A 465,169-nucleotide genomic window follows, 5' to 3' on the forward strand; every position below is an offset into this window, starting at 1 on the left:
AGCGCTTTTAGCCTTTGCGCAGACCACATCTCGAAATGGGCGGATTCCGTGAGACAGATATAACGGCATTATACGTTTGCCTTCGAGGAACTGAACACGTCTGCTTTCCTTGTCTTTTAAAAAAAAAACAACAACAACGGGTTGAAGGGGAAACGGTTCTGCGCAAATTGAAACCATTTTCGCCCAGATCAAACGCTCAAGCCGGTCACCAAGGCGCAGGTTTCAAGTTTACCGTTTCCCCAGTATTTACTGTAACCGGAGCTCAGCGCAAAGATGGACGTGGAGATCAGTGGGAGGAAACGTTTAACCTCTGATTAGGTTTTCTTTGGTTTAGTGTGTGTTTTGAACATTTGGATGCTCGACTGCCCAGGTCTAAAAGATAATGGGCGTTTAATCCTTCGAAAAAGAAAAGAGTTATTCCAGGAGTAAAAGTAAAACGCGCGGCAATGCATTTGGGCGCACCCGGGAAATTCATATATAACTACATTTATGGTTAGAAAACGCATCTATAGAACAAAACCTGGAGGCACCCTTAAAAAGTGTTACATTTACTGTGGGGAACCTGTAACGAATTAACACGTGTGGCGGTCTTTGACACAAATAACTTTTCATTCTTTTTTCGCTAATGCGCCTTACACTTCTCTTATTGGAACACACCTTTATTTAGCCTGTACCTGTAAGCGTGACAGGGGGGAAAGGCGGGTTCCTTCTATGACTGACTTGTGGCGCTTAAAGCTTAACAAGGGGCTAGTTCATCTGCTTGTGGACTTCTCCCGATTTTAGTTTACTGAATTACTCCTGGCTTGATGGCTGATGGCCGAGCGCGCCCCTTCTGTCAGAAAACCAGGGGACAGGACCATTAAGGCGTTGGTGATGTTATCGGTTTCGGCCAATGTCTACCCTACTTTAAATAGCACGATCCTCGAGGGGTGTGTGAACCAGGGCAACTTTATCCTATTCGCTGACAAAACTCCAACCGCTGTTGTCTCGCGGCCAGATATTCCCCTGGAAATAACCAGTACTGGGCAGTTTATACGGCCGCTTGAATCAGACACGACTCTTTTCATTCTCCAGGTGCCTATGAAAAAAATATTAAAGGCTCCACCCAAGGCAAAACCAGATGGGTTTCCTTTTGACGGTTTCTAAAGGGTTCGCTTCGCTCTTTCCACCTTGATCCGGTTAGGAGGCCTTTGTCATCCGATGAAAGATGCTTTGTTTGTCCGGGGGCCATCCTCGCCAAAGCGGACTCGTCTTCCCATTGGGCGGCGTGGCCGTGACACCGCCCCGTGTTGCCCAATGAACCGGCCCTTCGCTTTACCGCCCGTCTCTTCCCCAAGGCTCCAAAGCCGGGAGTCCCCTCCCAACAACCCACAGGCTCATAAGAAAGATGAATGACTCATCCATCAAGCCCCAGCTTTTGGGATTGAACTTGAAACTTGCTGAGATTTGCGGATGTGCACTGAACCGCGGAATGAACTTTGGTAGCTAGGCCAGAACCCTGAAACCTGATGAATGACTTTTGTCATAATATATATACAGTACAGATACATCTACAAGCCTGCGGGTCTCTAGAGGTTAGGGACAGCCAGAAACTTGTCTTAGGGCAGCCCCAGCCTAGCATAAGACACCTTCCCTCTCTTTCACACACCTTCAGCTGAGCAAGGCTCAGAAACCTCTGTGATGACCAGGAGACTCTAGAGTGAGGGACCCAGGCAGCTCCAGTCCATGTTTTAAAACGTCCAGCAATGGAATAGAGTTATGTACCAGTAGTTTGTTTAAGTCAGTGGTTCTTAATGTTTGTTACTCAGATGCTTTTGAACTGCAACTCCCAGAAACCCCGGTCAGGACAGCTGGTGGTGAAGGCTTCTGGGAGTTGCAGTCCAAAACTCCTGAGTAACCCAAGGTTAAGAACCAGTGGTCTAAGTTACAGAGTGAATTGAAAGAGCAGATGACGACATGGATATGTTAGTGGGTTGCAGGGTGATAAGAGTCCTAAACTTGGGAGATCCAGGATTAAGTCGGCACTAAACTATAAAACTTACTGGGTGGCCTTGGGCCAGCTGCTGTCTGACAGTGTGACTCTGCCTAACTGGGCTGTTGTGAAGATAACAGAGGTGGGAGTCATGAAAACATCCTTAAAGCCACTGAAGGAATACTAATAATAATGTGCCTTCAAACCAATCCTGACTTATGGAAATAGAGAATGCTCAGAAGTGGTCTCCTATTCTCACAGACTGGCTCTATTCATAGGGGCTCTGTGGGAAATTGAACTCCCAACCTCTGGCTCCACAACCAGGTACCTGAGCTATCCAGCCAGCGGCACTGAAGGAAAGGTGGGGCAAAAATGTAAAAGCAGTTGGAAAGGCATCCCAGTTCTTACTGAGAATTTTTATGGGCCCTGAAGTTGGCAACCCTAGTAGGGCCTTTAATGTAAGTGAGATGTTTAAGTATTTTACCACCGCCACCCCATTGTGAGTTTCCATGGCTGACCAGAGATTTGAATGCCAGTTTCCAGAGTCCCAGCCCATCATTCTATTCACTACACCACACTGTGTGTCCAGGGTATGTGACTGCAGGTTTCAGGAAAAGGTTGACATAAATGAATTCTTCTCCATGTTCTCTATCATCTGCAATCCGTCTATCTATCAAACTTTCAATACACACATACATACCACCTGTGAGGCCGACTCTAGCTTATACACCCTGCACTTAGTCTCTATTTTTCTACCGGAACAATTCTTTTTTGTATGGAGGAACACTCAATCATGGGAGTTCCACTTCGCACGTCGAATCAAAAGATCATGTCCAGGCATGGTTTACCTCTATGAGAGGTCTACCTAAAAGCCTCAAGAGGGATATGGGAAGTTCTACATTTAGATCCTCCGAACCATTAGGTGGGCCTGAAACAAGCCACTGCTTGTCCTTATTTCGTGCCTATTTCTCTGTTTGAATTAATGACTCTAAAAACCGAGTTAGTATTGTTGTAGAACTTATAATGTAAACAAGTGATGAGGCCAAGGATTAAGTAGGCAGTCCAAAAAACTCAAATCGCTTTGCTTTTTAAAAAGGATTATTGTTCCATCTGTGTTGCTGCTGTTATGAAGCAGAGAAACACACAGAGAGAAACAATGCAGTAAATACTTTCAAAATACTCCGATATTCTCAATTAATTTGGTAAGCGAGTTCTGGACTTCCAGATGAAACAGAAGGAAGGAACGTACAAGTGCATTGCTGGTGACAGATTGGCATCTACTGGTAGATGTCCAGATATAATTGGAGGATATCAGCAAGCGTTCCTGATTACTAATTGTTTAACAATAGCAGGAACAAAATACGTGTCCACCCTCCCTGCAGTTGTACTACTGGGAGCTTTGGGGTAACAAGGAGTAGATTTTTATGCAGAAACACAATAGGACTTCTGATTCAATTCTAGTCTGAAGCTCAAAAGTTGGGGCTCAGAGTTCTTGCATTCTATACCTTTTGCCCCAGACACCAACTAGTGGGTCTCCGAGTAACTCCACTGGGAGGGGGAATGTATGGTATAAAACAACCCATCCCTCAGCCTCATTGAACTGCTGGGATCTTCTGGGAGGCCTTTCTTGGTTCATGTGTTTGGAAAATTGAACTGAGTTGTTAGGAAGAGGGAAAGAGGGTGGGGGAATGTGCATTCCAATAGTTAAATAATAAACAGACATTCCTCTTGGTTAGGGTGGTAATCATTTTCTGATGGAATGTATCCGGTCTGGGGGATGATTTAGCCCAGCGAAGAGTTCCTAAACAGGAAGCCTCTGTCTCGATTTAATGCAAACACCAGCAACATGGAACAGCTTCAGCTTTGGGAGAAGCTAGCCATCGTTCATAGAAGAGACTTGGCTCCTTTGCGGGAGTCCTGGGCCTTGGGGAAGAGAAGACCAACATTCTGCTCAGACCTTTACATTCATGATAGCTGTGCTGGCCAGGATTTCTGGGAGTTGTAGTCCAAGAACATCTGGGGACCCAAGGTTGGGGTCCACTGGTTTAGACAGCTCAGATTAATGGCACACAACAACAACAACAACAACAACAACAACAACAACAACAACAACAACAACAACAACAACAACAACAACACAAACCCAAAAGCTTTTCTAAATCTGCCTTCAGATATCTTGACAACATTCTGTTCATTGTGCTTGGTGAGGTGGGAAGACTGAGCACAGGTGACACAGGGAACCAGTATAGAGGAAGGTCAGAGTGGGCTGGCTGGGATTGGCCTGAACATGAATTGGGATAGGGCCCCGTTGGCCCTTATGAACCCACCTCTGTTGGTTCCCTAAGCACCCAAAAGACATCTAGCCATGTTTCCTGATCAGGTCAGACCAATAGTTCAGTACGGATGTAACAGGAATCCAGAGACCTCCGTTTCACAGGGACCTTGACTGAGCTATTTAATTGTCAGTAAGTCCTTAGATAACCCTGCCTCCCTCCACACACAGTGGATTGAGCCGGGATAAGGATAAATATGGCCAGGACACTTTCTCTTTGCTTTTCCCAATCTGGCACATCCCCAGATGTCCTGAACCATGAAAAGTGAAGGGAGAGATAGCTCAAAACATCTAGAAGTATCCTATTTTGTGGGATGGTATTGGCTGAAATCCAGTAGTAAGACACAAGAGTATACCCATTGAATCAGTGAGGATTTGGTGAGTCAATGCATATGTAAGTTCTACTCTACTCTAGCTACAATCTACTACTGGATTTCAGCCACTGTTTTCCTTATTCTGATTTTCTTACGGAATGGAATGTTATCTTCTAAGGCAAGTGTTGACCTCGCTAAAACATCTAGCATCAGTCAGGAAGGACACCATAGGTTACAAAGTCAATAGAGTGTCATGAAAACTATGAGACAGGAAAACACAGAGATCAGTTCAAATCTTTCCTCAGCCAGGAAGGTCACTGGGTGGTCTTAGGCCAACAATTCCATCTCATATTTCTCTTGTGGACCATGCTATCTTTCTATCTATGCATGCTATGGTGGGCACGTCAAATAAAGTATTTACAGGGAGGGATGTGCACAAACATATAAGTGTATTTTGTTGTTGTGTGGTCATTAAGTCACGTCCGTCTCTTTGTGACCCTATGGACCAGAGCACGCCAGGCCCTCCAGTCTTCTACTGCCTCCTGGAGTTGGGTCAAATTCATATTGGTGGCTTCGATGACACTGTCCAACCATCTCGTCCTCTGTCGTCCCCTTCTCATATTGCCTTCACATTTTCCCAACATCAGGGTCTTTTCCAGGGAGTCTTCCCTTCTCATTAGATGGTCAAAGTATTGGAGCCTCACCATCAGGATCTGTCCTTCCAGTGAGGGCTCAGGGATGATTTCCTTCAAAATGGATAGGTTTGTTCTCCTTTCAGACCAGGGAACTCTCAAGAGTCTCATCAGCACCACAATCGGGAGTGCACTCCCAAGCCAACTATACCAGAGCACAGAGTGCTGTCCCCTGACGATGCCGGCCACAGAGACTGGCGAAACATTAGGAAGAACAACCTTCAGAACACGGCCAAAGAGCCCGAAAAACCCACAACAACCATTAGATCCTGGCCGTGAAAGCCTTCATGAATATATTTAACCAATCAGTTGTTCCATATCCAGTTCTAACTGTTGATTCCTCTCCTACATGTAGATTTCTCAGGAGATAGATAAGGTGGTCAGGCACTCCCATTTCTTTAAGAATTTGCCATAGTCTGTTGTGGTCGACACAGTCAAAGACCTTTGCGTAGTCAATGAAGCAGAAGTAGATGTTTTTCTGGAACTTTCTGGCTTTCTCCATAATCCAGGCATGTTAGCAATTTGGTCTCTAGATCTTTTGCCCTTCGAAATCCAGCTTGTACTTCTGGGAGTTCTCGGTCCACATACTGCTGAAGCCTGCCTTGGAGGATTTTGAGCATAACATTGCTAATGTGTGAAATGAGTTCAATTGTATGGTAGTTGGAGCATTCTTTGGCACTGCCCTTCTTTGGGATTGGGATGTAGAGTGACCTTTTCCAATCCTCTGGCCACAGCCAAGTTTTCCAAACTTGCTGGCATATTGAGTATAACAACTTAACAGCCTCATCTTTTAAGATTTTAAATAGTTCAACTGGAATGCCATCACCTCCACTGGCCTTGTTGTTAGCCATGCTTTCTGAGGCCCACTTGACTTCACTCTCCAGGATGTCTGGCTCAAGGTCAGCAACCACACTATCTGGGTTGTCTGGGATATCCAGATCTTTCTGGTATAATTGTGTATTCTCACCACCTCTTCTTGATGTCTTCTGCTTCTGTGAGGTCCCTACCATCTTTGTCCTTTATCATGTCCATCATTGCACAAAATTTTCCTTTATTATCTCCAATTTTCATGAACATATCTCTTGTTTTCCCCTTTCTATTCTTTTCCTTTATATCTTTGCACTGTTCATTTAAGAAGGCCCTCTTGTCTCTCCTTGCTATTCTTTGGAAGTCTGCATTCCATTTTCTGTAGCTTTCCCTATCTGCCTTGTATTTTGTTTCCCTTCCCTTCTCTGCTATTTGCAAGGCCTCATTGGACAGCCACTTTGCTTTCTTGCATTTCCTTTTCTTTGGGACGGTTTTTGTTGATGCCTCCTGTACAGTGTCATGAGCCTCTATCCAAAGTTCTTCAAGCACTCTGTCCACCAAATCCAGTTCCTTAAATGTGTTCATCACTTCCACTGTGTATTCATAAGGGATTTGGTTCTGATTATAGGCCAATGGTTTTTCCTACTTTCTTCAGTGTAAGCTTGAATTTTGCTATAAGAAGCTGATCGTCAGAACCACAATCAGCTCCTGGTCTTGTTTTTGCTGACTGTATAGAGCCTCTCCATCTTTGGCTGCAGAGAACATAATCAATCTGATTTCAGTATTGCCCATTTGTTGATGTCCATGTGAAGTCACCTCTTGTGTTGTTGGAAGAGAGTGTTTATGATGACCAGTTTCTTCTCTTGACAAAACTCTATTAGCCTTTGCCCTGCTTCATTTTGAACTCCAAGGCCAAACTTACCTGTTGTTCCTTTTATCTCTTGACTCCCTAGTTTAGCATTCCAATCCCCTATAATGGGAAGAACATCTTTCTTTTGTATCAGTTCTAGAAGGTGTTGTAAGTCTCCATAGAATTGGTCAATTTCAGCCTCTTCTGCATCAGTGGATAAACTTCTGCTGCATAAACTTGGATTACTGTGATGTTGAAAGGTCTGCCTTGGATTCGTATTGAAATAATTCTATCATTTTTCAGATTGTATCTCAGTACAGGTTTTCCAACTCTTTTGTTGACTATGAGGACTACTCCATTTCTTCTACGGGATTCTTGCCCACAATAGTAGATATGATAATAATCTGAATTGAATTCATCTATTCCCATCCATTTTAGTTCACTGACGCCCAGGATGTCAATGTTTATTCTTGCCATCTCCTGTTTGACCACATCCAGCTTCCCAAGGTTCATAGATCTTACATTCCAGGTTCCTGTGCAGTATTTTTCTTTTCAGCATCGGACTTTCCTTTCACTTCCAGGCACGTCCACAGCTAAGCGTCCTTTCGGCTTTGGCCCAACCACTTCATTAGCTGTGGAGCAACTTGTACTTGTCCTCCGCTCTTCCTCAGTAGCTTATTGGACGTTTTCTGACCTGAGGGGCTCAACTTCCAGCATCATATCATTTAGCCTTTTGTTTCTGTTCATGGGGTATTCTTGGCAAAGATACTGGAGTGGCATTGCCATTTCCTATTCCAGGTGGACTGCGCTTAGTCGGAACTCTCCACTATGTCCTGTCTGTCTTGGGTGTCCCTGCACGGCATAGCCCATAGCTTCTCTGAATTACTCAAGCCCCTTCGCCACGACAAGGCAGCAATCCATGAAGGGGATATAAATGTATACAAAATGTTCTTGCATTTTTTTTCCATTCTGAAGAATAACAGTAGTTTTAAAAACAGCCTAGCTTATTAAAAGGAGAGATATTAAATCGACTTTTAAGAAAGCATATTTTTTGTGTCATGCGGAAATGTAGGCACGGACCTCAGTTTGAAGTTTCATTCCTGCTTGTTGGAATGGCACCATAGGTGCCATGTGTTCCCTTCCCCCATCCCACTCCTGGCTGGCTCCACCATTTACCAGCCCGCAAGTGCTGCTCTCCCCCTCCTCTTTGCAAGATCATCCAATCAGAGCAGGAGCTTCCCACTCAAAGGCAGTGCAGCAGGAATCCCTGCCCCACCTTCTCCTCCGAGTGTGCAGCTGCTGAAGGATTCAGAGGAGGGAAGAAGGTGCTCCTGCTGGGACCTGAGGATCATGAGAAGAGGAGAAGAGCAATGTGTGTTGGCTGGTGAGTCTGGGAAGGGAATGCGTGAGACCTGTGGTGCCATTCCAACAAGCCTCTGAACCAAGGTTTGTGTGCATCTCTAGTCATGAGTTGAACTTTTAAAGGAAAGGGAAGAGGAAAGGTTGAAAGAGTTATAGGAAAGCAGCATTCATATCCAGCAAATAACTAAAAATGGCAGGAACCCTGTTCGCATTGGTTGTGCTGCAGATCTCCAGTGATGGAGCTCTACACCCTCATGCTATGGCTGTCTTAAGAAATTAGAAGCTTAACATTTTCCCTCTCCAGCCAAGCTCCGTGGATTCCTAGGGATCTCCTTTTGAAGCTGCAGAACAGGATGGGGAATAAGGTAAGCCAGACCCGCAGCAGCACCAAAACCAGCAACAGCTATTTTCAGGCTTTAAATCATTCTCTATCCTGTGCTAAAGGGTTCCTATGGTTCTACAGAGCCTGCAGGTGGGAAATGTGAAGCTTTTAGTCCCCACCCCAAAAAAAGAACAGCTACACGGCCACAGCTGATGACATCAACTGAGATCCACAGTGTGACTTACGCCAACAGGATTCCAGCCAATGCTTTGTCTTTCAAACACTCTTAGGATCAGAATCCATTTGGCTTGGCTTACAAAGAAACAAGCAGGGTAGAAAGATTACAGGAGAGAAAAAAGGAGAGCCTGCTTTACCTGCAGCTCAAATAAACATATCAAAAGTAAGCAGGAAAAGAGTCATTCAATTTCTCAGTCAGCAAGTAGCAAATTGAGAGAACTTTGTGCAAAGTGAAGGGAAAAAGCAGAAGGGAGGATGGTCATGGCCTTACAATTATCAATAAACTAGAAAGCAATCTCACAGCTAAAAATAATTAAAAAGAATTTGGTTGAACTCAGGAGCTGATTCTCATTTTTCCTGCTGAAGGAATTAATTTATGGCTCCAAATATGAGTAAAATGGGAAGGGGAAACGGCTGATGGGAATCTCATTATTTATTAAGGAGACTGTGGGTTAAACTCCAATATTGTTTGATTGATGAAGAAGAATACATTGAAGAGTTAACAATTTCAAATGTGTAATATATGCCTGGATGAAAACCTAATTTCTTTTGGTGTTTGTATGAGAGAAAGATCCTGTTTCAAACTGAAAGGACAACCCTGCTTAGTTGATGGTTACAAAAGAGAGATTAATACTGTATATGCAAGGCCAAATCCAGTGCTAGAAGTGGATCTGATCTGACTGATGAGGGATGGAAACAAAGTGTTATTTTGAATACTGCTGAAACTTTTAGGCAAGAGGATAGTTGAAGTATTTTTCACAGAAGACTCAAACACAGAGCAAGGAAAATTGTGACATAAATTAAAAATAAAGATCTTGCAAAAGGGTTTGAAATACCCCACCCCCCCCCAAAAAAAAACCCAGTGTAATCTGCATGGGAAACAAACCAAGCTCTCGTTCATTTAAATGTATTGAAGGAAAAAACAGATATATAGTTCTTGATTTGATCCATACAGATGTCTGTGGACTGATGTAATTCAAGACTGCAAGAGAACAGAAATATTGTATCGTGTTTATAGATTATTATTCCAGATATATCACATATTTGATAAGAAAAAACTCTAAAGCAATCTAAGCAATTTTTTGAGATGGCACGTAAGGAAAGACTGAAAGAATTGGACATGTTTACCCCTGAGAACATAAGAATGAGATGATAATACTTTTCAGACACTTGAAAGGTTGTCATACAGAAGAGGGGCAGGATCTCTTCTTGATCATCACAGAGTGCAGGACACACAGCAAGGGGATCAAGTTACAGAAAGCCAGATTTTGATTGAATACCAGGAAAAAACCATCCTGGCTGTTAGAGCAGTATGGCAATGGAACCAGTTATCTTGAGAGGTGATGAGTACTCCAATACTGGAGGCATTCAAGAGAAATTTAGACAACTTCCTGACAGATATCTTTTGATTTGTATTCCTGCACTGATTTGATTTGTATTCCTGCAGTACTTTGGCCATCTCATGAGAAGACTCCTTGGAAAAGACTTTGATGTTGGGAAAGTGTGAAGGCAAGAGGAGAAGGGGACGACCGAGGATGAGATGGTTGGACAGTGTCATCGAAGCAACCAACATGAATTTGACACAACTCCGGGAGGCGGTGGAAGATAGGAGGGCCTGGCGTGCTCTGGTCCATGGGGTCACGAAGAGTCGGGCACGACTAAACGACTGAACAAACACAAACTGAGTAGGGGGTTGGACTCGATGACCTTATAGGCACCTTCCAACTTCATTATTCTATGATTCTGTGATAGCCATTTTTGAAAATACACCCAGACACTTAGAGATGATAACTGTGGAGAATTTTGCAAATGTCTCTAAAAGTCTTTAAAAGAAAATGGAATAAACCAACGGAAAAGCCTCCCCTATTATCCCCATCAGAAGGAAGTGGTACAGCGCAGAAGTCTTCTGGAATCTTTTGGGCACCTGTTTATTGAGGTGGGACTGGAACCCAAGTGTTGGGGAAAAGCGCTCATGACTACCACCTGTCTACAAAACTGGTGTCCTACAAAGGCAGTGGAAAGAATCTCGTTTGAAATTTGGAAGGGCTATAAGCTGCATTTGAAACAAATGGGAGTATTTGGTTGTACAGTGGAGCCTTGACTTACAGACGGCTCAACTTACAGACTTTTCAAGTTACAGACTTCTCTGGCTGCAAAATTTAGGTTCGACTTGCAGCCGGAGAATCGACCTACAGACCAGAAAAAAACCAAAATGGAACAAAAATGGAACAATTAAGGCCAGTTACAGATTAATCGGTTTTCAATGCATTGTAGGTCAATGGAGACTCGACCTACAGACTTTTTGACCTGCAGCCACCGTTCCAATACGGATTAATTCCGTAAGTAGAGGGTCCGCTGTAAAGGTTATGCGTTTGTGCCAGAATCTAAAAGAGGAAAACTGGATAAAATACATGCATCTAGAGTTCTATGCTGCAAATTGCAGAGGCTACAAACATTTGAATCCAGCACAGGGGACATGAGTGTGTACCTAGTAGCCTGGTTTGGTGAAAGAAATAATCCAAATGAATGTGTGGTTCCTGATTTAGAAAAGACATCTCACATAGCTGAAATCCCTGAAAGGCAGCAACAAAATCTTGACTTGTTTGTACCTCATACCATTAACCAAACAGAAAGAGTAGCAGAGACTGGTGCAGAGTTTACCTGAGCAGAAGGGGCTCCAGCAGCTGCACCACAGCCAAAGTGATCTAACAGAACAAATGGAAATGGACCTCTGTGCTAGGCTCTTAACGGCAATGAGGTACGAGAGCCTTCCACATAGGCAGACACTGATCAAATCCCTCCAGCAGAAACCCAAAAGTGGAAGTGAGCTGCAGCAGAATATTGGAGTGGTGGGCTCTGTCGTAATAGCAGAGAGGAACATCTTTAATTCCCGTAACTGAACAACAAAAACAACAGTAGCTTTAAGAGTTACATTTGAGTTAGCAAGTTCCTAAATATACCCTCTCCACTGCATTTAACAAACTTAGACATTGCCTTTAAGATTAAAAGAAAATAGCTCTTTACTCACTGAGACTGCAAGTTGTAGACTTGAACTTGGTTACAGAAGAGTTCAATAAGTTATAAAAGACTTCAGAAGTTAACAGAAGGAAAAGAAACAGTGTAAATATTAAAAACAAAAAGGTGGGTTCTTTCAGACCATATGGCTGGGAGAAAAATGGTGGACACAAGGACAGGAGAAACTCAAAAGAGCATCCTTCCTCTTTGGTGTCCCAAAAGATTCACTTGCTTTTTTAAAAAAAGTCTGTAAAACAATTGAAGATAGAGGAGGGTGCATCTTTGCCCACCAAAGAAAGAGTATTAGTTAATTAATAAAGAAAAAGGGAGCTCATGCAAGCTACCCAGCATGTTAGTTGTACAATCACTTCCTTTATCTCAGGTGATTATGAATTAATTTGCATGTTGAATTGCATATAATTCCAATGCAGAAGACATTCAATCCTTAATGAAATACAAAACCTGGTTACCAGTTGAACTACCCACTCCTAGAAAAAACGATAGGGTGTTATAGGTCAGACCTGATGAAATGGAGAAGTCCAGTGCTACAAGATAAAGCTAGTAGCAAAAGGATTTCCTCATAATTATGGATATGATGAAACCTTACATATGGCAATAACAATATTGCTAACTACTGCAGATGCAAGAAACATGCATGTAAAGCAACTAGACGGCAAAATTGCATTCCTCTATGGGGACATTGAGAAAGATACAATATGTACAGGCAGCAGTTGCCAGGATTTGCGGAGGGAACATCTAGTGTGCAAACTGCAAAAAACCATTTACAAGCTAAAGCAAGCAGCACATGTTTGGAATGGGAAGCTCAAACAGTTATTTGTGAATGAAGAATTTTCATAATGCAACACAGATGAATGCCTGTACTCCAGATACAGAGACAACAGATGGACTTGTGTTTTGACTTATGTGGATGATCTATCGATTTCTAGTGAAAATCAAGATATTATTCTGAAATTGGGAGAAATCTGAACAAAGAGATTGAAATGAAAGAGCTTTGAGACATAGCTTTCTTTCTTGGAACCCAAACGGAAAGAGAGGAAGACAGACATTTCTTGCTGAATCAGAAATAAAAGATGGGTGATTTGCTGGAATGCCTGAAAAGGACATAGGCTAATCCAGTTAAAATTCCTCCATGGACAAACTACTTCAAGACAGATGAGGAGGCTGATGTTCCTTTACCCAAAAATAACCAGTACAGTGAGGCAATTGGGAAGCTTCTGTAGACTGCTAAAGTAAACAGTTCATTTATTTGTGCGGTACAGTAGTTGGAATTCTGAGCAGAAAGAATAATTCACCCACTGAAATGGCCTGAATAACAATCAAGACAGTTGCAAGATACCTGAAGGGCACTGCAGATCAAAACTCAGATTATGCAAGCCTTTAACTGCATGGATCATTAAAAGCTGCAGATCATTCTGGAAAAAAAGCTGGTGTGTTACAAGATTTTATTATCCTAACATGTAACCTGTGCCCTGAACAACAATAACAAAAACTAGTGAGAGGATATAGTGGCTGAAATCCTGTTGCTCAGTGTAGTAAGTTGCACTACTATAGACCCACTGAATCAGTGGGGATTTGGTGAATCAACTCCTCTGTAAGGTCCATTGATTCTAGTTTTGACATCTATACTAAAATAAGTTACAACTAAAGTATCAATATTAATAATAATAATTTTAGAACTGCATGGATTATCGAATCCATGGAAGGACTGTATGGATTATCGAATCCAGCCCCTGTCAAGAAAACACAGTGGGGAATCAAACTCCCAACCTCACTGAGCTATCCAGCAGGTCATCAGTGGAACCCTTGAAGGAGCTGACTTACCAAATCCCCACTGATTCAATAAACCTACTCTAGTGTGGTTGCTGTTTCAATTTATATGGCACCCCATAGTGGTAGAGCACCCTGGGTGCTTTATAACACAGTTATGCAAAGAATACTTTGCCTCCAGCAAGTTGGGTACTCCTTGAAAGGATGGAGGACTGAGTCAACTTTGAGCCGTTAAGAAGCCATAAAAGGTCCTGAAGTGTAAATTGTTTGAAGACCAAGGCCTAGATTATACAATGATATTCGCAATTACTGTGTGAAAGCTGGAAGGGGTGGGTGGCTGGGAATAAATTCATTCAACACATTGAAAGAGAGTTTGATAGAGACTGTACACTGCCAGAAAGACAAGTAATGAAGTTCTAGATCAAAACAAGCTAAAAAAAATTGTTTAGAAGCAAAAATGACAAAATTGAGACTTTCATTCTTTGCAGATAAGCTTCTAGAAAAAAACAGCAATCCTTTAGAGAAAGTGAAAGGCAGCAGAAAAAGGAAGACCTAATCTGAGTTGACCCAGTAAAGAAAACCACAGTTTGTAAGACTCAAGTAGGGCTGTTAATTATTGGCCATCTTCAGGATCATAAATTTGTAGGGTTCCCATAAATCATAAATGTCTTGATGATATGTAATGAAAACATAGACATGGATATATAAATACAATAGTATTTCTTGGAATATTCCTATAGATTCTGTTGGAAGATTCATCACCTTTTTGCTCCTGTCTGTCATAAGTGTCCAACAGGTGCATTGGTAACTACAGTAGTACGGCTTGTGTCTAATATTTTCATTGGCTGTTTCTTCACCTTCCTCTTGCCCCAAAGAAAGGAAAGATTAACCACTTCCTGATTCTTCTTTCAAGCTATCAATCTCTCTCTTGGGAGTGTCCATGCCTCCTTCAACCATGTGATCATCTTAGCACATGGCTACCTATTTGGATTCGGAATTAGGTTTTCCTATCAGTGTATTTTTTTAAAATAAATCTTGATATTTATTTTACTTTAAACTCAACTTGTGAATGTTCTGTTTCTTCGGGGGATATAAAAAATAAAGTGGGTTCAAATGTAAACAGGAAACAGATCTCTATGAAAGCCAGAAACGTGCAGGATGTATAGAAGGTTCCCCTTAGGAAAAGATGCTGCCTCTCAAAATGGTTACTGCAGCCCCTCAACAACCTCCAGCCCTTCTTTTCCTTAAGATACAGTATTTAGAGTTTTAAAGTGATGTCAGGTGGGACTCCGGAGACGTGGGCTAAAGCTCCTACTTGGCCCTGAATCTCGGGGACTGAAGTTGAACCCCTCGCACTTCCTCAGCCTGCTCGACCTCGCGAGTGAGGAGGAGGGTCACGTACGCCCCCTTGAGTTCATTTGTGGAACGGCGGGACAAAAGTAATAAATCAATAATAATATATAAATGTAAATCTCGATAGCTTTTCTTCTTTCTTATCCAAGAATCCTAATTCACAGGTGCATTAAAAGATCTCTTCCCAAGAGCTGTTCATCTTTAAAGTTCTTCTCTCCTGTGAATTTACTGTACCCATCGCTCAGCTGCAGTAACTTGAGATACCGTCACTTGGGAGTGAGTTTCACCGAACTCAGTCGGACTGACTTCCGAGAAAGCCCGCATGGACTCGGTGGGAAAGCCACCGAGTCCACAGAGCTCTACGGTCTGATGAGGCACTCAGGATTTTGATGACTAGTTTGGATTCGGCCGCCTTCTTCTTACAGCGTCTCCTCCTCGTAGTTCGTGTTGCTCCGCCGGCATCTTTTACACTCCGAAGTCACTTCGCTCGCAAGGTTGGACCTGCTGACGGCGGCGCAGCGCTTCAAGGCGTCTGGCTTGGGAGGATTAGGGAGAGGCGGCTTCCCATCTCAGCTCAGCCATGAAACCCTTGTGTCTCTTTCAGTCGAACCTCCCTCACAGGGTTATTGCAAGAATAGCGGAAGGGAAGAGAGCAAGGTAACCTTGCAAGCTGCCATGAGATTGTATGAAGAAAGGCGGAGGGGAGTGAATGGACCGACGAAGAGCAAACAAGAAAGTAGCATGAACTCAGTATGCTTTCATCGGGAGGAAGCCCCATTGATTTCTAAGGAGTTTCCACCTCTCTTTCAAAATGGATAGGTTTGTTCTGCTTGCAGACCACGGGACTCTGACGATTCTCCATCGCCACAATTCAAAAGCATCAACTCTTCAGCGGTCAGCCTTCTTTATGGTCCAGCTCTTACTTCCATACATCGCTACTGTAAAAACCATACCTTTGACTATGCGGACCTTTGTTGGCAAGGTGATGTCTCTGCTTTTTAAGATGTTGTCTAGGTTTGTCATCACTTTCCTCCCAAGAAGCAGACGTCTTTCACCCTCATTACGAGGTTATTCTGCCATCAGAGTGGTATCATCTGCATATCTGAGGTTGTTGATATTTCTTCCAGTCCTAATTCCGGTTTGGGATTCCTCCAGTCCAGCTTTTTGCACGATGTATTCTGCATGTAAGTTAAATAAGCAGGGAGACAAGATACAGCCTTGTCGTACTCCTTTCCCTATTTTGAACTAATCACTAGTTCCATATACAGTTTTAACTGTCGATTCCTGTCCCGCATGTACATTACTCAGGATATAGATTATTTAAGAACTTGCCATAGTTAGTTGTGGTCGACAAAGTCAAAGGCTTTTGCGCAGTCAATGAAGCAGAAGTAGATGTTTTTCTGGACCTCTATGGCTTTCTCCATAATCCAGTGCAAGTTAGCAATTTCGTCTCTAGTTCCTCTGCCCCTTCAAAATCCAGCTTGTACTACTGGGAGCTCTCGGTCCACATACTGCTGAAGCCTACCTTGGAGGATTTTGAGCATAACATTTGCTAGTGTGAGAAATGAGTGCAATTGTACAGTAGTTGGACCATTTTTTGGCACTGCCCTTCTTTGGAAATGGGATGTAGACTGATCTTTTCCAATTCTCTGGTCACTATTCAGTTTTCCAAACTTGCTGGCATATTGAGTGTAGCACCTTAACAGCCTCATCTTTTAAGATTTTAAATAGTTCAACTGGAATGCTGTCACCTCCACTGGCCTTGTTGTTAGCCATGCTTTTTGAGGCCCACTTGACTTCACTCTCCAGCATGTCTGGCTCAAGGTCAGCAACCACACTATCTGGGTTGTCTGGGATATCCAGATCTTTCTGGTATAATTCCTCTGTGTATTCTTACCACCTCTTCTTGATGTCTTCTGCTTCTGTGAGGTCCGTATCATTCTTGTCCTTCATCATGGCCATCATTGCACAAAATGTTCCTTTAATATCTCCAATTTTCTTGAACACATCTCTGGTTTTTCCCTTTCTATTATTTTCCTCTATATCTTTGCACTGTTCTTTTAAAAAGGCCCTCTTATCCCTCCTCGCTATTCTTGGTAGGTCTGTATTCCATTTTCTGTAAATTTCCTTATCTCCCTTGCATTTTGTTTCCCTTCTCCTCTCTGCTGTTTCTAAGGCCTCGTTGGACAACCACTTTGCTTTCTTGCATTTCCTTTCTTTGGGGTGGTTTTTGTTGCTGCCTCCTGTACAATGTTACGAGCCTCTATCCATAGTTCTTCAGGCACTCTGTCCACCAAATTTAGTTCCTTAAATCTATTCTTCACTTCCACTGTGTATTCTTAAGGGATTTGGTTTTTAGATTATACCTGACTAGCCCTCAAGTTTAAGCTTGAGTTTTGTTATAAGAAACTGATGATCCGAGCCACAGTCAGTTCCAGGTCTTGTTTTTGCTGACTGCAGAGAACATAATCAATCTGATTTCGGTATTGCCCATTTGGTGATGTCCATGTGTAGAGTCACCTCTTGTGTTGTTGGAAGAGAGTGTTTGTGATGACCAGTTTCTTCTCTTGACAAAACTCTATTAGCCTTTGCCCTACTTCATTTTGAACTCCAAGGCCACACTTACCTGTTGTTCCTTTTATCTCTTGACTCCCTACTTTAGCATTCCAATCCCCTATATTGGGAAGAACATCTTTCTTTTGTGTCAGTTCTAGATGGTGTTGTAAGTCTTCATAGAATTGGTCAATTTCAGCCTCTTCTGCATCAGTGGATAAACTGCTGCATAAACTTGGATTACTGTGATGTTGAAATGTGTGCCTTGGATTCATATTGAAATAATTCTATCATTTTTCAGATTGTATCCCAGTACAGGTTTTCCAACTCTTTTGTTGACTATGAGGGCTACTCCATTCCTTCTACGGGCTTCTTGCCCACAATAGTAGATATGATAATAATTTGAACTGAATTTGCCCATTCCTGTCCATTTTAGTTCACTGACGCCCAGGATGTCAATGTTTATTCTTGCCATCTCCTTTTTGACCACATCCAGCTTCCCAAGGTTCATAGATCTTACATTCCAGGTTCCTATGCAGTAATTTTCTTTGTAGCATCGGACTTTCCTTTCACTTCCAGGCACATCCACAGCTAAGCATCCTTTCGGCTTTGGCCCAACCACTTCATTAGCTCTGGAGCAACTTGTAGTTGTCCTCCGCTCTTCCTCAGTAGCATGTTGAACGCCTTCCAACCTGAAGGGCTCATCTTCCAGCATCACATAGCCTTTTGTTTCTGTCCATGGAGTTTTCTTGGCAAAGATACTGGAGTGGCTTGCCAGTTCCTGCTCCATGTGGATCGCGTTTAGTCAGAACTCTCCACTATGACCTGTCCCTCTTGGGTGTCCCTGCACAGCATAGCCCATAGTTCTCTGAATTACTCAAGCCCCTTCACCGGGACAAGGCAGCAATCCATGAAGGGGAGCCTGTAGGATACCTCCAATCTTTTTTGAAAGCTAGGTCGATCTTTAAAAGATGCCATAGAAATTTCTCATATTGCAAGCCATCACAAGCCTTGAGCAGCAACGTTCCATACCCCACCAACTGTGTTTTATTTAACATCTAGCCTGACTAAGAACTCTGGATAACACAAGAGCTTGCTTTAGTGTTTATATGATCCCAGTAACAAAGGTCTTGCCTTACTGTGAATTTCGACCCCCGTTTCCCGATCAAATCCACTGCTAGTACTTACTGAGAAAAAGGCCCTCTTACGAATCATGAAATCATAAACTGCTTATGAAGCTGCCTTGGGTCTCCTAAGGAATAATATAAATAAATATAAATAATAAGTGTGTCCCAAGGCTAAAGCCTAGTGATCAAAAATAAATTATAAAACAAAACTCATAACTTTAACTTTTACTATGCCAATTTAATCATATTACTCATTTTATAACAACGCTATTCCCATTACAGTATTGCCAATAAATTCATTGTGTTGAAACTCCATCCAGTAGCCAGACGAAAAGATATCTTTATACAGGAATTCATTCTGTTAAATGTAATGGTAGTAATAAATAATCCCGATTTTCAAGCTGTCCCGCAATGATCTTTACCGAAGCAACTCCTGCACTGGGCACACTTGCTGTAACATAAAACCAGATTTTACAGAATTTACTCCAAAGTAAGTTTCACTTATTTGCAGCCATATTTACTTCCAGGTAAACTGAGATTGCCTTAAACCAGTTTCTTCCATTTCATTACTTTTATGGCTCAGATGAATGAAACTTTCCTCCCATATTTGGAAGAGAGGGCAAAAGAGGAGAGAACTTTGGTTTGTCTTTTGTTTAGTTTTGTAAATCGAGTTTTTTAAATCCCACCTGCCAACTACAACGTCCTGGAAAAGATGATGGGGATGGAAAATAAGGCACGGGTTTGCCCTGTGATAGGCAAGGAGAGATGTCCTTATTTTTTGCTAATAAGATCTAAATGCAAAGATATCCCAACCTGATGCCTTCCAGTTGTTCTAAAAGTCCCATTATTCACATTGGCCATGCTTGCTAATGTTGGTGAAAGCTGTAGTCCTCTTCACCTGAAGTTCAGAGCTCTCAGATAGGAAACAGAGCCCAAGGGAACAATAGGGTTGGCATCCCATCCCCTCTAAGCCAACAGCAGAAGATTTCACCTGCAACAGTGCCAATGAGGACCAGCACTAATAAAGTGATTTTCACAGTCTGTGTGCCCATCATTTTATTTCCCTTTGACCTCTTTGTAAATATCTCTGTCCCTAAATGTACTATATTTAAGTCACAACCTCTGGATTGTAACAACCTCACGTCTCTGATGAAGTGGGACATAGCACATGAAAATTTATGGTTAACCACGTGTCTTCCAGGTGCCAAAGGGTTTCTCGTTATTTGTGTTGCCATGGACTAAGGTGGCCACCAGGCTGGAAAAAGTTTCTAAGCAGCCCTCAACAGCTTGGCAAGTATTCAGCTCAGAAAAAGATTCAGAAGGCCTTTAAACCCGAATAAATTACCATTCTTTTTAGCACTTTTCTTGGGTTTTCTCTCCTCACCTTCAAGATATTTAAATGTGCTGAATGAACATTAAGAGGGCCTAAACTTCCGCAGTGAATCATCCCTTGTACCTCAGAAAACATGCGTTCCAACATTTTAAAAAGCACATGATACACAACACCTAAATACCTTCCTGTACTTACATATTTGAATCTACTTATAAAATGAAAAAAAAAAATCCAAGCCCGAGGCGTTCCTCTAGATGGCGCTCTTACAAGGTAATCCGAAAGCACTTTCAGCCTTGCCGAGCCCAAGAAAATTGAGCAGACTTTCCCGATTGCTCGCTGTAATTGAGGACAGAACAATAGAGGCATTTTTTCATTGACTCTAAATTCATATAGCATGTGACAAATGAGAAACCGATTTCTTTATTAAAGCCAAATACTGTATGCCTTTCAAACCCAGGCTTCCCCCCACTTTTGAGCCCAAGACATTACAATGTGAATTTACTTTTGTTTTGCTAAAAAGCGCGGGCGAGAATACTTTTTTGTAAGGGGAAAAAAAGGAAGAAAAAACGGTGGAGGGGGGCACAACATCAAATTAGCTGAGCGCACCACTTAGAGAGTCCAACGCGTTCTCCAGGAAAACCCTAATTAGACACTGGCTAGTTTCCATCCAGCGGAGCCGGCTGGGAGCAAGTGGAGGCAAAGTTATGACACCAGCCAAAAGTAACTAACACATCATTAAGAAAAACCAGCCGATCCATACGAGCGGCCAAGATCAGGCGTGACCTGCGACGCGGGGCGGCTGCGTTACTCCCGAGCCAGCCTGAAAGCCAAAGAGCGCGCCGGGCCAGCGGTGCCTGTCCTGCACAAACCGACAGCCGCTCGCTACCGCCCTAGAAAGAGGCTCTGGACCAGCCAGCGGCCGCGTAATTGGGAAAAGGCTGGGGCGCCGACTCCGGCCGGTCGGGTGGGGGTGGGTGGGTAAGAGAGGGCTGGGGAGGATTTTACGATTTGTGAGAAATCAAGCCCCTTTCCTCCAGCTGCTCGCATAACTTGAAATGAATGACACGATGGTTTCCAGGGTCGCTGATAGGCAACCCGGAACAGCCTCGGACCAGGAAGAAGCGATATAATGTTACACTGGCAGTCTTCTTTGTGTTGTTGTTGTTGTTGTTGTTGTTGTTGTTTGTTGTTGTTGTTGTTGTTGTTGTTGTTGTTTTCTTCTCCTCTCTTCTGCCGTGGAATAAAACACACACACACACACGCGCACCACTACACTTTCTGCTTGTGGATGGATCTTCGACCCCAGCGGGCTCCGTTTCACAGCAGGTTCACACCGGAGCCTTCAAGCCGGGTCCCCAAAGCATAATCAATCCGATTTATGGGCAGTGCAACGGCGCTGGCTTCGAAGCCAAGGCTTCCATTCAAATGGCTACTGATCGGCCTCCCCAAGCCCCGAGAGGGAATTAAACCAGACCGGCAGCTCTAAAGAAGACTTTATAGGCTGAGTGCTCTGAGGCCGGGCAAAAGGTTTTGATATGGGGCAAAGACCCGCAAACTTCAGCCATAGCAGTTCTCCGGTTTCTTGCTTAGCGCCCAACAGAAGTGCCAATCGGATCTTAAGGAGACCAAGAGGGGGGAAAGCCTCCCCAATATCTGGGGCGGGAGAGAAATGCCTGCTTTGCCCAGTAACGCCTTCATCTCCTGCCCCCCCTTTTCGCCCAGTCATCTTCCTACCCTCCGGAAAGAAGCGCCCGCTCTTTGAAAAATCCTCTCCCGTCTAGTTTTACTTAAAAAGCAAGTCCCCATGAGTTCAATGGGAATATTTTCCCAAGAAAATGTGCAGGGCAGTGGGGCTTTAAGAGGAAACTCTGTGACATGTGCGTGGGGAGCAATCCGACTGAACAAAGAGGGCCTTTCTAATGAGTAAACACCCACTTTAAGCTCCAGTGATTTGTCCGGTGAAAATAAATTGGAGTTAGTCGATTTCGCGGGGGCCAGTTTTCGCCGGCTGGGGCCGCGATCTTTTCTATATTGGCCTGGGCGGAAGCGCCGCGCGAAAGCTCCTTTTTCGCTTTACAAATCTCATCTGTTGCAGCGGGGTTTGAGAGAAGGCAGGAGGCTCTGGGACTGTTTTATTTGGCAAACCGAATTCGGTCCACTCCCGCCGAGAATTCTTTAAACAGACTCTCATCGCGTCTTCAAGGCGACTCCACGTCCACGCGGAAGCAAATCTTGTACGCATTTCTGAAAGGGGAGAATGGCTCTTCTATGTAACCGAGTCTTTAAGGGACCCTGAATGCTTACAATTCATTATTAAAAGCAGTTAAACTGGCATTAGGAAAAATGGTTATTCAACCGTTTTGAAAGGATCTGATCATAATAGACACACGGCCATGTGCGTGTACATAATTAAGAAAGGAACGGGTTTTTCAAAGCGCAGAAGTATGATATCTCAGTTCATCGGTACCCTTGGAAGTTTGTATATACAAATGCGGTACATGGGCCCTGTATTCATTTCAAAGCAAAGGAAACACTAAGGTTGGCGCGCTCCTATCTAAAGACCAAAGCCACAGGCCACGGAAGACCAAACAGCTAAATTTAAGCCGATTGGTGGCAGCCGAATCCCGAGCAAATTGCTTAGAAGTAAATCCCATTCTTTTAGGTGAAACGCTCGTTCTCCAACCGCGCTTATTGTTTAGAATTAGGCCGCTACCCACAAGCAGATCGCTTTGAATCCAGAGGGATTTGTTCTCTAATGAACTCGGAATTCTGCGTTCTTGTTGGGGAGGAAGGACCGTCGAACTCCTTCTCCCCCGGACTTGTCTCTGAATGACCGTGTGCCGGTTGCTGCTGAGATTTGTCCCTCCTAGCTTAACCGAGGTTTAAGAAGTAAATAGCCTTGCTCTTAGTGGGATCAAAACGCCAAAGGAGCAAGCGAACGCGTTTCCTTCAGAGCCTGATGGACTGGTGTCGGTACTCCCCACCCCGACAACCCTCTGACCATTCAGTCCTTGAGCGAAATCAGGCGAACTAAATAAATGGCTGGGAAAGTGTGAAGGCAGGAGGAGAAGGGAACAACGGAGGACGAGATGGTTGGTTGGAGAGTGTCACCGAAGCTACCAACATGAATTTGACCAAATTCAGGAGGCAGTGGAAGACAGGAGGGCCTGGCGTGCTCTGGTCCATGGGGTCACGAAGAGTCGGACACGACTTAATGACTAAACAACAACAAAATAATAATAATAACCACCTGCGGTCAAGTCAATTCTGATTGACGGCGCCTCTTTCCAGGGCCTTCTAGGTAGAGAGAATGCTCAGAAGGGGTTTGCCATGCCCTTCTTCTGGGGACGCCCAGGGACTGTCTAGCTTGCCCAAGGCCACCCAGGCTGGTTCTTCTCCCAGGAGACACAGTGAAGAATCGAACTCCCAACCTCTTTAATAAACTACTGAGCTATCTAGCCAGCTACACGAACTTAGCGCCTTTTCAAGCAATGATCTTCAAAGTCATCTCATTGTCCAAGACAATTCTGTTGCTCGAAAACGAGGCTTTGAATATTCGGGAGATCCGAGTCTTTCTGTGGATACTGGAACCAGTCGTTGGAGGAGGAAGCTCTCCAATTTCGTGTGAAGGACGTTGGAGCGGTTCCCTTCACGCTCTCTCCTAAGCCCGTAGATTCAGAAGAGGAGGGAGCACTGGTAATTAGAAGCTGGAAACCTGACTTGTCTGGACTGTAATTCCAGCGCTCCGAAGACCACGCTAGCTGCGGATTCTGGAGGTTTTTGTCGAAAGCAGTCAAGTATCCGAGCTGCGCCCCAAATTTCCACGAGATTTAATTCCTAATAATCAGCCCTGTAGCTCCTCGAGGACTCACAGAATCGGAGCCCCGAGACTGGTGGAGGCTATAGCTACAACTATAGGCTGCCCTTGATCTAAGCACGAAGGGGGGAGGCTCCTGAATTTTGTTGTGAGGCCCTCCTCTAAATATGGAGCATCGGCTGCTTCTTCCTCCCCGAATTTTGCTACAGTCCGCTTCTCATAGTAGTTAAAGGGGAAAAGCATTTTCCCATGATGATTAATTTTATTGCAACGGAATATATTTTCAGGTAGCTTGATCGTGAATATGCGATCAGGACTCATTAACATTACAAAAGACCTGCTCCTGGTGGCGATAAAAACTCCTAGGATGAGTTTTCTGATGCAGTTCATCGCAATTATCTACATTTTTGGGGAAAATACAAATTTCTTGAATACATGACTATGGGGGACGCTTCCCGGAGTAATTGTGTCCCTCCCCTAGTAATTATGCAAGGATCCCGTAACCCGATATCAAGGCTGGTGCTTCGGTACATATGAACTATAGGAGGAACTGAAGTGTTTTATCGTCCTTGTACTGCCTTCAGGCATAACGCTATGCGTGCCTGCTCAGAGGTCCTATGTTTTGAGTTGGGGGGGGAGAAGAGGCCATCCCCCGTCCCAAATGCCCAGCCAAGGCAGAATCTGGGGGCATTCTGGAGCAGTTTTTCCCTCATCCTTCCTTTGAAAGACGCTTCACGTAGCAGAGATCTGTCAGAAACTGGCTCTGAAGCGCACTTTGTCCAAAATGGACCAAGATTCCCTTTAAAAGGGGGGAAGAAGAGGGAGTTGTTGAGTTGCTCACAGAGTAACACAGAGGATTCCCCGCAGTTATAGAGAAGAGTGATGGGAGGGTGCGGAGCTCTCTCTAACCACCAATTCTGAAATGTCTGCCTTTGTATACAGTAGGTGATCGTGGTCAGCACCCGCATTCCCTCGCCCGCTCCAGAGCCTTGCAGATTTGTTGAACCACAACCCCCATCATCTATCCCAGGCGGTGCTAAGCGGGGATTATAGGGATCCAATGCTTCTAGGGGAAATGCTTGTTGTGGGTTTTTCGGGCTCTTCTAGGGGAAAGTTGACTTTGCTCGCAGTAAATCCCATCGAATTCAATGGACTTCCGAGTAGACAATATAGAATCGCACTGATAAGCATCCGCGTCTGATCCTGTCCCTTCCCCCAACACACAAGGGTCGATAAAGCCCATTTTATCAGAGACTGGAGGCCAGAAAGGTGTCACCCCTTTTTTGGATTTGCCTGCTCAGCAGATCTTGAAAAGATGCAGCCGCGGGAGCGTCGACCGGCGCGGCGTCTCTTTCCCCAAACACACAGGGAAGGGCATGCGCCTTTAGCCTCTTTATGTGGGCGACATTAAAACGCACGCTTGGCAACAGAGAAGAAGTCGGAGTCTGCTGACCGATCGGGAAGGACACGACCCAAATCATCATCCTTCTTGTTGCCAGGATGCCTCCAGATCACTCTGTAGCTAAGGAGAGCTACAGAGAGGCAGAACCTCTTCTTCATCTCTCTCTCCAGAGCCTCCTCCGAGATTTCGCAGCACAGGCGAAAACTGACTTCCTTCTAAAGCTGTGCTCCTGGGCACGGATATTAGGACAGGCAACATAGCCCAGTATATTTTCTTAGAAATATGTTCCAGACCCTGTGTGTGTGTTTATATGGGATGAGTTTTACATAAACATGGTTGGAAAGCGAGGTCTCCCTGAAATCAAAGCAACCCGGGCACGAGGTGATCCCTAATCAGACTTGGAAAGGACCGCCGACAGCAGCTTCGGTGCGGTTTTATGTGCTCTCAAGTACGCTTCCGACTTATGACAATCCTATGAATGCCCGACCTCCCAAAGATCGCTATTTATTAACAGCCCTACTCAAGTCTTGCAGACTAAAGGCGGAGGCTTCACTTCGTGAGTCAATCCATCTCTTGCTAAGTCTTCGGTTTTTTTAAAAAATTATTCCTGCCTCAATTTTTCCTAGTGTTATTTTATGCAATGATTCTTTTCTTCTCCTGAATGTTCATTCAGGAATTATTCCTGCCAAGTTTATTCGGGCTGTCATAAGGGGCCGACGGTTTGAAGGTCTGAATGCTCCTCTCCCCTCGCTCTCTGAAATTTTGCAGGGGCACCTCGCCAGCCCCCTTACTTTCCTCCGACTTGACCGCGTGACTGTAAACCCCCAAAACGGAGATAAATTTGCTAGTAAAACCGGGAACTGATCCCAGTTCTTGATCCCAACCAGACCAGAGCCGTGGAATGCATAGGTAAAGTTAAATGTTCCCCTTGACTTTAAGTCCAGTCGTGTCCGACTCTAGGGGGCGGTGCTCATCCCTGTCTCCAAGCCGGAGAGCCAGCGTTTGTCCGAAGACAGTTTCCGTGGTCATGTGGCCAGCGCGACTAGACACCGAACGCCGTTACCTTCCCACCGAGGTGGTACCTATTTATCTACTTGCATTTACACGCTTTCGAACTGGAATGCATAGGGCTTGTTAAATCAACACTTACGTAAGCCCCACTGATTCAGTGGGTCTCCTCTAGTTCGGTTTAAGAAAGAGGTTTTGTTCTAAGCCCGTAAACCGCTTGTGCTTGGAAGGGAAAACGGAAAGCCGGGCGACTGTGTTGTTAGTTTATGCGTTTGTTTAAAGTGACCTGAAAGAATGAGGGAGTATGAGGTTACATTCTTCCAAACATGTGGTACGCTAAAAAAGAAAATCCCTTTGTTCTAGCCTTGTTGATCGCAGAGTTCCTTTTCGGCAAAGCTACGTGAGACACGTTTCAATTCCCTGGTGGTCCCAGGAATGTTTCCTCGGGGCTCCACTCCACTCCCTACCTGCAAAAGAGGTGCTGGGGCTCTGGGACCCTTGGGAGTCCGAACTAGAAGCCCTCTTCACCTTCACTTCAGATTCTTGCGGGTTAATGGTGCCTGATCCCGCAGCAGGGAAAAGTGCTTGGTTTCCCAGAGATAGTGAACTAGGAAAACTTAAGTACTGGGAAGAGGAGCCGGAGCTAAACTGGTTGAAATTCAGTCCTCTGTGCGGGGCTGCTCTCACTTTCTTTTCTTAACCTTCATCTGTATCCCGCCTGTCTCCCCAACCGGAGACTCGGGGCCTGATCCTGACCTACTGGCCGGAACACTGCTGTTCTCTGTAAACGGGATCTTTCATGTTCCCCCATTTCCCTGCTCGCCCCGTGCGCTGGGCTCTGAGCATCTCAGGACTTGTCCTTCTCTCGTCCCGGCCTTGCTTCTTCTTCTCCTCGCGAAGGCTCCCGCCGGCCCTGCTGTGTTCGTCCTTCCCAAAAGGCCGTCTCTTTCCCAATTGTTATTTCATCAGGCGTTTTGGAATTAACACCCACTGCTGTTTGGCGGCGGCGCTCGGAAAGCGAAGCATTCCTGGCCTCCCCAACGCGCGGTCGTCTTCCCTGGCGATTCCCAAAGACACACGCATCCTTGTTAATTTCGGCCGGGTGAAGGCGTGGGGTGGGCGATCGGGGGGTGGGGGCGGCAGCGGCTTTTATTACGCCAGCAGGCGTCCGGAGGAGCCGCGCATTGGCTCAGCCTCCCTCCGCCGGCTTGAGTATCTGCGTGTGCCTCGAGGTTCCAGGAGACCGAACAGAGAAGAATGACCCCCATAGGCCATTCGGTTTCCCTGGACATCCCGCGCCCACCCACGCACCCCCTCGCCCCACCCGGCATCCAACCGTTTAAAGCACACAGGGAGACTTTGTCCAAGTCGACGGGCGGGCAGGCGAGTGGGGGGGGGGGGAGAGAGGATGAGGCGCCTCTTTTCAGGCTTCTGCCTTTATTAGAATGGTCGCTTTCCAGTGAGTTCGAACTGATACCCCGATCCACTGGGCAAAACACATACCCCGAGAGACTGAGACATAGAATAAAATAAAACGTTGTTGTTTGGAGAATATGCATTAGGGTAAGCTTTGACCCATAGGAAACAGAGATTCTGCAGCAGCTGAGTGAAAAATAGGTGTGACTAAAGCAGCGTTATTCCGATTTCTAGATGTGTTTGGACTACAACTCTCGTGATGCTCATCAAGCAGTAAATGAAACATTCTTTCCCTGTTCATTCTTGCGTTCCTTCTTTCTGTGTAGTTTCTCCCGGGATTGTAAATCTGAGAGGGGGCACCGTTCGAGGCGACCCTTAGTCTAATTCGATGTGGGATTGAAGAAAATGATAAAGGGACCAGTTAGGGTGGCACAGAAGGAGGCATTGCTAAGCAAGGCCACAAAACTCACCCCAATCCCCCATCCCAGTTCGGGCTCCAGTTCCTCTTGCCACTAATTTTACCTCGGGGCAAAAGCCATTCATTGAAGAAACATCCCCGATGTCATTGTAAATCCTCCTTTGGGCATGTTCTGTCCTCTTGGGAAAGCCCAGGTGGCAGTGTTTCCTTATACCCTTATTTATAGACCAACGAGACAGCTATCCTTAATTCGAATGGTAGTCCTCCCAAATAAGCAGGACTCGCTTCTGAGTAGGCGAGGCTGATGCATTTACAAGGCTCTCCTTTCCTCCTCAACCTGCGTGTTTAAGTGTTTAGTACCACTGGCTAGATCCTCAAGAGAAAATACGTCTGTCTCCAGTGAGGCTCACTCCCCACGAAGGCTACAATCATACTTAGTAGACAGGTCGTACTGAACATCGTCGAAACTACTTCTGAGTTTAAAAAAAAAGACGGAGGATTGTGCTGCATCCACTTTTATGAGCATGGGTGGGTCTGCTTCGAAAGTTACAGACACAAGTCATATGGAGAAATTTTTAAAAACAGCGTTTTATTTATTCCTCTGTTGCAGTGCTTGTATCCTATGTCTAAAACATGCAATTTTATTTCTTGTTGTATCCTTTGTTTAAAAGAAAACATAGGAATCTTTTGCAAGCCTGCTTGGAATTCCACTGTGCATTTTGACAAATCGATTTAAAGAAAGTGGTGGGAACAGAAAGACTGAGAGCTGCCGAGCCCTTCCGATTGCCTTCCCGATCCTAAGCAAACTCAGATCAAACAGCTCACTCTAGCGCATCAATAACGATCGCCTCTCCGTGAGGCTCCGTAGAGGTGGGACTTAAATAATCAAAAAACTTGGGACAAATGCATTTTTCAGACGAGTGCATAGAATTGGACCCAGACTTAGGTCACCGATAAGAACTTAGACAAAATTCACTGAAGTCCTACGGATCTCCATGGGTCTACTCTGAGTATGACAAAGACTGGAATAATTCATAGAGAAGACAGGCTTAAGCCCCACTGATTTCTATGGGTCTTCACCTTATATGAATCCAGCTCATGGCCTGCTACAAATAATGGAAAACTATCTCAATACTCCTCTGGGACCTCCCTTAACAGTACCCGACAGCAATCGATTCCTGGGTTTCAGCCTCAGGCCCTGTTTTCTTGCCCTTGAAGAAAACCTTCCCCTTGGTTCAGATGTACCCATCCTCACATCCCCGTTGTCTCTAAAGAGGTGCGTTTAGGGCGAGGCTGGAGCTAGTTTGGCCTAGGAGCTATTGGGAACGCTCTTCTCTAGAGACATCCTGTTCTTCTCTAGAGGCATCCAGCCCATTACAGCGTGGCCAGCGGCCACTCCGCTGCGTATTTATTGAGAAAGAGTTTACTTTCAAGGCAGGATGTCTAGGATTAAGATTGCGACTGGAACCGACCCAGGCAATAGACGGAGGCCTTTGGTTCTTGACGCCAACAGAGTTCCTGTATAAAGCTGAACATGTTTCTTGGAAACACGAGCTGCGATTCTGGATCTGCCAACAAGAATCAGAAATTTCCCAATCTGGCTCAATTTATTTTGCTTCACTAGAACTAGCAACAAAAAGTTGCACCCTTTCTTCCTATCAACTTGTATCGTACCCAAACAGGCCAAATTTTTGCAGGACCTGAGATAGAAAAGTATCCTTAGTAGTTTTCTTGGCACCATAAAACAATTTAGTTTATATTGTGGGTACCATATTAATTATTGTAATATGACTAAGAACTGTATAATCCAAAGTCATGACCTTAAAGGTGCCTCCTTCTAAATCTTAAACTTAAATCATCTTTGAGACACAGACCTGGAATTCTGGAGATTCAGGTTCAGTTTGCCAACAGTCCATGAGAAGCACCCACAGCTATTCACTTTCCCTCTGGCTGACCTACCTCACAGGATTGTTTTTAGGAGAAAGGGGAAAGTCATGTGCACTTCTATGAGCTCACCGGAGGAAAGGAAGAATTATCAGTGTAGTCCTTCAAAAAAGGATGGGAAGCTTCAGTGACATAGGCAACAATAATAGATCTACATCTTGTGCACACTTACTTTGGAATAAGTCCAAACACACACATTGTGCCTTATTTCCCTGGCAAAGGATGGAAACCTAAGTGTCACCTGTTCAGCTGGAAATTGTCTGATAAGTAGGTGGGTTAAAGGGAAATGGCTTTATTTCATTTATATATTAGTTATATTTGTATCCTGGCTTTCTTGCAACAAACCCTGCAAAGCCAAAGGGAGGGAGTGTGATTTTGTCCAAAGCCAGTTTCCTTGATCCCTGATACCTGGGCTGCTCAGACACCAGACTGGCTTTTTAATTTTTTTTAAAAGCAATCTGTGAACGCAGAAAGAACCCCATTGAATTCATTGGGGTCTACTCCTAGATAATGGTGTGTACAGCAACAGTCTAAAAGACCCTCAGACAGGCAGATGGGCACCCTTGTGGTGGTGTTGAGCAACAACAGGTGACCTTATGAGAAAACTGCAAGGAAACTGGTTCTGGAGATGTTTGCTTTGGTAAAATATACTGTCAGGCATGGATTGCTGCACCTTCTGTAAATTGTGCTTCCTGCCAAGCAGGGAAATGTCAAGAGTTTTCCAGCTGCAGATTCTGAACCATGAAGATCATGGGATTTATGGTTAAAGAGAAGGGCATTCAGGATTGTTTCACAGAGCATGGCTCACTCCTTGCTGACAGCCAGTCCTTGTTGACAGCCACACCCTATGCATGTACATTTGGAAGTAAGTCCCACTGAGATTTGTGGGACCCACACTCATGCCACTATGCTGCAATTGTCCCCACTCTACATTGGTGAATGCACATGGACATGGTGCACCATCAGCACCAAAACCTCAGTCTCACAAAAGGCAAAAGATTGTTCAGTTGGTAGGCCCAATGATTTCTCTTGGGGTTCTTCGAAGCTGTTGCATTTGAGTTCATGTCCCAGCTTTAGAAATCTGGATACTTTATCTAGGAAGTAAATGGTGTTTTGAATAGAGACAGTGTTAGCTATCATACTAATAGGAAAAACTCTCAAGGCCTATAATTAAAGAAGCCCCATTTTGAGGCATCATTAACTGTTTCCTATTCTGGAACATGGAATGTGCTTCCAATGTTCTACCGTTCAATTTATTCACAATCTGCCAATCATTAAGGCACTGTGGGCAGCATGCAATTAAATCCATGAATAAGTCTACTCAGAAGTAGGTAAATTGTGCTTTGGTGGGGATTTTGCTCCAAGATAAACAGCTTTACCCCCTATACTCAGATAGTTCAGGTAGAGAACCCTGTTCAGCAGATAGAAAAGTTGAACTCTAGTGTCCTGCATAAAATTTCAATACCACCTAGTCTCTCCTGTTCAAGCTTCTAGATATTTCCTTGCTTGGTTTCCCCACCATCATATCCAAAAATAGTGCCATCCTTGTTATGACCTCAAGACCTCTCTTTCTTTGAAGCAAATTAGGCTTTCTTAGCAAAGCACCATTGAAATCTCTGAGACCTCAAATCTTTCCAAATAATAGATAAGGGTAAGAGCCTAGGATCACCCTGAAAGTTGAGTCAGAAGCTGGCTTACTCCAGATTAAAGGTTGAAAGTCTACAAGTAGTGTTCCAGTCATTGAGACACTGGAGTGTTTAGTTGGGAGTAAGTTCAATGTCTTGTGCCTGAATCTAAAATAATAATAATTGTGCATTATCAAGTCAATTCTGACCTGTGGCAAACCTTTTCAAGGTTTTCTAGGTAGAGGATGCACAGGTTTATCATTCCCTTCTTCTGTCTCTACCCCCACCCTGGGACTGTGCAGCCTGCCCATGATAACAAAAGCTGCCTCTCCTCCCAGGAGGCACAGTGGAGAATCAAACTCTTGGCCTTTGGCTTGGCAGCCAGATACCTAATCCACCAAGTTATCCAGCGTCTAAGTCAGTGGTTTCTAAGTCAGGTACAGTATATGAAATATTTAAGGCATGGTCTGAGGTTCGACCCTCTTGAGTTTCCATGGCCCAGGAGGGATTTTGAACCCAGGTGCCCTGAGTCCTAGCCTTTCACGCTGTTGGCTACACTGCACCATAGGACCAGTTAAAATTCCACAAAATGTGGAAGTTTGTTGAGTTCTCCAGAACTCTTCATCAAACTAGGTACAATATCATAAGAAGATAGGGAAGGGGAGCTGGCAGTCCAAAATTTTAGTCAGATGTTGCTGTGGTGACAAGATTTGCTGCCTTTGCACTTGACCCAGGGAGACTTCAGACCAGATGTACTCTCTGAGGTATCAGATTACACCTAGACAAGCCTTACACTGAGCTAGAAAAGAAATGATGGATATCCACGTTTGAAAAGACAAGGCTGGCTGCTCTTTGGACATGAAACATAGATATCTAGTCTCAGGCCTGGCCCTACACAAGTCCACCAATTAATAGAATTAGTCTCCAGGTGTCTAGGATGGAACATTACATCAGACATGCAATGTCAAGCTGCAGAGCCAGGTAAATATACTTGGAAATAAGTCCCATCAAACTCCAGGTCATGTGCCTCTGAGCAGATAAGAAGAATAGCAATGGACACAATATAGCTAAAATCAGAGACATTAAAGAATATCACCCAGCACATTTACTTAGTAATGAGACCAATTTAAACTGAGTAGGGTTTACTCCCCATTACTAGTGTATGCCAAATATTGGGTAGTGTCTAGTATTTGGAAGAATACTCACTGATTTTAGCAAGGCTTTAAAATAATACATTAACGGAAATCCAATAATAAGTTGCAACTACAGTAGACCCATTGAACCAGTGTGGATTGGGTAAGTCAACACCTGTGTAAGGTCTGTTGCTTCAACAGGCCTACTCAGCTGTGACTTACTACTGGATTTTAACTATTGAGTTATAGATCAGTAAGGGCTCCTCCTGGATAGTGGATTTGTCAATAGAGACCAGTAAATACTGTCTGGACCATTTGAATAGATTCTAGGAAAGGGATGTAACCAAGTCACAAAACCGACTTCGGGCAAAGGGGTCAAATTTTGTGCCCGTCCCTCCTCCTGGTGATTTAGCTTGGGCATCCTTCCCAATTTCTTTGAAACTGAACAAAACCGGATAGGTGACATTAACATGCTGAAACTTTTCCAAGCTCAGCCCTATTCAGTGGCACCGGGCAGACACTTAGACGGAAGTGTACCATCATCTTCAGTCGTAGTAACTCCAACAGGACAAACAGTCATATCCACTAGCCGGTCAAGCAAGGGTGAATGCATTTTTTTTTTAACAACGTCAGCCTCACCCCTCCAAGAAGCACGTCCAAAACCGGCTAGGTTTAAGCCCTTTATTTCCGTGGACCCTTATCTACTCAGGAGGAAGCTGATGTTCAAATCTGCTTGGGGGGGGTCATTCTTTGTCCTCCACTGGAGTAGACCGATGGCGGTTCCTGATTTGACAGTATCTGATTTTAACTTCCCCAAACGCCGAGGCCGCTTCGGAGCAGAAAGCTGGCGGGGAGGCCTTGTTGAAGTCATCAGGGGAGGGCAGACGTACCGCAGCAGGATGCTGGCTGAAATATAAACCCGTCCACTTAACTCTGTTAAGGCTGGGAGAGTAAATCGGCTTAACTGCAATATAAACTCTTCAGTACTTCAGCCAAATCCTGTTCGCGGTTACTCGGAAGCAAGTCCCACTGCGGTGCAAACGGGGCTTCTTCCCAAGGAAAGGAGTGCGAGGGCTTAGGCTTGCAGCTCTAGCGGGTTGGTCGGGCTACATCTCTGTCGCCCTTGTTTTGGACCCTGGAGCCCTTTCCTGTCCCGCTCGACAGGCAGGATGGATCGCTACCATCGTCTTCCTCCATATATTGCACATGATACAGTATGAAAGTGCCGCTGCTACAGTATTTGGCCTCTCTCATTGCTTTGCAATCCTTGCCCGCTGAACTATCTGGCTTCTTCTCTTTTTTTTGCCCCCTGGGGAATGTCATCACGGGTTGCGCTGCAGAAACTCAGCTCCATGGGGCTGATCCTAATGTTTTCCCCCCCCTCCCACACACACACACACTTCCGTTGAACTCAGAGGAACTTGCTTCGAAGTGAAAGTGGCTAACACCTGGGCTAATGTACAGTATTCTCAAAGGCTTTCGTGGCAGGGATCTGATGGTTGTTGGGGTTTTTTTTCGGGATCTTTGGCCGTGTTCTTAAGGTTTTTCTTCCTAACATCTCGCCAGTTTCTGTGACAGGCATCTCCAGAGGACAAAAGTCAGAACTCTCTCTGTGCTCTGGTGAATTTGTTTGGATAGCTGAGTATTTATGTGGGATCAGTTTTTGTCCTTTTCCCGGAGATGGGTGATTGTGGTGATCAACGTGTTTTGTTGTTGTTGTGGGTGTATTGTTGTGACAAGAGGGAGAGATTATCTGTCACTGTGATTGTACACACAAAAGTGCACACAAAAGACCAGCTTACGACACCCACCTTCAGAACAGGGCCAAAGAGCCGGAAAACCCACAACAACCATTTAGGCTAATACTCTTTCCATAGGCTTGGCCTGGGCTTCTGGCAATAAATCCCCACTGCAAGGAGTTACAGTATTCCGTTTTTAAACCTCTCAGGCATCTAACCTCCTGGCCTCTTTTTCTGTCCTTTTGGCCTGGCTTGAGAAGAGAGCACTTGCCCAACTCCCTGCATCTTGTGGCAGATATTTGGGGGTGGGGGGTGGGGGCAGAGCGTGTTTGACTCCCACAGATCCTACTGTCCCGGGGCGCCCACGTCTCCGCACTTGAGATGAGGACCTGATGCCGCTTTCCAGGGCGCTGCATTGTTTCAAATCCTTGACTGCCAGTGTTATAGTTTCAAAAGAACCGGGGAGAATCCTCATTCCTCCTCTCCCACTTTCCCCGATCCCTCCCCTTCCTTCTGGTACTCTGCCCCCACCTTTCCCCTCCCCCCGCCGCCAATTATTCATTATTTTGTACCTGAAATTAATCTTTTTGCCAGGCAGGTCAGCGCGATCAACAGGCTGCTGTTTATTACAATGTTTTCCTATTCCTCTCGGCTCCCCTTGCCCTCGCCCGGCTCACTGTGGATGCGACCTTTGTTATTTCAGCCCACACTCAGCAGTTCAATGGAAACAAGTTGAGCACGTTCGATCCTGATAAACATTATCCTTAAACCACTAGGGACCCGGGCAGAGTAAACGGGCTTTTCCGACAGGACCACATCGGGAACACACATTGAGAAACGCAGCAGAAAGGAAGAGCGGAGATGGGGAGGCGGGGCTGGGTTGGGGCTGGAAGGGGGAGAGATAGATGGGGAGGGAGGCTGGGAAAAGGAACAGGATGGAGTGGCGGCGGGGCAGGGGCGGAGGAGAAAAGGGGCACCAAGAAGAGCGCAGACCGGTTGAAGAAAGCTAGAGGGAAAACGCGAGGCAACGGAGGAACAAAACTGGCCCATTAAGGCGAGCAAAACCTTCTGCACTTGGACCACAGAGTTCCCGGACTAAAGCCAATTGTGGCCGCGCTCCTTAATTAGAGGAGATCCATTCAAATCAGCTGAACTTACGTTTATGTCGAGGGAACAAGCCTTATTCATTGCGAGGGGATCGGAATTGGATGGTACTCCCGAGGATCAAGGAGAAAACTGATCAGAGAGACCACCGGCAAGGAGGGGTCATCTGAACGGGGCTCTCAGATCAGTTCCGTGGTATTATTTCTAGAGAGTGAGTTCCGAGGTCAGTGAGGTTTCCCATGAGTCAGAACCCAGGTGTCTTTTTATCCAGTCTTTCCATACTAATCTAAAAGTTTCAAGTCAACTTTTGCACAAATTAAAGGGGCATGTGAAGTCAACTATCCAAACATGGGCATGGCCCGATCCTATGCACGTTCATTTAGAAAGAAGTCCAGTGACTAAACCCCTTTCGCTAGAACTGCAGCTTGAACTGGATATCAGCCCCACCGAAATAAAAGAAAACTGACCGGTTAAAAAGTGCTTAAAAGCGGCTATCAGCAGATCGCTACCGCCTGCACACAATAAACACATATGGATTTACTCCTGTGATAAACACTTAAAATAAACTGATTCAAGGTGGCGCCTCTTAAGAATAAATGTCATTAAAACTCACAGGCCCTTTGTTCTTATAAATATGATCGAGTTGTATTTAATAAAACTAGCTAATCAGACGTCCAGCGAGAAGAACCTGAGTGAATTCAGTGGGTGCAATAAAAACAATAGTAGCCCAATCTGTACAGACCAGTTGCACAGAACAGTTGTGAGGTCAAAGTGTTTGGGCCGTGATCTTAGATCCGATTGCCAACAACTGACAGAGTAATAATGGAAATAAATGGAATTTCAGACACGGATTTCAGATAGAGGAGCCAGTGCCACCGATTACATTTGACAATCTAATTCTAAACCCATTATCTAAATTAACTACTCCTTCAGATTTATTTTTATATTATTTACGACATTCTAGAGTTGTAGGCTTTCTTTTTTTTTAAAGGCAAGATTTCCAGGTTCGGAATTTAGGATTGTAATGGAGGTACGGAAAAGAAGAAAACCACACTCCAGTCCTAGCTCTTCAACCTAAGTGATTTATGTATCGGCCAGTGCTTTAGGACGACTGTAATATCAAGTGGCCGCAGTATTATTCGTTGTCGACGCTTCGTTTCCTGTAAAATGGCAGGGGTCCGCAGACGAAATAATGTGCAGACCTCTGTATTGCACAGAATGCTGTCCGTTTAGGAAATTTATTTACATTTGGGGATCAGGTCGTTATTTATTTCGTATTGGGGGGAAAAAACCTTTCAAAGCCAAACTTAGTGCCAACTGTAACAGCCAGATTCCAAAATCAGCCCAGATTAAAAAGCCGCCCTGACAATGTTTCATGTATACGCCCTTCTTCTTCTGGAACTCAAAGGAAACCGGGTTGTTGTTTTTTTCTCCTTAGAGAAAAGTTTCGGCCGTTCGACATCCTTGCGGTGGGATCGCATTGTTGGATCACGACTCTTGCTGGTGAGGTGGCCGAAGGAACCTTTTTCCTTTCAGCAGGAGAGCCGGTTTGCAAGCAGTCTCGGGCCATGTTCCGGAGACCTTCAATTCATCGTCGCACAGAGCGAAGGTTTCCCTCTGCATCTCCGAAACAAACTTTCCCCGCAAACTTAAAATCCTCGCCGACTGCCTCCCCTCCCCTTGTGGCAACAAGGCAGTTCCGTTCGCCTTGGATTTCTCTTCGGTATGTCCGTCATTGCCGGCGGAGCGAATTTGACTTAAGGCTCCTCTTTAAACCCAAACTACCCCATCTAGCTCAGCGCGGGGTCTCAATGTACACTACCCTCGTCCTCAGAGTGGCTTCGCCTTTTCCCCAGCTGGAATGGAAACGACACCCTCAGGCAACGCCAAGCAGACTTCCACTTTTCTCCCTGAACGTTTTAACACGCCGTCGTTAATGGGTTCGGGAGTATATCTTGGACGAGCGACCGGTTACCACCCCGAACCTAAAACATGTTTCTTGGCGGAAAGGCCCGCGGAAAGTGGGAAGACCCGTTTCCTAAAGGGCGTGCTTGGGGATCGCGGCGTGTGAGAGACCACTTCCCTTGGTGAACAACAACAACAGGAGAAAACAACTGTTTTGGATGCCTGTGTCTGAGGTTTCGCCGAACACACTGTGGCGGCCACCTCCACGCGAAGTGTCAATACCCTGCACATGATGCCTCCCGATTCAGAAGCACAACTGTGCCAGCCAAAACACACATTGCAGCCTTTCACATTCACAAAAGTATCACACCGCTGAGCTCACCGCAAGCTCAGCCAGCGCTTTCTCACCGCCCCCCTTTCTCCTCTCTCTCTCTCTCTCTTAACTCCTACAGTATCCTTGAGATGTTCATCTCGAAGGAGTGGGAGCCGTGTTGAAATCCAGGCCCATATTTAAAGCAATTGGGATATTCAATAGGCAGCGTTTTAGGACCCTGCAAGAATCACAAATGGGGGTGTGGGGGTGTCGGGAAATGCCCACAGACCGCCCTTGCCTAGGACAAATTATGCCCTCCAACTAGCACTGCCTCATCTGTGTACCTTCAGGCGGCTGTAGGTTCTTCTAAACGTTTTCGTCCACTGTAGTCCCAAAGACTCTTATGAGGTGTGTGTGCGCACGCGTGTGCTTCTGTGTGTCGGAGTTATACTTGCACATAGATAGATTGGAGTGGGTAATTGAAATACATATATGCATAGATACATATATGCTTCTTTGTGTGATAATTTTGTTTCCGAAGAGAAAGAGGTTTTCATTCATTGGGAACAAAACGGTACAGGCTTGTTTTCAAGGTATCAGTTAAGAGGCCCTGCTGACTACCCCTCCCCCGACCTGTTCTTTCTCCTTTTACATTTTGTTTAGCAGCAGGAGCTGAGACCTCGTTCTTTCTTCTTCTTCTTTAATTCAAGATACTCTAGTCCTTCCCGTTACAAACGATGCCACAAGAGGTATGGGGAATGAACTGTACTTTCCGGGAAGGGGGGGAAGAGAAAGACTCTTCCGAAAGTTCAAACGATCTAGAAATGTTTATCCAAGAAAAAAACATATACTATTCTTTAGTAAATGGGTGAAAATATGTTATTGGCGTGAAAAGGTGTTATTATGTTAACTTCTGTAAACATGTTGACCACGGATCTTGGTTAACAAAAGATGGGCATTTCCTATGAGGGGGCTGTACTCTCGGAGCAGCCATTCGTTCTCTGAATGCGACTTGCGTGTTTCGGCGTTAGATGCTCTCGGGTGCACAACTTACCAGCTATCACGCATCTGGACGCGGCTTGCTGTCCCACTGGGAATCCAGACGCGGACCGAACCGGGACGCCTTCCAAGGGGAACGGAAGAGCCTTCCAGGTCGAGGGTGTCTGTCATCCCCCCCGACCAATCCGAAGCCAGCTTTCCCTGTCGGTCCACCCTCCGCGGGGGCGTGCCTCTGGTGAGTGATAGCCCGAGACGCCCGGGCCAGCCCAGCCCAGCCCACGTTGCTGCGAGATTGAAATGCAGAACTTAAGTCTCCTGCATCGGGAAAGCGACTTCCTCGGGGTCCTTTTTCTTGACACCCTCGCTGGTGCCCGCGGTGAGAAAGCCGAGGCAGCCGGGCCCTTCTCCGGGGGGCGAGGACCGCAGGCGGCCGGCCGGCCGGACCAGGCTGCCTTCCCTTCGCCGCCCTGTCCTTCTTAAAGCAGCCGCCCGCTCCGTGTCCCGACTCGAACCATGGGTGAGCGGGGCTGGGAGGCGGCAGGGAAGAGAGTGCGGGACTGCTCAGGCCGGCGGGGAGGGCGCGCGGGGAGGGGGGGACCGGAGGCACAGAGGGAGAACGTGCGGGTCTGTGCGAAGGAGAGAGAGAGAGAGAGAGAGAGAGAGAGAGAAGGAAGGAAGGAAGCGCTCGAGCCGGGGCGATCGTGTGCAGACTAGCGGCGAATGCCTCCGTATTGATTTTGCTCGTGTTCCTGCAAGTTGTAGGGACACGTAAAGGGGTCAGCGGCGCTGAAGCAGAAGAAGAACAGGGGCGGCGCATAATTGCTAGGCTTGTCCTGGAGAAGGAAGGACCGGAGGGAGGCAGGTGACGCTGGAGCTGGGGCACCTCAGACCTTTCTCCCCCCCCCCCCCAAAAGCGGCTTCAGTCCCAGGCTTCTCTCTTTCTCTCCCTCCCTCCCTTCTTCCCGGTGCAAGGATTCGTATTTCGGCGGGGAATTTCGTAAGCATTGCTGGTGAAGAGGCGACGAGCGGGAAGGAACCCGTCGTCTTCGCGCCCCTTCCCGTCAGACGTAAAGCTTCTTCGAAGTTACTGGTTCGAGGGATTTTAGGAATGTTTTGATTAGGGGGAGGCGGAGGAAAGGCGAGAGCAGAAAGGATGGGTGACAGTCGGAAACCCCGCTTGTCTATCTGTACTTGTGACGGATCATCCAGCCCGCTAACTAGGAAGTGAATGCCAGGTTACCTTCAAGTAAAGTCACCAGCCTCAAGTTGCCCCCCCCCCGCCCGCCCGCCCGCCCTTCTCTCAGTCAAGCGTATCAGAATTTCGGTGACCCCTCGGGCGGAGTGGGCGCCTTAAATCGCCAATTGCCGCGCAACTTCCCAAACAGCCTGGTGATGTTTCTGAACGACAATCCCTGAGAAGGTCTGCCAAGACCTGAGCTGCTGCCCTCTTCCCTCACGCGCTGGCCGCGGATGGGGCAGGGACAAGCCCCGTTCAATGCAATGGGACTACTTCCGCCCTAAGGGACGAGCCCAGAGCAGGCCCAGGGCTTTGCTCGCTTTCAGAGCCAAAGGGTTCGGGGCAGCCTTGCATGGACGGGCAAGCAAAACTAGGCCGAGGTGCTCTCCGCTCCCAGATCAACCCAACCAGCGGTCTGTTTCGGAGAGTAAGACCCGCTTCCCCCCCCCCCAAATTAAGGGCCTGCAGCTCACATCTGTAAACATGTCTTACTCGAATTGGAGCCCTCCAGGGAATGAAAAGAGGTTTCCTCTAGAAAACCCGTGTTTCTCGAAGCTGGGCCTGGGAATGGGTTCGAGGTGATGCGTGTGCGCCGTCCCCCCCCCCGAGTCCAATGTGTCTGTGCCTCTGTCCGCTTGCAGAGCCCGCCTTCGGGGAAGTGAACCAGCTCGGCGGAGTCTTCGTCAACGGGCGCCCTTTGCCGAACGCCATCCGGCTCCGGATCGTTGAACTGGCCCAGCTAGGCATCCGGCCCTGCGACATCAGCCGGCAACTGCGCGTCTCCCACGGCTGTGTCAGCAAGATCCTGGCTCGCTACAACGAGACCGGTTCCATCTTACCCGGAGCTATCGGAGGCAGCAAGCCCCGGGTCACCACCCCGACGGTGGTGAAACATATCCGGACCTACAAACAAAGGGACCCCGGGATCTTCGCCTGGGAGATCCGGGACCGGCTGCTGGCCGACGGCGTGTGCGATAAATACAATGTGCCCTCGGTCAGCTCCATCAGCCGAATCCTGCGCAACAAAATCGGGAATCTCTCGCAGCAAAGTCACTACGATTCCTACAAACAGCACCAGGCCGCTCCGCAACCCGCCCTGCCTTATAACCACATCTACTCCTACCCGAGTCCGATCGCTACGGCGGGAGCCAAGGGGCCTACCCCGCCCGGCGTGCCGACCATCCACAGCACCGTCCACATGCCTCGGACCTGGCCGTCGTCCCACTCCGTCACCGACATCTTAGGAATCCGGTCCATAACAGACCAAGGTAAGAAGTTCAGACCTCCGGGCAGACTCACCCTTCCGTTAGGCGCCCCGAGGAAGCAGGCTCAGGCAGCATATTTAGGGGGTCAAAAGGGCAGGACATAGTTAGCCACAAGAGTTATCATTGCTGGATTTGAAATACAAGGGAGAGAAACCCTGTGGGATTTTCCTCTCTAGGTGTCAGAGTCACCTGGCTGTGGTGGATGATACGCATTTTGATTTGGAATGAGTAGGGGTTTCATTTGCTGCTGTTTCTCGGACAGCAAAATGTCTTGGACTGGCCTCCTTGGAGAGTAACTAGTAAACCATCATATCACCTCCAAAAGAACATGGCCTTGCTCTCTCTCTCTCGCTCTCTCTCTCTCTGGATGGTTTCCTTAGGAAGGTTTCCTTGGTTTCAGTTGCCATAGCATTTACTCTATCTTGGCCAAGGTGTGAATTTAAGCAGAAATTACACAGGCTTTCTTTGGTCCTGCTAAGTGCTATGGAGATGCTGGCATTAACCAGTTTTAACCCATCAACTTGGAAATGAGCCCCACTATTCTCTCTCAGTGGGACTCGCTTCAAGTAAACTCAGCCTTCAAGACAGCCCTTTCTTTTACCTGTAAAATTGTGTCTGATGAAGAGATCTAGAACCCTCAAAAGCTTGCCCATAATTGTACACATGTTCATTTGGTCTTAACTAAAGGCACTGTTTTTACCGTGGATTTTAGAATTGTTCTCAGGGACTACTGCACCGAAAGCATGTCTTCTAAATAACTTTCTATTTAGCCATTAGCAATTTAAACAAAGACGATATTGAAAGGATATTGAGGTTTTCTTTTAAAACAAACAAAACAAAACAAAAAACCAAAAAACCAAAAACAGCAGCAACCAAAATATGTTCCTAGAACAGCACTCCCATCCCTTATTTTGAATGCTAGTACTCAAATATGTAGATTATCTTCATGTCAGCTATATTCTTCATCACAAGAAGCATATAATAAGTAAGTATACATATGCTGAGTATTCATTGTTTTTCTATTGCTATATATATTTGTTGCTACCACCAAGAAATATAGCAATACAAGCCAACTAAAATTGAGCTAACTAAAATTAAATACATGAAAGCAAATAATGCACATATGAACATGGTTTAAGTATGTTTGTTGTATCTCCTGACTTGTTCAGGATTGCAGTCTTGCTTCCAATTTTACAAAGAACCTAATCTAGCAATATCAAATGCTCAACACTCTTTACATTTATTAAAAGGAAATAAGTCTCACTGAAATTAGCTGGACTTACTTCCGACTAAGCATGCTCAGGATTCCTTTGTCCATAGGCTTTAACACACTGTAAGCTTACTTCTGAATAAACAGAGCTATATCTTATTTCTAACTGATATAGCACTCAGCCCTATCACTGTAACAGTAAATATAGTTGCTAATGCCATATTAGCATTGCACTATCAGTGGAATATGTTTAAGTGATATAAACCTTGCCTAAATAATGATGGCTTTATGAAGTTAAGGTGCCTATATAACATCAACAATAAAAGAAGCAGTAGTAATTGTATCTGTTTCCTTTCCATACAAGATTGCAAAAAATAAATCCTGAGAGATCATTAGAACAAGTTTATTGGGACAATTGTGTCTAGGTTTCTGTAGTCTGAGACTTTGAAAAGATGCATGGAGTGGCCCTTCATATAGTACAACACAATATATGGTATGCTAAATGTATTTAGCATATAATACTGAAAAATAAAATTACATTATATTATACATTATTATAAAACAATACTGTATATATTCTAGCTAGCTAGCTACATGTATGTATGTATGTGTGTGTGTGTGTGTGTGTGTGTGTGTGTGTATGTATGTATGTATGTATGTATGTATGTATGTATGTATGTATGTATGTATGTATGTATGTGACTCCTGCCCCCTCCCCCACGTCTCTACAAGGTATATTTACTTTACTTATCAAATCCTTTGTGTCTGTTGTTTGCTTTCAAGTCAGGGATTCCGCAGGAAAGGCATCTCCTTGAAATTGCAAGCAAATCCACCTCAAGTCCTTGCAATCAGGCCAAATTTGCTCAGACAGGAAGTTCAAATGTCACCTAATTGCTTTCGTTCTTCTGCTTCACGTTGTTTTCCTCCGAAGCGGTGGTCCAGAAAACTGAAACTACTGATGTTGAACTAGCATTTAGCCCCCTCCGAGGGCTCGCTGCTGTGTTCGCCTCTACTAACTTTGCTCCAGAATTTGAAAACTACTTTTTTTTAAAAGGCGCGCGCGATTACCTTACGAAGAGATTTGAATTAAACCCAGTATATTAAATATTCTCCTATCTGCTGCTGCTACTCCCCGCTTCAGACGTTTTTATACAGAACTCCCGTAGGCTTTCTGCCTGGTGGGGTTTAAGTTCAGGAAAAGTGTGCCGAAGACCGATCCAAAAGCTTCCATAGTCTTCTTCCTGTAGCATTGTTAACGGCTAATGAAATAACCTTCGCTTTTAAAAATTACCCCACACCGCTTTCTTTGGGCAAGGGAAGGGGGACAATAAAAACCAGAACATGAAAACATAGAATTATTGATCCTCCCACCGGGTGTACTTTTAAAGATTCCAAATAGGTTTTTTTTTTCTGAGAAAACAAATCTTTCCAATCCTTCAGAAAAGAAATTGCGCCGGCGGGAGGAATAACCCGGTGTGTTTCAACTGTTAGCGGTGTTTTCTGGACTGGGGAGAGGGCCGAGAGAACGGACGGAGGAAGAATCAGGGGGTGTCTTGGTTCATGATATCCTCCATGATATCCGCGGGCCTTCCTGAGCCTCGCAGATGAAGACGACTGGGCGGGCAAGGATGATTGTTAGCCCGGCTCTGCCTTGCCCGGCCCCATTCCCGTTTGCGGAGCTGACTGCTTCTTGATTTATAGGGTAAGCTGACCTTGCTGACACGGAAAGGAAGCCCCTGTTCATGGGAAAGTGAGAGATCAGCAGAAAAGGGAGCTTATGCGAGACAGCTTGGTTTTCTTAAGACAACTTGAGACATGTGCCGGGTGAGCTGCGGTGGTGGCCGGCGGCAGGAGAGGAGGAATAACGCCTGGCGTCTCTCTCTCTCCCCCCCCCCCCAACCCCGTTTCCTCACAAAGGTAACTTTCGCCGAGAGGCTTCCTGCACTTTGCATGTGGATGGCAAACGCCCCTTTTTAAAAAAGAGCAGTAAAAAAAATCCGCGCGAGGGTCTTGTGTCCCTGTCGGGCACCCGTAGAATTTGGTGTGCCCTCTAGGTCACGCAAAGTCCTATTTCTCGCCCCCCTGCTCATCAGCTGGGTCGCACAAGTCACTAAAGCGAAGCGTTGGCTCTCGGGCATTAACCGCTTCGTGGATCCACTGAACGAAGGATCGCTGCCTCCCTGGCAGCTTTTCCAAAGGACGCCGTGACTTTGGAAGCCCTCCTGACCAGTTGAAATCCATAGGACTGTTTCTCAAGGGGTCCTAAATGCTGAGATTCTACTGCATTGTCTTGGAAGGTTAAACAGGCAGCAGCAGCAGCAGCAGCCTCGTGATTTTTGGGTAACTTGCTTTAAAACAAAAGAAAAAACCCGTGTGTCACCTCTTTGAAAAGAGAATATGTTTATATAGATGGGATTTTGGAATTGGAGTAGAGGAAAAGGTTACAGTGCCGCTTTCTGGTGAAGGCTGCAACCCATCCGTTTCTAAAGAAATGCTGCTGTTCCACACAGTGTTTCGAAAGGAAAACTTCCCAGTCATTTTTCATGGCTTCGCTGTAAGAATCTTTTGGTATCTTTTCAACAACAGCAAGTTAACCTCATTCCATCGTAGTGACTTCTGAAATAATCATGCCACAAATAGTTATCGCTCTGCAGTGGCTGTCAGAAATGGAGGAGAATGGGAGGATTTGAGCAGTTTTTAAGACTTGTTTCGTTCATCTGGTTAGGCCCTGTAATTTCCTTCTTCCTTTTTATGCTGAAATAATTCGAGGGGAGGGAAATGCTGAAAACTGCTTGGAAGGAAAATGTCAGATCTTTCCACTCAGGTTTATCCTAAATAAACTTAATACCCATGCATAATGTGATTAGGATCGAATTGTCTCTGTTTCAATGCATTTCCGCTGTCTACCCCAAAGAATGGTTGTAATTTACCTACACCAGGTAGAAGCACTAAAATCAGATGGATTCCTTTAGAGTAAGCAGATTCAGGGATGAAAGCACAATCACGTGTGATGTATTTAAAGGAGGGGGTATTTTCTCCATGATGTAGCCCACATTATCTGAATTGTACACGTTACATAAAATACACAAATGTGTTCTAGTTTATTCTTGAAAGTGAATGACTGGATAGCACCTCCTGTCTTCCCTGTCGTAAATGCTGGACTGTCCTTAGGAAGTCAAAAGCTATGATCAAAAGAGATGTAGCCAAATCCACAGCAGTTAGGTGGAATTTTATAATAACTTCCACTAGAATAAATGGGAGTTTGATATAAATCCCTCAGGTGTTGATGATCCTGGTGTAGGCAGTTTGACATTTCATTGAATCAGAAGAATTATTTTGTGCCTGTGAGTATTATATTCACCTTAATTTTCTCTAGGGCAAAACTAATGTCGAACTGTATGGCTTTCTCCTCTGAAAGATTCAGTGCCCTCATGAACTGCAAATAATTCAGTTTAATTGTTTAAGCCTATTTACATAGAAGGAGGTAGAGATCTGATATTTACACAACCGTAAACAAATTTCAACCTAGGAACATTAAAGTGGCTTTAGAAATATTCCTAGGTTTCTAAGGGGGAATTTAACATGAAGGTTTTGCTTATCTGGAGAATTAAAATCTCTTGAGTTAAAGGACGACCTTATTGAAGCTCTTCCCGATTAAATAGTGTGAGGTCTCACAACTCCATTTTTACCACCTTTACGTGGCCGAGAGTCCAATTGAAAGACTTGTGGAGTCTGATCTAGTTTATTTAGGACTAAGAACTATTTATTATAGTCTGAGTTGCTTCAGTGAGTGGAGGAAAGGCTTGTCTCTTTAGGTCTGCAAGGCGGGGTAAATGGACTGTACCTGAAGAATGGGCAGATTCCATGCTTCTTTGGGAATCTATTTCGTGTATGTTTGTTTAACCAGACGTACCCCCCCAAGACCCACCCATCTCAGGTGCCGGCGAGCAACGTAAGCGTCGAATTAAACTACTTCCGAGCCCAATAATTTATTCTAATTACCAGAACTAAAGTGAACTCGGACATCCTTACACTGTCTCTCTCACACATCGGCACACGCTTGGTTTCCTGTCATACACACAGACACACACCAAGATACATTGAACCAGTTCTCATTATGGGAGTATCGGCAGACATTCAAAAGCGTTTTAAAGGCAGGAGCCAGAAATCCTGTCCCATGTGCCAAAAATCGCTCAGAAATACACCAGTAAGTCCCATTTTACATTCGTACTAGTTTTATTCTATTGTGTTTATTCTCTTAATGAATTACCCACACAGGCTTCAACGACTTTTTAAAAAGAATTAATAATAAAAAAACAATAACAGTAATGTTTGCAAAGCAGTACACGCTTAGCATCTCCTGTGCGGTGAGGCGTCAGTTGTCTGTGACTGTGTTAGGTGATCCCGAGCATGCGCACTCTCACTTTAGTAAGTAATATGCCCAGTGGTAGGTTACATCAGGATCCCGGGAGTCCAGCATCTGTTGCAAAGGTATCCTGGAAGGCGGGCTCGCGTTCAGTTTTGCTGAGAGAGAAGGGATGAGAGAGGTTGAAGGGGGGGGGGGGGAGAGGCGATCTCAGAAGGGATGGCCAAGTCTTCTTGATTCCGACGAAACTGTAAGCGTGCGTAGTCCACTCAGAAGTTCCCTGGATTTCAGTGGGACTTTTTCCAAAAAGTGTGCACCAGATCTCTCAGCCCTACAGCATAAGCCTCCTGTGATGCGAAAGACCTCCCGAGAGCTTAAGTCTGCAGCTGAGGTTTTTCTCATTTCACCTAGTGTGTCGATTGATGAGCTCTGCAGCTTCCCTGAACTGGCTGACCAGGGCGTGCTAGGGCTAAAGACTGAAAATCTATTCGGTAGGAAGACCCGTTATGTTTGAGAGAGTTTACTCCCAGATAACAGCAAACCCCGATGCAGCCCTAAAATCATTGAGCTGGTACCTCCGTCTTAAACAGGTTTGACGTCACCTTATCTAGCGCGACGAAACAGTAATCCTCTATGTATTTAAAGTTACTCTGAGACGAGTGGGACTTGAAGGCCAGATCCGGAACATGTCTAAGAGCCACTCAACTCGAAACATATCGACCCACGAATGTAGTCCTAGTCATATTTACTCTAGAGTAATCTTCATTGACATTAAAAGGACTCGCATCCTAATAAACGTGCATATCAGATCCCTGCAACGCTGCAGTCCTAAGCAGTTCCTCTGTGGAAGTAATTCTCAAAGAAGAGAGCGAGATTTTCTTCTTTTATACACGGCTCCGGTGCCCATGTAGTTATGTTTTTCCATCGGTGGCTTATTTCCCATCACCAGAAGCCCTTTTCTTAAATAAGGTTTTCTAAAACAAACGTCTTCCTTTACATCAGCGCTGATTAAACCTGGTGCGTTTTGAGTTTCGGGGGGGGGGGAGTTAATCGGAATGAATGGATTGAGCACCCCCTCCAAAAGGTGGCTCCAAAACAGATTTCTTAAAGAAGAAGGTCCCACAGATCTCAAAAGGATTTAGCCCCAAGCGGTAGGATATTCGCACTGTACCGACGTGGAGAGAGAGTAATGCAACTAAAAAGAATCGCATTTGCTACAGGGTAAATGTGCTGCGGGATACCCCCTGTGGTGTAGTGGACAGAGTGCCGGACTAGGACTTAGGTAGACCTGGGTTCAAATCCTCGCTCCGCCATGGCAGCCCACTTTTCTAAATATCTCACTTACCTTGAAAGCCCTATTCGAGTGACTTCTGCTCGGTTTCAACTTGACGGCACGTAAAGAAAGTGCTGTGGCGCGAATGTAAGTTTCGAATCTTGTTCCATACGTGGTAGCTTTTTTTCCTACCGATTTCTGTTTCCTTTCGGGAAGGGATCGGGGCCCATGGACAGATAGGTTGACTTCCAGAGCCATCTTGCGCAAGCCGGCGCGTTTTGACCAAGGTTGTGCCGGATTTTTTGTGCCATCCAGCGGCTTCTGGCGAAGCTAACAAGGTATGTGAGAAGTTCAGGGAGGGGTTTACCTTGGGACTCCCCACCACGACCGAGTTTCCACGGCCTGAGCGGAGGGAGATTTGAACCCAGGTCTTCCGAGCCGCAGTCCGACTTTCTCTCCCCTGCACCGCCCTGCCTCTCCGTGAGCCCTGTTATTGAGTCAATCGCCTGCTCGAGATCCGGGGTTAGAGAAAACTCTGCTCACCTTCCCTCCCTTTTGTCGTGTGTTTGCCCGCAGTGAGCGACAGCTCGCCCTATCACAGCCCCAAGGTGGAAGAGTGGAGCAGCCTCAGCAGAAGCGGCTTCGCGGCCACGGCTCAGCACGTCGCGGTGAACGGGTTGGACAAGGGCTCCCTGGAACAAGAGGCCAAGTATAGCCAGGTAAGGGGTTTGCCACCTAGCGCCTACAAGCAGGAGGGAGGTCTGGAGACCAGAGGCGGGATTGGGGAGGGGGGAGAAGAGGAGGCAGGGAAACAGAAATGGGTTAAACGTGACAATGAGATACCTGGCAATGGGAAACCTTTCTGGTTTGGGCCTTCAGCTCCCATAATAGTCCAGCCAGTATCACCAGTGGTCATACCGGCTGAACTATTGTAGTCGTTGTACTCCTAGAACATATGGCCTCCGCCCCCTCTGGAACGCCGAATATCCTCTCCTTGCACTTTCACGGTCCTCTAAGTGCTTTATTTGTTTCTTGGAAAACCATCTTCTGTAAGAGATTCTAAAATGCAGAAGTAGCAGGATGGAGACATCTTTAAAAAATGCACCAGGAGACCTCCTGGATTGCTCTCGGGTCAACGACACACTCGTCTCCAAAGTTTATCGAAGACGAAAGCTGGGGTTCAAACAGATGCTTGCAGTGAGAACAGAAACTCTGGCAGATGCTTCTTTTGGGTGCCTGTTGGTGGTGGATTTGGGGGCCAGGGTGCTGCTGGCCATCTTTTCCAACAGCAAAGCCCGTCAGAGGTTCACAAATTTCTCTGGCTTTCAGAGCTCAAGCCTAAACAGATTCACAAAAGAGGGAATATTTTCCTTGTTTCTTTTCTACCAGAGAATGGGCGTCATCCTTGCTGGTCTGAGTGTTTGATGAGGGCAGCTCTAAACAGTAAGACTGCATGGCACTCCCCATCGCGCCCACCCCCAAGATGTTAATCGCCTTCCTGAATTTCTTTTTTACCTTAAATGGTCAGCTGAAGTCGTCTGTTCCTGGTGTTTATCATGATGCCACCTAAGTATTGTAGCTTTCTGCATTTCGTGTGTTTTGTGATTTCCTTGTCTGGCTAGACGGGAAGTCCCACTAAAACTAGGAGGGGCTGGTTTTTGTGCTTAGAATTTAGGCGCAACGATTTCACCCGGTTCTTTGGCCTTGGTCCAAATCTGCATCTGCACATTGAGTAGGAATCAGGACCCACCGGGTTATCCTCAGGTAAACGTGCTTAGAAGAGCAGCTGAAGATTGCACTCCGCAATACATCGATGTATCAGTAGTCAGTCTAATTGAACTCAGAGGGCATTATTGTTGTATTGTAGATCCCCCCTGACGCCCTTGGGACTGTCTTGGGGCGGGGGCATGTGCATAGGCTGGTGGTGTTCAGTGTCTGCGATCCCAGGGACTCTTATAGTCCGGAATAGGTGCCATCGAACGGAGCGGGTCGAACATTACAGGAAGCATCTCTGGGGGCAGAGACAGGCTTGAACACACTGCTAGTCCCACACGCTACCTCGGATCTTAAGATAATGCCGATCCAGAGTCTGGTCTCTGGGATGGACATAGGAGCCAGAGGGAAAGCCTACCTTTCCCATCCCACCGACCCACCCCAGTTAGGGCAAATTCAATAGTCTTTGGGTTTTAACTAGAAACCTGCGAGCCTCAGGTGTTTTCACGGTCACTAACGAACGAAAAGGTCCTGGAGTAGATCTTCTGCGCGCCTCCGCCGAAAGCTTCAAACGGGCGCCCGCTGGATGGTGTAACAACATCCTAGCTCCCGATGGTGCGGAAAGTTGGCCCCATGAGTTCTTTGGCCTGCACCTCCTAAGATCCTTGTCTGTTATTGGCGGTGCTGGTTGGAGGGCCTCGAAGTTGAACGACGGGACGCCCAGAGGGGGTGCCTGGAAAGGCTCGTTTGCTAGCTTGTTGTGGCCGCTGCCTGCCAAGATCCAGCCGTTTTGGTCGAGACAAGGAAGAGGAAGCCGCCCGGGACTAAGTCGGTGGTTGGGCGAATTGGAAGGTCTGGTTGAATTGGGAAGCCCGGGGGCTGGGGCGATGAACGCAGCAGCGCCGGCTGCAGGCGGGAGAAAAGGAAGGAGCGGTTAGAGCGGGAGATGATGGCCGGCTCGGATCTCTTGCTGGACGCCTGGACCTTCTTTGGCCCCCTGCAGCCCTGGTTAGGGAGCGTGGAGCCCTCACCCTGCTGCGCGTCTCGGGCGGCTTGGTTGGGTTTTCCTGTCTTACCGCCAGCCGGCAGGCCCCTTCTCCCCTTTTCCTCTTTCTTTCGAGGCAGTTTGCAGGTCCAGGGTCCTTACCTTCTTGCCCCGTTTTGTTTGGCAGAAGCCGGGAGAGGGGGAAGAGATGTGAGCGCGCATCAAAGTGGCTTTGGAAGCAAACCGGTTCCGTCTAGACGGCAGCGACTCCGGGCTCCCCGCTCGCGTTAAACCGCCCACATCGTTTCCAGCCAAGCTGGAAACACTTCGGGGAATGGGGTTCTTGAAGGAAGTCCTAAAACCTTCACGGATTCCTTGCTTATGAGTAACCACATAATGGTTTTTGAGGATCGGGTTATATGGATCAGAGGCTGAAAAGAGTACTTTTTTGGACCAGGACTGTGGGAATCCCCCAGCCAGTATGGCCAGGCACCATAAGGTTTCAACGTTTCCCAGCTGCAGATAGCTCGGGAGTTGAGTTGGTTTGTTATGAAGGTGTAACTTATGTTCTGCTTCAAGACTGTGTCTTGCAGGGTCTGCAAGATTTTTTTTCCAGGCAGAAGGGCATCATAGTGATATGTCAGTGTAACGGACACTCAATGCACACGGATTCACCTGGTGTATCTCTGTGCATACATTAAAATAACAAGGAGATGTAGGTTGAAGGGCTCCTTTGCCAATGTATTATAGCTAATGGGATAATGTGCTACATCTATGGCCACCATCTAGTATCCTGTTGGTTTAGATACTGGAGACGTACAACCCTACTCCTCACTCAGATGTATGTCTCAGCACCTTTAATAGTACCGATGAGTTCAGTTCCTATGCACACAATCTGCAACCACGTGTATTATGTGTAGTTAACTTAGAGCAACCTTAGCAGGGTTAGTTCATCCATTGCACCACATTGGTTCATTCATACAATCCACACAATACTAATCAGCAAAATGATATCCAAGTTGAACTGACTCACAGTTGCCTTTTGCAAAGATTATATTACTTACGTGTTTTCCTAGAGCAATGGGTGCAAACATACTTTTTGTGCTGTTAGGTTGGTGGCAAATTTTCAGAGTGCCTTGCTTGGTTTATGGGAAATAGTTGAATTTCTGAAATATTTTTACTGAATGACTTATTAATGAGAAGCTGTCAAAATCCAGTTTGAATTTTTTTTTGTGGCATTTTTCCCTAAAAAGTCAATCACATCAAATTTATCATTAGAAGTGCATTAAAATATATAATACACATATACTGCACTACAAAACCATCCCCATTTCAGTCAAGCACTTTATCTTCACTAGAGCACAATCTAGTGGTTGATCTTATAGCTTGTTGTTTGTAAATTCATCTCGTTTTCTCCAGTGTCTTTTCCTTTTTTCAGTGTCTTTTATATGTTTAATCTACATTAAACCTTTTATGTTGGACTCTAGACATATTGATTTTAGATAATACCATACCCTTACATCAGAATCCAACATATCTCTATGTCAGCAGCTGCCTTTTCTGAACAGGGCTATTTCAAATGCATATGAACAGAACTCCCACCATCTGTTGTGCGAGTTTAGGGGCCTAGTTAACACATTTGGAAATTACCTTTTTGCATAAAGCTAATCTATAGGAAACTTTTAAGCCATTAGCTAAGCCATTTGGAAATCAAAGACTGATGTTAAAAAGGAGGCAAGTACCAAAACAGGGCTGCAATTGAGTGTTAAGAAGGCAAAAATCATGACTACAGAAGGAGTACACAACTTTCATGTTGACAATGAAGAAATTGAAATAGTTTGACATTTTGTATAACTTGGTTCAGTCATCAATCCATATGGAGACTGCAGCCAAGAAATCAGAAGAAGACTGAGACTCAGAAGGCTTGCAATAAAGGAATTAGAAAAGATCATCAAGGGTAAGGATATGTCATGGGAGACCAAGACTAAGATCATCCACAATCTTGTTATTTCCAATCACTATTTACAGGCGTGAAAGCTGGACAGTAAAGAAAGTAGACAGGAAAAAATCGATTCATTTTGAATTGATTCAATTGAAATACTGTATGGTGCTGGAGGAGAGCTTTGCAAATCAAGCCTGAACTATCTCTGGAGGCAAAAATGTTGAAGCTGTGGTTATCCTACTTGGATCCATCATGAGAAGGCAGGGTTCTCTGGAAAATATAATAATGCTGGGGAAGGTGGAAGTCACCAGGAAAAGAGGAAGACCAAATACAAAGTGGATTGACTTCCTAAAGGAAGCCACAAGTTTGAGTTTAAAAGAGCTGAGCAGGGCAGTTGAAGACAGGACTGCTTATTCATAGGGTCACCATTAGTTTGAGATGACTTGACAACACATGATAAAAAAAAACATGAGATGGCTTGACGCCCTAAAGGAAACCACAGGTTTGATTTTGCAAAATCAGAGCAAGGCGGTTGAGGATAGGATCTGTATAAATTATCACATAAACGAAGAGCCAACAGAAACGCCAGACGAACCTCAACTTAAGCAGGACAACAAATGTCTGTCTTCCACACCAACTATAATATGTAGTCACTTATACTGGTGCAACATATGATGCAGTGGCAAGAATTTCCATAGCAGTATTTTGCAGCAAAATATAATGGATACCCTTTGCTGTTTTTTTTGAATAATTACAAAAGGAGCAAAAGAAGTGCTAAGTATAATTATGACCAGTATCATTTGACTTGCTGACGAGGGAGTACCATTAACCTTTGCCCTCTACAAGCTGCAATACAGAAAGTGGGAGCGGTCCATAAATGTAAAAGGTGCTTCCACGTACATAGTGGCACTTGATGAATTCTAGTAGGAATGTCCAACAGAGTTATAACAGTTTGATACCCCTTTAGCAGTCACATGGTTCCATTCTGTAGAATCCTGGGATTTATAGGTAGTTGAGTTATTTTTACAGTACTTCTTTGCTAGAAAGTGTGACGGCATGCTTCTGAACTGCAACATGAGAGCATTTCATACTAAGTCTGTGAAGGGGAATTGTTAGATCTGGCTTATAAGCATATGGACTGCAAGCAACAAGTACATGCCAGTGCTCTTACAAGTGAGGAACAAGCACTCTAATTACAGGTATAGTGCTGCCCATGCTATTAGGCAAAGTGAAAACCATCTCAAATGGCAGATGCTGGGAGGTAGCAGTGGCAGCTTGCAATTATCCCCCCTCCCTGCTTCTCCTTGAACCCACTAGCTTCTGTCCACTCCTGAAGGACAGAGCTGTGTAAGCACACAGCCTTGTCTGTACCCTTCAACAACTGTAGTGGACACATCTATCCTACTGCTAGGCTTACTTCTACCCAGTTCGTTCTGCTTCTGTATCTGGAATGGCAGAAGGCACCATCCTGTTCATCACCAAAATGGCTCAGGCCACCAGTCTCTAGATCTGCTCATATAAAATGCCAGGTGTTATCTGCATAATCATATATAATTAAAGTTGTGATTTATGTGAGTATACCATGACTACTCACTCATGGGGAAGTTTTTATGATATATTAGCTGTTTAGAAGTATATTAGCTGTTCTAACACAGGAGCATCTGTGACATCCCAACCTCTTATCATTTACAGTATATTAGGATTATAATGGTAGCAAACACTGTCAGGACCAATCAAGCTGCTCATCTGTCGCAAGGAATGCTGTACTACAGTGGAAATCCCAGAACATATTTTGTTTACTGAATCCATGCAGACATAGGTCTAGAATGTAGGCATTCAATGGCATTGTTGCCTGCTCGTTTGTAAGCAATGCTTAGCCACTAACAGTGTTCACTTTTCCTTCCCACTAAACAAGAAAAATGTCTTTACAGGAAAAGGTTGCTCATATTTTGCCATGGGGTGCATTTTTGTCCCTGCCAATGGGACCAAAAAATAAGTTACATGTCATTATTTGGCAAACTTGTTTGGCAAAGTTGAAACTTCAGTGCACGAAAAGAATTCACTGAGGTCAGAAAATAACTCACGGTACAAGAAATATATGTTTCGTTACATCTGCTTTTATTTTGCTTTTTGTGCTTTCTAGCTCTGGGTGTTGGAGGAGAACATGCTGGATTCTGAGCACATAAACACTGAACCTAGGGCATTTTTACACACTGAGATGCAGTGGAATCCTCATTAGGGTATGAAATATCCCAAATTTAAAGTCTAAAACTGTGTTTTATCCTAATATGGATAAAGCCTAAAAATTAAGGATGTGCTTTCTCTTCGCATTACTCAGTGAAGATGAAAATTGTTGTTTTTACCAGTTGTTATTATTTATAATGCATGTTCTGTTTTGCTGGTGGCAGGAAAAAATTGGAACGTTAAGGCTGACTTTCTGTCTTGGCAACTTTTGCTGTATGTCGCCCTCAGTTTCTCAGAAAGTAGGCAGGCAAACAACCACCCCACCCCACTAAGACTGAGTTTTTGGTGATATTCTAGTGTTCACCAATTTAATGGAATTAATTGTGTAGGCAATTAAAAGGTAAGCAACTAGTGAAAAACCTTGAATCATGGCAATGTTGGTTTTTTACTTGTGTTGAAAACAGGCCACTTCTCTTTGTTTCCATATCCAAACAGAAAAATACAGCTTTTGTAGTATTCCCTCCTCAGCATGATATTTGGTTGCATATAGCCCTTATACATGTCTAACTAGGACTGATTGATTATTTATTTAATTAGTTTATATCCTGCCCTTTCAATGAACAGAGCAGATGATGTGATATAGAGACATAATAGGCATTTTTCCTGCCTTCCTATAGTCAAATATGTGTTTTGCCTGTGGGTTAGGGGTGGAATGCCGTTTTCCTAATCTCCAGAGTTTCCTGAATGAAACTTGATTACTCAAATTCTGTTCAGGAAGTGGTGGTTTTGTAATTACATCCATGGAATATGGGCTGACCTGAAGTTAGTGGGACAGATTCACCACTTGAATCCTTTTTACATTTATACCATTGTGCTAAAAGCAAGTGAAGTTTCCATGAATTATCAGAAATACAGAGAATGTAATTCTGTGTAGGAATGATTACAAAGGATTTTGCCTGATACACGAGTATTTGTTTTAGCAGTTAGCAGATGAAAATGGCTGTGTGTTTTACTGATATGTGCAAGTTCAAATGATGAATTCACATGATAATTTATTTTGAAAACTCTACTTCTCAGTGGAGAAGTGATTAATAGAAGTATTGTGAGGATGTTCTTCCACATGTCTTATAATGCTTGGGCAGGTTATAATTTAAGAACAGAAGAAGAGCCTTGATAAACTGAATCAAAGGCCCATCTGGTCTACATTTAGTTTCTAACAATGAGGTATCTTCGGCAGGGCTAGCCTGAGACATTTTGTAGCCTGAGACAAACGATAAACATAGCCACACCATCCCAATTTTGCTGCCTGAGGCACCTCCTCTATTCTCTGAATTGGTAATTGACTTTTTCTTCAGCATTTGCAATAAGGGAGCATCCTTTACCCTATCTAATGTGATCACCTATCTTAGGCCATATTTGGGGTACCTTAGCCCAATAGGCCCCCTTCACGGATTGCTGCCCTGTCATGGTGAGGGGACTTGAGGAATTCACAGAAGCTATGGGCTATGCCATGCAGGGACTCCCAAGGCCATAGTGAAGAGTTCTAACTAAACACAATCCACATGGAGTGGGAACTGGCAAGCCACTCCAGTATCTTTGCCAAGAAAACTCCATGGACAGGAAAAAAAATGCTAAAAGATATGATGCTGGAAGTTGAGCCCCTCAGGTCAGAAGGCGTCGAACATGCTACTGAGGAAGAGCGGAGGACAGGTACAAGTAGCTCCAGAGCTAATGAAGTGGTTGGCCCGAAGCCGAAAGAGCACTCAGCTGCGGACATGCCTGGAGGTGAAAGGAAAGTCCGATGCTGCAAAGAAGAACACTGCATAAGAACCTGGAATGTGAGATCTATGAACTTGGTAAGCTGAATGTGGTCAAACAGGAGATGGCAAGAATAAAAATTGACATCCTGGGCATCAGTGAACTAAAATGGACGGAATGGGTGAATTCAATTCAGACAATTATCATATCTACACTGTGGTCAAGAATCCCATAGAAGAAATGGATTAGCCCTCATAGTCAACAAAAGAATGGGAAAAGCTGTACTGGGATACAATCTCAAAAATGATAGAATGATTTCAATACAAATCCAAGGCAGACCTTTCAACATCACAGTAATCCAAGTTTATGCACCAATCACCAATGCTGAAGAGGCTGAAATTGACCAATTCTATGAAGACTTACAACACCTTCTAGAACTGACACCAAAGAAAGATGTTCTTCTCATTCTAGGGAACTGGAATGCTAAAGTAGGGAGTCAAGAGATAAAAGGAACAACAGGAAAGTTTGGCCTTGGAGTTCAGAACGAAGCAGGACAAAGGCTAATAGAGTTTTGTCAAGAGAACAAGCTGGTCATTACAAACACTCTTTTCCAACAACACAAGAGGCGACTCTATACATGGAAATCACCAGATGGGCAATACTGTAATCAGATTGATTATATTCTCTGCAGTCAAAGATGGAGAAGCTCTATACAATCAGCAAGAATAAGACCTGGAGCTGAATGTGGCTCTGATCATCAGCTTCTTATAGCAAAACTCAAGCTTAAACTGAAGAAAGTAGGAAAAACCACTGGGCTGGTCAGGTAGAATCTAAACCAAATCCCTTATGAATACACAGTGGAAGTTAGTTAGGCATCCTTCAGTCTCAAAAGACTATGGTAACATGCTCTGTATGGAGGACTTGGAACAGCATCTAGTGTGGCTGAGGAGGCCAATTCAAGAGTGACAATATCTTCCACACTGAAGACAAATCCAATCGGTCCCCTGTCCAGCTCCCTGGTTTTGCTGCTTTTGTGACTTCCTCTTTGCCTCGGCCTGCTGGACAAGGGTCTCTTCAAATTGGGAGAGGCTATGATGCAACACCTGCCTCCAGGCTGAACGCTCAGATGTCAGGGTTTCCCATCTGTTGAGGTCTATTCCTAAGGCCTTCAGATCCCGCTTGCAGATATCCTTGTATCGCAGCTGTGGTCTCCCTCTAGGGTGATTTCCCTGGACTAATTCTCCATACAGGAGATCGTTTGGAATCTGACCATCAGCCATTCTCACGACATGCCCAAGCCAACGTAGACGTCGCTGTTTCAGTAATGTATACATGCTGAAAATTCCAGCTCGTTCTAGGACTACTCTGTTTGGAACTTTGTCCTGCCAGGTGATACCAAAAATCCGTCGGAGGCAACGCATATGGAAGGTGTTCAGCTTCCTCTCCTGCCATGCACAAAGGGTCCAGGACTCACTGCAGTACAGGAGTGTGCTAAGGACACAGGCTCTATAGATCTGGATCTTGGTATGTGTCGTCAGCTACTTATTGAGCCATACTCTCTTTGTGAGTCTAGAGAACATGGTAGCTGTTTTGCCAATGCGTTTATCCAGCTCCATATCTAGAGAGAGGGAGTCAGAGATAGTTGAGCCAAGGTACACAAAATCATGAACAACCTCCAATTCTTGTGCGGAGATGGTAATAGATCATCATCACCAAACTGTATGAAGTCTTTTGTCTCTGCTGGAGGGAAGATGGAGTACCACAGGACGTGAAGGATGCAAACATTGTCACATTGTACAAGAACAAAGGAGACAGGGATGACTGCAATAACTCTTCTTCTTAGCATTGTAGGGAAGCTACTTGCCCGTGTTGTTCTGAAGAGGCTCCAGGTGCTTGCAGACAGAGTCTATCCAGAATCACAGTGTGGATTTCGAGCTAATAGATCCACCACTGACATGGTATTCTCCCTATAACAGTTGCAGGAGAAGTGCAGGGAACAACAACAGCCACTTTTAGTGGCCTTCATAGACCTCACAAAAGCATTTGACTTGGTTAGCAGGGACGGCCTTTTTAAAATACTTCCCAAGATTGGATGTCCATCTCATCTCCTTAACATCATCAGATCCTTCCATGAGGGAATGAAAGGCACTGTAGTTTTGACGGCTCAACATCAGATCCCTTTGACATCCGAAGTGGAGTGAAACAGGGCTGTGTCCTCGCACCAGTCCTTTTTGGGATCTTTTTTGCTGTCATGCTGAAGCATGCCTTTGGAACTGAAACAGAAGGTGTCTATCTCCAGACTAGATCAGACGGAAAGCTCTTTAATCTCTCTACACTGAGAGCAAAGACCAAAGTCCAACTGAAATGCATGCGGGACTTCCTCTTCGCAGATGATGCAGCCATTGTTGCCCACTCTGCTGAAGACCTCCAACAACTCATGAATTGTTTTAGCAAAGCCTGCCAAGACAGTGGAAGTGAAGAGTAGATTTAATGAACTCCCAGAAGCACAATTTCAAAGGGGCAGAGGAACTTGAGACCAAACTGCTAACATGCACTGGATTATGGAGAAATTCAAACTATGGCAAGTCCTTAAAGAACTGCGGGTGCCTGACCACCTTATCTATCTCCCGAGGAATCTATACATGGGACAGAAGCAATAGTTAGAACTGGATATGGAACAACTGATTGGTTAAAAATTCGGAAAGGAGTATGACAAGGCTGTATATTGTGTGCCTGCTTACTTATATATAGAATACATCATACGAAATGCTGGAGTAGAGGAATCCCAAACTGGAATTAAGATTGCTGGAAGAAATATCTTCCGATATGCAGATGATATCACTCTGATGGCAGAAAGTGAGAAGGAATTAAAGAATCTCTTAATAAGGGTGAAAGAGGAGAGTGCAGAAAATGATCTGAAGCTGAGCATCAAAAAAACTAAGATCATGGCCACTAGTCCCATCACCTCCTGGCAATAGAAGGGGAAGGTATGGAGGCAGTGACAGATTTTACCTACTTGGGCTCCATGATCATGAAATTAAAAGACGCCTGCTTCTAGGGAGGAAAGCAATGAGAAACATAGTCAGCATCTTAAAAAAGCAAAGACATCACCTTGCTGACAAAGGTCCACATAGTCAAACCTAAGGTTTTGCCAGTAGCAATGTATGGAAGTGAGAGCTGGACCATAAAGAAGGCTGACTGCTGAAGAATTGATGTTTTTGAGTTGTAGTGCTGGAAGGGACTCTTGAGAGTCCCCTGGATTGCAAGGAGAACAAACAGATCCATTTTGAAGGAAATCAACTCTGTGGTCACTAGACTGACAGATCCTGAAGCTGAGGTTTCAATACTTTGGCCATCTCATGAGAAGAGAAAACTCCCTGGAAAAGACCCTGATGTTGGGAAAGTGTGAGGGCAAGAGGAGAAGGGGACAATAGAGGATGAGATGGTTGGACAGTGTCATCGAAGCTACCGGCATGAATTTGACCCAACTCCGGGAGGCAGTGAAAGACAGGAGGGCCTGGCGTGCTCTTGTCCATGGGGCCACGAAGATTCGGACATGACTTAACGACTAAACAACAAGAAGCACATTAGGCTATGGCCAATTTCAGAGATTATAGAATCAGGATAATTGAGTTGGAAAGGGCATATAAGGCCATTGAGTCCAAGCCCCTGACCCACTCACTGCAGGAATCTGAGTCAAAGCAGACCTGTCAGATGGTTGTCCAATATTCTCTTGAATGATGTTCCCAATGTTTACATTGCAGAGGAGGGCTGGGACTGAAGGCAAAAGAATTAGCCAGTATGTTTTAGCTTGAACTCTTTCTGCCACTTGCTAAGCCATAAAAGAGGCATTAATATGTTTTCAACTAGGGGAGGAAAAACTGTACAAAAACCGCCAAGCATTAATGTTATAGAACTGCTATAGGTAGCTCAGTAGTTTAGGTAGAGCTAGAGAATGGGAATTTGAGTCCCCACTGTGCATCCCTAACAGGGCCTGGACATGATGATTCACAGGGTCCCTTCCAGTTCTGCAGTTCTAAGATTATTATGGGAAGGAGGTGTGTCTTTCTGGAGAAACCCATAGGGATGGATTGAGACTCAGGACAGCTAAATTCAACCCCAAGGCCTGAGGTTGTCTAGCTATTTATTTATTTATTTATTTATTGGACTTATATACCGCCCCATAGCGCTACAAGCACTCTCCGGGCGGTTTACAATTTTTTAATTATACAGGCTACACATTGCCCCCCCAGCAAGCTGGGTACTCATTTTACCGACCTCGGAAGGATGGAAGGCTGAGTCAACCTTGAGCCGGCTACCTGGGATTTGAACCCCAGGTCATGAGCACAGTTTTAGCTGCAGTACAGTGTTTTAACCACTGTGCCACGAGGCTATGACTTAGAAGGCATCAGACATGATGCAGCACATACCTATCCATCACCAAGAGAAGGGATTGGCAAGTGGAATAGCTGTTGCCTTCCAGCATCTTCTGCCTGAGGTCATTTCCTCACTCTGCTTAGCTGCAGAGAGGGCTCTCTTCAGAAAACCCACACAAATGCAATAGATGCCATCATCACTCCTTGATTTGTTTTCACTATCCAATATTCAGAGGTATACTGCTTCTGATAATGGGGGTATCTTTCAACTAGTGTGTCTGTTGGCCATTGATAAGCCTACCTTGACTATGAGGACATGCCCTATTCATAGTGGAACAGGCTGCTTTTAACTCCTTAGGGTTCTGCCTTAGACTCCACACCCTCGGAGACTTGCTTCTTCTTTGTCTGTTGTAAGACTACTTCTCCCACCAGCCTTTTCCTCCATGAAAGTACAGTTGATATTACATGTTTATTTTTCTATAAGTTCACATGTATGGGCTTCATCATGTGTGTATCTAATAATAATGTTAGGTGGAATTCCAGTTTTCCCTCACAGGGCTTTAGATTCTGTGCGGACTGGCATTGTCATGGCAAACAGACATGCAGTAGGTAAATCTCCTTGACTATGCCATACCAGGAGCCAAGACTGGCACCAGGAGTAGCCTTTTTGAGCATATAAAGAAGCCCACATATTAACAGGGGTTCTGCCAGTGATGGCTGATGCCCCTTGTGGTTGTTGGGATGGGAGGAAGAACACAGACGTAGAAAGCTGGTGTAGAATTGGATATTTATCTAAGGGAGAACTGGATATATGCAAGCAATCAACAATTCATACCTCAATACTGCAGGAGGTGTGGCAAAGGCAGTGCCCAGATCCTTAGTTTTTACTAAAAACATGTGGGGAAATGTGCTCAGTTTTTGAATAAAAAGATCTTTGCTTTGCAGGGAAAGATGTCAGGGAGGGAGTCAGTCTGGCCTACTTTGGTAGGGAGTGGTAGAGCTTTAGTGGAAAGACCTGTCAGCACTGCAAGGAAAAAGCAGTCAACAGAGGTACTAGAGATAGGAGTACAGGTGCCACAGTACCTTGGCCTTTGCAAAAGGTCTTCACAAGAATTACATAAAAGAAGCAGAAGAGATCCCTCACTGTTTGATTTCCAACAGTGATACCAAATACCCTGCTTGAAACATCTTAACTGCTATGACACAACAAATAAGTTGGACTTTAAAGTGGAGTGTTATATTTCTGTATGTACATGTATACAAAGCTTGATGCATGGCTTAAAATTAATAGGCTACAAGTAGAATTATCTCTGATGGTTCACTGAATTTAGACAGAACTGTCTTTGCAGTTTGTTTGTTATATTTCCATACCACACCTTCTAATGGCCCCGCCACTACTCTGGGCTGTTTCCAGCAATAAAATAAATGTAAAGAAAACAGCCAAAACCCACTCAATCTACAAATATTTTTTAAAAAATAGTATAAAAGAACAGAGATTTAACATACAAAATAATCTTAAATACTTACTGAAATAATTCATTAGCATTCCTATTGGACTGGCAATAAGTAGGTGATGACTACAGATCAGATGATACATGCCAGATAGTAGGTCACTAGGAGTTAAATCTGCTAGGGTTCCAAAGATGAGTTTCCAGCAGATTTTTGCGCTTCAGCAATCATACTTGCAAACAAAGTGAGCACTTACCTCCTGATGACTAATTACAAAAAAAGCAAGCTGATTTTTGCAAACTATTGGGTATACTCTGATAATCAGATGCTGTCAGCACTTAGAGAATTCCTTCTAGTAATGAGGTATCTGTAAGGGCTTGTTTGATCCTAGTATTTGTAGATGGTAGTATATAAATATGATGAGATGACGCCACTCAACCCCATGTGCTTATATCACCCAAAGGGACCCTGCTCTTATTTTATGGACTTCAAAGACAAGACTGATGATGAATGGGATTTTATTACTTGTGACACCCCCTTGTGGCAGCTTTCAAAAGCAATAGACTATGTGCCTGAGAACTTTGGGGCTAGCCCTATAAAGTCTCGCTTGTGAGCAGCCTCCTACCAGAGATGGGGAAGCTATCTTTTGGAGGTTACAAATTTCAGAACCTCGTAGCTAGAAGGGCTTCTGGACATGTTGGCTGCGGAAGTTTGGAAGTTGTGGTCCAAATATGTAACTTTTCCAGTCTCTGGTTCCCACTTTACCTCAACTTGGGAGAGCACTTGGAGCATGGACTCCAGTGATAATGTCAAGACTCTTGTAGGAATACATAGGAAATGGTGCTCCTCTGAGAATCGTATCTGTGAGCTACAAAGGTTTCAGAGAGGAGCAGAATAATTTTTTCTCTGCCCACCTTAACAGAGTGGGTTAGGGGCATTTACAGTGAATTAGGGCATCTACCCGGTGTTCCATAACTAGAGATTTCCCAGGCTATTGCTCCTAAGCTGTCTATTGAATGCCTCAACGTAAGTCATTTCTTCTTGACCAAAACCAAGGAAGCAATAGCAGCTGTTGAAATTAGAAATTATAAGTTAGAGCAGTCCATGTCATTGTACATTGAAGATGAAGGGATATGAGCTGATCCCACCACATACACCTGATTCCTTCCCAGGTGAGCTGCACTGAACCCCATTTGAATCCTAGTTGTGAGACCTGCTTCTTACTGAGCACCTGCTTCCATGCCCAAAACACAATGCCATGCCCGACAAGTCACAGAGCTTCAGGGTACGCCGTCTGGAGGAACCTAAGAAAGAAAGGCCAAGAGGTGAGTAGATGGTACCAGCCATGTTTTATACTGAGCACCATCTGCTCATAGCCCAGACCTCATTCATTAGGAACTTACTTGTAGAGTGTGTTGCCAAAAGAAGCAAGAACATAAATATTACGAGATGAAATCCCATATTAACCTTGGCTAGATACAGAGCTGTTGCATCAGAAAACATGCTTCTTTTACCACGTCAGGAAGATAGTGTCTGGGTCCCTTCTATTTTGTGCCTTTGTTTCCTTTAACAAACTTTTTCATTGGCTGCATATTTTAAAAGTTGCAAGCATTTACTACTTCACTCCCAGATTAATAAGGATGTTTGCCCTCTACCCATAACTTTGTAAGCTCTTAATTATACAACTGTCTCCACTCTGAAATCCTTCTGTGTTCTTCTTTCAGCACAGAATATCTGAAAATATTTAGCCCTGGCTTCCCAGGGGGGTTCCAAATTTATTACCTCTTTCTTCTATCACTCTTTCCCCTTCTAAGCTGTTTCTAATAGAGACTGTGGTTTGGTTTTCATTGAATCACTCTCAAAGAGAGCACTTCTCACTTTTGATTGTGCAGCACTGCAATTGTATCCTACTGTTTCCACAATATTTTTGAAAGGGGGTAATTGTCAGTGGGTCAATCACATTTATGGTTCCCATTTCCAATGGCAGATTTATTTGAAACATGATAACCAAATAATTATGCAGTATATTGTGAAGGGAACAATCATGCTGACAACATCCAGCGACACCTCTCAGCGAGTTCCCCTTCTTTGTCTTTCATGCCAAGCCTAAATAATCTGCCATAGATGTTTGTGGTTCTGCTCAGCAATGCCAATGAAATAATCATGTTTTGAGAGTGTGCTGGCCGTACATGCAAGTATAACTTCCTAAAAGTACCCATGTTTGAGCCTGACCTAGGATTTTTGTTGCCTGGAGCAAAGGACAAGATGGAGGCCCCCTCACAGTTTATACACAGAAGTGAGTGGATTGAAAATAGGAAAGTGCCCTTCGCCCACAGCAGACTGGTGGGAGCGGCAAGGTCCTGTTGTGTAGCATACATAGCTCCATCTTCCAACAGAGGGCTATCACTAAAGAGCCCAGGAGGAACTTCTAGAAGGCTCCTCTCGTCCAGCATCTGTTGCTTGAGACAGTTGCTTCACTATGTGTAATAATAGGGCCAGTCCTCTACTTAGCAATTCACATAGCACAGAAGTTATATGTACTGAAATCACAATCTTAAAACACCCTTACTGGGGACTAAGTTCCCCTGAAGGCAAAGGGAATGTGCTATTAGTGACTTGAACTGCAACCTTTGGCTAAAAATTGTGGAACATCAAAGAAATGCTACCTGTATCAAATGGATCATTGTAATAGTAACCCTTTTGTTGACTAAGGAAACCTATCATACTGATTAATCTTCGTGAGTTTTCTGTGTCTTTTACAACCTGTGTTGATCCATGTGGTGCAAGAGTAATAATCAAATCCAGGACTTCTGATATGGTTAGAAACCAGACTTGGCTTGGGTATACCCTTTGAAATGCACACCATGTACAGACAAGACAGACTTTCGTTTGGAAATGTATTTGTATGCTGTGAGAAACAGAAATCGTTGAACTGTTTATATCCTGCCTTTTCTCCCAGGTACAAATTAGCATGCAACATAAATAAAACAAAATAAAATAGTTGAAGCAATTTCAGTTTAACAAGTGAAATCCTTACATTTTAGATCATACTAAGTGAAGCTTAAAACACAGAATAGCAGCAGAAAGCAACAATCAACATGTTTAAAATATCTTTAAACTCAGGCAAACAAAAAATTAATTTTAAAAATTATATACTAAAAGCCTTCTTAGGAAGGAAGGTGTGCATCAGCTTTTGGAAAGATGGTAATAAGGAAGGGAGACAGGATCCACTGGGAAAGTAGCTCTAGGCCTGATAATTAGCTGTTGAAAAGATCCTTTCCCTAGTCCAGGGTTGTTGGGGTACGCAGGTGGATCTCTGAAAAAGACTGCAATAGTTAGACATGCCTGAATAGAAAAAGGAAGTCTTACAAATGGGAACGACCAAGACAGCCTGTAGAGGAGAAGATAATCTCTCTATAAACCTGTTCTGAGCTGTTGGGGAACTTTTCTTTTTTGTGGCGCTCAAGTAACCATTATCTGTGGTGTGGTGGCTCATCCATTCAAGCAAATGGGGTGCTGCTCCAGGCTACCTCAGCCACTCCACCTCTGCCTTTCTCCTTACCAGAGGTAAAAGTGTTCTGCTATGCACGAATGCTTGCCCATCTGCCTTTGTGGTTGTGTGAATGTGCCTATCTCCCTGTGTACTTGCCCACCCACTTTTGCCGTGGTTCCATCCATCATTCATTTTGGCCCCTTCCACTCCACCAACCAGAACTGCCACCAACCACCCCTGCTTGCCATGGTGCTTGCAATATTGGTGCAGATATTTTTACCACACCTCAAGAAAAGTTGAAAAGACAGTGGACTTTTTCAGAGGACTCTAAGTGGTAAGAAAAGAAAGGATCGCTTGTGGTCTGTACAGTCACTCCATTCTCCTCTCCCAAACCAGTTTCTGCATTGGTTACGTTTTTGGTGACAGCAGATTTGAGCACAAAGTAGGTATCCAAGTTTTGTTGTTTGAAACCAGAATGACCAGAAAGAGAGAGAGAGAGAGAGAGAGAGAGAGAGGGAGGGAGGGAGGGAAAGAAATGTGTACCATGTGGGAAACAAAGTGTGAGGGAATGCCTCACAAACTGTTTTCTTTTGTACATTTGAGTTCTACCTCAATGGCCTAATAACTGCATAGGACAATGGGCTGTTGGCTAAATCATTACACCCAGTATGCCACCTACATGTTTATCTTATTTCTGCTAACAGATCTAATATTAAGCAAAAAGAAGTGGGATTATTGTTTTTCATAAATGGTGATCTGATCAGATACCTTCCACATCTGTATACCATGTATAAATTGGAAAACTTTGCACACTCTTTGTTTTGAGCTACTGTACTATGAGCATTGATACAGTGTTTAGTCTCTGGGCTGAACAGTCTTGAGAGGTGCCTTTTCTAGACCAGGAGTGAACAGTTTTAGCAGATCCAGGAGCAAATTACGTATCTGCCTCCTTCTAGCACACTCATGCTTAGTGGTTTAGGTATCTGGCTGTGTTGGTAGAGGTTAGGAGTTAGATTTCTCAATGTGCCTCTATGAGTAGAGCCAGCCTGTTTGACCTTGAGCAAGATACATAGCATCAGGTCACCCTCTGAAGAAGGGAATGATAAACCACTTCTGAGTATTATCTATCTTGAAAACCCTGAAAAGGATCACCATAATCAGAACTGACTTGTTATCACATGATTATTATTATACTTTCAGAAAAAACAGCAAAGATTTGACACCCAGTTTTCAAAAAGTAGGGGGCAATCCTGTGTAAATTTACTCAAAGGGAAGAGCTTAGCTCTCAGGTGAGTGCATAGAGGATTGTGGCCTCAAGAAACACAACAGCATTAATTGCATGTTCCTAAGTACCGTATCCATGAATAAGGTTTCCATCATGTGCATGTTGATGAAGTTGAACTTGAGCAACGTGTTAAGTCTTCTCTTGGGATTGCATACATTGGCTTGATTGTATAAATTATATTTGCCGTCCAATAAAAAGAAGTGATGTAACATGTGAATACATCCTGTGTATTTACACTTGGCATGCGCCCACTTCCCATTACATGACCTCCCTAATATTACTGATATATGACGAGCGTCCCAGTCCTTGCTCAGAAGTACAATCTGTTGAGATCGCATGGGACTTTATTTCCAAGAAGTATGTTTAAACAGGTTTTAATGTCATTTCTTCATTCTGTCAAAAATACAAGTATGCAGCAATGGTGTCGTATTCCTTCATTATGCAGACATAGAGTGTTAACAGCTTTTATTTTTTTGCAAATGTAATGTTTAGTCTGTTGGATATACATCTGTACATTCTGCTGAGTTGTAGGTTTCAAATAAATTACCCATTTGCTAATGAATTATAAAATAAATAATAGAAGTCATTAAAGAAACAGGTGAGTACAGAATAAACTCTAATGCTGAACTCTTTCCTATTTAAAAAGATTTAGTGCTTTCCCATATTTCTTTCTATATAGTTTTTGTTTAGAATACAACCACACCTTGGAGAATGGTGTCAATGACAGTTACTGCATCTTTCAGTTCATTCATGCAATCCATTCTGTGGAGGTAGCGCTGAGCACCATGGTTCAGTAGCAGCATAAATACAAATTTGTGAAATATATATGCCAACCAATATCTGAGGCCATTTTGTGTGTGGTGCTGTCGGGAGAAGGGACTATAATTCCCAGAATCCCGTAGCCTGGCCATGCCTGTTCTGATTGTAGGATTCTGGGAGCTGCCATTCAAAACCATAATATTTCTCACTTCCAGTTTTTAGAGGTTCACCCACTGGATGCAGAGGTCTTTTTCTGCAGGGGCATCCCATCTGTGGAATCATGTCTGCAGGTGTCATCATTATTATCTTCTGGGCATCTGATATTTTTATTTGCCTGTTTGACTTGAACTGTTGGTTTGCCCAAGCTTTTAACACCGATTTCATGAACTCATTTCACTGTGAAGGGCACTCTACCAATTGTCCAGCACCACTGGAGAAAGCGTTCCAGTTCAGTCCACTTCTGGAGAACTTAACCAGTATCCACAGAAAGTACATGATGGCTAAACAAAATTGAATGTGAACAGATTTTCACAATCCTAATCCTATCCTGTATGTTGAAGGCAGGGTATAAAGGCAACATAAAATATTAGCAAGGATAACGATCAGATGAAATGAATCCCACATGTGCACTCTGTGTAATCATTCTCCTTGATGGTGGTGAGCGTGAGGAAGGGTGATAATGGCCTGCCTGCTGAAGGCCAGCAAGCAGATTTATGATGGTTCTGAGATTTGAGCATCAACCAAAGAGCAGAGAATTGAAGTACTGCTCTTATCTAAGATATTGTATGGTGTATGGTGGCTTAACAATGGAGTGAGAAAAGAGTAAAATCATTATTAAGCACTTTTAATAAACTCAAAATATGAAAACAGTATAGCAATCATTTCATAACATTTCTTTGTAACATTTCTTTTGCACTTTTTTTAGTAACAAGAACATGAAAATGTCTCTACTGTAGCTAAATCATTAATCTTGTATTCTATATGCATGGAAAAGCCAGATATTATCCAACAGTAAATGACCATGGGGATCCTCACAAATTTCTTAAAGAAATACTGACAAATTTGTTGTTGTTGTTTAGTCATTAAGTCGTGTCCGACTTTTTGTGACCCCATGGACCAGAGCACGCCAGGCCCTCCTGTCTTCCACTGCCTTACGGAGTTGGGTCAAAGTGACAGATACCTTTCTTAAAAACCACACATTCCAGTTATATATACAGTTAACAGAGAAAGCAGGGATTTCTCACCCTCAGACTTCGGGATGCTGCCTACACCACTCATACGTTGGGTGCTTCCATGGGGAGAACAGTTTAATGGCTAAAGCTTTGTGAGACTGGTGAATGTAAGCATTTTGACAAGTGAAGAATTACTCTGTGCAAGTACATTAAAATATCTCTGCTTGTGGAACCAGAATTCAGCTTATACGAATTATGCATGGCATGCCTTATGGAGGGATAGCATTTTAATAACAGGAAAGTCTTGGCTGCAGAAGATCCACAGGGCCGTAATGCATTCAATGTGTTATATTTTAAATTTTCTTTTGCACTTTTTTTTTTTTACTTAAATGAGTTTTAAGAAGTGTTGTTGGTTATGTTCCATAATTTCAAGTTGTTTGTTGTATGTAGGTAATGAGCTTTGAACCTGGGGCGTTGCAGCTGTCATTTTAATCTCCTAACAACTTCCATGTGCCAACTATCCTGTAACGGCACAGAAAACGAAGCTTGTCTTACATGTCAGGGCTCCAATAAATAGTCTTCTTAAATAAAGCTATCTCCAAGAACAGCCGGTCTGTGCAGATTGCAGGGCCATTTGACCATAATTTACATCAATAAATACATGGCATTTCCCAGAAGCATAACTACCGCATGAATTTTGTTCCCCACTTGTGTAAGATTGGCTTTTTGGGCTGCATATTAGGCAACAACAGCATCAGACAGGTAGTCTGTTGCACAATTTTAGGATTTGCTGAGCAGGGTGTTCCTGGTAGAGTGGCCACACGTGCTATTTTAGAAAGGGCATTCCTCTGCTAGAACCATCTGTTTGAAGACTGGAAAGGCTACCTTGTCCAAGACTAATCTAAAAATAAGGAAGCATCAGGAGGAAGATCAGGGATCCATTCAGGCAGTCCTTCCACTCTCAAGACTTGATAAGCAGACTCAACAGGTACACAGAGTCTTCTCTAAGCAAGTGGAATGCTTTGCAGTGCCATTTAAATGACAGAAAAATCATTTCTAAATTTCCATCTGTACAGATAAATTAGCATAAACATTGCCACAGACTGCGTTCACCTGCTGAAATGTCCATGCATGCAACTGTAATGATGTGAGCAGTTTGCAAGATTTAGTGGTGTGTCTTGCATTGACCAGTCATGTAATAGGAACCCTGCTAAATGCCGAGAACTACCTCTGCAGTTACGGTCGCATGCATAGACATTTCAGCAGGATACTGGCCATTCTTTCTTTGTTCCTGTGGCTTGTTTCTCCCCACAAGTCATGGCTACTTCTAGGGGCGGGTGCAAAAAAAAAAAAACCCATCAGGTGAGGGAATGGTATACAGCTCAGAAACATGCTGGCAGGTGAAGGATTTGCATGTAACTGAAAACCAATACTATACATGAAACCAGCTTTGCAATTAGGTGTAAAAAGGCTGTCTCTCAAAAATATATTGCTTCAAATTTGCCATGTCTGCAACAACCTTATGTTAAAATAAGTCTTCTTTTTTACCACTCAAGAAACTTCTGCCTCTGATTGTGATGCTGGCATATCATATAGTCTCATTCTCACTATGAAAGGCATGAATGGATGAAACATGCCTTATTGGATTTGTCTGGAGAATTAAAAAAAACTGGTATGCCCATATTTAGGAAGGTGCTGAGGTCAGAGGTAGCGCACATGCCATCTCAATGGAGAAGGTCTTAGTTTCAGTCTCATCTTCAGTTAAAAGCATGAGGTGTCTTGTTCTGTTGGACAGAGATGTTTTTTGAAGCCTTGGAGAGCTGTTGGCGCTCAGACAGACAATGAAAGGGCAGCTGGACACCAGTAGTCTGACCTAGTGGTTGTGAGCCAGATTCAAATACCATGAACCAAATTGGGTCTGATTGACAGCACAGGATTATCTTTCAATACAAAAATTAGTAAAAACATTTACTGAAGTGAAGCATATCTTAATCTGGCCTTTTGTGCACCTGAATAGGACTCCAGGCAAAATTCTTATCAATGAAATAACGACATGTTCTTCTGCCTCCATTTCCTCCTTCCACCATTGTTTTGCTGCCTTTGTTTCGGACTTTAACAATGTGGTGTAGGGACTTCTGTCACATTTTTTTTCTTTGAAAATTGATCTGGCTCTCTGGACAATGATGTAACAACAACAACATTCCATTTCTCATACTGCAGTAGACTGCATATATTTAGGTAGGGAGTGAGCAGGTCTGCTGAGAGCTATCCTGATTGCCCAATACAAGCACAGGCATCAATTCATGGTGTCCAAAAAGGCTGCAGTGTATGATAGCAGGTACAGTACCATATTTGGAAGCTGCTCCAGCACTACAGTTTTGAATTTGGGTAGAAAACGTAACCCGTTTTAGTCCTATTTACCAGTTTGGGCTCCCATGCGCCATTTTGATTAAACTGATGTACTTGGGGAGAAACTGCCAAGGCCAGCGTTTTTCCCTGTAAATCTCATGCCACCCACAACAGAACTATAAAAATGTATTTTGCTAAATACTGTACACAAACTATGAAAAAAGACACAGGGGTTTGAGCTGGGTCTTCTGAGGTTCCAGTTCCCCTTTGCTCTTGCAAAACATTAATTCTGAGTCATTGAAACAGTCCAGAATGTCTCTCCTGTGGATTTGGCCTCTTAGATATTAGGGGGGGGGGGGGGGAATAAAAAAAAATTAAATGAACATAGGTTACATTCAGCTTCAAGCACTTCTGAAATAATTAAATTTCCTTTCATAAACAATGGCTCCAATTATGGTAGTAATATTTACAGAACTAAAAAGAAATGTTTCTGAAAAACCAGCACTTAAGAAAAGACTTCTAAGTACTTTGCAAAGCCATAAACACCACAGGGTTCTCCCAACTCCTGATTTTGTATTTTGGTATTCATTTCCTTCAACTGAAATATGTTGGATGAATTACTGACCCAATATATAGAGTTCCCTGGGAACAAAATTCCTCCTTCATTTCATTCTTCAGTCAATGCAATTCTTGTGAGAAATTTGGTTCCCATTTGTTAACTCACATAGTCAAAATTACAAGGCATCCCCTCAGGTTGTTCCTAAAAGTGTGGCTGCAGTCCTATACACACTCATTAAGTAGTAAGAGGAACTGAACTAAATAGTGGGACTGGCTTTGAGGCAAAAGACTATGGTGCATCACCATTTTCAAAAGTGAGATTTGAATTGAATTCTTAAATGTGTAGGGGACATGGTGGCACTGGGTTTAACTACAGAAGCATCTGTGCTGCAAGGTCAGAAGACCGCAGTCGTAAGATCGAATCCACACCACGGAGTGAGCTCCCATTGCTGGTCCCAGCTCCTGCCAACCTAGCAGTTTGAGAGCATGTAAAAATGTGAGTAGCTAAATAGGTACCACCTTGGTGGGAAGGTAACGGCGTTCTGTGTCTAGTCGTGCTGGCCACGTGACCGTGGCTTGGAAACGGGGATGAGCACCACGCCCTAGAGCCAGACACGACTGGACTAAATGTCAAGGGGAATCTTTACCTTTACCTTTACCTTGATTCTTAAGCGACACATTTTCAGAACATTTTCCCTTCACAAGCTGAACATTTAAGAGGCTATAAAGAATCCCATTAAAGGAATCCAAAGTAGAAGAGGAATTGTATAAATGATCCTACCAGTCGGTACGCCACCTTTCACTTGTCTTACTCTGGTTTGTTACAAGACTGGTGGCGTGGCTGAGCATGTCACTAAACATGTATTGGGAAGCCAGTCAGAGGAAGTAAAAATGCGGCACGATCACCCTTACACACATGATTTTTCTTAAGACAACTTGAGCCTGAGAGGTTAACGTTCAGATTGCTGTAAGGACACGGATGGTTGACAACTGATTTCTCCAAATTTCAGCTCATCAAATTGTGAACTGCATTAGTTGTCTGCAAATGGCTATTAAACCCATCTAATTCAGCTCCAGAATTTCTGTCCTTTTCTTGCAGTAGCCCTTCAATAAACCACAGTCATTTGGGAATTAACAAGTGGCAGTGCCCTGAATATAATCACAGCCGTTTTATAGTGTAGACCAGCCATTCTGAATGGGGGCTGTGTGGCCCCCTGGGGGTCACTGGCACATTTGAAGGATGGGGCAGAGACTGGAAACAATTCTTCACACACCACTTTATATGGTTCATTATGCAACACACAAACCTGATTCAGCATATATTTCTTTCATATTGTGTTTATGGCTGTGGCAAAAAAAAAAAAAGGCTGAATGACTGGTGTAGACTGTGGAGGAACTTTCTTCAAGAAAAATTGAACACTTCTGTCAAAATGCCCTAAAAACTAGGAGTAATATTTGGGAGGTGATTTCCAAAGAAATAGCCAGCCAGATTGTCTCAGTGTATTGGCAAAATTAAAGACGGAAGGGTGTGAGAGAGAAAATACGTGGCACTTTAATACATCTACTTGAGTATGAGCTTTTGTAGATCAAAATCCGCTTCCTCGTTTCTGAAGAATCAGGTTTTCTGCCAAGAAACTCTTCTTTCCTTTTAATTTTGCCAGCTTTTCAAAGATGCTAAATAATGTGACTTGCCATATTGATAATATAATTTCATTCCTGTTCTTATATTATTTTTTAAAAGAAGCTTAGTTACAACTTAATTGCCCCAAAGTAACTGATTATAAGTAAGTACATTACTTGTAATTCATTACTTCCTTGCTGTGATGATGACATACCAAGTGATTAGCATAGGCCTGTGGGTTATCTATATTGAAAGGGGCTTGAAATGTATCTAAATGAGGCCATTGCCTCACAGCTGTGCCTGCTTAATGTGATAAATTAGGATAACTGTGTTTATCAGGACACTTCTGAGGGGAAAATGAAATCTCTGCATAAGCCATCCTGAAATTCCTGTAGGGAAAGGACAAAATGGCAACATGCTAAGCAACATTGTGAAATGATTCAGGAGTTTAGTGTTCATACTCAATGCCATGCGATTTGCATTTCAGTACACAGTCCCCTCTTCCTTCCTTCCTTCCTTCCTTCCTTCCTTCCTTCCTTCCTTCCTTCCTTCCTTCCTTCCTTCCTTCCTTCCTTCCTTCCTTCCTTCCTTCCTTCCTTCCTCCCTCCCTCCCTCCCTCCCTCCCTTCCTTCCTTCCTTCCTTCCTTCCTTCCTTCCTTCCTTCCTCCCTCCCTCCCTCCCTCCCTCCCTCCCTTCCTTCCTTCCTTCCTTCCTTCCTTCCTTCCTTCCTTCCTTCCTTCCTTCCTTCCTTCCTTCCTTCCTTCCTTCCTCTGGTTCTGCCTCTGACAATTCTTTTATGGTTCACTGTCAAACTATTTGTTTTTTGAAAGGGCTACACAGTGTCCTGGAAAAAGTGGCAGCATTCCAAAGTTGTTCTTAACATGTACAGAAAAACCACATGGGAACATCTTTTGTTTCACCTAGGTTGTTTCTGTGTTCATATTTTTTTAATTAGGAGATGATACAGCACCAGTCCTAGTGATAAGGTAATCTAGCACTTCCATTTATGTAAATTAATTAATTAATTTAAATTCAGAGGACTATCAGGGGAAATGAACATGGCTGAGGGTGTGCCCATGGTCTAGTAATCAGCAAAATTACTTTGAATCAACTGCAGCAAATCCCGTGTCATTTGATTACCCCTCTATTCAGCACTAGTTAGGCCTCATCTAGAGTACTGTGCCTAGTTCTGGACACCACACTTTAAGAAAGATGCTAACAAACTGGAGCAAGTTCAGTGGAGGGCAATGGAGATGATCAGGGGACTGGAAATCAAGCCCTGTGAGGAAAGACTGAAAGAACTGGGCATGTTTAGCTTTGAGAAAAGAAGACTGGGTGGGGATATGATAACACTTTTCAAATACTTGAAAGGAAATCATACAGAGGAGGGGCAGTATTTGTTCTAAATCAGCCCAGAGTGCAGGACATGTAACAATGGGATCACGCTACAGAAAATCAGATTTGGGCTGAATGTCAAGAAAAACTTCGTAACTGTTAGAGCAGTACGACAATGAAACCAATGACCTTGGGAGGTGTTGAGCACCCTTACACTGGAGGCATTCAAGAGAAAATTGGACAGCCATCTGTCAGATCTGCTTTGACTTGGATTCCTGCACTGAGCAGGGGGTTGGACGCAGTGGCCTTATAGGCCCCTTCAAACTCAACTGTTCTATGATTCTATGAATCTACAATCTAAGGTATGAATCTACATACCTTAATCAAGTCTTAATTAAGAGGTTGAGGAAGAGCCTCTCACAGACATAAGGCTTCAGTAAGCCATGGGAAGCTTTTTTTAAAATTCAGAGCTTTTCCTTCAGCTAAACGAAGGAGAAAGTAATCCTTGCCAACTCGCCCCTTCCCATATTGGCTTCTATCTCCTCTGAAAATCTGGGAGTTGGGAGATCCCCCCCCAAATAGGGTGCAGAGACAGAAAGATGGCAGGTGGCACATGTGACAGCAAAAGGGGAACAGAAGTGAGAATTGTGCTCCTTGTTTTAGATAATAGGATACTGGTGTTTGGAAAAATACATAACCTTTTTAGATTGCAATTCCCATCCCCAGGAAATGGGGAGTAGTAACCCAGGAAATTGACTCATCCAAACTTTGGCTCCTGAGTGAAATGTCAGTTGGGGGCTGCTACCTGCCACTGGCTTAAAAACTCTGGACTCTGTTTTCAAAAGTACTTCAAAGCTTCTTGAAGAATTTTAAAGCCTTTAAAGAATGTACAAGCATTGGCTTTGGGATCTTTACAGTCTCCTGGTAGTTTCTTTTGACAGCCTGACAGCAGGATTGGGCCTGGCGTTGTTGCCACTCTTCATGGATATTTGCGTAAGCCGGTGGTCCAGGTGTCTGTTTGTATAAAGAAGGGAGAGGCACACTAGGAATTCACCATGAATGACACATTATTTAAATAAAACAGGCCTGTTCTTTAACTGTAGCCAAAAAAAAAAAAAAAAAGTCTCCTGTCCTCACTGGAATACATTCAAAACAAAATCGTTTTCTCCCATTCAGGTGTTTTGCTGGTCGCGTTTGTTTGTGCCATTCAGTTTTTAATTTTTCCAGGGTAGCAGTCTTCAAGTATGAGAACTAAGCTCAGTGCTGTGATCTCAGAAGGTGGACAGAGGGTGGGGGGGAATCTACCAGAAAGCTCTCCTGGTTTTATAAAATAGGTTTTGCCCTGCGCTTCTGTAGCTCCTATATATTACAGTGTGGCTTGTTCATGATTACGTACTGTTGTAGAGTTTTGAATTTTTGATGAAATTTCCCTAGCTGCATAACAGAAGTGCAGAGATTCACAGAGCAGTATAGCTTCAAGTTCTCCAGATTAGTCTACTCCTTTTCTTATTAACTACTACTTACAGTTTCAATAACTCACTCTGAGATATTAATAGTGGAAAGAATAAAAAGGTTCAATTACTTACAAATCAACAGATCAAGCAGCAAACTGACAAACATGACAACTTTCAACAACAGATTTCAAGAGACTATAGAGAAGGAAAAAGCATTGAGCAGAGAAGCAGGGCTGTATTTCAATTCAGAGGTGGGGGGGACACAATTGGTTAGTGTTACTTGTCAGAACGTCTTTCCCCAAAATTGTAATCGACCCATGTCACCAGATCCTGCCAGGCAATGCTTCTCTGGGTAGCTGCACTGAAGGAAGCTGGGAAAACGTCAGTTAAAAGCCAAACCTTCTCCATTGTGATCCCAGCCCTTTGGAATTGGCTCCTAATGGAGCTGCATGTTCCCCCCACCCCACCTTCAAGAGATTGCTGAAGACATTGCTCTTCGGAGAAGCCTTTGAATGCAACCTCACAGGAATTTTTATTTGTCTGTGCTCTGCCATTAACGTGGTTGATTTGATTTGTCTTTGTCTTTACATTTTATTATCTCCTGTTGTTTTGCTGTATTGCTTGATTTCATCGCACTAATAGGACATGCATGAATGCATGCATGCATAAACAAACAAACTGAATGAATGAATGAATGAATGAATGAATGAATGAATGAATGATAGCATTGGATAGTATTCTCGAAGGCTTTCACGGCCAAGATCCGATGGTGTTTTTCAGGCTGTTTGGCCATGTTTTGGAGGTTTTTCTTCCTAGTGTTTTGCCAGTCTCTGTGGCTGGCATCTTCAGGAAAAAGCTCCAGAACATGGCCAAACAGCCCGAAAAACCCACAACAACTAGTGTTGGATAGATTGACAGTCATCCCAGCCCAGAAGGATCCCTCCCAGACACACCTTCTCCAGGCAGCACCCAAGACTGTAAAAAACTCCAACATTTACAGGGCTCAGTGGACAGTTGTTAGTATTACCAGTCCCTTGTCACCACCATTATAACCAACATATTAATTTGTATTTCTGTAAGTAAATCCTCTCTCAACCACTGAATTTAGGAATCCAACCATCCTCCAATTTCATCAATGCTGGTTATCTATTAGGTTTATATTTTGTCTTTATTTCAGTGATCTCAAGGCAATGTACGCAGTTTCCCTCTTTATTTTCACAACAACCCTATCAGGTAGATCAGGCTGACAGAGAGCAACTGGCTCAAGATTTTATTGCTCAGTGAGAACCAGAACCTGCACCTCCCAAATACCGATTTGACATTCTAACCAGCAAAACAGAAAGGAAGTATTTTAAAATCAGTTACATATTTTAGTTACCTGAAATGTATTCATTCAACAATTTCCCACTCTTATCTTGCAACTTAATCAAGCCTATATGGATATTTCTGACTTTTAGTGATGATGCTGTGTATAAATCAGAGCTGGGAAATTAGAACAGAGCCAAGCTAGATGTCAGCTTCCGGGAGTCGTCCAAAAAAGCACATGTTTCCTATTTCTGATCTATAAACAGTGCCCCCCATACACACCCCAAAAGCAAGAAAGAATAGAAAAAACAACAAACCACCACTAGCCATGTACCATGGATTGACCTACACCACCATGTCAATGAGTAAGAATCGTCTAATGCGAGTCTGCGTTAATAATTCAGGTAGAATTTGGTCTTCAGACTAGAGAGGTCCCATAAAATGTTCTTTCATTTCAACAGTGCTGGGGTTTGGGAAAAAGAGGGAAAATAACAATACTGAGCCTTTTTCTAAGCCAAGCCCATAACTTATAAACACCGTCTTCACCAACTGGCAGATGTTCTCTAGAGTTTCTGCTTCTCTAGAGAGGGGCCAGTGGTAGAGTACATCCCTAACATTTCCAGGTATTGTAAGATAGATAAAAATCCTGGACAGCTGTTGCCAGTCTGGTTTGCTAGCACAAGGCCAGATGGATCAATGGTTTGGGTCAAAGCAAGACACTTTCCTGTGTGTTCCCCCCCCCCATGGATGGAATGTGGGGTGGGATGTCTGTAGTCAAAACATGTTTTCTACCACTGAGCTATATCCCCTCCTCTTAGGCTTTTTAAGGTACTATCTTATGTAGCTGTACCCAAAAGGTCTACTGAGTTCCCAGAGACTTAATCCCAGGTGTAAGTGCCTATAGAACTGCCCTCCTCCCAAATCAAACAGGGAAAGAGCAGTTCTTTTTACACAAGAAGTTCTCATATTTCTGGCCTGTTCGCTCAATGGACTTCGTATTACTCATTTTTCCAAAGAAGCAAACAAAACTCCTTAATGCATTCCAATGTTAAAAATTAACTTTGTGGCATTTATTAGCCACATCATCTGCTGTATAAGCACCCCTGCTGGTGTATGAGGTTAAAATCAATACAACACAGACCTAAAAGTTACAAAAGCGTGCTAAGAATCACCCAATGAAACCATAAGTAACAACCGCAGCCATAACGCCATAATGAAACAGCATGGTTCCAAAACACAAAAAATGTGTCACAAATCCATCAGGCAAACACATTTCTGAAATTGTGTTTTTTGTTTTGCTTTGCTTTTTTATTAAGAAAATTGCTACAGTGATGAGGTGAAAGAAGAAAATTCAGAACAGTGGGACAATTGCTTTGGAATTTGGGTTTGGCCCAACAAAACCTTTCAGTTACTTCTCTTGTGGATCTCTTCCTCGGTTGCATGGCAGAAAATAGTTTGATTGTTGTGGGTTTTTTGGGTTCTTTGGCCGTGTTCAGAACACGGCCAAAGAACCCAAAAAACCCACAACAACCATCAGATCCCAGCTGTGAAAGCCTTCGAGAATACACAGAAAATAGTTTCTTTACTGGTTGTCTCACTGGCTCTTTCCCTCAGAATCTATTCCAGAGGTTGTAAAACAATCTGGAACCATGGATAGAATATGGAGCTTGTGAAAAATAACCTTTGGGAGTGTAATTGTCAGAATCATTCAGACACCTTGGATGTTGGCCATGTTGGCTGGGGTATCCTAGGCTGAGGGATCCTTTTTGGTCCTTTGAGAAGTGGTACTCTGGCCTTCAGGCAAAAGGGAATTGATGAAGATCACCTTTTCCTGCACCTTCTGCCCTCAAAGGTGTTCTGATAGGAATTCTGCTTGGAGAGATTCTTGCTGTCAGAAAAAAAATGTGGATGTTTCCAAGTGCCAGTGGACTTTCCTCTTTGAATTTTGCCTGGATATTACCCTATCCACAACCCACTCTGGAAAGCAGAATTGCCAAATCTGAAATTGTATTACATTAGTCAAAAATGTATAAGATCCATGTGTTGTTCTCTATGAGAACAATTGCAAATCACTAGATGTTTGTATCTAACAACAGGTTCCTATCTCCCTTCCTTCCAGGATGTTTGTGTTAGTACAATTCTCACTGTTAAATAGTTTTGCTATTAAATTTGATAATATTAATATCCCTGTCTACAGTTCATCCACATCATGTGAATTGTGTCTGAAGCTCCAAGATTACACTTCATGAGTCTGAGAAAGTAGATTGTGGGCACATGAAATAAGAGGTGTGTTCATTACTGTTACAATGAATTTTGAATAGTCCTGATTCTCAGTTTTCTGGCTACAGCCAACTAACACTATAGAGCTGACTCAGAGATGTGCTAGTTGTAGTGGACCAGGAATGAGCAGCTGTCTCATCTGGAGTAGAAATACCTGTGGCCTGGAGAAAACTCTTTTGAAAACTGCTTATAGAAAGAACTGCTTCCTCAAAAAGATGGAAAATGGGATGATGTGAGAGAGGCGTCGAGTCACACAAGATCCGAATCCGCAGCCCAGGGATGTACTGTTAACTGCAACGTTAACACAAAGGTAGACCAGGACAAAAGCAACCATAAATAGTCTCTAGAACCCCTAGCCTAGAAGGCGTTTGGATTCAGCACAGCTTCGGTTGACCATTGACCAGCTTGGCTACACTCTCCTTCCAGACAACCCTTTGAAAACTGCAACAGCAACCATGTTTTTTTCGTTTTCTCTTTCAGGCACCAAGCGGTCTTCCAACAGTTGGAAGTTTTGTCTCTGCACCAACGATGGCACCTTACCCAACCGCTGCGCAGGTGTCTCCTTACATGGCCTACAGTACAGCTCCTTCTGGTTATGTAGCTAGCCATGGCTGGCAGCATGCTGGAGGCACTCCGCTTTCACCTCACAACTGTGACATCCCTGCATCGCTGGCTTTCAAAGGCATGCAGACAGCCAGAGAAGGTAGTCATTCAGTCACAGCCTCAGCACTCTGATATCAGAAATCTGGCAGAACAATTTTGATCCACCTCCATCTCTTGTTCTTTCACTTTCACCATAATTCCTTCTTACAGATTGACCTCACTGGGTCAATATTTCAGACATTTTCCCCCAATGACATTTGGCTTCAAGAAAATCTTTGGGATTCAGTTAAATGTAAATAAGATTTTAAAAACTGATCACTGTGTTGTTGATCTTTGCACTGTCTTGCATAAAGAAGATCTTACAACCCTCAGAGGGCTTGTTGTGTGACTGTTTCATTGGTAAAACCACACATATTTATTCTATATCAACAAGACCTTCTCAAATGTGCAATTGTTTCAGATTTTGTGAAACTTGGCCAAAGAAAACAAATGGATAACTCTACAGTTCTAAATGACAAAGCGACCAAACTGAAGTTCTCTTCTGTATCATTTAATGGTTTTGCTCTGTTTTCCCTTTAAAAAAATCTTTGGACCAGTGAGCAGTAGTTTTGGTTAACAGATTACTTCTTATAGTAACAAATTATAGAACCAAATGAATACACAGCTCTGTTATTTATCCTGTATTTTATTGTGATTGCAAAGACAAGTACTTTTGTTTTCAATATGTAAATATGGACCTGGGTCATTGTTTGTTTTTCCACTACTCAACTGGTTTCTGTTGTCCTTTTGTTGTTGAGTGGTGACAACGTAGTTATTTGCTGTTCTTTTGCTTCCTCATGACATTCTGCCTTTAATAATTCAAGTTGAGACGGTACATTATAAATGATTTGGGCATAGGGTGCAGGCATCTGCCTCTCATGAAAGACATTTGGCATTTTCAGCAGAGAACATAAAGTGACACATAGTTAACTCCCAGCAAGTTGAGTCCAGAGAGTTCCTTAAGTTAAAAAAAAATCTGTTCTGTTTATGGGAAGATCTTAGATCCAGAAGAAGCTCCTGCCAGAGGAAAACAGATTGCAAATCTTGCTAGTTCCTTCTCCTCCTGCAGCCCTCAGTCCCCACAGCAAGGTCCTTCAAACCCCAGAGGCAGTCCAAAGCTCAGTCATAGAACATGCCTTGCACTCAGCCCCTGGAATTTCTAGGTAAGGTAAAGGTTCCCCTTGACATTTAGTCCAGTCATGTCCGATTCTAGGGCGCGGTGCTCACCCCCCATTTCCAAGCCAGAGAGCCCGCGTTTGTCCGAAGACAGTTTCCGTGGTCACGTGGCCAGCGTGACTAGACACGGAACGCCGTGCAATCTCTAGGTAGGGCTGGAAAAATTCTACAGTGGACCCTTGACTTACAGACGGCTCGACTTACAGACTTTTCGAGTTACAGACTTCTCTGGCCGCAAAATTTAGATTCGACTTGCAGCCGGAGAATCGACTTACAGATCAGAAAAAAAACCAAAATGGAACAAAAATAGAATAAAAACTGCCAATTATGGGATTAATCGGTTTTCAATGCATTGTAGGTCAATGGAGATTCGACCTACAGACTTTTCGACTTGCAGCCACCATTCCAATACGGATTAATTCCGTAAGTAGAGGGTCCACTGTACTTGGACAGCCTTGGAGAGTCTAGCCCACTATAGTGATCTGACTCAGTGTAAGACAGCTTCTTATATGCCTAATAGAGAGGGACTTGGGGTTGGGGAGGACGAGGTTGCCAAAGAAGGGATGAACTGGCAAAAACCAGCTCTTCCCATTCCACTACAGGGAGCGTGCCAGGGGTGCAATTCCAGTCACTGGAAATTAGGATCCAGACCATTGATTTCAATGGCACTTCAGTATGACTTAACATTATTTTGATTAGGAAAATTTTTATCACACTAAAATAAAAGAAACATGGATGGAAAGGATCTGAACAAAATGGAAGCTTATGTTTAATGTGAATTTCGTGCAGAGTTTGTTTTTTGTTGGGTTTTTTTTAATCAGCAAAGGGCAGAACCCATCAGGAAGTTCTTCTGTTCAAACACAGCAAATCCACCCAATTACTGTGGCAGTTGTGTTTCCAACAGGCAGGTGAACAATGCCCCAAGTTAACCAAACCACTGTGAAAGAAAACTGTACTGTAACTTGTTGGCTTACCTGTGTTCAGAAATCCCAAACCCCAAATTATATTGTCGTTTAAAAAAAAAAGAACATACAACAAAATAAGAAAACCTGTCTTAAATTCCTGCTTTATTGAATGTAAAAAAAAAAGACAAAGAAGAAAAAGAGGAAGCTTTTGGTAAAGTTTACAATATTGTACATAAGCATGTTTCACTCCTAGGCTTAGTGGTGGTGGTAATACAGATATTATTTATAATGTTAATGGAATTCTTTTGTCCCCGTCCCCCCTCCCCCCCCGGCATTTCTGTATTTTTTATACAGCAGCATTTCATGGTCACTTGGATTCCAATTGCTCTCTTTTACCCTTTCACATTAACAGCATAATCTTTTCAAGATGACCTGTTCTACTTGGACAATAATAAAGTTGTGAATATGGTTTCAGAAAGCCTCCTCAAGCTTGCAGATATGTGCTGAAGATTAACCACAACAAGAAAAAAAATTGAAAATTGACGTATTTCCTAGCATTATAAGATATTAATATATTATGTATTTTTGTAAGTCTAGTGCAATAATGTAAAAATACACCATTCAATACAGATTTTGAAAGACTGTTTTAATAAAATTATCTCTGTTTCTTCCTAGCCATATTACCCATACTGCTGGAACAGCGAGATAAGATCCTGCCTTTTTTATGAGAATTTCATGCTTTTATTTTACAATGCCAACAAAGATAGATTTCTAAGGCTGTACAAAGAAAATAATATGTGATGTCATATCAATACTTCCTGGGAAGTTTTCCAAAACATTTTTCTGCTGCAATCATTTAGTCATATCATATATGGAATTGAGAATAGTTGCGAGATGCAATTAGTAAGAGCAGACAGAATTTCCGTGTTAACATTTTTAAAATTTTGACACTGCCCATCCCATGAATCAATTGAGTAGGAACTTAATACAAGACAGCAAATGAAGGAAGGAAGTGCAGCATAAATATGTGGTGCCAGGTAGTGCCTAGGAGTCATCATGAGTCATTAAGTAGTTGTTTTGTGCAGGACAGCTCAATACCTGAGATAAGTAACTTGGATTACAAGGCTATGTATGTTCACATGGGACTAAGTCTCATTGAATTCAGTGGGGCTGATATCCATATAAGCTTGTGTAAAATTGTGGTACTAAAAATGGAAAAGCAAGATAATACATTACAAATAGCTCATCATTAGAACTGAAGTAGCATCAGGATTGAAGAGACATGATTGGCAGTTCTACATGTCTGGGAAAAATCAGACTTAACAAAATGGAGCACGCGTGGGGCCTAAAGGTCAACCACAGAACAAAGCAAGCTAATTTACCAATGACTGGAAAAGAGGAAAATCCCTGTTGTGATAATGACACACAGCCAACACTTACAGAATTCCTTATTTCCATGACCAGTTATGTGTAATATGTAGTTGGGTCTTTAGATAGCAAATGGTTTTAATTTCAGAGAAAGTTTAGATAATACAAGACAGAAAGCCTTTTCAAATGTGGTTGTCATAGCATGCTCCTTTCCAAACGGCAATGGCAGGTTTAGAAGCTCCTGTGAGGCCCAATGGTGGCCTCACCGTATGGCTTTGTATCATGTTGCTGCTCCAAGAAACCTGCTGAGATCAAGCTGTTGCCAAAATGAGCTCTGTTGTAGAGTCACCAAAATAATTCTGGCACTGTCCTCACAGAATGAGCCACAAACAAACAACTCCGATGTTGCAAAGGCACCCATTATGTTCACGCAAAGAAAATGAGGCATATATAAATACTACCATTCTGAATTGAGGAGAAAGCCATTTCTGAAGCACTAATACTGAGCTTCAGATTGTCCTATTGACTATAGTATTGAAGCCTGTAAACAGTTTTCAGGTGGTCTTGCGCTGATACCAATGGAGGTTGAGTACAGTTGGATGTTACTTGGCAGAACAAAGATTTGTAATTGAGGGAGGCTTCAAAAGCTCTTGTGGAATGCTCCGTATCTAATGGCTGCATCGACATTCTCTTAGTACAGGAACAAAATGGAGCAAGTGAAGGCAGGCAGTGTGGCCTACTTGAACTAGCACCAGTTATCTGGCATTGCAGGCTCCAGTCCTTTATGCCATCAGCTAAGTACGTCTTCTTCTGATGCCAGAGAATGAATCTGGAACCTTCTACATAAAAAACTTGTGCTATGAACTTTGTTTCTTCCACTGTAGCTGGAAAAGAGCAGGAAAACTCATCTTCACAAGGATCAGATGCATGTAAAAGAAGAGTTTGCACGTATCTGAACCCGTAGGCTATAGTGATTGAAACAGCACAGTCTATACATGTCTGCTCAAAAGTAAGTCTCAATGAGAACAGTATATGCCACTTACTTTAGTGTAGTCACTCGCAACAGAGTAGGTCAATTTGAAGCTTATGGAGGAGCTGACTTACCAAATCTCCACTGATTCAGTGGGCCTACTTACCACACAGAATTTCAGCCAATGTATACAAATGGTCTCCTGCTAGCAGTATTGCTCAACTGCTGTAGTTTGTTTCATGCTGACGTCATATTTTTAGAAACTGATGTTTATTTAAAATAAGGTTTATGACATGGGCAACTGAAAATTTATACACATTTTACACATACGAATTGTCATTCTTGGTCTCTCCCCTTGAGATTTTTAAGTTAGAAGATCTACATTTAGACACACAGTCTAAAAAAAAAAAAGAACAAGCACTTGATTTTATTTAAATGCAAAGTACTTAATAGAGAGCACTTTACATTCTGTGTGGCATGCAAATAGAACTATGGTAAAGTAAAGGAGAGAACAGAAAAAAAGGGGAGGTCATTGTTAATAAAAATCCCCAGATACTGCATTCTTTAAAGCACTGAGAAGCAATGCTTCCCCTCTCAGTGCTGATTAAAACATTTGAAATGCTTTCACTCTTGGAATAAATATTGCCTTATCTTCACGTTCCCAAAGGGATAAGAGTCTACAAATAATATTTAAAGCAATGATGCATCTTGTAGAAATATAAATCAATGGGACATTTGTTTACATTGTCTGCATTCTTTGATAACCTGATAACCTTATGCTTGCCACTTGGTAACTAGGAGGATGTTAATGGATCAGATGTTGAAAAAAGTGCTGTCCTAGGCAAAGGAATTGTCAGTTAACGCACTGTCTCGAACAACTTTTAAGTGGCTTCTTCTGGCTGTTTGAAAATGGATTTGAACTTTATATCATCTTGCAGAATTAATCTTCGCCTGAGAATGTTTATTACAAGATGACTATGGCAGGCAAACTGCAAGGTGAAATTACAGCAGCTTAACTGTTATTTATAGCTTCATTAGACCAATGCAGGGAACGTGCACTCCTCCAGATGTTGTTGGATTCCACATTCCATTGGCCTCAGGTGCAAAGGCAATCAGGGATAATGGGACTGGTAATCCTATCCCAGCCCCCCCCCCAACTGAAATAAATCTGGTATCATTATTTTTTAAAAACAATAGTCCAACAAAGAAGGAGGGGAATATATAATACAATTTTTTTGGAAGGTAATGAGGCTAGAATCTGATTTTACAGAATGAAAGAAGTTGCATCTGTTCAAATAAATTATTCTGATCCAAACCAGCAACAAAACTGAAATATTGTATTCAAGCTTTTAAATGTATATTTTGCATACCATTGACTTGTTTGTGATGTTTTTCAGATGGACACTTTAAAAAAATCTTTAACTGTGGCCCATTTCTTTTCCTTGAAAGCAAGTTCCATTAATTCCAAAGGAATTTAGTTCCAAACAAATGGCTTAGGTTCTCATTCTTGTCCCAGTTGAAAAGCACACTGACTTCAATGCAAGAAATTGGTAAACAGAAAATTCATAGAGAGTTCAGTGACATGATGACTGATGGGCCCATTGGGGACCTATAATGAGCCATATCAGGCCTGAAGGTTGGATATACTCCTTGTGATAGGAACATCATTGCTTGCAATGAACACATTCTTTTTCAAGCACTCTGAAAAACCAATCAGCAGTCTGATTTAGTGAGACAGATCAGCACAAGTGGCAGATGAAGGCAAACTTGTGGATGTACTGTTGAGCTTTTTGGAAGTGGCTGGAAGCATCACTTGATGCATGGGGGGGGGTCGGGTCTTGGGAAATGTGTGCGTCCTTCTATTTATGTGTAATGAGATACATCCAACCAGATATGGCACAATGAGGGCCAGAGCTGATAGTGGGATTTCTGTGTACCCAGTGGGCATAGATGCTTCTTGCATGGCATCTGCCTCCAGATTTGCACCAAGGAAGTTTCAAGATGCCAGTCAGGGCAGAAGCAGGGAAACAGGGACAATTTGACTGAACCATTATTACTACTTGCCCTTAGCACATGCCCACATACAGCTCATTGCCATATTGCCTGTGATGCCTCGGGAATTCTGGGGATTGTAAGGAAGAAAGTAACTTCTCTAAGCTCTGGTCCTGCTTAATACTTTTGCACATCAACATGTAAATGTGCATAAATTAGTCTAACCAAAGGAAGAAAGGATTCCTCACCAGCCCTAACCAAGAGCTTGTATGTCGTTGGTTGCTAAATGGAGGGATTTCCTTTTGCCTTGACCTGATGTTTGAACAGCTGTTTTTTCCAGCTAGAGACTGTGGATATGGATGTGTAGCTTGAAAACCTATTGAAACCAAAGTGACTTATCACTGAAGAGCACCATTGAGATAAAACGTCCTTGATTCTTCCAGTGTGCTAAAAGAAAATCATCTGCATGATTGCAACTTAGAGATCACAACCAGTGCAGAGGATGGGTTCATCCAAAAAGCCAGCCATTAAATTAAAAAAAGAAAAGGGAGAGATGCATTGATATTAAATGTTTCTACTTTACTAAAAGATGACGTCAAAAATATTAATTAAGAATACATTGGATACATTGTATAAGCAAAAGTGAAGTATGTATATAAAGTATGTAAAAAGCCTTTTATTTTTATATTTTGAATGCTCTAAGTTAATAAAGAATAGAATTTTGGTGAAAGATCTTATTTTCTTTAAAAAAAACTGAACTTCTGCACTTGGAGGAATGCAATACATAGCTGATGACAAAATGAACCTCTCAAAAGACTTACTTGTCTTAGGTATGAGAGAAAATGAGCCCATTACCTTTTTGTTGACTTTAGTGACTGAAGCAGGTCTTGAACTAGTCAATGTGGTCAAATCCAGACAATAAGAGATATTTCGGTTTTCATGTCTGCACAAGTATCTTTAAATATGCTGACAAGACACTTCTGTTTTTATTATACAGCATGTGCCTCTGTAATCCAGATTTTTTCCTTTTTTAAAAAAGAATGTAAATACTGACATTCACATAGCCGTTTTTGCTTACATTCTCAGAGGATACAGTGTTAGATCTAGTCAGACCACTTTTAGAAGACACCCATGTGCCTTCTGTTTCCTATTGTTTTTAGTGTTTTTAATCTCAATTTCGAGTTTTATACAATATTGATTGTAAACCACCCAGGATAGGTGTTGTTGTTTAGTTGTATCTGACTCTTTGTGAGCCCATGCCAGGACCTCCTGTCTTCCACTGTCTCCCAGAGTTTGATCAAATTCATGTTGACACCTTGGCACAACTTTGGAGTGGTATATAAACTGAAATTAAAAGATGCCTGCTTCTTTGAAGGAAAGCAATGACAAACCTCAACAGCATCTTAAAAAGCAGAGACATCACCTTGCTGACAAAAGTCTGCATAGTCAAAGCTATGGTTTTTCCAGTAGTGATGTATCGAAGTGAGAGCTGGACCATAAAGAAGGCTGACTGCCGAGGAATTGATGCTTTTGAATTGTGGTGCTGGAAGAGACTCTTGAGAGTCCCCTGGACTGCAAGGAGAACAAACCTATCAATTCTGAAGGAAATCAACCCTGAGTGCTCACTGGAAGGTCAGATCCTGAAGCTGAGGCTCCAGTACTTTGGCCATCTCACGAGAAGAGATGACTCCCTGGAAAAGACCCTGATATTGGGAAAGTGTGAGGGCAACAGGAGAAGGGGATGAGAGAGGACAAGATGGATGGACAGTGTCATTGAAGCTACCAACATGAATTTGGCCAGACTCCAGGAGGCAGTGGAAGACAGGAGGGCCTGGCGTGTTCTGGTCCATGGGGTCACCAAGAGTCAGACATGACTTAACAACTAAACAAAAACATAAACTGACTGAATGAATGAACGAGCAAGTGGATGAGTGAGCAAGCAAGACATGGGACTTACCATACAGGTAGTCATGTTAGTCTGCAGTATGATAAGAACTTAAGAACATAAGATCCCTGCTAGATCAGGCCCATCTAGTCCACCTTCTTGTATTTCACAAGATGCCTCTGGGAACACACGAGACAACAAGACACCTGTCTCCTGATACCCTTCCCCTGCATCTGGATTCTGAGGTAACTTCCTTTGAAGCCTGGAGATTATACATCCCTGTCATGGCTTGTAACCTGTGATGGACTTTTCCTCCAGGAATCTGTCCAATCCCCTTTTAAAGGCATCTAGGCCAGATGCCATCACCACATCCGGTGGCAAGGAGCTCCATAGACTAACAACACACTAGGTAAAGAAATATTTTGTTTGTTCTCACACTCCCAACACTCAATTGGAGTGGATGTCCCCTGGTTCTGGTATTGCGTGAGAGGGAAAAGAGCTTCCCTCTATCCACTTCATCCACCCTCTGCACAATTTTCTCAATCATGTCCCCCCTCAGGCGCCTTTTCTCTAAAGAGCTCCAAATGCTGTAGCCTTTCCTCATAAGGGAGGTGCCCAGTCATCATTTTAGTCGTTCTCTTCTGCACCTTTTCCAGTTCCACTATGTGTTTTTTTTGAGGTGCAGAGACCAGAACTGTATGCAATACTCCAGGTACGGCCTTACCAGTGTTTTATACAATGGTGTTATAATGTGAGGAGTTTTATTTTCAATCCCCTTTTTAATGATACCTAGCATGGAATTGGCCTTCTTCACTGCCGCTGCACACTGGGTTGACACTTTAATTGAACTGCCCACCAGTACACCAAGATATCTTTCCGTCACGGACAGCTCAGAACCCATTAACTGATAACTAATGTCTTTATTTTTTGCCCCAATATGCATTACTTTACATTTTCTTATAGCATAAAAAAGATAGTCTCATGGCACCTTAAAGATTAACCAATTTTACTTGGTGTGATCATTGGTGAATGATAAAACATACGCCACATAAAATATATTAGTTTTTAAAGTGTCACAAGATTCCTTGTTTTGCTGCAGCAGGATGTTGATTAATCATAACCAATCTATCCTTTTGATTTTAATGGGTCTGCTCTATCTATATCTCAACCTGGATCCAATCCATCATTTATTGATGTAATTTTTTTATTTAAGCTGTCCTCGGTCCTTTTTAAGGAGAAACTACACGTTTAAACATTTGCACAGCCCCTAGAAATCTATATCTTGCAGATTTCTGGAATCAATCCTTCATGGGACACAAATAATTTAAGTTTTCACTTTCAACATTTTATATCTTTAGGTGTCAATATTTTAAATTCACAATTCATCCACAATTTGTTTCCAAAGCAGCTTTTGCTTTTAAAAAAAATGGTATTGACTACATGGCTGAGGATTTTGGGAGCTGCCTCAAAAATTAATTTTGACACACTTTGCCCTATGCATGTACACTACCCCTGAGCTACAATCCCATTCTTAATAGAGCATGAACAGAATTTTTCTAGGGCAGTGGTTCCCAGCCTTTTTTGAGTTGTGACCTCCAGTCGGACATGACTGGACAATTTGATCTCCACCACATTTGCATAAAAAAGAATTTTTAATGGCGTAAAGTCATCCCTTCTCAGAAAGTACAGGCTTCTTTCTCTCCCAGAGGGCCTGCTTCTCACACATATATGCTAACTTTAATATCTCACACCAAAAGGTCAAGGAAGAAATTATTTAACACATATTAGACGACCTGCAACCCCCCAGAATACACTTTGTGACACTCTTGGGGGTCATGACCTCCTGGATGGGAAACTCTGAACTAGAGTACGGGAAAGCTAAGCATTGAAGTAAGGGGTGTATCTTTAGCATAATATTTCATTGAACTGTCTGGAGACAGCCCACCAGCCTACCCCCCCACCTAGAACAAATGTAACCTAAAGTCCTGCTCCAAGCTCCTTTCATTAAGATTCAAAAGTAATAGCTATGTATATGACGTGGGGTTTGACCATTATCTTCCTTAGCTCCTAAAACAGTCACCTATTAATCTTTTCTCACAGGAGCTGCACTTGAACCTTTCGTATAACTGGGAGGTTGTTACTCTTCCTAAGGTTCATCCAAACTGTATATTTGGCTATCAATTATTTCTCAGCTTTTTAAATTAATATTTTATATTTTTAAAGTTACTTCATGTTCCTAAAGCATCTAACAGCCTGACATTACATACACATATAAAAGGAAGAACAAAAGGATTGTAAATAAGTTTATTTCAGAAAAAAAGGACTAGTTCACTGAGAAGAGGTACAAATTGGTAGCACTGCACATAAAGATAGTAGATGTCCAAATACACTGCCTCAAACAGACCCGAAGGCATGAAGAAAAGACATGGAACTATCAAGAAAGTTGTATAACCAGGATGAAAATTAGAGAAATTAGTCCACCGAGAAACAATCCTATTCACACTTAACTGGGGTAATATCTCAAAGGGGTTCATACTGTACATTACTGTATACCAGTAGGCAGTATAAGAATTTACCATTAGGCTCCCAGTGAAAGCACTGAAACTCTATTGAACAAGGCAGATATGAAAGCCAATAGACTGAATGGGGACCACAATTACAGCACAGTATGTATTAACACTATCATCCTTGTACCATTTTTATGCTGAAAATGGCCTCCTCACAACTGGTGTTTGTAAAATAAAACCCACAGCTTCAGTAGCACTTTCATGGGTGAATGATTATTAGGAAAACAATGGAAGAGAGGAAGAGTTAGCCCACCTTTCCTATAGTATTATTCCCATGGCTGCTTTTCCACACAAAGAAATCACATCTTTAAAATAATAATTTGACTCTTAGTATATTGTGAATTCAGTTGCTGTTTAAACCAGTGGTTCTTAACCTTTTTGAAAGAAATGCCCCCTTGAGCCATTGAGGAAGTTATCATCGCCCCCCTCCCTGAGGTGATATCTTTCTTACCTACCTACCTACCTACCTACCTACCTACCTACCTACCTACCTACCTACCTACCTACCTACCTACCTACCTACCTACCTACCTACCTACCTACCTACCTACCTACCTACCTACCTACCTAGTCTCCCTCCCCACCTGGGTGTGAGGCAGCGCTTCACGGGGCGAGGATGAGGACCCAAGAGACCCTTTCCTTTCACCTGATCCACACTCAGTGCTCCCCTAAAGGAGAAAGGTGAGACGTGGCAGGTAGAAAGAGCTGGATCATCTGGCAGCAGCAGCAGCACCGGATCTACTGCCAGCACTGCAGCTGCAGTCGCCTTCACAGGTATGGCTCGCTCCAGTGCCCCCTTCTGTTCTTTCGCCCCCACATCACCCCTTTTCGTTCTACCGCCCCCCTGAAAAATGAAATCGCTCCCTGGGGGGCATTATTGCCCACGTTAAGAACCACTGATTTAAACAATTGAAATGTGTCAGTCTTATACTGGTCATCATAACGTTAATGGCCTTAATTTTTGAGGAGAACATTCTTGAGGAAAAAAGAGTTTGATACAATCCTTAAAACTCTGTAAGTTGGCTCCAAAAGAAATCATACAACTCACTCAAGTTCTGGTTATTTAAAGGGGTCAATGAAGAATGACAAAGTTTAGGTCCTCTTGTTTACATTGGCAGGGCTACTCCTGTCTCTTCAAACCCACTACAAGTTGCCTTCAAACTAAGCAATTTGCTTCCCAGTCTATCAATGGTTGATTGCAGTTGTGGAAGGAGCAGCTAAAGGGGTTTCTTTATAGAATCAAAATTGTTGCCGTTCGCTGGATCACTGTAGGCTGTGGGGGATGGTTGTATGGCTGAATGCTCATCCAGAAGGGAAGCAAAAGGAATACAAAAACAAACAAACAAAAGTGTCTATAGAAAACTGGATATCAGAGGGAAGATATCAGAGGGAAGATAGTGTACCTGATGCTTTTTTCTCTTAATTTGCTTTAACCAGCTATGTCTGGAAGTAGGGTTTCTTTTTTCTTTTTCTTCCTTTCTTTTTCTTTTTCTTTTTGCTGGAAGTTCACTTTTTAAGGTGTGCATTTTTATTTTTATTTTTTTAAAAAAATAAAATTAAAACTAAAAAAATAGAATTAAAACACAGAATTCAATAGTGAATACACACAATACACATTGAATTTTTTGCACCTGTGCCATCTTCACCCTTGGGACTAATGTAATGTAATGTCAATTTATATCCCTTTTCACCCCATACTTCTCCAAAAATACATTAATTGTTTTCCTGGCATATAGCCTTTTCCCTTCAAAAAGACATACTTCAAGTATACATTCCATACATCTTTGAAATCATTAGACTTACAATCCCTCTTCTTATTTTCATTTATAATGTTAACTTATCATTCATTGCTAAGCTCCACATTTCTTTATACCAATCTTCAAGATTAATTTGTCACTTTTTACAATTCTTTGCAAATATTAATCATGCTACTGTAACCATTATAACAACTAAATCTTTCTGATCTTTTTTTTCAGATGATCATTCTTAATTATATTCAGGAGGGCAGTAACTAGTGATATGTGAATATCGTATCCAATAATTTTTATATTTTCCCTAAAAACCAGCGCTCATTCTTTGTTTCTTATTTCACACGTCCATCACATATGCATATACGTTTCTTTTTGCATCTCCAGCATCAAGATAGTATGTTTTTATTTATTATGTTCAGTCTTACTGGAGTAAAATACCATCTCAATGCTACCTTATAACAACTTTTTTTTACCCTTATAGACATATTCTTCATTATTCTTTGTGACCATATCTTTTTCCAATCCTCTCATTTAATCTGTAAGTAGGATTTTATTTGGGAAACTGTTGTAAACCACCCAGAGTGGACCTGGCTGCCAGATGGATGGTATATAAATCAAATAAATCAAATCAAATCAAATCAAATCAAATCAAATCAAATCAAATCAATCAATCAATCAATCAATCAATCAATCAATCAATAATCCTCATCATCATCATCATCATCATCATCATCATCATCATCATCATCATAATATGAAAATGGTAGAATGGTAAAGGTCAAAAGGTCAAAATCTCTCTCTTCTGTCACAGTGCTGCTGCTCTACTTTAATTCAGAGCTACCCAACTTTGCCACCATGTGTTCACATTTGTTTCTAAATATCAATGCCGTCTGATTAGGACTCTCTATATGCTTAGCCTGATCCAGATTTAGAAATGTGTAAATGTGATTTACATCTGTGGATTTTGTCTCTCAAATGGCAGAAGAGGGGGAGTCATTCACTTCACCGAAACTGCAGGGACATACTTCAGGTGCTCTATATGAGCACAGGGGTGCACAGAACAAGGAACAAGGCACTCTTATCCACACAGAAACCAGCTCTTGCACATGCTGAGGAAGTAACTGTTGGACAGTTTCCCCACCTCCACCCCCACTGGTTCAATCTCACCTTTTTCATCATATGTGAACATTATAGAAACTGGTCGTAGTGTTACACTTCACTTCAGAACTCCAGTTTCAGGGTGCATTTTCATTTTCACCCACCCTGCTGGAAAAAAATAGGGCCTTTGCTATTTTTTCTGTGAGTTTGCGAAACCTTTCATGTGCAGAGGAGGGCTCCAGAAGTATGCAGAAAAGGCTCTGGCCATATTGAAAATGAAACACTCTTTAATGTGAGGGAGTGTTCCTGGTAGCCCTGAGCCCTGAGTATGTGGATAAGCTTATGGGACTTATTAATTAGATCATGGGTGGGCAATGTATGGCGCATTTCTGCAGCCTCTGTCACCCCATTTGACTGTGCACGCACCTTCTGCCGTCAGAAGAACCATGCTACTGAAATAAGTGCTACTTTTAAATCCTGTAAATTTTTTAATACGATATATGCTCAAGCATTTAATACTTTTCATTATCTTAATATTTAGTTATTCTTTTAGCAATACCTTCTCCTCCCCTCTAGTATTAAATAAAATCATTTCTTATTTATTCAAATTTATTTCTAAACCAGTTACATACCGGTACTTCTCCAAATAATGCCAAGTGAGCTTTTATTTGTTCCATATGTGGATTCTATTGTTAACAATGTCATCAGCAAACAAATTAATTTACATATAAAATACAGAAATAATTTTTAAAAATTCTCTTTCTTTCTGGAGATGGAAAATACAAAAGTGAAGAAGTTCTGTATGTTTGATATATTATTACTAATACCGTAGTTTTTGTTGATGAAAGCATTATGTGTTTTACTGGGCTGAAAGCTTTCGTTTATTTAATGAGATCAAATGTAGATTGACTAGTTTCTTGTGGAGGATATAAAACAATGTTATTAAGGCACACTTGTGAAACTTTTTAATGAGATTGTTTTGTTTCTGGAGCAAAAGGTAGCATCAATATAAGAAAATACAGAGTTTTTGCAGGGATAATCAGAGGGACCCAATTTTTTCACCCACTTCTACACTGCAAACATCCCATATTCTTTTCCTCTGGCTGGACTTGGGAACAGGTATTTTTCTTATGCCTCTATCCTGTTCCATATTCATGCACACAGAGCTCCAACTGCAGGTGCTGCTATGATGAGCCAACCGAGATGCATCATGAGGCCACATGCATGTGCATCACTTTGTCAGCTCTTTGGGCAGCTCCCCACAACTGGAGCTCCAAATATGTAAATGCTGAACAGGATACTGGCCTTAGATTTTGGTTTCCCATTTGATCAGAAGACATGTCCACCAATGGAAAGGCCAGAGGACGTTCCTGATAATGGACTTTTGCTGGGTCTCCCCTAGAGACCCCAGCATCTTCTGAAAATCTGTTCTGGCAGTTGTAGGACTTTCTGGAAGTGTGTAGGAGGTGGCTCTGGGGCCTTCCAGAGAGCAGCGAATCAATAAATGTCTCCCTTCCTATTGTCAGTACGATCCCTTTATGACCATGGGAAAAAGGAGACCTTTGGTTCCGTGTCCAACCCAAGAGTGGTTCTATCCTTACTCCAATGTGTTATGGAAATGTAAATACTGAACAGGATTTATTTTCAAAGAATTAAGAGTAGTTTTGGTTTATGAAATGGGCAGTTACTTTACACTTTGGTTGTTGTGGGTTTTCCAGGCTGTTTGGCCGTGTTCTTAAGGTTTTTGTTCCTAATGTTTTGCCAGATCACTGGTCCTTGTGGCTGGGTAGAGTTCGTTGACCTTTTGCAGGCTGTATTTTTCAGTGCTGGGAGCCAGGCTTTGTTGAGTTTTAGACTTGCTTCTTTTTTTGTTGAAGCTCTGCTGGTGTTTGTGGATTTCAATGGCTTCCCTGTGCAGTCTAACATAATGATTGCTGGTGTTGTCCAGTACTTCTGTGTTTTGAAATAGAATTTCATGACCAGTGATCATTGCACAAAAAAGGCCAGCTAACGACACCCATCAGTCACAGTTACAGATCATCTCTCCCCCTTATCACAACAATACACCCACAAGCAAACACGCTGATCACCATAATCACACAATCTCCTGAAAAGGACAAAAGCTGCCACATCTATAAATGCTCATCTATCCAACAAACTGCAACAGAGCACAGAGTTCTGACTCCTGTCCTCTGAAGATGCTGGCCACAGAGACTGGCGAAATGCTAGGAAAAAAAACCTTAAGAACACGGCCAAGCAGCCCGGAAAACCCAAAACAACCATCAGATCCCAGTTGTAAAAGACTTCGATAATACATTTTACACTTTCTTTAGTACTTCAAAATGGTCCCCAACAGTAAAAGTATATGTTTCCCCAAAAATAAGACAGGGTTTTATATTAATTTTTGCTCCAAAAACGCATTAGGGCTTATGTTCAGGGGATGTTTTTTTTTTCATGTACAACAATCTACATTTATTCAAATACAGTCATGTCGTCTTCTTCTGGTTGCTGCACAATTGCGGAGGGCGGGGTTTCACTTAACTGAGGGTTATTTTGGGGGAAGGGCTTATATTACAAGCATCCTAAAAAATCATACTGGGGCTTATTTTCGGGTTAGATCTTATTTTTGGGGAAACCGGGTAGTTTCATCTAATATCAACTACTTAATCAATCAATCAATCAATCAAAGAGAGATGATTGCTCAATGAAGCATTTATAATTTCCTTGATGGTTGGAACTTTCATGTTTTTAAAAACATTTTATTTTTGAAGCATTTATTTGCTGGAATGGTTCAGGTATTGGTGCTGACCAGTACCTGAGCAGGATTAATTCTTGAAAAAAAAAATGCAGTGTCTTCAGTCTTCATTAACTTCCATGGTTGAGGAATAAGAAATAAGTATGCAGTAGGAGACTCTTATACCTATATATGGGCCTTGTATTTGCTTCATTCTTATAGTAAAACACAGCTTAATAATAAGCATTGCTTTGAATTGGATGCATGAGGACTGTGGCCCTCCAGATAATTCTGGCCTACATCTATGATCCTTCATTAATGTCTCTGCTGGCAAGGACAAATGGAGTCCAATAACATCTGGAAAACCACGGTTGCTTGTCCCTGCTTTTAAAAGACTGTTGTCTTAGAAGTTGGATATTTGATCACCAGTTTTCCTGAAGCCATCCATAGGCATATTCATAAACCAGAAGCATCACTGCACCACCTAAAAAAGAAAATATTGTTTCATGAAATAAGAAAATAAGGTTCCATTAAGGATTTATGCAACCTTATACATTGGCCAGGTCAGACGCTTCTACACAAACTGATGCAAAAATGATTACTGACATTATTTGATCTTGGCAAACTCAAACTGGGGCTTATATAAGCAGGAAGTCAAGTGGAAAATTACAACTGATGTAAACTTAAATACAAACTTAAGTGCACTCATGACATTAGGACCTGGCATTTAAAACATGCAATATTTAAGGAGCACTTATTACTCTGACCTCTGCTGTGAATCCTTTTCTTTTGGTGAAGGAACAGATGTTTACTTCCTTCACAACTCCACATTTAACAAGAGGGACCCACAAAAACATACATCTGACCTTACAAGTGAAGCCATCAATTGAAATGCACGAGAGCTACCTTTCTTTTCAACAGACAGGGAACATTCATAGCCTAGAGAAAGGAATGAACTGGAACTCAGGGCCACTTCATTTCTTCATGACTTACAGCTACACATGTGAACTGACTTTAGGAAAAATAACTGAGTGACTTCCTGAAGAGGAAGGACTCCTATTCATGAAGAAGAAGAAGAAGAAGGAGGAGGAGGAGGAGGAGGAGGAGGAGGAGGAGGAGGAGGAGGAAGAAGAAGAAGAAGAGGAAGAAGATGATGAAGAAGAAGAAGAAGAGGAAGAAGAAGATGATGATGAAGAAGAAGAAGAGGAAGAAGAAGATGATGATGAAGAAGAAGAGAAGGAGGAGGAGGAAGAGGGGGAGGAAGAAGAAGAAGAAGAAGAAGAAGAAGAAGAAGAAGAAGAAGAAGAAGAAGAAGAAGAAGCATTGAGCTCATAGAATGGCCTCTTTCAGGGTTGGTCCTACTATTAAGGCAAAGTAAGACAACTGTCTCATGGGGTAGATGCTGGGGCTGCAGCACCACCAGTCCCCTGACTAGTCTTCCTGAACCTCCTGGCCATTCTCAACTCTCTTGAAGTTTGGAAGGAAGGCTGCACCGACCTGGCCTGTTGCCCTCGTGATGGCGGACATTGCACCAGATCCGGTACTAAATTCAGTACTACTTGTAGTCATCCCATTCCTAGCCCAAATGGGAAGAAGCAGACTGAGTCTGTCCTCTCTCATTGCCATTCCTTTTCTATGTTCCTGCCCCTGTGTTCCCACTACAACATAAGAATGGATTGGAAGACGGGGGGAGTCCCAAGATGAAAAGGAAAACACAGCATGGTAACAAATAATTTTTATTAGCCATTCTCAACCTCTTTTTGGCCATGGCTATAAGCACAATATGAAAGAAATACAGGCTGAATTTGGATTGTGTAATATGTGTAATGAACCTTATAAGGTGGTGTTTGTGAAGAATATGGCCCCTAGTTAAGAATGACTGAAATAACAGTTTGATCTCCCCATCACAAAATCTTTATGTATTTACTTTTGGTCTTAATTATTATTGAACAGAAACATTGTTTTAAAAAGTATGATCAAGGCAAAATTAGAAATGTTTGGGGAAAAAAATACATTACCTGGGCCTAGCCTCATGATCTTGGGAACCAATCCTTTGTATAAAGCTAGAAATCTGTAGCAAAAGAATGAAGCATGTTTTTATTTTACGAGGATAAACAATGAGTTCTATTTCTTCTATTGCTGGGACAATGCATGCAAAAAGTTACATGAAATAACAAATACATGGAGTCTGGATTTTAACATCTTAGCCCAGGATAAACAGCTGATTAATGTTCAGCTACAATGGCTATGCTGTGATCCTTTCCACTCAAAAACATGACTTTAATTAATGAGACATTTGCAAGATGACTTTTTAAAACAGCAGATGCACTACACATGCAATCATATGGCCAGACATGAATAATATGAGCGTGATTAAGTTCTCATTTCAGCATCTACCAGAGGTTGGAAAAGTTAATTTTTAAACAAGAACTCCTACAATTACTCAGCCACTATGGATACTTATTATTTTTTGAACTACAAGGCTTCAAAATCTTTTGGATGGAAGATATGCATTTGGAATACAGATGTTACTTTTGAGGTATTCTGGGAGTTGTACTCTTGAAAACAACGTTTCGAACATATGCATAAAATTCAAGCTGTTGCTATCATGCTGACCCCAAAAATGAGAAATAATAATATAATCTTAGAACTGCAGAGTTGAAAGGGACCCTATGGCTCATAGGATCTAGCCCCTATCAAGGAGGCACAAGGGGGAATTAAACTCCAACCTCTACATCTGCAGACAGATTCCTAAACTGCTGAGCTAAAATACATGCCAAGTAGAGATGGGCACGAACTTTGGTTTGGAGGTTTGTGCTGATTCATATGGGCGGCACCATAGGTGTCACATGTTCCCTTGCCACATGTCACATGCCAAGTAAAAGTTGCAAATCTGTAAGGATAGCACATGATATTTTTACTGTATAGCTGATGCTGTATACCTGACAGCCTTGACCTATAACAATCAGTTGAATAGGACAGAGGACCAATCTAGTACAAAAGTATCAACCAAACATATATTTGGATTCTAATCTTCCTATTCAGGCTAGGGTGGAATGGCCAACAAAAATGTTCAGATCTACAAAAAGAAAAGAAAGGAAGAGGAAAAAAGGCTAAGAAGATGAACTCCATGGTCTGCATAGATTATAAATCAATCCTGACATGTGGACAATCACAGAGGCTCTTTACAGATTCTAGAGACAGCCATTCTCTTGAGATAACCTACAAACAGGAAACAACCAGTTTCGAACTCAGGATGAGAGCAAAGTAGGATATGCTAATGGGCACTATTAGAATCAGTACAAATTGTTTTGTCTTTTTTGGTCTGTGTTTCAGCCAATTTACACGATTCTAGCTAGATGGGAGTTTGTAACTCCAGTGTGAAAAGAAAAATTAATGTGTTATATTAGGGGTTTGGAGCTTCTTGACTGGTCAATCAGCTGCTCAGAGAATTGGGACTTTCCCTAACCTCTCAGTCCACAGAAATTAGTAAGGATAATCAGCTGGTCTGTGAAACTGGGGAGATCATGACAGCTTTGATGAGGGCTTACTTATTTTCATCATTCTCAAATGAAGCAATTAAACAGAGGTGTTTTGCATTTCTTATTGAAGAAAATCTGAAAAAGATCTACATAACCAAAGTGATGTTTTGCTGTAGATGCATTTTAAAACAGACATGCACACATGCACACACACATTTATGCACAAGGTAATAATAACCACATAAATGAAAATCCAGACAGCTCAGATAAAGGAAGACGTTTTTATATAATTGTTATACGTGCATTTCTGAAATGCAGAAACGTTTAAACCTTCCTAGTACATAAGCATTTGCAGGGTAGCTTTTATGGGCGTCATCAAATCTGAAATATAACAATGTGGTTTTATGGACTTATATGAACAAACCAGAGGCCTGGATATTTATGATTGAAATAAGAATGCTTTACCCTTCTTCTTTATAGACGGTTGCCATAGTTTTAAAGCAGGTCCTGTACTTGATCTCCCCAGGAACCGGCTGGGGTCCCTGAATCCTACTTTTTGCAACATCAAAAGGGATGTTAATAATCGAGGCTATTGTTCCCGAGACAAGCCCAATTCCAAATTTCCTCAGAAACTCCATGTTTGGATCCTAGATAAATAAATAAGCAAAACAAGAAAGAAAGAAAGAAAGAAAGAAAGAAAGAAAGAAAGAAAGAAAGAAAGAAAGAAAGAAAGAAAGAAAGAAAGAAAGAAAGAAAGAAAGAAAGAAAGAAAGAAAGAAAGAAAGAAAGAACAGAAGCACCTCAATTGGTTAAAGACTATAAAGTAACATGCATTTAATCAAAACGCTTGCACGACACGACACACTCCTGTTATTCTAGCGGAACACATTAGGATTTCCTACACTGGGTCTCGTTTTCTTGACAATCCGATTGGCTATGTTTTTACACATGGTCTAAATTGCTGAAGTACACATTTCCTCACACAGGATTTATAAACACAGTTCATAAAGCAAGACTGGTGCGGCATATGGGGATGATTTGTATAATTGGGCTTCACAATGTACTTAGTATTACTGTATCAAAACGGGAGAAATCCAAGCACACTATTAGCTAATTGGCCAGAATATTTTACAAATGACAGCAACTTCCACCATGAAGCCTACTAAAATGCTCATTTGTGTGTTGGACCCCCAAATGCTAAATTAAATAAAGGCTAATCTCAGTCTGCTGCTTTCCCCTCCAGGTTTTTTACATTTAGTTTCACGTGTAGCCGATGCACTATATACTATGGAGCACTGGCTTCCTGCTATTAACAATCCAGCAGCGGTACAACTGCAAAGCAGACTTCAGCGCCTTCCACGTTATAAACAGTAGTAACTCACTAGGCTAATTGGCTGAAGAATTTATAACACATTGTTCCCCAAGCCTCCTATTTTGTCCTGGTTTAAAAAAAGGGAAGAAAAAAAAAACAGGTAGAAACTGGTTGTAAAGCCAACCTTGAAACAACATTTTTCTGTATGAATTGAGACAATCCAACTGTGTTCCTATTCCCTCAGACAGCCTTCCTACCCAGGTACTCTCTGGAACATCAAAGTGCCCAATTAGTTTATTTGGAAGTGAACTTTTTCCTTAATAAAGTCTAATCCCATATGTGTGAACAGCTAAGTAAAAGTGCATGCAGAAAGTGAAGACTGTCATAATGAATTTCCTAGTTGGTTTATAATACGACTTTTAAAAAGCCTTACCCTCTGTGCCAGGCAACTAAGAAATGACAATCACCCAAAATGCTGTATGCAGAGCCAACCTCTTAATACAACACAGTGTGAGAAGGTATCTTTGCAAAAATGAATCCATGGAGAAATCTGCACAAATTCTGCATTGTCTATTGTGCTGTGCTCATTAAAAACTCAAGCTTAAAAATTATTTCATTTTGAACGCCCTTTTGGATAGGAAAGCCAGTTTCAGATAGAGGAAAATAAATTTCATCACTTAAATTCATGAGTGACTATTTGGCTATATCTGCGGGGGGGGGGGCAAATGAGGAGAGAGGAATTGAAATTCTTGAGTCAGGCATCCCTCTCACTCTTCAAAAATCTTCCATAGATATATCAGCAAAAGAATTTTTGTTTTCTTGTGGTTTAGTGCCAAACTAGGAAAAGTTACCAGAAGCACTGAACATGTATAAAATGGAGCTGACAGAACTGTTTTATTTCAGATTGTAAGAGAAAACAGAATCCCTATTATTAGATATGGGCATCCAAACAGGTATCTGATCTATGACTTGGTGCCCCTTTCTTTTGCTGTACTAATCCCTGTGAGGGAGGAGCTCCTGCTAGCACTGTACCCCTAGCCCCAACAAACTGATGGCACAGCCAACTCCAGAAACTCATGTAGTGATCCACAAGCATCAGCAGAACTTCAACAAAAAAGAGGTAAGTTTGAAACTCAACAAAACTTGGCTCCCAGCTCTCAAAAATACAGTGTGCAAAAGGTCAACGAACCCTACCCAGTCACAAGGACCGGGAATCATTACACACAAAAGACCAGCTAATGACACCCATCAATCAGTGACAGATAATCTCTCTTCCTTATCACAACAATACACCCACAACAAGAAAACTAAGTCTTCACCTAGACTCTAATGGGTAGCCACTTCTTACCACAGATCCTAACCCCTTCTAGTTAGGAATACCTTCCAATTCGCATCCCACCGCTGCCACCAATTGTCACGATTCCACTTGGCCCCTGCTTGTTTCCCCAAACTAGGAGCTCACACTACATGCCCCTCAGTTGCCACCAGTTGATTTCATCAACAATACCTATTATTAATAACCGAGGTCCAAACCATATGTCATTTTAAAAGAACCAAATATAAATTGGTTGTTGTGGTTTTTTCGGGCTCTTTAGCCGTGTTCTGAAGGTTGTTCTTCCTAATGTTTTGCCAGTCTCTGTGGCCGGCATCTTCAGAAGACAGCACTCTGTGCTCTGGTCCCCTGAAGTGAGTGCTGTCCTCTGAAGATGCCGGCCACAGAGACTGGTGAAACGTTAGGAAGAACAATATTCAGAACACGGCCAAAGAGCCCAAAAAACCCACAACAGCCATTAGATCCCGGCCGTGAAAGCCTTCGCAAATACATCAAATCTATAGTGGTGCCTTGCATAACGAGCGCACGTTTAACGACGAATCCGCATAGCGACGCGTTTTTTGCGATCGTTTTTACGATCGCATTGTGATGTTTTAATAGGCTAAACATCGCATTGCAATGTTACGGAAACAGCTGATTGGCGGTTCCAAAATGGCCACCGGATCAAGAAAATGGCTGCCCGCAGCGTTCGCCCTGCCCTCACTTACCGAGGTGGCGAAAATGGCGGCTGGATGGGAATCTTCGCTTACCAGTGAGGTTTCCCCCCATAGGAACGCATTAAACAGAGTTTAATGCATTCCTATGGGGCCTTACGTTCTGTTTAGCGATGTTTCCGGATAGCGACGTTTTTCCTGGAACAGATTAACGTCGCTATGCGGGGCACCACTGTAAATTGTTTATTGATACAGGTGTTGACAGAACAAGCAATGTTGTTAACTCTTAAACATTCTCCTTTATCCACTCTCAACCACCACACTCCCGCCCAACCTCCAAATCTCTCTATCTCAAAACCCTATCTCTCCACTCTAAATTCCTATCTAAAACTCCTCCTGCTGCTGAGTCTTATACCTCATGACTTTGCCCCTCTAGCACTCCCATTGGTCTGTGGAAATAGCATATGAATATTCATGACCTGGGCAAATGCCACAGTACCCTAATCTGATGTTTTTCTTTTCTTTTTTAACAGAGTAAGAAACTTACGTTGTGGACAGGAATGATGTTCTTCACATTGAAGTAGAATCCAAAATAAATCATATTAAAAACTCCATGACGTCCCAAGGTAGCAGGTAGCCCTTTGTTGAGTCCACTGAGACCAACCCCATCGGACTTAATAATTTGCCGAGCTTTGGCAAACGTGGATGGTTGCTGCATGAAAAAAAAGCAAAATACCAATATATTTTAAAGGAAACCTTAACATCCTTGTTTTTAATTTGGTCATTAATGAAACTGGTTGTGATCATTTTCTAAACTGTAGATATTATTAAATTTGTTCACTGCATTACACAAGGAGTGAGGGACTGTAGGATAATGCTGCTATGCTTATTTGGGTTAGAAGTTAGGTTAACGAAATGTTAATCCTATAAAGCCCAAAATGGCTTGGGTCCGACCTAACTCAAGGACAATGTCTCCTTTTATGAGCCTGTCTGGATGTTAAGATAATCAGGAGAGACCTTTTTCTCTGTCCCACCACTATCACATGTGCATTTGGTGGGGGCATGAAAGAGGACCTTCTCTGTTGCTGCACCCAGACTTTGGAACTCCCTCCCACAGGAGGCCCCATCTCTGCTGTCCTGACGCAAGAAAAGATATTTTGCCTCAGGCTAACTTTCCCTCAGTGACTATGGTTTTTAAATGGATTGTTGTGCCTTTATACTTTGAATGAGTTTTTGGTGTTGCGTTTGTTTACTGGTTTTTAGTGTGGTATTTGTTTGATCCTTTTTAGTTTTCAATGTTGTCTTTTAATGATGTAAGCCACCTTGAGTCCTTTTTAAGGAGAAAGGTGGGGTAAAAATATTTTAAATAAATAAATAAATGTTTTCAGTGTGATTCAGGAGGGGCTTGACCTGTTCTCTGAATTTCTCCATTTCATGAGCCATCTAGGTGAGGGAAATGGCTGCCATCATACAGATACATGAGCACAATTCCTCTACAACAATTTGGAAATATCCAGAAATATCACTTCTCCCATATGTGGTGGTACAACATTTTGTTAGGTCACAACACTTGATTTGAAGTCTTATGTGGTTTATTTACCTGATGTACTTTATTAAATTTCTTTGTTTATTTTTATATTAATTTATTTGCTCTAATTTGACTGTTAACTGCCCAGAGTACTGCTTTGCACTAGTTTAATAAATACCTGAATGATCTCTGTAAATCTGGACTATCCATTTTGATTATCCTGACTGGAAGATCAGCCAATAAATGAATCACAACTGAAAGGAAATGGCTGAGTTTTCTGCTATATAGTAGTACCATAAGACAGCAGTTGCAAATACTTTCTTCAGTTATCCTTTTACCCCCAGATATATTTCCATTCCTGGGCTAAACATTTAATTGAGCTTTTCCCCTCAGCACTTCCCTTGAGGATCTTCACCCCTCCATCTTGTTTCCAGGGTGTAGAGGGCAGGAAATCAACCCAAGACAGTGCCTCCAAGAACCTCTAAAAGCACTGGCTAAGAGAGCTTCCTTATTTAACTCAACCACCCCATTCTGTACACAGGGAAGTGAATGAAGGAGAAAGCTACTCTGAGCCTGCACTCTCAAGGGTTCCTGGGAACTCCAATGGAGACAAGAAGGATAATTTCCATTCCTGTTTTCTTATGCAGAGAATGAGGAGTGATTCAGCATCAGTCAGGGTGCCCAAAAAATCTTGGAAGGACTGGGTCTGGAGGTGGCAAGATCACACTGCTCTCTCTCTCTCTCTCTCTCTCTTTTCTTTTCTTTTTTTCTTTTACACTGATTTGGAGGAGTGAGCCATCCATTTTTTGCAATCATTTTAAGGAGCCAGCTGAGTTCTTGTTTGCAACTTCGCCAGCTCTTAGCAGTCCTTGCCACCTTTGGTCAACACAGATTACCTTATGGATCCAGGGGGCTCATTTTGCTCTGCAAGGTGAGTGGGTGGGTGGGTATGTGTGTGCAGGAGAGAGAGAGAGAGGTTGGTGAGGAATTTCTGGTGGGCTGAGTTCTAAACTTTGTAGAGCCACATAGGCCTCCAGTTTAGAGGTTCCCTGTCCTGCCTCAGACCATACATAGATCACCATCTGTGGGTAACATGTCACTGGCTGAAATCCTGATCTGCAACTTACACTATTTTGGGATAATAAAAAAAACTCAGATTCCCCATCCCACCTCAGAAGTCCAAAAATTCTGATAGTATCCATTCTGCCACTGGGATGATTGTACAGGTGGCGGTGATTTTAGGAAATTGAAGATTCCCTCTTGTCTTAAGCTCCCCCCTCAGTTTCCCTGGGACAAAAGGGAAGGCTTCCATGAGAGCCTCAGAACCTTTGAAAAGAATCCTGAATTTTTTATGTCCGAAAAATTGCCATAGGTGATGATGTCATCAACCTTACATGGCATATGTTACAGAACAGTACTGTATTTTGTCCTTTGTTTCTATGTAGACACTTCAAACCAACCACTGCAAATATTCCAGAATCTTCTTTATTAATCTAGCTAGTATCTATCCAGTCAGGGAGTGGGCATTTTCAGATTGAAGATACTGTGCATCTAATTTGAATGATTAGTTCTAGACACCAAATTTGAGTGACAATTTCTAGAAGCATACATTTTTTAAAACCTTAGCCTGGAACAATGTTTTACTGTGGAAGATTGTTTTTAGTAATTCAACTGTTGTAATTTTAGCCTTAAAGCAGAGACTATTTTTCAAGCCAACTGTTTGCTTAATTTTGTTTTTTCACTGATGTTACCTTTGTGTAATCAAATATTAATTAGAAAGGCAAAATGTAGCTTCCGCAAGGACGCTTAAACAGGGAAATGAAGTCAATTTTGACTGCAGCTCTGTAAACAGTACTAATTTCAATATACTTATTTGTTTAATGAGCGTCCATTGTAAAATACCAGCAGAATGACCATCAGAACCAGCCAAATGATCCTGGTAATATCGAACACATCAAGGCAGTGTTTATTCAGGAGAGGTCTCTTTTAATATTTTGTTTCATCCTGATTTACATATGTTTAGCAAGTTCTTAATATTTGTTCTGTAAAAATAAAGTATTTTAAAGTAAGAACACGTGGCTTTAGAAATATTTGCCTGCTGCAGCAGATCTAAACCTAAGGAGTCAAAGTGCAGACACCATTAGACAGTAATTTATCCTGCTGTTCATCCTGCAGTTCTCACTATTGATTTCAATGATTCTTTCATCAACCACATCACCTAATCCCGAGAAGACCCAGTCTATTTCCATGGGCATTCATGTCATTTTGTTTGGATGGCAGAGCTTTTTTTTGGGGGGGGGGGTAAGGATAGTGTTTCCACTTGCATTATTTTGTCTTGCTTTCTAGTTTATGTGTTCACCTATATCAGCCCTTTGGGATAGTGGGGTGAATGTATCTGAATCATAAGAAGGGTAACATCTTCAGTGGGGAAGACTGTGATAGGTTGGTTTTATTTTTTTTGTTCAGGCTTCAACCACTAGGACTAACATCTCTTGAAAAGAGTTTTTTTTTTTAAAAAAAGGTACTAATTTATCATTGCCTCAGGCACGTGACCATTTGGGGCATACCTCATTTTTTAGAATAGCATGGAGGAAGGGGCAAAGCTGCTTTCAAAGAGTGCCTCGGACTTGAGGAGATTTCCCCACGCCACTTTGCCTTGATCTCTCTCCTAAGATTTCTCTGGTCTGTCTCAGCTTTGCTCGGCAACCCTTTCCAAAACATGAAGGGATTGTGTGAATTCACAGATGACCACTTGAAGAACCTTGGTTACAGGTAAGTAACCTCTCTTTCTTCATCGTGGTCTTCTGTGAATGCACACAAAAGGTTGATTAGCATGCTTACTCACCGGATGGTGGGCTGTCACTGAAGGACAGACATCAACACCGCTCTCCCGAAACTTGTCTCCTTCTTAGCCCTCAGGTCTAGTATATAGTGAGTGATGAAGGTGGAAACATTAGACCAAGTGGCAGTCCTGCAGATGTCAGGCACATCAACGCCACGTAGCAGGGCAGTAGAAGAGGCCATGGCTCTGGTGGAATGAGCCCGAAGTCCTTCAGGTAGAGTCTTACACTGAAGCTCATAAGCAAGCGAAATCATGGAAACAAGCCATCTGGAGAGCGTTGAAGACGATGCTGGGAGACCTTTCTTTTTCCCAAAGTAGCAGAGGAAAAGTCTATTGGAAGACCTAAAGTCCTTGGTTCTAGAAACATAGAAAGCCAGAGCCCTCCTGACATCAAGGGTGTGGAGCATGCGCTCTGTGTCATTTGCAGGTTCAGAGAACAGAGTGGGAAGCAGTAAAGGCTGGTTGAGGTGAAAGTCTGAGACAACCTTTGGGAGAAAAGAGACATCAGGGTGCAACAGTACCTTATCCTTGAAAAACTATAGGAAAGGTTGATCAGAACGAAGGGCAGCAAGTTCACTCGCTCGTCTGGCAGAAGTGATGGCCACAAGAAATAATGACTTTAAAGATAACATTTTAAGGTCACACATAGCCATTGGCTCAAAAAGAGGACGGGTAAGTGCATGCAACACTAACTGAAGTGACCACTGTGGAACTGGTGGTCGAACTGGAGGCCTCAGATTAGTAAGTCCTTTAAGTAAGGCTTTAACTGTAGGATGGGAGAAAAAAACGTGAGGAGGTTGAGTCCTTAGGCTGGAAGGAGATAATCGCAGCCAGGTAAACTTTGATAGTGGAAAGAGACAATCAAACAGGTAACGTAAGTATTGTAACAAGGTAGAAAGAGATACAGGGGATGGTACAAGACCCCTGGCTTCAGTAAATTTTAGAAAACTTTTCCACTTATAACTATAGAGCAATGAAGTGGACGGCTTTATGGCCTGATCTAACACCTCCTTGATCTCAGGGAGATCCTCCACACCATTAGATGCAGTGTCTCTACATCTGGATGGAACACTCTGCCTGCATCCTGTGTCAGGAGATCAGGTAATGTTGGCAGTCTCTTGAACCCTGAGGACATCGTCATCAGCGTTGGAAACCACACTTGCCGAGGCCAGCATGGTGCTATGAAGATCGCCCCCACAGGTGAGTAACAAAGCTTCACTAGGGACCTCTGTATTAAGGGAAGAGGAGGAAACATGTAGAGGAGTCCTTGATTCCATGGGATCATGAATGCGTCCCCTAACGAGTCCTTGTCTAGGCCAGCTCTGGATGCATACTTGGTGCACTTCACATTGTGATGAGAGGCAAAGATGTCTACATTTGGGGTCCCCCATAGGTGACAGAAGTCCTGGAACACCTGGGTATTCAGTTCCCACTCATGTGTCTGACATGTGAGATGACTCAGCTGGTCTGCCAACACATTGTCTGTCGTGGCCACATGTATCGTTACTGGAAAGACATGGTGCTGGTAGCACCACTCCCAAAGGTGAATCGCAAGGTAGAGAAGCGATCCTGAGCGAGTCCCTCCTTGTTTGTTGATATAATACAAGGTTGTGGTGTTGTCTGTTAGTACTTGAACACCACAACCCTGCACCATAGGAAGGAAAGCTCTGAAAGCCTTGATGACCGCTATGATCTCTAGATGATTTACTGTATGTGGAGGTTTCTTTTTTGTGCAGACCAGAGGGCATGAATCTTGTGCTGTCCGCAGTGTGCTCCCCATCCTGTCGGACTGGCGTCTGTTGTCACTTGCATGGTAAGCCGAAGTGGTCGAAAAGGTCTGCCTATCCTCAGATGTGGAGGATAGTTCCACATCTGGAGTTGTTTTACAAGCTCTGGAGTTACGCGAAGGCGTTTCCTCTGGCTGTCTTTCATGGGATTGAACAGTGCCAAGAGCCATGACTGCAGGGACCGCAGTTTGAGATGTGCGTGTGCCAAAGCTGGAGTGGTTGAGGCCATGAGGCCTAACAGGTGTTGGACATGTTTCGCTCTCACGTGAGCCCTTGGTCGAAACTTCTTGAGAGCCTTGCGTATTTTCTGAATCCGGTCCCTGGGCAGAAAAACTCGACCTCTGATGGCATCCAGTTGTGCTCCGATGTAATGCACTATCTTGGAGGGTTTGAGATGTGATTTCTCCATGTTGATGGTGAGGCCTAGCTTTGGCAGCAACCGTAGAATGAATTTTGTGTCTTTCAGAGTCTGAGTTCTGGATGGGGAGACTACCAGCCAATCGTCGATGTAAGGGTAGACGTGGATGCTGTTGAGGCACAGGTAAGCTGCCAGAGGTGCCATGACTTTTGTGAATGTCCTGGGAGCTGTTGAAAGCCCAAAAGGCAAAGCCAGGCATTGATAAATGGTTCCCTGGAAGATGAATCGAAGGTACTTGCGACGATCTGGATGGATGGTCACATGGAAGTATGCATCCTTCAGATCCACCACCACAAACCAATTGTTTTTCTTTAACAGGGGCAGGATGGACTCCAAGGTCACCATCCGGAAGCATCTTGGATGCAGGTAAGTGTTTAGAATTCTTAGGTCGAGGACAGGTCTTATACCTCCACCTTTCTTTGGCACGGCGAAGTACCGGGAGTAGAATCCATTTTTTAGATCTGAGATTGGAACAGGATGAATGGCATCCTTTTCTAGAAGTGACAGAACTTCCTCCTCTAGAGCAGGATCTAAAGATGTGTGACTTACAAACCCTAAGGGAGGAAATTCTATAAATTCCATTCGGTAGCTGAATTGGATGATTTTTAATGCCCATGAGTCGTTTGTGATGGAAGACCAGTTTGCCAGAAATGGTTGTAGTCGTGTGGTGACACGACTTCTGTTTACGTCTATGACAAAGTCAAAGATACAGTTTTGATTTTTTAGTAGGCGGCTTATAGGATTGCCTACACTGCGACTGTTGAGGATGATAACTGGGAGTGGACGAAGAAGCCTGAGATGACCTTTGCTGAGGCAAGTTCTTCTAAGGTCTGTATTCTTGTGAAGATTGCTGATATTGTGCATAAGACCTTCTCCATTGAATTTTTTTATATCTAGGTTGAGGCTGGATTGAGTAAGATTTGGCGGTCTTCTTTGCCATATGAAGTTCCTCCAAATGATTATCAGTTTTTTCATTGAATAGTCCAGTAGCGTCAAAAGCAAGGTTTTCTACTTTGGTTTTGACATCTTCTAAGATGTTGGTGGCGCTGCAGGCTAAACCGCAGAAGCCTGTGCTGCAGGGTCAGAAGACCAAGCAGTCGTAAGATCGAATCCATGCAACGGAGTGAGCTCCCGTAGCTTGTCCCAGCACCCGCCAACCTAGCGGTTCAAAAGCATGCAAATGCAAGTAGATAAATAGGGACCACCACGGTGGGAAGGTAACAGCGTTCCGTGGCTAAGTCGCACTGGCCATGTGACCACGGAAGATTTTCTTCGGACAAACGCTGGCTCTATGGCTTGGAAACGGGGATGAGCACCGCCCCCTAGAGTCGAACACGACTGGACAAAAATTGTCAAGGGGAACCTTTACCTTTACCTTTAGGATGTTGGCAGATCTCAGCCATGCATGCCTGCGAATAGTGACAGCAGACATGAGAACTCTGGCAACAGTCTCCGCTGCATGCCTAGTGGACAACCTTTGATGTTTTTATACAATTTGTGCTTCTTCATAGGAATTTAGGAAACCTTGCCTGACGTCCTCTGGGGTCATTTTGAGACCAGGTAAAATTTTCAGCCAGAGCTGCTTTTGGTATGCTCCCAAAGCAGTTTGATAGTTTATGATTTGTAGGAGGAAAGAAATTAAGGAGTAGATTTTTCTACCAATAATCTCCAACTTCTTACCCTCCTTGTTAGTGGAAGTAACATGTGATTTCCCAGAGGGCTTAGTGCAGCTTGTTTCTACAATGAGTGAGTTCAGTATGGGATGTTTAAGCAAAAATTTCATGTCATTGTCATGAACACGATAAAGATTCTCTGTACGACGAGAAATAGAGGGAGAGGTAGAAGGCTGCTCCCAGAATTCTTTGATAATCTCCATTATCACTGGAACAAAGGTGAGGCTTGGAGGAGGAGACCTTTCTTGATTGATGTCACAAAAAATAAGGTCTTCAGCAGGAGGCGTAGGTTGGTCTACCTCCAATTTCAGAGCCCTTGCTAGTCTTGAGAGCATCTGTGAATATGAGGAGAAGTCTTCTGAGGGAGATGAAGCATGTGGACCCCCGTATCAGAACCAACAACTTCACCCTCAGGAAGGTCCCCTTGACAAGGTTGCGATGGTAACTATTGGTCAGACTCTGAAGATGGCACAGAAGAAACTTCATTGGGGTCTGATTAAAAAACATCCCTTTTCCTTTTACGAGGTTGTCTTTCGACGTCGAGAGTCGAGGACTGGGTCTGCTGTGAAGAAATAAGAGCCATCGATGTCGAGGGAACAGGCTGTGCAGGAGGTGGAACTGGGGCCGTTGAACCTTTGATGTCGACCCGTCGATGTGGACAATGGCGGCGGGGTCGAGGAGACTCTGAAGAAGACAAAGAAGAAATGTAGATGTACTTCACTTTCTTATGCTTTCGACCTCGATCAGACAACGTTGAAAAGGAATCCCAAGAGCTATAGTCTCATCGGCGTCGATGGTGGTGACGTGCCGATGCTCTATCAGAGCTGTCCGAGTCCGAAGATCTATTTCGACATCGGTATTTGGATCGACGTCGAGTCGAGGAGCGGTGTTTTCTCTTCGAAGAGCACTTTTTACGAGGGGATCTCGATTTCGAATACGCTGACGAGACCAAAAGAGCCGAAGACCCCTGCCCATGAGGCATTGGGCTGTGTGGGGCAGAAGTCAAGCCTGCAGTGGCTCCAGCAAGCCGACTCGGCATTGGTGAGGAGATGCCAGCCGGAAGAGACGGCTCAACTTGTCGAGGAGGGAGCGATGGGGCTGCCTCCGACAAGGATTCATGGTCTCTTGACGAATCCTCCAATATAGGTGATGGTAAAGCTTCAGAAATAGGCGGAAGCTGAATGGAGGATTCTTTAGCCTTAACAGGAGCCTTTCCTTTTTCTTGCTTCATAGGTTTAGGTGCAGAAGCAGAAGCAGACTTCGACGTCAAAGCAGATTTCTTCAAAGAAGTCGCCTTTTTAGACGGTTTAGTAACTTTAGAGACCACTGATTGAGGGGAAGCCGCCGATTCGGATCGGGGGGTGGCTGAAGGTGAGACCATTTCCATATCAGAAGGTCTAGTAGAAGCTAAGGTGGATTCCCACAGATGATATTTAAGACGCTGTTGCCTGACTTTTAAAGCAGCTTTGGTGAAGGCTTTGCAATGTCTGCAAGATTTAGTGAGGTGAGATTCACCTAAACAGAAAAGGCAACGATCATGCCTGTCTTGGTGGGGAATCTTCCTAGAACACACAACACAATGGCTAAAAGGCCCTGAGGGGTACATAAAAGCTGAAAAGTCTTACTGGTAGCCGTTAGTGGGGCAGGAAAAAAGGCGGGAAGTCCTAAGCAGCCAAAATTGAGGGGAAATCCAAAGATGGAGTGGACTGAAAGAGTAGTCCGCGTCAGGGAAGGAGATAATTCACCAAGTCAGTCCAAACCAATGTCAAAAAACTGAATATATCAGTCCAAACAGCGAAAATATAAAGAGCTCGAAGCGAGAGGGTCAAAATTGCTAGGTGGAAAAATGGAACTGAGGCTTGGGTGGGCGGAGGATGCGCGGTATAGGCAGCCTTAAACTTTGTTACTTTTCTCTTAAAGCTCGAGAATGTTCTGAGAGGACCAACGCTGGCGCTGGGTTAACCCTTTTGTGTGCATTCACAGAAGACCACGATGAAGAAGTATATTTTCCTCAAAATTAAGCTCTACTGAATACAATAGAACTTACTGAGGGAAGTTCAGGTAGTGCAGGGTCCTGCAGAAATCCTAAGGAGGAAGTACATTCTCTGCTGTTTTCCATGACCTCAGGGGCTTTTGTGGGGGGGGGGATGTTTGCGTGAAAGTGCCCAGTCTTCTGTCTTCTTAAACATTTTTGTTTAAGCTTTCCCTCCTGTTGATTTTAATGGGACATAAAATAGCTATGCCAGTTTAGGTTCCGCATAGGTGAGGGACCCGATCTTACAGCCTCTCAATGCAAGTTGCATTCAGTGGACATTCCTCTGTGGAATAAAAGGGTCTTGGATTCTAGTTCTACACCTGTAATGTATCATTTTGAGTCATATCACTTTGCAGAAACACCAAAAGCAGTAGTAGCTCTATGGTTGTGGAGCTTTCTGTGGACATACCAAGGCTGATAGTTTTACTGATTTCAGTAGGAAAAAGGAAGTCCTTAACACTTTTGTCTGTCTGTCTGTCTGTCTATCTATCTGTCTATCTGGTCGATCGAATGATTGATTAATTGATATACCGCCCATCTAGAATTGATTGATATATCACAAATCGATTGACCAGATGGGCGGGATATAAATAAATAAATAAATAAATAAATAAATAAATAAATAAATAAATAAATAAATAAATAAATAAAAAAATAAAAATAAAAATGTGTCTGCTCTAGCAATCACTTTATTGTTTAGGCTGCTATTTGTTATTAGAGTAAATACTGTATTTGAATTAGGTGAATTATGTGCCTGTCTTGAAAATTTAGAGAGCAAAGCTGCTCCGAAAATCACCCTGTGCTTCAAATGACTGTATAGTTATAAATAAGCCTCTGTGGCATATTTATTATTTTGTCAGCCAAGATCCCTTCCTTATAAATTTAAAAGACACTACATCCATTTATTTAAGACAGAAGAATTTTCTCCCAGGTTTTTTTCCTGTCTTCTTTTTCTTAAGAAACAGTAGAACATATTCAAACGTGTCAAGACATATTTTTCCCCCTGGTAGTTTCATTTTATTACTGTTTCACTGAAAGTGAAAAAACTACATTTATTTACATAAGAGCCCTATATAAGAGGCATACAGAAAAGTAGCATAATCATGATTCAGAAAGGGGGAGGCAAAGTATACATAATCTTGTGCTTTTAAATTGTAAACTGCACTTCCAAGAGGAAACATGTTGCAATAGAAGGCTGCCACTCAAACTGCTGTGTCTTACAAGAGTCCCTACAGATTTTTAATAAGCTACTTCAACACAATGTATTTCACAATTTCATTGTTGCATTGGAAATGAAACACTTTGTAACAGAGCACAAGGACTTACTGTACAGGGAGAAAATGAAGTCAAGGGAGGAAACTGTTTGAGGCAACCTGATGCAACTTAATTAGTAGACATTATGCAAATAGTTGGACCTTCCTGATACTTGTGCAAGGAAGTATCCAGGATCTTCTTGCACAGGCAGAAGCCTAAGGGTAATGCATCTGCCTAAGAGTAATGCACAAATAGGAGATCCTGTGTTACTGTACCAGGATAGCTTCATGCTCCACCAGCACCCAAGAAGATCCTGATTTTAGTATTCCACTGGAAAAATGTCTTAGGCTACGTCTGAAGAAGATACTTGTAACCAGGACATATTGTTTTGTTCAAAGTTCTTCTAAAAATGTGTTAGGAATCTAAATATCTACAGTGGTGCCTTGACTTACGAACTTAAATGGTTTTGGAACTCCAGTCATAACTCGAAATGGTTGTAAGTTGAAGCACCATTTCCCATAGGAATGCACTGAAATGCAATTAATTCATTCCAGCCGAAGAAAAAAATAACGAAAAAAATCAGTGCAAGACCCATCAGAAACACGATTAATCCCTTCCGGCCAAAGAGGGGGGGAAAGAAAAGCAAGTGAAGTATGCAAGACCCATCGGAAATGCAAAGAAAGCAAAGCAAAAAGCAAACAAAGCAAGAAGAGCACATCAGAAATGCAAAGAAAGCAAAGCAAAAAGCAAGCAGAGCACACCGGAAATGCAAAGAAAGCAAAGCAAAAAGCAAGGGAAGCATGCAAGACCCATCGGAAATGGGGAAAAAACCCCCCAAAAGCAACCAAACCCCGCAAGACCCATTGGAAAAGGGGGAAAAACCCCAAAAGCAACCAAATCGCACAAGATCCATTGGAAATAGGGTAAAAAAACCCCAAAAGTAACCAAATCCCCCAAGACCCATCAGAAATGGAAAAAAACTCCAAAAAGCAACCAAATCCCCCAAGACACATCGGAAATGGGGGGAAGCCAAAAAGCAAACAAATCCCCCAATACCCACCGGAAATGGGGAAAATATCCAAAAAACAAACTCCCCAAGACCCATCACAGCACAGAAACATAACCCACCCCAGCCCATAACCACACTGCAAAACCCACCCAGAACAGTTTTGAAAAAGCAGTAAGCGGCACTTTACCTTACCAGGCAATCCAAAGCTGCCTCCAATTGCACACACTCTAACTGCTGGGGTGAAAGTGCTACAAAGAAGCAGCCTCTTCACCACCAACAGTTAGCAATTTGAATTTCCCACCTTTTTCCCCTGCCTTTTTGTGTTCGTCACTGGAAGCTCTGGCCGCAGGTTGAAGCAACATTTTGCGGCCAGAGCTGGTCATAACACAAAATGGTTGTATGTCAGGACGTTTGTAAGTCGAGGCACCACTGTATATCTAACATTTAAATTTAAGCAACACTTGTTTCTGTGAGAAGCCTAGCATATCTAAATAAATAATGGCGTGCCGTCAAATCCATTCCAACTTATAACAACCACTTTCAGGGTTTCCTAGGCATAGAGTCTTCATTGGTGGTTTACTACTTCCTTCTTTAGGGCCCACTCCGGGACCATGTAGTCTTGCTCACGGCCACATTGGCTGGTTGTTCTTCCAGGAGGCAGAGTGAGGAGTCAAACTCCCAACCTCTGGCTCCACGGCCAGAAACCCAATTCACTGAGCTAACCAGCCAGCCCTACAATATTTTATTTTTATTTACGTATTTAAAATATTTTTACCCTGTCTTTTCCCATAAAAGGACCCAACCCCCCGTTTATATAGTTGATGTGGACATGAATACACTGGGGTGGGAAGTAAGACCAACTGGTCTCACCAAAATAATACAGCACTCCTGAACCTTCAGTAATTGTGTAGAACAGTGGTCCCCAACTTTGGGCCTCCAGATGTTCTTAGACTACAACTCCCAGAAGCCTTCACCACCACCTCTGCTGGCCAGTATTTCTGGGAGTTGAAGTCCAAGAACATCTGGAGGCTCAAGGTTGGGGACCACTGGTGTAGAAGGCACTTCAGCAAGTAGAACTTGTCATGCGAGCTGCACCTGCTCAAACTCCCTGTTTTGCTTAACTTTTCAATATCCAGAAGTCCTGTTCTCTTTTGCACCTGGTCATTCTCCCTCCATGCATGTCTTATATGCAATTGCTAGAAGCTGTTTACATGGGTGGCAAAGTAATGTCTAAATATTGTTGGACTGGAACTACCATCTGTCCTAGCCAGTGGAGGCAATGGGAGCACCAGTCCATCAAAATTTAGAGGGCTCCATTTGCCCACTCCTGGCTGACAGCTTCTAGTAGCTCCATTGAAGTGATCCCATTCTCCTTCCACACAAGTCGTCTCCGCAGATACACTATGAAGCAGAGCTACAGCCAGCTCTTTTTCTGAACTAAGAAATGTAAGAGCCTACTCGTCCTATGGATTCAAAAGCGCCAAAGATCCAGTGGCCAATTTTTGTTGATCTAGTAGAATAAAAATATAAGTATATGTGGAGTCAATTAACAATGTTATGCTGTGAATAAAGTAGCAGGCTTGCATACAGGTGTTGTGAAATCTGGAGGGAGAATATCTATTTAGCAACAAATGATAGTTGTTTTTTTTCAATGCCTTCTTTTGTTCTTCCTGTCCCTTTCTCCCACTCTTTCCTTTGTTCTCTGCCAGTACAACTTGAAATCCAGTTTCTTATGATTACAGAGGAAATGATAGACTACACAATCAAAGAGCCACTCCCCAATACATATTTTCCACCACATCGTCCACATTAAATTTGCTTTCCCAGCTATTTTCGAATGACAGTTCTTAAAGTGAAACGGTCACTTATTTTAAACTGCCCCTAGAGATTTTACCCCCTCCCCGCAATTGGTTAGGTCTTGATTAAGATATTATGTTTATCATCCAGCTCTTATATTTCCCAGTATATTGAAAAAAAAATATTCCAGTTACCGTACCTCTGCGAAAGCATCCCGGTTTGCCTGGAGGCTAACCTTGACTACTTCAAAAGGGTTAACCACAACTGCTTCTGTGAGCCCAGATCCCAAGCCAGCAACTGCAAATGTCTAAAAGAGTTAAATCAATCAGTTCTCATGCACACTGCAGCAAAACATCCCGCACATCACTTTCTGAAGCTGAGCATTAAGCTGACTGATACGATGAAAGTGGAGAGACCAACCCCTGCGCCGAAGTATACCATTACTAAACAGCTTTCGTCCTTGATTAGATGTTGACAGTTCATGCAGAAGAAATTACAAAAGCCACAAACCACATTCCAAATACTCAAAATAAAATGTCAAAGTCCTATCAACAACACATTCTCCCTAGCTAGAAAGAAAGCTTTGTGACTGATTCAAGAAATGCCTGTGTGGGGAAAAGCATGCCCTGCCCATTCTGTTTCGGGAGATTATTACCCTATGAAGAGTAATTTACACATTATTGTGTGCATAATATCATGAGAATGACAGCTCTTAAAATCACTTAGAAGCAGAGTATAAAGTGAACAGTTAATTAGTTAGTATATTTATTACAAAGAAAATACCAGACTAAATTGCTCTCTTCCCAACACAGTGAACAGATATTTTTGAAGAAGGAAAAGTTTCACTTCCGAGAAGACTTAAACAATGTAATGCTGAAAACAAGGACTTTGGTACATCATATAACAATGCAGTTGCCGCACGGGCATTCAGTGTAATACAGGAAATACAACGGCCAGAATCATATCGCTTTACCTCTGTAGAACAGACTCATGAGCCAAAATGTTGTTGCGCAACTACACGTGAGGTTGCAGTAATTGCCCTACTGCTGAAGTGGAAGTGCAATCCACAAAGGACTTCCACCAGCGCATTGCACAACTGGTTGTGCTGGGGATGCCCAACTAATTCCACTACTGAATAGCGTAATTGTTGTTGCCAGACATAAATTCTTAGCACACTTACGCCAGTGTAACTTTACTGCCATTGAATTAAGTGCTGAATGGTAAGTCAAGACTTACATAAACTCAACAGAATCAATAGGTCTAGCTGGGGCTAGCAATAGGATATTGGCCAATGAGATAATGAAGTGCCAGGCGCACTCAGTAAATATAACAATGTAATAAACTGGCTGAAATCCAGTAGGAAGCTGCAAGTATAGTAGGCCCATTGAATCAATGGAACTTACATAGATGTTGACTCACTGATTCAATGGCTCTGCTATAATTGCAACTTACTACAGGATTTCAGTCACTGTATGGGGCATTCGAAGTATCTAGATGATACAGACAAATATTGTAAAATAACTTTTAAAAACGTTTTCATAATCCTGAACTCAGAGACCATAATGCAGCAGAGTAAGATGCTTTAGGACTAATAGTATCTAATTCATTTATGATCTCATGCCTTAATACCACTTGCATTAAGCAAAATATAGGGGCTGGATAGGGATGTGGCAGGCAGCCACCGGCATTTCAACCCTTGAAGACCATGACATGTTGCCTGGGCACACCAAGTAGAGGAGGGGTAACTGGGTTGTGAGACCCAGCCCACGTATGGTTGGTGCCCTGTGGCAGATGTTGCCTTTATTTAGAGCAAACAGGGCAAGATTAGGAGAGTAAACCTACCCAGGATCTATCCCAGATTCGTCCTATCTCCATATAAACCAGTGTGAAGAACTGACCAAGGACTGAAGAATTTCTTCATTCAATCCAGTCATCATCATACAGGTGGAAAAATATTTTACCCATAAGGCACTACTTTAACTTAGTATAAATGACTGCCATTCCAGGAAGCAACAGAACATTTTGCATAATTTTCTGCATAACAACTGAAAAGACTTCATGGGTCCAGTATTTACCAATGTCAAACAAGTGGTTGCTAATCAGTTATGACTATTATTAAACAGATTCAGATCCTAGCATAAATTAACTCAAGAAAGTTCATGAAGGGGATCTTTACTGCCTCTCTTCACTCTCTAGCCCCCATTACATATCTTTTTATAATGCTTCTTTGTACATCTGGGGGGGTGTTCTGGAGTAAAATAGAATTGTTCAAAATTGGGTAGATCTCCAGAAACTGGGTCAACTGCCTCCCTCACCCACCATTCATTGTTCTGGAATGCTTCTAGAACTTCTGGAGAAGTATTTTGGGATGTGCAGGTGGCTACAGGGTAGAGGAAGTGATGGAAAACCCCTTTCCTTAATTCCCAGAAGTAAAGACCATGGGATCCATGCCAATAAAGTTAATAATACAAAATCCTACCACCTCCGGTCCAACAGTGACATGTTTGTGTGCAGCCTACAAAGTTTGTGTACAAAGACATCCTAACAAAGTTCTTTCCTAGAAGCTCTATATAATGGACTACCTAAGGCATAATTTATCAAATCTTCAAGTGCTTTGTTTGACCACAGATGCTTTGTAAACCAGCCTTTTCATGTATCTTTATTATGGATAAACAGTTTGTATAATCAGGAAGTGGAGAGGTAAAATGGAGAGCTAAATACTAGAGTACACAAATAAAATTCTAGTAACTGGTTTGAGTATCCTTTTAGAAGGCAGAGTTACATGCCATAATATCCAGAAATATCTGTCTGAACATCTATCAAATAAATTTTCTTGCTTTATTTAATATTCCTAGACTCCAGCTCATCAGGGAGCAACCAAAATTTAACACAGTTCTTTGATATTTCCGTATTTAGATCAACAAGTTTTATTTGACATACATTTGGCATCATTTATTTGGTATTTATAGAAGTGGATAATAGACCACCAAAGCTTATACCAAATAAACCTTGTTAGTCTTTAAGGTGTCACATGATTCTTTATTGGTATTCAAAGACAAAGACTGGGTAATGTGAAGCATCCTATGAATAATAAACAGCAATGTTATTCACACCAAAATTAAACAAAATTACAGTGGACCCTCGACTTACAGACGGCTCGACTTACAGACTTTTCGAGTTACAGACTTCTCTGGCTGCAAAATTTAGATTCGACTTACAGCCGGAGAATCGACATGCAGACCAGAAAAAACCCAAAATGGAACAAAAATAGAATAAAAACCACTGGTTATGGGATTAATCGATTTTCAATGCATTGTAGGGCAATGGAGATTCGACCTACAGACTTTTCGACTTGCAGCCACCATTCCAATACGGATTAATTCCTTAAGTAGAGGGTCTACTGTAAACAAAACGGGAAATCAAAAGGTATCCACGCTTGATTCTTCTAGTGGTGGAAACAACATCACATTAAGTAGAGTAAGAAGGGCCCACATCTTGAAATGTGATTTAGAATCAAAGAATAATGAAGTTGGAAGGGGCATATAATAAGGGATATCCAACCCCTTGCTCAATGCAGGAGTCCAAATCAAAATATATCCAACAAATGGTTGTCTGTTTCTTGAATGCCTCCAGAGTGGGAGCGCTCACCGCTTTCCAAGGTATTTGATAAGTATTCCCTGTACCTCTCTCATCTAAGTCATTAATAAAAATGTAGAAGAGCACTAGGCCTTGGACTAAAGCTCATGGTATCCCATTTGTTGCCTTTTCCCTGTTTGGGAAGGAGCCATTGGTGCACACTCTCTGAGTACAATTTTGTAACCAACTGTGTATCCACCTGACAGTTGTTCTATCCAGCCCAAACCTAGTTAACTGCTAATCAGGGGCATTTTGTCAAAAGCTTTACCGAGGTCAAGATATAATACGTCTACAGTATTCCCACCGTCTACCAGGGATGTTATCAGATCAAAAAGTGGGGTGATCCTGGCAGGATTTATTCTTGACAAATCCATGTTGGCTTCTAGTATTAAAGGATTATTTTCAAATCAGAGTGACTGATTTATAATCTGCTGCAGAATTTTCCTGGGGATTGATGTCAGGCTGACTGGTCTGTACTTCCCAGTTTCCTCCTTTTTGCCTTTTTTGAAGGTAGGGACAATGTTAGTCTTCCTCCAATCACATGGCATTTCATCCATTCTCCATGATTTCAAGAAAATGCAGTGGCTCCGAGAGGTCTTCAATACTCTTGGATGCAGTTCATCCAGTCTTATAAATTTGTATTCATTCAAAGCAATAATTCCTCGACAATTTGTTTATCAGTCTCAAGCTGCAATCCCTGTGCCCTCCACTTGTACTTCACATTTGCCCAGAGGTCATAGACTACCTTTCGGAAAAAGACCATACTAAAGTATGAATTGAACACTTCTGTCTTTTCTTTGTTATTTCCTATATTTTCCCCATGTCCACTAAATAACTGAGACATTATTTCTTTTCTACGTTTTTTGCTAAACATGTAAATGAAGAATGCTTTTTTGGTTGGTTTTAGTATCTTTTGCTAGTCCCCGCTTTTTTGCCTTCCCTGTGACATCCCTGCAGTTCTTTGCTGTCCTTTGTGGCCTGGCCTTCATTCCACTTCTTATACCTATCCTTTTCTATTTTCAGGTCATCTCTGAGATTTTTTTGTTAAGTAACATTGGTCCTTTTTTTGCTGTCTTTCACTGTTTCTCTTGTTGAAATTGTTTGTATTGTGTGTTTAGAATTTAGAATTTCCCTTTTTTGAAACTCTCATCCATCTTGGACTCCTTTTCCTGTTAGTATCTCTTGCCATGGGACCTTATCTATCATTCTTCTGAGTTTAGTAAAATTGGCCGGCATATACATGTGGCTATCTCTGCTTTTGTTTCCTTTGAAATCAAGAACTCAAGTAGAATATGGTAACTCTCCCTTGGAGATCGCCTTACTGCCACTTCTACCTCCAAGTCATCATTATTGATTAGAATCAAGACAAAGATAGCTTTCTTCATCTACTTTTTGTAGAAGAAAACTACCAGCAACAATGGCAGGGTTCTTGGAAGGGTCATATTTGGCAAAATGTGCTTCTCAACAGATGTCAGGGATAAATGAAATATCCCATTATTACTACATTGTCTCTCTTTGAAAATCTTGCAATTTATTCTTCAAAGGCTTTGTTAGTAGTAGACTCAGAGTACATATACCTTTTTTTTCCCTTTTTGCCCCAGTTATAGTAATCCAGATGGTCTTGATGGCACAACCAGCTCACCCTCCTGTATTTCTGTGCAGGAATATGTATTTTTGAAATATACTATGACTCCACTTCCCTGTTGCTGCAGAGCTTGGAAGTAACACATTACAAGCAACACAATTACCTGTAAGATGTTCATTATGGGAGCAATAACTCCATAAAAATGTGCAAAATGAATATAATAGCTAGTAATATCATTACATTTTCTGCCTGTAAGGAGCAGATGATGAAGATGATTTAATTTATTTATTTTATTATTTAATTTGTATACTGCCCATTTGGCTGCAAAGGCTACTCTGAACAGTTCACAAGTAGTAGTAGTAGTAGTAGTAGTAGTAGTAGTAGTAGTAGTAGTAGTAGTAGTAGTATTTACTTGCTACTTTTTAATTAATACTTTTTCAGAGCAAAATATATTTACAAAGAGACAGGAAAAGAACAGTTAACAGTAATAAAGAAGTTCAGTTAAGTAATCACAGCAACTCCCTTTAAAACTCCCTTTAAAAAAATTCCCCAAGCTTTGCCTTTATTCTGCTTAGTACAGGCTTTGGGGCTTTTCTTTCTCTTTAAAAAATTTTTTTTGGTGAGCTCTGCCAAATCCAAAGAAATTCTCTCTGTGTCAGAAGCACACGTCTTGTGTATACCTATAGTGTCTTTATGCACAACACCTTTTGCAATGTTACCACCATCCTCATTTATCTTGGCTTTATAACATGAGGAATATCCAACAATCCATGAAGCTTAGTGAACCGTTGTATTATTTATTCAAAGCATATTGAGGAATTTTCTCCTCATCCCATACATCTGCAAGATGAATTAGAGTTTTTCCCTGCTAAAAAATATGATAACTTTTAAGGATTTATCTCATGTTCTTTGGAAAAGGAAGAGCCATTAAATCTCACACACACACACACACACACACACACACACACACACACACAGAGAGAGAGAGAGAGAGAGAGAGAGAGAGAGAGAGAGAGGACAATAAAAGGGAAGAAGAGAGAAAAAGGGAACAGGAGGATCTTTAAAAACAAAATACAGTGTAATAATAGTAGTAATGTAACAAACAAGTGCAGTTTAACTAGGCAAATCCCATTTCATGCAGACTTTCATTCCCAGAGGCTGATTAGGTACAATCTAATAGAAAGACTTTTGCTTTACATGACAAACCAAAAAATTACTTTATCCACTTGTCACAAAACTTCCACTAAAAAAGCCAAACTCCAGAAATACTTCCAACTCCAATCTCATTTAACTAAGAAATCTACAATCCAGATGGTCAGAATTTGTTGCTACTGTACTCTTCCTATTTTCTCTTCTTTTTGGTAACAGCATAAAAAAATTATATATCCTAAGAGCAGGGTGGCCAGCTTCCACAATCCTAAAAGATGCATTCTGCCCCCAAATCTCAAGGCACAATTGTCCATAATTTAGAGCAAGAAACAAATAAACACAAACCCTGGAACACACCAATAAGGGTAGCAACTTGAGATACACATCTGAATTTTACAGCTCCCACTTCACACAGAACCCCGCCCCCCGAAACCTGTACTTCCACGGTCCAAAAAGTATCATGTGTTAGGTATCACACAAAGGCTCCACCCCAATATAGCAGGAGCATATGCTGAGTATCTCCCAGCATATTTTCTCTCTTTATTCCCACCTCCATGACTCTTTGCTTGTCCCACTCATTATCTTGATGAATTTGAGAAAAGAAGGAGGAATCTGTCATGTGGATTGAAAAGCCCACTTTCAGCCAGTGGGAGATCAAGCCTTAGGATAAGGGTGTCCCTGCCCCACCTCAAGCTCAGCCTGTTCCTAGTTGTCCCACTTTTGCCTGCTTCCTTGTCTCAGGCAGAAAGCCCTCTGAGTGAATGTTTATTTGAAGACATGCCCGTCTGCCTGCTTCTCTGTAAGTTTCTGTGAGTAGGACAACCCCCCTTTCTGTGTGTATGAAGACCCAGTATCGCCCCACTTCTGCCCATTCCAGATGCTCATACCTTCTGCCTCACCAATTAGCGGGTCACAGCCACCACTGCTTCCAGGGAGTCTTTTTACTTCCCCTACAAAATCAAAAAGATATACAGAAAGACGACCCCTCCCCACCTCCAGTTTCTAGTATATAGTATCACTTACCAATGCTGGTGACAGCAAAACATTTCCTAGTAGTTTCTTGTATTGCTCAAAGGTGAAAAACTGGAACATAAATATGGTGGAATTTTAAAACTTAAGAAGAGATTTTATTTTAGAAGGCTGGTTACCTTTAAAGACCAAGAAAGAATGATTTGATCTACTTGTGCGTTGCTGAGTGATTAGTGCAGCACACATGGCTTTGGTTAAATCTGAATTTAGCTAATTTTTCTTTCAGATCATTTTGAAACTTATTAGAAAGATGAAAACTATACAAATATGTATAAATACACAGATGGTTATGAGTGGGCATACACATACATAGATACTGTACAAATGCTCAATTTAATTTATAGTAGCTCCACATCGTGACATTTTCCTCCTTCCTATACACTAGAATGAAAAGAATCACACTTCCCAAATCTTTATGCAAATCAAATGGCTATCTGTCACAAATGTAGTTCCTTCTTCAAAGGAAATAATTCTCCTTAAAATAATGTAAAAAGCTGTCCTACATATTTTGTTTAGTAAATACCAGCATTCTGAAGTCTTATGTTTTTGGCCTACCTCTCACAGAACAAATCACTGGCCTTACTGGCTGGAGAAATCTGGAAGCTGAAGTTTTTTAAAAATAACTTTTCCAAACTCTGGACAAGGTAGCTTTCTTTTTGTTTCTTCTTACTATTGTTTGTACTTAAAATGCATTCTTTCAGCCTTCTAAAGCTTTAGAATTAGAATACACTTCCAACTCTCTGATGGGTCAGAAGGCGACATGTCAAGTACAAACATATACCAGTTCTCAAAATAACTGCTACCATTCAATTCATGCCTGTGGCTTCCCTGCAACTTATTTTGAGTAACCATAGCAACATTTTAAGACGCTGCTCCAGTCTTGTCTGTTGCAATATAAATCTGGCACTATCTTGCCCTGCCCACTTCTGATATGGCACACTCTAGGCTGGGCACCAAGCTGATGACTTTGACAATGGTGATGCCACATAACATTTATTTAAATCTAGCAGCTCCATTCTTTTCATGTGTATGAAACACTAAGGCTTGCTCTTGACTTCTTGTTTACCAAATGCAAGTATTAATCACACCCAGCTATGATTCCTCCCCTATTGACTCTTATAGGCAAAGCAGAAACAAATATAGCAATATTTTTTAAAAAATCAAGGAACACAAGCCTTGAACTCCACAGCCACATGGCTTCAGACCTAGTCTAGCCATCTCCACAGGACTCTGTGTGTGCCAGCTCCAATTTTTTTTTAAGGTCACACAAAGGAGCAAGAATGCGTGATATTTGTCACTGTGAGTAGAAGGCAATACACAGTGTCTGTATCAGTCAGGCAAAATCTTTAAGAGTAGAGATCAACAGGTCTGGTCATCTGTCATCTAAGTAGTACATTGTGGACCAGTTACTTCAACCTCAGGTCCTACTGAACACTATGGCCCTAAATAAGATGCCCAAAGCTCTATCCTGGCACCTAAAATAAACTCTACTCTATTTTTTTCTTGGACTCATCCTATGATCTATGCTGGAAGCACTTCATGCTGGAGTACCAGAATAATGTGACTCCCTGCTTGGTCCACAGGCTGTTTGTACACTGTCCTATCAAATCATGTTACCTTCAAAGTAAGCCAGCTTTCTTCAGAAGCTTGAAGGCCTCTTTGGGACATTTTAGAGAGTATGTGCAATGGGAATTTCAGTTATTCCTACAATACATATTAAATTGGAAGTTGTGTACCCCACAAGAAGCCTCAAGATATTAATTGACCCATTGATTGGGATCAGTTGACATATCTGTAGAGCAGAAGACTTTAACTAATGTCTTCCTCTTACATTTGATATCCTTCTTCCAACATTATACAAAGCTGGAGCTCTATAATTTCATCATAAAGAAGAGTCGGATGCAGGAGTGCTATGATGGTTCATGCATGTTTAATATCAATTTAGTAAATGCTGTCCATTCACTTTGAGCAGCAGGCTGTTTCCACCTAACTCAGTAGCCACAATCCTGGTTGTCCACGCAGAAAGTAACATTAAGCCTGTGTAAAGGTGTTGGGTGTTAGGCCAAGCAACAAGGATTGCCCATTCACTTGTGCAATAAGTTGTGTGGTTTGTGAAAATCATCCATCACATCTTGGAGTTAATTCACTAAACAAAATATAGATCTTCCTGTGCCAAAATCTTATGATCAATTAATTTAGAAAACAACCCTAAATATCAATGTAGCTTGTATCTACTTAAAGGTAATATCCACTGAGTTCAGCAGGGATTGTTCCCATATAAAGTGGAACACCACCACTCTATAAATCACCAAAGATAAACAATCAAAGGGGTTATGCAAAAAACAAGTGGATGAAAGGTTTTGTTGAACTAATAAAAACATATATGGAAGAATAAGCATCAAAACACATTTTACACTGCATATCAAACTAACACACATGTGTCCTTTTTTTCTTTTTTGCCTTTTATCATGGAATTTTAGGTATTAGTTAATGTTTTCCATGCCCTCCATCCACATTACCTAGCAATCTTTGTTCTTAAAAATTTGCCTTCAAAATACCAATTGCTTCCTAAAGCCATAAACAGAAGAACTAGCTAGAATGTAGTAACTCTGTTTCTTATTATGTGGACAGTTTTGAAGCCAAACAAAAGCAAACTGAATAGTAGTAACCTCCAAACAAAGAGTTGAAATGGGCAAACCAACTTAGTTCGTCAAAAGCTTAGTGATGTTTGTTCCCACGGCTCACTTTAATTAAGAGCTCAGAACATTGTTATCACAAAAAGAGTGAAGCTGTTGTTGTTATAGTTGCTGATGGTCAGGTTATTTGATATTTTTAAGTAAAAAGAAAAAAAGAAAAGCTTTTTTTTAACTCAAATCCAAGGAAAAACTAATTACAAAATATAATATATGTCTTTATGTATCTAATAGTCAATACTGTCCATCTGGCAAAGATACACGTAAATCTAAGTTCCACAGAGAGGGGAAAAAGACAAAGTACTTACCATATGTCTCACTAACATTAAGGTTAAAAAAAAAAGTCTGGGAACACATGCAAAATATGTATTTGCCCAAGAAGATCATCTGTTAACCATTGTACTGGCACTGTTCATGTCTTTTCTTCAAGTCCAGACTAAATCAGGGCTATAAAGTTTGGCTTTTCATCCTTCGAAATTACCAGCTTTCTTTCAGAAAAGGAGAGGGGGAAGCAAGACAGAAAAAGGCACAAACAGACAGACAAAGGATGTGAACTCTTCAAAGCAAAATTGTCTTTGACACATGGCGTCCAAGTGACATATTACCTTAATTATAATGGCTTTATTTTTACATGCAAATGGATTTACCAAAGGAATACAGAATTATATTTTCCTTCTCAACAGGAACTCTGCCTTGTTTGTTTATCTGAGTGATCTTTTATCAGCACAGCAGTTTTATAATTCAAGGCAGCCTTTCTCTGAATGTTTCGGAGATGTGAATGGCAGGTACAGATGCATCTGTGTAAGATTACCACAATAGAACTCGAATTATAGTAATGAATTTGAAAGGGATTCCATCCGCCATCCCCCCTACCCCAGCTAAATTGAGAAATTAAGGCTGCAGTCCTACAACCACTAACCAGGGAATAGGTCCCAGTCAACTCACTAGGACTTACTTCTAAATAAACATCTACAATATGTCCGTACAAGTGAGCAGAAAGCATTAGTCCCAGCACTTTAGTAACTTGCTATAAATAAATTAGTATATAAGCTGGAACTATGTGGTGGATTTGCAGCTGTATTTAACCCTATTTGTTCTCTCACCACTTATGTGGTCAAGTATTTTGTTATTAAATTGTTGTGTTCTGTTATAAGTATAATGTCTATTGAGTTATGCATAGACTGGATTCCTTTAAATGGAAGAATAGTCCATAAAATTTTTAAGACATTTCTAAAATTGTTTTCAATAGAATAATAGTGATTATTCTGTTGCTTTAATTGACTGTGAGCTACCCTGAGTTCTCTTTGGGATAACGTATAAAATGAATGAATGAACAACATTTAAATAAATGAATAAATTAAATTTCCTAGTGAAAAATCACAATGAGATGCTTGAAGTTTAGGAGCAGTTATCTCATGCAAGCTCTGGCAGTTCAACCCAAATGTAAGTTTAATAAAATCTAATTTATATATTCTTTCAATGCGACTTATAGAGCATGAAAGTTTAAGTTTAACATCATAATGTGTTTATCAATGGATGTTTGAGCAGTATGTGTGTATAGAGATGCTGAGGCATGTGACCAGAAAATCTGTTTCGTTCTGAAAGCATTCTTCACTTCTGTCCTCTTTTTAATGTACGTTAAGCTACTTTCAATCATTTCTGTTTGAAAAGCAGGTGTACCACTGGGCAACTGTATTACATAAGTCTGCTCCAAGATTCTAAAACACCCTCCTAAGGGAGGTGAGGTAACCCCACTTCTTGCTGTCTTCCCACCAGCAGGCAAAGACTATTACTTTTAGTCAGACTTTCAGATGGCAGAGAAAGGAATTTTAATGCAGGATGCTGCAAAAGCTACTGATTTTGCATGTTGTAAAATCCATTTTGAACTATTTTAAAATTAGTGTCCTTTTAGTATATGTTTAATTGCTTTTTAAAATACTATCACTTGTAGAATTTTTTCCTTGTGTCTGGTTTTAATAATTTAGTAGAAAAGCAGGATGGAATTAAAGTTAATAATAGTAATATTATAATAACGATAATAGAAATAGGAAGAGAAGGTGGATTCAGGTCCCTTTCCCTTGTGGAAAGCTAAATATTTTTTGCACATGATCTCTGATTCCTCTATTCCCACACATGATGTAGACTTACATCAAAAAACCGCACCAGTTATGTATAATAGAAGGTACCAACAGGTTTGGTGGTAAATCAAAGGTTTGGAGATGCTAATGTTATCTTTAGGGGGAAATGCGGGTGAGAAAACTGTCCCATAAGCTATTGGTAACATGAAATGTTAGCTGACAAAACTTCAAGGGGAAAAAAAACAACACCTAGCAATCCAAGTGGGAGTGAGGATGGAGAAAAGTGGCTTGAAAACGAGAGGGGAGACATTGGTTGTTGTGGGTTTTCGGGCTCTTTGGCCGTGTTCTGAAGGTTGTTCTTCCTAACGTTTCGCCAGTCTCTGTGGCCAGCATCTTCAGAGGGGAGACAGATTGACACAGATAAAAGAAGTATAGAATGAGTCTTCTCATTGTCTATATTGTGAGACTATTTCTAAACATCCCTGGGGAGTTACCCAAAGAGGTCTAAATGGCAAAATGAAAGATCTGATGTAGCTGTACTTGCACACAAGCATGGCCATCCCATCTCATTCCAAACAAATCTAAAATGGAGGGAGAGGAGTCAAATGCAAATTAGCCTCCCCAAACCTGTATCCACCTCACCTTCTGAAAGGGGATAGAACAGAGATTTGTAGGGTATAGGATCTTTCACCTTATTTCCTTCTTCAGGCAGCTGATCTTGCAGTGAAGATTGTGCTGCTGCATGCATTTAACAGAAAAAGTCAATTGTATGGACATATGTATTTGGGAGGAAACAGAATGACTTACCTTTACTGCTCTTTTGGGTGTTTCAGCCAAAATTGGAGGGAGGATCCCTTTATAGAATCCAAATAGTCTATTGAAAGGAAGACATGCAAAAAAGGAGTTACTGTTAAGATACCGGTATATATGAACATTAGCCAAATGGTAATTCTGTTTTCTTTTCAGAATGTACCAACTAATATCAAAGTACTGTATTCTTGATTATTCCAAATAGCTCTTATTGTCGACAATGAAGTCATGTTTTCATACATATTATATACATACAAATTCTTCGAAGACTGAGATCCAAACTGTGTTTACGCCATGGAAACAAGAGGCATAACTGTCAGTTTGTAAATACAAATTCAATCCACTTAATCAGCATAGATCAGATTACTTTTTTATTTAAAGAATAATTTTTCAGTGGAAAGGAGAAAGGTAATAAAGAACATTAATTAACTGCCCATCACCTGTAGAAGAAAATTCAATATTAATAAGAGAGAAAGGAACAAAGAGTCCTGTAACACTTGAGATATATACATATAAAGTGAGCTTTATAGAGCATTTCATGTGTTAAGCTTTAAAACATCCATGGAACTATTTGTTTTTGTTTTTTCCTATGAAACAGCCCTGTTTTAGGAGGAGGACTTGCATTCAAGCAACAGGTAATTTCTAAAACCATGGTCCTCTCCAACTTATCGGATGATATGAATGAGTGATCTCCAAAACATCCTCTCCTCAACAGCCCTGCTCAGCTCTTGTAAACTCAAGCCTGTGTCTTTCTTTAGGAAGGTCTTCCATCTCTCTCTTTCATCTCTCTCTTTTCCTGCTACCTTCCATATTTCCCAGCATTGTTATCTTTTTCAGAGAATCCTGCCTTTTTATGATGAGCACAAAATAGGACAACTTCAGTTTCAACATTTTTTGCCACCAGAGATAGTTCAGGCTTGACTTGATCCAGGACCCACTTGTTTGTCTTTCTGGCAGTTCAGGGCATCTACAAAGCACCACACTTCAAATGAATCAAGTTTCTTCCTGTCCTGCTTTCACACTCATACATAGTAATTATGAAATACGAGAATGTGGATGATCTTCGTCTTGGTCTACAGTGACTCATCCTTACCCTTGATGATCTTTTCCAGTTCCTTCATTGCTGCCCTGCCAAGTCTTAGCCTTCTTCTGACTTCTTGGCTGCAGTCTCCCTTTGGATTGATAACTGAACCAAGATATACAACATCTTCCACTATTTCAATTTCTTAACTGTGGACATTAAAGTTGCCTAGTTCTTCTGCAGTCTAATAGATTTCTCTTCTCCTTGATATTCAAATGCTTTGGCACTTTCTTCTTTGGCTTTCAGTAAAAGCCATTTCACATTATTGCCATTTTCTGCCAGTAAGATGGTATCTGCATATCTTTAATTACTGATGTTTCTTCCCTCAGTTTTCACTCTTCCTTCATCTGAATCTAGTCAAACTTTCTGTAAAATGCACCATTGTCTGACATACACATAATTTTTATCTTGTCCACCTAGTGACCAGGCCAGTACAATAAAAGCATCCACAACATAAACCAATATTCTGCATTCAGGATTCTGATCCTACTTCTGCCACCTTTTACTTTTACATCTTGTCTGTCCTTTACAATTTTAAGTGTTGCTTTCATCATTTATCTAGGTTTTTCTTTTCTCTTTACTACTACTTTCTTTTCTCTTTGTCTTTTTGCTTCCTTCCGTAATAATATCTCTCATTTCAATTCACGGTTCTTGTTCATAGTCAATTGATTTTAGCAAGTTCCTTATGTGGACTTTACATTGTATGTTATTCATACTTGCTTTTTGCTCCTCCCCAGTAGACCTTTCTTAATTGGTTGCTTTCCATCCTGGGAGTCTCATCTTCCATCATCATCTCCTGTTTTATTTTGGGCTGTCCCATTAAAGAATTTTCATTATAAGGAAAGTTCAGCAGTGGTTTACCACTGTCTTCTTTTGTCCAGTACTAAAAAAAAGTTAACTCGAGTGTCACTGCCATTGTCCTCCACCAGTGCTACTTTTAGCTACCTCTTCTGCCAAGTAGCTGCCCTCCAGAAATTTCTCCACCCCATCACAATTGGAACTATCCATTATTTTCTACTGATGAGGTCATTACTCTTGAAGAGAGTGGATGCATCTTAGTTTGATGCCTGAGCTGTGAGCATTTGAACTTGAGTGACCCTACTAAAAGTCCAAGCTCATAATGGAGTCTGGCATCCTGAAGGCAGTTCTCTCAGCTTCTCAAACACGCTCAACCCCCACCAACATCATGTTAAGGTGTGCATACATTAAGGAGTTCTAAACCCATACAAGTCACAAAATGATCAAAGTTAATCACATAAAAACAGGGCAACAAAATTCAGCATGAAAGCCTACATTAACTCCAATTAACATAAATAATTCTTCTGATTAGTTTTTTTAAAAAAATACAAAGTTCTAATGGTAAAATTAAATTGTCACGTGGCTATTTCTGGACACTGTATGTGTGCTGTACTGCACATCAGCCAGAGGCAAGTCATATAAGCATTGGATCATATCTGTTTTTTTAAATGATGTTATTTATAAACAGTTCTCTATTGGGACCATATATTTATATTTTTAATGGTATCTCTGTGCTGGGGCGCATGTGTCTTTTGTTTTTCTGTTAGCACCTCTTTAGAAAATTAGATAATTTTTTCCTTAATCTGGTTCTTGCTTACTTTTCTCTCTCTCTTTTAGTCCCTGCTTAGTGAACTTTGGGAGAACTAATCACATTGGCCCTTTGGTGTAAAATAAATAGGGTCATGTACGGTTAGGGGGAGGAGCAATATTCTATTTGGCACAATCTATGTTTCTAAATTACATGTTGCCCTCAAGTGACTCTCTGGCTCCTTCCATTGTCAATCAAACACTTCACTTGCTCCTCTGCAGAACGGCAGGGGAAGTGAATTGTTTTTTTCTGTGATAACCATCACTAATGCACTGAATCACATAGATTAAACTCTTTTTTTAAAAAAATATTTGCCTTATTTGTAGTGCCAATTCAGAATCCACCCACAGCCATGGTTTCGAATGGCATTTCACACTAAGGGAAAGAAAAAAAATTTAATCTAACTGATTTGGTGCAACAATAATAGTTGAGCAGAGTAAAAAAAAAATCCACTTCACCTGTCCCTCTGTAGAGGAGTAGGGAAAGTTTTTAATTTGCCAATAGCTCACTTATTAAGCTACTTCATGATATCAAAAATTGAAACCAGGAGAAGCCTTGGCAGCTTTGACAGCTGCAAGGCTTAATTTTACTTTGGCCCCAGTGATTGTACATGCTTGGCAAAGGCTCAAAAAGGTGCGGATTGGAGCTCGGGGGTCAGACTGGTCCACTCTAGTAATTACTTTGTATGCTGTCCAGAAAAAAGAGCAAACCACTTCAGGCCCACAATAATCAATCAACCCTTCATCTGTCTGTACAAACCCTTTGTCTTCCATTAAAGAAAGATTATATTGAGTCTTTTAAAATGAAAGTTTTAAATAAAACTTCTCATCAGAGAAGTGAAACAGAGGAGCACACTCCTCTAAGACAGCACAAGGTCTATTTCTCGCTTTTAGATGTCCTTATTCTTCCAGTAAAAAAAGGAGTAACAACATTTGTAACAAGGCAAGCTCCAAAAATTTGGCCAAAATGGAAGTGAAAGAGGAGGCCACCAAACTGGCAACTTGTCCTCAGATCCAACAGGAATGCAGGTTGCTTTTCTGCTTGAAAGTCAAGAGGCAAACTTTTGCAAACATGTCTGGATGATATATTTTTAGCAAGACTATTGTAATGACAGCTGAGATACAGACGCTTCTAGGGGTCTCATGACAAATTCTAGAATTTTTCTATTTTATTGTTCCCTTAATTTTTGTTGTTGTTCTAGGCAAATTCTCAGTACCAAAGGGCAGAAAAAGAAAGCATCACTTCAACTTAAAATTTAAGCAAAATGGAAAGAGTTAACAGCTACAACTTTGTCCAAAGCACTGTTAAAATGTATTATTTTGTTTCAGCATTAAGCATCTAAATGAACATCACCATTCAATTGTGTTCTGGGCAACTGCCCAAATTCGTTGTTGCAATAGTTGATTTTGAAACATTACAGTCAATCATATCTTCCCAATTTGTTCTTCTTTAAGGCTTTAGGCATCCTTCTGGTTTCCATTTCTTGTTTGGAAGCCTTGAGTCATCCATTTTGGCAACATGTCCAACCCAAATCAGTTATTTTCTCCAAATTATATTGAAATTGGGATCCTGCTTAGTTTGTTGTTTTCCTCCCCTGTCTCTCACATAATTTTCCCTTTAAGGATCAAATAGAAAGCTGATTGAAGGCATGCATATAATATCCTCTTTCTTCAGTTGCTGTCAAATCCAAGCCTGTTACCCACATAGTTTGGTAATTGAAACAACGACAGAAAGTACCTTTAGGGCCCTGCTCACTTGCCTTGCCTGAATCAGGGGTTCAAATAATTTAGATGAGTTACAGAGCCCTGCCCGTGAAGGTGCACAGAGTGTTCAGCATGAAATAAACCATGTAGTTGGCGTGAATAGGTCTTTTTCCATTAGAAAACGTGGAGGCAAGTATTATTTGAAGAAATATCACAGGATAATGGGCAGGTTTAGTTGTATTTGAAATTTGAATTTATCAGAAATTTATTGAAATGCCTATGGAAGCATTTTTATTGTTTGCTCAGCTGAAATGTTACACTATATGTTATACACTGCACTTTGTACTATTGTGGAAGAAGCGCTGGCATTTCAGTTTGGTTTTTAAAACTAAAATTAGGCCAGAAACTTTCTCTCTCTGTAACTTCTGTACACTTCTTCTTAATACCTATTGGAATACTGCAAAAGTGTCCCCAAAAGTTACACTCTATTCCGACACACACACATACATGGTCCATTTATATGTATTAATCTGGTATGTTTATATTCTTGTTACAATACTGTGAGACTTTTACTAGCACCGGCTGAAGTAGTTTTATTCCTTGTGTTAGCTCTCCAGTTTAAAAAGAAAAGAGGAGGGAAGGGGGTGCTGAAGAAGTATATTGTTCATTTTTTACAAAATAATGAAGCTGTATAGGTACGTCAGAAGACCAGCAGTCGTAAGATTCAATCCACGTGACGGAGTGAGCTCCCATTGCTTGTCCCAGTTTCTGCCAACCTAGCAGTTTGAAAGCATGTAAAATGCAAGTAGATAAATAGGTACCAACATGGTGGGAAGGTAACGGCATTTCGTGTGTAGTCGCGCTGGCCACGTGACCACAGAAATTGTCTTCGGACAAACGCTGGCTCTATGGCTTGGAAACGGGGATGAGCATTGCCCCCTGGAGTTGGACACGGCTGGACTAAATGTCAAGGGGAACCTTTACCTTACTTTACTGCTACTAGTACTACTATGTGCTTTATCCTGGATACTGGCAAGAGTCTCCTGAGGAAATTAACAAATGTGGAAAGTGTCCAGATACAGGAGAAACTAACATATCACTATGGCCACCTAATATCAAGGAGCATGACAAATCACCCTTTCACATAAACCCCCCCCCCCCCCGTTACAGCAACTCCACTGGCTGCCAATCCGTTTCCGAGCACAATTCAAAGTGCTGGTTCTAACCTATAAAGCCCTAAATGGCTTGGGGCCAAGCTTTCTCAAGGACTTCATCTCCCTTTATAAGCTTGCTTGACTGTTAAGATCATCAGGTGAGGCCTTCCTCTCAGTCCCATCACCTTCACAAGTACATTTGGTTGGGACACGGGAGAGGCCCTTCTCCATTGCTGCTCCTAGACTCTGAAACGGCCTCCCACCGGAGGTCAGGCTGGCCTCGTCTTTACTGTCCTTCCACAAGCTAGCAAACATCCTTAAGGCAAGCTTTCCCTCAGTGACCGGCTGCCTGAGTGTGGTTTTTAAACAGACTGTTGTACATACCTTACAGGTCTGAATGTGTTTTAGCGTTGCATTTGTTTACCGTTTTTAGCATGGTATTTGTCTGATCCATCTTAGTATTTGTATACTCACTGTTGTTAGCTTTAAATACTGTATTTTAATAGTAAGATGCTTTGGGTCCTTTTTAAGGAGAAAAGTGGGATAAAAATATTTTAAATTAAAAAGATCTGTTAAATTAAATTAAATTAAATTAAATCTGTTTTAACATTTGATCTATTTTTGAACATTTGCAGTAACAGTAACTGAAGGCACAATTTCATGACTCAACATAATATCTCCGCTAGAGTAGATAGGTTTTATATCATCCTACCCAGAAACCTCCCTGTCCAAGCAACCTCATATACATTTGGGTTCCATTGCAAGAAGGCATGGACCCTTTCCTTAGCTAGCAGTGTTCTTTGGCTAGAATTGCTACATTTAAATGTTAACTGTAGCCTACATCAATCATATGCTATTTATAGCAAAAATTATTCAGTCTGCTGTATATATTTTCATCCCATTTCAATTATATAACTAGCTGTCTGCATCATTTCTAACTGTCTGTAAGCCAAACTGTGTTTGTATAAATTTACACATATTCATTTAAAAAATTTATAACCAAGGGGATTACAGTGAAAATGAATGTAATCCTAACCTTAAACCATGAACACAGATTCATAGCGTGAACAAAATATAGCTGCAAAAGTAAATTTTTGAATACAAGCCTAATGTTTGAAGATTCACATCTTTTGTTGTTTGTGTATTCCAGTACTTACAGCTACAATGCTCTGAATTAGGGGCATTTAACATGGTCCAACATGGAACTGATTTAATTCAGGAAGCTAATGTATACGGCTTTTCGGTACACTCCTCCTTATCTGCTAGAGGTTCAGGGGATATATTTCCTCAAAATTCAGTGCATCATTTCCTAATTAAATATGAAATATTTTGCAGATATTCTCTGCTAGATCAGATTTATACCAGATATTCATGAATACTTTTGTGTGTTTTAACAAACCTTTATGTTTGATTTCAAAACCTGAATGTTTGACAGCACGTGCTTGAAGACATACAATGGAGTTTAATTTTGGACCAGATGAATGGGATGGCATGCAGTAACATGTGATAGTATTTGATGGCTGGCTTGAAGACATGTTTATGAGTATACACCAGTATACAAGAGTCAGTAGCTGATGAAATTTCATATTGAAGGCATGTGTCAAATCAAAGGCGTTAACAAACCCAATTTCACTTGAATTCCTCGCTAAAACTTCACATTCAGAACGTAGATTTGAATTTTGTGTTCAGGAAATGTCAAGTGTGGAAAATCTGATGAACTTCAATTACCTGTGAACATTCATTTTGGGTCTACTGTTATCCTTCAAAAAGGCATGAATGTAGCAAGCTTTAAAAGCCCCTCATTTTACACTATATTTACAGATTTCCCATTTGTGCTAAGGATTGAAGAAGAAACCCTAAAGAGAAAGAAACACATATTATGCAAAAGAGCTTTCCAAGACTGCAAGAATGTTAATGAAATATATTTTTAGTCTACTTTTGAAGAATTCAGTGTAGAACTGACTCAGAAACCACTCTGTTGGCCAACAAACTGATGAATAGTCAGCATCAATCTAATTTATTCAGAATGACAATCATCGCCATATTTACAGCATATGGGTCAGATTAAATAGTAGTTGTGGGCCATCATCCATGTGACTTTGTTATTCTTACAGAGAATCAAGCCTCCCTTCCACAGTTATTAATCACCCCTCAATCTCTTGCTCGCAACCCTTGCTAATTTTTGGCTGCCTCTCCTATACTTGACACACTTATAAATAAATCCAGCAAGAGAAGGAAAGATGAGAACACTGTCCTTTCTTTAACAACAGAAAGCAAAAAATGGAAACAATTCCCCCTCTTTTTAAATGTGCAAACTGGGGTCTAATTGCATTCATTCTACATGCGCTTCCAATGTGCTATATATTGTCATGCTTAAGTACTATTAAGTCTAGAAAGAAGATGTGTCTTATGACCTCAGCTTGTACTTTTCAGCAAATGCAGAGTATTCATTAGTGGTTCAGACATCCACATTTTGTTCTGATTTTTAGTTCAGAGATACTTGTTGCTTCTCTGCTCCTTCAAATTAAGAAAATAAAGTGGAACAGAGGTACTGGGCTGTAATCCTGCACTTGTGGCAGATAAATATTGAAGCAAATACATGTAAACCTCAGAGCAGCTATAATATAAACAGTTATTTTTGATTTCTACCTTGGATTAGCTAGCAACAGAAGAGAGCTCTGTCATCTCTGTTTATATTGTAGGTATCAGGGGGCCTGCCAACCAGTGATTAATATATATACTATCTTCCATAAATGGAACAGTAGATGGAGTCAGAATGGAATGTGACTGTTACATGGGTGGAGAATGGAGAAATTTGGCAAGTGTGGTAGATGACAGGTGGAGTCAAAGTAAAATCCCAAACTGTGGGTAGATCTTGACAGAATCTGAAGTTTATTCATTTTTCTACCCCACCCAAATTGCAGAACCAATTACAGTACCTAACAGAGCACAATTTGTTTCATTACTATTAGATTAGTAAGAGGACAACTCTCATTCCCTTGGTCAGCTATGTATAGGGGTATGATTGGGATGTGGATTCCCCTACTGTTGGCAGCAAGGGGGTCTTTTAGCATTTTCCCATATACTGTTTTAGTTACGCGCTGTCAAGTCATTTCTAATTTACAGCAACCCTATGAATTAAGGTCTTATCATTAACAGTCTTGCTTAGTTCTTGTAGATTAAAAGGAGTGTTTTTCTTTATTGAGTTATCTCCCCATACAAGCCTCCTCAAACCCTTAAGTAATCTGATATATCTTCATTTAAATTTCTTCCATGACTGAAGTTGTGGGGTTTCCTTCTGCCAAGAGCAGGGCCTTCTCAGTGGTAGCACTTCATACATGGCATGTTCTTCCCTTTGAGATCCACATTTCCCTCTGGATTTCAGAAAGCGGATGAAATATCTTGGTTACATTACACCATCTGGGATTATTCTTGGAAGTGTTCTGTTATTTTACATACATTAACACACCTGTGTGTTTTCTCCCAGGATATTTCTATGCCCTTTGTAGAGCTTGAAAAAGTTACTTTTTTGGAAAGCAGTTCTCAGAATCCCCCACTAATATTGCAATTTGGTGAAGGATTATGGGAACCATTAAAAAGTCATTTCTCCAAGTTCTGGATGTTTTCTCAATTATTATTCATTTTATAGATCCCAAATTGGGAGGAAAAGTAGAATTGTATTCAATGGGTGTCATTCCATTGCTTAGCACAGTGGTTCTTAACCTTTGTTACTCAGATGCTTTTGAACTGCAACTCCCAGAAACCCCAGTCAGCACAGCAGGTGGTGAAGGCTTCTGGGAGCTGCAGTCCAAAACTCCTGAGTAACCCAAGGTTAAGAACCAGTGGCTTAGCATAATAAGCTGCATTAGAGTTGACCCTTTTGAATCAATTGACACCATGGAAGAGTTAACTCATTGAATTTCCATTGATTTAATAGGCATACTCTAGTGCAAATTACTAGGCGAAGCAACAGGATTTCAGCCAATGTAAAAATACTGGAAAATAAATTCATCAAAGTATCAGTTTGTACTGGGTCACTTTTTAAAATTCACATACATTAACACACACACCTATTTGACTGTTCTATAACTGTCTCTGTTTGTGGTAGAGAAAACATGCAGGTGTGCCAAAGCAAATTTGCCCAAAGCTTCTAAAGAGGAAAAAAAAAACCTTCTTATGTTTCATATTGTCAGAACTAACTGAATCTTCAACAATGCATTTTTGTTTGTTGAAATATTAGGACAAAAATTAGAGAGAGATCCGTGGCCTTTTGCTAATAGAACTGCCCTTTGCCTAACAGGTACAGCAGGAAGCAGAATAAATACTGCACCACACCTAGGCCGGTTTAAGTTGAGGAATGTACGGAAATCTATTTAAAACTTTTGTTTGCAATGACATATCAGTGTTTTGTCTTTTTCTCTAACAACATAAAAGGCAAACCTGTGTGACTGTGCACTGAGAATGGATGACTACATGACATCTAAAGCAGAAGGCATGCTGGATGGTCGAAATGATAGAGAATTAATCTGTTGCTTAGAATTAATTGTATAATTGCATTTTATATGCTATTTTAACGTGCTTTAACTTATGTCTAGAGGGGCGGGGTAAAAATTGAATGAATGAATGAATGAATGAATGAATGAATGAATGAATAATAAATAAATAAATAGGTTTTTTTTCAATTGTGAAAGAATGGATACGGAAGCAAAGATTTCCACTGCTCATTCAAAGCCTTCATCAGGTGAAATCCAACACTGTGTGAGCTGACTTCCACATGTGTGATAAAACTTTTTTTTTTTTTATTATTATTATTATTATTATTATTTTTAATTTTTTAATTAACATATCCATACATAACCATTTCTCTTATCTTTACATAGTCATCATTTTCCTATTTATTTCTACCCCCTTATCCCACCCCCCCCAAAAAAAGACCATTTAATTTTAAATCTGCAACCATGAGCACACCTTTTGGAGTTTAACCAATATAACATTATTGGCCCCCCCTTCTCTTACCCATCTTACATATCCCGACCATTTCTTTCTTATCTCTAATGTTTTTTCTTCCCATACCTTATCCTGTGTCAAAATCGACAGTATGTCTGATTGAATCCATTCATATAAATACCAATTCCATCTTTCCAAAGTCCATTTTGATGCATCCTTCCACCCATAAGCTATTACTGCATGTGCTGCTATAATCATAGCTTTAAATAAATTCTGTTTAGGTTTTTTTACTTTATTATTCCCCAGAACTCCCATAAACAAGATTTTCCCAGTCAGCTGCAATTTAATATTACACACGGCGTTCACCTTTTCTAAAATCAGCTGCCAAAATTCAATAACCTTAGGGCATTCGCACCAAAGATGTGCATAATATCCCTTACTCCTCTTACAATGCCAGCAACTTGAATTCAAACCTTTTATCATATAAGACAACTGAGGGGGTGTCCTATACCATTTCAATATTAATTTCATCTCCAATTCTCTAAATTTATCCATTTTGATTTCCAATATGCCTTCCATTAACCCATCTATTTCGTATGCTGACAATGTCATTTCTCTTTCCCACTTCGTTTGTATTGTCCCAATCATATAATCTTTATCTGTATTTATCAAGTTGTACAACTTTCTTGCAATACCCTTCTTATTATCCTCTTTATTATTATATAGTTTTTCTAGCGGGGTATCCTCTTTATTTAGTATTCCAGAATACCTTCTCTGTTTCAAAATATTATATAAAGCCATAGTCTGTAACCAGTATTGTCTTCCAACTTGTCCTACTACATTTTGTGCCGGAATCTGTGTCCCCTGAGGGTTATATAAATCCTCCACTCTATAATAGCCAGTTTCTTTTAGTTTCTTCCAAAAAGTTTTCTCAATTTTCAAATCCTCACCTAGAGATTCTAGTGGGGTCCATTTGGAAAGACTTGGCATCCAATTAAGTTGCCTTTCCCCCCATATTGTTAGTGCTGTCTGTCTTGGGCCTATTGTATTTTTAATGTCATTTTTAACCTTCTGTGTAAATATTCCAAATTTACCTACTCCTTTATTTATTATATCCTCCCATCTTACCCATTTCTCCACACTTTTCCCATCTAATTCCAATAGCATTTTTATTTGAAAAGCTTCGTAATAGCTTTCCAAATGTGGGAGACCCCACCCTAAATCTTCCTGTGGTGAATATATTACCCTCTTTACTATTCTAGCTTTCTTCTTCCCAAAAACCCAATTTTTTAATTCTTGATCCCATACAGCTAATTGTTTTTTTGGGATGTACTCCGGGAGTACCTGAAATAGATATAACATCTTTGGTATTATAAACATTTTTATTGCCCTTATTTTCCCTAAAATACTTATATATCTATTATCCCATTCGTTTAGTTTTTCCTGTATCCTTCTCCAAGTTATTTTATAATTAGTTCCCATCAAATTTTTAATACTTTTTGTTATTGTTATACCTAAATACTTTAATCTCCTAATTCCTAATTTCATACCTGTCAGCTTTGCTATTTCTTTTTGTTCCTTTAAATCTATCCTTTTAAACATTATTTCTGATTTCGAAATATTTACTCCTAAACCTGAATATTCTTTAAACTCTTCTAAAATTATCAGTAGTTCTCTTATTGCATCAAGAGGATTTTGTAACACCAATATTATATCATCCGCATACAGATTTAATTTAATTACCTCTTTCCCTACTGTATATCCTCTTATTTTACTACTACTTCTAATTTTTTCGGCTAAGGGTTCCATAGATAACACAAACAGCATTGGGGATAAGGGACATCCCTGCTTCACTCCTCTCTGGAGCAAAATTTCTTTTGTATAATTATCATTAACTTTAATCATTGCCTTCCCTTCTCTATAAATTTCTTTTAATGCTATCAAAAAGGGACCGTCAAATCCAAATTTACTTAGTACTTGAAATAAATACCCATGACTTAGAGTGTCAAATGCCTTATATACATCTAATTTTAAAAGGGCAAATCTTCCTTCACTGTTTCCGTGATGTAGAGTATTAATCACATTCCTTATAGGGTGTCCAATATATCTCCCTTTAACAAAACCATATTGATCCTCTCCTATTAATCTTGGGAGTGTTTTCTCTAATCTATTTGCTAAAATTTTTGCAAAAATTTTATAATCCTGGTTTGTTAAACTAATAGGCCTATAAGAGTTGGGGTCCGTCGGGTCTCTCGATTGTTTCAAGATTATCATAATTTCTGTTTTCCTCCATGATTCAGGGGCTCTCCCTCCCTTCATTATCTTGTTAAACAAACTCTGCATTTCTGGAACTATTAAAGGCCCCACCATTTTATAAAATTCTGATGTAAAACCATCTAAGCCTGGTGATTTCCTACTTTTTAAATTTTTAATAACTGTCAAGATTTCTTGTTGTGTGATTTCTTCATTTAAAATTGCTAAATCTTGTTTCTTAATTTTGTTCACAATAGCTTCTTCAAATTGTTTCTCTTCATTTACTTTAAATAACTTACTATAAAAATCTTCAAAGATCTCCCTTATTTGTTTGTCTTTAAACACCTTACTTCCCGTTTCATTTTTCATGCACCCTATCTTTTGTTTTTCCTTTCTTTTCTTCAAATAGTTTGCCAATCTTTTCATCGAGTTTATATTTATTCTCTGATACTCATTCCTCACCAATAAATCTTTTTTCCACAAACACAAATTATCTAACTCTTGCAGCTCCTCTTTCACCCTATTCAACTGTTCCTGTATTTGTCTTTCAAACTTCACCTGTAATCTTCTTTGTAATTCAACTATCTCCTTTAATTTTTGTTCCCTTTTAAAATTCACCTTTCTTCTAAAATGAATTTCTTTAGAAATACATATTCCCCTGATTACTGCCTTTGCAGCATCCCAAATTATATCTTCCTCCGCAGATCCTTTATTTTCTTTAAAATATTTTTGTATCCCTCTTATTAAATCCTCTCTATCCTTTTGTTGCAAAAATATCCTAGAGTTAAACCTCCACCTTCTAACTTTCTGTTCCTCCTCCAAACCAATCTCAACAAGTAATGGTGCGTGATCTGAAATCCATATAGCTCCTGTTTCCACACTATTAACTTCCATATCGTTAGTTTCTTTCACTAAGATATGATCAATACAGGAAAACTTTTTATACCTTTTTGAGTAAAAGGTAGGATGCTTTTCATCCTGCAGGAGACTAAATACCTCTTTAAGTTTCCATTTTTTTAAGTTTAATTTCTTATTTTCCCTAATATCATTATTCAAATCCCCTGCAATTAACAAGTCTCCTTCATAAAATGACTGCAATCTTTGAAAGGTTCGGTTCAAAAATAGGGTTTGTCCTTTGTTAGGTGCATAAATACATGCCAAAGTATACTTCTTTCCATTCATCCTGAATTTCACAAAAATAAATCTTCCATCTCTATCTTTACATTGTTCCAAAACATCTATATTCATTCTAGAGTGCAAGAGAATAGCCACACCCCTTGCTTTGTTTGTTCCCCTTGACTCTATCTGCAAACTCCAGTCAGTAGACTTCATCAAAGGTCTTACGTCTCTCTTACTCTTATGCGTTTCCTGCAAACACAGAATATCAACCCCTTGATCCTTTATCATCTTATTTAATCTATAACGTTTCAGATCTGAGGCCAAACCATTCACATTTAAGGAGAGTACTTTAATTATCCTCCCCATTTTTTGTCTATCTCAACTCCCCCTGGTGTGCCCCTATTATTTACTGTTTTTTGATGGTCTTTCCCTCCCCCATAGCCCAAAAATAACCCCTTCCCAAGGAGTTGGGTAAGGATACTATATCCCCCCATTTTCGTCTCTATACGTGGAGATCTGTCTACCCACATACTCCCCCCCCAAAAAAAATTTCATTCTTTTCAACCAACACTAACCAAAAACAAAAAAAAACTATTTTCACGTGGTATAAATTTTACATTCCTGAAGGAAGCTTATTCATATTTACAGTCACATATAAATTCCCTCAATCTTCTTCTTCTTCTTCTTCTCCTCCCTCCTTCTCTTCTTCGGCCTCCTGAGTAGTACGTTGTATGTTAAGTCTGTATAGTAACTTCTCCGCCTCTGCTGGGTTGCTAGCTTTCAAGAGTTTTCCATCTTTAAAAATTAAAATATTGGCTGGATAACCCCAGGAAAATAAAACACCATTCTCATGCAACTTCTGTGCAAAGGGTTTCATAAGTCTTCTTTCATTCATGGTTTCTGGTGATAAGTCAGGGCGAGGAAATATCTTCTGTCCCTGAAGTTGTAAGTCTTTAATTTTCCTGAGTTTGTTCCAAACATAGTTCTGCGTTTTCTCTCTTGAAAAAGCTATTATAATGTCTCTAGGCCTGGCTCCAGGCTTTGGTTTCGGTTTCAGAGATCGGTGAGTGCGTTCAATGTCCTCATCTGTTATATTTATGCCAAGTTCCTGAAAAAAAGCAATTACAGCCTTCCCAAGGTCTCCTGCAGCAATGTCTTCTGTTACTCCTGAAAGTCTTAAATTCCTTCGCCTTTGGCGGTCTGATAATATGGCCAGCCTTTTTTTTAATTGCTGTATTTCTTTCTCGTTGTTTTCACTTTTTTTCACAGCACTATCTGCAGCTGACCTTGCTGTTTTAACCTCTTCCACTAATTGCCCAAACTTAGATTGAAGCGTTTTTAGGTCTTGTCTAATATTTTTCTCCATATTAGTTATCAACTCCGACAGTTCTTTAACTTCACGTTTTGTCGCCATTATGCTTGTTATGTTGTTTTGTTGTTTTCGCGGTGAGTATTATTGCTTGTAATTAGCAAGGAAAAACTCACCAAGTCAAGGGAAAGTTTGTAGCTGAGTTTCCGGAACCTCCTCAAAAGTTCCTTCAGGCTTATCTTTCAATTGTTTGGTTGTATTATAGTTTTATCTGTAAGTTTCCTGGAGGGCGATGTAAAGGCGTCTAGCTTCGTCGACGCATGCGCAGATCTGATGTGTGATAAAACTTACTTTCTCCACTCTCTGAAACCATTCTTGGAGGATACTCTGAACCTGTATGAGCAGATTTTAGGGATGGTTGGAGAACCCTCCACATTTTGCTGACAAAAGCTGCTGCATTGTAGATAGAATCGACTGAAAATATCTACTTTTTTTGTGTCAGCATAGCCACGTGGTCCTTATGGAAAATTGTAGATTAAATGTATTTTCTCCACCTAATTAAAAAAATGAAAATGTTGTTAAGGACCATTACGTATGTTTCTGATACTTTTTAAAAATCCTTCTGGTTTCTTTATGTAGTGTAGGAAGGAAAAGACAAGAAATCGGACCTTCTCGGCGGTGGCTCCTCGCCTCTGGAACAACCTACCTCCTGAGATTCGTGTGGCTCCCTCGCTGGGTATCTTTAAAAATCAACTTAAAACATGGATGTTTCGGCAGGCCTTCCCTTCAGTCAATCCCTGATGCCCTCTTTCTCCCTTCTATTTGTCTATTCTATTATGTCTATTTTTATATAAAATTGTTTTATATATATTTATTGTTCTATTTTATGCAGTTAGCCGCCTAGAGTGGTCTTAAACCGACCAGATAGGTGGGATATATAATAATAAATAAATAAAATAAAATAAATAATAAATAAATATAATTTTGAGCTAGTCATGTAATAAAAGAGTTTTTTGAACACCTCAGTGGATTCACAGATTATATTTCTGATTGGTGGTGCCTGGATTTCACATTACCCAGAAATTTTTTATTTGCAGTTTGAAACTGATAACCACAGCGTCCCGGTACAGACACTTGTAGGCAAATATAATTGCAGGTGCAAGACGCTACCCAAAATGATTTGCACTTTCACAAAACCAGACACAAATAATTTACATGTACAACAAGGCAATATCGTTCCATTTTTCTTGGTTTCAATTTGATATATATAACTTATATTTGCTTAGATCTGAGTACATTTTCCAGTTTATTTAATGTAGACTAAATACTGATTTAAATCTAGACCTCTTTAACATGATCTTTTTCTTTCAAGAAAAAAGCATGAAATTGACACAGGAGTTATTTTCTTCTTTTCTTTTATCTTTTATTTCCCTTTCCTTCCTTCCTTCCTTTGCATTGAAGCCCTATTAATGCATAATGGATGGGTAAAACTTGGGATCCAGTCACACGAACAAAACGTTTCCAATTACTCGTTGTGAGTTTTGACCCCCCCTTTTAAATCCCCTTCTTCTGATGGCCATTACTGATTCTTTTGTTCCCTCTCTGTGCTGTCTTCACATCAAATCCAGTCTGTTGGGAGGCAACTACTATTCTTGTTCTGCGTTTCATTGTGCAGTATAACTGACGTTCCACTGAGTGTGTACTAGAAAACCTATTCATTTCCTTCACATCTTGTGTGCTGTTCCATTGCCACCAGCAGCTGTCATTTGACTCCCTTAATTTTTTAAAACAAAATTCAAATGGGACTGTCAGAGCATTGATATGCTTTTGTCAAAAGGGTTGTAGGCTCTCCACCATTGAGGGTGATACAGCATGGAAACAGGAAAAAATGTTCCATATAAGTACCAGCAAAGGGCATTTCACTGACACACCAATACACCCACACAATTTTTAAAACACGGGGAAGGGGATCAGAGTAATAAACAAAAAGAGCAAGAGATTTGTTGATGGGGTGTAGACAAATGTATCACATCTAATTTAACTAAAAAATGCAGAACGGTTTAGAAACATATGAACCACTGTCATGGGATATATGTCATGTCACCACAACGTGTGACTCTACAGGAAGCAGACAACATGAGAAAACAGGAGAGCATTTCTCTAGTGTGACTGTGACCTTGATTAGGTCAATAGCTAATAAATATAGGAGAGTACGATCTTCCACCTGCTGTATAAAAAGCAGTGGTGGTGCTATTTTATCTAATCTGCAGTGGAAATAACTAAATATATGATTGTTGGTGGCATTGGAATATTTTTTTTAACAGTCCATTCTTTTATTGATATTGCAAATGTTCCTTTAAGCTGATTTCATCTAAGAAGCTGATTAGGGGACATATGAGGTACTCTGAACCAAGGAGAAATTTATTGCAAGTTTAGGAAGACTTCTGTTCTTTCATTTATTGCCTGCAATTACTTCTTCAATGTCTAGTTTGGAGCAGCAACCAAAGCACCACATTCTAATCAATGGCTTATGTTGTAACTGCCAGAAAACTCAGTCATAGCTGTTTTAGGGAGGCAGCCATGTTAGCCTGTTTCAGTATGTTGACTAAATTGAAGTCTATGTGGGGGAGGGAGTAGCTGGGAGGGGCAAGGAAAATGGCAAAGGACAAAAAGTTGTGGCATCTTAACAGATGGACAGATTTTTTTCACTGTGAGTTTTTGTGGAACAACACCCACCTCCACAGATACTACAGAGAGGGTGTATACTACGTCAGCTGCATTTATTCACACCCCTCTGATGTGGGTGGTGGGGCTCATGACCAAGTGAAGATGCTACCAACACACAAAGTGACAATGCATAATTAATACAGGAATAGGACACACACTGAACAAATCTATTCACATTTAAGGCACCACAAGATTCTGTCTTCTGCTTTCTCATCCTTTTCCCACCTCTTAATAACAGTACTGTAATCAAAACTCATTTGCAGGCTTGAGAAAATTGTCAAATGAAAAGAGATGGTGAATATAACTGAGACGACAGAGGAATGCTATTACAGGCATATCACATGCACATCCCATCCTTTCTCCAACCTTATAACAAGCCATGTGCTTTGACAAAAGGCAACAGAGAATTAATTCACTGAGTGATTGGCATTCATATATCTATAATGATAGAGATAGATAGTCTATTTTATACCCCTAAGTTGATGCTATCATACCTCAAGCTGATTGCAGAGATCCTACAGATCCTGCAGATTCAGGCTGCACCTAGCAAGGATGATCTTTGCACTTCTCTGCTTCTCCTCTCAACCTGAGCGCTGCAATTCCCAGTCCAATGAAGAGTCTTGAAAGCTTAATGATATTTAAGAGGTCTGATAACGCGACTATGCACTCCTTATTTTGAATTATGCACAGGGACCACACATTCCATTACCTATTTCTTTCTGCTAAATTCAATCTCCTGGCTATGCTAATAAAAGGACTAAATCATTGCTCTCTCTCTTTTTTTCATTATTTCTTTTTTCTACCACAGAAATGGGCACAATGAATGACAGAGGGAGGACAGCACAAGGATGGTGTCCATACTGTCAAAGGGAGAGCAGCCAGGCTCCTTTCTCTCTCAATTGAATTTCTTTTTTTCTCTCCCTCCCACCATCAGGCAGGCTCTAATCAAGCATTCCCTGACCAGGTGCCCTCCAGATGTGTTGGCCTACAAATTCCTCTAGCCATGCCAACAGGGATGATGCAAATTGTAGCCCAATTCTCAACACATCTGTAGTGAACCAAGATGGAGAAAGTTTGTCTAATCTGCTGCAGTCTACTTTACTTTAGTTTTACTTTTATTGAACTTATACCCCGCCCCTCTAGACAAAGTCTACTCGGGGCGGCTTACATGAGTAATAAAATACAATAAAGTGACATACATAAAAGCCTGCTAACTAATATCTATATACATTCACAAGATGGGATAGTTAAGAGAGAGAAAATGAGTTAATTGACTGGAGGGAAGGCCTGCCTAAAGAGCCAGGTTATTAAATGGCTTTAAAAAATGCCCAGCGAGGAAGCCAGATGGATTTCCGTAGGGAGAGTATTCCAGAGCCGAGGGGCCACCGCCGAGAAGGCCCGGTTTCTTGTTCTTTCCTTCTGGGCCTCTCTCGGCATAAGGCCCCTCAGCCATCCCTGCTGGATTTGCCAAGTGACCTGGGTGGGAGAAGGTGATCTGCCACGTATCGAGGTCCCAAACCATTTAGGGACACCTCCTCATTCAGTTTAAGACTATTACGTACTGTGAGCTACGATTCTTTCATTTTGCACAGCATTCTTTTCCCCCTGTTCATCCTTCCTCTGGTTTTCCTCCACAATTAATTAATAAGAGATCTAATTTGCTCTGAAACCTTAAAGATTAGGAGGGCCTTGAGCATCACTGAAAAGCAATAAATGCATACAATATCTCTCTCCCTAGAAGCAAAAATGACTAAACTGAAGCTATCGTATTTTGAGCATATGATGAGCAGATAAAAGACAATAATGCTACAGGAAAAGAGGAAGATGAGATGGGTTGACTCAATAAAAGAAGCCATAGATTCAAGTTTGAAATTGCTGAGCAGGGTTCTTGAATTATTATTATTATTATTATTATTATTATTATTATTATTATTATTATTATTATTATTATTATTATTATTATTATTATTATTATTATTATTATTATTATTATTATTATTATTATTATTATTATTATTATTATTATTATTATTATTATTATTATTATTAATTTGATTTATATCCCGCCTATCTGGACTATAAGACCACTCTTGAAGACAGGATTTGGAGATTACTAACAGAAAAGGAAAAACCAGAGATCTGTTCAGGAAAATTGGAGATATTAGAGGAAAATTTTGTGCAAAGATGGGCATGATAAAAGACAAAAATGAAAGGGACCTCACAGAAGCAGAAGACATCAAGAAGAGGTGGCAAGAATACACAGAGGAATTATATCAGAAAGTTTTGGATATCCCGGACAACCCAGACAATATAGTTGCTGACCTAGAGCCAGACATCCTGGTGAGGTCAAGTGGGTCTTAGAAAGCCTGGCTAACAACAAGGCCAGTGGAGGTGATGGCATTCCAGTTGAACTATTTAAAATCTTAAAGGATGATGCTGTTAAGGTGCTACATTCAATATGCCAACAAGTTTGGAAAACTCAACAGTGGCCAGAGGACTGGAAAAGATCAGTCTACATCCCAATACCAAAGAAGGGCAGTGCCAAAGAATGCTCCAACTACCGGACAATTGCACTCATCTCACACGCCAGCAAGGTTATGCTCAAAATCATACAAGGTAGGCTTCAGCAGTATGTGGACCGAGAACTCGCAGAAGTACAAGCGGGATTCCGAAGGGGCAGAGGACCTCGAGACCAATTTGCCAACATGCGCTGGATTATGGAGAAAGCCAGAGAGTTCCAGAAAAAAACATCTACTTCTGCTTCATTGACTATGCAAAAGCCTTTGACTGTGTGGACCACAGCAAACTATGGCAAGTTCTAAAAGAAATGGGCGTGCCTGACCACCTTATCCATCTCCTGAGAAACCTATATGTGGGACAGGAAGCAACAGTTAGAACTGGATATGGAACAACGGATTGATTCAAAATTGGGAAAGGAGTACGACAAGGCTGTATACTGTCACCCTGCTTATTTAACTTATATGCAGAATACATCATGCGGAAGGCTGGACTGGAGGAATCCCAAACTGGAATTAAGATTGCAGGAAGAAATATCAACAACCTCCGATATGCAGATGATACCACTCTGATGGCGGAAAGTGAGGAGGAACTAAAGAACCTTGTAATGAGGGTGAAAGACGAGAGTGCAAAAAACGGTCTGAAACTCAACATCAAAAAAACTAAGATCATGGCCACTGGCCCCATCACCTCCTGGCAAATAGAAGGGGAAGATATGGAGGCAGTGACAGATTTTACTTTCCTGGGCTCCATGATCACTGCAGATGGAGACAGCAGCCCCAAAATTAAAAGACGCCTGCTTCTTGGGAGGAAAGCAATGACAAACCTTGACAGCATCTTAAAAAGCAGAGACATCACCTTGCCAACAAAAGTCCGAATAGTCAAAGCTATGGTTTTTCCTGTAGTGTTGTATGGAAGTGAGAGCTGGACCATAAAGAAAGCTGACCGCCGAAGAATTGATGCCTTTGAATTGTTGTGCTGGAGGAGACTCTTGAGAGTTCCCTGGACTGCAAAGAGAACAAACCTATCAATTCTAAAGGAAATCAACCCCGAGTGCTCATTGGAAGGACAGATCCTGAAGCTGAGGCACCAGTACTTTGGCCATCTCATGAGAAGACTCCTTGGAAAAGACTTTGATGTTGGGAAAGTGTGAAGGCAAGAGGAGAAGGGGACGACCGAGGATGAGATGTTTGGACAGTGTCATCGAAGCAACCAACATGAATTTGACACAACTCCGGGAGGCGGTGGAAGATAGGAGGGCCTGGCGTGTTCTGGTCCATGGGGTCACGAAGAGTCGGACACGACTAAACGACTGAACAAAAAAAACATACAGCCACCATAAGTTGGTTGCAACTTGACAGCACATAACAACAGCAGCAACAATGTGACACAAAAACCATCACCACTTTTTTGTGACTTTTTGATTGGCACTAATGAAAGTAATAGTATAACTGATCATTCAAGGTAAAATAAATGAGAAAAGATGTGCAGAAAGAGAATGTTGACTCAAGAATGTTGCAGACTGTTTGAGATGCAACAGCTTGTTTAGAGCTGGCATCTAGCCTCTGGAAGGAGAGGAACAAGAAGATGAATAAATAAATATATTAACATACTGTTAATATAATAGAGTAGACACTTGGTCTAGATGGGTGGGATAGAAATCTAATATATAAATAAAATCTGGAGAGTCTAGTCTAATGGATTGACCAGGTTACCTTCAGTTTTTGTTTCGAGTTACTGTAGGTTAAAAAAAGAGGGGAGAATGAGGGAGAGAACATGGCCAGAACCGTTCAGCCATCTTCATAGCTGGTAAAAGATTTGATTCCACACATCTAGAAATAACTTTCCATTAGGTGTACAGTTCCATAACATATCTTATTTTTTTAAATCCAATAAATAGTCTAACTGCAAGCTTTCCCATTAACTTCCACCATTAACCAACACGTCTTAAGTCACAGTGCAGAAAAGTCCCTTTCCTTATTCCTTTAATTAAGAAGTGTCTGTCTAGAGAAGCAGTGACACACATACGATGTAATGTGACAGTTCTCATGGTTTTTCTTTTTAAAACAACATGCAGTGTGTTCTTTGAACAGCCAACCTGCCTCAGCAAGTTTGCTTCCCCTTCAGAAATGTTTTCTTTATCTGGGCCTCTTTAGATCAGACCAAACACTCTGGCTCTGTACCTGAGAGGAGCTGCCATTCTGGCATGCGGGAAAATGATGCCAATGAACCTTAAGTGTGCAACACTACAGTTGTTGCTTTTATGTTCCAGGTTTCTTCAAAGCAGTCCAACAGTCAAAGCCCTTTTGGCTCACGTCCAAAATTACAGTACAGGTTATGTAATACAATAAAGAACAGAGAAAATTACTTGTAAATCAACTGTTCATTTAGCAATGCAAATTTCTTTGTATAACAAGTAAAGTACATAACAGTTACAAGTTATTTTTAAGGTGTAACAGACAACATGTAGGGTATCCGCATGCAACAATTAACACCTAGTTATTTTCACAAATTGTTACTTGAAGACATTTAAAGGTACTTTAAAAGGCATTGGGGGGGGGAGAATCAGGTTTTATGTCATGTTCTCCCAAGTTCTAAGAGGCAACAGAAACATTCTTTGATTTTGCTTTTCCTATATTTGCATGTATTTTGGGGGTACAATATCAGAATTGGCCACTAGAGGGAGAGTAATTAGTTGTACTTTTACCAGCCTGTTCATAAAGCAAGTAGGTCAGGAAAATACATTAGTAATGGTTTGGTACAATGGGCATACAATGCATTAATAACATGCCACACAGGAAACATTTTGCTTGATCATAGCATCAATAACAACAACCTGCCTACAGAGAAGCAATGAGTAATGCCTCATGTTCCTTCTAAAATGTAATGTTCCAAGTTTGGTTGTTTAAAGCTAACCTAGGACAGATTAGCATTTGATTCCTGTAATACACAGTGATTCCAGTATAAACCATCTGGCCTCATCAGAAGAACATCACCAAGCCAACCCAAATAGGAGCTCACTGAGCATGACTAAATGATTATCTGTCTTTATACAGTAAGATCCAGAGACTCAAAACAAACAGACTTCTCTGCAGACTGTAACAACACTTTCCCATACTTCTGCCAAGGAAAAAGACACTTGAAACAAAACTGTCTTCCAAGCCATAAAAAATTGATTTACTTGGTTATGCCAGTGTAAAGGATCATGGGAAATTATTCAGATGCTGGAAAAGTTACTTTGTGGACTTCAATTCCAATGCTAGTTTGGGGATTAAGAAAAGTAAATTATTCAGGCCCCAAACTAGTGCTCCATCATCTCTGCCTTTACCCTCAGAATAACCCTGTGTGACAGATTAGACAGTGCAGCGGAGAGCGGTCCAAAATTAAAGCAGAGCCAGGGTAAACTGCAGGTTTTTTGGGAGTACAGTCAGAGGGCCAGTCCTATAGTCCCTTTCAACATGCTCGGCCTCTTCAAATGAGGAACACGTGCAAGGTGTCCATGCTGGTGAAAATGCCACGACACAAGAAAAGCCATACTGGAAAAAGGTGGTTATAAAATGGAATATGAAACCCTTCTTTATTTAATTTATTTATTTATTTATGGACTTATATACCGCCCCATAGTGCTACAAGCACTCTCCGGGCGGTTTACAATTTCATTATACTTAAATTCTATTGCTTTCCTTCTTGAGAAAGAGGCTTAGAACAAGAACAAAGCTTTTCAAGACAGGAAAACAAGTGTAGTCAAACTTCTTGCAAGTTTTTTTTATATTGCCATTGACTGACTTTCATTTTCTAAAATCAATATTTATTTATTTATTTATTTATTTATTTATTTATTTATTTATTTATTTATTTATTTATTTATTTATTTATTTGCACCCCACTTTTCCCTTTAAAAAAGGGATCCAAGCCTGCTTACAGAATTAAAAGACAGTGTTGAAAATTTTAAAAACAATGAGTATACAAAGGCAGCTTATATAATTAAAAGATAGTATTTAAAGCTAAAAACAATAAGTATATAGATATTTTAAAGGAACAGACAAATACCACTCTGAGAAATGGTGAACAAAAGCAATTCTAAAAATGCATGCAAAGCTGCAAGGCAGTACCCCTACGTACAAAAATCTTACAGTATTAAAGTTTTTCGTCAAATAGTATTAAATCACAATGAATTGAATATGTAATGGCTACCCAGAATTCCTGAAACATGATGATTATAGATATTTCAACTCACTCACACATTCAATTACATTTGTAACCCAACATTCCTTTAAATTGCTTGGTTTGTTATTCCAATCCTATCCATTCTATGTTTTCTTCTCATACTATTATGAGGCAAGTAAGACAGAAACAGACATTACAGATAGCCATGATTAGAAGACAGGTAATACCCAGAGGAGATGGGCCAGAGAAGCCAGGATGTTGTCTTCAAGTGAGTGCCCACCAGAGGAGGAAGGGCTTTGAAGGGCTGATAAATAAACCAGCTCTTTCCTTCTCTCTCCTAGTGTTTTATCCAATTGTTGAAAGTTTCCCTCTTTGTAAAATGGTTTTTATTATTGTTGTTCCCTTTGTTGTGAGCCGCCTAGAGTGGTCAATCGACTAGATAGGCGGAATATAAATAAAATAAATAAATAAATAAAACACTGAATCACCAGTTTGTGCCCATCTCTAGTTCCAGTCACAAGCGATCTACAATGTCTGTTTCCATCCTTAGAAGACAACAAGGTACAAGCTGATGGGGCTTTGGTATGACTTCAATTCTACTAATAACACATCTTGACAATCCATGTACATGGCATTAAAAAATATCTAGAATTAGCCTGGGATTCCCATAAGATATATAGACATTTATACAACAGCTGCATCTAGTACAGGGTGTGTTTATATGCATGCATGCTGAAATGGCACTAAACTTGGAGTGGGTTAGTGTGGGGAGAAAATCTTTGGATTTCTGTTTTGCCGTGTTCCCCCTTTATGGGAGCTGCAGGCCAGGTTTGTGTATTGCTATTTCCTTTTCAAATCTAAAGAAACATCAAGGGTAGGATCCCATGATAATGTAATGTGAATATGTCTGTTGCCCTCTGGACATCAGCCAAGCCAAGCCACAGAAAAGCATTTAAACTTGAAGTATTTAAGTAATTCCATTTCATGTTGCAAAAGCTTTGGTTTCCTATCAGTAATGTTCAGAAGTCTAGTTTCAACCATATCCAAACATTTTTGCCACATAACTGGTGTAATGATGTATTTTAATCTTGAATTTATTTTCAAGAGCATAATTACAATGTTTTGGGGTAGATGGTGGTGGATATTTTTAATACAAAAGGAAAATTGTGGAGTCTCTTACACTGTTCCCTAACCTTTTTCAGCCTGCAGACAGGCTGGGGAAGGCGAGGCACCCCCCCTGTGCTTGTGTACATGCGTGAGCGTTCTTGTGTGCACTTGTGTGCATGCACAAAGGGTGGTGCAGCGTGAAATTGACCAATTCTATGAAGACTTACAACACCTTCTAGAACTGACACTAAAGAAAGATGTTCTTCTCATTCTAGGGGATTGGAATGCTAAAGTAGGGAGTCAAGAGATAAAACAAACAACAGGCAAGTTTGGCCTTAGAGTTCAAAACAAAGCAGGGCAATGGCTAATAGAGTTTTGTCAAGAGAACAAGCTGGTCATCACAAACACTCTTCCAACAACACAAGAGGTGACTCTACACATGGACATCACCAGATGGGCAGTACCGAAATCTGATTATGTTCTCTGCAGCCAAAGATGGAGAAGCTCTATACAGTCAACAAAGACAAGACCTGGAGCTGATTGTGGCTCTGATCATCAGCTTCTTATAGCAAAACTCGAGGTTAAACCCAAGACAGTGGGAAAAACCACTAGGCTAGCGAGGTAGAATCTAAACCAAATCTCCTATGAATACACAGTGGAAGGGAAGAAGATATTTAAGGAACTAGATTTGGAGGACAGAGTGCCTGAAGAACTATGAATGGAGGCCCGTAACATTGTACAGGAGGCAGCAACAAAAACCATCCCAAAGAAAAGGAAATGCAAGAAAGGAAAGTCCCTGTCCAACGAGGTCTTACAAATAGCAGAGAAGAGAAGGGAAACAAAATACAAGGGAGATAGGGAAAGCTACAGAAAATGGAATGCAGACTTCCAAAGAATAGCAAGGAGAGACAAGAGGGCCTTCTTAAATGAACAATATAAAGAAATAGAGGAAAAGAATAGAAAGGGAAAAACCAGAGATCTGTTCAAGAAAATTGGAGATATTAAAGGAACATTTTGTGCAAAGATGAACATGATAAAGGACAAAAATGATAGGGACCTCATAGAAGCAGAAGACATTAACAAGAGGTGGAAAGAATATACACAGGAATTATACCAGAAAGATCTGGATGTCCCGGACAACCCAGATAGTGTGGTTGCTGACCTTGAGCCAGATATCCTGGAAAGCGAACTCAAGTGGCCCTTAGAAAGCATGGCTAACAACATGGAGGTGATGACATTCCAGTTGAACTATTTAGAATCTTAAAATATGATGCTGTTAAGGTGCTATATTCAATATGTCAGCAAGTTTGGAAAAACTCAGCAGTGGCCAGAGGATTGGAAAAGATCAGTCTACGCCCCATTCCCAAAGTAAGGCAGTGCCAAAGAAGGCTCCAACTACCGTACAATTGTACTCATTTCACACACTAGCAAGGTTATGCTCAAAATCCTACAAGGTAGGCTTCAGCAGTATATGGACCGAGAACTCCCAGAAGTGCAAGCAGAATTTCGAAGGGGCAGAGGAACTGGAGACCAAATTGCTAACATGTGCTGGATAATGGAGAAAGCTAGAGAGTTCCAGAAAAACATCTACTTCTGCTTAATTGACTATGCAAAAGCCTTTTGTTGTGTGGACCACAACAAACTGTGGCAAGTTCTTAAAGAAATGGGGGTGCCTGACCATCTTATGTATCTCCTGAGAAATCTATATGTGGAACAGGAAGCAACATTTAGAACTGGATATGGAACAACTGATTGGTTCAAAATTGGGAAAGGAATATGACAGGACTGTAAATTGTCTCCCTGCTTATTTGACTTATACGCAAAATACATCATGCGAAAGGCAGGATTGGATGAATCCCAAACCGGAATTGTAGGAAGAAATATCAACAACCTCAGATATGTAGATGATACCACTCTGATGGCAGAAAGTGAGGAGGAATTAAAGTGCCTCTTAATGAGGGTGAAAGAGGAGAGCACAAAAAAGGGCCTGAAGCTCAACATCAAAAAAGAAAGAAAGAAGAAAAGAAAAGAAAAGAAAAGAAAAAACTAAGATCATGGCCACTGGTCCAATCAGCTCCTGGCAAATAGAAAGGGAAGATATGGAGGCAGTGACAGATTTTACTTTCTTGGGCTTCATGATCACTGCAGATGGTGACAGCAGCCATGAAATTAAAAGATGCCTGCTTCTTGACAAACCTCAACAGCATCTTAAAAAGCAGACACATCACCTTACCTACAAAGGTCCACATAGTCAAAGCTATGGTTTTTCCAGTAGCGATGTATGGAAGTGAGAACTGGACCATAAAGAAGGCTGACCGCCGAAGAATTGATGCTTTTGAATTGTGGTGCTGGAGGAGGCTCTTGAGAGTCTCCTGGACCGCAAGGAGAACAAACCTATCAATCCTAAAGGAAATCAATCCTGAGTGCTCACTGGAAGGGCAGATCCTGAAGCTGAGGCTCCAATACTTTGGCCATCTCATGAGAAGAGAAGACTCCCAGGAAAAGACCCTGATGTTGGGAAAGTGTGAAGGCAAGAGGAGACAGGGATGACAGAGGATAAGATGGTTGGACAGTGTCATCGAAGCTACCAACATGAATTTGAACTCAGGGAGGCAATGGAAGACAGAAGGGCCTGGTGTACTCTGGTCCACGGGATCACAAAGAGTCAGACACAATTTGACTAAAAAACAAAACAAAACAAAACAAAACCAGCACCTTCAGTGAAAGTGTGGGAAAATGCAGCTTTGGGGGAAATTAGGAAGGCTGGAATTGGAAGCTTTATGCTTCACCACATGTTTACCACCACATAAAGTATGGGTGGCAGCAGCAAAAATGGAGCATCTAAGAGAGGTACAAGAGAGATGAGATAGAGTGGCTGGTTGAGAGAAAGAGTGAAATAATTCAAGTATGGGTTGGCTGACACCCATACACAGAGACAGAGATTGAGAGAGAGAGAGAGAGAGAGAAATGAGGACAAGGTTTTATTTGAGGAGGATTGACAGTTAATTCTTCATTATCCAAGAAATCATCTGGCTTAAACCTGAATTTCAATTCTTTGTAAACTTTTATTTCTCTATAGCTGACTTAGAAAATAATATTCTCTTTAACCTGGGAAAAGATAAGGCAAAAATTAATTTTAAAAAATAAGGAAAAAGACTATCTTTGCATCAGGTGCTTCCCCAATGCCATTTTGGATGGTAGCCAAGGGATGGATTTCCCCTCCCCCTCCCCTGGAAAAAAAAATTACTGACGAATTCAAAGCAAAGCTCACTCCATAGTTACCGGAACAAAGATCACTAATGTTGAATGGCTTGAGATAGGTAAACACAGCTGGGGTTGTGACTCAATTAGTAGTAATGTAGCTTTGCTGCCACACAAGAATCTCTGGTTCAGGTATGACCTCAGGTTTCTCACCACTCCAGGTGTTGGGAGTCTGCAAGGTTTGTTTTTAATGGAAATAATGATCCTTGGTGTGGAGGAGAAGGGAAAGGACTCTCTTTTTCCTGGACCTTAAAAAAATGAGACACAAGAGTCATAAATGACTTGCCTTTTAATCCTAAGCATGTTTCCTTGGAAGTAAATTCCAAGATCAGTGAGACTTGTTTGTATGGTTAGGAGGGAGCTGTAACTTTCCTATGCTTGTGTTAAGACAAATTTGTGTTACCAGTAGACGTCTTTCCTTAAGTCACTGTGCTTAGTCATGTCAAAAACTGAATATCCATTCAAGCAGCACATAGTCCGACAGAACTCTTGCTCTCTTTTCAATCCACTGCGAACACATGGTCAGATCACCAGGAGGAAAAGAGGAGAAGCCGAGAGTCAATAATGGAGCTGGATCAGTTTCAGCTGGATTGAAAACATGGGTGAAAGAACATTAACACAGGCTGGAAGTCCACTAGTTCAAAACACTGACATGGCAGCAACATTATAAGCACACTATTATGAAAGGCTTTTCAGAAGAATAAATCCATGAAGAAACAATTATTTTTAAGAGATACGGCATCCCATATATAGACACTTTTCTCACTGGATTCAGTATATTTTGTTCTTCATTGAGGAGAGTTACTCTAGACGAGGGGCACCTTCTATAGTGGTACAGTATAATGGTCAACTGATATTCAGCTATGCTGCTGACTGGATAGCCCTGCAAGCTCGGTCAGGAGTTTGATTCCTCACTGTGCCTCTCCGGAGAAGAGCTGTCCTGTGTGGCTTTGAGCAAGCTGTATAATCTGAGAGAGCACTCAGAAGAAGGGAACGGTAAGCCACTTCTGAGTATGCCTAAAAAACCTAGAAGGGGTCGGCATAAATCAGAATAAGCCTGATGGCATATTTTTTATTATTACCCATTGTAATATCCCCCTGTAAGGAGTCAAGTATTACACCAACATGTGTATTGCATATCTCTGCCTTCAAGCATCTACATTTACAGAACAAACATATGCATATGTTTATGCATACACGTGGAGACTTCTTCACCAGCCAGTATCTTGTATTACAGATGGGCACAAATCTGGATTGTTGGATTGTGCTGGATCATTATACCAGCATCACAGGTGCCATGCAGTTTTGTCACCCATGCCCCCCGCTGGATCCCGTCACTTACCAGCCAGAGTGCACTCCTCTTATTTGCCTCTTTGATCATTTCACCAGTCACAACAGGAGCAAAAACTTCCCTTCTCTGCCTCCTCCAGCAGCTTGCCACTCATGGGCAGCGCTGCAGGAATCTCTGCCCCACCTCCTTGTCTGACTGGACAGCTGCTGGAGGAGGCAGAGAAGGGAAGTCTGTGCTCTGCAACCAAAGAGGAGTAGTAGTAGCAGCAGACAGGGGCAGAATATGGAGTACACACTACTTTGAGGGTGAGTGGGTGAGTCTACAATGGTAACATTGTAGACTCATTGTAGACTCATTGTATATATAACTTTCCTTTCATCTGGTGTTTAGCAATGCTTGGGGATCAGTGGCTCATGAGATAAACTAACTATGAAACATCTGGCAAAGAGAGTTGTAAAAATTATTAGATACAAATGTAATTGCAATTGGTTGTTGTGGGTTTTTCGGGCTTCTTGGCTGTCCTCTGAAGATGCCGGCTACAGAGACTGCCGAAACGTTAGGAAAAACCACCGTCAGAACACGGCCAAGAAGCCCGAAAAACCCACAACAACCATTAGATCCCGGCCGTGAAAGCCTTCGCGTAATTGCAATTGTTTTACTTTTGGAGCTAGTAGTGACACAATATCTCTTTTCTTTTTCTTTTTTAAAGGTTCAGAAGTTCAGCGTTTATGTGGATGCCCAAGGAAATTTTGCAGCTAAATAAACAAAACACATAGATAAACTATTTCTAAAAAGATCCCGAATCTAAGAGAAATGCATAAATAATCAAATTACTGGAATGCTGTACCATGCCTCTGTTCCTTGTGTTCCATTAACCCAGTGGATCATTTTTGTTTTAGTTTTCTTGAGAATATCCCAAACACTAAAGGGTAAATTCTGTTCCCACATATTTTCTGATTTTTGCCCTGTATTTCCTATAACCTGGACTTATATCAAAGAAAATACTGTATGAGAATTGAGTATACACAAAAGACTAAACTAATAGGAAAAACAACCCTTCTTGGTATTGATGATAATCACTGCTGGTTTTAATTTAACCTTGACTGTTCCGAATAGGTCGAGTCATACAAGACAGAACAGGAAACAAAAATTAACTGTAGTAACATTCTCCTGCCCCTTTCCATTCTATTATTTGAACTGTATAGCATACCACTCTATTTGAGCCTGATCTGTTTCATACAAATACAAAGGACAAAATCCAACATCACATGGGTGGACTTCTGCTCACAAAAGGGAACTTCCCCTTCTCTCCTCTTTATTGAATCTTTCCGTTGTGGCCCAGCGTTTGGAAAGAAAAAATTTATCACATTTCAGACCATAATTCCCAGCATTCTTTAGCCAGTATGGTTATCAGTTATGCTGGATAGTGGTTCTGGGATTTGTAGTTCTAAAAGGAACTTTTTCATGTTCATTCCATGTTCTCTCCAGGCCATGACGGTAGCCTAATTCCTCAAAGCAAAGACTGGGGTCTTTAGGAGCCCTCATGGACTCGTGGACTCCCTCCCACGGGAGGCTAGGCTAGTCTGCTGTCCTTCTGCAAACAGATGAAGACCTTTCTCTTCAGGCAGGCTTTCTCTTAGCGACAGTCTGTCTGAGAAGAGTTTTCAAATGACATTGAATATGTTTTTGGTGTTGATTTTGTTTACAATTTTAGTGTGGTATTTCTTTGATTCTTTTAAAATCTGTATAATTATTGTTGTTGTTTTTAGCTTCAAATATTATCCTTTACTGATGTTAAACTGCCAAGCTGCCTTCTTTTTAAAAAGAAAGGTGAGGTAAAATATTTTAAATTTAAAAAATAAAATAGGGTGGGACAGAGGAATCAGCCCTCTTCATTCAACTGGACACCACTTTGATTACAACCTCTAAATGAAGCTGCTAGACCTGACAGTTCATCCTTCAACACAAGCTTGAATTCTGCAGTCGAAATCCAGTTTCTGGGAAGCTTAGGGGGAGGATATGACAGTGATGATCTTTTCTTGGTGTTTGTGTTTGTTTCGAATAACTGTATTTATAAACACATTCTTTCCTTCTGTCGAGGTTTTATTTAGCCGCCCTGCCTAAGATATATCAATGGGGATGTACCATCTATGACTTTTCCCCCTAAGTATATGAGCCAGCAGCCATCATCACATCTTGAGAAAATTATCCCTCTTGTAGAGCTGGTTGCTTTTGAGAAGCAGTGCAATTTCTCCTTACTCTTCTTGTAAAACTCTAACCCAGCTTCAGCATATAGATAATAGCAGAAAAGTAGAAGTAAATATGACAGTCTCATTAAGCTTTTCATGGCTTCAACTCCATATCCACTTAATCTTGGAATCTGCCTCACTGAATTCAATAAAATTTAATTCTAATTTGGAGAGGATTACATGTCGATCTCTTAGTTCATTCTTAACTGCAGCTCTACACAAGTCAATAGTGTAGTAAACTGATAGGCCTAATAATAACCAACATGTAAAACTCAAGAGTGAAAGAGAACTGCTCTTGAATGTACAGAGGTGTCTCATAGGAGGCCCAAAATTGTGAGGAATCATTGTGTGACTCATCACAGGCACCACCCAGGAGATGCCTGATTTAGCAACACCAAAGTATGTACCATCTTTGTTGTGGAAGTTCTGGTCAAATTTCAGCATTTCCAGGCAGTGTTTCATGGGCTACGGAAACTTGAAATACTGTTCATTCAGAAAACACAGTGAGACAAAGAAAAAAATGCAGTGAACTGTGGGCAATAATAAAACTTATAATACCATGTCCAGTTATTTGAGAAGTTCTTGCCTGTGTAAACCTCCATGTTGAAAAGCAAGGATTGGAAAATGCTTGTGTATTTGGGCAAAGTAATGTACATGTAATGCCAATTCCCTCCCTCAGGACACACTTTGATGTTAATACTACAACTGGTACTACTAAACTTTTAGAAAGGACGAGAATGGTAGGCCAGACTGGGTAATTCATATACTGTATGCCATGGCCTTTCCCCAGAAAGAGTGCAGCCTTCATTCGGTATCCTTGCCCAAATTGGTGTCCTCCAGATGTGCTGCGATGCCACTCCCATTATGCCTCAGGTATAGCAAGGCCATGGTAATTTGTATTGGTCATGCTGGCTGAGGTTTGATGAGAATGGCAATTCAACACATCTGGAAAGCACCAGCATGGAGAGGTCAACAATATGAAAAAAGGGTGCAAGATTTGACATTAAGATAATATTAACTTTCAGTTAGATGTCTCTTTGGGCACAAATAGGTATAATCATCTCCCCAACCCTTCTCTCCTGTGCAGACGTAAATAATAATAATAATAATAATAATAATAATAATAATAATAATAATAATAATAATAATAATAATAATAATAATAATAATAATAATAATAATAATAGTAGTAGTAGTAGTAGTAGTAGTAGTAGTAGTAGTAGTAGCAGTAGTAGCAGTAGTAGTAGCAGTAGTTGTTGTTACTGATTTGGATGTGGGGAAAATGTGAAACAATAGAGGCCATGGTGAGCCAGAGCCATGGAATTAATAGTTCTTATTAATTTTGATTTGCTTGGAATGAAGTTCTCAAACAGCAGCAACAGCAGCTCTGGAATAGTGCTAAAAGTCCTGCACTCTTTTTCGAAGCATAACAGGCATTCATCACCCTGGAATAACAACGCTGTATGTAATCTGATATATGACAAATATTACCAGCTTAATGGCTGATGTCCATTACTGATGGGACCTGCTCACTATTTAGAAGAGTTTGGCACTGAAGGATTACTGAACAAACAGAGCACCTGAAAAAACTTGTATGCAAGAGTCTGTCATCGGGTGTGATCGAGGACATTACCTGAGAATGCTGGCTCTTATCTTAAGTTGGAAATGGCTGCAATTGCCAACAGTTTCAAACAAAGGGCTTCTGTCAAAGAAGGGTGATGCACTGAGCCTGTCAGGTGGTGCTTTGACTTCCCAGGACTTCATTCCTTTTATGGATCACCTGAGACCAAGCTGTACACCAGCTTTCAATGGCCGGGCAACATCACAAACCAACTGCTACCAACAGAAAACTGTTCTCATCAGCTGCACAGAAGGGAAGACAAATCACTGAGCATTCTCTCATGAGACCTTGTGAGGACCGAGGAAAATTTATCACCATTGTAATCAATCAATTAATCATTCAGTTTAATAAGTAGGTCAATGAATTGCCCCACAATGTAACGTACAATTTAAAATGCAGTACTGTTAAAAGCATCACGTCATAGAACAATGAAGCACTAACATAAATCAAACCAGTTTTCAGAGCTATACTTGAATTATAATTAGAGAGTCAAATCAAAGACTGAGTTGCATTCAACATTCCTGCCCATCTGAAACATAATAAAAAGACAGCCATCCTCAACGACTCAAAAAAGGTTGGGAAACACTGTCCTAAACATTCTCACTACATATTTTTAATCACTGCATATGCTTTGGTTGTTATATGAAAACTGCCTATAATGTAATATCTATTCTCCTTGCTTTTAAATTTTTCAAAATGTTGAGTCACGGAACACAACCAGTGCCGGATAGTTTTGTTTTGTTTTTAAAAAGGGCGGATTTCTGAACATGTTTTTTTGATATGTTCACCATTATCAGCTACATGTATAAACTGATTCTAGGATTGGAATTAATCTGAAGCACTTTCTGTACACAGTTGCTCACATCTGCACTAACATGTATTCATGTTCTTGTAATGTGCTGTCAGAACAGACAGATTAGGGTCACGCTGGAGCATAATTGCCCAGACGTCATGAGATCGCTGGGAAATGGGTTGCACTGGACTGCTCCACAAGTGGTCCAAAATAGAATTGATTTCCCCATGTGATAACACATTTAGTAATTTTGGACTATAGTGCTCAGGTTTCCCCAGCTAGAATAGTCCTGCCACTTTAACTGGTTTGAATGGGCTTCATTATTCCTCTTTACACCCACAAAATATGAACCAAGCATACAGAATACAACTGTTCATATGAAATCTTTATTATCCTATGTTCACTGATATTATAACTGCAGGCATAAACTATTGTTGGACAGTGCTTTTGTTTGTACAGCAATCAACGTAAGAGAAAAAAATTAAATGTAAAAATAAATCAACAGATCTATTTCTTTATTTTTTAAAAGCCATATAGCTAGGAAATTTTGGTCTCCTCTCTCTCTATTTACTCTCAGGATAAATCCTAATTCTGCCTGTCAGCAGCAGGCACTATCCTGTTTGAGCAGAAGTGATTAGATTCTGCTTCACAAAACAGCATTCAAAGTTGATACTGCAGTTCTGAAAGTATTTAGTCACTGAAGTACTGTAGAAAGAATCATTTGTCAATATGTGGCCTCAGTTGGACTTTTGGATTTTCCACAGCATGCTACTAATGTTTTGTTCAGCAAACATAATACAATACCAAGGAATATTTAATTTCTTCAATATTTTTCTTATCTCAAACATGTCAGTCTTTCACACAACATTAAATAGGCAGGTATGGACAAGGTGGGGAAGTTGTCTTCTTAGAAAATTGGTGTTTCCCCCCTTCCCACATGGGAACTGAAGTCCTGTTATCATTATCTCCAGGAAATTCTGATCGTTTATGGAAGTAATGCAAATTTATACGGTTGACATGGAAACATATACTTTCTTCACCTATGCTTGAAGTACCGTACATACAGAAATCAACACTAACAAAAATATTTATTCAATGTTTAGGCTTCTTCCCCTTATTAATCACAGTTGCCTGGGTGGCTCACAAAGAAGATTAATAAATCACAGTAAAAGAATAATAAAACAGCACACCCTAAATTAAAACAAAGGAAAATCTGCACCAGGTTAATCTGGTTCAAAATAAAAGAAAATCAGAGTAAAACCCAGCAAAAGCTAGAACAGTATCAAGGACTATAAGCACTCATCTAACACAATTAGACACCACAGAGTTTTGGGCACCTACGCTTTTGGGATTTTATGAATTGTGGTGTTCTGAGCAAATTTCCTTCAGATATTTAAAAGAAATGGTCAGGTACTGTAAAGCTACATGCCCACATTTCAGAATGCTCATGTGGACACCACAACTGTTATAATGAGATGATTAATCTATCTGTCTTAAGCACTGCATGTTGGAGTTTTTTTTATCTGCAGCCTCGCATGCTGTCCGTAGCTTGTGCAACTGGGACATTTCTGGGCTGGAATGATTGTCTGTCCAGCACTAACCAATTGTTTCTTCCAGCCTTTGAATTCAAAGAGAGCCCTATCTCTCTGCTGAGTGTTCTTTTCCCCCTCTTTAGTCAGTTGGTGGCAGTTGTTTGTTTGCTGTTGATTTTTTCAGTTGGTTGAAAGAAAATAGCATACATGGCTGTAATTTCAAGCAACTGTAAGTAAAGAATGTTTAATTTTTTTTCTCGTGCAGATGTCTCAGAGTAAGTTATTGAAACTTTAAGTACCAGTTAATGAGACAGGAATGGACTCTGGGGAACTTGTAATTATTCTTTTATGTGAGACTCTGTACTTCTACTGAGTAGCAAAAGGAATTCTACCAGAGATTCAAAATGCTGAAACATTTTATTGGAAAGGCTTAACTTGATGAAATAAATCAGTTTATAAATATGTAAATAAATCCAGTCAAAAATGCTCTGTCATGATTTTGTGCTGCAAAGTGGTTGAAATGTAATAAAGTTCATTTCAACCATTTCAATCTAGGCATAATTCAGTCAGTTTCATCCCTTTTACAATTCCACAGTGTCTCAGTGGGAGTGTTGTACACATTGCAAACTTGCTCACGAAATCAGTGGGCAACAGAGTATTTTTGTTCTGCTTTACTCCAATTTATCAGGTCCACAATCTGCTCCTACAGACCCGAATGCCATGATCGTCCGTGTTCATCTATGCAGTTTGCAATTATTTGATGTTTTCTTGTGGGTGTGTTTCTGTTGGTCAATCCCCACCTGTTTGTTTTGTTTTGTTACCTTGCTATAGTGCTGGGATGTCAGCCATTGCTGCCTTAATCTTTTTTCTTTTCCTGTTGAACAAGTTTTGTGCTAAGGTTCACAGAAACCTATAATTTAGAGCATTGCCATGTCACAAGAATTCCAAGCACTGATTAAATGCTATAGTGCAAGAGCAAAAAAACTGAAAGAAAAAAAACTTTAAAAATGAAGACGGGAACTACCATCATACAGTGAAATAGGTAAAAATGAAAGGATTTGGGAATAGTGAATAAATGAAATGAGGGAACTAGGGTGAGAGCCAAGTAGACCATTTTGCCTTTCAAACCGTTATTTACTGTATTTCTCCCTTTATAAGATGGCCCAATGTATAAGACGACCCCCCTTTTTCTAACTCCCGAATTAGAAAATTTGTAAATTTGCACAATCGCACCCCTTTTGATCCTGAAGCGGTCATGAAAGGGCTTCAGGATCAAAGGGGTGTGATTGTGCAGCCCTTTCATGGCTGCTTTACCCGAAGGGAGCCTTCTCTTCCTTTTTGCTAAGCCCTGTGGCTTCGCAAAAGGCAGGGAAAGCAGCTGCCTTCCGTGTATAAAATGACTCTCAATTTTTTGTCTAAATATTAAAGTTAAAAAGTGTCATTTTATACACAGAAAAATACGGTATGCTTGTTGATTTTATCTACTCTGTATGTTTGTTATTTTGATTCTGATTTTGCATTGGACTTTGCATAATTATATGTTAGACTGGATAATTGATATTTTTGTTCTGATTTGTATGATAATGTTTCATATTTTATGTGTTATTTTCCAACTGAGTGTAAACTACCCAGCGTCGCCTTGTAGCCATATGGGCAGTATAGAAATCAATCAATCAATCAATCAATCAATCAATCAATCAATCAATCAATCAATCAATCAATCAATCAATCAGACAGACAGACAGACAGACAGACAGACAGACAGACAGACAGACAGACAGACAGACAGATAGGCCAAGTTAGGGTGCAGAAAATAGGCATGGGAAGGCAAGCAGTGTGGGGAGCAAGAAGATGCAGGGGACAATTCCGGTCATGTGACTACATTTCATCCTGTTGTAATTCAAAGCATCTAGCAACAATTACCGTCCTCACATCTGGACACAAACGCTGAGAAGATCAATTCAAATCTGCAACAAATATGCCCCAAAATGGAACAAGTCCCAAATTACCAACAGCAGCATCATTGGGTGGACAAGCCCTATCTTGCTTCTCCATGCCCAGAGCAAATGCATTGCAATTTAAAAAACAAATAAAATAAAATAAAAATGCAAGAGTACCTCCATCTCACTTGTTTGATTCATCATAATTTGCCTGCCATTTTTAACATCAAAAAAATACCCTTTACAGCTGCAGAAATTAAGTCCTCCTACATACACAGTTCCTAAAATTAATGGAAATGAGACACGCACAGCAGGAACTCTCTATTTTATCTTCATTCGTTCAACATAAATTCTCTAGGAAACCTTCATGATTGTCAAGGATTTGTGTCTAATTGGATGCACATTTGGAAATAGAAAGGCCTGTCACCGTCTTTGCATTTAAATTAATAGCTCTCTGGTGATCAACCATGTTGATTAACAGAGATCTTGTTCACTTTAGATGAGATATCAAAAATCTTCAAATCCTCCATCATTTATAATAAGGAAATTGCAAACAGAAACATTTCAAGAATCTAGTCAAAGACGAAAGATTAGCTGATGCAGGATTAATAACAGAATCTGCTCTACTCCTCTTGAATGAAAAGGTGGAGGTGAGGGGAACACAAGCACCTGAGAAATGGTTCAAAATTTACTTATCTTCTACTAGCTAATAAGAACACACATGTTTTGCTATATAAAAATTATAAGCAAGTTTATAAAAGGATATATATTATTAAAGAAGAACATGAGATTTTTATGTGGTTCATACAAAATCCACACACATACATTTTAATGTGTACAGTGGTGCCTCGACTTACGACCATAATCCGTTGGGCGTAACTCAAAATGGTCATAAGTCAAAGCACTTTTTCCCATAGGAATGCATTGGAATGCGGTTAATCCATTCCAGAAGAGGAAGAAGGAAACCCTCAAAAAAATTCAAATAAAACACTGCAAGCCCCATAGGAACATGCTTGGGCTTTTAAAAAAAACCCAACAATAAACAGAGGAAGCCCTGAAAGTGCTGGGGCTGCATAAAACAAACAAACAAACAAAAAACACAAACCCCCCAAAAAACTACACAACAGAGCACAGAAACATAACCCTCCAGCTGAAACCCACTCTGCAAAAGCCACCCAGAACAGTTTTTAAAAAGCAAAAAGCAACATCTTACCTTACCAATCCAAAGCCCCCTCCAATGGCACTCACTCCCCAGCTGCAGCTGAGGCGGGGGTGGTGGGGCCAGCCATGGCGGAGGGCGAGGCCAGGGCAAGTGGCTGGAGCGCCCCAGCCAGGAGAAGCTTCTTCCAGTGTCTGGAGAGGTGGGTCAAGGCGGAGGGGTGGATGGGCGACAATGGTGGCCCGGGCCAGGCTCAGCCGCACTCAGTCCTTGGCCCCGTGGGGCCAGCGCCCCTTCTCTGCTGGTGGACAACTCCTGAGCAGCAGGTGGCTCACCTGCTGGGGGTGCCCAATGCCGCCTCCTGCTCTGGCACCGGCACCGGCTCTTTGCCGCCTTCCATGGGGCCGATACCACCACTGCTGCTGGGTTCTAGTCCTCAGCCTTGCCGTGGGGGCGGAGGGCCCCCCTATCCTGGCTCCCAGAGGAAGAGTCTTCCCGCGCCGCCACCTCCTTCCTGGCGCTCCTCCTCCTCCTCCTTCCTGGCGCGCCGCCTCATCCTCCTTCCTGGCAGGCTGCGCCAGGCCCAGCTGGGAGGACCCTTCCTCCAGGAGCGGGGATAGGGGAGCCCTCCACCCCCACGCCGAGGCCGAGGATTGGAATCCCAACATCGGGTGTGGTAATGCCCCCACTGCCGCCATCTCCTGCCACTGCATCCCTTTCCCTAACCATTGGGGTGAAAGAGCAACCAAGAAGCAGCCTCTTCGCCACCAATGGTTTGAATTTCCCGCCTTTCCCCCTGCCTTTTCCTGGGTGTAACTCAAAGCTCCGGCCACAAGTCGAAGCAAAATTTTGTGGCCGGAGCTGGTCATAACTCGAAATGGTCATTAAGTAGGGAGGAACGTAAGTCGAGGCATCACTGTAATATGTAATGTGTATAATGTTCCAATGTACAGGGTGAGTTTTCAATTATTTATTCAGGGTTAATTGATACAATATTTACTATTTACTAATATTTACTATTTTTTTCATAACTAAAATGTTTTCAGTAGATTGAAGTTTTGTTAATTTAATCTGGATCCAACCCAGAATGAAAACCAACTGATTTCATTAAAAAAAACCCATTTAAAAAAGATAGAAGTTCAGATAATTATTTCTTGACACATCCTCTTTTATTGTTCCTTTTACTTCAAACATAGTTGCTAAAGAAGCATTTTTATTTCTCATTTCTCATCCTCCAAAATTCTTTGCTGGATTTTTCTCCTTCGAAGATTTCTCCCAGTTCTCTCACTTTTCTCTTCCACTTATATAAAAACCTGTAAATTAGTCAGGTGTAGTGATCTTGCAAATCATTTATTCTGTATTAATTAATTCAAAATAAATATTGTCATCTGATTTTCACAATCATTAATATAGGTTAGCACCACCACCACAATTTTTTAGGATGTAGGATGCAATTCTAGACATGTCTACTTCAAAATAAGTCCCACTGAGGTCAATCTGAATGTCTGCAATGGACCCTGAATGTCTCCAAGACCATTAAAGTTAGAACTCTGGAACATCGTTTCTGCATTAAGAACAAAGCGAACAAAATGAAAAAAGGCTCCTCTACGAGTAGTTGAATGTTTTCTCTTTAAAAAAAAAAATACCCCTGATGACTTCAAGTTTTGTGTAATATACAAACACACTGTCAGTCAGTTTTATCATGCAACTACACAGAGAACCCTGTAACAAAAAGAGTCCTTTTCAATTTTCAAATTATGCGGAGGTGAATATTGACTGGGATCTAACATCATACATCTAGACTTTCTGTCCATGGAAACAGGCTTGACTAGCCAGGAGAGATGTTGTTAAGAACTCATTTCAGTAACTGTATAAGGAAAGATATATAAACCTATTTCTAAGGAGTGCTCTCGGGCAGTTAACCAATATTAACAAGATTACAGGACAATGAAAGAGTTCCAGTTCCTTGAGATGGTTTGTAGAATTATTTAATGGCTGGGTAGTTAGGCATCCTTCAGTCTTGAAAGACTATGGTAACGTGCTCTGTATAGAGGACTTTGAACAGCGTCTAGTGTGGCTGAGGAGGCCGATTCGAGAGTGACAATCCCTTCCACACTGAAGACAAATCCAATCTGTCCCCTGTCCAGCTCCCTGGTTTTGCTGCTTTTGTGACTTAATCTTTGCCTCGGCCTGCTGGACAAGGGTGTCTTCAAATTGGGAGAGGCCGTGATGCAATGCATGCCTCCAGGATGAACACTCAGATGTCAGGGTTTCCCATCTGTTGAGGTCCATTCCTAAGGCCTTCAGATCCCACTTGCAGATATCCTTGTATCACAGCTGTGGTCTCCCTCCGGGGCGATTTCCCTGCACTAATTCTCCATAGAGGAGATCCTTTGGAATCCGACCATCGGCCATTCTCACGACGTGCCCAAGCCAATGTAGACGTCGTTGTTTCAGTAGTGTATACATGCTAAACATTCCAGCTTGTTCTAGGACTACTCTATTTGGAACTTTGTCCTGCCAGGTGATGCCAAATATCTGTTGGAGGCAACGCATATGAAAGGTGTTCAGCTTCCTCTCCTGCCGTGTACAAAGGGTTCAGGACTCACTGCAGTACAGGAGTGTGCTCAGGACACAGGATCTATAGACCTGGATCTTTGTATGTGTCATTAGCTTCTTATTGAGCCATACTCTCTTTGTGATTCTAGAGAACATGGTAGCTGCTTTGCCAATGTGTTTATCCAGCTCGACATCTAGAGACAGTTTGTCAGAGATGGTTGAGCCAAGGTACACGAAGTCATGAACAACCTCCAATTCTTGTGTGGAGATGGTAATGGAGGGAGGGGAGTCCACACCCTGGCCCATGACTTGTGTTTTCTTCAGGCGGATTGTTAGTCCAAAGTCTTGACAGGCCTTGCTGAAACGACTCATGAGTTTTTGAAGGTCTTCAGCAGAGTGGGCAACAATGGCTGCATCATCTGTAAAGAGGAGGTCCCGTATGCATTTCAGTTGGACTTTGCTCTCAATCTAGAGAGATTAAAAAGCTTTCCGGCTGATCTAGTCCGGAGATAGACATCTTCTGTTGCAGTTCCAAAGGCATGCTTCAGCATGACAGCAAAAAAGATGGCTTGGTAATGGAGTTATTATTAATCCATGCAAATAAGGTTTTGCTGTAATTTTTAGTTCCAGAGACCAAAACACTAGATAGATTCTTGAAAAATTGGCAAACCACGAAATAAGCGAAGTGGATTGGAGTATATGGTCAGAGCTTGTTGAGTCTTTATGCTGTTAGGACTTACTCAGGGATATTACTGACCTTATATATTATGGAGTTTTTCACCTGGACCTTGTCATTGATAAAAGACACATTTGAACTGTAATAATGTTATATCGATATGTCACTGTATTACACATGCATATAGCAGACTGGTGATATTGACACTGTATAATGCACATATATGTAGTTTGTCTATGTACATTGTGTATGTACATTGTATATTCAGAGTTTAGAATATGTAGCTTTGTTAGCTTTTGTACTTGTTATTAGAGTTTGACATATAGGTTACTATATTCCTAGTATTACTGATTGTTTCTTTTTAGTTGCATAAGTTCTATTCTGTACCTGCCCCTGTTTTTGTTATAGTGTTTGGACCCTCTCTTAAGCACACTTTTCTTGGTGGAAGAGCTTTGAATATGGATGGTTCCGCCTGGAGGACAGCCCATGCAAATCATTTCAGCTGCTCTTTCTAGTTTAAGTCAGAGGTTGCTTATCCTTCAAATTGTTCTCAAACTACAAACGGTATTCTGTATCCTGAAACTAAATTATCCATGAAAGACTGGAAGCAGCGGTTCACAATATGGTGACTGTCCCAGAAAGAAGGTGTATGAGTAGGGAGCTAGCTACTGCAACCTAAAATGTAATCTGTGGGAGAGGAAGCTGACATACCTGATCTGTTCTTCTTTTTTTAACGGTATCTGTGTGCTATGGAAGCTTAAGTAAAAATAAATAAATTTTAGCTCCTAGTTTTGCATATTGCCAGCACAGTTCATACTGTATGGGAATTTATCTTGCCCATCCTCAGATCTTTCAGCATGTTTGGTTCTATTAGCTATCATGCCCAAATTAATACTTGTGTTGCGAAGGTTAGTTGTCTATTTAAAAAAAAAATGCAAGATTGAAGACAGCAAGTCTAAAGTCTTGTAAATTTCACTATTTATTTTAGAGTTAACAACTGAGGAAGTTAATTAATTCTGCTAACTCAATCAGTAATACTGTTACAGTGTTTAATGTAGACACCAATGAATTAATTTTCCATTCTCTAACGTGTACCATGAAAAAAATTGTCTGGAAGCCTATTACATGTTTGCGCGGATGTAATTTCATCAACATAAATTCCAGTGGTGAATTGCCACAAGTTAAGTCACTGTAGATTTTTGCTCTTGCCCACCAAGTCACACCACTGGTATCTGGAAGCATATGTCCATGTGACTTTTTCACTTAGACAAATCCACCATGGAAATTTACACCGACGGAGTTATACTGGCAGGCATTAGCTAAGAGGATTCTAGCCTGCCATTTTCAAATCTAGGGCTCCAAGTTTTGACTGTCACACAATGGAATCTGCAGGGTTCACAGCTGACTTGGTGGAACACTGGGAGCATTGACAATAATATAAATGCAATAAATAGAAAAGGAGATAAAAGATGATGATGTCATGCCCTTAACTGCAAGCAATGACTTGATTGCCTGGTGGGGGGGGGGGGTCATGCACACCAGGATTTACTTGTAAAAGCAGAAAGAAAATGCTGGTAAAATCTGATACAAAAAAGTCATTCCCAACAGAAATAATTCTGTTCAGCATAACTTTACAAGTATGTACATGTGGTATTATTTGAACCACACAAAAGACTGCCAAACACCCTTTCAGAGCTCCAGGAGAAGTCAGTCTACCTTCAAATGCTTCAATTGTTGCTCATCATGACATACTTGCTTTCTGTAGCCTAAAAGGAACAGCTCAGCTTTGCATTCAGAGAACATCTTACACTGTCTGCCAGGTATTTCCTGTGCACATCCCCATCTAAATCTCCTGGTTCTTGTAACTAATGTCTGTAAAGAAAATCCTGTCATGATTATAGTCCTTAGCTTCACAAGCAGCCATTTTCTTCAGAAAACTAGTTTAGCTGTGTTGACAATCACATTTTACACTGATTCTTTCCAGATGAAATGATACTTTTTCAAATAATGCAATAAAAATGTAAAGTCAGCTGTTTTAAGGACATAAAAGTGATTTATGAGACACGTACAATGCTGAGGGTGTTTTTTTCTTGACACAATGGAAGTTTTCTTTTATGGGAGAGATTAATCATTAACAGCAATCAAAACCACAAATTACAGAAAAATACATTGTTGTTCATTTTTAAAAGCAACACCATTACCGCATTTGAAGGGGTTCTATTATTTGTTTGATTGAAGCTGAGGGGGTAAAGACTGATTCAGTTTATAAGGGTGTATTTCTTTGCCCAAACTAGTTAACAGTTGTGTCAATGACATCATTGTTAGGTGTCAGAGTTATCACTTCCTTGAAATGCAACTGGGCACAGTACCACTCTGAGAGTCATTATTTGAACTTTTTGCAGATCACAAAATTTAGAAATGCTTTGGCTTGAGTCTGATGGGTTTATGAATGAAGAGAACCTAAGAGACAGAAAACATATTTTTCCTTTTAAGTAAAAATGTAAAGTCTGCAAAAATTATTTTCACTACCAGAGAAATACAGAAAGACAATGGATGGTAATGCTTTTGAAGAACTTCCATTCTTTTCAGTTGGACTGATACAAGAGAGGTTCCTTGTGGCTCATCTCTGTCATGATCATGCACTGAATAAAGGCAATACTCCATTATTAAAAATTGGCAATCCCCAGTTTCCCCACTGAGGGTGAGGCTACACATCAAGAGAAATACATGTTCACTTGCATTCACTCATTGTGAAGTTGCATTGAGGAATTCAGATCTGTTTGCATTAAGTGGCCACACAGGGAGACAGGAGAAGTTTTGTTTGCACCATGTTTGCAGCTCCATTGAAGTCCTGTAGGAAGTGCAGTTAAAAGGAATTGCCCAAACAAACTTTAATAAGAGTTTCCTCTTTTCTCTCTCTCTCTTTTTAGCTTCTGTCTCTCTTTTTTGGTGATTAGGTGCTCTAGGGCTGTAGTCCCCAAACTTGGGCCTCCAGATGTTCTTGGACTTCAACTCCCAGAAATCCTGGCCAGCAGAGGTGGTACTGAAGGCTTCTGGGAATTGTAGTCCAAGAACATATGGAGGCCCAAGGTTGGGGACCACGCTCTAGGGCATCAGCAATGGCACCAAGTTGTTTTTTAAAAAGTCCTGTCAGCTTTGCAAGCTGGTACCAAGCTGTTAAAAAAAAAAACCACCACCGAGAAAGGTTTTGCTAACCCTAGTTGTAAAATAAACAGACAAACAAACAAACAAAGGAAAGTGTTGTCAAGACTTTATTAAAGAGGATTTGCTTTGGTTTAGTTGTGTGTGTGGGAGAATCAGTGGGTTTTGAACACCATTCCTGAGTGTGTGCAGGCTTTTCTGTGGATTTTTTTTTTGCTTTGGTTTAAGCAATCATGTTAGAACCAATGTGAACTGATCTGTTGTTCAAAAAGTAGAAGCCCCAACAGCATGAGGGGGGAATTACAGATGTGGTGGGACTCTGGGATGATTTGTATTTTCTTTGCATCAAGTGATTGATGAAAAATCAGCCTGCCCCAAATCCATAGTATAGTATTTCTTGCATTTTTCTAGTGTATTCACACAGCGAGTGATTGTTTTCAAGCCAACAACAACAACAACAACAACAACAACAACAACAACAACAACAACAACAACAACAACAACAACAACAAGAAGAAGAAGATATTGGCACCTTAACTGCTATTTTATAATGTGAGCTTTTGTGGACAAATCCATTTGATTTGTCCATGAAAGCTCACATTAAAATAAAGCAGTTGGCCCTAAAAGTGTCAGAATGTTTTTGTCTTCTTTATTTTTGGGGAGCGGGCTGACATGTTAGCACAGACCAACACAGCTACCTCTTCCAAAACTTCAGTTATTGTGAAATCTTTTTTCTTTAGATGCTTCCTAATTTCAATTTCCATATCAAGACCACCCTGTCAATTTTGGAGAAGGGAGGGGAATAGCATGTATCCAGTACTAAATAACTTTGTCAGATTCTGTGGAAAAAAATGTGTTCATTTTTTTAAAAAATGTTTAGATCATCCCCATTACTGGTGGGTTGTAATGGCTGGTTGCAGAGTGAGGCACTGGGAGTTTGAACCTGCCTGTTTCCCTGCTCTATGTCCTCTTGGAGAGGGGCCAGCTGAAATCACCTGAAGTGTACATGGTTATGTGGGGGGATTATATGCCCTGCTACCTCTGCAGCTGTGGACATACTGCAGAGTCCTAGATTGCCACAAGGAGGTGGGATTAGTAAATCAGTACTTAATACCTAGAAAACCTTGGGAAGGTTGTCATAAGACTTTAGAGGAGAAAAGTATTATTGTGGTTTGGATCATCCAAACATATTGCCTTGTCCTTCCTATAGAGCAGAAAAGTTGACTATAAGTCTCATGGATGCTCCCTGTGAAGAACAGTCCTCATCGTCTTCAGAAGGCCCACCCACTGGATGAGCCTGCTGTCACCTTCAGAAGCAGGAGATTAGCTACAAGACTCTTTTCCAGCAAGGTGACCAAAGCACACCCCATGGACCACATGCCCTCCCCAACTGCCCGGCCTCCCCATCACATCCCCCCTCTATCAAGCACTACACAAAAAAGTCTTCCTTCACAAGGCCCCTCATACCCTCCTGCAGAATGGCACACTTCTTCCACATTTTGGGCCTCCCTGAGCTTTCAGACTGGAGGGAACATTTTTTTTTTTCAATATGAGAAATCACTTGGAGGAATCAACAATAGCTTAGGAACAGTGCTGAAATTTGCTCCTTGAAACCTAGGGCATTTTCAGAAGACAGCATTTTTAAAAAAATGAAATACATATTTTTCAGGAAGGATAGTATAAGAGTGGATGATTCTTTAAGATCTGGGGCTGGGATACATAGTCTCCAGATCTTGGAAGTTATCCACCTCTTCCCTATGAACTGCATGCTCCCTTTTCAAACTGGAAAGGTGAGTGGTGCCATAAGAGAATGACCACATTTTTTTTTCCAGTGACATATTGGACAGAACAATGGCAATTCCCATCACATGCTGCTGGTTCTCCCATTTAGAATGAGAACCAGGGATAAGGAATCGAGTTATGGGACTTAGTGTCAAGTTAGACTTAAGTCGCACTGGAGACATGACTTGAACTTGACTTGAGGGTTTGTTTCAATGACGTGGACTCAACATGTGACTCGGAACCCACACATCCATCCTTTTTTTTGGGGGGGAAGCTTCTTTTTAATTGGGACTCAGACTTGGGGCTTCGGACTTGGGTCTTGGTATTAACAACTTAGATTCGGACTGAGGACTTGATAGCAAGGACTAGGATTCAGACTTGAGATCAGACTCAAAGAGTTACCAACATCTCTGATGACAAGTGATCTGTGAAGCTGGCTGTGTACTCTAGTGCAGTGGATCTTAACCTTTATGAAAGAAACGCCCCCTTGAGCCATTGAGGAAGTTATCATCGCCCCCCTCCCCACGCTGATATCTTATTTATTTATTTATTTATTTATTTATTTATTTATTTATTTATTTATTTATTTATTTATTTATTTATTTATTTATTTATTTATTTATTTATTTATTTAAGCCACTTAAATCCAATGACCCCTGAAAACAAAATTCAATTCCAAGAAAATGAAAGGCCCCCAAAAAGTAACATTTAATGATTTAGTTGCAAGTGAATTTTAAGATGCAAAAAGAAATATAAAAAGGGCATAAAAACAAACTGCAATGCAGGAACTAAAAATTTCAAGACGAAAACTCGGAAACTAAATTAAGATTAGAGGAAAATATATATTCATGCACACTGTAAAAAAGCTGCACCCATCTTCACAGGTTTGGCTTGCTCCAGCGCCCCCCTACCGCCTCCCTTCTGCTCCAGCGCCCCCACACCGCCCCTTTTCGTTTTACCGCCCCCCCGAAAAATGAAATCGCCCCCTGGGGGGCATTATCACCCATGTTAAGAACCACTGCTCTAGTGGTGCTTCCAGAATTTTGCTGAATCCCAGCTTAGGACTCAACCAGCTCCAGGAAGGGCCAGTTGAAAATGCTTTGCTCCTCCTCCTTCCCTATGTAAGGAAAGTGGTGGAATGCAGCTGCCCATTGCTTGATCTTTGTGCTTAGTGATCTCCTGGAAGAGTGGTATAGTGATAAATACAGAAGTATAGGGTTTAATGACTAATAATTAGTAATATTAGTAATAATACTATTATTATTTTCCCCCTAATTTATGGTGCAGCAAAATTTTATGCTGCAGCCCTGTTATATCTGTTTTACATTTTATTGTTTTAACATGTTCCTTTTATAATATTCTAAACTGCCTCCAAAGCAGCATGGAAATATTTAAAATAAATAGATGTACACATTTAGTATCTATGGATAGCCTCAGAAATATACAAGTAGATATAAATGTTTTTAAAATAACAATAATAAAAAATTGAAAGCCTAACTCTCCAATTATAGTCATTTGGGAGAAAATGTCACATTTAAAAAGGGAAAGATAGCAAAATAAGATTAGAAGGGTGATGCATGTGCTTTGTAACTTAAGAGTTACTCACAGCAGGCAAGTCTCCTTGAAAAAATTGATGCTGAGGTGTACGTGGAGAGAGATGACGAACCAAATTAGTAACATATGTAGAAAAAAAAACCCACTGGATCACTGTTTTATTTAGCAAAGAAAAACAAAATACAGTTGCTTCAAACATGCAATAAAGACCCTTTTCCCTACCTACCTAATTCCTGCCTAATTCAACATCCAACCTAAGTGAAAAAAAATTAATGTATGAATCACCACTTCAAAGATATACTCTGCTGGATTTCAAAACTTATCTTGGCTAAAGAAAGCAGCTGTATCCAGTGTAGTGTTGTGGGCAGAGCAACGGACTAGGATGCCAGAGACCTGGGTTGAATTAAAGCTCAGTCATGGAAACTCATTGATGGGAAGGTGTACTGGTAAAGCCACTCCTTAAATATCTCACCTTGAAAACCGTATTGTGATCATTGTAAATCACAAACAATTTGATGGCATATGACACACACAAAGACAGTAACGCCGTGAAGACCATCATTGCAGCCAAATGCACCTATACTTCCTGCTTATTCAGGTGGCACCTATATCACATCATTCACAAGGACAGCCATCACCCAGTCATTAGCGATTACACAGAAAAAGCAAGAGGCTAACATGCTTATAAGAGCTGATTCTAACCTGGCAAATTGGTGCCCTTGCGTAATTCCTATTTATTTCACTGTGCCTTACAGCTAAAATTCACACCATTCATAAGAGCGATGTACATTTTGAAAGAACATTATTTATTTATTTATTTATTTATTTATTTATTTATTTATTTATTTATTTATTTATTTATTTATTTATTTATACCCCGCCCCTCTAGACCATGTCTACTTGGGGCGGCTTACAACATAAATCAATATAAAATATATATAATCATAAAAATACAATTGCTATATTAATTAAGACAATTAATTTAAGAAAGGATTACCAAGATGGGGTAGGATAAGGAAAGAAAAAGTAAAAAGACTTAGCTGACTGGAGGGAAGGCCTGCCTAAATAGCCAAGTTTCTAACTGTCTTTTAAAAACACCCAGCGAGGGTGCCAGCCGAATTTCTGTTGGAAGGGCATTCCACAGCTGAGGGGCCACCGCCAAGAAGGCACGGTTTCTAGTTTTTTCCTTCTGAGCCTCTCTCGGCGTCAGGCCCCTCAGCCGTCCCTGCTGGCTGTGGCGGGTGATTCGGGTAGATCTGGATGGAAGAAGACAATCTGCCAAATATTGAGGTCCCAAACCATTTAGGGCTTTATATTTTTGTCTTGCACCTCTACAAGAACCACTTAAATAGACATATCTGTCTATAGCATGTTTATTTATTTATTTGTTGGGTTTCGAAGAACAGGATATAGTGTTATATTGATGTACTATGCTAGTTCAATGCCTACAATTAGCACAGATTGACCTTCCACCCCAGGGAAGAGCAGCTTACCCACCATTATTGGCTGTAAAGTACAAAAAGAGAGACAAATTTCCTTCAGCACCCTAGGCACGCTGCTGATGTTTCTATTGATTCTGAAACTTACGTTAGTTCTTGTAGATAAGTCCATATGATTTTTCTGGGGTTCTTGTTATTATGAATCATGCTTTTGTGGTATTTTGGTTGATCTAAATATAAAAAAGCAAAGGAGCTATCTGCCTGTTTCTTAAACTCCAATATAAGCACACATTTGGGATTATAACTAGCCTCAGAACTGAACTGAGCTGGACTGTAAATGTTTATTTTGGTCTAAAGAATATTTTTGGCTCAAAAAACCCACTAGATGTTCACTTCTTTTATTTTTGCTAGCTGCAGTTCCTTACGCCCTTTCCAGAGGAAGCTCTCTACCAAAGTTTTGGAGAGAATTTATTAGCTGGAATGGGACAAACGCCTTCATAAAAAGAGGCTCAAGTATGTGATCTTCCATGTTGATAGGCATTATATTATGAATATCAGATGGCAATGGCAACCACACAGACAAGGAAACAGTTTTATATCATACATGTATACATGTAAGCTTATTTAGCTGATGCAAGCCAAACAATATTTTATTGAACAGAAATGTAAGATATTAATAAAGATATATGATCTCCTCCATTTAGTTGCAGTGTGTAAACACATGTTTACCTGGTTTATTCAATACAGTATATAGTTTATTATATAGTTCTAAATAAACCACCTCTATATCATCATCCATTCTTGTTTTTAGTCACCATTAAATATCTCACTATTCACCAGACCCTTTCTTCTCTCATGTTCTTCTTCTCTCATGCTTGAGTGCATGTTCTCTCATTCGCTCAAATGACTCTACATCACATCCTTTACACCCCTCTCCTCCCATTCTTCTTCTCTCAGCCTCATATGCTTATTCATCTTCTCTGCCTATGTCTCTGTGCCTGGAGACTTCTTACCTAAGCCCTATTCAGACATCAGACCTGAAGCATGGTGGGTTCAAAGGGTGGTGATGATTTGAAGATGCAGGTAAGCTCACTTTTTATGCCTCTACCCTGCTTGGAAGTCATGCAGATCTTTATGAGCTCAGTTTGAAGGTATGCATAGATGGTATGTGTGTTTAGCTGAACACACTTACAGTGTATCTGTGCTTAGAAGCCCTGATAAGTATTACTTTTACTTGTACTGATACATGTTACAACTACTGCATTCCAATGGTTCAGCTGTTGTTGCTTTAAAAAAAAAAACCAAACAGCAACTTTCTATTTAAAAAAATCCCCCAACTTTGCACACATGTAAACTTGATGATTGGGCCTTCGTGACTTCATGATAGCACTTCTGCATTCTGTAAGCCTTTCAAGAACATTTGAAACAGGTTTTGCTGGCAAAACGTAGCGGGTTTGAAAAAAAAAATACAACGTTAGTATTCTGCCATTTCAGACAACAGATATGACAAAATACAGTGGTACCTCAAGAACGTCCCTACATAAGAACGATTCGAGTTAAGAAAGGCTCCGTTCGCAAAAAGTTGCTTCGACTTGAGAACGGAGCCTCAACTTAAGAACCAAAAAAAGAAAAAAGAAAAAACACCTTTTGAGACCTTTTTTATACCTAAGTTTACCTTAGATGAAAAGAAGAAAAAATTAAAAAAATTGCCCCCTAGTGGTTTATCAGATTAATCGGCTTTGCATTAGTTCCTATGGGAACTAATGCTTTGACTTAAGAACAGCGTCTCGACTTAAGAATGAAAAACAGCAGATACAGATTAAATGGTTTTCCATGCATTCCTATGGGAAATGGTGCTTCGACTTAAGAACATTTGAACTTAAAAATGCAGTCCCAATACGAATTAAGTTCTTAAGTTGAGGTATCACTGCACTTATGGATTCTACCGCCCTCTGAAAATCAATATTTCTTAAATGTTCAACTTCTAAATCATTAAATTAACGTGTGTACAGCCAAAAGCAATGACAACCAACCAACCAACCAACCAACCAACCAACCAACCAACCAACCAACCAACCAACCAACCAACCAACCAACCAACCAACCAACCAACCAACCAACCAACCAACCAACCAACCAACCAACCAACCAACCAACCAACCAACCAACCAACCAACTAAAATAGAAACAGAAATAAATCAGTGTGGCGATCACCCTGCTTTGGCTCAGATAGAAGATTATTGGCATGTAACAATGAGAGCTATTGGGAGGCGGAACCAGAGAAACTAGAAGAGGGAAAGAGTTTGGGGGTTTGAGTTAGAGAGAGTGTTTAAGGAGTGATTAGTCAGAGTGTGACCTCTATTAATTAAGATAGAAGAGGTTAAAGTAAAATACTGAAGCTTTGGGTAACTTTAAGAATGTGCTTAAGAACTATTTCTAAAACAACTTGTAATCAATAAACCTGTTTCTGTTTAAAAGTTCAGTACCGAATGGACCTCAATCTTTTATAGGAAATAAAGAGATCAACTGGTGGCAGTGAGAAAAAGGGCGTGTTGGGATACCTTCGTGAGCTCTGGGTTTGATGAAACAAGCAGGGGCCACGAGGACAAACGTCACAATCAGGCTATTATTTACAGCTTCTGACCATGTTAAAAGGATTTGCTTTGCTCAATACGTTTGGTAAATCCTGAGTATTAAAGCTTTTACTACAATAAACATCAGATTATGTTTATGTTGGCTATAAACCTGTCAGTTGTCAATAAACAGATACACTTTGGTGACTAACTTCTGCTGTCAGAGGATGATCAAAACACATACCAATTTTTAAAGTGAACTCCATCAAACACAGAAAGGTTTCACTATGTAAGCCTCATTGGAGCAAGTCGACAAAAAGTTCACCCTGGTAGTTGAGGCTGCCTCTTATGTCATAGGCAAGAGCCGGAAAGTTCCATAGGCCTTTCACAGAACTTCTGATCGGCTTTTCCTTAACTAAAAGCTAATGTGACCTTTAATACTCTGTAAGATGGAGCCTGCCTCTAGTAAGTGTCAATTAAATTTTATGTTTTGTGGCTCCCGTTTTCTTGTAATACATGAACAAAGTTCAAGGGATGACTCCTACTTTGAAGATTTTAATTCCATATTGGGACAATTTATTTCCACCTAGAGAGTCTTTCAGAAACTTTACAGACCTTTTTAGACTGGTAAACATATGCTGAAGGTGGAAAGACTTTTGGAAAACATTGGGAAATACCTCCACAGGCAACATTTTGTTTATTGAGGTACTCAAAGACTTTATTACTTATCCAGTTTTTTCCTCTACCTTTCTATCACAGATATCCAAGGCTTCTAAACAACAACAACAACAACTACAACAACAATGCAGTGTTGGCTAGTAATACGGGTTTTGTAGTTCAGGGGGCTTAGAGGGTGACAATTTGGAGAAGATTCCTATGCGTCTGTCAGTCAGTGGTTTCCAAACTTGGGTTCCCAGACATTCTCGGACTGCAACTTCCAGAAGCCTTCACCACTAATTGTGCTGGAAAGGATTTCTGGGAGTTGCAGTCAAAGAACATCTGGGGACCCAAGGCTGGGAACTACTGGCCTATCTAGATCTATTTACTACTGTTATATTCTAGCAGGTCATGTCATTGATCCTGCTCTAAAAAGTCCCAGATATGTTCTCTCTCCACTATACCACTGCTTCAATTGTCTGGCAGCTATTAAATCAAGGGTGAGCAAACTATGCCCTTCTGGATGTTACTGGACAGTAGCTTCCAGCCTTCCTCACTGTTGGTTAGGCTGACTAGGGCTGATCGGAGCTGCATTCCAACTACATCTAGCAGACTGCATTTTATTTATTTATTTATTTATTTATTTATTTATTTATTTATTTATTTATTTATTTATTTATTTATTTATTTATTTATTTATTTATATGCCACCCACATTACCCAAAAGTCTCTGGGCAGCTTACAACAATTAAAATACAATAAAAAGGATAAAACAATTAAAATACAATTAAAACATATATTCTAAAATTGCCATCAGGACCCACAGTTGATATTATGTCAATTAAAAGCCTTCTGGAACAGGAAGGTTTTGACCTGGCCTCCCAAATGTCATCAGGATCGGCCCCAGATGAATCTCAATTGGGATAGCGTTCCATAGTCTGGGGGCAGCTGCCGAAAAGGCCCTTTGTCTACAAGCCATCCCTCTTACCTACTTGAGGGATGGCTCTTTCAAAAGGGCCCCCTGGCTAGATCTTAACTGCCAGGTAGGTTCATATGGAAGGAGCTGGTCCTTCAGGTGTCCAGGGCCCAAGCCGTTTAGGGCTTTATATGTCAAAACAAGCACTTTGAATTGGGCCCGGACAGCAACTGGTAACCAGTGTAAATTATACAGAATCGGCTTGATGTGCTCTCTAGCGGCCCCACCACTCACCAGCCGCGCAGCTCGATTCTGAACCAGTTGCAGTCGCCGGACCGTCTTCAAAGGCAGCCCCACATAGGGCGCATTGCAGTAATCTATATGAGATGTTACCAATGTGTGTGTAATTGTCATGAAACTCAACTCGTCCAGGTAGGTCGTAGCTGGTATAATTTCCGCAGCTGAAGGAAGGCGCCCCTGACCACCCAGTCCACTTGGGCTTCCAGAGTTAGACTAGGGTCCAGGAGCACCCCTAGGCTGCGTACCCTGTCCCTTAGGGGGAGTGTAACCCCATTGAGAGCAGGGAAATGGCCCTCCAGCCTGTCCGGTGAAGCACCCACTAACAGCACTTCCGTCTTGTCTGGATTGAGTTTCCATTTAGTATCCCTCATCCAGTCCATTATAAGGTCCAGACACGAGTTTAGCACAGAAACCACCTCACCTGGATTGGTGGAAAACATGAGGTAAAGCTGAATGTCGTCAGCATATTGCTGACTCCTCAGCCCAAACCTCCTGATGACCTCTGCCAGTGGTTCCATGTAGATGTTAAACAGCATGGGGGACAGTATCGAGCCCTGAGGAACTCCATGACAGGCGTTTTTGCGCATCCATGTCCTAAAAATGAAGAGGTAGCCCTTTGCACCCCGGGACTGTGAAATACTTTCCCCCCTAAAAACAAAATGTCATGTTTTTGAAGCCCTTATGAAGCTGGAAATGCCTGAAACAAAACCCAACGCAGAACTGCTTACCACACTTTTTTGTACCATGGAACAGATAAAAAAGGGCAAAGCATATGCTTCTCATTTGGACATAAATGGGGTGCATGCATTTAAAGGGACACTATTCCCTACCTCCCACAGACTATCTGAAGTTGCTGTTGTCCGGAGAGAATCAAACAATAATACAGTTGGTGGCTAAGTTTTTATTTTCAGCTATGAAAATTCGCAAAATGCTATGGCAAGATTTCATACTATACTATGTATTTATTTTATGTATTTTATCTTTGCATCATCGGGTCTATGACTGCATAATAAAACTTTACTTACTTACTTACTACTCCCAGCAAAGACCTGGAACTGGGGACAGAGGAATATTAGAAGCCCAGCTCTCATTTTCCAGGAAAATCATGCCAGTTTTTCAGCATATGGCCCCTGGAACTGATCACAGAGACATCTATGACTCTACTTAACATTAAAAAGGCACCTAAGAAATGTGCTCCTCTGGGAATCAGACTTGAAAGGACAAGGAGGGAACCAATCAGGTAACTCCTGCTGCTCAGTAAGACTGTGGGGGTGAAGGGAGGTTTGAGGACTCATGTCAAAGAGAAAGCTAAGGAACACTGTATGCATAGCAGAAATGTTAGTGGCAGGACAGGACAAAAGCAATGTTCTGGAAGAAGACTGTATGATACAAGCGTTATGCTGTATTTGAATGATCCCATTTTGTCTGTGAATGTTGGCCTGATAAAACATGACTTATGGGTCAGATAAAGCTCCTTCGTTTCTTAATCCTTCTGATTAACCTTTAGTTCAAACAGATGCAGGTGGTTGCAACCCCCCTCTCCCCACTCTCTCTGGAGACTGTGAAAATAATAGTATGTTTCCTGTAGAGATCTATGGACTTCAATTACTCTTTGAATAGGTTTTTAGCTGTGTTTCTCAGCTAATGGAAGGAAAATGGTGCCTCATTTTGAAAATCTGGCAGCATTTACAATTATTTTGGAAACAATAGCTAATGAAATTAGGCAAATGAAATGATTAAAATTATGTGTGTGTTTTTTAAAGGAAAGACACAGAGCATGCCACGGAACATTTTCTTCCTGTATTATATTTTATTAGATCTAGAAACACATGCTGTGTCAAGCCAAATGTGCTGTTTGCCCAATCCTAACGATAAGTGCAGAATCTTTGAAATTGGTGTTGTGAAAACCTAAAATAAAATTAATTTGAAATTCTTTCTTCATTCAAATTTACAATATTAAAAACAAGAATGCTGAAATCTCTAAGGCCTATAAAATATTACTTTATATTTTATTTATGAACGTAAAGGTAAAGGCCGAGGTTCCCCTTGATGTTTAGTGCAGTCATGTCCAACTCTAGGGTGCAGTGCTCATCCCCGTTTCCAAGCTGTAGAGCCAGCGTTTGTCTGAAGACAGTTTCCGTGGTAACGTGGCCAGCGCGGCTAGACACGGAACGCCGTTATTGATGAACATAGCTTCATATTTATGAGACAGTTCAGATGGGAACTACTGTCAACATGATATTTATCAGCTAGAGAAGGAGAGGGAAAAACCTGCAGCGGTGTGTCCCTGGCTTCTGATCAAGGCTTGATGACCACATATTTCAATGTACATTTCAATTATATATATATGACAGAACACCACTTGCAATGTAGAAGGAAAATTCTTTGCTCCATACAATACCAGCAGTCAATTGAGGTCACCAGATTACTGGGTCTGATTATCTCCATAAGTACCATTCAGGGTGGTAAAATTGGAGCAAGGGAACATATGGGTTTATTTTTTTAAAAAAATAAGTGGAGAAAAGTTAGGGAGTTCTAACTTTGTCTGCTGCATCACAGATTTGCTAGCCTGTAAAACAAACATAGAAACACCAGCTGGCCTTCCAAGTCCTACACAAATTTCTAGACATAGGTTTTAGCTGTCAACTAAGTATTGCCAATACATCTTACAAAAGATTATGCCTAGGTTTACAGAAGAGACTCAAACTTTTTCTTCTCTGATCTCAAAACAGTGTGTTTACATCTTCTTTTCCAACATATATGATTTAAAAAACTTAATAACGAATTCAAACACAAAAGACAAAGATGTCCAAAAGGACTACTAATTAGCCTCACCTCGGGGAAAAATTACAGATCCTACACAAATCCCCATTTCCAGAAACAATAACAACAAAGTTCTACGGCATCTCAAAGACTAAAAAGTTTCATCTGATGTAAATTCATGTGGACCGTAATCTACTTCTTGAGGTCTTAAAAAGTGGGCTACAGTCTACAAAAACTCATGCCAAATAAAACCTGCTGGTCTTTAAGGTGCTATATGGCTCTGTCGGTTTTGCTTCAATGGACTTTAGACTAACAGTCGCTATGCCTCTGGGGAGGTTTTCTCACAGGCAGCTCTGAGGAGGAGAACTCCCTAAAATTCTGGGATGAGGCATTCCCCATTTGACCCATAAGCTCCTACCCTTTATCTTGTGCAAGATTTAAACTGTTCCTTCATAAGTCATTGAATCTCCAGTCTTAAGATGGATTGTCTTCTTTAAATAAATCCTTATGTTCAATCCGAAGATCCAGGTAAGCAAAAGGATTAATTCCTGCATTAACTGAATATCATGAGTAGATCAACTGTACTTTTCCAAGAGGCAGCATGGCTCCTAACTCTCAGCTTAGCTTGTAGAAGCTTGTGGGGAATAAAATGGAACTTAGTGTTCCTGGATAACCATCAAATCACAGACTTCTAGACCTATACAGTTGTAAAGCTGGAAGGGACCTGCAAAGATAACTGAGCCCAACACCTTGCCAAAGCAGGAAATACAGTAACGTGCATAATGTTAGTGCTTTGAAAAGTTCTGGGTTTTGATCTAGAGTTCCTACAATCCTGTAGACAGCATTCACTGCTACAAGTGAAAGCTGGATAGTGGAGAATAAGCATGGGATGTTTTAATATTTTGGACTACAAATCCTATATAGTAATTCTCTATTCTGAAAGTTCCACTTGATAGACAGATACCTAAATGTGGCTCAACTGAGAGAAAGGCCAATGCTGGAAGGAAGCTGCCATAGGATTTTCAGTCCTCCAAATCCCATACCCGGGGAAGAGTGCTGACAGGAAAAACAAAAACAAACAGATTCATTCATAATACAAACAGAGCTTTGTGGATACCACAGGCCCCCAAAAGACAAACAAGTGGATCCTAGACCAAATCAAGCCTGAACTGATGAAATTGTTGTACTTTGGACACATCATGAGAAGTCAAGACTCTTTGGGAAATGATTTTGAGAAAAGTGGAAGGCAGAAAGAACAGAGGAAGACCAAATAAGATATGGACTGACTCAACAAAAGATGCCCCAGCCTTGAGTTTCCAGGAGCTGCATAGCATCCTTTGGGTGGGCACCCATTCATAACATTGCCATAAACTGGAAGTAGCTTGAAAGCAGTGATGGGACTTGAGTCGCGGGACTTGCTGTCAGGTCAGACTTAAGTCACACTAGTGTCTTGACTTGGGGTTGACTCAGGGACACGTGTGAAAGATGGTTCTTCTCTCTCTCTCTCTCTCTCTCTCTCTCTCTCTCTCTCACACACACACACACACACACACACACACACACACACACACATTCTCTCCTCCCATGAGTAGAACTATTGAATGCCATCACGTGTCAACATGTATGAAAACGTATGCATGTGCTAAGTTCATCTCTAAGACTGTCCTCACAGGAAAGAGTCCCCAGCAGCTCTGCAGGCTCAGCTCTGCTTCCATGTTGCCCTGCCAAATGTTACTGCCAGAATTGTCAACCAATGCCATTTCCAAAGCGCTGTCATTGGGGCCACATTGGGAAGTCTCATAGTTGGCTATGCCAGAAATCCTTCCCTGGAGACAGAGTGCCATCCTGGAGCCTCGTGGTGCAGTGGTTAAATCGCTGTACTGCAGCTAAAACTGTGCTCACGACCTGGGGTTCAAATCCCAGGTAGCCAGCTCAAGGTTGACTCAGCCTTCTATCCTTCCGAGGTTGGTAAAATGAGTACCCAGCTCGCTGGGGGGGCAATGTGTAGCCTGCATAATTAAATTGTAAACCGCCCAGAGAGTGCTTGAAGCACTATGGGGCGGTATATAAGCAGCACGCTTTGCTCTTTTTTTTTTTTTTTTTTTTTGAAGGTATGACTATCTGGAGAGATAACATTTTATCCCCTTCTACTTAAGAAGCTGTAATCTCATTGTTTGGCTTATTGGTGATTCTCCAAAGCTCTTGTCATTAACACATAATGAAAAGCAGAGAATCTCAGGTTGTCAGATAGTTTTGCACTATCAAGTTTAAATAAAATAAAAAGTATGGTATTGAGTGTTGAACTGGAGAGGTCCAGGTTCTAAATTCCACTGAGCCATGAAAATCATTAGGGCCAGGCATGTTTTTTCTCAGCCTGACCTACTTCACAGATTTGTTGGAGGTTAGGAAGAAGGCCATATACACTGCTTTAAGTTCCTTGGAAGAAATACTCGGTTAAAAGGGAATTAATAATTAATAACAAAATATGATCCTGGACCCTTTGTGCACGACAGAAGAGGAAGCTGAACATGTTCCATATACATTGTCCATGACACATTTTCGGTATCACCTGGCAGGACCAAGTTCCAAATAGAGTAGTCCTAGAACAAGCTGGAATTTTTAGCATGTATACATTACTGCAGTGGTTCTCAAACTTGGGTTCCTAGATGTTCTTGGACTACAACTCCCAGAAATCCTGGCCAGCACAGCAAGTGGTGAAGGCTTCTGGGAACTGCAGTCCAAGAACATCTGGGGACACCAGTTTGAGAACCACTGCATTACTGAAACAGTGATGTTTATGCTGGCTCAGGCTGTTGTGAGAATAGCTGACGGTCAGATTCCAAAAGATCTCTTGTATGGAGAATTAATGCAGGGAAATTGCCCCAAAGGGAGACCACAGCTGTGATACAAGGATATCTGCAAGCGGGATCTGAAGGCTTTAGGAATGGATCTCAAAAGATGGGAAACTTTGACATCAGAGCGTTCAGCCTAGAGGCAAGCAGTGCAGCATGGCCTCTCCCAATTTGAAGAGACACTTGTCCAGCAGGCTGAGGCAAAGAGGCAGTCCGGAAGCCAGCAAAATCAGGGAGCTGGACAGCAGACAGATTGTATTTGTCTTCAGTGTGGAAGGGACTGTTATTCTCGAATTGGCCTTCTCAGCCACACTAGACGCTGTTCCAAGACATTGCCATAGTCTCTTGAGACTGAAGGATGCCTACATGATGGGGATATCTGAAGAATGGGTTAGCACATGAAATAAAAAGGTCTGCACAATCTCTGGGTGCTATGTTCTATATCAGAATATCTCCCAGGTGGGTCCACCAAAAAATCTGTCTACAGTTTGGAGGTATCAAAGCATTGGACCCTCTGCTGGGCTTCTCTGTCTTGCCATACTTTGTACAGTTGTTTTACATTTCTGCAGTTTTGTTAATTAACAGCCAAACCTATTTTAAATTGTTCAGTTTTTGTTATTTCAAAATGAATTGTGAATGCTTAAATGAAATGATTCTCTTTTCACCAATGGCTTCCTCTCAGTTTCCTTTCACCCACAAAGCAGGTGCTTGGCTGCTGAATATATTGTGGGTGCATAACACATCTGTTCCCTTTTGTAACCTCTGTACACCCACCTGGAAAAACTGGGTAATGATTTTGCATATTAAGTGTTTGGTTAATTAGCATTCACATGCCATAAACTCTCTGCTAACATGTTTGGATAGAAGACGGGTGGTACTGATGGAAAGTGATCTGCCAGTGAAGCTGGGGAATGAAAGTCTTGTGAAGGTTGGTAAGGATGCTTCTGTGTGTTTTCCGTGGTAAGAGTTTCCTGGCTGAAGTGCACATTTCCGAGAAACAAAAATGTTGATGCTTCTCTCAGATGGCTAAGGACTGCTTATTGCAGCCTGTATTTGGGTAAAGACAGCCAAATAAAATAATGTATGCACAACAAGTCAGTTTTGAAACACACATCTGTGTAGGAAAAACTACAGTCCCTTTTAAAACACAGACAAACCTCAAATGAGAAAGGATTGGATGTATTTTAAAATTCTCTTTTTCTACCTGACTAATGTAAGTACAGTAAAGCTTTTTTAGTTCTCCTGAAACTTTGAAACTGTTGGATTTGAAACTATTGTTAATAGTATTCTGTATTACAGTGCTTCTTATCCTTCCTGATAGTGTGTAAAGAGGTGTAAATATTGGGGTGTGTGAAGGAGAGACAAGGAGTGCGCCGTCCTCAACAAAGGAAACCACCTCAGAGGAGAAAGGATGTGTAGAAGGGGTGTTGATTGAGATAGAACAGGCTGACGTGATAGAGAGGAGATCTGCGGAGGTGTGTCTTGCTGACGAGGGAGGGGAGGAGTTAGACCTTATAGTATGGGAAGAGATAAAAGAGAAAAAAAGCGCGCGCGTCTTTAATCTGTGGACGGATACGAACCCAGAGAGACTTGTAAACCGAGGGGTGCAGATGGAGCCCATGCTTGGATTAGGAGCAGCATCTGGTATTACCTCAGGTTTCCCAAACTTGGTGACAGGAGGAGGTTTGCTCCCCGATCCCATACTGCCTAGCGGTAGAGGAGCTAAATATGAACCTTTAGAATGGACTGTGACGGTTTACCCACGAAATCACCCTGGTGGGAGGAGAGTAATCAGACCTGGGCCGGAATTCCAACAGAAGCCCCCCGAGGGAGATTGGGCGAGGCATCCGTGCTGCGGCACGGTATGCGCAGTGCGGAGTGCCCCCCTCCGTCCCATGACCAACCGGGAGCGGTTTGGACCGGCACCCTTCTAGAGGGTTATGAGAAACCATTAGAGGTGCGCCCTAAGAAATATCGTTTGTTGCCTGATGATTGTTTGCAGGACCCTTTTGATACTGAAGAGTTGAGTTCTATTGTTAATAAATGCGGTGTTGTTGAAAGTTATGAAAAGCCTCCCTGTCTCTTTCCCGCTTTTACTACCAGTGCCCCCCCCGGGTCCCGACGAACTCCATTACGGGGGGGGGAGAGGAGGAAATGAACTGAAAAACAAAATAGTAAGAGACAAAAAAATATTGTGGCACCTTAAAGACTAACTGCTATATTTTAGCACAGGTTTTTGTGGATCAAGACCAGTTTCTTGTCTAAGGAAGTGGATTTGGTCCACCAAAGTTCACATTAAAATATAGCAGTTATCGTCTCTATCATGGTACAACAGTTTTGTTGACTGTTTTTTTGTTTTGTTTTTGTCTGATATGATGAACATGACTACTCTTTGAAGAGTTGGTGTTGGTGAAGCACTGTTTGACACCACTGCCTTTGTTCTCTGCACTCCACCTTATACATTATATTATTTATATATAATGTTATTGTAGCGGTCACCCTGTCATGCACATTCAGCAGTCTATTTGCATGAACCAATAGGGACCTGTTGGGAGGTAGAACCAGATATATAGAAGGGGGGCTGTAGCAGAGTGTGGAGTAAAGAGAGGAGAAGATAGAGAGAAGAGAGAGAGAGGAGAGAGGTTTGAAGAGTAGGTTTGGGTTCTGAGGCAGAGAGAGAGTTTTGGGAGTGAACAGTCAAAGTGTTATCTGTATTAGTTAAGTACAGAAGAGGTTAAAGGAAAATACTGAATGCTTTGTGTAACTTTAAGAATGTGTTTAAGAACTATTCCTGAAACAATAACCAATAAACCTGTCCTTATTTCAAGGTTAAGTACTTTCAAGGTTCAGTCTTTCACAGGAAACATAGCTGGTAAAGAGATCAACTGGTGGCAGCGTGTTAAAAGACGTGGTGGGATACGTAACATGAGCTGTTGTTTGGTGAAACAAGCAGGGGTCACATGGTAAATGTCACAGTTATATATTATATTAAGCCACTGGGACAGAACATTTGGAGCTTTGGAGTGAGGTGACACCAATGTGTTGATGACACCCGTTTCTGCTACTCCTTCTCCTCTAATGCCACAGAAGCAGCGAGGATCCTTGAACATTGCTTGAGCTCTATAACAGGCTGGATGAGGGTGACCAAGCTGAAACCGAATCCTGATAAGATGGAAGTGCTGCTGGTCAGTAGAAAATTGGGTTTGGGAATCAGAATTCAACCTCTTTCTAGAAAGGCTTATGCTCCTTCTGACAAAGTTTAGAGTCTGGGAGTGCATCTTGACTCTGCACTGTTAGTGCATTCCCAGGTGGTAGCAGAGACAAGAAGAGTCTTTGTACAACTCTGTTTCGTGTGCCAGATTCTTGAGCGAATCTGACTCCTAAAAGTTATCAATGCCTTTTTACATCAGGTCTTGATTATCACAACACACTCTATGTGGGACTGCCCTTGAAAAAGTTCTAGGATCTCCAACTGGTGCAACATGTATTGGCTAAGATTCTAACTGGTACATGGTATCACGATCCTATGACCCTGATACTACAAAGGCCTGGACTGGCTGTCTGTTGCTTACTTGGTCAATTAAAGGCGTTGGTCTTAAAACTTTAAATCCCTAAGCAGCTGGAGGCCTGGCTATCTAAAGGGTCAATTGTGTTGTTAGCCTGCCTGGACTTTCAGCTCTTCAGGAGAAGCTTCAAAAGAAAAAAACATAACAAGAGTTCCAGAGGCCTGCCTAACAAGCATACAGAAAAGGACCTTCTCCTGTGTGTCTTCTAGGATAGGGAAAGAACTCCCTTCAGAGTTGCAATCAGTTTCCACTCTGTTTGATTTTAAGAAGGGAGTAATAATATATTGTTTTAGTCATTCATAAGAGGTGTAAGCTGTTCTGTTGTGTGGTCTTCAATCTGTATTCTTGCTGACTTTAATGGTTTTTAATGTATTTGCCTAATTTTCATGCTTTTATGGTGAGGCTGGTTTACATGATTTTTTAAAGCTAAATGTTGTTTTATCAATTTTTATTATTTTAAAAAGCTTGTAAGCTATTTTGAGCACAATTTTTAGTGGAAAGGTGGTATATAAATATAATGTAATAAAGCTGAACAAATTAAATGCTACAGTGAAAAAGATTCTGCTTCTCAGAGCTTCCAAATGTTCTTGTTCAAATTCCATGTGGGATTTGATACAGATTCAATAACAAGCCTTACTATAATAATATGAGGAATTGTAACTAGTAAGTAGGGGAAAGGCTGCACAGCTTCAAACCTATATGCAGAAGGTCTTAGTCAATTGTGAGAGAACTGGAAAAGATCCGGACCTGCAGCCTCTAGTCACTATTGACCATGGGTGATGAAGCTCCAAGGACCACGCATCCCGATGCAATGGCGTCCTAGGTAGCCACCAGCCCCTTCAGATCAAACAGGAAGCAAAATCTCACTTCAAATTTTCAGAAAACAAACAGCAGGCATTTTGCTGAAATAAAATGGAAAGGGGGCAACCACTGGCATGAGTCTCCTATTTTAAAAGGAAATGAATGGCAATAATTTATTTTCCTGTGGGGGCCTGTGAAGGCCAATGGCGTTAGGAGGCGCCATGATTTCAATCCCTGGAGCAGACAATGTTGGGAGAGATGACTCAGTGATCAGTATGGGAATCTGTTTCATCAGCAAGCTATAGCTTTAAGTTTTAATTGTTTAAGGACAAGCACCTTTATCACTGAGCTTCTAATTTCTCGTACAACAACATTTCTATTTGAAAAAGTACAAAAGTGCTGCCTTCTTTAATAAGAGTTGAAAGGAAAACAACAATCTTCATGTTTTCTACTTGACAGCACTGATTCTCAGATTCTTAATCAGCTCCTACACTCACAGGAAGTACGGAAGAGTTCACCAAAAAAGCCAGCATCTGCTGTGTTAAAACAGTAAGTGGTACATCCACTCATCTTTAGTATTAACACAGGAAAGTCAAACAGCACTTCTTCAAATGGTTACAGTCCTCTTTTTTTCTACTATGAATTAGCAATTCATTTTTAATCATTTAAAGGGATGGCCTGTTATCAACAACTGTAGCATTCCACTTTATTTTGTTAATGGTTGTTTTAGTATGTTAATTGTTCATGCATATTCATGTTGCTGAGAGGCGGAGCTGAGAGAGCTCTTATAAGAGGCGGAGAGTTGGAGTGGAGTGTGTGAGAGAGAAGTAGTTAGAGTGTGGAGATTGAGGAAATCTGAGGTGTGATTAGAGTTAGGAGTGTATTATTAAATAGAAGGTTGTTGTTAATAATAAATTTATTTAAAGAAGATATTCATATAAATTTCTGTAATCAATAAACAAAAGTCCTATTTAAAAGTCTTTGAGTGTGGACCTGAATCTTTATCTTGCAGAAGTAATGGTGATTTAGTGATCACCTGGTGGCAGCAGTGTAAAAGAGGGGATATTTTGCCTTCATGTGCTCTGAGTCTTGACAGTCAAGCAAGGGGGCACAAGAGTGAACGCCACAACAACATGAAAAACAACTTGCCTAAAGCCACCTTCCTGCAACAAAATCTCAGAGGGAAGATGATGATTGTTTATTTATTTTTTAGCTTAGCTGGAAAATCCCTGAAAATTATTGTGGTTGTGAAAAAGTCTTATGCATAGCTGTTTATTTATTTTTATTTTTTATTATTTTTATTTATTATTTTTTTATTTATTTATTATTTATTTATTTATTATTTTTATTTATGTTTATTTATTTTTTAGCTTAGCTGGAAAATCCCTGAAAATTATTGTGGTTGTGAAAAAGTCTTATGCATAGCTGTGAGTAAACCAATCCTTCAATACAGTACTAAATTAGACCAAATGTATGTGTGATACAAGCTACAGTAATGTGCTGCATTGTGTAAAAGTTTGTCACAGAGGGCAGAACCCTGTTTGCTGCTGCCGGCAATTCTCAAACATTAACCTCTCTCCCCCCCCCAATGAGGACCCCAGAGCCCTCCCCAAGTTGAAAGGAATCCCTAAGGAGTTTTAAAACTTTAGGTGGGTGGGGGAATAGGAAGCTTAACAAAAGATTAAAGTCCATGTCAGATTACATCATTACATGTGCAGAGCTATAGGAACAAGATTCAATCCAGACAGTTGGTCATGCTTAATTCAACCAGCGTGCATGCTTTTACTGATGATGTGTTAACACCACACACATACTGTATACAGGTGGAAAGTCCATTTAAATGTGCCATGGCATGCATGGAACACTTACGCACATTTATTATTTTATTTATTTATTTATTTAATTTATACCCCGCCTATCTGGTCGGTGAGGACCACTCTAGGCGGCTAACAACAATAAAATACAATAACAATATAAATAAGCAATTCTAATTAGTAAAAACACTACAATACATTACATAGAGTGCAAAACAGAAACAGTAAAGAGGGAAGGAGGTCAAGAGGAATATGATGGAAAGGCCTGCCCAAACAATCCACATATTGCTGTTCCAGCAGTTCACATCTCCAGCAGCTTATACACTGGGTATAATTTGTTGGAGGTTGTTTTATTTCCCCCAACCTTGCATGCTCTCTTTACTAGGTTTGGCTCGGAAGGATCTTTCTAGGCTACCAATCATTCCTTCCCTGCCTCTGAATTAAAAGAGAGCCCCGCCTGTCTACTAGGTGTTCTTTATCTTTTGTCTGCTGGAAGATGTTCGTCTGTTGAAGTTTGTTGCTAAAAGCAGCCATGTTTGTTGGTTTGCTTTTGAACTGTAGGTAAATAATTTTTTAATGCTTTCTCCTACTAATGTTTCAGAGTGCTGAGGATTCTCTTTCCCTCTGTCTAGTCTCTCAAAACAGTGTTTTTGTTAGTTTGCCGTTAATCTGTTCACAACTGCAAGTGATGAAATGATTTTATTCTTTGTCTTACAAATATCTCAGAGTGAGTTACTGAGACCATAAGTGCAAGTTAATGAGAAAAAGGGTAGAGTACTCTGGGGAACATGAAGCTATTATGCTCTGTGAATCCCTTAACTTCTGCTGCACAGCTAGAGGAATTTAACCAAAAATTCAAAGCTCTGCAACATAATTATATGCAACGATGTCCCCAGTGTACCACTTCTCCGTGTTCTGATTATGAACACTACGACTAATTTCAGACTACAATGAGAAACCATGATTCCTTGCTACAAGAAAATGTGGGAGCAAGACTCAAGCTTGCAGTCATCCTCATTCCCTTTTCTTTTTCATTCCTTCCAGGAGACTGAGAGTTAACACATCTGGCTTAAACTAACCATAGTTCTCCACTCCAGTAACTGTAGTTAGTGCTCAAACTATTATCTCAGAACATATTAGAATCACAAACAACAATGTGATCTCGGGTTCTTCTCAATAACCATGGCTTCAACAAAACCAAGTTTTTGGAATGAAGATATCATGAGTGTAGTTTCCATGAGAGATACCATGATTAGTTTCAAACAGAAAACAAAATTTATTGTGGATGTGGAAGGGGACAAGGGAAGTGGAGGGGGTGGGAAGGGGGCAGAGCGTGAACCCAGGCTTGTGACAAATCATTCTTGTAACAAGGATCTATAATTTCCTATAAAGATTGAACCGAGCCAATGGCTCCGTTCTCACTAGACTGCCATATCCAGTCTTAAGCAACTCAGCCGGTCTGCATTTGTAGCTGGTAATACGGTCATATAAGCTTTGCCCTAATAAGAGATACATTCCATTTGGAACCACAGAATATAACAGCTCTTGTAGGCCACCTAGTTTTATTCCCTGTTTTGTTCTGTAAATAATGTTCTAGCAACCCAAAGGAGGTTGTCTGCTAGCAGTTTCCATTTCTCCTTGGTGAGCACGATCCGAAATATCAAGGAACATTTTTTAAAAGGACTTGTTCGTTTATTTTTCATTTATCAAGAAACTATCAAGGAATATATGCCTCTTATGTAACATAAGTGAAACAAAATTTTATCACTATCTTCCTTGTAGTAAAAACCTAAAAGAAAGTTTTATTCGTTTGCGTCCACCAGCTTTCTCATTGTGTTAGCCATTACCTCATGCACCTGTACTGTAGAAAACCCGTCATTTAATAACAGCTAATAAAATAGGATCCTTTTCATAGTTAATTAAGAAATATTATAAACACTTCAACCTCAATCACATAAAAACATACACACATGCTTAATTTTTATGCACCACAAGTACTCCAGTTGGCTAAGAAATACTCTAATTGATACCAAGAGCCATGTATTGTTTTACTACCATCCTCCAAGCTCACATAATAGACACAAATACTAACACAGGTCTGGATTCAACAAGCTCTTTGTCCCTGCCAATGCTTATCTTTATTTGCACATACATATGCCTTTTAATCAATTTACACCCCCTCCTAGCTGTCCAGAGGATAGAGGACTTAAAAAGCAGAACAGGATATGTGAGGACTCACATGTTATGAGACAGAATGGATAAAACTCAAATTCCTCTGGAGTACTTCCTGTGGCTTAGACAGAGCGAACACTGGATACATCCCTGTCTCTTTAATTCCACACACCTAGGTCCAGACTTCCAAGAATGTCAACTTTTTGTGATAAATTTTACATATTTTTTATCTCCATATTGTCATATATATTGCTATGTGGGGGTCTGTCAGAGTTTTAAATTTTAATTTTTAAACTCCCCAGAGTAGTACATGCAGAAGTGGTATATCAATCAATCAATCAATCAATCAATCAATCAATCAATCAATCAATCAATCAATCAATCAATCAATCAATCAATCAATCAATCAATCAATCAATCAAATGTTTTGGAAGATGTGATCCTATGGTAATAAAAGAATGAAGGTCAACTAGGGGCTGCTAGAGAACACATCAAGCCAATTCTGTTTAAATTACATTGGCTACAAGTTGCTGCCCGGGCCCAGTTCAAAGTGCTTGTTTTGACATATAAAGCCCTAAACGGCTTGGGGCCTGGATACCTGAAGGACCGTCTCCTTCCATATGAGCCTACCTAAGATCTAGCCAGGGGGCCTTTTTGAAAGAGCCGTCCCTTAAGTAGGTAAGAGGGATGGCTTGTAGACAAAGGGCCTTTTCGGCAGCTGCCGCCAGACTATGGAACGCTATCCCAACTGAGATTCGTCTGGGGCTTTTAATTGAAATAACATCAACTGTGGGTCCTGATGGCAATTTTAATTGTGTTTTAATCATTTATCTTTTATTGTATTTTAGTTGAATTTTAATTGTTGTAAGCCGCCCAGAGACCTTTGGGCAGAGTGGGCGGCATATAAGTTAAATAAAATTAAAAAATAAATAAATAAAATAAAATAAAATAAATAAATAAAATAAACTCCAATCACACAGCATTTACAATTATATCAATGAATACTGATATAATGAGAAGCACAATCTGGCATTTCAGGTAGGCAAGACATTTCAAATTATTCAATATGTCTTTAAAAAAATTAGTTACATTCAGAAAATGCTTAATGTCTTTATTGTGGTGGTATATTATCGCGCTGTTAATTAGATATTATATTGCGTAAATTAATTAAATAGGACAGTAATAATATGCTTTGTATTTGATCTGTTTTTCCAGGTTCTTAAAATATATTGTAATATATGTGACTTCGGGTGCTCTGATGGCCAAAAATGTAGTAAAATTAAATTGAATAGCCAAATTTTGTTCATTTGTTGTAGTAAACTTGGCTTAGTACTGAAATTTTTAGTTATTGTACATGTGTATATTTGTATTTGTTTGTGTGTACGTGTGTACTACTGTGTGTATTATGATTATAATCTTGATATTTTGGTACTTAATGCCCAGCCACTTTCAAACTTCCTTTCAGAAAGAAAAACTGCTTAAAAATATTAAATGAAATAATATTATATTAAAACAGCAAAAGTTGATAAAACTTTTTTTTAAAGTGAATTACAAATACATATTGATTGTATATATTCTTACCCTTCTGTCTTGAATATGGTCCTAAAACTGTGTCCCAAGCTCCTGTAACTGGATGGATCAGTTTTTCCTCGTTGAATCTGGAACCTACAACAGTTCACAATAGGTTAAATACCATGCAAGGATTTTGCAAAGTCTACCTCACAGATTATACTTAATACAAGTTATTCTAATACTTTTTAATGTAATTATTATCTAAACTATGTATATAGAAGCTTTCAAATCTGCAAAACATTTTGAAATAATGTTTCTCAGGAAGTGGATTTTGATCCACAAAAGCGCACATACAAATATATTAGTCTTTAAAATCTCACAATATTTCATAAACTCACCCTTCCCTGTTCCCATTGTATGGATGGTGAAATGGATAAATTGTTCATTTCTTTTGACAACTTGATCAAGTGATTCTCCACTTCAAACCTCTGCATAAGCCTTCCTGTTACATTCTGAATCTTTACCTGGCCTTTACCTGCATTGCTTTGTCCCCCACATCCCTCCCTTCTTTAATCCACTGGATCTTTCCTCATGACCTTCATTCCCCTACTGGTACACCTGTCTCAGCTGTCCAAAGGACTCTAACTCTTCCCTTTCTTCCTCGAGGCTTCATATGCTTGAAACCTGCCATAACAGCTAAATGATGTTTCCTTCATATCCCTCCTTGAAGCCCAGCTTTTCATGAAAAGTCTTCATTACAACCCCACACCTCTCACACTGTGCAGTTAAAAGTTACTGTTCAGTTAAAACAACCACATGCTGTTTCCCTCATATGGCTAAAGAAAGGATTGCTTTCCTTAATTACTTGTGCTTTCCTTTCCTCCCCTTCATCCACCATTTCCCCTGTGTTGACTTTTAGACTGTACACTCACTGGGGCAGGGACCAATCCTCTCATACTTTATAGCGCAGTGGTTCACAATGTTGGGTCCCCAGATGTTCTTGGACCACAACTCCGAGAAATCTTGGCCAGCACAGCTGGTGGTGAAGGCTTCTGGGAGTTTTAGTCCAAGAACATCTGGGTACCCAAGGTTGGGAATCACTGCTCTAAAGACTCACGACACTACATTCTGTGGAAACCAGTGAAGAACCTCTGTTCATGAAAGCTGCTTCCACCAGCAAAACAGGGAGGCACAATCTCTCTCCTTTCTCGGGTCCCTAGGCTCCTAAAGATGCACTCTGAACCTGTGGCAAACCTTCCATAAAACACTGTTGATGCCATGAAGACTGCAGCTGAGAAAAGGATCGCAAGCAAGTGTGAAATAAAGGTCACAAATGAAAGCAAATAGATAAATAAAACTCGTGTTAATATTTTCTCCCTTAAGCAGCCAGTCCATGGAGGGAGGGATGCAGCTCTCTCAGGTTCAAACTAAGTAAAATGCCTTTCTCAAAACTCAACCCAAACACAGCAGAAAAGTAATCTTCTACTATATACTACTCATGGGGTTTACACTTTTGTTCTCCCTTTTGAGGCAATGTAAAATCATAACTTTGATTTGATCCACAACATAGAACACAATGCAACATTCTTTCCCAGTACTCTAGTTCTGAAGGCCTTAGGATTGGACCTAAACAAATGGGAAACTTTGACATCTGAGTGTTCAGCCTGGAGACAAGCAGTGCAGCATGGCCTCTCCCAATGTGAAGAAACCCTTGTTCAGCAGTCCGAGGCGAAGAGGCAGTCCCAAAACCAGCAAAATCAGCGGACAGATTGTATTTGTCTTCAGTGTGAAAAGGATTGTCACTCTCAAATTGGCCTTCTCAGCCACACTAGACTCTGTTCCAATACCTCTATTCAGAGCACGTTACCACAGTCTCTCGAGACTGAAGGATGCCTACTAAAACAACAGGCAATGCTCCAAATTTATAACCATGCAAACTCTGGAGTGAGAACATGACCCTCTTCTTTTATTTATTCACTGATACAAACTGAAGAAAATGCTGAAAGAACAGGATGAAATCATTGCTAAAATTAAGTTTTGTTTGCTTTAATCAGTTTAAGCAGCACACTTTAATCTTTTGCATGCCACTTTAAACTCTTTGTAAAAGAATTATTTAGAATATTTTTAATAGACATCACAAAAAAGAGACATCACTGTTCTGCACACAAATAAAGGTTTCAACTTATTCCAAGTTCATTTCTGGTGTAGTCATATGTTTCCCCCTTTCCCGGTTGACTGTCGCTGTGTTGCCATTTCCCATTAGCGGTTCCCAGTAGCACAGAAAACTTTAACATTCCATTGACTTCCATTATTTCTCACAATTATTTATCTGGCACAAGTTTAAGTACACAGAGAATTCCACAGATGTACTCTCTTCACACGAGACCAATGCTACTGTATTTGCACTGGAACCTTCAAAAATGGTTGAAGGTCTTTAAGATGAGAAAATCAGAGTACACAAATGAATGAGCAATTTGTAAAAGATCAGTACACAATAATAAATTCTCTTCCAACATTTGTAATGAAAGCAGAGTTTTACAAATGTCATTTTTAAAAAAAAAATCCAAGTTTTTCTCCACCGCCCCTGAGCCCCTAAAAGCTCAGTGGGCACGATCTGTCTGAAGTTTCTCCAGATGTTTTACCCTGTGACTCCTATTAGATCCAGCCAGCATGGCAAATGGTCAGGGATGAGAGGGCTCATGGGCCAAAACATCTGGTGGAATGTTGTATGGGGATGACTGGCCTAAAATAGATTTCAGTAAGAGTGATTTATTGAAATAAATGAGCCAGAAACAAACAACATTTCTTAAGCACCTTTTCAACATGATCACCTCAAAAGCTCTAACAGACAAATTTCCTGTGATACAGTAAAAATACATTTGGCAATTTGCAAAAGGAAGTCCGCACCTCTTTTGAATGCACTTCATTGGATCCCTTCTGTAGTCCAAATAAAAGTAGTTCTGGCACATCTGGAATCTCAGTCTAGGGTTACTTTTCTATTAGAGAGAAAAATGTTGCCAAGTTGGCAGAGCTGCAACCACTCTTCAACAGTTTCACACTCCAGTTAAAACTGTTGCATATTCTTTTTTTCTTTGCAAATAGCTCTTCCAAAGGTTAAAAGTTTCACATCCTCCAGTGACATTGTACAACAGTAACAGTACATCAGTAATAACCACACTGGAATGCTTTCAAAACAGGCACAACCAAGAAAGTGGAGCAACCCCCCACATATCTTGCCCAAACACTGTACATATGTATTATGTACACTGTACATAATTCGATCAATGGAGCACAAGCTGCCTTACAAGCTTCATTTAACGATCTAAACAAGTTGGCAATCAGTGAACTGGCAAACCCTGCAGGTAACACACAAAATAAATTGTTAAGGTGTGCCTGTGCCCAAAATGAACTTTAGGAAATTGCTGGGAGGCAAAGACAAAGGGCAATGAGATGAAGCACAGATGACATTCTGATGCATAAAATGAAATGTGGGAATGGAGGTTGACTTTGGACATCACTGTACGCTCTTTGCAGGTGTGCTACTGACTCCATTACATGAATGCAGGGAGTAGTCTTGAATACTGAAAATCCTTAGAGTGCAGCAACCTGCAGTCTGACAGGTTAGAATGTCAGGAGAGAGCACCACACGTATTCAGTGACAGTCTTATAAGAACTTTAAATGAATTCCTAAGTCCAGGTGGCACTTGCCACAAACACCTCTCGGGACAGTCATTTGAACATTCATAGATAGCATACATAGTATGAGAGGGAAAGTGCAAGGCTGTGTGTTGATAGCTTCTCAGGAAATTTCACAACCATGGTATTCTTCATCATTGTTTGTTGGGTCTGGGCCCGGCAGGCACACCATTATGGTGTTATGGTCCTTCTAATAGAATCAGTCATTCCAGGTGGTATAGCAGAGTCTTCTGAACATGAGCTCAGAAGCAGATAATGTATTTACCTGCAAGTCATTACTTTTGGGTAACATAAGCATAAAGAGCAATACTTTGTTCCTTTCAAACGTTATTCATTTTTAGGGGAATTTTTCCAGGAATTGTTTAGGTTCAGTAAAAACAAAGCTGCGTCTGTTGCAGCAGCTGGAAAAGAAGAGAACAAGAAGAAGAAAAAAAGAAAAATATTATGGAATCATCATCACCACCACCACCATCATCTTTTGAACTGCAGAACTGAATGGGACCTTATGGATGACTGAGTCCAGCTCCTGCCAAGGAGGCACAGTGGGGAATCGAACCTCATATCTGAGCTACCCAACAGTCGCTAAAACAAGCAGATTTTATTTTCTTGCAAGCTTTTGTGGATCAAAATCCACTTCTTCAGATACAAATCAGGCTTCAGACTTCCTTCCTCATATCTGAAGAAGTGGACTTTCCCCTGCAGAAACTCAGACGGAAACAAATCTAATACTCTTCAAGGTCCCACAATATTTGTTTTTCCCCCGTCCCTTCCCTTCTCCCCCCCCCCCCACAACATTCAGGTTTCATGTCATATTCTTCTCAGCCCTAAGTGGCAAGTGTTCTCTGTTTTTGTCTTTTCTCTTTTCATAATTGTTTCCAGGATGAATTATCAAAATTGGCCCTTAAAGAGAACAAGCAAGCACTTGTCTTTAAATGATTGGGCCTCTTGGAATGTGTTAATAACACACGGTCCAGTGGCTAAAAACTTGTTGCTTAGTGTAGTAAATCACACTAGAGTACACCAACTGGATCAATGGGGAGGGGGTTAGTAAGTCAACTTTGCAAGCTCCATTGATTCAAATGGGCCTACTCTAACTGTGACTTACTGTGCAAACATGATGGCCCCACACTGATAGAGTTTGCAGCTAACAGAAGTGCATCAAGCACTGTGTAGGCTGAAAACTGTTTACTTCTAGTGGCGTTCTCTGAAATGGGCTTTTCTCAGCTGCCAAGTGAAAAATTATTTTAGACATTTCTCAAATTTTAGTTTTTCATTAGACTGGTAATATATTGCTGCATACTGACTATTATAAGCTTGCTTTAGACAGATCTTTCACTTACCCTTCCAGATGGCCTGAAAGTATTGTGGTTAATTTAAAATAATAATTTTTAAAAAATCTGCAAGTACTCATCGAAGGGAAAAAGCAAGCATATCAGATAGGAAGATTGTATGTGTCACCCTTTGGTGAGGGAGAGAAGGGAAGCTGTGCCATCATTAACTCATCAGGGAAACCAGGGCCATCAGGCTCTTTCCCCTATTCTCTGTCACTTGGAGGAAGTCATTCCATCAGGCTACAACAGAGAGAGCGAGAGCAGGGAAGCAGAGATATACCATCAGCATCCCCAACAGACCAGCTAATTACGGCTCCTCTTTTCTCAGAATTGTTCCTATTCTGCTTGATCATGATAAGAACTGCATAACCAAGAACTACCGTAATATCTAAGTCCACTTTTGTCATAACTATGTGATAAAGAATGTAAAATAAATAAATAGGCAGGAGGTAAGGTCTTTTTAGAATTAAACAACCCATTAGCAGTAAATAATTATGTTGTATAGGAATAACATGTAACACATTCCTTTCTCTGAGTATTTTGGATTTGTTCCTTTTGCAGTAAATCAGTTTTATAGTTTTAATAGCAACCCTAAACTACATGCCAATTAGTAGTTGTAATCGTGATCTTTGAGTTGAGTTCTTTGATAGGCAGCTGTTAGGCTCAATAAAATTGGGTGTAACTTGTTAATGAACTAGCTAATGGAATGCCAGCACTTGTTATGAGAAAGCTTACATCTGAACTAAAGCATTGGTTGGAGGGAAGAAGCAGAGATGTGCAGAAGGTATACAAAAAGTGTCATGTTAATTTCATGGATGATAGCAGAATTTTTAAAAAATGTTCTGGTCAGTGGAAGGCTTAATATAACCCAAATTTATAAACCAATTTTGACAAAAACAGAGCACTGTTTATAATTATATATTTATGTTGTGTGGTTTTAGGCATCCTTCAGTCTCGAAAGACTATGGTAGCGTGCTCTGTATGGAGGACTTGGAACAGCGTCTAGTGTGGCTGAGGAGGCCAATTCGAGAGTGACAATCCCTTCCACACTGAAGACAAATCCAATCTGTCCCCTGTCCAGCTCCCTGGTTTTGCTGCTTTTGTGATTTCCTCTTTGCCTCGGCCTGCTGGGCAAGGGTCGCTTCAAATTGGGAGAGGCCACGATGCAGTGCCTGCCTCCAGGCTGAACGCTCAGATGTCAGGGTTTCCCATCTGTTGAGGTCTATTCCTAAGGCCTTCAGATCTCGCTTGCAGACGTCCTTGTATCGCAGCTGTGGTCTCCCTCTGGGGCGATTTCCCTGCACTAATTCTCCATACAGGAGGTCCTTTGGAATCCGACCATCAGCCATTCTCACGACGTGCCCAAGCCAACGTAGACGTCGCTGTTTCAGCAATGTATTCATGCTGAAAATTCCAGCTCGTTCTAGGACTACTCTGTTTGGGACTTTGTCCTGCCAGGTGATGCCAAAAATCCGTCGGAGGCAACGCATATGGAACGTGTTCAGCTTCCTCTCCTGCCGTGCACAAAGGGTCCAGGACTCGCTGCAGTACAGGAGTGTGCTTAGGACACAGGCTCTATAGACTTGGATCTTTGTATGTGTCGTCAGCTTCTTATTGAGCCATACTCTCTTTGTGAGTCTAGAGAACATGGTGGCTGCTTTGCCAATGCGTTTATCCAGCTCGACATCCAGAGAGAGGGTGTCAGAGATGGTTGAGCCAAGGTACACAAAGTCATGAACAACCTCCAATTCTTGTGTAGAGATGGTAATGGAAGGAGGTGAGTCCACGCCCTGGCCCATGACTTGTGTTTTCTTCAGGCTGATTGTTAGTCCAAAGTCTTGGCAGGCCTTGCTGAAACGATTCATGAGTTGTTGGAGGTCTTCAGCAGAGTGGGCAACGATGGCTGCATCATCTGCGAAGAGGAAGTCCCGCATGCATTTCAGTTGGACTTTGGTCTTCGCTCTCAATCTGGAGAGATTAAAGAGCTTTCCGTCTGATCTAGTCCGGAGATAGACACCCTCGGTTGCAGTTCCAAAGGCATGCTTCAGCATGACAGCAAAAAAGATCCCAAAAAGTGTTGGTGCGAGGACACAGCCCTGTTTCACTCCGCTTCGGATGTCAAAGGGGTCTGATGTTGAGCCGTCAAAAACTACAGTGCCTTTCATTCCCTCATGGAAAGATCTGATGATGTTAAGGAGACGAGGTGGACATCCAATCTTGGGAAGTATTTTAAAAAGGCCATCCCTGCTAACCAGATCAAATGCTTTTGTAAGGTCTATGAAGGCCACTAAGAGCGGCTGTTGTTGTTCCCTGCATTTCTCCTGCAGCTGTCAGAGGGAGAATACCATGTCAGTGGTGGATCTATTAGCTCGAAATCCGCACTGTGATTCTGGATAGACTCTGTCTGCAAGCACCTGGAGCCTCTTCAGAACAACACGGGCAAGCAGCTTCCCTACAACGCTAAGAAGAGAGATGCCACGGTAGTTATTGCAGTCACCCCTGTCTCCTTTGTTCTTGTACAATGTGACAATGTTTGCATCCTTCATGTCCTGTGGTACTCCACCTTCCCTCCAGCAGAGACAAAAGATTTCGTACAGTTCAGTGGTGATGATCTCCTTACAGCATTTCAGCACTTCAGCAGGGATGTTATCCTTTCCAGGTGCCTTGCCGGAGGCGAGGGAGTCCAAGGCCGCTTTTATTTCTGCTAGGGTTGGTTCGCTGTCCAGCTCTTCCAAGACAGGTAGGCACTCAATGTTATTTAATGCTTCTTCGGTTACTACATTCTCTCTGGAATATAGCTCAGAGTAGTGCTGTACCCAGCGTTCCATCTGCTGTGCTCGGTCCTGGATGAGCACACCTGTAGCAGACTTCAAGGGAGCAGATTTCTTCTGTATTGGACCTAAGGCCTGCTTGATACCGTCATACATTCCTTTGATGTTACCTGTGTCCGCTGCTAACTGTATATGAGAGCTGAGCTGGAGCCAATAGTCGTTGGAGCATCTCCTGGCAGCCTGTTGGACTTGGCTGCGAGCAGCTCGAAGGGCTTGCAAGTTGTACTCGCTAGGACAGGCTTTGTATGCTGCTAGTGCTCTTCTCTTAACCTCGATGGCTGGCATTAACTCCTCTGAATGGGCTTCGAACCAGTCAGCCACCTTTTGGGTCTTCTTGCCAAAGGTGGACAAGGCGGTGTTATAGACAGTGTTCTTGAAGTGTTCCCATCGTTCAGGTGCATTTGCAGTAGCCGGACCTGGAAGGGCTTCCTCAAGTGCTTGGGCAAATTCTTTCACTTTTCTTTGATCGCGAGTCTTGCTGATGTCAATACGTGGTCTTCCTTCCTTTTTCGTGTGATATACTCTCTTTGTTCGCAGTTTGACTCTACTACACACCAGGGAGTGATCAGTATCACAATCAGCACTCTGGTAACTGCGTGTGATCGTAATACTAGGAAGGCTGGAACGTCTAGTGAGGATTAGATCGAGCTGATGCCAATGCTTGGATCTTGGATGTCTCCAGGAAACTCTGTGTTGCAGCTTCGTGTTAAAGAATGTGTTGCTGACGCAAAGACCATAATGGCAGCAAAGCTCCAGCAAGTGCTGGCCATTTTCATTCATCTTTCCAATGCCAAAACGGCCTAGACAAGTGGGCCAAGAATTATGATCAGCACCAACTCTAGCGTTAAAGTCTCCAAGAATGAACAGTGCCTCTCTTTCAGGGACTTTTTTGATAGCAGCTGCCAGATCGTCATAGAATTTGTCTTTCACTTCTGGAGTGGATGACAGTGTTGGTGCATATGCACTAATGAGGGTTACTGGTCCTGCTGATGAGTGGAGCTGCAGAGACAGGATTCTTTCACTCCCCACAGTAGGTGGAACAATGCATCTCAGGAGAGTATTTCTGACTGCAAAGCCAACACCATATTCCCTGGTCTCATTCGATGGTTTTCCCTGCCAGAAGAATGAGAAGTTTTTTTCCTTGACAGATCCCGAGTCTGGCAATCTTGTCTCTTGCAGGGCAACAATGTCCATCTGCAGTCTACTCAGTTCCATGTCAATGACAGCTGTCTTGCGCACATCGTCTATTTCTTGCAGGTCGTTAGGAAAGCCGTAGTCAGGAAAGCCAGGGGTCATTGTCCGTACATTCCAGGTGCCCAGCTTTAGGGCAGGCGTTTTCTTACGATTGTTGCATGGTGCACAGTTATCGATCTGCTTGTCGGGTTTGACCCTAAACCCCACGCACCCCGTGAAGTTAACAGACCGTGGCGAGGTAGCACCTTACTGGCTGGGGGCTGCCCAGCTTAAGGCGGGCGGTATCTACCTGGTGAGGTGTAATGACCTCTCCCACCGTCAGAAGTAGCCCCTGGCGTCATGCTCTACGCCAATTGAGCAAGGACTTATAACCGGTAACTGCTACTTCCCGTGTTGTTTCGACGCTGTATGCGAAGCTGGAGTGTCCTCTCCAGAGCACGAAGCCTGGGTAAAATAGTATGGAGGATAGGCTGTTACCCAAGCAGCAAATCCCCCCTCTCCACGTCACTGAAATTGTCCAGTGGAAAGGCAAGAGCCAGTACAATTGGTTCCAGTGACGTCGCAGGAGTTGGCGGAATGATATAAACTGCCTCCGGGACTCCGGCTCCGGATTTTGCCTCGAGGTTATCTCCTGAAGCCCTTTCCATAAGTGGATATAGCCACAAGGCAGTGGAGGTTTGAAGTCGGAGTTTTCCTTCTCCTAGATGAGCTGCCTTCCAGGGCTGACGAGCCCCACCTACCCGGCCTCCTCTCTAATAGTGTGGAAGTGTTCTATGTTTGTTGTCATTCCAATGTATCAAATTTCGGTAAAGATAGGATTTGAAGATTTAGCACGCCATTTGACATGCTCTCCTGCTCAGCCTCCTTCAAAGCTAAAACTCCACCTTCCCATGCATATCTACCATGTAAAGGACGGAGATGGGATCGTAGATAGAATAGGAGTGTTTGACAGTTTCGCGCGCCGTTAGGCGCGCGGTCCTGGGAAGTCCCAATTTAACCATGCGGTGGGGGGGGGGAGACAGAGAGAATAAGCCAGAAAAGCCCATAAAGCCAGTACCTCTGCTTCCTTCCTAGACAAAACTTCCTGAGGAAATGGAGGAAAGCTCTCCTGGGAAGTCCCAATTTTGTGTGGTTGTGTGGTTAATTTATGTTATATTGATTTCTTTTATTTCTTAAACAAAAGAACTATCTGAACATTCAAAAGTTTTCCTTTTCTTCCCATCCCACCCCAGTTGCCAACAAAACTCCACTTCATTAGTATGTCTTCAAAATGTGTGAACTACCAAGATTAAACTTCCTTCCTTATCAATCTTCCTTCCAATCTGCCTGAAGTACCTTGAAATCGGGCCTTCATAAGATGCAGGAAGGTGTTGAATGAGCACACTGAGGCACATTTAGCAGGGGCACCGCACATGGCATGAGATCAGGATGGGAGAGACAAGGGTGGGTTGCAAAACATTCCTTGAGAAGTTCTTCTTCATTTTGTTCCATGTTCAGAAGAGACCAGCCTGGGTCTTTGCTGATTTTTGCCAAAAATGTGCCCTGCTATTAGCTTTATAATGCAGCCCTATATTCCACTATAGTACTTATAAATAAACCTCATTGAACTTTATTTTCATTTATTTATTTTATTTATACCCCACCTATCTGTTCAAAATGACCACTCTAGGCGGCTGAGACTTGCTTCTGAGTAGATATGTTTAGGCTCACATAGTTACAGAAAAATCCTACTGTTTGCTCATGAGAGTGCCAACCCAAGCCAACTGATAAATCTAAAGTACTGTCAGTGAGAACCTGAAAAGGTGGAAGAGAAAGAGAAGCTCCCACTTCTTTCTCCTCTCTGGGAGAGAAATGATCTGTGCCACTTCCTGACCTAGCACTGATTACCAGGAAGTGGGCCAGGAAACCTATAGATCCGCTACCTCTCCTAGCATGTTGTCCTACCTTTCTATGCATAACCTCCCCTTTCTACCTGGTGAACCTCATGGCTCAATGGCCATTTGTACCTGAATCTCCAGGATTTCCAATCCAGTACTCTATCCACTTCACCATACTGTCTCTGTTTAAGTTGGTATTTGGCAGCTTCTTGTGTTAATATTATGCAAATACATGATGAATACAACACAGCTGAGGATTTAGTTTAATTTTCTGAACTTCAAATGCAGCAGTGACAGGGATCTACCCATCTGAGATGATATTTTTGCATTTTGCGTCTTTTAGGTAGTAAGGGCTACAATAAATAAACACTACAGCCACATTCTGAGCCCTTCTAAAGAGCTACCTACTTTCACAATGAGTATTCCAAAGCTAAATCCTTAGTGATTCACTAAGCTTACATTTAGCAGTGGTTACCTTCAGATATAATTGGGTTATAACTTAGGTTTCCAATTTAACATGGGCTTTTACTCCAATATTTTTGTTCGTGATTCTGATACATGCTACTATACCCATTGCATTTGTCATTACTTGGACTTAGATTTCATTAGGAGCTCAGTTGTTACAAAATGCACACTGATAACTTATTCCACCATCTGGAACAGAATTTGCAGATTGTTTATATTACTTACCACGGATAATTAGTAAATTGAGAGGATAATTCTGCAGTTTATTTGAAAGGTAAATCTTTCAAATCATATAAACTGCTGAAAATATGAACATTAGAATTCAAAACAAATACTTAATTATTTTAAGCCAGAGATATGCATTCTACCAATACCAGGATTTGTATTTTAACGATTCTAGTACAGCAATAATGTTTTAAGTAAAACCCTAAAAGAAAAACACAAGAAAAACAGGAAATGATCTCCTTCCTAGAAGATCTTTCAATAACTTCACTCCCTAATTGATTTCTGCCATACTTCTTTGCTTCTGATATGCTATTTTCTATTCTCATTTCTTTTTCTTTCTTTACATTGGATGAACCTGGACTAAAAGACAACATTCAATATAAATTTGAATTAATATTTACTTTTTAAAGTTATTTTTTAAGAAAAGGTTTTCTTCAAGTTAATCTTTAAAAAAAGGTTAATAACACAGACGATGAAACATGGTTTGAGCATCAAAAATATTGCTAATTTTAACATGTAGGAATAGCATGTGAGTACTGAATCAATGGGGATTTTGTGAGTCTGCTTCATAAGTTCTACATGGACCTACTCTAACTGAGATTTACTTTAGCATAGCAAGTTGAGAGCAAGTGAGCCCATTTGAATCAATGGAATTTATGGGGGAGTTGACTTGCAAAATCTCCATGGATTCAACTTACCTACTTTAGTGCAATTTACGACACTAAGCAACTGGATTTTGACCAATATCTCAGGAAACTCCTTTTAATGAAGGGTTATCTTTAGCTGTGTATTCTGAATTGGGTGCCTATGGATGTACTTTGCTTTTGAGGGGGAAGTTGGCATTACTAACTGTCCTCTCACTTACTTCAGTTTCCCCTGCTCCTTAATAAGTTTTGCCTTTACTGTAAATCATAAGCCTGCGGGGATCACCTCTGTCCTATATTTTGATGTTCACTATCAACATAATCAGTCCAATCTTATTATTATTTTTTCTATACCACCTTTCAACAAGTAGATAGTATTCAATGTGGCTGGCAAACACCATAAAGCACAATAAGACAACAACCAAAAACAAATTCAATGTTAGATTCATTAAAATCAAATACAATGATGCAGAATCATAAAAACCATTAAGATCAGTTTAAGGATATAAACAATTAAAATCATCACAGTAAATTAAACATTACAAACCATTTAAAAAGACATGTCATCACAACTTTCCAAAAAAAGCAGCAAGAGTAGAAACATCACATAAAATATCCTCCCTGCCTAAATGATGCCCAAAGGATAACAGAAAGATGGCTGCAGTGATTTAATATGTTGACAGTGCAGCACTGGTGGTCCAGTGGAAGACTGCAAAGCTTTCACACAGTTCCTGTGTCTTAAACATCCAAAAGATATCACAGTTTGAACTAATCTGGCAAAAGGTATAACTGGTACAAGCACAGTCAGTTGAATTTGGACCTGTAGTGCTTTTTCTAGAAGTATATTCAGATTAGACGTTAGAAAAGGATAAATCACCATATATCTACTTCATGTCACTTTTGTGTATGTTCATTCAAAAGTCCGTTGTATCTGTTTCTTCCATTGTGTGCAGACCTTTCTGAAAAATCCACACAAATAATCAGGATTTAAACACATATTCTGGAACATGTTTTCTAACAAAATACACATTTCTAAACATTCCATGCTAAATACACATTTTTGATAAATTTGGGATTCTTGAGCCAAGAACTGCATTGCAAATTCAGACAAGCACAATATTCAAAAACTAACTACAACTTCAAGGCAACTTGTGTGCTGGTATAGGAGGAGCAGATGGGTCTGGTCTGTTTTGAGAGGTAGACCAGTGGTTCCCCGCCTTGGCCAAGGTGTTCTTGGACTGCAGTTCCCAGAAGCCTTCACCACCAGCTGTGCTGCTCAGGATTTCTGGAAGTTGCAGTCCACAAATACCTGGGTTTCCAAGGTTGGGAACCACTAATGTAAATCAAACTAAAGACTTGGGTATCTATTTTGTTGCATTCTGAATCAGAAAAAGAACTATAATATCTGTCTCAAATAAAAAAATACAGTTGATACTCCAGGTTTATCAGGACAAAAATAAAGAATAAAATATGAACTTTTAGAGAGGGAACAATATTAGTTTACTGCAGGAAAAGCAGAAAAGCAGTTACCTTTGGAATCAGTAACAGATCTTTTTATGACATAAGCCTAAGCTTCACCAAATGCAAGGAACATTATCCTCAGTCATTACACACAGAACACAGGGAAAAAGAAGGTAAGCACTAGGTCAGAGGAAACAGTACCAGAAATATTGACTGTGACAGCTTCATTAAAGTTTAAATGTATGTAGAATTATTACAATCAGTAAGGTTGACAACAATGCGAATGCAATGGCATGAAATATAAAGGCAAGTATGATTCATATTTTAAATTCATTTAAGTTTTTTCTCATCGTATGAAAAACCATCTCTGTAAAGCTGAAGAAAGACTGGCTGAGGCCAGAATGGACACAGTAAGAGTGCTGCAGGAGAAAGAGATCTACCAGCGAATGGTGTTTGCACCATCAGAGGAGGTGTATGGCATGTCCATGAAGGACTCACAGGCAGAAATGTTCCATGAGGACCAGTGTTCTGTTGCATAGCTCCATCACTGCAACAGGAGTGACGTCACTGGCAGTGGTGATAATTGAAGAATTCCTCTTTTGATTCTGGGTTGTGTGCAACTTTGTCTCATTTCATGCAAGTCATGCACTGCCTGCAATCAAAGCAGACTTTATTTAGCTGCAGGCTGTCACTGCCAGTTATGTCATGCCCATTGTGCTTGTGTAATTAGGCAGCAGGATACTGACCACTGAACTGTAGAGTTGGAAGGAACCCCAAGGGTCTGTCTGTCTGTCTCTCTTCCTTTCTTTCTTGCTTTTATTTATTTATTTATTTATTTATGTATGTATTTATTTATTTATTTATTTATTTATTTATTTATTTATTTAATTTAATTAATTAATTTTCTATACCATCCATCTGGCACCCAAGGTCACTCTGGGCAGTTTACAGTAACTAAACAATAACAATAACATAATCAGACCTACTGGGATCTATCACACAGTTACTAAGCTGCCACCAACCATTCCCTATAATAAGTCACACAGACCAGGGATGGATTTTTAAACAATAAAAGAATAAGGTTTATTTTAAATACAAACAGGGTAAATAAAACAATCAGGTGAATAAAATAAAGTAACGTGGCTTATTCTCACACACACAAGCATACAGTTTGGTTCACCTAGAACCTTTAACTTAAAGCACAGACCCTGAACCCATCAGTTCTGGCTAACCCACAGACACCTGAACTTATCAGGTTGGTACTCTGACACACAGTAGTACCCTGTCAGACACCCAGACTCCCACAACAGCTTCTTCTTCCCCAGCTGCTGCTTCGTCCCAACCCAGTGTCTCACAGTCTGTCTCAGCATCTACTCTTCACCACACAGGCATCACATATTTATACAGTACAGCCCCTCCTCCTGATGTCCCGCCTTCCACTCCCCATAGGATGGAACTTTCCCTCCAAACCCATGACAGACAGGTAACATCAGTGCTGTTATGTAACACCTCCCCTCTTTAAAAGTTGTTTTGTAGGGGGAAAGCTAAAAGTGCTTTTCACCAAAAAAACAACCTGCATAAAATACACAACAACATTTATACATACCATATAATACTTACATATACTTACACTCCAAGTTAACCATAGCAAATATGCATTTAAACATTTTACCATATACAGTACATCAATTTACCTTTATTAATACCAACCAAATTCAAAACCAGGTACATTTAACTTTTTGTTCTCATTATATACATATATAGTCCATGTTCTTTCGCCGTCTTCAGTCTTCAGGTCTTCTTGATAAGGCGTCAGCAACACAGTTCACTGACCCTCTGACCACCTTCACTTCAAAGTCATAGTCCTGTAAGTTCAAAGCCCACCTCATAAGTTTGCTATTGTGGGTTTTCATCGTCTTTAACCATTGCAATGGTGAATGGTCAGTACACAGAATAAAATGTCTTCCCCAGATGTAAGGCTTGGCCTTCTGGATCGCGTAGACTATGGCCAAACACTCCTTCTCCACGGTTGCCAAATGTCTCTCACCTTTTTGAAGTTTCCTACTCAGGTAGGACACTGGATGCTGGTCACCATTCTCATCCTCTTGGCACAGAACTGCTCCTACCCCGCTGTTAGACGCGTCGGTGTAGATGATAAACTCCCGGTCGAAGTCTGGAGCACGCAGGACAGGATAGTTGATTAACGCCTCCTTCAACCTCTGGAACGCCGCCTCACAGTCGCCGGTCCACGGGATGCGGTCATCAGCCTTCTTCCTCGTCAGATCGGTCAGCGGAGCCGCAATCTCGCTAAACCTCGGGATGAACTTTCTGTAGTAGCCCACCAACCCAAGAAATGATTTGACCTTTTTCTTGGTGTTGGGTCTAGGCCAATCACGAACTGCTCCTATTTTGGCCTCCAGGGGTTTTATCATTCCTCCCCCTACCATGTGACCCAAGTATTTTATTTCTGGGCTACCCAGCTGACACTTGCTGGCCTTTACTGTTAGCCCTGCTGCACTTAACCTCTGCAGCACTAACTCCAGGTGTATCAGGTGATCTTCCCAGGTATTACTGAAGATCCCTATGTCGTCAATGTAGGCCACTGTAAAGTCACTGAGCCCTGCCAAGGTCTGGTCCATCAGCCTTTGGAATGTGGCTGGTGCATTTCTGAGACCAAAGCTCAGGACTCGAAACTCATAGAGACCAAAAGGGCTGCAAAAGGCAGTCTTTTCTTGATCCCTGGGATCAATTCTTAATTGCCAATATCCCTTTACCAGGTCCAATGATGAGATGAACCGACAACCCCCTATGGTTTCAATCAGGTTGTCTAGCCTGGGCATTGGGTAGGCATCAGGAGTGGTTACACGGTTTAATTTCCTGTAATCAACACAAAACCTAATGCTCCCATCAGGCTTGTCCACAAGGACTATCGGAGAGGACCAAGGACTAGAAGAGGGGACGATTATGTTCTCCCTAAGCATCTCGTCCAGCTCCTTCCGCACCTTGTCCCTATAGGGTCCCGTTACTCGGTATGGGGATACTGCCTGCGGGGGTGCATCCCCTGTGTGGATCCGATGCATCACTCCCTTCACTATCCCCGGCTTGTTGGAAAACACCTGTTGATATTTTCTAAGCAGCATTTTTAGTTCTTGCTGCTGGTCTTGGGTGAGTGCAGGACTGATCTTTACCTCCTCTGGGTTGTATTTTACTTCCCCTCTACCCTCCCAGAAGGGTAATTCAGCTTCCTCACTCTCAGCTGCTTTTATCGCGAATAAAACCCTCTGTTCCCCTCTGTAGTAGGGTTTTAGGGCATTCACATGAACCACCCTCCTTGCTTGGTTCTCCTCCTGCTCTATTAGGTAGTTCAGGTCTGACATCTTGGAAATGACCCTATATGGTCCTGCCCATTTGAGCTGCAGTTTATTCTCTCTGCAGGGCCTAAGCCAAAGCACTTCCTCCCCTGGGTCAAAGTGCCTCTCTCTAGCTTTGTGGTCATACCATGTTTTCTGTCTGACCTTCTGAGCTTGCAGGTTTTCTGCTGCCAGCTCTAGATTTCTCCTTAGGTCATTCATCAAGGTGTCTATGTAAGTCACAACGTCTTGTGGGTCATCCTGGGTGATCTGCTCCCAATTTTGTTTGATCAAATCAAGGGGCCCTTTCACCCGTCTCCCAAATAGAAGTTCAAATGGACTAAACCCGGTACTGGCTTGTGGCACTGATCGATAAGCAAACAAAAGGGGTTGCAGCTTCTGGTCCCAATTGTTTGGATTCTCTGCCAAGTAAGCCCTAATCATGCGCATTAGAGTCCCATTGAACTTCTCAGTTAACCCATTACTTTCAGGATGATAGGCAGTGGTTTCCTTGTGCTTAATTCCACAGATCTGCCATAAGCGTTTCATGAGCTTTGATGTGAACGATGCTCCCAAATCTGTGATTATCTCTGAGGCAAATCCCATCCTGGACATATACCCCACCAAAGCATCGGCCACTGTGTTAGTTTCAATGTTAGTCAGGGGTATGGCTTCAGGATACCTTGTGGCATGGTCCACAATTGTTAGGATGAACCTGTTCCCCCTCTTTGTGGCCTTGGGCAAAGGTCCCACTATATCCACCCCTATGCATTTGAACGGAGTGTCAATCACAGGCAAAGGGCACAACTTTGCTTTGGTCCTGTCGCGGTTATTCCCCTGCCTTTGACACACATCACATTGTTTACAGAACTCCCTGATCTGCTTCCCTATGTCAGGCCAGTAGAAATTCTGTGTTATTCTCTGCTGTGTTTTGTTCACTCCTAAGTGTGCAGCAAACATGTCAGAGTGACCCCTTTGTAAGATCATAGGGCGATACTTTTCAGGTACCACCAGCTGACTTCTGATCCCATCTCCCCCTTTTGAGATATTCCTCAGGGTTTCTCTATATAAAATCCCCTTTTTCTCCAGAAATCTCACTGGGGTTTCAGGTGTCAGCTGGGCGTCAGTCACCTGTTCAAAACACTTTTGGAGAGTGGCGTCTGCCTTTTGCTCCTGTCCAAATCTGCTGTCTGTGGTTAAGGTTTCCACCACAGCTTCTGAACTCCCCTCTGCTTCCGTCTCTGGCTCATCATTACCCCCCTGAACTGTCCCCGTGGTGGCTTGTGAACGTGTAATCACTAGCACCCGTTTCACATGTTCAGCCAGGTCATTTCCCACGAGCACGGCTGCTGGCAGAGTCGATGAAATCGCTATCCGCCAATCTCCCCTCCAGCCTTGAAAGTTGACAGGTACCTCTGCTACTGGCAGAGAGATTATCTGCCCCTCAATCCCTGCCACCTTCATGCTCTCATTTGGGATTATAAACTCCCTAGGGATGATATCTGGATGGCATAGGGTTACTTGGGAACAAGTGTCCCGCAGCCCCCTATACTGACGGTCAAGTATTCCTACGTCCACCCCTGCTGTCTCAAACAACTGAGAATCTGTTTTTATCAGCAAGCAGCGCTTTACCTCCAGAAGAGGACCATTTTCCTCAGCCTGATCAGCAGAGGTAGCTGTTCCAGACTGAGTAGTCATGGCAACAGGCTCCCTCTGTGACAATGAGCTTTGCTCCTTCTGGACACAGAACACAGCTTTTGGCTTGGTCCCACTAGCATTCTGAGGCACCATTCCTTTTAGCTGCTTTAATTTCTGACACTCTGAGATTAGATGACCCTTTCCCTGACAGAAATAACATTTTCTGGCGTATTTTGTTTCTCTCTCATCTTGTTTTGGTTTTCCCTCCAAAATCTGAGGTCTTGGTTTCATGTCTGAGGGCTTCCCTTCACCATGGGCCCCTCCCCCTTGCTGGCTTTTCCCTGGTCCCTGAGAGTACTTGCTGTAGGTTTCTTTGGGTTTACCTACAGATTTCCCCTCACCCAAGGGCTTTCTTATTTGGGAGATAAAATCCGCGATTTCTGCGGCTGCTGCCACAGATTTCGGTTTCCTTTCCCTCACCTGGAATTTCAATTCCCCCTGCAGGACTGAATAGAACTGTTCCAGGGCTATCAAGTCTTTAAGCTGCTCATAGGTCTCTATTCCCTCCTGCGATAGCCATTTCTCAAGCAGCCTCACCAATTGGGCCCCCACTTGGGTAAAAGTCTGTTCTGGTTTCTTGGTGAGGGACCTGAATCTTTGTCTCAGCTGCTCTGCATTTATCCCATGTCTGGCAAACACCAGTTTTTTAAACTCTGCAAAATCTTTCATCAATTCCTCAGGCATCTCGGCATAAACCTCAGCCAGGCTACCACTGATTAAAGACCGCATGATGGTCATCTTCTCAGTTTCCCTTACTGAGAAGTCCACAAACGCTCTTTCCACTAAGGAAAAGAACACCTCAGGACAATCTCCCTTGTGGTACACAGGGAATTTCTTCAGGTCAGCCTTAGACAATTGGCCTCCCTCAGAATCCCTATTATTATTATTGTTCTGGTTCAACAGTTCCAGTTTTCTTAATTCAAACGCCATTCTCTCTCTCTCCATTCTTTCTTCAAATTGCCGCTGTTTCTCTCTTTCCTCTCTTCTTTCTCTCTCTAATCTTTCCTCCATTTCCCTCACCCTCAGTTCATGCTGTTGGGCTAGGAGTATTTTTCTGAGTTCTGGGTCCTGCTCTCCTGTGCTGTCACCTTGCACTGAGCCAAATTCATCCTCAGAACCTTGGTCAATCTGGGGGTCTTTCACCTCACTCATGTCTGCTACTTGGCTTCGAGTCAAGGGCATACCCCCCCTCAGAACAGGCTGCTTTAAAAAGTCAAGCCTCAAAATAAAACGACCACTTTTTTCCTTTTACCTCAGAACCAGCTCTCCCTAGAGATTGCTGCTGTTCTTCAGCACTAAAGTTGCAACAGTATCGAGTCAGAGCCTACCCCCCTCTGCTGGGCCTCTCAGCTGGCAAGCTAGCTCACTGTTGCTACGCAGTTTTGCCTCAGCGTTTCCCGCCAAAACTAGGCTGCCTCAGAGCACCTTAATCTAAGTCTCCCCAGTTGGCACGTTCTTCTACTAGCGCACCTCCCCGTGAGGTACACCTAGAAGATTACCTACGCGCCTCAGACTGTCCCTGACTAGACCCCCCTTGCTCTGGGCACACCTGCCAAGGCTTTGCTGGACCGCTGGACAACTGGACCAGTCGTATCCCACACGCTGGACACCAATCAATGTGACAAACCCAGACCTACTGGGATCTATCACACAGTTACTAAGCTGCCACCAACCATTCCCTATAATAAGTCACACAGACCAGGGATGGATTTTTAAACAATAAAAGAATAAGGTTTATTTTAAATACAAACAGGGTAAATAAAACAATCAGGTGAATAAAATAAAGTAACGTGGCTTATTCTCACACACACAAGCATACAGTTTGGTTCACCTAGAACCTTTAACTTAAAGCACAGACCCTGAACCCATCAGTTCTGGCTAACCCACAGACACCTGAACTTATCAGGTTGGTACTCTGACACACAGTAGTACCCTGTCAGACACCCAGACTCCCACAACAGCTTCTTCTTCCCCAGCTGCTGCTTCGTCCCAACCCAGTGTCTCACAGTCTGTCTCAGCATCTACTCTTCACCACACAGGCATCACATATTTATACAGTACAGCCCCTCCTCCTGATGTCCCGCCTTCCACTCCCCATAGGATGGAACTTTCCCTCCAAACCCATGACAGACAGGTAACATCAGTGCTGTTATGTAACACTTAACAACAAGCATTGGCTCATATACTCCAATATTTTGCCACTGCTTGAATCCCCAGCTAAAGTATCTTGTCCCAGATCCTCCATTTAAATACCTCAATTGAAAGGGGGCCCGCCATCTTCTAGGCAGTCTGTTCCATGTCCAATAGCTCATACAGTATTATGAGAAAGTTATCCATTGGTTCCGGTCCTTTCCTCTGAGCCAGCAGAAAACAAATGTGCTTCCTCTTCTCTGTGACAGGTTTCTGAGGGTAGTTATCTCATCAATGTTAACCATTTCCTTCTAAACATATCTGGAAATATCTGTGGTGCATTTCCAGAAGTAGTGTGTGTGTGTGTGTGTGTGTGTGTGTGTGTGTGTGTGTGTGTGTGTGTGTGTGTGTGTGTGTGTGTGTGTGTGTGTGTGTGTGTGTGTGTGTGTGTGTGTGTGTGTGTGTGTGTGTGTGTGTGTGTGTGAGAGAGAGAGAGAGAGAGAGAGAGAGAGAGAGAGAGAGAGAGAGAGAGAGAGGAGAGAGAAAGCATATACAGTACACGGACTACTGCTCGCTCAACACCCCTGATCCCCACAAAGGAGGAAAAAACTGTCAGCCTGGAACTCAGTGGGAGAGGTGGAAAAAATACAAAACCTTGCACCATGGCTGGAGTAGATCTGACATGGCATGGGAAGCAGCAGTTCCTCCCCTATGACCTCTCCCCTCCCTGGTCATGATTAGTCCTTAAATAAAATGCATTTAAAAAGATACAGTAGCTTTAAAAAGACAAAACCAAACATCATGTTTCAAAATAATTAAAAGACATTTAGAGTTCTTGGCAAAGTCACAAACACATAAATTAAACCTGCCCAGGAGCAGGTTTAACTTGACCATGGAACAGTTACATAGTGATCTGGTATGGTAATTACACTAATGGTTAACAAAAATAACTAATTATAGCTGTCTCGCTGGTGCATGACATGCCAATATTTTTAACACCTCTTTCAGACAGAGTCATAGCACCGTCCAATTCTATCCATAAATACTGTTGAGATCCTAATTTGCAAGTAGCATTTTTCAGAACTCAGTCATCCACTTAGTGAACATTACCACTGTTTTATTCCAAATTAAATATGCCGGTCAAGCTGTTCGCGATGCTGTTATACAAGCATTTTATTTTAATGAGAAAATGGGAACACTGCTCAGTGCCCAGTCAGTTTGGTACAGATGGTGCAGGATTGGGCCTGAGAAGAAATTGCTTTCTTGTTGCTTTCTAATATATACTGTATTTCAACAATGAAAATGAGTGAATTAAGGTTTTTAGAATTCCACAACAAATACAGCCCTGAACAGGAAGAAATACAAAAAAACCTAGCTGTTTGCTGACACAGCAGCTGGGGAAGGGATTTTAACACCTGACTGGTGAGATACTGTATAGTGGAGATGTTCCATCCAGCTGAACTGAATCACTGAATTTCTTAAGCACTATAGAAGTTATGCTTGAAAGAAAACAAACATCTTGGTTCTCATCTGTCCCCTTCCTATCCCTTTTTTGTAATGTGTGTCACACCTTAAATTTTAGTTTGTAAGCCTGAGTATGGGGAACATTTTATTAACTATTTAGAAATCTGCTTTTGGAGCCTTTTGGCTAAAATTTGTGGTATAGATATATGAAATAAGTAAATAATAATAAATGCACAAAATTCTGTTGCTTAGTTATGCATGTGGAAAGGATATGATGTAACTTACCCTTGCTTCTAGCTGGAAATTACCAAATCCTTGCTAAGGTTCTCAAGCATGCACCAAGCCATTTGGTGTGCACACACCCCTGAAAATTTCAGCAGTGACTCATTAATTGCTAACAAGAGGCAAGTAAATGTTATGCCATTTGCCTTCCCCATGCAAAGCTAAGCAACAAAATTTCAGCCAATCAAATGTGACATTTCCAATCTCTGCAGCTGACCCATAGAAATATTTGATAAATTATCTTCTGATTGAGATTAAGAGTCGTAAGGTGGACAGGACTAAAGCTGAGCCAAAAAAAAAGTTTCTGCAATCTTTTAGATCAAAATTTGAGGGAAAAGAATGGGAGCAGCAATTTTGGGGTGTGAACTCTGAACATTTGGAGCACTTATCATGAAAGCAGTACCAGCAGTACTTTTCTTTCTTATAAAATTTTATTTAAATCATAATGCAACACTGTGAATGTCCTAATGAAAAAAAGAGAATTTCAAGCATTTTCTGCAAACCTAATTTGCACAATGTCATGACTTTCCTTTAGAGCAGCGGTCACCAACCTTTTTCCAACCGCGGACTGGTTGGGAGGGTGCAGGCTCTGTGCGCGGACCGGTTGGGGTCACGCTTGTGGAGGGGCATGTCACGCTTGTGCGCATGCGCACAAGCGTGACAAGCCCCTGGCGCGTGTATGACACGCTTACCTCTTGGGCGATCCTGGATTTGAAGGGCACACCCTGGAAGAGCCTTGCTGCTCACCCCCACATAGAGGATTGGAGGTGCCGGGCTTACTCGGTCTGGCTTCATCCCCCGCCAGCGGGGCAACATTTCTTGGGAGGAAGCGAAGTCGTCGCCCTCCGCTCCGGCTCCAGCCTGCGCCTACCTTGGCCCCAAGATGTAGCCCTTGTGGTTGCTAGAGCAGGAACAGCCCCACCTTGACTCTTCCTCCCCCCTCCGCCTCCAGTGGGCAGGCATTTTTATTTTTTGCTGCAGAGGGAGTGAAAAGCGACCACCAAAGCGGGGAGGGGATGGGGGCCGAGGGCTGGGAGATCCCAACAAGCCCGGTTTTAAAGAGACTGCAGCTTTCTTCCCTTTCTTCCGTGCCGTGGTTGCGGGGTGAGTGCCTTTAAACCTGCTCCCTGCCTGCTGAAGTGGAGGGTTGTGGCTGCACGCTAAGGTCCCCCTTCTCTACATGTGGGTTGCTGAACCCGAGGAACGAAAGAAGGCAGAAAGCAGAAGAAAGCTGCTGTCTCTTTAAAACCGGTCTTGTTGGGGCCTCCCAGCCCTCTGCCCTCCCCCCCTCCCCGCTTTGGTGGCCGCTTTTCGGTCTCTGTATGAGTAAAAGGGCTTCCTCTGCATCGAAGACATTCAGCCAGCCCCTGGGATCAAGCAGGTTTTGCAAAACAAGCGAACAGCCTGATAACTGCCATAAATTCCAGGGGCTGGCTGAATGTCTTCACACATTCAGCAGCAGGAGCCGCACCAGCGACAGCAGTAGCCCTGGGCAATGCCGGGCGATCAGCTACTAGTGACCCTGTTTCAACCAGCTGGGAGTGTAGGGCGATGGGGCAAGGCAAGGGGGGCTCTGCACAGCCCTGACAGCCCACCTACTCTCCCTTGCGAGCCTGCCTCCCCCCCATCTGGCCTGGGGTTCCTCCGATCGAAGGCTCTCTTGGATACTTTAGGCCGGGGAAGACGCGCCATGGGCTGCCTCTGCCTCCGGCTGCTTCCGACTGCGGGTCCTGCTCTCCCTCGTTGTCCTGCCCCCCCTGGCCCTGAGACACAGCCCTTGAAGTTGCTGGAGCAGGAGCGGCCCCGCCTTGACCCGGGGGCCCATTCGGGCGGCTGGCCTGAAGGAAGCAGAGCCACTTTGGATCTGGCAGGGCCAGGGGGCATGGGGTGGGAGCAGCGTCTGCTGCTGTTAGCCGGGTGGGTCGTGTTGGAAAGAGCCACCGCTTCCTTCATGCGAGCTGCCCGAATGTGGGCGTGCGCGCACGCACGCACACACACACACATACGCTGCTCTAGCAACCACATGGGCTGCATCTCAGGGCCAAGATAGGCGCGTCCCCCGTCCCTGCCCGAGGGGCTGCGTGCCGTCTGTCGGCAAGGGAAGCAGGGCTCCGGCGGCACGGGAAACTTCCCCTGCTAGAGAAGGAGGAGGCGAGGGCAGCCGAGCAAGGCCACCATAAGGAAGGGCGGGAGCCAGGCCCCAATGGGAGGTCCTGGAAGGCAAACTGCACTGGGGGGCGGCAGCAGGAAACCGCTCTCCCGGAACCTCGGAAGTTCCGGGAATGAGCAGCAGTGCGGCTAGGCCTGGCCCACTTTTCCTGCCTGGGAACAGTCGGCCCGGCAGGAAGCAGGATCGCGCGCGCACATGCTCCTGCCCAGCCGCTAGCCCTGGGTGGGGCAGTGCCGATCCCGGTGGTCGGCTGTCGGCGGTTCTTGGGTGAGCTGCCCCGGGACGGCTTCCACGCAGGAAAGGGGCACTTGCAAGGGGTGCGGGGGGATGGTGGGGGGGCGGAGATCCGAGTCCACGGCCCAGTTCTGGCATGCCCACGGACCGGCACCGGGCCGCGGACCGGGGGTTGGGGACCCCTGCTTTAGAGAAACCTTTTGCAGTACTAGGCGGTTGCTTGCTTATAGCTTCTCACAAAGAAGGATCATGTTATTATTGCACTGCATTATCAGATTAGGTTATCAAATTGCATATGTGCCCAATTCTAAACTCCATTTTTTTCACAACACAGAAGAAAACTGATGCTCCCTGATATAATAAAACATTTTATACCATCTTCTCAAGAAGACTTTAAAAGAAAAGCATGTAGGGTTTGCCCACACGCACACCCTCGAAAACTTCAGCAGTGATGTTAAAATACTATTACAATACAAATCAAAAATTAAAATGTCAGCAATCTACAAAATCATAAAATGTAAAATATGTAATCCAGCATTACCGGCTAAAATGTCTAAGTCTAAAAATATATGTTGAAAAAGTTTCATGCTGGATGTGTCTCTCCCAGGGCAATGGTCTAAAAGTGGGGCTTCCATAGAGAAGGTGATAATCTCTTGGGCCTGCCAATGAGATCCTGGAATGCTAAATCCTTCAGGCACTCTCTCCATCTATGTGAAAACTACCTGTACAATATTAACAACATTAAATAAAATAAATAACAAAGAATAAATAAGCAATTGCTTCATGGCATCTATAGCTAAAGGTTCAATAGAAACTGTCAGCAACACGCCACAGATTTTACACAAAGAGGTCATGATACCATGGCATGGGAAGGTTTTTAAAAAGTGTAAGTGTAATTTTGATAATTGCTGCTCTATTTTCCATGATGTTCTAATTCTATATAAGAGACTATGGATGGCACTTTAGGTTTTTAGGCCTCCCAATCCCAATATTTGACCAGAACTCTCCCAGGTAGATTTCTGAAACGGGGAGCTCAAAAACAAGGAGGCTCTACACCAGCTTTTCCTATCTCCATGCTGTTCTTGGTCCACTTCTGCTTTGAACAGCAAGAAACCTCCCTTGGTCCACTGTATGAATCCCAAGGCTATTTGGAACTTAAGAAGGTTCATGGGGGGGGGAGTCCTGATGCCCATTAGGCTGTGTAGAGGTACCTTCAATGCATGAATCTTTGCAGGTGGGAGTCCTTAAAACCTGAAAGTGCCATCCTTACAGGAAACTGGAAACCTGGTATGCATATATAGTTTTTTTAAAAATCCATGATCCATTAATATAACCCACCATTTCTTATAACAATGGATATAAGATACATCAGAAATGTGGACCCTTCCATTCAGGAGACAAAAAATTCAACTGCACTGAAACAGTGTCAGTTGCCAAAATGACAATTGTACTTGTTGTGGGGCAAAACCTAATCTATATTACCTCTCAAACCTCAAGCTTGGCAAGTCTAAGCAAAGCACATGAATTTGCTTCAACAGCTGTGTGGGCAAATAAGACTTGGAAGCAGTGTTTCTTAACCTCTTTTAGATCACAGGCTCCTTTGAGAGTCTGAAGAATACTGTGAACTCCTTCCCTGCCATGCATATACAAAAGTTTTGGATGCAATTTTATGCAAAAAGAAAAGAAAATTGTGCCTGGTTCATGGACCCCTTTTGGTGGTCCACAGACTACAAGTTAATACCCTTCTTTATATTCTAGCTTATAATGTCCACATTACAGCCTATCCTCCATACTACTTTACCCAGGCTTCATGCTCTGGAGAGGACACTTCTCGATACAGAGCATGTTACTATAGTCTCTCGAGACTGAAGGATGCCTATGATGATGAATGTCCACAGAGATAAATCCCAATGAATTCAGTGGGAGGGTGACTTACTACTAGCATGTCTAAAAGGATTGCTTCTAGCCTTTAAAAAACAATTCATCCTTTTAGCCTTCCACTTCCACTTTGGAAAAAATGCCTGCCTGTTCAGTTTGGAAATGGAAATAATTTCCAGAGACATACAAGGATTCCATTTCCTCTGGTATCCTCTTCTCCCTTCCCAACCTCTTGGTCATCCTGCCAGATCCTCGCAGATTGCACAGCATCTCATTCAGAAAAAGAGACAGGGAACAGAGAGGAAGAAAATGAGCTGCCAGGCTTGTGAATCTTCCTTGCTCCAACTGCTCAGATCAACCCCCTCTCCGGTAAGAGATAACAGACAGATGCCTTGGTCTCATTCCACTGAAATGGAGTGAAATATAGTCACAGTATTTTTTTTTTAAAAAGGGGGGGGAAATGAACACAACTTTGTTCTAGGTTGTTACTATGCAATATAACTCTTTACAGAAGCAACTCTATAGCCTCCACGTCTATAGAGCTGTGAGTTTCTAGTTAACAGTTTTGGGTAGTTTTGTTCTATTATCTTGCCTGTGGAATTGAAATAGGTATTTCCCCTTTTCATTGATATTTTTGGGTATGTGTAATAGAAGGATGGGGATTAACACTTTCCATCATGTTGCATCACTATGTTCTACTTTAATGAAGAGGCAAGTAAAAAATACTACAGATCACACGTCATAACACTCACTAAATTAACTCTTAAGTGACAAAGAAGTACAAAAACTTCAAAAATGTTACCTCAAGCAGAGAATAAACACATATACACACATGCACGGGTGCGCATGCATGCACACACATACAGCCCACATAAAAATCTCAAACTGAACAGCAAATTCGATTATCTTATTCCAAATACCCAATTCAAACTTGGCAATGGAACAACAAATATATATAGTCAGTCTCTTTTTAGGTAATGTGGTCTTTTAAATCTGCTTTAAAATATCAGGTTATCACTTTTTGGTCTTTGGCTAAGATCAAGTACAGAAAATATCAGATTATTTCCTTGGATGCATCAGCATTTTGAAAAAACAGATCTGCAATTCACTAAACACACACACGCACGCACGCACACACACACACACAAAACAGCAAGAACTCATTTTTGATATGTCTGGGTATAATGCATATGGCTGAGCCACAGAGAATGCTGTTAAAACACCATTAAATTTCAAAATCAAATTCACTAAAGCTAGGAAATGTAGAATTAATAGCTAAAGTTCTGTTCTGATCCACCCAGCTGTGCCACAATATTAAACATACATGGTTTTCATTATCAACTAGAAGTGAGAGACCCTTTTAGTACTTGTCTTTGGAAAAGTACAACAATGCCAGTGGGGAAGCGTATTTGAACTGAAAGTTCTGAACATTTTATTATTTTAAACTCATGACAATAAATATGCAGCACTGCCCTATCCTACTAATGTGTGCACAGGATTGCAGCACAGTTCTCTATGCGTGTGTTTTTTTTAAAAAAAAAATCTTATTCAGGAGAAGATTGGTTGAAAAATGTTACCATAAGTAAATAACATTTCTTTAAAACCATGATGACCACAGTCCTTTACCTTTCCACTCAAAACAAGCTGTCATCAATAGAGGAACAATACTTCCAGGTAATTGGGTATAGAGTGTCAGGGTTAAGTTACAATCCAAAACATACATATTTGGGAGCAAATACCAGTGGAACCTCTTCTTGTCCCAGCTTGCTCAACACGGACACAGAATTATTTGTGAAATCAACTGACGTTTGGTTTTCCTTTTTTTAATGACTAAGCTGTAAACTCCAGAAAACACGACTGAATACCAAAATGGAAACACCAATAGACGCCTGAAAAGAACGGTGCTAACTTGCACCTTTACGATACCAAACTTTCCCAGCTATAAAAACCCACTGACGTAAGGATAGTGCTGAAAAAGGAACGCTGTTATTTTGAGAAAAGCGAAAGATTGCTTGCGAATTAGCCAAGAAGTGATCAAAAAAGGTTTTAAACTTTTTTAAAAGGAAAAGCTCCACCTAACGAGTCTATAATGCGATACACAAATCATTCATTATAAGGAGTCATAACAATGATTTGTGCTCTTCCAAGTTTTTATTTTATGCCCCTCTGTTTTTCCTTAAAGACAGAGGATAGACAAAGACTGGAAGGTTTGGGTCATATGGATCACGGCTCCACTGCTATGTCTGGAATTTTCTTATAAATATCCTATTGCTCTGAAGTTCACAGGCCTGACTGAAACAGCAGGGACAATCTCATTTGTACTTTTATAGTTGGAGAGGGATTTGCAAGAGTTAACACAGTTTTCCATAGTATTTCTTACCGACTTCAGGATTAAAAGGAGTGTTTCCCCTTCTTTATTTTCATCAGCGTCTGAAACGCCGTTAAACCGAAAGGGAAGCAGGGTCTTTCTTTCAGATTTAACAAGATTTTTCAATGTGCTGATAATTTTAAAGCTACAAAACAATTTTTTTAAAAAAAAATTGGTCAAAGAGAAAAGCGTTCTAGCCAAAGGTTGGGAGGCAGCAGACACCATCTGTCATCTAGGAAGCATATACTCTGCAACAGATTTTACTGCCTGTTTTGTAGTTTTATATTTCTTTAAAAGAAAACAAAAAGATTACTGGGGGAAGGAAAGCCATTCACTTAAATAACTATCTCCAGCTTCATGAAAAGCTGATCAAAGAAACATCTTAAAACACTGGTCGCAACTTTAATACTTCGTTCACCCCTGGAATTGAAAAAGTGTTATTTTAACCATCAGTTGGAATTCAGGACGGTTTCCTCTTCTCTCCCAAAATGGGCAAACCTTTTAAATTTCTTTTTTCAATGAGCATTCGGCAGTTCCTTTTAATTCTAGTCCCTTCTGTGAAGAATAACGATAATTCATTTGAATTCCAATTTCTCTCTCTCTCTCTCTTTTTTTCCTTACACTCTAAATCCTTTATGGTTGTATTATATGCACACATACATGCCATCTTAAGAGCGCCCCTTTATCTTTTTAAAATAACATATTTTTATTGTCCAGCTACCCCTTATAGCGTTAAGTTTTGTACCAGATTACGTAACATTATTATAAAGGTTCACTGTTAGAGCTTGAAAAAGTCTAATTTATTTGGAGGTCAACTTCCAGAATTCTGTAGCCAGCGTGCCAATGTTGGTTGAAAAATTTTGTGAGACGTAGGCAAAAAACCTAAAATTTTGAAATTCCATTAACTTCTTCTCCAACTGCTGTTCAATGTGAGAATGCTTCTATAATTTAGCAACTAGACCAAAAGATCAAATTTAAAAAAATCTAAGTCCTATATGTTCAAGTGTTAGCAACTGAAATATAGATATCTGATAAATGGAGACTCTCTACATCACATGAGCAAAATCACTGCTCTTCCATTTTCACAGCAACTTGAAAGAGGTGTTGAGTTACTATCTCAAGTAATGGGAAGCCTGCTTTTAAATGTTGATTTTATTGCTCTTGCTCTTGTTTAGTATGGACAACTGGTCAGCTATTATGAGGTCAAATGTTTCCATCCCTGATGCCATTAAAAATAAAGCCAGCCTGAATGTCCTGCTGTCAGCAGTGTTCACTGGTGCTAACACAGTGGCTATCCCTTACCAAGGACAGACACACTGCACAGAAGAATCACTGCATGTTAACAGTCCATTTTATGTTGTTGACGGACAACACACATAGAGATCCAGTATTCAGCTACTACTCCCTGAAAAGAAATGATGTTTCTCTTGTGAAATGTAGGGAAGTATTTACCAAAAACATTAACAAGGTGCATTATTTACATATTATTTTCATTGTGAAAATGAAGACATACTAGGATGGCTCACCATTCTCTTGGTGTGGGAGGGCGGGTGAGATAAATTGTGTGCTAAATGCATGTATAGTCATTTAACCACAGCCTTTCCTTGGCTATATGCCCTTATACATGTTCTTACTTTAGAGTTTTATTCAAAAAACATGAGAAATTAGAAAGCCACACTTTGTGCTGCATTTGGAGTATCAAAATATTGACTTCCAGAATACACAACTAAAACACAATCCTTACTTAATATATCCTGGTTGCCATTCATTGAGTTACTCATTCATTCCTTAACATCTTTCAAATGAATGTAAATTAACAGCCTGGCATGTGTCATAGAGCTTAGATACCAGTTTAACACCTCTGCACAAAGTTAGAAGGGAATTATAAAATCACTTCAGATTTATTATTTCTAGAATGGGCAGACACAAGTCTTTGAGGATTAAGTTCATGCTGTGGGTTAAATTTCTCTCTCAGGATAGGCCAACTGTTGCCTGAGGCTCTACAGATAATGAACCTGCCAAGGGATTAGCAAGGAAACACTTGTGTTATTGTAAAACATGTACATTTCCCTTTCTAACCAAGTTCATCCTACATGACATTAACAAATTACTGGCTCTTTCTCTCCCAAAGTTCCAGTATAATGTGAGCCCAGGAACAACCCAGAACCGATGGGACACAAGATAAGATCTTTGCAATGCATACATGCCTATTAAATTTTCGTGGAAGAGCCAGGCCTTCCGCAGAGAAAACGTTAGCTATTTTTAATCTTCCAGTGGTCTGTAAGGACCACAAATATGCTACATGTAAAAATGTGTTTGGAATTCATTATCTGATACAATGTTAAATGTAAAAATGTAAAAAGAATGTAAAAAAAATTGCACAGACCAGAGACAAAAAAGCTTCAGAGATATTAACGTAAGTTACATTCTTATTTAAGGGCCTACGCAAAGTATACAAGCCCCAAATGTATTTCAGCACTTGCTCTTCCACATCTCATCAAAAGAAAATGGGAGACTACCCCATTCAATGAATAAACTGGCTACAATACAATAGGAATAGAATTATTACTGTTTATTTGTTAGATTTACATCCCATTGTTCCTTCAGTGGAAAGCAGCATATCATGATCATGGTCATGATCAAGATCACAATCATCATCTACGTGGCTCTCCTCTTTATTTTGTCATCACACTGATTCAGTGATATATATCAGGCCACATGGGTGTGTGCGTGTATGTTCACAGTTTTAAAAGCACCAAAGTATTTCAGAGAAATTTATTCTGGGTTATACTATATAGCATGTACACTATATTATATATTATGTACCATGTAGCATATACCATACAACACTATACTATAACCACTATACTATACCCCTGCATTGAGCAGGGGTTGGACTTGATGGCCTTATAAGCCCCTTTCAACTTCACTATTTTATGATTCTGTGTTCCACTTCCAAGAATTAATCAAGTTGTGAACACAAGTAATTATCAACTAAGCTAACATAAAGATTCTTCACAAAGGAGAATGGCCAAACTGTGACGTGTATGATGTACCGGTATGTATGAATCTGTATCTGTGTAATTAATAAATACAATTACATGTGTCAGGTCAGAGAGTCTGACAGCTGAATACCTCCCTAGAATGCTACAGAACTTTCTAGACCTCTGGAGAAAAAGCCTGTGTTCATCACAGCTGGAGTTTAACCCAGAAAAAAATGTATTCCAGTGTGAAACAAGATAACCATTGCCAATCCTATTAAAATTAATATGAGTATCAAGATCAAAGTAGCTTCCTGGTTGTGGTAATTCCAGACAATACAATCAAATACAAATATCTACAGACAGTATTTTTCAGATTTGCATTCCAAATCCTGTGAACAAAATTTACGTTTTAATAAAGCTGAAAAATGTATCAAATTGATACAGGGTTTGGGGGGAAATTCTGGAGCAAAGATAACAAGAACCAGGCCACCCTAAGCATAGAAATACAGTACTGTACATTGTTTATGCATTACTCAGGGGTAGCAGCCTCTAGGTATCTCCAAAAATTCTGTATTCTTAGTGTTTCTTCAGCCTATGTGTGAAATGACAGAAAGTTATGAATACACTGATTTGTTCCACTAGACCGTCCTGATATTGGGCTTCCGTACCTGAAATGTTCATCTCTAAAGTGCCCAACATCCCATTTCAATATAAGAACATAAATCAGACAATATTTATGTAGAGAAATGCTGTGGACACAACAACTCCATCCTAAACACCGTGGCCTAGAAAGGGTGGGGCCAGAGGGGCAGCTGTCCTGGACGCAAAATTCTTAGGAGTGCAAAATTTAAGCCATGCCATGGAGCAATCGGATGAGGTGGAGCGCACAGCGGGTGAGAAAGCATGCAAGCCTCCCCTCCCCTCTTCTGGTTGCAGCAGCTTTGCTTGCTCCATTTCTCCCTCTGAGCAGGCAGCGGCAACTCGATGTGGTGATGGCTGAGGGGACCTGCTTCCTCGGAGAGGGTGGCCTGGAGCAGCCCAGCCTCCCTCCTCTGGTGTAAACAAAGTGGGTGGGTGGGCCTTGTGGAGGGGTCAGTACAGGGAGGAGCCTCCGCAGGCACTGAGGACCCTCCTCTTCTGCTTCCCAAAGTGGCATTGAGGAGGTGCAATACTTGCCCTGAGTGCTGGCAGGCCTGCTATGCCACCACGTAAACAATTGCAAGAGTGAAAAACAGTGCATGTTAGTGATTTCTCAGCCAATTCCAAGTGCAAACAAATGCCAGCTGTTACCTGAATCAGACCTCATATTGACCAATAAAACATGCCGCTGTATGCAGGAGATTGCAGGAAGATGTCATTTAAAGTCTCTCGGTGCTTCAAATCACAGGACTGATGAAATGACCCAAGTGGAGTCCTTTACTGCCTTTGAAAAGCTTCCTCCAGGGATTTGTTGCAAGCCACGTCCTAAGTATGTTTGTTCCAGTTCCTTTTGTACTGTTGTTGCTGCTGCTATGGACTGTCACATTAGAACTGATTTATGGTGACCCTAATAGAGTTTTCAGGGTATGTGAGAGATTCTTTCTTTCATCTTTGTATGTATGTATGTATGTATGTATGTATGTATGTATGTATGTATGTATGTATGTATTTTTATTTATTTATTTATTTATTTATTTATTTATTTATTTATTTATTTATTTATTTATTGTTGTAAGCTGCCTTGAGTCTTTTTAAAGGGAAAATGTGGGTTAAAATAGTTTATGTAAAATAAATGAATATTATCAGAACATTGCAAAACTTATGAAATATAGATAAAATTAAAAGCAAATTAAAATATTACAATAATTAGACTATTTTTGATCAGAAGTGAGCTACTTCAATAGTGTTATCTCAGAAGATGCATTTACTAGATCTTCTTTTGTATGTGTGACGGGGCATAAATTGCATGTACAAAAGTGTTGCATTGATTGAATTTCTCCACAGTCTCAGAAAATTTGTCCTATATCCAAGTAGCTCCATTTTACTTGATTATTCTTTGACCTTCCTATTTTGCTTCAAGGTCTATTAGGTGGCTTCCAGATGGTCCATTTAGAGTCTTGTCCTGGTGAGAGACACTTCATCTGTTCAGGAAGGTGTATTGTCTTTGTCCCCATAGGTCTAGCGAATTATCTTCTGGTTTAATATTTAGAGCTTGATATGTGTACTCATAGAAGTGAAACACAGAAATGGGACATAGAAGTGAGATATGTAAGGGATGGTTGTACCAATTCTGATTCCTTAGTGAGTTTCTATGATTGAGCGGGACTTTGAACTCAGATCTCCTGAATTCTAGTGCATTATTCCCTCTACTATGGAGCTCTGGATTACATTTAATTCATCCTAGAGATTGAGCTGCTGTTATATCCAACTCACCACTTATCCTTTATGAGCAAAAGAAAACATCACCCATTCATCTGCTAAACTGCAAGCATACCTTTGTGTTCAGCTAGAACTTTGTTATTACAGTGGTACCTCGCTTTACGATTGCCCCACATTACGACGAACCCACTTTATGATGATCTTTTTGCAATCACAATTGCGATCGCAAAACGATGGTCTAAATGGGGGAATTTCGCTTTGCGATGATTGGTTCCCTGCTTTGGGAACCAATTCTTTGCAAAACGATGATTTTTAAACAGCTGATCGGTGGTTTCAAAATGGCCACCAGGTAATCCCTGCTGTCTTTAGGGATGGATTCCTGGCTATACAGGGAGTGAAAATGGCTGCCGTATCGAGGATCTTCACTGGACGGTAAGTTTTTACCCCATTGGAATGCACTGAACGGGTTTCAATGCATTTCATTGGGGTTTTTATTTTCACTTTACAATGTTTTTGCTTAACGGCGATTTTCCTGGAACGGATCATCGTCGTTAAGCGAGGCACCACTGTACCTCAATGGATTAAGTGGCCATTCTACTGGCAATATACATTTGATGAATTCTGTACAAGGGTAAAAAGTCATGGTGACCTTCAAAGGTACTTTTTCAAGCAACTTAGAGGTAGTAGACACATGGACCTGGCCTCCTCTGGTCCATGGGTCATGAAGAGTCGGACACGACTTAACGACTAAACAACAAAAGCCAATGGGAGATTTCTTCATCAATATTCCAATGTCCTTAAAAGTAACCAAAGTTCACTGTCAATGCTACATTCTGAGGCTGAGAATTCCACAGTATATCTACACAGTGTGTGGAAAGATAAATCTTTCTGCTTCTCCTGAATTTATCATTTTATTTATTTATTTATTTATTTATTTGATTTATACCCCGCCTATCTGGTCCAAACGGATTTTGATTTTCCAAAATCAATGGAGAACAACAGTTATGAGAGAGGTAGAAAAACATTTCCTTGTTTAGTTTCTCCACTCCACGCATACACCTCAATTGTCTTTGCTGCAGGGACAACTAAAAACCTCACTTTCATTTTCCCATATACAGTTTTTCAAAAACCGAATTAAGTTTATACTATTTATGAAGATATTTGTGAATGCTGATGATAAATTCCTACAAAAGGAAGGAAAATCTTGCCCGTTTGCACCAGCAAACAATCTTCTCCAGAGGTTTACACCAGCCAAATGCAGATGCAATCAACCTTTCAGATTTTTTTCATAATTCTCTCCATTCCTACATGTATTGACAAGGGGTAACATGACACCTGCACAGCCAGCAGCCACCCTGCAGCCCCCATTGTGAACTGAGCTAAACTGCTCACTTATTGCTCTGACTCCTGGTCATCGATTTCAACTTCCATTCTCCGCCCAGCCCCCACTTCATCTTTCAGCACAACATAATCTAATGAAACGTTCTGGAGAAACTGAAAGCTTGCACACTTTAATGGAATTTTAGTTGGATCCTAACCAAGGCAATGCCAGACTGTGGATCTGGGATCTTATTTGTTTTTATAGACCGCCGTGGTTACTCTTCTTTCATATATAGCTATTTGCAAGCAGAGAAGACCATGTACCTGCCTGCCATGGAGTTGTTAAACATAAGGAGACAACCAGAATTTAAAAAACAAAACAAAACCCTGAACTTCGAATTCAGTTTCTGAAACATGATTAAATATACAAGGGTTCTGCTCTTGAAGAATAAAGTACTAAATGCCAACTATATGTAAAGGTGGAACTGCCAGTATTACTTGCCCCCTATCGCCATATTTACATTTTTACAATCACAAGTTATTTCCTTCACATTTATGAAAACATCTTAAAAGTCTAGCTACATAACATCTTAAAATTCTAAAGACTGAGAAATTGTGACATAAAGGCTGTATGATATTTGCAGGGTTCCTCCTCCCCAATTCCTTTCACAATGACCTCCAGCATGGTATTGGCTCTTTTCACAACTGTACATTGGTTCAATATTTTTATACTTTCTTACGTGAACTACATTTGCCTTGGCCCCCCCTCCCCGCCCCATTTGACCACGTACCAAGCTGTAAGAAGGCCTCTTCTTACCTTATAGCATTTAGGTTTGCTTTAGAGTTTATGATGAACGACTTGGTCAAAAGTCCTTGGGAAGTCTAACATGTATCACCTCTGCCCACATATGTGTCAATACTTTGAAAAAGCTCCAGAATGTGAATGAGAGAGGGTTACCATTACTGTCATGGTGGAGAACATTCGCAAGCTAAAATCTTCAAGCATTTTCAGAACAGGGATAGGCAACTGGCAAGGGACTGAGGATTATTTTCCCTTCCTGAGACCATGGAAGGCTGCATTCCCCTGATAGCTCCAATTCCAAATTGCATGTGCCCCTCCCCAGAGGCATCTGGAGATGCAGTTTGTCACATAATTTTTCCCCTTGAGCCTGTTTTAGGCCCTAAAAGACCTATTTTTCCCCCCAGAAGGAAGAAGTAACTGACAAATCACTTTCTTCTTCTAAAACAGTCTTTTATGGCCTGAAACAAACCCAGTAGCAAATTATGTTTACAAGGCAAACTGAACCCTGCAGAAGCTTCTGCACAGAATAATTTGCAGTTTGGAGCCAAAGCTGGTCTGAGGTGTTTAGAAGTTCTGGAGAGGCCAAGGTGAGGACTGCACTGGGACCCCTGAATAACCACATGAATCCTTCAACCTACACTTTGGGCATCACAAAATAGAGAGTCAGATCCTGCTGAAGAACAAAGAAAACTTACTCTTCTATACATTTGAGAATTTCAGCTTTACTAATGCTTGCCTTGTAGCAACAATGATATAAGTCCCAGTAAGCTATTGAGTTCTGCTAAGCATAATGAATCATAAACTTAAGCATTTCTTAAAAATAATACATAGCAGAACTTGCGGGAGGGGCAAACAATGGACATCAGAGAAACAATTTGGACTCAGAACACGCATAACCAGGAAAGCACTATTCTGTCTATGTGGACTTGCACAGAGGTACCATGACATGTATGTGATTATATGTATGTTTGCTTTATTCACTATGATAAACTTTTGACAAACGTGGCAAGCTGATGGAAGGATGTAATATGCATCAAACAGAGGTCTTAATTCAAGGGATATTTGTATAATCGGCAACATGTGACAGAAACAAAAGTATCAGTGAAAAGAGAGGTTACTTACCTGTAACTCTGGTACTTCAAGTGGTCATCTGTGAATTCACACTAATGGGTTAAGTCTGTGCCTGTGCAGAGGCCTCAAAATATTCTAGAGCTGAAAGATCACTAGGACCACCACCACCCCATAGCCCACATGGTCCGCCCGTCCTAGCGATTACCTCAGTTCCCCCATGCCGCTGCTGCTCAAAGAGAGAGAGAGACATGACAGACAGAAGGGAGGACAGGCGGGAAGTGTGAATTCATAGATGACCACTAGAAGAACCAGAGTTACAGATAAGTAACCTCTCTTCTTCATGGTCTCTGTGAATGCACACTAATTGGGTGACTGACAAGCTTACCTTATAGGTGGAGGGTCATTATGGCAAGACTGAAGAGAGCACCATGTGCCGAAAACATGCATCCGCTTTGGCATGCATGTAGAAACGATAGTGGGATGCAAAGGTAGATAAAGTTGACCAAGTGGCAGCCTTGCAGATATCCTGGACTGGAACACCTCTGAGAAAGGCAGTAGATGTTACCAATGTTTTGGTGGAATGAGCCCTGACATCCAAGAAATCGTGAAACACACAAAATAAAGCAGCCTAGAATCTTTCAGTCACACAGTAAGAGATGGAAATACTGATGACCATTCAAACTAAAATAAATGGGAAAGAAGTGAAAGAAGGAAAATAAACTATTGGCTGAAAAAATTATGGAGACTGCTTAGATACATGCTGCATCCAAAATCAGAACAGCCATAATGACATCCAACTTCTCATAGGAAGGAATGAGAGAAAGATAGAATATTTCCCACCAACTATTGCAAAATAAATTTAAGAGAATTGGTTTGTCATTTCCTGGCCTCTCATCCATCTTGATATTCCATTGGCATTATATTTGCCATTCCTGAATCCTCCAGCACTGAATAAATCTTAGGGACATATATCTGTCAGATAATCAACCATTCCACATTTGATATATTCGCGAAGGCTTTCACGGCCGGGATCTAATGGTTTTTGCGGGTTTTTCAGGCTCTTTGGCCATGTTCTGAAGGTTGTTCTTCCTAACGTTTTGCCAGTCTCTGTGGCCGGCATCTTCAGAGGACAGCACTCTGTGCTCTGGTCAGAGTGCTGTCCTCTGAAGATGCTGGCCACAGAGACTGGTTAAACATTAGGAAGAACAACCATCAGAATACGGCCAAAGAGCCCGAAAAACCCACAAAAACCATTCCACATTTGAGTTCTTTAAGAAGTTTTGAATGGCTATTTATTGGACCCATGGATTCAGTTTTCTGCTGGTTAGTAAGACTGAACTTGTCATTTCACATCATTTCTATTTGCTTCCATTCCTCTGATTGCCTTCCTAAAAATGTGAATTCAGGTACGAGAGTCTTTTGTCCTACACATTTTACAGTAAAGGCAGGCATAAATAATTCATTCTGGTTCTCTGCAACTCCCATATCCTTTATTTTTTATATATAATTCAGACTTTTATTGTATCTCCTGAATACAACACACAGGCTTCAAATGTCAAGGAAGTACAAAAAAGCAAAGTCCACACGGAAAGAGGAAAGCATGGACATTCAGGCCACTGACTTGAGGAGGGATATGTTTGTTACTTCATGGATATCATCTTTGTCTGTGAACTGGGTGTTGAAAGAAGGCAAATTCAGGATGAAGCATTTCTGAAGATCCTCTAGACATTTCTTGAGAATGTCCAGTGCTTCTTCTCAGAGATACCTGGTTTGTAGTAGTGATCCAGGATGCTGAGGGTTGGGAATGCTCTATAACTATGAGCTGTGAAGGATGCCTTAGCCAAGGAAGCAAGGTGATCCATGTAATAAAGGACAGGGCCATCGTGCTCATCATAGCCTGCCAGGAGGAGGTTCATGTGATAAGGAGTCCTGCTTTGTAAATAATCAGCCAGATTTTGATGGGTGAAGTTGGCAGCTGCAGTTGGAGACAATTCATATCCATTCCTTATCTTGTAGAGCTGGAAATTTTTCTGGATGTATTCTGCAAACTTGACCATGTCACAAGCCTCTCCCCCACAAAGGAGCAGGATCTTCTCACTCATCTTGAACATCTTGTCACCACTGCGCTTCATGTGGACAATGCTGGAGGCGGTGACAATGTCGGTGGCCACCAGCACAAAATCGGGCCCTTGGATGCCAATGAGATACTCCATGCCACCTGGACAGCAGCTTAGAAGAAGGTGAAGGTGAGCTTGGCTGGTGCTGCTGAGGGAACAGCATCTAATATCTTTCTTTAGTACTTTTAAATTTTCTTTTCATTCAGTGTCCAAATCATCTCCCCAGCTAGTTACTGCTTTCGATTAAAAATATTTAAATAAAAGGGATTGTCTTAAAAACTATTTATCTATCCAGAAAAAGATGACCAATCCCAGTCAAACTGACTGAATTGGCTCAAAAGACTTCACAGGTTTAGCTTCTAAGTAAAAACTTTAATAAAACAATAAAAGATCAAGCTTTCGACAAGGAAAACACATCCTATCACCTTCAAAATTACAAATGGTATAAAATTCTTACTTGGACGCTAAACCTGCGAAGTTTTTTGAGTCAAGTCAGTCTGCTTGACTGGGATTGATCATAATTTTCTATGATGCTCTAAAAAAGCATAAAGGTTTTCATTATCTATCTATCTATCTATCTATCTATCTATCTATCTATCTATCTATCTATCTATCTATCTATCTATCTATCTATCTATCTATCTATCTATCTATCTATCTATCTATCTATCTATCTATCTATCTATCTATCTATCTATCTATCTATCTATCTATCTATCTATCTATCTATCTATCTATCTATCTATCTATCTGTTACTTAGCCTCCAGTGAGTTCAAGGAGAACCCCCTCCCCATCATCCTCAGTTTATTAACAACCTTATGAGGTAGGTGTGTTTGAAACTATAATTGACCCAAGCTAACCTTTTATGGTTTGGTGCAGAGTTGAACCTGGATTTCTCAAATCTCAGTCCAGCCATCTGACCACTATAATACACACCTAGATGACTTATGTCCAGGACACTGGGGTAGGGGAGTAAGGATACGCATGGAAAATATTTTCATCTTTCTTTCATTTCAGATCCCTAGTATATTTTTCATTTTCTTTTATACAAAATAGAAAGCCTCTTTGGGATCATTTGTTTCACATTTTCTCATTTATGTTTCTGGCTCTCCAAAACACCTAAACAACTCCTTAAAAAAACTATTCAAAAAAGCAGAGGCAAGGCAGCAGATAATCAATATACTGCAAAAGCAGACAGCAGTACAGATGAGAAAGAAAACTCAATAGAGAAAAAAACCAAAAAAGTACCAACAATTATAAAGGAATAAACAATGCTATGAATCTCATTTCAATATGTTTATTTTTTAAGTGTATGTTATAAGCTGCCTAGAGTGGTCACAATTGACTAGATAGGCGGGGTATAAATGAAATAAATAAATAAATAAATAAGTTGAAATGAAATATTGCTCCTCTAGACTTTGGCACCACAACAGAAAAAAAAAAGGCAAGGATGCAGCTAGCCAGGCAGGTACTTGTTGGCTGCCTGGAATACAGAAAGCAATCATTTCCAAGAAGAGAGAAATGCCACGCTGTGCCCAGCTAACAACAACCACTACTCATACAATCCAGTGACACTGGTCCAGTCATAAAGTCCACCCCACTGGCTCAGTTCACCCCCCTCCCGAAGCAAACAAAACAGTTTTAACTGTCTCTTCCCCGCATATACAGCTTTGACAGAATAAATGAAGCAAATAACAATTTAGAAAATATCAATTCAACAGGAAAAGGACCATGAAGGGCAAGCAAAAAGATCAGCGCGCACCACAGTGGTTTCCAGGCTGTTCTACAGATTCAAAATTCCTGCTCCACCCAGATGGCTGCTGAAAGCTCTAATGACCAGTACTGGATGAAAAAGATCTGTCAGGCACTTTGACGGTCATGTTCCCCTCTTTTTTCTCAACACGAATCAATTGTATTTTAGAGGCTTTCTTTCAGGCAACCCACAAATGAAGAAGAAACACAAAATGAGCTCTCTCATGCCTTTCTATCTGCCTGCCTTTCTTTTGCATACCAGTGGGTACAATTTATTTATTTATTTATTTATTTATTTATTTATTTATTTATTTATTTATTTATTTATTTATTTATTTATTTGCCTTTCCATTTGGGTGAGATTTCAATTTTCTGAAAGAAGTCTTGTTTTCTCTAAGAGCTTCTTGATGCTGTCCATTAACCATGGCAATGACCTCGTGAATGTGTGGCACAGAAACTTCTATCATTGTAGTTTTCTCCTTCTGATTCTGCAACCATGCCATTAAAATGGTTAACCTTAATCTACATGGCTCATGACCTGCGTTATGTGACACTTGTCCTTAACACAGCCAAGTTTTACAATGGCACCACCACAGAAAATGAGCCAAATATGAAGAGGCTCAAAGGTCTAGTTCACAAAAGCATCCTCTAAAACAGTGCTGTTATGTTTAGTATTGAGTCAGTAATAAATTTACTTAGTCTAACCTTTAACAAAAAAAAAAAAATTACAACCGTCTTTGAAAGTGAACAGGCAGCCTTCAGTTGAAATGAAATATTGCTCCTATCAGTATTAAATCCTTGCCAGACAATGACATCTCCCCAGTAGGTAAACTACCATTGGGACTGGAGTGTCTTCCCTTATTACAATGCTCTCTCCACGCCTAACCTCTGAAGCATCAAAGGGGATACATTACAAATGATCTTGTCTTCAACATAATTTAAAGCCTGCTGCCATGGCGAATGGAAAACACAGGGAGCAAAGTCTTGTCCAAATACAGAGTCAATGGCAAGTGTCAGGAGGCAAAGCCAGCTCCAGGTAATCTGATCCTTCTACACACCGTAATCTCCATTTTATTTTGCCTAATGAGGCAGGAGTTAAAACAGTGGACCTGATGAAAGTCAGATGGCAGCCCTAGAGAAGCAAACCCCCTGCTGTACTCTTGTCCCCGACACCCTTTGTTACCTCCAAGTGAGCTGAGACCAGGCTGTGAACCATGTAAATAGGTTTGCTAGGTTAATGAAAAACTGCAATGCCACTTCAGAATTTGGGCTGAAAAGTTATGCCTTCTTTGGTCCTTATGTTTTTCAATATACAGTGGTGCCTCACTAGACAGTTACCCCGCATTACAGTTTTTTCGCTAGACATTGGCTTTTTACTATCACTATAGCGATTCACAAAACAGTGATTACTATGGGGGAATTTCGCTGGACAATGTTTGGTCCCTGCTTCGCAAAACAATTTTCACTAGACAACGATTTTAACAGCTCCCTCCGCGCTCACAAAACAGGTGTTTTCGGGACCTAAGCTTCGCAAGACAGCGATTTAAACAGCTGATCGGAGATTCGCAAAGCGGCTTTCCTATGTCTGATCTTCGCTAGACAACGATGATTCTTCCCCACTGGAACACATTAAACAGGTTTCAATGCATTCCAATGGGGAAATGCTTTTCGCTAGACAATGATTTTCTAAACAGCGATTTCAGTGGAACGGATTATCATTGTCAAGTGTGGCACCACTATAATAGCCTTTTTTAGCAGACACTGGTCATCTGAATCCTAGAACTCAAGGAAGAAGCGTCAAGAAATGGTCTTTATTCCCATGACACTTTTTCTCCAAAAGCCAAAAGTGGTTTTTAAAAGAGACATCTCTCGAACATGCAGGTTTAAAGGACTGGTATAGCTCAGTGGGCTGCAACTGCAGAACAAAGGGTTGTGCCTCTTGGGAGCGGGGCCAGCCAAGATCACTCGGAGCTCATGTTGCTGACGGAGTGACATGCCCTGCCACCTGCTCTGCCTTGGGAAAACCTCCACAATCCCAGAGCACCACCAGAAGGAGGCCCTGGTAGACCATCTCTGAGTACTTTATGCTCTCTGAGGGTTGTCATCTCAAAACTGACTAGACTTTCACATTTATTGCTTATTTCTTCATTTAAGTGATGCTGTATTTTCTTTCACTAGCTGCTTTCCAAAGTCTTTCTTCCGATACCAAATATGTTTATAACACATTATCTGTTGGAGCATCTTTCCCTTAGAACATCTGCCCATTCCACTCATTCCTCATAGGCCTTGCTTCTGTGGGTGGCCATGCAGAGGGAGGCAAAGAAGAGAAAAGAAAAAGAAAAAGAAATCGTGTCTTCTCTGCTGTGGCCCCATATCTATGGAATCGGCTCTCACCAGAAGTATGTCAGGCCTCTTCTGTCCTGTCCTTTGAGATGTTAAAGAGTGTTCTCTTTTGAGAACCATTTAAAGACTCATTTAAGTTAATGGATGTCTGTGTTTCCTTTTGCCACCACTATTTGGGTTTAATGAAATGTATGTTTAGTTGTGAACATATATTTTGGTTTATGTGGGTTGATTATTCTTTGATGTAAACTATTAGAGTAGTGCTCAGCACTAAGTCAAGTGGTCTATAAATAAATAAATAAATAAATAAATAAATAAATAAATAAATAAATAAATAAATAAATACATACATACATACATACATACATACATACATACATACATACATACATACATACATACATACATACATACATACATAAATTTATGCCCAGTTCTGTCTATGCAAAGCAATTCTGAACAAGTGAAATAAGCATGTTTTGGCGAATGATGGCATTCTGATCATTTGGACAGTTCGGATAAAAGTTTTCTTTATAGGCTTGCTTAAGAATGTTGTAACATTATTTAGTGGTTCAATGGTTGAAGTCCATTATTTCTATAATTTGATATTGTCTTTAAGACTGCTTGGAGGCCTGATATTTGAAAGATCACTTCCTATACATACCTGCCCAGAATGCGAGGTCCTCAAGAGAGGCCCTGTTATGTGTCCCATCATTTCAAGAGATTTTGTTTGTGGATATGTGACACAGGGCTTTCTCAGTAGCAGCACCCCACCTATAGGAAAGTCAGCATGGCTCCATCTCCATTCAGCTTCCAAGAAACAGCTAAAACTACTGTTCTTCAGGGACTTTGGTCTCCAATTTGTTTTTGTTTTTTTGCTTCACTTCTTATTCTCATTTGTTTTCTCCATTTTTAAAGGAGAATGGTTTCGATTTGTATGTTTTTATTTTGCTTTGCATACTTTCAACTTTTACTGCAAATTCTGTTAGGAGCCCTAATGGAATAAAAGGCAATGGAAAAAAAAACTTCAAATAAATAAATAAAGAAGCCACCCAACTTCATGAGATGGCCTGAACTCAAACTTCAGAGAAGACACCAATATTATTACAAGTGACATCATTGGTGTTATTATTCTAGCCTTAGAAAATTGGGAAGACAACTTAATTAGCTTTGTAGGCGGCAGCACCCCATCTTAGCCTCTTTACTGTATCTCACCATATCAGCTCTTACCTAAGGCTTCTAGCAAAGCATAATTATGTTTGTTTTGGGTTTTTTTTAAATGAACAACATACAAAGTTTGTTTACCTAGGATTTATCATATGGAATCCAGTACTGAAAGGTAGAAAGTATCTTAAGCCTAGTAAGTCAATCTCTGTTCCAAGAAGGAACAGAATGTTCCTTCTGTTCCAGAGACTGTTATTTCTTGTCTAAACCACCCAGGATCTGCATGAGCCAAGGTCAATCTGGGGGTTTTTTGGGGGGGCTTTTTGTCCCCTCAGCAGGTGTGAGCAACCCTAAAATGAGACGTACACAAGCAAACCTGTTTCATGCCTGGAAACAAATTCTGGAGACGGCATAATTTGTTCCAGGATTTTTTTTTTCAATCTTTTCTGAGCATGATAAACCACCTGATACCAAAAACAGGTATAAAACCTTGAACACAACATTTCACTTAGTGAAATGGAGATATTTCACTAGGGCTTGGAAGCCCTATTACTTATGATAAGAACATAGGCAGAGAACGTGTGGTCCTTCATGTGATGTTCAATTAAACTGCTACCCCCCTTGATCACAGTCCATACAAGCAAAGAACCGGCATCTAACAACATCTGAGGAGCCCCAGACTCTGTATGCATGGTTTAGAACCAAAACTTTGATCCACAGATGTTTGCACATTTCATTTTCTAAAAAAACGAGGCAACATAATCAATGATTAGGAGTTCTGAGATCTGAAGTCCAAGAAACTAAGATTCAGTCAATAGTATTGTACTGCTGGTGAGAAACAAAAGTTGATTAGATGGTTGATTAGTTGATTAGCTCCCCAATAAATTCAGCATGCTGTCTCTGAATCTGGAAATCCACAGGGAAATCATAATCAAACTTCTTTTAATTAATTCTAGAAAAGGAAAGGAAACGAGAGCAAATGTGAAACCAACATAGTTCTATCTTTATTAGTGCTTAACTAACAAGGTCACTCCCCTCATTTTAATGTAATAATTCAAATACTGTCACATGCAAACTTATCTGGAAGTAGTCTCACTGAACTCAGTGGCATCGGCTTCAAGCAAATGTCTGTAGCTTGTGTATTACTAATGCATAACATTACTGCAATTAGTAATCAATAATTACCGATTACTAATTACTAACCAGAAACACTAAATTTTAAGACTATAAACTGTGTAATTTATTTTTTCATGATTTTTTAAAATAGGAAATGGGTAACTTAATGATCTGCATGCTTTTAGGAAGGAAAAATATATTTCTTATCTATTTTTATACAATAAACCAGAAATGTTCCCAGTTTGTATTCTGTTATACTATACATGTTGTCCAACAAAAGGAAAGATTTTGCAAATCTAAATGCATTTATACAGAAGACATGAAATGATCATATTTATTATTTCAGCAGAACATGCTCTTATTTGTATTGCTTTTCAGTCAATAGTTCAATAAAAATAAAGTTTAACACTATCAAAGATTTCCTCAAAAAATTATCCCTTTCTAGCACCAGGCTTGAAAACAAAAAACCAAGACTGTGTGAATTGTTCCCAGGAAAAAAAACTTGAAAATGAGATGGAGAGTGAGAGAATTTAAATAAAACTTCATTTCGCCCTTTCCACCATTATTTTTTGCAGTAACAGGGCCTGCTAAAATCTGAAAGTAATAGAAACACAGCTATTTGATGAGATAAATGAATTTATACTAAGCTTGCTTTTCCAAGATGCCCGTGGTGCAAACACTCCTAAGGGACAAAATCTAACAAGAAAAAGATGGAGCCTAAAGTCAAAGCAAACATAAAAGCATTACTTACAAAAAAAAAATCAATTACACAGTCCAATTTGTTTTTACCAGAAGGCAAAGAAAACCTGGTTAGCATGTTTCAGCATCCAAACACCTTCCCGAGATCTATGCATGTTTCACCAAACATTACATGACGGCAATTTCTAAGAAACAAACTAGCAATTAGACCCACCTGCCTAAAGAGCCTGCGCTCTGTTCACACTTCATGCAGTATCCAAAAGTGACAGCATATTAAAACGTCAATACAATATTGTTTTACAGTATATTTATAAACATTACACAATAGCATTGCAATTAAATTCACACCCAGAGCATAATGCTGTGCAGTCTGTTCCATGCAGGGAAAGAATTAGGAAATGGGTTGTCTGTAACAGAAATTACTTTTAACATATCCGCAGTGAGCACTCAACATGAATAGTGGATGAACATAAATCAATCAATAAAGGAAATACACAGTCTCTTAATATCATGAAGTTTGCCGTGATGGGAAGTAACAAAAGCAGACAAAGCTGTTCTGGTGAGGGGGTGTGGATGATGGAGAGAAGCTTGAAACAATCAAGTATGATATAACTTTGCTCTTGCATACCTCAAACCGTAACATAAATTAAAGGAAGACACTGATATATTACAGAGGCAGAGGCAATGGAGGAAACGTCTTGTGTATGGTGGTTCTAGGAAATTATAAAAATGTCCCTGCTTCTTTGGGATATTTTTCTAAAAAATAGCAGAGGTGGGACTAGAAGTGTTGATACATTCAGAGTTAATACATTCAGATGCTTATTTGGGAAGTACAGTCTCTTTCTCTTAGTTGGCTTAGTTTGCCCTTAGTACTGCCATCTTGTTGCAAAACTATATGATCCATCATTTGCAAGGAATACCCATGAGACTGTTCCCAGGAAAATGAAAATGCCAGAAATAGATGTAAACACAGGAGAAAAGGACAGAAAGAATAGCACTTGGCAGCAATAAAATTTATTTGTATGATTTCAGGGGAGGGGGTGTTAGGAGATATCTAACAAAAAAATATTATTTTCAGCCTAAAATGCAAAATGGGCAAACGTTAAGCAAAGCCCTGTTTCTTCACCATTCTCCAATTTAAAATAAAATAAAAGTATGATATACTCCTTGGAAGAGTATTCCTATGATAAAAAACCTGTAGTTCTAGAAAGTGAAGTGAAAGCTGCTCTGAAAGTACTGAGAAGAAATAAATCACTGGGGTAGATGGGATACAAATGTAACTATTTAAAGCCACAGCAACTGAATCTGTCAAAATCCTAAAAAGAGTATTCCAACAAAGCTGGAAAACAAAACAATGGCCCATAGACTAGTAGCACTCAATATACATTAAAATTCCCAAGAAAGGAGATACCAAGGAATGCAGTAACTATGGAACCATTGCTCTAATTTCTCATGCAAGCAAAGTGTCTCAACAAAGGCTTTTACTTTACATGGAGCGAGAAGTGCATGACGTTCAAGCTAGATTTTAAAAAGGAAGATACACTTAAGATTATATTGCAAATATCCACTGGCTAGCAGAGCACATCAAAGAGTTTCCTTCACCTTTCTCTATTTATCAGTGCCTGGAAATAAAATTTCCCTGATTTACAATTCCCAGAATATCCCCACCAACATGTCTAATGGCTATAATGGTCAGGGGATTGTTACATCGTGGCTTGTAACCTGCAATGGACTTTTCCTCCAGGATTTGGTCTAATCCCCTTTGAAAGGCATCTAGGCCAGATGCCACCACCACATTCTGTGGCAAGGAGTTCCACAGATTAACAACACACTGGGTAAAGAAATATTTTCTTTTCTCTGTTCTCACTCTCCCAACACTCAATTGGAATGGATGTCCCCTGGTTCTGGTATTGCATGAGAGGGAAAAGAGCTTCCCTCTATCCATTTTATCCACCCCCTGCATAGTTTTCCAGGATCTTACTCTTTCTGATCATAGCTGTGCCACTGGTTATGTCAAAATAAATGCCCAGATCTACTAACATCCCAGACGTCTTACTTCCATTGCTGCCTTCACCAGCAGCCCTAGATCTGTGCACACAAGGCCAGATTTCCATGGCTCAGGCCTAGTCACATTAATGGAACAGATCTTGTTTTGGGAACTACAACTCTCATAATCCCCAAACATAACAGCCAATGGAGAAGGAAGAGGAGAAAGATAATTAAAGACTTGATATAAACCTTCTCCAAATTAGCCCCTTCCTTTTTGAAAAAAAAAAAGCTGTGCATGGAGAAATGATTCTTTTTGGATTGCAACCTGGACTTGCTGACTGGGAAGTCTAGGCACTATAATCCAGAAGTAATTTTTCTATGCTCGATGTCTAGGATTTTGCAACCATCATGAGACACTGATGGTGGATCTCTGATTAACTTTATTCCTATACAATGTTAATATGACATCTATGGACATGAGGCATATTAAATATGGCAATTAAAATAGTTGAGGAATCACACAGCACTGTCTATAAAGCATAACTTGTATTGCCGTTCTTTCACCAAGCAGCCTTTTATAATTATAAAGAGATAAAAAACATTGTTAGTACTTCGTTGGAAACATTTGTGTCTTCTCTTGAGAAATGAATAATAAAAATGGAACTCTCTCTTGCCAAGAACACACTAAAGATGGTATTTTTTTTTATTCGTAAGCTGCTCACTGAGCAGATTCTTGTTTCTCAAAAGCCCCTCTAGGCCTAGAATACACAGCGTCACATCTGCTAGCGCAAACACTCAGAAAGCTCATAAAGCAAGATATTATCTGACTTGTTATTTATTTACAGAATTGATTTGGCAACCATTAGCTTAATGCAGTTATTTTTAGGGCCTCATTTAAATACAGCATCATAGCCTACTTTTTATGAGAATTATTGGCAATGCTACAGTTACACAGCACTTCAAGCATCTGCGGCTGTCTTCTTTTGTATGAGCAATTTCTAATTGCCAGTGAAAACACACACACATACACACACACAGAGTAAGCTATTTCTCATCTCCACGGATATGTTAAATATACCTGTATATTATCTTGCATTAGTTTAGATTCATGGAGTAGGGTAGGGAGTTAAATATAGGGAGTTCTGTATTATCTTTAGAACAAAGTGGTTCCTAGGTTATTTAATTCAGGCATGTTCCATTGCCGGTTAGAAATCAGGTATGGCAGTGGTCTAACTCTGAATTTCTGTCCATGGGTAAGGAACTAAGCATGACCACAGCCTATCCCAGCTGTGACTTAACACTTTATATCACCAACAAATTATTAACATCTGTTAATAGCTCACCCAATTCATTCTATTGAAATGTTCTCTTGGGTGCACCATGGATGTCTCCAACTTCATTCTATTTAACCTCTCCCAGCTGCTTGATCTTCCTTTTAAATATTTCTTTTAAAAATGTATACCTAACAACAATAAAAGGACCACCTGTTCCATTTTAGTTAGGCTGCCGTGATTCTTTTGCATCTGCTCAGTTCCCTACCACATTCCCATTTAAAACAAAAAACTAAAACAAAACAAAACCATGTATTTTTCTTGTAAGTATAATACACTGTATTTTCCACTAACACTTCCCTTTCCAAATATGTTTTATGATTTCCTATTACACCGGGCTTTGAAAGAGAGAGAGAGAGGCTGAAAGAATGAAATATCTTAAACTACAAAAACATCACCATCATTTTAGAACCAAAGAGTATAAGGAAGTATTATTTCAGAAAGGCTGAAAAGTTAATATACGAAATTATAAACAACTACTTGAAATAGTAAAATGGACATTTAATTGAAAAACTGTGGAAGGAGCATATTTTAATTTTAAGTGAGCCAAGTACTGTGGTTCGCTCACTTTTACGATGTTTAGTTGAGAGTGAGTGTCTGGGATTGTATTCTACATCAACTGTGACACATTATTACCTACACTTGCTCTGTTTTATAACTGATGTGATTAGTCTCCTCCAGCACCACAATTCAAAAGCATCAATTCTTTGGTGGTCAGCCTTCTTTATAGTCCAGCTCTCACTTCCATACATCACTACAGGAAAAAAACATAGCTTTGACTATGTTGGCAAGGTGATGTCTCTGCTTTTTAAGATGCTGTCGAGATTTGTCATCGCTTTCCTCCCAAGAAGCAGCCGTCTTTTAATTTCGTGGCTGCTGTCACTATCTGCAATGATCATGGTGCCCAAGAAAGTAAAATCTGTCACTGCCTCCACATCTTCCCCTTCTATTTGCCAGGAGGTGATGGGGCCAGGGGTCATGATCTTAGTTTTTTTGATGTTGAGCTTCAGACCATTTTTTGTTCTCTCCTCCTTCACCCTCATTACGAGGTTCTTTAATTCCTCCTCACTTTCTGCCATGAGAGTGGTTTCATCTGCATATCTGAAGTTATTGATATTTCTTCCGGCTATCTTGATTCCGGCTTGGGATTCCTCCAGTCCAGCCTTTTGCATGATGTATTCTGCATATAAGTTAAATAAGCAGGGAGACAATATACAGCAGTGTCGTACTCCTTTCCCAATGTTGAACCAATCAGTTGTTTCATATCCAGTTCTAACTGTTCCTTCCTGTCACACATATAGATTTCTCAAGAGATAGATAAGGTGGTCAAGCATTCCCATTTCTTTAAGAACTTGCCATAGTTTGTCGTGGTTGACACAGTCAAAGGCTTTTGCATAATCAATGAAACAGAAGTAGATGTTTCTCTGGAACTCTCTGGCTTTCTCCATAATCCAGCATGTTAGCAATTTGGTCTCTAGTTCCTCTGCTGCTTCAAAATTCAGCTTGTACTACTCGGTCCACATACTGCTGAAGCCTGCCTTATAGGATTTTGGGAATAACTTGCCAAGCGTATGAAATGTAGTTGGAGCATTCTTTGGCACTGCCCTTCTTTGGGATTGGGATGTAGACTGATATTTTCCAGTCCTGTGGCCACTGCTGAGTTTTCCAAACTTGCTGGTATATTGATTGTAGCACCTTTACAGCTTCATTTTTTAAGATTTTAAATTATTTGACTGGAATGTCATCACCTCCACTGGCCTTGTTGTTAGACATGCTTTCTGAGGCCCACTTGACTTCACTCTCCAGGATGTCTGGCTCAAGGTCAGCATCCACACTATTTGGGTTGTCTGCGACATCCAGATATTTCTGGTATAATTCCTCTGTGTATTCTTGCCACATCTTCTTGATGTCTTCTGATTCTGTGAGGTACCTGCCATTTTTGTCCTTTATCATGTCCATCTTTGCACAAAATGTTCCTTTCATATATCCAATTTTCTTGAACAGATCTCTGGTTTTTCCCTTTCTGTTATTTTCCTCTATATCTTTGCACTGTTCATTTAAGAAGGCCCTCTTGACTCTCCTTGCTATACTTTGGAACTCTGCATTCCATTTTCTGTAACTTTCCCTATCTCCCTTGCATTCTGTTTCCCTTCTCTTCTCTGCTATTTGTAAAGCCTCGTTGGACAGCACTTTGCTTTCTTGCATTTCCTTTTCTTTGGGATGGTTTTTGTTGCTGCCTCCTGTAGAATGTCACAAGCCTCCATCCATAGTTCTTCAGGCACTCTGTCCACCAAATCTAGTTCCTTAAATCTGTTCTTCACTTCCACTGTGTATTCATAAGGGATTTGGTTTAGATTACACCTGACTAGCCCAGTGTTTTTCCTACTTTCTTCAGTTTAAGCTTGAGTTTTACTATAAGAAGCTGATGATCAGAGCCACAATCAGCTCCAGGTCTTGTTTTTGCTGACTGTATAGAGCTTCTCCATCTTTGGCTGCAGAGAACATATACAATCTTATTTTGGTATTGTCCATCAGGCACTCTGTCTACCAAATCTGAGATGAGATGATACATTCACATGAAAATAAGGTCAGGTACAAATCATATCTTCCATGAGAAAGGTCAGGTACAAATCATATCAACAAATCTGTACTTTCAAGAGTTTATTCATGGAGACACCTTATTTCTTTGCCAAAAAATGCATACTTACAGGAAGTAAAGTATATCTTTCATTTTTTCCACTCAAAGTGTTTATTGAAAAGCATACTGTTCTGAAGTGCTTTCTTGAGTTTGCAAACAGTACTCTCTCTGTTGTAGACAGAAGGATACTGGGAAACAACAATATCATTAGGCTTGATGGTATTATACAGTCTAGAAGTTGCCAACACCCCAATCTCATCCACTGCTAGTACTACCATCATCATCTTAGAACTGCAGAGCTGGAAGGGAACCTATGGATCACCAAGTCCAGCCTCTGTCAAGGAAGCGCAGTTGGGAACTGAATTCCCAATCCTTGGCTCTGCAGCCAGACATTCTAAATACAGAAAGTTGCCTTACATTGACTCATATCCAGAGCCTGGTAGTAACTCATTTTTAAGAAGTTGCATTTTGCAGTAAGAATCTAGCATTAAGTTACTCTTTCAACTGTAATGGCTGCAAGAAGCTAGCATGAAGTCATTTTTTTTACCTGTAATACTTTTCAATGGGACATCTGCCTGTTAATCTGCCTGGTGTAAAAGGGTTGGTTGGTCTGAAAGCAGGAGAAAGATGGGGGACAAATCACACGTTTGCCTTATTTTGCTCAGCTGCCTCACTAAGTCCCTTTCAGTTTGAGGTGTTGGAAGGATCATTCAGAAGAACAAGAGAAGAGGAATTCAATGCTAGGGATTGAGCAAATCAAAGCAAAGTCAGCCCTGGAGGACAAAGACAAGCAGGAAGGAAGTGAATTGAGGTAGGATGAGAGTGTTGGGCTGGGAGATTGTTGTAGCTAGTCCAAATGAAACAGAACCCTTGTTTCCCATGGTAAGCTATTTCAACTTGGGAGTTCACCAAGTCCTTTTTAAAAGGGTAATGTGGAAGGATCTTTTCAGTTTTGGCTTTTTCCTTTTTGCCAGTTTGTCTCCTTCTGTCCTATCTCTTGAGCTGCACTCTAAAGCTAATCATGAAATGATGATGGTCATTAACCCCTGAATGGAAGGTGTGACCACACTAGCAAGCCAAATCAAGGCAATTTGGCTTTGATTCACAGCCTATTTCACGCTTCTGCTCGGATTAGGAGATCACACAGAGACTGTGGATTGTTCCAGAGTCAGTGTCCACACTGGCCCCTCCATTTCATGTGACCTCCCCCTTCCTTTGACTTCCACTCTGTCAATCCTCAGCTCTTCTTTTATTGTAAAGCCAGGGGGCTGTTTAAAGTGTTCCTTGGCGTTCTGGAAACGGAACAGATTTCGAACATTATTCAGAACGTATTTTATTTGTTTTCTGCAGGTGTAAAATGGATGAATTTACTCTTTTTAAAAAAACAGTTGACACTACATAAAGGCCAATCTGAATCACTTCGGCTTCTGACATACATTTTTCCCCTCTGTTGCTGTGGGCTTCCAGGTTTTTTTCAAGTTGGAATAATTCGAATGGACATCTACCTGTCTAATCGTTTAATTTGTTCTCTAAAAGGATGATTATGAGTGATATTCTGGTGGGGGTGATGTTGTGGACAGTGGGAAACTGTCATGTTCCCTCCCCCCATGTGATTTTTCTCTCTAGGCACCTTGAAGTTTTTTTTTTTTAAGATTAAACATCCACACAAGTAAAGGTTAATTTGCCTGCCTAGCTCATGGCAGACTTTAAAGCATTTGTAGGTAATGCTGACTATTAGGAAGCAAGCTCTCCCTGATAGGCCACCTGTAATAATTTCAGTGTCCTTTACTTGTACTCCTTTCTTCTTGCACATGCTGATTTTTTCTGATTAGATATAAGAATATAGCAGCAGCGTCTCATCCTATATGCACAATGGAGAATCTCATTGTCATTACAAACCCATGGTAATTTTATATTCTTCTGTGGAAGTAAATTGATTCTCCCCATTCATCAAAAACCTAGAGTATAAGTATTATAATTGAAATAAAGTATTATTGAGAGAGGTGGGGTCAATTTTCTGAATGGAAATATAGCCAAAACCCATTCTAGAGAACACCTCCTGTGATTGTCCTTTGCGTTTTCTGTAGATTAATTTTCAGTGGAGAACTTGGGTTTGGGATAGGTGGAGGGAGAGTAATACATCTTGGAATCCCAGTATTTTCCCTATGAAAGAGTTCAGCACATTGCTCATATACTGGATGAAACAGAACATACAGTTTACTCTAGTACCACAAATCAGTATTTTTAAAAAAAATTGGGGGAGGGGAGAGCAACGACTCTGCAATTTCCACAATGAGGTCTGTAACTGCCACATTCTGGTAACTATAGAACTCTAGTTCATCAACTGCAAAAAAGTTTTCCCCATTTTTCAGGCAGATTCCCAAGTTATCTCACCAGAGATATGAAGACAAGCAAATAAACTACACCACCATGTGCTTTTTAAAAGACATAATTTTAAATGTGGATGGCAGAAACAAACTTTCAGACTCTTGAAAATCACCAGTGGTATGTTGTGGGAATCATGCTGATGTAGAAGGATTAAATAAGATTTGCCAGTAACAGAAACACAACCAAGAATTAATATGCTAGTACATCAAAGGTGTATTTGTTCAGGTGCAAATGTTTGTGTTGAAGAACAGAGCTTCTAGAGCTTGTTTTCCAAAACAATATAAATTATGTTACATAACAATACTTGTAGAAGCAGTAGCCATGTTAGTCTGTTCAACCATTATAGGTGAAAACAAATAAGAATAAAGAGTAAAAAAAAACATGTGGTGGCACTTTAAAGACTAACTTTTCTGTTTTTTGATTGTTTAATGTGAGCTTTCATGGACAACTCCACTTCATCAGACATGATAGATAACAATGTTATTCATGTTAGAATATGATAAATGGCAACAGTATTTACTGGAAATTGTTAACATGGTAGTGTTAGAGTATAATAAATGTTTTATTCAGCAGGGTTTCCAAAGCAAATTAAATATTTCAACATATATAATAGGAAACAATGGTTGCAATTCCATGAGACGGTTCCACCAATGAAAATGCTTCCATCAGTTGAAGGAGAAATGCAGTGATCTTTCTCTCTGATGGCAACTCCTGTAGCACCAAAACCAGATCTGGAAAGCTGGGAACCTCTACAAAACGGGTTTCAGGCAGGACAGAAGGATGTAGAGGTAGTGAAGAAATTTATCAAGACACCCATTCTAGTATGTATTCTTTTGCAGCAAAAACTAAAAGAGCTTTCTGGCTGCTTAAAGACTATCAAGTTTTGTTTGGCATACATTTCTGTGGACTGTAGATCACAGTGCATCAGATGAAGTGGGCAATGGTCCATGAATGTTTATGCCAAAGAAAACCAACCAGTCTTTAAAGTGCAACAGGATACATTGTTTTAGCCATTACTTGATACACCCATATTAATTTCTAACAGATCTTAAGTGGGAGTAAACATAAAGACCTTTCAAACATATTCACACTCAAATTATGGGAAGTGTCTCCTATACAAAATCTAAAACAAATGATTTGTAAGAAAACTGTCAAACTTTGCCTGAAATCCTACACATTTACTTAAATCAAGTAATGAATTGAGATTTACTCTCGAGTAAGCTTGTATAGGATTGCACTGTTAAGCACCATGTTCTAAGTGTTAAGAGCAGGCACTGAGCTAAAAACTCTCATCGTGAACTATAAGGACACCTAAAAATGCTAATAAGAATAAAAAGTCTTCAGTTTGGCACAGGAATTATGAATTAGACTCATTATCTACAATAAACCATATTTAACTAGACCAACAAAGGAAGACATTGTTAGCAAATGAGAAACAAGGGGATCTCAGATAGCAATAATCATCTTTAACTAGAGTATTTTTAAAGACTAGGTATAAAATAAATTTTAGCAGGAATGACTTGAAAATGCACAAGAATCAAAGAGAAATTAATGATATATAAGGAAAACATTCTTACTAATCAACAGCTGGAAAGAGATCAGAAACACATGATGCCCTAATAAGACCAAAATGTCAGAAAATTAGGACACAGGAATGAACTGGACAAGCACAGCCAGTGGAGAAATGTGAGATTAATCTTTCACTTGAAATGGGCTCCTGCTACAGAACACATTGAGTGGTGCTTGTTTTTCATCCAGTCCAAGAGATTTTTGAACTAGAGTGTTGTTTTAGTTAATAGGCAGTAGCAAGCTGTGAAACCTAACTGTTCAAACCCTCCCAGCAATTTGGAATGTTTGCCGACACCTAATGTGATGTGGTTGAAATGTAACAAGGTGGTGTTCTCCATGCAGGCCAGGGTTACTTCATTACTGTGTCTCTCTGCTCGCCCTCATTCTTAAGTTACCTTTCAATCCAAAATATGTTTATCCTAGATCCAAGCTAAACAGACAACAAATTCACATTATGTCCTTGCTGAGTCATGACCACTCAGAAATCACTTATCTTGCCAGGCTAGTTTCCGCCAGGGATGTGCAATGGGCAGCCCTTTCTCCACCCCCACCCCCACCCCGTATTTCTGCTTCCTCCCTCCTCCTTTCTTCATGCTTAGCGATCCTCAAATCTTTTTCCAGGTGTGAAAGGGAAAGTATGTTTTATAAAAAGCAGCAGACATCCCACACACCCCTTATTTTGCCCATCTGCAAACAAACAAGCCACGAAGAGGGTTATTTTGTTGGTTTTTAAAAATAAAAAATCAAGCTGCAATCATCCTAATTTTAGGACTGATACAACTGCACTTGTGCTCCTTGGGGCAGCTTGTGCCTTTTGGGCACCAAAATAAGCTAAACTCTACATGTGAACTCTAGTAAAAGCCCCAGGGAATGTCTTGGCATTCTGAAGAGGAAAATGTTGCATCTCTATCCCAACTTCGTTTCGCCCAAGTCCTTGCAGGACAGCAAGTTGGTTATGTTATCACTCCAGAACTTACCAGAAAAGGCTCGGTTTTAGTGGGTGAAAACAGTATTTGTGAAGATGGATCCTATCTCAACATGTTATTTCAAAATAAATGTGCATGAGATAATTGTCAGGCATTTAGAAAGATTTAGAACTGGAATGTGTTCAGCAAATTTCTAAAAAGTAAACAGAAATAATCTATTCATTTGTTTGTTTGCTTCTTATTTAAATTACTGCCAGAACAATCATTTACTCACTGATTGAATTTGCCAATATGGCTTTGGGCCAGTTTAAAAGAAGCCCAACTGAGGGCAAATGTAAGCCTCCTGCTTGTTCAGCAACACTGAGCTTTCATTTTCAGGAAATGTAATACTAGGAAATCTGGACTGTCCACATAATTGTAAATAGAAATACAATGCAGAAGAAAGAGAAAGTACAATGTACATCCATATAAATATTTACAAATGTATTTATTATTACATTTATTTTTCCTGGTCCATTCCTCATTAGACTATTTGTTAGTATCTTTTAGCTGCTGATTGCTGCTGTGTGTTATTGGAGGCATTACAAAGGAAACCACAGAATTAGACATTCTATGCATACTCTATACATATTTTGGACGTTTAGCATCAGAACTAAAGGCCAGTATTCTGTTGCACAGCTCCGTCTGCACAGTGGGGATGTCATTATTGTAAGCAGCAGACTTCCTTAATTCCAGGTTGTGCACAAGTTGTAAAAAAAATGGCATGAATCCTAAAATAAAAAAGAGATTCTTAATGGCATCCCAATATGCCATTGACTACGATATCATTCCCATTGCACGGGTGGAGTGGCACAACAGGATGCCTGCCAAAGTCTCATTTGTCAAAATGTAAAAGTGAGGCACTGAGTAGCCAAAATTAGAACCCAACCTGGTGAGATGGAAGTGGGTTGGGCATTTATTTCTCCAAATGAACATTGGGATATGTCTTTACATTGAAAGGAACATGTCAGTGAGAGTAGCTAACTTCTCCTTTGACTTGTCCATCCCATTAATTGCCTGAAACATTTTGTTTTTTCTCACCTTAGCTCTGATGTGAGAAGTGAACCTGATGAGGGAAACAATTCGTTGAAGATTGCAGGGCATTAAGACACTGGTTCTTAACCTTGGGTTACTCAGGAGTTTTGGACCGCAACTCCCAGAAGCCTTCACCACCAGCTGTCCTGACTGGGGTTTCTGGGAGTTGCAGTTCAAAAGCATCCGAGTAACAAAGGTTAAGAACCACTGCATTAAGACAGGTGAGCAGAAGGGATTAGCTTTCTTGATCCACACAATCCTTTACAAGCTGTCCTGAGCACAGTAACGGTGTGTGGGGGGGACAGGACGATGAGACATGAATCAAATGGATAAAGAAGAAATAAATTTGTGAGAACTGGCTGGAGGACTTGGATAATTAGATAACAGAAGTCCTATTAAGGCTTTGGGGAAAGGAGTGATTTAAATATGTGAAGAGAGAAAAAGTGCTAGCTCCATCCCTTCTGTTGTCATGGAGACAGACACTTTGAAGGAAACCTCTGTTATGTGTGAAATTTCTCCACATGATTGGGGACCATTAAAATGTAGGGTCCCTGGTTATGTGGAGAGGCTTCTCCTGCAGCAAAGGCCTTCCTCTTAAAACTGTTACTCTCCATGAAAATGGAGGGAGTACAAGTCACCTTCTTGCTCCTGATGCCTGAATAGGGATCTGTCATGAATAGGGTGGCCCCTAACTCAAGCAAGTGAGGTGTCTTACCTTGAGGTCACAGAATGGACCTAGTCCAGGATCATGAGGTACTGATCCCATGAATACAGTAATAGACAGACAGACAGACAGACATTCCTAACCCATGTGGCATAAGTAAATAAGGCAGTCCTTCATAAATTTAATTTGGGCATTAAGGGCATATTTGATTCTTTATCTGAAAACAATGGGACTTTAATTTGTTTAGCTTTGATAAGACCAGAATATCAGTGTGACTGAAAAAGAATCCTGAAAAATCAGTAGAAATCTAAATTTTTAGTAGAAACTTTAATTTTCCATTTCTAAGTTAGCAGTGTAAATTTTAACACTATTTCAGTGGGCTGTTGTTTTTCTGAAAAAGTATGTAATAAAATCATTAATCAAAGCCCATACACACTTTGATTAATGTAGACAATTTCTGCCAGAATCTGTAAATTGAAAAACTTAAACAAGAACTTAAAACCCATTTTGAGGCATTTTTAATGGTGGCTGTTATTTCATTGGCTGGCACATGAAGTGCAGAATCCTTTTGGATGTAAAAGAAAAGCTGTTCTTTTTAAACTTATCCCCACTCAACTTCCCAAAATACAAACGTTAAGAAGAAGAAGAAGAAGAAGAAGAAGAAGAAGAAGAAGAAGAAGAAGAAGAAGAAGAAGAAGAAGAAACCAAGTGATGACGATGATGTTTGATCATTTCACTCAAAACATGTGTTTTTTCCTTAGGTGAGTCTTTATACTTTTTAGTGCTTACTGGCACATACTCAATTACGACAAGGCTGTATATTGTCTCCATGCTTATTTAACTTATATGCATAATATATCATGGGAAAGGCAGGACTGGATGAATCCCAAACTGGAATTAAGATAGCCAGAAGAAATATCAACAACCTCCAATATGCAGATGATACCACTCTGATGGCAGAAAGTGAGGAGGAATTAAAGAACCTCGTAATGAGGGTGAAAGAGGAGAGCGAAAAATTGGTCTGAAGCTCAACATCAAAAAAACTAAGATCATGGCCACTGGTCCCATCACCTCCTGTCAAATAGAGGGGGAAGATATGGAGGCAGTGACAGATTTTACTTTCTTGGGTTCCATGATCACTGCAGATGGTGACAGCACACATGAAATTAAAAGATTCCTGCTTCTTGGGAGTAAAGCGATGACAAACCTCGACAGCATCTTAAAAAGCAGAGACATCACCTTGCTGACAAAGGTCTGCATAGTCAGAGCTATGGTTTTTCCAGTAGCGATGTATGGAAGTGAGAGCTGGACCATAAAGAAGACTGACCACCGAAGAATTGATGCTTTTGAATTGTGGGGCTGGAGGAGACTCTTGAGAGTCCCCTGCACTGCAAGGACAACAAACCTATCCATTTTGAAGGAAATCAACCCTGAGTGCTCACTGGAAGGACAGATCCTGAAGCTGAGACTCCAATACTCCGGCCATCTCATGAGAAGAGAAGACTCCCTGGAAAAGACCCTGATGTTGGGAAAGTGTGAAGGCAAGAGGAGAAGGGGACGACAGAGGACGAGATGGTTGGACAGTGTCACTGAAGCTACCAGCATGAATTTGAACCAACTCTGGGAGGCAGTGGAAGACAGGAAGGCCTGGCGTGCTCTGGTCCATGGGGTCACGAAGAGTCGGACATGACGTAATGACTAAACAACAACAACAGAACTCTATTACTTTAGGTATAGAGGTGATTTTCTTCATGCTCCTTCATGAGGGAGGGGGAGAGAGATCTGAGGGTGAGGGATGGATGTGGTTTGTTTAGGAGGGTGCACCATCTACACCATCGTCCATGGATAATCCAGCAAGAAAGAAAAACCTCTGTGGTGCCTCCTTTCCTTGTTGATGCCCTAAGAACATGTTTGTTTTGCTTAATATTTAATCCAGGCCTGCTCCCCTCCTCTCCAAAATGACCCTGTACAGGCCTGAAAGGTAGCTAGTATGGAACCACCCAACTGGCATTTGCAAATATAAGTTTAAAGAACTCTCATTTTCACTGACTTCGAAAAACAAAACTGGCTGTGTTGGGTCACATTTACCATCAATATTATTTTATTTCTAAGGCAATATGACATGTCTCCTTTCAAGTCAAAACATTACTTCAGATGATAAATATGGATGGAAAGAAAATCTAACCATGCTGTGCTCCCTTCCTCCTCACCCTTTTTATTAGAATAGGATCTCATACTGTCATATGAAGAGCACATTTTATAAAGAAGTATTTAGCACCTCCAGATGACCTCCAAGCAGAAATGCATCATGCTATTCAAATTCTGCCTGTCAAACGCTATGAAAAACAGTAAGTAAATATAAATGCCATTAAAGGGAGAAGTTATCTTACTTGGACAAGTTCTAGCATTTTGAGTTCTGACAGCTTCCAATTTGGATGCCTTCCAGTGTCAATAAAACTTGTTCAAGCAGAACCTTACCTGGTTTTCACCACATCGAGGGGGTGCATCAGGCAAATTTCTACAAGACCTGTAAGATGATAGAGAAGAGAAGCCTGGTAAATACATTTGATCTCTCCCGTTATTGAAGTATCAAATATTCCAATCCAGAGCATGTTCAGGAAAGAGAACAAGTACACTAAAAAGAAATGTACATTTTCTAAAGGTCTTCTTTATGAGAGATAAAAGAGTTTTGTAACAAAAATGGAGTTCTCCTCAAAAGATGCTGTACTGTACTGTATAATGCTGAGCCAAGACATGTCTGGTATGAATATAACAATGGCTGAGAAATTTGTTCAGTTTGCATTTCAGTTTGAAATTGAACAAATTCAAGAGCTATGCACCTCCTGAATGGAAACATGAATCAAAACACAGTTAGACTTGAAATCTGTAGTTTTCTTAATTTTACTGTAAATATCGAAAAATGTATACAAAAAGTGTACATCTGAAAAAGTATGCACAAAAAAGGAATAAACTGAAGCTACACCAGAGACAACAATGGCAAAAATATTTCATTCAGTGAGGGAGAAAGAAACACTTGAAAAAAATGTACATTTGAAAAAAATGTACGAACTTGAAACTTTTTCAAAAAGTTACAAAAATGGCTGCATTTTGAAAAAATGTACACAAAATAGTATGCAGATTCAGCTATCCTTGTTCAGGTGACTGTTAGAACAGCAACCCTTTTCAGTTTCACTAGTTTCAAAGTTAGAATCAGTCTTCAAGGTATATTGAAATTGTGAAGGATTGATGTGGCTGAAACAGTCATTAGTTCTGTAGGACATATCCAGCAAGCACTGCAGCACACCAGTGATCATATGAAAAAGGTGGCTACCATTGTTCTTGCAAAACCACTTGGCATTTAAAGCTTTTTGCAGTGATTGGCAAGAGATAAGGGTGGAACAGAACAATTATCTGAGATCTGCTGAAATAGAAAGACAGAAGGGGTGAAATGTAGAAAACAACCCCCCAAACTAAAGCCCTATTCAGTCACTAATGAAATGTGTGTAGTCTAAATGTGCTGAGAGGGGCTTGCTATCAACATCCCTCTGCCCTCATGCTGAACACAAATGACTTTCTGATGAGGGAACAGTTGCTATCTCCTGAAAGAGGGGTTTTAGCCCTCACAGACGGGCTACCGAGGTACACCAATCTCCTGCTCTTCAAACAGCAGGAGGCTGAGAAGTGCAGGACATTTCACAGCTATTTCCCCTTTCGCAGAAGGGTGTGAAAATATTCATAAGGCAATTTCTGCTGTTGACTGCTTAATTAATGTGTTGGCTTTACATGTAAATGGGTCCATTAGCTTTTCATATATATCAGATTTACCAGTCAAATACACATCATACAGTATCTCACTTAATACAGCCCAGATGGACATCTGGAGAGGAGTCTCCACATACTGTACATGCAGTATTCCTCTACATGCACAACACATTTTCAGGCAAATTATGTATTTTGGAGGCACTATCTCAGCAATATTCCGTGCAACTGGTAACTTCTTTCCAGTGCTTGGAAGAATTGCTTTTTAAGATAAACATTCCCCAAATATCCCAGCTAGCAGGGAGCTTGGGAGCTGCATCCAAAACAGTAACCTTTCCAAGCTGTGCTTCTAATTAGGCATTGCTTCATCTGAACTGGGGTAAAATTCTTGTCCTGGCAAAACAAGGAACATCTGGAGGTTGCCTGGACAAGAGGGCCACAGTCATTTAGAGGGCTTTCTGTCTTCTCAGAGCCAAAACTGCTGTGGGGGCATTGTGACAACAACATGTTGTGAGCCTAATTTACTGGGAACATGGAGTGACGAGCAAAGTATCCCTTAACAATAATATTAAAGCAGCAGCAGCAGCAATGTGTTGGAGCTACAAATGGGTATGAAAAAATTGTAACAGACTACTAAAGTTTGTAAGCTACTGAAAAAGGAGGAGCAAAGTCAGGAATCAGTCCTACTAGTCTACGTGCTACTTCCTGCCTTCAGAAGCTATGTGCCTTTGAATGAACATGAATTTCTGGAGGACAACTATGGAGAGGGCTATAATGATCAACGGGATTGCACAATTTGTGAAGTGAGCACATCTAGTTGTCCGCTGCCTAAACAGACAGGCAGGACCCTTCTTCTGCTCTTGGGAACCAAGCACCATATTTCCTATACCACTGTGGAAACCTGCAGGCCAAGGTAGCTAATGGTATGATCATTCTTGTGCTGGAAGGCTATATTTCTTTTTTTAAATTAATATTTTTATTGTATTTTTTTCTACTTTTCTATCCGTTGCAAGCAGAGTGATTTATTACAATATGTTCCATTCATTTCCTCTTGTCTTATACTCTCTAACATAATATTAATCTAATCTATTCTATTTAAATCAGTGTAGATTTCATCCAGGTATATGAGGTTCCCATTTATTATTATCCAGTCTATCATTTAGTGTATCAAACATTTTAATACATTTTTGTTAATTTCTCTGGTGTCACATACCATCTGTAAAATATTTTGTATATATTTTCTTTCAGATTTATAGATTTTTAGTCATTTTGATATTTCGTTCCCAAATTTGTGACCAGACACTTAGTTCTATATTATGACCTATATTTTGAGCCCATTTTACCATGCAGTTCTTCACAATTTCATCTTCCAGGTTTTGCTCCATTAAAGTATTATATAAACCTTTAATCAATTTTTCCTCTGAGTCCAGCAACCCCTTATCCAAAGGTATTTTATTTTTCTGAAACCCTGTAGCTATATCTCTAATTTAGCTAGAGGAAAGTACTGCTCCTCAGCTTGACCAGACAAAGTGATTTGAGAAGTCAGTAGGGTGTGGTGAATGGCCAACTATATAATTGCTGAGGCATTCTTTGTGCTTTAATGTGAGCACAAAGAATGAGCATCATCATACTGACTAGCAATGTAGATTCTTTCTCTTGCATTGCCTACTAACTTAACATCTAACTATGAGGCTATCTGTGACTATGCTCCCGATTCTAGACCTCAGTTCTTGTTTGTCTGACTTGAAGCCTTGGGCTCATCTATGGCTCTAAAAACAGACACCCATCTTACCCAAGGCTTGACGATATTTATTTTCCTCAAGGGGCTATTTGGAATTTCCAAAATCCTGCTTTTGGCATGAAAATCACATTTCATAAAAACATGGTGGAGCATTCAGTTTAATTTTTTGGCCTCTGTAAGAAAACAAAAATTAATGCAGGCATTTTCCCAGCAAATGAATCAGATGGAGTCCACTTCTATTGGCAAGATATATGTTTTGGTAACTTCAAAATTCTATTAACTTTCTGTGTTTCCTAAAGAATGAAAATCTTTTCTTTGTTCTCATCATTTAATTACACAGTAGGTTTGCATAGTTAGTCAGTTTCCCAGGGCATCGCTCTCTCCATAATAATCAAGAATGTATACACAGATATGAAAAGGGGATGGCCACTGCAAAAGTATGATTGTCCATTAACTGCCTGTTGTAGTTGTAGTTGTAACAACAACTGCAGCCAACACAAGTCCCACAGAAGCAGCAGTAACATTCAGAAGACAGAGAAGAGACTGAAGGCCAACATCCCTGCTTCTGTAAGAATTGCTCCAGAACGAGAGAATGGAACATGGGAAACTTCATTTGCTGCAGGCTAGAAAAGCTGGTTTCTGTTTCTTGTACTAGCATCTGAATACAACTATACCATACCGTATGCAGCCAGTATAATAATAATGTGCCATTAAGTCACTTCTGACTTATGGTGATCCTTTTCAGGGTTTTCCAGGTAAAGAATACTCAGAAGTGGTTTACTATTCCCTCCTTCTAGGGACACCCTGGGACTGTGTAGCTTTCCGAAGGCCACACAGGCTGATTCCACTTCACAGGAAGCATAGTGAGCAATCAGATTCCCAATCAAACTTGCCAGCCAGATACCTAAATCACTGAGCTATCCAGCCAGGTATGCAGCTACATACCGTAGTATGGGCAAAAGTCAATTCACTTTTACAGTGTATCCAATAGTCCATGTCTACATGCTTGCCTTTTTTCCTGCTGCTCCTTTGCCCATGTGGACATCCTGTCACTTTCAACGAGGTAAGAACATATGGAGCATGCAGAACACTATGCCAACACAGCAGTTACCCTTCACATTTCCCCATCAGGATTCTGCCTTATGATACTGATTTATAGTTCAGCACAACTGAAAGTCTCAACACTGAACATACAGATGTCAACATGATACACATAAGCAGTTGTTACACAGGATGCCTGACAAAGGGCAAAATGAAGTGGTAACGCATGAGAAAAAATGTTGCTATCCTGTTGAAAGGGTTTGCACTACGCAGGCAGTAGCAAAACAAAAATGGGAAGGTGATCTCCTCCACACAGTTTGGACTAAAACTACTGTAAACCCTAGTCAATCTACCCAGTGGCCACTGAACATGGGGATTGTCTATGCCCTCTTTAGTAGAATTTTAATATTATAATATATATTTTTATCACCACTTTAACCGTTGATGTAAAAAATATAAATTTGTTGCAGGGTGGCATCTCCCTATCTTGTGCCCTATAAATGTTTTAGAATAAAATGCCCATAATCCACCTTCCATAGTTAATGCTAGCGGGGAGAACAGGCATTATAATCCTCATTTTATAGAACTACATTCTGGGGGAGGTGGCTATAAGTCACAATGCCCCATAAACCTAGAAACAGGTTTGTCTTCAATACACTTGGCAGAGGTCTTAAAATGATCTTTGCTACTGACATCCGATGTATTTACCACAAAGGAAGAGTTAAAACATACTGATATCAAAATAAAATATACACAGAGAGAATTAACACAGTTATATAGACTTCTAATGTGTGCATTTTATTGCCGATAGCTCCCTTAGAACAGAAGGCACGATTCACCCTCTTAAATGTGCTCTACTCATTTTCCTGGAATAAGACACCCACAGAGGAAATAAAATACAATGGAAATTTGCTCACAGTGAGAAACACATGTCAGGCACTGTGCACTATACAGTTAGAATGGTATGTATTTGTTTTGGCATTCAAACCTGTAATATTAGAATGTACACAACACTAATAAATATTTTGATCTGCGCCTTGATGTTGCCATGTAAAATATATATCTGATTTATGAAACTGCTAAACATGAACTGAGCTAACAATTTTATTTTGTCTTGATTTATGAAAAAATAAAACCTAAAATAATTTCCTCTCAAAATCAGCACCTGTGCTGCCAAAAAATGCTCTGTAAATGACAAATGCTTGAAACACCAATAAATCTTGTACTGCCTTGTTTTGTAGAGCTGAACTAGAAAAGATGCAATTATTGAGTCACACCAGTTTCCAGCAAAAGTCATATTTGGATTATGAGGCTGTTCTAGAGCATTTCTCATATACTGAAATATTTTTCTGATTTGTGGCTAGAGGATTCCAGAAGTTGACTGAATGGGGATTTCTCAGAGGCATAGACCAAAAGGAAAAGTAAAACTTTCCAAGCTGTAAGATTTATTTTCACACGATTTCATGTTTTTGTATTGTATTTCAAAACACAAAATAACACAGTATGTTTTTCTTCCAAACTTGGAATAACTAATTACAACTGTGCAAGTAACAAAACCATAGAATGCCAAGATTATAAGTGTAGTTTGTGTTGGATTTTGGAGTGGATGGGGGAGAAGTGGCTCTGTGGAACCAAAATGTTCTAATCTGTCGCACAATAGTTTGTTTGATCCCTTTTGACCAGATTGTCACAAAATTTGGAAACTTTATCTAAGGCAGACAGCAGTCAATATTCACTTCCTAGGAGCATGTTGAACGTACATATAAACCTGGTTAGGACAGCACTGAAAATAAACATCATCTTATTGTTAACAACTGGCTTAGTTCTCATGCTAGATTTATTTTATATTGTATGGGTACACTTAGATTTTGTACAGTGAAACAAAATCTAAGTGACAGCTTCAACGAGGCCAATCCTAATGATGTGAAAAGCAGCCAAGGAGAATATAGCTATAATGGATCTAACAATACTCTTTACAACACTGTAATTTAGGTTATGAAAATCCTCACAAAATATTTCCACAAATCTCCCCCAAACCCAAAATGTAATTTACTTTGCCGCAGATTAATGCTCCAGGACTTTGAACGTGTTAGCCTACAAGAGAGATACTGTCCTAAAGGCTATGGGAATTTGCAGATACGTACCTCTATGATCCATTTGTTAATCTTAGCTAGAGTAGATCCACTAAATCAGTGGAACTCCCATCACTGTTCACTTTCCAAATGCAATAGACCTATGTAACCAACAATTGGTTTCAGGCTATCTCTATAACCTAAAAATAAAGATATTTCTTTATAAATGTACTATACAGGCATTCACATATGAGGAGACAAATGTGTTATCCCCACCCCACCCTCTGTTCCTCTGTGTGTACTAACAACTTGAAACAACTGCAGTATAGAGTTGCAGATATGGATAAAAGTCCTGTTGAGGTTTTCATCAACAGCATTAAAATCAACACAAAAGAATAGCAAGCTAACCCCACTCCATCCATATGTGGAAAACATAAGTCAAAAAGGACAGTAGCCTCTACATTGCAGCATTCCCACCCATATTTTTTTTCTGGGTTCCTAACCATGTCAATAGTTTCACGTACCAACATGTCACATTGAAAGCCTTCACATGAAGTGGGGTCTCTTATCTCAGTCTTTTGCTCTCCACATCTTTTCTATGCAAGAACAAATGGGATAGAGGTACTATAACCTCTTCCTCCTGTGTTGATTTTAACGCTTTTAATAAATGCCTTGACTGAGTTTTTATTGATATCTATATATCTTGGTTTACAATTTTTATGAATGCAAAATATCCTTGGAATTGGCAGCAATATATATATATATATTAAAAATTGTTAAGACAGTGCATCCACACTTTACTGCTATATACATCTTCCCCATTCCTGGTATTTTTGAGACACTGAATTGCAATTCTGTGTTGGTAAGCAGAACCAATTGCTTAGAACACTTCAAAGCCAGAAAGCACCATAAATAGTTTCATAATTCAAATTCAACAACAATTGTCTTTAACTCAGGAGCTTATTTATTTGCAAACAGAATCATGGGCTTGATGAGACTGGTGTTACCAAGAATCAACTAGCAGAAGATTCCATCATTCTGTCTCTAATACAGTATAATTTTCCTGTGAAATGACCATAGATCCTAGATGAGCATATGACCATATATGTAACCCCTCTTGAAACATAAGCTCAGTGCAAAAATATGAGAGGAAAAATCAACTTGCCGTATAAACAATTAATATGTACATTATTTCATTCTCCTTAGATACCACATCCCTACCATATGTAGAATAAGCTGTTTCAGTAATGCCAGACTTCTAATTGTTAAATGAATGAGAAGCAATACTGAGGGAACAGTACTGATGTAGCATTTAACAATAAATAACTACTAATCTTTACAATCACTAATCACCCTGTTTATTTAATATACAGAAACTACACTTTGTGAGCATCTGAAACTTTCTGCAAGGGGAATGGGATTAGAAACTACTGTTCATTGTTAATGCTATGGCAAGCTCTGTAAGCTTTGTTGTCATTCACAGGTAATACAGTAATACAGCCTAACATGACAGACATGGAAGATCGCCCTGCCTCACCTTGAATTCAAGTATGTACAAGACTGAAATAATAGTTCAGGTCCAAACTCAGTTACTCTATAGCTCTGCTGGTACAGCTTCAGTTACTGTACTAGAGCCCAGTTATTTGCATATGTAGCAATTTGTATTGTACTGGTCTGTGAATTATTAACTTACATGGTCAAGAAATACAAAAATACTGTAGTCAAAACACATTTTTTAAAAAAGGTGGTGGAATCTTCAGATTAGTTCTAGGGAGGTACACAAGGAAGAGGAAGCCTTGTTTTATGAACTTATGTCTACTTCTGAGACATAAGATATTGCCCACATTTAGAAGATACAGTATACAAAAATTAAAAACAAAAAGAAATCAAGCTAAAACAAGTTGGAAGGGTTGGAAAAATAAGGGCATTATAGGAAGCACCAGGATAATCTCTCTGGGGAGTTAATTCCAAGATGTGAAAGCCACTCTTGAAACCACTCTTTCCCTTGCAATTACCCACCATATTTCACATATGGGGCAGTCAAAGAAGAGTCTAGGGAATATTTTAGGTCCATGGAAAGTGACAGACACACAGTAGTCCTAAGAACTGTGAAACTGAAAACCATATACAGTATATCACAGAAGTGAGCACACCCCATAACATTTCATAAATATTTTAGTATATCTTTTCATGTGACAAAACTGAAGAAATGACACTTGGCTACAATGTAAAGCAGCGAGTATACAGCTTGTATAACAGTGTAAATGTGCTGTCCCCTCAAAATAACGCAACACACAGTCATTAATGATGTTTAAACTGCTAGCAACAAAAGTAAGTACACCCCTAAGTGACAATGTCCAAATTGGGCACAAAGTGTCAATATTTTCTGTGGCCACCATTATTTTCCAGCACTGCCTTAACCCTCTTGGGCATAGAGTTCACCAGAGTTTCACAGGTTGCCACTGGAGTCCTCTTCCACTCCTCCAAGACGACATCGCAGAGCTGGTGGATGTTAGAGACCTTGCGCACCTCCACATTCCATTTCAGGATGCCCCACAGATGCTCAATATGGTTTAGGTCTGGAGACATGCTTGGTCAGTCCATCACCTTTACCCTCAGCTTCTTTAGCAAGGCAGTGGTCATTTTGGAGGTGTGTTTGGGGTCATCATGTTGGAATACTGCCCTGTGGCCCAGTCTCTGAAGGGAGGGGATCATGCTCTGCTTCTGTATGTCACAGTACATGTTGGCATTCATGATTCCCTCAATGAACTGCAGCTCCCCAGTGCTGGCAGCACTCATACAGCCCCAGACCATGACACTCCCACCACTGTGCTTGACTGTAGGCATGACACACTTGTCTTTGTACTCCTCACCTGGTTGCCACCATACATGCGTGACACCATCAGAACCAAATAAGTTTATCTTGGTCTCATCAGACCACAGGACACGGTTCTAGAAAGCCATGTCCTTAGTCTGCTTGTCTGCAGCAAACCGTATGGGGGATTTCTTGTGCATCATCTTTAGAAGAGGCTTCCTTCTGCGACGACAGCCCTGGAGACCAATTTGATGCAGTGTGCGGCGTATGGTTTGAACGGGCTGACCCCCCCCCCATTCAACTTCTGCAGCAATGCTGGCAGCACTCATACGTCTATGAGTCAAAGCCAACCTCTGGATATGATGCTGAACATGGGCACTCAACTTCGTTGGTCAACCATGGCGAGGCCTGTTCTGAGTGGAACCTGTCCTCTTAAACTGCTGTATGGTCTTAGCCACCATGCTGCAGCTCAGTTTCAGGGTTTTGCCAGTCTTCTTATAGCCTAGGCCATCTTTATGTAGAGCAACAATTCATTTTTTCAGATCCTCATGTAGTTCATTACCATGAGGTGCCATGTGGAACTTCCAGTGACCAGTCTGAGAGAATGAGAGCGATAACACCTGCTCCCCCTTCACTCTTGAGACTTGTGACACTAATGGCTCTCATGACACCAGGGAGGGAAAACGGCTACTTGGGCCCAATTTGTACATTGTTACTTAGGGGTCTACTCCCTTTTAGGAGTACACTCCTAAGACATTAATGGCATTAATGGCTGTGTTGTGTTATTTTGAGGGGACAGCACATTTACATTGTTATACAAGCTGTGTACTCACTGCTTTACATTGTAGCCAAGTGACATTTCTTCAGTGTTGTCATATGAAGTACTAAAATATTTATGAACTGTGAGGGGGTGTGCTCACTTCTGTGACAAACTGTATTTGTGTGTGTGTGTGTGTGTGTGTGTGTGTGTGTGTGTGTGTGTGTGTGTGTGTGTGTGTGTGTGTGTAATAAACGTTTTTCTTTTTGTTTATGGTAAGAGATAGAATAGTGAAACTTGGCATAGATATTACTAGGATCCCAACTCTACTATTGAGGTGATTCATATTTGAACTGGCCATACAGGCTGGGGGATTCTGGGAGTTTTAGTTCTCCATTGTCAGAACAAAAAAATGAAATGTCACATTAATTTTGCAGATTTTCAGTATTAAGTAACTGGATAGACTAGATCTCAACTGACTATGTGATCTGGGATCCCTGATAGTTGTACTCCAGATAAATTAGCTGGGGGATTCTGGGAGCTGTAGTCCCCTTATCTCCAAAATAGAAATACAAAATTTTGCACAGATACTACAGAGTCCCGGCTTCAAAAAGTAAACAGAAGCCATGTCTGATGGGAGATTTAGGAAGAGCGGTGATTGCACCAAAACATTAAGACCCACAACCATGAAAATACAACTAGATAGACTGTTTCTTATCTGTTATGCTGGCTAGAGAATTTTTAAAGAGTTATCATCTAAAGAAATTCAATTTCTGTCCGAGAGTCCTGGGGCTGAGTTTTAGGCAGGGTAGAAAAAAATCTGCATGTTAAAAGAAAGTTACAAGAACGAAGAAGACGAATAGAGCATTGGGGTGTGTTGTAGGGGGGGGAAATGTACAATTAATGCATTTCTAGACTGGGTGAAGTTTTGTACATTTCCTAGTATATAGTATTTTTGCCCCTACAGCAAATCCTTCTCATATGCTGGCCCACTCATACATCCCAAAGCAGTGGTAATCTTTAGTGTTCAGTCTGAATTCAGTGCAAAGACATTACTCTATTTCTGACATGTTTAAAGTTCTCTAATGAATAAAGCTAACAGTTCATGGCTGCATGGACTGTCACTCCTTGCCCCTGAGGGCCTTAATGTCTTTAAAATGGGCCTCCTAGTTTGTATTTAACTACCTTGTCCACAGAGGTCTGAAGGGTACAGCAGATCAAAGATGTGCTATACACATAAAAAACAGCTGCCCTTCATTTACCTTTAATTAACTTCATCTGACCAAATCTTTTACAGGCTCCTTGTCACATATTCAACAGTCTATAAGCCCTATGACCTGTCTATAAGTACTGTACCATTTGCAGACATTTCAGCAAAATATAAATCTGAAACTATCTACAAAATAACAATTGGAAAAGAAGAAATCTTGGCATCATGGTATAGGGTTCTTTCTTCTCTTGAGCCAGTATATTTTAGCCAAGTTACATTGGAAAAGACCAGTCTCATGTAACAACTAGGACATGAAACTATTCTCAATATTCACGTCATTCCAAAATGTGGATGCTACGCTGAGTGTCTTTGAATAAGGTTGTTGTTGTTTAGTTCTTAAGCCGTGCCCGACTCTTTGTGACCCCATGAACCAGAGCACACCAGGCCCTCCTGTCTTCCACTGCCTCCCCGAGTTTGGTCAAATTCATGTTGGAAGCTTTGGTGACACTGTCCAAACATCTCATCCTCTGTCATCCCCTTCTTCTCTTGCCTTCGCACTTTCCCAACATCAAGATCTTTTCCAGGGAGTCTTCTCTTCTCATGAGATGGCCAAAGTATTGAAGCTTCAGCTTCAGGATCGCTCTTCTCTTTCACCCTCATTACAAGGTTCTTTAATTCTTCCTCACTTTCTGGCATCAGAGTGGTATCATCTGCTTATCTGAGGTTGTTGATATTTCTTCTGGCAATCTTAATTCCGTTTTGGGATTCATCCCGTCTTGAGATTCATCCAGTCCTGCCTTTCGCATATTGTATTCTTCATATAAGTTAAATAAGCAGGGAGACAATATACAGCCTTGTTGTACTCCTTCCCCAATTTTGAACCAATCAGTTGTTCCATATCCAGTTCTAACTCTTGCTTCCTGTCCCACATATAGATTTCTCAGGAGATAGATAAGGTGGTCAGGCACTCCCATTTCTTTAGGAACTTGCCATAGTTTGCTATGGTCCACATAGTCAAAGGCTTTTGCATAGTCAATGAAGCAGAAGTAGATGTTGCTCTGAAACTCTCTGGCTTTCTCCATAATCCAGCGCATGTTAGCAATTTGGTCTCTAGTTCCTCTGCCCCTTCAAAATCCAGCTTGCACTTCTGGGAGTTCTCAGTCCACATACTGCTGAAGCCTACCTTGTAGGATTTTGAGCATAACCTTGTTAGCATGTGAAATGAGTGCAATAAAGTTCTCTTCATCAAAGGTCTAAAGGAAGTGTAGAAGAGCTTGGTTACATTTCACTTCACCACACAATATGCGTAAATGAAATTGATTCAAAATCATAGGATAGTCATATGGTATTTGAACTGCTGTTTGCATCCCCACCTGGGGGTTGCCCAACAGTGGGTAAACTTCAAGGAGTGGCAGGGCTCACCATCAGCTGTTTGGTGTGGCATGCAAGTAGCCAAAGTGTCAAATTCATCAGCTGGGAGAGGCCCCACCCCTGCAATCATTCCGGCAGCAGGCTAGCTGCTGAGAAGAAGCTGGCCTCAAATACTGGCAGGGCTCACCATCAGCTGTTTGGCACAGCGCTGCACCTGCCAACTGATTGGGGTGATGGGGGGAGCACAACTAAAGTCTGCACTGAAGAGGCTGACTTCAGCAAACAGACCACAATGGGTTTTGAAAAAATATCCTACTATCTGCTATAGTGCTGTATCAGATAGGATTTTTTTAAAAAAATGGACACATATGTGGAATTAACTTCCATGAATTGATTCCACATCCATGGTAAAATAAATTAATCTCTGGTGAGGAGTAAAAAAAAACCTCTTTGCCCCACAGAAAGAAACAGTTTCCCTGTCAAACTAATCTGTGCTTGCAAATACACTGTGTATTCACCCAAATTTAAACTGAGTTAAAACATGGTAAAGGTAAAGGTTCCCCTTGACAATTTTTGTCCAGTTATGTTCGACTCTAGGGGATGGTGCTCATCCCCGTTTCCAAGCCACAGAGCCAGTGTTTTGTCCGAAGACAATCTTCCGTGGTCACATGGCCAGTGTGACTTAGACACGGAACGCTGTTACCTTCCCACTGATCTAGTACTTGCATTTGCATGCTTTCGAACCGCTAGGTTGGCGAGGAGCTGGGACAAGCGACGGGCGCTCACTCTGTCACGTGGATTCAATCTTACGACTGCTTGGTCTTCTGACCCTGCAGCACAGGCTTCTGCGGTTTAGCCCGCAGCGCCACCACATCCCTTAAAACATGCTAAATCCAATTTTAATAGGTGGGTTTATTTTTTTTACTAATGGGACTGGGCTCTGAGTCTGTATGCACAGGCTTTCTGAAAGCTTTTGCATTTGCAAAAAATGTGCAGACTTCATCTACAAACTGATAACTACCACTGGAAATGGGCATTAGAGATACCTGTATTGCAGTTTTTAATTAATAGGAGTGCCCCCCTGTGTCCCAGCACAAACTCCTCTAACTTCAAGGACTGAGGAGATTAGCTTTCTTTGTCTGCTGATTGGTCTTCAGGACTTAAGTACAGGATTCTTCTGAACTCTCATTTCACAAACCTGAAATATTGCCTTAATCACCTCTCCACAACATTAATGGGCTTTCAGCTCCAATTACGGACTATCTTTAATGTCTGTTTCTATTTAACAATGGAATCATTATTTATCCTCAATCGGCTGCACAGGAAAGAGGACAGGACTCCAGCACCAGTTGAACAGTTGTATAGAAGGGGGAATTTCAACAGTAGCATATTGGGACTTAAATCAACTGTATATAAAGAGCACTGGGACTAAATAATCTTAATGGACTGTCCTCATTATCTCTATTATTCTTTCACAAAGGGTTTTATATCAAACCTTACATGTATCTGCTTTACAGTCTTCTATTCTGTTCTCTACTGGCTATTATTTTCAGAAAGAAAGCACTCAGCACACATACACACTCACCTGTAACCGACACAAAACCAGGCGGATAAAAATTCCCCACCCACCCACTTATATATGTTTAACTTTTCCATGAGATCTAGGTAAAGGTCAGATCAAGTAGAATTAAAATGAATTTGCAGTGGTTTGTGTGTGTGTCTGTGTGTGTTTGATAGAGGACTTATCTAATTAAACTAAACCTTAAATTAATATCTCTAAAACTGCCATGTAAAGCTATAGATCTGGAGCTCTGAAATGATTTTTAACAGAAAACATTCCCTTCTCCCAAAAAAACAACAACTATAGGATCAAAAAACAATCATATGATCACTTTTCTGTCCCAACATATTTGATTCGACTCTGTAAATTCAAGAAAATACATTTTTAAAATCTGCTACAACTGGCTTGCCTGCCATATTTGTAGCTGACTGCGCCCCACACTGTAGCCATTTTGTGTTGAAATCCCAACACAATCTCTAAATTTGAGATGACTAATGGACAAGTGGTCTGATGATATAACACTGTCTCATTCAATCACAGATTCGAGAAAATAACTCGGTGAGCCCAAAACAGACCTTCAAGCCTCAAAGCACACAGAGGCAAACACTCTCTTCTTTTACACTTGCTGCCACCAGGTGATCTTTAAATCACCATTACTTCAGAAAGATTCAGGTCCACACTTCAAGTTCTTTTAAATAAAACGTTGGTATATTGATTACAGAGATTCATAAATATCTTCAGTAGCTAATCACATCTAAATTTCCCAAACTACACACTCTATTACTCTGTCTGGCTTTTCTCTCCTGCCTGACTCTTACATTTCTCTAACTGACTCTATCTCTCTTAATTTGACTTAAAACAACCTCTCTAAGTCTCTGACTCCGCCTCTTATAGCATCTGTCGGCTCCACCTCTCAGCAACATGAATACAGTGGTGCCCCACATAGCGACGTTAATCCATTCCAGATTAATCGTCGCTATGAGGAAACATCACTAAAAGGATCGAAAAACCCATAGGAACGCATTAAACTTGCTTTAATGCGTTCCTATGGGGCCCAAACTCACCATTGAGCAAAGTTCCTCCATAGCGCCACCATTTTCGCACCCTCGGTAAGCGAGGGCAGGGAGCGAAAACACTTGTGGCGGCCATTTTGCGCGTCCGGTGGCCATTTTGGAACCGCCGATCAGCTGTTCTAGGAACATCGCAATGCGAAGATCGGTAAGTGAAATGCTTACCGATCATTGCAATGCGATTTTCGTCCTATCTAACCATCGCAATGCGGTCGCATTAGCAATCTAAAAAAATAGATCACTATGCGAATTCGTCGTTAAACGGTGCGCTCGTTATTAAAGGCACCACTGTATTCATAAACCATTACATAATACAACAAGAACAATAGATCTAATAAAAGGAGAACGCTACAAAGAGTCCTTTCTATATCTGGTAGGAGCCGAAAACGTAACACACTCGCTAGGATATACACTACACCATTTTGTTCTGGGTCCCCACTTGCTAGTTTAGTAGAGGTGCACAGGTGTACACCTCTGATATCATGTGACCAGTCAGTACAGCATAGCATAAACCACTGTTAAAAGAAGAAGCAATCCAAAGAAAAGCTATAGTTTTTGAGCTGGTTCTCAAATCAGGACCATATTTGGCAGAGTGACAATAGATAAGCAAGTTCAAGTTTGCTCCGTGCCAGACTTTGGGGAAGTTTGGACAAATGCTTCTTGCTGTAATTTTTGTTGTAAAAAAAAATTACAATCCCTCTGTTGCACACTTTATGCTAGAATATCTTGCTGGCATGTGGCCAGTTCTGTGGTTATGCCTACCTCTGCTTCCTGAAAAGAAAATGCTTTCCTCTACATGCTTCTCTTCATTTGAAATTGATCTGTTCTGTCATTTAGAAATTATGTGACCTTAAAAATGCTTGTTTTACATAAGAAATCTTTCATAAACTCTGGATGCATGTGATTATTAAGCTATTCTGTGGCAATTACACAAACATCTTGTCAGTAGCTGAAGGCATCCAGTATTTGAGTCTGATTGAGGTGAACGGGGCTTTCTTCTGACTAAGAGTGTAGAACAGAACTGCAGTTTTACCACAGGAAAAAAGATCCTTCAGCAAACATATATACAGAGAAGACAGCCATCAGAGAGAGGAGTGAAGTGGGAAGAGAATTGAGCCAGAGAGAGTGAAAGAGATCGAGATCGAGAGAGTAACAAGAGCTGAAGAGAGAAGGGGGGGGGGAAGTGTGTGTGTGTGTGGGAGGGCACAATGAGAGAGAAACCACAAAATGTCTTCAGGGCACAACAATCCAAAGCGACTCTTCTCCCATTTCCTCCATTTATTTTCTCCCTCCTCAGGTATTTAGCAAAAGCAAACCAGTGTTTGTTTATGTCAAGACCCATTCAGTCCAACAAGGCTTATTCCCAAGAGATAAAGTTAGTCTCCAGTTCTGCACCTGCAAACCCAACAATTGTCTCATTGAGACAACTGGGACTTACTTGTGAGCAAGAGGATCTATTAGGACTGTAGCCTAACTAGTAGGAAAAAGTGTCAGTGAACTCAAATGGCCTTCCTTCTGAGTATGCAAGCAGGCAGGATCACTCGCAAACACATTATTTATTTAATATTTATATTCTGCGCTTCTCAAGAAGCCGCAAGGTGCTTACAATATTAAAACAAACCATTTTTTTAAAAAAGCAAAGCAAACAGCAGCAAACAACTACAAACAAACAGCAGCCTTGTTGTAAGAACAGTTCTTGGGCTGACCACTAGAAGTGCCAAAATCACTTGCGCTGCAATCCCATGTGAGCCTGAACAGAAGGGATTTATTGTCAGGTAGATTTGTTTAACAGATTTGCAACCTTAACTGTTTGTTTCCTTCCATTAACTGTGTATATATGGTACTGCGGCCTAGACTTCCAGATTATTTCCTCCATTGGAAGCTTGGGTGCATTGTGTGTTTTAAAAATCCAGGAGGTCCTAAACTCTACTGATAACTTCTTCTAGACATTTAGATTGCTCTTTGCTCCAAGCAATACATATCTAGTGAACTTGCTGAACAATGGCTGTGACAATTGATTTGTGTTTAGATGAGGTGCAGTTAATTAATGAAAAAGAAGTACTGTAGTGGGATTTTACTTTGCTTGATATCTCTTTGTAAGTTGTAGTGAGCACCATCTTTGTGAATTCTTTTTTTCTTTTTTTTCTTCTTTTGTTGGCAACATAGTATGATATTATAAGGCAATGCTGGACTATTTCTGGAGTTATGGATTGCAGTCAAAGGCTATTCATGTTCATAAACCAAAGATTGTGTGATGGACTAAATTATTTTTAAGGCTGTAGGTACAAAATAAAGTTAATTTATTTACTACCTTCTAAACAACAACAGTCAGGCTGATTTGGTTGGGGAAGGACAAGAAATTTTCTGAAGAGAGAATTTTAGAAGATTTAGATAACCTGAAAATGAATGCAGTAGCTTCAGTGTTGGACTAGGACTCAGGAGACCTTGGTTCAAATCCCCTTTCAGTCACAAGACACCAATCACAGCATCTCAACCTGACCTATCTCAGAAGGCTGTAGTGAGGAGGTCGGGAGAGGAGGATCCTATGTAACTCTGATTTCATTGGAGGAAAGGCACAAAAGGAATGTAACAAATAAATAAATGGGAACAAATATCTGCAAACAATATTCATTATTTAGGGACATTAACTAAGTAGATTAATGCACTACAAAGACCATAAAGAAATATAAATCAGAACAGAAACTATCAACTTCTATGGACAGACAAACAGAAGAAAGATAGTCAGCCCTCAGGCACCCAAATCACACACCATATGTAGATTCAGTGGGAAACAACCATATATGAAGTGCAATTGAGCAGAAGAACAATAAATCCAAGCATATAATTTTCTAGGATTAAAAACAGGCAGTCTTTCCCCAAAGAATTTACAGAGAAAAAGGTCTAAATCCAATTGCTAGTCCCAGCTAGAGGAGACACACAGAATCACTATGATTTACATTTATGTTTGAGTTATTCTTAATTTTATTTATTCCATTTCTGTCCTACCTTTCTTCCAGTTTAGGGACATATGAAAACACAGTATGTTATAATCCTTAAACAGCAGCAACAGCAACAGCAACAATAACAACAAACAAAAAGACCAAACTTTTATTGAAGTTTTCTCCATATGTGAGGGCATTGACAGAAGCACTGTTTGCTGATCAGTTGTGTTTCCAGAAGACAACTAGATGTACAACATACAGCCAGGAAAACAGCATACATCACTTGCACACTTGCCCTTACATTATTACATAATTCTACAAGATTCTGGACAACAATATTAAAAACTAGAGATGGAGGTATTCATATTCGTATATGAATATGTATATCCCTGCACAGGTGGACATAACAAGGGTCCAGCACCCTGGGGCCAGACTGTCCACTCACCCATCCGCTGCTGCAGGTGGCTCCACGCTCCCTTCCAATCTGTCTGGAGCGCACAGTCAACTAGTCACTCGTCAGCCTGGCAGGGAAGCTTGTCTTCCCTTCTTCTGCCAGGAGTGGCTAGTCAACCGCGAACTCCGGAGCGATGGGAAGGGAGCGCAGAGTTGGCTGCAGCAGCGGGCGGGTGAGTGGACGGGTGATGGGTGAGTGGACGTTATGTCCACCTATGCAGACAAAAACTATTAAACTATTAAAAACTACTACTGCTACTACTACCAACAATATTATGAAAGCTAAGATTGAAAGAATTAGTGCTAACAAGAAATGTCAACTCTGCCAAGAAAATGATGAAACTGTGTCACACCTCATCTGTGAATATCCAAAGACTGCACAAACGGAGTAGCAAAATTAGTGCACTGGTCATTATGCAAAAATATAACTTGTCAGCCTCCGAAAACCAATGGGAACATCAGCTAGAGAAGGTGTCAGAAAATGAAGTCAAGGTTTTGTGGGATCCAAACTGAGAGACGCCATGAAGATTACACACCAGACATGGTAGAATGAAGAAATGTCTTGATCATTGACACTGCAATTCCAGGAGATGCCAGAGCTGAAGATATAGAATTGGAAAAACTAATAATTTGCAGCTGGTGGATGAAACATACCTCAGTGGTCCCCATAGCCATTGGGACGTTGAGAACAATGTTAAGAAATTTCACACAGTATTATAAGTAGTTGCAGATTTCAGAAATAACAGATCTACAAAACTGGCAATATTAGGAACAGCATACAGTGGTGCCTCGATTTACGAATGTCCCGACTGACAACGATTTCGAGTTACGACCAGCTCCGGCAGCAAAATTTTGCTTCGACTTGCGGCTGGAGCTTCCACTTACGAACAGAAAAAGGCAGGGGGGAAAAAGGGGCGAATTAAAATTGCTAGCCCTTGGTCGGCGAAGAGGCTGCTTTTTTGTAGCTCTTTCACTCCAACGGTTAGAGTGAGTGTGATCAGAGTAGGCTTCAGACTGCCTGGTAAGGTAAGGTGCTGCTTTCTAGTTTTTAAAAACTCTTCTGAGTGAGTTTTGCAGTGTGATTTTGGGCTGGATGGTGGGATTATGTTTCTATGCTGTGATGAGTCTTGCAGGTTTGTTTGTTTGTTTTTTCCATTTCCGATGGGTCTCTGGGGGGGTTGTTTGCTTTTTGGCTTCCCCCCATTTTTGATGGGTCTTGGGAGGTTTGGTTGCTTTTTGGGTTTTTTTCCCCATTTCCGATGGGTCTTGCAGGGTTTGTTTGCTTTTTGGGGGTTTTCCCCATTTCCGATGGGTCTTGGGGGTTTCTTTGCTTTGGGGGGTTTCCCCCCATTTTCAATGGGTCTTGTGAGGTTTGGTTGCTTTTTGAGGGTTTTTTCCCCATTTCCGATGGGTCTTAGGGGGTTTGTTTGCTTTTTGGTCCCCCCCCCCCATTTCTGATGGGTCTTGTGGGGTTTGGTTGCTTTTTGCTTTGCTTTTTTTTTTGCATTTCCGATGGGTGTTGCACACTTTGCTTGCTTTCTGCTTTGCTTTTTTTGCATTTCTGATGGGTCTTGCACGTTTTACTTGCTTTATGCTTTCCTTTTTTGCATTTCCAATTGGTCTTGCACACTTTGCTTGCTTTCTGCTTTGCTTTTTTTATTTCTGAAGGGTCTTGCACACTTTGCTTGTTTTCTGCTTAGCTTTTTTTGCATTTCCGATCGGTCCTACACGATTTGCTTGCTTTTCTTTCCCCTCCCCCTTCAGCTGGAATAGATCAATTGCATTTCCAATGGGTCTTGTAGTATTTTGCTTTATTTTGTGTGTGTTTTGTTGATTTTTTTCTTTGGCCAGAATGGATTAATTGCACTTCAATGCATTCGTATGGGAAATGGTACTTCAACTTGTGAGCCAGATATAAATAATCTGGGAGTGTTAAAACACTCTTGTACAAGCAAGCATGAGGTTTGACCATACACAGACCCAAGAGAGAACAAGTGTTGTTTATTTCAAGTGGCCACTCGGGTCCCCCAGACACGAGGGACATTGACCCAAAAGCACAAAGAGCTTTTATGCCTTCTAACCACAAGGAAATAAAGGTACAGAAAATCCTCATTGGCTGAGAAGTAGGTCAAGGGGATTATTCAGTATGCATTCTATAGGGTAGAACAGCAAAGGGGCATATGTTTTCTAAGTATGCAGGCAGGTCCTCCCCTTTGGGTATTCTAACTTGTCTGCAAGCTGCTCTGCGGTTACATTTCAATAGGAAATTAGGTAGACTGGATATTCGTGGTCATCCAATATACCACAGCCTAGCTTCAAAGTGAAGTAAGCAGGTGCATCTGTGACAGAGTCTAGTGACACCAGGTTCAGTGAGAAAAGCAAAGCTTTTCTATGCTTTAAAGCAAACAAGAAGAGCAAGGGTCTGGCAGGTGGGCTGTTGAAGCAACCTTTAATAAACTCAGACATTCACGTTCACAGACTTACGACCATTTTAAGTTGGTAAGTCGAGGCACCACTGTATATACAACTTCAATATTTAGGTTTTTTGGCTAAAACTTTTATCTGTTATATAATACCAGCCATGCTTTTACAATTATCAATGATTGTACCTGGTAGGTAACTGGGTGTAGAGCCAGAGACTGGCAGTTCGATTTCCCCAACACAACATCTGTAATTCAGCCTCTAGAGGAGGGGGATATTTACATGGATCTATGTATATGGACGTGGTGGTGCTGCAGGTAAAACCGCAGAAGCCTCTGTGCTGTAGGGTCAGAAGACCAGCAGTCGTAAGATCAAATCCACATGATGGAGTGAGCTCCCATCACTTGTCCCAGCTCCTGCCAATCTAGCAGTTGAAAAGCATGTAAATGCGAGTAGATAAATAGGTACCACCTCGATGGGAAGGTAATGGGGTTCAGTGTATAGTCGCGCTGGCCACGTGACCACAGAAACTGTCTTTGGACAAACACTGGCTCTATGGCTTGGAAACAGGGATGAGTACCATGCCGTAGAGTCGGACATGACTGGACTAAATGTCAAGGGGAACCTTTACCTTTACCTATATGGAAGTGATTGTCAGTGCTATAGAAGAGAACTCTGATAGAGAGAACTGTTTTGCATATGCATGTCTGTTAATCAACTGTTTGTGCTTTGCAGTTTTTTGTGGGGGCTTAATCATCTCTAACCCCATCATCTCTAACCCCAGTGTTGTTGAAGGAAATGTATTACAGAATGTATGGATACAAATTGAAGTGTGTGAGCTGCAAATCAGCTTGAAGCACATTAGATGCTGTAAGACAAATAATTTGTAGTGAATTGAAGCAGATGGGATTAAAATGTACAGGAATTTTGTCAAACATAATGTATAAAGGTTTGATATGGAAACTGTACATGTTAGGAATGGACTTTGTATTTGCATCTCCTATCCATCTTCCTTAAGTCCATGTGAATTTAGTTCAGTTCCTGAATAGGGCAACAATTCAACAACTTTTCAAAAATTCAGAGCAGCAAAAATGAATTGGCACATAAATTATATCTTTCATCCGGTTTGATTGTATATCACACCTCAATCATTTTAACACTGTTTATAATAATATCCAAGTTGCGGTACTCATGTCCAATAATCAGTATCTAGCTTTATAGTTTATCTATGCATCAACAGTTTCCTATGTATACATTTTTCCAGCAGTAGCATTGCTAGTCTGTTTCAGCTTGTATAATAAAAATAGAAGGGATTTTGGGCCCCTTAAAGACTAACACTTTATCTCAGTGTGGGCTTTGAGGATTTTGTGGATTACAATCCACTTTCTCAGACACATCTCATTTCTGGGGAAGTAGATGGTAAACCATGAGATCCTTGAAATTTTCTATTTAAGGTGCCATAGCTCTTTTATTTTCATTTTTGTTGTCCACATAGACTTGTTAGAGCAAAAAAGGTAAATCCCCCTAATTGCGTGCTGTCAAATCAGTTCTGACTTATGGCAACCCTTTTCAGGGTTTTCTTGGTAAACAGTACTCAGAAGTGGCTTACCATTCCCTTCTTCTGGGGGTAGCCTGGGATTGTACAGATTGCCCAAGGCCACACATGCTGACTCTTCTGGGAGACACCGTGGGGAACTGACCTCCCAACCTCCAGCTCTGTAGCCAGATATTGGGCTATCCAGCCCCCTAGCTATGCAGAAATGAGCTGCTTTACTATGTATCCCTTTGCTATAATGCTTATCATTTATTGCAGTAGGTGTGCAAGCAAAGCCTCTATTTTACTATATTGTTAAGTAAAAATGTATGTAGATACAGTTGATTTAATGATCTGACTTTAGCTGGGATCCATCGAGAATGCTTTCTCCATGTGGCCCTTCACAAGTTATTCTTCTTCAGTGTAAAGAGACGATTACCACGTGATTATCCACAGCTTGTAATGGCAAGCAGGAAAGCGGGGGAGCTAGTAATCAAAAGGCTCTCTCTCCCTCTCCCTCCTTCCCTCTCCCTCTCCCTCTCCCTCTCCCTCTCCCTCCCCCCCCCTCTCTCTCTCTCTCTCTCTCACACACACACACACACACACACACCTTTCCTGTATATTAATGTAGCAATTAACCCCACGTTCATACATATTGATAGGCTGAATATAAAGGGGTTAATTCTGAACAATTTGGCAACTATTCAAGGCAGTTCAAGGATCTTCAGATTGCACACTGTTTTGCAGAACACCATGTTGTGGAAACAAGTGATGACAGCATTATTATTTTGTGTTATTTTAGTCTTCACTGGTCTTCCGAGTATTTTTCACCACTCCCATTTGTTGGCAGCGTATCATGGCAAAGTTTCAACAGAAATCACCCATGAGTGGTGTGCTAACTGGGAAATGTCAGCGTGCAGAGCCATCTCTAGAATTAGCCTGTCTTTTGGCACCTGTACCAGGCTAGCAGAATACCAGCCTCAGGGAAAGAATATATATACACATTTCAAGCAGAAGTACATGTGCATTTGAAAAAGAGACTTTTCCTTTCGGGGCTGGAGAACAAATGTCTTAAAAGAGCACAAATATTGTCATTCCAGTGAAAAACAAAACACAGAAAACTGCAACAGATATACTAGTTTCCAGGCATGAGAACCTTTTCGCTCATAACAATTTTTTAAGCATACACCTCAAAATGTTATACAATCACACCTACAATTGTAAAACAAACACATGTATCGGAGACGTACACTTGTCAGATTGCTGCAGCTCCTTGACCCTACCAAATAGGGTCTTTAATTGTTGTGAGCCGCTCAGAGACCTCTGGGTAGAGTGGCCGGCATAGAAATTAATAAAATAAAATAAAATAAAATAAAATAAAATAAATAAATAAACAAACAAATAAATAAATAAATAAATAAATAAATAAATATATAAATAAATAAATAAATACTCAGTTGCATACTTGAGTTTGGTGGTGGACTACAGTATATGTAACACAGAACTTTCCTGGCTAGTCTCAGTAGGATGGCCAGCCTCTTGATTAGCACTTACATTGCTATGTTTAAATTCCTTGGTGCCCATGCAGAACTTATTTATGAAAACCAAGGTTGTTTCTGTATTGGCATCATTGCAGTGATGTGGCAGCAGTTTATTACACAACTGCCACAGGACTGGATCTAAAAGGAAATTATGGATGAAATCAGATGTGAATTTTCATCTAGAGAAGCCCTCCCTACAGCAATCATCTATACTCCATTAGAAGAAAATATATGAGAAGTTAAATTGTTTGGTGAAAGAAAGCACAGAACACAACTGAATTCTAGAAACAAAGTTAGCAACTATTATATTGTCTCCCTAAAAAGCAGAGAGGCGAAGGTGTCTGAAGTGTGTAATTTTATAGCATCCTGGACAACTGAATGCCAGTTGTTAAAAAGCAGAATTTATAGCCAACTCTATAGTCAAGTAAGCAGATATAAAAACAGTTGTGAAAACAGCCTAATACTTTGACACATGCCTTTAACTACCTTTTAAAATAACTAATGGAAAACACCCTTAAAAATTCTCAGTGAGTGAAACTGTAAAAGTTGTCCACCACCACCCCTGCCCCAACTTGGCTTTTAAGGATAAAACAACATGGAGACTTTTGAAATTGTTCTCCTTCCTCCTTGTGAGGAAAAATTTTTTTATCAATGCTAGCATGGTAAGCTTGACAGGATGAACTAATGAAGCCCATCTGTATAAAATTATTAAAGAAATAGAAAGACAATAGGTCAGTTATTTAATTCCTGAACATACTAAATTTAAATGGATAATATCAAGACACTAATAATCCAAGACACTAGTAGGATGCTGGCAAGACAGACCAGTACAGTTTTCTCCACGTACTACGTGACACATTTCAAATAACAAAATTTTAAGTAAGCAGCTTTCAGTACTCTCCCTGAGGAATGGTGAATTATAAATTGAATTCAGAATAGAAGGGCAGATCAATGACTCACGTATTTCCTAGTTGATACCAGTGAAAAGAAAATGTTAGGTAAAAATAAAATAAGCATAGATTACTAAATTACTAAAAGCCTCTTCAATTATTAAGAAAAAGCTGCTTGTACAATTTCCTGTATATTAATCTGTCATTTAAGTGTGCCTCCGGCCTGTCCAATGATGTTCCAGGTGATATTCAAACACAACACCCATACAATAAATTTCAATAAAATGCAATACATCAGTAATAAATTTGAAACTCACAAACTGGACATGAATGCAGTAGTACCATCCCTATCATATGATGTGAGTTCCTCAGCAACTAATATCAAAACAGAGACTGCCTCCAATACCAGGGTGATATATAGCCATTATGACTGGATGGTTTTGTTAGTCTTATCTCCGTTTAAACCTTTGCATTAGTAGCTATTCCACTTTGCTGTTTCTTGTTGTTTCAATGCCTCAACACAGGCCTGGTTTCTCCTAACCCTAAAGATAATCAAGCAGGTAACCATGTTAGGAGCAAAAGTAAAACCAGAAGCCATGTTGCATCTATAAGACTAACTGGCTTTTATTTTTAATGTGCTTTCTTTTGTCCAAGCCCACTTATTCAGATACTGCCCTCAGAACCACAGCCATTCCATTTATCTGAAAAAGTATGCTTGGACACACAAAAGCATATAAAAAAATAAAAACTATTTAGTCTAATAGGCGTTACGTGGCTTCTGGTTTCTCCTAACTTTAATCACTTATGAACAAGTTCAAAACACTGGTCCCATGACAGATACTTTGTGAGATTCCATTTTTACATTCTTCCATTGCAAGCACATGAAATCAAGGCAAATAAAACTCCATTAAAACAATAAAAACAACTGCAACAGCTTGCCAGTAACTTATGAGTCACAGGCTAATCTAAGTAAAAAAAATATATTTTTTCATCTGTCAGTGGAAGGTTTTCAGAGATGGGGCCAGACAATTCCAAAAAGGCAGGAGAAGCTTCCACAAAGTTCCCATCAATGTACTGTAGATGTACTATCCAAGGACAGACAGAAGGACCTCCCCTGAAGACGTTAAAACTCAGGCAAGCTCATGTGAGAGAATGCAGTTGTTTAACCAGGCTCCTAAGCAGTCGTCCCCAACCTTGGGCCTCCAGATGTTCTTGGACCACAACTCCCAGAAGCCTTCACCACCTCCTCTGCTGGCCAGGATTTCTGGGAGTTGAAGTCTAAGAACCTCTGGAGGCCCAAGGTTGGGGACCACTGTCCTAAAGGACCACACATCTCAGTACGCTCTATGTCAAACTATAATGTATAAGCAAACTAAGCACATGAGAAAAAGGTCAAATGCAGGTGGGCGTTTTTTGGAAGGAAGAATGAGATAGTCAAAATTTATTTGTTTGTATCAGAGCATTGTACAATTTAAAATCATGGATGCATGTGAAACATAGATAAAATTAAAAACAAATTAAAATGTTAGGATAATAAGGGTATTTTTGACCAGACGGGATCAATAGTGCTCAATAGTGTTATCTTAGCCATTTACAAGATCTTCTTTTGTACATGTGATGGGGCATAAATTGCATGTACATAAGTGCTGTATCGATTGAATTTCTCCACAGTCACAGAACATTTGTCCTGTATCCAAATAGCCCCATTTTACTTGATTATTCTTTGACCTTCTTTCTTCACTTCAAAGACTATTAAGTGGCTTCCAGATGCTCCAGCTAGAGTCTTGTCTTGGTGGGAGTCATTGTTCAGTATTCATCCATTCGGCAAGGTGTGTGGTGGTTTTTGCTCTCTGTAGTTTAGGCTAGCCTTTTCTGGTTTAATATTTAGAGCTTGAGATGTGTGCAGAGCTTGAGGTTTTAGCCATTATCTGTGGGGTTGGTGTCCATGAAGTAGATGGGTTTGGTGCTGAATTGCCTTATTTTGTTCATTATTTGCTAGCATCTCTCAACATACTTCTGGAAGAACAATGGCAGCCACATAATGGGATTTTCTAATGGAGTAGGTTTCAGGCAGCCAGTACTAATCCTGCATGATTCATTAAGTGCTACATACATTCACTTGTTTGGCATGTGCTGACTTATACCATACAGCATTAGCATATTCTGCAATGGAGTGGCAAATCTATTCTTATTGTTTGTGGGTGTCAATTCCAGTCTGACCCAGCCAGTTTCCTAAGTATGTTATTTCTGGCAGCAACATTCTGTGCGGTGTTTAGACATGTTTAGGTCATGTTTCAATCCAGAATGACTTCTAAATTCTTTGGGGTAGAGCAATGTTCCAAAATCTTGCCTTTCCAGCTAACTTGGAGCATCCTTTCTGCTTCTTTGTTTTTTTAAGTGGAAGGCACAGATCTGTGTTTTTAAAGGGTTTAGTTGTTTTTATAATATAAGGAACTGTCTTCTAATGCAGAGGTTAGCTGCTGCTCAGTGGCTTGAAAGGTTACTGGACTGTCAAGATCAGAAGCATAGATGAAATTCATGGAGTATGGGCATGTTAGTTGATCATTTGTGTAAATGTTAAAAGATAATGGTGCTAGGATGCTACACTGTCTGTGGGAGACCGTTTCTTTGATTTCTCCAGCAACTGTACTTCCCTTGAAATTCAACAAATACTCTTCAGTTCTGAAATGGAGAGGCGACCATTTCTATTAATCACTGATGGTGGACAGTATAAAATGCCATTGGAAGTCAACAAGCGTTTCTCAAGTTATTTTATGTGGTTCAAAACCATCTTCTGTATGGTGGGTTAGATTTGAGCCATACAGCTCTTACCAGGTATGCCTGTTCTTAAATTAGAAGAGGCTCAGTTTCAGGGGATAGATGGTTTAATATCATCTGTTCCAACAGTTTGCATAAGTGGCACAGTAAGGAGATTGGCCTGTAGATTTTGTGATCCAATGATTTTTACCAGGTTTCAGTATAGCAATTACTTTCATCTTTAACCATATTTTTTGAATTTGTTTGCTCACCCAGAAGTTCTTAAAGAACTGAATAGCCTTTCCTTTGTGTGTTCTCCAACATTTGCTCAGTATGGATATAGATTCCCACTGCTTTGCCATTCTTACATCTTCTTATGGTTTCCTCTAGTTACATCAATATAAAGCAAAGAAGCAGCCAGAAAGCTTGGAGACTACTGAAAAGAGTAAACAACAATACAAATAAAATGACACTATGGAAATGTAAATAAAAAGCAAATAGCACACCAACTTCTCTTGATGGGGACTACCAACCAACACATAAAAATAAAAAAAGCAAACATTTACTTGCCTTCTTAACCACTACTGACCACAATACCAAAATAGTCCAAAATGGGACCTTCTGACTTGATATTGTAATGCACTAAATACAGTTCTCGTTGTTTTTAAATGTATTTACTATTTATGTAGCCAAGAAATCAGGAGAAGACTGAAACTTGGAAAGGTAGGTATGCAAGAATGAGAAAAGATCATAAGTGTAAGGATTGTTGCTTGAGACCAAAACTAAGATAATCCATACTATGTCAGTCCTGATTACTATGTATAGATGTGACAGCTAAACAGCAAAGAAAGATAAAGTGACAACATTTGATTCATTTGAAATATGATGTTGAAAGAGAAATTTATGGGCACCATGGACCACCAGAAAGAGAAATCATCAGATCAAATGTGAATTCTAGAAGAAAGAAGACTGTCCTGAGATTATTGAACTTTGGGCATACCACAAGAAGCCAAGACTCATCGGAAAAGACATAACAGGAAAAAAAGGAAGATGGAATATGAGGTGATTTGACTCAGGAAGACACAGTCATACTCTTGGGATTGCAAGACCTGAGCAAGGTTGTTAATGATAAGATCTTTCAGAGGTCACAATTTCACAGTGCTGCAATAGGTTGGAAGTGGACTGAGAGCCCATAACAACAATTTCCTAGCTGTGCTGTGCAGATCAAAGCACACACCTATGTGTCCATACTTTCCCACTCCAATGAAAAAATTCTGACTATACCACTCATTCCGCTATCCCATATTTATCAAAGACAATTGCTTTCTTTTGTTTTTAAACATTATTACAACTTCATGGATGATTCTGGAGGCCCATCTATTGTGTGTAACAAAAGCCAAAAAGATGCCTCTTCTGGATAAATGCATTCCAAGATAGAGTGAGGAGGAAGTTTATTTTCTCTACAAAGCTCTCCCCAGCAGCTCTTCCTTCTGCAAAGTTCCAGATATCCACTTAATGGTTGGACCCACCACTGGAATCTGTGCAGTGGACAAAGCAGCTTGAAAGGGAGTTGTATGGCAGGAAGTTAGGTACTCCTCCAACTGCCGCTTGTTCAGTGGTCCTCTGTGTTATACAGAGATCATCCCTCTCCCCACAAAGCTGTTTTACCTAAAATAACAAAACAACTATTTTTACTATATGAATTTGTAACATTCGAATTGAATCGAATCAAATACTTTATTACGGTCAAAGACCAGTAAAACCAAATCAATATAAAATAGATACATATAGTTATAGCTTGGTAAGATCAGTCAGGGTAATAAAATTCCAATAAAACATGATAAAACAACCCTTCTAGCCTCGTGGCGCAGTGGTTAAAATGCTGTACTGCAGCTAAAACTGTGCTCACGACCTGGGGTTCAAATCCCAGGTAGCTGGCTCAAGGTCGACTCAGCCTTCCATCCTTCCGAGGTCGGTAAAATGAGTACCCAGCTTGCTGGGGGGGCAATGTGTAGCCTGTATAATTAAAATTGTAAACCGCTCAGACAGTGCTAGTAGCGCTATGGGGCGGTATATAAGTCCAATAAATAAATAAAATAAATAAATAAATAAATAAATAACATCGTGTATCCTTGATATAAATAAAACCTCAATCAGTGTTATATTAAAAACATATCCATCTAAAATCACCTATCCAAACATTTGATTACGAATAACCATTGCTGCCACACAGAATTTGGCCACTTGTCTCGTAATATAAGGAGTGCTGTCAGAGAGTAGCAGTTGGACATAATCCTCCTCTGATCTCCCGGGAGATTTACAAATAATAGATGATAAAAGCTCCATACGAAGATCCCGATAGCACGTACAGAAAAGGAGAACAAGACCAACTGATTCAACTTTCTCACTGTTACAAGGGCAGAGACAATCTGCTGTAGGCAAACCTCGAAATTTTCCCTCCAAAAGCTTGGAAGGAAATACATTGAGCCTAGCTAGCGTAAAAGCCCTTATGGCTTTAGGTGACATAGTGCTGGCTAAATACGAGGAGATGATAAAAGCAGATTTCTTTAGAAAATTATATTTCCCTGACTGGCCAACATGGTCCTGTAGTTCAATGTCCCATACCCTTAACTTCACTGCTTTGATGGCATCCTTGAGACCCATTGCTATGAGTATACTGGGGGAAAAGCCAATTTTCGATAACTCTTCATTTATATGCTTCTTCCACTCTGACTGATAGGGATCAAGTAGGATCAGTGGGGCCAAGCCTTCTACTGCAAAAATCAGATTAAGCCAGTATTTCACCATAAGGACTTTAGCCCGTGCTTTACTATATGAATTTGTAACATTCTTTCCTTTCCTTATTAAAATGAAGGCTTCCTCACCCCCTTGGGTTGTGCAGATGAATTAAAAAGAATATTAAATATATAGACTGAGTAGAGAAGTAACATATTCTACTAATACTGCATCATCAAGGTATATGAAACCATATATATGAAACCATATATATGAAACCATACCCCAACAAACAACCAAATACTACCACCGTGAGAGTCCGTAAGAGCAGTGGTCTCCAACCTTGGGCCTCCAGATGTTCTTGGACTTCAACTCCCAGAAATCCTGGCCAGCCAAGGTGGTGGTGAAGGCTTCTGGGATTGGTAGTCCAAGAACATCTGGAGGCCCATGGTTGAGGACCACTGTGTGAGAGGATGAAAAACTGAATTATACAGTATCACCAGTAGGGGATTTTTTTCAAAGTGGTTGTCACCAGACTGGAAGTTTTTACTGTTTTTATTGTTGGTGAAATTTTATTACACATATGAGGTATTTCTGAAGGCCATTACAGTTTCTTATGGAGGTTAGGAACATTTTCAGACAGACTGAGAACTGATTTTTGTTGTTGCTGTTCTTTGGAGGATAAGTAATCCTGGGAGAAAAGCAGCCCAGGATACTCAATGGTACCACTGACACTAAATTTACACTGCAGAGTCATTTGTTCACAACTGCTTAATTGCCTTTAAAAAATTGCACTCTTCATATGGAACCTAGCAAAGAATAGTGAGCTACAAGTTAGGTACAAATGTCTATTTCTGTACATCTGGATAATCTATCAGACTACACCTTGTGCAAATAAAATGCCTGTTCTGAAAAGAAGCCTTCTTCCTGTTTGAAAATTGTTCTGGGAGGAAAGTAGAAAGATTTTTTTTAAGTTTCCCAAACAAGAGTTTATCTGTAGGAAGTAAAAACAACTAATGAATAAGATCCCTTGGCATCTTGTTCAGGGAGGGCTCAGGGAAATGATTAATTAAACACTAACAATCTATATTCTCATTAAAGAAACAACTTCATTAAACTGAAAAAATGTTATGAAGTTATGAAAATGAAAATAATTTTACTTTCTAAAATACTATTTTTAAGTGCAGTTCATTCAATAGCAGGGTCTTCAAACTAGTATCTTCTAACAAAAGTGGGATGCAAACGTGTGTGTGTTTTTTTAAATCTAGAATTTTCCACTGCAACCCCTTGATGTCACCTTCCATACTATTCTGGAAATTCCCTCCATTGCCCTGAATAAATTTTAAAGGTTTTTGGAAGAATCAATTGAAAATCATCTCCCCTGCTTCTGTCAACAAGTATGAGTTTATGGCACCCTCAGAAGTCAAAACATGCAGCCTTAATGCAAGCATTCAAACAGCTCTTAGGAGAGCTAAAAGAGTTTCAGTGTCTAAGGTGTGCCCTCAAGCCCTGCCTAGTTAGCCCCACTCAGCTTGCCAGACCCGCCTACATAGTGCTCAAACTCCTGTTTTCAGGAAGACATTTTGAGTGGCTGTGTCCACCTTCACCTGAATGCCTCAGGCACCCTGCTTTATCAAGTCACAAATGTTTTGAGTCAATGCGTGTGTGTGCGTCCATGCCATTCACGCAGCCCTGTTATTGGGCAGGCAATGTGGGGAGCAGGGGGCCATTAGGTAAGCACAAGCACGGTGCTTTGATATTTTTTTTCCATCTGGCATAGCACTATATTAGATAGCAGGAATTTTTTTAAGCAGCAGGGGCATACACTCATATGGAATTGATTCCTAGGCATCGATTCCACAAGGACCTCAAAATAAATAGACCTCTGCCAAAGGGGCAGAAAAACTTGTTCCCCTAATAGAGTAGTCTGCATGTGCACATGTCTCATGTGTACGCTAAAATCTAAACCAGGTTGTTTTCTTCCCAACCTAGTTCAAAAGAGGGTGTGGGTTTGTGGTTTTTTTTGGGCCAATGGGATTGAGCTCTTACCTTCAAGTAACCTTGGATCTTCTAGTTCAACAAGAGATATGAAGATCAAGAGGGCAAGGGCAAGGAATATGGGGTTGGTCTCCTGCGCGTAGTCACATCTCCTCATTTTTGCCTTCATGTGACTAAGTTGGATGCTGGTATAGGGCATTTGAATATCCTGGGTCTGCTACCAATAAGGCTGTATGCATTATAAAATGGATGCCTTTCTCAGAAAGTCTATCCTGGGCTTCTTGGAGGCTTATCTAACCCAATCTCTCATGTTTTACTCTTTTGAACTTTCCTTTCTCCTTTGCTGTTCCATAATATAAATACTCCTCAACAAGTTGCTATTCATGCCATAGGTGGAACTGGGTAGGATTTAATGTGTTCCGAGAATAAAAATTGCATAACCTTATATATGCTACCATTTGAAGGATATGATACAAACAGAATATCAGAAAAGGTCCTTTTGGGAGGTCTACAGCTGCACCCTATGGTCATGGGGGGCTGGGAGCTGCTGGGAGTTTTAGTTCAACAGAACAACTTTTCCAGGCTGCAGTTTCAAATGAGATTAATAACATGTGAAAGTTACAACAGCCTTACTGCCTGAGACGATTTTGATTCCTAAAAGTCTGATAAAGATGTTGAAATTATTCTGTGATTTATTTTTGATCTTCCATATGTTTTGGTCTCTTAAATTAAGGATAACACAGTTACTCTGTACACAGCCTTTTATCTGCTGGAAGGAGGTATCAGTTTCTGAATTGTTTTCCATCTTATCAGTTCACAAGCTATGAATCACACCAGATAAAGACCAGATAGCCACACCAGAGGGAACCAATACCGGTTGGTTACTGAACACCAAAGTAAATCTGGATCTGCCTTTACCAAGCTGAATTACAAACAATTCCCCATCCTTCTATGATCCCTCTTCAAATAATTCTTTCATTTAGGTGAGGTGCACTTCCTGAAAGTAACAAATACGTTTGACTCAGATGAGTTATCTTCTCATTACGACTTGTGAAGCTGCTAAATAGATTGGAATGCTTCTTTAGGAAAACAAAACACACACACACCCCTTTTCAACCTAAATTTCAGCCTTATTTGTTCGGAGGTTTTGAATTCTCGTGTTGCTTTTAAAGTCGGTAAAGTAGACAGGCAACTTGAATCTGAAAACCTCATCAGCTTAGTTTGGAAATATACAGTATGCAAACAATATAAGTATGCATTTAGAGGAAGTTTTAGCACACAACAAGGTCATGTTGCTTTTAAAGGATTTTGAAACTTTCAAGGCTGGAAGACTGAGTATAAGGAAATTCAGGTCCTTAAGATTAATTGTTACACTGTAGGTGTGTATTCTTTTCTGACATTATTTTCCATTTGAAAAGAGAAAGGAAAAATGCTGCCCAACACAATAAAGATACAGTGCCCTGCAAGCATTTTAACAAAAAGATTCATCAATTTAACTTTAAGATTTCTTAAGTACCTAATTTTATGATGAAAATCAACTTAAATTTAGCTGTACAGATAAAGAGTCTTAAGGACTTAATTTTATTATGGTTTGGCTTCATTCCTGATTATTTTTCTTCCGTGTTTTCCTAAAGGAATGTGAAGATAAAAGCTCAGAATAGTTTAATCCTCTTAATAGGCACATACATTTCTCACTGTTACTCCTAGTAGGTTTTGGGTTTTAATGGAGCAATTATATTTGTTTCTTTGTTATTTAATGATGGTACACATTGTTGCTTGAATATTTAGTAATGCATATGAAGAATTCTTTCTGGAAATTAAACAATTGATTAAATTGCTATAAAGTTTTCTCAGATTTTATTGATCCCAAGTAGGAAGGGAAGAACTCTTTGATATTGTCTTACTATTTTTATAAATATTTCCAAGATGCAATGTCACAATTAGCAATCCTGCTAGTGATTTAAAGATATGTAGGTTATTTTGGATAACTCACAAACTGCTGCCAATTACAAAAGTGCTAGTCATAAAATTAGGTGCATGCCTGTTGAGCAATCAGTTGTGCACCTTTTTGTGACTGACACTTTATTAGTTAGCACCAATTTGCTGTGGTGAGTTACACAATTTAAGTAATCTATGTGTAAATCACCAACAGGATTCAAGGCATCATCTCTTCTTCTTCAGAATCTTGGAATGTTGTTTGCAACTAGTTATTTCCTTTTGTGGTTTCCCAAAACCTCCAACATTGGGTTCATAGCTTATTTCTGCTCACTTATTAGCAACTTTAAAAGTTACCTCACAATACTAATATTTAAGACAATGAATCTATGTTTTTCACTTGGAAAACAAAATATCCATTACAAGCTCAAGAAAGAAAGAAAGAAAGAAAGAAAGAAAGAAAGAAAGAAAGAAAGAAAGAAAGAAAGAAAGAAAGAAAGAAAGAAAGAAAGAAAGAAACGGTCTAAACTGGAGTATTCCCTAGCTCTTTTTGCTTTCCTCCCTCAGGTCATTACAAGACAAGATGCTGTCTTGTCACCAACAGCAGTGCACTCATAAGATGAAAAGTTCCTTGTTTATTGTAGCATGCACTTGCCTCAATACATGTTTAGCAAATTAGCTTGTTTTTGTTTTCTAACTGGTCAACCAGGAGACAGCATGGTTTTATTTCTGTCTCAAGAACATAACACTGAAAGTTGGGCTTGCTTGGAAAAATAAAAGGAAATATACATTTGCCTTAACTTGTGATCTTACCATTTATTGAGAACAGTATTTTACATGGGGTGTGCCTTTTTTACTTCTGGATATTTTACTGAAGAACTAGATTGCTTACTACCACACTACAAATATCTCATAGTGGGAAAATTAAACTTTCAGCTGGGATTCCGCAGTCTGTTATTTTATTGAAATTGCAATCATACATGGCTACCAGGCAGTAAGACCTATTGAGCTCAATGGGATTAACTCTGGAGTAACCATGTATAGGATTGCATTGTAAATGATTTAACTTAATAGTTGTACTCCCGGCTTGGTCCTGTTGTTTTTAGGTCAGTGGAAGTTGGCCCCTTCTGGAGGAAAAAAAATCTTAATGCAATGTAAAAGGACACCATGAGAAAACACATCATGTTTTTCATGGCTAAACCAGTCATTGTTAGGAGAGTTTTAATAGGAAAAGAAATGTTTTCAATGCAGTCTACTTCTGTTCTTCTATACTTCTACCTAGGGCATTGCAACTATTCAAACTCTTTTATCTGTAAATTCATCTCAACTTTTCAAGCAGTATTTCTCTAGTGGAAATAGGCAGCAGTCACTCACTGTCTGCCAAATATGTAAAAATTAGATATGGAGGAGGCATTTAGAAAGTTGGTGGAGACAATCTGAAAATTTCCAAAGACGTACAGCTAATTCATCCTGGCAAGTGAATATAATCTGAGGTCACGGCCGTGAGAGCAAATGGATAAAAGAAGCCTTAGACTTAACAGCAATAGGGAGAAAAATCCTGTTAAGACAAACAGCATTAATGTTAAAGTTGTGTATTGACCATCTTCTTATTCCTGTATTTATTTGCAGTGACTAGCCAAAAGTCTGTGGCTGTTTAATTGTGTACCCAATAAAACACTGTAGTTGCTTTTGGACACCATGTTAACATTTTTACTCCCTGGCTTCTATGCTCCTTTTACACCTGGACACTTGATTCGTTTTTTTCTCACTCTCACCTGCAAAAAAAAGGGAATGTTTATAATGTAGTGGAACTGTCTGGGGACATTCCTTGCCTGCTTGTTCTGGAAATTAAAAGGGTGTGTCTCAGAATAGCAACTTGGGAAATAGTGGCAATAAAAATTGAGCACAACCGTTTCAGGAATTGAGAAGCTACCATATTACTGATCTCAGTTACTTCTGAAATATAAAATTCCATGACAGGTAATTTTACTTCCAAAATTGTCTCCAGGTTCACACAGCTTGACAATATTATAATTAATTCAGAGTTAGGAAATGCTGCATTTTTGAGTTACACCTCCCAGAATCCTGTGGGCATGCTGGTTGAGATTTGAAGAAATAGTCCAGAATAAATGTTTCCAAGATCCAAATTAAGGTCTTAATTTGATTTCCCCAGGCCTCTTAATATCCTTTACTTTCCAACATGTTTCAGTTTTAATTATCTTGTATAATTCAGCTCTAACCAGTAAATTATTATTTATATTTATTATTTTATTTATTTGACTTCTATACCATCCATCTGGCTACAAGTCCACTCTGGGCGGTTTACAACACAGTAAAACAACAACACTTAAAAAATATAAAACATAAAGAAAAATATAGGAATTAACTGTATTCAAGCTCCTGGTGTACCGTGAATACAAGTTCATACACCCCATAAAGTGTGCGTGTGCCGCTGAATCATGAATATTTAACCATTTATTTGAAATGTGTGTTTCTAATTCTCAGGAGCATTGTGCCTAAAACTTGTGCATCTCAAATAAAAGGAAGGAATAAAGGGAAACACATATCCATTTTCCTTTTCATCATCCATAATTTCTAAATCTACATAGGAAGATTTGTTTAAATTAGCTTAAATTCGTCTATGAATCATTTAAGTTAAATAATTAGAGAAAACATTTTAGCAAAATGAAGTTATATAGAAAAAAGTACCATATTATTACCAGCTGTCCTTTAACACTCTGTTCTGCATTAATTTTGCACAGCAAAAGAATTTCCTCCTTGTAATTTAACACATCAAATCCTGAATACCAACTCTTCACCAATGCTTGCATTTCTTGACTACAACATTATTTCTAACCTATATCTGTAGAAAACACACATACACACACACACACACAGAGAGAGAGAGAGAGAGAGAGAGAGAGAGAGAGAGAGAGAGAGAGAGAGAGAGACTTCTTCAATGAGTTTGAACAATCATTATGTTATAAAACACATGGTACTCTCAATAAAATGTTGAATATTTTCTCTCCTAAGAGTAGGTCTGACTATATGAACCGGAAAAAAGAAATCACCCCAGAAAAGTTTCAATAGTGCCCACATTTTATATCTGTGTACAGTATCTTTATGTATATCTGTATGCAGAAATAAGTCCCACTGACTTTAATGGGACCTACTCCCTGGTTAGCATGTATAAGACTGCAACCAAACTATGTAGGGAATTTGACATTCATTTTCTGTGTCAATGGGATTGTGATGATGAGCCTGCACTTCATTGTGGCAAACATAAGAAAACCTCTTGGCATAACTACAATGCAGGGAGTTACTGTATCCACTGTTTATGAATGGCTTGTGTGATAAAAAAAATTGGTAGAAATATTGAGGCTGAACAAGATTAGTTAGCAACTACAGTACTTGTCTGTCTACAGTATAAAGGCAATGCTGTAAATAAGAAACTCATCAAATAAATTACAAAGCAAAGTATTTTTTTTCAAGCTGTTTTCTTTACTAATTCCAGAGAGGAATCCTGTAGAAACCTGCGGTCTAAAAATCACTCTGTAAAGTTTTATTTCTGAAAATTATGCTTAAAACACAATACAATGGTTTTCTTACAACAATTTGATTATCAGAACTAACTATCAGAATGTGGAACACATCATAAACTTCATTTTATAATATAAAACACATCTAGGCACACAAAATTTATCTTTTGACTTTTTTTACAAGGGCAAAATCAGTACCCACCCCCCACCCAAGGAGGACTATAAATTCGTTGCCAGGAACAGAAATTACAACCTATTTTAGTACTCCGCCACCACTAAAAGTAATAGATTTCATTGGAACCACCTAAAAACGCAAGTTAATAGAGGAGATGACCATGCTATTTACAAAGTACAGTGCCTCTTTGCTTATACCTAAATCAATTACAAAGAAACTTCCAGTTTAGTTTACAGTCTTTTAATAGCCTTTATAAAATTAACAGGCAAATCATTTCCCCCTACAAACTACAAGGAAATTAAAGACATTCACAGGTATGCAATAATTGGCCCCATTTGATTAAAAACAATCCCTTTATGGGTTTGACACAATTCTGCATGTTCATGTAATATGAGATCTCTTCAGTTACAACATAAATATTGTTGGGAAATGATAGAACATTTTAGCTCATGAGTAAACTTAGCTTCAGAGAGTGCAATTTTTTTGTTTAAATGTGAGGTTGTTACTCTTTTCCTTGCATTCAAATCAGTATACATGTCTGTTGATAAGACAACCATATTGTTTCACTGTACACTGAAAAAAATGTGACTTTCCTTCTCTTTAATGTAACCATTGTTACTCAAATGGCAGAGAGGACCCTATATATTTAATTTCATCTATATAGCTGTCCCCTTTGCAGGACCCAAGGCAGCTCACATATTACATGTTGTCATGGCTATGTAGAGCCTAGTATTTCTCATGGGAAGGTAGTACATCTTGCCTATGCCCATGTCACTCTACAACATTTTCTGCATTTCAGCTGTCAATTGCTTACCCATGAAATCCTGTGCTTGAGAGGAAGCACAATTTCAATCAGTGGGGTCTATTTCCAGGAAAGCATGTTTAAGATATAACTGTTCCTTCTATTTCCCACCAACTGCTGAAGCACTGTTGTTCTTTTGGGTTTTAGAATTATTTTATTTCATTATTTCAAGGCAGTACCTTTTTTTTTTCTAACACCAGAATTTGTCTACCTAGTTTGTTGTGGTTACTTTCACTTTAAGGAAAATATAGCTGCCTCACCATCTTATTGTCTTCCTCCAATCAGCTCCCCATCATCTCTTACATATGAACAAGATACTAGGCTGGGACCTGGAACAAAACATTTTAGGCATACTGCCTTTTGAAGTATGTGCATACAAGTCCTATAATTTTGGACATTTTGGAGGTCAGCCATTAGTAGGGTCACTGTGCATTGGGGCCAACTTGATGGCACATAACAATATGCATGTCCATACATGCAGCAACCCACATAACCCAATAGTGTATTATGTGTATTGCTGTTAGAACATAAGTATGTACATACTCACAGTCTGAGGGAGACTAACAAACCCAAATCCAGAAATCGATCAATACAAGTACCAACCTTTCTGTGTGACACTCTCCTTCCAAAACAGGGAAGGAGCCTATCAGGGCAAAAGGCAATTCTTTCATCCTAGAGTACCAACAAATAATCAATGTAGTCAGAATGGACAAAACTGACAATCTTCTCACTGCAGCATTGCCATCCTGAGTGTGGGAAGTGTAAAGACCACACATGCACATAGAGCACCCTGTTGCAAAAGGAAGATCTACTCCAAGCAGTAGACTTCTCTCCCAGGACATAGTTTGGTTGCAGTCTTCTCCCTATATTAGTATAGGACTAGCTGAAAAATCTCACCTTGGACTATTAATTAGATCTGTGTAATACTACATAATTTCTTAACAATGTGATGTCTTTGTACTCTGGAACCATGAAAAACAATCAACTAAACTTTTCTTCATTTTTTGTATACAATGAAGATTTATACATGTAAATAAAAATATTAATCTACCAATTATAAAAAATACTATGACTTCAGAAAACATTTAATAAATATACCTCTATGGGTAAAAATGTATGCACATTCTATTTTATTTAGTTTTAGTTAGAAAACATATATCTACAATATTAAATCTTTTGCCTTAAGTTGCTGCCATGTATGTTTTATATTTATAACATTATTCATTTTCCTATAAGCAAAAATTATATAATTATATAAAGCTATAAAACAAGGTTCTGAGTAATATTCTCATACTATGTACAAAACGTTATTAAATATATGTTCCAGTAAGTTATGACATGCTCTAAAGCATACGCTTGAAAATCAGAGGCTTTGCGCTGCAAATCCTGACCCTTTAGCCATGCTGCCATTTTGCCATGCAAAATATCGGGAGGGTATCAAGTGAGGTTTCTTTGCCTTAAGCTCTTAAACAGAACCATCTTTCTGATTAATACTAACAGTAAACATGTATTATTTACACTTACCACTTAAATCTCTATATGTTCTAGATATTCTTTCCTTCATAATTGATACTAATAAAATAAATAATAATTATGAATGGTACTGTATTTCATTCAAATATTTTAAACCTGCTTTCTGGTAACTATGGCCCTAGTTCTAAACATGCATACTAGAGGGGTAAATCCTGTTGGACCTGGCAACATTTACTTCTGACTAGTTTACATGTTTAGCATCATTTTTTAAAAGTCCAGTAATATAATATTTTAAAAGCTACATAAATATTAGGCAGCATATAAACAGTAAAATTAAATTGCTTTTGTTTTGTTTGAACTATTAATTACATACATTGATACTATTACTATAAAGCCATTATTCACCTTCTCTGCCAAAAACTGGTCTTAACATTGAAACTATTAATATTCTATATTTCTTACCTTAAGTATAGTTCATTTCCTTTGTTAACTTCCACAATTTATTTTACTACTGCCCAACAGTAAGCTGCCCTAAAAATAAAAAAAATCCTCTTTTCAAAAATGAAAGAGGAATATTCATTTTTTTAAAAAAAGCCTTATGTGTGAATCCTCCAGAAACTGTTTGAAGATAAATTATTTCCCTACGAGGATAGAAAAGCTAAAGATAATTTCCATACCCAAATTACATAATATTTCTTCAAGTGGACAGCACACATCCACAAAGCTTTTGTTCAAATTACCTTTTTCTTCTGCTTCCATCACCTTTGCTTACTAATATGAAGGTAAAAGGGTTGTGCTGTCACCTAGTGGATAAAGGTAGTAGAAGTATCCACCTAGCATTTCATTTCTTTATGAGTTAAGAAAGTTAAAAATATACTGTCTGTCAAATTAATAAAACAATTAGAAACAGTTAAACCATAACAGGACGTTTATGGCAGCCGATCTAGAGTTGATTGCCTTGATTCTAGAATAGGTGACAGGTTCACCATGAATATACATTTTTGGTTATTCATCTTTCTTTATGAAATGCAAAAAAAGATATACCGTACTTCGTGTACAAAATTGCATGAAGTAAGTGTGTAGTTACATTATTGTAGTGCTAATCCAGCTAGCTCATAATCTAACACTGTGCAATGTTTGTTTTTTCTATACCTGCATGGGCATTTTTTTTCCTCCTGTTCTGCACACCCTGCAAGTATAGCCTAAAAAAAAAAAGATGGAATATTTTGCCTTAAGATTATGCATTGCTTCAGCAATGTCCTGAATAGTTTGTGACTAATGATATATGGAGAAACACCATGCCTTGTTTTCACTATCAGTTGGACTAGAACCTAGGAGATCAAAGTTTAAGCCCCCATGAGCCATGAAACTTCCAGGATGAGGCTGTCTTTCAGACTGAAACCCACCCACTCAATCCCCATTTGTTGTGGGAATAAGAAACAGTGATGAAGAGCTACATACACTGGTTTAAGTTTATGGGAAGAGAAGAGAGATATAAACGTAACTAAAAAAAACCAAAACAAAATATTAACCATGGCCAAAGGCACATGACATCTGGCGTCCCATCCTGGCTGTTACTGCATGGAAAGAAGAGGGAGATAAACCAGCCGAACACACAGAGATTCATGTAGGAACAGATCTTGCTCACTCATATTCTGGCCAGATCATATCGGTAAGGCCTACCTGAGCAGGAATTTATTTCAGTAACACAAGACAATACGCCAGGGCAGTATTCTTCAGCATAAGCTCACATTAATATGCCCTCAAATAAGAAAAACTTTCTACAAGGTTCAAATTAATGCTAATAAACATGACCAAGATGGATTATGCTCGCTCCAGGTTGATATAGTTTTCATCTTCATCCCTTGCCTCATTCCTTTGAAGTAAACATGGAGACCCCTCCGCACAAAATAATAATTACCATTAATTATCCTCCCAGCCCAACTTGTCCAATATACTCAAGAGAATTTAACAGAGTAGAGTTACTTTGTAATATCCGAGAGAGCTGGGTTGGCTGGAACTAACATATGTGTAATGAAAACTAATTTGTCCTTGATAGTGGTGGTTAGCATGCCAGACTGCCAAGGTTAATGAGACCTAGAATAATCCAAAGGATTAATGGTAGTAAGACAATTGGAAGCTACAGCACCTGAGACGGCTGTGACTTAATGCACTGCACTTTATTTGAAAGGGGGGGCAGGAGAGGAAAGAATAGGATTATGTATAATTTTCATTCCTTTGCCAGGATGTAGTTTATTTCCCAAGATGAAGAGTAAGGCAATGAGAATAAAGCTGTAGTCAGTATTTTCTGCGCTGAAAACAATCAATAATAAGAGTTTTTTCAATGGCTTTATGTTGTTGCTGATTTTTATTTGCATGTTTAAAATTTATGTAAAGTATTTTATTATTTGATTGTTATATATGTAATGATGGTCTATATTGCCATGTGCTTTTGAATAGAAGCATAATGTACAAATGAAAATAATAAATAAGTAAATAAAATTTTAACTAAGAACATAGTAATACTAAGGTTTTGTGGAGTGGGGTTATCTCCTTAGAAAGTCTAAAGGGGTGAGACTAGGGCTGGTGATTTTCAAGCATTACAGAGTTTCCTCCCTTGTTCACAGCTCCCAAAGACCACAGGCTCCCCTAGGATGAAAGGGATCCTCAAGTAGACCTAGAATTTTTTTGGTGGGGGGAGGAGAGGGTTTGAAAGCTTTAATTATCTCAAAATGGTTGTGGCTGATGATGTCATCACAATTGTGTGGCATAAATTTGTGCAACACATTTCTGATTCCAACCACTGGATGCATTCCAGATGCAGTGAAGGAACAGTATCCACAAACTGATCTAACCAGATTTTTCTGCTATGAACGTATGACATTTTGTACTCAGCTGTCTGTGGCTGCTTAACTGTCGACATGCAGAGAAATACGCTTACTTTGGTTTTGTGTTATTGATGCTTTCCTTGTGTATGTTTGCGTGTATGTGTAAAATCACCATCATATTAGAATTCTACATTTCCCCCCGATACAGTCGCAAATATCCTGCTTTTTAAGACTGCAACATTTCTCATTGTAATATGTACGTGGAAATTAAAACCATTCTGAACATTCAGCATTTTTTCTTGATTAACCTCGAAGAGTTCATGATGATATAATTTGAGAATTTTCCATCTCTGCCTCTCTCACTTTCTTCCTATTTTCTTCTTTCTCATCTCAGGAAGAAGAAGAAAAAATAACTTGAGCAACAATAAAAAGGAACATAAGCTGTGCTATATGAGGCAGGTGTGACTTTGTTTCCAGTCATGACACACCATCAAGGCCAATATCTCATACCACAACTGCAGATGAAAAGATAAACTGAAAGTAACTTTACAAGTTGGATTTTTTTAAAGAAATGGCATTATTCTGTGAAGCTAAAAACATTGTTTCAGCTGAAAGAGAGTATCACTTCTTTTTTATATTATTTCAATACTTAATATTGATTATTTTCTGTGCAACTATTTTTTGAGCAGCAATTTACATGTAAAGGCACTTAATTCCTCCTCCCACCCACACTCAAAATGGAATAAACATACAAAATATGTCTCTGTAAATCCCGTAGAAAAGATGGAGAGCTGGTAGTGACTTCCATCATCATGTGGGCTGATCACGAAATATAAATTTGAGCCAATACTTACCCACCTCCAAATATGATAAAATGCATTTTAAAAGTATGGACCATGAAAATGTGTGTGATAAAATTGGCTATCTCCATTTCAGTCCCTATGCATGAATGGACTTCTCTGCATAGACCTGATGTGTTCAATTTGTTCTCCCACAACCCTGCCCATGTCATTTACAGAGCTGATCATAGGGAAAGAAAATGCAGCTTGTATGCAGGGAGATTTTATTTACACATTTCAGCAAGTGTAAAATATAGTAGTTTAAAGTTTCAGCTACATTTGTGGCAGTCTGGAGGGTTATGTAATATAATTGTTGTACCAGTATCACTGGATTTCAATCTGTGCATACAATTCAAATGGATTTTTATACTTAAAGCCTGAATTCTAAGTTGTTTACATACAATGGAAATAACTAAAATACTGTACATATCTAATTAATAAAAAAAATAAGTAGGGCACAGCAGGTTCACAATTCATTTTACAAGGCAGAAAATACTTGTGTACAGTACGTAGGTTAATTTTCAGAAAGCATTTAAAACCCTCCCACATTCTACCCCCCAAACTACACAGGGGAGGTATCTGTGAAGATTATCAGTCATCCAGGTGAGGTTATCTAGAAGTTGAGTCATGGCAACTGGACGTCTTTCTTGCTAGGCTGAAACAGGGGCCTCCAAACTATGGTCCGCCCTGGCCGTTTTATCCAGCCCGTTCCCTTCAGTGAGTGCAGCTGAGTGACTGAGGGTCTGTGCGTGTGTGCGGGGGCAAGCAGGGGGCGCATGAGTGTGTGCATGAGTACAGGCGTGCATGTGATATGACGTTCCTGTTCCTTTGGCCCTCAAAAACGTTGAAAATATCTGGTGTGGCCCTCAGTCAAAAGTTTGGAGACTCCTCTTCTAGAGTTATGCAAAGATTTCCCAGGTGGGGCCTAATTTGGCAATGTGCATCTGGCCCAAGACTCAGTTGGACCCACTCTGATGCAGTTTAGACCAGAATCTGGTCCAAAATTAAGAAATTGGAATGTTTATGTAGATTATTCATTTGCACTGGAAAAGGGCCATACCCTTTTTGGCTTTTTCACATAAATGCATAAAATATGAAAACACAGTAGCCTCACTTAAAAGGGAATATTAAAACTAGCAAATTACCATACAATAGGCCCTGAGGTATTTGTTTAAACCACATTTAATGTGTACCTTAGCTTCCCCAACAAAACTAACCCCCCTACATTTGGAAATGCAATAGCACTTTCAGAGCAGAGTAATCCTGCCAAAATGCAGGAAAAAAATGGTTCCAGCAATTTTTGTGCCAATCACATTAAAAAATTGGTTTAACATGTTTAAAATTTGCTAATGTGAACTCTTTTTATGCTCTGGCAGTGCCTATAATGCAGGTGCATTGTTTGTGCACTAGGATTTCCTCTATGTACAGAAAGGATAAAGAATGAAAACTGAAGGATGGTTCTAGTGAAAGGAAAGAAAGAGAAATACAAGATAAGGGAAGTACAGTGGTCATCAAGCTTCAACAAAATCTTTCACGATCTTTCATTCTGTTAACAAAGAACTAGCAACCTCTCCCCCCCCCACTGCAAAATGCTGTGATTAGAAAGTGCTGCGGAGATACAAATATAGAACTGAATGATCCTCAGACAGAACTATACACCAAGAACCTCAAGAGTCATTAAGTCTAACCTCCTTATGAAGCAGGAAAGTCACAGCAAAAGCATCCCTGATGGATGACCACACATCCTCTGCTAAAAAAATTCAAAGCACCTTACAAAGTAGAAAATTGCTTGGTTAATCGGCTCTCACTATCCGAAAGTTCCTGCTGTTTTATTTTATTTCTTGTAATTTGATCCCTTAGCTTGGATCCTATGCTCTGGATGTTCAGGAAACACTCTTGCTGCATCTTCCATGTGGCAGTTTCTCAAATATTACTTCCTATTATCGGGATGCTATACTCCCCTTGAAACCATATTCGTCTTCATGTGGCTGGACTGTTTCGCCACAGGATGAAGAACTTCATCAAGAGGGCTTTAAACTGAATCAGAAGAAGGAAGGAAATGTAGATTTGGAGATAAAGACAGATGAATACTTAGACACAATATAAGGAACAGAGCAAGCAGCTCTACCAAGGCCCAATAATATTTTTGATAAAAATGTAAGAAGGAAAGCAGCCCACAAATTATACAGTCTCCAGTGTATTTATATGAATGCCAGGAAACAAATGGAAAACAAACAAGGAGAACTGGAAATCTTAGTTCAGGAGGTTAAATGTAACTTGAGAGGGATAAATGAAACTTGGTGGGATGACTCCCACGACTGGAATACAGTAGACCCTTGACTTACAGATGGCTTGACTTACAGACTTTTTGAGTTACAGACTTCTCTGGCTGCAAAATTTAGGTTTGACTTGCAGACTGAGAATTGACTTACAGACCAGAAAAAAAAACAAAATGGAACAAAAACGGCCTGTTACGGGATTAATCTGTTTTCAATGCTCAATGGAGACTTGACCTACAGACTTTTTGACTTGAGAACCGCCTTCCAATACGGATTAAGTTCTCAAGTCAAGCCCCCACTGTACAGCCACTGAAAGATATGAATTGTTCAAAAAGAAAAGTAAGAAGAGAGGTGGAATAGCAGTATATGTCAAATTCCTGCATAGAAATAAAGGAGAAGGAGCTTGGCTGTCCCATAGAGAGCATCTAGATTAATGTAATTGAAGCAAAACAAAAAACAAGAATATAGTAGTTGCACTCTACTGCTGAATGCCTAATCAAGAGAAAGAGGCAGACAAAACTTTTGAAAAATAAATTGCAAGAATTTCAAAGAGTTACAATGTAGTGGTAATGGGAAATTTCAGTTATCCTGGTATCTCCTGAAAGATACACTCTTTTTTAAAGCAAAAACAGCCCTTCCAAGAAATTACTTGTTTTTGCGAAGGCTTTCACGGCCGGGATCAGGGTGCTATCCTCTGAAGATGCCAGCCACAGAGACTGGCAAGATGTTAGGAAGAACAACCTTCAGAACACGGCCAAAGAGCCCGAAAAACCCACAACAACCAATTACTTGTTTGTGACGTGAATCATTTCCTCCTGCAAAAAGTGGAGGATGAAACTAGAGGATTAGCTATCCTTGACTAGATTCTAACCAGCAGAGAAGACTTGGTGGCAGAAGTAGCAGTAAGGGGAACTCTGGGGGAAAAGTGAACATGTTATATTGGAGGTCTTGATTTCAAAAGAAGCAAAAGTGGAGTGTAGCCACACGGATATGCTGGATTTTAGGAAAGCCTATTTTAACAAACGCAGAACAAAAATAAGTACAGTACAAGGTCTTATAGTCAGGTATCCTAGAAGAGAAATCCAAGATGGGTGGCAGTTTTTAAAAAATTTCTTCTGGGACAACTACAAACACTTTTTTAAAAAGGGGGAGAGGTGGAAGGCAGAAAATAAAAAGACTAATGAAGCTTCACAAAAAGCTCAAAGAGGACCTGAAAATAAAAAAGACACGTGAGAGAGGCAGACAGGATGAGTGTAACTCTGCTGGATTTCTCTGTGGACTTCGATACTATCAACCACAGTATCCTTCTGGGAGGGCTATCAAGCTTGGGATTTGGAAGCTCTTTTTTTTTTTTTTTGGAGGTTCTAGTCCTTCCTCTGGAATAAGCTTCTTTCAGAGGTTCACCAGGGGCCATCCCTGTCAATTTTTAGGAAGCCAATTATGACAGAATTATATAAAGCTCCCCTTCTACTAGTGGTGAAGATTGACCTGAGATGCTCAAATGGGTTTGATTTGTGCATTTCTGTTTAGAGGTAGGTTCATTCTTTCAGCAAGCATCAGGATTTATTTACATTGTTGTATTTTTATTGTATTTATTATGCAGTGTTTACAGTATTGTAGGTTTTTATTGCATTTTGTGAACCGCCCAGAGAGTGAAAACATTAATAGGGCAGCATAGAAATGGAAATAATAAATATATAAAGAATCTCATCTCATTTGGTGGTGGGAATAATATAAACATAATATATCTTGACTTCTAATACATCTTGATAGTCTAATTAGCAAACTACATAGGTAGATGCGGGCTGGATAGGACAGTGTCAGGGTTCAGTAAAAGCACCCAGTCCAGAGTAAGACCACAGGAACCAGGTAGAACCAACTCCACATCCCAAGCAGAGACCAACCAGCCAGGTGGAAAGATGATGCAAATTGTGGTCAGACAGTCCAGGGGTCAAAGCCAGGAGAAATCATATCAAGGCACCAGGGTCCAGGGGTGCAAGGAGAGGCAAGGCAGGAACAACAGCACAACTGGAAATCTTTGTTGCTAAGGCACGTTCTGAGAGGGGAGGCCTGTTCTTATATAGCCCAGTCCTCAGCTTCCACATGGCCCCAGTCCTGCAATTCCTAGACTAGTTCTCTCTAAGGATGGGGCTGATCCTGCCTGCACTAAGGCTACAACATGGCCCCCCAAAGAGAAAAAGGGGTGTCCTCACCCCTAATTATGACCGAGGTTTATCTGGGTGCTGCCAATAGACAGCCCACAGCTTGGCTGGCGCATAGATGTTCTCCACTGGTTCCCAGGAACGCTCTTCAGGGTCATAACCTTTCCAATCCACCAAATGCGTTTGGAGTCCAGAATTCTGGCATCCTCAAATTCTTCATGATCCTGAACTTGCGCAGGTGGAGGCGGTGGGGTCTGACATCCAGGAAACAGATTGGCCCTAAATGGCTTCAGTAGGGACACATGGAACACGGGGTGGATCAGGAGGTGTGCTGGAAGATCCAACTCATAAGCGACTGGGTTGATCTGTTGGGTGACACGGAAAGGCCCTTTAAATTTATAATCTAATTTAGCAGATGGGTGCGGAGAGTGGCAATGTTTCATGGATAGCCAAACCCTGTTCCCAATCAGAACTGGGGTGCTTCCCGACAGTCAGTTTACTGTCAGGCCCAGCATTTGTCTCATTGCCATGTCAACCACCGGTATGGCCAAGCTACCAAACATGTGGTCTTAGCAAATCCTCAATGACCTGCAAAATGGGAGCACTGTGGCATTACTGCAGTACTTGAAGCCGGAGGTCCCCTTCTGGAATATAGAGACAGGTGCCAAAAAACCAGACAGCCACCCCTCCAAGAAAAATCCACATGGATCCCGTGTTGGGTGTAAGAGTCTGGGCATAAGGGTCGGTTGGCAGAGACTGCCCAACTTGTTGCAGGAAGGCCTGAGCCACTGATCCTCATAGGAAGCTACGAGGCAAAAAACATAGGTGTCGGCTCGGGAGTATCTCCTTCATGGTCATCTCGGCACGAAAGGGCCTCAGCCTTCCTGTTATGTAACCCAGGGTGGTAAGTCATCCAGAGGTCAAATCTCCGGATTACTTACAACCGAGCATGATGCGATTTTTCGCATTTCATAGCCCAGAAGTGCTCCAGACCCCTGTGATCAGTGAGCGCTTGCACCGGGTGTTTGGCTCCTTCCCTCTAGGGCAGATCTGATTGCCAGCAATTCCCGGTCCCAGACAGTGTAATTACACTTGGCTGGAGTCAGGCACCGGGAGTAGTAAGCACAGGGGTGGAGAAGGCAGTGGGGCCCTGGCACTGGGACAATACCGCTCCAACGGCTCTATTGGAGGCATCAGCTTCAAGAACAAATGGCAGATCAGGATCCGGATGGACCAGGATGGGGGCTGAAGAGAAGGTGGTCTTCAGTCCCTCAAGTACTTCCTGAGCTGGAGGGGTCCATAAAAATTTGGCCCCCTGCTTCAGGAGGGCTGTGAGCGGGGCAACACAGCGAGGTAACCCTTTAATAACCTGCCAATAGAAGTTAGCAAAGCCCAAGAATCGCTGAAGAGCCTTTACCCCTTTTGGGAACTCCCAGTCCATGATGGCCTGGACCTTGCAACAGTCCATCTGTAACCCTTCTGGGGAAACAATATTGCCCAGGAATTCCATAGAAGTCTGGTTGAATAGGCACTTTTCCAATTTGGCATACAGGCGATGGTTCTGGAGGCAGAAAAGAACTGTCTGCACATGTGAAATATGTTCCTCCAAGGTCTCTGAAAAGACCAGAAGTCATCCAAACAGACAATCACAAAACAATCCAGGAGATCTCAGAAGACATCATTGATGAAGTGCTGGAAAGTCGCTGGGGCATTGCACAAACCAAACAGCATAACTGAATATTCTAAATGGCCATAATGAGTGTGAAATGCTCTTTTGCACTCGTCACCCTCCCGGATTCTTATGGTATTATATGCCCCATAAAGATATAACTTGGAAAAGAGGTGAGCTCCATGAAGCCGCTCGAACAATTTTGGGATAAGAGGCAGGAGGTATCAGTTTTTGATTGTTACCTGGTTCAGTTGCTGGTAATCAATGCAAGGGAGCAATCCACCATCTTGCAGGCAAGGTGGATGGGCTAGGTTATCTTTCAGGTATTTGCAGAGAGCCTCTAATTCAGGAGAAGACAAGGCATAGATTCATCCAAAAGGAATCTCTGCACTAGGGTGGAGATCAACGGGACAATCATAAGGCCGGTGTGGGGGCAATGTTTCAGCCCCCCTTTTTTCAAAAACATCAGCCAGATCCTGGTACAACTCAGGGACTGTGACTTCCAGCTTCTGGGGGAGGCCTGCTGGTGAGTTTTCAGCTCCTGTACCTTGACCGCAGAACCCTGGAAACAGTTTTCCTGACAATGAGCACACGGGAAACGGATTGTCTGCTGGGCCCAAGAAATTGGAGGGTCATGTTCCGTTAACCAGGATTACTGGAAAGTGGAGTGTGCTGATCAGATCAAATGAAGTCCAATCCTGGTGAGTAGAGCTCATGAGCATCCCCAAAGGGGACACAATGCGAGGAGGATACCGTCCAATCTCTCCACTGGTACTGGGACAAGCTTTGGCTGGCAGGGGATCTAAGCTCAAGAGCCTACAAAACAGTTGGAACTCCTAATGAGGTGTGGTCCGATTCCAGCAGAGGAGACACCCAGGCTAATGCTGGGCCAGACAGTAAACTGGCCATCAGTGTCACCTTGCTTTGTTCACTGGGGTAGGCATCAGGAGACATACGAAAAAGAAGCTGGTATTTGTTAATGAACCCCCTTAACTCCTTGCATTCCCCCGAAAAATGGGTTGGCAAAGACAGTGCTGGATCCCGGACTGGTGATGAAAGTGCTGGCACGTTTTGGAGTGGAACAACCTGGGAACGCAGGGCCAGGACCTCTGCTTGTAGAGCCTGGACGACGTGGCTTACATCTGTGGGCATGATGACCAGGTCAGGGTGCAAGTTGCCTCAGCAAATTGTCAGGGTTCAGTAGAAGAGGCGCCAGGATCCAGTCCAGAGCAAGACCACAGGAACAAGGTAAAACCAACCCCACAGCCCAAGCAGAGACCAACCAGCTAGGGTTTTGAGTCCAAACAGCAGCCGAGGAGAAGGATGATGGAAATCGTGGTCAGACCATCCAGGGGTCAAAGCCAGGAGGAACCATATCTTCCACTGCCTCCCGGAGTTTAGTCAGATTCATGTTAGTCGCTTCGATGACACTGTCCAGCCATCTCATCCTCGGTCGTCCCCTTCTCCTCTTGCCTTCACACTTTCCCAACATCAGGGTCTTTTCCAGAGAATCTTCTCTTCTCAAGAGATGACCAAAGTATTGGAGCCTCAGCTTCAGGATTTGTCCTTCCATTCAGAATGTTTACCACCTTGGTTATCCTGTTCTAGACAGGTGTAGATATCCCTTCTTAAGCAGCATTCTAGGAAAGGTTTGACTAATGCAGAAGAGTGCTACTCTTTTATTGACTTGGACGTTATATCTCTGTTGATAGACTGAGTATGCACTCTGCCCCACATTGCCCTGTGGACCCATGTTTAATTTGCGGTCTACTAAAATCCCTAGATCCTTTTCATATGTACTTCTGTGAGGGTGGTCATATGTCATCTTTTTGGTAGAATGGTCCTCCATTTGAAGACATATCCTTTCTTTTGGTGATGTGCAAGTGGCTACCCCACACTCCCCTCTCTAGTGAATTTCCTGGCCAAGCAGGAATTTGGACCCAGGTATCTCAATTTTGCATCTGATTCTTTGTTCAGCAAGACATTGGCTGTAAGGTGTTACTGTTGTTAGACCAATAAAATCTCAGAACATACTGCCTTTCGAGTCTTGCAAAATTCTTCATCAGGCTGGCCTTTGCAGAGTTACGGAAGTAGGGGTAAGGAGGAAAAAACCTCACCAAATCATCTGGATCAGAAGTTGAGGCTGGGCTATTATAATTAGTGAAATTATGAAGTTACATCTATATTTTCCATCTTGATTAATACTAATATTGTCAATGTAAATCGTTGTTTTAATTGTTTTTATGAATAATTTTATTGTGAGCCACCCTGAGTAGACATATGTCTAGAAGGGTGGGATAAGTAAATAAATAAATAAATAAATAAATAAATAAATAAATAAATAAATAAATAAATAAATAATTAATTAATTAATTAATTAATTAATTAATTAATTTGTATGTAGTAGAGACTTTGGTAGATTAATAAATTTTTATATAGATATTATATATATATGGGTATATTATATATATAGATATATATCAATTTTTATATGGAAACACTGTGAAGTTTGATGCTGATTTAATTTTGTTTATTTTATGATTTTTTTCACTGCTTTTTTAATGGTTTATTTTTATTTCCATTAACCACCTGGAATAGTGCATTGTACTAACGGAGTGCTACATATTAAACAAACAAACAAACAAATAATCAGCCCTTCCCATTTTTAAAATGAAATGGTTCAAGGGATCATTTTGTAAAAAAAGAAGGAAATCACAAACACAACTATAACTACTGATGCATGAGAGGAAGGATATGGCATGGCATGTCGATTCTATACAAAGTTCAGGAGAACACATTCTGAAACCAAACCATTCCTCTGAAATAACTGGTTGTTGCCTAGCTAGATATTTCAGCCAAACTACAGTGACCTCTATCTTTTTCTTTCTCTATATATACATTTTCAATGCTATATAAAATTCAAGGAACTGAATTTTAGGAATCCTGCTGTAGAGCCAGAGGCTAAGAGTTCAATTCCTCAGTGTGACTCCTTGACAGGAGCTGGATTTGATGATCCATAGGACCCCTTCCAGCTCTGCATTTCTAAGATGATGGTGGTGATGATTTCAAAGAGTTATCAAGCAAAACAAAAAGCGAAGTGCTTATGTATTGCCCCATTGTGCTTAAAGCACTCTCTGGGTGGTTCACAATTTAATTATGCAGGTTACATATTGCCTCACCCCCAGCAAGCTGGGTACTCAATTTACTGACCTTGGAAGGATGAAAGGATGAATCCACCTAAAACAGTTTTAGCTACCTGAGCCAAGGGGCTCAGGTAGGTAAAACTGGCTACCTGAGCCCCTCAGGATCAAACTCTCAGATCATGAGCAGAGTCTCCAATAAAGTACTGCAGTTTAACCACTGCACCCTTACACGCTATGTCTTATTAATATATTTGATTTACATCCTCAGTGCCTATACTGTTCATGTTTAATAAAATTAAGAGTGAAAAGATCATCTATATATTACTTTAATCTAATCTAAAAATAAAACCCTGGCCTGGACCTAATCATAGTCAAGGGGTCTTTTTCTATCCACAGATAACTTATCTCAATCAATCAATCAATCAATCAGACCTTTATTGGCATAGACAAGACAACGTATAAAAGGAAAATTAAAAGAGGAGTGCAGTTTGCTGGTCTTTGTTGCACAGGATTGTAACATAGTGTAGAAAGGATGCTACGCTTGCAGATACATCCTGTAGAGAGTCACTCAACATAAAATAGACTTTATCAGCTTCAGAGAGGCCTGATTTGTTTTTTAAAATTGGTTCTAAAAGTTGGATACGAGGGGCGGTATACTTGGGACACCCTAATAGGATATGGGAAATTGAATCGATACAATTTTGTTTACATGAACAAAGCCTGTCTGCGTGGGGGGTCCTTAAAAATCTGCCAGTCAGGACTGCAGATGGCATCACATTAAACCGGGCCAATGAGAACGCCCTCCGGTGCTGGGGGTTACTTAGTGCAGAAAGATATGAAGCTATATGTCCAAATTTGCAAGGGAGAGACAATTTCGCTGGTGAACAAGTCTTGCTCGCAACGTCTCCAACCTAATCAAATAGTCCTTGAAATTCAAAATGCACTAGTTAACAAGGACAAATGGCTTAACAAACGATGTGCCCTCATCTCTTTAAGTAAACTTCTTCGTACAGAGATCAGCCAAGTAGATCTGGACAAAATAGAATGGCTTCCTGGATCTCCTAACTCAGAAAGAATTCACCTTACCTTTTTTACAAACACATTACCTTTAATGCTTTTGCGCATGGGGAGGTTTCTAGAAAATTTTCAAATAACAACTAAAAAAAAGAGATAACTTATCTAGTATTACATTTATAATTCATTCTGTGGTAGCACATTAGTGACGGATGACTCCGCATCACTCTTCTTATTACATACCTAATGTGCAGCCAGGATATCGCCGCCTGGGCATAAGTGTTCAAGCTGGACTATGATAGATGTTCTTAATGCATTGTTGACACAGACTGACTTGACGAGTCAAGCTTTTAATACTTCATGTATGTCTCTTCATGTTTCATTACGTAACAGCTTATTCTACTCATCTCATGTCTGATGGGCTGCCATTAAGAAAACCTGTTTCCATAGTAATAGAAAACCAGAAGACCCATCCTGAGTCAAAGGTCAGCTAGAGTCCATTTATTCTTTCTTCCTTTCTTAATACATTCAGCTGCACATTTCTGAAAGTTAGTTTGTACTTCTCTCTGAGGAGTTTGGCTTTGGCTTCCCCCTTCCTCTGTCCTTTCAAACAACCCGTAAATGATAATGAAATGCTTAAAGAAATGTGAAGGGGTGTCCAATTTCATCTACCTGGACAGTCTGGCAGCATAGTGTGTAACAATAAACGAGTGTTCTTAAGTCACAGCATTGCAGTGGAAATGAGGCAGAACCTGTGTATTTTAACAGCTTTTTACAACTTGTAACCACTAGCAAATTTATTTTACTTTCTCAGGGAAGTCCAGTGAAATGCTCCTAATTTAAACTAAAGGATCTTTCAGCCTTGAAGACAAAATCCATTTCTGCTGAGCACCTGAATATCTACAGGTGAATCCAGAAGACTGGTATGAAAGATAGTTTGTCTTATAGCTAGTCTGACTCACTTCCAGCACTGTGATCATTTATTATCCGGAAAAGAAAGGCTGGCTTTTTGCTCTGCAAACACGGCGGTGGTCTTCATTTCATGATGAATAGATTTACCATGCTTGCACTAAAATGTATGATGACATAGAGTTTTCCAAGAAGTCCCCCAACGTCTCCCCAACACTCACACCTGATGATGTTTTTAATGTATGTGCCATAAAGAGTCAAGCACATAGCTGTATATCATTTCCCTCTGTCTTCAATTTGTTACACAAACTCAGGGTGACTTCTGTAAAATATATTACCTTGTATACTGATGGATCCATTCATCCTGCACATTTGGCTGAAGATGAATTAGGTTTGCTTAAGCTTACACAGTCAATATAAAGAACTCCCCTACCCCATATGTATTTCTATAGTTATAATGAAGATAAGATTTCTGTCACCTTGATGAACAGTTTTTTAGTAACCATCACCAGCAAGCCTGTGCTCTGTGTAAAAGGACACATCTTACTTCAAATGAGTAGAGTAAGGTGCCCCCTCATGCTCTGGACACTACATATCATCAGTTCTTCAGAACACGTTTTCCAGGCAAAAGTAAAATACAGTGGTGCCTCGCTTAGCGATGTTAATTCGTTCCGCAAAAATCGCTGCAGAACAAAAACGTCACTATGCGATATTAAAAAGCCCATAGAAACGCATTGAAACCCCTTCAATGTGTTCCTATGGGCTTAAAACTCACAGTTGAGCGAAGATCCTCCATGGCGCCACCATTTTCGGTGCCTCTAAAGCGAGGAATCCGTCCCTAAACACAGCGGGCGGCCATGTTTTTTTCCCGGCGGCTATTTTGAAACCGCCGATCAGCTGTGTGAAAATGGGGGCTTTGCGATGATCGCTTCCCTGCGATCATTGCATAGTGAAAATACCCCATAGAGAACATTGCAAAGTGATCGCTTTTGCGATCACAAAAACAGTGTCGCTAAGCGATTTCATCGCTAAACGGAGCGATCGCTAAGCGAGGCACCACTATACATATTTTAAAAGTAAGAAAGACAAAAACGTGGTGGCACCTTAAAAACTAACTTTAGTATTTTTTTTTTTATGTGAGCTTTCGTGGACAAGTCCACTTTATCAGACATGACATAAAGAGATTTACGTCTGATGCAGTGGTCATGTCCAAAAAAGCTCACACTGAAAAAATACAAAAGTTAATCTTCAAGGTGCCACCACATTTTTGTCTTTTTAAACTTTTTATTTCTATTTTGCTTTTATCTATAATGCTTGCGCAGACTAACACAGTGACCCCTTCTACAACTAGAACATGTTTTGTTTCCATTTTAAAAGAGGATTTGTTTCCTACTAACCAAGTGTTGCAAGGTAAATCAGTATAGAACAGTGTTCATTGACTTAGTGCTGTAGAAAGCAGTGTGTTTTGCTAAGATCAGATCTAAGGAGACCAGGGAAGACTGCTGAAGCGCAAGCATACATACTGTGTGAGGAAGGAATTAAAACCATAGTTCAGGGAAGAGAATGTGCATTGTATGGTAATATGTAGTTTTTGTTCTGTCATATGGCATAAAATCATGGATTTTAACACAGATTAACACAGATTTCAAAGGTGATTAAAATATGGATTTATAGCAGGATGCTAAGAACCAAAAGGGAAGCCAATGATACAGCACTAGAGTGACTGGCTAAAGATCAACAAATCATAAAATGCATAAAACATATGAAAGTAGAATGTCTTTGTCACATCATGAGAAATGCCGAGTATAGATTGTTACAGCTGGTCATCCAAAGGGGAAACAAATGGAAAATGAATCCAGGAAGGAGAACAATGTCTTGGCTGAAGAGCTTTGGAGACTGACTGGGATGGAGCACAGTAACACTGAATTCAGCTACCTCATCCAGAGTCAGAACGGCCATGCCAATGTCCAATCTCTGGTAGGAGAGGAAGAACGAGAAGAGCATCCCAGAAGAGGAAAGGTTGAGCAAGACACATCAATGGATCACAACCAAGAGCAAACCAAGGTCTGTTGCTTATATATTGCCCCATAGCGCTTAAGCACTCTCTGGGCAGTCTACAATGTAATTATGCAGACTAATTTTGCCCCTACCCTCCGCTGGTAAACTGGGTATGCTGTTTACCAGCTTCAGAAGGATATAAGATTGAATCAACCTTGAGCTGGCTACCTGAGATCAAAGTCAGGTCACGAGCAGAATCTTCATTGCAGTACCATGGAGGTTCAATGGCACCGTCTGTTACCAGGTAAGCATAAAGAGCTCCTTGCAATAAATGTTGACCAGCAGAATCTTTCTGATTCTTGTACACATACTCACACACGCACATGTGTGTGCATGCGCACGTGCGCAGGCACACAGACACACAAACTATGAAACACTGAAACGAATGCGGCTGGGTCCCTAAGGTTCTAGAAAAATGTCATTTGATCACTTCCTTTGGGTTTGCTTTACATCCTTACTATCAAGATCTATTATGCTTCTTTTTTTGCACTGTATTCAGATTTGTCAAATGGCAAAAATAGTGATGTTGGTGGGGAACTGAATATCCTTCACACAAAAAGCTTGTGGGGCCATTGCTACCGCTGCTGCTCTGCCTCGCCTTTCCTCCCCCAGCCTCTGAACCTTTCATGCCCAATTTACAGCCAGCTGTGCATTTGGTGCTGAGTGATGATATCACTCCAGCTGTGCACTCCAGCTGACATCCCCCTCCCTATTGCTTGCCACTCCATCTGGCATCCAGTATTTTTTTTGACACAATGTCAATAAAGCCTTCTCATTTGTACACATCAAGACATGTGACATTAATGATGACGTTAAACACATTTAGAAACTAAGTGCAGGATCTTAAGTCTCAGAACATTTCTGAAATGTGTGTTTTTTTTTAAATTAAACATTACTCTTAGTGTTTCATTTGGAAATAATAATACAGTTATCAAAATCAACCTGCTAGCGATCAAGTAGATAAGAGAATGATTCCAGAAGAAAGGAAAAAAGACTGTAGAAAATTCCCATTTGAACATACATTTTTATGCTGGTCAATAAATGATAGCACCATATGTAAATAAAACATTCCTTTCAATATGATGTCAGGCTTTAAGGGGGGAAAACGGTCTATTAGTCATTACAAATGAATGTTCTGTGCACCTGTAAAATCTGATGTACATCCTTTCAAGCTTTTTATTTCAACAGTATGTCTGTCAGAATAACCCCCCACTATTAAAACCTAGCATTAATATTAGTATAAGTTTTCCAAATGCCACAAAATTGAATTAGGTTCATACCAAACAGAAGTGTTAGGAGAATTACTTAAGTGAACTTATGCGCTTCTCTCTGTTGGTTCAGACATATGTAAATCTTTTCCACTTCTACTCAAAGACTGGCAAAGTTTCATAATATGTGCACTGACTGCTTGTTCAAACAAACATAAAGATCAAACTGACACTTTACTCACAAAAATGAATTGAAAATGCTGCAGCGTAATCACAAACGAGACGAGACAAAACATTCAAAGACCAAACCTACAGTGAGGCTCCTTCCACCAGGCACTGCAGCCTTTATTCCTTTGCTCCTACACTGTCAGCAGATCATTCCTTCCCCAGCAAAGCTGGAGTAGCCACTTGTATGGTCATACTAATGCTTGGAAGAAGTCCCAAAATAACGCAGGAACACAATACAAGAAATCTCTGGGGAACAAGTGCCAGTCCCTTGTGTCACATACATAGCAGGTAAACCCTTGGAAAAATCAAAAGCATTGCAGAAGGTGTTTCCCCTTAGCAAGGCCCTCTCCCTGTTGCCTGACCTTTTTTGTCCCAGTTAGTAGCCTCATTGCTATTATTTTATGCCAGCGTAATTTTGCGGTCTTTATGAGCGGCCCCTCATATATACACTGCAGTAATCTATCCCAGATGCTACTAAGACATTTTGAAAAAAGAGGCTGTATGGCTCTCAATGGCTTGGCAAATCAGTTGAATCTATTGTGAGTGATACACCCATCTTTATCCTTTCTTTTGCTCCTTATAGAGTCAAGATGCCACCATTGCTTCTCATGTTGTTGCTCCTAGGCAAGAACACAGGGCTGGTATCAGAGTTTGGAAAAGTTACCTTTGAAGATACTACAACTCCCAGAATCCCCCAGTCAGCATCAATTTCGTTGGGTGGGGGATTCTCAACGTCAAAATTTTCAAAAGTAATGTTTACAAGTCCTGACTCCTTTGACTTGTAACTCCTTGTGCAGGGGAAGGAAAGAGAAGGAAACAATATTCTCATGCAATCAATTCAATTCAAGAATATGAAAAGCTGAAAACAACAGCTCTGAAAGGAAGCTTTGTGGCTTGACTGACTTCTGGAATTGTTTCAGCTGGATTAGGAACTTGCTTTCTCTCTACAGCTGTGTGAATCCTGCAGAGCTCACTTCACAAAACGGACCCCTGCCGTTTGATTCACAGAATCTGGAAGAGTCCCAATCTTTCTATGGCTGCTGAGAGATTCAAGCTAATGACTACATTTTGATTTCTTAGTAACAGGGTGTGTATAGAATATTTACCCATACAATGTCCCAGCACATGGCTGCTAGAGAAAATGGTTCCCTTGACAGAGTTGTAAGAATTATTAAACTTAATTGCCCTTGAGCTTTTTTACATAAGAACATAAGGAGAGCCCTGCTGGATCAGGCCAAGGGCCCGTCTAGTCCAGCTTCCTGTATCTCATAGTGGCCCCACCAAATGCCTCTGGGAGCACAAGAGACAACTAGAGACCTGTCTCCTGATACCACTCCCCTGCATCTGGCATTTGGAGGTACCTTCCTTTTAAAAGATGAGTGTGGAAAATGAACTGAAATGTTTAGACTAATATTCAGAAATGCAACTATAGTTTGCAACACAAATTTCACTTTTTCAGTAATGTGATTTGCTCATTTAGAATTTCAACCACAGGTCTACCTAGAATTTAGGAGTGCAAATGCTGAGAATGAGAGATTCTAACAGCTTCAAGTACAGGACAGCAACAATCAATCAATCAATCAATCAATCAATCAATCAATCAATCAATCAATCAATCAATCAATCAATCAATCAATCAATCAATCAATCAATGTTCCTTCCTTCCTTCCTTCCTTCCTTCCTTCCTTCCTTCCTTCCTTCCTTCCTTCCTTCCTTCCTTATTTAGTAGATTTAATACTGTGCTTTTCAATATGTATAGTGTATCTTATAATAGCCAACATAAATTACAACACTTATAAAAATACTAAATCTATGGCATAGGTAAGGTAAAGGTAAAGGTTCCCCTTGACAATTTTTGTCCAGTCGTGTTCGACTCTAGGGGGCAGTGCTCATCCCTGTTTCCAAGCCATAGAGCCAGTATTTTGTCCTAAGACAATCTTCTGTGGTCACATGGCCAGTGTGACTTAGACACGGAACGCTGTTACCTTCCCACCGAGGTGGTCCCTATTTATCTAGTCGCATTTGCATGCTTTTGAACCGCTAGGTTGGCGGGAGCTGGGACAAGTGATGGGCGCTCACTCCGTCACGTGGATTCGATCTTACGACTGTTTGGTCTTCTGACCCTGCAGCACAGGCTTCTGCGGTTTAGCCCACAGCGCCACCACGTCCCTTAATCTATGGCATAGCAGGGATAATATGAATCTCCATGGGAAAAGAAACTCGGTTTATGCTCATGAAATTCTACTTTGCCTTTTATGGCAAAGAAACACTGAGTCTACAAGATATTTCATATAATTGGGGCACATCCACGCTGAGCATTTGTTCAGCCCCTCTTGCACCGACGTACACCATTGAGGACTCCCTCAACTTTTCTTGCATGATGGGTCATTATTGCTTAGATCAGTGGTTCCCATCTCTCTATTCAGAGCATCTTACCATAGTCTTTTGAGACTGAAGGATGACTACTAGTGGTTCCCAACCTTGGGTCCCCAGAAGTTCCTGGACTGCAACTCCCAGAAGACTTTACCGTTAGCTATGCTGGCAAAGGCTTCTGGGAGTTGTAGTCCAAGAACATCTGGGGACTCAAGTTTGGATGGAGAAGATGGTTAAATGAGAGGCAGAATGAATAAGAGATAAGTGGATGATGTGAAAAGACTAATGCAACTCTGCAATTCTGCACAACAGAAAACAAGAGCAAAGGAGAGAAAGCTGATCAAAGCAGAAGTTGAAATTTTGACTAGGACCAAGCTATAAATACAAATCAATGGTGATAACAGAGAACCGACCAAATCAGTTGCTGACATATCTGGAGAAGGGAAAGGAGGATTGATCAACACAAGAGATTTTTGGGTGCTAGCAATAATACAGTGCCTGACTGAGTGAAAACAAGGGCACTTTTAGTGTTTGAAAGTTATGGGCTCTCTAAAGAGAGCTGAACAAACAAGGATATGCTCCTGGAACTTGCTACTGCTCAGGGAAAGTAGAGGCAACTAAAATGTTGTTGGAACACTCGTGGCGATCCCCCTGGTTGCCCCTTTATTTCTTTGGGCTCCACAAAGGTAAACTCGCCTTTTTTTTCTTCTTTTCGCTGCCACCAGGTATTTCTCCTAATACCATTACAATTCCCACACACAGGAACTGCTCATATAACTTAGGATTCAGGGGTTTGATCAAATATTCTTTTATTAATGAACAAAATCATAAGGAGAATCAAACATATAACTGCTTCAGGTGTGCATATGTTAGATCATGTATTCAATCACTGGCATTTCTCATGTTATGCTTATGTGTTCATTCCTGCTTGTTCAATATTACTCTTTCAATTTTCTTTCTTAACCCGTTTTTAGCTATTCCTAAACCCTAGCACTCTCTCCATAACTTCTGGTCCCTGACTCTCTCTATTCCTCTCTCATTTCAACTGTCTCTAACTGTCTCTTCCAGCGGTCTTAACTGTCCTTTTTGCTCCGCCCCTCCTGCCCTATCCTCTGATTGACAGGCAGGAATGATGTCACCTTTTTGCAGTCCGCTACAATGGTGGTCCCCAACCTTGAGCCTCCAGAGGTTCTTGGACTTCAACTCCCAGAAATCCTGGCCAGCAGAGATGGTGGTGAAGGCTTCTGGGGGTTGTGGTCCAAGAACCTCTGGAGGCCCAAGGTTGGGGACCACTGTGCTACAACACTATACTTCATGTCCTTAAAGAGGAACAGTTGATGAGCTGAAGTAGTTGTGTCAGAACAAAGAAAATTGCTAGGCTCCAATAGTGCCCATCAGGCTGTTGAGCAGCAAACACAGGCCATGTCCTGGTTCAGCAAGGACTGGAAGCCCTCCTTGAGATCTCCCAAAGGTAGCTGATGCAGAGCCTGGATGCCTATTCCCAAGGTTTCTCACATCAGGAAGCCTTTTTCATAAGCACAACTACTAAAATGTCCTGAGCTGACTGTTCCTTTCAGGAACAAGACACTGCAGTGCCAACACTAGTCTGTGACCTAAGAACCAGAAAAAAATTGGCTTGGACAGCATCTCAGTCATCTGTGCTATTTTCATACATTTTTCTCAGAGCCAAGAAGAAGAATGCCAGATAGAATCAGGCTCTTCCAATCTGCCCCCTCTTGTCCTCTCCTCACCTTCTCAACATGGTGTTAGGAACAAAAAAAAAAGGTTTTCACTTATTGTTTAGCTAAATGACTTGTAGCCAGTAATACATGTCATAATTGAGTTAGTGTTCTTCTTCTTCCTCCTCTTCCTCAAGGTTTTAAAATAAAATTTGGACTCCCCAGCAGGGTTTCTAACTGTTACTTTTTCTTCTGAACCTGGCTTTGTCAGGAAAATAGTCATTTTCTTCCTCTTCCCTCTTGTTTTCAAGACAGCAAAGCCAGAAATAGGCTGAGGTTCACTATGGCATCTCTTCCCACCTTGTTTGACACACACAGGGCACGTGAGAGGTATTCTTTTTGACACTTTTCCCAGCTTCCACAGCCAGGAATAACATATTGCTTCACTGGCAAGACCCCAAAGTGGCTGCCAGACCCAAGAACAGGAAGAAAAAATATGATTGAAAGCCTACAAAGATATAAATAAACAGGACAGTAATGACCAACTGGCGTAAGGAGGAACATAAGGAGGAACTTTTTTTCCTGTTCAAAATCTGGGAAACCTGTTGCCCAAATTCATCTATATTGCCTACCTTTGCAACTTTTGTTTTGAATTTGGTCAATGAGTTTTTCAGTGTTTTATCATGTGAATCCATTTCTTCCCTTTTGTTCAAAACCATATTTTTATTCAGTTTAATGCCTGCACAAATGGAAGGAAAGGCCATTTGCACTAATTTCTTCTTCTTTCCGAAGCCCCCTGAAATCTGATCCAGAGTCTCGAGGGCTCTTCAATGTACGGTGTTATGGGGAGCTGCAGGTGGACAAAACAACACATCACCCTCTCCTCTTTGAGCAGCGAGCTTTGCCAGATCAAAGATTCTTCCATGAATGGGATCCTTCCAGTCACAGAAGAGAAACACTGGACACAACCACCTGTCCTCCACTTTAAAACAACCATAATTTGTCCCATAATCTACTGGGGTAAACTTGAAAAAGTGGAGATAAACTTTATCTCAAGGTAAAAATACCCATTTTACATAATATTTCCTTGTTCTGTAATGTTTTTCCCTGATCATTTTTGTTGCTCCTCAATGAATCCTCTTCCTTTGATGTAAGTCTTGGTTAAAAAGCCGCACCAAAAGAGGGCACAGCATTTATTTTATACCTTAACTATAAAGTGTGCTGCTTATATATGGCCCCATTGTGCTTACAGAACTCTCTGGGTGGTTTACAAGTCAATTATGCAGGCTACACATTGTACCCAGCAAGCTGGGTACTCATTTTACCGACCTTGGAAGGACAGAAGACTGAGTCAACCTTGAGCCGCTACCTGGGACTGAACTCTAGGTCGTGAACAGAGTTTTTGCTGCAGTACAGCAGTTCAACCACCACGCCACGAGGCTCCCTGTAGTGGATACAATGATGCACCCTCTGATAATACTACAAATAAGATACAAGCACATCAGTATTGTTAACCCTGTTCTCCTAAAGAAATTGGGATAAATAAGGTTGTTGGACCCTGCTTTCGGAACATTTGTATTGCAGTTTTATTGGTAATATTTCTTCACTCAGTGGTGCCTCGCTTAACGAGCGCCCATTTAACAATGAATCCGCATAGTGATGGAGTTTTTTGCAATTCCAAAAGCAATCGCATTGCGATGTTTTAAATGGGGGAAATCGCTTTGCGATGATCGCGGGGAAGCGCTTCCCCACGATCATCCCAAAGCCCCCCCCCGAAAGAGAGTCTTGGACCTGCAAGGGGGGAGAGAGAGAGGGGGGGGTTTGCAAAGCTGGCTTCCCCGCGAACTTTGCAAACACCCACCCATCAGCTGTGCTTCAGGCTGGCTGAGCCAGCCCAAAGCACAGCTGATGGGTGGGTGTTTGCAAAGATCGTGGGGAAGCCAGCTTCGCACACACTCTCTCTCCCCCCCCCCTCGCAACTCCAGCCTGGGCAGGGAGACTCAGTCACCCTGGCCGTGGCGGCACGGTGCCTCAGTCTCCTTGCCCAGGCTGGACTTGCAAGGGGTGGAGAGAGACAGCGTGCGCTGAAGCACAGCTGATCGGCGGTTCCAAAATGGCTGACCGCTGTGTTGCCTCACTTTAGAGGCACCGAAAATGGCGGTGGGATGGAGGATTTTCGCTTAAAGGTGAGTTTTTCCCCATAGAAACGCATTAAATGAGTTTTAATGCGTTCCTATGGGGTTTTTTGCCCCGCATAGCGACGAATCCGTATAGCGATGATTTTTTTGGAACAGATTATCGTTGCTATGCAGGGCACCACTGTATAGGATTACAATTGTGAAAATAACAGTCCAAGAAGCAATGCTGGACTAACAAACGTGGTGCAAAATGTACACTGTTCAACAGTGGCAGAAGCGTTTGGTGAGTCCTCTTGTGCAACAATATCTTGCTGCTTGCTATCTGGGAGGCTGAGGGGGGTGGGGAAACACCACCCTGGCACAGGAAGTCCATTCACTCTTCGGAACATCATCGATCATGTTGGGAGGGAAACTGTAGGAAAGTAACCTACAACTTCTTAATAGGCTTCTGCACAGAAAACTGCTTTGAAGCAGCAGCTGCTCACAGTAAATGTCACTGACCTTAGTGCCATTCTTCTGGTTTCCAGCTGTTTTTGTTCCCCAAGCACAGTGTTTCGACCAAGTCACAGCACCTGACAAAACTAAGAAGCCACAACAATAAGAGGGCTAAGCCCTTCAGTGATGTTATCTTTTCCATACAGCACCAACAGAGCGACCTGATGCCAGTATATTGGCCCCTTGTGACTGAACATAGTTGCTGGAAAGCAAAGTGCAAGGCTTTTTTTAAAAAAAAGTCAACAGATTTTTGTTGTTTGCAAAACACATAATTTGTTAAAACACCAGATTGTCCCTTCTCTTCCAGCCTATTGCCGCCTTGTAAGACAGTTGACTCTGGCTCCCACTGGCAGTGTTTTGGTATTATCATCTGCAGTAATAAATAAATAAATAAATAGATAGATAGATAGATAGATAGATAGATAGATAGATAGATAGATAGATAGATAGATAGATAGATAGATAGATAGATAGATAGATAGATAGATAGATAGATGATAGATAGATAGATAGATAGATAGATAGATAGATAGATAGATAGATAGATAGATAGATAGATAGATAGATAGATAGATAGATAGATAGATAGATAGATAGATAGATAAAATAAAATAAAATAAAATAAAATAAAAAAATAAAAACTACCAATGAGGAGTCACTTGCATATAAGCGTGTAAGCTTCCACATAGTCAGGATACTAGCATGTTCTAGCACCAAAATCTGCAAAAATCTGCATATGGGTATCTGGGTTTTAGGGATTTCATTATAGGCAATCATGTTAATGCATGGATGAAGGTGAGCCCAGGAACAAGTGGGTTACAAAGCTAGGAGCATGGTTCCACTTCTCATTTGTTACATCATTAACCCTTAACACATAGTAATAAACGTACCAGTCTGCCTTGCCAGCCTATATACGTACATGATTACCATGCAGCCTTTGTAGTTCTAGGTGCTATTTATGTATTCAATGTATTTCTATATCATGTTTCTGCAACCAACTAACATTGTGTACTGACAGTTCAAGAAATAAATCAGGAGTCAGTTAAGAACAGGTCAGAAACCTATTCACGTATGTCTTTGTGTAAGGACAATTGTGTGTTCCCAGATTATCTTGTATGCGGTGGTTGTGAAACAGGGAACCAAACATGTAACTAATCATACAAAGGACAGTGGGCCAGATGCAAAAACTGGTGTAAGACTGCCCTTCCTATATGTGTGAGACCAGAGGGACCCCTTCACTGAGGGGACCGATCCCTTCGATTTGGAAGGAAGAGATGAGGAGATCCTTCCCTTGATAGACACTGTTTTAGACAACCGGGACCATGAGGACATTAACCCTTTTATCAAAGGTCCCTGGTATGAATCTGGTTACAATCCGTTCTTCAAAGATTTGTGGACACCCTCGTTTGACCCGTTGGCAGCGAGAGACAAAATGACAGACAAGTTTAATGTTGAGAATTCCATGTTTAATGTTCGAATAAATCCCAGTTCTGACTTTACGAAAACAGAGCAGCCTGTGTTTGTGTCCAACCAGCCTGAGACCATACCTGAACCCTCACAATATGGTTCTGTTAACAGGACTTTGACTTAAAAGTAACATTGAAATGACCACCACAACTCCATTTAAAAAACACACACTTTGATTAACACAAGAGTGTGCCGTATATATACGTCTTTCTTTTGCAATGTTATCCCTCTGAGCACATTCCTGAAGCATGAGGCTTACAAATCTAACTGTTGCCTTCCAACTTTCCAATTATTTTTAAAAAATCAAAAGCAGATTAATTTGCCAAAACTTGCTTTAAAATATTAAAATAGATACTCTTTTTTGCTCCTATAAAGTTAAAAACTGTATTCTGTACCCATGAATCCATAGTAGGGACCAACTGAGAATCCACTCCAGAAAAGAGATCTATAATCTCTGAGTCATCATATATAGGTAGCAGACTGCATTTGAGTTGATAAATCATCTATTGAACAAACCTGCTTTAGTTTATCTTTCAAGTAAGATACTTTTTAAAAAAGCAATAACTTAAACCAAAGGTCTTACTTTGTTCGCCTTCACTGTTACTAATAACAGCTATGAACAGACAGGAAAATATTTTATTTGAAATGTGACGCCAGAGGAGAGCATTATGGATACTCTGGACTGCCAGAAAAATGAGCAAGTGGGTCTCAGACCAAATCAGGCCTGAACTCTGGGGGCAAAAATTTGAACCTGAAGTTGTCCTACTTTGGGCACATCTTGAGAAGGCAATTTTCCCCAGTGTTATTGTTTTTTACAGACAAACAATAAAGCTGAGGAAAACTGAAGGCAGCAGAGAAAGAAGAAGACCAAATATGAGATGGACTGACTCTCTAAATGAACCAAAGGCTTGACTTTCCAAGAGCTGAACAGGGCTGCTGAGGTCAGGACATTTTGGAGATGGTTCATTCATAGAGTTACCATTGACTCAGAAGTGACTTGATGGTACACAACAACAACAACACACAAACATACTTGGAGAGGGAGACACATAAACATTTATTACGGTTTTCGAGAAGGCTTTCACGGCCGGGATCTAATGGTTGTTGTGGGTTTTCTCAAGCTGATCTCACAGCCATAAATACTCTACTCCCAAGCAAACTACACCACAGCACAGAGTGCTGTCCTCTAAAGATGCTGGCCACAGAGACTGGCGAAATGTTAGGAAGAACAACCTTCAGAACACGGCCAAAGAGCCCGACAAACCCACAACAACCATTATGGTTATCTGAACCATTGTCTAAGGTGCTTTGTGGAATAGGTTTGAGAAGACTTTCCTCAGCTGAAACATCCAAACACTTGCAAAGAAATCCACTATGTTGTTGTTTTGTTTTTAATCACTGGTCCTTGTGCAGAGGCCAATTCAATGTACAAAGACAAATTAGTTCACTAAATCAAGGGAATACAAGCGCATTTGCACATTTTGTTTTGTCTTCTTTTTCAGAAAAACAACAAAAATCAAATGATTCAACTGAATGCACAAGCAACCACCACCACCACCATAAGATGAAAGTAGGAATTGACTAGTATATTTATGCCCTATAAGTTCCCTTATTCGCATTTAAAACTGCGCAATTTGTCAACTGCCCCCAAACCTGGCAATGCTAAACTAGCCATTAAGCACATGATTTCACAAGAACTTTCAAAGAAAAAAGGCTAATTTTGCAGTTTTATATGTCCTTCTGTAAAAACAAAGTGGAAAAAGCCTGTAGATACAGTGCCTTGGGAAAGCAGTGGGTTGACAGAAAGCACATCACTAATATGTTCAATGTGTGCTAAAATTAAGGGAAAGTCTTATAAAATTATGTATCAATGACGGGAGGGGGACTGATCCAGAAAAACAACTCACTCATTCTCTCAGTGTGAAAGAAAGAGGGTAGGACTGAGAAAGATGGTGACTTTGCAGAGCAAAGCGAGTAACTGGAAAGGCAATGGAAAAAAAGTAAAGGCAGCACAGATGTGGGGTTTATTTAAGCCAGGAAGATTAAGGTCTCAGCCTTCTTGTTAAGGCACCATGAATCAACTTTGAAATGAGAGAGTGTCTGAGTATATGCAGAATAGATTTCTCTCACCACAATCTACTTCCATATGTGTGGGATTCACAGAAGGAAAGGACTTCAGACCAGAAACAAGATTTCCAGGCAAGCTTTAGCTGTAATATCTCTCATTTTAGAAATAAAACTCTTATTAGACCATTTGGTGCTCTTGGAACTGCAGGCAGGCTTGCCTCTTCTGGGCTGGTGGTAGAGGCTGAGTTAAAGAGAAGCATACAGAGGTCCCTGACATGGAAAGGCATGGATGGGGAAAGCTGGTTGAGCACCTGCCCATCGTGCAAATTTAAAATACAGGAAAAGTGAATAGCTTTGAACAAGATGTTAGAAGTTGAAGGCAGGCTTCTTCAGTCGGGTGCCTTCCTGAAGTGCTGGACGAGTAGGCACATTGTAGCAAGCCACTCTCAAGCCTCTACCAATCCAGGCCTCCAAGAGTGCTCACTACTTCTCTCCATAAACTGCTGCCACTAACCTATCCTTAAAACTGAAAAGGACAAGTGTTTCCTTCAAACAAATAAACTGTTTATTGATTTGTACAAAATAAAAGGATAAATAGGTATTAAATTAATTAGTCAATCACTGTTTCTCAGACACTAGCTCACACAGACTTTTCCCTCACTGACAGGCTCTTTCTCACTCTCTATCAATCTCTCTAATCACTCATCTCTCAATCTGATCTCCTCTCACACATCACACACCTTATATAACCCAGCTCCTCCCACTTCTGCACCACCCTCCGTCCTCTCATTGGCTGAGGTTCCCCTGCCCAGCTGTGACAGACAGGTGAGAGCAGAGCTGAATGCCACACACACCAATCCAACCAAAAGATCCATCTGAAACATTGGGGGGACAATGGTTGGTTCTTATGGTCTGGTTCTTACATCACTAAAATGGAAGCCACTATGGTACCACTTCTGTTGCACCTCTGGGTAATGTGGAACACCATGGCTTTATAGAAGAATGCCATGTTGTAGCTGAATTTACCTAGCTAATAAGTTTCAACTCAATTTAAGAACCAATTCTTTGCCCCCCTTGATATGTATCTAAAGCAAGTAGGTCTGGCTTTCAACCAGGACAAACATTATGCATACATTGTTGGACTATAGCTCCCAATATCCCTGACAACTAACCCCACACTGGCTGGGGCTGACGGAAGTTTGGGTTCAACAACATTTAGAAGGCTACAGGTGAGAGACGGTCACAAATTCAGTAGTCTTCTGAAAGCTTAATTTATACATTTTTGTTTAATAGTGCATTCTTTAACATAACATTTAGACAGAGGTGCAAACAAAAATGGACAATAATGGGTTCAGGCTGAAATTCTTAAAAGGAGCTACTCTGTATCTGGATTTAACTTGGTCAAAAAGCCTCGAGAAGATGAATCATTAGAAGGAAGACTTCTGCAGTGATTTTTCATCACTCCTTATTAATTAGTGGGGTAATGAAAAAATGATCATTGCCAGTGCAATGTGTGCCTCCAATTTCATTGCCATCTGAAACAAATTCAGCTAGACTAGCCTCCTCTTTCAAACAGGAAAGAGAAAGACAAGCTGTTTTCCACATCTGGAAAATAGAACAGCAGCACAGTAATTTCCAATTGTCTGTGGAAAAGAAAAAACGCACCAAAACTTTCTCTTTATTAAGCTCTTCCAAAAGATATGAAGGCAGGACAAAGAATTCTTTCATGGGTTTCCTACAAAACTATGGAGTGAACTCAGTTACTTTTGCAGAATAATAGTACGTATGATGACCCAAAGGTACAGCTCACTGAATGCAATGACACTCTCAGCTAAAACTACAGAAGGCTGTAGCCTTAAAAAAGAGGATCAAAGTGGCCCAAGATGCCCTGATACGAAAGGAAAACAAGAATGAACTAATTAAAGTAGCATGAATATATATGGATCGTTCAGTGGTTTAGGCATGTGGATGTGGAGGCAGAGGTTGGAGGTTCAATTCCCCACTGTGCCTCCTTGGGAAACAGCCAGCCAGAGTGGCCTCAGGCAAGCTACACAGTCCCAGGATGCCCCCGGAAAAAAAAGGGAATGGTAAAGCACTTTGGAAACCCTGGAAAAGGTCGCCATAGTCAGAACCAATTTGAGAGCACATCATCATCATCATTAAAAATACCAGACACAGTCCATGAAAATTATAAAAACACTGCCTGCTATTATATAACAGATAGAAATTTTAACCAAAAACCTAAGTATTTGCTAAATATCAGCACAATATGTATGCTGTCCTAATATTGCTGTTTTTTTATTTTGTTTTGTTTTTTCGTAGCTCTGATTATGTTGTTTCTCAGACCTACAACTGATTATAATTAGAGATGGGGTGGCCGACCTGATTATCTCCCACCCCCAGAACCCACTTGGCCATTTACTGCGTGGCATGCCTGGCCGCCGTCATTGTCAATAAGCCAATCATGGCAGTAGCTTGGCTGCCTTACCCATGCCTCCCTGCCCGCCCAGCCACTCCATGGCTGAACAGGGAGACTCAACCTCCTGCCCCCTTGCTGGAGTGGCAAGCAGGGAGTCGGGGTTGTGGCAGCCGAGTTACTGCTGCGATTGGCACACTGACATCTCTACTTATAATACTGTGTGAAATTTATTGATATTGTTCCCAAAGTCCCAATGACTACGAGAACCACAGATGTTTTAATTGCCAGATCTCTGTAATTTGTTAATTTTTCCAATTCTTTAGTTTCCTCTGGTATTACAATGTCAATAATCCAGACATTTCTTTGTTCTATTACTACTATGTCTGGTGTGTTGTGTTCAAGGTGTCTATCCGTCTGGATCCAGAAATCCCACAGGATCTTGACTTCATTATTTTCTGACACCTTCTCTACCTGATGTTCCCACGGGTTTCTGGAGGTTGGCAAAGTATTTTTTTGCATAATTACCAGTGCACTATTTATTTATTTATTTATTTAATTTATACCCCGCCTATCTGGCCCACAAGACCACTCTAGGCGGCTTCCACATATAAAATCAAATAATAAAACATAGACAAATACACAATAATCAGACAAGAACAGCAGTAAAAATAAAAAGGAAAAGTAAGAAAAAAAATCAAGAGTTGGCTGGAGGGAAGGCCTGAATAAACAGCCATGTTTTTAATTGGGTTTTAAAGGTGCCCAGCGTGGGGGCCACGCGAATCGCCGGAGGGAGATTGTTCCAGAGGCGAGGAGCCACCGCCGAGAAGGCCCGGTTTCGTGTCTTATCCTTCCGGGCCTCTCTCGGCGTCAGGCTCCTCAGCCTCACCTCCTGATTTGCGCGGGTGATCTGGGTAGACTTTGGTGGGAGGAGGCGTTCCGCCAAATATCGAGGTCCTAAACCATTTAGGGCCTTATAAGTAAGCATTAAAACTTTGAAGTTGACACAGAAACAGATGGGCAGCCAATGCAATGCGGCCAGCGTTGGAGAGATGTGTTGATATTTTCTCACTCCAGTAAGGAGCCTGGCCACAGCATTCTGCACCACCTGAAGCTTCCGTGTCAGCCTCAAAGGCAGCCCCACCTAGAGTGCGTTACAATGATCTAATCTTGAGATTACGAGCGCATGCACCAAGGTAGTGTGTGCCCCCATGTTGAGATAGGGTCGCAGCCGGGCAATCCGCCAAAGATGGAAAAATGCGGTGTGGACTACCGATGCCACCTGAGTTTCCATGATGAGTGTCGGGTCCAAATATATGCCGAGGCTGCGGACCCCACTCTTCGCGGCCAAGGTGGCCCCCCCAAATGTGAGAAAGCCACCCAAGCCACCTACCATGGAGGCACCCACCCTCAGAACTTCCGTCTTATCCGGAACTTTTGCAACTCTATCATGTCTAATTTTGTAGTCTGTTTGTGCAATCCTTGGATATTCACAGATGAGGTGTGACACAGTTTCATTTGTTTTCTTGGCAGAGTTGACATTTGCTATTAGCACTAATTCCTTGACTCTTAGCTTATCATTATCATCATCCAAAGAAAAACACTATTTCAGATTATAGGTGTGTGTTAACTGCAGACCATGTGTAGGAAAATTCTTCGATTACAGATACCATTCAACTACAATTTTCACAGTCTCAGCAACAATTCCTGTTGATGAGAGTTCCTCAGCCCTGCTTTAGAGAATATACACGGCAAGTATGGAGTATAAAAGACTTCATGAAAGGCCATTTGTCTCCTGACAATAATGACAATAATGACTTCTCTTGGTAAAACAAATACAAGCAGGCATTAATATCACCAAACCCCAAATATCATTTAAACACTACACACCCATTTACTCTTGATGCTTAAGAAATTATAACTACATTTAAGCTCAATAGATCATCTCCCTTTTCTGTAGGTGAGACAGACTGATTTGGAAAGATTATTGTTTATTAAAGTATGGCACACATCAAATGGCCTTCTTCAAGGTGAGAAAACCAAAGCTAATGAAGGCTTGAAAAAATTGCATCACTGTACTTTTACATATGTTGAACGAGGGATTCTGGAGTTGAAGTCTAAAAAAGTAACTTTCTGAAATCCAAACTCCATGACAGCTCAGAAACAGTTCTGTTTGGAAGCAGCTCCACTGAACTGGCGGACAAAGGAGACCATCTAAGTCACGCAGTAATCATCAAAGTGACAGGAGAAATGAACTGGTGGAATAGAAAATCTCTGAGCAAACATCTGTAAGTACTGCTACTGCGAAGAAAGGGCAGAAGGCACAGGCTCACAGGCCCTTTTGCCCAGCAGCTTGAAACCTCAGCCAAAACCAGTGATATGGGATCAAAGGCAACAGCAGTGCTATCTGCTGTTTGCTTAGAAACACCATCGGAGCAGATGGTCCCCCGCGCGTTGATCCTCCATTCCTCTCCCAAACAGCCCACTTTAAAGTAAGCATGAAATAGCATGGTAGAAAACATCTGCACGTAGTACAAGCGGACCACCAGTAGCGCAGCAAAGGAAAAGCAAGAAGAGGAGGGGAAGGAATGCAACACTTCAGGCCTACCCAGACCCAGGTTGGGGACAGGCCCCCCAGTGGGTGGCATAACCTCAGTGTGTATACATATGTATAGCCACTCACGGATTGTCTTTGCCTTTCATTTTGCAGCAGCAGGAGGTTCAAATTCTCAGCACTCAGCTAACACGAGGGAGGAAGATACCCTGCATATAGTTTGTGGGATGGAAGAAGATAGTGATGGGAGGAAATGTTAGGACAACGATAACTAAACTATTAATTTCTCATTCTATCATAGCTTTACATACAGGTGTTGTTCCTGATGGAGCACTGGACCGCACACGCTAGCCAAGCTGTCTAAAGGACCGTATTACCCTGTATAGGAGTCTCTTCAAGCTTTAAGATCTTGAGTCTTGCTTCCCTTACAGGTAGGTTTTGTGAGGACATCAGATAAAGCCTTTTTAGTGGTTGATTCCCAAGCTATGGAAACTCCCTTCTGTCGGAGGCTAAGCTGAACTCTCACCTTCTGGTTGCATTTTTGTCAGGAGGAAGATATCTTTTTTATGTTAGCATATTTGGTAACTGTCAGCTTGGTGAGAAGGGGACATGTAATGAAGGAAGCTTTCTTTTCACTCATGGGTTTTTAAAAACTTTTAATTGAGTGGTTGCAGTGATATAACTTGTTTAACTGAGCTTGAATATGGTAATGTAATGTGTTTTCAGCAGTATTTAAATTTGAACCATTTTGTAAGACACCTTGAGCTCCAATATTGGGAGAAAGATGACATATGAATTCATTAAAGCACGAAACATTTTTAGAAGAGAGACATTTGAATTGCCAAAGGTATTCCTTAAGGTTTTGATTACAATGATTCATAACACTTGTTACATCCTTAGCTACATCCTGGTTGGATTACTGTAACGTATTCTATGCGGAGCAGCTTCTGGAAAGTGTTTAGAAATTTCAATGGATCCAAAACGCTAACTGAGGCTAGTCACAGAGATCACACAATTCCACTGTTACAGCAGCTCCACTGGCTGCTGATCCATTTCCATGCACAATTCAAAGTGCTGGTTCTAACCTATAAAGCTGTCAACAGCCTGGGCCCAAGCTATTTCAAAGACTGTGTTCTAAGTCATGAGCCAGCTCGGGTATTAAGATCATCAGGAGATGCCTTTCTCTCAGTCCCACCACCCTATGAGTGAAGGGCTCCACAATTTCTCCAGTTATGTCCAGCTTGCAGTTACACAATCCAGAGATTGCAGTGTTGAAAACCACAGGGCTAATTCATGCACCAAAGGGTAATGAATACAATTGTGTGTTTAACAGGCTCTTGTGTGAGCAGAAAAATACAAAAAGAATATTGGCCATCTTTTCTCAGTATAATGAGTAATAATTACTAGCACAAAATTTATGTTTTAAGTGCACATTTTAATTTTCCATGTTTTATACAATTTTCCTACCAATCCTAAGTTGGGAAAAAAGTATTCTTTGGTCTTTTGTATTTAGGCAAATATGTGCAAACGCCTGTATCAGAACTGATTACTAGATGGAACCAGAAAATATTTTCCTTCCTTTTTCTTGCCTGATGGTGCAAGAAGTGCAACAAATGAATAACAAATACAGTGGTGCCTTGCTTTACGAACGCTCCGTTTGACGACGAAATCGCTTGACGTTGAAGATTTTGCGATCGCAAAAGCGATCGCAAAATGATGTTCCCTATGGGGGAATTTCGCTTTGCAATGATCAGTTCCCTGCTTCGGTAACCGATCATCGCAAAGCAGTGATTTTCGCACAGCTTATCGGAGGTTTCAAAATGGCCGTCGGGTAAAAAACATGGCCGCCCGCTCTTTTCTAGGACGGATTCCTCGCTGCACAGGCAGCAAAAATTGCTGCGCTATGGAGGATCTTCGCTGGATGGTGAGTTTGAAGCCCAAAGGAACACATTAATTGGGTTTTAATGCGTTTCTATGGGTTTTTTAATATCGCATTATGACGTTTTCGTTCGACAGTGATTTTGCTGGAACGAATTAACGTCGTCATGCGAGGCACCACTGTAATGTCATATATGTGTTATCAAAGCAATGGCAATAGAGTTGGCTCCTTTTCAAAATAATATCCACTCACTGACCTGTAGTTAAGAAACACACCATTGTCACTGCTGTCACTGCTTCCATATTTACCTTCACTCAGATGGGGTGGGGTGGGAGGGGAATGTAGAATACTGTTCATCATTTCAATTCCTTTATCTTATTGACACCTCCAGAAATTCAACAGGGGGAAGAAAAAGAATCCTTTTAAAAAAGTGAATAACAACTTGCCTCCTTTGCCACTTGCTGAATTTCAAAAAAATGTGCTGAGGGAAGTCATCAAAGCAAATACTTCTGCTTAGCAGATTATTCCTGTGCCTGCTTCTCTTGCTATCCATATGTTTCCCATATTCCTTTCCGATCTGTATTCAGTTCAGCTATAACCTGCCTTACCCTTCTTAGCTTCTGGCCTGTGGTATGGATTCTCAACAGATCTCCAGCACTGATAAAGGAATGACTAAGGTAAGAATTTTAAGAATTGTGTTGTTGTTTAGTCATTAAGTCATGTTCAACTCTTTGTGATCCCATGGACCAGAGCACGCCAGGCCCTCCTGTTTATCCACTGTTTCCTGGAGTTTGGTCAAATTCATGTTGGTAGCTACAATGACACTGTCCAACCATCTCATCCTCTGTCATCCCCTTTTCCTCTTGCCCTCAGATTCTCCCAGCATCAGGGTCTTTTTCAGGGAGTCTTCTCTTCTCATGAGATGGCCAAAGTACTGGAGCCCCAGTTTTCAGGATCTGTCCTTCCAGTGAGCACTCAGGGTTGGTTTCTTTCAAAATGGATAGGTTTGTTCTCTTTGCAGTGCAGGGGACTCTCAAGAGTCTCCTCCAGCACCACAATTCAAAACATCAATTCTTTGGCGGTCAGCCTTCTTTATGGTCCAGCTTTCACTTCCGTACATCACTACAGGAAAAACCATAGCTTTGACTGTGCGGACCTTTGTCGGCAAGGTGATGTCTCCGCTTTTTAAGATGTTGTCTAGGTTTCTCGGCACTCTCTTCCCACAAAGACAGCGTCTTTTAATTTTGTGGCTGCTGTCACCATCTGCAATGATCATGAAGCCCAGGAAAGTAAAATCTGTCACTATCTCCATATCTTCTCCTTCTACTTGCCAGGAGGTGATGGGACCAGTGGCCATGATCTTAGTTTTTTTGATATTGAGCTTTAGACCATTTTTTGCTCTCTCCTCTTTCAACTTCATTAAGAGGTTCTTTAATTCTTCCTCACTTTCTGCCGCCAGAGTGGTATCATCTGCATATCTAAGGTTGTTGATATTTCTTCCGGCAATCTTAATTCTGGTATGGGATTTCCCCAGTCCTGCCTTTTGCAAGAAGTATTCTGCATAGAAGTTAAATAAGCAGGGAGACAATATACAGCCTTGTCATACTCCTTCCCCAATTTTGAATCATATTCCATATCCAGTTTTAACTGTTGCTTCCTGTCACACATATAGATTTCTCAGGAGATAGATAAGGCGGTCAGGTACTCCCATATCTTTAAGGAGTTGCCACAGTTTGCTGTGGTCTACACAAAGGCTTTTGTGTAGTCAATGAAGCAGAAGTATATGTTTTTCCGGAACTCTCTTGCTTTCTCCATAATCCAGCACATGTTAGTAATTTGGTCTCTAGTTCCTCTGCCCCTTCAAAATCCAGCTTGTACTTCTGGGAGTTCTCGGTCCACAAACTGCTGAAGCCTACCTTGTAGGATTTTGAGCATAACCTTGCTAGTGTGTGAAATGAGTGCAATTGTATGGTAGTTGGGGGTCTTCTTTGGCAGTGCCCTTCTTTGGGATTGAGATGTAGACATCTTTTCCAATCCTCTGGCCACTGCTGAGCTTTCCAAACTTGCTGGCATATTCAGTGTAGCACCTTAACAGCATCATCTTTTAAGATTTTAAATAGTTCCACTGGAATGCCATCATCTTCACTGGCCTTGTTAGCCATGCTTTCTAAGGCCCATGACTTCACTCACCAGGATGTCTGGCTCAAGGTCAGCACCCATACTATCTGGGTTGTCCAGGATATCAGATCTTTCTGGTATAATTCCTCTGTGTACTCTTGCCACCTCTTCTTGATGTCTTCTGCTTCTGTGAGGTACCTACCATTTTTGTCCTTTATCATGTCCATCTTTGCACAAAATGTTCCTTTAATATAATTTTCTTGAACAGATCTCGGGTTTTTCCCTTTTTATTATTTTCCTCTTTTTCTTTGCACTGTTCATTTAAGAAGGCCCTCTCGTCTCTCCTTGCTATTCTTTGGAGGTCTGCATTCAATTTTCTGTAACTTTCCCTATCCCCCTTGCATTTTGTCTCCCTTCTCTTCTCTGCTATTTGTAAGGCTTCATTGGACAGCCACTTTGCTTTCTTGTATTTCCTTTTCTCTGGGATGGTTTTTGTTGCTGCCTCCTGTAGAATATTATGATCCTGCATCCATCGTCCACCAAATCTACAGTGGTGCCCCGCTTGACGATAATAATCTGTTCCAGGAAAATTGCTGTTAGGCTAAATCATCGTCAAGCAAAAAAATAAAATAAAATAAAATAAAATAAACTGGAATGCATTGAAAACCAGTTAATGTGTTCCAGTTTTTGTGATGACCAGCTTGTTCTCTAGCCTTTGCCCTGCTTCATTTTAAACTCCAAGGCCAAACTTCCCTGTTGTTCCTTTTATCTCTTGACACCCTACTTTAGCATTCCAGTCCCCTAGAATGAGAAGAACATCTTTCTTTGGTGTCAGTTCTAGAAGGTGTTGTAAGTCTTCATAGAATTGGTCAGTTTCAGCCTCTTCAGCAGCGGTGGTTGGTGCATTAACTTGGATTCCTGTGATGTTGAAAGGTCTGCCTTGGATTCTTATTGAAATCATTCTAGCATTTTTGAGATTGTATGCCTGTACAGCTTTTCCCACTCTTTTGTTGCCTATGAGGGCTACTCCATTTCTTCTACGGGACTGTTGCCCACAATAGTAGATATGATAATCATCTAAATTGAATTTGCCCATTCCTGTCCATTTTAGTTCACTGATGCCCAGGATGTCGATGTTTATTTTTGCCATCTCCTGTTTGACCACATCCAGCTTATCAAGGTTCATAGATCTTACATTCCAGGTTCCTATGCAGTTTTTTTTCAGCATTGGACTTTCCTTTCACTTCCAGGCACATCCACAGCTGAGCGTCCTTTCGGCTTTGGCCCAACCACTTCATTAGCTCTGGAGCTACTTGTCCTTGTCCTCCGCTCTTCCTCAGTAGCATGTTGGATGCTTTCTGACCTGAGGAGCTCATCTTCCAGAGTCATATCTTTTAGCCTTTTGTTTCTGTCCATGGAGTTTTCTTGGCAAAGATACTGGAGTGGCTTGCCAGTTCCGGCTCCAGGTGGATCGCATTTAGTCAGAACTCTCCACTATGACCTGTCCATCTTGGGTGTCCCTGCACAGCATAGCCCATAGCTTCTCTGAATTGCTCAAGCCCCTTCACCATGACAAGGCAGCAATTCGTGAAGGGGTTTAAGAATTTACACACTTGCTAAGTCTCGCTGCCATTTCATTTTTTAAAAAAATATACAGTGCAACAACAAAAGCTTTTAAATTACTTTGAAACAATGGACACAATATTTGTAGCGAATATGACAAATGCTCGTATGGAAAACAATAGAAAACAATAGTTTGAAAATAGAATAGAAAATTAAAGGTGTGCATACACATCCCTGTTAGCCACCAGAAGGATGTAAGAAGAGCCCTGCTGGAACAGACCAAAGGTCCTTCTAGCCCAGCATGACATTACCTACATGGGCCAACCAGATGCCTCTTGGAAGACCAAGAGAATGGAGGGCAATGGCGCCCCCCTGCTTATGCTCCCCCATAATTGCCTCTTATCTCTCAAGCAGTAATTCATGATCATGACTAAATAAGCAGCTAAATAAGTACAGAAACCAGACTCACCACAACAATAATCCAGAGGTCATGTTCAAACACTCCCAAACACTGAAACAAATAGTAGATCATTCCACTGATCCACAAAGTGATCTGAGAATATAGCACTGTGTTGGTTCTGGTTTCTGCAGCATAATGGGGATGCACCAATAGGTATGTAAATAAATGTGTAAAAATGTCATGCTTGCACTTTAGTTCAGTAAAAGCATCACAACTTGTATTGTTCAATTCATATAGAAAAGTCCTCTTGGATACAAATGGTCTATCAGATGGGTAACAAGTTGAATACCTTAAGAACAACAAATGTACTTCTGAGTAAAAAGTTTCTGAGTTCTTTCTCAGTTCCCAAAACACACAGGAACTAGAAATACTGATCAATTGGATTAGTCCAAATCAAATCCAGAACTGATTCTTCTCCAAAAAGAGGCCTGGAAAAGTACAAAAATTATGGGGATGTTCCATTTTGTTTTTCCTCAGACATTACGTATTCAGATTACCTAAGAAATTTGGCTTTTCTGCTGTATAAGTCTCCGTTCTTTGAAGCTCTAGTTGAATGTATCTGTTTTGAGGAAACTTCCTCTGTCTTACAATTGCACTCCTAAAATTTATTAGACAGGACACTGGTGTGGAAACTAGACAGGAATCACTGTCTTATTCATCAGCGTAGTTTCCACAGCAGAAAGAAACATGACAGGCAGGAGAGAGCAATGTTTTGGTGCACATAGGTCAAATGCCATTTCAGCAATAATAAAAATACTGTGACTGAATGCCTTAAGGATTCTAGCTTTACAGAAGAAATATGTTCCCTTCAAAGAAAAGTAATGTATCGGGGTCTTAACCCCCAGTCTCAGCCACCTTCAAAATAAAACCTCAGCTGCAATTTCAGAAGCAAACTTTCACTTTCACGAGGAACTTTTGACCACCAGAAATCAGAAAGGCAGCTCTCTCCGACCATGGATCACACCTTTCTCTTGGTAGGTGGTCACCTTTCAACCTGGCAAAGTAGGGACAGGCTAAAGCACTGTTCCCTGTATCAGTGGCAGCTTTGGGGGAAAATTTAATAAGATGAGTGAATACAATGAGATGATGAAATAATCATAGGATAAGTAATAACAGGATGATGCTCTATTACAGATGGACTCAGGAAGTCATCATAATAATTTGTTTTAAAAGTAACATTCCAAGTTCTGAAGTGGGGCAGATCAAGTACAAAGGACTTCTTACAACCAAATATAACAAAGAGTATCCTTTAAAACGGCTTTATTCTTCTAACTAAACACACAACCATTGTGCCCCTCCCGAAGAATAGTTCTTTCAAAGAAAGAATGGCAAATGACATAGTTTTGTATATTATTAATACCACAGTGCTCCCTGTTGTCCTTCTGCTGACAGGCAAATACATTTTTATTCAGGCCAACTTTTGGCAATTAAACTGGGTGGCTGCAGAAAGCGCTTTTAATTTAACTATTCACCCTTCCCCAACCTGATGTGTTCAACAGCTTTGCAAGCTGTTTTATGTTTTAATTAATCTGTTATATGATTTAACTATATTTATTTTACTTGAACTTATTGTCAAATGCCTGGAATCCCTTTGGGGTGGGTGGGAAGCAAGGTGTAGATCACACATACAGAAACCACATCCGCAATTTAGGGAAAACTAATATATGTTCCAAATATACTTTTTCAGCCTTGTATAACATGACTTGAAAAAGAACACCTTACTGAGGGAGTTGTGGAGTATTCTCTGACTGGCAATGAAAATCCAAGAGCCAGCATGGTGTAGTGGGTAGAGTGTCAAACCAAGACTAAGGGATGTCATTCAGGGAACTGGTAAAATTACTCCCTAAATATATTGCTTGCCTGTTAGACCACTATAAGTCAATTCTGACTTCACATCACAAAACAACTACGAGCTATAGCAGAGGTTGGACATTTTTTGCCATCCCGAGAGCTCAGTGGGCCTTACCCATGTGTCCTACAGGCCCCATGTCTTCTGACTACCACATCTGGAAAAAATGGTATTAAAATTGACATGATGTGCCAGCAGAAGCCTTTGGGGAACACAGTTAGCAATTTCCAAGCTATTTTGGGGACCAATGAAAGAACACACAAACACATACCAAAACAGGAAGTAACCAAGCAACCATTTTTTGGGGGGGGGGGAGGAAGAGTATTCTGGGCCATATGGCGGAAAAAAGGCTAAGGAAGGGTGAAAGCAAGAATCAAGCAAGAATATTTTCATCTGCTTTAACATTCTACTAGATTTTACTTGCCACTAAATAGGCAGGGTAGAAAATCAATAATCAATCAGTCAATCCAACTATACTCATTTAAAGGGCATGCTGTTGTCATTTTTCTTGCTGCTGCGGCTGTTATGTTATTGGTGCTAAGTAGCTTCCAACTTAGGGTAAACATATGAATGAATAATCTTCAAAAGGTCCTATCAGTTCTGCTCAGATCTCGTAACAAAAGGCTTAGTATCATTCATTCCATTTAACATTAAAAGCCCTGCTTTGCACTTTTCCTTAAAAATGGTCTCTTTTATTGTATCCCACTGGAGTCAGGACTTGAAAAGGGCACACCTTACAGGAAGATCACCTCGTCCGTACCTAGGCCATGTCCTCCTCTCCTGAAAAACTGACAAAACTTCCAGGATGAGCTCAAAATCATGGAGATTAAAGGAGGAAGAAATGAAGAGGAAGTGGCAACCCCCAGACAATGCCAGCAGATTGTTTGACAGGTAGGGACTTTACTGGGCTGGCATAGTTATCTATCCAGCACTAACAAATTGTCCCACCCAGTTTTTTTATTTCAAAGAGAGCCTTGCCTCTCTCCTGAACTTCCTTTCTTGCTCTTTCATTGGTTGGAAGTAGTTGTTTCATTTGCTGTTAATCAGTTCAGTTGGTTGCTAAGTATGTGTGCAGAAAGAAAGCGGCACACATAAGTCTGTAATTTCAAGCAACTTTAAGTAAATAAATATTTCTATTCTTTCTCCTACACATGTCTCAAAGTGAGTTACTGAGACCTTAAGTGCCAGTTAATGAGAAAGTAGTGGACTCTGGGGGACTTGAAACTATCCTGCTCTGTGGATCTATTGTGTAGCAAAAGGAGAATTTTTATAAAAAATTCAAAATTCTGCAGCAGTTCATTTGTATGATGTTAGCTGGAAACCTCTGCTTTCACTATTTCTATCTACCATACTTTTCAGTGTATAAGATGATACTTTTGTCTAAAATCTTTAGATTTCTTAATTTTTTGTTAGAAAAGTGGGGTGTGTGTGTCTTATACATGGAAAAATATGGTAAAATCTGTTACCACGCTAGAAGTAGATTAATTGGGTTTTATGTTACTTTTGATTCCATAACCGCTTCTATTCCTGCTTTAATCTGAAATCAGTCAGTCAATCAATTAATCTATCTGTGCTTGTATTCCCCGCCCCCCAGAACATGCGTTTGAAATGGAGGGCTAAATTCAATTCCATTCCTTACTAGAAGATACATATTGAACAAATGGGGACTATATTGACTCTACAAATTCAATTTATTCAATGGATCAACTCCAATTAAGGCTAACAGTTAGATTTTGCCCTGTATATGTATATTACATTTAAACTGCTGAGGATTGCATAATAACATTTGGAGAAACGCTCAATCTGAGGAGGAACTAAATTCCAATCAACCTATTCTTGTAAAATATAAAGATAATTCCATATAGGAGCTCCCAAAAAAACAAATTCCTCAATTATCTGTTCAACAACCTGTCGTTATCAAGTCATCTACTGTACATATAATCTGCACCCATGTATCCATTTCTAAATGCTGGTCTAAATAGATGGTGATTGGTTAGTAAATGGCATTTAGAATTATTGACTTCAAATCCATTACAGATTTAATTACTGGACTGTGAAGAGTGCCTTCATATTCCTGCTTTCTTCCAAAATCATGGAACTGTATACATATGTGGCAGAAAGGGTAGATAGCTCCCAAGGTAGTTGCTCTTTACAGAGCATCAGAGATGGATCAACACCAAGTTCCTTCCGGACATTATTTGGGAATAAATCATATATGGAGGGGGGGAAAAACACATCAGATTCAGAGCAGTTGTCTCCATATGCCTTGCAGGCACAGCCCTGATAAAAGTGAATTTGCATCTGTATATGTATACCTGGCCAGAAAATATTTATCTAAATCTGACATCAATTTATTCTTCTCATGATTCCTATTAAAAGAGCTCATATTGTTGTGGACATTTATAGGGCTATCCAGGAAAATACCTAACTATGCAAAAATGTCTCCTTGGTTTATTGATTCACTTTGGACTTTCATGGGAAACTGAAGGATGAAAAATATCTTACCCACAGGCACAAATGTTCACATTTGACATGTACTGAGAACATCTGACTGTAGCGGGGGCCCTTGGTACCTGCTGTTGCTGTTTCTTTACTTGGTATTTTTCTTGGATTGGATTTGCAGCCAAATGGTTGTAATTGACCCTCTATTGGGACAAGTTAGGCTATGAACATATGCTTTTCCTTTTTATTCAAAAAATGTTCAAGAGTAAAAGAAAGGGAGAGAGAAATATTATCAGTATTTACTTTAAGTTGCCTCCAATTCCAGTTTTTTCTGGCAAGATGTCAAGCTTCTGTCAGCGTACAGAACTTCATCTAACTCCAGCTCCTGGAGAAAAGGGGACAAGTTATACTCAAATCGAAGGAACTGTAAACTGCAAGAGGCCATTGGGCTCAGCGCAGGCAAACAGAACACCTGAATACAGTAGTGAAGAGGACTGTATCAAAAGCGTCAGGTTGGTTGGTAGGCACTCCTCTTCATTAATCATTTTGTTATACATCATCTAAACATAAATGATTAAATTATAACTATGGATACACAAACTTCCAGACTAAGTATTTCCAGGCCAAGCAAATTCCATACCAGGCTTTAACAAGATCCTGAAATGGTCATTCCTGGCTACACAGTGTGTATCAATAACACACATGGGGGGGGGGTAGAGTTAGTTGAAAAGCATTAATGGTTTACTTAATTTTTAGCTGCTCCTTGATGCTAAACTGCCATTTAAGTTAGGTGACTACAAAAGAGCCATAACAGGAAAAAAGCAGAAAAATCCCATCCATTTCTTTTTCTCTTCTCTCCATTCCTGTTTTGAGCTTTGGAGAAAAGGAAGCAGCTGTACGAACAAAACGTTTGCTTTCCCTCTCCCCTTCCTTATCATAGCATCTCCTTACCTACCTCCTCTTAAACCTAATAGTTCCCGTGTGGCCATGGAGTCAACACTGACTTTCTTACAGGAAGTGAGGAGCCTCTGTGCGGTGTCTGGCGTGGAAGAGAAGATCACCCTCTTTTTAATCACAGAAACTGAATCTATTACATAACCTGATGTATTAGCATGATGAAGTTTATTACTAATATGTCACGTAGTAGTATACCGCTGGATTCTAAAGTAATTTTGATGGGTTATATAAAAGGCCTTGTTAATGAATCAGATATCAAATTGATTTCATGTCCATTTAATGTTGCCACATTGATTGTAGCAAAAAGCTGGGGAAACACACAGTACTTTTAGTAAATGACTAGTTAGCTGTATCTGGAGCACTGCCTTGTAAACAAAATTGATATATTATCAGAGGATAAAAAGAAATTATTTGCAAGGTACAGATGAATTTTATGATAGACAATATTTGTTATCTGTTGGAATAAGAAAGTGAGAAATGGAACATGCTTGTTTGCTTTTTATCAGTTGTTTTAGAAAATTGTGTTTTCAATTTCCATTCAAACTGTTGCATTAAGCTGAGCCACAACTCCCTTCCATCCTCATTTACCCAAGGCTGCAATCATATTCCAGATACCTGGTAGTTAAGCCAAACTGAACTCAGCACAATTTGCATCTCAATAGATACACTGAGGATTGTACTCTACTTAAACTTAATTCGTACTCATTTCCCATCTGAAGCACTCAGATATAAGCATCAAAACTCGCTAAAAGAATATCTGCACATGTTCTACTTTCATGGACAAGAAAGGAACCATTACTGGTGGAAATGAATCGAACACTCCCCAATCCAACTCACCTGTATAAAAAAGACTGGTCATAAAAAGAGATGCGCTGTGAAGGGAGATGGCACAAGCTGCTGCTCAAGAAAGAATGGCTGGTGCCTTTGTTCAAAGGCAGAAGACACAGGCATCTCAGACAGGCCACTGGGGCATCTCATCTCCCCAATACAGGCTGTACCCTGAACAAGGCTTTCAACCCACACAGCCCTGATCAGTGACAGTCACTTCTTTCTCTCACTCAAAGACTGTTGTACAGTTTTGGATTTCTGGTAAAATTACTTTTTGCTACACCATATAAGTTCAGGGATCCACAGAGAAGAATGGCTTCAGAGTCCACCACTTTCTTATTAACACGTGTTTAAAGTCTCAATAAGTCAGTCTGAGACAGATGTAGTAGAAAGAATGAAAAACATTTCTTTACTTACATTTGCTTGAAATCATGCCACTTTCTTTACTGCCACTTTCTTTACTGCACTCAAATTTAGCAACCAGCTAAACTGATCAACAGCAAACAAACACCTGACACCAACAGACTAAAATAAGGGAGAGAAAGTTCAGGAAAGAAGTAGAGCTCTTGTTGAATTCAGAGAATGAAAGAAACAATTGCTTAATGCTGGATAGATGTATAATCATCTTGGCCCAAAAAAAGTCGTTCCTAGTCATTCAAACTATAGGTAGCATGCCAGGTTGCCAATAAAACTCCAACAAAGATTTCCCAGGACTGGAATACATGTGACTTCTTCCTCCCTCCTCCTCTGGGAGACAAATTGCTTGGGAGGGGGAAGGGAGGGAATCCTTCAGACGAGGATAAGTTTTTTGTGTGACATAGAGAGCCAGGGGAAAATGCAGCAGAGATAACTTTGCAATCAGTGCCGCTTCTCAGGTCTTTCTTCAGTGTGATGCGTCAATTTACACCATTTAAGTTCAAGCTTAACTTCAAACTAGTTTAGTTTCCAACTTCTTTCTAACAGTCAGTGTTTAAATGTAAATAAAAGTTGAACTGAGTTATCTTCAAATCCCTTTTCCCAACAAAGCAACAAACACACAAACACAAACACAAACACAAACACACACACACACACACACACAAAAAGAGAACACTTCAGTTGGCTAACTGGGCTTGTTTCTATCACTGCCGATGTCTGGCCACACAGACAGAGACTCACAAAAACACTGAGAGGATTCTAAGAAACGCCAAAGAAAGATTTTATTTTTTCACACACATATACATGTATTTGGTTATACATGTATGTATGCGCACAGTGTGTACACACACACACACAAACAGATGAGAAAAAAATTATGACAGAAATCATTCACGGTCTGTTCTTTCTTGTTCAAATTATTATCAGGGGCCAGAAGGTCTCTTTCTGATTTGAAGTAGGGAAATTGAAACCCTCCCTTGAGCTCTTCAATTTCATGCTCAATGTACTTTGCAGTTTTGACTCTTCAACTGCTCTCTCCCTCTCCTCCTGTCCATCTTGGATACTTTTTGACATGGAATATTCTGCGAGACAATAGTCAACTTTTCTTTTCATGTGCAAAAAGGGTTGGAGGAAGAAGAAATACCGCTCCTGATTTCTGAAGTTCCCTGCTTTGTAACAGATAAAAATGGTGAAAAAAAACGTTTTAGTAAATTTGGCCCTGACAGGGAGGGAGCAGCTGTAGAGCACAGACATTGCCTGCATAAACTCACTGGTTCTGTCCCAACCATATAGTTTCACGGGTTATTCACTGAAAGGCTGGGGGATAATTCTGCCTGGAACAGTGAAGATAAGGCCAGACCCCTTCTGTCTAAAAGGCAAAATTATCTGACTCTTGCAATGTGCACCTAGATAAGGTATTCTGGCACAGGAGGCATAAAATCCCACCAACACCTCTATCCCTCCATAGTAGTAAAACTACAATAATAACAAGTTAAATGATTTAAGGAGTTACTGCCCTGTCCTGACACCCATAATATACTATCAGAGGCAGCTGTCACAATTTGCCAAATGGTGGGGCCAGCTTGCATTAAATGCTCCTGTCACCTGAAGTGGACAACTCTGCCCTAGATGTAACTCAGGATCAGATCCAGGATAGGGCAGCCTTGCTTATTTATATACACCATGCCCGTGCCAATAAATGTGTCAGTCCTGTAGCTGGGACATTTGTACAACTGAATGAGTCCTCCTAGAGAGTCAAAAAAGAAAGGAAGGACCCTCAAGTATCATCCCTTTGCTGCAGAGATGCAAGAATGGCTCGTTTCCATGCAATCCCTAATAGGACCTTTTTGAAACAGAATAATTCCCTGAAACAAAGTAAAATCTTCCTCTTACAATACTCAAGTGAATCAACTACATAGCAGGAGGAGGGAGGCATCTATTGCTTCAAAATGCAGATATGTAATTTAGGAATTCACAAAAGCCACATTGTATAAAACCCCAATACTAATTATTTCTCCCTTGTCATGGAGAATCTGTCCCATGGATTTAATATCTGATTTGTTACAGTGCATTAAAAGAGCAATGCTATCAAAGTGGAAATCATCAAAGAATTATGAGTTTGACTAGAAGTCTAATTTTTGGCTGTTCAACTAGGATTGCCATCGTTTTCTTTTTTTTGTTTTGTTTTCTTTGCATAGATCCATTTAATTTCATCTCTCAGTGTGGGCAAAAGCTGACAGTTGCATGACAAGGATTGTTTCTCTTTGTAAAAAACCCTTACTTCCTCTCAATGTAGGTTTAGGCTAATTGAAATGTTTCCTATTAAGCTCAATCAAGGCAGCAATTATCTAATTACTCACTTATGCTATTCCAGAAAAAAAAAATCCCAAGCAAACATATTAGAATGTCTGGTTGTACATTTATTGCTTTTTCTTTTTGTTTCTCAACATTTTCTTTTTGTTTTCAGTAAAGCCTAAATTTTTAGCAGTTCTTTCTGTTGCATTCTCCAATATTTGTTGCTATCTACAATTACAGCAAAATCAGAATTTAGAAAGTTAACTAAAGAATTTTACATATTGCTAGCATTACTTTTAAAAATAAATTAATTGCTGTTACTTGTTTCTCATTAAAAGCAAACAGCAACACGTATTAATATATTACTAACACACTATTTTAAAGTGGTTTTTTTTTTAAAAGCTAAAGTTAAACATCCTGAATTGTTGGTGACCCAGATAGAATGGATGGGTGCACGCAATAATAGCTTCCCTATTATGGTGTATTTAAATGTTTTTGATTGGAACCCCCATCATCTGATCACTGGTCATGCTAGCATGCTGATGTTTTCAGATATTTCAAAGTATCTGGGTGATGCTAGGTTAATAAGAAAGAAGGAATTCTCATGAGCTATGAGAATAAGAAACACAGAATTCATCCAGTATCAAGCATGTTTGGTTCTAGAACTGAAGCCTTATCAGACACTAGATTCTTATCTTGCTGCCCATTAGGCTTTATAGAGGACACCCCCGAAGAAAAACTATGTCTTCCATGAAGCACAAGGTCTGTTTTATTTTGTAGAGGATGTAGGCCTGAGACAGCCTGGAAGATAGGCCCTGTTCTAGGTGAGTGGATGGGAAGTGTGTGTCTATGTGGAGGAATTCCAAGAAAATTGCCCAATGGATTCATAGAATTTTGGGAACTGGAAAAAAAAATAAAAAAGCAAGCAAACAACAGCAAAAAACCAAACAAATGGTGCACTCTATTTGCCATAGCTTTAAAGAGGACTTCTAAATTTGTTGTCCCTGATTTTAATGTAAAGATTTGTGGTGGTTTTAATTTATTTCTATTTCAGGTTTTTTTTAAATTGTATTTTATTCTGGCCAGCTTACTGTGGTTTGTTAATGCTAATTCATGTTTTTAATAATTTGTTATTTTTTGAAATTATATATTGCTTTATTATTGTAACCTCTTTGGAGAGGACAGCATTTTTGAAAAGGAATTTGGAAATACTTCTAATAAATTAAATGAAATTAGCTACTTGGAATTCATCTGGTGAACAGAAAACAAACAAACAAATAAAAGAAAATATAGGAGAAGGCAGAAGGGTGCATACAGTGTTGTGGCATGTGCTGATATGACACTGTACAATCAGCAACTAGAACAAAATATTTGATACATGAGACACAATTGTGATTTGCCAATTAATAATAAATAAAACTGTGATGCCTTTTTAAAAAAAAGCCTTACTGCAACCTATGAAGAAACAAAAGGCTAGAATGTAGACACACAAAAAGAAATTAATCCTATCTGGTAATCAGGATCTCTTTTATATATGAAAAGCAGAGTCAACCATAACATGAAATTTTAAGACAACGGCTCCTAAAACAGTGCCATTTCCTCTGCCTCCCATCAACTCTAGTTTTTTTAAAACTTCTAATCTAGACCAAAGCAGATAATATGTCTGCATTTTATACAATCACGTTCAGATGCTAAAATTCTAAGTCCAGGATCAACAATTTTCCAGTGGGCTTATGGGCTTTACTTTTGGTTTTATTAGAATCCCAAGGTCTATCCACTGCAACATGTTGGCAAATACACCTAAAATTAAAGATCTCTGAGACCGGGCATTTTGTTACTAAACAGAGACCACATTTCTTCTACCCTGAACTTTTCTGCTGGTTGGCTGAAGCTTTCTTCATTTCATTAGAGCACAGTCATTTTGTTGCTGCTGCTGTTAAAATTTGGGAAGTACTCCTAATTTCCTGCAAATCACCCAAACATCTAACAGTAGAGCCACTCACATCAACCTTCTGCCTATCCTTGATGTAGACTATGCATAACCTAATGTTGCCTATGTGTGATCTCATAGTCATTACCCAGCCTATGCACAACAAATTCTTGGTGGCTGAACAGAGGAAAGGAAAATCTCATTGTGTGAACAAACCTCTCCTTGTGAAATGTTGGATGTCACCTGATGAAACTGTACGATACTTGCAGTTGGCCTCAGTAGCAACAACTTGACAGAAATAAGTGCAATGGCTTTCTCAGCTTTATATCACTAATCCATTCATAGTTTTCACAGCAGTAGTTGGGTCCATGTTGCCAACTGTATGTTTGGATTCACTGCTTAATTCCAACTGCTCAATATAATCTATTCTTATTGTTGTGAAAGTTTTCAGATTTTGCCGAGAAAGTATACAAATATGCAAATAATTTGCATATTGGACCAGAATTTGGAAATTTTACCTTTTTGACTGCAACTCTCAGACTTCCCTGGCAAGCCTGACTACAGGATTTGGGCAGGAAGGCAAAAAAGCAAACTTTTTGCACTGCAGCCCTAAGTAAACTATAGTACAAAAGGTCCATGGCAGTCCATTTTAGTTAGCACAAAGTTTGGAAAAGTTACTAGTGGCTATTACTAGTGGGTGCCATAATAAAAAAAGTAACTTTCAAAGCTCTGCTTTGAAACAAATAGAAATGTGGAAGTCTGTAGTACAGCCCAGCAGATATGATTCCAACATTTCCTATGATATAAATGTTCAATCTAGATCTTATGTTTTAAATTTTAAAGAAGGTTGACAATTAATTCAATAATTGTGCATTCTAATTTTTTTGGATACAGATGTTCAACAAAGTCTTGATATTTTTTATCAAGTTTTTGTTGAAAATCTGCATTGTCAAAATTAGGATGTAATTTTTAAAATATAGCATTAGCATTCAAACATAAGAAAACAATGAAAAATATATAGTTCAGGGGGAAAATACAATCAATATTTTCTGATGCAAAAGTTAACCCCAGCAAAAACACTACTGTGTTGTGTTCGTAATACAATTATCATCTAAACCCATTTAGTCCCTGTGTGATGAATGGGACTATAACAATACAAGCAAAATGGTTGTTAGATTAACTTTACTATGTAAATAGTATAAGAACACACTAAAGTCCATTTTCATGTCACTTATTATTATAGGTAGAAGATATGCAATTTGGATCCAGAGTGCCTAATAGTTATCATAAAATCAGATTTAATTATTTCAATATTTCAAAACATATTTACAAGAAAATAGCAGAATTTATTAGATGGGAGTAGGATTAAAGGCTGAAATATAAATACTGCAAATGGATGGGTGGTTGGAGCACTTAAACTAAGTTAGATTGAAGTCATTAATTCAAAATGCATGCAGAAGAGTGATAGACATATTAAGTTGAGAATCCCCGGTGCGTACAGCACATATGCCATACACAGATTAGATTAATTCTTTCTATTCTCTGGAAAGTATAAACAAATGTGCATCTAGAAAGCAATGCTGCAATTACCTCTCTTCTGCATGATTAGCAAACTGCTCACTTGTAACAATAGTAAAGGGCTGGCAAGCAGGATCTGTACAATTTACCACAACGAATCTCAAAGAAAGCATGATGTCAGAGTTTTGCTGTAGGTGGTCTCTGAAGGCAATATGTGGATTTCATAGAATACAGATTTAATTTAAAATGTATATGGAAAGAGGCAGTGCATATGTGGAGTACAAACCACAAAGATAAAACCTCTGTATACAGCTGTTTAACCTGTACCAAGACGCATTCCTTAAAATTAAAGTTTAAATTGTTCCCAGAGGAACTGTTGTCTAGTCAGTCCCACAACTAGATAGCTAAATTACAGTATTAGATTGCTATTAGGTATTTCTCTTATCCAAGAAATGGTTTACTCTCTACAAAAAGATCTATTATATATTAACGGTATTCTGATTAGTTACGGTACATATCTCCCCCTTCCAAAGAATTCTTAAATCTCTGTTGATAGATACCTACAAAATGAGTCAGAATAAACCTCAGCAATAAACCAGTCTCCGGTTTTTCACAAACAGTTCTTAGTGTACCTTTGGAAATTTTTGGATTACAGTGAATATATTTCTACCACCTTGGGGAATGTGGATGCTGTGCTACTCTTCTTATCTGAAAGAGAGAAATATACCAGCTAAATAACGTATATTTTTTAATAGTTTATAATGATGTTAAAAAAAAAGATGGCTGTTGTTGCTTGCTTGCTTGCTTGTTTGTTTAAAGTCTGACATCTGAGCGTTCAGCCTGGAGCCAGACAGTGCATGGGCCTCTCCCAATTTGAAGAGACACTTGTTCAGGAGGCCAAGGCAAAGAGGCAGTCCTGAAACCAGTAAAACCAGAGAGCTCGACAGGGGACAGATTGTATTTGTCTTCAGTGTGGAAGGGATTGTCACTCTCGAATTGGCCTTCTCAGCCACACTAGATGCTGTTCCAAGTCCTTCATACAGAACAAGTTATCTCTCGAGACTGAAAGATGCCTAATCTAATTTATTTAAAGTGATCTAGGCAGGCAGGCAATATATTTATTCATTCATTGTATTTCTTTATTGTTTCTTTAACCACCAGGACTTGCAGAACAATACACAATACGTACATTAATATTATTAAAAACAAATTAAATGCCTTATTTAACAACAGATTATCTAAAAACCGTTTTTAAACCCAGTTATGAGGACTACATGTCTTTCAGAACAACACAGATTTGGCTGCATGCTGGAAGTTCCAAAGAGATGAAGCCAACTTAGATTTCCTCAGGGGAGAAATCCCAAGATGGGACATACAAAAGATCCTGTGCAGAAAATGTCAAATTTCCAGGAAAGTGTGTAAAGGAGGAGGCGCTCTTTCATATATCCTGGCCCAATACCACTTAAGCACGCTTTAAGAAAGTTGCAGGTCAAAGCCAGCATTGACTTTGGAAATGTTGTTTAAGCATTCTGTTGCCAGTGAAATAAGGGAAATGGACAGTAAAGTGGAAAATACAAAGCCCAGAGCACAGCCTTGTAGTATGATAGATAGCCACCCTCCCAAATTGGGAACTCGTCCCATACCGATACTACTCTATGTGGATTATGCAGTCATCATTTCCCACATTCGCCCAGTCCTAAAACACCTGATTAACGGATGTGCAGAGTATATGAGGAAAAATAAAATGCAATTACATTATAATAAATAAAAATACTGGTTTTTCCCAAAACATGGAAACAATTTCAATGGAACCTAAATGGAAACCACTTAGGTGTTCTTTTTCATTATAAACACTCTTGGGTCCCCCATCGAAAAATGGCTATAAAGGTAGCTAGGATCACTACCCACTATTCTGTATTTTTATTATAATGCAGGAAACTGGTTTGCCCCGGGAGCATTACGAGTTTTCTTTTTTCTTTTTCTTTTCCTTTTTATTATTTTTATTTCTATAACACACTCATACATACAACACAAACAAAAACATATGAAACAATCAAAATACATAAAACAAACAATACCGATATAAGCGGGGAGGTACTGTATTTCACATTCAAACTTATCCATTATATGATTCTGACTACAACAGACCTTATGCCCTACTCCCATACTAAACCATACTATATCCATATATATCTATGCATATTATATTTCATATCCCTATTTCAAATATTTAGTTCAATATCTAACATCCTAAATTTATAGTAATTTTTATAGATTCTTTCTCTCTCATTTTCACATATCCAATTATATTTCAGAGTATCATACTTTACACTCTTCAAAATCAACATTTCTAAAAACAAAAGGATATATATGTCTAACCTTATCTACATGAACCTGTTATGAATTCATATATGTTAATATCCTATATGGGTGCCTCAAGATCAATGTCCTCTAAATATTTTGTTCCTCATAACCATTTCTGATTACATAGTTAAGTATGCATATCTACCAATAAGATCCAAACATGGTCAATACAATCATCAGAAATCAACATTTCTAAAGATAATATATTGTATGTCTAATTTTATCTGCATAATCAATATTATAATTCACATATGTTTAATAGAATGCCTTAGAGACGATAGCATCTAATATTATATTCATCATAAAAATTTCTAAGTTCATAGTTAAATGTGCTTATCTACTATTAAAGTCCAAACATGACCAGAATTGCTTATATTAACCATATTGATTTGTATTATATGAGATACATATATATGTGTATCTCAAACCAATGATTTCTATTGTTGTGTTCAGCAAGTATCTTTCCCCCTTTTAAATTGTGTTTATTAGCTCCAGTGTCATAAAGCCAAAATTAGCCTCTTGCCTTCTTTTTACCAGTTTTAAAATGTCATCTCTTTAAACCATTTTCTCTCCGGTTTACTAATTTCATCCCAATATGATTGTCTTGTCTTCAGAGCAATGCATATATGTCTAATCTATGATCAGAAATTTCTTTCCCATCCAGCTTCGCCCTGACATATTCCTCTTCCTTTACATTCTTTCCCATCAAGGTAATCTTAATGTACTTTCCCCACTCATCCATCTGCCCTTCCCCTTCATACAAATTTATTTTTCTTTTACTCTCCTTTTTTCAGCGTTTCATCCTGCTTTCAAATGAAAACTTCTGAGATCTGGGCCTTAATTTGATTAATAATGTTCAGTTGGAATTCCTGAATACAGTTCTTGAAATAATCTTCCATTGTAGGTTTAATGATGAATCTCACTCTCTATCTCCTGGATGTGGCTTTTTTTCCCAGTCCAGAGCCAAAAAGTCAAACAAGCTAATTACTCAGTTCACCTCATAATTTATTTGGCCAGCCCAGACTCAGACTCCTACAAAGACCACTCCAGTCATAAATCCAGCCACAATGAGGATGATGTTTGATTTTGCACCTTTGCAGCTCAATGCAGAGTCATGTAGGTTAAATTGTTCAGAGTTATTCTGACTTCTCGAGCCTCTAATTTATAAGAAGCCGATTTTTCCACTCATCGGAGGACAAGATTTGAGAGAGGGAAGTCTCTCCATTAAAGTTTTGAGCTGCTTTCATTTTCTATTCCTCTCAAATGTGACGCAGTAAAAATTTTTCCAGTATTTCAGGGTTACCAAATTTCAATGCCGCTTTGAGATTAGTCTTTCTCCTTGATATCAGCCTCCAAAAAAGTCTGATCTATTACTTGCTGAAGCTAAATAGCAGTTCATTTAGTCTCTGTTCATGCAGTCAGATCGTAAATCTTCATACCTCCCCTCTCTCCAGGTAGCTACTCACCATAATGGCGACCTTCTAGAATCAGTTGCTTGATAGGAAAAAAAACTCTTCTAAAGGCATATTGCCATCTGAACTTCGGCAGTTCCCAAGCCCACTCTCCTTTGGAAAACTTGCCCCCCATTCTCCTGGGGGGGGGGTCTACTGACTTGGAATAAAACCCAGGAGTTCCCAGAGCCCTAGGAGTTCCCCTGTTCTCGCTGCTCATTGTTCCACCCCTTAAGCACTATGAATTTTCAAGTCCAAAATTATTCCACAAGCCCTCTATGGTTTCCCAATTTTGGGAAGTGCTATGGATCGATCGATTGAACAGCTACAATCCTTCTTACACAAAGCGTTAGGATTAACTAGATGAGTCCCCTACTCAGTGCTCTGTCTGGAGTGCAGAGTACAGTGGTGCCTCAAATAGTGATCGCCCCGTTTAATGAAGAAATCGCTTTGCGACGATGTTTTTGCGATCGCTTTTCCGATTGCTTAGCGATGGTCCCTATGGGGAAAATTTGCTTTGCGATGATCGCAGGGAAGCGATCATCGCAAAAAAAACCATTTTCGGCCAGCTGATTGGCAGTTCCAAAATGGCCGCTGGGTAAACAAAATGGCCACCCGCTGTGTTACCTCACTTTAGTGGCACCAAAAATGGCCGCCCCATGGAGGATTTTCGCTTAAGGTTAGTTTTTAAGCCCATAGGAACACATTAATGGTGTTTTAATGCATTTCTATGGGCTTTTTAATATCGCTTAGCGATGAAATCGCTTAGCAGCGATTTTTGCTGCATGGATTAACATCGCTAAGCGAGGCACCACTGTATCTTTAATACAGACCATAGCTTGGTTGAGATTATTCAAATTTTGGTTAAGTATCTATTACAATTCAAACATGGACAGTTTATTATACCAGCTTCTGCGGGACTCTGTCCTGCCTTTTGGGTCAACAGTCCTCTGGAAAAAATTGAAATCAATTAGTATAGATAGTGACTACCTTGGAGCTCTAAGTCAAGAGCTAGCCTTCCAAATTATTAAAAGAAGAATTTTCAATATTGAATTCCAGGACCTTTGCATTGGTGCCAATAAATTATGTTCACCATAATTTTTCCATATTCCTTCTAAAATGGGTAAACCTGCCGCCTACCTTTCCTTGCTCCAATGCTGCCAAAAACGTAGGGCCTTTTCTTTGGCTAGATGTATTGTCATGCTTACTGCTATATTATATGGCAGATTTAATGCAGTTCCCTATTCTGAAAGGCACTGTCCATGTGAACAGTGGATGTTGGAAACCCTTGCTCATATGTTTTTGCACTGCCCGCTTCACTCGATCGGCCGATCAAGGTTGATAGCCTAAATTTTATTAAAGCTGGAAGGGAAGTCAGTTCTTGCTAAAATTCGCTATATGCTGGTGGCCAAGATGACTGATATTGCAGAAGGAGTCACAGACTTCCTTGATACTATTCTTAGCAGATGAACCATTGTCCCTTTAAGGATGTCTGACACTTTTCTGCCCTCTTGATGCCTATATATGTAGATCCCTAACAAATCACCATGACTATGTCTAATTTCTACTTATGTCAATAAAGGTTTTATCATCTATCTATCTATCTATCTATCTATCTATCTATCTATCTATCTATCTATCTATCTATCTATCTATCTATCTATCTATCTATCTATCTATCTATCTATCTATCTATCTATATCTGTCTGTGTGTCTGTGTGTCTGTGTGTCTGTGTGTCTGTCTGTGTGTCTGTCTGTCTGTCTGTCTGTCTCTCTCTCTCTCTCTCTCTCTCTCTCTCTCTCTCTCTCTCTATCTATCTATCTATCTATCTATCTATCTAAGATAGATCATCATTAGAAGCTGACATCTGATCATGTGAGTAAGTTAGCTCTTCCTGCCTAAGCAATTGTGCCTACCTTCCAATGACCGACCACAAAACAGGGCAGACTAACTGCAAAGTACAAAAGATGTTAAAAGCTTCTACTGTGACGATCAGACATTCTTAGCATCTAAGAAATTCCCTTTATTCACAACAAGCCATCAGTAACTCATAGCTTGGCCCCAAGATTTTACATTTGTTCAACCCCACCAGCAAGGATATGTGAAGATGTGCATTTCCCAAGTGATGGATCAAATTATGCATCAAAATACTAATCTGTGGTGCCTGGAACAATATGGTTGCAGCATTTTTGTACGTCCTTTCCAGCTGCATTTGAATCCAGACCGTATGGAACACCAGAACAAGGTCACTGAATTGCCAGATTCCATATCTGGCCATAGTATGTCCATATACAGAGAAAACTGAGATCTTCTGGTTATTTCTCCTTCCTTTTTGACACCTTTAAGAAAGTAAACAAAGCCAACTGGACACATTTATGATAACTGATACTATCCAAAGAGCTTTCCGGCTACAACCAGATGCTGAAGAAGGTGCTTTTGATGGGTGACACCGAAATGTTTTGCGTTCTTCTCACATGCTTTCAAACTGCTTTTAATTAATTGCCCTGACATTTATCTAATAAGATTAATATCACAACTCCCCATGTTTTTATTGTAACTTTTTCTCAAAATCATGTTGTACGCTGCCTTGGGATAGAAATTGAAATACTAGAATGTGAGTTAAACAAACAAATAAGATGCCTCAAGACTTAGAACATTTGTTTGTTTGATTACTAAGAGATTTAAGAATACCACACGGTGAGCAATAAAGATATGGGTCCATAAGAATTCTACTGGCTTGCCTCAGGAGCATAGAATACGAGGATTCCCTATATGTGATTCCAGGATTCCCTCTACTGGAAAATCAAATTAAATGTCATTATGCAACAAAAAGCATTACAGCATGTGAAATGTTACCTTCTTAGACCCTCTTATTATGCAGGCAATGAAAATAAAGGCTCTAGGCATAGCCACATTCCCAGTTCATTTTCATGGCTGTTTCTAATATTTAGTTGGTGCTTATTTTAATAGGGGGAAATAACTGGCAATTATTATGAAGCAGTGACCCACACTACATGTAATCCAGCCAATCAGCAGTACAATTTTTAACTTTGTGTTATTTTGCATTTCTGGAAACAGCTGTACTTTATTTTTATTTTCCCCCAAAATTTTTGTTTTCCAAAACAACTTAAAACATCTTTCATTCCAATAATTTCTGCAGTGCTAGGTGCCCAATGTGTTAGCAAAATCAGAAAAAGAAGTCATTGCTTGTATTTCATATTATGCTTGTATGCTGCTGAGGCTTGGAAGGGCAGCAATGAAGGAATTAGTAAATATCATCAAATATAAGGATGTGTCACTGGAGACCAAGATATTTTCTGATCATTATGTATGAGTGGGAAAGCTGGACAGTAAAGAAAGCTAGCCACAAATACATTTGTTTACAATATCGTGCTAGAGGAGAGTTTAGCGGATATCCTGGACTGCCAGAAAGACAAACAAGTGAGTCCTAGAACAAATCAAGCCAGAACTATCTCTGGAGGCAAAAATGATGAAACTTAAGCTATCCAACTTCGGCCACATCATCAGAATGCCAGACAATAATGCTGGGAAAGACTGAAGGCAACAGGAAAAGAGGAAAACCAAATACAAGATGTCTTGACTCCCTAAAGCAACTGCAGGCTTGAGCTGAGCAGGGCTGTTGGATATCGCTTATTCATATAGGGTCATCATAAGTCGGAAGTGTCTTGATGGCATGTAACAGCAGCAATGCTGATGTATTTGTGTAAGTGGGGAAGAGGGACCAGCCGCTCACAATATGCTCACACAATGCTAACCAGAACATTTAATTCTCAGAATCTTCCATTTGAATTTTGAGAATTATAGTCTCTTTGTTGTTCAGATGTCATGACAACAAACCTCAACATTCAGGACTGACAGGTTGGCAATTTATCATTTATTGAAATTTCAGATCCAAAGCCTGAGATCTGGAGAATGGAATCCAAGACCAGAGCCTCAGGTCCTAGCCAGAAACCTGGTAATGCAAGTGAGTCATCCTGTTCTGTAGAGAGACAGGGAAAGTTACATGGGGTTGTGTGTGATAATTCCCAGTGGCCATGCTGGCTGAAGTATTCTCAGAGCCGCAGTCGAAAAACAGGAACATTTCCCATCTCTGTGGTTCTGTGCATGACGAAATGTTTGCCACGGTCCCTCCTGAGAACCCCAGCCATCTGGGAAGGATACGAGTAATCAGGGTTAGGCGGTCAGTTATGTACATTAACAAGGAGTGAGGAGGGGAATCCTTCTAGCATGAATCGACAGAATGTTTTTGACGCTTAAGTTTTTTTCTAAAGTAAATATTATTGTAAAATCATGCCACCACTGAATATTGTACTACTGCCCTGATAATTGCCTCAGATTAATACATAAGAACTTCCTTCCCTAAATATATAAGTTGATAGATCTCCTCATGTTTCATCGAAATTCATTACTCCCACAAGGTCAGCTATTTTCTAAACATTTAAAGCAGAGGAAATCTGTGCTTAGCATGGAGGCTGTCAGTGGCTCATTAAAGCAGTTGTTTCTGAGAACATCTCACAGGTTTCTCCATAATGTCTCCCATGTACAGCAAAAAACTATTTTTTTAATTCAAAATGGTTTGATACCATTTTAACCACCATGATGATTTTGTAAAGGATCCTGGGACTTGTGATTTGGTGAGGCACTAGTGCATTCTCCTGAACAATTCATTTGAGCAGAAAATTGTAAATACCTTATCAAATTACAAATACTAGGATTGATGCAGTCACGACAGTTAAATTGGTATCAAATTGATCTAAACTGTACAGTGCAGATACACCTTGAGTCAGAGCATCCACCAAACTCAATTGTATTGTCTATGTTGATCAACAGCAGCTGTTTACAATTTCAGAAAGGGATTTTTGCCAGCTGGAGTTGTCAGGAATGGAACCTGGGAGCTATTACTGCTACTAAACTATGGCCTTCCCACCCAAGAGCTCATGGTTGCCTGTAGTATCAGCCATATGTTTCTTCCTGTCTATCTAAGCCAACAGTTCTGAGGTATTTTGCCACTCTGCATTTCAGCTTTCCTGTCTTTTACAGTACCCCAACATTATAAGGACATAAGAATGTAAGAAGAGCCCTGCTGGATCAGGCCAATGGCCCATCTAGCCCAGCTTCCTGTATCTCACAGTGGCCCCACCAGATGTTTCTGGGTAAACATCTTCTCTCTAGCATGCCCATTTTGCCCAAGACAAGCCGAATCAATTAAGGATCAACTATGCCAATGAAGCTGCAATTTGTACTGCAAACCTCTAACTCGGTTCTCACCAGGAATGTTGTAGCAATGTGAAATTGCCAAGATATGGACAGGCCTTTCTGATCACCTAGTCCAGTGATAGTGAACCTTTTTGAGCCCGAGTGCTCAAACGGCAACACAAAACCAAATTATTTATTTCGAAGTGCCAACACTGCAATTAAACCTGAATACTGAGGTCTTAGTTCAGAAAAAAACAGTTCATGTCATTTACATGTTTTGTCTGTCTGGTTCTTTATGGATTCCTCCAAATGACAGCTCTTTTAGAAAAAAAAGTCAAGTGCAAAATGCTACACTGAATTAAATGCACCCTATTTCTAAAGCTTATTAAGTACAATGAAATCCTGAACTTGTTTCCTCCAAAGTAAGCTACCCTCAGAAAAGCAGCTACATATAGGAGCGCAAATTTTTAAAGTGTTTACCTACATTTTATACACCACATAAAGTGTATACACACATTTCACTTATTTGAAGTGTAGTGCTAGAAAAAAGGTTTACAGATATCATGCCTTGTCAGAAAGATAAGTAAAGCAAATTAAGTGTGGACTCTCACTAGAAGCTAAAATAACCAAGCAAAGGGTATTGTATTACAGTGGCATCATGAGAAGACAAGCTCACTGGAAAAACCAGCAATGCAGAAAAAAGTGCAATGCAGTAGGAAAAGAGGAAGACTGCATATGAGATGGATTGACTCAATAAACAATACTACAGTCTTTTGTTTGTAAGACCTTTTGTTTGGTGTTGCAGTCAAAGCAGGACCAGGAGCAGAGAGACTGGGATTCAGATTTGGGGAATAAACTATGATACTTTTGCCTGCTTTGGGGATGAGAAACAGAGAAACGTGATTGCTACACACTTCAGAAATCTAGTCCCAGGTGTGTTGGTTGTCTTTTTTCTAGGTGTTTGCTGTTAGTGAGACTTACCAGAAAAAGACATTGCAGGGCCATGTTTTGGGTTAAAAACATCTGCAGGACCACACTTGTTCATTGCTGCTTTAAATGGAGAAATTCATGCACATTACTGTTGAATACTGGCTCTCTGGTCAAATGAACTGCCAATATACCTTTTGTCTTACCTGGCTTGAGCATGCTCGCCTTATTGGTTCGCATCCCATCCATTATCACCCCTGTATACTGATACAGCATCTCCAGTCCCCCATCGGAGAAAAGGAGAAAACAGAGCTGGTTTCACCATCATTGCTTGGAAAAGGTATTATTTACTACAAAAGCACCTGGTTAGGTGACTCTGAGAGCTGTAACCCCTCCCCCAATATTTCTGTGATCTAATCTGTGTATGAATTTAAAGGTTAGATGAAGGATGCTGGGCAGCCCTCTAAAAAAGGAAATACTGAAAGGAAATCAGGAATAGATGTGGAATGGGTATACTCTTCAATATTCCAAAGTACTAAAATGAGCTGATAAATTCAGTACATGCCTTACAGTGGTTGCAAGTTCACTGTGTAACAGATAATCTTGTGGCTTGTGATTTTTCTTTGATCAATAGAGGAAATCTGTGGTTGAGGTTGCAAAGGGCAATAATGTTTCTCGAGTTTTACATTCCGAAAGTGAGCTGAACTTTAAAATATAGAACTAATCAGAATTACATAATTCTGGTTTCATAACTGTTTAGGTAGTAGTAAAATTAATTTCCCCCTTTCATTATGAGAATTTGACCCATGTGTGAGTTAAAATATATAATTTTCTAAGGAGGTACTAGAGAAATCAGGAGAGAGGGAAAGAAAAAGAAAATGTGTGTGTGTGTTTATGTGTATATTCTGTTTCATTCCAAAATTCATATCCTGTGGTATATGCATTTTCATCAGTATGTTTGTCTTGCAGGCAAAATGAAAATCAGATGGTTGGTTTGAAAAAGGGCAGGCCTAACATGAGGTGATAGTTTTGAAAATATTTTATTCTCGATAAGTTATTACCAATTAACCTATTGATTGAGGATATAAAACAAATTTGTCAGAGTATAATCCAGTGGTAAAATGAAGAACAGAAATAAGTTTATTTAACATAGTCTGGCATTAAGTTCCTAGAAGTACAAATTGAAGGCAAATAATTAAAATTTCAATTTAACAATACATATTTGTATTGTTTAAAGTCAAAATCCTTTCTGGTGGTCACTGATTTCACTTACGTTGCCCTGCTTCTTGCATTATACATATACACTACCAATACAGAACATCTCTGTGCAAGAAGCAGACTTTTTGAATTCACTGATTTCCTAGTGCAATGGCAAGATGAGATACCAGCAACAATGACATTAATATAGTTGTTGAAAGAATGCCTTAGAATAATAATAACAGAGCTTGAAATTCACTAATTTAAATTTAAATTTATTAAAAAGTAATTTTAAACATGTTTAGTGGGGGATGATGGTAAAAATTTAATGTAATGATTTCTACTACTTTAAATCTTTTGATGCAGCCTTAAATCCTGTTAATCATACTTAATAAGGTAAAGGTAAAGGTTCCCCTTGAAATTTAGTCCAGTTGTGTCCGATTCTAGGGCACGGTGCTCATCCCTGTTTCCAAGCCGTGGAGCCAGCGTTTGTCCATAGACAGTTTCCGTGGTCACGTGGCCAGTGTGACTAGACACGGAATGCCGTTACCTTCCCACCATGGTGGTACCTATTTATCTACTTGTATTTTTACATGCTTTTCAACTGCTAGATTGGCAGGAGCTGGGACAAGCGACGGGAGCTCACTCTGTCACGTGGATTCGATCTTACGACTGCTGGTCTTGTGACCTTGCAGCACAGAGGCTTCTGAGGTTTAGCCCGCAGCACCACCATGTCCCTAATCATACTTAATAATCACCACTATATCCTCTTCCAAAGAGACCACAAGCTAGGCAGTTTTCCTTTCAATGTTAAAGGTTATTTGACATCCTCATTCATCTGGTACTAACTGAAAAGTGTTGAAGTAGGGGTTGACTCATACCAGTCCAAGACTTTTCAATAACATACTAGCAGAAATCAATCAATTGAATTAAAATATTACTCTTCTACTATTCTTGCTACAGAGTAAAATGTGAGTGTAATTATTCCTTCAAAATACAATGTCAAATGCCAACTTAGTGAAATATATGACTATGGAGGGAAAGGATGCATGTGCCCTGTCTCTGCAAATTTCTTTAATTTAAAAAAACCCTCTTTGAATGTACAGCACAGCAATATTCATGTCTGTTCAAAAGTAAGTATAGCTGAATTCAAGAGGGCTTAATCCTAGGCTGATGGATATAGGATTGCTGTCTTTGTTCCCAGGAAAGCAGTTTTTCCAAATGACCCAGAAGTGAAATATTAAAGTCTCTCAAATATATTATGTGCACACAACCAGCCCAGATTTTAGAAACTGGAGGTGGACAGAAATTAGGGAAAAACAAACAAACCCCACATTGAGTTGTTGAGTAGCCATTGACCCTACAGGCTGCACTGTATACGGGGCTCCCTTTGAAGAATGTTTGGAAACTGCAGATGGTCAGCAGACTACTGACTGGAGTTGCTTACTAGGGTCAAATTATTACCAAAATACCTTGTAAACTCTTCTATATTGGCTTCAATGGCTACTGGATTGCTTCCAAGCACAATTCAAAGTGCTGATTATGACCTATAAAGCTATATATACTTTGGATCTAAGCAATCTGAAAGAGTGTATAAGCCTATGTGGGCTCTGAAGTCACCAGGAGAGGATTTTAGCTGCCCTCAGACACTCTTTCAGTGATTATATGAGAAAAGGCCTTTTTTGTAGCTGCTCCCAGACTCTCAGTTGAGAAAGGCCAGGATGGCACCCTCCCTGTTGTCCTCCCATCTGCAAAGACCTTTTCATTCAGCACACTTTAGCAACTAAGTGATGATAAAGACAGGAGCTTTAATTTCATGTGCTGATTTTCTCCTTTATTTTTATGTATTTTTATGTATTTTATGTAAATCAGCATTAATATCTTAACTGAATGTTTTAAAACTAATTTAATACAACTGAGTTTTAACACTGTTGTTTTATGTGCTATCAACACTGACCCTGGCTTTTCAACACTGACGTTCCTCCCCTTTCCCCTCTACTCTTCTCTCCCCACCACCACCACCACACTTTCCCCCATTCACTCTGGGTTTATATGATTAGTCAGTAGCATCAGTTTTTAGGGTTATTGTTGTTGCTTTTAATGTTTCCACATTTATTTTTGCTTTCCATTACAGTATATGTGTTGTAACCACCTGGAGTAGCGCCTCAAGACTAATGGGAGCAGGATACAAATCTAATAACTGAATGAATGAATGAATATCAAGTCATTTTCAACTCATGGCAACTCATGGCTACTCAGGCCTTCAGACTAAAAGCCTTTGCTTTTTTCATTGAATCAGTCCATTACTTTCCCTAGAATTACTGTCTTTCCCGTTGAATCCTGTCTTTTCACCACAGGTCCAAAATATGATAGTTTCAGTTTATTCATTTTAGTTCTCACACAAATTCAGGCTTGGTTTAAGCTAGAACCCAGTTACCGTATTTTTCGCACCATAAGACGCACTTTTCCCCCACAAAACAGGGGGGTGGAAAGTCTGTGCGTCTTATGGAGCGAAGAAAACAGATTATATTTTCCTGTTTTCTCCTAAAAAATTGGTGCATCTTATGGAAAGGTGCGTCTTATGGAACGAAAAATACGGTATGTATCTTTCTGGCAATCTACGGTATACAACACTATACAGTACTATATTTTGAACGAATCAGGGCTTGTCTACACGGCTCAATTGAAGTGGGCTGGATCAGGCCACATAGGGTCGTGTAAGGATGGGTAGAAGTTCACTATGCAGTTTGATGCAATCACTTCTCCCTCATATAAATCTAATCAGCTTTTTGTAGATATTCTGCATATGGAATAAACTGATAGGGAGAAAGAATATAGCCTTTTCTGACACCCTTGCCGATAGGAAACTATTCAGTTTCTGCACATTCTGTCCTAACAATACCCTCTTGTCCAGAGTACACATCTGGATAATAAACATCAAGAAAATCAAAAGTTGTGCCATACCCATTTATTTTATAGTGATGCATAGCTTTTCACTCTATGACAGTGGTCCCCAACCTTGGGCCTCCAGATGTTCTTGGACTTCAATTCCCAGAAATCCTGGCCAGCAGAGGTGGTGGTGAAGGCTTCTGGGAGTTGCAGTCCAAGAACATCTGGAGGCCCAAGGTTGGAGACCACTGCTCTATGACATTATTCTAATCTTTACAACCCTGACTGTCCCCCTGAAATTATTTGGTACATTCTAGTTGGCAAGATATGTTTGCAATATAATCTCTAGTGTATCTTCCTTTTCTGAATGTATCTCAAAGTTTGGCAGCTCTTGTTCAATGTACAGTGGTGCCCCGCAAGATAGGCGCTCCATTTAACGACGAAACCGCTTGACGTCAATGTCTTTGCAATCGCAAAACAATGTTCCCTATGGGAGAATTTCGCTTTGTGATGATCAGTTCCCTGCTTCGGGAACCGATTCTCACAAAGCGATGATTTTTTAACAGCTGATTGGTGGTTTCAAAATGGCCACCGGGTAAACAAAATGGCCACCCGCTGTTTTCTGGGATGGATTCCTCGCTGCACAGGCAGCGAAAATAGCCACACTATGGAGGATCTTCACTGGACGGTGAGTTTCCAGGCCATAGGAACACATTAACCGGGTTTTAATGCATTTCTATGGGCTTTTTAAAATCGCTTTAAGATGTTTTTGTTCTACAGCGATTTAGCTGGGACGAATTAACGTCGTAATGCGAGGCACCACTGTATAGCAGAAATCTCTGTTGTGAAATCTTGAGCATCACTTTGTTTGTATGGGATATTAAAGTGATGGTCCAGTAGTTACTGTAATTTTGGTATCTTCTTTCTTTGGGCTTGGCCCACACATTTCCAGTCTGTGGGGTGTTGCTTTGTTTTCCATATCTGTTGTTATATACTTGTAAGGATTTTGACAGATTCAGTCTTTGTACTTGAAACAGCTCTATTGGTATTCCATCTTCTCTTAGGGATTTGTTTCTTCCAAGTGCATCAACAGGATCTTCCACTTTGTATTACAAAACTGCAGGTTTTTATCAAAGATTCTTTGAAGAATCTGCCATTGCTTCTACCTTCTCTTTATTTTAGTCTGATCATGTACCATATTCCCTTGTTGATTCTTTAGCATCCCCAATCTTCTTTTATTTCTCATGTTACCATGAATTGGAAGTGACTTAACAGAACTTATCAACAAATTGTTACCTGGAAGTCAGAAATGATTCCAGTCTACTACACATCGGGCAGAAATCTATCAGTAGATCACAATGTACTTTCTGCCTTCCTGTTTTTCAGTCGAAAAAGGTTATGCAGTAATAATTTATTAGTACTTACTTACTTACTTACTTACTTACTTACTTACTTACTTACTTACTTACTTACTTACTTACTTACTTACTTACTTACTTACTTACTTACTTACTTTATTGTGCAATATTTCCATGCCGCCTTTCCCCTAAAGAATACAAGGTGGCTTACATTATTAAAAGTAATAAAGTTGAAAACTAAAATAATAAATTATTACAACATTTTAAGTTATATTAAAACTTCTAAATAAGAGCAATATTAAAAACACACATAAAACAGCAGAATACAATAATCCCTTTTAAAATCCTCTTGGTCAGCTGGTCATTTAAAGAAAAGCCTGCCTAAAGAGAAAGGTCTTTGCTTGCAGAAGGACAGCAAAGATGGGTGCCAGCCCGGCCTCCTGTGGGAGTAAGTTCCAGAGTCTGGGAACAGCCACAGAGAAGGCCTTCTGTTTCCACCAAATGCAACTGTGAATTTGGTGGTACAAAGCCCTCCCCTCATGATCTTAATACTAGTGTAGAAGATATCTGCTAAACCATTAATGAGTACAGCCAGATTTGATCACAAATGGATCTAATTCAATTAGATTCCGGATCTAATTCAAGGAGCTGTTTACACTGAAAGCTTTAAATGATTTGGGACCCAAATGTAAAGAAATACCTGTCTCTATATGGACAAACGTAACTAAATCTGCAGAGATAGCTCTTATCAAAGGACTTCCTACTCACTGATTGGAATCCTATTAGTTATACTCACTCACACCAGTGAGTATAGATTTTAGCCATGAAATACAAGTTAAGTTGGCATAGGCAATTCCTATCCTATGTCGGTCAAGTGATAGAGGCATGCAGTTGCAAAAGCCTATGCTGAATTTGTGGCAATTTTCCACTCTAAGTTACACTGCTGCCATTATGGTAATGGACTTCTACAACAGAATTCAAACCATTATATGATAAAGAAGAAAAGGACATTTCTTGCTATGGTACCCAACTGGCACCAGCTATATAATAATTTCCTCTCAAACGCTGCTTTTTCTTTGGCATACCAAGTTGGCCAGTCAACACTATTGCATTTTTAATCACCTTTAATGCTGTTTTATTATTTTAATGCTGTTTTATGCTGGCTAAAGGATTCTGGGAATTGTAGTTCAATCCTACAGGGCTAGCATGCAAGTAAATACAAGCCTCTGAAGTTAAATTTTTATGGGGTGGTGTTGTGCATAGGATCAAGGACTTGGCTTTGCTTGTGCAAGTGGTGCCTTAAATGTCTCCCTTCTAAAAACCAGAGAGCTCATAACGAAACACAACAGTAGCTCCCTAGCATGCTGAATGGCTCTGACAGTTCAAGCATGCAATTTTATAGCAGCCTACAAACAAGCCTGGGAATTCAGGGTTAAAAACTAAACTGAAGTTCTGTCTTATACAGTAATGAAAGTTGACCAAGAGAGTAAATCAAATGGATCTCCTAACAAACTAAAAACAGCTGTTTGGCTGGGCATGTCTCTGATTTAGGTTAGGTAATTATTGCTCTAGTGTGGTTCAAGGTTGTTCTGTGTTACTGAAATAGGATAGCATATGAAAAGCATCCAACTTCTTAATTTACTGTAGCATCAGAAATTCCACTGTATGGGTATAAAAAATATCTAGAAATACAATCGTCTATAGATATACCTATAGGCATTTCTAAATGCCAATTTATTTTGCCTTTCAAGACACAATTACACAACACTTACTTATGTCATACTAAGGCAGAATAGCTATACGAAGGAAATGATGTTTTAAGTCTAAAATGCTAAGCCACTCCAGTTCCTCTTCTTTTTTTTTGGATCCCATTATGCATTACATATGGACTTTATGTATTACATATGGACAATCACTTTTAAAAGGATAAACTAGCCAGGCTTTGCAAACTACTGATTGAATACCTACTTTCAACATTAATTCTGGAGGAAAAACAACACTGACTCCAGGAGTAAATCATATTTTAAAAGTTTTGCATGCAGACACAAGACTTGAAGCTATGAAAATATTCAGTGTTGGCAAGCTATTCTTTCAAAAAGCCACATAGTAACTATCTTATGGTTTTTTCATGAAATGTGCTAAATATTGATTTCAGAATTAATAATGAAGCTGTACTAACAATTTTTAGGCACCTTTGTACGTGTCATTGGCTTTTAATTGCCATGGGATACATATGGGTTTTTATTTTAAAAATGTTATCCCAGCCAATTAATAATCTAAACCAGAGCTGAGCAATTAATGGGCCTCCAGCTTACAACTCCCATAATTCTTCACCACTGGCTATGCTAGCCACCTAGAGTGCTCGTAAGACCAGATAGGCGGGATATAAATAAATAAATAAATAAATAAATAAATAAATAAATAGCTAATAGTGCTGAAGGGAGCTGTTTTGTTTTTTGTTTTTGTTTTTTTTGGAGGGGAAGGCACAGAGTGCTGCAGTGGAGTGGCAGTGTTACCTATTCCAATTACTGTATGCTGGATTCCGCCTGTTAGTTAAAGTATTCTGTTGAATCCTACACAGAGTGTTTAGAATGGACTAATGTCTGTTTATCTACAGTGTCTCTGGGAGGTTTAAAATTTAATTATGGATGCTAAACATTGCCCCCCACACACACACACACAGGGTACTCAATTTACTGACCTTGGAAGGATGGAAGGTTGAGTGAACCTTGAGCTAGCTACCTGGGATTGAACCCAGGTTGTGAGTACAGCTTTGGCTGCAATACAGTAGCTTACGTAACCACTGCACTACAAGGCTTCTTATACCAGTACATACATATATACATACTTTATTGTTACAGCATCAAGCCGTACATAAAACAAAATTGAATGCAGAGATTTAAGTACTGACATAAACTGCAAAAAGCCGAATCAAATAAACAAAAAGCAATAAAACTACAAATATAACAATTTAAGACCAATGTCTAAGGGTTTGGCTATCTATTCTGGCTACTATGGCATGACGCCCAAAATTTCACTACCAGTTCTATGGTAGTCCAATTTTGATAAATTAACAATTGGTTACAGTAGTCCTCTTATACCAGTATTTAAAAAGCCACTCTACTTATTAAAAATTATTTTTAAAAAGTTAGAAACACATAATAAAACAGTAATGTGTATCAACGCCACCCCCCACCCCCCCCAATCAAACTGATTTCTTGCCAGGACATTACATTTCCAAAGGTCTGCTTGAAAAGAAAGTTTTTTCCTGCTGACAGGACAGGACAGAGAGGGGCACGCTTGCATTGCTTGGGAGTTTCATACCCTACAAGCAGCCATCAGAAATGCTTTTCCTTGTGTCCTCACCTAATGTGCCTCCGATGGCAACAGGACCAAGAAAAGATCCTCTCCTTAAGATCTCCAAATCGAACAGAGCTTAATAGCTAGTCCTGGAAACAGACTGGTAGTCTGTGAAGCTGCTGTAAAAAAGGACTTATAGGATCCCTGTAACCCAGCCCCAGTCAACCGTCTAGCTACAATGTTTTGAGCTACTGTAGTTGGATCAAATTTATGAACAACCTTGAAAAGCAGCCCCAAATACAGTGCATTACAGTAATCCAAGTGGAATGTAACTGAGGCAACGTCTCACCATGTTGTTGTTGTTTAGTCATGTCCATCTCTTCGTGACCCCATGGACCAGAGCACGCCAGGCCCTCCTGTCTTCCACTGCCTCCCAGGGTTGGGTCAAATTCATGTTGGTCGCTTTGATGACACTGTCCAACCATCTCATCCTCTGTCGTCCCCTTCTCCTCCTGCCTTCACACTTTCCCAACATCAGTGTCTTTTCCTGGGAGTCTTCTCTTCTCATGAGATGGCCAAAGTATTGGAGCCTCAGCTTCAGGATCTTTCCTTCCAGTGAGCACTCAGGGTTGATTTCCTTTAGAATGGATAAGCTTGTTCTCCTTGCAGTCCAGGGGACTCTCAAGAGCCTCCTCCAGCACCACAATTCAAAAGCATCAATTCTTCAGCGGTCAGCCTTCTTTATGGTAGAACTCTCACTTCCATACATCACTACAGGAAAAACCACAGCTTTGACTATTCGGACTTTTGTTGGCAAGGTGATGTCTCTGCTTTTTAAGATGCTGTCGAGGTTTGTCATCGCTTTCCTCCCAAGAAGCAGGCGTCTTTTAATTTTGTGGCTGCTGTTTCCATCTGCAGTGATCATGGAGCCCAAGAAAGTAAAATCTGTCACTGCCTCCATATCTTCCCCTTCAATTTTCCAGGAGGTGATGGGACCAGTGGCCATGATCTTAGTTTTTTTGATGTTGAGCCTCAGACCGTTTTTTGCACTCTCCTCTTTCAACCTCATCACAAGGTTCCTTAATTCCTCCTCACTTTCTGCCATCAGCGTCGTATCATCTGCATATTGGAGGTTGTTGATATTTTTTCCAGCAATCTTAATTCCAGCTTGGGATTCCTCCAGTCCAGCCTTTCGCATGATGTATTCTGCATATAAGTTAAATAAGCAGGGGGACAATATACAGCCTTGTCATGCTCTTTTCCCGATTTTGAACCAATCAGATGTTCCATATCCAGTTCTAACTGTTGCTTCCTGTCCCACGTATAGGTTTCTCAGGAATGTCTCACCATAGCCAAGTTAAAAAATTCACTCAGGGGTGAATCCCGGAGTATACCTAAGCTTGGAACCTGAGTTTTTAATGGGATTGTAAGTTCATCCAACCCTGCTTGAGACCCTGTTCTCTGATTTATCTTTTGACTGACCAATGTTATCTCTATCGGTAGAAACTGAAAAGAATTGATTAACACAAGGAAAACAAAGGACAAAGTTACATCCATGATTATCAGCAGTGCTATCTAGCCCTGGGATGGGATACTAGGACTGTGTCCACTCTCCTAGCCATTTCCCAGTTCCAGAGGTCAACCAGGACTTTGACAGAATCACTTGCTGAGGTGACAGGAAATTCCTCAAAAGCCATTAAGAAACCACCTAGATCTATTGGCCTCCTAGTAAAGGTTCCCCTTGACATTTAGTCCAGTCGTGTCCGACTCTACGGGACGGTACTCATCCTTGTTTCCAAGCCATAGAGCCAGCGTTTGGCCTCCTAGGACGGATGATATTAATCGACAGTCCACTCCAGCAGAAGCTGAGTTCTGAACCCACCAGTGATGATCTGTCTATGACAATGGTTTTCAAGACAGCTCCTTCAATCACTCTTCTTCTGCCCAGCACAGAAAACTAGGCCCTGAATGTGTCATGCTACATGAACCAGGCCAGATATAATTTGGGACAGACTCAAATGATTGTCACTGGGGGAAAGACAAAATCCTTAGCCACTCCTGATAAGGTGGTATAAGCACTGAGGTTGATGTCCCCCGGCACGAGAAGACAAAGACTCCAGAACCACCCCTATGGCCAGATCAGATCAGATTTCCCTCCCTGTCACTAGGAGGTCACTGGGAGGTGATAAATATTTTTTCCCTCCCTGTCATATATATATATATATATATAAAGGGACGTGGTGGCGCTGCGGGCTAAACCGCAGAAGCCTGTGCTGCAGGGTCAGAAGACCAAGCAGTCGTAAGATCGAATCCACACGACGGAGTGAGCGCCCGTTGCTTGTCCCAGCTCCCGCCAACCTAGCGGTTCGAAAGCATGCAAATGCAAGTAGATAAATAGGGACCACCTCGGTGGGAAGGTAACAGCGTTCCGTGTCTAAGTCGCACTGGCCACGTGACCACGGAAGATAGTCTTCGGACAAAACGCTGGCTCTATGGCTTGGAAACGGGGATGAGCACCGCCCCCTAGAGTCGGACACGACTAGACAAAAATTGTCAAGGGGAACCTTTACCTTTTACATATATATATATTCTAAAGTAGTGGTGTTTGATTCAAGCAAAAGGGATCCTAAGCATTTCAACCCCAAAAAACAACAATGGAAATAGTGATCAGTGTACTTCCTGTTTTTCATTTCCTCTCACCTATTTGGGGATCGGGAGCTCTGTTTGAATCTGCTGCAAACCATGTTAAGTGTTAATGAGTAAATATTGGGTTTCCAAGGTCTATCAGAATTGTCCAAAATAGGGATGTGAAATATAACATGTGTAGATACACATGGATATATTATTCCTGTAGTCAGAAATTATATAATAGATAAGCTGGTATGGGAAATACCTCCCCGCTTGTATGTTCTGTTAGTCTTATATGTTTTGTTAGTCTTATGTGTTATTGTTTTGTAGGTTTTTGTTTGTTTTGTAGGTATGTATGTTTTAAAAAATAATAAAACGTTAAAAAAAACACACACACAAACACAAGCCTCCAGGGGAAAAAAAAAAGAATTGTCCATTCCACCATATGCCAACCCTGCCAGGCAGCCCAGTAGGCAGGAATAACCACATGCAGCTGTATGGCAAAGAGTGTAAAAGAGTGCTTGCCTAAGTATACTGAATGAGTTTCTGTTGGATGTGAGGTTTAAACTGGGTAGTCCTTATTCACAGTCCAAACTCTTACCTTCTAAATTGCACTAAGATGAACAAAAAACAACCAACCCTGATCAAACCGTAGACAAAGCATGGAGGCTGAAATGATTGAGGGGACTGATTACTAGCTTCTCTCGTCTTCAAACACACCGTTCATATTGTTCATTTTCCCTGTATTGACACATTCACTACTTAGACAAAACACAAGGAAATAAAAGGCTAACTATGTTTCTTCTTCAGTACAATCCTGTAGCCTGCATTCTAACTGTGTGGTGAATTAGCATGTATGTTTTAAATTCCAATAATGCAATTAAGTGCTTCATGGAAACTGAAAAAGAGGAGAAAAGATTCCAGTGCGCTGTAGGTTATTAAAAGGATCAGACATTAACTCGTACTCAGATTCTCTTGAAATGAATCATAATTTTACTGTTAAATGCATACAGGACTACATTCTACTGTTTTGAAATGGAAACTTAATCTGAAATGCTCTCTGCGTGGCTCTCAATGTGGGAATGATTCCCAGCTCCATATTTTTTTAAATACATGGAGAGGCAAGGTGAAAAAAAATGATGCTCTCATCATCATTTGTCCTGGATTAGAACTCTCAGCCAACCATCCCCAAAAGATCTTGCATAGCATAGGAAAGGAAAGAGTGTTCAAAGATTTTCTGTTCTTCTAACAATGTCTCTACTGAGACCCAACCTTCCTCATGTCTGTAAAAATGCTGTTACTTGCCAAGATGTGCTCTTGCTCCTGACATTTCTGGACATAAAGAGAAAGAAGAAACTGGTAGCAATACAGATAGTTATTCCATATGGATGGGGGTAATATCATATCATCCTTCAGTGTCTCTGGGAAATGTTTATAGTTACTGCACATTTTTACTACAATACAGCCAAACTTGGGGTTGAACTACATGTGTTGCATGCAATTTAAAACCTATATCTTTTTTTTTGAACCAAAGTTACAACTGTTCTCTTTCCTTTTCCACTTCAAGGATATTTCTGATATGGAGGAACCATACCTCAAGCTGTTTTGAAGTAGCACTATAACAGTATATGGAACGGTAAGATTTTGCAGGGTTTGGGGTCCACACAAATATCTGCATAATCTCTAAACACATACTGTAAGAAAATTCATGTATAAAATCTTATTCGCACAACCTGGCATTTGGCTTTTCTAAGCTTTCAAATTATGTGTTCTCAATATCACTTTTATTTATACTAATGTAGTCAGAGTGGCATACATCATAATTATAAAATCATATAATACAATCAATAAGAACCACAAAACCTATTTCTAAAAGCACAGAGTAAAAAAAAAATCCATAATATTACCAAAATATCAAATCAAGACAAAAACAAATGTTAACATCTACAAGAGTAAAAGATGTTACTTGTCAAAACTGGCAGCAATGAAATGAAGCACTCCAGATTTTAAAACCCGCTGAAGGAAAAGTGTCTTCAATTTCTGCTAAAAGAGCTCCAAAGAGGGAGCCTAACAAATTTTAACTCAGAAAGTATTATTGGGGGTTGGTGCTGCCTCTCATGCTTGTTCACCAAGAAGGTAGCAAAAGCAAGGTCTCTGACATCCATCTTAATTGCCAGCCAGGTGTGGGAGCAAGCAGTCCTTAAAGTAGTCTAGGATTCATCTGCTGTTTAGGGAGCTACATACTAGAACCAGAAGTTGGAGATGAGCCCGGAAAAAAACAGGAAGCCAAGGGAGCTGACATTAAGACTGGAATTTTGCAAGTTCCAAACAAAAGTTTGGCTGCCACACTTTATCCCAGATGAAACATCCAGACTGCTTGGTTTTAATCAAGCAGCTCAGGTTCTCTCTCACATACTGGGGTATCAAAGCTAAGCTTGGTAGATCAAAGCAAAGGATTCTGCATTACAGGATGGCTTTTGTCAAACAAAGATATTTCTTTAAGGCACTATCATGCCACTCAATTTGTATTAGTACTTTACTTTACTTTACTTTACTTAGACTTATACCCCACCCCTCTAGACAAAGTCTATTCGGGATGGCTTACATAAATGATAAAATACAATAAAATAACATGCATAATGACATCTAATAATAAGATAACTAACTAATGGATATATACATTGTCAAGATGGGGAAATTGAAGAAACAAAACAATTAATTGACTGGAGGGAAGGCCTGCCTAAAGAGCCAAGTTTTTAAATGGCTTTTAAAAACACCCAGCGAGGGAGCAGGCAGACTTCCGTTGGTAGAGTATTCCACAACCGAGGGGCCACTGCCGAGAAGGCCCGGTTTCTTGTTCGTTCCTTCAGGGCCTCTCTCGGCGTAAGGCCCCCTCAGCCGCCCCTGCTGGCTTTGTTGGGTGATTCGAGTAGACCTAGGTGGGAGAAGGCGATCTGCCAGGTATCGAGGTCCCAAACCATTTAGGGCTTTATACGTCATCATTAAAACTTTGAAATCAATGTGGAAACGAATGGGCAACCAGTGCAAAGCAGGCAGGGAGGGGGAAATATTCTGATATTTCCTCACCCCACTAAGGAGCCTGGCTGCCGCATTTTGCACCATTTGGAGTTTCTGCATCAATCCCAAAGGCAGCCCCACGTAGTAATCGATTAAGCCAAAACATCTCTTGTCTCGTCACATGCTTTCCAAGAATAAAAGATGTAAGTCTATAAATTCATCCACAGTTAAAGAGCAGCAATTTTTTTAAGGAAGAAAAAGAGGATACTTACCTGCAACTCTGGTTCTTCAAGTGGTCATCTGTGAATTCACACTAATAAGTTAATCTGCACCTGCTCAGAGCAGCCTCAGAACTTTCTAGAGCTCGAGCACATGGTGCCGGGACCACCTCCCCCAATGCTGGCTATAACTCTGCCCCTGGCACTGAGTGCCTCAGTTCCGTAGAACCGATGTCCGCTGCACAGCATGCAATAGCACACGTGGCAGACAGTGGGGAGGAAGGGCGGGGAGTGTGAATTCACAGATGACAACTCAAAGAACCAGAGTTATAGGTAGGTAAACTCTTTTTCTTCTTCGTGGTCTCTGTGAATACACACTAATGGGTGACTAGCAAGCTGACTTACCCGGAGGAGGAACGTCACAAGAGCACTGAAGACAGGACAGGACAACCCACTGCAGCCTCAGACTTGGACCAGACATCCAGGCGGTAGTGGCATGCGAAAGTGGATGGCGTGGTCCATGTGGCAGCCCAACATATGTCTGCAATGTCCACTCCTTGAAGAAATGCTCCTTGAAGAGTCTACAGCCCTTGTCAGTGCCTGTGAGAGGAGTCTGAGCTAGCTGGTAGGCAAGGGGTACAAGCCATCTGGAGACGGTTTGAGAAGTGGCCGGTGCCCCCTTAGCTGGGACATGGAAGGCCACAAAAAGTCTCTTCAAAGTGTGAAAGGTGGAAGTATGATGAACATAATAAGAGAGAGCCTGTTTAACATCTAAGGAGTTTAACGCTCTCTCTAGTGGTGAGATAGGTGCTGGAAAAAAGATGGGCAGCAGAATTGGCTGGCTCAAATGAAAGTAGGATGACATCTTGGGTAGAAAGGAGAGATCTGGGTACAGGGTGAAACTGGAGGAATGGAGGGTCCACCCTTAAGGCGACTATCTCTCCTGCCCTTCGAGCCGAAGTAACTGCAAGAAGAAAGGCGGTCTTCAAGGTCAAAAGATGATCTGATGCTAAAGCTAAAGGTTCAAAAGGAGGATTCATAAGCTTACTAAGGACCAGCTGGAGTGACTACTGCGATGTGAGAGGCCTGTAGGCCAGGTGCATGTTCCTTAGCCCACATAAAAATTGTTTCAGGGTAGGTTGTCGAAAGCGTGCACCTGCCTGAGAGGAAGGTGGCTGATGGGCCACAATAGCCACCATATAAACCTTTAAAGTCAATTGGGAGAGACCACGCCAAAACAAGAGAAGCAAAAACTGAAGGACTGAGTCAACGGTCATTGGGCTGATGGGTAAGTAATGGAATACCGCAAATGAGTGGAAAGATTTCCACTTACCGGCATAAGTCAAAGAAGTGGTGCGCTTATGAGCCAAACTGAGAACCTCTGCTATTGACGGGGAAGTCTCCACACCATCAGGTGGAGGGACTCCAGATCCAGATGAAAGATCTTGCCCTGGTCCCTGGACAGTAGGTGAGGGACAAGAGGCAGCCGGAGGTAATTTGAGGCCCTTTCGCGGAGCACTGTGAACCACGCCTGATGGGGCCACCATGGGGCTATAAGGATGGCATCTGCATTGTCCTGCCGGATCTTTATAATGGTTCTCTGTAAAAGCAGAATAGGGGGGGAAATGTAGAGCAGGTCTGAGGTCCATTGTATCATAAAGGCATCTCCCTGGGAGAGGTTGCCTACCCCCGCTCTGGAGCAGTAGGACCTGCAGTTCCTGCTCTCCAGAGACACAAAGACATCCAGCTGTGGAGTGCCTCAATGTTGGCAGAGTTGTTGGAAGATGGTGATGTCTATGGACCACTTGTGGGAAGAGGACTGGAGCCTGCTGAGGTGGTCCGGCAAAGCATTCCCCTCGGCTGCCACATGCACCACAATCGAGTAGATGTGTCTGACAAAACATCATTCCCAAAGATCGACAGCGTGATCCACCGAATGCGGAAGCTTAGGAGCCGAGGGAGGTTTCAGCATCGATGCTGTGGCTGTCAAGCTCCAACCAGAAGGCAATGTTTTAGCCTTAGCCACCACCTTAACTGTTTTCTGCATCTTGGAAGCAGGCACGGAACCTGCTATTGATTGTTGGTTTTCAGGCTGCGGAGAATCCATGGGGGTACCCTGAGTCGGCGAAAGGGATTTTTCAGAAAGAAATGAACAGAGGCATTGAAGCCTCAACTTCAGGGCCAGCTTGGTAAAGCCCTTACAGACCGTACAAAGAGCCAGTTGATGTTCTTCCCCCAAAATAAGCACCACGAGTGTCCATTGGAGGGGGGAATTTTGTTTGAGCAGATCTCGCACCTCTTGAAGAGGCCTGGTGTGGCCATAAACTCCGCTACTCAATAAACTCAACTCACAGTCTGTTTTTTCCTTAGATAAACTCACAGAGACAAAGAAGAATAGTTGACAGTCCAAAATGAAGCCAGGGAGGTCGAAACAGTAGAAGGTAAGGATAGAAAGTATGTGAAAGTTTCACTCAAGAAGCTGCTGCAGTGGCGATAAGAAAGGAACTGAGGCATTCAGTGCCTGGGGCATGGTTATAGCCAGTGTGGGGAGGTCCCATCATCATGTGCTCGAGCTCTAGAAAGTTCTGAGGCTGCTCTGCACAGGCGCAGATTAACTCTTTAGTGTGCATTCACAGAGAACACGAAGAAGAAAAATGGTTATGTAAACAGTATAAAACCTGGCTGGATAGTTCAGTGGCTTAGGTATCCGGCTGAAGAGCCCGACATTGGGAGTTCGATTCCACATTGTACATCCTGTCAGTACAGCCAGCCTGTGTTTCCTTGGGCAAGCTACACAATCCCAGGGCACCTCCAGAAGAAAGGAATGATAAACCACTTCTTCTTATTCTCTACCTGGAAAATCTTGAAAGGGATCACCACAGGTCAGAATTGACTTCACATGATTGTTGCTGTTGTTGTTGTTGCTGTTGTTGTTCTTGTAAAGCATTATAAAATGATCTTGAGGAAATTCTTGCCAGACTTCTCCAGTACAGAATTCATATTTACCTGAGACAATTGAGGCACTTACATCTCAGAGGACCTCTCATGGACTATAAATGCCAACATGCTAGTGAAAAAGGCACAGAAGAGGATGTATTTCCTGAGAATGATCGGGAAGTTAAAATTATCTCAGCATTTACTTCTGTCCTACTATCGCAGCACCACTGAGAGTGTCCTAACCTATGGCATTCTGGTATGGTTTGGTAGTAGCTTTATAGCGGACAAAAAAAGCTCTACAGAGAACCATTAAAATTGCCCAGAATATCAGCGGGCTCTAGCTATCAACCCTGGATGACATCTTCACATCCCGCTGTCTGAGGAAGTCACACAACATCCCGAGAGACTCTTCCCATCCTGCCTACAACTTTTTTGAGCTGTTGCCGTCTGGCAGAAGATATAGAACAATTAAGACTCGGATCACACGTTTTCTGAATAGTTTTTATCCCAGAGCTACAATTGCACTTAATAATGAGCTTAAAGACTACCAGTAGTGAATAGTTGGACAATGTTACTTAGCCTGTGGTGTAGATGTTTGTACTCTTAGTGGGGGATTTGTAGTGGTTGGGAATTTTTTATATGTCTGCATGTGGTCTGGTCTCTGGGTGTCTGTGTGAATTTTGTTGTATGGGTATACTATGTATATACCTATAATGACAATAAATTGATTTGATTTGAGGCTCATCCCATTGGACACATAACTTTCATTTCACGTAACTGTCACAGGAACTACACAACGGGCTAGTTGCCCGTTCTTTCTTAAGAGAAAGGCCTTGGTGCTAGCAGGTCTTGCATGGGCAAGACTTTTAGCTTTGGGCTTCAGAATCCTGGGCCTATGCAGTCAAGTTTGATCTTTCTTAAATGTAGATGTTTGCCAAGAATGAGGTTCAGAAAAAAAACAGGATATATTTGGTGTGCGGGGAGACCCCTGCCTAGGGTATGAAAAGCAGATCCCTCAATCCTATACAGTGGTGCCTCGCTTAACGAGCGCACCGTTTAACGAAGAATCCGTATAGCGATCCCTTTTTGGGGATCGCTATACGGATCTGCCCCAATCGCCGCACTCGCTTTGCGACGATTGGGGCGTCCGGCGGCCATTTTGGAGCCGCCGAACAGCTGATCGGCGGCTCCAAAATGGCTGCCGGATGACCCGAAATGCCCCCCTATCAGTGTTTTCGCGCCCTCCCCTTGCTTACCGAGGTCGCGAAAACGCTGCGGGGGGGCATTTCGGGGTTATCCGCGGCCATTAAAATGGATATTCTGAATGCCTCAAGGGGTGCATATTAATCCCAACTGCGTAAAGAGGGGGACATTCATAAAAGAAAAGAAAATCAACCTCAGACTCTCTCTCAGACAGCTTCTTTTGCTTGATGAAAGCAATAATGGAGGGAACAGGGCTAGTAAGCTCCCCTCAGGACATGTGGAGTTTGCACATTTTAAGGAAGACTGAATAAACCTATAAAAAATAGAAATAGAAATTAAGACAGAAGTATAAGCAGTAGTATAGCATACCAAAGGCTCATAGGGTTGAAAGACTAAGATACTTATTTGGCAGGAATGACAACATAATTTCCCATCACCCACCCTTTTACGCTTGTCTGATCCTCTGATTTTGATTGCAAACCTCTTAGTAGCTAGGTGGTGGTAGATTATTTTTCCAGAAAAAATCTAATGTTACAAAGGGCCCTTTCTTAAAACATACTGCTGCATAACTTATGCCGGCAGAAGGGTAATGATTCCACAGGGGGTGATTTTAACTAATTAAAAACTTCCAGATTTTCACACAGATTTCCCAACTACAGTAGACCCTTGACTTACAGACGGCTTGACTTACAGACTTTTTGAGTTACAGACTTCTCTGGCCGCAAAATTCAGGTTTGACTTGCAGACTGAGATTTGACTTACAGACCAGAAAAAAACCAAAATGGAACAAAAACGGCCTGTTACGGGATTAATCGGTTTTCAATGCACTGTAGGTCAATGGAGACTTGACTTACAGACTTTTTGACTTGAGAACCGCCTTCCAATACGGATTAAGTTCTCAAGTCAAGTCCCTTTCATTGTGTGGAATCCATGGGAGCTGCAGGAAAGAGGAAGTCTTTAGTTAGAAAAAATTTCCCTCTCCTGGTACCCTTATTCAGCAACAGCATTTTTTGATAACGAAAGTCCTCTCCTTTTGTCCCATGGCTTCCATGGCTTCCCTGGAATGAAAGAGACTACATGGGAGTCAGAAAAGACCTGGGGCAGAAATTTTTGGCTGTGATATTTTACTGCTCTGACAAAAGTATCATCCACCATTGCCTTTGAACCACATGGCTGTCTTCTTTTTTGTGGGACAGAAGGAATAAATTTTTAATTGCAGAAAATCATCCTTTGCCCATGACATCATTCCACAGGATTTCAGCCATTAGTTAACAAAAGGCCTGATTACATTGGAGATAAAACTGTTAACGTTGGTTTGTTAATATGGATAACACAGTTGACTATATCTTTGGACTCTTTACAGAAGAATGGCTAGAGGAATTATAATGATGAATGTATGCATTCCAAAACGTGCCTAGTTTATTCCATGTTATATCAAAATGAAAAAGAAATGGTTGTGCTTCTTATGACAATCCATGTGAATACCCCACAGGCTGTCACTGGTAGGAAAAAAAAATTCAGGACTGAAAAAACAAGGTCAATTGTATTCAGATGCAAAGGTCTATTTCATGTTCAGTGCTAATAACCTGTGAATGTGTTGAAAGATTGACACACCCAGTTTATTTAAAATGTGCTTTTTGCTGATAATCTAATCCACAAAGGAACAGATATGTTCCTTTAATAAATAACTATTTGGGTTTCTGGTGCCACAGTTATTCCTAAAACCATTACTCATGCTGAATAATTATATTCCACTGAAATGTACAGCAAAGGAATCCATTCATACCTCTGGTGAGTACTTACATGGGTGGGCCCAATGGCTTCACTGGGAACATTCAAATAAATAATAGATCTCCCATGAATTAAACATTGCATATTAGCCAAAATTACATTTGTCATATTTATTTCATGAACTAGACTGACATGCTACATTTTTAACAAAAAATTAAGACTTAATAATGCAAATTGTTTAGTAATAAAGAGATTAAATGTCAGAGTCGTATGATGTTATTGGAAAAAAGGAGGGTAAGGCAAAACAGTCTTTCTGTTCTAGATTGCAAACCAGCTGTCATTCTCTGTCTCTCTGAATATTCTACAGATATTTCAGCTCAAGTTCTAACATTGTGTTTGCCTTACAAAAATATGTGCAAAACGTATCTTGATACTTAGGGCATAGAACTGGAGAAAACTTAATTGCAAGTAAACACAATTAAGATTATTGTGTCAGCAATTTTAAACAGCATTTGGAAATGTAACCTTTTTCAACTAAAACTCTTAGAATCCACCAGACATCATGGAACTTGGGTTCTGGAAGTTGGGGGTTTAAAAAAAAGCTTAACTTCTCATAGCTCTGATTTTAAGGTGCATTTGAAACTGGGCTCTTCATTTTTTTGTTCTGCCATTCCTTCATTTTGACACTCTATTGTGTGTTTGCATGCATTTTTTAACCACACAGACATGGTCAAGCTGGTGTTTGACCTTTGACAAAAACCTGCCCTCTCTCTGGCTATTCCTAACAAACTAGGCCCAAGACAATAAGCTGCTTTATAGCTCTTAGCTAGGTCAGTGTGTTGCTCCAGGAAGACCTCAAGCTGAAAAGCCAACATGCCTGACAACCACAGCCAAGATACCAAAGGTCCAAGCGCTAGACATCCGAAAACAAATGGGAAAGCACACATGGCCACATCTGGAATCCTAATGGGCCACCAATGGTTCTCAGCTTAAGGAAGAATTACCACTGTTATTTTATCATCCCTAGTGCTAACTTAGCTGTTTATGTACAGCAATAAATGATTTTTTGAAAACATATTTGGGTCATTATGTCATATACCACCAGCAAGCAGGATTGTTTTATTGTGCTTGGAGTAAAAATACACGGCTATACCCAGATGTTAGGGGGAGTTTAAAAACCTCTGACTCTTCTGCACTCATTCGTGTTGGCCAAATGGTATATTTAATTTTTCTTTTAAAGAAACACTTATGAAACTGAGAATTTTACAGCTTGCACTCCCATCTCCCCAGTAAAATTTGCACTCACATTGTTCCTGGACAAGAGTTCTCCACCAAAGAGGACACTGAATATTAGCATGTGTAACAAAACAGATGGGGAACAGCAGAAAACACTGCTGTGTTATTAACTAATTTATTTTGCCAGGCTTTAAGTTAAAATATGACTGTAGAAAGTGTTCCAAGAATGATCCAATTCGCACTTTTGAGTTTCCAACTGACCTGGAAAGTCAGAAATAGTATTTTCTACTTTCAATGACCTAGATCTATGCCACTCATGCCAGATACACATTGTTGTTGTTGTTGTTGTTGTTGTTGTCTTCGTCATTAGCCACCTTGGGTCCTTTTAAGAAGAAAGGTGGGGCAAAATATTTTAAATGAATAATTAAATCCATTAAGTTAATTTTTGGGGTTACTTTCAGTTTAGAATGAACTTATAGGTTGAGGTGTATTTTTGAAGTATTTCTAATCATAAAGCCAGGTATGTCTTTCATTCTTTACACAGATCATGTATAATACCTGCATTTGATGAAATAAAATTTTAACCATACATTTCAGTCATGGAAGATTTTTTTTCTTCCTAGTAGAAATGCATATATTCTTTTAAGTATGTGAACATGCATTTGAAGAAACCCTAGATTTGATACATTTACATTTAGAACTAAACGGCGTGTGTATATGTCAATATCTGTTGAAATATTTATTTATTTATTTATTTATTTATTTATTTATTTATTTATTTATTTATTTATTTATTTATTTATTGTATTTATATCCCGCCCATCTGGTCAATTGACCACTCTGGGCTGCTAACAACACTTAAAAATAAAACAATTTAAATGTAGCAACAATATACAACATCAATAATCAATTGTTCAAGATGGAAAGAAAGAAAAAAAACAAAATAAATCAAATAGTGGCTGGCAGGAAGGCCTGCTTAAACAGCCAAGTCTTCAATTGGCTTTTGAAAATGCCCAACGAAGGGGCTATACGGATCTCAGGGGGGGAGTTTATTCTTGTTTTTTCCTTCCGGGCCTCCCTCGGCATTAGGCTCCTCCAGGCTAGATCGAATGATACGGGTAGATTTTGGTGGGATTAGGCGTTCCGCCAAATACTGAGGACCTAAACCGTTTAGGGCTTTATACGTAAGCATTAAAACTTTGAAATCAACGCGGAAGCGAACGGGCAGCCAATGCAGAGCGGCCAGAGTGGGAGACATATGATGGTATTTTCTCACCCCACTAAGGAGTCTGGCCGCAGCATTCTGCACCATTTGGAGCTTCCGCATCAACCTCAAAGGTAGCCCCACGTAGAGTGAATTACAGTGGTCTAATCTGGAGATTACAAGCGCATGTACCAAAGTGGTGAGCGCCCCAACATCAAGATAGGGACACAGCTGGGCAATCCGCCAAAGATGGAAATAGTGTGTTTCCATGTTGAGCGCCATGTCCAGATGGATCCCCAAGCTGCGAACCTCACTCTCTGCAGTGAGAGTCACTCCCCCAAATGAGAGGGAGTTTCCCAAACCACTGATGGTGGGGACACCCACCCTCAGGACCTCCGTCTTGTCTGGGTTAAACCTCAGCCCATTTTCCTGCATCCATTGGAGTACAACCTCCAAGCAGTGCTGAAGGGACAGAACGGCATCACCTGCAGTTGGTGAAAAGGAGATTAGAGCTGGGTGTCATCAGTGTACTGATGACACGATGCTCCACACCCCCTGATGACCCCACCCAGCGGCCTTATATAGATGTTAAACAGCATTGGGGAGATAATCGGGCCCTGTGACACCCCACAATTGGGGCTCCATGTGGCTGAGACCCTCTCCCCAAGCTGTACTCTCTGAGGACGGTCCTCCAAGAAGGATCGGAGCCAGGCAAGTACCAGGCCACCAATTCCCAACTCAGAGAGCCTCCTCAGGAAGATACCATGGTCGACGGTATCAAAGGCGGCTGAGATATCAAGGAGGACCAACAGAGATGTTTTACCCATCAGCCTCCCTCAATAGGTCATCATACAGGGCAACCAATGCTGTTTCTGTACCATGGCGCAGCCTGAAACCCAACTGGAATAGATCCAGGGCATTTGTTTCATCCAAATGAGCCTGAAGCTGATCGGCCACCATCCTCTCCACCACTTTGCTAATGAAAGAAACATTGGTGATAGGCCTATAATTGCCAATTTCGTCCGCCGCCAAACTAGGTTTCTTCCTTATGGGCCTAATGAGCATCTCCTTGAAGGCAAGGGGTACCTTGCCCTCAAGGAAAGAGCCATTAATTATTGCTGTGGCCCATTCAGTTGTTATAGGCCTGGCTGCTTTGATTAGCCAGGCCGGGCAAGGGTCAAGAGATGAGGTGGTGGCCCGACAGTGATCTAGCGCTTTGTCCACAATATCTGGTGTCACAGGTTGAAAAAGATCAATAATCACCAGGCAAGGCGGAGCACTGGACATCTCTGCTTGATCCACTGTATCCAAAAAAGGAGAGAGCTCCGGTAGATGGCCTCCACTTTAGATTTAAAAAATGCTACAAATTGGTCTGGTGAAATACTAGAGGGAGGCCCATCACTTTGACCAATTCCAGATAGGTTGTGATCTATACGGAAAAGCTCCACCTGCTGGTTTGAAGCTTCGCTTATCCGGTTAGTGAGATGTGCACAGCTAGCAGCCTTTACCTTAGTCAGGTAAAGATTAGTTGCCACCCTGACACCTATCCAATTATAATCCATCGGGTTCTTTCTCCACTTGTCCTCTAGCCTTCTCCTAAATTGCTATTCTATTAGTCATGGAGCACATAATTGACATATATAGTCACAAAAACGTGAGAAAACCCATGCTGGATCAGAGCAGTTGAGTCCAGCATTTTGTTCACAAAGTGGTCACACAAACAACCATTACAATGTTCTGTGTAAACTCCATTTAATATTAATGGACACTTGGTTGTTGCTGGATTTCAATGGCAACCTCAGTACTTGCTTCAACACTCAGCTGCTTACCTGATAGGCAAGTTGAAGAGGAAATCATTTATGTTTCCTCAGGACTGGGCACTGTAGTTCTGGCAGTATCTGTGGAGGTGTCCAGAGCTGTCTAGTTCAAACTGATTTCGGTTGTCACAGACTAATCATATGGGCAAGATGCTTGAATCTATTCTCCCCACTACATGTACTCTTGGCTGATGAGATGGATTAGCTGGATATGGAGATAATGAAGGAACACATGTATCTTGCTTCAAATAAATACAGAGAGATTTGTGCCTTCTTGTGTATAAACGTTTTCCTCTGTTACCTTTATTTCAGTGGCAGTTATAGGGACAATGCCTCTCATTAAACCCACCTTACAAATGAGTAACTGAGGACAGAGACTACACAGTTACCACAGGAGTTCCAATAAGTACAGACCAGCCATTCAGTTGTTATTTCCATATAGAAGAGAAGGGGAGAAAAAGCATGGTTTTTTTTCTCCCACACAGCCTTTTACAGATATATTTCATGAAATGGTGTTGAAGGCAGATTTCTAAAATAGAATTTGGCATGTCCTTGTCTTGTAAAAATAATTATGATGTGTTCTATAATGTGTTTCACTACATTAAATTGATAGACTGCTGAAGAGGGCTCCAAATAAAGAAGCCGGTCAATGAACTGTAGCGACATTAAATCAGATTAACTTTAGTTTTGGACTTTGAAGTCATACAGCAAAACTGCAGTAACTAGGTCTGCATTCCTGTAAACCCACAGCGGCAAGAAAATTTGTTTTTTAAAAAATGTTCACATTTAGCTTTAGTGCTAAGGAACTACTTTTCCAAACACTGTTCTTCTTGCTTGCTTTTCCTTTTGTAATACTCTCTGGGTAACCCTGACGTGCCCTGGAATAACAGACATGTTAATTTGATAGCTCATACTTGTTGGTGTGTTCTTGAACGCAAGTAAGCAGAATGTAGAATGTGATATTTCCTTGTCTGATCTGCCATATGGCAGGTTAAAAGCATAACTTGGTAACTAGCTGGATGTTCATCTTGATTCCAAGAACAGGCCAGATTGTTTTTTAAAGCTTTGAGTTTTTTGACAGTCAAATTCTTTTTACATGTACAGAAAACAAGAAATGAATCCAGAATAAGCTGTCAGTTCAAATTAATAGCACATATTTCATAAAAGGTCTGGCAAATTTATAGTGTATATAGCAACCAAAAAAATGAAGTAGGCTGAACTAATAAAAACCAAAACTTCTTGCCCAGAGAGCATCCCAGATGTCTTTTTGCTCTACTAAATGAAAAAGCTAAGGGAGAACACAGAAAAGATTAAAAATAGTTTCCTACTCATTTACGTTACTATTCAAAACTGAGTAATACAAAAGGGTGTTTGGTTTTTTCATTTTTACACCTTCTGAGTCTGAGTTCAAAATACCATTCAGGGAAGAACTTTCTGGACAGCCTTGATCTCATTGCTCTAGAACTTGAAGGTCTAGCCTCAAGTTCTTATATCATCACCACCGAGCTGTATGAAATCTTTTGTCTTTGCTGGAGGGAATGTGGAGTACCACAGGACATGAAGGATGCACAATGAATAAGAACAAAGGAGACAGGGGCGACTGCAATAACTACCGTGGCATCTCTCTTCTCAGCATTGTAGGGAAGCTGTTTGCCCATATTGTGCTGAAGAGGCTCCAGGTGCTTGCAGAATCACAGTGTGGATTTTGAGCTAATAGATCCACCACAGGCATGGTATTCTCCACCAGACAGTTGCAGGAGAAATGTAGGGAACAACAACAGCCACTCTTAGTGGCTTTCATAGATCTCACATAGACCTTTGATTTGGTTAGCAGGGGCGGCCTTTTTAAAATCCTTCCCAAGATTGGATGTCCACCGACTCCTTAACATCATCAGGTCCTTACATGAGGGAATGAAAGGCACTGTATTTTTTTGATGGCTCGACAGCAGATCCCTTTGATATCCGAAGCGGAGCGAAACAGGGCTGTATCCTCGAACCAACCCTTTTTGAGATCTTTTTTGCTGTCATGCTGAAGCACGCCTTTGGAACTGCAACAGGTGTCTATCTCCAGACTAGATCAGATGGAAAACTCTTTAATCTCTCTAGATTGAGATCAAAGACCAAAGTCCAGCTGTAATGCACGCGGGACTTCCTCTTCGTTGATGATGCAGCTGTTGCTGCCCACTTTGCTGAAGACCTCCAACAACTCATGAATCATTTTTGCAAGGCCTGCCAAGACTTTGGACTAACAATCAGCCTGAAGAAAACACAAGTCATGGGCCAGGGCGTGGACTCACCTCCTTCTGTCACCATCTCCACACAAAATTGGAGGTTGTTCATGACTTTGTGTACCTTGGCTCAACCATCTCTGACACCCTCTCCTTAGATGTCGAGCTGGACAAACACACTGGCAAAGAAGCTACCATGTTCTCAAGACTCACAAAGAGAGTATAGCTTGATAAGAAGCTGACGGCATATACCAAGATTCAGATCTATAGAGCCTGTGTCCTGAGTACACTCCTGAACTGCAGTGAGTCCTGGACCCTTTGTGCATGGCAAGAGAGGAATCTGAACATGTTCCATATATGTTGTATCTGATGCATTTTTGGTATCACCTGGCAGGACAAAGTTCCAAATAGAGTAGTACTAGATTGAGCTGGAATTTATAGCATGTATACATTACTGAAACAGCGATGTCTATGTTGGCTCAGGCATATTGTGAGAATGGCTGACGGTTGGATTCCAAAAGATCTCCTGTATGGAGAATTAGTGCAGGGAAATTGTCCCAGAGGGAGACCACAGCTGCGATACAAGGACATTGTTAGCGGGATCTGAAGGCCTTAGGAATGGACTTCAACAGATGGGAAACCCTGACATCTGAGCATTCAGCCTGGAGGCAGGCGGTGCAGCATGGCCTCTCCCATTTAGAAGAGGCACTTGTCCAGCAGGCCGAAGCAAAGAGCAGTCTCAAAACCAGCAAAATCAGGGAGCTAGACGGGGGACAGATTGTATTTGCCTTCAGTGTGGAAGGGATTGTCACTCTCGAATTGGCCTTCTCAGCCACACTAGATGGTGTTCCAAGTCCTCCATACAGAGCATATTACACCATAGTCTCTCGAGACTGAAGGATGCCTAATCTAAAAATCTCATGATAAATCCTTATCCTTATCGAGACACTATCTGCAAGAATGATTGGCACATGCCATGAAACTCTTAGTGGTGAGAATTCAGTCTTCAAACTTGCAGGATCTACTTCTTTTCTTTCTTTTTTAAACCAAAACTTCGAGATTCTCAAACCACATTCGGAAAAAAAATCTGATTCCAGTAATGAGAGTACTCAAAGAAATAATTGTGACCTTGACCATCCACAAATACAGCCACCTGCTCACTTCATTTCTCAGCAGCAGAAAACACAGGAATCAACTTCCAGGTAGACAACACAGAGCTGTCTAATACTACATGAACTACAACTATATGAAATATATCTGAAGGCATTCTATAAAAGTCCTTCCATGGATATGAAAGTAGTTCCTGTCTTCAAAACGTTTATGCTACTAAAAAGATTCCATGTTGTTCTAGTTTGGGATTTCTGCACGACCCAATTAACAGAAGGCACCCAAAAATCATAACGTGACCCCATCCAAGAGGCACTAGTTGTTAGGAATATTTTTAATTTCTGGGAAGCAAATATACATATGAACACATAAGAAAATGAACCTTCCATTAAACAGAAATATGTCCTGCTGGCAGCTACTGACACCCCCAGCCTCTCATCCAGGTCTGATTCAACAGTATGAAGAGGCAACAGTATTCAAACAGGTCAGTATTTTGTCCCAGATGTGGCTTGACTTACTTTGTACTGGAATCGTGGCCTCTGATGGAAGGCAAACTAAATATCTGCTTGATATTGGCAGGGAGGAGCATCACACTATCACACTGACCTAGTAATCACTATGCCATAGGTCATATAAACACTAAATCTGAGTTGGGTGGCCAATCTGGAAGTACCTTGTCATTTGGGGTATATTCTTACTTCCTTTTGCTATGTGGAGAGTTGTAAATCTTTCATTTCAAGCTTCTGTAGAAACCATTAAAAAACAAACAAACAACGTATGGGTCAAATGTCAGCTTCTTGGGTGTGAGAAAGCAAATAAGGGATCAAAGTAACCAAATTCTGGGTATAAGCCAGCCATAGTTACTTGTCCACACTGAGCCATAGGCAGCTGTCAAAGGTGAGCCAGAGGTTGAACCAGGGAATTAAGAGACAAGGGACTATGCCAGGGAATCTAAACTGAAAACTAAACAGAAACACATCAGAAATAGGAAAGTGTCATTGACCCAGCAAGATGATATTGGCCTCATATCCTACTTTAGAAAGGGCAAATATCTATTTGAAGGTATCCTCTATTTGGAGAACTGCTAAGGTAAGGAAGCAGAAGAAGGGAGAGAGCAGGGTGCCTGACATTGCCCATTAATAGCTAGTCCCTGGAGAACAGACTAAACAGGCACACTGATTACCAGGTTACAGTCTTTCCTAGTACAGAGAGCATTGTATCTTCATGTGTGTATATGAATCAGCATGCAGGATACATGTAGTTTTGTACGATAGCAGGAACTTAAGGCTTTGGACTGCCTGAACAGCAGCTGTAATGTAAATGTGCAGGAGCTGAGGAGACAGGGAGACAGACAGACATTGGGCAGCACATAGAAAACCAGCTCTGAACCACAAAACAGAAAATGAAGCAATGTGTCAAGGCTTGAAAGGATAACTATTCAAATACATAAAGCTAAAAGTTAGATTACACTTCTGTGAACTCCTGGCCATGACTGATGGCAACCCTCTGCATCATGTTTAAATATTTTAAAAGCATACTTCAATAAAGCTAATATGTGCGGGCCCACACTCATACATATTCATGCCATTTTTTTTCCTTTGGAAGGGGGTGTAACAAAGCGATCCAATGCCTACTTTATATACAAAAGGTGTAAATGCAACCCATCAGTGCCTTCAGTTGCAAAATCTCAGGTAGGGGGAAAATACCCTGAAACCATAGATGTGGCTGACAGTCAACGCAAGATACTACTGTTTGACTCAGTATAAGGCATCTTTATATGTTCAAGTATTCATGAAGAAAAGAACTAAAATAAGCAGTGGGAAGAAGTTTTGAAATGTGAATGCATAAGAATCCATTTTCTATGCCAATTTCTTATTTGTAATAAATCATACTTTGCACAGTATTTGTCATTGCAATCACAACCATTTAGCAAGCTTGCCATATGTTTCCTTGTGCTTCTGAAGTTAAATCTGGACACGTCTGTATTTATTATATTTTGGTCCAAGTGTCTCCAATGACATCAGAAGGAATGTGCACATCTGGGAAGGGACTTACATAACAGCTGGAGGCAAGGCAGGAGGGAGTGATCACACATTTTGGGTGTGGCCATGTAAAAATGGGAGAAGTGCTAAGGACCCTTTGAGACCTCAGCTCCACTCTCCTTCTAAACGCTAATTTATTAGTATCTAATTCTTCACAAGTTACCATGAAATATTCTTGGCAAGCAAATACATGTGAGAAATAACAATGGCCATTGAATATTACACAACACACTTAATTTACACTGTCAAACAAGATACTGTACACGGTGCCAAAACTAGTACAGACAGAAAAGTTGATATCACTGTATATTATTCCCTTGCCAGCTCTTCACAGAGCAGATGTCAGGCACCCTTCCCAAAGCATTGCAGTCTTTACTGCCACTTTCACTTTTTTTTGTAATCAAAATAATTCATTTATCAGGTCTCCCCAGTAGCAATATACAAATTGACCTTATATAATCTTATCAGAGACCTAGCATGATAACACACAATCAATGCCACTATCCTTGCATATGAGAAAAAAGCATGCTTGGCAGAGCAGCATATTAAAGGTCCCTATGCCGGCAACTATACGGAACGGCAACAGTGTTCCGTGACTAGTCTCGCTGGCCACGTGATCACAGAAACTATCTTCGGACAAACGCTGGCTCTACGGCTTGGAAACGGGGATGAGCACCAAGCCCTAGAGTGGGACACGACTGGACTAAATGTCACGGGAACCTGCAACTGAGTCAAATATTTTGCTAAAACAACATAATTGCAATTATAATTACAATGACCAGATAGGCAGGGTATTAAATAAATAAATAAATAAATAAATAAATAAATAAATAAATAAATAAATAAATAAATAAATAAATAAATAATGACTGGTAACTTGTCCTCCATTACTTTTTTGGTGTAATGAGCAACATTTAGTTATTATTGCTCTTTTTAATTCTTTTTATAGAAATATTAATAAGTGGGTGAGTGAGTGTAAAAAAAGCAAAATAACAATTAGCTTGTTAAATAAAAATAGTACAGAATGAGAATGATCTCTGATTATGTGTCCTGCCATTGAAATCCCTAACCATTTTAAATAAACACCACAAGGATATCTCAACCACTTTTTTTCATGTATACAATCTTTAGTCTAATTCCTGTGTTACTAATGGTGCTTAACTGAAGAAAAAAAACACTTGAAAGTTTGCCTCTGCTGACATTAGTACCTCTCTTTGACTACAGTTCTGCTCAAAGTTGGGGGGCACAATTTTGTCCTTTGTCTTCCTCCAGCCTCTCATCTCCCACACTGATCCAGACAACCCCAACTTCTGGGGGTAAACATAGTATAATTTCTATCTTGGGCATTTATGGGAACCTGAACCCATTAATAGCCACACACTTAATAGCAGAAATAGACTGTTGTCTTACGTATCTATGCAATACTCTGATTTCTGATGTCTCTGTTGTAGCTTACCAGTCAATTATTTGAAAGTAGATCTATTCTTTAAAAACTTATTTGTAAAAGTAAGAGCTCGATGCTTTGATAATTATTCAAAGACAAATACATATAATATATTTTATCAGTTTCTAAAGTATTTTTTTCTCTTGCTGTTGTACATCACTTTGGGTCAGAATACAGAACACATAACAGTAGGCTACATCCGAAGCTACATCAGAATACAAGGGTCTGACACAACTTATTGTTGGTGTTGGTCATACAACTAATTATGTCCCAAATCATAAATTTTGACTTCTGGCAAACTTTTCAAGGGTCTTCTGGGTATAAAATACTCATAAGAAGTTTATGATTACCGTCTTCTAGCTGCAGTCCAAAACACTGCCGTGTGCCCAAGGCTGCACAGGCTAGCTCTTCTTCTAGATGTGGCACGGTGGGAAGTGAACACTCAACCCAGGTCCTCCAGCTCAATGAACTATTCAGGCAGCTTGCTGATTATTGTGATGACAGTAATAGAAGCAACAGCAGCAGTAGTATTTATTTATCACTTCTTCACCCATGAGGACCCCAACTGATGTACAACAGTAAGAGGAAAACATTCTTAGGAACTGATAAAAGATCATTTTTTTAAAACCAGTATTATACACCATATTTATTTTTAATGTGGATCAAAAACAATATTCACAAATCATTACTGAAGAGTTTTTATTTCTCCTGTTTGTACCCAATTACTAACAATACATTCTGGCTGAAAATACTGAAACCCTCATGGTTTCTGATTATCTGTTTGTTATTTAATGTCACTATACACATACATGAAGTTTCCCAGGTAATATGGTCACTCTCGCAAGTTGCTATCATTCAGATTGCCAGGAGCTACTGGATATACATACATAAAGCTGCCTTATATGGTAAACTTTACATGGCAGCTTCTCAGCAAAGCACTTCTGGGTTATGAATAGACTCTGGGCAAGAAAAGTGTAAAGACTGTGTGGGTTTGAAAAAAAAACAACTCAAAATCCCAGAATTCTCCATTCTGGGAGTTCCACCTGCCAGAGAGGCACCTAAATTGTGCTCACCTGGAGCTGGAAGGCTTAGGACAGGCCAAGTTCAGGTCTAATTTCTTGTTGGAAGAGGAACTTACATGCTATAAACTCCCTTGACTCTTACGTAGTTTTGATTTATACATTGTTCCTTAATTTCCCCTCCTTGCTAATTGATCCTGGGTCCTTCAGTCCTGACTTGCTCTTTGGTCCTAAATTCTGGCTTGCTTGTTGAGTCTGCTATCAGGTTTCTTCACCAATTCTGGCTGATTCTACTATCTGATTCTGCAACTGTCTTGATTCCTGACTAATCATTTTGTTTAATAATATGTAAGCTGTTCTGCAGTGAATAATTTATTTTAATTAAATTAAATCAACAAGAACCATTGCCAACTACATCATTACAACTCAAAATATCACATTTTACTTACAGAAAGGACTTACTGTAATGACTTACATCCTTACAGCTCAAAATATCATATTTTACTTACAGAAAAGACTTACTGGCATTACTAATCAATCATTGTTGATCATACCAGGTTTATAAAAAATATAAATAATGATGCAAGTCCTGTTTCCACTAGCCATGGTAGTTGGGGATATTAGTCCAGAATATCTGGGATGCATCTGTTTGCAGAGGCAAACAGAGGCAGGACTAAACAAATCTTTCTCTCTCATTCCCTCTGTCTTTACATATCACAATATAGGCGGTGTGTGTGTGTGTGTGTGTGTGTGTATATATATATATTTAATACTATGCCATATATATATATATGCCATCTGGTCTGGGGCTCTAAATGTGGAAGCTGCAGCAGCAATCCATGAGGTGCCAGTCATGCACAACCAGCACCTCCTTAGATTACTACAGCAGATTCTGCAGAGTGAGTTCTGCTTGCTTGTAAACAATGAACAGGACACTGGTAAAAAATTCATAGTTTTCACTTTTTCATAGATTTCCAAAAATAAACATAAAAGAAGTGAGCTTCAAAGCTGTCTTCTGTATTATAAAACCATAGAATGACAGTGTCTTGAAACCATATTAGCATTATTAGGGTAGGCAATGTTTTGGCGATTTGCTGGCTAACATAATTATGGGTATCTTACCATTTAAAATAAATGGAAATAATTTCTGAGTATCTGAACCGAACATTTACAGAAACATTCTCTAATATACTCCAAAGGCTGAGAAGTAACTGAGATCATTTTCCAGTATCAATTATTTAAAATGTAAAAATTATCTTAACAGAAGACCTGCTAAATATGTCTCTTTAGAAGTAACTCTCATTGAATTAGGCATGTACAACCACATATATGTAGGATTGTTCCTATAAGAGAGAAATCCAAGGCTAGGAAGGTACTCTACAGATCTTCTGGCACTAAAATGCCCAGTGTAGTAATGAAAACTGTTTCTTCCCTCTCACTGTAATCAAAGGGAGGAAAAAATCCCTATGTCATCCGAGACTGACATAGGTAAGGGCCCAGTCCTGGGGATTCACAGGAAAACGAGGAACATTGGATCCAGCCTGTCTTCTGTTCCTGGAATACCCTGTTCCAGAGCCTAGTGCTAAACTACTGCTATAGTGCTAAACATGAACACTGGCAAATCAGTATAACATGTCAGATTAGGGGCACATGATTTGTAGGACACCAATAAATTTAATCCATGGGTGGGGATAACTTTGGAACTGATGCTCTCTCTGAGCAGAAGAGCATCTTAACCCCATACAAACTGCTCTCAAACCGCTGTCTTTGTAACTGTGAGCTTGCAGATGACCATGTGCCTATCACAAGTGGTGTGCCGTTCCCCCTCCCAAGTTGAAAGAGGCTGACAAATGGAACAACAAGCAGAGATGTTGGGGAAAGGACTGGGGGAACTGAGTTTGAAAAGGCTTGTTTAGGGAAGAAAAACCTGAAACTACTTGGCAAGATGTAGCAGCTGTGAAAGATATTCAATTGGCAGTATATCACTATCATCCCTATTTCTTTAGCTTTATGGAATGGGATACCCTATAAGCCAGTGGTCCCCAACCTTGGGCCTCCAGATGTTCTTGGACTACACTTCCTAGAAGCCTTCACCAGCACCTCTGCTGGCCAGGATTTCTGGGAGCTGAAGCCCAAGAACATCTGGAGGCCCAAGGTTATAAGCCACTTAATTGTCAGTAATGAAGTGGTAACTAGCTGAGACATCAAGCAGTCAGCTCCCCTTTTTAATTTATCCAAGGCCAAGATCAAGAAAAACCAAAAGACTAGACAGGCCAAAAAGAGGAAAGCATTCTTGAATTTCTTCGCAAATGTACACTCCATAAGTTTAGTTCAGATAAAGAAATGTTTATAATGATTGTTGTGGGTTTTCCGGGCTGTTTGGCTGTGTTCTTAAGGTTTTTCTTCCTAACATTTTGCCAGTTTCTGTGGCCGGCATCTTCAGAGGACAGGAGTCAGAACAGAGCACAGACTTTCTGCCATCAGAGTGGTATGATCTGCATATCTGAGGTTGTTGATATTTCTTCTGGCAATCTTAATTTCACCTTGGGATTCATCCAGTCCAGCCTTTCACATGATGTATTCTGCATATAAGTTAAATAAGCAGGGAGACAATATACAGCCTTGTCAAACTCCTTTCCCAATTTTGAACCAATCAGTTGTTTCCTAAAAGCTGCACAGCACCTGAATTTCACCCCCCGAAATTGGCCAAAAATCAATGTGCCCCTAATACTATGCAGTGATCACAGCTTCTCATTCCAGTGGACCAACTATCACATCCCATCATGCTTCTAGTCCTAATTCCTACACTGTCATCACTTTGTCGTTCTCTACCCTCTCCACCCTCATTCCACAGGGATGAGGAGTCCCAAAAAGGATGCCACTCTCCCGGAATTCAGTTTAACAGCTACTCTGCCACCTCTTTCATGTTATGCACCAGCAGTCTGGTTCCGTGTTTGTTCAAGTGAAGCCCATCCCTCTTGTACAGGCCCTGCTTCTCCCAAAACATTCCCCAGTGCCTAACCAATCTAAACCGCTCTCCTTGACATCAATGCATCTCATCCACGCATTAAGACCCCTGAGCTCCGCCTGCCTAGCTGGCCCTGCGTGTGGAACAGGTAGCGCTTCTGAGGACACTACCTTTGAGGTCCTGGCTTTGAGCTTCCTCCCTAACAACCTATATTTGGCCTCCAGGACCTTGCAGCAACATTTCCCCACATTGTTGGTGCCGACATACACCACCACTGCTACCTTGTGCTGAGCACTCCCTACAAGCCTATCCAGATGAGATGTAATGTCCACAACCTTTACACCAGGCAGGCAAGTCACTGTGTGGTCCTCATAACTGTCACAGACCCTTTGCTCCATGTTCCTGACAATCAAATTGCCCACTACAAGAAGCGCCCTTCCCCCCTCCCCATGATGAGTATCCTCAGTGCAACTGGACATGGGCCCGTCACCTGTAGAACGTGTCCCTCTCTAGGGGATGGTTTCCCTCTTGTCCAGATTGCCGTCCTCCAGCCTGGAGACTTACAATCCTAGGAGCTGAGGAGCTGCTTGTCTGTGGGTGGGACAATCCCTGAAAGTTTCACCAGGATCCCATTTTGCCTGTCTCTGCTTCTCTGGGTCCACAACCAAGACCTCAAAGGAGTGAACCAGTTCCCTGAATTCCTAGAGCTCCCTGCAACGAGGACACACCCATGACTTTTGCCCAAAAGGCATATAGTCATATATATGACACTTGGTGCAAAACACGGGATTACCACCAACCCACTGCTGTCTGTCTGACTGGATGCTGATATTTGTTTAGAGCTTCTCAAGAGAAGTGACAGGCAATATCTGGGGGCCCTGGCTTCCTTGCCCTGCTGCAGAACTTGCACAACTGCTAAACTCGCTGTGTTTTCTTACCCTGTACTTCATTGCAGGAGGCACTTGTGCTCGAGCGTGTAGCAAGTCATATTTTTGAAATGACCTCCACTTTTAAAGCAATATAAGGCTCAGATCTAAAGAACCTACCCCATACAATCAATAAGATACAAATGAGAATTCTGGAACTTGAGAATTTATTTTGAGATATGCAATATAATTTAACAGCTTGAAAGGGAAAGAAAAGGAATGGTGAGCAAATTGAGTATGCTTTCTGTTAATTTAGCTTATTGTTTGATGAGGCTCAGATATAACGTATTTTTCGCTCCATAAGACACACCTTTCCATAAGATGCACCAATTTTTTAGGAGAAGAAAACAGGAAAATATAATCTGTTTTCTTCGCTCCATAAGACGCACAGACTTTCCACCCCCCTGTTTTGTGGGGGGAAAGTGCGTCTTATGGTGCGAAAAATACTATATTATATTAATAATGAAAAGCATATCACAACATCTGTAGACATCTGTCATTTCCTCAGCAAAAGATTGTTGCATTTCACTGGTTAAAGGCTCTCCTTCTGGAAGTATACACCTATCATTCCACAGGTTTTTCAGGCTCTTAAGCTTCTTTGACTTAGAAACATTGAACCTTAAGAAGTACTGTTGGAAACAAACTTGATGCTTCATCTTGATAAAAAGCAGGAAATTGTGTCATACCAACCATTAAAATGGTTGAAGTAGGAGACCAATCTACAATTAATTCAAGCTAAAATTTTAATTGATGAACGGGGACAGGGCAATTTTAATTAATGGGTCTGTTGAGTGGTTGTTTGTTTATGAGGCCCAATTTACTGTAATGGAATTCAGTGTATCTTTCTCCATTTTTTTTTTTACTCCTGTAAAAGACACAATGCTTAACTCTTTACCTGCCAGACATTTCTCCTTTCAAGGATGAATGGGCAGTGGAACAATTGCTTTTGGAAAGGAAAATGGCCAAAGGAGCAAGGATTAAGAACCAGAGTCCTCTGAAGATGCCGGCCACAGAGAGTGACCAAACATTAAGAAGCACAACCTTCAGAACACAGCCAAAGAGCCCCAAAAAACCTACAACAACCATTAAGAACCTTCTTTACTATTTCTTTTCTTCCACTGCTTAGGTTTTTATTTCAAGACAAAACATGAAAGAATAGTGTAGAAATGTAACAGCTGTAAATGGTGTGTGTGGGAGGTGGGGCTATTTTAAAAACTAAAATGGGAATTATGCTGTTTTGAAGGATGTATGAAACCAAGTACTGTATACATTTTGTATATAGAAGCAGGCAAAATTGTCCTGTTCTGCAGTTAAATTCAAAACTATTCTGATAGGCTTTTATAAGTTAGTATCACAGATCTTGCCAGCCTTTCTGCATTGCATTTGTTAAGGGATAAAGTTAATTGTTTAACCACGGACTAAGGTATCATTTAGTCTATAACTTAAACAAGCGTTGATAAAGTTTTTTATAAAAAGATGCTATCAGCAAAACAAACAGGGTATTTTGTATTACTTCAAAGCTTATTTATAATGTGTTTAGAAAAATTCAATGGAAACAGGAAAATAATGTCTTGATTTTCTAAACTTTACAGCATCTGCTTTTACTTACTTGTAGCATTGTAAAGGTCTCCGGATTTCAAATGGAAGTATTTTTTTATTTCTCCTTTGTCTACTACCCTATTCAACTGTCTTCACATTATGTTATACATAGACACACATGGCTTCCCATTTTCCACTTGTGAATGTAACCACAGGAAAATCTTTCTTTTTAAAGTTTTAAATAAGATGTTGCATATTACTAAGCATAAATGACATTTTAACCAAGCATATTAGAAACACAATGGAAACTATTTTATTTAGAAGCACAATGTTTTGAAATATCTGTATCTTTTCAGTGTCTCTTTTTGAACTAACATGCAGGTATGTGATTAATTTATCTTTTAAAAAAATCCTTCACCTCCAACTGTGTATTTGTATTGGTATGCACCCCATACTTCCACTAGAGGTGGCAAGTCTTAGGGTAGTATTGGGGGTTACCTTTCTTTCCAGAGAGTAATAGAGAAAGTAATGAAGACTTGCATGTATTTCTACTATCTTGTGTTATTTAAAAATTCACAAACTGAGCAGAAGGAAAGAAAGATATTCCAAAAGCAGACATCACAATTTCTGCATTATAAAGTGACCCTTGCTAGATCAGACCAAGACCAGATACAGTTTTTACAGAGCTCAGGATGCTACTTTTTCAGACTAGAGCTCCTTCAGTTTCCCAGCCACTGGCTGTGCTGCTGGAAATTTTGATAATATCATCCAAAAGGTAATTTTTCTAAGCTCCAATCCAGAATCCAGAAAAATTCCCTACCATGGGAAAACAACAAAGACGTCCATGTAGGTAAAACCTGTTGGAGTTATTTAAACCTTGTAATGCTGCCTTCAGTAGCTTTGACTGGGAGAGACCTTTCTGGGATGGTGTGACTGTCAATCAATCAAGCAGTAACCAATTGTTCTTTCCCTGAAGATAGCCACATATCTATCCTCAAGTGTCCCCCCACACACACACTTTTTAAATCTGCTAGTAGTTACACAGTTAGCAATAGAGAGTGACTGCTGTTAGAATGTAGTCTGCCGGAAGCAGGCTACAAGCCTGTTGAGGCCTGATCCTATAAGTAATAATTTTTCTATATACTCATCTGTGAGTAACTGAAATAGTTTTATTCTTTCTCTTACTAATGTTTCAAAGTGAATTATTGAGACAGTAAGTGCGAGCTGAAGCAAAAGAGGTAGTCTACTGTAGGGAGACTTGAAGCTAATTCTGTAAATCCCTGCACTTCTGCTGCATAGCTGGGGGAATTTAGCCAAAATTCAAAGCTCTGTAACAAAGCCAATGACAATGGGCAAAAGGACTTCAGTGGAGAAGCCAGGGCACAAAGTTATACAGCAAATAATACACTATTCAAAGGCAAATAATAATTGCATTCCCAATGAAAAGTTCTCTGAAAATAATGTTCATCTCAAATTAGTGATTGGTAATTTTAGGGGGAATCCTTTTTTTAAATAGGAGAGGGCCTTACATTTCAGTCTGTGGAATTTCTTAACCTTTTTAAAAAAAAATGTTTTAAAAAACATTTTGAGGCCTCCTGACAGCCATGCATAATTCCTCCTCCCCCTAGAAATGTCCAACATAAGCCACTTGGGTTTTTTGCCTATAGGACGGGGGGGTAGTAGCTAAAGCAAATTTTCTCATGTGCCCCTAAGCGATGCTGCATCTGGGACGTTTCTAAGAAAACTAGTTAGTTTGTTTTGGGTTTTCTTAGGGGGGAAAGAATGCCTTTCTCTTGAAGGGAGGTTGTTTGTAACATTCTTTTACTTGCTCGCTCTCTTTCCTGCTCCAATCCTCTGTCCCAATCCCTCACTTCCTTGTTTCTGCTGAGGGAGCTGAGCATCTGTGCTTAAACATGTAATGAACTGAAGTCTTACGTATTTCCCCTGTACAAATATCCCACACACCTTACAAAAGGAATAAAAGTTGTCCCAAGAGGATGCAGACACCTACACAAAAACCACGTGACTTTAAACCGACTTCAAACACCCAGCTCCCGATTCATTTCAACAGTGGAACTGCAGCCTGAGCTTGTTGTCCCAGCTTTGAGCATGCCATCATGTGTGATCCTGCTATGTGACCAGACTCCTAATGGAGTCTAGTCTCCTGGCTGTATTGCTCTCTACTTCTCTCTTAGCACACCCAAATTCTGTCATCACACTAAGGTTTGTGCATCCAAAAGAGATACTTTAATTGTTACTGGGCTTTAATATTGGTTTGAGATGGGAAATTTTCGTCCTATCCATTAGTTCTTATTTGTGCTCCCAAATTCTGTGTGACTGCCGTTTTACTTATTATGGAAAGAGGTTTGCTCTCAAAGACAGCCTATATATACACCATATAACTTTAAATAAACCTATTGTTCTGGTAAGGAAAGGTTACGACCTACGAATTTGTCAGTAGTTGTCTTTTGCTTCAGAACTGGAACCAGCCCCAAAGCATTTTGTCTTTCACAGAGAAGGCAGCTACATGGTTTCAGTTTTCGTTGATTCACTTGATGAGAGGCTGGCAGTCATGCCAAATTATCTGGTGGGTTCATAATATGCCTTAACAGTGACTGAATAAGAGACCACCAAACATACCCTCTTTTCAGGCTCAGTGTGGAATTTAAATTAATGTTCCTGGGGAGAAAGTCTATCTAACCATACCATCTAGCCACTCCAATTACATTCTTCCTCAGCCCAATCAACATTACATTGCTTAATTTAAATAATATAAATATAATAAGGGGGTTGCTTTGGCAGGATTTGACAAGCTACATATATTTTATGATTGAGATGAGGCACTCGAGGACTCCCCGCTTTAGAGCCGTCAGCTTCTTTTTTTGAAGCCACTGCCAGTGCAATTCTGGATAAGCCAGACAAGGTTAAGAAATGCTTAGTGGTTGGCTTATTCGGCTTCAAATGTCTCTGGGGGTATCTATTTTCCTTCGGGGAAATTTCAAGTTCACTAACCAATGCCAAACAACACAAATGGGAATGACAAGCAATGAATGCAGTGAGCATGTTCAATGTGAAACGTATTAGAATCCCCAGGAAGACAGTCTGTAACTCTGCTTGAAAGAGCACTTGCTTCTCCCACATGTTCCTGCCTAATTATTACGATTACCAAGATAATCTTTAGTGCATTTTTTCAGGTGCAATCACCACATGGTGCAATGAATAGCTATCAGGCAAAGTACCTATTCATCCATTTGAAATGCCCCCCCCCCCTTGAGAGATCTGTCGAGCATCCTCATTAGATGCCAAGACCTTCATCTGGAGGGCAAAAAAGGCTGTAGTGGTATAACCAGGATTCAGAATTCATCATACAATCATAAGGATAAAAGAATTCACCATGGACAGCTTCATGATCAGAAAAAGATATCTGGGGCAATAGCCCCAATGACATATGGGAAATTAAGTTGCAGAACAGGAAGAAATAGGAGATTCCTCCACAGGTGCCAAAACGTGATGGCTATTCATCTAGTTTTAGAAAAGGCAAAAGATGCACATAGTCTAAAAATCGATTTTTGGAGGCCCAAGGAGAACAATTGCTGGTTGGATGGCTCTGTGAGATGGAAGCAGCTGGGGACAGATTCAAGGATCTGCAGTTCAGTTCTCCCCCTGTGCCTAATAATAATAATAATAATAATAATAATAATAATAATAATAATAATAATAATAATAATAATAATAATAATAATAATAATAATATGATGATGATGATGATGATGATGATGATGATGATGATGATGATGATGATTAAAACATCTCATTTGTGGATGAAACACACTTCAGTGGTCCGCATAGTCATTGAAGCTTTGGGAACAATATCAAAACATTTCACACAGTACTATAAGCAGTTTCAGATCCCATGAATCACACCATGAGAGCTAAGAAAACCCGGCAATATTAGGAACAGCATACATACTGTGGCGATATTTAACAGATACTTGGGTTTTTGATTAAAACTTATATCTGTTCTATAATACCAGTCAATGTTGTTATAATTTTGACTGTGTTTTTGAATAATAATAATCATCATCTGGAAGGTAACTCTTTGGATCATCAAGTCCAGCCCCTGTCAAGGAGGCCTAACTGGGGAAAAGAACTCCCAACCTCTGCAGCCTGAAACCTAAACCACTGAGCTATCCAGCCTTGTAAGAGAAGAGCCAACTTTATGTACCCTTGAGCAATCTTCAGAGTCCCATCGTGCCCCCATTACTACTACTACTACTACTACTACTACTACTACTACTACTACTACTACTACTACTACTACTTATTATTATTATTATTATTATTATTATTATTATTATTATTATTATTATTATTATTATTATTAAGAACAGTAGTCTATCACACTTCACTGCCATTGTATCAAAGGCATTCTAATATAAAGAATTAAAGTTGCAAACTTATTCACACTTTTTTTGATAGCAAGCCCCAATGATAAGGGTGTGATGGTTAATTTTCAGTAAGTATGTAGGGGATCATACTGCATGAATATTTTAATCTGCTGCATCATGTCCTGTTTATACACTCATTTTCTACATGCTGTTGACTCAAGTTCCCTTTGCCTCCTAACTCTACAAGAAACTGCTGACAAGGTACTAATAACCACCCTGACAACATGTAATTGAAGGGCAGTATAAACATGCCTAAAATAAATAAACAAAGACATGGTTGATCTAGTTCCAATGCTTATCAAATTAAGCATTACTCTAAATTATTTGCAAACTTAAATAATTTCAACTGGATTCTGTCACAATGCTCAGTCTTTGTATACCATGAAGCACCTTCCACATGTTCTCCCATGAGGTAAAGGTATAACTGATCAGATTCGTTGGTCAGATTCTTAACTCTGATTAAAATTAGGATGTGAAGTCGGGATTAGTGCATTGATTACTAGTTCAAAGCATTCTAGGTTAAATCAGACGAACACTAATGTACATCTCCTAGTGGAAGAAGACATTCTCCTTCTCTCCTCCATCCTCAAGCTCTCCTTCACACACAAAAATCTGTTCTGGAAGCCTTCCCAGCCCTCTGTTATAAATTTTAAAGGGTGCTATGGCGTGAGAAGGAGGGAATCTCCCCTTTCAATTCCACTGACAGAATTCCTTTTGTCAGCAAAATAAACCTTTCATTTTACAGGATTAAACACTTGTTTTATTTGGTGTCTGTGGAACTCAGAAAAGTTCCTTTTTTGGATAACTGATCTCAGAGTATCCAAATCAGCATGGGTTCTGAAACTTTCTCAAGCTCTTGTTTTGTGTTCTTATGTTTTTAAAGAAAGGGATTTAACTCTAAAACGAAAAATACATAATTAGATGTGGTTTAGCTTTTCAAAATCAATTTGTAAACGATGTTACTAACACAAGTCCCCATATATCATTGGATCCCAGAACGTAAAGCTTTTCCTAAGCCCAGAATACAGACGTGTTTTTACTGGTTTTCTTGCTGTCAAAATTAGAAATGCAAATGCTGGAATAAAATGCTGCTAATTCTCTTCAAACCTCAAGTTTTAAAAAAAAAATCTTAATTATCATAATGTAAACAAAGACCATGTTGAAACAGAACAGAGTTCTAATGAGTTAATGTAAAAAGAAAAGAAAAAAGCAATTTGCATGAAAGCTGGCAGCCTGTACCCTGACAGTCATCCATCAAACCAAAAGTCTCTTTAATAAATGCCAATTATAGGGCAAATATGCACAAAACGTGGATAGCATAAGCCATGGGATCATTTCCTTCCGAGAAAATTAGTGGTGAGCAGGACTCCCATGCAGTATAAACGAGCAGTCTGCCCTACAGCAAGGATTGCCCCTGATCTGAATACTAAATACCAATTGCTATTTCTCTTTGTATTTTGCAGTTTTTGCACCTTGATAAAAGTTTATAAAGGCCGAGAATTGTGCTCTCACAACTGCAGATTCCTTCACAACTTGTATATAAAAAAACTAGCATTTTAAAAGTGTATGTGTGGGGGGAGAGTATGACATGTCTATAATGTATACAGTGTCTCTGACTTCCGCTGTAAATGAGTCTTTTTCCTAACTTAATCATACTCAAATTTCACCCCTTTTAAAGATCCTGATTCAAAAATGTTCCCTCATTCGCCACAGTCCACAAATTTATTCCATCTCTTCCTGTGATACTATATGTGCATAAATTAAAAAAGAATGGTCTTAAGTACAGTCTTCATTTTACATGTGCAGATTTCTTCTTCTGCTCAACATGGATTTCATAAATTCCTGTATGAAGAGTTTGTGCTGTGTGTGTCTCTGTGTGTGTCTGTGTGTGCAAGAGAGTGTGTGTGTGTGCGCACATTGGTGGGAGAAGGGAGATGCCAGTTTGCATTTGTTCACTGAAAATTATAATCTTGTTATTTAATCAAAATAATACAGAACACCATATGTATGCTGCTGGAAGCAGAATCATGATTCCCATCCTGTGGTCCATAATCAGCTGGTGGCCCACAAAACTACTGCTGGTGGTCTGTGTGGGACTACAATCATTCACCAGTGAATCCTCCATCTATAGTAGACAGTAAAATGGCTGAGCCAAACATAAAAAGAGAAATAGACAAGAGAAAGAAAGAGAGGGAGAAAGGAGAGAAAAGATCACAAAGTTGGAGCCCTTTACTTTGTTTTCTATACAGAATGGCATTATAAGTTTGAATACAGTATACAGAAAAAACTATTAGAAATAGCTAAATTTTAATGTCCTTCTTATATATGTATCCCTTTAGCCATAAAATATTGGGAAGTACTGGTATAATGGTTTATGTTAGAAAAAAGAGGTTTTCAGCCCCATTAAGTTATGTAGTTCACTGGATGATCTTGAGCCAATTATTTATTTATTTATTTATTTATTTATTTATTTATTTATTTATTTATTTGTTTGTTTGTTTGTTTGTTTGTCTGTCTGTCTGTCTGTCTGTCTGTTTGTCTGTTTGTCTGTCTGTCTGTCTGTCTGTCTGTTTGTTTGTTTAACTTATATGCTGCCCACACTACCCGAAGGTCTCTGGGTGGCTTACAACATTTAAAATGCATTAAAAAGGCAAAATAAAAGGGCAAAATAATTAAAATGCAATTAAAAATATATACAGTGGTGCCTCGCATAGCGACGATAATCGGTGCAGCAAAAATCGCTGCAAAGTGATTTCGTCGCTATGCGATTTAAAAAAGCCCATAGGAATGCACTGAAACCCCTTCAATGCGTTCCTATGGGCTTCAGACTCACCTTTAAATGAAAATCCTCTATACAGCGGCCATTTTCGCTGCCCGGTAAGCGAGGAATCCGTCCCATAAAACATTGGGCAGCCATTTTTTTACCCGGTGGCCATTTTGGAACCACCGATCAGCTGTTAAAAAATCATCGCTCTGTGATGATCGGTAAGCGAAACAGGGTACCAATCATCGCAAAGTGATTTTTGCCCATTTAAAACATTGCAATGCGATCTCTTTTGCGATCACAAAATCTTCATCGCTATGCGATTCCGTCGTTAAATGGGGCGCCCGTTAAGTGAGGCACCACTATATTCTAAAAATTGCCATGAGACCCACAGCTGATATTATTTCAATTAAAAGCCTTCTGGAATAGGAAGGTTTTGACCTGGCGCCAGAATGTCTTCAGTGTCGGCGCCAGACAAATCTCAGTCGGGAGGGCATTCCATAGTCTGGGGGCAACTGCTGAAAAGGCCCTTTCTCTGACCACAGAACTAAATTTGCTTTTGTAGATTTGATAGAAGAAGAGTATGGCAAGAATGTCACAAGTCGTGTCATCATTAAAATGTCAAATTTAAAAGGAACCCAGCATGCCTGGATTTGATTCCAAATTTGCCCCTCTGCAAATGGAAGAGCTCCTTCCATTTTCAGAAGAAACCTACTAAGTCTTCCTTCCCACTAGAAAAAGTGCAATGGTGGCAATCACCACCTGTTTCCTCTTGCAGCATCCTGTGCAACCGACAGCTTTCAGAAGCAGTTTTCTTGGGAGGCGGTTACATCAGAAAGAAGGAATCTGCACAATTGTTGCCCTGCCCCCATTCTCCAGCCTGCGTGGACCTCCACAACCATGGACTATATTCATGTGCATGGATATAGCCCATAATTTCTGCCCCCTCCTAATTTTATCTTCACAACAGGGGGGGAGGTCCAGCAAGTTACAGAGAACTGAGTAATATGGCCCTGTCCAAGGTCACTCTCTGACTTTCACGGCTAAGCAGTGGTTTGAAACTGGACTGCCTGGACTAACCCAAGATCGATCTGCTACCTACAACCCTCATCTCATTTTGAGCTGATTACATCCATTGTTTTAAATTCATAAACACAATTTGGAAATATTGTTTTTTGGAACACAGCTTCTAAAATCCCCCCATGTTGTATGTCCATTTCCAAGCTCTTTTCCAGACCAGCTCCATTACCATCAAAAGACCTATCTTAGAAAAACTACATTTTTTAACTGTAACTCCTAGAAGCCATGCTGGCTACATGATTCTGGGAGTTGTAATCCAAAAATGTAATATTTCCAAGTTTTGCGTGGAAGTTCATTCCTCCATCAATTTTGTTACAGCATTAAGTAGCAATATTTTCCAAGTATAGATTACTATGTTATGGGATGAATATCTTAAACCAAAGAAAGAAATACAGTACATATGTTCACAGACAAATCAACTTTGCTAAGTAGCAAGAGTTTTGTTGCACTAGTTGTATAATGACAGAATGAATTTCTGTGAGGACAACAATCATGTTTGTTACTTTTGTCCCAAGTTGATGTCTTACCTAATTGGCCTCCCATGTCACATCTCCCATTGCACAGGCAGGCCCGTGCTACATTCACTTATTTCCATGTTGGCTGAAATTATGATGAATGATCTGAGCTCCATTCAATTATTGAAAAAGCGCAAGGAAACAGGAACAATGAAACTGGCAAAGTGTTCTGCATTCTTAGGAACAATTTAGGCTAATTAGCATCAACTTCTCCCCCATTCATCATACCCCTTTAGAAATATAAACAAACTGTCAGCTCTAACCTAACAAACAGATCACTGAGCTACTTAACACAAATTATTCTTACATGAAAAGCTCCTTCTCAGGCAATATTCTCCTCTAGGGCATCTGGGAAGCTGAGCTATTAAAATTGAAGACATATGTTTCAGTCAAACTTAACTTCCATATTGCAAGGATCAGTGTTGTGACAGTTTTCCGTCAGCATACCGATTGCAGGCAGGATGTTACACACTTAAAACAAAATGATGAAACAGTGGAGCTAAATGAGGCCTGTTCACGTTAGCATTTTATTAAACAAGGTTAATTATCACACCAAAATTCAAGGTTTCTTCATTTATCATAGGCTTCAACTTCATAAATGGTTTGCTTTTTGTTATACAGGAAGAATGTTTCAGCTGACATCTGAGAGGTGACTAGAAAAAGACAGTAACCAATCATGGGTAAGAAATCAAAAGAAAGCTTCCGGGGTCCAAAGAAAGGGTGTCAGTCTAGCACAGACTGGGTTACATATGTAGCCCAAGATACAATGGTGTACTTCTTGCTCAGTACTAGCAGAATAGCATCTTACTCTCCCACCCCATTCCCCAGCTGCAGTTCTCCGATGCTCCCAATAACCTCCTCCAAAGAATTTCCCAGCCCTCCAGACAGGTTTTTAAGGTCCATGTGTAGCTGCATGAAAGAGGGGGTCATCAAGAGTTTCCATCAGAAGCACCGGTGCCCAGAAGAGGGACGCTATTGTATCCTGGCCACAGTGTGTTTTTTAGGAGGACATTATAAACCTGTTCAGCCTCAGATGGATCCTACACAGATGGGAGAAATTTAAGCCTTTTCACCCCAGTCCATATTTTTCTAACCATTCACAAATACCTGCCCTACCTGAGCTACTTGAATGAAATTTTTTAAAAAGCTTAATTGATGCCATTGGAAGGCCTTTTTTTCTTCATTATTATTATAGCAGCCAAATGGGATTGAGGCACAGAAAATTTTGAGGTTAATATCAGCTGAGGGATTTAAAATTTAAGTATGAAAGTCAACTTGAACTGCATACTGTGGCTGAGATCTATTAAAACTCTGGGGGAATAAAAAGTTCCGCCAGTGTGATTCTGCAAGATCTTGTCTCACCTTAGAGAAATGAGGCATTTAGCCCTGCAGTGCGCTGTTCCAGAGTCCCTAGAACTGGCTGGGAGCTTCCAGTCTTCAGGGGCCAATCCCTGCGGCAATCTTGGCTTTTAGAAGGGACAGAGCTGTGTTCAGGCATTGAACCAGCTTGTAAGGCAAGTCAATGCATCACATGGGTGAATGGAAAGAACTGCTTGCGCAAGGAAATACAAGACATCTTCCTGTGTGAACTTAGAAAAGATACAGCCTCTCAACCAAGAGTGGTGCGAGAATACTGAAAGCCAGGCCCAATGATTTAACATAACAGGTAATTTAGCCTGCCTTCTACCTGGGACATTTTCTTGCAAACTCTACTGAAACGAGTGGTAGCCACACAAGAAGAAATCAGTTCATACACTATCGTGCCAGTGGCATTTGCACTGGAGAACTTCCAGGTACTGCAGTTTGTTCCTCAGATTGCTTAAAGCTATAAGCAAAAAAGGTATAATGTATACATGTTTTCTACATAGTATTTATCTTTCTCATTTTTCTTTCATTTCTGGGCCTTATTTGTTTTAGTATGTGTGTTTAAATCTCCAGAGTTAATATTTTGGCAAAGCAACTACCAAGTAAGTTAATGACAGTACTTTTTGAAAGACCAAACCAGATGTGCATGTGTTTATTAAGCATGCACATGCGGGTTTCAATAGAAAGCTAGGATGGGATGGACTTTGAAACTTAAAGAATGGGGGGATTGAGGGACAGCAGAAAATCAGACTTAGGTCTCCATTCTTCTTCTCTATGTTTGACTACTTGAAACTGTTCGCTATCACTTAGTTCTGACCTTGGAAGTGGAGAAAGGAAAAAAAACTTTCAAACAGAGAGCAGAGAGGTAAACAGGGAAAAGGGCAAGGTTTTGTTTTCTCTCACACACAAACACAAACTGCTAATAGAAGCACGTAACCTGCAATTTAGGCCTTAAGTGTGCCTTCACAGTTGTTTTGCACCCTCTCCAATTACCATCAAATACTAGTGTCTCATGTCTGGAGTAGGGGATACCGTTCCAATTTTGGGATGAGTTGCCCCCTGCTGAACCTAATCATGCTAGCACTAAACACATCTACATTAGGTTTGCTATGAGAAGTGACCGAAAGAGGGCCGTGCATCCCTTTGCCAAGAGATTCTCATAGAGATTGCACTTCTAGGTTGTGAGTGGGGAGGGGGTGATGGGAAAGTTCACTACAGCCTCCCAAAGAGGAAAGAAGAAATTGAACGGGATGTGTTATGTGTGCACATGATTGACATTCATCCTCCCACAGATCTCCTTTGTATGTGGATTAGCACACAGTGCCAGATTTTCAGAGCAATCAAGCTGGCTACAGTTTAGAGTTTTAAATTACGAAAAGCCTTAAAACACAAATAAAATAAAAAATACATATATAAAAATGATCAAAAATCAAGCTTTAGTAATAGTATGAGATGTCTTAAATTTAAGATAATTTATCTTCTCAGCAGGTCTTCACCTAGTCCTGCTGTCATGCACAAATCTGAGAAGACTGTATGCGCCTGAGTTGGTGCTACTTTGACTACTTTGACTATTCCTCGCCTTCACTATGACAATATCCATACCTATAGCCCTTTCAATTGTTATATCTATAACCACCATCATCCCAACTTGGCATCATTCAGATCACCAATGTCCAGGATGTCTGCAGTTGTAGTTCACCCCTTAGGAAGACGCTAGGGCTTGGAGAAGCTGCTCTTTTGAGAAAACACTGATTGGATGGAAAACCATATTTCGGCATCATCGAAGGCTGAAGTAGTAGACATTACAGTTTGAAAACTACGAAGAAGTACTGTTGCATTGCTTCCTTTGAGGCTTTCTTGATTCCATTAGTTTTGTCTCCAGGAGGGCATTTATTAAAGTGGGATATTAACTCCCTTTTTCCGCCCACTATATCCTCTTAACTCATAACTTCCTTAGATACCACGAGGAGTGTTTAATTACTTGGCCTATGTGGAATTAAATCCCTTTCAGAGGGTCATCCTGTATAACTTACTCTTGATTCAAAACTCCCAGAATCTCCAGCAAGCACAGCCACTACTAGAATTCTACAAGTTATGTTTCCAACTACTACTTTCAAGCTCTGCTTACAGTCCAGCATTCCTACTTTAACTCTGAAAGACCAGGAGGACCTTCTACTGGAGATGATGGAGAACCAAGTTTCACACTCAAAGCAACATACAAAGATTCATTTTAAAGGTATGTTGCCGTATCTAAAATCAGAGTTTCTAGCATGTGTGGAGAAATGGTAGTGGGAGATCTGGCACATCAAGAGTTGGAAAGTTACTTTTTAACTTTACAATATTAAAAAGCAACATTGTTGCTAACCTGTGCTAGTTATACCGTTTGCTGTTTTCTGTTTTAATTGTGTTATCTTCCTTTTAAAAAAAAAATTGATAAGAGAATAGCATAACAGTTGAAAGGTCTGTCAAAATGCCTTTAAAAGTAACTTTTGAAAGTAAGTTTAAAAATACTATTTATTATACCAATAGATTATTATTTTTCTGGTCGCTCACATTAGTTTTAAAATGTAATGTAACTGTACCCTTGTAATCTAAAAAGTAACTGAACTACAATCCATTTCTTCCAGTCCTGCTTTGTAGATCTAAATCTGGATCCAACCAGATGACAACAAAGATGATGAAAGCTCGAACAATATACATGTTGGATTACAACTCACAGAATCCCCCAGCCAGCATGTTGTCTCCAAAGCAAATTTTTCATGCTCTCATGATGATGGCTTGATACTAATGATTTACCTTTAATTATCTTAAATTACTAAATAATTATTGTCTAAAATGTAGGCTTGCCAATTAAATATTTCCCCATCAGACCTTTATGTCTGGCTAACAACATTCACTTTATTTTAAATAACTCACATTTAACAGCATGAAGATAAGATGAAAAGACATCATTAAGGTGAAGAAGCAGGCTAAATATCAGCAACATCCCTGGCAGTAAAATCTATAGAGTGTGAAGTACTCTCTAAAGGAAGTGGTGAAATCTTTGTCACTGGGGACACTTTAGAGACACATTAGAAATCATGATAATGAGTATAATTTGCACAGGCAAAAGCATAATAAACAAGAAGATTATTTCCATCTCAGGCCTTTATAACTGAGTAGTGTCATGAGGACAATGGGAATATGCAGATAATCAGAAGGATCACAGAAGGCCTGTCCAGATGTGCTCCTGGTTCTCTTTCCAAAAATAGATCAGTGGAAAGGCTTTGCATTAAGGTTTCAATTGTATCTCCCTCCGCAGAGCATCTAGATACAGTATGAGGGATCTGGTAACTTTACATTAGTCTCTACTGCATTTTGCCCCATTAGATTGGCACTAAATACCGGTAATATGCTAGTCTAGTATTTAGCAACTAAGATTTAAAATAATTCCTGTCTCAATAGATTGGTCTGTGAAAAGTGCATTACACCTAACTGCACTACTGATACTGTACCTAATTCCCATGACATCAAGAAAAATATGTACTGAGCAGTGTAATAGTGCCTGTTGATCTTATACGAAATTACACATAATTGTCATGTTTGTAGCCCACACAAAGAGGGACTCTACTTTGTATACATTTTCAAGTTCCTTACAACCCCTCCCCCCAAAAAAAACAAGATTCCTGATTGTTTTATAGGAATCTATCAACACAGGACATGCATGTTTTTCTACATGGGCATCCCCAGATGGATAATTAAATATTTATACAAGTGATCAAAGCAAGAGACTCCAGGTGTGATCAGATATGGGAAATCCACTCATCCAATCATACTGGAAAGGGTTGGTTTGTAGGGAGCAATCTCCCTCTTCAATTTCTTGGGGAATTGTTCCAACCCAGGCTCTAAAAATAGTGAACCTACTGCTGGACCAGAGAGGTCTAGCTTGGGTACAGATTAGGTTCAGGTTGGAGCAAAACTCACACAAGTGGTCCCTGTGCCACCATGCCCTGAAAGAAAATTAAAATACAGAAAAAGTCTTCTTTCTTCTTTGAAAGAAGACCTTTGAAATATTCTTATTCATTCATTCATCCATCTTATATATTGCCCCTTAGTGCAAAGCACGCTCTTGGTGGTTCAGTAAAGAATAATCCAGAGCAATATACAAATACATATCAGTAAACAATAAAATCAATCAATCAACACAACCACCGAACTAGCTAACCTATCTTTATATAAATAAACAGTTAAAAAGGACACTGGACATCACAGGTAAGGACACTAATGAAAAGCAGCTTTAAACAATTCAGTTTTAACTAACTCCTTAAAAACTGAGAGGGAAGGAACCTGGCAAACCTCAGCTGGAAGTTTATTTCAGAGATATGAAGGCACAACTGATGTTTGCTCCTTTGGTGTCCTTTGGTATAACCATTTTTCATATCCTGGCCTGAGAAGAGTAGGTTGGGACTCTTTAATTAGTGACTGTTAATTAAAGTCCTTGTTGCAATCTGTCACTGCACACTTTCTGGTTTTTCACAGTGAGTCCTTGCTTTGATGCTGGCTCTGACCACTGCAGATGATATCGTTTCCCCTATATCCGCATATACTGTACGATTTTGGCAATCAGTCTAAATTTGTACGCTGACGAGGGCAGGGCTTAAGCCAAAGATGAAAAGGGCCATAGCTGGAAGTGCAGCATAGGTAAACTTTTCCTTGTACACGTTCTCTCTCACACTACTATCCCATTTTCTTACCTTCTTCCCTTTCACCTAGCTGCCTTCTAGATAAAGAACAGATCTTCTTTGAAAGAAGACATTTGAAACAAGGATGGGATTTTTGGCTTTCTTGGACCACAAATCCCATAGTTCTCCACTCTGTGAGGTCTATCTGATATTTGATTGATTGATTGATTGATTGATTGATTGATTGATTGATTAATGATTCCTACAAGTGTCTGGGGGACTACAATGGGAACAGAAAGGCCCATTGGCCTTTGGTGTGATCCAGGACATAAATTTTCTTATTGCAGTTTTCCAGTTGCTTGTTTAGCATTGTAAACAAATAGCGGTGAGGGAGCAGTTTAACTTAAAGGTCTTGGGGTCTGCATATTGAAAGCTATATTTAAATAAAACAAAACAAATCTAAACCTCACATAACAATTTGAGAGTTTTTCATTGTGTATAGACTTCCATGTTCAGCTCTACTCGTTGTTATGAGGCTTTAAAAATTCATAGTTGTGCAGTTGTGACAAAATGTATCAATATACTGTACTAAATACTGTATAGCTAAATTTTTGTAGGATGCAGACTTGTATACACCATGGACAGGGATTGTCTAAGAAAGTAGACTTGATCCATAAAAGGTCACATTAAAATACAGCAGTTAGCCTTTAAGGTGCTACTGTGTTTTTTCTCTTGGGGTATTTTGGTTTTGTCTTGTTTTTGCTTGGAAGGTTTCTTAGAAATCTTTAAAGGAGACTTTATGTTATTCCAGACAAGGACAGGCCAGTGATAATTTTAGAGACCTAAAACACACTGGACAGTGCATTATATTGCAACTGTCTTAAAGAACTCCATCCACTTTCTGGAGAAGAAATTGCATTAACTTCTAAATATATTCCAAATCTGACAACTCGTTTAACAACCCTGATATTCAAGACATGGTGGTAACTTAGGCATGCCAGCCAGGATTTTCTTCTTAATTGTTGCTTTACTAGTACTACTCTTACTGAGGTAAGATCAGAACTGGTCACATATTGTGTTAACCCTTACATAACACATCCCACCCCATTCATATGCTCTGCCTACCATTCATATACTGTAACTGCATAGGATAAAATAAAAATGGATGTGGATATCACCATTTTTTGAAGGAAATTCTATTTGTTGTTTCCAAAGCATGTAGGGACAGTGATGTTCATTCTGTGAGACAGGTTAGTTTAAGGGAGATAGGTTTTCAAGGTACAGGAAATGTTCAAGGCATAATGTACCACTGCCACCACACTCTCAGAGGTCCATGGCTAAACAGGAATTTGAACCCAGTTGTCCTGAATCTTGGTTAAACATTATCAACTATACCTCACTAGATCTCTCAAGGTGTGCAAACAGTGAAAGTGATCGAGACATTTAATATTCTAAATTACAGGCAATTAAGCATTAAGATCTTACAAGAAATTAATGTTGCAACAAGAATTTGGCTCTCAAACCTACTGAAAAATTCTTTATTTTCCTATACAATAATGAAATACACTACAACAACTAACATGATGATAAATGTTCCCAAGGTTTGTATGCTTCTGATTATATTGGCATTTATCATTTTCTTTTTAAAGACAAATCTAATCAAAAAACATAATGTGAAAAAGACAATCTGGAAGGATATATTGGCAAAACACTGTCAAACCATATCATGTAACTCTTTCAAACTATGTGAGAAAGGACTGTAACTACAACTAATTTATCCAAATTTCAAGAATAAAAATCGAGCCAAAATAAATTAGAGGTTGTAACTCTGTGGATATGCACAGCCCAAGAATGGAGAGGGGGAGTATAGTTTACCCAAATGCAGAAATGTGAGGGGCAGCTTGCTGTAGCTGTGACACCATTGCAATGTGAGAAAAATACTTGAGGGGCTAAGTATGTTATTATTATTGTTGTCAGGCTTGTGAATTTACTTGAGCCAATCATAAGCAGTGCTAAAGCACAACGAGCAAACATTCTGAACGATCTTTTGCCAGCCCATGCCCTTCCTCAAACAAAGAGCATGTGCTATTGTAATTAAACTGGAAACTGTAGTTTGAGGTACAAAAAGATTTGTGCTGTCTTATATGGAATGTTCTTTATGTGATATGTCCCAGAGTTCCTTGTAGACAGGAGGAAGCTGATTGCAGAGCACAGCATTACGTTAATCAAGAACAACAAATCAGGAAAACTTCGACAATAAAGGTTTATTGAGTTATCAATTGCAACAGGGGGAAAACTGGAGGTCCTCAGATCCTGTGTAGGTAAGGTTTTGTGTACAGTGCCCTGACAGTATTGAAAAGAATTACTTGATGACAGAAACATCTGCATTTTTAACTGACCATCTCATTTGGCCACCATGATAAACTGTTAAACTAGTACCATCACAGATGTTATTTTCTTTGTGAATTAATCCCACAGGATAATGCTAGAGATAGCAGCAAAGAGATACGGTCATTGTCATATTCTTTACTAATTACAGAATTGGTTATTAGGTCCAAGAGAATTTAGGCGATAAGAATATCATCAGTCACATCAGATACATTAACAGAATTACAAATATATTCACCACATGAGTCTTTAAAATTCAGGCCACCGAGTACTATACATTTAGCCTTGATGCATAGATTGTAGCTGGTGAATGGCTAGGTGAAACGGGGCACTGATGGGTATCTGAGGTGGGTCATTCCAAGTAATATGACTGCAGGATTAAGGGGAAACAAGTGCCTGACATATGCCTATGCTACAAAAATAATGAAGTTATATACTAAACTATGCACACATTTAAAATATGAGTTTCTAAGATATCATTAATTTTTAAAAAATATGCACAGCTACACTGGCCAGAATCCTACAATAGATTTATGCTGACATAAGTATAACTGTGTAAACTGCCGTGAGTTGGTGCTCATACCACTAATCAGGTGCCAGTTGTATACCTTGGCTCTCCATGCGTAACAATGTCTCGTAGGTGGCAAATTTCCACTGATTAATAGCCTCCTGTGGGAATTTTGGGGTGCATGTGACTTCATCAATGTATAAATCATGTGAACCCCAAAATCATCTTTAATCAGTGTCTATTTGCCTTAATCACGAATAATGACATCATATCTGTTGTGCATGTGGAGCTGGGCAATAGGATTTCAGCCATTATGTTGTTTCTAAATGTAATTTTACCAGACCTTCACTACCAGGAACAAAGAAGTCTTTGTTACTAGCAACTATGAGCCTGATCCCACTGACAATAAAAAAACACTCTTGTATCGGGTTCTGCTAAGGAAAAAACAAAGATTGAAATGTAGGCATCCCCATGAGGTATGTGCACACACAAAATAGAGGAACACCTCCATAGGAGCAGAAAAACTCACTCTTGCTCACCCCTGCTTGCCATTTGCCCCCAGCCCCCTTGCCCACCTGCTGCCCCCCTCAATCGTCCCCAGCCCAATCACCCTCCCAGCCCAATCGCATGTCTGCCTCATCGCCCGCCAGCCCAATTATCCCACCACCAGCCCAACTGCCCCTCCACCAGCCTGATAGCTCCCTGCCAGCCTGCCACCCATGACTGACCTTGTTTTGACAGGTGGCAGTGCAGGTGGTGGCAAAGGAGAGGATGCACACACCAACAACAAAAATTTTGGATTCAGGCTAAAGTGCATGTGACTTCAGCCTGAATCCAAAAGAAACAATCTCTCTGACACTTTCTTCCAGCAGTGGTATCAGGCCCTATGTCACTTGTACAGGTAATTAATTATTCTGTCTGAATGTATTTATTTATTTGATTGCTATACTGCCATGTTACTGCAAGCCCTACACTGGGTGGTTTTAGGAGAAGGGATACACAGCCTGCAGTTTGGAAGAACACCTGGGTATATGAGTGGTGTTGCGGAGTTTTTTTAGCTCTGGCCTGGTGTGTCAACTGTTGTATTTTTATTTTGTTTTATTTTAGAAAGGTAGTCTGCCACATCAACAAGTGGTTTAGTTATTTACAAGAAGAATTTCACTACAGCATCAGCTAGATACAGCCGGGAGCACCGTGGTTGCCACTTAGAGCATTACAAGTTCCTCTGCAGAGTCCATAGGTAAATGGTGTAACTACCACAATTCATGTCATCTGGAAGGCTGGTGTGGGGTCAAGGGCACTTTTCCCAGGGGGGCTTCACTTCCTCTGTGGGGAGCAGGAGAGATGCCTGTTCTGTTGCTCTTGTCTCAGAACTGTAAGGAAAAACGCAGCATCAGTTGGGTGTTTTTTAAATGGTTTTAACATGCTTGGTGTCGGAAAGTTCTTGAAAAGTGCCTGCAAATTTTACCTGAGGCAAAATATAGCAGTAGAGCTGCTGATGACAGCTTGGTGATGTGACCATACCATACAAGTGCTTTATTAGCTACACTGACACCCAGTTTGCATCCGGGTCCAATCAAGACACTGGTTACAACCTTTAAACCCTAAAACATTTTCAGATGTGCAGAAATAAAGGATCATTAATGATTATATGTAGAAGCCATTAACAGAGTTCCTTTGTGGAAATCTTCCACTCTCTGTGGCATAGATAGCACAGGATTCATGGCCCCTATCATTAGGGGTGCTCAAATAATGGAGCTTAATTGGTTTTAGGAGATTTGGTTCCCATCACCTCACAGTAAATTGCAAGTAAAGGGCTATCTATATTATATAACAGCCTTCTCACAGTGGTCTGGCTATTTTATGTTAGAAGCCTTGTGGTGCAGTGGTTAAACTTTGTGATTGTGTTTCTTCTTCGATTTCTGCTAATAAAACCATTTGGTTATTGGCGAGTAAAGTGACTTCTCAATATTATTGCAGTGAATTTCATAACAATACATTTTGGCTGAGCCTCAAAAGGAATCACTGGCCAGGTCTGAAATGCAAAAGAACTGCTGCGGCTGACAATGCAAAACGAAGCTCCTTCCAGTCATCTTAAAAAGTGTCACTGTTATAGCAAAGAATATCTGTCAGTCAGACCCTTCAGGAGAAACTTTTAAGTAAATCTTTGATGCACTTTAGTTAACTCTTGGTGGTCCACAGCAACAAAAGATGTTTATAGGAGGAGGTCCATGGTAAAGAACAGGTTAAAAACCACTGGTGTTTTGTATTATTAAGATATTGCTGGTTTGTAAAGACTATTTTGCATCAAAGATGGAAGGAGCAAATTGTTTTATAAAGACAAATACTGAAATACAGAGGAAAGCTACAGCATGATTAAATCAATTTGCAGACAAAGTGTAACAAAATGTACCCTGTTAAGAGATGGCTATGTAGTAAACATAACCTGTTCTTTGAAGAAGACAAACCATGTCTATAGGCCAGCGATGGCAAACCTATGGCACGCGTGCCACAGTTGGCACGCAGACCCCTCTCTGCGGGCACGTGAGTCATAAGTTGCCGGATCGCTACCCCTGCCAAGCAAACCTGAGGTGGTGGCTGCAGCCACGGGGCTACTTCCCTGATAGGCAGCAGGCCAGGATCTGGAGCATTTGGTGCTGGCAGGGGTTAGGAACGAATGGAAGCGGATCCGGAGTGGGGTCTGGAGGCACCTCTGTGCCCAAGATTTCCGCTTCCGTTGCTGCCATTTCCGCTTCTGCCACCGCCGGCCGAGTTGTGTTTTTTTCCCCCCAAGTTTGGACACTTGGGCTCAAAAAGGTTAGCCATCACTGCTATAGGCTGTCTGATGATTCTAAAACCAAACTGGATTCCCCACTCTTTTTTAAATCAACAGTAGAGGATCATATATCAACAGTATTCTGATTGTAAAATACCTTGGGACTTATTGTTTTAACAATTATTACCACCACAGCCACAAATCCCTTTATTTTTCCCGAGAAAAAGGCTTGGGATATCAGGGCAAAACAAAGAATTGCATTGACAAGCCTACATCTTATACCCATACAGCCAAGTGTTCACAAATTACAAAAATAGACTTATATAGTCATGTTTCAGCTACACACCTAAGTACAAATAGTAAAGCATAAAAAACAATCTGGAAAGCAGGTCCCCCTGTGTGTACAAGGTTTTAATCAGGGATACTTTAGGTTGAAAAATAATTATCAAAACCTTGTATCGCATTATAATTTCAAATGTGTTATTGTGGGTTTTTTTTTTCTTGTATGCTACATAGCAGTTCAGAAAATTCCGGTTTCAAATAAAAGGAGAATGATGGGGAAAATTGTGTCACCTGTTAAGTTTCGGTTTAATATTATTCAAAGGCATATCCTGGAGAAACACCTGCAGTCATAAATACAGTTTCAGCGGCTGTAGAAACAACTAGATAGTATAAACTGAACAAAAACATATCGTATGTGTGTTATTTCAGGCTCACATACTTCTTCAGAAATGCTGTTAGTGTCAAAGATTTTACTTGCAAGGTAAAATAAGCAAATTCTGGCAGTAACGTAAACTGTTCGCATAATTACTTGGGGCTATGCTCTTGTAACTCCAGTTGATACCACTGGAGGGTTTTTAAAAATCCCTAACTCTAAAAATGTATGCCATTTTACAAATATGCAGAGTATTAATCATATATATTGTTGGCATCTCAGAACATTTCTAAAATATTCAATCTTACAGGTAATCTTACCCATGATCTGACATTGCTTTTGGAGTAATGCTTTCATTATTGGAAACTTTCTAAAAGTGAAACATTTCAAAGTCACAGGAACATATCCTTTCAATAAAAAAGAGCATGCTCTCATTTTTAAAGTTAAGGATTAATATGTACAGTGAGAGTCTACAGCTGTGAAGAATTTTCCTTTCAAAAAACACATTAAATTTATCCCAGAACACTATGAAATCAAAGTATGTCAAGCGTGATTCACAAAACAGTAAAGCTGGAGAAATCATACTGGAATCATGGGATACAAAACATACATAAATTCTAGCTGAATTCAACTCTTTAACCTTTTAACATTTCAAAATGTTTAAACCAACTGCACTAACTTAGTAGAGTGCAAGAAAAGAGCAAATCCAATAGGTGTGAACTGCATTTATTGAATGAACCAAAATATTTCATCTATCTGAAACTCATATATATATGAGTTTATATATATGAGTTTAGCATCTACTTGCTAGTGGTAAGCTCACTAGCAATAGATAACATTTATAAGCTATGGACTGTCAACAATTTAACTAGCTAGACCACCATGAAGAGAATAAATCTCATTATTAAAAAGCAATGAAAGGCAGGGATTTATAAGAGTGAAGTTCAACAGCGAAAAACCTGGCTAGAGCAAAGGGATGTGGAAATGTAACTCAATGTGAGCAATTGGGTGGGTGGGTAAGCAGGCAAGCTGGAGCACCAAGTCCTAGGAATAAAAGGCACATGGAAGGGAAGCAGAAGCCAGCTGTGCTGATCCTCACAGCTCAGGCTTGGTGACTTCAGAATTAACCTGCAACATGATCACAACCTTAGGCTGCAATCCCAGCCTATATCCAAAGGAAAAGTTAAATGAATGCAATGAAACTTCTGTACTTTTGACAGGTGATACAGCACTGAACTGAATCAGCACTACAGATGACAGCAACATTAATTTTTAAAAAATTCTGGAGAAAGAGGAGAGCTGCTCACTGGAGGGAGATATTCTTACTTGCCATATTATACCACTCTTATGACATCATCACCAACCCCAGGCTAGAGCACACAAACTCCTCACTGCCAGTTCAGACCACTAGAAGCTGTACCACATGCCATAACCCAAAACAAAGCAGTATGCTTGGAATTGTCACTAAAAAGTCAAGCCCCTTCTGGCCAAGTGAAATACACCAAATGACAATGGAAAAGGACCTGAAATACTTACAGTCAGCTTTCCATTGTGTACTTGATGGGAAATAAGTCGAAATTCGCAGTGATTCTTGCAAAAGTCACAGGCTAAATAGAAGTGTACTTGAGCCCTCGGTTCATTTTAGGGAGAGAGGAGGAACCACATACCACTAAGAAGCAAGAAAATGTCCTAGAATTTAGGAGAGAAGATATCTTCAAATTGCCCACAAAAGAGTAATAAGAGGGGGGAAAACCCATATAAGTCACAAATGGGCTGCTTCCAGAATTGAGGGGAAAAAACCATCAACACTTTGATTTTAGAGGGTCACATCTGCCCCAGGTACCTCTGAATTTGTTTAACTCAAAGGGTCCCTTGAGTTCTCTGAGGAAGCAGGGGGGCAACTGTTATTGAGTTTAGTTCCTCTGAGCTTTTTAAATCCTGAGACAGGCCTTATTTCAAAATTGGAAGTGACTAGAATTTATTTCTAGTTTTACTTGCAGGGGTTGCTATGGCCCACAAAGGCTCCAGGGGACATAAAATATAATAACAGATTGTGCTTTTAGCTCAGTTGTTTTTCAATAATTTGTTAACCACCTTGGGTCCCTGTACCAAGAGAAAGATGGTATGAAGAAACTGAGGACTTGGGGAATATGGAATTCAGTTTCTTGATCCCTCTTGTTTCCATGAGCTATGTTTCCTGGGAAGCTGATCTCACAGGCAGATGTCAGTGTATAACCAGACAGTTCACACCTTCAACTCATATCTCTTTACTGAACACTTCAAAGAAAGGACTGAGATAAGAACTGATGTGGCGGGCACTTGGGAAGGAGCGTGGGGGAGGGCTGTCCCGCGCTCCTTCCGAAGCACCCGCCGGCTTTTTCGGCCAGCTGACCTTCCACGCTCCTTCCCAAGTGCCCGCCGGTCAGCTGGGGGAAAATGGGGCCTATGGGGAACATTGCAATGCGGATTTGTCGTTAAATGGGGCGCCTGTTAAGCGAGGCACCGCTGTACTATGACAGTAACTAAATGCAAAACTATGCTTTATTAAAAGTAACAGTAAGAAATAGTATTGCTAACTTTCCAAATTAACACTAGAACTTTAATGGCAATTAAAAACAATTGTTTCTGCAGAAAATTAAAAGGCGCCTTCTTCTTGGGAGGAAAGCGATGACAAATCTTGACAGCATCTTGAAAAGCAGAGACATCACCTTGCCAACAAAAGTCCGAATAGTCAAAGCTATGGTTTTTCCTGTCGTGATGTATGGAAGTGAGAGCTGGACCATAAAGAAAGCAGACCGCCGAAGAATTGATGCCTTTGAATTGTGGTGCTGGAGGAGACTCTTGAGAATCCCCTGGACTGCAAGGAGAACAAACCTATCAGTTCTAAAGGAAATCAACCCTGAATGCTCACTTGAAGGACAGATCCTGAAGCTGAGGCTCCAGTACTTTGGCCATCTCATGAGAAGAAAAGAGTCCTTGGAAAAAACCTTGATGTTAGGAAGGTGTGATGGCAAGAGGAAACGGGGACGACCGAGGATGAGATGGCTGGACAGTGTCTGCGAAGCAACCAACATGAACCTGACGCAACTCCGGGAGGCAGTAGAAGACAGGAGGGCCTGGCGTGCTCTGGTCCATGGGGTCACGAAGAGTCGGACACGACTAAACGACTAAACACACACACGCCTACTACACATAATAGAATATTTCCATTTTGCAGTGCTTTCATGTGAACTGTCAGCTCACTATATATTTCTAACAGAACAACTCTTACAATTGTTTCATGTTTCAACATTTAAAATCAAACACACCTATCTACTACTGTACTCCATTACTTAAAAGAAAGTTGTAAGTTAGACTTGTTTAGAAGTCTCGTTGACATCAGTTGTACTTAGTTCACAGTAAACATAGCTAGGATTGCTCTGCTAATCCACTAATGTGAATTATAAAATTTATCACCAATACTCTGAAAAGGGAATCAAAATCTTTCTGTATTGGAAGGAAAGGATGAAGAAAAGTTTATATGACATGGCAAATTTATATTCAAATTCAAATGACTTCAGAAACCTGTTTCTAATTTAACCTTCTAGTCGGAAACATTATTTTCATATGTAAACAATGGTTGCATAATCATATCTTCTTTAGAATACAGATTATTGCAAAAATCTACAAAACTTTACAAATGCCATTTAATAAAATGGCATGCTTCAAAGATAAATCATTGATTAGTTTCTGCACTCCAGCAGTCTCACTTATAAGGAAAATTTCAAGGAAAATTTAATCTGGTGTCCAAATATAACATTACTTTAAACATGAGGTCATCTAAACATCTGTCTCCAATATATCCACAGGGATTTAAATCAAAAGTCTGCTAAACATGTACAATCATTTAGAAAATAAATAACAGAACAAATTTAGTCTTGATTATGATTATCATGCATTTTAAGAGGAAACATTTATTCTAATAAGAAAAGTCTGAATTTACAGTTTATTGACATTAAACTAAAATAGTTTCATACCACAAATATGATTGATTTATATTTACTCTAACCCTGAGTAATATCCACTAATAACTTAATAAACAGAATCTACGTTTTGGCCATTTTAGTATTTGTTGTATGACACAGAAGTATGTATGTATGTATGTATGTATGTATGTATGTATGTACGTACGTACGTACGTACGTACGCACACACATATTTGTTTGTTTGTTTGTTTATTTGGAAAGAAAAAAACCAAGAGCACAGAACTGTCCCCCATCTCTAGGGCAGGAATTTTACAGGTGCCCCTGGACTGGTAGGAGAGAGCAAGGCCCCACACAGAGCATTTCAAGCAAAATGCTGCAGACATGTATAGTGACAAAGCTCCTCCATTCTCCCATGAAGATCCAGGACTGGGTCTCTTACTTATACCAGGTTAAGTCCTGGCTAGCATATGTATTTCCCATCCATTAACTCCAAAAGAAGGGATAAGTTATAAAACCAAGAATTCGGGAGCTGGGTGTATAAGCAAAGCCCTACACCTCCTATCCTGCCTGGTTACGAGCTAGCAAGACGCTGGATGCCTCTCATACTAGTACTCTGGATTCACCCAGATGTTTGAAGGCTGTCTGTTGTTCTGAGACTGTGACCAACCCTCAGTATCAAGGCAGCCATCTCAGCCAGCCCTCCACTCTAACTCTAATACTGTTGAATGCTAGGTCTATAGCCAACAAGCCTCAGGTGATTCACGATCTTATCCTGGAAGAGAATGCAGACCTGGCATGCATAACCGAGACGTGGATCAGCGGGGAGGGGAGTCCTCCCCTGGCTCTTGTCTGTCCGTCCGGTTATGCTGTCCAGCACCAGGGTAGACTGGAGGGGCGGGAGAGGAGTAGCCATTGTTTCTAAATCCACCTTGGAGGTTACTAGGCGCTCCTCGGTGGTAAAGCCGGGTCTAGAGGCACTCCAAGTGTCGATTGGGGCCAGGGATGGTATTGGGATTTTGCTGGGTTACCACGCTTCCCGCGATCCAGCCACTTCCCTTCCGGAGTTGACTGACTTTGTCTCCACAGCACTATTGGGATCCCCGAGGCTTTTGATCTTGGGTGATTTCAACGTGCACGCAGGGGCAGAGGCATCTGGGTCAGCTCTTGAGTTCTTGGAAACCATGGCTTCCTTGAACATGTCCCAACATGTCAACGGCCCCACCAGGTGGGTGGCCACACACTGGACCTGGTCTTTTCCTCCAGTTGGAGCGAGTGTGATCTGTTGGTGACGGACCTCATGTCAGTCCCCTTGTCATGGTCAGATCACCACCTAATAAAATGCAACCTCACAGTGGCTCTCCCCCCTCGCAGGGAGCAGGGACCTATTTCTATGGTTCGCTCTCGAAGACTACTGGATCCGCTTGGATTCCAGGACATCATGAGAGGGGTCACGCCGGACCTGGCTAGCGCTCCTGTCAACACTCTGGTTGATAGCTGGTCCACCTTCACAACCAGGGCTATAGACACGATCGCGCCTAAACGCCCTCTCCATCGTAGAGGTCGGCCAGCGCTCTGGTTTAATCAGGAGCTTCGAGCACTGAAGCGACATAAGAGAAGGCTAGAGCGTAGGTGGAGGAAGAACCCGACGGATTATACTGGGATAGCTGTCAGGGTCGCAACTAACCTTTACCTGTCTAAGGTAAGGGCTGCTTGTCGATCTTACTTCGCTAACCGGATAAGCAAAGCATCCAACCAGCAGGCAGAGTTATTCCATATAGTACGCGACCTATCCGGAACTGGTCTGGATGATAGGCCTCCCCCTAGTTTTTCACTTGACCAGTTTGCAGCCTTTTTAAAATCTAAAGTGGAGGCCATCCGACAGGACCTCTCTCCTTTTTTGAACACAGTGAGTTGAGCAGAGATGTCCAGCGCTCCGTCTAGCCCAATAACCCTTGACTCCTTTCAGCCTGTCACGCCTGATTCTGTGGCCAGAGTGCTTGACCGCTGTCGAGCCACCACCTCCTCCTTGGACCCTTGCCCGTCCTGGCTAATCAAAGCAGCCAGGCTGATAACAACAGAATGGACCACTGCAATAATAAATGGGTCTTTCCTTGAGGGCAGGTTTCCCTCTGCCCTGAAGGAGACACTCATTAGGCCCATAAGAAAGAAATCTAATTTGGCGACGGACGAAACTGGCAATTATAGGCCCGTCGCCAATGTTTCTTTCATGAGCAAAGTGGTCGAGAGGGTGGTGGCTGACCAGCTTCATGCACATCTGGATGAAACAGATGCCCTGGATCCATTTCAGTCGGGCTTCAGGCCATGCCATGGTATGGAGACGGCATTGGTCGACCTGTCTGATGACTTGTTGAGGGAGGCCGACAGGGGTAAAATATCTTTGTTGGTTCTCCTTGACATCTCGGCGGCCTTTGATACCATTGACCATGGTATCCTCCTGGGGAGGCTCTCTGAGTTAGGTATCGGTGGCTTGGCTCTGGCCTGGCTCCGTTCCTTCTTGGAGGACCGCCCCCAGAGAGTGCAGCTTGGGGGAGTATTTCGGCCCTGTGGAGTCTCAAATGTGGGGTTCCACAGGGGTCGACTATTTCCCCAATGCTGTTTAACATCTATATGAGGCCGCTCGGTGGGGTCATCAGGGGATGTGGAGCATTGTGTCATCAATATGCTGATGACACCCAGCTCTACATCTCCTTTTCACCAACTGCAGGTGATGCTGTCCTGTCCCTCCAGCGCTGCCTGGGGGCCGTACTGCAATGGATGCAGGAGAACGGGCTGAGGCTGAACCCGGACAAGACGGAAGTTCTGAGGGTGGGTGGCCCTGTGGATGGTGGCTTGGGAAACTCCCTCATGTATGGGGGGGGTGGCCCTGGCCGCAAAGAGTGGGGTCCGCAGCATAGGGGTACACCTGGACCCGATGCTCACCATGGAAACGCAGGTGGCGTCAGTAATCCGCACCGCCTTTTTCCACCTTTGGCGGATTGCCCGGCTGCGACCTTACCTAGACACGGAGGCACTCACTACCTTAGTACATGTGCTCCTAATCTCTAGATTAGACTACTGTAACGCGCTCTACGTGGGGCTCCCTTTGAAGCTGATGTGGAAACTTCAGGTGGTGCAGAATGCGGCGGCCAGACTCCTTATTGGAGTGAGAAAATAACAACATATCTCTCCTACTCTGGCCATGCTGCACTGGCTGCTCATCTGTTTCCGCATTGACTTCAAAGTGTTAATGCTTACATATAAGGCCCTAAACGGTTTAGGACCCCGATACTTGGCGGAACGCCTGCTCCCACCTAGATCTACTCGTATCACCCGCACAAGCCAGGAGGTGAGGCTGAGGAGCCTAACGCCGAGGGAAGCCCAGAAGGAAAGGACACAAAACCGGGCCTTCTCGGCGGTGGCTCTTTGCCTCTGGAATAACCTTCCTCTGGTTATTCGTGCGGCCCCTATGCTGGGCACTTTTAAGAGTCAACTAAAAACATGGTTCAGGCCTCAAGTGTACTTGAAATGAAAATGTTATTTTTTTTTTTATATCTCTAGCCTTAGTACACTTTCTGAACCTTCTAGTTGATGATAACAGGATGGATGGATGGATGGATGGATGGATGGATGGATGGATGGATGGATGGATGGATGGATGGATGGATGGATGGATGGATGGATGGATGGATGGATGAGACCATTGTGCAATAATAAGGTAAAATGCCATACAAAACTAATTTAAAAACATTGCTGAAGATTAAAAACAATTTTGAATTTTTAAAAAATTATCTAAATCTAAAAAAACACAGCATTCCTTAAGCACTTATTGCTTAAAAGCTTGCCTGAAAAGGAAAGTTTTGCCTTACGATGGCAAGACAAGCAAAAGGGGGCTAATCTGGCTTCTTGGGGCAGTACTTTCCAAAGCCTGGGAGCAGCCACTGAGAAGAACCTCTTTTGTGTCCTACCAAGTGAGCTTGGGAAGGTGGTGGAACCAAGAGATGTGCCTCCCTAGAAGATCTTAAAAGTCTAGTAGGCTCATATGTGGTGATACAATCCTTCAAATAGTCTGGACCTAAACTGAAAAGAGCTTTATAAGTAATAACTAGCATTTCGAACTGGGCCCAGAAACAAACTGGCACACAGTGCAGCTGTTGTGATAAGGGATTTACATACTCCCTATAACAAGCAACAGTCAGTTGTCTCACTAAAGCATTTTGAACTAGCTGAAATTTCAAAACATTTCAAAGACACTCCCATGTAGAGCATGTTGTAGTAATCCAGACAAGATGTAACTAAAGCATTGTAGCCCTGCCCAGATCACACATCTCCAGGAACGGGTGAAGATGGTGCACCAGCTTTAACTGTGCAAAGGCATTCCTGGCCACCACTGCATCCAAGCTCAGGGTTAAGTCCACGAGTTCTCCCAAACTGCAAACCTGATTTTTCAGGGGGAGTACTGGTTTGCCTTGTGACTGACTAGGAACACCTATATCTTGTCTGGATGAAGTTTTAGTTTGTTAGCCTTCTTCCAGTCCATTACTGACAACAAGCACTGGTCTAGGCACTTCCTTGGAATCATATGGGAAGAAGAGATAGAGTTGTGTATCATTAGCATGCTGATGGCACCAAACCCCAAAACCCCTGACAACCTTTCTGAATGGCTTCATGTAGATGCTGAATAACACTGAGAAAAGAACCATGGGGAACACCACAGGCCAATGGCCAGGGTGTCAAACAGGAGTCCCCCAGCACAATCTCCTGAAGAACTGGAACCAATGTAAGACAATACCTTCAAGATGCATTCCAGAAAGATGTCCCAGATGGATACCATGATTGATGACATCAAAAGCCATTGAGAGGTCTAGCAGGATCAACTGGGACACACTCTGTCCAGTTACCAGCATAGGCTACCCATTAACAGACCAAAGCTTTCTCTGTTTAGTAACTAGAACTGAAGCCAGACTGAAATGGATCTGGATAATCTGCTTTATCCAGGAATCTCTGGAGCTGAGAAGCTACAACATGCTACAAGGCCTTGCCCAAAAATGGAATATTGGAGACTGGCTGATAATTATCCAGTACAGTATGATTCAAGGAGGGCTTTTTTAAACAAAGGTTTTACTACTGCCTCCTTTAGGCTTGCTGGCATGATGCCCTGTTGCAAGGAGACACTTATCATTCCTCTAAACCACTCAGCCAGTCTGTCTCTGGCTGCTTTTACAAGCCTAGAAGGGCAAAGATCCAGCACACGTGATGGCTTTCACCTCTCCAAAAATCCCGTCCACATCATCAAGCTGCACCAATTAAAATACATCCATTATAACAACACAAGCAGGGACAAAAGTAACATCAACAGGAGAGGTGTCAACTATAGCAGCGGTCCCCAACCTTTTTGGGACCATGGACCATTTTGGGGGGTGCGGGCTCAATGTGCGGACCTGTTGGGGCGGGAGCACCCCGTGCTTGCGGGTGGGCATGTCATGCTTGTGGAGGGGCGTGTCACGCTTGCAGAGAGGCATGTCATGCTTGCACGCATGCACAAGAGCGCAACATGCCCACCCACTCTCAAAATCTGCCTGGCTTCTAATTTCAGCCCAACCGGGAGCAGGAGCAGCAGCAGCACCTATTTGGATTCCTCATCAGGGGCTCCCAGAAGTGCCCTGCTTCAGAGTTGTCTCCCTGGTCCTGGAAGGCACAGGAGCAACTCCATCACCGCCCCTCCCCGCCTCGTAGGGGCTGGGTCCCACCTCCCTCCCCCCGAAGAGCCCACGTGTCCAGAAGGGGAGCCCTCTCCCTGCCAGGCAGTCTTCTCCCTCTGAAGCGGCAGAGCTCACGGGTGAGAGGTTTGGCGCCACCGGGGCTTCTGGTTTTAGATCTCTTTATCCCCCCTCCCCGCTGCTCTTCACACCTGGAGAGGCGCTTCGAAGCACTCCGGCAATGTGCCAGGAAGGAAGGGAAGATGGGGGTGACGCAAAGCCCTTACCTCGAGCGCCTCGTCAGGCCACCTCTCTCTCTGGGCACCGGTAGCACCGCCACCACTGTCGCTTCGTCCTCTCTAGGGCTGAGGTGAAGGAGGGGCCCCACTCGCAACCTGGCCGCACACCTCTTTTTCCTCCCACCTGGCGCTCCTCCCCTCCCTGCCCGGACATGCTGTGGGAGGGGGTGATGCCAAGAGAACAGCCTTCTCACATGCGCTCCCTCCCCCCGGTTTCTATTCGCAGCCTGCCGCGGAGAGCTCACGCCCATCCATCCGTCGGTCTTGATGGTCTGTTGCTCATTCCCTCCCTCCCTCTCTTCCTTTCCTTTTCCTTTCCTGCTACTGCTTCTTTGCCGCCACTGCCAGGGACGAAGAGCTGCGGCCAACAAGGGGGAATGAACGTTCCATCGAAGAGAACAAACAGTAGCAGGCACTGCCGACCCGCCAGCCAGCCAATGGGGAGTCACGAAAGCGTGACACGCCCACCAGTGAGCATGACACGCCCCCCATATGTGCGGGCGGGGGTGGAGATCCGTGTCTGCGGCCCAGTTGAAGGAAGCCCACGGACTGGTACCAGCCCGCAGACCGGGGGTTGGGGACCCTTGAACTATAGCATCTAAGTCAGAGTGAATCTCAGTTACTTTTTCTGCAGAATGCAAAATCTTCACAGCAAACCACTGAGGGTCATGAACCTTCTCTTGTGGCTATCTGTGCAATAGTCCCTTGACCGCCCACTAGACAGATTTTTTGCAGATGCAACGGTGGCAGAGAAGAATGGCTTCTTCACTACCATCGTGTCCCAGAGTAGACTTTCCAATGGGCTCTAGCCCATGTTCAATTAGAGCTGCTGCAAATTTTCTGCCATTGTTGTTCTAGTCTCCTTCCCTCTCATTTTATCATCCTCAGCTCCCTAATAAACCAGGGAACAGGTTTGATTGCACTCCGTGGGAGGAGATGCTTATGAATGATTGAGTCAATAGCTGTAGCCACCTCCACATTCCAGAGATCCACCAAGCTCTTTGACAAGATTGCCTGGTAAGACAGCTGGAAACTCCCCAAGAGCTGTCAGGAAATCATTTCGATGCATCAGTCTCCTAGCATTGACCATTTTAATTGGCACACACACACCCCTGCAAGGGCTCAGAGTTCTAATACCCCAAAAACCTACCAGGTAATGGTCTGCCCATGACAATGGAACTACTGAGAGTTCCTCCACATCCAGATCATCACCATAGGTTGCTTATATAATCAGCAATTTGATCAGTCATTACTGGTGTTAACAATGCCACTGCTATTTCAAAAACCCATTATCAATGTAGTGGTCACCCTCATTTTCTTGTCTCATTGGTCCCAATCCCTCTATCATCTGCTCTGTGTACATAAACCTGTTGCCTAATTATTATGCTCTAAGTGTCTAATAAAGTGGACTGTAATCTATAAAACCTCACACAGAAATAACTCTGTTACTATTTAAGGTGCAGTAATTCTTTTGTTTTTATTTGTATTATACATACTGAAAGAGAATAATCTGGCGAACTCTTTAAAAGCTTGTAGAGGGGACTCCAGCAGTTAGCCCAATAGCACAGTATTATTCAGAAAGGCTTGGGCTATAAGCAGATTGCAGTTTATTACCTGGGATAATCCTTTGCACAAACTACATTCTTAACATGGAAACTCAGCCTGCTTGGAAATACTGGTGCATACAGTAACTGGCGTGTGTTCAGAATAGTGCACAAGGCCTGGGGTCACTGCATAGCTTTGATCCTATGACTTACTATAATAAGAGGAATATTGCATGACTCTGAGGGCTGCTAGCCTGAAAATGTGAATAACTGCACCAGAGAACAGAGGTGCTTTAAAAAACATAGTTATTTAGGGTGTGAGTACACTGATTCACTGACTCTATTACATTTGAAATCACAGTCGGTGTTCACACAAGGGCTCTGGATTGATTCAGGATTTCACTGTTCATACTGGATGTGATGCAATTTGCATTCCAGCCCACGGTTTTCCTTCTTTCCTCTGGTCCTGCTTGTGTCGATCTGATGGAGGCATAGTACAGAAAACAATAATAATGACGACCTCGTGATTAGGTGATAGGATGATCTAGTGCCAATCACAAATATGTAAGAATATTTTTGAATTTAAAAATCGGAGGACAATCAGGGAAAAGGAAAGAATATTGGGGCATGTTCCCTCAGTCCTGACAAAACACCACCTATACAAACACAACGTTCTTTACAAGAACATATCACAACTAACCTTATAGGGAAAAGCCCATTGATACTGTTCCAGCTTGAAAAAGTAGAAACACCCAACTATAAGTCACTTTGGGAACAAAAAAAAGGCTGGACTGATTCGATTCAGCCTTTGTGGCATATTGTCCATAAAGACTACTTTGAATTCACCTGTTTTATAAATAGAACAAATCCTGTGGTATTGACCATGTAGTCGCAGCTTTAGTTACAGACCCATGTTCTCAAAGGTAAAAGCATTAAAACATCTGGCGGAGGATTCCTTGTGTTCTCTTCTACCAATCCAGTAAAATAGGGAGAGAGTTAACCTGAAAGTTTTCATGGCCCCTAAAGAATTTTCCGAGCATCAGAATCAAGAACACAAAAGCTTGCTAGCCTAAAACCTGTATGTATGACCAAAGTAGAAGGAGGGTCGCCATCTGCAAAACCAGAATCTAAGGCTTATAGTTTGTTTCCTGGGTGCTCAACCATGATGCTGAACTGGAGGGATAAAAAGCTACATTTGTTGAGTGTACAGTATGGCAAATTTTGTTGAGGAAAGACAGTAGTAAATGTCTTCTAAAGCCCTACCACCACTAATTCTGTAGGTTGTCTGGGAACCAACTAAAAAAAATTAACTTCTACCAATTAGCTTTAAAGCATTATTGTGTTTCAGTTCCCAGTCTGAAGTCATTCATGCTAGATAAAAATCAGCAGCACATGGCTTTATTTTAAAGCGACATTACAAAGCACTATAAACACTTCAGACAGTATAAACAGTATAAGCCCTGCAAGTAATTTTTGGTAAAAGGAGAAAAAATATAAGGGGGTAGGGATGCAGGAACTGAAGCTACTTATTGCCCAAGGTGCTAATCAGCCTGGGTCTGCTTTAAACCTATTCTCAGTGAGATTAAATAAATAATCTGTTAAAGTGGGGGTGGACAACCTCTGGATCTTAGATTAGATGCAATAGACAGAGCTGTCCACTGGCTGCCTACAGTATGCCTCTGTTACTCCTCTACAGTATATGACCCTCTCTGCTGCCCAGCAGTTTTCCCACCCCTTACCTGATGAGACCAGTTAGAAAGCATGTATGTGAGAGAAGGAGAGAGAGAGCAAAGAATGATTAGGGTTGAGGGAGAAATCTGCTTGATGCTCACCTTAATGCAAATATATTTAACTTGCACTTCCTGAACAAATCACAATATTATACATCAATAGTTATATCAATAGTTATCTGAGGTCACTCAGATCAAAAACCAAATGCTTTAGGCAAAAGTATGTGCATACCTGGGCTGAAGTTGGGACTAGCCCTATCTTAGGTAGGGCCTCCCACTGGCAACTTCAGGACCCCAAACAGTGGTGAAGGGAGGGAATAATGCTGCCTTCTAATGCTGTCTTGAACTGTAATGAGTTTTTACCTTCTTGTCTTTCCCTGCTTTCATAGCCCCCCCCTTTCACCAACTCTTCCTTGCATTTCAAGGTCTCCAGACTTATGAGGCCTTGTTTCCCATCTACCACCACCCCAGCTGGTTGTAGTGTTCTCATCTCTTGGTCATGAGATGTATAGATCTATATATGTCCATATAGTGTCTGTTTATTTACAGTGAATCAAGGCCCTATGCTCCAGGTAAGGTTCTTCACTGGCAAATGAATGTGGCTGAAAATTGGCACAGCAATGAAAATGTTTTATTCTGTACAACTGCATTCCCAGCTGGCATGCAGTTGCATTTTCACAAAAAGGGGATGACTAGCATTACATGTTCTTCTCTGAAGGCGTGTGAAAAAAAATGCTTTTGAATTCTCAAATATGTGCAATCCAGTTCTAACATATGTTCCTGGATTGCTCTGCTGCCTGGGGAATTCTGGGAGTTATCATCCAAAACCACAAACTGGCCCACCTCTAGAAAGGAATAAATGATTTTTTAAAATTATTTTTTTGCAAACAAGTTAAAAGATAAAGAACCCTGTCTGTATCTTTAAAAACTGAATTAATTAGATATTAATTCAGTTGTGCATTAATAGCATAGTTTATTTAATTGTGTTTTAATGTTGTAACTTTTTGTGTTATCTGTTGTGTTTTTGGTTCTTCTTGTCAAAACCACCTTGCTTCCCTGTTTTCGGTACAACGTAAATCAAAGCATTCATCAGATAAACAAATGAGTACTCATTGCCACATATCTCAATCATCTATACTTCACCACAGATTTAACTGTAGTACTAAAAATTGATTGGTCCTAGGACCTAGATAAACACACCACTGTATTAAAATCTTCCTTTGAGGTAAACCTCTCATACACAGATGACATATTACCCCTTCTACCCCACAGGAAAACAAAAACTCACCTTGGGCAATGGGTAAAAAGTATAGAACACCTTCTAAGACAAAGAAGCCTATCGGATATCTCCGCCTACCCACTACTAAAAGATGCTGCTCTTGATTGTTGTTATTTTGAAGGGTTGGTTACTCATTTTTCAAAGCAAGCATCAGATTCCTCACCTATGTAACATTTTAGGTGACAAAAAGCTAAAACATCAAATCGGTGATAATTTCACTCACACTTTATTGTGTGAGAGAGTCAACTCTTGTAATGCTGTCGTTTTCATTTTGTACTGCTTTAGTAAAAGTATTCTTTTTGTTTACTGCTGCGACCTAGCTTGAATTGATATTTGTGGGAATGGTGGGATGCAACTGTTTTAAATAAACTTAATATTTTATTTCTCATGGCAAGTTTCCTCTTAAATTCTGTTTTTACGAATCCTACAGGTATACTCTCTCTTTAATTTTTAAAAATCAAATAATATCTGATATTCACCTGTAAGGGCAACATATTTGGGTTGTTTCATTCAAATTTTTAAAAAACATAGTAAAACAGCATTACACTGCCATCCAGTGGCCAATACAGTATATAATCGAGGCTGAAGCAACATGCATTTTCTATGAAGGTAAAAACAAATCTATTAAACAAGTTAACGCTGCAATCCTACACATATCTACTTAGATGTGCGTGCAGTAGTTCCTGGATAATCAAGCAAATGTCCCCCCTTGCTGCTATTCCCCAGACTACAAAAGGCAACGCTTTTAGCTTTAATAAACTAGCCTTGCGGTCTGTTTAAAAGCACAGACAGTGACTTCAGAATACAATAACTGGGAAGGTAGGCTTAAAAAACATGTTTGATGAGATATCATTGTTAATAATTCAAGCCGGAAATGTTTTTAAAACAGGAGCATATTTAGAGGACGAAAAATAAATCAAACGAGCAATTCAGTTCTTTCACACCTCACTTATTTTTGACTGAGACATTTTGCAACGGGGAAGGAAAAAGTGTGAGGAGAAAAAAGGTCTCCTGGGAAAAGGCAGTGAAGAATCAAGAACTACCATGCTGTCCAGATTTTGCCTTCTGATCGCCACGTTGCTCCCACAGGACAAAATGCATAGAGCAGTTGAGCCGAAATCTTCAAGGGAAAAATGCTGGGAGTGTGTCACTGTCCTCAAGGCTTCAATAACACAAACAATGCAATTCAGCATCAAGCAAAAGTAGGGAGAACTGCTGGAAAAATATGCAGCATCAGCAACTTATCTAAAAAACCCAAACATTTAGGCATAAGAATGGTTACATATTTGTTTGACTGATTGATGGATATCTTGCCTTTCCCCCCAAAATGGTGACTCAAAGCAGCTCAGAACAAGATTAAAAATCAAGTACAGTACAGGTTCCTGGCTGGAGAACAGCTGGCTCACTCAGGCCTAGTCCTGGAAAGAGTTAATACTTCCGAAGATCAGGAATCCCACAGGATAGCTCAGTGGTTTAGGTCTCTGGCTGGAGAGCCCAGGGGCTGGGAGTTCAATTCCCCACTGTGCCTCATTGAGAGGGGCTGGTGATCCACAGGGTCCCTTCCAACTCTGCTAGACAAAGAAGGTATGTTCTTAAGTATCCATAGTGACTGATGTTGCTCCTCCAGTTAGAAGCAGCAAAGAAAAAGAGAGAGAAACTGACCAGCTGTGTGGTGGGGAAAATCTATATTTAATGCCTACCGCATTTATAAATAGTTGTCTAAACAATTCCTTTCATTAAGTCCCAACTTCCTTTTCCATTTTAATCCACTTGAAGGGAAAAGACACAACAGTGAAATTCATCCAGTATAATCCATAATCATTTGTCCAGAACACCTTTGTGTAATATTAACATTGAAACTGGGTCTTCAATGACAACAATATACCAAAAACGTCTACTTGCTTGCCAACTCATATATACTTATTTAGCAGGCATTTAAGCCATATTGACCACCTAAATGAGAGCAGAAGCAGAAGTGATCTCAACAAGGTCCCTCTTCCAGATTTTCCAGCAGCCTGGAAATATTTTTATTTTTTCATTAAAAACTCCCAACTCTGCTTATGTACAGTAGGACCATGGTATCTATGGGGATTGGTTCCAAGATCCCCCACAGGTGCTGGCAAGCGCAGATGCAGTAACTCATTACAATATGTAGCATCATCTCTAGTGGCCAGTTCTAGTAATACGCCTTGGAAACACATATTTCTGGGTTTTCTTATTTAATGTTTTCAGGCAGCAGAAAAGTGAAACTGTGAGTACTGATCCTGTGGATACCGCAGTCCTACTGTACTGTAGAAGTTGCTATAGTGGGGTTTTGTTAACTTTAAAATGTTTTTTTTTTTTTAGCTGAAAGGCTCATACCTCCTACTGGCCAAGCTCTTTTTAAAAAAAGGTTATGAACAAGATATGACAAAATTGTATTCCATGTCCCTAGATGTCATAAGTGTACTACACAGAGAGGGGGGGGTGTTGATGGCGGAGTGCTGGGGGCCCTACAGTGTCACAAAGACACACCAGGCCTGTATCAAAAAGTAAATTCATAGATGTATTCAAACTTGCTACAAGGAGCAATTCTTAATGGCTTATGAGAGGTGGAAACGTCTTCACACTCAATTCTGCTGGTGAAATGCAGTCTCTCAACAGAAACACCTTATTGGGTTCTGGCCCTTTCTCTCTCTATGTTATAATATTCTTTGCTGGGACTGGAATCTAAAGCAAATGTCCTGCATTGCATCATTTAGGAGAGCCATTCCCAACCTGATACCCTCCAGGGGGACTACAATGGTCAGACCTTCACATATGGTGGACACCAGTTTGAAAAAGTATGATTTAGGCATTTTTGTGTGATCATGCAGCAATAATTTCCCATTTCCAATTCACGTCCTTGACAGCCCTGGTGTGTTGAGTGAAACAAAGGGTTTCATTCACACAGTGACTCAATATGCTAGTTTGTGCAAATTTAAAGATCATGGCCAGTAATGGTGGAAAATCCTAACAGTGTGTAATGCATAATAATGTCACTTGCACAAGCATTAACATTATGCAAATATGATTGTCTGAAGAAAAATCATCCTGCACAATGGCAGGGCTTACAAAAGCACCACACTCCAAATTTATTAAATTAGTGATGTTTTCCACTCAGCTGAAGCTCAGTAGGATGGTAGCCACTATTTTAAAGTAGCAAAAGTAAAAATAGTATTTTATATTCATTTAGCCCTCACAAAGTGTTTTACAACATTTACTGACTTATTTTAAAATAATTATAATCCATTCATTATTAAAAATAATATCTAAATACCAAACAATACAAATTTTATATGGAGTGGTCAAAGGGAATAAAAAGATACAACACAATAGACATAACATTAAAAAAAAACAGGAAACAACAGATAAAATGTTCAATACGGAGCAATGAGAAAGTCCTGAGCACGGACACATGATTTGAAAAGGTGCCTAAAAGGTGCAGTGAGTCAAGTGAGTCCATGATTACAAAAATTACAAAAATTCTTTAATGTAAGTCAACTTCAGATGGAATAAACGATCCTAAGAAAAAAGTTGCCTAAGGCCACCTTCTTAATTCCTGTCAAAAGTGAAATTTAAACCGTGGATTTCATGAGCACAGGTCGTTCTCTTAGAAATTTATCACTGTCTCTGAATTCTTTACACTCACAAGAAAGCACAACAGATATATATAGAACTAACACCTTTTGACCTCAATGCCGATACCTCCTTTAGCTGGGTGTCTATGAGTCAGATGTGTGTTTTTAAACACACACACACCTCAGTACATTGCCACTGTTGCAGCAATTCTACTGAGATTGTTTTTTAACCACTGCTAATAGTGGTAGATACAGTGCTACCTCAGTTTACAAACAACTCAGTTAACGAAATTTTTGGTTTATGAACAAAAATCCATTGAAAATAATGCCTCAGTTTACGATTTTTTCGCAATACGAAGCAAGTTTGCATTGCGCCTGGGAGGTTTATAGTGCTGCCCCCATGCATGCATCCCTATGGGAAACCATGTTTCGGTTTGTGAATTTTTCGCATTACAAAACATCCCGGAGAACGCATTAAATTCATAAACCGAGGTACCACTGTCGCTGGCTGGATAGCCCATTGGTTTAGGTGTCCAGTTGTGGAGCTAAAGGCGAGGAGTTTCATTCCCCACTGTGCTTCTTAGGAAAGAGTCAAACTGTGTAGCTATGGGCAAGCTGACCTGTCCCAGGGTGCCCCCAGAAGAAGAGGATGGAAAACCACTTCTGAGTATTCTCTGCCTTGAAGAACCTATGGGACACAGTTACTTTTAACAACAACAACAGCCAATGTTTTTATAATTTTCATTGACTGTGTCTGATATTTTTGATTAACAACAACATCCAAACACCACCAAAGGCAAAATATAAATAAAAAAAATAAACCCACCCACATACCACATACACAGCAATATTAGAAACAGCATATACACTGTGCCATTATTGAACAGATATTTGGTTTTGGGTTAAAACCTGTATCTGTTATATAATACCAGTCAGTGTTTTTATAACTTTGATTGACAGGGTCTGGTATTTTTGAATAATAATAACTTAAACAGTTGGAAAAATAAATCACTACATGGACAACACCTTAGAAATACTGATGGAAAGCATGATCATAATTCAACATGGGAATGGCTAAAACTCGGGTCAAAAGAAAGAAAACAAAGGCTTGATTTTTGCTGCACAAGAACAAACACCAATGTGACAAAAGTTAAGATTCAAGGAATTAGTGCTTACAGAAAATGTTGATTCTGCCAAGAAAAAGATGAACCTTTGTCACACCTCATCTGTGAATGTCCAAAGACTGTACAAACATATTACAAAATTAGACATGATAGAGTAGAAAATTAGTATTGTACACTGGTCATTATGCAAAAAATACAACTTGCTAGCCTCCAAAAACCTATGGGAACACTGGGTAGGGAAGGTGTCAGAAAATGACAAAATCAAGATCTTGTCAGATTTCCAATTCCAAACAGACACTGAACACAACACACCAGAGATAGCAGTAATAGAACAAAGAAATGTCTGGATTATTAATAACATTGCAACTTCAGAGGATGCCAGAGTTGAAAATAAAGAATTTGAAAAACCAACAAAATACAGAGATCAGGCAATCAAAACATCTTGCCTCTGGAAGAAACACTCTTCATTGGTCCCCGTAGTCATCAGGTCTTTGGAAACGACATCAAGAAATTTCACACAGTACTATAAGCAGTTTTAGATCTCATAAATCACACTATCAGAGTTACAAAAACAGCAACATTAGGAACAGCACACTTACTGCACCAATATTTAACAGATAATTAGGTTTTTGGTTAAAACTTGTATCTGTTATATAATAGCAGTCAATATTTTTATAATTTTGATTGACTGTGTCTAGCATTTTTGAATAATAATGACAACCCTGTCAGGGTAGAAAATGCTCAGAAATGGTTTACCATTCCCTTCTTCTGGGGGAATTACTTTTAATAGTGGTAGATAAAAAAATACTTAGAAACCAAGGAACAGTAATCTAATCTTTCACAGCATTAGTTAATCAGACAGACTGCAGAAAAAGGTGGATAGCTTTCCGCTAGCACAGGTATTAGACGAGGGCTTTATTGATGTTGTATGGATACAAATCAATTTATTTATTTATTTATTTTTTACACTTTTATACCACACCATAAGGCCTGGGGCCACAATCTAAAAATGCATCTGTACTTGTTTCTGTAGACAGGTACAGAGCTTCAATATTTGTTCTTGTACCAAGATGTCAAACTGTTGGCTCCAGTTCCATCCTGGAATGTCCTGTCTCTGTGTCCTCCTTTCCTTCATTCAACTACAGTAATTAAAATCAAGCAAACAAATGCATCATTGTATATTCAGAAGTCTAGCCCATTGGGCTGAATCCAAACTTAATTAAAATTAGAGCACTGCAGTCTTTGCTGCTTTGAATCTGCAAAAAAATTACAGAAATAATACGGGATAGATGTATCAAAAGCCAGTCTCTTTTAGCTTCACTCCTCTCCACACTCTACCCTATATGTATAATATCTTTCAACTCACCAGCCTACAACTACAACAGTGTATTTCTCTGTTTTCAGCATAAGATGCATTTACAAAGCAATTATGAGAAACCTAAAACTGCAAAGAGACATTTTCACATATAAAAGTGAACTCTTAATATTGCAAGTTACACTGAAAATGAAATGATGAAAAGAACAATAGTGCTGAAAATGTGATTTAAATAACATTCCTAAAGAATTTAAAGACCATGTAAATAATAGATTATTAAACTTAACCGTAGAACGAAACTAAACTTAACTGTAGAACGAAAATAGAGATGTTATGAGGGAAGAATGCAAAAGACTATTCCTGTAATCAAAGCAACAGAAAAGCCTAGATGGATGACCAGGGAACTTCTCAACTTTATTAATTAACAGCAGATATGAAACAAAAATAAAAGGTTACAGAAATAGGATCAAAAATATAAATGCATCTTTTCAATGACTTGCACACAGAGACAAAAAGATTTATTATAATGGGGAAAGAAATAGAAGAGAACAACAAAGGACAGATGGCAAATCTCTTCCATAACATCCAAAAAATCAAAGGGAAATTTCAAGCAAGATCAAACGAGATGACAGACCTGCAGGGGACCTGTCAAGAAATTGGAAAATGAGAAGATGATGGTTTTAGTTGCCTTTGAAACTTAGGCCTGTTGGTTTGTGGTAGGATGGGTAGGCAAGAAGAGAAGGGGATAAATTGTTAATTAAAAGGTTTGGCCTGCTGTGTCTTATCTGGGTGAGAAGAAATTTCCAAGGTCCTGAAAAACTCCTGGCAGAACTCTCTCTTGCTACTAAGCTAATTAGTGAGAACTGGTTTCAGTTAAGAAAAGGGGAGTGGCAGAAGTGAGGTTATTTTAGAGAATGTTACTTCCTTCTGGAAGTTTCAGGGCAACGTAGAGCCGTTTTGTGGAATAACCTCAAAAAGTCTGGAAAGATGGATAATGCATATAAAAATGGCATTGTGACTTTCCTTAGTTTAGCCTAGTTTCTCTGAGAAGAATGCTACCCTCACTGCTCAGAAGAATGTTGTTGTTGTTGTTTAGTCGTTAAGTAGTGTCCGACTCTTCGTGACCCCATTGACCAGAGCATGACAGCCATTCCTGTCTTCCACTGCCTCCTGGAGTTTGATCAAAGTCATGTTAGCAGCTTCAATGACACTGTCCAGCCATCTCATCCTCTGTTGTCCCCTTCTTCTCTTGCCTTCACACTTTCCCAACATCAGGGTCTTTTCCAGGGAGTCTTCTCTTCTCATGAGATGGTCAAAGTATTAGAGCCTCGGCCTCAGGATCCGTCCTTCCAGTGAGCACTCAGGGTTGATTTCCTGCAAAATGGATAGGTTTGTTCTCCTTGCAGTCCAGGGGATTCTCAAGAGTCTCCTCCAGCACCACAATTCAAAAGCATTTATTATTTGGTGGTCAGCGTTCTTAATGGTCCAGCTCTCACTTCCATACATCACTACTGGAAAAACCATAGCTTTGACTATGCAGATCTTTGTCAGAAAGGTGATGTCTTTGCTTTTTAAGATGCTGTCTAGGTTTGTCATCGCTTTCCTCCCAAGAAGGAGGCATCTTTTAATTTTGTGATCTGCAGTGATCATGGAGACCAAGAAAGTAAAATCTGTCACTGCCTCCATATCTTCCCCTTCTATTTGCCAGGAGATGATGGGACCAGTGGCCATGACTTTTTTTTTTTTGATGTTGAGCTTCAGACCACTTTTGGTGCTCTCTTTTTCACCCTCATTAAGATGTTATTTAATTCCTCCTCACTTTTCGCCATCAGAGTGGTATCATCTATATATTGGAGGTTGTTAATCCGTTTTGGGATTCCTCCACTCCTGCCTTTTACATAATGTATTCGGCATATAAGTTAAATAAGCAGGGGACAATATACAGCCTTGTTGTACTCCTTTCCCAATTTTGAACCAATCAGTTGTTCCATATTCAGTTCTAACTGTTGATTCCTGTCCCACATATAGATTTCTCAGGAGATAGATAAGGTGGTCAGGCACTCCCATTTCTTTAAGAACTTGCCATAGTTTGCTGTGGTCCAGACAGTCAAAGGCTTTTGCATAGTCAATGGAGCAGAAGTAGATGTTTTTCTGGAACTCTCTGGCTTTCTCCATAATCCAGCGTATTTTAGCAATTTGGTCTCTAGTTCCTCTGCCCCTTCAAAATCCAGCTTGTATTTCTGGGAGTTCTCGGTCCACATACTGCTGAAGCCTACCTTGTAGGATTTTGAGCATAACCTTGCTAGTGTGAAATAAGTGAAATTGTATGGTAGCTAGAACATTCTTTGGCATTGCCCTTCTTTGGAATTGGGATTTAGACTGATCTTTTGCAATTCTCTGGCCACTGCTGAGTTTTCCAAACTTGCTGGCATATTGAGTGTAGCACCTTAACAGCCTCAACTTTTAAGATATTAAATAGTTCCACTGGAATGGCATCACCTCCACTGGCCTTGTTGTTAGCCATGCTTTCTAAGGCCCACTTGACTTCACTCTCCAGGATGTCTGGCTCAAGGACAGCAACCACACTATCTGTGTTGTCCGGGACTTCCAGATCTTTCTGGTATAATTCCTCTGTGTATTCTCACCACTTTTTCTTGATGTCTTCTGCTCCTGTGAAGTCCCTATCATTTTTGTCCTTTATCATGTTCATCTGTGCACAAAATGTTCCTTTAACATCTCCAATTTTCCTGAACAGATCTCTGGTTTTTCCCTTTCTATTATTTTCCTCTATTTCTTTGCATTGTTCATTTAAGAAGGCCCTCTTGTCTTTTTTTACTATTCTTTGGAAGTCTGCATTTCATTTTCTGTAACTTTCCCTATCTCCCTTGCATTTTGTTTCCCTTCTCTTCTCTGCTATTTGTAACGCCTCATTGGACAGCCACTTTGCTTTCTTGCATTTACTTTTCTTTGGGATGGTTTTTATTGCCTCCTGTACAATGTTACGAGCCTCTATCCAAAGTTCTTCAGGAACTCTGTCCACCAAATCTAGTTTCTTAAATCTGTTCTTCACTTCCACTGTGTATTCATAAGGGAGTTGGTTTAGATTATACCTGACTAGCCCAGTGGTTTTTCCTACTTTCTTCAGTTTAAGCTTGAGTTTTGATATGAGAAGTTGATGATCAGAGCCACAATCAGCTCCAGGTCTTATTTTTGTTGACTGTATAGAGCTTCTCCATTTTTGGCTGCAGAGAACATAATCAATCTAATTTTGGTATTGCCCATCTGGTGATGTCCTCTTCTGTTGTTGGAAAAGAGTATTTGTGATGACCAGTTTCTTCTCTTGACAAAACTCTATTAGCCTTTGCCCTACTTCATTTTGAATTCCAAGGCCAAACTTACTTGTTGTTCCTTTTATCTCCTGAGTCTCTATTTTAGCATTCCAATCCCCTGTAATGAGAAGAACATCTTTCTTTGGTGTCAGTTCTAGAAGGTGTTGTAAGTCTTCATAGAACTGGTCAATTTCAGCCTCTTCAGCATCAGTGGTTGGTGCATTAACTTGGATTCCTGTGATGTTGAAAGGTTTGCTTGGGATTCATATTGAAACCATTCTAGCATTTTTGATATTGCATCCCAGTCCAGCTTTTCCCATTCTTTTGATGACTATGACGGCTACTCCATTTCTTCTACAGGATTCTTGCCCACAGTAGTAGATATGATAATCGTCTGAATTGAATTCACCTATTCCCATCCATTTTAGTTCACTGATGCCCAGGGTGTCAGTGTTTATTCTTGCCATCTCCTGTTTGACCACATCCAGCTTACCAAGGTTACTAAGGTTCATAGGTTCCTATGTATTTTTCCTTCCAGCATCGGACTTTCCTTTCACTTCCAGGCACGTCCGAATCTGAGCATCCTTTCGGCTTTGGCCCAACCACTTCATTAGCTCTGGAGCTACTTGTTGTTGTCCTCCACTTTTCCTCAGTAGCATGTTGGACACCTTCCGACATGAGGGGCTAATATTCCAGCATCATATCTTTTAGCCTTTTGTTTCTGTCCATGGAGTTTTCTTGGCAAAGATACTGGAGTGGCTTGCCAGTTCCAGCTCCAGATGGATCGCGTTTAGTCTCTCCACTATGACCTGTCCATCTTGCCTGCACGGCATAGCCCATACCTTCTCTGAATTACTTCACCACGACAAGGCAGCAATCCATTAAGGGGGCTCAGAATAATAAGTCTGTGTTATACAGATTTACAGAAAAGACTCTGACAGTAGATCATAAAAACCTATCATTATAAAAGAAATGGGTGTAGCACAGCAATGGATTGTTCTGATACAAAACTTATATTCTGGACAAGAGATCATTTTTGGGCAGAATATGAGAAACAGAATGATTTCATGTTGGCAAATATTTCAGACAAAGAAGTATTTTAGAAGGGTGCAAATTTCATCCCCTATTGTTCAGTCTATAAACAGAACATACCAAACAAAAAACTGGATTAGATTCAGATAAGGGTGATGGAAACTGGTGAAACAAATATCAATGATTTATGATATGCAGATGATAATACTGATAGAAAGTTGCAATGACTTGAAGTAACTGAGGAAACTAAACAAAGAAAGCACAATTAGAGTTGAATATGAAGAACATAAAAATAATAACCGTAGAAGAATTATCTAACGTTAATAATGATGAATAAAAAATGTTAAAGGTATTCTGTACAATCATAAATCCAAATGGAGATTAGCCATGATATCAGATGAATACAGGCTTGGAAACACAGCTATGAAGGCATTAGAAAAGGCCCTAAAGTGTAAGGGTATGTCACTCAAGGAGAGTTTTCTAGATACCATGGAACTCCAGAAAGACAAATAAGTTGGTTCTAGATTAAACCAATTCTAAACTCTCCCTGAGATATTTTATTTATTTATTTATTTAAAGTATTTTTATTTCACCTTTCTCCTTTAAAAGGACACAGTGTAGCTAAGCTGAAGACATCATACTTTGGATACAGTATATCATGAGAAGAAAAATTATTGTTGTCATTGGAAAAGACAATAATATTAGGAAAAGCAGCAGGCAGTAGAAACAAAGGAAGACTAAACATGGGATGAATTGACTTAATAAGGAATCTACAGCCTTTAGCATGCAAGACATGAGCAGGCTGCAAATGACAGGACTAGACATGGGCACTTCATATTTGTAATCTTGGGATCTGAGTGAGAAGACTTCCCATCCTGCCTTTGCACCATGGTGGTTGGCTGCATGGGGAGGCAGGGAAGTGCCAGGCAGGCTCATTCCACAACGGGCATGGCAACAAAAATGGAAGAGGGTTGCACCACATGGAGCCCAGTAAGTGGACCTGATTCTGGGGGAAGGAATACAAATATGAAGTGCCCCATGTTTAGATAGAACTTTTGAAGATCAATGGTTCATAGAGTCATCTTACATCAGAACCAACTCAAAGGCACATAACAATTGTGCTATCTTCAATCAACGTCACCATATCTGATGTTGACACTTCCATCCAAGAAAGATGTGTCTGGCAAATTCCATCTTACCAACAACTATTGGACTTCACATCTAAGAGTAACTTTCCTGGCAAAATCCGTCTTGCCAAGAACTTTTGGACTTAACATCTAAAAGTAACTTTCCTGGCAAAATCCACCTTGCTGTGAACTTTTGGACTTTATGTCTTCGCACTGGTACAGCCCAATGAAGTGGTCTTTTGATCCATGAAAGCTCACATATTGTATGATGATTTTAAAGTGGTCTATAAAGGCATTGCCTATTGTATTAGTATATAATTTTGCTTTGACCACACAGCTCCCCTTTTATTTCAACATATCTCACGTCACTCTCTCCCCACCAAGTTTTTGACAAACATAACAAGGGCCTTTCCAATGGCACAATCCATCCTCTTCAGATCAAACTGACATCTTCTCAGCCATGTCTTAACTCATTCTTGCAAGGCAACATCAGGGGATAGCACTCTAGGACATTTGAAAGACACAGGTCAAATCATAGCTCTGTGGAGGGGCATACTGTTTGACTGGCAAAGGCCTCACATCTGGTCCCTGGCATTCTAGTTATAACTCGGGAAGACTTCCTTTCTGAGGTGTTTTATAGGCAGTAATGGGCTATATAGACCTATTGATCTGCCTGGTGTGGTATAAGTCTGTTCATATTCAACACACACTGCTTTTTGAAACTGAGCTTTTTTTATTATGCCTATCTTTGTGGGTGACTGTGACGGCAAATAATACAGAAAAGGCTCTGGGACTGCGATGATCAGATTTGTATTATTTTCTGTTGACTACATAATGTACAAATCAATGAGAATCAGCCTGTCTTTTTTTTTTTTTTGCAGCAAATGTTATTTGCATTGACTCAGATAGTGTGATCACTTGTGATGATAGAGAGGAGTTTATAGCCATTCTATTTCAAACCACTCCACATGGTTACAGCAGCAGTAAGGCAAGGCAGCAGGCCCATTCAGATGGGAAGTTGACTGCCTTTTGAATCCTTCTCCCCAAACCCAGTGCATGGATCTACTTTCCTTCCCCTTTTTCTTTCTTTCTTTCTTTCTTTCTTTCTTTCTTTCTTTCTTTCTTTCTTTCTTTCTTTCTTTCTTTCTTTCTTGGGGGGGGGGAATAGGGCATGTAGGAGACTGAAGGGGAAAAAAGAGTGAGAAGCCAGGAGAAAGCAAGGGGGAAAATGCTAATCAACATTTCTTTGCAACTTGTTAAGACGCTCTGCTATAGCCTTGCCTCTTGCGAATCTGGACCACCACAGCAGAGCTTACCTCAACAAGCTGCAAACAAGGCTGATTGCCTATTTCCTCTTCCCCCCCCCCCGCCTCAATCTCTGCTGACTCTTGTATGATTAGGCTAAACCAAATTCACCCATGGAAACCCAAGTTCGTGGCTTGCCTTCATAAGCTCAGAGTGGTATAGATGTATCAGATGGGCGGGATATAAATCAAATAAATAAATAAATAAATAATAGATCCATGTGCATTTTTCATGTTGTGTACTTCCACCCTTTCTCAGAGGTTTGATATTACAAGCTGCAAGTAACGCAGTTATCTGTAAATAGTTACACTGGAAATAGGAAGGATATAAAAAAAGTTATATCTCAGAAATAATGTAATCCATGGTATCTCATTTTCCTTGGTGTAAGAAATAACAATGCCTGAATACTTTTTCTACTTATTGTTTCTCGCCAATTTAGTGGATTTCTTTGCTGCTCTTCTTAACAGCATTTAGATGATACATTTCAAAGCTAATTCTCAAGTCCGCCCTGGTTATTTTAAAACAAAATCCCTTTTCATCCAATGTCTATTCATTTATCACACATATTAAGTCGGTATTACGCCAGAAGAAATTAAGACAATGCAAAATGCTACATATTACAAATATGAAACGAAGGCTGAAATCACAGACTTTGAATTTAATATTAAACTCCAATGGAAATAGAAATGTAATATAAACACAAAATTAAGATAAGCCGCCGTCTAGGAAGCAGCATATTTTTACCAGAGCAACTGAAGAAGGCAGAAGTCAAAACGTTTTGTTTAAATACTTATTTGCTAGTCACTCTTACAAGTGGATACAAATGTAATACTGTATAAAATATATATCAATGATCCGTTTGCTCCCGCTAGTCAACAGAAACAAACAAACAGGCCAATTGGGAGTTACAAGACTGCAAACAGAAGACGCCAAGTAGGAAGCAAATCAGGACGGATCGTGGAAAACCCCTACCCCGCTTCCTTCAGGTCGGGGTATCCTCGAAGTGGGAAGGGCTAAGGGGAGAGGCTCAGAAGGGAGAGCCTATCGCGTTGAGGAGGCGGGCCCGACTCGCTGGACGGCCAGGACGGAGAGAGGCGGTGGGTGGGTGTGGGTGTGGGTGTTTCACATGCCAGGACAAAACTTTGCACCCAGAGGGGAAAGGAGCGACTATTGACCCGAAGCAAAAGGGAGCAGGGCTGCCACTGAGGCGCGTAGGCTGGGGAGGAGAAGCCGGGGAAGGGGAAGGGGAGGCGGTGAGGGCCGACTTACCCGCGGAGCCACCGGCCAGAATCTGGTGGGACGCCTCGTGCCAAAACCCCGGAGCTTTCCCTGTCATGGTTCCCTGGCGCGCGCGCGAGAGAGAGAGAGCTGCGAAAGGCGAAGACGACGACCGCCCGCGTGGAGTGGGGCACGCGCTTGAGGGGAGGGAGGGAGGGGGCGGCTTGGTTCTTGATGCGGGAGGAGGAGGAGGAGCGACGCGACTCCCGAACGTGAGGGCGGGCCGGAGTTGGAGGAGCGCCGCCTTTTCGTGTGTGAAGGAAGAAAGTCTGAGGCGGCCGAAGCGTTCTCCCGGCTTGGAAATAGCGACTGGGCGGGAAAAGGAAGTGGGGGGGGGGGGGAGGCCAAGAACACGGTGATCGGAAGGTATAATGTCCCCTACCCTTCTCTTTTATGGCTCATCGGACCGCTCGTTGCTGCTTCTGACCTTTAAACGGCAAAATTGGGACCCGAGCCAGAAACGCTCCAAATGGCCTTGCCGGGAGGGAATCCCCGCGGCCGCCAAGGCCGGGTTCCAGAGGGCCAAGATGCCCATGTGGAGGCGTGAGGCGACTATCCCTTTTGGGGTTCTTGCTGCACGACCTCAGTACAGGTCCATTTTTGTTCAGAAAGGAGACGACAACCCAGAAGGATCCACATACACTCAAATGAAGCCTCTGCTGGCACCATCCTACATGATTCTCACGGGGGACTGAGGGCTGTTCTACATTTTTTTAAAAAAAATCTAAGCTATGTTCGTGGTGGCAAGAAATAGAATACAGGTTCATTCGTTGCTCAGCACACTATAAAAGAGGAGAAGGGCTCCTTGCTTCCTTTCCCTCCAGTCTTTGGGAGTGCTCTGCTTGCAGTAAAAAAAGCACCATTTGGTGCAGCAAAGGCATGGAGGAAAAACTGTTCCCTCTAAGAACTGCCTGGCATATATTCAGCAACTGTTATGATTGCATTCATTGTAATTAGAGACGAAACGCCAAAATGGTGAATCAGTTTGTCAATCCGTTGAGTTTTTTGACAAGGCAGGTGGCCGAAAAGCTATTGGGTGAGTCGTTAGGCAGAGAGCACAAACTAGGCCACCGGAACAAACCTGGAGTTTAAGAACATTGCCCTTAAAAGCTCAGAACTTGTTTGATTTGTCTGTATGTGATATCAGAACAATTAGCAGTGTAGAAATAGAAACTGATCAAGCATATAAGCGACTAGTCAGAGCCATATGCTGAATGCATGTCAGTAATTCTGCAAAAGCTAGATAGAACACTAATAACTGAAGAATGACTAAGATCTCTAGCAAACTGGGCCCCACAAGTGAATCAGCAGAAGTGCTTGTCAGAGAAAAACAGCTCAGAGATGAACTCTTGATTATTGCTTCACTTGAATACAGAAGTTGAGTTAATCATCAGTTATCAAAACAGTTCAGCATTTCTTGTCAGGGTGGTACCTTGCCATACACATTCTGATCTAGGAGGAGACAATTATCTTTTAAAGCAGAAAAAAGATCCTTTTGCGACACATGCTGTTCACAGCAATGGCATTCTGCCAGTATCTTGATGACCAAAATACTACTGGTGTTACTGTAAAGTTTGTGTAATTTGTTACAGATAGTGGAGACTGCTGGTGTGCACCTTAACCCAGAAATATAGTACCACCTCAACTGGTGGTACCAAGTTGCACAGACACAAATAGGATTCTAGCCAATGTCTCAATAACATAAACCCTTTAAAAATGATCCTATATAAGTAATTAATTTACTTCTTATTTAGGCATTTAAAATGTTTTACCTCGTGTTTCTCTTTTAAAAGAACCCAAGGTGGCTTATATCATTAAGAGACAACATTTAAAGCTAAAAACAATACAAATACTAAAAAGGATCAAACAAATACCACTCTGAGAAATGGTAAACACAGACAATGCTTTAAAAAATTCAAAACAGTAAGACATAAACCATTTAAAAATTTCATTTAAGCAACCAGGTACTGAGGGAAAGCTTGCCTGAAGATAAAAGTCTTTGGCTGCTTTCAGAAGGACAGCAAAGATGGGATCAGTCTAGTCTCCTGTGAGGGAGAGTTCCAAAGCCTGGAACAAGCAACAGAGAAAGCCCTTTCCCATGTTCCCACCAAACACACTTGTGAAGGTGGTGGAACCGAGAGAAAGGCCTCTCCTGATGATCTTAACACACAATCAGGCTCATGAGAGATGTGGTCTGAGACAGCTTGGATCCAAGGCATTTAGGGCTTTATAAGTTAGAACCATCACTTTGAATTGTGCCTGGATATAGATCAGCAGCCAATGAAGGTGCTGTAATGGGGGTTATACGAACCCAGTAATCATCCCCAGTTAGAAATCTGACTGCCATATATTGCATCTGCTGGAGTTTCCAAACAGGCAGCCTCTCACCCCAAGGGTGTTACAACAATTCAGCAGGGATGTTACTAAAGCATGTGCTACCACAGCCAGATTAGCCCTCTCCAGGACTATTTTCAATTGTACAAATACACTCTGGCCACCACCAAAACTTGGACATCCAGGCACTGAGACAAATCCAGGAGTATCCCAAAGCTTCACACGTGTATTTTCAGACAGAGTGTGACCCCATTCTTCACAGGCTGCATCCCTATTCTTTGATCAGCGTTTTGCTGACCAGGAGTATCTCTGTCTTGTGTGGATTAAGTTTCAGTTCATTCATCCTCATCCAATCCATTACTGATACCAGACACTGATCTAGAGCTGGCACAGCTTCCTTGGATTTAGCTGGCAAAGAGAGGAAGAGTTTGTTGTCATCCACATATTGGTGACACCAAATCCCAAAACTCTGAACAACCTCTCCCAGTGGTTTCATGTAAATTTTAAATAAAACAGGAGTCTTTGAGTTAGATTACACTAACTCTGATCGCATTGATTGTGAAACACTATTATTGTGTGGATCTTGAAAGACTAAAAGAAGTGGGTTTACCACAGGATTTGATTTTCTTGATGTACAATCTATAGTCTGAGCAAGAGGACAGTGACAGAATATAGATGAACAGAATGGTTTGGAAAAATGTAAGATGGATTTCAAGCTACAGTATATCACGGAAGTGACTACACCCCCCTCACATTTCATAAATATTTTAGTATATCTTTTCATGTGACAACACTGAAGAACAGACCCTTGGCTACAGTGTAAAGCAGTGAGTATACAGTTTGTATAACAGTGTAAATGTGATGTCCCCTCAAAATAATTTATTTTATTTATTTATTTATTTAATTTATATGCCGCCCACTCTACCCAGAGGTCTCTGAGCGGCTCACAACAATTAAAATTCAATACAATAAAATGATTAAAATACAATTAAAATACAATTAAAATTGCCATCATCAGGACCCACAGTTGTTATTTCAATTAAAAGCCTTCTGGAACAGGAAGGTTTTGACCTGGCGCCGAAATGTCATCAACGTTGGCGCCAGACGAATTTCAGTTGGGAGGGCGTTCCATAGTCTAGGGGCAGTTGCCGAGAAGACCCTTTGTCTACAAGCCATCCCTCTTACCTCTCTGGGGGATGGCTCTTTCAAAAGGGCCCCCTGGCTAGATCTTAACTGCCGGGTAGGCTCATATGGAAGGAGGCGGTCCTTCAAGTATCCAGGGCCCAAGCCGTTTAGGGCTTTATATGTCAAAACATGCACTTTGAATTGGGCTCGGGCAGCAACTGGTAACCAATGTAAATTGAACAGAATCGGCTTGATGTGATCTCTAGCGGCTCCACCACTCACCAGCCGCGCAGCTCGATTCTGGACCAGTTGCAGTCGCCGGACCGTCTTCAAAGGCAGCCCCACGTAGAGCGCATTGCAATAATCTATACGAGATGTTACCAGTGCGTGTGTAACTGTCATGAGACCCCGCTCGTCCAGGTAGGGCCGCAGCTGGTATAATTTCCGCAGCTGAAGGAAGGCGCCTCTGGCCACCGAGTCCACCTGGGCTTCCAAAGTTAGACTGGGGTCCAGGAGCACCCCCAGGCTGCGGACCCTGTCCCTTAGGGGGAGTGTAACCCCATTCAGGGCAGGGAAATGGCCCTCCAACCGGTCCGGCGAAGCACCCACTAACAGCACTTCTGTCTTGTCTGGATTGAGTTTCAATTTATTAACCCTCATCCAGTTCATTATCAGGTCCAGACACGAGTTCAGCACAGAAACCGCCTCACCTGAATTGGTGGAAAATGAGAGGTAGAGCTGAGTGTCGTCAGCATATTGCTGACTCCTCAGCCCAAACCTCCTGATGACCTCTCCCAGCGGTTTCATGTAGATGTTAAACAGCATGGGGGACAGTATCGAGCCCTGAGGAACCCGATGACATAAGTGCCATGGGGCAGAGCAACTTTCCCCCAGCACCACCCTCTGGACACGGTCAGCTAGGAAGGAGCGGAACCACCGTAAAACAGTGCCGCCAACTCCTAACCCAGCCAGCCTATCCAGAAGGACACCATGGTCGATGGTGTCGAAAGCCACGGAGAGGTCCAGGAGTATCAACAGGGTCACAGTCCCCCTGTCTCTCTCCCGGCAAAGGTCATCGTACAGGGCGACCAAGGCAGTCTCTGTACCAAAACCCGGCCTGAAACCTGATTGAAATGGATCCAGAAAATCTGTTTCATCCAGCAGCGCCTGGAGTTGCCCGGCCACAACCCGCTCCAACACCTTGCCCAAATAAGGGAGGTTCGCCACTGGTCGGTAGTTAACCACCAGCCTTGGGTCCAAGTTAGGCTTTTTAAGGAGTGGTCGAATTACCGCCTCTTTCAAGGCGGTAGGGACCACTCCCTCTCTCAAAGAGGCGTTCACGGCCTCCTGGACCCAGGTGCGAACCCCCCTGGCAGAACTTCCGATTAGCCAAGATGGGCAAGGGTCGAGCAGCCTGGTGGTGGAATGGACAGATCCAAGCACCTTGTCCACATCATCGGGTCTCAACAATTGAAACTCATCCATTAAAGTTTGACCTAAGCACGGCACACTGGACACATCTTCCGATTTTGCAGTAACAGTGGAGTCCAGCCCACTGCAAATCTGAGCGATTTTTTCCTCAAAATGAATAGCAAACTCGTCACAGCGAGCTGATGAGCAGTCCGGGACCTCCACCGGATTTCCCGGTTGAAGAAGATCCCAGACCACCCGAAACAGCTCTGCTGGACGACATTCTGAGGAAGCAATGCGGCTGGAGAAATATTGCCGTTTTGCCAGCCGTATTGCCACGAAATAGGCCCGATAATGGGCTCTAAGTCGTGTTCGATTGGATTCCCAGCGGGACTTCCTCCACCTGCGCTCCAGCCGTCTCCCCTCTCGCTTCATCGCCTGCAGTTCAGAAGTATACCAAGGAGCTGTCTGGGCTCGGTGAGCAGGGAGAGGGCGCTTAGGCGCAATCGTGTCAACCGCCCGGGTCATCTCCCTATTCCATAGGGTGACCTGAGCTTCGACAGGAGCGCCGACCATATCAGACAGATAATCCCCCAGAGCATTCAGGAAACCATCCAGATCCATTAGTCTCCTGGGGCGGATTATCTTAATCGATCCCCCACCCTTGCAGAGGGAAGAAGAAGCTAATAGACTGAACTTGACCAGGAAGTGGTCTGACCATGACAATGGGGTCACAACCAGCCCCTCCACATCCAAACCACCACCTTCCAGTCCCGTTGAGAAAACCAGGTCCAAGGTATGGCCCTTCTCATGTGTCGGGCCGATGACACATTGAGACAGCCCCATGGTTGTCATGGCGGCCATGAAGTCCTGAGCTGCCCCAGTCAAGGCAGCCTCGGCATGGATGTTGAAGTCTCCCAGCACCAACAGCCTGGGAGTCCTCAACACCAGGTCCGAGACGACCTCCATCAGCTCAGGTAGGGAGATTGTTGGTACGCAGCAGGGTGGGCGGTACACCAACAGAATCCCTAACCTATCTCGCGAGCCCAACACACAATACAGGCCCTCGAGACCTCCTCTCAAAGGGACAGGAAGCCTGGTCAAGGAGATAGAACTCCTATAGACTATAGCAACTCCCCCTCCCCGACCCTCCGAGCGACACTGGTGCTGGACTGAGTACCCAGGAGGACACAGCTGGGAGAGGGGGACACCACCTTCCTCTCCCACCCAGGTTTCAGTAATGCACGCCAGGTCAGCACCCTCATCCAGAATTACATCATGGATGAGGGCAGTCTTATTTTGTACTGACCTGGCGTTCATCAACAGCACCGCGTGGCTCGAGGGTTTGCTGATATGGTCGCCTGATACCATCTGGTTGGAAGTAGGACTAGAAGAGGGGATAGATGTAAGATATGCAACACACAGCCATTAATGTCTAAACCACTGGCAACAAAAGTGATTACACCAGTAAGAGACAATGTCCAAATTGGGTCCAAGTGGCAGTTTTCCCTCCCTGGTATCATGAGACCCATTAGTGTCACAAGTCTCAGGTGTGAATACGGAGCAGGTGTTATCGCTCTCACTCTCTCAGACTGCTCACTGGCAGTTCCATATGGCCCTCGTGGTAATGAACTACCTGAGGATCTGAAAAAATGAATTGTTCTACATAAAGATGGCCTAGGCTATAAGAATTGCCAAAACCCTGAAACTGAGCTGCAGCACAGTGGTCAAAACCATACAGCAGTTTAACAGGATAGGTTCCACTCATAACAGGCCTCACCATGGTCGACCAAAGAAAGTGAGTGCCCATGATCAGCATCATATCCAGAGGTTGGCTTTGGGAAATAGATGTATGAGTGTTGCCAGCATTGCTGCAGAGATTGAAGGGGTGGGGGGTCAGCCTGTTGGTGTTCAGACCACACACTGCATCAAATTGGTCTCCAGGGCTGTCATCCCAGAAGGAAGCCTCTTCTAAAGATGATGCATAAGAAAGCCTGCAGACAAGGACATGGATTTCTGGAACCATGTCCTGTGGTCCAGTGAGACCAAGATAAACTTATTTGGTTCAGATGGTGTCAAGCATGTGTGGTGGCAACCAGGTGAGGAGTACAAAGACAAGTGTGTTGTGCCTACAGTCAAGTATGGTGGTGGGAGTGGTCTGGGGCTGCATGAGTGCTGCCGGCACTGGGGACCTACAGTTTGTTGAGGGAACCATGAATGCCAACATGTACTGTGACATACTGAAGCAGAGCATGATTCCCCCCCCCCTTCAGAGACTGGGCCGCACGGCAGTATTCCAACATGATAACGATCCTGACCACATCTCCAAAATGACTACTGCCTTGCTAAAGAAGTTGAGGGTCAAGGTGATGGATTGGCCAAGCATGTCTCCAGGCCTAAACCCTATGGAGCATCTGTAGGGCATCTTGAAACGGAAGGTGGAGGTGCGCAAGGTCTCTAACATCCACCAGCTCTGCGATGTCGTCATGGAAGTGTGGAAGAGGACTCCAGTGGCAATCTGTGAAACTCTGGTGAACTCTTATGCCCAAGGGTTAAGGCAGCGCTGGAAAATAATGGTGGCCACACAAAATATTGACACTTTGTGCCCAATTTGGACATTGTCACTTAGGGGTGTACTCACTTTTGTTGCCAATGGTTTAGACATTAATGGTTCTATGTTACGTTATTTTGAGGGAACAGCATATAGTATTTATACTGTTATACAAACTATATGCTCACTGCTTTACATTGTAGCCAAGTGTCATTTCTTCAGTGTTGTAACATGAAAAAATATACTAAAATATTTATGAAATCTGAGGAGGTGTACTCACTTCTATGATACACTGTACAGTATATGCAGAACAGCATATGGGAAACTGGATTAGATTTAGATGAATAAATGAAAATTAGGTGAAACACCATGACTTAAAATGACCGCTGAGAAAGATTTAAAAAATGCAAAAGCAGGATTATGGCTACACATGAATAAGAAAAAAATCAAAGAAATCAGAAGACGGAGACTTGGATGAGCAGCTAGCTATTTTTACTGTATAAAAATTCCTTATCACTGAAGACAAATGCCAAGATCATCCCGACTATGGTATTCATTGTTACTTTATATGTATGAGAAAACTGATAGAAAAAAACAGTCTTTCAAATTGTGCTGTTGGAGATGAGGTTTATACATAAAGATTGCATTTTTGGGGTTGATCACATTCTTGCTAGAAGCTAAAATGACTGAACTCAGATTATAATACTTAAGGGAAATCATGAGAAGAAAAGATATTCTGGAAAAGAACCGTGCTAGAGAACAATCATCCACATGTCTCCTAAACTTTGATTAATTGGCTGATCCAGGATATTTGTGTCACCAGCAACGTTTTTTTGTCGCTGAACATTTTTTTGTAACAAAATTGTTGCACTGTTTTCTGCTTTCCTTCCAACCTCAGTTTGTTTAAAATATTGTTCCCCACCTTTCTCTTTAAATGAAGGACCCAGGGTGGGTTACAATTACTGTTACACTCCCTTCAAAAATGTGCGTGCGTCTGCTCGTCCGTTTTGCTTTCAGTAATACTACTTTTTTAAAAAGCAGGGAGTGCTCAGCACTGTAAGTCCTCTACTATAATTTCATCATTCCTGTCCTATCTCATTTTTTGAAAGACAACCATAGCCAGTTTGTGAAACCTCTGCGAGGATAAGCCCTTTGTCAACACATTATCTCAGCCTCTCCAGCTCTGTAAAAAACGTCTTTTCAGTTTTCTAAAACATTCCCAAACTCTTCATCCAGTCAGAATGACAAACAGAAACTATCTTGTCCCTCGCTCTTCTTTCCCGACTTAATACGTAGTCATCCTCCTTCTAAGACGCTCTGGCGGCTGCGCACGTTCCCTCGAGGTCCGCCTGCGAGCTTTTGTTGTGCCGGTCTGAGAATAGAGATCGAAAAATGTAGAGTGCCGGCTCCTTCTGGGTTGTCAACTTCCAAGTTCCCTTCTCACATTCCTATGGGGAGGAAGCGAAGGCGACTGCTGCTTTAAGGACATAATCCAAACTTTTGCTTAGGGCAGACCGTTCAGGAAGAAGAGGTAACAATGAACAGAGGTTAGAAAAGATGCACTCCTGGCCCTTGGTTGCCATACAGAAAGCACTCCCCCCCCCCCAAATTTCTTTAACCATAAGGAACCTTTAGGTTTTTCCCCCTAATGGTTGGGAGGGTTTATATGAGAATTTAACTTTTAGCTATTAAAGTTTTCAGACATTAGAAATGGCCATGCTCCTACAGTCTATTGGTCTGGAAAAGTGTGGTGGATCTCCTTGCTGTGTCACTGAAGTGGGGCTGAATTGGGTTTGCTTTTCCTGCCAGAGTGCCTCCATGCATGTCACCAAATGGGATGCCTAGTGTGCTGGGACGGGTGAAAACCCCTAACGCCCAGGGGAGGTTCCCCTCTGCCCCCACTGAGAATCTTCTACAGGCCCCAAAGCAATCACATGCAGAAGAGTTGTGTTCCTTTTAGACGCAGCTATGTTGCAGTTGCAAATACTTGGATACAACACCAAACCCTTCAGATTTTACATGAAATAAAGCTTAAATCAGAAAAAAAAGCCTTGTTCCTACACACTAATGGAAATGGACATCGCTTTCTAATCCTGACATTATGTATCATCAAGTTGCTTTGAGTTATGACGAATAAGTAACCTCCTATCATTAAAAGCCCTAAGTTTAGAGTTCCCAATTTGAAGAGACACTTGTTCAGCAGCCCGAGGCAAAGAGGCAGTCTCGAAACCAGTTGGGAGTCTGATCCAACATGGCTTAGAGCACATTATCAGGCCTATTTTGTGGCAATATGGCTGGCGAAACGGCAATATTTATCCAGCTGTACTGCTTCCTCAGAATGTTGTCCAGCAGAGCTGTTTTGGGTGGTCTGGGATCTTCTTCAACCAGGAAATCCGGTGGAGGTCCCAGACTGCTCATTGGCTCGCTGTGATGAGTTTGCCATTCATTTTGAGGGGGAAATAGCTCAGATTCGCAGTGGGCTGGACTCCACCGTTACTGCAGAATCAGAGGATGTGTCCAGTGGGCCGTGCTTATGTCAAGTATTAATGGATGAGTTTCAGTTGTTGAGACCTGAGGATGTGGACAGGGTGCTTGGATCTGTCCGTTCTACCACCACTCCGCTGGACTCTTGCCCATCGTGACTAATTGGAAGATCTGCCAGGGGAGTTCACACCTGGGTCCAGGAGGCTCTGAATGCCTCTGAGAGAGGGAGTGGTCCTTACTACTTTGAAAGAGAAGGTAATTCAGCCACTCCTTAAAAAGTCTAACCAGTCTAAAGGCTGGTGGTTAACTACTGACCAATGGCGAACCTCCCCTATTTGGGCAAAATGTTGGAGAAGATTGTGGCCAGGCAACTCCAGGCTCTGCTGGATGAAGCAGATTTTCTGGATCCATTTCTATTCGGCTTTAGGCCAGGTTTTGGTACGGAGACTGCCCTGGTCACCCTGTACGATGAACTTTGCCAGGAGAGAGACAGGGGGAGTGTGACCCTGTTGATACTTCTGGACCTCTCAGCATCTTTTGACACCATTGACCATGGTGTCCTTCTGGATAGGCTGGCTGGGTTGGGAGTTGGGGGCACCGCTTTACGGTGGTTCCACTCCTTCCTGGCTGACTGTGTCCAGAAGGTGGTGCTGGGGGACAGCTGCTCTGCCCCATGGCAGTTATGTCATGGGGTTCCTCAGGGCTCAATATTGTCCCCCATGCTGTTCAACATCTACATGAAACCGCTGGGGGAGGTCATCAGGAGGTTTGGGCTGAGGAGTGACGACACTCAGCTCTACCTCTCATTTTCCACCAAACCAGGTGAGGTGGTTTCTGTGCTGAACTCGTGTCTGGACCTGATAATGAACTGGATGAGGGTTAATACGTAAATTGAAACTCAATCCAGACAAGACGGAAGTGCTGTTAGTGGGTGCTTCGCCAGACAGGCTGGAGGGCCATTCCCCTGCCCTGAATGGGGTTACACTCCCTCTAAGGGGCAGGGTCTGCAGCCTGGTATAGATTACTGCAATGCACTCCACATAGTGCTGCCTTTGAAGACGGTCTGGCAACTGCAACCGGTCCAGAATCGAGCTGTATGGCTGGTGAGTGGTGTGGATAGTAGGGGACACATCAAGCCAATTCTGTTTAAATTACATTGGCTATCAGTTGCTACCCAGGCCCAATTCAAAGTGCTTGTTTAGACATATAAAGCCCTAAATGGCTTGGGCCCTGGATACCTGAAGGACTGCCTCCATCCATATGAACCTACCCAGCAGTTAAGATCTAGCCAGGGGGCCTTTTGAAAGAACCATCCCTCAAGGAGGTAAGAGGGATGGCTTGTACACAAAGGGCCTTTTCGGCAGCTGCCCCTAGACTATGGAACGCCATCCCAATTGCGAGTCATCGACCCTGATGACATTTCGGCGTCAGGTCAAACCCTTCCTGTTCCAGAAAGCTTTT

At 40.9% G+C, this 465,169-nt stretch overlaps 2 protein-coding genes, 2 long non-coding RNA genes and 1 pseudogene across 7 annotated transcripts; 1 reads left to right on the forward strand and 4 right to left on the reverse strand.

The window, feature by feature from the left end:
* The first annotated feature begins 39,139 nt into the window (after positions 1 to 39,139).
* PAX9 (paired box 9) lies at positions 39,140 to 89,605 on the forward strand. Its single transcript, XM_072986383.2, has 4 exons — positions 39,140 to 39,256; positions 40,759 to 41,385; positions 48,808 to 48,950; positions 80,730 to 89,605. The coding sequence occupies exons 1-4, from the start codon at positions 39,178 to 39,180 to the stop codon at positions 80,982 to 80,984; spliced, it is 1,104 nt and encodes a 367-aa protein (XP_072842484.1). The 5' UTR covers positions 39,140 to 39,177; the 3' UTR covers positions 80,985 to 89,605.
* Positions 89,606 to 91,398: 1,793 nt separating this feature from the next.
* Positions 91,399 to 94,186, reverse strand: LOC144588925 (uncharacterized). Of its 2 annotated transcripts, none has more exons than XR_013544689.1 (2): positions 92,286 to 94,186; positions 91,399 to 92,205 (listed from the first exon to the last, which is right to left on the reverse strand). It is a non-coding gene; the product is annotated as an uncharacterized LOC144588925 (long non-coding RNA). The 2 variants fall into 2 exon arrangements; XR_013544688.1 differs by having other exon boundaries at positions 92,270 to 94,186.
* Positions 94,187 to 95,068: 882 nt separating this feature from the next.
* Positions 95,069 to 454,141, reverse strand: SLC25A21 (solute carrier family 25 member 21). 2 transcript variants are annotated; one of them, XM_020801990.3, is made up of 10 exons: positions 453,796 to 454,141; positions 264,157 to 264,205; positions 202,144 to 202,227; positions 131,438 to 131,504; positions 125,854 to 125,913; positions 118,660 to 118,767; positions 104,665 to 104,829; positions 101,285 to 101,466; positions 99,356 to 99,408; positions 95,069 to 97,821 (listed from the first exon to the last, which is right to left on the reverse strand). In XM_020801990.3, exons 1-10 carry the CDS (start codon positions 453,860 to 453,862, stop codon positions 97,760 to 97,762), a joined length of 897 nt encoding a protein of 298 aa, XP_020657649.1. In that variant the 5' UTR covers positions 453,863 to 454,141; the 3' UTR covers positions 95,069 to 97,759. The 2 variants fall into 2 exon arrangements, with proteins under 2 accessions (XP_020657649.1, XP_078248596.1); XM_078392470.1 differs by lacking the exons at positions 264,157 to 264,205; positions 453,796 to 454,141 and adding an exon at positions 204,982 to 205,143.
* On the reverse strand, positions 241,323 to 263,962 carry LOC144588922 (proteasome subunit beta type-2 pseudogene; annotated as a pseudogene). The gene has a single exon (XR_013544683.1). The product of XR_013544683.1 is annotated as a proteasome subunit beta type-2 pseudogene (transcript).
* Positions 422,645 to 453,783, reverse strand: LOC140703216 (uncharacterized). The gene is made up of 2 exons (XR_012082603.2): positions 453,271 to 453,783; positions 422,645 to 423,124 (listed from the first exon to the last, which is right to left on the reverse strand). It is a non-coding gene; the product is annotated as an uncharacterized LOC140703216 (long non-coding RNA).
* Positions 454,142 to 465,169: the final 11,028 nt, after the last annotated feature.

Source organism: Pogona vitticeps, chromosome 1, assembly GCF_051106095.1.
Source record: "Pogona vitticeps strain Pit_001003342236 chromosome 1, PviZW2.1, whole genome shotgun sequence".
NCBI classification, from domain to species: Eukaryota; Metazoa; Chordata; class Lepidosauria; order Squamata; family Agamidae; genus Pogona; species Pogona vitticeps.

Excerpts from the sequence above, each read along its gene's own strand:
- SLC25A21 (XM_020801990.3), bottom strand. The coding sequence starts at position 453,862 with ATGACAGGGAAAGCTCCGGGGTTTTGGCACGAGGCGTCCCACCAGATT. Across the intron at positions 264,206-453,795 it reads TCTGGCCGGTGGCTCCGCGG|GTCTTGTAGAAATTTGCCTG; the intron begins GTAAGTCGGCCC and ends ATCATCTTACAG. Across the intron at positions 101,467-104,664 it reads ACATCATTCCTGTCCACAAC|GATCCAAACATGGAGTTTCT; the intron begins GTAAGTTTCTTA and ends TTATTTATCTAG.
- PAX9 (XM_072986383.2), top strand. The coding sequence starts at position 39,178 with ATGCAGAACTTAAGTCTCCTGCATCGGGAAAGCGACTTCCTCGGGGTC. Across the intron at positions 39,257-40,758 it reads CACCCTCGCTGGTGCCCGCG|AGCCCGCCTTCGGGGAAGTG; the intron begins GTGAGAAAGCCG and ends GTCCGCTTGCAG. Across the intron at positions 48,951-80,729 it reads AAGAGGCCAAGTATAGCCAG|GCACCAAGCGGTCTTCCAAC; the intron begins GTAAGGGGTTTG and ends TTTCTCTTTCAG.